The sequence below is a fragment of the Talpa europaea genome, assembly GCF_964194135.1.
Source record: "Talpa europaea genome assembly, chromosome: 2".
NCBI classification, from domain to species: Eukaryota; Metazoa; Chordata; class Mammalia; order Eulipotyphla; family Talpidae; genus Talpa; species Talpa europaea.
Genome location: NC_140068.1, coordinates 92,717,411 through 93,294,126, shown reverse-complemented (window position 1 = coordinate 93,294,126; position 576,716 = coordinate 92,717,411). Strand labels below are relative to the sequence as shown.

The window sequence follows — 576,716 nt, the reverse complement described above, 5'->3', positions numbered from 1 at the left end:
CAATAAGATGCCCAGTGCCAAGTCCAGGGGGCACCTTCAGTGTTTTTCTCACCAGCACTTTCCCCAGCATCTGACCTGGCACTACTCCCTCCCTCTGCCCCTCCCAACACAGTCACACCACCAATTCCCTTCTCTCTCACACAATTCTCCAGCCTTCACCAGGGGGTCACCCAACTGCCAGCCCTGGACAGCCAGTGTGCTCACCCTCAGGCACCTCAAACTCAACAGGTTCCACATCAAAGTCTCCACGAAGCCTGCTCTTTCTCCCATGACTTTGTAGAGGGAGGCACCACTTTTGCCCGTGCTCAGGAGCCAGCCTCCACTTGGGCTGTCCTCACTCTCTCTCCATCCTCCTGGTTCCTAGGGCTTCGATGTCTAATATACTTTTGGACTCTCCCAGTCTTTCTTACCCTACTGCGGCTCCCCATCATTTCCCCCGCCCTGGCCTGTTGCAGTAGCCTCCTAACTGGCCTCCTATCCACACCTAGAGCATGAATCTGACCCCCGCCTTCCTTTGCTCAGACCCTTCAGCGGCTCCCTACTGCGAGCTTCTTCCTTGGAGAGCAAGACTTCTGTGATCTGAGCACTGCCTCTTTCTCCTGAAATCTCGTTCCTTCCCTGCCAGATCCTCACTCAGGAATAGAGTTCCTGCTCCCCCTGCCCCCCGCCCCCCAATGCCTGTCTGCCGGTGCTATGCTCACCCTTGCCCAGGAATTCTCTTTCTGTGCTTCTAGCCTCTGGCCAGTTCTGCACACCCCCCACCACTTCTTAGACTATTTGGGCGTAGCTTCCTCCAAGCCAAGGCCAAACAACCACTTTCCCCGCTTTAATTCCAGGGCATTGACCTGGAAGGAGGTAGGTGAAGCAGAGGTCAGGACTCTTTGGAGAGAAGAGCAGTACATTCTCTGCATGTGTCCTGTTCTTCCATGCTGCCTTCCTGACCTCCTCAGGACAGAGTATTCCCTGGGGTTTTCCAGGCTAGTCATTTAATCTCTCCTTGCCACTCAGAACGGCTTCTCCGCCAAAGGTAATCCAAGGTTCTGTTTCTAGGAGCCCTGGGGAGGGTAATAAGTAGTTGCTGAAAAGAACTGTGAAGGCCTGCCTTGGAGGCCTGGGGCTGGGCTTCTGTCTCCAATGGACACAATGACGCCATGGGTTGAGGAAGGGGTTTCCCTCCAACAGTGACAGTTCCACCTCCGGGACCCTGGCCTTCCCAAGGCCATGGCTAAGGGGTGATGCTCCTCTTATCTCCTCTGTAGTTTTGTACCATACAAGCTTCAGGGGGTGGCGGTGGGGGTGGGGCTGAGAACCATCGCTCACTGTCCATCCCAGGTGCATCCATTTCTCATTCGCGTGTCTGGGGAGACAGGGAACCGCTGCTGAGCCTGACTCAGGCTGTGACAGGCCCTCTCTCTCTCACCTGCTAGGCTTCATCCCAGCTTCAACTGATAGAGGGTCTCATCTGCTCCTGCAACCCCCTTTCTCCCAAGAGTTTTCTTGCCCTTTCCAGAACAAAAGCTTCCCTCATTGTCTCTCTACTCTACCAGCTGGCTCCGGAGAGGAGTTGGGGTCGGGAAGACCCTGAGGACTCGGGGAGGAGGAGACAGGCGTAATGAGAAGGAAACGATTTAAAACAGGGCGAGAGGGACAAGTAGAGGGAGTGATAAGGGAAGGCAGCAAACTGACTTGGCAGCCCTGGAAGGCAGGGCGGGCTTCAAAGGCTTGCTCCGATTCTAGGAAAAGCAGCCCAGTGAGAAGCCTTTCTCCTGGCCTCCTTGGGGAGCAGTTTTCTACCAGGGACATTATTTATGAAGAGAAGGGGATGGGGGCAGCGAGCGGGGCGTCACGTGGGCCCGGCCGTCATGGAAACAAACTCGGGTGCCCGTCCTAGCTGTAGCCGGCAGCCCCTCTTCACCCCACCCCGCGGATACCCCGGCGATGAGCGCCCCCCCGCGACCACCAGCGGCGCAGCACAGACAGAACAGGCGCCCAGGGGCCCAGGCCCGCGCCAAGGAGCCCAAGAGAAGGAGCTGGGAGTTCAGATCCCAGGGCGCGCCCATCCCTCCATCTGCGGGCGCATGCGGCCGTCCTGCGGCCAGGCTCCTGCAGCTCCTCCTTGCTGCGACCCACCATGGACGCCTGGGCTGCGGCAGCGGCTGTCAGTGGAAAGTTCTGGGTGTCCCTCTGCTGCCCCCATTGTCTTTTCTCTAGTGCCGGGGAAGCCCCTCGGTGCATGTCCCTCTGTCTTATCTGCTAGGTACCCGGCCTGCCTCTTATCGCCCTGACTAAAGCCAATGCATCTATTACCTGGATCAGTCCTTCCACTGGCCCTGTATTGTCTCCGCCACTGTCTCACTCCATCAATGCACACGTATCTACACATCTATTACTGCTGCGGCCGCCTATACATCTTGTGGGCCCCATTATCCATCATTTATCTGCATATGTATCATTCATGCTTCCAGCCATCTATTATCCATCACCTCTCTGCTACCTCTTTGATGTCTTGCACTCCGCCATCGTGATGTCTTGCACTCCGCCATCGGGGGGTTAACGCTGTCAGCCCTGCTTTTTCCAGTCCCAGAGAACAAAGAGACCAAAAGGACAGAGAGCGGGAAACAGGGAGGCCACTCCAGAGGTGGTGAAGAGAGCTGGGGGCTCTGAATTTACCAGGGAGTGGAGAGACCTGGAGATGTGTCAGGTGAGGCTGTTCTGCTAGGAATTCCATTCATCTCCTGTTCCTCTCTCCCACCTCCCCAACGACCAACAGGACCTGAGTGTGATTCGCAGCAGGAGTGCCCAGGCCAGACACAGGTGGGACTTGTAGGCTGGAAGGGTGGAGTTGTGTAGAGGGAAGGCTGTCTGTGAGTGTGGCATCTGCCTGGAGATTGTCCAGTCTTGGCAGGTCACAGGGTTGGAAACAGAGGGAGATGAGGCTATGACTGGGGCAAACAGTCACACACACACACACACACACACTCTCTCTCTCTCTCTCTCTCTCTCTCTCTCTCTCTCTCTCTCTCTCCTCACGGGCTTTCACTGAGAAATTCTTACTTAACCACAGCAGCACAAATCCCTGCGGGGCCAGTGTCTCACGCTGGTTTTGTAAGCATTACTCCTCGTGTTGTTGATAATATTGCCTCTTTTCCCTTGAGCATGGCTTCCTGGAGGAACTGGTAGACTGTGGTTCTTTTGCGCCTCTGGTTTTCACACATCCCATTTCTTCAGTGTAAACAACTCTCCACCACCCTCTTGCCTCCCTGCAACCCCGCCCCCCACCACCACCCCCTGCCACCACACACGCACACACAGAAGCTGCAGAAAGGGAAGCAGGAGGGTCCTGTGGACTTGGAGGCAGGCCTCTCTCATATGCACTGCTGTTTCCTCCTGCTCAACATCCGGCCGGAAAGAGGCTGCAGGGCCAGGCACACAAAGAAATTTCACCCACAGCTCTCTAGCAGTCTTATCCCCAGGGCATTCCCTGGGCTCTGAGCCTGCTGACCTGCAGAAGGCCTGTGCCCCTGTGCATGCAGGCCAGGCTACAGGCATCTCTTTTACCATTTCCTCAGGGCTTCTTGGCAGGGAGCTGCCCCAGTGGGTTTCCAAGTGGAGGCTGGTGCAAGGGCCAGCTATCTGAGGTCAGCTCAGCCCACAAACTTCAGTCAAGGAGGAGAAAACACGTGTTGTTTGACTGGGCAGGAAAGTGAACTCAGTTTCCTCAGTTGCTTTGGTTTGACATCGGACTTTGCCAGGACTGCAGGGCCTGGGGGCGGGAGAGGCAGGGATGAGCTTCCCACAGGCCTCCCTCCTCACAGCTCCAAGGGTTAAAAAGCACTTAGCAGCAGCACATAATAAAAGCAAATGTAAGAGAAAGAATATCCTAAGGATTTAATAAACTGCAAACAAAATTATCACGATTCTTTTCCTAGCCAGTTGAGTTTTCAGTGATTAAGAAAATACAATTTCCTGTAATTAAATCTTAACAAGAAATGTTATTAAAAACACTCTGTCCCAGCTCCTGTAATAATTGCATGCTCCCCTAGAACAGTAAACAGAATTAGACTTTGCAGCATACATGCTAATCCATGTGTCATTTTGATCAAATTTGTACTAATAACCTGCCTTCTTACTTTGAGACAGAGCAAGAAAGGGCCAACCCTGGAAGGCAAGAATGAAGCCTGGTCAGGGATTGGGAAGCCAGGAGTGCTGGTTTGGGGCCTGTCATGAGAAGTATTAAATGTGTTGCGCACATACTACTTGCTCTGTGCTAAGCATGTGCATGTGTAATTTCACGTACTCTCCACAGTCTGGCATTGGGGTTGCCTTTATATACTGACAAGAGACCAAGGCTCTGAGAGGTTTAGTAACTTGCCAACATCACTCAGAGCTCAGGTCCAGATGTGATAGGCCCCAGTGTATAACTCGGGCTGCCTTGGGACCTGCATCTGGGCTGTCGGGTGAGAACATTTTCTGTCCATGAAACTGGACTGGACTGCTTCTTGCAAGGATTGATGACAGCTGGGAGAGCAAAGGATACTATGGCATCTGCTTTGAGAATTTTCTTTTCCTTTTGAAAAAGCTAAGGGGTGGCAGAGGACCTTTTGAGAGCCTGTGTGTGAGTTCACAGGGCTGGTGTTTGTACGGGGCAGGGTGCAAGCTCCACCGATGGCCCTGGGGTAAGTTGAGAACATATTAGCACCTTTAAAAGGGATTTGGGTTGTGTGTGGAACCATGGAGTCAAAACTCTGTGTGTGTGTATATGAGTGTACATATGAGTGCATATGAAGGTCTGGGAAACGTGTGTATGTGTGTGAATGTGTATGTGAGTGCATTAGGTAAGTGAATGTGACTATGAGTGTGTAAATGTGCAGTGTGGTCAAAAGTGAATGAATATGCAACAGAGAATGTGTACATGTGACTAGAATTCTGTGAGTGGATATGTGTGGGTTGCACATGAGTGTACACTGGTGTGAGAATGCCTGGCACGCACGAGTGTGCGAGTATGTGGGAGAATGTGTGTATATCTGAGCACATGTGTGCATGCATGCGTGTGCATGTATTCGTGAGCACACATGCACAACCCTGGGACCAGTCCCTGAGAGAGGGTCAGGGAGGGAGCCAGCTCAGCACAGGGGATCTGGCTGTTGTCCAGCCTTAGCAGCCCTGTTCCCTGTGGCTTCATTCCCTGCAGAAGACAAGCTTGAAATTACCCTCTGCTCGCACGTTCATGCAAGCACACAGGCGCCCGTGCCTCCATCTCTCACTCCTGGTCCACTAATTAGCTCTCCTAATTAAATTCCTGCTGGGATGGAAGGGGAGGTCCTTTTCTTTGCTGTAGTCTCTGGGGACCAGTTCACATTGATCTGGAAGGCTTCACCCGCTACCCCCACTGCCATCACAGAGCCCTGGCTACTATTCAGAGGAGCTCACAGCCCAGGAAAGGGGCAGGCATTTGTAGGACGATTCAGCAAACACAATCCACCAGTTCTGTGCCCAGCACTGTGCTAGGCTTAGCTGGGAAATGAAGTGAGGATGACAATGAGACAAGTGGGCTTCCCTATTTGGGCCTTCTTCCCCCAGTCACTCCAGCTCCTAACTTTGCTCTCATCCACTCTTGTCCCTCCTGCTGCCCCCCTGTAGTGCCAGTAAGGGCGCAGTGCAGGATCTCTATGACCCAAGCAGATGGGTAAAGGAGAGTCCTGGAAACCTCAGTGGCTTTTTCAGGCTTTTATCGGGATTTTACCAGGTACATGGCACGCAGGGGTGCCGGGTGGCTGGCAGGCCTCCCAGCCCCGGCGATTCTTCACTCTTCCTGGGCCCTCCAGTGTTCTCTCGTTCTCTCGTGGTCTCATTCTCTCTCTTCTGCTTCTCTTCTGTTCTTATTCTTCTGGCGTCCCCGTGACGCAGCCCTTATAGGCTCAGTCTCTGCCCAGATGTACCTACCTATGTATGCCCACAACCCACTCCAGGTGCCAGCCATCAGGCATGCATTCAGGACCGCAGGGATCCATCATTAATCCTAATGGTGGGAAGGCAGAAAAGCCTGATAATCACTACCCTACACCCCCTTACCTTATCCCAGGGCAGCAACCTGCCTCTCCCATCTTACCTCCCTTACTTCCCTGCAGAGAGTCCTACTTTGCCAGATGATCTGTGGCTACCTGCGTCCGAGCAGGCTCATTTCTCTGGCCCCCTTCCCGGTTACTGAAGTTTCAATTTGACTGGTACCTCCTCCAGGGTGTCCTTCCTGACTGCAGCACCCTCTGCCTTCTTCCAGGTCCACCACCAGGTCTTGGCATATGCTGCTTGCTATGGCTGCTTCCCTTTTCACATGTGCTGCTTCACTCATTAAAACTTAAACCCTCAAATCAGACAGTGTCTTGCGCCTCCTAACTTCTTACAGTATTATCGCATGGGCAGCACACTGTGAGTTAAGAATGCCTGTGCAGTAGCTGAAAGAGGAAGATGGAGGGGACAGCATCCCTGGTCTCTGTTCTTGTTCCTGGGAAGTTTTGTGCGATGGATAACACAGGCCACTGAATCTTAGAACAGACAGATCTGAGATACCATCTTGTTTAACTTCTCCATGCAGGTGAAGACTGAGATGGGGATTTTTTTTTTTAATAAAAGATTTATTTATACAAGCACTGGGCACAGTCAGAAGCGCCAGAGGGTGAGAGAATTCACCAGAGCCAGAGCGGGGAGCAGAGCAGGCAGAAGGACCGAAGTACACTGCTGAGGGGAGCAGCGGGCGGCAGGAGAGGTCTGTGCGCCATGTGGGACCCTTGCCGGGGGCTGGGGATAGAACCAGCGCTGCAGGGGCTGACTGGCAGCTTCACAGCCCAGCACTCAACCCCTGCGCCACCGGGGAGGCCCTGAGATGGGGATTCTTTATAGGTGACTTCCTGTGGAGTAAGAGAGGAGGGGCAGGCTAGGTGTAGGGTAAGTGAAAATTATCAGGATTTTCCACCCTCCCGCCATTAGCATTAATGATAGACCCCTGAAGTCCTACACATGTGCCTGATGGCGGGCACCTGGAGTAGGGTGTGGGCATGCATTCGTGGGCACACCTGGGCTGATAGACTGGGCATATAAGGGCAGCGTCATGGAGAGCAGCAGAACGAGAATGAGCAACAGCAGAATGGGAGCAGAGCAGCAGAAAAGCAGAGACCGCGAAAGAACGCCAGAGAGCCCAGAACGAGTGAAGACTTGCTGGGGGCTGGGAGGTCTGCCAGCCCACTGGCCCCCTGGCCCCCCTGCCTGCCGTGTAACTGGCTGCCACACTACAAAAAATGTAAAAGTTCAATAAAAGCCTGGAAAAGCCACCGAGGGCCCCAGGACTCTCCTTTACCCGTCTGCCTGGATCACAGAGATCCTGCTCTATGCCTTGCTGCCACTACACTAGGCCAGGGGGAGAAGCCAGGCAAGGGGAAGCCTGGATCCCATAGGAGACTTGGGAGCAGAACTGCCCCCTGGAAGCAAGGTGGTTGGCTTTTATTACCTGTACTCCCCCATCAGGTAGCCCAGGGTGGAGAGCAGGGAAACTCCCAGACATCTAAGCAAGGTGACTGTGTTGGCCAAGAGTAATTCTCCTGGAAAGGAGGCACTGTGCATGCTTCGCTGCTGAATTTGATAAAGGGAATCTGGGGGGAGGGAGCACAAATAACACCCACTAAATTTCCCCCATCTGCCAAATTGCCCTTCACACTAGGCATGGTTTCTGAGTCTGTCCCAGGGGTATGGACAAGGGAGGGCAGAAGGGACACTTGGGCCCAGTTTTCAGTGTAGGGGGTCACCACAAAGGTAGCAGTCAGGAGAGTTTTCATTTCAATTTTGCACTGAATTACCCTCTTTCACATCATAAACATACATGGCTTCATTATGCATTTATTCACACCTGGATAAGTTCTAATCTATTACGTGGCCCTAACTTCATCTGTCCTCACCTCACCCCTGCATAGATCCTTTAGGGGATACCCCCTCACCCTTGTGCTGCTCTTGTGCTGTCTGCACCCTCTGTCCCATCCCCCAGCCTCTGCGTGGTCGTGAAGCAGCTGAGAAGGGCTGGAGAAGCTGAGGAGAAGCCACAAGCAGGCAGAGGAATCTATGGCAGCAAGGAGGGCAGAGTGGACAGAAGCAGTGCCTGGTTTGGGTGAGGAGGCTGCAGAGCACAGAGATTGGCTGGGAGCAGTTTTGGCCCATCTAGAAACTCAGTTCTAGTTTCCTGAGCACAAATGGTGCCTCCCTTGGTTCCTGTAAGAAGCGCAGAGCTGCTTGGGGGAAAGGAAAAAAGTCAACAAATGTGGCCAACACAACTGATTATCTACCTTACATCTTCTTTCTTTCCTTAGACTATAACACCCTGATTTTATTTGGGGGGTGCGGGTAGCAACATGCTCATGCTCAAGGAAGCAGTTTCAGGAGCTGACCCCCAGAGACAAAACGTGATTGGTTTAGGCCAAAGAAAGTAATCCCGCCCACCTTTACTAGTGATTGGGTCAAGGGCAGGCATGTGACCCTGTTCTGGCCAATGAAATGCAGAAGGAAAGTTACAGGGCTAGGGAGGATTTTTGAATGATTCTATTCCCTCATCCAAGGAGACAGGGAGGGAAGGAGGTATCTTCTTCCTGTCTTGAATGCAGTTGAATAAGGGTGTAAGACCTGGAACTACGGAAACCAACCTAAGAATAAAAAGTCAGCCATCCAGAGTATAGAGGTGAAAAGCAGGAGAAAGCCTGCGTTCTCAGTGACATCCTGAGCCACATCACTGAACCACTGACTACCTTCTGGACTACCTACCCCAGCCCAGATTTATATGCCACACAATTAAATGTCTTTATTACATAGGCCTCTGAGGGGTGTGTGTGTGTGTGTGTGCGCGCGCTAGATATTTCCTGTCTGTTTAGATCCACTCTAGATGTATCTAGATGGAGGTGGATCATCTCCAAACTCCTCTGCCTCTGGAGCTTCCTGATTGTGTTTAATCAATAGGAAACTGTGGCAAACGACCAGAAAGCAAGGACAGTGACATTGGGTTATTAATTCCTCTGACTCTACCTTGGCTGGGTGAAGGTCACTGCTCCTCTCAAGGTGACCCATTCTCTATAACCCTCTTTTCTGGGTTCAGTAACTAAGGTAAACTCTCCCCTCATCTCCTTGAGTTTTGGCTACATTTCCCTCAATCCTTCAATTTCCCTGGCTTTTGAAAAGAATACCTTTGTAAATAAGCCCTCCTCAGATTTCCCTAACTTGAGATACTACTTAATTCTGTAAGTACTACTTACCTGAGTAACACACGGTTCCTGTAGCCCCAGAATTCTTAATTATGTCACCCTTTGCTCTACCCCAGAATTCTTTATTATGTGACCCTTTGCTCTTGAGCTAACTTGAGAGGGTCTTATAGCCAGCAGAGCCAGGATGGAATTGTCTTTATAGCTGGCCCTTCAGGCTCCCTTTGAGCGCCTCCTGGATGACTCCTCACAGGTATGTGTGGCGGGGTGGGGGTGGGGGGTGGGTTGGGACAGGAGACAGGAGGGCATTCCATTTGGAGTTAGACTTGGAAGTGAATCCCTTCCTTGTTGGGTATTGTGGGGCTCATTCTGGGCAAGATACACATACTATAGAATTTCTGAATGGCTTGGAGATGCTGTTTATAAAATGCCTATCAAGAAAAAGCAGGAATTTAAAAATATATCAATATGTATTTCAATCTGTCAGTGGAAAGATCTTTAGGATGTACTGAGAAGTTTAAATCACAGTGTCTGGGTCTCAGTAAAAAATTATGAGACAAGTCAAGGGACAGGACCAGATCACTTAAGTCTAGGGTAAAAATCAGATAATAGAAATAGACTCACAAATGACTCAGATAATAAGGCCTTTTAAATAGATAGGATTAATACGTTTAAGAAGCCAGAAGAAAAGATGAAAAAGCATTAAAAAAAGTTATTTCATTAGGTAATAGAACCTATAAAAAATCAGATAGAAATGATAGATAGAACTGTAAAGTAAAATAACCAAAATTAAGAACTCAATATATGGGGCCTCCCTGGTGGTGCAAGGGGTTAAGCACCGCACTACAAAGCAGTCCGAAGCCAATGCAGCATGAATTCAATCTCCGGCCGGCCAGGAAGCAACCCACATGGTGCAGCAGACCTCTCCTGTCTGGCCCACTGCTCCCCTCAGCAGTGTATTTCAGTCAATCTGCCTGTTCTGTTCCCCACTCTGTCCCTCGTGGGTCCTCTCACCTCCCCACATATCTGGCTTATACCCCAGCTCGGAAAAAAAAAAGAATTCAATATATGGGTTTAACATCGGATTAGACACAACTGAAAAGCGTTTGTAACAGGTCGTAAGAAGACCTCCAGATTGAAGCAAAACCAGTACTATATGTGTTATAAGCTACCTTTCAAATAAAAGAGTAGAATAAGAATATATTTCTATTTGCATATGGAAGCTTTTGAAGGATACAAAGTGATTCCTGCATGCATGAGGATAGGAGTCAGAGAGAATAACTTGGGATAGTTTTCACTGTAAACCCTTTTGTATTGTTTTGCTTTTTGAGTCATGTGATGTATGACCTATTCAAAACAAGCAAATAAAAGTGAGTGACTGATGCTTATTTTTCCAGTAATCTAAAGCTGGTATAAGTTCTTTTTAAGACAGTCTATTTTGATAACTGGTTAAACCCAAGCCTTCCTTTCTGTAGCTTACATGCACGATCCTTGCTCATGCCTAAGAACCACGTAGGGGGCCCGCCCTGGTGGCGCAAGGTGTAAAGATGCAACCTATGAAGCTATCTGCAGACTCTGCAGCACGAGTTCCATCCCTGGCCAGGGAGCTACCCACATGGTGCTGCAGACCTCTCCTGTCTCGCTTGCTGCTCCCCTCAGCAGTGTATTTCAGTCAGTCTGCCTGTTCTGTTCCCCACTCTGTCTCTGGTGAATCCTCTCACCCCCCCCACACTTCTGGCCTGAACTCCAGTTCCTGTATGTTTAAACAAATAAATCTTTAAAAAAAAACAAAAAAGAACCACGTAGGGACAGCCTACTCAAGCTTACATGTGATGGGTAAAAGGCTCCAGTTATATCTTATGTGTTCTGGCTAAATGCTCTCAGATTTTTTGTTGATGTCATCTCACATGGTTTCCAGGCTCTTATATTTCTGACCACTTTCATCGGTTAATGTTGGCCAGTGGAGCACAACAGGTGAACTGGGCCCTTACAACATTGCAAATATCACTTCCTTTGACTCAGTGATTCTAGTTCCTTCAATGTAACTTAAGATGGAGCAAGTCTGTATGGTTATTACATCAAATGGTTGGCAACTGTTAAACTTACTTTCAACTAAAACTGCATCTTTTTTTCCCCACAAACTTCTATTGAACTTAACACTCCCACTCTCTCCTGAATTTATGCAGATTTATACATAAGGTTAGTTTCCCCCAATCTCTATCAACTTTTATATTTCAGCCTGTCAAGGTCTTTTCAAAACTGGATTCTGGCAGCCCTCAGTCACTAGCAGTTTGGACATGTACCTTAAACAAGACAGCATGTAGCTAAGTGGTGTGATGAACAAACACAGCAATTATTTTTTATTGTAACTCACAGTCTTTTTACAAATTTATTCAGTGGGGGGGTGTCGTCCCCTGACACAAATGAAAACACCGACAGGCCCATGAATTTTCTGCTCTCTCTTAGGTACGTGATGGTTCTGAAGTCACTTTTTTCAAAAAATGACAGCTTTATTGAGATATAATTTACACATCATAAAATTCACCTTTTTAAAGTATACAATTCAGTGGCGTTTAGTATATTCAAAGAGTTGTACAACCAACACCACAATCAACTAGACATTTTCATCACCTCGAAAGACACCCTGTGCCCATTAGACATTTTCCATTCTCCTTCCCCCACCCCATTCCCACCCCTAGGCAACTATTAATCTTCTTTTTGTCTTTATGGATTTGCCTTCTCTGGACATTTCATATAAGTGGAAGGTACACTATGTTGATTTCTGTGGTTCTGTGGTTGTTTTTTTTTTTTTCACTTAACGTAATGTTTTCACAGTCCATCCATATAGTAGCATGGATCAGTAGTTCATTCCTTTTTATGGCTGAATAATATTCCATTGTGTGGATATACCATATTTTTTAAATCTTTTTATCAGTTATGGACATTTGAGTTGTTTCCATTATGAACAATGATGCTAGGAACATTCATAGACAGGTTTTTGCTTTTTTTTTTTTTTGACAGGTTTTTGTGAGCATGTTTTCATTTCTCTTGGAGACAGAACTTCTGGGTCAGATAGGAAGTTTAACTTTTTGAGATGCTTCTAGATTGTTTTCCACAGTAGCTGCACCATTTTATGTTTGCACCAGCAATGCGTGAGTGTCCCAATTTCACATCCTCATGAACATTTGTTTTTATTTGTCTTTTTTTATAGCCATCCTAGTGCATGGGAGATGGAGTCTACAGCATAGCACAAGCTCTCCCCAAAGGGAATCTCTTCAAAAATCCTCTTTTCTATCATCTATTCTCTTTATATGTCTTTGACCTGGCTATAGGTGCTACATATTGGCAAGCCAGTTCTTGGGCATCTCCTTGGCAAATTCTGTACATGAGATCTGACTTGGATTTTCGTCTCTAGTGTATGTTGGTTACTCCAGTGAAAACTCAGTTTTAATATCTGGGCACATGTGCAGTGCCCAACATATAGCAGGCACTTTTTAGTGGTCTGTTCTCCTTGCCCAGGTTTCCTCCAGCTGCTGACAATGACTGAGCAGGATGGAGGACAGCTCTATGAGGTCACACCACGTCCATCTCAGGACATGGGAACTTGTGATTGTGTCGGAGGCCTTGCCACAGGCAGATGGGCACGTCTCTGGCATTGTCCCCATCTTTACACTTATTTTTTCTTTTAAAAGAATTATTCCTTTACTGTAAGATTTTTATTTTATTTATTTTTGCATAGAAGAACTGGGGTATAGGCCAGAGGACGTGTGAGAATTCCCCAGAGACAGAGTGGGGAGCAGAACAGGTGGATTTCCTGAAATACACTGCTGAGGGGAGCAGCAGGGGAGACAGGAGAGGTCTGCCGCACCATGTGGGTAGTTCCCTGGCCGGGGATCGAACTCAGTCCATCACGGTGGGCCTTCATGGTGGTAGCACTGAGACTTAACTCCTAAGCTATCAGGGAGCACCCCCCTCCCCATCTTTCCATTTCATAGCAAATCTTGCTGTGGTGACAAAATCAAATAGAATGGCCTCAGGGACTCCCTTCTGGCTCTGCTGTTAACTCAGTGTGGAAACCAAGGGTCAGAGTACACAAGGCCCAATCTCAGTGTGAGAGCCTGAGAAAGCCACTCCTCTTTTTGTGCTTTGTTGTCATGTTTACAAAATATAGGGGAGGGTTGGATCTGATGTATAATAAAAAATTTAGGTTCTAAAATGCAATCCTTTATACTTACAGTAAAAAAAATACCAACAACAAGGATAAACTTGACCTTTGCTTCTGGGGAACGACTGGGCTTATAAGAAAACCTTGACACAGATAACAGAGCTAGTGGGTTGTGGGGTTATGGGGACAGGGCTGCAGATACATTGCCAGATGGGGCTGCAATGATCAGAGAGTGGGTGTCTTCTGGGAACAATCCTGTGTGGAACAGCAGGTGGGAGGGGGGTGAATGCTAGTGGAATACCCTCCTACAATCTTGCAGTCACACAACACTTCTTGACGTCAGCTCCTCCATGCCTTTGGGCTCCTGGGGTCCCCCTACTGTCCACTGTGGTAGCCATTATGTCACCCAAAGGTAGGCTGCTGACTCAACTGAAGACTAGTTTTGCAACCTGGAATTGGTTTTCCACATTTCCTTGCTTGGTGGTATTGCTCACACTACTGCTGGTAAAGGGTGGGAACCCACAGGAAGTGTGTGTGTGCGTGTGTGCATGTGTGTGTGTTCCTCCCAGACAGTCTTATTCCTTTTACCCTTTGAGAGATACCCCAGTGACTCAGATTCCCCTCCTTACATCCCCAGTACTCTCTGGAACAATACCCATTGGGCCCGGTGCACTCTGACCCTTGGTTTTCAGGTGGTCTGGGGCCTTGTCCCCTCTCTGGGGGACCTCCTGACTGGCCTCCAGGACACAAGCCACAACTGCACTTCCTTCAACCCCAACAAGGTCTGAGATCCTTTGTGTTCGGCTCAGCTCCCCAGAAGCGTCTCCCTTTCTCTCACCCACCCCTTAAATGGCACCTGCCTCCACCTCTCACTGAAGGCCAAAGGCCTGAGCTCTGGTTCTCTCAGTCCCTTGGGCCTCATCCTTCACCTCCTGAATCCTTAGGATCCTGCTCAATGAAACACACTCACCCATACACACTCACTTTCACACTCATATCCTCATATTCTTATTCCCACATGTGAGTAAACTACATACATACTCACACCTACACTGATGTCAACACACATACTCACAATAATTCACTTGCAAACACATATACACACGCTCACATGCATACTCACTGTTATGAATGCGTGCGCATGCGTGTGCGCGCGCGCACACACACACACACACACACACACACACACACACACACGTTTCCTCAGCCTGCATTTCATGGTCAGCACTCTAGGGGGCTCTTCTCCCAGTCACAGCCTTTCTGTTCTCAGCTCTGTTTCTGCCCCCAGCTCTCCCGGGAGAGGCGTTGCATTTCTCCATTGTATTTGCATGAGCTTAGCTATTTACACAGTCTCAGCCCGGGAAGTGGGGGGATCCTTCGGATCTGACAGCAGAGTAGGCAGCTTTGAGAGCCCAGGCTTTGCGCCCTCCTGCTGAGTGGGGTCACTTAACTCCCTTGTACAATTAGAAGTAAGGCTAACCTGTCACCTCATAGGGTGGTAGATTCAAATGAGATCAGTTAGGTGAGACAGACTTGTGAACTGGATCAGGCTGGGCAGAGGGTGGCTAGGGAGGCCCAATCTCATGGGCACCCTCTGACTTCCCAGTGCCACCATTCCAAGGCCATCAGCCTCTGTGACCCAGAGGATAAGGGAAACATTCCGGCCCTTAAGAAGATCACCAAGGGCTGGAGCTGGAAAACAGGGCAGGCCCAGGCCTTGGGCTCCCCTGAGACCCTCTAGAGGCAGGCATGTTGGGGCTTTCCCTCTAGGACTCACACTCCACCCCTTGACCCTGAGCAGCCTCCCTGGGGGAAGTAGAGAGTGGCAGTGCCAAGTTGCTATATTCAGCCTTCACCTGCGAGTCCAAAATAGACTGTGTGTGTTTACCTTCAGCTCGAGAATCAAGACAAACACGGTGACAGCCCAGTGCACACAGACAGGCAGACCAGACTCTCTCCAGCTGGCCCTCTCTGGAGTACCCCCATTTTCCCCATGTCCCCAAGGATCAGTACTCCCTTCTCCCCCCTCCCCAAACTGCTGCAGTAGCCAAGTATTTATTATTGTACTTTCCTTTCACAGTTGGGAAGGACCAAAGAGGGGGTCTGCTCGCTCCTCCCCCGCTCCTACGCTGCATATGAGGAAGCTGAGGCCCAGAGAGAGAAAGCAGCTTGAGCAAAGTCATGGGGGTTAATTAGTCACACCAAATTTCATCTAGGGAGCCCCAAAACCCCCATTAAGGGATTTCCCCATTGTACCTCAGCATCTGCCACATTCCTGCTTTATTTTTCAGATTGGTACAGTTTAAAGGAGCACTGGGCTAGGAGTCAGAACTATGTCTAGGCCTGACTGGAGTGTGACTTAACTCTCAGGGTCTCAGTTTCCTCAGCTCTAAAATGGGCTTTAAAGTTTTCCTTGCAGCTGGCGGGGTTGGGGGGGTGGGATGCACATTTGAGTACATGCTCATTATAAACCAGCTGAGGGCCACACCTCAGCTGACTGTTACTTGGTGACATGGAAACTATAATATCCTTAAACAACACACTTACTAAATCAGTAAAACTAAGTTTAAATGGTGCAAGCCACTGTTGGCTGGGCTAGGAGGAAGAGGAGACTTGGTGCGTAAATTCCCTGGTTGTGCTGTTGTTGAGACTGATGCGTGGGAGCTCAATCCAGCAAAATGTACAGCAGCTGCCGCTGGAGGAGTCACACCCTTCAACCCGGTAGGGTTTACACATTTGCAGATAAATCTCAAGGCAATAACACAAATGGAGAAAACCAATTTGTTCTTTAAGGTTATCTGGAAAGTGAAAAAAAGTTAGAAAAGACCCAAACTGGTCATTAAGCCACAGAACTGAAACGTGAAGGACTATCATCCTATACCAGTGGCAGGATCGCGAGTGGCCTCCCTGGTACCATCTCTCATTCAGTTTTAGGGGGGAAAATGATCAGTGTACACAGCTGCCCACATTTCCTAACCTTTCTTGCAACTAGATGGGGCCAGATGACCAAGTTCTGGCCTATGGGATTTACCAGAACATTCATATGACATGTTATTACAGAGAGGGAGCATGCCACCTCTCCCTCACCCCGTGTCTTCTTCCTTCCCAATGGCTGGGATGTAGATGTGATAGTCTGAGTTACAGCAGCCCTCCTATGCCATTTGGAGAAAGTCATCTGTTGAGATGGTCACTATCACGGGGTCACTTGAATAGCATAAACATTGGTGCAATAATTTTTAGAAGAGTCCTTTCAGGAAAAAAATAGCTCTATGTTCCTCCAAGCCTTCATATTCCAATGAGGTTATAAATTCCTTGAAGGCAAGTCGTGTTCCTTCCTTCTTTGGTAGCTCCCAAATGCCTATCACATGATGCCAGGAATTATGATCATGATGATGGCAAATAACTTGCTTATATTGTATGAGGCACTGTGTGTTCAGATCTACACTTATTAGCACACCAGGCATGGCACCCTGGACCTTTTATGAAATAAAGCATTGACTTCTCAAATATTTTTGAGGCTGGTACTGTTATCATCCCCATTTTACAGATAGACAGTGGGGCACAGAGAGATTAGGTGACTTGCCCAGGATCATTGCTGGGAAGAGCCAGGAATGAATCCAGGTGGTCCTGTGATCTTGCACCAACTCTGGAGGCAGGACCAGCAATGAGAAAAGACAAACTTCCCACCTCAGGGACTTCACGGTCTAGGGCCTGCACAGGAGATCCTCTGTGGAGCCCTTGCAGTAGGCCAAATGATGATCCCCCAAAATGCTCACCATCTAACCCCCGAACCCCGTGAATATTACTTTATTTAGCATAAGGAACTTCACAGACATATTTAAATCAAGCCTTTTGCCATAGGGAGATTATCCTGGATTTCTCAGGTTGGTCCACTGTGACCACAAGGATCCTTATAAGTGACAGAGGGGCAGAAAGGTCAGATATGTAATGGTGGAAGCAGACACTGGAGCGAAGTGGCCATAAGCCAAAGGATGTGGGCAACCTCTGGAAGCTGCAGGAGGCAAGGAATGGATTTTCCTCTGGAACCTCAGAAGGAAGCAACCTTGCTGACAACTTGGTTTTAGCCCCACAAGACTCATTTTGTACTTTTGACCTCCAGAACTGTACAATAATATGTGTATTGTCTGTAACTGCTAGGTTGTGGTTAATTTGTTACAGCTGCAATAAAAAATCCTCACTTAATGTCAGGGGTAGGTTCTTGTACAGCAACTTTAAGCAATGACATATAAGGACACCAATTTTACTACGTGCTAAATGATAGAAACAAGAGTTAAGTTCTTATGCAATATTTCAGGTCACAAAACTCTCCCAAACTTGCAAATAAAGACCCCAAATTTCTAATAGTCAGCAATCACTTGTAGTTATTCATTTATACATTTTCCACTTGCTTATTCTCATTCAGTATCCCAGTGACTGGAGCCTATCCCGGCAGCTCACAACACACAACACAAGCCTGGAGAACTGCATTCCATCTCAGGGAGGATGTCCCCCCCACCCCTCACCCACTCAGACTGGGACAGGATGCAGAAATATACAAGCTACACAGACAGGGAGCTACTCACATGGTGCAGCAGACCTCTCCTGTCTCACCCACCGCTCCCCTCAGCAGTGTATTTCAGTCAGTCTGCCTGTTCCATTCCCACTCTCTGATGAATTCTCTCACCACCACCCCTGCACCTCTGGCCTGTACCCCAGTTCTTGTATGCATAAATAAATAAATCTTTTTTTTTAAATAATAAATTTTATTTTTATATTCCCCATACAATTGCAGCCCCCCCATTCTGACCCCAATCCCTCCCCTCCCGCCCCCGCCCCCCTAAAAGTGTCTCTGGTTCATAGTTTTTTGTTGATTTTGATTTTCACTTTCTTATAGTTATTCGTTTTCCTGGTCCCTTATTTAAGTTTTCTAGATTCCTGCTATGAGTGAGACCATCCGGTATTTTTCTTTTTCTTTTTGGCTTATTTCGCTGAGCATGATCCCTTCCAGCGCCATCCATGTTGCTGCAAATTGCATGTGTTTATCTTTTTTGAATGCTGAGTAATATTCCATGGTATATATGGACCACATCTTCTTGATCCAGTCATCTATTTTTGGGCATTTGGGCTGTTTCCAAAGCTTAACTATTGTAAATAGTGCTGCTATAAACATAGGGGTGCAGGTGTTCTTTGGAATTGATGTTTCTGTGTCCTTTGGGTAAATACCTAGGAGTGGAATTGCTGGATCATATGGAAGCTCTATGTTTAGTAGGTCCAGAAATCTCCACACAGCTCTCCACAGTGGTTGGACCAGTTTGCACTCCCACCAACAGTGCAGGAGAGTTCCTTTTTCTCCACACCCTCGCCAACATTTGTTGTTGCTAGTTTTTTTAATATGTGCCATTCTCACTGGTGTGAGATGGTATCTCATGGTAGTTTTGATTTGCATTTCCCTGATGACAAGTGATGTTGAACATTTTTTCATATGCCTGTTGGCCATTTGCATTTCCTCTTCAGAGAAGTTTCTTTTTAGCTCTTCTGCCCATTTTTTGACTGGATTATTTTCTTTGTTGTTGTTGAGTCTCATCAGCTCTTTGCAGATTTTTGTGATCAGTCCTTTATCATTAGTGTTGGGTGCAAAAATGTTCTCCCAGTCGGTGGGGTTTCTCTTTGTTTTTGTTATTGTCTCTTTTGCTGTGCAGAAGCTCTTTAATTTGATGTAGTCCCAGCTGTTTATCTTTTCCTTCACTATCACTGCTTTGGGTGATGTGTCTGTAAAGATGTCTTTGATGTGCAAATCACGTAGTGTTTCGCCTATATTTCCTTCTATATATTTTATGGTTTCAGGTCTTATGTTTAGTTCTTTAATCCATTTTGAGTTGGTTTTTGTGTATGGTGTGAGGTAGTGGTCAAGCTTCATTCTTTTGCATGTAGCGACCCAGTTTTCCCAGCACCATTCATAAATAAATCTTTTTAAAAAAACAATGTTATAAGAGATGTCATTGAATGAAGCGACATTATCTGAGGACCTGCTGTCCACTCCATCCCACTATTTACCTCTTAACAGACTCAGAGACCCCTGCACATCCCCTTGCCCCAGCCCGCCACATGTCCTTGGGATGGAGGCTGAGGAAAAGCTGGCAAAGAGAAGGGAGGAGTTGTCACGTCCCAGTATACTGTTATACTGGAGGAGACATATATGCTTCCTTTGTTCCTGGGGTCCTGGGCAAATCCTGGTTCTGTCTTTAGAACAGGAGTCTCCACTCCCAGTGTTCCCAGTCACCCTTCCCCACTTGCTGGAATCACCTTTCTCCTGCATTGGCTGGATTCCCAATGGTCTCCCAATGGGCTCACTGTCCCACCCTCATGAACCATTGTTTCTGCTGAGCCATCAGGGGGAGGAGAGGGTGTGCCAGCCAGGAGGACAGGCACAGAGAGACCTGTCAGACACCAGCCAGAGGGTGGCAGGAAGCAAGGACAAGGGAGTAGGTGAGGGGAGAGATACGGATGCTGAGGAACAGAGAACTGAGACATACCCAGAACATGTCTGTTTCATTCATCCACAGCAACAGCAGCCATGTGTGCAGGCAGAATACACAGACAACCGGTTTACTGGGGCAGGCTCAGCTTCTAATTCCTTGTCCATCCACTGTGGCAATAGCCAGGGCTCCATGTGACCTCATAAAACCCATGCTCCTGTCTGTGGCCTGTAAGGCCTGACTTGCTATGGCTCCTGCGTTTGCTCAGCTCTCTTCTACATCCCCCACCCCTATCCTCACCTGCAGAGCTCCAGACACTCTGGCCTCCAAGAAATCTCCAAGAATACACTCATATCAAGGCCTTTGCAGCGGTAATTCCCCCTTAGGCATGCCCTTCCCTCAAGGCCTCATGGCTCAGATGTCTTTGAAATCACCTCCTCAGAGAGGGCCTTCCCTGACCACCCTATCTAGAATAGTGGACTGCTAACTCACTCTGTCACTCAATTTTCCTCCCTAGCATTTATTATAACCTGCATACTACAGAGGTTTTGTTTAATGTCTGGAATATAATGTCACCACGGTCTCAATACTGCGCTGTCCAATCCAGTAGCCAGGGGCCCTGGTGGTTATTTAATCCCCATTTTCATTAATTAAAATTAAATAGAACTTAGTGCTCAACTCCTCAGTCCCTCAGTCGCACCAGCCACACTCGCAGTGCTCAGGAGCTGGATGTGGCTGTGACCCTGGGCTGGGCGGGACAGCTGTAGGACGTTCCCACGGTCCTAAATTCAGGTCACGATCAAGGAACACAAAGCAGGTGAAACTCTGTGTAGGGTGTGGGGCAGACACAGAGCAGTCTGACGATGAGGCCCTCCCCACACCCACCTCCCTGGTGCATCCCACACCCTGGAATGTTCCTTTTGAGCTCCATCATTAGAGACGCCACAGAAGCCTCAGCAGATGTTGGCTCCAGTAGAGTTTTCACCCTGGTCCACTCTCTATTCTCCTGGCAATCACCCTTCCAGCCCCCCTCTCCACACCCCAGAAGGTCAGAGGTGCCCCAGCGGGTAGATCCAGAAGGCGATCCCCCATGGTTGCTGGGGACCAGGCCAGGAAAGGTGCCCCCTTCACAGTCTGTGACTCTGGGTCTTTTGTCACACCGCTCATGTAGTCTTACAACACGACAAGTCCGTATGTGACCTTTAAAACTGTGGAAAATGTTCTGGGGTTTAATGGTGCCTGAGCTCAGGGGAAGCCCCATGCTGCCACAGGGCATATTCCCCACCTTATGAGGCACAGGTCCCCTTAGAGAGGCCCTGCTGCCCTTCCTCCCTCTGGGGGAGGGGTCCCCACCCATGTGGCAACCCCTCAGGGCAGGGGAGCAGAGAGAGCAGGTCCAGAGCCAAGTGAATGTAGAGGGAGGGTACCAGGTCATGTTCCCTCCCCCATATTCCCCTATACCCTCCCCACCCCTACAGGAAGCCAGTCCCTGGCTGTGCCCTTCAGCTCCGCAGATACTTCTACTACCCAGATCTTTGGGATGGACCCCTCTCATGTGAGGACAGCAAGGGGCTGTTCCCCCAACAGCCGGAGGGCTGGGGAGGTGCTTCAGCAACACATGCATGCTGAGGACTCAGGATTCGCACCTGTCCACAAGTTTCAGGGAACCAGAGTAGGCTCCCCACCTCCGGACACAGGAAGAAATGGGGGGGGGGCAGTGTTAGTGTGGTCCAGGGAAGCACTGCTGGCAGGAACTTCCATCCCAGATCCCCTGAGATACCGAGAGTATGCGAGGCCAGCGCTGGGCTGTCCTGGGTGCCTTATTAAGACCCTTGCTAGCCTTGAGGACCAGGTCTCAGGGACACTGATCCCTTGGGTTGGGGCCTGGGGAAAGCAGTGCACCCCTCCCCAGGCTCCCAGGGAGCATCAATGTTGGGCTCGCAGGAGCAGCCCTGCTCCACATTGCTTTCCTATTGGCTGGAGGGAGGGGGGTTTGTCCCTTTCACCAGATCCCCCTCCATTTTATACATGAAGGATCTTTTTCAGGGGGGCTTTAGGGTGTTCTCCATGGCTTCTTGTCCTCCCTACCCCTCCCAGGCAGTGTCAGGACAACATCACATCAGATATTTGGCTTCCTAAGTAGTTTCATTCATTCTCGGGGCTCCTTGTTCAGTGTGTCAGAACTTGAGAAGCCACTATTGAGAAGCTCCCCACATTCTACAGAGGAGGGGACTGAGCCTAGAGGCGAGAGGGACTTACCCAAGGGCATGCAGAGAGTCAGGGCCAAAGTCACCTGCTGATGGGACTAGCCTTCTAGAGACTTCACAAGCCAGTGTGGGAGCCCCAGGTGCTGCTTGCCATAACATTTGCACGTGGCCTGTGTGCTTGCCTAAGTGGGTGACAGCAATCCTGTGTATCTGTTGGGTCAGAAACCTTTTCTTCCTCCTCCTTTGGAGCTGCTGGTCTGACTGAAGTGGGGGCCTTCATGGTGGCCCGATTTCCTCCGAAGTTCCCAAGTATCCAAATGTCCCTTTGGGGACGTAGAGTCTGTATATCGCAGGCCGCCAGCATCCAAGCTCCCAGCCTCAGGCTACTCCTGTGTGTGAGTCTGGCTGCAAGATGAGCCCCAATCCATTCTGGAGCCACAGAGGTGTAGACAGTGCCCCCTGGGAGTGGCTGACCTTGGCAGCTGGCCTCTAGGCTCATAAGCCATCTCCGTTGGAGGGTGTTTCTGCCCAGGATTTTATCCTACCACACATTTCTTACCGTCACCCCTCCTCTGCCTCCACAATCTGGATACTGAATGGTTAATTCCATCACCCACAAACTCCCCCCTACTATCCCTTTGCCTAGGAACTTGACCTGGAGACAGTGGTTCAGAGAAGCAGGAAGGTTACAAATTGTTCATATGTGCCTGTTTCAGACACGCTGGCATCCCTGGGACAGTCCCAGAGGCCGCAGGGGCCCTGCCCTGGCTGAGCTGTCTCTGGGCTTGGCTCTGCGGCGCCTCTTCACCGGCCTTTCTTGCTTCTGATCAGTTTGACCACCCTTTTTCCATATTACTGACTCGCGGAGCCTTTTGTATCTGTCTTCCCAATAAATTCCTTCCTTACATGAATTGAACAGCAGCTGTCTTTGTTTTTTACAGTTTTCTAAGTGGTCCTTGATGTGTTCAGGTTATTCTGGGGTCTGAGGAGGGGCCTTCTGCAGAGAGAAATAGGATCTTTCGGGAATTCCTGAAGAGGAGAGAACTGCCCCAGGCATCTTCCCTGGGGACTGGTTCCTCGGCCAATCTTTCAGGAGTGATGCCAGAAGATAGAGCTACCCTAGTCTCCGCCCCACCCCGCCCCCCAGCGGCTCCTTCTCCAGGTCTGAGCCTTGTGTCCCCACATGGAGGCCTGAGTGACAGAGACAAAATAGGCCGCCTTCCCCTCAGCAAAGAAGCAGAGCTCCTACTGGGAAAATCTGGGGGAGGGGGATTATTTTCGACTTGGGGCCCTCCTGCAGGCTGGAGCAGGGGCAGTGTGGGGTGGTGGGGGCGGGGGTGGCTGCCCATATCCTCCTTTCCGAGGTTGGCTGGGAAGGTTTCCATGGAAACAGCAGCTCCAGCATCTCCAGAGATTTGGGGGAAAACTGGCTCTTAAAAATCACCATCTTCATTTCTGGGGGCCTGGGAGGGAGAGCAGATAGCTCGGCAGAGAGGAGAAAAGCGTCAAGGCAAGAGGATCCTGGTCTTATAAGAAGGGGGTTGCCCTCTCGCCCCATCCTGTCCCCTCAGTTTCTGAAAGACTCCTCTCTTGCAAGTTCTCCCTCCCACCCTCGACCCCTCTTTCCCTCCTGCTAACCCCCCATCTCCTCTTGCCCCAAGAGAGGGTTGTCTTTCCTTACCTACCGCTGAATCCTCATACCATCTCCTGTTATTTCTCCACCCGTTTCCCCTCGACCTCCTCCTAGTGGGGCAGAACCCCATCCCTTGTTCCACCCTCTTCTCCACACCCACTTCCCTCCTCACACACTGTGGAACTGCGTCCACTCGGCCCTCAGCACACTGCCCCCACACAGCCTTGGAGAGAGAAGGTGACACAGACTCCGGGACTCTTGCTGGGGAGTTAATCAAAGTGTCCACAGCTTCTCGTGTTCTGTCTCCTCCCTGGGGAAAGTTGGGGAGGGGGGTCCAATCTGTGTGTGACCTGTGGAGGGGCAGCATCAAACATGCCAGCCCCGAGGCGTGCACAGACATGAAATCAACTAGAACACTTGCTTTTAAAATGACTTCTGCAGTTTCCCTCCCCAGCCAGGGTTTCCTGTCTCTGCCAAGAATCTTCCTAAATTCCTGGTGCTGCAGTGGTCTTTGCCAGCCTGTGGGAGAAAGGAAATCACCCCCTCCTTTCTATTTGCAGGTCCCAAACCACACAAATATTCATTCATTCATTCATTCATTCATTCATTCATCCATCCACCCATTCGTTCATTCAACAATGATTAACTCTGGGCTTATTTTGTCCTAGGCACTATTCTAGATGATGCAGACACAGACAAGATTTGGGGGGAGGAAACAGAAAAATATCAGTCCTTGTGGAGCTTATACTTTGGAAGAGAGAGGATGAGAGAGACAGAGAATTAGAGAAAAAGGCTAATAAATAAAAACAGATCATAGATCATACGTCAAATGTGATGAAATGCTCTGGGGAAAAAATAACGCAAGAAGAGAAAGAATGTTTGTGTCAGAGTGGGAAGTAAGTTGCAATTTTAAATAAGGAGTTCAGGTGATGTTTGATAATAATCAGCAGAAGGTGAGGGTGAACCATGCAGATTTCCTCTTTTGAGGAAAGAGCACTCCATGCAGAAGGAACAGCACGTGCAAAGGCCCTGAGGGGGTCATGTGCTTCATATTCTCAAAGAACAGCAAGGAGACCAGTGTGACCGGCATGGAGTGAGCGAAACAGAGAGCTGTCAGTGATGAGGTGAAGGTAATTGAGTGCAGTGGGTGGGAGAGATGTTCTGGGCTTTGCAGGCCATTTTATGGGATATTCGCTAGAGCATCTATGACTTTCTCCCAGGAGTACACATTTTCTACACCTTGTGGGGCTTGTAAGTTCAGGTGGGAAGGGCTCAGGACAGTCTCAGTCTTCCTAAGTTCTGATCACTCCAGATGAAGTAGCAGGGTTGCACCTGTGGTTACAGCCCTGCTTACTTCCCCAGGTCCCTCTCCCCAAATGGAACTGTACTCTGAAAATTCAACATTGTTGATCACAGCCCAGAGAGACCCAAAGGCTGTCCGGGCCTCCCAGCTGGGCCTCCCGCCCTCCACCCCCTCAGGCCTCTCCCAGCCCCCACTGGCACCTGCAACACTGTGCTATTGGGCGCTGCGGCAGCGTCTGTATAATTACGGTGATGATTTCACAACATGCAGCTTTCCCTTTTCTTATCACCTCCCAGTGCGAAATAAACCGTTCAATAATTAATTGACAAAGATGAACTTGTTGTCCTCAGCCGGGCTGGGAGGGTGGGGGGTGGCCACAGCCTCCACAGACAAATGATGTGAGAAGTAATTGCCCTGGGAGAGGAGGCGAGAGGTATTAAGCTCAGATTTGCAAGGTCCCTTCCGAGAGAGAGCCTGTGGGCACCAGGCGACAGCAACTGCTGGGATTTACGTTGCTAATTCATCACTAATTAATGTTCCAAATTGGGCCTGACAGGAGGAGAAATAAATGCCAAGGCATCCGCAGAGACAGAGAGACAGAGGCTGGAAATAGAGAGACACACGTTGGGAAGGAGACATACAATGAAACACGGAGGGGGCAGAGAGAAATGTTGACTGCATCGCAGGTAGAAGTTCCCGAAGGCCGCCCTCTGGGCCTCAGTTATGTAGTCTACAAAATGGGATTGGGGAATGAGTTCTGAAGTTCCTTCTAGATCTGATAATGCTGTCAACCTTAACTTTAAAATAGACCCAGAATGATAAGGATTGTGCGTGCGTGTGTGTGTGTGTGTGTGTGTGTGTCCACACACATGCTTCATTGCCACTGCCCTGGTCCAGGCCACCACTGGCATCTGCCTGGACTTTTGCATTTCCTTTTCTCTCTGTTTTCCCTCTAGTCTAGAGAAGTCTGCTCTCCCTACAGCAGCTGAAGGGATCTTTTCAAAGAAACCAGCTCAAGTCTCATGTCTATGCAAACCCTTTCATCTCACCCAGCACAAAAACCAAAGCTTTGAGAAAGATCCAGAAGCCCTGCATTGTGTGGCCACTGTTGCCTCACCCACTCCAGCCACAGCTGCTTCCTTGCTGTTTCGGGAACACGCCGACCTCTCCTCGGAACCTTTGCATTGGTTGTTCTCCTGGTCCGGAAAGTTCTTCCTCAACATGCCAGCATGGTTTGTTCATGTCTGTACTCATCTCAGAGAGGCCTTCCTGGCCTGTTAAAATGATCGAGCCCCTTCCCCCAGTTACCACAGCGCTTACCACCAGCAGACCTATCTCTTCTCTCTGTTTTCGGTCCACCTCTCTGCTCTGGAATGTCAGCTCAGTGAGCAAGGATGTTGTCTTTCTTGGCATGATGAATCTCCACCTCCTGGATGATGCTGCCCCCCAGGTAGGTGCTCGATGATGTTACTGGAAGAATTCCAGGATTCTGTTTCAGAGAAGGGGCAGAAGGTGAGAGACACAGAGAAGATAAGAGAGCAGGGTCAGAGCAGGGTGGGAGGCTTTCGAGAGGTCATGTGGGTGCCAAGCTCTGTCCTTTGTTCCCTCGAAGGTGTTGGCAGCAGTGAGCAGGAACTGAGCATAAAACTAGAGGGTGACTGGGGACAGAGTGCCACCTCCTGAGCCCCAGGGCGGCCAGGCTGGTCCCTGAGCCTCTCCCCAGCTGGCAGCAGCTCCAGCTAATGACACAGAAATGTCTTCTTTGGTGGCTCCTTTAGAAATCACCACCACCACATGGGCATCCCTGGCGCCTCCCCCTAGTTCAGGAGAGAAAGAGAAACCATCCAATTGCTGCACAATAGGGGCCAGTTAAGTAAAATGGAGTCTGTCAATAGAGTGGAAAATTAGGCAGGTATTTAGCAGGCTGAGATGAGAATTCTGTCGATACTTAGAGCTGCGCATGAAATGTTGTTATGAGACCCAAGGAGCCGGCTGTATCCAGGGCCCTCACAGCTCACTCTTCCACCGCATCTGGGGAGTGCCTGCTGTGTGCTCAGCACCCTGCTGGCCCTGGGCTCCGAGGGCGGATGACCCACACACCCCTCAGCACACACACAGCCAGGCTGGGATGTACACGTGTACAGCAGCACGGAGCTGTGTCATCTGTCCTCGGGAGACGGAAGGGCCAGCATTAGATCCCAGCTCTGCCTCTTACTGGCTGGAGATTGGCCAGGCCCCTGCTGGAAGATTTCTTCCTCCCTCGTGGTGCTGTGGGAGTCACCAAGAGCAGGCTCTGGAGCCCGGAGTGAGACTGTGTCTTCATTTAATGCTAAATACTACCACAGGCCCTGTAGGCCTGAGGTTATATCATAGGCGCTGGGGTCAGCCAGCCTGAGTCCACAACTGGGCTCTCCCATTTGACCAGCTCTAAGCCTCAGTGTTGATGAGGGTGCCAACACCCAGCTTGTAACATCCCAGGAATCTAACTCCCTCCTGGGAGGGAGGGACACCAGGCTCTGGTGCTGGCCTGCACACTGAGAGAGCAGTGACTGTATTAAGGCCCTGGGGTTGCCCCAACAATGCACAGTCACATGTCTCTTAATAAGGGGAAAGCATTTTTAAGAAATGTGTGTTTGGGTGATTTCGCTGTTGTTCGAACATCCTAGAGAGTGTGATCACGTGCACAGCTTAATACACGCGTGTGGCAGAGGCTGGTGGGACCATTGTAGTGCACAGGGTATGACACTAATGGTAAGAAATGCCATGAGGCACGTATGACTGTGCCTTAACCTGGGGCGCTTAAACAGCAGAAACATACTCCCACAGTTGTGGGAGTTCAACATCAAAGTGCCAGCTGGGTTGGTTCCTTCAGAGGGGCGGTAAGGGAGAATCTGTCCCAGGTTTCTCTCCTAGCTCCTGGGGCTCTGCTAGCAAACTCTGGTGTTCTTTACAGATGGTATTTTCATAGCATCCTCCCTCTGCACATGTCTTTTTCTCTCCACAGAAAATCTTTTAAGTACACTGGTCCTATTGGATCAGTGTCCCACTCTACTCCAGCGTGACTTCATCTTAACTAATGATATTTGCAATAACTTTCCGAATAAGGTCACGTTCTAAATAAAGTACTGGGCATTAGGACTTCAACATATGAATTGAGGGGAGGGCATAATTCAACCCATAGCACAGAGTTTCAGAGTGGTTATTGACATGGGGGGCACGCACTTCCCTGGGAAGGTGGGGGGGCTTCCCAAAGGAGGCGGTGCCTGGGTGAGGCGTGGAGAAGGAGGAAGCGTCTGGGAGGTACACGAGTGGGGGAGAGGGGAAAGCTAGTCTGTGTGAGGGCACATTTCAAAATAAGCTGTCGGAGTCCAGCAGTAAGTGGGGACTGTTAAAAATGGATCGAAAGGTGATTTTAGTCTCTAAAGCTATATTTGTACAGTAAATATCAGGCATACATTTGAGGAGCTTTGAGAGAGGTTGCACATGGCTGCACAGTGGCCCGGAGAGTTTGAGAGGCGGGGAAGGTTAGGAGAGAAGAGAGGGCTGGGACAGATTGGGCTTGGGGGTGCATCAGAGAAGAGCAGGGCCCTAACTAGGAGGGATTCTTCCTTCCCCTCACCCACAGCTGCCAGCGTATTTTTCCTGCAATCCCCTCCCTTTCCTCCAGCCCCCAGATGAGGTGAGCATCTAAGCTCCCCCACGTCTGGTATAAAACAGGGTGGCCCTGCACCTGGGCCATCTCGGGCAAGCAACCACCCACCCTGCTGGGCCTCCCCAGCTGCACAGTGTCAGACACGGGGAAATCCCACGTGACCATCTGCATAAAATCACCTTCTCATTTGAGCCAGACGGGCAGTTATTGCACGCCAGCTACGTAGAGAATTTTTTGTTCCGTCCTTTGAAAATATATTGACCCAAATTAGAAACATATTGATCTGTCAACTCCCTAACTAGGAATTTATCTTACAAACATTGTTGATCAGCTTCCCTGGAAACAGATTAAACATATTTTTCTGAATTTGTGAAAGGAGAGGCCTGCTGTGAAGGTTTTGAACAAAGCTAGCCCTTTAGTGGCTGCGTGACCTTGGCAAGGTCAGGAGGGGTCTCTGAGCCTCAGTTATCCCACCTGTAAAGTGGGGGTACTGAGGAATGCCAAGCTGCATAAAAAACAGCCTGCTCGGTGAGCAGGGGTGGGGGTAGATATTAGAAATATGATGTTGAATGGGGAAGAAAGAAACAGGTCCACAGCACAATATCATTTATGGAAAGTAGAAACAGGTTCTGAGGCGAACAAACACTACATATTTAACAAGGGTAGACATACATATTCAAGGATACCTATCAAGTGTGTGAGAATACCTGCTGGTGTCAGAGAGAATGAGAGCATGGGATGGGGAGGAGAGGAAAGGAAATGGAGGGGGGCGCTCGCACAGGCCTAAGAAGGTTCACCGTGGGCAGAGGGGTGGTTTTCTCATGCCTTGACCCCTGAGGCCCCCCCCTAAAACATGGCCACCTTACAGGGATGTTGCAAGAGTTCCCTGAGAAAAAATATGAGGAATGTTTGAACACAGAACAGGCATTTACGTAAATCTTTTAAAAATCATGGGTGTTTTGTTATCTTACTCTTCAATCTCTCTCTTTTTTTAAAGATTTATTTATTTACACATACAAGACCTGGGGTGCAGGCCAGAGGTGGGGGAGGGATGAGAGGATTCACCAGAGACAAAGCGGGGAACAGAACAGGCAGACTGACTGAAATACACTGCTGAGGGGAGCAGCGGGCAAGACAGGAGAGGTCTGCTGTGCCATGTGTGTTGCTCCCTGGTCAGGGATCGAACTCCTGCTACAGAGGCTGCGGGCAGCTTCATAGTGTTGTGCTTAACCCCTTGTGCCACCAGGGAGGCTCTTCAGTCTCTTATCAACAAACAGACATGCCAATGGTTTACACTGGCCCCAGGAAAACAAAAATGACCTCAGGCAGTCAGTGGGGTAGGGAGGGGGCCATAGTTTATCCCAGCCCTGCCTGCCTCCAAAGCCAGCGCTGTTTTCCATCATACTGCAAAGGCCCTTTGACCAACGAAAATCCCCAGACTGAGACTCCATGGTTAATGTCCCTGACAGCTCACAGGTGATGGAGGCTTGGGCGTTAGGGCACTTTGATCCGGCAGGAGAGATTGGAGGTTGTCGTCTGCGAGAAACTGACATTATAAGGAGGCATGAGATAAGATCTGTCTTTTCTCTTTGACTTCTTTTAGGGTTTTCTCTTTCTGTTTGATGTTCTGCACATGAGTTAGTTCCACTTGGGCTTTGAACCATAAAATTCAGCCAGTTTGTCTTTAAAAGGCCAGGCCTTTTTTAATTTATCCTGCATTTCATTCTGCTTCCTGTAGCTATCAAAACCCATTTTTAATCAAAATGGGAAATTTCCAGCTCTTATTTTCTCAAATTTTTCATCTTCTCCTTTTCCTCTCTTCTTCTGGGACTCCGGTTGGTCTTCCACACCTTAACCCCTCTCATCGCTCATTTCCTTCACTTGCTGTGTTGCCATCAAAGGGTGGTCTTCAGCTCTAGTCCCCGCTTCACTAATCCTTTGTCAGTCATGTCTAGCTCCCCTTTAACCCATCCTTAGCATTTGTCTGTCATGAAGTCTAGTAAGTCTTTTTGAAAAAAGTCTATCCTGTTATTTTTCAGACTTCTGTTGCAAGATTGTCTTTACTGTTCTATTTTTAATTTTAAAAATATTTTATGTATAATTATTTTGTAACCAGTGTCAAATTATCCTAGTCTCTTCGCTCCTCTGGAATTCTCTTGCTTATAGTTTCTGCTGGCTGTCACTCATGGTGGTTCATTTTCTGAAGTGTTTGGTGAACTTTGATCGGGAGATTTTTTTTCTCCTTAAACATAATCTATGGGAAAACCGAGGGACCAAGTTGGAATGTTTCTCTCCAGAGAGCATTTCAATAGCTTTGGCTGAGGGGGACCCCAGTCGCCTGAGTCCCTGCGTGGAGCAGGGTGTCAGGTCGGTTTCTCTGCTGTCCCTGCAGTTATTCTACTACTGAGCTGATATCAGCTGTGCCCTGAGGCCAGTCTTGCAGATTCCTCAGACCTTTTTCACTTGTTAAATATGGTTTATTAAGGATCTGAGTGTTACAGAGGGAGAGGGGCCTTCAGAGCACCTAGTCCAGCCTGTTCCTGCATGTGATGTGTTTAGATGAGGCAACAGGGAATCACAGGAGGACAGCTAGGTACCCAGAGTGGGAGCAGGGGAGCAGAGTGGGCATGATGGGGTGAGGTGGGATTGTTAAATGTGTGGAGTCCCAGACACCCTCTCCTCCCTGCAGGAGAGGGGCCCATGAATTAGCGTTTTAATCTCTGTGCCCACCATACAGTTTGTGTGATTCTGATGCCACTGGTATGAGTTCACTTCAGGAAACTCTGCCCTATAACAATCAAAGAAGTCTTCATGGAGGAAACTGACTTTTGACCAGAATCTTTTTATTTAATATTTATTTATTTATGCATACAAGAGCTGGGGTGGGGGCCAGAGGTGCAGGGAAGGTGAGAGGATTCACCAGAGACAGAGTGGGGAGCAGAACAGGTAGATTGACTGAAATACACTGCTGAGGGGAGCAGAGGGCGAGCCAGGAGAGGTCTGCTGTGACATGTGGGTCAGCTCCCAGGCTGGGGATCGAACTTGTGCAACAATGGCTGCAGATTGTTTCATAGTGCTGAGACTTAACCCCTTGTGCCACCAGGGAGGCCCTTGACCAGAGTCATAAAGCAGCTCAAAGGAGGCAGAGACAAGGAAAAGAACAGATAATAGCCTAGTTTTTCTAGAGTGTAGAGTCTGTCAGGAAGGCTGGGATTGTAAGGAGCACCTTCACGTCCCAGGTGGCGGAGGGTCCCAAATCTCAGACCTAGAATTTTGGGTTTTATCCTATGCAATCTTGGAAGTCATTGAAAGATCTTGGGGGAAGGGAGATGCAGTGACAAGTGCAAAGCAGGATTTTAGGAAACTCAATCAGGCAGCAGGGAGCTGGATGAATTGTATTCCTACAGTTACCCACTTACTATGGAGAATAATTAACTAAATCACGCTGTTATTTTAATAGAGTTGTGTTTTTTTAGAAAGGGAACAGTGACTAGCTAATGCTCAGTGTTCTGGGCTGTCAGTTCCTGGGGCCTGGGGGAGGTAGTTGAACAGGCAGATTGGCATGACTTCCACAGGCCCTATCATCTACCTGTCAGGGCTGTATGAATTTCATGGGTATGGGGCCCAGCAGGTCCTAACTGGCTTCCTGAAGATGGGCCTTGGCCATTAAGAGGAAGTCATGCACTAAGGCCCGTGTTCCTGCCTTAGACTCTGCAACCGAAGACAGCAGGCATCTATCACGTCACCCCTTCGGGGGACCGAGGATGCGGACACCACAGTAAGGCACGTGATTACAACTAAACTGCAGTAACAGCCCATCTGCTTATGTGATGATTTACAGCTGCTTTCACCGAGCATCACGTTTAACCCCACAGCATTCCCAGGGGGTGCCCTCTCTTTCCTCCAAGATGGGGGAGACTCCGAGAGATTCACTGACCTGCCAGGGGTCACACAGCAAACAAAAGACAGAGCTAGGACTTGAACCCAGCACCCCAGTCAGCGTTCTGTCCTCTGTGCTGCTGATGGTGGAGGGAATGGGTGGGGGGCCCTTCTCCGTGAGGGTGCTGCTGCTGAGGGCACCATTGTTGAGGGGAGTGGGGAAATTCTGTTTTTCCTGAATGCCTGGGCAGAGGTTCTTGCTGGGTCCTGTTCATTTTCCAGGTCAGAGCTTCCTCCAAGTAAAGAAGCTTTTAAAGATGTCTTGACCCGCCACACCCACCCCTCCCCCCCACCCCCCATCTCCATGCTGGATGGCACCCAGGCTTAAGGGATAAGCTTCCAGCAGGGGGAAGACCCTGCTGCTTGGGCCATCCCTCCCTGCACCAAACCCCACCCATCCTAGCATCTCCATTTCTCCTGGGTAGGAAGTCCTTTCTGCTGTCTGCCTTTAGCTCTGCCCGCTCAGTTGTTTCTCTTAAGCCACAGTTGTCTCCAGAGACCTGAGGACTAGTACTGAAATCTTTCATATCTCAGCAGTTTTACATTTTCAGTTCCTACCTTGTGCAGAACGAGTAGTCAAGCAAACTGGAGTGGGGGTGAGGGGGTTAGACTCAGGACGCCTGGCAACAGGGGCTGTGGGTCTTCCTTCAGACTGGTGGCCCCCTTAAACCAGTGACTTCCCATGAACAGGGATAGTTCATCCCCTCAGGCTGGGGGCTCCCCAAGGGCAGGCACTGAGCCTCCTCCCTCAGACTGAGGGCTGCCCACGCTCTCCTCCATCCGGTCCACAGAGGCTGGCAGGACCCTGACTACACTTGGAGCAGAAAACTTGGAGCCTTTAACCCAGGGCCTGGCCTTCTTGGATTTTCTTCCTATCTAAGCATCTAGAATATGTCAGGGCAGCTGGGTGGAGATTGCCCCTCCTCAACAAAGGGGCTGCCAAGTGGTTTAACTGCAGGGGTATGAGCATTTGAAGCCTCCCTCTTACCTGCAGCAGGTGGGCTGGGACTAGAATAGTCTCAGGAGCTGAGGTCACTGAGAGGCCTCTAGGCTATTCCATCCCCTCCATGCTCCAGGCCAGTTCCCCCAGACATGGTGTCCTCATGAAGACACTTGCCTCTCCTGTTCTGGGGGTGGGAAAGGGCTCCCATCTTCAGGCCCACTTTCCAGGAAGTACCTGTGTCCTCCGCTCCGCCATTGCAGGCTCCAGCACCTCTTCCCTGGTGTGGGCAGCTGGGGAGGAGCATGGTGCTGTCTGTGCAATGCAGGGGCCGGCGGCGTTGGCAAAGCAGGTCCATATTCTGATTCCCTGGTTGTCTTTGAACCCATCCATTGGCCTCTTGGGCCCCTGAACTTGAAGCAGTGGATTAGAGCTCTGCTTTTCAGACTGCGTCACTGATAAGTGCATCTGCATCACCTGCGCTGGTGAGAAATGCAGAATCTCAGGCTTCACCAAGATTCATTGAATCAGAATCTGCAATATAACAAGATCCCAGGTGATTCATGTCACATTCAAACAGGCAAAGCCTGGGTCTCTGTAGTCTCTAGGTCTCTCAATTCTGCTGATAGAAGTTTCTGGAAACTGGCTTGGATTTTTGTATCTGGCCTCAGGTAATTATCACTTTGGGTAAGGTGGGTTGTTAAATAGGGAAGCAGCAGCAGTATGAGCCCAGAGTGAGGCCAGTTCTGAAGTAGTAGAGAGATCCCCCAAACCATAAAACTTGAGAGGCCAGAGATCTGCCAGGGAATGCCTGTGTTCCTGGGATCCTAGCGCTCCCACCCTCCATGTCGCTCACTGCCTTTCTCTGAGGCCTGTTTCCCCACCACTTAGTTCTGATCCATCTCCCACTTCAGCAGGCCAGGCAGAGAAGAGCCCTTCTGTCTGTCACAAGGAGGCCCAGGTAGACAGTGACCCAGTGACCCAGATGACCAGAGACACTGCCCACCCTCCCCACAGGCCAATTCAGATCACCCCAGCCTGCTGATGGCAGCAGGAGGTGCGTATGAGTGCATGCGTGTGTGTGTGTGTGTGTGTGTGTGTGCGTATGTGTGTACATGGGGAGTCATGGCCTCCTCAGGCAGAGGTCTTGAGTCTAACACAGCCAAGGCATCTGTGGCCATCATCGTGAGCAACTACAGCCTCTCCCCAAACCATCAAGCTGACTCTATCACCTCACCCTCAGTTCCCTCCAGGAGACTAGGCTCCAGAAAAGGTCAGTGGGATCAGAGGTTTGTTTCTGCTCCCCTGGGGGAAGACTGGGACTCCCTGATGCCACTTTTGTCATCCCTCCCACCCCCAGTTATGTTTGCCTGTCCTCCCAAGGACTCATGGGAGTCAGTGACATATGCAGAGAGAAGGTGCCCTAACAAAAGGTGACAATAAGATAGATCCCAGGAGCAGAGGGATGGAAGGGCGGTTGCCCTCCCAGATCCCCATGAGACCCCCCCCATTCTCTTCACCAGCCTCTGTAATAATCACATGTTGAGCTCCTACTGTGTGTACCCAACTCAGTGTTGAGCACTTCAGGTGTGCAAGATGGGGCTGCAGCCACTCTGGAGACAGGATAGACTGAAGGAGAAAGCTAGATATCAATAAGACAGGATGGGAAACAACCGAGATAAGCATAAATGGCATGATATGTATGTAAACTATGGTACACACTTGTTCTAGTTTTCTGCTGCTGTGTAATAAACCATTCTAAAACTTATGGCTTAAGACAATAGGCATCAGTTAAGTGTCCCACTTACTACAATTTGGGTAGGACTCAAATTGTAGGCACTCTATGTGGCACCAACTGGGACAGCTCCACTCAGGCCAGAGAGTCACTTAAAGGCAACTCTCTCACCTGGCTGTAAGTCAGTGCTGGCTGGGACCTCAGCTGGGGCTGTGGACCTGTGGCCTCTGCTCTCTCCACATGAGCCTTCCCATGACTGCCTGGGCTTCCTCACAGTATGGCGGTTTGACGCCAAGACATTTCAAGAGGACAAGGAGGAATCTCCATGACTAATCTCATAGTGTTTAGTGGTCAAGGCAATCACAAGGTTGGCTCAGGTTCAAAAGGAGGAAACTCAAACTCCAGTTATAGATGGAGAGTGGTAAGGTTCTAGAAGAGCTAGTGAGATGGGGCTGCAGCCACTCTGGAGACCATCTTTAGAAAATGCAATCCATAATAGGCAATACTCTGCAATTGTTAAGAGATTTTCAATGTATATTGCCAAATGAAAAAAATAAGTTATGAAAAATGCATGAAAGAGAAAAAGTACTGTAAGGATATATATCAAAATGCTATCAGTAGTTTCCCCTCTTTTTTTTTTTTTTACTTTTTTTTTCTCTAATGCATTATCTAATTTTTTTCTTTGTAATGGGCATGCATTATTTTCCTAATTAAAAAAGCACAAATTTTTTCTAAGTTAAAAAACAAATAATACAAAAGATGAAATTGGAAAGTAGATGGATGACATGATCCAAATGAGGGTTCCTCACCAAAAAGAAGTGGGTTTCTTTAATGCTAAGCTTCTTGAAGGCTTTGATATCCTCATATGCACCAGGAATCTACAAGGGAGGTTTAGGGGCAAACATGTCCCTCTCATTTTTTTTTAAAGATTTATTTATTTATGCATATAAGACCTGGGGTGCAGGCCAGAGATTCAGGGGGTGAGAGGATTCACCAGAGACAGAGTGGGGAGCAGAACAGGCAGATCTACTGAAATACACTCTAAGGGGAGCAGCGGGAGAGACAGGAGAGGTCTGCTGCTCCATGTGGGTCACTACTGCGGATAGCGTCATACATAGTGCTGCACCTTAACTCATTGCAACACCAGGGAGGACCCATGTTCCTCTCTTATTTGACCAAGAAAGAGTGTGAGCTATGTGTATGTGCACACACACATGTGTGTTGCTATATGTGTACTGCTGTGTGGACAAGTGTATGTGTCTATACACATGTGTTTGTGTTTGTATGGGGATGTGTATGTGTTGTGAATGTGCATTTGTTGTGGTCTCTCAGGAGATGTATGACTTTTATTTATTTATTTTTTAAAGATTTATTTATGCACACAAGAACTGGGGAGCAGGCTAGAGGTGTGGGGGCTGAGAAGATTCACCAGAGAGAGGATTCACCAGAACAGGCAATCTACTGAGATACACTGCTGCAGGGAGCAGTGGGCAAGTCAAGAGAGGTTTGCTGTGCCATGTGGGTAACTCCCTGGCCAGGGATCGAACTTGTGCTGCAGTAGCTGCAGACAGCTTTATAATGTTGCGTCTTAACCCCTTGTGCCACCAGGGAGGCCTGATGTATGGCTTTTAAGAACTTGTGCTATCTCATCTACACCAGTGTCTGTGGGGTTGGTAGAGACATTCCCTCTTTCATTGCTAATATTGCCAATTTGTGTCCTTCCTCTCTTTTTCTTTATCAATCTATCTAAAGGTTTATCAATTTTATCGTTCTTTTCAAAGGGTCAGATTTTAATTTAATTGATTCTTCTCTATTGTTTTTTGGTTTCAATTTCATTGATTTCTGCTCTGGTCTTTATTACTTATTTACTCCTGCTTCTTTTGAGATTATTTTGCACATTTTTTCTCCTAGTTTCTTAAGGAAGAAGTTTGGATTCTTGACACCTTTCTTTTTAAATGCACATTTAAAATACACATATAAAATTTCCTCTAAGATTGCTTTGACTGCATGCCAGTTAAATATTCATTCAGTTCAGAACATCTTCTCTTGAAGACTTCCTCTTTTGATCCATGAATTAACTACCAGTATGTTCTTTAATTTCCAAGAGTTTTGTGATTTTCCAGTAATTTTTCAGTTACGCATTCCCAGTTTAATTCACTATGGTCAGCTAACATACTTTGAATTCAATTTTTTTTTAATTTGTTGACACAAATGTTCAACTTCGCTTTTGTTTTCACAGATCCCCGAGTTCTGTTTGTCTTTTTAAAGTTGCTTTGCCTGTCTGGTGTTCAAATCAAATAACTATTAATTTGATTCACCATCTCCTCTGTCATCATCACTCTGCTATTGAACCCTTCCAGTGCATTTTTTATTCAGTTATTGAATTTGTCAGTTCTGAAATTTATTTGGTTCTTCTTTGCATCTTTTATTTCTCTGCTGAGACTTTCTACCTTTCCATTTATTTTGAGAGTGTTCACTCTAACTTCTTGAAACATGCTTACAACTGTTTTTTCTGATAATCCAGCATTGGTATCATCATGCAGCTGGCATCTGTTACTGTTTTTTTCCCTTGTTAGCAAAGATTTTCCTTGTTCTTCACATTCTGAGAAATTTTGTACCTTTATCCTAGACTTTTTGGGTCTTGTTTAATCCTTAGAAATGTGTTGGGGTTTGGGGCCTGCTATTGTTAGTCAGTAACTTATCAAAGTTAGGTTTAGACTACAAGTTCTGACCTTCTGACCTTCTGGGAACTGTGGTTCCAATGCCACTTTCACTTTCAAAGGGTTTGCAGTGCTTTGAGGGGCAGTCTTGTGTGTGTGCCACTCAGTGATCAGTGTAGGACCTGGGTGGTGACCTGCAGTTAGTTCTTAAAGCCTGTGATAACCTGTTTAGGGTCAGATCCAAGCATATATAGCTCAGACGTGAGGTCAGAAATTCACACACATTTTATGGGATTACTGTAGAGTGATTTCTTCTTCATGACCCATCAGATGCTTTCTAGATCCCTGGAGCTTCCCTTCCAAGACATCTAGCCAGAAATCTGAGAATTTTAGTTTCTCTACTGTTCTGTGTTCCTTTCACTACTACTCTATGGTCAGGGCCAAATAGTAGGAGGACAAAGTGAAAGTAAAAAGAAAGAAATCACCCTGTACTGTTGGGATCACATCTACTCTGGAAAGAGGTAAGAGTCTCCCTCCCCCTTAGAGATGTAGGCATCTGCCCTGCTGACAATACCCGCCTGAATTGTGCAACCACTGCTACTGCCCCACGGTGTTTTCTGGGAGGTGGGGGGAGAACAAAGGGAAAAGGGAAAAGGGAAAAGGGAAAATAATAGGGGATTTCTTCTAGATAATTCATAGGGGTCCCCTTTCCCACTGCTTGGTCCAGAAACAGGATGCTTCTCATGGAAATTTTTCTGTCCACTGCCAATGTGCACTCTGAGTTCCAGCCTGCCTTTGAGTCCAAAATGAGCAGCATGGGTGAGGTGAAACTTGTAATTCCTCATTAATCCACCTGACAACATTTGTTTTTTAGAATCCTCTTATACTTGCTTTATGCATTCAGGATTCTCAGTTTCATGCAGTAGAAGGGGTTACTACATTTCCTCAGAACAAGAACGCAAAATTTTTGAAATGTTATAAAAGAGGAAAAATCCAATAGGGATCCCCATCACAATGGTAACCATATTGTCATTCTACTTCCAAGAAGCACTTTGCCTATAAATTTATTTTAGTTTTTAAATCTTTTTAAAAAGATTTATTTAGGGGCCTCCCCAGTGGCGCAGCAGTTGAGCGCTGGGTTGCGAAGCTGCCTGCAGCCTCTGCAGCGCCGGTTCAATCCCTGGCTGCTCCCCGGCCACCGGAGGAGGGTCCCACATGGTGCGCAGACCTCTCCTGCCGCCCGCTGCTCCCCTCAGCAGTGTACTTCGGTCCTTCTGCCTGCTCTGCTCCCCGCTTTGGCTCTGGTGAATTCTCTCACCCTCCCACGCTTCTGACTGTACCCAGTGCTTGAAGAAAGAAAGAAAGAAAGAAAGAAAGAAAGAAAGAAAGAAAGAAAGAAAGAAAGAAAGAAAGAAAGAAAGAAAGAAAGAAAGAAAGAAAGAAAGAAAGAAAGAAAGAAAGAAAGAAAGAAAGAAAGAAAGAAAGAAAGAAAGAAAGAAAGAAAGAAAGAAAGAAAGAAAGAAAGAAAGATTGATTTATGCATACAAGAACTGGGGTACAGGCCAGAGGTGCGGGCGGAGTCGGGGGAGAGGATTCACCAGAGAAAGCGGGGAGCAGAACAGGCAGAGGTACTGAAATACACTGCTGAGGGGAGCAGCAGGCGAGGCAGAAGAGGTCTGCTGTGCCATGTGGGTTTCTCCCTGGCTGGGGATCGAACTCGTGCTGCAGTGGATGGTGCTAGCTTGAGAGCGCTGTCTTTAACACCTGCCCCACCAGGGAGGCCCCTGCCTATAAATTTTGGCTAAGCCTTTGGGGCCATCTAGAAGACCAAATGCAAACACTTGGGCTTTTTCCCTTCCCTGCTCATCCTCTTTATCCTCTGCTGTAGTCCAGGGAAAGTTTCCCTTGCATACCTGGAGACATAAGGGAGGAACTTTTATCTGGTGATGAATCTTTATCTCCCTGGCTAAAAGCTGCAGGCGCAGTGAAGCAGGACCCAAGTAAGGACCTAGGAGAGTTTCCGCTAATCTTGTGGGGAGGAGAGCTGTACCCCTGGCTGGCCTGTGGGGGCAGTGCTTCCCACCCTGCTGTGGTTTAATCACCTATTTACTTGTCTGCCTCTCTCTGCCTGGGGACCTTCCTCAAAGGGTTCAGAGCCTTGCTTCCCATTTATCTCCAGAGTCCAGAACTATGCCCAGCATGTCAGTAAAGGGATGATGAGTGGTCTATGTATGAATGACCTTAATTAAGATTTAATCCTTTCCTCCTCATCCTTTTTCCCCCCATTTCCCTTTTCTTGTACCTCAGGGGTTAAAATAATTTACTATTTATTGGGTATCCTCTAAGTGCCAGATATTTAGCATTAAACCTCTCAGTAGGGGAGGTCATATCATTCATTTTTAACTAAAACACCAAGAGTGAGAAACTCGACTAAATCACATGGCTAGTAAAATGAGGGGCCCAGGATTTGAATCCATGACTGTTCTAAATGGTTCATTATTCTTGAATGTCTCATTGCTTCTTCAATCTCAGCACCACCCTGAGGCTTACACCCCACCATGCTGTGGCAGAAACTATTAATTATCTTCCAAATCCATTCTCTTCGTATTTCCAATTTTAGCTAAGCATTTGGGGCCATTTAGAAGACCAAATCTCCAGCCTCCTTTGCAGCTATATAAGATAAAGTTATAAGTAGAATTGATACATGCAACTTCTGTGGGCTGTCTTTAGGGGCAGGAGGTGCTCCCTCACCGCTTCCTGTTTCCTGCTGGTGAGAAAGTGGATATGACTCAGTGCTGGCATTCAGGAAGCCATCTGAGGACCTGCCCTGGTGGTGCAGCAGTTGAGAGCTGGGCTGCGCTGCCCGCAGCCTCTGCAGCGCCAGTTCAATCCCCGGCCACCAGGGAGGGTCCCGCCAAAAAAAAAAAAAAAAAAAAAGAAGCCATCTGATAGATGACACAGAATCTAGCTACTGAAGATGGCAGAGCAACAAGATGGGAAGGGCCTGGGCATTTGCCTTGGACTAGTATCTTCATGCTTCACTTATGTGAGAGAAATAAATGTTCATCTTGATTAAGTCACTGTTATTTAAGGTTTTCTGTCCATTTGGACATAACCTTATTTACTGACTTACCTGATGTCAACAAGAGCTTCTAAATGGCCTCCCTACTTCTCTTTTTTCCCCTATAGCATTTTATTTTATTTTTTCAAATATTTATTTTATTTATGCATACAAGAACCGGGGTACAGGCCAGAGGTGTGGGGAGTGAGAGGAGTCACCAGAGACAGAGTGGGGAGCAGAACAGGCAGACTGACTGAAATACACATTTTATTTTATTTTATTTTTTTATTTTTATTTTTTTTGCTTGTTGTCAACAAAAATTTATGTAGAGCACTTCAAAAAGATAAAAGCATCAACAGTTTGCTCATATATACATGCATACCTGCATCATTTAAAAACCAGTAAGTCAGTAAAAATTGTTCAACCTCATGTAAATTAAAAGAATATGAGGAGATAATCTGTCATGTTACTGATAGGAAGATAAATTGATATAGCTTTTTATTTTTTCTTCTTTATGCAACTTTTTAAAAAATATTTTATTTTATATAATTTTTACATCGTTTTTCATCTTTGCACAATGTATGCATTTTCATTTTGGTTATATTCCCCATACAATTGCACCCCCCCTTATTTTGACTCTAGTCCTTCCTTTCCCCGTCCCCCCTCCCCCCAGCATATGATTTAGGGGAATAGGGTCATAGCTGTTTAGAAGTATATTACCACATCACACCACCAAAGCACCCTAATACTCTACCTTTCAACCATTGTGCCCTCCTCCCTTTGTTCCCTGCCGTCCCTCACCCCTCCCTACTTCTTTCATTGCAAACCCTTTAAACACTACTTTTTTCCTGTCTTTTCCCAACTCATAAAACTTAAGTAGCTTCATATTTCCTGCTAAAAATAATTACAAATTCATTAGCCCACTATAAACTGAATTTATCTTGTTTTACATAGCTCGACAAAACCCTGCTAATCAGACTGATTTCCTTGATGATTCCATTACATACTATCTTAGGGCATGTCAGCTACTATAACAAATAATCTCAAATCAGTGACTTATCACCACCAAGGTTAATTGCCCACAATCTGATGTGGCTGCAGTGAGGGAGGGGTAGAGTTCTGTGCCAACATTCAGGGATCCAGGCTCTATCTGGTGACACACCATCTGCAAACCTCCAAGATGGCAATGCAGGGGGAGGAGAGTGGAGGTTCATGCAGAAGAATTTAAGGGGAGTCTAGAAACAGTGCTCATTTCTTTCGTCCATACTCTATTGTTCAGTCACATGGCCCAACTGAACTGCAAGGGAGTCTGGGAAATGTAGTCTTTCTATGTATCCAAGACAGAAATGGCCCAGTTTTTGTTGAATACATAATGCTATCTCTGTTGCACATGTCTTCTTCATTTCATCTCTGAGCCTTTTGCATACACTCTCCCTTTTACCTTGGAATGTGTCCCTTCAATGCCTACCATATCCTCCCTGTTCTTTCAAGGCTCTTCCTTGAAGCTCTCCCTGATTGCTATCTGAATTAATAAACCATGGAACTATCCAAAACATGCCATTTGACACAGGTTTGCCTTGACCTCAGTTTGTCTGATGTGTACAAGTTTGGGTAGAAGCTGCAAGGCACTGAGAAACCAAAGGCCATGACATGCATAGAAATATACACATGCATACATACATATATATATTTATATATATATACATGCACACACACACACATATATATATATCATAAAACTGTTTGTTGGAAGGGGACACCCCCAGAAATGGAATATATTGAAACCTGATAGGATGTAATAAGAACACAGCATCTTCTGTGATAGTCTTGCCAAAGATGCATAACTGGAATTTGATCACGAGGAAACAGACAGATTGAGATTGAGGGACATTGTACAAAATAAGGCCCATAATCTTTAAACATGTTACGTTATAAAAGCCAAGGAAAGATCAAAGAACTGCTGTGGAGTGAAGGAGTTTCACGTGACAGAGACGTGATAACTAAATATGATGCGTGATTCCAGGCTAAATCTTTTTGCTATAAAAGATATATAGACAGTTGTCAAAACCCCATTCAGTGTCTGCAGATCAGATGGTAGTAATGCATCAGTCTGAATGTCCTGATTTTGATGGTTGTTTGTGGTAATGCAGGAGAATGCTCGTGTGTATAGGAAATACTTACTAAAGTATTTGGAGATGATAAGACATTAGGTCTGCAACTTATTCTCAAATGGTTCAGAAAATGGTTCTTTGTATCACACGTCCAACTCTTCTGTGAGTTTTTCATTGTCTCAAAATAAAAGAAATAAAATTCCTGTTGAAGGAAAATGTCGATAAATCTCAAGCACAGCAAAAAAGTGCATTTCATAGGCGATCGCTTCTGCTCTCCCCATTGTCCCGTCCCAGCGGTTTTAGCAATAATTATCATAACAGCAGCACTGACTGTCTGACTGTTGCTGGCCCACACTGCAGCTACTTCTCCTCCTCCTTCTCTCAGAGAACTCTGGTTTTGTTGGGGCTCATCAGTGTGCCCAACCTTGGTGGCTGAGTCACGGGTCCAAGCCAGGTGTGACCCTGCTCCTCCTTGTCAGGTACTACAGTTCCCATCCCAGGTAACAGTGTGCTAAGTCTTTTGGCTCAATCCTCCTTCTAAAAACAACAAAAAGCCTTGGATACAATATATTTTTAAAAATAAGCTTAAAATCTTTTAAAAATGATGAAAATGATCAGGGAACACCAAGCTAATTTGGAGACGGGAGGTAAGCAACAAAGCTGCTTATTCTGAGGTTATTCAAGACATTGCTCATTTGGGACCTTTGAGATGAGGGGGATAGAAGTCATAGTCCATCAAAGTCCAGGCAGGAGGATCTTCCAGGAGACCCCTCCCACCAAGCTGGAGCCCCAAAGGGTATATATACCCTTTTCCAAATTCCCTTACACCTAGGTTGACTGTGTGACTCACTTCTACCCAATAAGATGTGGGGGGAAATCTGCTGCTCAATTTACGGGGAAGACTTTTCTCTCTGAAAAGGAGAGAAGGTCTGAGGAGACCCCCACTTCTCTCTTCTTTCTTGCAGTTCCAGATGTAGTCTTGGGAGGCTATGATGCAGTGCTCCCGCAGCCCTCTTGTGACCATGAGGTAGACACTGTGAACTCACTGAAGGTGGCAGATAGAGGATCTATATAGAGTCTGGATCATCGACCAACTCTGGATCACTCACTTTCAGATATTTTGCTATTTGAGAGAAACCATCTAAAGCCACTTTGGGTCTAATCATCTATTCCTTCTAGTGGATAGCATCTCTCATAACTGGAAAAAAAACTGTAAAACCCCAATCACACAGCAGTGGGCTCGTTATATAAGTTCTATCACTCAATCAGTTACATCACTCACCCATCCATGGAGTTTCAGGGGCAGCCCCTCTATGAATTCACTGGGCTCCCAAGCAGAACAAGGAAGGTCGAGGAAGAGTGAGAATTTGAGCTCCTCACTCCTCTGTACTGAGAAAGTTCATAGCTAATAATACTAGTCCCCTGTCTCCCCTGCCAAAATCGATCACATTCAGGGTTAAGGGTCAGAGCCCAGTGCTAGTCTCTGCTCCACCTCCCTACAGGATTTGGACACACCAGTAGGGGGCTCATTTGTTTTATTTTGGTAAGTGAAGAGATTGATCCTGGCTGCACCTCAGGGTTGACATAAGGTTGCCTGGGAAAACCCTTTACCTGCTTGAAACTCTTACCCCTTACTTGTGCTTTACATGTCTCATAGCTCTCGTTTAATCCTTATAACACTGCCCCCCATATCTCATAACTTCTAGTTTAATCCTTAGAACATCCACCCCCCTGGGTATTATTAGTACTCAGTTAACAAATAAGGAAACAGAGGCTCACTGAACTTAAGTAATTTGCCCAGTTCATACACCTTATAAGTGTCTTAATTCAGATCTGTCCAACTCCAAATCATTGCCCTTTTCAAATCCCTACCCCCAATCCTGCCTTTACCCCGAGCCTCATAGTATGGGAGGGTAGATGAGCAGCTCAGAGCTGTGGGAGCAGAACAGGCAGAAGGAGGGCAGAGGCAATCAGGGAGGGCTTCCTGAAAGAGGTAAAAGGTCTTGATGGCTGGGGAAGAAATAGAGGCAGATAAAAAGTCAAGTACCCGGGCCTTCCCGGTGGTGCAACGCATTGAACGCAGCACTGTGAAGCTGTCCACAGCCTCCATGGCACCGGTTTGATTCCCACTGGCCAGGGAAATTACCACATGGCGCGCCAGACCTCTCCTGTCTCACTCGCTGCTCCCCTCAGCAGTGTATTTTGGTCCTTCTGCCTGTTCTGCTTCCCGCTCTGTCTCTGGTAGATTCTCTCACCCTCCCATGCCTCTGGCCTGTACCCCAGTGCTTGTATAAATAAATAAATCTTAAAAAAAAAAAAAGTCAAGTACCCTAGAGGGAACTGAGTCAGCCTCAGAGCTCAGAAGAGAGAGTGTCAAGAAGGTGAGGCTGGGACTGGGAAAAGGTTAGAAGTTATAATTGTGAAGGAAAAGGAATGTAACCTGGGGTTAAGCACTAAAACGCTAGAACCAGCGGACTGGATTACCTCCCGGCTCTGCTACTTATCAGGTATATGATGTAGGACAAATTCCTTCTCAGAATCGCACATACCTTTTTGGTCTCAGCTATAATGTTCAGTAGCTGGTAAGTGGCATTATCATAGCTCTCTGTAGTTATCGGTCTCTCTTTCCCATGGCAGATTGGTTGGGGCACTCTGGGTACCCCAGAGAGCTCCTAGGTGAGCTCCTACCCCTCCAGGGCTTGGACCCTCTGTTGAAGATGCCCACTGATCCCAGAACTCCACCAACCTGAGCTTACGCTAACCCCAGCCCTTCTTCTCCCTCCCCTCTTCTATGTGGGGGAATGAGAGAGATAAGAACCAGCAGCTTCAATTAAAATCGAGTCGCTTGAACAATAATGGAAAAGTAATTGAGCTAAATTGAAATGTAATTGGAAAAAAAAAAAAAAAACAACCATGGCTCAACATGAATTTAGAAACCGGGCTGGGGGCAGGGGCTTCTCCACTCTCTGGCCTCCAAATGTCCCAAACGTCCTCATCTCTTTCCCAGTCCTCAGGGGCCCATCACCCATTGCGCTAGAGTCCCACAAGCCCCTTCCTGTCACCCCAAGCCCTCCTCCCCAAATTATCCCAGACAGTGCTTCTCCATCAGGGGCAATTTAAAACACACACACACACACACACACACACACACACACACACACACGCGCGCGCGCTCGCACACACACACGCACATGCTGGAAGGGACATTCAAAAATGTCTGGAGAGGTTTTTGGTTGTCAAAACTGGGGTGCGGGAGTGCTGCTGGCACCTAGTGGGAGAGACCAAGGATAGAAAGCACACCCAGTTCCCACCACAGCAAAGAATTATCCGGCCTGAAATGTTACCAGCACTGAGGCTGAGACTGGCCTGCTCTACTCTTTCACGGCTGCCAGGCCTCAACTAAGAACTTTAAGTTTCCTTTCCCCTTTCCAGCAGGGAGACCCCCTCCTTGGGTCTGTAAACTCCAAGACTGTGACCCTCCGCGGAGGGCAAAGCAGACCCTCTTATTTGCTGGGCACCTACCTCCCCCACCAGGGAAATTCCTCTCTCCCGCATACCTTTTCCCCTCTCCCTTTCTCATCTCCTGTCCCTCCCTCCTGCTCCCTTGCAAGGACCCAAAAAGTGCAGAGAATGACCTTTAAAGCTCTCTGCCGCTCCCATCACCACATTAGGAGCTAAAAACCAGAAGTGTGCTTAGAGATGACCTGGGGGGCGGGGGGCTGCTCACAGTATAGCTGGGCTGCTGTCCCCCAGACTCCATTCCACACTCCAGCCACTTGGCCAGGTGAGCAGGGAGGAGCTTCTCGATGCCACAGGTCCCCTCCCAGGCTGCCCACACCTGGATTGACAAGCTGCCCACCAAAGCCAGGCCTGCCCCCCTCTGCCTCTCCAGCTCCCCCCATCTCCCTCTGCCACCCCCTCTTCCCATTCGGGTGTGTGACTTCAGTGTGGGGCTGGGGACCTGGGGGAGGGCTGGGAGGTGAGCAGGAGGTGCCTGTTTGGGCTCCCGATAAACTCAAGAGTCAGCCGGCGTGAAATGAAGAAATATGGCTCCCGGTAAATATTTATTTTCTATCAGAAATTAGCAAACCAAATGTAATTAAAAACAACTCTGTGTATGCCTTCTCCACTCCCACCCCAACCCCAAGTCTAGAAAATGACATCTCGGAATAGTGAGTCATAACGACTGTCCTAATTAACAGGCCGTGCGATGCTCCTGCCAGCACCCGCAGACTCTCTAGGAAGCGGCCTTCTGGGGGCTTGTGCGCAGACCTCCGTCTGGCCCCTCTCTTCTAGGGCCCCACCCAGGCTGAAGCAGGGCTGGAGGGAGAGTAAAACAGTCTGATGGGGGAGGCAGAGCCCTCCCCTCCTCTGCCTGGCACCCACCCACCCCAGGGAGGCGGCCAGGTTGCTAGTTGAGAAATGGCTTTGGGAAATCAGTGGAACCTGATCCCCTCTATCTTGGCGACCTTGGCCAAGTCCTCTTAAGTCTCCGAAACTCAGTTTTTACAATGGGGATTGGAAAGCCTATCTTGCAGGTTCAAGAGACATGTAGTGAACCCCTGCAATGTGCAGGGCACTGTCCTAGTCTGTGGGGGGTAGAGTTTTGACCTGAACAGACAAAATCTCTGCTGTTAGGACTCGGCTTCTTGAAGATGCTGTCAAGTGCATGGACATGAAGGTAATCACACATGTTCTCTCCTGGAGCCTCCACCCAGCACCCCAACAGGGGAGTCCTGCCAGTGTTGTCCCCACTTAGGCTAAGTAATAGTCACTTCTCTTTGTTGAACAGCTGCTGTGTGCCTGGCACTGTGCTGGTGCTGCCCCTCCAGGGTGACTCGGCTAGCTGGAGGACTCGCTTTCACTCTAAGCCTTGAGCAGACTCAGGATGGGTACAGAGTGGGCAGAGACCCCAAGTCCTACTGCTCTGTCCCTGCCCTTAGTCCACAATGTGATTGCTGTGCTTAAAAGGTATTTGAGACCCACCTTCTAGAGATGCTGTTTCACTTGTGTCTGCTGTTTCACTCTATTTAAAAATCCACAATGGCCTCCCTGGTGGTGCAAGGGGTTAAGACGCAACCTATGAAACTATCCACAACCACTGCAGCGCAAGTTCTATCCCCGGCCAGGGAGATACACACATGGCACAGCAGACCTCTCCTGCCTCGCCCACTGCGCCCCTCAGCAGTGTATTTCAGTAAATCTGCCTGTTTGGTTCCCCACTCTGTCTCTGGTGAATCCTCTCACCCCCACACCTCTGGCCTATACCCCAGTTCTTGTATATATAAATAAATAAATCTTTAAAGTGAAAGATTTAAAAGTCCACAATGACCCAGTGCTAGCAGGGTGAAGTACAGCCCTACTCACAAGGGCTCTGCAGCTTTCTGAACTTTCTGACCTGGGTTACATAAACCTCTGATTTGGCTTCTGAAATAGACAATGTCCAGCCTATTGATGTGCCATCCTCAATGTGCCAGTCCAACTTCCAAATGCCAGCACTCTAGAACAGCCACACCACTCTTCTTTGCTTACCAAGGCCACCTCCTCCAGCAAGCCTTCCCTGATTGCTCAAGTCTGCTCAACTCTGCCTCCTGGATCTGACTTCCTTTGACTCTATGTGAACTCTGCTTTGTACACCTGGCACAGACTATCTAGTACTAGGAGTTCAACTTCACATGTCCAAGTTTTAGATCATTTGTAGATAGTTTCTTCCTCCCTTCCCAGCTTGTGTCACCAAAAGTTTTGTGTTCAAGTACTGGCTCTCTCTTAACAGCTGTGGGACCTGGGTACATTATTTAAATTTTCTGAGCCTTGTTTTCCTCATCTATAAATCATGGATGGGAATAATAGAACCTTATCTCATGCTTGTTTCAAGAAATAAATGATAAACTATTTTATAGGATGCCAAGCACATAGGGATGGAAGGAGTCAGCTTTGCCTCCATAATAGATAACAACTATATGAATGGCCCAGCTTCTCCTCCTCTGGGGATTCTCCTTTTTCTGGGGGAACTAACACCCTCTGGCCACTGATAATCAATTGCAAGAGCCTAAGCTTGAAGCCGCATTTGGCATTCTTCCCTGGGATTCTTCAAACTGGGGCTGGGAGAGTTTCAGCTCCTTCCTGCTGGAAATGTTATGAGACCTCAGGGAGAGAGCCCTGGAGGAAAAGTGTCGAGGTTCTGGTCAGAGGTGGACAAGTAGAGACCAGAGGAAAAGAAGCAAAAGTTGTGGTAGCGTTTGAGTCCTGGGTTCCTGCTGTCCTGCTGCTTGTCCTTCTTTCCTTTGACTATGAGAAATATTCCAAATTCTTCCCATAAATCCTCTCTCTCTCTCTCTCTCTCTCTCTCTCTCTCTCTCTCTCTGCCCTTCCCCCTGGGATTTCTTCCCCTTAATTCAGTCATTTAAGACAGTTTCTGTCATTTGTTCCCCATCTACCCATCTAGTCTGGTCAAGCCAGAACTCCCAGGAAACTATATGTTCTCTGCCTTTGACATCTGCCTGTGACAGAAGGCTCAGGCCTTCCTGGATGAAAAAGAGAAGGTGAGATGGTTACTGAGCCTCTACTAAAGATGTTTCCTGTGTTCCTTCCTCATAGAGGATGTAATGGAAGAATCCGCAGCCCCAAAGAAGGAAACTAATGATCAAGAAGAATTTCCCAAAGCCAGGACCTGAGGCCCTTAGAACCTGGGCGTATTTATATCCTCCATGTGCTGTGGTGGAGATCTCATGGGGGAGAGGGCTGGTGATGAAGACCTCTTGAGCCCAGAGGCCTCAGTTGCCCCCCTCTTTCCGCTGGCTCCTATCCAGGTAGCTGGGCATCTTCTAGGAAGGGAGAGGGTGGGCATGGGCTCCATTGAGGCAGCTGAGGTGGGGGCACCTACTGGCTTCCTGTCTGCTTGGGTATCGTTACACTCCATTCTTTAGACTACTCAAGGAAAATTGCCTCCCTAATTGGCTCTTCTCTTAAACAAGCTGTAATGAGACTAAGCTTCATTCCAAGGGTACTTAACCACTCTCTGGCATGATTGGATGCCATCTGTGGCCCCTGCCACAGTCACTGCCCATGTCACAAGGGGCTGAGAGATGGGGGAGGGAGACCCAAGAGTCATGCCCTGCATTGGTCACACTGCACAGAAGCTGTCCTGCACCTGAGAAAGTACAGGAAGGTAGGAGTGTTACCTTCAGGGAACCAGAGACTGTGGGGAGATACAGCCCTGCCTCAGGGAGCCCAATCTGAGGGGACACACAGCCTTGCCTCAGGGGGCCCAATCTGAGGGGGGACACAGCCCTATCTCAGGGATCCTCAGTCTGAGGGGAGACGCAGCCCTGCCTCAGGGATCCTCGGTCTGAGGGCAGACACAGCCCTGCCTCAGGGAGCCCAATCTGAGGTGGGACAGAGCCCTGCCTCAGGGAGCCACAGTCTGAGGGGGGACACAGCCCTGCCTCAGGGAGCCCCAGTCTCAGGGGAGACACAGCCCTACCCTAATGGAGCCCCAGTCTGAAGAGAGACACAGCCTTGCCTCAGGGAGCCCCAGTCTAAGGGAAGAGACATAAACCCTGTCCTTAGGAATTATGAAGATTCACTCACCCATTCAGCAAATACTTACCGAGCATTCTACTGTCTCTCAGTGTCCAGCTCTGAATTGGAACCTAAGTCTCTGCTCTGGTGATGCTCACACTCTAGCAGGAAGCAGCCAGCACACAGCCCCAGGCAGATTACTTTCTATTTTATTGGCTACAACTAGGTCACAGAGGCTGGCTCTAGCTGCAAGAGAGGCTGAAAATTATATGCCTCCAGTTTCAAGCTGTGTAATAGGAGGTGGGCAAAAAGGAAGTGACTGTAGTATTAGTGACCAGCAGCTCTTGACACAGCTCATTCACTAAGGCAGCGAATGAGTGAGTGAATGAAAGAACCAAAAAACAGCATAAGGTAAAAGTACAACTCAGCTCTGGGAGATGGGAGAACTTGGAGTGTCAGGATCCAGGAAGGCAGAAGCAGACAATGGAGGGGGAGTGATGAGGATTTTCCTGCTTTAGAGGCAAGCTGGCCAGAGCTCCTGGGGTCAGGGTGGGTGGTGAGGGACACAGGCTCAAAAGCGTCTGGGTAGATTCAGGGTGGACAGGGCACCTGAGAGCTGGGCCAAGGTGACTGACAAGGCAACAGGGGAGGAGAATCCCCCCTGGCTTGAAGAGAATGCAATTTCCAGAAAAGGAAATCAGGCTCAGTCAAGCCTAAGATCAAGGACTTGCGGGGACGAGCAAGGGTGCTGGTTCCCAGACGTGTGCTCCCAGATAGATGTACGTTGCAGGAATTCATCCTTTGCTAGCCCAGGGGTATATCTTAAAAGTGATTTGGACTATGAGTGGTGGTTCCTATGCCTAATCCTTTTCTGTAATAGCAAATAAAACAGAGCCCCGAAGTCAGAGCCTTAGGACTGGAAGTAAATTGTTTAATTCAAACTTTCCATTTTAGACATGGTAAGATGGAAGCCCAGACACAGCAACAAAAGAAGATCCAGCAGAACCTGGACCAGAACCCAGGCTCAGGGACCCCGGCAGCTGTCCCTCCCGTCGGGCCTTGGCTCATTTCTCAAGGCTGAGCCACAACCTCCACAGAGTGACTCAAGAGGGACAGCCTAGAGTTCCCCAGTCTGTTCTGAAACATTGGGGTGCAGAGAAGAGCCCCCTCCCCCATCCCTCTAATCCTCTCCATGAAGATACAGAGGGTGGGAAGGAACAATAGCTGGCCAGCGAGGAGCGACCTGCCTGCAGAGTGCTGAGCTCCTAGTCACTGGGCACAGTTGGAGCGGGCCTGGGGGGTGTTGTAGGAGAGCTGGCTGGTCATTGGAGGGCCCTTTCAATGTTGAAACCTGGGTGATCTCTCCAGACAGACTCAATTCTCCCCAACCAGGAGACACTGAACACTGCTCAGGTCTGGAGGCAACAGACACCTTCGCCAGCCCCAAGCTGTTCCCATGGTGACCAGGGGGTGAGGGAAATACAAGAGATGTGGGAGGCCTTTAAGGTGTGGCCCTGTGCTAGGAGGCCCGAGGGCAGAGAAAGAGGGACTATTTCCATAGAGCCAAGACTAGTCACCAGAAGTTAGGGATCTGGACTGAGGGATGAGAAATGAACCCCACTCCCATCATCACCCCTCCACAGGCCAGAAGTTACCAGGGAGCAGGGCCCCCAGGGGGATGGGAGATTGATCCATCCTGGACCTACTTTGCACAAGATTTAAACAAAGAAAAGGGTCTCATTCTCCCATCTTAGGGGGTGGGGAAATGGGCACCTTCTACTCTTATTGCACCCCACATTGTCCCCCTCTCTATATTCATGGTAAAGGGACATCTATGAAACCTAGTGTAGTATAGGCTTCTCCCCCCACCCACTTCCACCCTCACTCCAAGAGATGGTGTCCAGGGCTGGCCAGTGGCCTCTGGGGAAGCTGGTGGATTTATTGGAAGTCCTCACCATCAGGGGAGAGAGGCTGAGCTGGATAGCGCTCTCCTGATGCCCCTGGGGAATCAAGCAGGGTAAGATGACCCCCCCAACCTAGTTGCTACCATATACACACCCCAGGTCCACCTGCAGCCTCCCCCCACCCTGCAGCCATTCTCCCTACCGACAGACAGTCTGTCTCTCCTCCTTTGCCTCTGCTCAGCCCCACGGTGACCCCAACATCCCCTCACCCAACCCTGCCAAGACCCCTCTGCCTCAGGATTCAGCCAGAACCCTGCTGGTCCCGCTCATGCCGGGGTGAGCACTGGAGCACAGCAGCCTGCCCGCCCCTGGGCAGGGAGCCCGGAGGCTGAGCCTGCCACCCCCTCACTGCCACCTGGGCCAGGAGCCAAGACTCCTGGCTCACCGCTCCTGCCACCTACCCACCTCTCAATGGGGAGGGGCCCAATCCAGGGATGGGGGGCATGGAAAGGGAGCAGGCTGACTAGTCGTACCTAAGCCTGGGTACCAGGGTCCCCAGTGTTGGGGAAGAGAACAGAGACAGCCATACACTCAGCTCCACAAACAGAAGTAGGGCGATGTCCCTGAGATTTCCATTTACCCTTTGCGGAGGTCCCTTTCTCTACAGCGCTTAGGAGTACCCCACGCCTCATTTCACTGACTCCTAGGATTGGAAGAATCTTCAATTCAAACCTCCCCACTCTCTCTCCCAAATTATAAGGAAACTATGGGGCTGGCCTTATTGGAGGCGACGAGCCCCTCCTGGCAGTGCTTGTCCCCTCACCACAGGCTCAGGCCTCCTGTCTCTCCATCTCTCCTCAGTCCCTCTCTCCCTTCTCTGACCTGAGTCTTTTTTTTTTTTTAAAGATGTATTTATTTATGCATACAAGAGCTGGGGTACAGGCCAGAGATGCAGGGGGTGAGAGGATTCACCAGAGACAGAGTGGGAACAGAACAGGCAGACTGACTGAAATACACTGCTGAGGGGAGCAGCGGGTGAGACAGGAGAGGTCTGCTGCGCCATGTGGATTTCTCTCTGGCCGGCCGGGGATCAAACTCATGCTGCAGAGGCTGTGGATAGCTTCATAGTGCAGTGCTTAACCCCTTGCGCCACCAGGGAGGCCCTCTGACCTTAGTCTCGAAGTGGAGATCAGCAGAGGCCTGGAGCATCCAGCCAGGCTGGAGAATTTCCCAGGAGGGGTGTTCTGTCACTTGGATGGGGGAGGGGCCTGGGAAGGACCCAAACACAGTTCTTGCCACTGCAGTCCCCCCAGCCCTGCCCACACCCCTCCCAGGGGCTGTGCCTGCACACCCACCTTAGCTGGAGGGGGCCTCATTAAATGGTTTCACATTCATGAGGGAGGGAGAATCCAGCGCTCCCAGAGGCTGCCAACAGGGTCCCAAGGAGCACCCACACGTGTGCGAGCACCCATGTCCAAATTGACTACACCCCAAACAGGCACACCCCCAAATGTTAGTGCTTGTTGCTGGAAGTGATATTATTCTCCTTGGAATTTTTCTTATTCACTTGACGCACAACTCCTTGTCGCTGGTCAACACAAACCAATTTTTCTCCCTCTCCTCCCAACTGTCTGAGTATTTTTATTTGAATAAATCAGCAGGAAAAGATTCCATGGCCTAAGTTCAAAGCCCTTTTCTAATCCCTGTGATGTATAGTTATAAAAATAATGTTAAGAACAGAAAGTGACCTTTATTTCTAATCTATAGTCCTTGATGACTTCTGGCTTTTCTTCTCTTGAGAAGATAGATTTTTTTTTTTTCCTGGCTGTTAAAAAAAAATACACATTCATGTAGAAATATTCAGACAATACAGCAAAACCTGAAGATGTGAGGCTGGAAGCTTCTGGAACTTCACCACTGAGATAACTACTGCTCATATCCCAGTGAATATTTTTTCAGACTTAAAAAATACACACACACATACATCCATACATGTCTTGTTATATTAAAAGATGAGGTAAAAGGCAGAATCCCTTCTAATTTGTCTTTCCCTCGCAGCGTTATGTTAGGATATCACTCAAAGGCTGTCCACACTGTGGGTATTTGACAGTCTCAGCCTGTCCCACTCAGGTTTTTCTCCATTTCTTTCTGCCTCCTGGATGAGAGTATATTGGTGTGGTGGGGGGCCTCTGCAGGGGTGGGGTACCAAGAGTGGGGTTCCAGGTAGTTTGTATAGATGGAATGAAGCTTTGCAGAGTACTGAGTCCACCCAGCTGAGCTTTCACTGACCTCATGGGGCCTTAGAGAAATGGGAAGATCAAAGCATTTTTTAAAAGACCTAAACTGCTAAAGAGACAGGGTGATAGACTCAGCGGTAGGATTTGCATTTGGGGGGCCTGCCAAGTTGACCTCAGAGCAGGGAGACATGCTGAGCACTGATAGGGCCGCAAGCCCTGGAAAGATGAATTTAGGAGCAGAGGGTTCAAGAAGCAGTGTGGAGGGATGCCTGTTCCCGAGGTTGGGGTGACTTCAAGGAGAAAAATTTTGACTTTTTTCTTGGATTTATTTATACACAGCCTCTCTCTGAAAAGGTGTTATGGTAGCTTTCCACAGAGGACATATGTAAAAAGGTCAGTCAGCTAGAAATAGAAAAACAGGATCAGGGACAATTCCCACGTGAAGCGGAGGGCCACACGGCAAAGAACCCTGCTTCCCCCATCCCCTGGGGATGCACTGGTGAGAAAAGCTCAATGACCCCAAAGGGGCAGAGAAAGAGAGGATCTGGTTGTTGTGAAGGAACACTGGAGCAGAGCCGCGGGCTAGATGGGCCTCCAGGTTCTTTCCCTTCCTAGTTTTATGAGTGTGGATAACCACAGCACCTTCTGAGCCTCAGTTTCCTCATCTACAAAAATGGGGGCGGGGTGGAGTGACTGTGAGTAACACAGGACTCTGTTCTGTAAGTTCCCAGACCAGCCTGCGTTGTTTGCATGGAACCTGCCCTTGGGCGGGGTCACTGTCACAGCTGTGCCCTGGGCACGGATGGACTGCCAGAGGGGTGACGGACAGAAGAACCAAGGAATATGTTCCTAGTGCCTGCCAACCCTCTTCCCCTCCAGAGTGAATCTTCTCACGTCTTCTAGAAACAGCAGGCCCCAGGCAGCGATATTTATATCCATGACTCCCCAGTAGAATGCAGAGTGGACATGAACACAGAGATTGTGAGGGGGGCAGTGCGTGTAGGAGGCTGGTGGTGTGGGGTTTTGAGAAGAGAAAGGGCAAAGTTGGTAGGAGTGGCCAACCAGCTTTATTTCTCCTTCTTTGTCCTTTTTCCCTATCTCAAGTTTTCTAGGTCTCCCTTCCGCTTAGAAGATTCCTTCTGCCCCAGGAGACAAGCACCATTCTTTACACCTCTCCTAAATGTCTGCTCTTTAGAGAAGTTTTCCCCATAACTTCCAACCCAAATAAGAACCCCTGCTTCCCTTCTTTCATTGCACCAATTTTATTTGTAATGACATATGTCCTGGAATGATTATTACCTCAGTATCCATCTCCCCCACTAAACAGGAGCCCCACAGAGGTTGGGTTTGGCTCATATTCACTGAAGAACAGATGAATGAGGACACCTGGGTTCATGGGATTGGAGCCCAGGATACTGGATCCGTGGTAGCTGATGCTATGAGAAGGGCTTGCTCCAGGGGGCTGAGAGGCACCCCCCCCCCGCCAGCCTCTCACCCATACCCCCTCCCAGTCTGGCCTGCCCTCCCTGCTCACCCCTGGCCTATCTGCCCCCAACACACACAGCCTGACCCAGAATGCTAGAACACTGCAGCTTTATTGATTGAAACAACCGCGTCCGCAACTAGAGGTTACATTTGGGGGTGAGGTGAAAGAGGGACAAAGAGGGGATAGAGACTGGGGTGGAGACAGAGAACAAGGCAAAGGGGTGAGGGCAGGGTTGTGTAATTAAAACAACCCCAATACCTTTCACCCGTTAATGAGGGTCTCCTGTTGTGCTTTTACCTTGGTGGTGGGGTGGACCTGGGCAGGAAGGGCTGGCTTTTCTCCCAAGTCATTGAGGCCTCAGGGCTGGAACAGTCCCCTCCTTCCCTACCCCTTCCCCTGGGTTGGAGGTAAAGGCCTTGGTGAGCTGACCACCGGGGGGGGGGGCAGGAACGGTGCTTGGAGACCACTGGGGCAGAGGGGCCAGCAGACCTGGGCTGAGATGGTGATTATGTGGGTGGCTAATGGCAAAGGGTCTTCCCAGTAGGACCCCTGGGAAATGAACGCAGGTGACACGAGGGAGACAGGGTGGCCATGGGCATGTGTTGTCTCTCTGGACTTCAGCTTTCTCACCTGTGCAGCGGGGGCACTGGGCTAGATGGTCTCTAAGGTCCCATCCAGCTCTAAGGGTCCGGGGATTCTCCAGAAAGAGTGGTCCTTCTGCTCCAGCACACACCCTCACACACACACCCTCACAGATACACACACACCCCCTCATGCATACACACACACCCTCATGCATATACAAACCCTCACACACACACCCTCACACATACTGACTCAACAGAGAGGGATGCTATCCAGCCTTTGAAAATGGGGATGGCTCCCTGGGATCCAGAACCTCAAGCAGTGGTCCCATGGGGACTCTTCAGAGCAGGTTCACCCACCCCTTTCCCTGGGGACAGACCTTGGGAACGCTGTCCCCCACCTGGGCTGTCCAAGAAGAAAACACAAGGATTAGCCCTCCTCCGTCAGGCCCTCCTGATCCTAAGGGGGGGTGTCAACAGGATGAGGACACCAGGACACCTTCATTCCCAGCCCAGGCTCCTGTGAGACAGAGGGGATGGGAGGGTAGGGGACACAGAGTCCCTTCTGTCAGGGAGCCCAGGGCGGGAGGCAGCGGCTACAGCCAGTGTGGGCATAGGGCAGGAACAGGCAGCCTTCAGGTGGCACCCAGAAATGACCTGGGATGAGAATCCAGGATTTGAGGCAAGGAGATGGTGCCAAGCCCAGGGCAGGTGTCCAACATCTGTACCATCAACAGGGTAGTCTGAGCAGGCCTGTGGCAGGAGACCTCAGGGGCTCTGCTCAGTGGTGTGACACCCCTAAGGCTATAAGCTCTGGCTTCCAAGGCTGGTTCCATTTGTGTGACCTTGAGTCAGTCCCTTGCCCTCTTGTGGCTTTACCTTTCTTATCACATCATGAGATTCTGGACCTCTGGGGCCCACGCCACACTCACAGCCGAGACAGGGGCTTTCACAGGGAGAAAGGGAAGTAAAATGGAAAGAGGAGCCAGGGCCATCCCAGAGAGGTGAGGAGGGCCCAGAAGGAGGGGCTTGGTCTGCTGACAGCCCTGCACCTCCAGGTCCCAAGGAAGGACAGTTAAGTCAAGACTCTCCTCCTACCTGTACATACCTGGCCCCAGGAGTTTCTTCTCCAGAAACCAACCTGGAGGGGGTCAGAGTGAAGGGACACTGAAGGGTGACCCTGGATTCCTCATTTTAAGGCCACAAAATGCCTCAGCCACCCTGACACAGGGGGAAGATTGCCACCGGGGAGATGCACTGGATCCAGCCAGTCTTGTCTCCCCGGACTGGGGTCTTCATAGGCCACCTACCAACACACAGGCGCTGACATGCGCTGGCACAGAGACACCCAGCACAGGCGACACTGGCACCAAGGTGCTGACTCACTGATACACAAACGATGGCTCATACGTCACCAGAGACACTCACTCAGTCCCACAGAGTGGCACAGTTCCAGGTACACACATCACACACTGAGTGCTTACACACATCGACACCCACATTGCCTACAAACCCGCTGATGTGCATGTGCACATGCACACACACACATACACAAACACATGCACGAGGACCTGGGACTCAGCATCTCATCGGGCCACTGTGAACCCAGACCACTCCACCCTTGAGTCAGTCTCACCATCACTTTGCACTCTCTGCCCATGTGACTATGCCCCCTTCTCCAGACAGATGAACAACTCGGGGGCCACGTGTATGCTGTTCATCTCAGCAACATACACCCAAGATGTGGAGGAGAACAGGGGAGACATTTCCCATCATGGAGCAGCCAGGGCTCTGGGTACATTCATAGGCCATTTGAGGAAAGGAGGCCCAGGGCTCTGTGTCCGGCTGTCCAGTCATGTAGAAGTCACATGACAGGCCGCAGAGGAAGCCCCACAGGTTGAGAGGCCAGTGTTCCCATCTCAGGTTTTCCTGATGCTTTTAAACATTTCTGTTGCCAGATTGATTCTAGTCCAATTAAATCAGGAACTCTGGGTGGAGCCCCAGCATTGGTGCTTTCTAAAAGACCCTCTGGTGGTCCTGTTCCACAGCCAGGTCTGGGAACCATGGATTTCTAGAACTCATTCCGCTGGGCCAAGCCTGCTGAGTGATTTCCATAACATGCCCACTTGTGCTGGGCACAAGGTTGGGGTGGGTGGGGAGAGGGTTGGAAGGCTCAGAGGAGGAGCTCACAGTCTAGTTGGGGCAACAGACCCTGCACAGATGGGACAATTAGGGAACAATACTCAGCAGGCACAACAGAAGGCTGTTCTGTAAACCTGGGATCACACGTTTCGGACAGAGGTCCTGCCTGGGCCGGGAAAGTAGCCACACTGGTCGGGTTTCAGGAGGCCCCACTCCAGCCCTGGCCCGGCCACACAGCAGCTGTTGATGATGATAACACAGACCTGGCAGAGCAGCGAGATGGGCAGCATTTGCTTTGGTTCCCTGCCTGCCTGGCATCACACTGCTGCCCTGTGTCTGCATCTGTCTCCACCAAACGCTCAGAAGGCCTGGGACACCCCCACACTGAAGTGCTTACATTTCAAAAGGGTTATCTGTAAGCTCTTTGTCATCTATAGGGGATGACAGATAGAAATTCATGTGGTGGCAGGCGGCTTGAGATCAGAGAGGAGGGCGGGGAGCAGTCTATTTGGCCAGCACCCTATAAACATTCATGTCACTCATGAATATTGACATGCATGCTGACGTACACAGGCCCTCACAGAGCTCGTGCACAGCCCGGCCTCAGACATGTGGGAATAGTCACACACCCAGACACATATCTGCACCCACTTGTGCCCAGAGATGCACCCACAGCACCACACTGACACAGATGGACACACACAGACACACACAAGCACACAGACACAGGGCCACATGCACACACGCAGGAAGACTCACCCTGGACAGTGCTGGGCCTTCTCCCCCCCTTGGATGGCTGGGTTGGGGCTCAGGGGTGATACTGAGGAACAGAGGTCACACCCATCTCAGGCTCTTACCCCAGGCCCCAAGGACAGGGAGGCCTCACAAAGCTCCCAGGGAACATCGTGACCAACTACCCCATCCCCACTCTAACTCTATAATGCCCCCCTTCTATACTGATCCTGGGCAGGGAAGAGAACATCAACTAGACCATGCTTCGCAGTGGGGGACAAGGACAGTCCCTACCCACCGCTTCCTATGCAGGAACACCTTCAAACCAAGTATATAAGAAATGGAGGCTCCATTCTACTCCCAAATTCAGTATCTGAGATGAGGATACAAAATTGCAAAGGCAGAACTTCTCTTCTGTCTTTCTCAAAGTCAAGCCTCACCCCAGAAGAAGGCTGGTCTCTGGCTCCTTGGAGACACAGCTCAGAGCTGAAGTTACCAGCTGACTAGGGGATTGTGGTCTCAGCAATCCAGCAGTTTGCAGGGTGGGGTGCAGTGGGGTGGGCCAGGATGGTGAGAAGTGTCCATCTTCATAATGCCCAGGTTCAAGACCCTATGTTGGGTCCCTTCAAAGAGCACACAGTGAGGGAAGGGGAATATGACATCCCAGAAACACCTCAGGGGGTCCGGGTGACCTGGGGTCTCTACCTTCTGGCCCTCACCCTGGGCATGCAGCAGGTGTCTCACCTCCCATGCTGTCCCCTACACTGGGACGTTCAAAGAACTCACAAAGTCCTGCCTGGTCCCGCCTGCCCTCATCCCAGGGAGTCCCCGAGTTCAGCAAGGGTAGGGCCCCATGTATCCTTCTGTTCAGGTTCCCTTCTGGTAAAGCCACTGGGCTTTGGGGTCAGGGGAAGGTCAGAAACACGCCACAGGTACAGCCAGGACAAGGCCTAGGTGGTGCCAAGGTCCTGGGGTGGCAGGCGAAGTCCCCTGTCTCCGCAGTAAAGAAGGTGCTGGCAGGTTGGATAGAAACTTGTGCTTTAATATATCTCTGTGTGTGTGAGTGTGGGTGTGTGAGTGTGTGCGTGTGTCGAACGACCATCCCCAGGGCCTTAGTGCTGGGCCTCCGTCCTTGTCCTCTGCTTGTCCTTGAAGCCAATGCAAGCCCCCTCCTGGTGGGCCAGCCCTGCCCCTGGGCACCCCAGCTGGCGGGGGTCAGTCTTTGGTACGATGCGGACACTTTGGTGTGCCGGGGGCGGGGTAGGGGCCACGCAGCTCTCATCATCTCTGCAACGCCAGGAGGAAGATGGCCATGGGCCCCCAGAGCCGCAGGCGGGGCTGGCAGGGGGCTCCACTGCCCGGCATCACCACCACTGCGATGGGAGAGAGAAGGGAGACAGGCCAGGGCTCTCGTCAGCTCGGCAGGCCCAGGGAGTAGCAGGCAGGCAGGCAGGTCATAGGCTGGCGGGTTACTCTCCCTTCTCTCTTTCGGGGTAGGGTGGGGGGCTGAGGGTGGATACTGCCCTCAATGCTCATCAGACACACTTATAAGCACAGATGTGAGGTGCGTGGTTGGAGGTTAACTTGGCCTGCTGGGCTCCAGATCCTGGCTCTTCGGCTCACTAAGACACGGGCAATTTACTCAACCTCGGTGGGCCTCAGCTTCCTCATCTGTAAAATGATTCTAACTGTAAACAAGAGCCTCAAAGACCACTGTGAATATTAGAGACCAGACATACACTGGTAACAGCTCAGTAAACTCGAATTGTTATCGCTGGAAATACTGGCCTTGGGGGTGGGGACGGGGCATGTTCACATCTGGACATACCAGACATACCAGACACGTGTTCAGACACAGGCCTGAGGCACTTTGTGTAAATAACTCAGTAAGCTCGCAGAAGGGCTCTATGGTCTTTTCATGGCTCCATAGCTGGAGCCAGGGGTCTCAAGTGTTCACACTCTCACAGATATAAGCATCCCAGAAACCCTAGAACTCCCCGACACAGAAAGGTGCCACCCACACTGCCCGCCACAGGCCAGGTGCCTCCACTCCCTTCCCATCTTGCACCTTTATTGGGATCCATCTGCTTCCGGGGACACTCTCCCTTCTTCAGCGTGACGTCATCTATCGCGATATCCCCTAGGTAGCCAGAGCCTCGAACCCCCTCAAAAATAATCTGGGGTAGGGTCAGAGAGCAGGGAGCAAGGGTTAGGGAAGTTCTGTGGGCATCGAAGGTCCCCTTCCCCTCAATCTACCTAGGGGTCCCCACCTTTCCTCAGCTCCCAGGAACAAGCACGAGGCCTTCCTACCTTTTTCCTGACCAGAACAATCCCCCAGGGGCTGGGAGAGCCTTCAGAGGCTCACTCACCTGGAAGGGCCCGCTGGGGTTGATGGGCACATGCGCCTGCTGCCACACGTTGCCCTTATTGCCGCTGAGGGTCCAGGCGTGTGTGTCCAGGGCCCCTCTGTTCCGGGACCGCACCAGGAGGTTGAGGGAGCCTGTGTAGGTTGAGGAGAAAGGGGCAGTGAGGTCTAGACAAGGGCACCCCATCCGTTCTCATTCACCAAGCCCCTCCCCTCCCACTGCCCCTACTGGACAGGACCTTCTCCCCAATCCCAGACTAGTCCAGTGTCCCAGGGGAACCCCAACATGGGAAAGACAGAGGCAGCAGCAAGACTTAGTTCATCAGGATAATTTGCACATTTTCTTTCATTTCTTTCCTTCCTTCCTAATCAGTTAATCCCTCCCCAGCCTACCCCCTGACCTCCCTTCCCTCCCCCCAGATCCCAAGCCTTCCCCTCGCAAAGGGAACTGTCTCAGGGTAGTGGGGTCTGTGCCTGAACAAGGAACACGATTCTCAAAGCACAAAATGCAATGCCTGGTAGGACACGACGCATGGGATGGCTTCTGGATGCTCAGAAATGGACTTTAAATTTTTTTGAATTGAAAACACACTTCTATGTGTGTTTTAAGAGGTGCCTAGCTAGCTCTCTAAACCCACAATTTCTCTAACATTGATGCTTACAACAAAGCTAAGAAAAAAAGAGTAAGTTGAGTTAAAGAAAGGTATTTATATATGTGCTAAAAATAGTATAAAAACAGCAACAATGCAATTTTGGTGGCATTAGCCTGTGGGTGCTTAGCCCATTTTCCCACAGCCACAGGGCTCTAGAATTCTGGAGGTACTGAGGAGACTGGAAGAGAGGGAGGGGATCATGGCTTAGCTAACTGAGCCAGCCAATACCATGTCCCCTCCCTGGCTCTTCCAGCCCACCTCAAACCCCCTTGACACGAATGCTCTGGGTGGGAGGGAAGAGGAATCAATCTTAGACAGTGCCTGGTGGCTGGCATTTCCATGGCGCTGCCCATAGACAAAGCCACACCATCTGTGATACCAGATAGGCCCCTGGTGGGGGAGAGCCACCAAATGTTACCTGCTGAGATGAAAGGAGTTGGCTTGGATCAAGGAGAGCCAGCAGACACAAGGTCTGGGGACAGCTGGTGCCCAGAGCTGCCAGGAGGGGTGGGAGGAGTGCGGAGAGGAGGGGCAGGACAGCAAGAGACACCCCTTCCCTAGCAGCAGATCCAGGCTGGGGTGGGGGACCCTCACCAGCAGATGGGGTCATGAGAGTGCTGCAGGCACCCCCAAGGTGCCCAGAGTAGCCCGGAGGTGCCATGATGGCTTCAGCAAGGGCCCAATTCAAAGAGTCTGCTCTCTTCCCCCCTGCTCCAACCCCCTAAAATCTAGCCTCAATTCCCTCAATTCTTCTTCTTCCTCCTCTACCATCCTGACCCAAGGACAATAAAGGGGGAACCCCAGCTTTTCACTGCTCAAACAAAAATTTGAATTTCTGCCCTTCCCTGAGCATCCATCCCATCGGCTGCCGGATTTCCCTGCTCAGGGCTTCCTGACAGCCTGTCACCAGAGTCAGCCCTGGTCAGCATTCAAGAAATTCAGCCTCTCCTAACAACAGGCTTGCTCACTACATTCTTCCCCATCTTCCTTTTCACCTTCAAAGCCAAACCTAATGACATGCTGGAGCCTGGATGTGCTCCAGCTTCCCTGCCTCTGGGCTTTTGCTCAAACTGCCCCCCTGCTTGGCATGGCTTCCCCTACCGTGTTCCCCTGGCCAACTCCTTCTCATCCTTCAAGGCTCTCTGAAATATGACCTCCTCCAAGAAGTCTTCCCAGGCAGGAGTTAGAAGCCTTCTATGCTTCCTGTGGACTCAGTCTTTTTACAATAGCCCCTCGAGGCCCAAACCACCCTTTGCTCTGCCTTGTGGCAGTTACTAGAATTCATGTCTTCTCCTTATTTGACTCCTAGAGGGAATGTCTGAGTCAAATTGCTATTGGTTCTCAATAGTCAACTAACAAATTAAGACTTTCCATGGCTACCATCAAAGATTTTCATAGAATCTCAGAGTTAGAAGTTACCTCACAGTTCATCCAGCCCTCCCTATCATTCATTCATCCAGTCATCCATTCACTCAACTATTCGAGCACCACTGTATGCCAGGCACTGTCCTAGACTCTAGAGATACATCGGTAGGTAAGACAGAGACCCTGGCCCTCTTGGTGCTTACACTCTATTGGCAGTAAGCATTACAGAGCAAATCATACAGGAAAAGGGATAGAGAGATAATTTAGAGGTGTTTGCTAAGGAGACATGAATGTGGGCAAGGGAAGAACATTCTAGGCTGGGGGAACACCATGAGCAAAGGTCTTGAAGGTAGGGATTGTATTTAAAGAAAAGTATTTAAATACTCTAGTATTTAAAGAAAAGCAAGGAGACCAGTGTGCTGGGGCCAGTCGGGTGCTAGCAGAACAGGGCATTTTCTACAGGGGTAGAAAATGAAGTCAGAGAAGCAGGCAGGGTGGGATTAGGTATAGGAGGGCTAGAGAAGATGGCGATGGAAGGGGACTGAAACAGTCCCTCCCACAGCATCCCTGCAGGACAGGTCTCCAGGCCAGGGACAGGATAGCCCATTCCTTTGCTCTGATACTTTCAGGGTCTTCCATAGGTTGAACTCAAATCTTCCTTCCAGAAAATTTTACTGGTATTTGTTCTAAGGGGAACATGGCAGAAACTCTGGCTCCCCAGGGCAGTCTCCATTCCCAGGTATCCAGCATCCCGGCTCATAAGGCCTGATCTCCAGGGGCCTTACTAGACCCAGCAGACTCCTCTTGGCAGCTGAGGCCCCAGTGTCTTTCCTGACTTGGGGGGGAAATGGCCAACTATCCTGGTTTGCCTGAGACATGGGACTCTTTAGTGTTAAAACTAGGGTTAACCAGAGTTAGTTTGCATGGGCTGCAAACAAGAGAGCTGGGGAGCCCTCAGCTATCTCAGGGAAGGCTTCTCTTGAACTCCAGACCCGGCCACAGGCAAACCGGTTTGTGTGGATGGTCTGGGGTCCCTGGATGCAAACTTTCCATCCCATCCCATTTTAGCTGAGCAGGTCAGCTTGACCTATCCTGTGAGCAGTGGCGTCTTCTCCATAATGAGCCGTTAGATTCATTCTAAATGAACATCACTTCCTCTCCTGTCTAATCCAGAGACACAATGAAGTTTTGTGGTCTGATAAGGCATGACTGGAAACACACACAGAGAGACAAACAGGAGGCAGAACAGCGTGTATAAGATGGGGGAAATAGAACACATACGTGCTGGCTTCTATATGCATAAAGTACTTCTGGGAAGTTGCCCCAAAACTCTGACACTGTGATGGCCTCTAGGGAAGGGGTCTAGATGGCAGGAGCAGGGTGGGACGGCACTTCCATTACCTTTTGACCTATGCGAAATGTATTACCTTTCCCATAAATTAAGAAATGAGTACATAAATAATTTTTAAATGGTCATTTCCTGGTAGTGGAGTCTTCCCTAGCCAGGTCCCCAGAGGTCTCCCTGTTACCAGCCGTGCTGCCCCCTTCCTTCTGCTGTGGACATGACTTGTCACAGTTCAACTTGGGGTTAATGCCCATCTCTCCCAAGGTGCCAAGAGGACAGGAGCTTGTCCCTTGGGCCTGGCACAGGGCAGGGGCTCGGGAGTGACGGCTGCCATTGATAGATGGCATCCCTACCAGTGCCATCTCTTCCCAAAGGTTCACACCCACACTCTCACAGCTCATGTCACAGCACCCTTCATGAGCTTGGGGGAATCAGACAGAATTGGGTTGCAATGTGCTATGCGGTCTTGGGCAAATGCTTAACCTCCACAACGTATATGGTAACTCCTCCTCCGCCTGGTGGTTGTGAGGATTAAGGAGACCCCAGATGTACCACGTGCGGTACATCAGATGCCCCCACCCCCTAAAGGAGTTCAATCCATGTAGCTTCTTGGCTGTTTTCTCTACCCCCTCCAAGACTTCCAGCACATCCTGCTGGAGCCATTTTCTTTGCAGACTCAGGCTATATCAAACCTCAGTAGTGCTGGCTCTAGACTCCTCCCTGCCCCCTCTCCACAGCCCTCCAAGGATCTGTGATTCAGCTGAGTTGGGAAGCCAGTCCCTCACCTCCTGTAGAAGGCCTCTCGCCTCCCTGCCCCAGCACACACTGGGGGCAGATTAGCTGGCCTCCCAACTCACCAATGTGTTTTCCATACATGTGGTAGAAGAAGGAGACGCAGTAGAACTTGGCGCTGGCATTGTACAGGGGGCTCACCAACCGGGCTCGGTCCCCCAGCTCCCGCGGTCTTGATGTCTCAATGAACATGTAGTAGCCTATAGGGGAGGGGAGATGTGCCAACAGGGATACCTCACCCCACCTGGGCCTCTTTCCACCCAATTCCTTCTCTACCTTAGCCCCAGCTGTCTGAATCCCAGCCTTACCCTATCCCACCCTGTCCTCCCTGCTTCCCAAAACAGAAGTCCTGGTCAATGTTCTTGGCTTAGTTCTTAGCGTTGCTGCAGCTCCTCTTCGTCCTGACACTGTGTCAGGGCAGAACCATCTTCCCCCTCAAACTGGGGCTCTCTAAGGGCAGGACTGTGCCTCTGCCCTTAGACTAGACATAGATCCCAGACAATAGGCCCCTGAAGCTGTCCTCCATTCTAAATATAGCAGGCCAAGTCCTCACCCTCAGGAGTGCCGCTGATGTCGGTGGGGGGCCCGGTGTTAGGGGAGCGCTTGGGGTTCTGAGTGAGGGCATTCTGCCGCGTCCAGTCAAAGTTGTCTGTCAGATCTTGGGTGTAGCCACATATCTTCTCATCCTCAAAGTGACAGGTGTTGTCTGCATTGGGTGAGGCATAGGGGTGAGACAAAGAGGGTCAGCCTGCTTAGGTCCCCCGGTCCAGTTCTGCCCTCCTGGCCACCCCTGAGGCAGCTCCCAAGCACCTAAGCCATCAGCACTCGTGAAACCAGGCAATGGAGACCCTGATAAATTCATTTCTGGAACAGCACTGCTTAACTAATTTGTGCCACAGACCCTTCTGGCAGCTAGTGCAGTTACGGACTCCAACTCAGAATAATGATTTTAGATGTACACGGTGAAATACACAAGGAAATCAATTATGTTGCAACATAGCTTTCAAAGTACTTAAAAAACAAATTTTTCATATAATAATAAGTGGGCTTCTCCATTATCTAATTAAATCACAAGATCTAGTGTTAGGTCTAATAGTGGCCAGAGTTTTGAGAAACTAATGAATGTAAATGATATTTAGAGATGGTTGCAACAACTTTAAGGTGATGGGAAAACATCGGATTTCTGCTGAAGACAGTCATGGGGACGGAGTATACTTCTGTGGTATGCTGCCTGCATTCATCACTGAAGCACATGTTAAATTTCTGCTACAGATCAGGAAAAATAAAGAAGTAATTGTATGCCCTTCCAGGTTTCAAGTTCATGGGCTCCCTGAATTCTGTACACACATCTTTTGGGGGCGGTGATTTCATTGAGGGACTCCTACCCCAGGGAACAGAAGATAAGGATTGGCCTCTATTTTTCTTTGGGGGACAGTGATTGGTGCAGAGTGAGGATGACAGGGCCCAAGTTAGGATGACAGGGTCCCGGACATCACTTCTCCACTCCCTAAAAACCCTCACCTATATTTAAGCCCCAGAAAAAATACTGGATGCAAATATCTCTGAACCCAGCCCTGCTGCCTTCTGCTTCTCCTTGCAGCTGCTGGCCTGCACCCCATTCTCTCTAGGAATCTCTAGGGGGCCATTCCTCCACCAAGGAAGGCTTTGTGTCCCTAAAAGGAAGGAGAAGTGGGTGGGGGGATATCTCACCTGACAGGTTGGGAGAGTTGATGGCTGAGGAAAAAAAAGCAGGAAAACCACGTCAGAATGAAACCAAATGGGGTTTGCAGGGAGAGCCAGGGTTTTGGGACCAAAGGCAGGGTGCCCAGAGTCAGGACAGGGGGGCTAGCGGGGCCTGGCCTGCAGTGATAGTGTGGGACATTGCACAGTGGGAAACCCCAAGCTCAGGAACCATGTGGGCAGGGTGGAGGCACCCCTGGGGCATGAGATGGACCCACCCTTCCCACCCTCCCATCGCCACCTACGCTCAGTATAGTGGATGATTCGGGAGGCCATGTCCCCGGCCCCGAAGGTAGTGTAGGGCGTGAGGCGGACCTCGTAGCTATGAGGCACGCGGAGGTCAGTCAGAATGTACTCCAGCAGCTGCCCTTTCTCCACACGCCGCACTGGGATGGCCTTCACCATGGCATTGTGCTGATTCAACTGTAGATACAGGGAGTTGTCAGAGGCAAGCAGGCCACGCCCTCCACCAGAGCATCAGCTCAGGCCCTGGTGTGACTTGGGGGGCAGCCTCAGGGAGCAGAGAAAGCAATGAATCAAGAAGCCAGGCCCCCAGTTTCCTCATTTGGGAGAGAGCCATTATCCCTTCCATGCCTACCTGCCTGGGTGAGCTTAATAAAAAGCGATGGCAAAACATCCAGTGCAATTAACATGTGCTGGGTACTATCCTAGTGCTTTGCAATTATTAACTCCTTTCCCCCCCCCAAATAATGATCCCATAAAGTAGAATATTATAATTACATTCATTTTACAGATGAGGAAACTGAGGCCAAACAGATGGAGCTTGCCCCAGGTCATCCAGAGCTGGCTCCTGGGCTAGGCAGTCTGCCCTAGAGCCACACCCTTAATCTCCATACCAACTACCCCTTGCACTGGCAGAATCACAGAAAATAAGGCTGGACACAAGGCCAGCATAGTGGCTCTCGTCTCGCATTCTAGAGGCCCTGGGGAGAAGACAAAGCCCCAGCCTTAAACTCCTGACCAAGGGAAGTATATTGTAGTGTGTGAGCAGAGCTGGCTCTGCCCCCTTCCTCCTCCCATGAACCCAGCAGACTCTTGCCCAAGTCTCAGGCTGTGCTCAGAGCATGGGTCCAGAAAGGACAGGTCCCCAGCAACCCTAGCTCCTGCTGCTGTGGACAGAACACGTTCTTTCTCACTCTGAAGTGTTGTCTCTAAGAGGGTCAAGGGGTGCAAGCGCTGTCTCCAACCTCTCCCCCTGGCTTGATGAGCATTCCCAGGGTCAGCCTGCACCCGGCCCGTGCCTCCCACCCCAGCCCTCGGCCCACCTGGCGGACACTGAGTCTGTAGTTGAGCACAGGGTCGACAGCGTCAGGCTCCCTCTGGGTCCACTGCAGCACGTAGGAGTAGTTCTTGGACAGCTTGTGGCTGCGGGTGGGGTTGGGGGTGTCGAAGTAAAACTCCGGGCTGTAGGCTTTGGCTGAGAGGGTGGGGATGGGGGGCATGGGGCCGTGGAGGGAGAGGGGTGGGGAGAGACACAGAGAGAGGAGGCACCAGAGAGGGAGACCGAAGAGGGTGGGACAGAGAGAGGGTATGGGGAGACAAAGAGAAAGGAAATATTGTGAGGAGAGATGGTGTGAGAAGAGGCGATTGGGGAGAATGAGGGTGGGGTGGGGAGGCGGGAGATGGGGAATTCCGGGAGGTGTATTGGCGAGAACAGAGGCAAGGCAAAGGTAGAGGAAAGGGAATTTGGGGGAGACAGAAAAGAAATGTTAGAAAGATACAGGGAAAGAGGATTGGAGAAAAGACAGGAGAAGTCAAGGATATTGAAGAAAGGATGAGAAGAGAGGAATGGAGAGGCAAAGAGGTGGGGAGACAGGGAGAGTGTGGGAGAAGAGGGGAGAGGGGAGGAGGTGGGAAATGTCACAGGGGCTTCTAGCTGGTAGGGCTGGGTGGGGTGTGGAGGGGCTGGGGAGGCGGCCAGTGCTGGGGTCCTGGCCCCTGCTGCTGAGTAAGGCGATCCAAACAAGAGCTACAGGTGCCCCAGGCGCTTGGGGGCTGCTGGGAGAGCTGGGGGTGCGGTGGAAGAGGCAACAAGCACGGTGGGGCTCTCTTCCTGGGGCACTGCCACCAGCTCTGACAGGGAGCCGGCTCTCCCCAAATGGAAGAAGAGAAAGGGGCGTCAGTAACTCCATCAGCCTCCCTCCGTCCCCTCCATCTGACCACGACCTGCACCCCTTTCTGAAGCCCCAATCAGCCCACCGGGGAATGACTTGGAGAGATGGGGCTGAGAGGGAATCCTGGGCACCAAGGAGCTTGGGCTTCTTGGGGGACAGCTCGGGAAAGGTGCGCTAGCTGGCTCAGCGCCCCTCAGGCCATTCCAGAGAAGCGGTTCAGGGCCGTCTTCTCTCTGAGCTGCAGCTCAGGCCCCTTCCATTGGGACCGGGGAAGCGGAAAGAGAGTCGTCTCAGTCCTAAATCTCTGGGGTCAAGGGCGGAGCAGGAGGGGCTGGAAGCCTGAAAGCAGATATGGGGCGGGGCCCGGGGATTGGTGGGCGTGGCTACAGGTGCCGTCGTGGGGCGGGGCCTGAAGCCAAGAGCCCGGACTGGACGTAACTGGAGGGTGTGCCTCAGGTGGGCGGGCGGGGCTAGGCGCCGCGTGAATGTGCTGCTAAAGGACAGGACCCTGCGCCCGCAGGACGAGAGAGGTGAAACCGAAGCTTAACCGAGGAGGGGCTTGCAAGGGGTAGGGTTGTCAGAGGTCAAGGAAGGGGGCTGAGCTAAAGGGGGCGGGGCTTAGCGCAGGTGTAGGTGGGCTGCAAAGGGGCGCAGCCCAGGCCGAGGGTGGGCAGAGTCGGAGTCGGGGCGGAGTCTGGTCCTCGCTGCGAGCTTAGTTGAGCGGGGAAGGACCGACCGGATGCTCACCCGAGACCTGGAAGAGGCAGGCGGCGGAGCCCACGTCGTTGGAGACGCTGCACTCGTAACTGCCGCTGCTCTCGCGGGTGACGGCGTCGAGGCGCAGCTCGGAGTGGTCGGGGGCCTCGGCTGCAACCGGGATGGCGGGCGGCGGCGGCAGCAGCTGCCCTTTGAAGCGCCACACGGCCGAGGCGATGCGCTGGGGGCTGCCTCGGAGCAGCGAGCAGCGCAGGAGCACGGGCCGGCCCAGCGCCTGGCGCACGTCCTGAGAGCTAGGCTCCACCTCCGGAGGGACTAGGGGCGGGGGCGGCGGTCAGCAGGGCCTTTCCCCCCCCCCCAGGGTTCTGACAGCTGCCCCCCTCTCCCCGCCGAGAGACGACTCACTAGCCCCCACTCCCGTGACCCCCAGCCTGGAAGCATTTCAGGGCAAATACACACTCGAAACACACTCAAGATCGCCACACTCATGCCTCCCAGATCTGCAATTCCCTCCGGGCATTCCCTTCAGCCACGCTTCCCAAGCCTCTGTGCTTGCCTTAAGCGGTCCCCTTACTCCCATCCCCAAGAAGAGCAGCTTAATGATGGGGTTTAGAGGTGGTTTCCTGGAGCTAGGTGGTTTAAGGCTGAAATCTCAGTTCTGCTTCTGTCTAACCGGGAGATCTAAATCAAATTACTTCTCTGTGACTCAGTTTCCCTATATGTATATGAACTCTTCATAAAGCTACGGAAGGTAAATGAATTGGTGCCTTGAAATGCTCTTAGAAAAGGGTCAGCACACGATTACTCATGGTTACACAAGCAGACACAACGTGTTCCCCTTGACTGTCCTTCCTCCTCCTTCAAACCCCCATTTCCACCTGTCCAGATTATGCCTTTGCTCACTGGGTCCCTGGGAATGAAGATGGTGAGACACTTGATGGTGGGAGCAAGTCCAAGGCCACAGACCTCCATGTCTTAGGGCACGGAGGTGTTAAGGAGCAGAGATATCAGCAGTAGGTGAGGGGGTTTGGTTGGACTGAGGTCCGTGAAGAGGTGACTAGGGGCAAGCCTGGCTGGGAACCCTGATGGATCGCTCAAAAGGTGGGGCGATGGGACTCACACTGCACGTTCAGCTGCACCTGGGCCTCCCGGGAACGAACGTTGAAGCCATTGTAGCGAGCGGTCTGGCAGCGGTAGGTCCCACTCATGTCGCGGCTCACCCGCTCCAGCCGCAGCTTCCCGTCGGGAGTCTCTTCCAGGGGCAGCCCCGAGGGCAGCAGCGCAGCCTCCTTATCCACCCGGGACCACAGCACAGGCGGCCGCGGCTTGCCCCGCACCTCGCACTGCAACTCGGTGGGTGAGCCCTCGCGCACAGTCACTACTGCCCTGCCCTTGGGCACGCTGATGGTGGGCGGCACTGCAGGAGGTGGGGGGAGCGGTAGGGGAGGGGTTAGAGCTCCTCCGTAGCTTCTGCTCTGGGGCTTCTAATTCTCTCCCCCTATGTTCCAGCCTCCCTTCTCAACCCAAGGTGTTCCCTATAGAACCTTCAGTATCTCCAAAGCAGAACCCACCTCTCCAAATCCTTCTCCACCTCTTGGGTCTTTACCTCTTAGTCTCCCAGCTAAGAAAGACAGCTGAAGTTGTCCTGGTTTACTCCTTCTTTGCCCTTAACCCAGTATTACTGATGTTGGGGATTCCACTTTTTAAACAGTTCTACTAAATATCTCCTCTCAAACCCCTCTCTGCTGCACACTGGGTCTGCCCTCCACCTTCTTCTTGGAGTGTAATCACAAACAGATAGCCTGTCTCCCAAAATTCTGACTCTTCCAAAGTAATAGAATATCTGGTTTTTAGCAAGGCACACAGTCAGACTAAAGAACATCTCACTCAACCTGCATTATGGTCATGTGACTAAATTCTAGCCCATGAGATGTGAAGGAAAATAAGGATCTTTTAAGGGAGAGGTACACACTCTGATTTCTCCCCAGGCTGGAATGCAGCTGCAACTGCCAGGTACTGAGGAAACAGAATAACAAGACAAGGTGGAGCCTGGGGCCTGGAGAACTTGGTGGAGCACAATTGCTGTTCCAGGCTGGACTGCTCACTTTTACGTAAAGAAATACACATCAAGTGTGATGAAATCACTATTATATAGGATTCTTCTGTTATTCACAGCCAAACAGAATCCAACCCAACACATCACCCAAATAGAAGGCCTTTGAAAGACTTCAGTGGGTCCCATTCTACATTACATCCAACAAATTTAAATATCTCATATTAAATACAACTTGTAAGACAAGACAATAAAGGCCCAGCTATTTAGCTAGCTATTCATATTGATATTTAAGCTATAATTTATATTCTGTAAACACATACACATTCATTGGCTTTAATTTTGCAGTTTTTTCTTTGTATTTTGGAACCAATTAGTTTATTTTTCCAGATCTAAACCATTTCCACAAATCCTTAAAATGTGTTCATGCCCTAGGGATCAGATCTATGAGCCAAATAGAGGAAATGGCCCTGTGCCCTATTGGTTGTCCTATTTCTAAAACATCACAGCTCCCAACGCTTCTGAATCTCCCCACCCCCCAATCTCTTGCCTGAGGCCACAAGGCCTTCAGGTTAAAACCTCCTTGGTTCTGCAAACAAGGCCCTCATGCTATGACCTCTGCCACCCCCAGCCTTGTCTTCATTCTCCCATCCCATGTCCCAGCCATGAGATCCACTTGTAAGGAACACACTCCCTGGACATGCTAGTCTCATATACCTTGGGGGCCCTCTATCTGTTCTCTCCTGGGCTAGTTCCCCTACCCAGCAAATGCTCACAAAGAGAAAAGCGTCCTCCGACAGGCCTTTCCTGGCGCCCCCAGGCAGCTGGTCTTCCTCTAGTGTTCCCAGGATGCTCTGCAGACCCACCTTTAACCCCTGTATCCTACTTCCAAGGGTTGCCCTTCCATTTCCTGCCTTACCCCATCTTTTCCCAACAGATCTGTCTCCCTAGCTAGGAACGAAACTCTGAGGATGAGTCTGTGGTGTCTTTATCTCAGTCACAAGCTTTTTACACAGGGCCTGGCACAAAGAGACTTGAACAATGGGTTTGAGGATTCTGTGGGGGCCTGGTTCACTCCCAAACCCTACCCCAAGTCACTCTTCTGGAAGCCTTCCCTGACTCCTCCAGCTTCACCTGGCCTCTCCTTGTGCAGTTGTCAGGATGAGAGTGATCTCCAAGGCTATCCAGCTCAGTCTTTCATGGAGAAGCTGAGGCCCACAGAGTTGAAGAAGCATAGCCAAAGTTAGGTAGCTCCTAAGTGCAAGGTGCTAGGGCTGGAGATGAGATTCTAGAGGCCCTCCCCAAAGTCGTTCCCTCCGAGCTCTTGTCATCCTCAGAGTAAACCTTTCAAGGTGGGGGAGAGAGGGGACTGCTGAGGACAGGCCCTGAAGTCAGACTGCCTGGGTTTGAATGGCAGCTCCCCCATTTATTATTGTGCTACCTTGGGTACGTTTCTTCATCTTTAAAATTAGAAAATAAATTGATTTACCTTATAAGGCAAATCATGGAGACAAATGAGATAAATATGAAATCCCACATAGTAAATACTCAATAAATGTTAGCCATTTTATTCCATTATTATTTGTATTATTGGACTAAAGCCCAAATCCCCGGCATAATCTGGCCCCTGTCAACCTCTACTCTCACTCCCTTCTCCCAGCCACACTCTCCTTCCTACATTTCTCAAAATAGTCCACACAATCTCCTGCCTCAGTGCCTTTGCACAGGCTGATTATTTGGCTTGCCTTTCTCTTCCACTTTCCCTTGCTTTCCTTTGCTAGTTAACTCCTGCTCCTCTTTCATATGCCAGGCCACAGATTCTTTCCTGACCCTCATGTATTATAGTTTGCCATGATATGTTGATTTATGAGATATATGAAAAATATCTACTTTCCTATAAGTTCAATGAAGGCAGTCCTGCTTTACCTACCACTCTAACCCAGCACCTAATACAGTGCCTGACATAAAATAGGCACTTAATAAATGTGTGTGCATGAGCAAATGGTGACCTCCGTTTGTTCTCAAACTGCTGCCCCCACCTCCCCTCTATGAGTCTCTCCAGTTTCCTCATATCTTCACAATACCCCTCAGCTGCCTACCTGTCTCGGAGGAGATGTTAACCTCCACGCTGAGGTCGGGCACAGGTGCCCCTGGGAAGGAAGCCACACACAGGTAGGTGCCATAGTCGCTGAAGTGCAGGTCAATGAGTTCCAGGCTGCTAGTGACAGCAGGCAACTCGGGGTCATTTCGGGTCACCAGCAGCCTCTTGGACATGCGTGCTGGCTTGCCATTCTTGAACCACTGGTAGGTCACCTTCTCCTGGGGTACTGCATCCACGTGGCATGACAGCTTCAGGTCCTGGCCCAGCTGTATATTCTCGCTCTCTTTGATCACGTCTGGGGTGATCTGGAATGTGGCGTTCTTCATGGCTATAGGCGGATGGGAAGGGAAGGGTGGCTGGAGCTGGACCAAAATTGGTGGGGAGGGAGGGTATGACCCATCCCTTGCCAAATCTAGTTCATTCCCTCGACCTGGCCCTCCTGGAAGGTGGGGGTCACAACCCCTTTGCCCCTGGTGGGGGGGGGGAAACATTAATTTTCTTTGCTTGGAAATTGTTCTCTTTTCTCAGTTGCATTTCCAAATAGAAAAATGGCATTAGAAATAATTATAGTTACTACTGACTGAACACACACTATGTGAGAGGTACTGTTCTAAGCACTTTGCATAGGTTTACTCATTTAACCCATCCCACTCTCCTTGAGGGAGGCACTCTATTGTCCCCATCTTACAAAGGAGGGAACTGAGGCTCAGACCAGCTAATTATCTTACCCAGAGGAGTAGCAAACCTTGAATTCAAACTCAGCCTACTCTCTTACCCACTACACTGTTTTATTTTTATTGTTGCTTTAAACCTTGAACATGCAAAATACAAATTTTGGAAAGATGCCGCAGAAAGTCACAGCGGTTCTGCCTGGAGAGTGAAACTGAAGGGGAAATTTTTTTTTAAGATTTATTTTTTATTTATACAAGAACCGGGGTACAGACCAGATGTGCGGGAGCGTGAGAGGATTCACCAGAGACAGTGCGGGGAACAAAACAGGCAGACTGACAAAATACACTGCTGAGGGGAGCAGCGGGTGTGACAGGAGAGGTCTGCCGCACCATGTGGGACCCTCACCGGCTGGCCAGGATCGAACTGGCACTGCAGAAACTGCGGACAGCTTCACAGCGCTGTGCTCAACCGCCTGCACCACCAGGGGAGGACCCTGAAGGGGAAATTTTGATTTGCACATTTTATCCCTGTTTGACTCTTGACAACCAGTCTGCTCAATTTTAAAGTCTGTGATATTTCATAATAAAAAATAATATTATTTTACATGTAGTTATATAAAAACACAAGTTTGCAAAAGTTTTAAGTCTAGCCTCTTAAAAATCTGAATATTATTTGATGTAATCCAAGAGAAGACTTAATGTTGTGTGCTAACTGGACTGAACAGGGGTACAGCAGCCGTAAATCTGCCCGGCAAAGCAGGTTGGATATCACCCTAAGAGGTGACCATAAGTATTTGATAGAAATGCCAATGTCATCAACCCAGATTGTAAAGGCCAAATGGAATCAGGTGGAGAAAAATAATCTGATGGGAAAAGTACCACCAAAGGAAAAGGTAGTCATCATAGACAAAAATCTGACTACTTTCTTTCTCTCCCCCATTAAGTAAAAAGTCATAGGGAAGTATTTCCTTTTGGTGAAGAAGGTCAGGGACAGGTGGATGAGAGATGAACATAGTCCATTTCATAAGAAGACTCTTAATTGAATTTGACAGATGTTGTATTTAATTAATATACAATATCCTAAAGTTGAACAAATGAGAGAATGTAAACTCTCCTCTTTTAAGCAGAGTGGCAAAATCACGATCATATTGAGCAGGTAATGTTAACTAGTGAGGCTGAAGTTTAGTAAGGAAAGTGTATTTCTTTAATCATGCTCCAAGTTTTGTATCATTTTTACATTTGGTTATCATCTTCAGATTCATAGAAATGAATGTTGATAAAGATTTACATATAAGGTATGTGGAAATGTGTGTTATTTTCACTTTAATTTCCTTAATCATCTAGAAACCATTATATAGGAAGAAAGTCAGGAAGTTTCTGTTGGAGACTAGCATACCCACGTTTAGCTTTCTGCAGCCTCAGTTGCTCAATTAAAAAAAAAAAAATGTAGGTAACCAACACCAGCCCTTCCTACTTCTTACAAAGCCCTTCCTGGGTGGGACTGTTGTGGTTACATTTGGAAACGTAGATTGCAAACTGTAAATAAAACTTTACACAAATTTTAGCCCTGCCATTTGCTGGCAGACACCTGAATTGCAGGGAAATCAAAGTGGACTGTGCCTCCTCAGCGTGTTTCGCCTACCAAGGGGAAGCAGATGCTCTTTTCCCATTTCACTGGCAGTTCCTGGAGGATGGGGATCCTATCTGCCCTGTGAGTTCCCTCCCACCCCTTAGGAGCCACGTACATCGCACCAGCAGGTTGACGGTCTTCTTGGCAGGGTTGCCCACATTGTTGGTGGCTGTGCAGTTGTAGTAGCCAGAGTCTCGGGCCTGCACTGAAGGGATGCTGAGGGTGCCACCCAGCGCCAAAGCACCCAGGGGCAGCGGGCCTGGCCCATGGGACCACTGCAGCTGGGGGAGGGGGTCACCGCCTGTCAGCAGACACTGCACCGTCACATTCTCCCCAGGGTTCACCACCAGAGTTTCGTTCACAGACAGCTTCAGGGCTGGCGGTGCTAAGAGGACAACGAGTGGGGTCTAAGGGGACTGTGAAGCAGGGCTGGATGTGGGGGAATGAGGGAGCTAGGGAAGCAGGGGAGTTGGGGAAGGCCTGGGGGGAGGAAAGAGGAGAGAAGGCAGGGAGCATGCAGAGGGGAGGAGGGGCCACACCAGTGATGCCATGCCTAGGGTGCAGGTGGGGCAGTGACTCCTGGTTGGGGAGTCAGTCCAGCAGGGCCAGGGGTATGGGTGGGGAAGTACCCTTACCTGTAGTGTTGGTGAGCCGGAAGGTGATGGCCTTGTCGGGGATGCCGCACACATTGCGCACCGACACCTGGCAGGTATAGCTGGCGTAGTCCTGGGGCCGCAGGTTCTTCAGCTTCAGGACCTTGGTCTCCCCCTGGGCAGCAGTGGACCACTGGGGTGAGGGGTCTGCTTGGGTCGCCACACACATTCACCCAGCACGAGAGGTTAAAGCAAATGTCTATTCTAATCCCTCTCTTTCCCAACCTCCACACCATTTATCCCCAGGAAGGCTGAGCCTGGGGTGGATGTCACACTCTCCATTCCCTTGGCTTCTCTGGGTCTGAGGTGCCCCCTAACCAGGACCAGGTCTCAGTTTCTCCACTCTGGGAAATGGAGGGGTAAGAAGGGAATCTTGCTCTGTCTTATAACCCACACAAACATGGAGCTGGCCCTCAGGTTGCAGCCTCATGTGGAGCTCTGAAAGCCCAGGACGGTTTCATCACCATCTCCTGGGATGGCAGGGGGCCTATGACAAGCAGTCATCTCTCTGCTCCCAACTCCTGCTGCACCTACTGTGGATTCCCAATACTCTGCCACCAGCAGTGAGTAGAAAGGACTTGCCTACCTCTGGGAATGCCTTTCCTAAACTTCCAGGAGAGCATGTTGCCTTGGGGGCCTTCCTGTTCCCACCACTGCTCTCTGATCTGTCCCAATTTCACCAGATTGGGGTTGTGAGAAGCCCAACCAGAATGCGTGACTCTGCCAGAAGAGAATTGCTGGAGTCTGGCAAGCCCAAGAGCTCCAGGTGATGAGGCTCAGCCCCCAAGCCCCCCTCCCTTGTTGGGTACAGGTAGAAGAGTGTAGGGGGGCCTCGAGGAGACCAGGCCAGCATCCCATCCTGACCTGGGTGTAGAGGGGCTCATAGATGTCCACCCCATTGTCCTGGCTGTGGGACAGGGTGTCGGAGCCCCGCTTCCAGATGAAGCGGGCAGGTGGGTTGGAGTTGACAGTGCAGCGCAGGAACACCGTCTTCTCTTGGTAGAAGTTGCCTCGAACATCGCTCACCGTCTGATGCACCGTCAGCACTGGCTCATCCAGATCTGCAAGGGCATAGCCCTGATGGAGTCAGAGCTGGGTGACCCAGGATTGGCGGGGAGGTGTTGGGCTCCTGTAACCTCTAGGAAGATCTGAGCCACCCTCAGGCTCAGAGCACCCAGATACTCTCCCAGCCCTGCAGGCTTGACTAACATGTTAAGGGCAGGGGACTGGACTTGATGGCTTTCCATTCATCCCTCCCCAGGGACCTGCATGGAATATGTCAGAGACTGGAAACCCTGGTTCAAATCCCAGGTTCACTATAAACTAACTTGCAGTGTGACCTGAATAAGTCCCGTCTCTCACCGATAAACTGACTAGTGGTTCTTGCCTCTGTTTGCACAAGAGAATTACATGGAGATTTTCTTTTTAAGACTGATGCCTAGCAGAGTTCACTGATGATGTCAGAATAGTGATTGTGTCTGGGGGGATCATTGATTGGGAGGGGGCATGAGGGAACTTTCTAGGGTCCTGGAAATGCTATATATCTTCAACTGGATGTGCTTACACATGCGTGTACAATAAGAAAGAATTCATTGAACTGTACACTTAAGATCATTGAAGTCTATTGGATTTAGGTTAATCTCTCATTTTAAAAAGTTTAAGGAAAAAAATCCCAGTGTCAGGGTCCCACATCCAATCAATTACATCAGAATCTCTGGAAGTGGGACTCTCTGGAAGTGGGGACAAGACATCGGAATTGTTTTTTGAAAGATCCTCTCGAGATTGCAATGTGCAGCCAGGGTTGTGAACCAGAGGCACCAACACTCCACATTCTGATTTTCTAGAACAAATGTCCCATCATCCCATTACAATCTGTCCTCCTTCCATGGGCCACTTGGACAGAAGTGATGACCAGGCCAAGGGCAAAGAAGGTGAAGCCCAGGCCATACCCACCAGCCCCTGCTGCTCCAATAACTACAGTAGTGAACCAATGACTCTCAGTTCCAGGGCTTGGCAGGGCTCTGGGTGTCTGACTGAGGTCAGAACAGGTGTGGGGTTCCAGTGCTCACCACTCTATAGGGGAGAATGTTTAATGGTTAGGCTTGCTGCAGACATTAGGAAAATGACAGATAGACCCTGGAGCCTGGCCTTACATCTTCTGGGTACCTGGGTCAGCCTGGATGGGCATAGAGGTGGATGGGGAGATAGCTTTGGAAATAAAGGGACTATCCATGGAGCAGGTAGGGTCTAGAGGCTTCGCATCCAACCAGCAGCAAGGGGTGAAGGGTACCTGGTCCTGCAGGTAGTGGCATAGGGAAGTCTCTGGGTTGCTCCTGGGACAAAAGCAGACACTTGTACTACTGTGGGAAGGACACAGACCATCAGGAGACCTGTGGGTGAGCAAGTCTCCATGCCTTGTTACCTCAGTTTCTTCATCTGTGGAATGGGTGTAATCCTGCCCTGCTCTCCCTAACACTTCAGAGGGATGTAGCCAGGTTCACAGAGAACCATGTGAGAGACATAGCAGAGATGCCTTTCTAGTTCTGAAGAGCTTCTACAGATGTCTTCTACCAAGGTGCTGCTTCTGCATCTTCCCCTCAACTCCTCCTTCACTACCTAACCCCTTGGGGGCCAATGCCAGACCCGGGAATGGACTGGATGGGCCAGGACTCACACTGCACGTCCACGCGGATGGACTTGATGGCGGGCACACCCACGCCGTTCTCCGCTTTGCAGTAGTAGCGGCCGCCCTGCGTGCGCGCGATGCGCTCGATGCGCAGCGTCTCGTTGAACACAGAGGTCTCCTGGAACTTGTCCGAGGCGCTGCCCGCCGTCTTGGTCCACCGCACCTGGCCCCGGGCGGGGCAGAATCAGACACTGCGTGAGGGCGGGGCCTCCAGGGTGAAGGCCCTGCATCTGTCTCTGCCCCATACTCTTTTCACTCTTTGTGTGGGGGGCACACAAAGGCCTAGGAAGCTAAGCCGAAGGTTAGCTAGATGGTGTAGGAGGCTCGGTGAAGGTTGCATAGATGGTCTAGGAGGCTCGGTGAAGAGCCTGGGGAATCTGGGGTCAGATGGAAAGGGCTTTAAAGTATGTGCAGTGGTTGGATGGTGGGTGGTTGGGCAAGCCACCTAATTTCTTCTGTCTTCCTTTCCTCCTCTGTAAAATGTTTGCCCTGCTCCGAGGGTTACTAGTAAATGAGTATATACTTAGCGCCTGGAAGACTAACTTAATATAGTTGTTCTATCATTCCACTTACTAGCTTAGGGGACTTGGGTAGGTTATTCATCTCTCAGCTTCAGATTTCTCATGTGTGAAAGAGTCTGTATGGTCGCCAGCCTCCATGATGGTCCCCAGTGATGCCTGCCTCAGGGATCCCTTCCTATTTTCAACCAGGGATGGTCTATGTGACCAGTAGGAGAGGCCAGGTGTGATAGTATGTCACTTCCAAGATCAGATTATAAAAGACTGATATCCATCTTGGTCGCCATCCCCAGTCATTTGCTCTGGAGAAAGCCAGCTGTAGCCCTGTGAAGAAGCCCACCTATGAAGGGACAGAAGCCTCGGGCAGCAGCCAGGGGAGTTAGCTTGGAAGTGGAGCCTTCAGTCCTAGTCAGTCCTCAGATGACCGCAGCCTCTTGAGAGACCCTGAGCCAGAACTAGCCAGGCAAGTGGCTCCTAGATTCCCATCCTGCAGGAACTGTGAGATAACAAGGGTTTTTTTTTTTTTTTTTTTTAAGTCCCTACGTTTTTGGAGTATTTATTATGCAGCAATAGAATACTAACATATTGGAAACTCCCCTGGTGGTGCAAAGGGTTAAGTGTCAGCACTATGAAGCTATCCACAACTACTGCAGCACAGGTTCTATCTCTGGCCAGGGAGGTGACTCACATGGTGCAGCAGACCTCTCCTGTCTCACCCGCTGCTCCCCTCAGCAGTGTATTTTAGTCAATCTGCATGATCTGTTCCCCACTCTATCTCTGGTAAATCCTCTTACCCCCCCCTCCGCACCTCTGGCCTGTACCCCAGTTCTTGTATGCATAAATAAATAAATCTTTTAAAAAAAGGAAAACTAACATATCATAATATCCACTTTGCAGGTTATTGTGAGGTTTAGAAAGAAAGCACGTATGTGTGGTGCCTGGTGTACATTATTCTCTTAAATTTCTGTTATTATTAGTACTGCCTTGGAGAATGGGAAAAGATGAAGGGTCACACAGAAACTGCAGCTACTGCCTGAAGTACCAGAGGTCTAAGAAGATTGGTTCCAGATAATATCTTAAGGATTAGGGCAGGGGACCTTCCCATCTTAAAGTTGGTCAGTGTTGCTTAGTACGGAGACAGGGCAAGGGCCCTGATCCCAGTGAACAGATCGAGTTATAGGTCATAAAAACAACAAGATTGGGGAGAAGTGGGTGAAAGGGCAAACTTTTGGTGCAGGGAGGGGTCACTGCAGGCCACAGTGTCGCTACTCATCACCTCCCCACCTAGAGACTACAAGACTTTGGGAAGGCTACAGGCAGTTTCAGGCAATCACACTTAGGTCAGAAGGTGTTCTGGAGAGAGAACAGGCCAGAAAAATTTCATTTTCTTTTTGTAGTTGACATTTTGTAGGTTGCTGTGACTTGTCTAGATGAGGTAAGTTTATGTACTGCTTAGGACCTGGTTTGCTTTATATCCTGGTTCATGGCTTTCTCAGTTCTACAAAATTCTCAGCTCTTATCTCTAAATTGCTCTCTAAGTCATCTCTAGTCTGTCCTCGCAGCATGCCTAAGTTTATGTTGTAGTTTCTCATTCTGACCTCCCTCCCACCTTCTTGTTCAGTTTTCCATCTCTTTGTCTTCTCCAATGCATTGTGGCCAATTTCCTCATATCCATCATCCTGTTCAGTAATTTTCTCTTTAGCTATCACTATAGTATTGAAGTCAAATTTTTCAAACCACTGTATTATTTTTATTTATAGGATTTCTAATTGCTTTTTTCCATAGCTAACTGATCAGGTTTTAACTGTCTTACAGATTCTGTTCCTTCCATTATCTCTTTAAATATTGTAAATATAGTTATTTTATTTTATTTTTTAAAGATTTATTTATTTATGCATACAAGAACTGGGATACAGGCCAGAGGTGTGTTGGTGGGGGGGTGAGAGGATTTACCAGAGACAGAGTGGGGAACAGAGCAGGCAGATCAACTGAAATACATTGCTGAGGGGAGCAGTGTATTCGATCCCTGGCCGGCTGGGGATCGAACTCGTGCTGCAGTGGCTGTTGATAGCTTCATAGGTTGTGCCTTAACCGCTTGTGCCACCAGGGAGGCCCAACATAGTTATTTTAAAGATACTGTCAAGTTGCTCTGTCATCTCTGCTGTCTCAGATATTAATTGTGTGATTATTTACATCAAGGAACTGACTCTCCTGGTATTCTATTTTTAAATGTGTTTTAAATTTTTTACTCCACTGGTTTGTAATAAGTGGGAATTATCTTTCACGGAAGTCCCACTTGGGCCCTTAAAGGTCTGTCTGTGGTATAGTTTTATGATTGTCGATGCCCAAAATATGTAGGTTCACAGATTCCAATCAGATTTTATACTAGTTTCTTATGTTAGGGTTTCTTCACCCCTTGGACAGTGCAAGACAGAGACAGGCTTGGGATCAAGCTCTGTCTCAGATGACTGCACCCACATCCCGAAGTAGAGAGTCCACACCCTGCTGTGTTTCTGGGTTGTAGAACAAAGATCTTCTAGTTCCAATTCATAGGTGGTACCACTCTTGTTGAACTTATGGCTTTAGGTAGTTCCAGACATGAATAAACTGGTGGCCTCTACTCATACCTTTCCCCAACATGTGTCTTAACACCACTATCCCTGAGGTGAGAATGCAGCCCAAGTCCCTCCTAGGACCAAGTTCCTCAATTGCCCTAGCTCTGAATTCCTTCTTTGTTTAGGCCCCTAAAAAGAGATCTCCTCTTTCTTGCTATTTGTTTGGATTGGGGATTCTATGCCCACTCAGTCCCCAATCCTGACCACAGCGTGATCCATCAGACAGTATTCCCTCTTCCCTACTAGACCAGATGCTCTGTAGATACAGAAACTGAAGCTATGTCCTGAGGGGCCATAGAAGGACATGGCACTAGCAGGTGCTCGATAAATATTTGTTGTGGTGAAATGAGCAAAAAAAGGAGCTAGAGACCAATTTAGGAGAGGTATGCAACAATGCCAAAAGCAGGGGTAAACTGGGTATACTTGGGCAAGTTCAACTGGGGCACAGGGTATGTGGAAGAGAGTAGTGGGAGACCACACAGGAAAAGCAGGGAGGGGCTGGATGGTGGGCATCTTCCCTTCCATCCCTGGGAGCCTGAACTGGATCTGGTAAGCAATGGAGAGCTATGAAGGCTTCTGAGCAAGGGAGTGAGATGACACAGCAGGTTTGGGATGGTAACTCCAGAGAAGGGTGCAGGAATGGCCTGGAAGGGAGATGTGGGGGAATGGGAGGCCAGTTAGAGCCCACTGTCATGGTTCAAAGGACAGCACTGAAGGGAAATGAAGAATAGAGAGGAGAAGACGTATGTAAGAGACATAAAAAGAGAGGCCTGCGAGGCTGGCTCAGTGTGGGGAATGAGGATCCAATATGAAACGAAAGGCTTGAACCTAGTTAACAAGTGAAACAATGGAAATAGAAAAAAGTATGTGCGTTTGCACAGTCACAGCCACGACACACACGCAACGGCCACAATAACAGCTAACACACATGCAAGGTACACAAGGGGACACACCAAGAGAGCCAGTGCAGCCTGAGAGAGAGAGGGCCCAGCTGCCTCCCCGGTGCAAGGGAAGACTGGCCGCAGTAGCCACACTGACACTGGCCGCAGTAGACACGAGCCTGAAGGCCTGCGGTGCTGTTTCACTTCTAAACAAACCTTTGAGAAGGAGTGAGTGGTGATAATAGTTTCAGGTGGAAAGAATCTCTAGGGACTTCCTTGTCCATCTGCTCAACTCAACTCTAATCTTACTAAGGTCCTCCCTCCCCGAAATTATCCCTAAAAAGGACCTCCCGTTTCACTGTGTTTCCCAGGATCGTATTGAAACCTCTTCTGCTGCTACTGAAGATCATAGTCACTCACCAAAAAATTCTATCCACCCTGCAGGCCCCGCTACCTGTCTCCTCGCCTCAGCATTCAGTGATAACCTGCCAACACTTCCTGCCTGGACCTCACACTTGGTCTGGGACAAAATTTGCCTTGCATTTCCAGATAAGTCACCATGTGTTGCTTTCCAGTCACTGTCAGTCTTTTAACTCTAAGAGTGTGGGGCTTGCCTACCAGAAATAGAGATTGGATTCTCTCTTTGATAACCCCTGGAGCGCTCAAGCCAATGTTAGAAATGCTGGGAGGAAGTGTCCTCAGCTACAGAGAACACGGGTTCTAGATTCAAATTCTGCTCCTCCCTTTCAGGAGCCATTGACCTTGGGCGTCTGCCCAACCTCCCTGTGCTCTGACTTCCTCTGCTGTAAAATGGGGGCACTAATGCCCCTTCACAGCATGGATGTGAGGACCCAAAGAGGAAAAATAGAGAAAGCACCTAGCAGAGTGTTTGGCACACAGGCCACCCTCAAACTTTGGTTGACTCTGCATCTGAAGGTGTTTCTGCTCACCAGAGACATGGAATGGAGAATTGAACAAGCGACATTCAATTTTTCCCCTCGGCTGTCAATGTTTTCAGGTGAGTGAGCCCACAGCCTTCAGCCCTTCTCCACAGAGTTTATTTTCCAGCTATTTCCCCAGATCATCTCCTGTCTTCTGTTTACTGGCTGCTGTCAGCTCGAGTCCCCAGCAACTCAAGCTCATGTCCCAGTGTGGGGGTGGGGCATGCAGCACCAAGGACAGGAGGGCCCAGCAAGGCCAGATGGGACCTACCTGGGGCCGAGGGTGCCCGGTGACAAGGCACTGCAGCACGAGGGTGTCCCCCTCCCGGATGGTGTAGACACGCTCACTGATGTTGTCCTCTTTCACCACACACGCCTGGCCTGCGTGCACGATCTGCGCCTGGGCTGGAGCTGGGGGAGAGAGAGGAGGTTTAAGCAAGAGACAGCAGTGTCGGAGGTGGGGCTCAGTGCCTCCTAAGTGTACTGGGGAAGGGTCAACCCAGGCCTCCCACGCCATTCTAGAGGCCTGACCCCACTGAGTTCAGGAACGCCTCTCCCAGACCCCCAAGCCGGAACGAGAAGGGTCAGGGATTCGGGGAAGGGGCAATTCCTCCCCACCCCACGCGCCTTGCAAGACGTCTGTGCTCTTCACTGGGCTGGTGAGGTGAAGGCTTTTTGTAATTTGTGCAGATTGGTATTCACTCAATGGGCATCATGTCATGGCAGCCCCCTGTGGGTGGGGCTGCTGGTACCCGACCCAGGTCCCTGTATGTGACAGGTCTATCCACCAACCCACCCCACCCCCAGCTGCTGGGAATGTTAGCTGCTAGGGACACAGAGTTCATCTTCTCCAGGAAATCACCCTTAGCTGGTGGGGACTGCCTGGGCCAGAAATGCCTTATAGTTTACCCTCTTCCCCAATGCTCGCATGCACACACACACACACACACACACCCCAATGACTGGTGGACACAGACCCCAGACCTCAAGATGGGATGACTGTGGAGCTATTCGTACTCCAGAGGCCCGGTGGGAACAGGCTGAGGCTAAATTGGTTGAACCACACTTTGCCGGGTTGTTTCCATCATCTCCTGAGAGCATTTTCTCAGCAATCACTTGCCTGAACCAACACCCCCTGCTCCCCACCCACCACCATCTCTGCTCTACTTTTAGGGAATCTAACCTCAGATCCCCGCTGATCACCACAGATACACCGTCCCCTCAAAGGCCTGCTACTTTCCCCCCCTTGCTTCTTGAGGCTGTGCAAGCCTCCTCTCCAAGGGAAGGAAGTTCTTACAGGAACCTAGAAGCTCTTAATATACTGTGGCTCCTTTCTGGACAGGACGGGGGCACTGGGGCTAGGATGTGACTCAGGGGGACCAAAGGAAAATGACTGAACTGGAAAAGTTCGCAGCTCTTCCCTCATGTCTATCACCACTGTCTTAAGGGCAAGTCAGCCCCGAGCTCACCAAAGCTGGGGCTCTGGGAAAGAGGGTAAGACCCTCAAATTCACATTTGTCTGAAGGTGGAGAGAGTGGAGTTGGGAGTACTGATCCAGGGCATAAGGGACAAAAGCAATTGAAAACATTCTTTGTCCTCAAGAGGCACACAGAGATGAGACAACAACTATACATTAAATGTACAACTTCCTCCAGGAAGCATTCCATGATTGACCTGTACCCTCATCCTTCTGTAACCATGGCTTCTCTTACACAACAACAAAGCATCAGATCTTGTGGCTATCAAATTCAGGATTCCTGTCTTTTCACTTACCAGGCTGTAAGCTTCATCTAGGTATCTCCAGCATAGGGCCTCGAATGCCACAGGCATTCAGTAAATGTTAGATGGATGAATTTACAAGAATATCTCATGGGGAAGGTCCTAAGCATCATAAGACAGATCCTAGGAGGTTAGAGGAGAGAGACAACCCCATCACAGAAGGAAGAATCACAGAAGGCTCTATGGAAGAGGCAGCTTTCAAAACAGACCTTAGTGCAAACTTCATGTTAATTGCCAGAGCGGAATCCTAGATTGTATATTACCTGGGGTAAACCTTTGGGCCTTCTTTTTCTCATCTCTAAAGGAAGAGAATGCTACCAGCGCTGAGAACTCACGGGGTGCATGTGGCAATGACCCAAGATAAATGAAAAGTGCTTTGTAGAACTCTAGTGTGTTCCACAGATGCCACAGTAGCACCTTAATAACATCTCTCCCACCAACGCTGAAGGGGCAGATGTGAACTAAGTGCAGAGGTGGGTCCATAGAGGCAGCCCCGCTGCAGGCCATAAAGCTCATGGGACAGTAATTGGGAGTGACAGAGGCCATGGTAAACCACGAAAGTCTGCAAACAACAGCAGGTTCTGCAAACAGTGCTGACTCCACCATCCCAGAGTCTGATTGTCCAGGTGACCATCCTGCTTACCTGTGGCCACAGAGAAATGATCGTAGGCTAGTGGTCAGGGGCAAGTTGCCTGACTTTGAGCAAGTCAGATTTCCATGGGCCTCAGTTTCTTTACATGAGAGAGGAGGTGGATTTGGTGAACTCTGAGATCTTTTTCAACTGACACTTTCTATGAATTTTGTAATCAGGGTATAGTTTCTAAATAAGAAGCATCTAAGAATCTGGGGGAATGGGTCTGAAACTGTCACACCCTGAATGAAAATACACCAGTATCACCACGACGTGCAAGAGAGAGCCGTCTGTCCCAGCCGTCTGTCCTAGGACCTGGGAAATCTCATCATGAAGCAACCCACCAAAGCATGACGTGCATGCCAGCCACTGATGAGACCATAATGTCTGCAAGAGGCCTGAGGTGCCTCTTGACAAGGAAGATATTGATTTAACAGGCTCCAATGGAAAATAAACTGTAATCTTGGATACTGTGACTTGCCTGTGGCCAGGCAGTGTTGTAAGGGCAAGCTTTGGTGACGATAAAGAATATTGAAAAAGAGCTGGATTTTCTTAGGGTCCAGCCAACATAGGTCAGAAAATACAGGGCTTTGTCAGTTGACAGAAGGCCTCTGGCCACCTGACAGTGTATTTCCTCTATGGAGACAGAGGTGGAGCCCTTCACAAATTTGGATGTGATCATCATCATATGGATGACGACACCATTAAAACTATCCAACTCCTTTTGATGTCGTTAACTGGTGGCCAAGGGGTTAAGACATAACCTATGAAGCTATCCACAGCCACTTCAGTATGAGTTCGATCCCTGGCCAGGGAGCTATCCACAGGGCACAGCAGACCTCTCCTGTCTTGTCCACTGCTCCCTTCAGCAGTGTATTTCAGTCAATCCGCTTGTTCTGTTCCCCACTCTGTCTCTGGTGAATTCCCCCATCCCCCCACACCTCTGGCCTATACCCCAGTTCTTGTATACATAAATAAATAAATCTTTAAAAAAAAAAGACTCTTTAAAATGGTAGAACTGCTTTGGGACAGATTTGGGCAGGAGCTACTGGACAAAACAAATGTCTCTACCCTGTGACCCAGCAATTCCACTCTTGGTTATGTACCCAGCAGAAATGAGTGCTATCACCACCAAACAGTAGGTCCCAGAATATTCATTGCAGCTGTATTTGTATAGCTAAAAGCAAGAGGCATCAAGAGTAGCAGAGGCAAAAAATTCTGGTATCTTCCCACAGTGGAATATTACACAGAAATTTTTAAAAATGAGCTACTACTGATAGACACAGTGAGGCTGTCAAATCTCCAGGCACAATTTGAGTGAAAGAACTCAGAAACAAAAAAGTAAATAGTACGTGCTTTCGTGTATTTGCAATTCAAAACTGGATAAAAACAGCTTTACAGTAACAGAGATCCAAGCAGCAGTTGCCCTTGATGGCTTCAGCAGCACAAACACTAAAACTGGAACGGAGAGCATTAGCATGCCCCTGCGCATGGGTGGCATGGAAATTCATGACATGTTCCATATTTTTAAAATCACAAGTAAAAACAAATAACAAGCAGCGTTTGCCCTTGGGTGGGGGAAGGGGTGGGAGATTATTTGCTGGGCACAAATGAACTTTCTGGGGAGAAGGTGGGACCCCTTCCAGTGGAATGAAAATGTTCTACATCTTAAACTGGGCAGCAGTGATGTGGATGGATGGACATGCATCATGTTATTTACTTAAGAGTTTATAATGTCTAAGTTAAATTTCAATTTTTTTAAAAGAAATGCCTTTGACCTTGTTTATGGGGTGATCCTATTTCTGCTGGTGACACAAACCATTACAAGTCTCCACTCCCTTTACTCCAACTCCTCCTTGAAAAGTCACTCCCTGTGCTGACTCCTAGGTGTAGATTTTCCTCCTGGAGGGAGGACTGGCCCCCTCACTTGGTATTTCAGCTTGCCCACCATCCTCTGATGAGTTCCCTTATCTTGAGTCAGTCTCCCCAACTCTGCTCACCCTAGAAGGGCTAGAACCATGAACCAATGGAGACCCTATGAAGTCACAGGCACCCACATAACCTCAACCTCCAGTTCTGCACACCCCAGGAAGGCAGTGCCAGCGGCAACATCCTCTGTTTCCAAAGGCAACCAGGCCAGGGTGTGTGTCAAGAGGCTCCATGACATAATCCCTTCATTCAGTGGGTCAAACAACAAATGCTTCGAGCCAGTCACTGTGCTGGGTGCTGGAGAGACTGTCATGGAAAGCAAACAAGGGCAGCTCTGAAAGAGCATTGTTGGGGAGACAGACAGAAAACAAGGAAGCAGAAATGAACAAGATGGTTTCAGAGTGTGGTGAGCGCTATGACGACTCTAAAGCAGGCGATGTGACCAGGAACAGTGGGCAGAGGAGAGATCTGCTTTGGAGGGATGGAAAGAGCAGGGCAGAGTAGTCTCACATCTAGGACTAATTCCTGGCGCTAATCACCCACCCTGCTAGCTGGGTGATTTGGGCAAGTTACTTAACTTCTCTGAGTATCTCAGCCTCTTGTAAAGTGGGAATAATGACGCCTTCTCCCAGGGCTGGTATGAGAGTTTAATACAGTATTTGTAAAACATATGGTCAAGCAGTATGTGCTCCCTCAATAAGTGACAGCTCCTGGCATGATTAAATGGAAGCAGGATTTGGGGACAGGAGACCACCCTCTGAAGTTCCCTCTATGTCCCAGGGATAGAGTTGTTCAAAGCAAATATTAAACCCGGTAGGGATATTTCATGAATATATTCAAAATTTATGTTGAGGGCTGTGCAGGGCTTTGGGGAATGGGAAAACAGGACAAGAGGGATGGAGACCTTTCCTGACCTTCCCTCTTCCCACACTAGCACACTCAGCTTTCAGCAAGTTACTTTGTGACTTTCAGCAAGCTACTTAAGCCTTAGCTTTCTCATTTGTAAAATGGGGTTGTGTGAGGAATAAATAGGTAAACGCACATCAAGTGTTTAAAACAGCATCTGGTACATGGTCCTTAGTCTAAACAGCCAGCATATTATCCTATAAATAATCCTGCCCTCCTCTCAAGAACCCCTTTTCCAGGAGCCTGCAAACACTTTGCATGGAAGGACACTGCCTTAGCTGCCACAGATGATGAGAGTTGGTCCATTCCTGGGGTGCAGCTTATTTCCAGGCTCCTCCCCTCAGTTCTGAAAGGCAGAAGGGCAAGTTGTATTTAGTCTCCTTGAGCAATCAAGGAAACAGTTCCAGAGAAGAGAATGCCCTGCCCAAGTCACTCCCTGAGACAGGACACTAGCAGAGTTGGGACTCGAACCCAGGTCTTCCACCTGCTAGCCTAGGATGCTGTGCACTGCCCAGTCCTCCACAGACTTCCCACCCCTGCCTGTGTCACCAGAGGAGCCTGCTGGAATGCATAGCCCCAGGTCTATACGAACGCACAGGTTCTGGCTCTTCAGGGCCTCAGCGTCTGTAACAAGGAATTTCAGGGGCACAGCTAGACTTTAACATCTATGCCTGACACCACCCTGGGGGACAGTGAAAAGGACAGGGGTGGCAGCCAAGTATGTTTCCCTGCCTCTGGTCTGTGGGACCTCCTGTTTCACTCTTCAGAGTTCAACAAACCCCACAGATAAGGAAAACCTCTGTGCATAATGTGCATCCACGGTCCATCGCAGAAGACTTTCACTGTCTGATAAGGACACTGCATGTTTCCCCTCTCAGAGACTCAGCACAGAGTATATCATTAAAGACTCTGAAAAGTCCTGCAGAAAACAGGTGACTTGGTTGAATCTAGTACTTTCCAAATTTATTTGACCATAAAACCTTTCTTCCCAGAGTATCTCTTAACATCTTGTAAGGTAGAAGTGCTCTTTTTAAAATGAGTGGAGAATGCTGATCTAAAGCACAGCACAAAACTAACAGCTGTAAGCCATGGAGCACGCCCCCGCCTCTGCCCCTTGGCGGAGAACAGTGGAGCAGCAATGAGAGATGGCACCCTCGGGGCGGCATGCTAACAAGGACAGTCAAGGTAGAAAGTGTCTCTGGCAGAACCAAAGTGCTTCTGGCCTATCAACTCATTCCTTTATTCCCTAAAAAGTGTTCACCCCAAATTGGAGGGGATGGTGGGCACTGCCAGCATCCCTAAAGCCCAGGAAGGGAAGGCACAAATTCTCAAAGACTCATGTTAAGGTGAATTCTCACTAGAATCAAGAAGGGGAATTTCACCAAGAACCCTCATCTTCCCATAAGAGAATTTGCTCCCCAGCTGCCAGCTGAGGGGTAAGGAGGGCTGTTAAGTGCACATGGGGGGGTGGGGAGTCAGTAGGCCATAGAACCACATAAGGCAGGCATTCAGCAAAGTAGATGGAAACCGTGATTAAAAGCTTTGCTTCAGCTTTCCTCCCTGGCCTGCATCTTAAAAGGTGAATCGTGGTGGGGGCTATTGTCCTCTTCCTCCTTCCCAACAGAGCAGAGTGTGGGGTGAGGGGAGGCAAGGAGAGAAAAGAAGGAGGTGCTGCAAGACTTTCCCACCTGAGTGGGGTTACCAGAGGGCAGGAGAAACACCACCCCCCTAACCACCTCCCACAAGTATCACTGTGTTCTGGGCCAGGGGCTATGGAAGCAGGATCTGTGTTCTGGCGGTGGCTTCCCCCAGACAGTCATCCAGCAAATCTTGTGAGTGTGAAGTACTGAGTTTGGAGCTAGGGATCCAGGGAGCTCTGGCACCCAGCCCTGCACCAGGACCACTTACCGTCTAGAAGAGCTGGGTTAAGGACAAGGCCCGTGAAGGCGTGCTGAGAGGAGGGGTTGTGTGCCGAGCTGGAGACCCTGTTATGACTCACATCTCCCCCCACCTCCACCCACATAATACAATCCACCCAATAATACATAATATATTCCTATAACAATAGAGACATATTATAACAACAATTTACTCTGTGCTAGCTTTGGCTTATATCAATTATCTTATTTATTGCTCACAGCAAGCCTGTTACCATTCTTATTTTTCAGATGGAGAAACTGAGGCTCAGCAAGGTTAAGTAAGTTGCCTGAGGACACTCCGCTGGTGTGGAGTGGGTCTGACTCTCACTTGTGTGCAGACCCCCATGTAGGGGGCATGGTGCTCGGGACTCGGGGCTCAAGTGCAGGACCTACATGTCTCTGGGTTGTTGGTTGGGCCAGTCCTGTGCAGCATCCTTAGAGACTATACCTCTCTCGCCCTCCCAGCTCCTGGTCCGCACATGTTTATCGATCCTTTTATGCATGTAATGCAAATGGACACTTAATAATTTAGCAGAGTTAACAGTGCTGAAATATTAACAGGCTTTTCTCTTTTAATTAGCTGATCAGAGAATGGCAGTCGGGGTCTGGGAGGAGACTCTCGGGGCAGATGCCTGGATGGTTCTTCCTGCTACTCCAAGTCTCTCTTGCAGACCGTGGGCCTTTGACCATGGACTGCTCAGGTAAATGAACCCCACCCTTCAGTGCTTTCTGTAGTGGGGTTTGCCCTGCCTTCCCCACAGCCCTCATGGTCTGCAGAGTTAGCTGACATTTGTCGTCCATTCACAGCCAGCTGGGTAGACCTGGTGACTTCTCAGGAGGGCTCTGAGTCTGGGGGATGTGCCATTTCTCTGCCAGGGAAACTAGTTTGACACATTGCCACCCACCCCGCACCATGTCCTCTGGGCTGACCTTAATGCCCGTCATCTTGAGGGGCAGCAGCAGCTCGCTTCTGGGCATTCTCTGAAGTCACGAGACCTAGGTCCAAGGTGCTTCCCTCTCCATCCTCCCTCTCTGGCTACCTGGCCTCCCAACTCTTCAAAGGGCACACATCATTTACTGTTAACTTGCAAGTGAGTCAACGATTCCTTCTGTCACATGGCCTGAGCAGCTCACATGTGCAACGTGATCATGCATTAGGTCAGCACTAGGCTGGGCAGCCCCCAAAGGCACAGCCCTCCCCAGGGAGGAATCTCTGTCCTGCCCTTGCTGGACCATGCTCATGTCTGCTCTCACCACAAGGGTTTTGCTCATCAAAAGCAAACCCATATTCATCCAGGCTCCCTATTGACTGCAAAAATCTGCCCACCTCCCCACCCCCCATCTGAATATGTGTGCGTGTGTGTGTGTGTGTGTGTATGTCTGACCTCTGGGTACAAGGGTGAGATATATATATATATCTGACCTCTGGGTACAAGGGTGATGTCACTGAATATGGAGAGCAGCCATCACTGAAAAGATCAGGGCACAGGCTGCCACCCTGTCACCATGAGTGAGCATAAAATCAGCCGCTGCTTTCATAGACAGATGCAGACCTGATCCGGCTTGCCGAGCCTGCTCTGTTTGCAGGTCCAGGTTCCATTTGCAAAGCCTGGTGCTTCTGGCAGAGCCTGGCATTCTTGATAACCCTCTCTGCTAAGGGTGGCAGCTGGTCCTGGGGAATGTTCGGCATCATGGCACCCACATCCCAGTCTTATCGGAAGGCAAGCAGGTTTTGAAAGTGCCAGAAGATTCTATGCTCATAGAATCTTCACTGGCTATGTATGAAGTCTCAGCTGTATAACCACTTATAAAACTCTGGGATGCTGGGACAGGCCATGGGGGAAAGCCTTCTACTTGAGGACTCTCAGATCCCCTGGTGGGAAGCTATGAAAGGATTTTCTCTCTACTGGACTCCAAAACTCCAGTATCAAAATCCTCAACAATGAGGGCACCTAGCAGGACACTCAGGGAAGAGAGAGCAGAAAGGCATGTGCCTCAAGTTGGGCACTGCTTGATGTAAGACCATGAATGCTGGTCTGAGGGGCCACCCAATGGCATGGGGTAAGGGACAGGAGGTAGGAACTCTGTCACAGAGTGACTATGTGACCTTGGGCAAGTTATTTAACCTCTCAAAACCTCAGTATCTTCATCTGCAGAGTGGGGTTAATACTATAGCCCAGTTCTTAGTGGAAATAAATTCTGAGTTGTGGGCATTATGAAGGAGATCATGCACACTGGGCACATAAGCACAATGACTAAGTACCCAGTAGGTGCTCCAAAAATGTCAATTCCCTTTCCACTTGACAGTATAGCAAAGAACCTTTTGGGAACCTGTCCCAAAGGCCTGCAAGAGGGAAATGTAAAACTGAATGAGGAGGGGGGCGCTTCCTGGTGGCACAAGGGGTTAAGATGCAACCTATGAAGCTATCTGCAGCAACTGCAGCACGAGCTCGATCCCCAGCCAGGGAGCTACCCACATGGCACGGCAGACCTCTCCTGACTCATCCACTGCTCCCCTCAGCAGTGTACTTTGGTCTATCTGCCTGTTCTGCTCCCCACTCTGCCTTTGGCGAATCCTCTCACCCCCCACACCTCTGGCCTGTACCCCAGGTCTTGTGTGCATAAATAAATAAATCTTTAAAAAAAAACTGAATGAGGGGGTCTACTGGGGGGGGGAAGTCTACCAGGAGGGATGGTCAGGAGTTGTAATCCCAAGAAACAAGAACATCAAGATGAGATAAAAGAGTTAACTACAGTGGGGGAAGGTCAGGATGGCAGGAGAGAGGTGCCACCACCCATGAGGATATGGTTTTGAGGAACCCAAGACATGCTGAGGCTACCTGGCTCAGGATGGGGGGCCCAGGGACATGGGGTTACTCAGGTAAAATTTTCCTGCATGGGTCCCAATCACCCAAACCCACCAAGCACTATCAGTCTGGAGACCCAGTTATGGGGGTTCATCTGGCCCCAGGTCCTGTCAGCAGGGCCGACACTATATATAACCCACGCCCCACCTGCCAAGCAAACCTATCAGCCTCAGCCTTTGAGAAGGGCAGAGCTGGATGTGGGTTCTCATCCAGGGTTTGCAGTAATTGCTGTGTGACCTGGGGCAGATCATTTAACTCTCTGGTCGAAAGCCTCCATTTCCTGACTACAAAATGGGCATAAGCGTGCCTCCTATGGCAAGTGTTCACTACAATAAACATGGGCTTCCCCTGAACACGGCAAGTGGTGTCTGGTGGATAATCTAGAAGTGTAGTTAGAAGAAAGCAGAATAAAAACAAACCCACACATCGAGGTGTGCCTGCCATGAATAGGTCCCAGAAGTCTGAGAATTGCAGCTTCCAATGTGGAGCCTGACAGCCCCCTCCCTCCTCAGTGACCTGGTCCCTAGACACCCAAGGCTCAGGTACTGGGGCTCCAGGGCACTTGTGACCAACCCTGGGGAGGAGGGATATCCTGGGTGGGACCCAAAACACACTGCCAGTTCCAGGCCACCAGCCCAGAACGCAGAGCCTACACAGCTATCTGGAGCCAAGGACTGGAGAAAGCAGTGACTTTGCTGAAGCAAAGAACCCCCAAACCCTGCCTGATCCAAAATTCCAGTGGCTTCCTCAAATCCCCATGGAGCTGGGACCCATCTTTGAAGAGCACTGCCCAGCTTGGGAACTGGTGCAGGCCTGGCTGTGGGAACGAAAGGGAGACAAGAGGACCAAGGCACTAGATTTTGGCTGAAATGGGCATCAGGGGACTCTAGTCCTCAGAAAAAAATGGGCGGTGACAGGTGGTTGGGAGTCCTTTCTACCCACACATGCAAGAACTGGTTGGACACTCCACTCCATCACTTCACTTGACTGAACCCCCCCCCCATTTCACCATATCAAACAGGCCAATGATATCAGGCTGGTGGTATCTTATTAAATGAGATGATATGTCAGAAAGTGTCATGTAAACTGTTCTGCACAGGTAGGGTCTTGTTATTATTAGGTGCCAAAAGACCCAAATATGGCTTCAAGAATAAAAATTTGAAGTTAAGCAGCAGGTCAGAATGCACCTGTTAAACCAGTGAAAATAAATTAAAATGATAAAATCCATTGTGGCTGGGCTGTGTTCAAGGCTGGCTCCAACTTTTTTGCAGCACAACTGAGCAGAGCAAAATGAGAACCATAAAGCTGTTCCTATCCTATGACCTATTAGGCAATCTCACTTTGGGGAATAGCCCCAAGGAAATCATTTAAGAGGAGCAAGTAATTCACATAAGGATATTCACGGGCAGAGTTATTTAGAAGGGAAAATTGGTGCCTGCCCACATGCCCGGCATTGGGGAAACAGTGACCAAACTGCCTGCACATCAATGCAGGGGGTGCCCCTTGGCCATTAAAAGTGACAGGTCTGAGGGCTCGGTCAATATCAGGAGACGTGTGCGGGAGATAAAGTCGGCGGAGAAAGCAGAACCAACCACTGTTTATTACCATGTAAAAATATATCGACAGGTGTGGGCAGAGACTTCCGAATGAATGGTTAATGTTTGATGGTCATTGGGTGCCTTTTTTTCCAATGAAGTTGTTTAAGTGGATAATAATAACAATAACAACCCTGAAAGCAAAATCAATCTTGCAATTTGAAAGCAGGTGGAGCCTAGACTCCAGGACGGATGGGCAGGGGAGGGAAGGACAGTATACTGGGGGGGCTTACTATCACCAAGCAACACTCTGATGCCCCCTTCTCCAGGCCACCGTGGGTTCCCAGGCATCACCCCACCCAACTGAGGGGTGGAATTATGGGTGTCATAATGGGACCACCTGAAACCTCTTAGAGCCTCCTCTGCCTATGGAGTTACGTGGTTCCTCCAAGCCAGAACTTTGCCCCAGCTCTGGAGGCTGGAGGAGAATTAGCTCTGAGATTTATTTATCTTTTTTTTAAAGACTTATTTATTTATACGAGAACCGGGGTACAGGCCAGATACGCGGGAGGGTGAGAGGATTCACCAGAGACAGAGTGGGGAACAGAACAGGCAGAAGACGAAATACACTGCTGAGGGGAGCAGCAGCCGAGACAGGAGAGGTCTGCTGCACCATGTGGGACCCTCGCCGGCCAGCTGGGATCAAACCAGCGCTGCAGAGGCTACAGAGAGGCTACGGACAGCTTCGCAGCACAGCACTCAACTGCCTACGCCACCAGGGGAGGTCCAGCTCTGAGATTTAAAAGCCATGGATCTGAGATCTAAGGGCCTGATTACTTCTATGCCTCTGTCCATACCCACTGTCCTCAAGAGGATAGCACGTACTGCCCACCACCACCCCCAAGTCCTTAGGGCCCCCTCCCATTAATGAAAACACACTGAGCCCTGCTGACCATCAACCAGAAATCTGGGAATTTTCCCTACTTCTGTCCTTCTCTCACACCCCACACCCAATCAACCAGTTCAACCTTCCAAACCAAGCCTGAATCTGACCCCTAGGAAGCCACCCTTGTCTTAGCCGCTACCATCATCTCCTGCCTCCATTATTACAGCAGCTTCCTGACAGACCCACCCTGTATCCTCCCTTGCCTAATAGTCTGTTCTCCACAAGCAGTCAAAGAGATCCTGTGCAATGTTGTGTCAGAACCCAACTGTAGAGTAAATGAAGATGCTCAGGCTTTTATGCCGCTGGCCTCTGTGGCTATCACTTGCAGCTTTGAATGCAGGAGGCACTTGGGAGCGTGGGCTCAGAGCACGCATGCCTGATGGTGGACACCTGAGCATGGGTGTGGGTACGTGCATATGCACACACATGCAAATATGCACTCCTGATTCTAGAGGGGGGGGGGCGGGTAAAAGGGCAGTGTTCCTCAGAGAGGGCAGACTGATTACAAGAGGACAAGCGACAGCTAGAGGAAGAGGCCACCAGAGAATGCCAGAGAGAGCCCAAAGAGAGTCAAGATTAATCTGCCAGTGAAGCTGTCCACAGCCTCTGCATTGCTGGTTCAATCCCCGCCAGCTGGCGAGAATCCCACATGGCACAGCAGACCTCTCCTGTCTCAGCTCCCCTCAGCAGTGTATTTCGTCAGTCTGCCTGTTCTGCTCCCCGCTCTGTCTCTGGTGAATCTTCTCACCCTCCCGCGTCTCTGGCCTGTACCCCAGCTCTTGTATAAAAATAAATAAATCTTTAAAAATAAATTCATCTGCCAGCCCCCGAGCCCCTGACCCCCTGCTTGCTCTGCCCTGCTGCCTGCCTGCACTATAGCGACCATCCTCTGCTCCAAAGCCCACACTGGCTCCCATCCCACTTGGAGTCAATAATTTATTCAATAACAGGCTACACCTCCTGACACCTGCTTCCATCCTCAATGTGTGTTCTGTTGTTCTGCTACCCACTATGGCTACACTACTTTCTTTGCTGTTCATTAAGCTGGCCTCAGGACCTTTGCACTAACAGCTGCCTGCTGGATTATTCTTCCCCAGAGCTCCCTCCATCACTCCCTTCAGTTCTTTCACAAGAGGCCTTCCCAGACCTCTATTTAAGATGCATACCCTCCCCACCTCCATCCCTTTCAATCTTTCCCTGCTACACGTGTTCCTCACAACATTCATCCACCCCCGACATATTAAGTAGTCACTTATTCATTCTCTTTCTGTGTCCTTTTCAAAAAGCAAACACACCAGGAGGGACAGCATGTCAATTCCTAAAAGTGATGAACAACCTTTTTTTTTTTAAAGAGTCAATTCTGGAAGCATAAAGTTTGGGAACACATTTTCTTAAGCATCAGGTATATTTATAAATCAGGAAATGCAATACCTGCCTCCCTGCTTAGGTATTCTCATTATTATTTGTTTTTCCATCACTGAAGGGTTTCTCTCCTTTGGGGCCGAAATTTTAGAAACCACATAAGTGGCATGCACCATAGGATCTGATTATAATGCTGAGCCTCTGAACAACTTGTAAATGACTTAAAACCCAGTAGGTTAGGGGAGAAAAGTGAAGATCTTGGGGATGGAGAAGGCCAATTGGACGAGAGTTCAGTCACAGCCAGGGCCAGAAAAGTCACTTTCATTAGGAAGCTCCTGGGGGCTGAGGATGGGGGAGGGGTCTGTTTCTGGGGAGGAAAGTGAGGAATGGGCAGGAAAGGGCTGGGTGCATGCAAATCACACCTGTCTCCCCTATAAAGCAGCTCAAAGGAAACATTCTCTCTTTTTTTTTTTTAAGATTTATTTATTTATACAAGCACTGGGTATAGTCAGAAGCGCAGGAGGGTCAGAAAATTCACCAGAGCCAGAGCAGGGAACAGAACAGGCAGACTGATGAAACACACTGCTGAGGGGAGCAGCAGCACAGCAGGAGAGGTCTGCGTGCCATGTGGGACCCTGCAGGGATCGAACCAGCACTGCAGAGGCTGCAGGCATCTTCGCAGCCCAGCGCTCAACTGCTGCGCCACCAGGGAAGGCCCTCAAAGGGAACATTCTTGGGATAAACTTCCCCAAGAAGAAAATGGGAGGGCTGGAATTCTGCCACCCTTTCTCCTGGATCTCTGGCATGCTCCTCTTTCCCCAGCGCTGTGCTGCATGCACTTCCTTGGACAGCCCCTATGATGCCTTGGCTCCCTGAGCCAGGCCACCTCGCTGTGACTACGCCCTAAGCAGAGCTGCCTCAGAAGAGGGAACAGCAGAAGTCACACAGTCCCTGTGGCCCAGGCACTGGCCTAAGAATGACTGTCCACACATTCCCCACTGCCTCTTCACAGCCCTCTGAAAAAGCTGCTATTACTCTGACTATTCTCTAAGTGGGGAAACTGAGGCACGGAATATCACCTGCCTAAGACCACACAGGCAAAGACTGGCTGAGGTAGAACTTGAACCCAAATCTGTTTCAGAAGCCTCTGTTCCTACCCTTCAGGCCACACTGCCTCCTTAGAGTCCCACCTGAGTGAGAGAGATGATTATTCATCAACTTTGATATATTTAGTTGCTTGCTTCTGAAATTAGACCTTGATGGTGTCATGGGGCCTGGCAAATCATGTGCGACAGCTGACCTCAGAGCTGCTAGTTGATGACACCTCAGAGTGAAGAACTTCTCTAGTTACTTCCCTCCTTGGGGGCACTGAGGGAAGGAGGGGTGGGGGGAATGGTGGTTTGTAGGACCATTTCACTGACCCTTCCCAGAATCCTCTTCTCTGGTTGCCATGGTGTCGCCTCTGCAGAAGCCTGAGCCCTGGGAAGAGGGGGCTAGGTGGGGCCAAGTGAAGCAACCTGGGAGAAAGGCAGCTAGCCTGTTAATGCGGGCCCTCTGGAAAAGGCGGACTGCAGGGCCAGCAGTCCTGAGACCCTGTCACCAGGGCCGCCCTTGGGCAGAAGGCAAAAGAGGTTCCCTGGAGGAATAGAGAAAGACTGGGCAGACATGGGAGAGGGAAAAATATGTAGAAGGGTGGGGGGGGCACTCTTGAGGAAAATAAGGCACAAGGGGAGCTGTGAGGCCTGGGTACTTGGCAGCACTAACCCAGTGCCTGAGAAATAGTAGCTGCTTACTAAATGCAAGCCAGAGTTGACGTTATTGTAGGTGCTCGAAAGAGACCTCCTGGTTAAGATGCCCGTGAGCTCCGGTTTGCTCTTTCCAGGAACTAAGTGTGAGCTCTGCATCAGGGAGACCCATTTAGGGACCCCAATGTGGGGGGTTCTCCCCATGCCCAGGAGCTTTTCTCGAGTGCCGGCTTTTCTCTGGGGCTGAGCAGTTCTACTCCTGCAAAGCCGGCTGGGAGATTTTGGGAGAAGAATGGGCCCCCCTGCCAGTCAGCCCAGCTGGGGCCACTGTGTCCATGCACCCAGCCCAGCCCCCACCCTGGCACTGGTGCAGCGGGTGAGCGCACGCCTGGCACAGTCCCCAGTGCCCGGGAGAGAGGCTCCAAGCGGGTGGCTTTGTATTTTGTGAAAACCAAATCCACAACTGAGCTCTCCAGCCAAGCAGAGCCTGCTGGGAAGGCTGGCGGACCTCTCTTCCCGTCCCCCTGCTGAGGCCCACCCTCCCCTCCTCAGCACCCCCCTCCAGGAACCATGGGGAGCACCAGCTGCCACCCTGGCTGGCATGGGGGCTGAGGGGGTCGGGCCTGGGCTCAGCTCTGGCGTGCCAGGGTTTACCCCCCACCCATTCTGACCCCCTTCCTGCTTGGAATAAATTGGAATACAAATCAGAGGGAACCGCTTTCCTCTGTTTGAACAAATTGCTATGGATTCCTCCCTGTCTCAGGTCAGGGCTCGCGATGGGGGATATTTTCACTAGCCGACTGCTAATAGACTCAAGAGAAGCTGCTGGATCGATGGAGACCGGGAAAATTAGCCAGGAGCTCCAGGCCAGCCTTGGCCTGCCCTGCCCCCCACTTTAGGTCTCCTGGAAGGAGTGGAGCACAGCCTAACCCAACCTGCCATCAGCTGTGGGCTGATGGTTCGGAGTGCTGGATGCCCGTTCGCACCCCCTACCTGGGAACCAGGGGCCGCCAGGGGGGCCAGAGGGATAGAAGTGGACCTAGCAAAGCGTGCGCGCGCACACACACACACACACACACACACACAGTCCCCTGGGCATAAATACATATTGTTGTGTGCAGCATCCTCACACATATGCACACCTTCAGCACAGGCAGGCTTACGTATTATTTACGTGCGTACGAATAACACAGATAAAGTGCAGATGCCCTGGGTCGAGAGAGCATGGGGAATGCATTTCAGCTCCTATCGAGGTAGGAGAGCAATTTATCTTATGACAATGGTTTTCCATACAGACACACATACACACTCAAGTGCACGCACATACACACGGAGCTCTTACAGCAGCTAGGGAGCCCCACCTCCCTTCACCCCTCAGCCTGGCTCTATAATTCTGCAGGGGGACCTGTAAGGAGCCACTCCCAACACCACCGCCAGCTCCCACAGAATCAGAATGAGGGGAAGAGACCCACCCTCACCCTGGACAGTCTCACAGCCCTCGCGCCCTCAGCTGCGGAGGAAACCAGGGAGTGAGCAAGACAGGCGTCAGTGCTTCTGGCACATCAGGGCATCCCTCAGTACAAAGCTGCTTCTGGCATTGCCTGAGGCCACTATGCCAGTGGGCTCTGCCAGAGGCCATTGCTGTCTGGGGGAGCTCGGGGAAGGCAGGAGGGATGGTTTGCTGCAGCCTTTGAATACCCACTCAAGAAGGAGAAAGTCACTCATGTCTCCTGGGGTACATCGTCACATATGTACCCCTCAGTAAATTGAGCCCAGATCTGCCTTGGGAGATAGATGTGGAAGAGAAAGGTCTAATTACAGGCAGGCAGAGCGGTGCTGCTAGGTTCAAGTCTCCCTTTGTCTCCAACTACTGCTTTCTGCTTCTCTCAAAACCGAAGTTAGGGTGATTAGCCCATAACCTCTGACCTATGATCCACGTGGCCTGAGGACTTCCCTTACCCTTTCTGGGCTTCTGGTTTCTCTGCTGACGGATGGTTAGATTTGCCCTCACATCCCTCCTGCCTCTGATCTGTGGTTCAACAATAGATCAGCTCTTTGTCTGGCTGTCTCCTGTACTCACCACACCTAGAACTGTGGCCGGCACATAAGAGGTATTCAATAAATAGTTGATAATTAACTACTTAATCTCAGCTTCCAGATGGTAGTGAAGAGATGGGGAAATTCACAACAGAAGGGAGATGGGCCCAGGAGTAATCAGGGGTGTAGGCTAGCCCAGAAAGAGAAGACAGAATGCCCACGATTCACAGAACACTACATCTGGAGAGAAGGGGTAACCTTCTAGTCTCAGAGATTGTCCCCACCTCTCAGGTTGAATTCAGTTCGGTGGGGAGTTAAGACTCGTACCTCTCAGGGCAAAGCCCAAAGGACCCTGAAGACTCTGCATTTGTCCTCAGTGATCCCCCAGTCCTGCCATCTCTAGGTATGAGGCCCCCTCAATCCTTCAAGGAGAATATAGATTCTATCAGGAAGGTCTTGGGAAATGGATATACTGGGGTTCTGGTCACAGACTATAAGGAAGTAGATGAGCAGCTCACAGATCTGGTGGCCACAGGGGAGGGTTTTCAGCCTAGAATCAGGGCTTATACACGCGGCCCAGGAGATAAGACCTAAGAACAAAGAGCTCAGCACAACGGGCTGGATCTGAAAAAGCAAGACCGATGGCTTAGGCGAGATGCCGTACAGGCCGTCAGGGGCCCTCAGCCCCATCCCCTCCCCTGACCATTTCAGAGAAGCACCTGCTTCTCTCTGCCTGAGGCTTTCTCTGCCACTGGAGCTAGCGCTGCCTGTGTATGCAGAGGGCTATGCGTACCCAGAAATTTTCACTCCTACAAGTAGCTCCCAACTAATGACAGAGGAGCGTTCCATGCCCCAGCTCCCTCTTCACCCTGATGGGGTCACTTGGAAGTATATGCTTTACAGTGTCCCAAGGGCCCTGGTGGGGCATGGTGGTGACTGGCTTGATAATGCACCTTCTAATGGTTCCCTTTGCTTCCCTGTCTCTACATTCTCATTCCGCTCCAGAGCTGCCCAGGCTCACCTACCAAACAAACTACCTGCTGGCCTCAGGGTCCGCTTCTGAGGAACCCAAACTAAAAATATAAGTGAATTCTGATCATTGCTCTCACATGGCCACAACCCAGGGCCCTCCTAGTGCCTAGCAAGCTCACACGCACACCCAATGCCCTACCAGACTCCCCTGCCTTGCCCCCTTCTCTCTGGAAACCTCCTTGCCTGAATCCAAACACTCAATTCATCTGATAGAACAACCAGGGCTATGGGGAAAAGGCTCGGGGGCTGCCAAGTATTCCTAGAGCAACTTTCTGGAGACAGCGGCCATGTTCTGCTAGCTAACTTATTACTAAGGTGGAACTTGGGCATGTGACAAAGATGGTGGACATGGTGGAGACTGTGAGCAAACTCCCCCCCTCCGAGCCCGCTGCTTCCTCCACCCACAAGTGGATGAGCACCACATCCTGTAGCCTGGGTACAATAAGGCCTGAGAATAAGAAATGGGCTTTATAGGGGTAGGAGGGAGGAGTTTATAGAGAGCTATGGGCATAAAATGAGCTTATAAATATCATGCAGACATGTCCTGGCTTCTTCTGTACCTACAAGATGGTATAGGAGGATGAGAAAGATCCAGCTGTTGAGTCCTCTGGTTTTTAACATCAGACTTGGCACCTAATTGCTGTGTGACCTTGACAAGCCACTTACCTTCTCTGGTCTCAGTCTCTTCCTGAACTGAATCTCAAAGATCTGCCTCTGGGTGACTTAGGACCATTGGTTGGCAGGTGATCTCCCTCTGCCACACCCTTGAGTCCCATCTCATAGCCATCTCTGTCTACCCTGTGATCTTATTCCAAAAAGGACAATAAAGCCAGATCTTGCCACAGCATAGACCTTCAGCTTGCTTTGTGGGATTTTTATTTTGTTGGAAGATAAACTGACTTCTATAATGTTGCCCCTACAGTTTATTGGAACATCTGACCCAAACCCAGGGAGATGAGCCACCAAAGTCCAGCTTACAACCTGTCTCTGTCCTCCAGATATCCCTCTCAGCAATGGGGAAAGTGCCTTCATGAAGACTTTCTTTAAGAATCACCTGGGGAAAGTCTCAGGACCAAGTCTCTAGAGTCACAACTCCTGAATCTTTTTGATAAGTGTCTGCCACAGCAAGTTGAAATAAAGTCAGATAATGAAAATAACTTCCCAGCAATGAAGGATCAGAGGCGCTGAGCACACACAGTGGAGCACACACAGACCGCCTGGTCTCATGCAGGGGTGGGCCTGCCGAGAGGCAGAAAGTGCAAAGGTTCACCTCCACAGTACTCTCTGGCCTGTGACTTCTAGCACAGCCCTCAGTTTCTGTTTCCCCAAATCAGGAGGGGCCACATGGCTGGGACTAAAATAAACCACAGCAAATGGAGAAAGGTCTCCACCAGCAGAAATTAAACTCATGGAAGCAAGCTCAGTAGGTGTGTGGTGTGGGGGAGGCAGACAGGAGGCTTACGTGAACGTCTGGGTCACCCCAAGCGAGTCTTTTCCCTGCTCCGGGCCTTCTCTAAGCTTCCTCTAGGCATCCTCAGAGCAACCAGAGCCCACACTCCACCTGAGCTCAGCTGGCAGAATGCTGGAAGGTGGGCAAGAGAGTAGTTGCTTTTATCGTTTTAAATCCTCTCTCATTCCAACTACTGCCAACCGATCCTGAGGTGGGATTTGTGGTAAAGGCTGCTCATTTCCTACCCATGCTATTTTCCCCTTCTTTCTAGCAGAACCCTGATATTTTCTTAGGTGAGAATGCACCCATCTACGACTATGTTTCTCAGCCTCCCTTGCATGTAAGAATGGCCGATGTGATGTAACAGAACTCATTGGGAGCAATGTCTGGAAAAGCTTTTTAAAGGAAGCTGATTCTGCCAGTAGGACTGCCCTATGAAATGCCTCTTTTTTCTTGTCATGATGGCTGAGTCCTAGCAGCCCCTTGGTGATTCTGAGGCAAAAAAAAAAAAAAAAAAAAAAAAATGCCTTAAGGCAGGGGTTCCCAAACTTGTCTCTACATAAGAATCACCTGGGTTTCTTATTAAAAATGCTGATGCCTGGGTCCCACTCCCAAACATTTTGATTTAACTGGTATGATATGTGAATTGGACATTGGGATTTTTAAACACTCTTCAGGTAATGCTAACAAACAGCAACGTTTGAGAAGTACCACCGCAATAAGAGCACCAGAGGAACAAGATGATAGGAGCCTGGATTTCTTTTTTTTTTTTTAAGATTGATTTATTTATGCATACAAGAACTGGGGTACAGGTCAGAGGTGTGGGGGGTGAGAGGACTCACCAGAGACAGAGTGAGGAACAGAACAGGCAGATTGAAGTACACTGCTGAGGGGAGCAGCAGGCCAGTCTGCTGCGCCATGTGAGTCACCTCATGGCCGGGGATCAAACTCATGCTGCAGTGGCTGCGGACAGCTTCATAGGTTGCGTCTTAACCCCTTGAGCCACCAGGGAGGCCTGGAGCCTGGATTTCTAAGGAGCAAGGAGTCGTGATACCAGCCACGGGCAGCGCATCTCCAGACTTAAGAAAGTCAACTATAATTAATATAAGCCTCTGCGGTCAGGTCTTTGTCTCTAGCAACAGGATGTGATTCCGAAGTGGCACAGGACTGGGGGTCCTCATGCTGCTCCCATCCCATCCTCCAAAGCACCAACTAGGGAACCAAAAATTGCCAGACTGCCCTGAGGAATCTCACACTTGGGGCAGCAACCAGTGCCACACCTGCCACTGGGCAGACTCTAGTTCAAAGCCTGACTCCACTACATGCTAGCTGTAGGCCTTGGATGAGTCACTGAACCTGACCCTCAGCTTCTTGATCAGGAAAATGAAGGTTCTGGAAAAGACTGTATTTCCCACCCCTTAGCCTTCACCTTTGTAGTCACAGCACCACCACCCTTCCAGACACTTAGTAGGTACTCATTCAATCTTCACTTGATTTATATCGAATGGCCACAAGATGTAGTGCAGCTCTGAAATTTTCGTTTTATTCTAAACCAAACAGGGAAGAGAATAAACAAAAGGGTCACATTTCAAAAAGGTAATAGAATTTACCTATTGAAAATCAATGAAAACAGCATTTCTGAAGCAGTTTCTTGCAGCCTCTCCAGGTTCAGAACTGGAAATCCCCCAGTTAGGAGCAAGGAGAGGGGCCAGTCTCCCATGCTTCTGACATGGACCTTCTGGTTGCACTGTTAAAATAGAATGTCTCCTGCTCAAATTAAAAAAAAAAATTTAAAGACCCCCAAGATCCAGATGAGCTCAGTTGAAACAAACCTTGGGCAGCAGCCTAGAAAATCCAGAAATGCCCTCTCAAAAAAACCCAAGGGAAGAAGATATCTGTTTGAACCCGACTCATTGGGATGCGAATCTACACCAGCCTTGCCTGGGACACAGCGGGAGAGCTCTTACCACCACAGCTGCCCCCAAGCCACCTGCTGAGTTTCTAGTTCATGAGGTCCAAGGCAGAGCAGGGCATCTGTGGTGGTAAAAGCTCAGGCTGAGGACCACTTCTCTACACAGTTTCCCACCCTCCAGATAATCAAAGTCTACCTCGGTGGAGTTTCTGGGACTAGCAAGGAACCTAGCAGAGCGTGGGGTGGAATCTCCAAAGCCAGGCAAGCAGCACCCCAGTGCCTGAACACGCCACCGCTTCCCTCCCCAACAGAGGTCACCAGCCAGGAAGCCCCAGCTTCCCACAAGCAGAAGGCAGGTCTTGGGTAGGGGGAGCTGCCTTCAGCCCCACCGGCCGCCACATTTCTCAAATGCACAGCCTGCACCTTCTGCTTCCACAAGCCGCCCACACCCGGGGTTTTCCACCATCTGCCTGCCGCCCCCTCTGCTCTCACAGAACAGAGTCCCCAGAGTTTGCCTGGGGCTTGTCGGTAAACCTAAGACGTGAGTATGCCAGACCCGGCCTTCCAGGCAAGGAAGCTGAGGCTAGAGAGGTGAGGCTACTGGGCCAGCGGCCCTCAGAGGCAGCAAACTGCTCACCTGGCCCTCCCACCCAAGTCTGTTCCTTTCAGTCTGGTCCCCTCTCCTGTGTGTCCTTGCTCTGTATGCAGAGAGCAACCTCGGGCCTGCAGCATCGTAGGCATCACCCTGGAGTTGATTAGAAATGCAGAATCTTAGCTGAGCCCCACACTCACTGAATCAGAATCTTCGTTTTTCACCAAATCCCCAGGGGATCCCCACTGGCTCTTCAGGAACCCCTCTCAGTGTGGCTGCTGCCTCCCCACCAACCTCCCAGCCCCCAAATGGCCTTTACTCCACCTCCTCCCCCACCTCTGACAGCCCACGGGCTCCGGCCCTTCTCCTGGCTGTGGCGTCCTGTCCCCTCTCCAGTTACCTCCTACTTCCCTGATGCCACTTGTCCTGTCCCTTTTCTTCCTCACACCCCCAGAGCGCTGGTCTGTGCCCAGTACTCCTCTCACTCTACTCTCTGGAATCCCATTCTGCCTTATGCTTCCAGCCCACAGGGTCCTATGGACATAAATCCAGATGCATATACCTACCTCTGCAGAAGGGAGCACCTGAGTACCAACACTCAGATCTACCTGTCCTGTCCACAGACATCCAGACATCCCAGCACCAGAACCCCATGAAATTCAAAATTGCGCTGATATTGTCATTAAAATAAAAGCACTTATTGCAGCCTTGCTAAGTGTGGGCCCAGTGCTCAGGGCTTCCAGGCACTGTCCATGGCAAGTTTATCGCCTCCCACGGGGGTACAGTTCCATCCATCTGACAAGAGGATACTGAGCCACAGTTGGCTCAGGCCCTCTCCCTTGTGTGTTCTTTCTGAAGCACTTGTAAGACCTAATGATTGTTCAATCTCATTTCTCACCTTTGGCAACGGTCTATAACTGGATCCCTCCCCCCACACCCAACCTCGGACAATCTGTTGTCTACATGGTGGCCAGAGGGACACTATTAAAAAGCTGTCAGTTCATGACACTTCTCTGCTCAAAATCCTCCCATGACTCCCCACCTCATCAAAATAAAACCCAAAGGACTGACACATAGTCTTCAAGGCTGCAAACAATCTGGTCTCTCTAACTCTGTAAACCTACCTCCTACTCCACTTCCATCACTCACTCTGCTTCAGCTGAAATGGACTCCTCATTGTTGCTAAATACACCAGACATGTCCCTACCCCTGGGCCTTTGCACTGGCTGTTCTCCTGCCTGGAATATGCTTCCTGCAAGGGGCCGCCAGGTTTCTTCCTCCTCCCTCAGTAGCTTCAGGTGTGCTATTGTGGTCCCTCATCAAGGACCACCCCCCGCCCACACACACACACACACACACACACACACAATACACACACACAGTTACATTTGTGTATATATATAGTGTATACAGTATAATGTATATATATAGTTTATATATATATAAACTTCATATATATGTGAACTTGAACCACAGCCATTCTGCTTGTCCCCTTAGTTGCTTTACCCTTTGACATAGACCTCATAACCATAAGATGCATTATAAACCTATGCACTGACATGTTTACTGCCTGTCTGCCCTCCATTTGAATGTAAAGTCAGGGAGAACAAGAGCTTATTTTTCTCACCAAGTATCTCAAGTGCTTCTTCACTCATGATTGTTGGATGGCTGAAGCTCATGCACTCCCTCCCTGCAGTGCACTGTCACAGCCACTGCCCTGGATCAAGTTCTCACTTCCCTGACAACTGTATGGCCCCGTCCTCCTGACCACAGCCTCCTCAAACACATCCTTACACAGCTACCCGGCCTGAAGTAGGGCTCACATCAACTCACTTGCCTGTTCAAGATCCTCCCGACAGCTTCTCCTAAACCCAGAATTCCCACGTAACCCCCCTCCCGCCGCCGCCCCCCCAGCACAGGCCATGCAATTAGCAGATGTGGGGTGCAGCAGGGCTGTGACACTCTGACAGGGACTTCATCTTTATGAACCTCAGTTCAGTCATCAGTGAACAGGCGGATAAATGACTCTCACGTGGCTGCAGCAAGGATTAAGGAAAACTGCGCATATTCATGATCTCAGCCTGGGCAGTAAACATTAGTGATTTAATTATTATTTCTTTACTATTCCAACTCTATTCCAAGCCCTTCCACACACACTCCAGCCCTTTACATACCCTGCAAGGCCAGACATACCAAGACCTTCAAGGAACCCCATCTTGTATTTGATTCCCCTCCCCTTCTCCTTAAGAGCAGAACTTCCCTCTTATTTATCTCCATTTCCTTGTCAATGCTCAGAACAGGGCCTTGCTCAAGGGGAAAATTCAGTAAATATTTAACAGATCGTGAAGGGGATATCACACTACTTTCCCACCCCCAAATCAGAAGATACACTGGGATCCAGTCTCAGGCCCATGTCTCACCAGCTGTGTGATCTCAAGCAGGTCACTTAAACCTCAATGACCCCACCTGTTAGGTAGGGACAATGGGATCCACTGCTGACCTCTCAGAACGTTAGAGAATTGAAGGCATGAAAATGCTGGGAAAGGCACATGGCCCCACACACCTTTAAGGGACTGTGTTAGAACCAAGGATCATTCCAAAAAAGTTCACTTCTCTGTAAGAACCATCACCAAATGCATGCGGATGTCAAGGGAGTTTTGTTTCTTCCTTATACCTTAATATATTCTCTGATTATTTTGCATGTGTTACTTGTAGACCTGGGGAAAACGGGGATTTCATTATTATTATTATTTTTAAAAGACTCCTCCCTTTGAGGGCCTCCTCGGTGGAACAGCCGGTTCAGCACAGCGCTGTGAAGCTGTCCACAGCCTCTGCAGCGCAGGTTCAATTCCCGGCCTGCCAGGGAGATTCCCACATGGCGCATCAGACCTCTCCTGTGTCGCCTGCTGCTCCCCTCAGCAGTGTCTTTGGTCTGTCTGCCTGTTCTGTTCCCCACTCTCTCTGGTGAATCCTCTCGCCCTCCCGTGCCTCTGACCTGTACCCCAGTTCTTGTATAAATAAATAAATCTTAAAAAAAAAAAAAGACTCATCCCTTTGAGTTAAGCATTACTCCTGCTTCCTACATCAGCATTTAAATGAGACAAGGACCCCTCAGTACCTAGTACCCATCAACAGCAGCTGGCTACCTGCACAGATGATGGGAAAGAAGAAAAGGGGCCACATCCCAGGCTCACAAAGAGGCAGTTCTGTAAGGGCACAGGCCCCTGCTCTGCACATAACCCCAGGCAGGAGCCCACCAAGCTGAGCCCCACCACGGAGTTCCTGGCTAAAGGTGCAGGAAGTATAGTGTTGGCCACAGTCGAGTGCCCTGGGATAGCAGGGTGGGCATGTGGGAGCTGGAAGAAGGCCTGAAGGCCCTCAGGAACTCCCCTGGGACTCAGGCTGTAGAATAACTCATATCCCACCGGAGGCGTGAGGCCATAGGAGCCTAGGAAAGGCAAGAAGCAATGAGGCGGCCAAGCCCTCCCCCTGCTGGCCACATCTGGAGTGGCAGTGCCAGCACACTGGGCAGAGTCCCCAGGCAGCACAGACACTAGGCCATAGGTCAGGCCCAGACATTCCGAAACAGGCAGCGGATGGGACAGGGTTCTTGCAGGGCCGACAGGCCAAACGTCCCATTTCCTGGGTCCCCTGCCTCTGCCAGGTGGGGCATCTCCTGGCCCAACCTACCTAAGGCCCGTCACAAGGAGATGAAAGGTAGAAGCAGGGGGAAGGGAGGCAGATTTGGGGTGGGAAAAGAATGTAAAGGGGAGAGGAGGGTCTTCCACACTCCTGCCTCTGTCTCACTTCCCCCAGGCCTGCCTATGCCTGCTGGGCAGCTGGAGAAGCCAGGGCTGCTACCACTGCCCGGATTTCCACTCCCGCCCCCAGGTATTGATTTCCTGCATCATTCATTTGCCCGGCCTTGGCGGCTGTGATTAGCTCCCTCCATTCTCCCCATGGAGCCCCCCGCCCGTCCCTCCATGTTCCAGCAAAGCAGAGCTAATACCAGGCTCTAAATGAGGCTTTGCCACCTCACCCCAGCAGCTCACAGCCAAGCCTGGCCAATTACAAGTGGGCCCTTGGCATATCCCCAACCCGTCCCCTCAAGGGTGCTTTTCTGGCTAATAAAATCCTCTCTAGCCATCCCTACCCCTCTCCAGGGCCCCACCCTGTATGAAACACAAATTGGTAGCCGAGAGTGCTGGATGGGACATCAAATGGACCTTGACCCTATGGGTGCTCTCTGACTTAATAGCCAGATCTGGGGAGCCCTCCAATGGGCTCAGGATCCAACATCAACCTAGTGGGGGCAGGGGGAGGCAAACAATGCTGGTAGAGAAAATAAATCAGTTTGGGTGGCAAACACAAGGCCCTCTCTCTCCTTTCTGCAGCTTCTATAACTGAGAAGGGAGAGGGACAGAGGTGTGGACCTTCTTGAGGACATTAGAGCCTTCTGTTTGTCCTAAGAGACTAAAGTTTTCTCCAGGGGGGGAGAGTCAGAAATGGACAACTCATTTCAAGACATGGGGTTGAAGCCTTGGTGAAAAATCCCAAGAGTGCCCATACCCAGATCAACACCCAGAAAATAGCACCGGAAGACACACTTCCTGAAATTCCCTCTCTGCACCCCTCAAATGAGGGGGGGGAAAACCTGACTTGGTGATAATTCTGTAAGCTATGTTGCTCTTGTCAAATTATTCAACATCTGTCTTCATGTTCCCACAAAAATTAGCATAGGATAGTAGTTTCTGATGACACCTTTGGTGAAATATTTTGACTTCCACCAGTAACTTGCAAACAACCTGTCTTAAGGATAATGTCAATTCCCACTCCTGCATATTAAATAATCCAGAGGTTTGTTGTGTTTTTGTAAGGGAAAGGAGTTCTACTGCCCTGCCCCTGCCTGGAAGTCCAGGGAACTATGGGGAAAGGAGAGGAAGCCAGGATGGAGGTATGTATGTTGGCAGGGGGAGAGGGAGGTGTTCTCTGATGCCATCCACACGCAGGGTACTCCTCCATCACCTAGCTAATGTCTTTGCCCCAGAACCAGATTTCTGGGGTCAACACACCCACTAGCCTGCCAGAGAACAGATCACAGGATCTAACCCAAAGCACAACAAATGGGGCCAAGAGACTGGGAGGCGGGAAGAAAAAGGGGACTGTCTCCAAATGGACCATCTGGTCCAATACTCGGCTGTTGTAGCATCTGTGCCCCAAAGAAGAGCAAAGCCACCTGGCTAGTCTGAGCTGGATCAAGAGTGTGGCCCCAGATCTACTGTAACAATGGATCTTGGAAAGGACTTTGCAAGAGGCCCCTCATGGAGAAACCAGACAGAGGGCTCCCGCCACCAGCTTCCACAAAGACCCACAACCCAGGCCAGATCCAGATGTGTCTGCCTGGCCCACCCTGCTCTTCCTCCCTATCCTCAATTCAGACTCTGAGTTAACCTGCCCCTCTCTCAACCACACAGGGCTGGGGACAGAGGAGAAGGAGCTAGGGCTCCTGCCCCACAAGATACTTTTCCTTTGCACCTCAAATAAAACCTCCTGCCTCCCTTCTCATCACCAGGGCAATGCTAGACTTCCAGGCTCTTCTTTCTTGTCTTCCCTGAGGCCCGCTAAGGCTGCCAGCCTAGGACTTCATGACTCCCTAAGCAGAGACCTTTTCAGAGTAGCTCACTCTGCCCTGCTGGAAACTACCCTAGATGACTTTTCAGGAAGAAAGAATTTCAAGGAGCATTTTCTTCCCTACCGCCCCCCACCCCTCAAAACCATAGCTTTTCAATCTGGCAACAAACATTTGCTGAGCTCTTGTTTCTATGCCAGGCACCATGCTGGGTGCCAGGGTACAATGATGGTCACACAGGACCATCCTCACCTGTATATCTCAAGCTGCTTCCTCTGCTCTGGGCATAGAGGGAAGCTGGGGGTGGCCAAGAACTGGCTCCCCATATTACTTTTTAATCCATCCCCACGAGGGTTCCCATGAGGGTTCTGCTGTATCTGGCCAAAGCTCCTAGCATCACAGGGAACTTGGCAGCCTCTTGCCATCCTCTTTCTCATATGGTATTGTCCTCTCTCTCCGTCTTCCTTAATGCAGTCCACCACACAGTTCCCCTGAGGCCTTCTCAAAAGCGGAAAGAATGCCACCCAAGAGCCCAGGGCCCGTCCAGGGCACACAAACCACCTTGATTTGCTCAGAATGAGAGCGGCTGGGACCTGGCACACGCGGGAGACACATAGGGAAAAGGGAGCAGATTAACCAAAGGCTAAATCCTGGTCCCCAACTACTCTGACATCAAGGTCCTCAGAAACCCCTGGCCCAATCCCCAACTCCCACTGTCATGGCTGAGGTTTCCATCCAGGCTCTGAGGAGCTTCCTCAAGAGAGGCCCCATGCAGTCTTGGAGAAGGTTGGAGAAACTGGGAGGAATGGAGGAGAGGGATGGTCAGGAAATGGGCTTGCCAGTTTTGCCAAGGGGCCTCAGAGGGAGGGGTGGCATGGAGGACAGGACCAAACAGTGTTCTCTGTCACTCTCCTGAGCCCCTTGGGCTCTGGTGAGGGAGGTAAAGGCCTCAGTGGCCTCCCTTAGGCCACCTTTTATGGCGGCAGTGAAGCTGTAGGAAGAAAGAAGAAAGAGAGCCCCTCACCCTGTTGGCATCTCTCCTTGCCCTGGGGAGACCATTGGGGCAAGCTCAGTGGCTCCTCCCCCCAACCCGGTCTCTCTCTGCGCCTGCTGCATTCTTCTTCCTTCCTTCCTTTTCTGCCTCTGCAAACGGCCAGGCGGTAAGAGACACACAAACTAATTAAGAAGCAGAGTTTGGCCAGATGCCTGAGCCAGCCTCCCGGGGGAATTACAGCCAAGTGCGCTAGCTGTGTAGGACCAGGAGCGAGTCACCTCTCAGACACCCCTCCCAGTTGCAAGGCACCCCCAGAAAAAAGCACTTGAGGCTGGAAGTGGAGAAGGAGACAATGTCTCTCCCCAGCAACAGACAAGTCAAGCTCTCCCTTGATCTAAAAGCAAATAATTAGGGCCCAGAAAGAATGCAAAGAGAATCCTTCTCACTCCAATCACACACCTTACTAGTCACCTACACACACGGCCCTACACGCAGGAGAAGGCAAAGTAAGGGCTACTGGGCCAGGCAAACTGACTTTTTGTCCTGTGGGGACGGGAAACACAGGCTGCTAAAACTCGGAGCGAAGGTCCCTGAGCCGGTGAGCCCAGGCGATCCGGCTCTGATGCCCCGGCTGGGCAGGACCTTTCCCTGGGAAACGTTTAGGGGTAAAGAAGAGGAAATCAGAGTCCCCTTGGCGCCTGAAAGCGGGGCGTGGGGAAGTGGGGAAAATGCTGGGTGGCAGGAGGCAGAGTTTGGACACATAGCCCGATGGGTGCGTGCGGCGTTTGCGTGTCCTGGGGGCCGTGGCTGAATGTATGTGTGTGTGTGTGTGTGTGTGTGTGTGTGCGTGTGTGTGTACACGCGCGCGCACGCAGGGAGAAGGAAGGAAGGTGAGGCTGAGGTTTTGCAGCTGGGAGCGGGGACGGGAAGAATTGACTCAGGAGAGGTCCGAAAAGGGATGCCCGGGTTTCTAGCGCCCCATCAAGGCATGCCGGCATCCTCTCCGACAGTCTCCAGGGGAGTGAAAGAAGCGAAGCCGCCCAGGCAGCGGAGAACCAGAGCCCGCCCGCGGGCCGCGGCGCTGGCAACCAGCTCGCCCACACGCCGCGCAACTCCGAATCGGGCATCGCTGGGCTTCCACTCCGGAGGCCGAGCAGGGGCTGGACGAGGTTTCAGAGCAAGTTGCTGGCCCAGCCCGGGGTTTGGGGTCCGCCGGGGTCTCCCGAGCTGACTGGGTACTCTCAAGGGAGCTAAGTCCCTCCCGCCCCGGGCAGCGTTTGGGAAATCGAGGGCGTCCCCCTGGAATCACCGGCTTCACGCCAGACCCGGAGACCCGTCTGGAGCTCGGAGGCAGCTGGCTCGACATCCTCGCGCCCTGGAAAGGGCGGGGACCCGGGCATCCACTCCCGTGTCCGAGACCTGGTCCCCACCAAACCCCGGCAGCGCGCACTTTGCGCCTCTTGCAAAGTTTCCGCGCGGTGCTAAGCCGGCGCGAGCGGGACGCGGCTCTTACCGTAGACGCCTTGTCCGCGGCAGTGAAAGGGGATGAGCGCCAGGAGTAGAAGGCAGGTCACCTCCATCTTCACGCCCGGTGCTTCATCCCCGCGAGGCGGCGCAGCCCGAAAGCCGGCGGGGGGCGCATCCGCCGGGGCCCCGCGATGCCCCCCGAGTCCCCTCCTTTCCCAAGGGGCGACCGAGAGGGCGGCGGCGCCGGGGAGCAGGAGATGGAGCGGGCGGCGGTGGCAGCAACCCGGGTTTCTCCTCCGGCGGGGCCGCTGCCCGCGTGGGGACGCAGGGGGCGCTGGCCCGGCCCCCGGTGCCTCGGCTCGCCAGGTTCAGCAGCCAGCGCCCCGGCCCGAGGAGCCCGGCTGCCGAGCCGCCCCGTGCTCCCGGGGCCGTCCGCGCGCGGAGCCCGGCGCAGGGGACCCCTCTGCGGAGGCGGAGGCGCTTCGAGCCCACAGGCCACCGGCGACTGACAAACTTGTCGCTCGCCCGCCGGGGGGACGCCCCTCCGCGGAGCTGGGGCGCGAGGCCGGGGCTCCGCTCGGTTCAATCCGCGGTCTCCAATCCTGCGGCGGGCGCTGGGGGCTCAGCGGCCGGACCCCAGGGGCCGGGCTAGGCGCCTTCGCCGAGACGCAGGAGCCCCGGCTTCGGCCCTCCCGAGCTGGGGAGCAGCGTGCACTGGGCTCGGCCGCCGGCGAGCGCCGCGGATCCCCGCGTCCGCGAAGTTAGCCGGGCAGCCCCGGCTGGAGATCGCGCCCCGGCGCCCCGCGGGAGCCAGCAGAGCAGTTCCAGTCAAGAGGGACCCCAGGACGCGGGGGAAGGAGGAAAGTTTGAGTCGTTTGAAAAATACTCGCGCTCACGGCGAGGTCGCGGCTGCGGCGCGGGTGCCGCCAGCCACCTCCGCTCGCCGCGCTCGGCTCCCGCCGTCTGGCCGCGGCCGCGGCGCTCCCGGGCTCGGCGCTCTCGGGAGAGCGGGGCTGCGCCGCGCCCCAAGTTGGGCGTCCCCGCCCCCGCCCGGCGGCCACGGCCGGCTGGGGCCCCGAGCGGGCGGGGCCGGGCCGGGCTCCGGGGCGCCGCGGCCGCTCGGCTCTGGGCCGCGGGAGCGCTCCGCTCGCGCCGCAACTTGGGCTTTGCTGTGCAGCTTCCCCCCCTCGGAGCTTTTCATTCCGCGCTCCCCCCGCCCCCCTCCTTCCTCCTCCTTCTCCTCGCGTCTCCCCGCTCGGTCTCTCGCTCTCCCACCCTTTGTCGCTAGCTCTCCTGTTTGATTCCCCTCCAGTTAAAAAAAGGAGCCAATTAAACACAGCCCAGCTCGCGCGGCCCAGCCTCTGTCCAATTTCCTCGCCTCCCCCAGGACCAATTAGAGAAAACAAAACAGGGCTGGGGGAAGCTGACTGCTCGCTCCCTCTCTCTCTCTCTCTCTCTCTCTCTCTCTCTCTCTCTCCCCCCCCCCCGCTCCCGCTCCCCCCTCCCCCCCCGCCCTCCCCCACCCCACCCCCCACCCAGGCAGGAAAATGTCAGAAAGCAGAAATGGATCCATCTATCCCGAGGACAGCGGCGCGGGGACTGGGCTTCAGCGCGGGCTCCGCAGCCGCGCGCCCGCACACTCGCTCTCCGCCGCCCCTGCGCACCCAGCGGGCCGCCCGGGCGGGCGCGCGATCCCAGGACGCTCTCGGGCGAGGAGGGCCGCTCGCCCCGGGGCCCCACGCCCGCGGCGCGCTGCACACTTTGTAAATGTTTTGCACTTTGGCGGCGGAGGGGAGGGCGAGACGGAAGAGCGGATCCGAGGGACAGGCCCGGGAGCCGCGGCTGCTGGGGTCCTGCGGGCGCGTGAGGCGGCGGCCAGCTGTCGGGCTGCGGGGCTGCCCGCGCGGCCCCCGAGTCCCTCCGCCCCGGCCGGGCCCCCGCCCCTGGCCCCGCCGCCTCGTCTCTCCCCGCGTGGGGCGTGGGGGCCGCCGCCGGAGCAGCTGGCTGAGCTGGGGGCGGAGAGCGCGCGCTTAGAGCTTCTGCGCTAGCCTCGGCCCACAGGTTGCCAACAGGTCTGTCCGCAGAACCCCTGCTGCTGGAGCTCCCTAGGGTACCCCACGTCCTCCCTCAGCTCGCCCTTTCCCGGTTCCGTCTCCCCTCAGGACCTCAGGCGCCCCCAAGCGCCCCAAGGGCGCACTCTTTTCCCGCAGCCAAGCGCGGGGCCCGCTCCACCTACGGGGATCTGGCACTCTGTGCTCAGCTACCCTAACCCGGCTCTCCCCGAGCTGGGGGGCTGGGGGTAGAGGAGGAGACTGGGGGCGCTTCTCCCGAGCGCTGTGAGGAGGGGGGGAGGCTGGCAGGCGAGACGGGCGACCTCCCCCGAGCCCGCGATCGCGTCCCCTCCCCGAGCCTGCTAATCTCACCTGCTCCACCTGTCGCCAAGATTTATCTCGGCGTGTACGAAGGGATTGTGTTAGAACGGCCCGTGGGAGCGCGGACAGCCGCAGCAGCTAACTAGCGGGGGGATTATAAACCCCCCTCCCCCGAAACACTGCTCCTCCCGCGTAACTGTTTAGTATCTTGGCTGCGATGGTGGTTCCACGTCTCTATGCATTTGTCAAAATTCAAAAAATCTAGATCAAAACTATTAATTTTTTTCAGTACCGAAATTAAAACAAATATTTAAGACATAATAAACCACCCTTTCCCCAGGCCCATTTCCTGCCGCCGGACTCCTTCTTCCCCGACCCTCCAGGGGCTGACGCCCCACGGGAACCCACCCCCAATGGGGGGCGGAGGAGGGACGAATTGGCAGGTGTGGGAGGTGTCGAGAGAAATGCCAAAAGGCATGGTGGTGGTACCACCAGCTGATAGATACCTCCTCAGCTTCCTTCCTGCCCATCGTGGAGAGTGCAAGACATCTGAAGAATCTTATTTTACAACCCACATCATCCACTTGTTCGTGTGTCCCTCACTTTCCCCACTTTTCTCTCTCCTTCATTTCTTGTGGGTCCAAGTCTGAATAAGTGGAACCAGATCCAGGTTAGTGCAGGCCCTCAGCAGATGCCAGCTGGAGATTTGTTAAATGATTGAATGAATGATGTCCATCATGGTCAGATACCAGAGGCCACCATCCTTTCTAATCCCTCCAACAATTACCCAGAGAGAAAAGCCCATGTTCTGCCCTTAGGGCGCTTGGGGGCGCCTGAGGTCCTGAGGGGAGACAGAACCGGGAAAGGGCAAGCTGAGGGAGGACGTGGGGTACCCTAGCTCTGTAGCTATCAGACCACTTTCCACCTCCCTCTCTCCTTCCTGAAAAGGAAGTGGCACCAATTGAGAGTGTGATGATGAGTAGTTTCTTTTATTGTCATCTTTTTCCCATTATTTGAAGATTCCTAGAAATTCCTCACCCCCTTTAGGAAACTCTCAGAAAGTGGTCATAGTGATTCCTGCTCTTCTTGGCCCTGCCCATTCTGAGTTGAATGAGCACTTATCCATGTCATGGGAAACTGCCTTTCTATCTTCCAGTTAATTAATTTAACCCCAAATAACAGTTAGTTGCCCCTCTTTGACTTTGTGATATATTATTGGGGGACAGCTGACATTCTCTTGAGTTTGCCTACTCTGAATACCTACACTGATCTGGAAGAGGGGAGATTCATGATAGGTTGGGACCCATAGAGGGGGAAGCAGAGGCCCACATTCGACCCAGGCTAGGATTGAGCATTTGCTGTAGCTAATCCACTTGTGAATACTCTGCAGCTAATTGTATGCAGTGTAAATACCCTGACAGCCTGTTTGCATGTGCCTGCAATTCAGTCTTCTTTTCCCCGTGTGTGCCCTGCCTGCTGCCTCTGGCAGAATCCTGTATCTGACAATGGGAGGCAACCTGGGAGAAGGGAAAGACCAGCAATGGGAGCTTCCAGTCCTGCATTCCAGTCCTCATCTCGCGAGGCATCAGTTTCCCCAGCTGCAATGTGAGTAGGATTCTGGTCTCACAGAGAAGTTGAGAGACATGAGTGATAATGACACCATTGGCCAGGAACTGTCCTAAGTACTTGATGTATATTAACTCTTTAGCACTCATAACAATTATGAGTTCTATAGGGCTGTTCCTCATAGAATAACACAGAAAGATTTAGTGACTCACACAGCTGCTAAGTGGCTGAACTAGGCTTTGACCTAGATAGCTTTTTGTTCAACCTGGCTCTTAACCACTGTTTTCACTGAAAAGACCTAAGGGTCTAAGTGTTTTCACAAGAAGTATTTCCTATACTCTTCATAAGAAGAGAACAATTCTCCAATTCCCAAATAGGGCTGTTGGGGGGTGGGACATAAAAGATAAACCACTGGACTTGAGGCAGCCAGGAAGCAGATTGCCAGGCACAGGCTCAGACTGTGCCTCTGTGGTCAGCACCCACTGCCAACTCTTGTGGACTACCCAAGATGTTCTAAGAAAAAAAAAATCACTCCCCCCCACCCCCCCACTCCCCGCCAAACACTCCCCCCCAGCAAAAAAAAAAAAAAAAACGCAGCCCTCGGGCTCCAAACCGCCTTAGGAACTAGCTGCTGACAGAAAGGGTGACAGGTCAGGGAATCAGGAGCCTCAAACCTTAGTCAAACAGGGCAGCTGCAGGCTTTTCTTCTAAGAGCATGTTACTAGAAAGTTCCCCCATCTCCTCCTGCTACTTGCCTCTGGCAAGCCAGAGCCCCAAAGAGGAGAGAGTTACAGTCTTTGCAGAGATGGTGTCCTTGCCTTGTGAGGGAAATTGTCTTTGAAAATCATACACTAGCAAGTATCGATTCAATCTCAGGGCAAGACATTTTCTGGTCAGGTGGGGGAAGGGTAGCTGGGAGGGGGTGAGAAGCAGGGAGAGTTATGACCCCACTGAAAGACCAGTTTATTAATTCAGGCTCTAACAAATAGCCAATTAATGGTTCCAGCTGCTAATTAGTAAGCAGTTAACTCCTGTTATAAATCGTGCTGCTCAAGACTAGTGATAATGCAATCCTGCAATGACACCCTTGGAGAGGAGTTCCAGAGGCTTCTGTCACCAGGGACGGTAGCCTCTCCATTCCTTCTACCCCATACCCCCAGCAGCCCCTCCACTAATGCGATGCAGGCCATGAGAACAGGGACCTTATCTGTTCCCTTTTGTTCACTAACCAATATTTAATGAGCCTGGACTCTGTACCAGACACTACTCTAGGCACTGAAGATTCAATGTGAACAAAACAGACAAGAGCCCTTGCTCTCGCACAGGTTACACTCTAGTGAAGAGACAAACAATAGACTGTATCAGGAATTTAAGTAAACTTTAGGTAGTGAGGAAAATACTAAAGCTAAGAAGAGGCATAGGAAATGTGAGTGCTGCAATCAGAGAGTGTCCAGAGATGATCCAATGACATTCAAATCACGACCTGGAAGAGGGCAGGGCTGGACTGTGCCAACATCTAGGGGAGGAGCATTGTAGGGTAAAAAGGCAGCAAGTGCCAAGGCCCTAAGGAGGCTTTGATGGTAACTGAGTAGATGAGGGGAGACTAGTAGGAGCTGAGATGAGAGAGGCTAAGGCGTCAGGTCATATGGGTGTTGGGGTCCTTGCAGAAAGTTGGATTTGAGTAAACAGGCAGGGTCTTGAACAGAGGAGGGTCAGGGTCTGACTCTAATTTAGCAGGCGCTCTCTGGCTTGATATGAGGAATGGATTGAAAGGGTGCCGCAGGCTCCCTGGCACCTGGCACAGTGCACCTGAGCACTTAGTGGGTACTCAACAAATGCTTATCATATGAATATTGATGCAGCTGGATTATGAGACAGGGAACCATGCTTGCTAATTTATTTGGATTCTCTTATAAATTGTTTTACAACCATCACCAAGGATGGTCTCACATTTGAACTTTCAAGGAATTCCAAACCTTGGTCCTTAAAATGTCCTTGTGAAGTAAGTTAAGTCACATGGACTCCTCTGTTTTTCAGATGTGAAGAGAGTGTCCTGACCGGCTTAAGGGTGAGTTGCTAAAAATGCCAGTTCTAGGATGATGGGGTAGGGGGTACAAAAGAGACTGGAGTCCCCCACTTCAGTCTGGCCACTGTGTCGTGATCCAGCCAGTTCCCAGTGTGATCTTCTTTCTCTGGGCTCCAGAGTCACTACTATATGGAGCAGATGTGCCTAGTGCACTCTGAGAGGGCTCCCAGCCCAGCCTGCAATGCCTAGTGAGCTATGTCAAGACCTGACATCTGGACATCACTATTTCCCAAGTGAAAGTGGGTCACCTGGGCTGTTCCAGGCTCCTTTTGTACACACTCATGTTGGAATAGGGGAGATTTTGTTTAATTTTTTTGAGCTGATGGTTCAGTGGATCAAAAGTAATTTGGTTTTAACACCTGGCTTGGAGAACACATGATATTCCCCCTGTGAGCATGTAAGAAATGCTGATTTACCCAGCTCTGCTTCCCTGCTGGTCAGTGAATGGCCTGGAAAAGTTGGATTCTCTGGACTATTTATTTGTTAATTCAACAAATATTTCCTGAGCCAGCCATGGGACCTACACCATGCTGGCACCCTGCTGAAGAATCCAACAAATAAAGATATAGCCCCACCTCCAGGGAGCCCCAGTCTGAGGGGAGACACAGTCCTGCCCTCAGGGAGCCCCAGGCTGAGGGGAGACACAGCCCTGCTTCAGGGATCCCCACTCTAATGGAGAAGACACAGTCCCTAGCTTCAGAGTCCCAGACCAAACTGCTACTATAGAGTTATAGATCCAAGTATAAAAATGGAGCTAGGATATAGATCTAGGAAGAGATACATGGTAACAGTAATAAAATATTCAATGCCTGGGTGAGAGGGCTGAGGGCAAAGGAAGGCCTAGAGCTGGTAACTGTAACTTCTTGACTTGTAGAGGAAATATCCCCTACCCTAGTTGTTTGCAACCTTCCAAGTTTCAACCAAACCGAAGGGAAGCAGCTTAGTATTTTATTTGGGTATTTTCTCCCAGTGCAAATGTCCCTCTGGGCTCCTGGGAAGCAGGGCTGTTCAGAGGTGAGATTGTGAAGCTGGCATGCAGCAGTCAGAAGGCAGGGAAAGAAACCCAATCTCTCTGGGGGCCTGGCCCCACCCCGGCAAGAAACCCCACCCCTGCCTCACTGCCCTGGCCTCTCTAGGGAGACACATCTGGCTGAGGGGCCTGTAGAGCACCTGGAGATCAGCTGCCCTGTGTCACCCCTGTGTGCTGTGTGGGCAGTGTGCTCTGTCACCATGCGTGCTGGGCCAGGGCACATGGGGCCTCCTCCTGTGTGGATGCTCACAATGCCAGTGCAAGACTCAGCACACTGCAGCCCTCCACTTCTACTCATTAAAGAAACATGAGTTGGGGGCCTCCCTGGTATCACAAGGGGTTAAGCACAGCACTGTAAAGCTGCCCACAGCCTCTGCAGCAGAGTTCCAATCCCAGGCCAACCAGGGAGCTACCCACATGGCACATCAGACCTCTTCTGTTTCGCCCCCCTGCTCCCCTCAGCAGTGTATTTCAGTCAGTCTGCCTGTTCTACTCCCCACTCTGTCTCTGGTGAATCCTCTACCCCCCACCCCCCACCTCTGGCCTACACCCCAGCTCTTGTATGCATAAGTAAGTAAGTGAAGTGAGTTGGATTGCACTGACCAACTCAAACAAAAGCAGCCTGGGGCCAAGCCCTGAATTATCAGGCTAAGAGAGGCCCAAATTATCAAAATAATATGTACAGCAGGGACAAAAAGAAATAATAAATATATGAAAATGTCTGAGTTATGTACAAGCTGAGGGGAAGCCAATTCTCAGGGAAGGCAAGTGGGGGACAGAATCTTTTAGGAAACCCTTATATAAACAAGTGGCAGCAGGAGGTGATCTCCCTGGTTCTTGGATGCTTTCTAGGACGGGAGGGGAGAGTCAGGTTGGCTTCCCAAAGGTGTGGGGGCTCTGCCTGGCCATGGGTGGCTCTGTCCTCAGGCATCTGCCCCTAGAGCCCCTATAGCTGGGAGGAGGTGGGGAGGGAAGGCATCAGGTTTCGCTGAGCTGGTCTTTCTTACCTACTCAGAGCAGCTCTTGCAAAGCAGGATCAAATGTTCTAGGGCTTGAAAAGACAGGCTGGGGTGTGATGGGAAAGGAGGAAGGGGGAGGGAGGGGTGAAGCTGAGTTCATGGGAGGGGAGGGAGGTGGGGCTGGGTTGAGGGTCAGGGCCCGTGATTGTCCATGCTCCCTGTTTAACCTCCTTCCCTAGCAAATTATTTTTCCGTTAGCCATCACTTCTTTTTGACCCATGTACTGTGGGGGCAGGGGCTGGAGGGGCAGAAACTCTAGTGGAATAATCCTAGACACAAAGAGAGGACAGCTGAGAGCCATAAACTCCAGGGGGCGCCATGCACGTAGAATACAACAGGGAGGGCGCCCCACCCCCACCCCCACCCCCAGTGAGCTGTGGGGTGGCCAAAAGGCAACTCCCTCTGCTCTGATAAGACCCTAGAGCAAGCTGGTGTCATGCTACACTGCACCTCATTTCCCTCACTCCTCTTCCCAACCCTTCCCCATCTGCCTCTGGCCCCCTGCTCCTCCCAAGGCCTGCCATTCTGGAGGGTACCCCTGGCCTGGCCAGGGCTGCCCCTCCCCCCAGGCTCCTTGTTCAGGACAGGCAGGGAACCCTGGGGACTCACTGCTTTTTAAAATTAATCCCTCTTATTATCTGGTTCTTTGCCTCTCCTGGGGATCCTCCATGCCCACCCAACTGACAGGCATTGATGGGGGGACCCCAAGGGATCTGCCTACTCTGGCCCCATCTCTCACCCTTTCCACCTCCTAACCCAGGGCTCAGCTGAAGGAGTGTGTGTGTGTGTGTGTGTAGTATGTGTGTAGCGTGTGTGTGTGTGTGTGTGTGTGCGTGTGTTTTATAATCAAACAATCATAAAATGCCCAGTCTCTAGGCCACTTGGCCTCACAACCACCCTACAAGGTAGGGAGCTTTATCATCTTTGTGTTCAAAAGAGAGGAACTGAGGAACAGAGAGGTTCATTCACGTCCCCAAGATCACACAGCTATTAAGTGGAAAATCTGGTGTTCAAACCAGAGAAGCTGGCTCCAGAGACTGTGGAGTCTGTGCTCTTCACTAGGACTTGGTGCTGCCTTTCGCATCAAGGAGGAGCCAAAAGCTAGCATCCCACACACAGCCACTGGCTGCTAGTAGCTATTTAAGTTTAAGTAGAGTAAAATTTTAAATTCAGTTTCTCAGTCACACTAGTCACATTTCAAGTGGTCAACAGTCACACACAGCCAGCAGCTGCTGTATTGAACAATGCAGACATAGGACATTTCTGTCACCATGGAGTTGTATTGACCACAGTGCTCAGGAGTCTATATTTCTACTCCTAGCTCCACTGCTTTCTAGTGGCGCAACTGAGGGCAAGTTACTTAACCTCTCTGTGTCTCAGCTTCCTCATCCAAAATATCAATAGTAGGCCTCCATGGTGGCTCAAGGATTTAACTTGCAGCACTATGGAGCTATCCACAGCCACTACAGCACAGCAGCTGGCCAGGGAGCTACCCACATGGCGCAGCAGACCTCTCCTGACTCGCCTGCTGCTCCCCTCAGCAGTGTATTTCAGTCAATCCACCTGCTGTTTCCCACTCTGTCTCTGGTGAATCCTCTCTCCCCCTGCACCTCTGGCCTATACCCTAATTCTTGTATGTTAAATAAATAAATCTTTAAAAAACAAACAAACAAAACCCTGAAATATCAATAGTGACCTTGCAGGGCTCTTAGGGAGATAGAATGAGAAAATGCACATGAAATGCTTGGTACTTGTCTGGCAAATAGAAGTCTATGAATTATTCATTTTATAGTGATATAGTCCTTCATTTAAGTAGTTAGCTAAGGATCAGAGAAACTGAGGAACTGGCTCAAAAATCATGGTGCCAAAGTGTCTAGATTAACTGCCAAAGCTGGGGCTTCTAATTCTTTTTGGAGGCATCATGTGGCCGAGTGATCCCACTACTGTTGATAAAGGACTGACGCATTTGAGGTCCTAAAGATGCTGAGAAGGTTCCTCAGCCCCATTTTACAGATTAAGGCAGAGATGGTAAAGTATCACGATGAGGCTTAGTTGGAAGCAGAGCAGGGACTTACTGATACAAGGCAGCAAGGGACATTGAAACTGGCCAAGGACACTGCCTAAATAGTTTACTGGTCACCCTCTGAGTTGTTTATCCACATGCACAATTGCAAGACTACTCAGGTTCAGAGATCAACAGTAATGGGATTTATTTAACAAATCAGGGAAAAACAAAGTTACTGAGGCCACATATTGTCATTTACCTCACATAAAGGAGTCTCCAGGTTTTGTTTTTTGTTTTGTTTTGTTTTGTTTTAAAGATTTATTTAGTTATGCATACAAGAACTGGAGTATAGGCCAGAGATGCAGGGGGAGAGAGGATTCACCAGAGACAGAGCAGGGAGCAGAACAGGCAGACTGACTGAAATACACTGCTGAGGGGAGCAGCAGGCGAGTCAGGAGAGGCCTGATGAGCCATGTGGGTAGCTCCCTGGCCAGAGATCGAACTTGTGCTACGGAGTCTGCAGATTGCTTCATAGACTGTCTTAACCTCTTGAGCCACCAGGGAGGCCCAAGGAGTGTCCAGTTTTTTAAGTCTAAACACAAACATTCCCAAGATGGTGTATTCCCCCCACTGAGGGCCTAGAGCAAGTGGCAGCCAGACAACAGGCGCAGGGATCCAACTCACCAAGACAGCAGAAGACACAGCAGGAGATGCTCGTAGAGCTACTTATATGCCCTAGCACAGCACCAGACAAGCAACACTCAAAACAGCAGCTACAGCAGCCGAATGAAAGACCTAATAAACAGCCTACACTCACGTAGCTCAGCGAGGCACCTATTCCAGGTCTTCACCTTTCCTGCCAGGCTGTAACAGCAGCAAAATTGGGGACAGTTTCAGTCTCTTTGCCATTTGCAAATCCTCTGAACTTTTCTTCTCTGAGGTTGGTAGTTGGAGGCCTCTCCATGTCCTTCAGAAGCCCACAACAGCCTTCTAGAAGATCAACTTGTTGGGGGCAGAAATCGTTGACCCTGGAATTGCTGAGTATCTGAAAATGCTGAAATCCCGAGAAGCTGAATCCTGAACACTGAATGCTGGGGGCTGCTTCTGCAGTCCCTTTTATTTCTTATCAGAGGAGTCTCCACCCCCACCAATACTGTGTTCACATTTTCCCTGGGGCTATCCATCCTCACCAGCACCCCTCTCCAGGGGGCACTAGCTCTAACAGTCTTTGGCTTCAGCCACAGATTACATTATGACTGTTCTGTGTTCCTTCCCCAGCCCCATTCTCTACCCTCTGTGCAAATCAATGTGAGTGCATTGTGTGTTTGTGGGAGTGTTTGTATGTGTGTGTTCCTCATTTCTTCACCGTGCAGAGCTCAGGGACTTGTTGTCCGCTACAGATAGAATATAAATTATATTAATAATATTAGTATGGTCTCAATTATGTAAAAAGCTGTGTGTAGAATAAAGATGAGAAGGACAGATAATACCATTTTAATGATTATCGTGGGTGATAGGATTATGGATGATTTGCATTTCTATGTTTCTGTTCTTCCCCAATATTCTAGAAGCAGTATGAATTATTTTTTCAATCAGAAATCAAGGGATGTTATTTTCAAGTACATTTTTTTAAAAATAAAGTGTTTCCTTTGTGGTTTCCTCGGCCCTCAGGCAGTCAGGAGGCCCTACCTGGGGTTGGGCTTTGCGCGGTCAGGCTTGCTAGCATACAAGAGGCCTGTGTGTGCCCTTCATTCAGAGGCCCTTGGGTCCCTCTGCTCTGGAGTGGGCTAGAATTTACTCGGCAACATCCACATGCAATAAATGTCATACTGTTTTATTTTTTCAAGTCAAATAAATTCTGATCCCAAGTCTCCAATTGCCAGAGTGCTGAGAAATCAGCCTTAGTTATGTTTGAGGGGAGTCTCCAGGGTCATAGAAGAATCTGGGACCTAACAGGCCTTGGGTCCTGTGGTTGCCATGGTAATTGATTCCCGTCTCCCTGGCTCCTGAACCCTGGGCCAGACCTCAGTCAGCACACTGCCTTGGACAGGCTGAGAGGCCGCCACGGCAGCCCTCTCAATGACCATAAGTGAACCCCAGACACCCTCCAGCCCTTAGCACTTATCCCCTCCACAAATATCACCTTCTGGCATTGCAGGCCAGGGGGACACAAGGCTCCAAGCAAGGTCCCCAAGATTCTGTCCCTTCCCAGACTGGACAGTATCCCTTTTCTGCCTGAGTCAGAGCACTTCTCTAGTTTACTCTCTCTTCCTCTCCCATCAAGACACCTCTACCTCCCAAGCCTACATGGAGGTGGGGGGTATCCTTGTTGCTCTCTAAACAAAACTCAGAGTAGTTCCTAGAGGCCAGAAATCTCTTATTTGGATACTGACCTTGGTTCCTCTCTTGGAGGGAAAGGTCTGTCAGTATTCCAGATGAGATGGCAAACACAAAATCACATCTCAGGACAGGACCTGGCTGTACAAATCGTGCCTGAACCTCAAGGGAAGGATGCTCAGGCCTCTCCTTGTCAGTTCAGGCCAAGGCAGAGGAGCGTTTATGGGGCAGGTGGTTTGGGATGGAGTCTCAGCAGCCTATGTGCTCCCTGGCTCCCAGAGTTCCCCAGCGGGACTGGCTTGAGTTCCCCACAGTGGTGACTGGATAATTAATGCAGTTGTCTTTCCTTCCCTATATCACTTCCACGTTCTCCCATGAGTGTTTCCTAGTTTTGGGGGGCTTCTCCCATGGAAATCCTAGTCTTGATCTAAATCCTAGTCTTGGGGGGCTTCCAACATAACACATCAGATGATGTACTATAAAAACAAAATTAAAATAGGACAAGGGGATGGAGATCAAGGAGAGGAGTCACCTTAGACAAGGTGGTCTGGGACAACCCCTCTGAGGAGGTGCTGTTCAGTTCAATCAGGAACCTGAGTGATGGGTGGGAGGGAGGCAAGTGGCTATCTGGGGACAAGGGCAGCCTGGGCAGTGGGAATGGCAAGGACAAAGGCCCTGAGGTGGGACCACCTCAGTTGTGGTAGCAGGTTGTGGAGAGGATTACTTGAGAAAGACTATGTGAAGTGGAAAGCCTGGATACAGTGAGCTATTCAGGCTTTTTAAATTCCCTCTCTGAAGCTTGCAAGCGCTCTTCAGGGAGTTGCTCAGCCTCCTGCCCTGCCCAGGCTGCCATGCTCAGCACCTCCCCCTCTGTGCTCACCCAGCCTCTCTGGCCTGGAGCAGGGCTTCGTTTTTCCAATAACTCATTAGTGCGGCTTTTGTCATGATTGAAGAAACAAAGGCCCCAACAAGAAAACCGCATTCAGCAGCATTACAGGTTATTTATGAGAGAATGCAAAGCAGCCTTGGAGTTGGGGGAAGCCTGAGAGAGGCAGGAAGGCCCTCTGGGTGGGGAACAGGGATACCTTGGATCAGCCTAGTGCTAGCTACCAATGCCCCTACCCAACACAGAACAATCTCTTCTCTCTTCCCACCCCCCCAGGCCCCTCAAACCAGCCACAAGTCACCACTGCTCTGGCTGATACTGGGCAGGGTGAGGGTCACCCCAGAACCCCAAACCTGCCCTCTCTAAGTAGGTTCTGCCATCTGCTGCATATCAACAAAATATTCTAGTACATAAGGGCTTAGATGGAAAGGAACTTTCATACAATTAGTGTACAATAAAAAGATGGAAAGGGAAAGAATAGATCAAATAGTTTCCAAATCAAGCACCCAAAGCTACCCATCCCCTCCTGGGTAAATGCCCAGCCAAACAGGTTGGCACAAAGTAGGCCTAGCTATTGAGGCCTGAAAGCCTGCCACAAGTCTTAGGCAACTTCTGGTGGGGACCCAAAGGGAAGGGACAGAAATGGTCAGACTGGAAGGAAAAGAACAAAATCAAAATCAAGATAAAGGCTGCCATTGTTAACCTCCCACAGGTCTCTCATCCACATCTGTTTCAAGTGTCTCCTTCCAAGGCCCCCAAGGCCCTAGTACAAGTCCAAGGCCCAGAAGCAAGCGCAGCTTCTTCTGTCTCTGTGCTCCATGTGCCTCCTGCAGGTCTCCTCTTGCTCTCCTCCCTCTCCTTCCTTCTCCAGTTTCCTCACAAGCTTCTCCTCCTTCCTGCTCAGCCCCACCCTTCCTTGAGTGGGGCAGGGAACCTGGAAGCTCCCCTTTTCCTGGGGACCACCCTGTTACCTGGCTACTTTAAGTAATTCCAACCACTCATCCAGCATTTCATCCCATTCATTCATTCACATATTCATGTCTTCATTCATTGAATCATCCATTCAATGACTCATTCATTTATTCAAACATGTACTGAGGACCTACTCTGTGCCAGGCACTAGCTGATGCCAATATTTTTGGAGCATAGACATGACTCCACAAGTGTGGATTGGAACCAGGTCACACTGCTGATTGTGCACATCTCTTCTCAACTGTACCCTCAGTGGTGTTCCGTGGGTGGCTTTATCAGTGGGAGTATTTATACCTTGGAAATTGGTAAGTATGACAAATCAGGGCCTTTTCCCCAGAGAGCTGTTTGTTTAACAATCACCAACACACTATTGTACCAGGCCCTAGCTGTTGTGTTGGGCAACACCACACTGATAAAGACACTGGAGTCATGGAACAGGCTGCACATGGCAGGATGCTGCTGAGAGCAAGATCATGGCCTTTTTTATTGATCAAATAATCATAGAGCATCAGCTACGTGTGTTAGGAGGACAAGGAGGCAGGATGGGTGAAACTCAGGAATGTTATCTAGGGCTTGGGGGACACAAGTCTGCTCACCATATTATCAGCTTGATGACCAAGTGTTGTAATCGAAACTAGACCCCAGACCCCCAGTCATGGTCCTAATCTTATCAACAAGGCATTCCACTGATCAGCTTCTGGGGTCCCTTGTCATACATCAGTTCTCGGCCCCCCAGGCATTCCCGGTCATACCTCTTGATGCATACCCTTCCCAGAGTGGTCAAGCTTTCTGCTCTTAATTGATATGAAAGGCACCTTGTAAGGTTTGGCTCATATGACTGAGACTGGACAGTTCTGACCTTTGTATAGGAATGCAGAAGTGTAGGTAACCACAATGGTGGCTGAACAGGCTGCTTAAGTCTAACAGCTGCTTGAGTCTAGCAGACCCACACCTAGCTTTCAGGCCACATGAGGATAAAACCCAAGAACTTACAGTCTAAAGCAGAGAAGGACATGGACCCATTGCCCAGATTTGTTGACCTCAGAGCCACGCAGAACTATATATCCAGTTGTCTTTGCAACCTACAAGTACTGACAATGAATTTAATTCTATCTTGAGACCTAAGAAAGCTTGATCAAGGAAGTTTGTTTGAGCCAAACTTTTAGGGATAGGTGAGATGTCAACATGAAAGGGGGTGTTCCGGTTTGGGGGTGGGTGTGCAAGGACCTGTCTCGAGGGCAGGCCAGGCAGAGCATGTGTGTCCCCCTGAGATAAAAACGCCATGGCAGGAAGGTGGCCCCACCCATCACCCCCTGAATCACAGAGCATTCTGGAGGAAAAATTGATGTTTCAAGAGCTGGATTGTTAGAAAGAGGTTGTTTGTTGAAGCTGTGTCCTGGGAAATGAGGTCCCTTCTCACCCTTCTTTTTCCTAGGGGCCTAATCATCAGCATTGCTTCTCAACGAAGGCCTGGGCTATAGGGAAATGTCTGCAGCATGTGAAAGGGGTGTCACAAGGCCACGCTCAACCCACCCTCAGCACTATCACCACCATGATTACCACCAGGGTCCACCATGGTATAAAACCACCGGGCTGGCCTCCCCAACACCACTGGCTCCATCACTATTTTCATGTGTGACTCCTTGGCACTGTTAAGCAGCCTGGAAAGACACACCAGCTTGTACTTTTCTTATAGCTATCAGAATAGACACCCAAACAAGCCAAAACACTCCAAGTTCTCCAATTATCTCTACCGCATCTAGGAGAAGTCTTCTCAAAGATTTCATATTTGCCACCTCCTTAGTCTGGGAGCTAGCTGAGCCTCTCCCAAGTGTGCACACCCACACACATATACACACACGTGTGAAGCCAGTTTGCATCCAGGCTGCAACACTGTGAATGCCAAACCATCAGACACAAGCTGGCAGGCACAGGGGAGGCCACGGCCCATTAGCCTCAGCAATCCCTCCTGGACCTGGAGAGGTGGTGGCAGCCCCAACCTGACCTGTGGCCTCCCAGTCACCCCACCATCTTCTCCCCACTTGTCTGGCAAGGAATTGAGCTTCCTACCAGTTCAAGTCAGCCTCCCACTCTCCCTTATCAGTCTGTCACCACCGCTCCAGGGAGGGGAGATGGAGCATGACTGTGCACTGTGTTTGTAGAGCGCCTCGCAGCCTCAAGCCTCCTGTATTCTCTCTTTTGTCTTGGGGATCCTGTGAGGTGGGGATTAGTGTTTCCAGTCTGCAGATGAGGAAACTGAGGCTCCAATGAAGGGGAAGCCAGACTAGTATGAGGCGTTGCAATGCATTTATTCCACAGGTGTTTGTGAAATCCTAGATCCCGGACTAAGTCCTAGAGAGACAAATCCAAGCACAGTAATAATAATGACAGTGGCCAATAATAATAATAATATCCATGACTAAGCCTGCCGGGGCACATGTGGTACATGCACATTATCTCGGGCTTCATCACAGCCTTTTAAGAGAGGTGCTACCTTTGTCCCCGCCTTTCAGTGGGGGATTCTTGGCTTTGTTCCTGTGTTGGAGCAATTCGCCATGAGCACCAGGGTCTCTAGAGGTCAGCCCAGAACCTTAAATCTTCCAGAATGACTGAAGCAGAGGTTCTGGGGTGGAGCACAGGAATGTATGGCTAAGACCACCCCAGGGTGAGCAGCGTGTGTTGGAGCCCGACACCAGAGGGGCACCGAGGGCACATGGTCTGACCCAGCATCTTTGGCAGCAGCATAGACAGTATTTCCTAGGCCTTGGCTCTTGACCCCCACTTTTATTTCTTTCACACACCCCCCATGTGAGCTCATCTACCCACAGCCCTGATCACTGGGCTGGTGTGAGGTCAGGGGCACTGCCCTAGAGTCAGTGTGTCCTCAGGCCAGCATGACCAGCAGGCCAAGTCATCTCTCTATGCCCCAATTTCCTTGTAAAACATGGCCAGTGATAGTAATGATAATAGCAAATTATTCCCAGGTGCTTCCTTTGTGAGAGGCAGTAGTGTAAACCTCATCTGAGATTTAACTCATTTAATCTTCACCAGTTTTCTATGAGCCTTCGCCTAGCACAGGGCCTGGAGGCTATATGTACATACTTTGTAACTGTTAGCTCCTATTAGCTGTACCTTCAGCCCAGATCTCCCTGAGGCTGCCCACCTCTCTGCTTAAAACTTACAACCTCATTCTTCCGCCTGAGTTTTGTTGTTGTTGTTTTATCTCAGGAATGGCTCACCTTTCCCACCAGCAGGACAGACACCTGCGCTCCTCTTTTCTTCTTGAATCACGAATGAAGGACTTGTCTCTCTTTCTGTCCCACCAGATAAGCTCTCCCATTGCCCTTCTTGACCCTCTAGGCTTTACAAACTTTTCCTACATTCTGAGGGAAAAGAAAAGATAACATCTGACTTGCTGATCACCAGATGATAGCAAAGCAAGCTGGCATCAATGGAAACCTCCAGACCAAATGCTTGTGTTGCAAGGATGGTATTGGGTAAGGAAAAATGTCAGGCTTTTCTGCCCTCCCGCCATCAGGATAGATGATGGATCCTTGCAGTCCTGAATGCATGCCTGATGGCGGACACCTGGAATAGGGTGTGGGCATAGGTAGATGGGATTCACCTGGGCTAAGACTGTGCTTTTTTAAGGGCAGTGTCACAGGGACACCAGCAGCAGCAGAAGCCGAGAACGAAAGAGAAGCTGAGAGAGAAGCAAGAGAAGCAGAAGCTGAGAGAAGGCCGGAGAACCCAGATAGAGTGAAGACTTGCTGGGGGCTGGGAGGCCTGCCAGCCTCCCGGCCCCGCAGCACCCTTGCCTGCTGTGTACCGGGTAAATCCCAATAAAAACCTGCAAAACCACTGAGGACTCTGACTCCTCCTTTACCCGGTCTGCATGGGATCAGAAAACCTGCTCAGTGGTCATTCCCGCTCCCTACAGAAGGACATGCTGACCCTTGCCCACACCCCCCTCTTACTCTCCTGTAACTCTGGATAAACACCCCTGCGTTCTGCCAAAGAGCAGAACAGTAGTCTCAGACATGAGTCTGCTGCCCTCCTCAATTTGTCAACAAATTAAACTATGTTCCTTCTCCTCAAACTGTTCCTTGTATTGGCTGAGGGAACTGGACATTCAGGCCTTCGGTATCACTCTTACAATCCACATTCAAGTCTTGCAGAGTCTGCCTCCTCCGCATCTCTCATACTCACTCCCCCCATCCATTTCCTCTTCCCTGTCACCTTCTCAGTGAGGTCCTATTCTTTTTTCACCCGGATTATGCATAGACTTCCACAGCTCCCTTCTTCCAGCCCACACACTCTGCCAACCATCCTCCTACTCTACCAGGAAGGTGCAAAATCCTCCCAAAATCCCTCTGTGACTCTCCACAGCCTTCAGAAATAAGTTCAGACTCCTCAGTTTAATACACTGTACTCTGAAGGACCTGGGCCCCCACCTTCCTCAGCTCCCCCCATCTCTCAGGGCAAAATGGCCACTCCAGCTTTGCCAGTTTGTTTCCCACAAATTGGAGTGCCCTGTGCATCCCCCTTTGTCTAACCAATTCCCCTCATCCAACAGGACTCAGCTCAGGCAATGTATCTTCTAGGAAGTTTTCCTGGTGCTCACTTCGGCAGCACATATACTAAAATTGGAAGTTTTCCTGGACCTCGACTAAGTATATCCCCTCCATGCTCCCTAAAGCAATGCCCTTAACACATTGAAATTACAGTGACATCATCTGTGTGTTCTGCTGCCAAACATAGATATCACCCAGAGGCAGAAAGTTAAGAGCACAGTCACTGCAGTCGGGCATCTCACGTTCAACATTTACTTTATTAATTTCAGCTTCCCCATTTACTAGCTGTGTGATCATGGACGCATTACTTACCCTCTCTGAGCCTCTGTTTCCTTATCTCCAGTATGAGGCTACTACCTCATAACACAAAGTAATGAGAATTGAGATGTAGCAGGAAAAGTGCTTAGCACAGTATCTGGCACAATCCAAGTGCTCAATAAATGTTAACTATAATTATCTAATGATAAAATTCTGTCTTATTCATCTTTGTATCACTGTTGCCTAAAATAGGGCCAGCCATGCGGCAGATACTCAATTAATGTCTGTGGAACTGAATCAAAGTGAAATAACCTGGAGCCAATTTCCATTTCAATCAGGGTCTCTAACTGCAAGCAACAGAAACCACTCTGGCTGCTTTATGCAGAGGAGGAATTTATGATGGATATTAGGTGTTTCATGAAACCTCTGGGAAGACAAGAGGACATGGCCTAGTGCAGAGGCAGGAATGACCACTGAGCAGGTTTTCTAGGATCCAGCAGACCGGGTAAAGAAGGAGTCAGAGTCCTCAGTGGTTTTTTTTGCAGGTCTTTTATTGGGATTACCAGGTACACAGCAGGCAGGGGTGCTACTGGGGGGCCGGGAGGCCTGGCAGGCCTCCCGGGCCCCCAGCAAGTCTTCACTCTATTTGGGTTCTCCAGCCTTCTCTCAGCTTCTGCTTCTCTTGCTTCTCTCTTGGCTTCTGCTCGTTCTTGGCTTCTTGGCTTCTTCTGCTGGCATCCCTGTTATGCTGCCCTTAAAAGCACCGTCTCAGCCCAGGTGAATCCCATCTACCTATGCCCACAGCCTATTCCAGGTGCCCGCCATCAGGCATGCCTTCAGGACCGCAAGGATCCATCATCTATCCTGATGGCGGGAGGGCAGAAAAGCCTGACATTTTTCCTTGCTCTACACCTAGAGACCGCAGTGCCAGATGCAGTATCCAAATAACACCCTAGACCTGCTGCAATGGACACCCCTCTACTTCCAAAACCAGGCACACATCCTGCAGCTTGTACAAAAGACACTGGGCTCCAAATACTAGAGATGTCTCTAACATTTGCAGGACCCAGGGCAAGAGTGCAAATGGAGGTCCATGTACATTCTAGCGACATATTTTAAAGTTATAGGGCTAACAACCTATTAAAGAAGTATATTCAAAGCCATTTCAGTTGCTATGGCTGCATAACAAGTCATGTCAAAATTTATATATTTTATTACCTGGTTTAAAACAAACATTTATTATTCTCAGATTCTATGGATCAAGAACTAAGAACCTCCGTGGTTTATCTGGGACCCATAATGTCTGAAGCTTCAGATGAAAAGTTCAAAGTCTGGGAACTGGAATCATCTGTAGGTGTGTCCACTGATATGTCTGGGAATTGATTGGGGCCTCAGTTTCTCTCCATCTGGACTTTCCCATGTGCCTCTCCACATGGGCTAGGCTTCTTCACAGCAAGGTGGATGGCAAGAGTACCGATGGCAAGAGTCCTAGCAAGGGACACCCAGAGAGCTGTATTGCATTTTGGGATCTAGTATCCTAAGTCAAGCAATGCTACTTCTGCCACATTCTATTCATGAAAGCAGCCACCAAGTCCTACGCAGGTGTAAGGGGAAGGAAAATAGCCTCTGTCTCTTGGTGGCAAAGAAGAAAGATCTGAAAGAGCAAAAGGGACAGGAAATACTGTTGTTAGCATTTTTGGAAAATATAAGCTTCCACATATTCTCCCACTTTGATAAATATACCTTTCTATTAACTGGGAAGGTCAGGTTCAGAGTTAGAATCCTCAAATTCCTCAGAACCATGCCATAGGGTGGCATGACACAGAGTCAGCCTCAAGCCCCTGCCCCCCTCCCCTTTCTTTTTCTTCCCCCCAGTCCCATCCTATACTGCAGGGGGCCACCTGTGCTTGTGTTTGTACTCTTCTGCCCACAGTCCACCTTTGCCAGCAGAGCCCCTGAAAGCCAGTGCCTCTGCTGCTACAATCACCGAATGGATTCCGGGCCATGCTCCTCCAGACTATTCCAAGTCCCTCCATTCAATGTTGTGAAAGTTACCTACCTGGTGCGAGACACCCTGGGGAAGTGAGCTCTGGCTTCTACTTAGAGAAAAGGCAGATACACAAGGTATGGAGGTTCCCAATGAAGGGAGAAGACTTAAAGCCTCTAAGCAGCCAGGAAGAATAACAAATGTCCATTATAGTGCACTTCTTGGCTCCCTGACATCAACATACACCATTCCTCCATTCTCCAATTCACCACCACCACCAAAACCTGCTTGATGTAACCATTCCTCATAAGTGAAACTTACCCTTTTCTCCCAAAAGGGGGCAACCCAAATTCATATCAGTAGTTATACCAGGATAGCTGGAAGATTCCATTCTCCTAATTCCATCACAATTCTATAATCCCTACAACAAATTGCAAATACAACCATCATTAACATCCCTATATGAAAAATAATAAGGGGCCTCCCCGGTAGCGCAATGGGTTGAGTGCTGTGCTGTGAAGCTATCCTCAGCCTCTGCAGCACCGGTTTATTTCCCAGCGGCCAGGGAGAAACCCACATGGCATGGCAGGCCTCTCCTGTCTCACCTGCTGCTCCCCTCAGCAGTGTGTTTCAGTCTGTCTGCCTGTTCTGCTCCCCGCTCTGTCTCTGGTGAATTCTCACCCTCCCTGCACCTCTGGCCTGTACCCCAGTTCTTGTATAAATAAATAAAAATCTTTGAAAAAAATAATAGGGGGCCTTTCCTGGTGGCACAAGGGGTTAAGCATCAGCACTATGAAGCTATCCGCAACTACTGCAACAGGCATTTGATCCTCTGCCAGGGAGGTGACCCACATGGCACAGCAGACCTCGCCTGTCTCCTCACTGCTCCCCTCAGCAATGTATTTCAGTCAATCCACCTGTTCTGCTCTCTAGTCTGTCTCTGGTGAATCTTCTCACCCTGCCCCCTACCTCTGGCCTGCACCCAGCTCTTGTATGCATAAATAAATATTTTTTTAAAATAATAGGGGACAAGGATGGGAGAAAAAGGGACACTTTGTTAGAGTCAAGTGAACATATCAACCACAAAGCAAGGAGTACAACATGGGTGGGCACTCTAGTTTTTGTTTCTGCACCCAATCACAAGGCCATTGTTGCTATTTGCCATTTCATGCATGTTCCATTTGCCCTTCACAAGTGTAGCAGCTGGTCAGAATTCTTTTTTTGGTAGGGCAGTCTCAGTCTCTGTCTGGAGAAGTTGAGCCTTTGGTGGCAATGCCTGTTTGGGTGGCTGTGGTCCTTTCACATCACCTGACCTTGAAGCCCTAGGAGATGCTCCATACAGCTCCTTGCCCCATTGTTTCCTGTTGACAATTAGGGTTAATCATTCCAATCAACAATATAATCCCTATGGTATTTTTTTTAACCAAAAAGTCCATTGACATTCTGGGTCAATGGAACCATTTTGTCCTTTTTTGGAAGCATCCCTACCTTGGTTATTCAAACTTCTAAACCATCACAGTTGTGAGTCATGTGCATAGGAAGCAAAACCTTGCAAGTAGTCTTTGGATAAAAGAGCAGAAGTCTGGACTCTGCTTTTTTACCTAAAGGCTCAATTGCAAGTTTGTTTAGGTCTGGGCTAGAGATGTGAACTTGGTTTCGGCAGTGCATCACAGATGGGGTATCCCAGAGAACATGAACATGAAGATAAGAAGAGAATAACAAGTAGGTTCCCTGGAGAGCAAAGACTTATGGGGAGTTCAGCAAGGGAGGCAGGGAATAGGGGAGCCAGCAGTGTTGGGTGGTCTTTTTACCAGCTCTTTCTTTAATAAACTTTCCAGGGCCTCCCTGGTGGCGCAGGCGGTTGAGCACAGCACTATGAATCTGTCCGCAGCCTCTGCAGTGCCAGTTCAATCCCCGCCGGCCTCGGAGGAACCCACATGGCGAGTAGACCTCTCCTGTCTTGCCCACTGCTCCCCTCAACAATGTGTTTCGTCAGTCTGACTGTTGTGTTCCCAGCTCTGTCTCTGGTGAATCCTCTCACCCTCCCGCGCATCTGGCCTGTACCCTGGCTCTTGCATAAATAAAATAAATCTTTAAAAAAAAATAATAACCTTTCCAGCCTCTGGGCAACAGCGTCTTACCCAGGAGCAGGCGTGTCAAGAGTCTACCCTCCTCAATAGAGCTCACGGCCCTTAGCCCAGCTGTAGACATAGTGTTAGAACACAGTAATGTCTTCCCTACATTTCTCAAGAATTCCCTTGCTCAAATTCAAAATCCCAAGAAAATTCAGTCCAAAAAACTATGAAATGGGAAAAGTATTATAATCCTCCTTTAGGAATTTAAGCTTCATAATCAACAGAAATGTTGCTGGCTTGAAGAGAACAGCTGATGTCAAGTTGAAAATAATTGCTGGAGGCGCAAGGGGTTAAGCACAGCACTGTGAAGCTATCCGTAAGCTCTGCAGCATGAGTTCAATCCCTGGCCAGCCAGGAAGTGGCCCACATGTTGCAGCAGACCTCTCCTCTCTCGCCCACTGCTCCCCTCAGCAGTGTATTTCAGTCAGTCTGCCTGTTCTGCTCCCCACTCTGTCTCTGGTGACTCCTGTCACTACTCCCCGCCCCCGCACTTCGGGCCTGTACCCCAGCTCTTGTATGCATAAATAAATAAATAAATCTTTAAAAAAAAAAAAAAGAAAGAAAGAAAGAAAACAAGAGCTGGAAACCCTGATACATGGAGTAAGGAGGTTAATGTCAACATGCCCAGGAACTGAGACAGGAACATATAGGTGAGAATCTCACCATCTAGTCAGCTGGTCTTGCTGTCACTGTTGCCATTATACCAGTATGTTTGTGGCCCTGTCTGCTGCCAGTATGAGTCATTCTTATGAATAAAATTAATATTAATAAGTTTATATGCATTGTATACTTTATACAAATTCTATGAACAGTATTTCAGGAAATAAGTTTTGGAAGCAAAATAAGCCCCTTAAATTGACAGTTTAGGGCATGTGTAGTGCTGTTAACCTTGCTAAGATCCAAATATTAGATTCTTCACCTACTACCCAGTTATGGTCACTGGCATTTTCCTGTGCTCGAGTATTTGCTATGGAAGATATGCAGAGAGAAGAAAATAGGAATGTGGTAGAATTCGCAGACTCAAAATCACAAACTGATCTGAAGTCTGAATGAGCAAAAGTAATATCAATTTCAATGGCAAAAAAAAAAATCAGGACATGCAGACAAAGTATTTTCATTACTTAAAAAAAATGAGCTTATATGAAGCATTGTGTGCCATAACACTCAAATTGAAGATACTTTTGGACATTTGCTTGACAATTCAAATGAGGCCAAAACAAAAGGTATTTCTTTTATGTCTGGAATATGTGTTGCAAAACAAGATTGTCAAGGTCAGTTGATGCTTTGTATATTTCACAATGTGTGATTTACGAATGAAAACTTTTAAATATTAATATTTGTGTTACCTTTCCAATTTTTAATGGCTTACTTGTCATTAATTTTATGTTAATGTTCCTTTATTTTGATGTTTTTTCTTATCAAGTGTCTATACAAGAAGGAAGCAATTTCATATGCCATCGAAATATATAATCTTGTCAAAAATATTTGCACATGGTAATAATAAACCATGCATTTAACAATCAGAACCCTGGGTCTGCATTCCTATTCCTTCATCCCCAGAGAAGAGAAGAGTAACATTTACCTTCCTCCTAATTTTGTCCTTTTCAAATGTCAATAGGGAAGGGAGGGGGATGTCTTTCTCTCTTCACTCCATCCCGGCCTCCCCAGCAGAATTCTTCACTCCAGTCTCCCTGTCTGCTTACATGGGGTAGAGGAGGGGGTGAGTAGGCTTGCCCTCTGGGGTCCCTGGAAGATCAGGGTGGTACAGGAGCAAGTGAGGCTACTACCCCTGCTGGGGTAAAGAGCACTGACCCCTTCCTTTGGGCTTCCTGGGACCAGGGTATTGCAGAAAGGCATGAGAAACTGCATAATGAAGAGACTGGTTGTTTGTTTTAGGATCAATGGCAGTTCTATCTATCAATGCATCCTATGTACCCCAAAACTTATGGTTTAAATCACAAGCAGTTCACTTGGACGCAATGCCGTAGTTGAGAATTCAGGCAGGTTACAGCAGGGACATCTTATCTCTGATCCATGTGGCAACATCTCCTGAGACTTATTGTCCATGACCTCTTCATTGGCAAGTCAGATGCTTCTTAGGAGAGGGCTGGCTAGAATGGCTGGATTGGCTGGCCTGGGCCATTTATTTAGTTTTCTTTGTTCTCCTTCAGGTAGTCTCAGGAACTTTTCCTCTCTGTGGGGCTTTTCCAGGTGGTAGCCATTTCTGAAAGGTAGCTGGACTCTTATGTTCAAGTTCAAGGCTCACAAAAATTTGAACTGGAAGCTGCCAGGCAGTGTGTAACTAGTTTTGGAGGAGGAAAAAAAAAAAGGAAGGGAGGAAGGGAAGGAGGGAGATTTGTACTATTTACCAATTTCCAGGTTGTAAATATTTCCACCAAGACTAATTGCAAGCTACCAATTGAAGTCAATCAGTTCATAAAATTCCTGAAAATTTAAAACAATTAGCTCTTGCAAGCCACTGCAAGCCAGCTCCGGCACACTAGGGCTGCCAGGTCTTCTCAAGGATAAGGCCAGAAATTGGCCCAAGATCACTTCTCCCATATACTAATGTCCTCAGGCCAGCCCAGAATCACATGGGAAGGGAGTCCCCAAGCTGTGATTGCTGCAGATGTGCACACTGTTACCCAAGTAAGAGTACCAGGGACAACAGCACTGATCACTGCGATTATTACAGTGTGCCTGCAGGGACCGGATATGCGGACCAAGCAGTTTGCAAATATTACCCCTTTTCAGCCCGCTGAGAACGTGAGGACCCTGAGGCCAGAGAGGGTGGCAAAGTGTGTAAGTCTCAGATCCTAGCTGCTTCCAGAAGCAAGGCTTCTCCACTGCAGGAGGGTAGGGGCATTTACAATCATTGGATGTTATTAGGGATGTTGGGTGGAATGGGGAGCACAGGAAATTGATTCTTTTTTTTTTTTTTAAAGATTTCTTTATTTATTTATACAAGCACTGGGTACAGTCAGAAGTGCAGGAGGGTGAGTGGATTCACCAGAGCCAGAGTGGGGAACAGAACAGACAGACTGATGAAATACACTGCTGAGGGGAGCAGCGGGCAGCAGGAGAGGTCTGCCGCGCCATGTGGGACCCTCGCCGGTGGCCGGGGATCGAACCTGCTCTGCAGGGGCTGCAGGCAGCCTCACAGCCCAGCGCTCAACCGCTGTGCCACCAGGGGAGGTCCAGGAAATTGATTCTTAACATTAAACGAATGATCATCAAATCTGGGAGTGGGGTGGAGATGACATGAATGAACATGAAGAGGAAGGGCAAAGAGAGAACAAACTCACCAAAATCCACAAATATTGACAGCACAGCCATTGAGCTCTTACTGTGTGCTAGGGACTCTGTGCCTCATTTAATCCTTACAAGCCCAAGTGAGAGCTCAATTATCATCCCTGTTTTACCTAAGAGGGAACAGGCTCAGAGAAGTTAGGTGGTGTGTCAGCCTAGCAGAATGCCACAGCTTGGACACTTTAAACAACCGAAATTTATTTTCTGACACATATGAAGGCTGAAGTTTCCAGATAAGGGTGCCAGTAGGGTAGGTTGTAGTGAGACATCTCTCCCTGGTGCAGACTGTTGTCTTCTCACTGTGTCCTTGGTTGGCCTTTCTTCTGCGTGCCCATGGAATGAGAGAGAAAGATGTGGTCTCTCCTCCTCCTCTTAAAATACACCAATCCCAGCAGATCGGGGCCCCACCCTTGTGACTTCATTTAACTCTAATTACCTCCTTAAACATCCTATGTTTGTGTGCTCCATTGCACAGAAAAGGCTAAGAATCCCCTTTCAAAGGCAAGAAAGAGGCAGAGCTCTGCTGGCATGTGGTACCCCAAGAGGGGTACTGGCTGAGAGAAGGCACAGGACCAGTTTCAGTGAGCTCCTGGGGACAGATTGGGGGGCATGGGATCTTAGCTATTTCTTGTCCTCAAGACCAGTGCCATCACCCTAGAGCTCCCCATCCTCATCAGGATCCATGAAGCTGACAAGGACCAAGACTTCTGACCTGTGGACACTGGTCACCAAAAAGGAAGAACTGATGCCAAAGGCAAGTTAGTCTCCCTTTAATCCCTCTGACTGCACCCCGGCCTTCTCCGCCCCCCCTTCCCTGCCATGTGTGGGCAGGCTGGGCATCGCTGGGAGCCAGGTGCTTGCTGCACCGAGAGGCAATTTATGAACTGTGGGTATTTTGTCTGTTTACTTGAAAGCACAAAAATTTGTCACTTGTGTGGGTAATTTGCTGCTAATTATGAGCTTACAATCTGCAGATAGGAAAATCAGGGCCAACGTGTGCTTCTTGAGGAAGAGGAAAATTACCCCAAGTACTGTGTAATTATACACTTAGCAGGCACAGCACTCCCAGCCCTCACCCTTCCCACGGAGGGCTGACGGTGCAGGGGGAGTTTGCATACATGCCCACTGAGATGCCCTCCTGGGGAGGGGAGCACCCACCTGCTGCCCCGGGCCCGTGACAGTGGGACACTTGGTCTCATCCCTTTCCTCCTCTGTCGGGCAAAGGAGAAAGATGAGGAGAAAGGACTTAGGCACCTCCAGTCTGAGTCAGGAGACATGACCTCTGCTTTCGAGGGTTTCCAAGTGCAGTGGAGAAGAAATAGTCAATACTTCAGGAAGACGCCAGTCAAATGGAGGGTACACAATTCCTCTCTTCAGGATTCAGAATGCCTCCCCACCAGAATGGTCTGACATCGGATCAGAGACCAAATTGTGCCCAAGCCATCAGGGAGTGCTGGGTCAGATGGAAAGGTACAGCTCTTGCCCTTGAGGGTCCCCACATCTGATGAAAAGGGAGCACGCTCTAAGGAAGGCAGAGGCCCTGGCCTTGGAAACACTCCATTTAACGGGGATGTGGGGGGAAGAAGGCACAGTCCTACCTCCCAGGGATCCAGTTCTGATGGAAAGAGACATAGTTGCTGTCTCAGGACTGATGAGAGACAAGCCCTTGCCTAAGAGACCCTGGTCTGATGGTGGAATCAAGCCCCTGCACTCTACTGGATGGAGAGACATTGCCCCTAATTTCTGGTTGTCCCTGAGCAACTTTCTGTCCATCTCCATGTAAAAGGAGCAACTTGACACTGAGACTCAGGTTAACCTGTTAGTCACCCTACCCAGCTCTGGAAGGCGTATCCCCACCCCAAAGCCTTCCTGGAGGTACACCCAGCACCCTCTCCTCCAGGACCCTCACACCTGCACATTCTCTCAAGCCATGCCTCTGATGGCGAGTTAGGAGGTGATCCCTGAAAAATCCCTCTCCCTTCTCCTTTTCCTGATCCCTTTTATTTGCTGGCCTAAATCATTCATGACTTTCAATAAAGCCCTCGGTGGCCCCCTCCCAGACCCCCGCAGAAAATATTATTTAACAGAAAGGTGACAGTTATGTAATTTAGTCTCAGTCTCCATTATTGATGAATTTGACCATGAAATATTTAGGCTTCTCCGTGTTCTGCTGCTGTGGGGCTGACAGTAACAGTGTCACATTCCAGTTTATCCTCATGGAAGACATGGCAATCAAGAGCACCCTGCCTCACCCACCCAAGGCCACATCCCACCGCTCAGCACAAAGCCTCGCTCCCCCACTTCTCTCTCCACCCAGCACTGACAGTGAGGGTTCTGTTGTTCCTCAGGGATCCTCCTTCTCCACCAACAAATTGAATTCAAGAAATCTGAGACACTGGGAAGGAGGGAAGAAAGCATTATGTCTTGTATATCTAGAAGAGTGGACACTGTGTTAACTTGTTTAATTCTGCCACCAAGGCACTATAGGGTAGGTATTTTTAAAAATCCATTTGCATTTGAGCAAATAGAGGCTCAGAGAGGTTAAGACAGTTCCCCAAGGTCACGCAGCTAGCTAGTCTCAGATAGAGATGAAATGAACACTGATTTATCTTGCAAGCCTCTGCTCTTTCCACTCACCATGGTGGAAGTAGACTCCTAGAAAACAGATTGTGCCAGAAGACACAGCTCAGTTATTATTACATACACATTTGGTGACTCCCAGCCCATGCTCTTTCTGTTTCGGATCATAGTCTTTAACTGGCAATTCTGGATGGAGTGGGGGCAAGAGAGGAGAAGTAAGAGAAGACAAGGTTCTCGTTCTCCAAGGATTTCCAGCCTGATGGGAGAGTCAGTATCCTTCAGGAGCTGACATTACTGGCAGTAAGTCACAGCCAGTTCTGCCGGTCCAAGCAGACATAGAGCTACAAACAGGAAAACAGACTTGAGCGTGATCTTCCTGCCCTAGAAGCTGGAGGGAAGGACTTTGGGTGTTTTAACATAGGCACAACCCTCCAGGCTGCTCTGTCTCCCCCTGAGGGTGCTGTGCCCCTGAAAAATCACTGCGAAGACCTCTTCCTCCCAGCTCTGCAGGTTGACTATTTGTCTGTCTGTCCCTGGTTTCATATGATTGATGAGCAGTTATGGTGAGATGTTAAAATATGCATTAGACTAATTGCATGCTAATTAAACAGACGAGGCCATTATGGCTGCTCAGGGGTCCATCTGTGCTCTGGGGCATCCCAGGGCGCTGCCAGGGCTGGGGGCCTCAAGACATTGAGGACTCAGCCTGGCAGAGGGATGGACAAGGTGACCCTCAGAGGGAGCTGAATGGTTGTCTGGCTAAAGAGGGCTGGCAAGTGGGGTTGGCAGGCATTTCAATACAAGGAGAGCTTTCTAAAGACCATCTATTAAAGGAGGGTAGTAAGCTCCCTGTTGTTGGAGTTAAGCAAGCAGATAAATGAGAATTTTGTGGAGGGAAGGGTGAATGAATTTTGAGGTTGCTTACTTTAGCAAGATTCTGGGTTCCTGCGATATAGGACAAGCTCCTCTCTGCATTCCTATCTCTCCTCCGGTCATCCCTCACAAGCAGAGGCACCTTTTCCCCTTGGGGAAGGCTTGGGTGGGGAAGCCTGTCCAGGGAGCAGGGACAAATGTGAGATCTGCTTCTTCCAATCAAGCAAGGACATGTAGAATACGCCCTGGGGGCCACAGAGCTCTGGGAGGGGCGAACAGGGATCCATAAAACACCCCCACTTCTCAGCCCTGCTCCTGTCCCTGCAGGAAAGAGGTTTCCGCCAGGATTTGGGGATGGGCTCGTTTCATTTCATCGTCTGGCGCCTCATGTGTAAATATTTCATATCCCCATTGAATATTTTGGGATGATTATGAATTCTTGATGTGATAAGAACCTTGGTATGTATGAGATGCAGTCGACTGCCGGGAGGGGAGACACAGGGGAGGGCAAGTCAGATAAATCATTACATACCCCAAGCCCAGAGTGAAACAGCCAACACCCTCACCCCCTCACCCCCTAGCCATCCTCTGCTGCCAACCCCACGCCACCCAATTTCCCACCTACCTACCCTGCACATGCCAGCACTCACCAGCACACATGGCCCCACACTCCACCCACATGGCAACCTCGTAGCCCCCACACGTCAATGGCACAGGACTAGTTCTCCAGCCACATGCAGGCTGCCCATTTACTCTCTGGCCCTGGAACTCATCGTCATCTTCACCATCACCCCATCCTCACTCCCAGAGGAACAAAACAGCCGGCATCACCCATGAGACCAGAAGGACAGGGATAATGACCTCGAGGAACTATGGCAGAGTGAGGGAAATGCCTTTCCCAAGGGCTCATAGAGCCAAAACAACTCTTAGGCAGTAGAAAGTTCTCATTTCCTGGTGTAAAGAAAAAAATCTCATATTTGGTAATTAAAATGACCAGTCCATTAAGGGGAGGGGGCAAGTGGGGGTGCAGAGTAATAAGACTGGCTCTGTGTTGGTGACTGAGCTGAGCAATGGTGCCGGGGGCCGTTGGCAGTATTTCTCAGGCCACGTAGGATCGTGTTTGAAAATCCCCACACTCAAGCTTGTTTTGGTTGTTTTCTTAGCCCGGTGTATGCATTGCCATTATATAAATTGAAAGCTTCTCCCTGGCTGTCCACCCCAAGTGGGACCTGACTCTGGCCAGCCCCCTGTTATGGGAAAGGGGCGGGACATGTTTTCACTTACTTCTATCCCCTCCCTCACTCACCAGGCCACTTCTGGCCCTCCGGATTGGGGGGTAGGGGCGGTGAAGAGAAAAAGTTTGGCTTGCCTGGTCCTACTCTAGCAGAAATCTTCCTGAGCCTGGCACGTATACAAACTGCCTCTTCCTTTCATGGGGTCTTCATGAGTTCTTTGAAGACACCCCATTCCCAACTCACTTCTTACCTGTCATCACTCCCTGACATGGTGTGGCACTCTCCAGCTGTCATTTCATCTGCCCTCAAACTCTGGGCATCTGCTGGTTCACCCCTTTGGAAAGAAGACAAGCCAATCCTAGCTGGCTCCCAGAAACTCTCAGCATCCTGTGTCCCTATAAAGACTGACTTATCTGCTATCAAAGCAGGGGATCCACAGCAGCCCCTGACATTTTAGGGTTCCCAGGTACAAGTCCTAAAGCCAGGCTCTATCTCCCACCCTCCACATATGGGAAGCTCACCAATAGCTCTGTCCTTCTGACCTCCAGCTCCCTCAGCCTCCCAAGCTCTCTGATGGCCTGAAGGTGAAGAAAGGGCAGTGAAGAAAGGCCTGTGGCAGTGATCTTGCACCTCATTTTGGATATGGACTAGTGGGTCCAATGTTGACATTGGAGCCTCAACTGAGACAGAAATGGCACCACTTAACATGGTGTTGCCCCATGATCTACTGCACAGAAAGTGACTCGTGTCCTTAGAGAGAGACAGGAAGCATTCTGGGAGGTCAAAGCATTCTGGGAGGCAGAGAGCAGCGAAGGCTTTGTGGTGGAAGTGGCAACTGAAGTGTGATAGCACTTCAATTTGGTGGATGAGGAAGGCAGAGGAGGGAGGCCCCGCAGGAGGAAAAGGGTAAAAAATCATTAAAGGTGGGAACTGGAAGAACATGACTCAGGATGCAATTCAAAGATCTACTATGCTCAATGCCAGCACCAGCAAAGGAAGGGGGATATGGTGGATGGGGTGGGGAAGTGGGTGCTCTGGGCTTGTTCACAGAAGGCCTTCCAAGTGAAGAAGTATGGCTTTCACTAAGGAATTCCATTGCTTTATTGGGGATCATCTTAGGTGGGCTCCCTGAAAGCAGAGCCTGAGATAGGTATTCAAGTGGTGTGATTATTGAGGGAAACTCTCAGGAGAAAGGGAGGGGAAAGCAGGAAAGGGCAGGGGAAGACAGGAGCAGGGAGTAGTCTCTGCTTAGAATCTGGCTTCAGCCTGACACCCAGGAAGCACTGGACAATGAATTACACCACAGACTTAGGCCTCCTTTGAGGCAAGAGGGCTGGCCTTTTGTATCTCTGCATTAGTCAGCCATTGGCCGTGGGCTGCCCCTGGTTGGGACATAACCTTCTAGAAAAGATAACTCCCATTGACACAGAGCGATTCTCCAAGGAAGGAACAGCTATGAGTTATGATCAGTCAGCTCTCACAGCGGTTGGGGATAAGCCCACCTGCCAGGGAAGGGAGCCTCGCTGGGCTATCAGCAGGGGCCCTGGTGAAAGTTGTTTTGGGTTTTAGCTGTGGGCATTGGGGATACCACACCACAGCTGTATTGCAGAAAGTCCTTTATTGAATCTTACGTGAGATGGATTGGAGAAGAGTTTATAAAAGCCCAGAATGAAGGCCTAAACTAAGAAACTTGCAGGGGAGAGGGTGTAGAAAGGCAGATAAATGGGGCAAAAGAGTAGATGTTGGTGATGATTTGCCCAGGAATGAATGAGGATGAAGTTCAGCTTTTTTCAGCCTGGGTGAAGGGCACCTGCAAGGGAAATGAGCTTGAGAAAGAAGGGGGTTATCTCTGGGGCATACTGAGTTGGAGGTACCAATAGACCATTGTGTGGTTTCCCAGGGAGCTACCATAAACTCATAGTCCTGGAGGCTAGAAGTTCAAAATTAAGGTGTCAGCAGGGCCATGCTCCCTCTGGAGGCTTGGGAGAAGAATCCTTCCTTGCCTGTTCTGAACCTCTGGTGTCTGTGGGCCATCCTTCATGCTCCTTGATTTGTAGTTCCATCACTCCAATCTCTGCCTCTGGCCACACACGGCCTTCTCCCTATGTCTGTGTCCAAAATTCTCTCTTCTTGTAAGGACCCCAGTTGTTGGATTTAGGACCTGTCCTCATCCAGTAGCGATAATATCTACAAAGATCCTGTCTTAACGGGTCATATTTACAGGTACCCTCAGTCTATCATTTTTAGGGTACACAATTCAACTAATTTTTTAAAATTTATTTATGCATATAAGAACTGGAGTACAGGCCAGAGGTACAGGGGGTTAGCGGATTCACCAGAGACAGAGTGGGGAACAGAGCAGGCAGACTGACTGAAATGCACTGCTGAGGGGAGCAGCAGGCGAGTCAGGAGAGGTCTGCTGTGCCATGTGGGTAGCTCCCTGGCCAGGGGATCAAACTCTTGCTGCAGAGGCTGCGGACAGCATCACAGTGCTGTGCTTAACCCCTTGTGCCACCAGGGAGGCCCCAAATTCAATTTATAACAACCATCCAGGAGGAAATGCCTAATGAGCACATGAGAATGGGAGTTTAGAGTTGAAAATTACATTTTCAGAACAAACAGCTCTGCAGATGGCTCCAGACTGGGCCAAGAAGGACAGAGTCTTATATTCTGTTCTCTCTAATCTGCATGGGGTTCCGCAGGATAGTGTGAAAGCTGGCAGTGAGAAGAGGGGAGAGGCTCTGTGATATTGCACATCCAGCTGGAGAAATTCTAAGATGAGAATGTTGAGGGAGGGAGACTGAGGAAGGATAGAACAATCTCTTTGGGGTTCAGTGAGGTGGGTGTTCAGGATGAGCATGGGAGCATACTCCTCCTGATTTGGAGGGAAAACCTCAAATAGCTCCCCCAGCCAAAGCCCGAAATGCCCACCATTTTGGTACATTTTGTGTCTAGAATGTTATCTTCAGCAGACTCTCATTTCAAAGTGGTATCTTTGAGATAGATCATATAACATGCCAAACCCTGTTCTAGGTGCTGGGGGTACTAAGGATAACAAAGGCAACATGCCTGCCTCCGTGGGGCTGATGTTCTAGTAGGACCATATATATGACTCACGTTTTAATGAAAAATCACTATCCATGTTCCAGAGTCTGGAACCATAGATGATCCAGAGAGCCCTCAGAGAATGAGACACAGATCAAGTCAGTTGTGACCTGGTAATGTAGGAGATACTTAGAGTTCACAAAAGAGCCAGGCTGGGAGTCAGGAGGCTCACTGGTAATAGATGCAACATCTTGGACAAGCTACTTGCCCTTGCTGGTAAAGTACAAGGCCTGGACTAGGTAATGTGTTAGGTGTATTCCAGTTCTAATCTTCCCCAGGCCTAGGAGTCATTTGACAACTTCCTATCCAGTCCACTCCTCCCCATCCTCATTCTACTCGTTCAAAGCCCTTGAATCTATCTCCTGGACTCTTTTTCCCTCCCTGAGATCACAGATGCCTCCAGAATTAGATGATTCCCTCTCCCAGATGCCAAACTCTATGCTTTAAGAGGTAAGGTCATGGATTGACTGTCAAGACCTCTTTCTCCTCCAGAGAAAGGTCTTAGGCCTGACTAAATCTCCAAGAAGACAGCTCCCCCAGATCCTGCCAGTGAGCTCAGATGTGTACGATCTGTTGGAAGCCACCTCTAGCCCCTGCTTTATTAGATGGTGAGGGGGGTCTCACCTTTATTATATGGGGGGATTCCCCCCTTCATTAAATGGGGGAAATCTCACTCCACCATCTTGCCCACCCATTCCTTCATCTACAAACTGCCTTCTTAGACTTCTTGTACCTTCCAAGTCTGGCCTAGTCATTTATTGAAAGATGCTGAAGATGGAAGGAACCCAAGGGATTGTCTTATCCAAATGCTCATTTTCTGTGAGGAGACAGAGTTCACAGCAGTTGAGTGGCCTGATAGAGTCACTTAGACACTGGCCTGGTTCACTTCCAAAACTCTATAATAAAGCTTTGGTCTCAGTCCCAGGTTTGGGTGGAGGGGCCTCTTCAGTGTCAGGGAGGATACAGAGTGTCCACTCTAGCTCAGTCTTGGACATGCTGGTCCTTGTTCCCAAGTGAGGGTAAGGGCCTTAGTTATGTATGGGCTAGCCCATACATAACCAATTTATTCAATCTCTCTTGAGCAGGTCCTAGGCCCTTACCTCAATCTACATTATGTTTTCCTTCCCTCATTCTTCTTTATAACAGGTGCTGACTCCTGCAGATTGCACTTGTAAAGGTTCTATGCCAACTGGTTTTCCTGCCAGGTTTGACCAATGGGAGGTTGGAAGGCAAGAGAGGGAGAGCCAGGGTATTTTGTGCCTCATCTCTCTATATACACTTCAAATGGCATTTTCAGCAGATGCTACTTCGTCATGGCTCCAACTCCTGCCTGACAGCCCTACTGTGGTTCCCTTGAGGCCTAATAATTCCTTTCCCATTGGCTTTATGTTACAGGCCCTAGCCCAAAAGAGTGGGCCCTTTGCCCTCTAGGGAAAGAATTCACCAGAGAGCACTAGGTGTAGTTGAACCAGACAAGGCTTTAGGAGAGATTCGTGCATGAGGAAACAAGCACCAGAAAGGAGAATTTAGCCTGACCCCTTAAGGGGAGTTAGGAGAGATTTATTATTATTTTTTTAATTAATTAATTTTTATTTTTTAAACAATATTTGCTTCCCCCCACCCCCTTAGGTGTAATCCCCATAGAGTTTCTTTCCCCAATGCACCCGTGCATCATCACCTCAGTCCCCTGTGCTCCTCCCTTCCTCCCTCTGATCTCTCTCCCTCCTCCCCTGCAGTATGTCTCTGATTTACAATTGTTTTTGCTTTGTTGTATTTTGTACTGTTATTATTTTTTTACACTGATGTCTTATTTGGTTTCCCTATATTCCTGCTATAAGTGAAACCATCCGATATTTTTCTTTTTCCTTCTGGCTTATCTCACTAAGCATAATTCCTTCTAGTTCCATCCATGTTGCTGCGAATGACATGAGTTTATCTTTTTTGATTGCTGAATAATATTCCATTGTGTATATAAACCACATCTTCTTGATCCAGTCATCTATTTTTGGGCATTTGGGTTGTTTCCAGGTTTTACCTATTGTAAATAGTGCTGCAATAAACATAGGGGTACAGGTGCTCTTTTGAATCAATGTTTTTGTGACCTTTGGGTAGATCCCTCGGAGTGAAATTACCAGGTCATATGGTAGCTCCATTTTTAGTAGACCGAGGAAACTAGGAGGAGATATTTAAAGGGTAGGTCCATGAGGCAGGGCAGATGAGAGTAGCATCATAGCTTGTTCTGGGATGGGCTACCCGCAGGCATGTACAAATGGGCTACATCCAGCTGCACACGTGGGCTCTCAGCCTTCTCCCTCCAGGAACTTGTGATATAATCACTAGTTAGGAACTAATTTTTTTGTCTAGCATGGCCCCTCATGGTCAGTGTGGTGGCCAAATTGTTTGGACAGGGTTTGCCAACCCATGATTTAATCCACCTGCTCAAACAGGACTTGGGGCAATTCATCCTGCCAGCTGGCAATTTCTTTTACTTAGATTGTCTAAAAGTAAGGGTTTTGTTTATAGTGTTAGGGTAAGAGCAGTTATCTGTTCTCAATAGTCTCTGAGTCACCTCACCATCCTTTATCTACCTTCTTTTTTTCAATAACTTGTATAATCAATCCCCTATATTAAGTTCCTCCTGTTTGAAACATCTAGAACAGCTTCTGCTTTTCTCTTTGGACTCTGGACTCAGATAGCTTTCTAGTGCTAATATGCTAATATGCAGGGCCTCTCCACGCCAAAGCAATCTGTATTCTACTCTGTGCTTCCCTTCTGACCACAGTTGATTCATTCATTCATTCAGGCAGGCAGTCACCCATTTAATGACTCTTTGAGTCCCTTGCTATGTTCAGGGTTCCTACACTGTGAGACAAGTGTCCCTGGGGCACTCAGTGAACTTTTAACAGGGTGGTCCCCAGGAAAGGGGGAGGTTCCAGGTTTCCTGCCCCACCCAAAAGGAGGGTGGAGCTGAGCAGGGAGAGAAGAAGCTGCAGTGGAGACTGAGGAAGGAAGGAAGCAGGATGGAGAGCAGGAGGAGACCTGGAGGAGGCACATGGAGCCGAGAGACATGTGAAAATACTGCACTTGCCTTTTGGTCATGGACTGGGTGACACAGATGTGGGTGAGAGACCTGTGGGGAGGTGACAATGGCAGTTTTTATCTTAATTGTAATTTTGCTCTTTTCCTTCCAGACTTGTCTGGTTGTTTCTAATCTTTTTCTGTGGGTCCCCACTGAAAAATGCTTTAGACTTGTGGCAGGCTTAGGGGCCTTGCTCTTGGCCAATCCCATTTGGATGGACTTTCACCCACAAGGGGATGGGTAACTTTGGGTGCTTGATTTAGAAACTATCATCTTTGTCTTTCCTGTATTGTTTCCTATTTGTATTAAAGTTCCCTCCCATTAAAGTCCCATATGTTTTGTGTTAATGTGGCGGATGGCAAAACCTATTTAGAGCAGGCAGATTTTGGGGGTCTGGAGTGCCCCTCTCCCTGTCCTGTAGCAAACTCACAGGGCCACTGTGAAATATTTTATGTTTTTAAAGGAATCTCCGCAATTTCTGTTGTATACCATACAAATTGCTACCTTGAGGTACTTTATATTAACACTAAATATTAAGTGCGTTACATTTCCTTTAATATTGTCTTATCTTCATGAAGATAGATTTTCACAAATGTGAAAATCAACATACAACAGGAAATAAGGATGTGGGTGGTGGTGTTCAACCTGATTGCAACTGATTCCAAGAAATTTTGCAGTGCCCAATAGGTACACACATCCTTAGGGGCCTTCCCGGTGGCGCAGCGGTTGAGTGCTGGGTTGCGAAGCTGCCTGCAGCCTCTGCGGCGCCGGTTCGATCCCTGGCTGCTCCCCGGCCACCGGAGGAGGGTCCCACACGGCGCGCAGACCTCTCCTGCCGCCCGCTGCTGCCCTCAGCAGTGTACTTCGGTCCTTCTGCCTGCTCTGCTCCCCGCTCTGGCTCTGGTGAGTTCTCTCGCCCTCCCGCGCTTCTGACTATACCCAGTGCATGTATAAACAAAAACAAACAAACAAATAAATAAATAAAAAAAACATGCCTCTATTAAAAAAAAAAAAGAGAACAATTAAAAGTAGTTTTTCTTTTGAATTTTAAATTTCAAATGGCTACTAAATAGATAAGAGATAAACACGTTATGTTATTTGAATATAATAAATATATACATATAAATATAATGGCTATATTAATAAATGTAAGTGCTAGGTATTTCTTTTGATCTAGGGGCATCACAAAAAATATTAAGCCATTAAGGATGATGTAAACCCAGGATATTTGGGAACCTCTATATCAGAGACAAGGATAGCCACAGTAGAGAATAAGATGAGCTCCCTGATCCTAAGGAGCTCATCATCTAGCATTGTTAAGAAAGAAAATGCAACTGAGTTAATTTTAAAGATCCAGTTGGCTTTATTAAAACATTCATGAATTGAAAAAAATAAAATTCGTGAATTGATAGTATCCTATCTAGAAGGAAGGCACTGAAAAAAGTTACACCAAATGGAAGGTTTTTATAGTCAGAAAGGGTGTGGGATGTAGTCATTAGCATAAGAAAAGAATTACTTCAGGCAAAACTACCTTCCACTAGGGGGAGGCAGGGGATCTTATCACACAGATTACCTCGCTAGTGTTGACTAGGAAACTCCAGACTGGTTGGCTTAAAATTACACTGTGGGAGAGACAGAATCTGCATTTAGGTTAGGTATTAAGTCTGGGTGGATCTGGCATGAACAACTCCATTTTTTAATTGTTTCTTTTTTTTAACAAGGAAAAGGTAAATGTATTCATTATCTTCTGCTGTGTAACAAATTAAGAAGCTTAAAACAACATATATTTCTTACTTCACAGTTTCTGGGGTTCAGAAGCAGCTTATTTAGGTCCTCTGCTTATAGTTCCACCAGGATGTCATCTCAGCATTTTTATTACAGGCTTACTGAGAAAGGTGTGCTTCTAAGCTCCCTCAACTTCCTCCTTCAGGTAGAACTCAAGGTGACTTTTTCATTCCAGTCCAGCAGGGGAGACTCTTAACTTCAGGAAGGCCATTGTCCCTTTTTTAAAGGACATTCATCTAGTAAGGCCAACCCAGGATAATCTTTTTGATTAACTCAATGTCAATTATTTTAGGGCTACAAATCACAGGTCCCACCCACACTTAACTGATGTGACTCATGGAGAGATCATCTAAGGGGGTGTGTGCCACAGCAGGATTTAAGGAATTATAAGGGTGATTGTTACAAAAGAAAAAAGCACAAGATAAGTGAGCATGTTAAACCCCATCTGAGTGAGGTAGGGACAGTCTGATGAACTGAGATCTGAAGGTCAAATAGGAATTAGATAGGCCTTATGTAGAGAAGAATGTTCCAGGAAGATGAAGTGTTATGTGCAAATGCCCTGGGGCCAGAGAAAGCTGAGTACATTAAAGAAATTTAAAGATCAATATGATTGACACAGAGCAGTGGGAGAAGGCTTGGGACTGAAGAGGTTGATATTGCCCAATCCAAGCTCTTGCTTTTTTTGCACTCACCCAGCAGGCAGTTGTTGCTGAAGCTAATACAAGCATCAAATAATCGTAGCCACATAAAAAGCATAAACAGTAGTTACCTCTGTAGGGGTTATTACTAAGAAGGGACACAAGGGTGCCATCTGAGGTGCTGGAAATGTTCTTTCTCTTGCTTTGTATGGTGGTTACATGGATGCATACATTTGTCAAAAGTTATTGACTTAGACTTCAGATTAGGGCACACTGAGGTATATAAGTTATGTCTCATTACAGTGCTGTAAATAAAAACAAATAACCCACAGCCACAGGGTAGGTCCACATGTGCACCTGCTCCAGACTGTGATCCTGGACAGGTACCTCCAAAGCCGTGAAATTAGTCCCTAGGGAGGAGGGGCCTGAAGTGCTCAGAAGATCAATGTGGTCAACGCACTCACTGAGTGCCTTCTCCAGCCCACTTGCAACTGGGTATGAGGAGACTCAACATTGTAGAAGACACTGCCTCTCTGTGAACCCCCAGAGGTTCACAGTCTAGGAGGGGAGACCAACTCCAGAACTAACTGCAATGGACAGCAGAGAGGATTTCTGGTGAGAACTATAGGCAAAGATCTAGGAAGAAATAGTAGATTCCATCTGGGGATCTGAGAAGGTACTTGAAGAGAAAGGCATTTGAATGGGTCTCTGTCAGATGATATCAGAAACTTTTACTTGTTCCCTAATACCCTCCCTCCCTTTCATCTATAGTAGTAAGACTTGTGAGGTCAGATTTTTAGCCAAGTACATCATTCAAAATAAAGGCCAAATTTTCTATTCTTCTCTGATCAATGATATGTAAGTAGAAATAAGACCTGTAAACTCTGGTGGTCTCCCACAAAAGTAGTCACACGTGCCTTCTGTCCTCCTTGCTGTCTAGAGTGCAAAGGTGATGGTTGGAGCTCTAGCTGTCATCTTGGGTTATGAGGATAAGAACCACATCTTTAGGGATGAGATTAGTAAACAGAAATGAGTCTAGGGCCCTGAACTCTTTATGGGCCAGAGCACTATCTAGACTTCTACAAAGAAAGAAATAACTTCTATCTTATTTAAGTCACTATTACTTGGAATTGCTATTATTTGCAGCTCAAACTAATGCTAGGTAGTGAAGTGAGTAGCTAGATGGAAATCAGGAATGGGCCTTCCTGGTTGAGGAACAAATGTATGCAAGTGTCTTGCATGTTTTGGGACAGTTGTCACACCCAGGGTGATGCTTGAGCAGGGTTCAGGAAAAGGGGGTGAATACAGGAAGAAGAGGCAAAAGTTGGTTGGCACCAATCACAGAGATCTCACCTGAGTGATCTGGTTTGGGGTGGGAGAATGGATACGAGAAGAACAAGACACGAGGCAGAATCCCTGTTGAGAGGACTGAGGCTCCAGCCAGGAGGGTGGTCACTGGGGTTGACAAGGAGGCAGTAGAAGGAAGAGACATTCAGGATTGAACTGCCTGGATCCACACACTGTGGTGGGGACTGACACAAGAACCCAAGGTTCTGGACAAAGGAACTAAAAGGGCTGTGGTGCCGGTGGAGGGTTTAGGGATTGCAGAAGGATAATCTAATTTGCAAGAGAAGACTGACAAATTGATACAGACAAATTAAATTAGAGGTTCCCACAGGACAGTGTAGCGAAAATGTCCAGTACCAAGGGGAACTGCTGGCCAGCATCCTTGGAGAAAAATCAGGATGAGGAATAAGGATGGATTTGGGAGTCTGCTTGGTGGCAATCAGGATGTTGAAGACAAAAGATCATACAAGGGGGGAATGTGGTGCCAGAATTGAACTCTGCTGATGATGGAGTCTCAGAGGGGCTGCCTGCATTTAAGAGAAAGACAGGAGGAGCAGGTGGAGGAGGAACCACAAAAGAGGTGGGAGGAGAAGCTCAATGTCAGCAAAGCAGCACAGTGAAAGCTTTGATAAGGAAGGAGATGGATACAGAGTCAATATTATGCTGGGGTGAGGGGGAGTAAGGAGGGGATTAACCCAGCTCCTGCCCACAGAAAGTGGGACCTACCCAAGGTAGGGTCCAGACAGGGGACAACACGTGGAGGTATGAAGAGTAGTCTCACCTTCAGAAACAAAAATATTCTCTTCCATGACTAATCCATCAAGCTGTTTACCCATACCCTCTGCAAACTGGTCAAAGGCAGCTGCCCAAGCATAGAAAACAGCTCAATTCCTTTTACATTAAGTCCATTTTAAAATCATTTTATGAAGCTTATTTTACCTTAATGCAGCTAGTCATAAAGCCTCACCCATTTGACAGAGAAATATTTCTAAATTAACTTCTTGTTATTTCTCACCCTGACAAAAGCTTTTCTGTGACAGGTGTTCCCTGACAATGTGTGCACAGGACAGCTCATTTGCAAGTCAGGAGCGTGAATCCAAATGTGTGGTCTCATGCATGCATGCACATGTGCACACATGGACATGCACACGCTCAAAGTCAGGTCTAGGAACCGATCTGAACTATCACACCCCAATGCGTGATAGTGGGTGTCTTGTTATAAATCTTTGCTTAACGCACTATGTTCCAACCAGGTGGTGAGCTCTTCATGGCCAGGGCCAGTGGCTTCTACCATCTCTTTCTATAGCCCTTACTACCCAGTGGTGTGCCTGGAATCAATTCAGCTGCACAGACATACCCCCACTCTCCACCCCCATGTATAGGGGCACTCAAGGGACCACCTAAACTTTCCCTGAATTGATCCCTCACTTGATTCCACCTTCTGAGGGAGTTAAAACTGGTCCTCCAGTGCCCCTGATTGCCTGCCTGCCCCTTTCCCTCACTCTTGCAGACACTCGGGGAGAGCTGGAGAGAAAGGTATATACTTGATGAGCCAAATAGAACACTCAGGAACCTGAGCTCAGCTGTAAAGCCACAGCATCCCATGGCCATTCTCTGAGTCCCCAAGCATAATTCCATAGGTGACTCACAGGCACTGGACTCGGTAATAACAATCATGTTAATAACCCCCAAGATCTGTCTAAACAGCTCCTGCACCAGCACCTGGAGACTCACCCATCTTGGCCCTCCAGATCCCACAGATGCTTCCCGTCTAGACCTTACAGATTTAAACAGGCAAACAAATGAACACTCCCCAGTTCTATATTAATAATACCCAAGGTCTACGGAGTGCATGTGTCCTAGGACCTACGTGAGCTCATTAAATCCTTCAACAACCCCGTGAGGATAATGCTGTGATGATCTGCATCTCATTTTACAGGTGAAATGATAGAATGTCTGGGACGGGTTTTTAAAAAACTTGAACAAAAAGGACAGGAATGGAGGGTGGAAAAGTGACACAAGATTAGATGAAATGCTGATATTGTTAGTGAACAAGGGAGTGGGCCCAGGGCCCTTCAGTGCGATCCCACCTCTAACAGGCGGGTCAGCCAAGAGTGAACCTGGGGGTCAGCCAGGAGTGAACCAGCCACTGGGCCCTGTGCCATCCACTGGAAATCAGAAAGATGGACTGGGGGCCCCGCTCCCAAGCCTGGGAGAGGGCCCTTGAGACCCTCTTGTCAAGATTGAAAAGAGGACTCCATAGACACTGCAGAGGGCAGGCAAGGAATCAGTGTTTATCGACTAGTGAAAGAGGAAGGAAGGAGAGCTCTGGGGAGACCTCTCCGGGCTTGAGAGAGACTCACCAAGGTGCCTGGACTAGGGGTCTAGACAGGTTTTAGGCCTGAGGTTTGAGAACATAAGAATTCGACTTTATTGGCTGAGAAAACAAGGAGGATAGACTTGGTTAAAATCCATTTATTGTTGTCAGTCATGGGCAGCACAACTGGGTGGACAGCTGGGTGGACATCCAGGGTCGTGACCATCTGCAAGGCGAACATCTCATGGAAGCTGTGTGCTCGCAGCTCATGTGATCCAGTCTGGTTGCAAGACTCCCTTCCCATAGCAGCCAACTTGATAAGCTAAGGAAAGATGACTTGGAAATGATTTAAAAAAAAATTGAGTCAAGAAAATTTATGGCAACAAGTGTCCAGGCCTAGCATCATCAGGTATTTAACCTCTTGTCTACCAGCCTGTAGGAACAGCAAAATTTTGTCCTCGAGTTGTGTCCGGTCCTTGTCCTGGACCCTACCTGTCTTATAGAAACTGGGTGTTAAGCCCATAAGAGGTCATCATTACAATTCTTTCTTCGTGTCTGTTGATTTCCAAAATTAATAATAAATTATAAAAATAAAGCAGCAGAAGTGGCATATAGTAAGTGCTCATTCTGGGCTTATTATGATCTCCTAAGGATTAAATGAGATAATGTACTTAAAGAACCTAGAGTGATTCCTGGCTCCACGAAAGGTCAGGATGTTGGTAGGCCTCTTACCACTGGTGCTACCACCATTATTATGACCTGGAACAGAACCTCTGACGTCTGTATCACCCAATCACCCAGCCCGTCCCTTCCACTCCTACACTGGGACAAACCTGGTCCCACCCACCGCCAGCTCCACCCAGGGCCCACAGGCAGCACAGCCACCACCCATACAATGACCACTGGCTGTTAAGGATTGAGCAAGGACACGTGCCCTGTCTTCCTGGATTCTGGGATCCCCATGTAGAGGCCATACAGGGAGCCAGAGGGAGCATTTCTCCTCTGTCTATCCAGCAAACATTTTTCGAGTCCTTCACGTGGGATCCATGACACTTGCCAGCTCCCGAGGCTGAGGGCTGGCTGGGGTGCAGCAGAGTCCAATGCTAACATGAGGAACTTGACTGCTCAGGGTCCAGGAAGGCTATGAGGCCCCACCCCCACCCCATCCCAGGCCTCCAGAGACACTGACACAGGGAACCCTGGGAGGGCTCCCCTGTGGGCCCCTCCCAACATCCCAGACGCCCACAGCAGAGGGCGCCTCCTTGGGCTCTAATTTTAACCCCGAGGAAGGTGCCAATCGTTCATTTTCAAAGCTGTTTCAAAGTGACTCTGATAAGCAAATTGCTGGCAGCCCTGGCGGGTGATTATTCCTGCATTAATCAGGGGGAAATTATGCCAGTTACTGATTAACTAATTACAGCAATCAGATCGGCTGGGAGAACAGGGCAGGGGGAGGAGGCCGAAGTAAACACAGCCTGGGAAGGGTGAAGGAGGCAATTTGGGTGGGGGCAGAGGGCAGGGACAGGAGGTCTCTTCCTGCCCTTCCTGCCCATATTGCCTCTCCCCAACTGACTGGGTGCCCAGTCTGATGGGGACTTAGTGGGAATTAGTGCTCATCTTGCCCTCAGGAAGAGTGGCCTTCTCCCAGCCTTTTCCAAGTTCCTTATCTTCTGGAAGCACAGGTTCTGGCCTTTGGGAGGCCCCTTCCTGGTAAAGAAGGCTGAGGTTATACTGCTGTCCAACCCCACCCATCTGAGAGAGGAGACTAGGGAAAGAGTCAGGGCTTAGCCATGGAGACACAGTCTCAGAAGCAGAGAAACATGTGGCAACATGTGACTCCCTGGCATGGAAGCCAGGCCTTTGAACACAGTACCCAGGAGTCACCTGGTCTACCTCGTAACAGGTCACCTGCCTCTGCTCACTGGTTTCCCCCACGCCGGAAAGGAAAAAATAAACCTTGGGCCGGCCTCCCAGCCCTCAGCTTACAGAGCCCAACATCCACCTCAGAAGACAACTAGAAGAGCTTTCCTGAATCTTCTTAGTCCCTACCTCCTACCTCCCAGATGCTTCCACTCTTTGTCTGAGGTGTGCACGTGGGAGAGATCAGCACTTGATCCTGGTGCAATGGTTTTCTGGCTGCCACTTGATCCAGGAGATGTCGCTGAACTAGACTCTGCAGACTCTGGACACAGAAGAAGCCAGAGGAAGAAAAGCTATTTTTCTCCCCATGGCCTATAATCGTGGAGAGGGATGGGACACTTGATGCCCTGTTACTACTCAGCATCCCTGGGGGAGCTACTGCTAGTGTATATGTGCACACGGTGTGTGTGTGTGTGTGTGTGTGTGTGTGTGTGTTTTACAGTTAGAGTTATCTATAGGCTAGATTTAAAGGATTCCCTCACCTAGACCAGAATCTTGCTCCTCCTCATGGAAAGTCTTTGTGTGACCCTCCCCAGAGTTCAAGATGATTTCTCTGCGTGGGGTGGCAGACCCAGGGAATGAGTACCCAGGTATCGGCTTCCCAGCCAAAGGCTGTAGGGGTCTCCTACCGAGGTGAGTACTGAATGGTACTGGGGGTCACCTTCCTTTGGTACTTGTTCTCTTCAGAGTCCTAGAGAGCTGCATCTATTCAGTGCCCCTACCCCATCCCCAGAAGGGGACCCAAGACCTGTGTGTAAAGAACGTCAGAACTGATCACTGGGAAGGGAACCAGAGCCAATGGCAAAGGCACAGTATAGACCCTGGAGGCCTGGGAGGAGCAGCGGGAGGACACACTGGAAGGTATGACCAGTGCAATCGAATTACTGTCCTCCTTCTTCCCATTCTTGCAGCCTCTATGGCAGGGTTGGTAGGAGGATAATCTGGAGCTGACCTGACCTATCCTGGACCTGGCCATGGAACTGGGCAGAGTATATGGGCACTGTGACTCTCCCTAACTGGAGGAGAGCTAAAGAGAGGAAGAAGATGGAAAGGTTCTAGCCCCAGACACTGCATAGTCAACAATCACTACCATTTATCGAGTGCTTACTGCGTGCTTACTATACAGGTAGCATAAGCTCCAATTTATAGATGGGAAAACCATCTATAAAGAGACTTTAGAAATTAGGTAATTCACCCTAGTGTTATTACTAGAACCCCGGCCTACCTGACTACACAGTATTGCCACCCTCTCCTGTAAAAGGGGAATGATAGTAGTGACCTCATAGGTTAATGTGAAGATTGACAGAGACAGTGCTTCCGGGGAGCATCTGGCACATTCGTTCAGGACCTGCTGTGTAACAAGCGCTGTTGTGAGTGCCAGAGGATATGAACAAATGAGTGGCCGTCCCTGCCCTTGAGGAGCTCCTGCAAGGGGAGAGTGGGCAGACAGGAGATAAGCCAGCAGATGGCACAGTGTGCTCTAAAAGACGGCGGAAGGCAGCAGAGAAGTGCCCCACTCAGGGCAAGGAGAGGAGATGTCTCCTACAAAATGACTTTTGAGGGGCATCTGTAAAGGTGAATTGGGCATTTCAAGAAGAGGAACCAGAACTTACAAAATCACAGAAGTGGGGAGCCCATGGGGAAAAGTGGGAAGAACAGTGTGGCCACAGCAAGGGTGCAGAACATCCGGGGATCTGCAAAGTGTCATCTGAGAATAGTTCAAACTGGCCAAGCAACGCGGAAGTATAGTAAGTAAAATAAAAGTTAATATTTAACTACTCCCCATGGCCTTTTCCAAACTCCTTCCCTAGAGTGTTCAATACAAAAAAATTTTTTTCCTTCCTCTGGGCAGAGACAGTTAGTTGTCCTCCACATCCACACTCTGTTTCCTCAAAGACTTTTTGCTGGGCATATGGCCACTGGAATGAAGACTACATTTCCCAGCCTCCTTTGCAGCTAAGGCTGACTATGGGACTAGGTTCTAATGTAACCAAAATGAACCTATGAGCCTTTAAGGACATGACCTTTTGGGGTAGGGGGGCATGCCACTCTTGGTGCCTTCCTCCTTCCTATTGGTTGAAATGCTGATGTGACGGTTGATGCTAATGCAGCCATCTTATGCTATGAGGTAACTTTGGGCTATTCATGGTGGATACAGGAAACATGCAGTAGAGTTACTTACCGTTCCAGCCCTGAGCCCCTAACATCTAGGGCTTCAAGTGTAAACATTACCTTGTTTAAGATACTATTGTTGGCCCGGTCATGGTGCTGGGCCGCGGGCTGCTCAGCAGCCGCAGCCTCGCCGCGCTGGGAGCCGCCTGCGCCGGCCTGGGCGCGGGTCCAGCCCTGCTGGGACGCCTGCTCCAGCACATGGAAGCGAGGAAGAGCCTGACCGTGGCACAGGGCGCCATGAAGGTCGAGCTGCTGCCGGCGCTGACCGACAACTACATGTACCTGATCATCGACACCGACTCCAGGGAGGCCGCCGTGGTGGACCCTGTGCAGCCCCAGAAGGTCGTGGAGACGGTGAGAAAGCAGGGCGTGAAGCTGACCACGGTGCTCACCACCCACCACCACTGGGACCATGCTGGCGGGAACGAGAAGCTGGTCAAGCTGGAGCCAGGGCTGAAGGTGTATGGGGGCGATGACCGGATCGGGGCCCTGACCCACAAGGCCACGCACCTGCTCACCCTGCAGGTGGGGTCTCTGAGCGTCAAGTGCCTGTCCACGCCCTGCCACACCTCGGGCCACATCTGCTACCTCGTGAGCAAGCCCGGCAGCGCCGAGCCCCCCGCCGTGTTCACAGGCGACACCTTGTTTGTGGCGGGCTGCGGGAAGTTCTACGAAGGGACGGCGGACCAGATGCACAAGGCCCTCCTCCAGGTGCTGGGCCGGCTCCCTCCAGACACGAGAGTGTACTGCGGCCACGAGTACACCGTCAGCAACCTCCAGTTCGCGCGCCACGTGGAGCCCAACAACACCGCCGTGCGGGAGAAGCTGGCCTGGGCCAAGGAGAAGCACGGCGTCGGGGAGCCCACGGTGCCCTCCACCATCGCCGAGGAGTTCACCTACAACCCCTTCATGCGGGTGAGGGAGAAGACGGTGCAGCAGCACGCCGGGGAGTCGGACCCCGTGGCGGCCATGCGCTGCATCCGCCGCGAGAAGGACCGCTTCAAGGCGCCCTCCGACTGAGGCGCTGCCCTGGCCGCCTGCGCGCGCACTGTGGGGCGCCCCAGTCTTAGGTAACTGACATCCAGCGAGGAGTGCGCGCATTTCCTTGGTTCCATTTTAAATTAACTTCGAGCTCTCAAAAAAAAAAAAAAAAGATGCTATTGTTTCCGTGTTCTTTTTTCTGTTATTCACAGCCAAAGCTAATTCTTTCACCCCTCCATGTGCTTTTCCTTACCTACTCCCCAAATACAAGCATATACAGATTTATTTTACATGGAATCCAAATACAAACTGATTTTTTTCATTTGCAACTTTCCAAGTCAAAAATTAGGTCTACTTCCTTTTAAGAGTTGCATAATATTCCAAAATTAGATGATAATTTATTCAACCATTTCTCCTATTTGTGGGCATTTAAGTTTCCCTTTTTTCTACTGCTATCAGCAATGTGGCAATAGATATCAAGTACAAGGTTTTTAGGAGTTAGTGGTTTTCTTTCAATTTTGTTTTTATTTTTTTCTGTTGGATAAATTCTGCAAAAACAGGCCTGCGTCAGGGTTTAGGTATGACACGGAGGCCATATCTGCTCCTGAGCCCTGAGCGGCAAGGGTAGAATAGAAGGCCCTTTATCTGGGTGACTTCATAGTCTAGAAAGTCCCTCCTCTTCCTCTCCTCCAGAGGTTCTGTTTTTATCAGGATACAAGTATTTTTACCCCCAGGTAGAAGACTTCAGCTACCTCTAGAAGATGGAGTCACTTAATCTCAGAGGATCAAGTCCTTGGAAGTAGGTTATTTCCCCAAAGCAAATTCTGGGAGTGACGGGTCCCTGGGAAACCTTGAGACACAGGAAATATTGCTAAGAAAGAAATGCTGAGGAGTCCAATGACAAAACCTATATGATTAAATCAGAGACCAAAGCTTGAGATTTCTAGCCGCTTCCATCATAACTTGCCATGCTATCTCAGGCCCATCTCCCACTTCCCTTAGCCTCTGGTCCTCAGTTGTGAACGGGCCTAATGTCTACTGTACATTTTGCCCAGGGTGGGCCTGGCACAGGTCTTCCTACCCCAAGGTTCTCTCTCCCACACCACACCATCCCAAACCACCAACTTATTCTCCTACTGGCCCCCTTCCAAATGCCTCAGAAAAGGGGGAGTAGCTCTCTGCCTCAGTTTCTCTTTCGGGTGTCACCCTTGTTCACTAGGTGGATAGCAAGGGTAGAACTCTAGAAAGAAAGCTGTGAGTACAGCGGAAGGAGCCCCGGAAGAGCTCTGACAGGCTGTCAGGGGGCGATTTAGGGCGATTGCTTTCCGCCAGGCACATTGTTTCACTGCAGCAAATATTTCCTCAGCGTTGCTACAAGACGTCCATTTGGCAAACCACAGCGGACCTGCAGGCCCTGAGCTCCGCCAGTAAAGAGGCGGGCGGGCGCTCCTGATGACTGGAGTAAATCTGAGCTCACAATTAAAATCTCTTTAGAGATTGCAGCCAAGTGACTGATGGATAGGACCCCAGGCTCCATCCGTCCCCCTCCACGCTCCTCCGCCAAGACAGATATCGACAGGGCATCATAAATAGCCTCGCATATCCAGGACTTCAGAGGCTGGCGGGAGGTAAGGTGGAGAAATTCAAGGCAAGGATTGAATTGGGGTTGGCTCTTCAGGTCCAAGTTGGAGGTGGGTGGGTGGTCTGTGCAAATCACCTTGGTAAGTTGAGAAGGTCTTTTTTATCCCCCATTTTATAAATAAGGAAACTGGGGCCCAGACAAGGCAAAGACAGACTTCCTGGACTTGAATTTTGGAACCACCCAAAAACAGATGTGAGCTCCTGGGGTCACTATACCCTTTGCTTTGCTCACACCTGCCACCTGTCTGGCCTGCCCTTCCCCATCCCCAACACCTACAGCAGCAGATGATCTTGTGTCCTTTGTGCTGATTGCTTCAGGGCACACAGGCCTGACTCCCAACTTGAGAACCTGCATCTTGGCTTGAAGGTTCTCTCTCATCACCAGAGTCCAGTCTGCCGTCTGTACAGCAGGCCAGGTGTACCGCGGAGTGAGTAACTCCCAAGCAGCCCTCCTGGCAATGATTGATGGGAGACTGGAGGAGTATAAATACTCCGGCTCTTTCACCACTCAGTTGGAACAACTCTGAGGCATGTTCTACACAATCTCCTCAAGATTCCCAGAGGGAGTGAGCCCCAGTTGCTCAGTGGCAACCTGCTCATTGATTCCCTTCCTTCCATGTCTCTTTTCCATTCACCCTTACTAGTGTTTCCTGGGATTCCCCCAGAATTGACTATTTACATTCTTTTCCCTATCTTAGGATCTGCTTTTGGGTGACCCCAAATCAAACACCTACTCATTTTTTAATTCTCAACCCAAACTGTTCTCCACCTAGGGCCCTGCCCCACTCGCTCCCTCGTGCCACATCCAACACTGTTACACATTGACACAGTACCTCTAATATTTCTGGCACTTTTGAGTACCCAAGTCCATTTGTCCAACCAAACAGGAGTCTCCTGAGGGCAGGAATGATGCTCTGTGTTATCTACATGTCCCCCACATCCTGCAAAATGCCTGGCACACACCTGGGGCTCAGTAGCTGCTTAGTGAATAATTAACTGAATGAATGGGTCAGTGAGTGAATTAAGTGTTCTTATCAATTAAGGGAATGGGGATGAGGAACCTTTTCTTCCTACAAAGAAAAAAAAAAAAAAGAAGCAAGAAGAACCACATGAACAAAGAACAACTTAACTTAGCTTTGTTTTGTTTTAAGCAAAGAATATAAAGCATTTTATCGATCTGCCTTTTAAATTAAGAACCGGAAACGTACAGCCATTCAATAAATAAAACATAATAAAAACACTTCAGTTCCAAAGTATGGCTAATTAAAGGAGACAAACAGAAAGAACAAAAGGAGGAGGGGAGGGAAATGAAAGGCAAGAGAGACAGAGAGAGGATCAGAGACTGGGAGACAGAGATGGTGAGAGAACAAGACTGCATGGTGGTGAGTCACTGGGACCCAGTAAGAAACCCGAAGCTGGGGCCACCCCAGAGGCGGGGCTTCAGGAGAGGTAAAGGGACAGAGGAAAGACAATTCCTTTTTGACATTTGGGGGCCCAGAGTAAAGGTCTGCAAAGAAGATGCTCACTTCATATCTGGGAGGAGGGGGTGTTTTCTTTGAGTCCTTAGAAGGAGAATTCTCAGGGCTAGTCAGCCAGCAACAAGGATAGGAGATTCTTTGAGTTTAGCAGTGAGGACAAACTGGAATGCAGAAAGTGAGTCATGGGTGGCCAGACACATGATAACTCAGGCAGATTAAACACATTCTGCCTGCCAGGCCACCTGGGCTAGATGTTTTCTGTGCAGTAAGCTTACATAAATATTGTAAGGACTCTTTGGGACAGATGCTATTATTATTCCCATTTCATGGATGCGAAAACTGATATTCAGAGATGTTAAGTAACTTGCCCAACAGATCAAATGAACAGAGGAAGTAATAGAGCCAGGCAGAATCTGATCCCATGCCTTCTGACACCAGAGTTTATGTTTTAATCATCCCTGCTGCCTCTCAGGAGTGGGGAGACTGCATAGGGAAGTCCAGGCAGATCTGAAAGGCTCATAAGGAGAAGAGATCTTATATATTGTAGCCTCTGAGATACCCTGCCCTGCTCCCAATCCTTTCTCTGCTTTATCTAGGCCAATTTGTCATTTTTCCCTAAGCTATAAGTTTAACTTGCCAACTGGCCATGAAAGATCTAAAAAGCAAAGTATGGTGGGCCGGGGGAGGTTTACATTTTGACCCTGCTAATTTGAGGTGTTGGGAAAATGAGGGTTGGAATCTGAAAAGAGGGCAGTGTCTTCCATGGGTGCCGTAGTTCGGTGTCCTTCCATCTGTGGGAGCAGGATACTTACACCTACCTGGCCCAAAGTCATCCAGAGACCACCCCAGCCTGGGATTTGCCTTTTGTAAGCTCAGACTCTCCTCCAACTCTGTTCAACCCCACACATCTCCTCTCAGCCCTTCAAGTCCTGTTGTGGGTCCTTCAGTGCCTATGGGCTCAGCTAAACCCCTTCTTCCCCTCTACGGCCTAGTCAGCTCAGAATGAGTTGGTCATACATCTAGCAGATCAGGGCTCAAGGCAGAAGGCCAAGACCTCAGGATGCTGCTATTTTCTCAGAAAAGAAATCAGGGCGGGAAAGGACAGCCTATACCCAGTGTCTCCCATGGACCTCATATTCCAACCTAAAAGAAGTTTTGAGTTGGGGAAGGGAACAAAAGAAGTCAAGAAGTTGGAAAGGATTTTATATTGAGCATCTTTTTTAAAAATATTATTTACTTATTTATGCATAGTAGAACTGGGTTGTAGGCCAGAGGTATTGGGGATGAGAGGATTCACCAGAGACAGAGTGGGGAACAGAACAGGCAGACTGACTGAAATACACTGCTGAGGAGAGCAGCGGGTGAGACAGGAGAGGTCTGCTGTGCCGTGTGGGTCAGCTCCTGGCCAGGGATTGAACTCAGGCCCTCACAGTAATAGCGTTAAGACTTAACCCCTATGCCACCAGGAAGGTCCTGATACCAAGCATGTTAAGCCCAAACCCCAAATCAACAGCAAACAAGAGCAAAAATCCCTTGCCAGAGCCTGCCCTGTTCCAGTCCCATCCAGCTGAGCTTCAACCTTAAACTTCTCCCAACCTTGTATCCAGTGCTCATACTTGGCCCCAGACAGGCCAAGTTTCTGTAACCTCCGGGGACCTCAGTGACTTTTCTAGTGGATTTTAATTGCCTGACAAAAGTAATACCAATATTTATAAGGGAACAAACACAGATACCATAAATAAATACATTACTGACTCATCGAATTAATTAGTGTTTAATTACTTGAAATTACCATCAGTTACTACCAATTACTTGAACAACAAATGCATTCTTTCTCCATTACAGATGGCAATTCCCAGGGTAAAATTGGGGGATCCCAGGCCCCATTAGATCTTACATGACCCTCCTCCCACTGCTTCCCCCTTTTGTTCATTCTCTCACCCCTTCATCACATATTTATTGAGCACCTGTGATATGCCAGGCAATGTTCTAGATATTGGGGATTGAACAGCAGACAAAATTCCTGTCCTCGGGGAGCTTACAATCCAATGGTTGAAGACAAACAAAGATTTTACGTTATTCTACTTTCTTTTAAAAAAAATTCATTGAACTAGCCCTGCACTATAATATTATATACATTTCAGGTGTACATCATTATAAATCAGTGTCTGTATATGCTACATTAAGTTTGCTGTGAATTTAATTCTCTCTCTCTCTCACCATACGCAAGAATGACATATTATTTTAGAAGGTGACAAGTCAGGTAAAGAAAATAGGCAGGAAGAGGGATAGAGGACAAGGAGTGATGTTTAGATGGTGTGGCCATGGGTGATGACCTGACCATCCTCCCCTGGCCTATCTAGATCCACTATCCATCCTGCTCCACCAAAGTCTGGGTAGGGGAGGCTGATTCTCATGTACTACATAGCCCAGACCCTGTTCTCTGGGTTCTGTTACAGGGAGGACTTGGGAGATCAGAGTATCTAGGCTGGTATCCCTCAACCAAAGATCTCAACACCCCTAAGCCCCCAGATTGCCCCCTCCACTCAATCCTTTCTACTTCCTAGATTTCAAAACCTTTTTTTTTTTCCCCAAGATTTATTTATTTATGCATACAAGAGCTGGGGTACAGGCCAGGGATGCAGCGGGGTGAGAGGATTCACCGGAGACAGAATGGAGAGTAGAACAAACAGATCTACTGAAATACACTGCTGAGGGGAGCAGCAGGCGAGACAGGAGAGGTCTGCTGTGCCGTGTGGATCACCTCCCTGGCTGGAGTTGAACTCGTGCTTCAGTGGCTGCTGATAGCTTCGTATTGCTGAGACTTAACCCCTTGCGCCACCAGGGAGGCCCCTACTTCCCAGATTTTATAGCAGCCCCCTCCCTCCAATTCCACTCCCCAGTCTGCCATCTGGCCTTAGGATGGTCTCAGTGCCTCACTGTTCATAGCCTAGAGGTTCTGCACCAACGTGTATGGTTTCCAAATACTCTGCCCACACCTTCGTAAACCCTCCTGGAAGGATCTGAATGCGGATGTGCCATCTGTTTACTGCTGGGCCCTGCAGAGATAGCTTCAGTGATAAGGTGACATTTGAGCAGAGGTCTGAGGGAACAAGCCCGCGGATGTCTGGGAGGAAGGTTTCCCAGGCACAGGGAACAGCAAGTGCAAAGCTAGAGCCAGACTGTACTTGGCATCTTTGTGGCTGGAGCATAAGGAGTGAGAGGAAGAGTTACAGACAAAGCCAGAGAGAAGGCAGGAGACCTAGTCAGCAGGGGGAGCTCAGAGGCATTTTAAGGACTCTGCTGTTGCTGTGAGCCCAACCGGGACCCCTTGCAGCCATTTTGAGCCAGGAACGGACTGGACCCAACACATATTTGGGAGGGTCACTCTGGGAACTGTGTTGAGACTCGACTCTAATGGAAGGGGACCCCAGCTAGGGAACAATCAAGGTCAGTCAGGCAAGAGACCGTGGTGGCTGGGACCAGGGTGGGAGTAGGAAAAGGAGCGAGAAACAGTCACATTCTAATATATTTTGGAGTAAAGCCAACAGGGTTTGCTAATGGATTGGAGTGAAAGAAAGGAATTGTGAATGCCTCCAAGGTTTTGGGCCTGAGCAACTAGAAGGATTTACTGAAGTGGGGAAGACATTAGGAGAAACAGGTTGGGAAGGTGGGGGTGGGGGAGATCCAGTGCTCAAGCTGGAACATGTTAAGTAAGGGCACAGCCTAGAAAATGGGTGCATAGTGTCCCAGGTGTTAGGAGGTCAGCTTGCCACCCTTACCCTGAATATAGCACATTTTCTCTCAGTCTCCCAGGCTGGGCAAAGACAATCTGACTTTTCTTTCTGTCCTCTTCCATCCCCTTCCCTGGTGGGGGTTCTCCTTTCCCACCAATTGAACCCCAAAGGCCATGGAATGTCTCTCAACCTGGACCACCACTTAATGGTGGAATGGCCAGTTACAATCGTGTTCTGGAACAGGGAAGGAGGAATCAGGGAACCCTGGAGAAGATTCCTGCCTGGGAGGAGGAGAGAAGTTGTTTTCCTCTCCCGGCACCTTGGGAAGCTTGTGCCAAAAAATAAATGTGGATTGAGAGTAACCCCAATCTCACTTGGGTCAGAGCAATCAAAATGTAATTGGGTTTGTGAATAACTAATGTTTACACTGATGTTGTCCTAATAGGACGATGAGACCTGGAGATGTGCCTGCCGTCTCTGCTCAGTGAGAAACTTGGGTTTTCATAGAAACTGGGTCAGGCAGCAGGAGATGGAGAGAGAGGCCATTGTCCTGGACAAGGAGACCAGGATGGAGGTCCAGGAGAGTCTCTGGGCAGAGATGAAGAGGCTGCTATTTGGGGAACTGAGTATCTAGGAAAGTAGTTTCACCCTGGAATAATAAATGGGATAATCATTTTATGCTCCATGTATGAGCACCTACTATGTGCCAGACTAACTCTCTGATCCCTACAGTAATCCAGTGAGGTGAATTTTACCATCTCTACTTGACAGTGAAGGCTACTGAGGCCCAGGGAAGCGTGGATCTGGCTCTGGATTTCTCATCTGGTCAGTGGCAGGGGTGAGTCCAAGGTCAAGTCTGTTTAGAGCTAAGCTCCTCTTGTGACCCCATTTTGCCTCCATGGAATGAGGGAAACCAGACAAAAAGGACACTTCTTCTTCCAGGACCCATGGAGTTCACTTGTGGTGGCAGAAGTTGGGAGTGGAGACAGAAAGAACCCCAAAGTTTCTGATTACCTTGTTTTTCTGAGCCAAGCTAAAGTGGCTAATGAAGCCAGGCAGGTAATTATCTTCCTGGTGGAGATAATGGTGGCGTTAGTGGTGTAGTGACGCTGGCTGAGCAGCAGGAAGGTGATGTCACCCATGACGGAGTTAGTCTTACTGGCGGCAACAGTGCCCGGGGCGTGGGAGGGGTGATGCCAGGAGCGAGTGGGTGTTGGGGTGTGTTAGTGATCCTGTTAGTGGCGGCTTAGCTGTGACAGGGTGAGTGACGTTCATTACTGTGACCCAGGTGATGTCGCTGGACACCTTCTGGGAAGCTGGACTCAGGCTGGCATTGCTGCAGGCACCCTGCCCCTCTCCCCACCAGGAGAGGCCCTCTGCCCCCTCCCCGCCACAATGAAGGGGAAGGGGCACCAGACCTCCTGTAGAACTGGCTTTATTGTGTTCCCAGTTCTGGACAGTGTAAGCGATGGCCCTGCCTCTCCAGAGGGACAAATATGATAAATAACCAGGGAGGACAAGCGGGAGGAGGTGGCTCAGCTACCAGAAGTCATAAGTCTTTGTCCAGCCATGTGGCAGGCTCATTACAGAAAGCTCCAGGGCCATCAGGGCCGCCTGGCCTGGGATACCAGCCTTGATGCCTCTGCAGGTCAGTTCCTGGACTTCTCAACCTCACCCCTCACACTTTCCCACATACCAGGGCATTCATATCCAATGGATGCAGCCCAGGTGTGTCCAGGGGCTCAGGACTCTCTTGTCTGCTCCCCCACGCAAAATCCAGGGAGACATTCAACGAGAGTTTCCTAATGTTTTTGGAAATAGGTGAACGAATATGAACCGGATGCAGTCCAATTACATGCATCGGACTGCAACATACCCACAGATATCTGGGTTCAAATCCCAGTTCTGGTACTTACAGGTCGCATAGCCTAGACAATTGATTTATCTTTCCGCCCCATGCAAAATAAAGTTAACATACACCTGCTTCATTTGGATGAAAATATAAGATGGCATATGTAAGCTTCCGAGTAATAGTTAACATTTGTGGGTCTTCTATGACTCAGGTACCTTTCTTTTCATACATGAGCTCATTTAATTCACATATGGAGGCTACCTAGTTAGGTACTATCCTGTCTCTCTTTTAGAGATAAAGAAACTAAAGCACAAAGATGCTTATTCGGGCCTTCCTGGAGGCTCAAGGAATTAAGCACAGCACTGTGACGCTATCCATAGCCTCTGCAGCATGAGCTCAATAACCTGCCAGGGAGAAAGCCACATTGAGCAGCAGACCTCTCCTGTCTCCCCTGCTGCTCCCCTCAGCAGTGTATTTCTGTAAATCCACCTGTTCTGCTCCCCATTCTGTCTCTGGTGAATCCTCTCAACCACCCCCCTCCCACTCCACCCCCTCCCCCGTCCCCTGCATCCCTGGCCTATACCCCAGTTCTTGTATGCATATTAAATAAATCTTTAAAAAAAAAAAAAGAAAACACGATGCTAACTCATCTGCCTAATGATACATTTTGACTAAGTGGTGGAACTGGCATTTGAATCCAGGTAAGCTGCCATCAGAGTCTCTTTTCAACCAGTTTGCCAATTTAGTACACATCAGGCACTCGGCAATGCATATTTATTGAACAGCTATTATATTCAGCCAGACTTATTCAGCCAGAGTTGGGTCCTCCCAATTCCAGGACCTCTATGACATTTGTGTGGAAGATTACATTTGATAAGCTGCTTTCTTGTTTAACCTCAGAAACCCTGTGAAATGGATGTTGTTTCCTTTATTTCCCTGAGGGGGGGCTTGATGCTCAGACTGGCTAAGCAATTTACCTACGATCACACATTCAGAAGACGAGAGGTCTGTGCCTGAGCTCAAGTTTTCTGACAAGGAACCTCACAGTTCCTCACCATGGCTATTAGGGTTGCCCCTTTTACTCTATTCCCCTCAAGAGGTCATTTCTGGATCCTTTTATCTTCCACACACCCTCCCCACTTTTCGACATGGCAGCCTAATGACAAACCGTGACAGCTGGGATCAGCAGCCCCTCCATGACGTGGCTTCTCACTGAAGGGGCTCATCCCTCCCCATTGTCTCCGGGGATCAAATTCACTCATTTGCAAAAATAATTGGCTGAGGTTAAGAGCAGAGTCAGTGCACATTCAGAATATTAAAACGAGACTACTACAAATCAATAAGAAAAAGGCAGACATCCCAATAGAAAAATGAGCAAACGATTTAAACAGACACTTCACAAAAGCAGCCATCCAAATGGCCAATAAGCACAGGAAAAGGTGCCCCACGTCATTAGTCATCAGGGAAATGCAAATTTCATGAGATACCACTTCACACCCACAGATGGGATAAAATTAAAAGATCGACAATACCAAATGTTGGTGAGGATGTTCATATATTTCTGGTGGAAGTACAAAATGGTAAAACTACTTTCCAAAAATGGTTGGCAAAATCTGCAAAATGCATACATCATGACCCAGAGATTCCAGTCCTAGGGAGAGACTCAAAACATGAGTACATATGTGCACCAAATTTTAAATATCAGAATGTTCACAGGCATACTACTCGTAATCGTCCCAACTGGAGAATCATCAACAGCAGAATGGATAAATAAACCACACCATATTCAGAGTGGGATGTTATGCACCCGTGAGAATGAACATCGACATACAATACAGATAGTTCTTACAGACAATGTAGGCAAATGAAATCAGATTCAAAAGAATATATCCTGTATACTTTCGTTTATACAAAGTTCAAAAATGAGAAGCTAATCTATGGTGTCAGAAGTCGGAAGATTTCCCTTGGCCGTAGGTGGGGGAGTGCCAGGAAGGAGGAGAAATGAGGGAACATGGGGGTTTGTTTTGGTCCATTCCTAGATCAGAACTCGCTGTGTCACTGTGAAAAGTCTTCGAGTTGTGCTCTTGTGATTGGGGCCTGTTCTGACTGTATGCTTCAGCAAAACATTTATTTCTCTTTTAAAGTGTGACATTAGTGGCTGGAGGACAGAATCCACTCTTTTCTTGACAGGGCTGCTAGATTGATGGAAAGGAAACTGTGTCAGATGTGGTGTGTGTGGACTTCACCGAGGAATGTGACAGGCATCCTAGTGCTTGTGAACAAGATGGACAGACTCAGCTGGGTGACTATGTGATTAGGTGGATTGAACCACTGTCCCCAAAGGGTTCTGATTAAGAAAACTGTGTCCACCTGCAGGGAAATTTCTAATGCCTCCAGGCCCTGTCCTCATCCAGGGCAGTCAAACACTGTTACCTGGGTCTGCAATGAAGACATAACAGGCAGACTTATCACACTCACAGAAGACAGGAGGATGGGAGGGAGAGGGAGAACAGGGCGAGATAGAAGCAAGATCCAAAACGATGTTGGCAGAATGGCCAAGTGGAGCAAACCTAATAAGACAAAATTGAGTCAAGGCTCAGTGGAAGGTCTTTGACTGGAGCTAAAGGCTAACTTCATGAGAATAGGATGTGGTGGGAGTCATAACCTTACAGGTGCTGCTGTAGGTGAGTAGGTAGAGGGTGCAAGCTTCCCAAGGCCTGGGACCCTCAGCTTCATCTCTGCATCCTCGGGGTCTACCTCAGGGCCTAGGAAGGACCAAGCACTTTGGAAATTGTTGGATGGGGTAGAGTCAGGTAGTGACACCTGGGCCCAGGCCATGTGAGGGTATCACTGGGCTGGCAGACCTGGACATCCTGTTCTGGCAGGAGGGGTCAGTAGGCTGATCCCTCTGGGGGCTCACCGTCCACAGACACAGATGAATTCACCACGGAGCTGATGTGCTTCCTCGTCAGGGCACCTCGTTAGATAGGCTCCATCCAAGGTCTTTGGTCAAACATTAGCAAAAATGCTCACCTGGTCATATGGTTATGTAACATTTGCCAACATAGATATTTTAACCACAGTCAGTTAAGATCCCTGTCTCTCTCTACTCTGACTTCCCCCTCATTACACTTTGTATCATGTTGGGTGGCACAGGAGCACCAGGGGATTTTATGGAATATGGCTCAGAGAAAACTGAGTCAGCAACCCCTTTGATGGGTTCAGTGGGTATGCTTATTTGACTCACTGTCACTTGCGCATTATGGTGTGTTGAATCTACCACCCTGGTGTGGGGAATTCCAGGCTCCTCCGACCAGCCGATGTGTTGACTCACTCAGCATCGGGGCACAAAGGGACAAAGTCAGAGGTCACATCTCCACATAAGTGTGCCCTCTGTGCCAGTCACAGGAAGCATGTGCGTAGTGGAGAAGAAATCAAATGTCAAATGTATGGAGCCAAAAACAAAAGCCGGCAGGACAATCCTGAGCAGTGTGTTACCCATTCTCCATGGCCCTGAGGCCTGGAGCAGGGACCAAAGCACAAAGGCTTGGGCTTCATACAAGTCCAGAGTTTCTAACAGCACTAAGCAGAGAAGGACAGGCATTCTTTGTGCGGGTTTGCATTTCTCAGTAGCCAGCATTTCCCTACCACTTTTGCCTTCACAGCAGACGGATTGAGTACCCTGTCACTAGAAGGCCTTCAGTCACAGACTGGAAACCAGGGAGCAGGGCTTTAAGGAAAGAATTCAAGAATCAAATGGGGGGCCTCCCTGGTGGCGCAAGGGGTTAAGCACAGCATTGTGAAGTTGTCCGCAGCGCAGCCACTGCAGCATGAGTTCGTATTCCCAGCCAGCCAGGTATCTATCCACATGGCGAGGCAAACCTCTCCTGTCTCGCCCACTGCTCCCCTCAGCAGTGTATTTTCATCAATCCACCTGTTCTGTTCCCTGCTCTGTCTCTGGTGAATCCTCTCACCGCCCCCCCACACACACACCTCTGGCCTATACCCCATAAATAAATATGCTTAAATAAATAAACCTTTTTTTTTAAAAAAAAGAATCAATTGGGAAGGCTTGTCTTCTCTGACCTCAAGATTCCAGAGTTCATTAGGGACATTAATCTCTGGCCAGTATTACTAAAGAACAATCTTATTCCCTAGTATCTCTTGACTCTATGCAATTTCTCCCACAAAATCTTGATTGCAGTAAAATGCACATAATATAACATTTACCATCTTAACCACTTCAAGTGTACAGTTCAGTGGTATTCACATTGCTGTACAACAAATTTCCAGAACTTTTTCATCTTGCAAAATTGAAATACCCATTTACCCAAGACTGGCCTGTTTCCCCCATGAACCCTTTAACCAACAACTCCCTATTTTCCCCTCCCCTAGCTCCCAGTAACTATTAAACTACTTAACTGTTTGAGTTTTGACTGCTTCTGACAATTCATTTAAGTGAACTCACAGAGTATTTGTCTCTTTGTGACTGTTTAGGGCTTTTATTTTTGCATTTTTTAAATGAGATATAATTTACATACAATAAAATGCATACATCTTAAATGTAAAGCTCACTGACTTCTTACCTATGCATAAGTGGGTGCTACCACCACTCAAATCAAGATATTGCCCTTCCAGTACCATAGAAGGCTCCTATGTCCTCCATTCCCCCACTCCCCCCCACAAGGTACCCAAAGATAACCACTCTTCCTACTTCTGCCAAAGCTATTTATGGCAGAATTTGCATTGAACTTGGCATTGAGAGGCCCAAGTTTTCATCCCCTTATGAACAGCGTCACTTTAGACAAGTTATTCTAAGTCATGGTTCCCAGCTATGAAACAGGGAAGCAAATCATCTAGAACACAGGATGCTGTAGGGAGGGATCACATGCAATAGCAGAGGTGAGCCTGGAAGAGACTCAAGTCATGGTGGTTGACTATGACAGCCCTCCCTTATCATGGTGGCATGGTGGAGTGATGCCAAAGGGCAATGCACAGGGTGTAACGTGGGAAGGGTCCCAGGCTATGGAGGACTTCGAGGACAAAGGTCTATGGGGGATATTGGGGAGTATCACCACTGCCAGGAAACTCCAGTCAAACCAGCTCAACTACCAGGCACAGATCTGGGTTCACAAAAGCACACCCAGAACCACCACTGGCATCCTACAGGTCGGGCCACACTGCACTCCAAGTCCCGTGAGGAATGGAATCCCCACATACCCTGTGTTGCTCCCCACATATCCTGTGTTTAGTGTTCTCCAAAGTAAGGAGGCATCAGAATCACCGGGAGGACTGGTGGACAGAGCTGGCTGGGCTTTCCGAGACTCACACTTTGGTCTTGATCTTGCCCTCTCAGGTCTCCAGAACTCTGAGAAATAAATGGCTGTTGTCTAAACCACCCAGGCTTCTGGTATTGTCATAGCAGCTGGAGCAGACTAAGTTCCTGACCCTGGAACCCCTGAAAAGCAGGCATTCCCTAATGAACCAGGTGTATCTGTATCGCTGTCTCAGGCTCTGCCTGTCTCAGGTCTGACCCAAGACACACAGCAGGCACTTAATAGTGTTTGCTGAATGAGCAAACAAGTATGAGAAAACCAGGGAAGATGAGCTTTCTCCCCCAGCCCCTCTCAGGCTGCAGGACCCGAGCTCTACCTGACCGGGGTTGGCAGGGTCTCCCAGAACCTAACCCAGCTGGAGCTGCTGTTGTGTCTACACAGAACACACAGCCTAAGGCCTCCGGATGGAATGGATTGATTAATTAATTACTGCCAGCCTGACAGCTCCAGGCATCTGGCAGGGCCCTCAGCAGCCTCCCAGTTCCTCTTGGCAGATGAGGTCTTCATTTCCCAGCACTTGGCAGAGCCAGCTGGGGAAGGGGCAGGACTAGGGAACAAAGGTCTGGAGAATCAGAGTTTCTTAGGCATCACCCTTCCCCATGCAGGGTCTCCTTGTGAATAATTAATTCCACTACTCAGACAGAGAAACTGAGGCCTCGAAAGCCAGAGTTTTGCCTGAGGCTTGGTGGGGAGGGAGCCAACACCTTAGGCCCTCTCCTTGAAAGCTGGCTTTTGGCATGTTTTAGAATGTGGCTGGAAAGGGGGTGGGGGGCAAGGTTTCCGATAACTTCTCTGCCTTTTCTCCTCCCTACTGTCAACTTTCCGCATGGGCAGGTGTCCTCCTAGCCAGAGATAAACCAGGAAAAGGAGAGAGGCAAACCCCAAGAAATGTCCATGAGTCTACTCCAGGGAGGTGCCAGGAAGAGTACCCCACTTCCAGCTCTGAATTTCTCTGTAGCTCCCGTCCCCTGTCCCCACTCTCCATTCCATCCCCCCTCCCTGTGGCCTGAACCTCTTCGCTCATAGCTGTCAGGAACAGAGGAATGACAGCTGCTTCCGTGGTTAATCACTGCACACCACACAGCTCCCTGTGTGGAGAAGGACTCTTATGCTGAAGGGGAAGGCCCTACTGCTAGCTCTGGGCATTTCTGAGGTCAGTTCCTCCCTCTGCCTTGGCCCACAGGCAGCAAAGCTGCAGTTACAAACCTGGCATTGGTGTTTACAAGGCACCGCACCCTTTTTGAAGGGGATAGCAAGGGGGGAGGGGTGAAGATAAGCATTCCCCTCTTTCAGTTTTCCCATCTCTAAAGTGGGAACAGTAATAATTCCATCCTCAGGTAGTTGGGAAGACCTGATATGGCAAGATGTATGAAACAGTTAGACCAGTGCCTGGCATTGTAGAAAGTACAGTAAGTGCAGCTATAACCAAGTGTCAGCAAGTCTAAGCTGTCATGCTTTGGATGCACCGTGACTTTATGTACCTCCAAGAAAAATAAAACACTGCTGAAAATAACTGTAACACTCACTGCTTGTAAGACACATCCTGATTTCAGAAATGTTAAAATCGTGGAGAAAATATGCTTCTTGCAAAGATGAAATACAGCATTATTCTCATTCTTATTGCTCCCTAACTGAAGCACTTAGCCCCCCACCAGCTGCACGGCAGGTGCTGAATAAACAATTGTGGAGTGAATGACTGAGTGACAGTTCAGCGCCAGCACAAGTGGAAGGAAGGAAGGGGAGCCAGCGCTGTACCACAACTCCCATATCCACACTGGTTCCTGAATCCTGCCCTGTAGAGCCCACCAGGCCCAGGTTCTTTTCAGTCCCCATGTTTGTCCAAATCTGGATGATCCAGCCCAAGGGCTAACAAGGCCCTCAATAGTCATGTGGGTGGACTGGCTGATGGTCCCCCACCCCACCCCCACATTCCAGTGGGTTCTGTATGTCCCTCTTTTGGAGCCCAAATAAAGCCCCTTCACCATGAGACCCTAAAGAGCAGGACTGGCTGCTGGCACTGGGAAGTGCAGTTAGACGTTCCTGGCTCCTGAACTCAGGAACGCTCTGGGGTGGGTAGAAGGAAGGGGACAATGGGGGTGTGTGTGTGTGTGTGTACACGTGTTTCTTTTGGCCTCCCTTGTACTAAAAGAAGATCCTTGGTCATGTCACTAGTTTCTCAGAACCTCAGTTTCCCCAATCTGTAAAACGGGTGGTAATAGTAGTCATTCCCTCCTACATTGGAGACCAGATTAAGCACTATGTAAAGTGTTGGGCAAAATATACCCCCTTCTCTTCCTCTACTCCTCCGTTCACTCCTCCACTTCCTCTCTAATTTTTCTCTCCTCCTACCCCACTCTAGCCCTGCCCTGTAACCCACTTAATGACAAAACTGATTAATTTTCCTTCAACCCTAGGCTGCACTTTAATCTTGATGAAAGGGAGGTGTGGGGCGTGAGGTCCTGGTGGGGCCTGGGGCTGGGGCAGCCCTGCCGCCAGTGAGGTGCCTTCCTCACACAGGGAATCTGCACTCTGGCTCTAGCCACAAAGATTTAATTTGTGTTTTAATGGGCCTCAGCCTCCTTCATAAGAGCCCTAAAGTGCCTTTTTATTTAAAAAAAAAAATAATAAGAGTTGTTGATTGTGTCTGCTGCTTCCTGGGAGATGGCAGAGGGAAGGACAGGGGAAAGGGGAGAAGCAGAGAGAAGAGGAAGAAGCAGCAGGGCCTTAGGGCTGTCAGAGGCTGCTTTCCCGCATGCCTGGGACCTACACCATGAGGCACCAGCTCTGGTGGGTAGTGAGGAGGCGACTGCTCCTGACTGACTCATTGGAGGGAGTGGTTGTAGCCTGAATTGCTGGGCCCTATTTCCCCTTGTCCCAGCTTCCTGAGAAGACAGAGAATGTTAGTAGCCACCATAAAACCAGCCCAGTCCAACTCCTCCCCTTTACTAGAACTCCTGCACTGAGGCCTGTGGGGCTTTAGAGGGGAAGGAGATTTCAACAATGTTTAGTTAGCCCTCACCAGACAACTATAGTCAGTTCCTGGCCCCTCTCCCCTCCTGAACACTTGCTCAGCATCCCCTTCAAAGCCCTGACACAGACTGATGAACGAAGACCTTATCCTCAACCACCTCTGCCTCCCTAGTTCCTCCTGGAATCCTTCTCTGCTTCATCTCTTTCATAACTGAAAGATATACCCTCCATACACCCTCCAATATTGGAGGCAGATAGGTGGGGGACTACTGAGGAACCAAGAGTATGATGTTTGGAAATGCCGATTCCAAGAACAGGTCTCCCAAGCCATTGTCTCTTAGTATCATAAGCTTTCCTTTCAGTGTTACAGGCCAGTGGCACAGTTAGTTAGTTACAATGGGAAGGAAAAGATGATTTGAGTAACACAATTCAGTGTCAATAAGATTACATGCAACACTGCAGGTAAAATTGAAAATAGCAAAGCTCCCAGTTTTCCTCCTGCTGAGACTTCTTATGTCTTCTCTCACCATGCCAACCTCACTCCACTGAGCAGAGATGATTGTGCCAATTAGCCAAGTGGGGGGAAGAAAGTAAGGTAGAGGGGGAAAATAGGAGACAGTAGGTTATTTGATCAAGGACTCAAAAACTCTACCAACCCACCATAGGCGATTTTTAGGCCCCTCCTTCCTGCCCCAATTTCTAACACTGATTTTGTTCTACTTCTCCAGCCTAGTTCCAGGATTTTTAATGTGGGACTGCAGCTCAGTCCCTACTCAATCCTCAGCATGCTGGATTTTACCTCCAGCTGGGAGATAGGAGAATTGCTCCTTAGAAAAATAAACTGACTCTAGAGAAAAGTCTATATGTACTGACACTAGGCAACTAGGTTCCCCACCTGATCAACCTCACATGAGGCCCACTAGTTGACAGCTTTTCATAGAGCTATTAAATGATTTCCTAGTAACATATATTTAAATATGAACAGACATTAGGGATCACCACATGTGCACAAAAAGTCTCCAACCTGAAAGACAAAGACCAAACAGGAAAAAAGGAATAAGGAAACAGAAACCAAGTAAACTTTAAAAAGATGAAAAGAAATACAAAAATAATTTCCAGAGAGACGAGAACACATTGTATTCACATAATAAAAATAAAATGCTATGAAAGGAAATACTGAGAAAACAAGTACTCTTAGAAATGAAAAATAACTCAAAAAGATAACTACCTAAGTTCAGCGTGAGTTGAAAAATAATGTGCAAATCTCCTACAAAGAAGAAAAGACAAAGAGAGGAAATGGGAGAGAGAAAAAATTGAAAAATTCGAAGATCAGTTGAGAAGGCCCACTATTTGACTAATAGGAATATCAGAAAAAGAAAAACCAAATACATGAAGGGGGGAAGTAAGCAAAGAAGTAGTATAAGAAAAATTTCCAGTGTCAAAGACATGCATGAGAGAATGTAGAACAATGAACAGAAAAAGACCTCTATAGAGTCACATCATTATGAAATTTCAAAATTGCCTGTGATAACAAAGAAACCCTAAAAGATTCGGGTTTTTTTTAGTCACTTGAGGGCCTCCCTGGTGGCGCAGGGGGTTAAGCACCACACTATGAAGCAATCTGAAGCCTCTGCAGCACGAGTTCAATCCCTGGACCGCCAGGGAGCAACCCACATGGCACAGCAGACCTCTCCTGTCTCACCCGCTGCTCCCCTCAGTAGTGTATTTCAGTTAGTCTGTCTGTTCTGTTCCCCGCTCTGTCTCTGGTGAATCCTTTCACCCCCGCATATCTCTGGCCTGTGCCCCAGCTCTTGTGTGCATAAATAAATAAATCTTTAAAAATAAAAAATCACTTGCAGAGAGAAAGAAAACAGAATTGACTCAGATTTTTCAACTATATCAGCAGAAGCTAGAAGACAATTTGGAGGGACATGTTTTCTATCTAGAACTGCATACCCAGCAAACCTTTCAACCAAAGGAAGGGAAAAATGAAACATTTTTCAGACATGCAAAATCTCAACATGTTTATATATGTATCCCCTTCAAGGAGCTTGGAGTTTCCTGACACTTGTCTGTTTAAAATGTTGATCTTTGACTCATCATTGTATCAGTTTCCTATTACTGCTATATCATCAAGTTGTCACAAAGTTTGTGGCTTAAATTTATTAATTTACATTTCTTAGGACAGAATCTGACATAAGTCTCACTGAGCTAAAAAAACAAGGTGTCAGCAGGACTTCATTTCTCTATAGAGGCTCAAGGAGAAGAATCTTTTTTTTTTTTTTTTTCCTTTCTTTCAAAGCCTTTTCCAGCTTTTGGTCAGCCTGCATACCTGGGCTTTTAGCCCCTTTCCATCTTCAAAGCCAGCAGAATTCATTTCTCCCCATCCCATTAACTCCACATCTGTCATTTCATCTGCTTCCCTGATTCTGGCTCTTCAGCCATTCTCTTACATTTTTAAGGACTTTTGTGAGTATAATGTTCCTACTTTGACAACCCAAGCTAATCTCCCTTTCTAAAGTCAGATAATTAACAATTGTTATTCTATTTGCAATTCCTAATTCCCCTTAGTCATAGAACATAACCTAGTCACAGGTTCTAGGGATTAAGACACAGACCTCTTTTGGGGGGTTGGGGAGAGAGGGGGAGACATTACTCTGCTTACCACAGTCATAGATTTGGTTTTGCATTAATTTTAATTTTTTTACTATTATATGAAAATAGTATTTCTCTTGATTACTGAGTTGCCCATCTGGTGCCAGTTAAGTGGTATACCTGAGCTTAGCGAGACATCCTGACCCAGGCCCTGTCTATTTTTTCTTCCTGACCCACCTTTCCAGCCTTAGAGCAGCCCAGCAAAGCATTCTGTGCTGTGGGCTGCCCTAAAACGTGTCAAATTCTGCCCTGACGCAACTATGCATTTCTTTGCTTCTGTATGAGGATGGGGGCTCAAGTTGTCAAATCTGAGGAGGGAAGAGGAGCTGTTGGCGACTTTTTCCCTGTTCAGTTCTTTCCCTGTTCAACCCAGGGAGGAGCCAGGCCCCAGCTCCTGAACACTTGATCCCCCCAAGGGGCTTCAGTGATAGCCAGCCTTACAGACAGGCAGTAAGCAGGGAGGACTGAGGCTGGAGGTAAGTGGGGTGAGGAGCAGAGCGAAGAGATGAAAGAGGATCCTGGTGTTGCCTGAAGGTCAGGAGCAGCCATCAAGTATCTTCGCCATAGCAGGCTGGGGGGAGGAGGGTTACTGGAAAGCTGATGCTGTTCACACACTGGAGAAGACCCCTGGGAGGTGGGAGGTCTGATTCCCAGCCATCCTGCCAAAGTCACAAAGGATGCTGCTGGGGTTGGGGGTTGTTGGATTGGGAGGGAGAGGAGAGAAAGACTGGAAAATGGAGGTCTCCATTGAAGAGTTTGGCAGAAAAGGGGTGTGGCCGACACTAGAGAGAGTGAATAAAGGGATTCTTAGGGTGCAAAGTCCAGGGGGTAGAGGGAGAAGGACACAAACACATCATAACTTATACAACTAGATGAACCTTCAAAGCAAACCTGCCAGGAGTCTATGCACTGGGACCTCACCCTGTGTAGTCCCCAGGACCCATAGACATTCACACTGGCTCTCACCACAAGCCTGGGAGGCTGGCAGGAGAATCCTCACTGTGCAGATGAGGGAACTCCAGGCAGGAAGTCCCAACTTTCATCACAGTTCAGAGCCCCAGATTAAAACAGTGTCTTCCTCTTGGCCTCCTGGCTCTCTTCCAGCAGAAGTGAGAGTGATAGAGGTAGCGGAACACATAAGGGTCCCTGGGACACAAAAGAGACAGACACACTGCTACCAGAACAACGGTTGTCTGACTCCAAGTGTGACTATGTAGACAATGCCAACCTGTACCAACCACAGCCAGCTTCCTAGAGTCAGCTCTTTCACAAGCCTGCGTAGGAGCTGAGAGGAGCACAGCAAGAGAGACCAGCCCCTGCTGTCCTTCAGTCTGAACAACTTGCCCCCACTTTGAGCCCATGTCCTTTACAGAAGGTCAGACCCTGGATTCCTGTGGTGCCAGCCCCTGCAGCCCCTCCCCTGGGGTGAATTTAGGCTCGTAGTTGCTCTGAGTCTCTCTCACCTTCCCAGAGAATGACCCAGTAGCGGAGCTCCCTGCTCAGGCCCACCAGTGCTCCAGCCCTCTCCTGGCTTCCCTTGAGGGATGGGCTTCTCGAAGATGGCTTTTCTGAAGATACACTGCTGACTATCCCCAGCCCCTCCCACACATTTCATTTTACTGTAGACATTTTACCCAGACACTGCCAAGCAGACAACAGGAACTTTTTCCTGTCATGGCAAAGACTCCGGGAAGAATTCTCTCCAACAGGCACTGGGGGCAGACCTAAGTGTTCAAAAGGCTATGCCTCCTTCCTGGATCCTGCCAGCACGGAAAGAATTCCAGAATGTCCAGAACACATGGTGGGGGAAAAGGAGTAGACAAGCTCTCTTTCAATGTTCCCACCCCCTGCCATCAGAGGCAGGCTTGACTGGCAGTTTCGGGTTTTCTCTGGGAAGTGTTCCGGAAAATGAAGTAGGTCCTCACCCACCCCCACCACCACCACCCACCACCACCCACCACCTACCAGGGCTGGCTGGGTGCTCTGAAGGCATCAAATGAGAACCAGATGCAAATTAAGTGCGGAGTCATGAGGGCAATTGAAGTTGGTGCGTTTTCCATTAAGAACATTGAGGCACAGAGGGTTGAGCACTGGGCTGTGAAGCTGTCTGCAGCCTCTGCAGCGCAGGTTCGATTCGCGACTGGCAAGGGAGATTCCCACATGGTGCAGCAGACCTCTCCTGTCTCGCCAGCTGCTCCCCTCAGCAGTGTATTTCAGTCTGCCTGTTCTTTTCCCTACTCTGTCTCTGGTGAATCCTCTCACCCTCCCGCGACTCTGGCCTGTACCCCAGCTCTTGCATAAATAAATAAATCTTTAAAAAAAAGAAAAGAAAAAAAAGAACACTGAGGCAAGGTCACCAGATAGAACTAACAGGTGGAAAGAGGGAAGCAAGAGGTGGAGATATCCAGAGACTAGGTGTAGAGAGGGGACAGACACCCAAACTGAGAGGCTAGAGGGGAAAGGGCAGGGCAGGAATGGGGGGAGAGAAGAGAATGACACTGAAAGGAGTGTAGGGGGCAAGATTTGGAGCTGAGACTGTCATGGCGACCTCCAGGCTCAGGACTGTCCAGAGCTCTAGAAAGGGTGGGGCAGATTGCAGCCTGAATGGGGTTTTCTGTGAGCTTCTGGTTGCCTGAACTACCCACTACCCAGTAGTGGGGGGGCCTGGAAGGGTGCCCAGGAGATTGGTAAGCTGAGGGGTCAGAGATCCTGGTTTGGACCCACCAAGGCCACAGTGCCTGACCCTTCCATGGGCCCAATCAGAGACGTAGAGCACAGAACTGTCAACTCATTACTCAAATGACCCAAGTTGTTGACCCACGACTAATCACTAATGGTTTGCATATTTTGCATATCATTTGCATTCTCCTGAGGTTCTGTCAAAACCTCTGTAATAGCTCCCTAGAGTCTGCTGTCCCTGTTTCTGAGGTCTCCACCCCCCATCCCTCTGTCCCCCAGGCCAGCCCCACAGACTTCTATCTCCCTGTCCCGCTGGCTCATCTGAGAGTAGATTGGGCAGGTCAAGGATGGGGGCCTCTCTAGGACCCAAGGGCACAGCTGGGAGCAACAGAGACAGTTGGGGGCAGCTAGAAGCAGTTGGGGGCACCTTGTGAGGGAGTGGCTGAGACCTGTCTGGTGATTAATCTTCCTGCTAATGGAGGCTTCGCTGCCACCAGGGCTTTTAAGGAAACTCAGGGAAGTGCTTTAGCGCTATCAGAGCTGTCTCCCAGGTCCTCAGCCAGCTCATTAGTGGTCCTTCACCTCGCAATTAGCACCCCCTCCTCCAAAGGCTGCGGGAGGGGAAAGAGTTTCATGGGGCTGATAAGGCCCGAGACCCTGAGACAGCCTCCACTACTGCCCCCACCACACCCACTCACCACATCGTCTGAAGTGGAGCGAAGCTGCCCTGCATCTCTTCCAAAGCACGCGTTGCAGCTGGGAAAGATCAATTCTTGGCCAGGAAAGCAAGATCCAGAGAGGACATGCAGCTTGCCATGTGGCAGGCAGGTCCCCGCCTGCTTTCCCCAAATTAGGAAAAGCAGACCCCTCTCTAAGAACTTTGGAGGACAGGCAGCCACTGGCCAGGTTAGGACGGATCCCCAGGTCAGAGGCCAGATGTGAAAACCCTGGGAGTTTCCCATCAGTCCAGGACACGTTCTCCTACATGCTGGGCAAGAGAAAATAAGAAGACCCCATTCACTTCCCAAACTGGCTATAACGACTTCATTGCTTGGTGCACCACAGTTTAAGGCAATGGAGGGCTTAACCATGTGCAGAGAGTGAGTGGCAGCCAGGCTTCCCTGATAAAGGCCATCCAGGAGGACCCTCCAGGCATAGGAGGGACTTCATTTTCTAGCTAGTCCTCAAATAGGAGCACCCACCCTGTTGGTCACGAGCAGGCACAGAAGTGAAAAAAACTTGTTTTTACATTAAGGCCAAATGGGTAAGTGATTTGGAACAAATCTTTTAAATTATCTTGAGGCTCAGTTTCCCTGTCTGTAAAATGAGAATCATATCTGATACTCTAGAAAGGCTGGAAGCCACAGAGAATGGGGTCTCTGGGAACAGCCAAAGCCCAGAGTACCTGTGCTACATGAGAGCTCTAAAAATGGTCCTCGGTGCCATTATGATCACTGAGTGTGGTGGCTATTGAGGTGGCTCTCTGACTTCAGGGTCCCAGACTAGAAATTACATTCTGCAACCTCTGGAAACCAGCTCCCAACAGATTGCTGGTTAGGGAAAATAGCATTTATTAAACATCTACTGTGTGCCAAGCACTGTATTGGGCACTTTGCTTTTGCTATCTCATTTAATCCTCATGCCTCCTGAACAGGATAGTTAATATCTCCCCTCCCTTTCATTCTAGAGATGAGGCAATTAGGCCTCAGAGAGGTTAGGTATCTTGCCAAAGGTTGCACTGCTTTTTATGTGCACAACATAGCAGATACGAGAATCCTCATGGAGCTTTATTTATAATACCTCCCCAAGTGGAAACAGCTCAGACATATTTCTTAAAGATTTATTTACTTATGCATACAAGAGCTGGGGTACAGGCCAGAGGTGTCGGGGGGCAGTGAGAGGATTCACCAGAGACAGAATGGGGAACAGAGCAGGCAGATTGACCAAAGTACAATGCTGAGGGCGAGTCAGGAGGGAGCAGAAGGCGAGGGAGCAGAGGGCAAGTCAGGAGAGGTCTGCTATGCCATGTGGGTTGCTTCCTGGCTGGCCAGGCATCAAACTCATGCTGCAGTGGCTGCAGACAGCTTCATAGGTTGCATTTTAACTCCTTACACCACCAGGTAGACCCCCAGCTCAGATATTTATCAACTGGATAGTGGTTGAATGAGCTGCAGTATAGTCATGCAATGGAGTACTCTATAGCAATGAAAATGGTAAGTTACTGCAACTAACAGCAACATAGACAGATCCCATAGATGCAATGCTGAACAAAAAAAATCATCACAAAAGGGTATATACCTCATGATTTTATCTATATGAAGTTCACTAATCTGTGGTGACAAGGTCAGGATACTAATCACCATGGGGTAGGGTGGGCATAGACAGGGACTGAGCTACTGATGTGATGGGAATGTTTTCTATCTTGATCTAAGTGTTTGGTCTTCAGTTTGCATGTGCCCTTAAGAATTTCCTCCATGAAAAAAAGAAAAAGAATGAATAAATAAGGAAATAAATAGATGCATAATATATATCATTTTAAAAGATGCAGGGCCAAGATTAGAGCAGCTGAGTCAAGTCTGGCTTGGCATTCTGCAGGAAGCGGGGTGGAGGGGGGCGGGGGAGGGGGGCGGGCAGGCGGACTCTGATGACTCTTCCTTGCTTTGGAGGGAGAGGTGGGTCCTGAGTAATGTGTCCTATGTCTCCCAAGCCCTCTCCCAAGGGGAAGGTATTTGCTAGACTAACACCCTCTTCTACCCCAGGAGGGCAAAGGGAGAAGGACAGAGGAAGGGAGGGAGAAGGGGGACGGGAGAGGAAGAACAGGGAGGAAGAGAGGCAGGCAAGGAAGGGGTGGGGCACAGCTCCTCCAAACCCTCTGCGGTTCTGATTTGGGTGAGATAAGTTCCATGAGCCTTTCTTAGTCTCTAGGGGGAGGCACCGGGCTGGTAGGAGGCTGGGGGTGGGTGGATGGGTCATGAAGAGCGCTCACCCTGAGTGTTAGATGATATGCCTGTGTGGTCCCAGATGGGGAGCCTCAAGAGCCTGGCTCCCTGGCAGATTTCCTGGAGGGATGTTCCCCAGCTTGCTTGAGCGCCCAGACTCAGCGCCCCCACAAGAGCAGGGAGCAGAGCCATTGTCCACACCCTCAGGACCGTCCCAAGCCTGGAGATCACCCCAGTCTGGCCTCCCTCTGTCTCCTTCATCCTCCTCTTCTTCTTTCCACCCAACCACCCCACTTTTTTCTCTTCTATCTTTTGTTTTTCTGATTCTCATATTCTCTCCCTCTCCCTCTCTCTCTCTCACCCTCCATTTCTCTGTCCCTCTCTCTGCACTGCCATCTCCATCTCTCACCTTTTCTCCCAGCACCTACCTGCCTCCCCCATCCCCCAGGCATGTGGTTCCTCTCCAGCCCAGTATAAATAATAGAAATTAATTTGTCAGCCAGCACGCATGGCCCAGCCGGCACAGCAGCGAGCTGAGGAGGAAAGCTGGTTGAAATAATTATTCTTGACTTAAGAAATCGTTCTTTTTATTCCTGAGGGCTAATGGAGTGAGAGCACTGCCGGCCAGGCTGTGCTAATGGCGGACAGCATGGGCCTGGGGAGGGACTTCTTCTGGTCCCCCACTGAGGAGCTGATCCCCCCCACCTCACACACACACACTTGCCAACCAACTCTTCATTTAAAAGGCAGAAGCATTGGAGGCGCTTCTAGGTTAATGGAGTCACACATATGGTTTGGGGAGAAGATTAATCATCAGGAATGCTCCCTCCAGTCTCTAATGCCCCCTGTGGTGTGTTCCCAGGCTCCCCTCTCAGTGAGAGTGCTCCCCGCAGGGCAGGTGGAAGCAAGTGTGGCGAGGAAGCCCCTTCCAGAAGCAGAAGGAACCTAAGGTTTAATGAAGCTCTACAAAGTGCCAGGCATTGAAGTGGACACAGGACCCACAAGGGCACAGCAGCCATGAAAACCATGCAGGGAAACTGACAGCATAAACAACATGCCCAGATCAAAGGGAAGAATGGCCAATGCCCAAGGGGAGATGGACAGACTCCTCACCCCAGCAAGTTAGTGGAGGGAGGAAAGGGATGTGTGGGGAATTTGAGGAATGTGTCCACAGTCCTGGCAGGAAATGCAGGACCCTCTGGCTCCTTCCAACCTCCACTCAAAGATTTAACTGAAGAGATAGCAATGAGGGAACTATTTACAGAGGTGTGGGCAGCTCTAAGGAAAATAATAAGAGATGATGAAGCATCCAGGGCTAGTTACCTTCACTGGCAAGGAGGGGTGGGGGGGCTGGAGGGAGCTGGCAAGAGCTGTAGCTGCGGGAGCTGGGGGCCCATCCAACAGGAGCTGTGATAGCCTCTTGGAGAACTGTGGCCTCTGCCCAAACTGCAGCGTGGCAGAGAGGGAGGGGTGGGGAGAACACTCCGGTCTTGCTCTCCTCTTGCTCTCAGATCTGCTGCTACTGCTTCCCACTGGCTGTCGCCAACTGAAAGCCAAACAGCAGAGTCTAAAGAGGCAGTTGCAGAGGGCAGACTGCCAGGACATAAAGCAAAGGAGCAGAATGAATAACCAGGAGAATGTGGGAATTTCCCTTCCTGGAGTTTTCTGAGAGGGGGGATCCAAGTGGACTGGGGATTCTATAGGGCTGAGGAAGGAAGTGCCCCCAGACTTGGAACCCGATCCCTGTCAAAAGAGTTGGCACCAAATTGGACATACTTGAGCCCAGACATCAATTGGGGAACCAGAGAAAGCCTGACAAAACGGGACCTTAAGAAATGGCCAAATAGGGCTTCCCTGGTGGTGCAGGCAGTTGAGTGCAGTGCTGTGAAGCTGTCTGCAGCCTCTGCAGCCCGTTTGATCCTGGCCAGCAGGGGAGCTACCCACATGGCGCAGCAGACCTGTCTCACCCGCTGCTCCCCTCAGCAGTGTATTTCAGTCAGTCTGCCTGTTCTGTTCCCCACTCTGTCTCTGGTGACTCTGGTGAGTCCCCCACACCTCTGGCCTGTACCCCGGTTCTTGTATGCATGAATAAATGAATTAAAAAAAAAAGAAAAGAAAAGAAATGGCCAAATAACCAACCAAGAGAGACTCAGTGTCTCCCTGGAGGACAGGGACCTGCCTGCAAGTTTGGGGAGAGGAGGAAGAGAGAGAAGCTAATTGAATGATTACCAGGTGCCAAGCACTGCCACATGTGAAGAAGGATGAGGACCGGCATTTTTTTGGTGAGCAAGAAGACACATTTGTATTAAAGCATCCACGTAGGAAAAGGTAGGTCTGGAGAAGGGAGTGGGGAGGAGGTGAGCCCAGAAGTCAGTTTATTCAGCAGAAGGCTGAGGGGGAAGCTGGGGGCTCATCTAATCCACTGTCCCCCCAACCCCTGCATTTTGCAGGTAAGGGAGACTGTGATTACCCTGAGTCCACATCAGCAGGGGGCAGACTACTGAGCCAGTGAGCGCAGAGTCCTCAGGCCTGGTGGATGGAGTACCCAGCTGGCCTCCCTGCTGCTCCTGCGGCCCCTGGTGCCATCCATCTTCCTTCCACACAGCCACCACCGGAATCTTTCCCAAACACAAGCCCGATCATGTCAGTCACGCTTGAATCCATCCGAAGCTCCCCACTGCAGGATCAAGTCTCAAGTCCTCGCTCCTCAACTCCTCCATCCCGCCTTGGCTGACAAGGCAAGTCCATGGGGGTCCCTCTGACTTCACCAGTCTCATTCCCCACCCCACCCCCATACTGAAACACCAAAGGCCTAGAATGTTTTCTGTCTGCTCTCACACAGCTTAAAGCTCTCTCCTACCCCCATCTGGCTAATGCCCATTCAGTCTAATGATGGATGTCACTGCCTTCAGAAGCCTCCCTGGCACACCCTGGCTTTCGATTTTACAGTATAGTTTTCCCATTTCAAAATTTATACAGCAAGGGTCCTTGTCTCCATTCTTATCTCCATCTCCCCAACTGTAAATCCCACAAAGGCAGAAACTTTGTCTCCATCACTGTTATAACACACTGTCCAGCATTGAGCTTGGCATTTAATAAGTGTCTTGTCTATCCAATCCATGTGGAATATGTTCCGTATGTTGTAATCCATACACGGGAATATCATGCAACTACATGAAAATTAGCAAACTAGGACCTCCCTGGTGGTACAAGGAGTTAAGCACAGCACTATGAAGCAATCCGAAGCCTCTGCAGCACGAGTTCAATCCCCGCCTAGCCAGGGAGCAACCCACATGACGAAGCAGACCTTTCCTGTCTCACCAGCTGCTCCCCTCAGCAGTGTATTTCAGTCAGTCTGACTGTTCTGCTCCCTGCTCTGTCTCTGGTGAATTCTCTCCCTCCAGCCCCCGCATCTCCGGCCTATACCCCAGCTCTTGTATGCATAAAGAAATAAATCTTTAAAAAAAAAAACAAAGAAAATTAGCAAACTATGTACTTGTGTGGAGCCACCTCCAAGATAATCTGTAAAAGGTTCAGGGTAGTGTATGTTTGTGTAAAACAGAGGAAAACAAGATATATGTGTATTTAAGGGTCTATACTTAATATCTGCAGGATACTCAAGAAATTGATGACATTTGTTATTTCTAAGAAGGACTAGTAGGTGGTTGGGAAATAAGAGCAGAGGGAGCTGTGGCTTTAGAATGTTTAGACCTGATCAATAGTATTAATAATAATAATAATAATAATAACTAAATGGAATATAGTTGATAAATAAATGGGTGGCCTGGCAGCCCTGAAGCATGGAGTGTGTGGGTTTGGTTGTAGTGGCTTATACTAAAACCCACCCTTCCTGGGATGTCCAGATGGGCCAGTCACCTGGCAGGGATGCCAGGTTGTGCCAGGTGCTGTCTCAAACCAAACCCAGAAAAGGACCCAACAGTACAGAGAGCAAGCAGGTGGTCCTCCCTAAGAGAGGAGGGTCTAGAAGAGAATTCTCAGGAGTCCTGGAGCTCAGAGGAACGGCATGGAGGTAAAACTCATAGGGAGTCTCTCTTTTTGCTTCCCTGTCCCATAGACCTTCTTCAACCTCTCCAATTACACTGAAGACAGAAGAAAAGGACTACGAAGAAACTCTAATAGGAGATATGGAAGTTATACAGCAGAGAGAACTTCCAGAAGGAAAGGGTTGAGCTATTTCTCAGTTATCCTCAGTATCTCAAGGCTGAATGGAAGGCAGGTTTTGTGTCTATCTCTTTCCCATGCAGGAGATGAACTGTACCTATTCTTTGCCGTGAACCTGGATCAACACTGATTCTAGAAGGTCCCACCTCAGAGTGTGAGCAGTCCAAACTCTCCCCATCCCTCTCTCCCTGTGCAGGGCTGCCTCTCCCCCCAGGTCTTCCAGCCTGAGCTTCCACTCCCAGGCCTCCAAAGCAGCCAATAAACACAGAAATCCTCTTAAAGCAAAACCGTATCAAGAAGGGAAAGTGTTCAGCAAGAAGAGTTTAGGGGAGGGGAGGAGGAAGGGGGGGGGCAGTCCAAGGCTACAGAAAAGCAGGAAAACCTCTACTCCCTTCTCTCTTGGGGTAGGGCAGCTGGAAAATCTGTGTTTTCAAACCCCCCCCCACTCCACCGACACCCCCACCCACACCCATAACCAGCCCAGTCACCACACGCAGCACACTTCCCATATGCAGGGTCCATGCTGAGTTTCTTTCTCAGACCATGGTGAAGTCCCACTAATTTCTGAAAGATGCCCCCTAAATAAGCCCCCTCCCCACAACTCCACCATCCTATACCAACCAGCTGAAAGGAGCCCTCAGCTGGGAGAGAAGAGGCTGGCCTCCAATCCCGGTACCCACTAACTCACCAGGAGACCACCAACAGGCCCCTCAATTCTCAGAGCTTCTTTCCTCAGCAATAAAATCCAATAAACCCCAGAGGTTTAAACAAGGGAAAGCATCTGCAGGGGCTTTGAACACTGTCTCTCCTTGAAAGAAATATGGCAAGTCTTTATTTGGATTTGTGGGTTGTCAGTGCTGTTTGCCTAGGGGGTCAGGAGAGAATCCCACGGCACAACCTCACACAAAAGAGCACTACCCCTTCAGGGTCATTTAGGGTACAGCTAATGGAAGGGGTACCCACCTGCTCCTAGAGCAACGGACAAGAACCTGAGAATAGAGGGTACCCATCCTCCCTTCTCTCCTGATTCCCTCCACCTGCCAACACCCCTCCCATCCCTCTCTTAGGCCAAGCTTTCATTTATCCATTCCTTTTTAGGTGGCCTTGGTGGAGGGGGTGATTAGGGAATGTAGGGAAGGGATGGGGCATGGGTAACACCTCTGGAGACATTAATATTATTTTTAAAGTAGAGATTTAACATCTATGCAGTAAAGTGGATACACTCATGTGACCACCACTGGATCAAGAAACAGAGCTTTTCCACATTTCTGCCACCTCCAAAGGTGTATGCCCTTCCTAGCCAACACCCCTCTGAAGGTAACCACTACTCTAATTTCTGCTGCCCATAAATGTTGCCTCTTTTCAAATTTCACATAAAGGGGCTTAGACAATATGTGATGTTTTACTCTTGACTTCTTTCTCTCAACATATCTGTGAGATTCATCCACGTTGCTGTATGTGGTTACAAGGAATTCTTTTTCATTACCGAGTAATATTTTACTATAGAAATGTAAATACAGATAACCTATCTAATCACAATGTATTTATTCAGCTTCTCATTGCTGGATACTTATGCTGTTTCCAGTGGTTGGCTATTATGAATGAAGTTGTTTGTGCCTGTCTTGTGATGAATCCATTAACATTATTTTGAGACACACACTTGACTTTTAAAACAAACAACAACATACCACTTTCCTCTTCCTCCCACTGAGCCGTGCCACGCTGGGATGAGATTACTACAGTTCGGCAGAGTGGAACTCTGTGGGAAAAGAGGGACCCCTGGGCAGACCCCACAAGCCTCCCTCTACAGCCTTGAGTCTTCGTCATTCTTGAGGCCCTGACCAAGGTCTGTACCCAGAACCTGGGGGTAGAAACAGCAAAAAATTTTCCTAAAACCTGCTTGTCTGTGTCCAGCGTGACTTTCATGGCGCAGACACTATTTCACAGGTGAGGAAACAGGTTTCTTGAGCAACATGGGATCAATCATGGCTCTGCCAGCGACAAGCCGTGTGCTCTTGGACACATTTATTGAAGTTCTCTGAGTCTCCATTTCCTCACCTAGAAAAATGGGAATCATAGTACTTACCTCACAGGGTTGTCAGGAGAATTAAATAACAGATGTAAATCACCTAGCACAGCATTTGGCATCTATAATAATGATTTTTTTTCTTGTTTGTTCTCTGCTCAAGGTCACAACTAGTAAGCAGAAAAACAATTCAGAACAGAGCTCTTAAATGGAAGGGGAAAGAGTGGAAAGGTACATTTTTGTTTGCCAAATTAGAAACTGAGATCATGCTTTGTCTCTCTGTTCTTGGTACCCACCACAATACGAGCATACGGTTGGCACTCAATAAATGCTTGTTAAATAACTACATGTAGGCATGAACAAATAGGCCCAGACATTCACACCAAAATTGCTTTTGGAGGGAGTCCAATGGTCTATGGTAAAGAAATGTGGGTGGTCTGGTGGTGGGGGTGGTTTGGTGTGAACCGTTTCCCCTGAATCATATACAGAGTTGTAAACCAGTGTTACCAAAATAATAATTTTTTAAAAAGATTTATTTATTTGTGCATACAAGAACTAGGGTACAGCCCAAAGGTGCAAGGGGTGAGAGGATTCACCAGAGACAGAGTGGGGAACAGAACAGGCAGACTAACTGAAATACACTGCTGAGGGGAGCAGTGGGCGAGTCAGGAGAGGTCTGCTGCGCCATGTGGGTAGTTCCCTGCCTGGCTGGGGGCCGAACTCATGCTGCAGAGGCTGCGGATTGCTTCATAGTGCTGTGCTTAACCCCTTGTGCCACCAGGGAGGCCCCGCAATAATTTTTAAAAATTGCTTTTAAGCAGTGTAGCTACCAACTGGGATGTATTGGGCTGGAACATCTGGCTAAATGGGACCACAGAGTAGGCAGATGTGATGGAAGGTTCTCACCCCAGCCAGGAAGGGTTTATTGGCCTGTAAATAAAAGAATGCCTGTCAGGAAGCAGGGAGAAGGGCACTGTAGGGAAGAGAAAGAGAGTTAGGAGCATGTGTCTAAGGGAGTGTAGGGGAACCACATGGGCAATGGAATAAACTCTCATCAGGACACATTCAGCATGGGGGTTCTGAAGGTTAAGAATGGAACTTGCTGGGCCTAGAGGTCAGCCAGGACACCTGGGAGATAACACTGAACTTTCCATCTCTCTGAAGCACAGGGACTTCAGCAAGTAAGTTTGCAAAGAAAATGCAGCAGGGCAGGGAAGCATCTTTGGGATTTCTGCCCCCACCTTTAGGAGGTGGGATTTGTTCACTGTTCACTCATTCTTTGGGACGGATGAATCATGGCTGAGTTGTCAGGAGTGCAGAAGTCTCCAAAGAGGCAAAGCAGAGGCCACCTTGCGCATCTGTGCAGTCCTGGCAGCCTCACAACATGAGTGTTCCCAGGATGGCCACAGGGGGGCGAGAAGGAGCCAGGCCCAACGTTCAGGCCCTAAGGGTGATTCTTGCTCAGGGAAGAGCACTGGACTGGGAGTTAGGGGGACTGAGCCTCCTTTAGACTGGCCACCCCCGACAAGTCACATTTCCCTCTGTGCCTCAGCTAACTTCAAAATAGGCATGATGATATCTCTCCAGCCAGAAACCAGGAAGTCTCATTTGTCATTTGGGTTTCTTCCCTTGATACATCAGGGAAGTCTTCCTGGTTGATTTATATAGTTGACCACATTCCCAGTGTTGTTCCCCAGAAAGACTTATGAAAACTACTTTCTCTGAGATTATGTCTTACAAATCCATCAGAGGTGCAAATAGGGAAAGGAAGAACACAATTGTGCCTGCCAGACTGTGAAAGGTGCTTTGTTTTCACCCTCTCTCTGAGTCCTCAAAACCACCCTTTAGGTCATACTGCTGAACAGGGGCAGCTTTTCTGAATCTGTTCTTATATTGCACTGTAACTTACATGCAGTGCAACTGTCTAACCATCACCCAGGCCAAGATACAGAGCATCTCTAGTGCCTCAGAAGGCTCCCTCATGCTTCATCCAAGTCAATACTCATGGGTAACCTCTATTCTTATCTCAAAATAGTACAGTCTATTTGTGCATTCCATAGACTGACCCTCCTTATGGGGCTGACTCAGAGGATACTAAGGTTTAGTGATGTGAAGTGATTTGCCCAAAGTCTAATAGCTAGATGCAGCACTATTTATGCTTTTTGGAGGGAAGGGATGTTTCAGGAGCTTGAAGAGGATTCAAGTATACTAGACCCATTTGGCGGTTGTCCACCCCCAAGGCAATCAGCTTCAGGCAGGAAATACTTTGACTCCATAGGCTAAAATGGGATCTTTCTCTGCTCCAGGTCTTCCCCCTGGCACCAGAGTGGTTCCCCTTGCCTGGAGGCTTCCTCTAGGAGAACAGAACTGTGTCCAATCCCAAAGGGCATAAGCAGCAAGCTTTACTGGAGAAGTGATTCACACTTATTTCTAGGTGCAAAATGCAATGATTTTCTATTCATAGCTGGTAATCCCCTTCCAGCACCAGGCCCAGCGCTAGGCCTCTTCGGAGTGTTACAGATCATCATGAGGAAAGCTGGCCAGTTCCCAGATCTTCCTGGGGGCCCCGTCTGGCCTTGGACCATGATAACAAGACCACACTCTAGGAATGGTGAAACAGTAGGCTTCAAGGACTTGATGAAGCAGAGCTGCCATAAGAACCTGGACAGCTCACTCTGGACTTTCACATGAGCAATAAATAGACTTCTCTCTTGGGGTGTTTATTACTTGCAACTGAACCTATTCCTAGCTTAACATATACTCTAAGCCTCAGGTTCCTGGTCTAGTAAAACAATGGAAAAAACCATGTCTACCTCAAAGACTCCTCTGTGGAGGATTGAGGCTGGTAACAAACAAAGAGTCCAGTGTGTACAGTAAATACTAATAAATATCTGTCTCTTCACATCAACACCCCCCCCCCAAAGTCTATACTCCTTCTTCTCAGCACTAAGCATCTCCTGTGCATCTGACACTATACTGCACTGGGCACCAGAGATTCAGAAATACAAGGTGAAGGTGTGGTCTCTACCCCTAGGGAACCCCCAGTCCATGGGAGTCAGAGGAGTAAACAGACAACCTGGTCAGTCATCATTTGGTAGAAGTATCACCAAAGCCCTGAGGAGTGTCTGATTCAGACCAAGTAGAAGGGAGGGCCAGGGGAGACTAACTGAAGGAGGGAATGCTGGAGCTGAATCTCAAACTCAGAGGAGGTAGCCTAAAGGAAGGCATTCTGCTAGAGGACACTAAATGTGCAAAGGCGCAGAGGTATGGGGTAAGAACTATAGGTAAGGAACTTCAGGAAGCCATCAGGACTAGAGCCTGAGTGGGAGGAAGCAGCTTGGCTGCAATGAGTAGTCAGTTTCTCTTCTGGTCACAGGGGTCAGAGTACCTGCCTGACCTGATTAATGACAGGTGATGCAAATGGGAACGTGTGTCTGTGTGTGTGTATGTATCTGTGGTGTGTTTTAGAGTGAGAGTATACACATATATATATAAACATGCACACACAGAATAAGATTATGCATGTACACAAGTCTGTGTTTGTTGGTATTCTGGTTGCAAGCAACAGAAACTAAATTAAGGAAGAAAGGGAAAATTTAGTTTTATAAAGATAGAGGAATGTCTTGTGGAATCCAAAGGTTTCACAACAGTTGAGCCCTAACATACAATATCTGTGCCCCCAATGGGCTTAGATTACAGGACCACCTTCAAGCTGGTTCTAATTCGGGCTCCCTAGAGTTCTCTTACCTTTCCCAGTTTCAGTTCCTAGGGAGAACCTCTGATTGTCAAAGCTCAGGGGAAGTGCCATCCTTGATCCAGTCCCAATGGCCAATGGACACAGTAAACCCACTGGGCCCCTGAAAGGAAGGAGGAGGAGATTGTTTGGGGGAGCAAGGAAGATTGGGTAACTTAATTCCCCAGGAATTGGGGAGTTAAGAAGGAGGAATCAGAGACCAAGATGAGATCAAGGTGTCCTCATTCTCAGCTCGGTGTCTAACAACTAATAATAATGATAGAATAATGCAAGTAATATATGGTATACATCTACTAATAATAAGGGTATGATAATACTAATAATACATGGTATACTGCTACCAATAATAATGGTATGATAATACTAGTAATATATATGTCATACTACTACTAGTAATAATAGGATAATAATAGTAATGATGGGAGTCATACCATATTGAGGACATATTCTGTTTCTGGGTACTGTTCGAAGGATTTTAAGTGGGTTAATTCATTTATTCTTTAAAACAACTATGAGGCAGTTATAGAATTGGGATGTGAACGCAGGCAGCATGGTGTCAGATAACCATGGTGTTCTACCTCCTCATTTCCACAACTCTGTGGAGATTCTACAGTAGAACCCAAAGTGTGTGTTTTTAAACCTTGGCCCTCACACCACATGCCCACGCGTGTGTGCATAGTGCGACTTGGGTGTGTACCATTCCCTGTTTGGTTCCCAGTCCAGATTCAGTCACAAAAAATGTCTGGCCCTGACTTGGGGTTTCCAACAGCTCTCTCCCCTCAGGGCCAATTATGTCTTCTCTACTATCAAACTTGTCCCCAGGAAAGTATTTGAAACTCATTCTCACAAACATAGAAGAGCTGAAAATACTACTCTCTTCCTAATAGTCCTTAAAAGCCAAACCTATGGATGTTTAGCCCAGATTATGCTATGCTCTGACATTATCCGTGGCTCCCCAATTATTTCAAAACAAAACCCAAACTCTAGGGCCTTCCTGGTGGCACAACAGGTTAAGATGCAGCACTATGAAGCTATCCGCAGCCACTGCAGCCAAATTCAATCCCCGGTCCAGGAGGTGACCCACATGGTGCAGCAGACCTCTCCTGTCTGGCCAGCTGCTCCCCTCAGCAGTGTATTTCAGTCAATCCGCCTGTTCTGCTCCCCGCTCTGTCTCTGGTGAATCCTCTCACCCCCTGTGTCTCTAGCAGTTCTTATATGCATAAATAAATAAGTTAAAAAAAAAAACAACTCTAACCCACCATTCAAGGCCCTCTAGCATACAAACTATCTGTTCCATCTTATCTCCTCCTTCATGCAAACAACGTATCCGTGCTTTTAGACACATAGCTCAGATAAATAGAACCACTGGTCTGTTAATGAGGAAGTACAGGAGAGAAAAAATTGTGGGAGTTTTCAAATAGGAAATTATCCCCAGAGATAGGAGGTAGTACTAAACAATGTTGGTACAAGATGTGGTTGGTAAGAAGGACACAGGAAGTGAGAAGGGTGGAGCAGAGGGGTCAAAGGAGATTCTTTTTCTCCACATGTCCAGTGCTCCAGAGTGGGAAACCAGAAGTGATGAGGATGATGATACAATAGTTTTGATGATAATAGCAGCTGAAATGTATAGTCAAAAAAATTAAATAGCCAGGCTCTATTCTAAACATATTAAGTATATTAACTCATTCCATCCTCACACTGGAACTATAAAGTAGCTATTATGATTGTCCCCATTTCATGGATGAGGAAACTGAGGCCCAAGGAGGTAATAAACTCAACTCCTGTGAATCGACTTGGGTCTCAGTTAGAACCTCATTTTGATTCTCTTCCCCTCCCAATTCATCTTTTGTCCCTTAGTCAACTTACACCTTGGCCTCTCATACTGCCTCCTTGTTGTCCTCTTTCCGTTTCTGTTTACCTCTCTGACTCTCACCTGTTAGTACACATGGATACACACACACACACACACACACAAACACAAAACCTACTACAACCACTCATCATCCATCAACGGGACCAGGCGCCATGCCAGTCATTGACATGCTAATACCTCACTCTGGAAAAGGCTATTGGAGAGAAGGCTGGGGGGACATGGTCTCCTAGGGCTGGGGGAGACACAGTTGAGTGTGGTGCCTTGGTAGACAGTGAGAGTCTCCTTAGTCCTAACAGTCCTGAATAGGCTTTGGAGTTAAAGAGCCAAGGAATTAACTGCTGATCTGCAGGAAGGGTCCGGAAAATAATCTGGATTCCTCACAGTCCAACTCTATTTCTGGCTACCTCCCAGAACATAATAGGAAGACACAGGGTTCATGAAATTCCCTTTGTTGGCCAGGCTGGGCGCCTGGATGAGGGTCCAGGCAGATCTGGAAGGCAGAGACTGCTTTGGAAGGGCTACAGCAGGAGGGTGTAGGCAGGTAGAGACCCAGGGGAGCACTGAGTGATACAAAGGGATATTCCGCAGGGGACCTAGAGGAGTCATTGAGAGTTAGCAACTTCAATCTTTTCCACTGCACTTAAAACCCACTCCTTGCCATCTGTCCTCAAGAGGGCGGTGCACAGTGCCCACCAGTATGGAGTGACCAACGCCGCTATCTGTACACCTGGAAGGGGCAGAGGTTGAACTTGGAGGTCACGGCCGTTGCTGATGTGTGAAGCGCATGACCTGTATGCAGATGTGTGAAGTGCTCACCCTTCCTTGTGATCAATGAATCCTTTGTCATCTGCTTTAGGTCTCCTAGCAGGGCAGAATAGGAAAAATCTTCAAACGAGCCCAAAGACTGCACAAGTGCAGTTGGGTCCAGCTGAGCACAATTTAATAAGCTAATAAGCCCAGCAGCCATGAGTCACATATATATCCCATGAACATGAAACTGCCTGATGGACATTAGATTATGAACACGCTTTTGGACTACAGTTTTTACTGACTTTCAAATATCAGAAAATCTGCCAGGCACAGGCTTTGGCAGAGGTGGAAATGGGACAAACAAGTACACACAAATCAGATTCTGATGAAATCCAAGGATAGGAGGTAGGATTTTAATTCTTTTTGTGATAATGAATCCAGTAGGGGCTGGAGAGCCTCCCAGGCTCATGTACTTCTGGGCTCAAGCTTTGTCCTGAGATTATAATTCATTTTCTTTGATTTCCTCTGTGTAAGCTGGAATGTTCTGGCGAGGCCTCCTTCAGGACCACATGAAAGCTTTAAGAGATTTATAAATAGAGTTAAAATTCAGATTGTTTTCCCACAATTTTGTTCTGCAAATTGAGATGGATGAAGTGAGAGGTGGGAGGGCACAGTGGAGTGGGGACTTGCCCTGGTTCCTTCCTTTCGTGGAACAAATTCATTGTTTTTGCCTTTGCTATCAGAACCTCTAAACCCTGGAAAATAATACTCCTAGGCATTGGGGCAGTTGAGTACTAGGGAGCTCTTGGAGGAATTTTTTTTTTATTATTTTTTAAAGATTTTATTTATTTACACAAGAACTGGGGTACAGCCCAGACGTGTGGGAGGGTAAGAGGATTCACTAGAGACAGAGCGGGCACAGAACAGGTAGAATGACCAAAATACACTGCTGAGGGGAGCAGCGGGCGCAACAGGAGAGGTCTGCCACACCATGTGGATTGCTCCACAGCTGGTGGGGATCGAACCGGCACAGCAGAGGCTGCGGACAGCTTCAACTGCCTGCACCACCAGGGAGGCCTTTGGAGGAATTTTAATAGCACAGTCTTAAAGAAGTATTGGGGGCCCACTTCTGTTGGAAAATTGCCTTCTATCTGGAATTTCCTTCTTTTGGGATCTTCTTTTGGCAAGAAATATGTTGCTCCTTGGAGAATCCCAGTCTTTTAAGAGCTTATTCCCTTGGGTCATCTCTACCAATGGAGAAATCTTAAAGGAAAACCCCTTTCTTTGTTTCTTGGTGGGTAGTCCTTAGGTTAGGCTGGGTAAACAGGGCCAATGGAACAGGAGAAATGGAGTTAGGTTCCTGAATGGAAGAGGTCAGAGTTCCTGGTGTTTAGTCCAAAGATTGGGTGGCCATTGTTACTGATGTTCAAACAACATTAATTTGTTTTAAATAAACTGTTTGGGGAAGATAGATGAGACCGGGGAGGGTGGACACACATGTGTACAATATAGGGTTTGGTAGTCCACTCCTCCTTCACACTTCCTCCTCTGATTCCCACACTCCCATTCTCTAGGGCAGAGGGTCCCTCCCACTAGGGACATTTGAGAATGTCTGGAGATGTTTTAAGCTACAACTGGGGGAGTGCATCCCCTTATGAGTGGATAGTCAGGATGCTATTAAATACCCTACAATGCACCAGACAGTCCCCCAAAACAAGAGTTATCTGGCCCAGAATGTTAATCAATAGTGCTGAAGTTAAGAAAATCCAATTTAAGGTAACAGCATATTCTGTGGAGGACTGAATGGACCCAAGGATCGAGTACTAGTGAGGGAGCCATTGATAATGCTAGGCATGATGGAACAAAAAAACCCCAACATTCTGCACTCAAGTTTCAAAATTTTGAGAAGGTGATTGGGGCAGTGAGAATGGGGGCTTTGTAGAGAACAAAGACATGATCCAGGTTGGCTTGGTCTGAATGCAGGAACAAAGGGTGGAATAGACATGAACTACTCCCAACCCCCCCAAATGGATGAATCTGGGCAGGATGCCCTTTCCTTCTGGAGCATGGAGGACAGGAGAGGGTTATGATAGCTGCAAGGGGCACTAAAACTGGCCAAGGATATTGCCTAAGTTCTTCAAGAGGTGCTGTGCCCCAGTGCCAGAGGGAAGACCTACACCTTGGGGACTGACTTGCTTTGCATAACAAAGAAGGGGTGTGGGAGGTCTAGAACAGGGAGAAGGAGCAAAGGGAAGTGTCTGGAACTGATAAGCAAGTTGGCTGATTGTAGGCCACTTTATTTATTTATTTATTTATTTATTTATTTATTTTTATACAATAGCTGGGGTACAGGCCAGAGGCCTGTAATCCCTCCAGGGGGCACCACATATCTTTGGCTTCAGCCATGGGTTACAGTCATGGGGAGGGTGTACAGAGCTGGCCCCACTACTATAGCCTGGGCTTCCCTCTCCACTGCTGATCTCAGGGGCAGCATTACTGCAGCCAATTACAGCCTTAACCAGAGACAAATACAGTAGCATTAATTTAATTTTATTTACATTTCAGAGTCATTTAGAGGGAATAAATTGAACTGAAGTTGACTGAAAGTGTCCTACAGGATAGGCCCTGAGCTTCCTCAGGCTGCCAGACTTTGATGAATGATGGCAGGGGCTTTTGCCCAGAGCACCACTCTCCCTGGAAGGTCAGGTAGCAAGTGAGGGAACCAGAGAGGGGGCAGCTGGCTCCAGAAGCCAAAGTATGGGGCCCGGCCCCCTCTTTCTTCACTGCCCTCCACCAGCTCCTTAAACAAATTGCCCTTCTTCCTCTCCAGTTTTCCCCCACAGGTCTAAGAGGTCTTCCTCTTTCCAATCCTTCCTTTAATTGGGTTCAAATCCAACATGCTTGCATGCTTTAGCATGGGCTGACTTGGCTAAGTTCTGGGGTCGGAGCAATGAACAAGCTACCTTCATGGACTTTGGGGTCAGGGCTCAACTTCCGGTTTCACCAGTTAAGAGTTTTATGATCAGGGCAAGTTATTTAACCTCTCCAAGTCTCAGTTTCATCATTTTGAAAATGAGACTAGAGCAGAAAAAACAAAAGTGCTAGTTTTTAAAAAGCTGATGCAGTCTCTTCTAGTTCATGAGTAGGTGGTTCCTTCATTTAGGAAACTGCCTTGATGAGTCTTGAAATCTGATTTTGGTGAGAAAGAGGAGGTGCTGTGCCCCAGTGCCAGAGGGGAAGACCTATACCCTGGGGACTGACTTGCTTTGCATAACAAAGAAGGGGTGTAGGAGGTCTAGAAAGGGGGGAAGGAGCAAAGGGAAGTGTCTGGAGCTGATATGCAAGCTGGCTGATTACAGGCCACTTTTATAAAAAAGAAAACACACACACTTTTGCCTTAGCAACATTGTTTGGAGCTGAATGTGGTTGCCCTTGTTTATCTGGAATTCAGTCCTTCCTCACACCTGGCTCATTTCCACCCATGAGTGTTACTTTCCTGTAGGGTATAGGATTTGGAGTTTGTGATCCTTATGTGGAAAGGGAGCAGACAATCAATCACAAGGTGGAGAAGGGACCGACCTTCAAGGGACCCACCCGATGACAAAAGATGGAGGAAACAGATCTAAAGCGTGTGATGCCTAATAAGCAACTTTAGGTTGTTTTCTGCCCTGTGTTATAATTTCTCCCAGTGGACCCCATATCTTCAGTAATAATCAACATGTGGTAGTGCCACTTTGAGGGACTGAAGAAAGAGGGTGGTGTCCAGTGTGGGGTACAGTGTTGCAATAGGAGGACAGTGACCAAGGGCCCAGGGTGGACGTTAAGAACCATGTAAGAATACAAAGTAAGTGGGCAACACCCACAGAGTGCCCGCTCTGGGCAGTGTTGTTGTAGAAACAGCTGACACTCCTCTATGGTGATTCAGGTGGTGGCTATTTCAGGGGGGCGAGGGGGCCTGGCTAGGAGGAAACTTCTGGAGTGCCTGAGATGTCCATTATCTTGATCCAGGGGGTTGATACACAGGTATACACAGGTGAGCTGAGCATGTGTGCACGTGCAAACTATGCCTAAAAGCCTATGCACTTTTTTGGTATGAAAAGCAAACATAATTAAGAAATAATAGGAGTAACTTAATAAAGATACAGGGTTGTGCGGGGCCTCCTTGGCGGCCTAAGGGTTAAGTTTCAGTGCTATCACCACTAGAGCCTGAGTTCAATCCAGCCAGGGAGCTAACCCACATATGGCGCGTATAATCCTCTCCAGTCTTGCCCACTGCTCCCCTCAGTAGTATATTTCAGTAGATCCACCTATGCTGCTCCCCACTCTGTTTCTGGTGAATCCTCTTAGGCACCGCACCTCTGGCCTACACCCCAGTTCTTCTACGCCAAAAAAAAAAGACAGGTTTGTGTAACACTCACCACAGTCTTTATGCCCATTTGTCTTCATTCACGCCTAGCCCAATGCAACTACAAAGCTACATTCGCTTCTCTGAATTTCTGCATATTTTATGTTAATGGACCTTCTCTGGACATTTCATATTAATGAAGTCACATGGATTGTGTTTGGTGGTTGTTTTTTTTTTTTAAAGATTTATTTATTTATACAAGAACTGGGGTACAGGCCAGAGATGCAGGAGGTTGAGAAGATACACCAGAGACAGAGTAGGGAGCAGAACAGGCAGACTGAGTGAAATACACTGCTGAGGGGAGAAGTGGTAGCAACAGGAGAGGTGTGCCGCACCATGTGGGTATCTCCCTGGCCAGCCGGGAATCAAACCCACGCAGTAGAGGCTGCGGACAGCTTCACAGCATAGCGCTCAACCCACTGCGCCACCAGGGAGGCAAATCACTGAGCATAATAATATTTTTGAGGGTCACTCATGTTGTAGCATGTATCAGTGATTCTTTTTTGTTGTCAAGTCAGAGTCCAATGTGTGGGCATACCCTCTGTCAGTTAATGAATACCTGGGCTCTTTCCCCCTTTCGACTATTCTGAATAATTTTGCTATAAACATCTGTCTATACGTCTTTGTGCAGACACATTTTCATTTCTCTTTGTGGGTATATGCCTAGAATTTGAGTTACTGGGTTATTCTTAGGCTTAACCTGTAAGTAAATTGCTAAACTATTTTCCAAGGTGGCTGTACCATTTTATGTTCCTACCAGGAATAGATGAGGGATTTTTTCTATACCATCTCCAAGAGTAGTTATTGTGCACCATTTTGGTTAGCCATGCTAGTGGAGGTGAAGTGGTTTCTCAGTGTGGTTTTGATTTGCTTTTCCCTAATAGGTATTAATGTCAGGTACCTTTTCGTGTATTTATTAGCTACTCATATATCTTTAGTGAAATATCTATTTAAATCTTTTGTCCATTTTTTTAAAGATTTATTTATTTATACAAGAGCTGGGGTATAGGCCAGAGGCGCGGGAGGGTGAGGGGATTCACCAGAGACAGAGCAGGGAGCACAACAGGCAGAAGGCACTGCTGCGGGGAGCAGTGGGCAAGGCAGGATAGGTCTGCTGCGCCATGTGGGTATCTCCTTGGTCAGTCAGGAATCGAACCCATACTGCAAAGGCTGCGGACAGCTTCACAGCGCTGCCCTCAACCACCTGCGCCACTGGGGAGGCCCTCTTTTGTCCATTTTTAAATTGGATTTTTTTTTTTACTACTGAGTTTCAAGAGTTCTGCCTGTATTTTGGATTCCAGCCTTTATCAAATATGTGATTGCAAATATTTTCTCTGAGTCTGTGACTTATCTTCATTTTTTTGGATGGTACCATTTGAAGCACAAGTTTCTTATGAACTTTTCTGGAAGAAACTGCTGTCATGTTTGTGCCATTGTTATTTGGATTCTAAATTATAAGCAAAAAAAATCCTGATGCAAGGCCCTTTCCCTTCTCCAGGCAGGCTGTCCCATGGGTCATGCAGTGTGTAAAGTATGCTACAGGAGCATGAAAGAAAAAGTGCAAAATTCCAAGTGGGATACTGGGGAATGAAGCTTCTGGGTTAGTGGGCATTTGAGTTAGGAGATGAGTCAGAAAGTTCTTCCATAGAGCATTCTCATGTGTCAGTTTTCTCATCTGTCTGTTTTTAGAGAGCTGATGCTCTATTTGGACTTTGCCAGAATTTAGATCTTATCAGTTTCTGTATTTTGAGGAAAGAAATTGAAGGGTAGGCTTCAATGCTCTCTTAGGGAAGAACTCCCACTGCAGAGCACATAGCTTCATGAGCCCCAAATAAGATTATTCTCCCCCAAATTGCTCTCTAGCTAGGGGGCCAATCTGGAAACCTCTTCCCACTGCCTTCAGCCTGGATCATTTTCCTGAGATCTTTCCCAGCTGGATTTCATTGTAGAGCAGCCACCACTAGCTCTAGTCCTTTCTGCACATCACAGTCCAGATCCCCCACATGGACAATAAATCACTGAATTCTGGCCATAGCAACCCTGAACAAGTGTGACTCATCTTCTACCTGCCAGCCTCTGTGATATTTGAGGGACCTCTCAAATTCCAGAGCATCTTTTCTTGCACCTTCCAAACACATTTTTACTGAATGTTCTGTGCTTAGTCTTTTAACTCATTCAACCCTCACAGTAGATGTTGGTATCAGTGACTAGCTGCACAGGGAAGGTAACCAAGTCTCTGAGAAGATAAATGGCTCTCTTTAGGTCCCACTGCCAATAGAGGATGCAGCCAGGAGCTCAATCCAGGGCTCTTGGATGTCAAAGCCCCTGATCTTTCCTTGGCCACTAAACATCTTTAGAAGTTTCTCTCGTGCTGCTGTTTTAGACTCGGTACCATCTTTAACTCCCCTTGCCTCTTATCACTCCTATTTCCAGTCCTTCTGTAGTGCTTGAGATCACCTCAACACCCCTCTGACTCACCTGAGAGCTTCTTGAAGCTCCCAGTGTCACCTGATTAGAACTGGAGTCCCCTATCCCCCAATTTGTCCTTCTTCACTCCTCCACAAGGCAGGCTCTGTGGTGCTGACAAAAATTAATTTTGAGGTCCTCCCTGGTGGCACAAGGGGTGAAGAAGCAACCTATGAAGCTTGCCGCAGCCACTGCAGCACGAGTTCAATCCCCAGCCAGGGAGCTACCCATATGGAGCAGCAGATCTCTCCTGTCTCACCCACTGTTATCCCCAGCAGTGTATTTCAGTTGATCTGCCTTCTTTGATCCCCACTCTGTCTCTGGTGAATCCTCTCAGCCCCCACAACTCTGGCCTGTACCTCCAGTTCTTGTATGTATAAATAAATAAATCTTTAAAAAATTATTTTTGAAATTTTTTTAGCTGAAACTTTCATACAGAAAAGTACACAAGTATACAAATATTGAATTTGGACAAACTGAATGCACCTAGACTAAGAAAGAAAATATTACCTATCACTAGCTCCTCAGAAGTCCCTTCAGGGTCCCCTCCCAATGATTTCTGCCCCTGTAAAAGTAACCATTCTTCTAACCCTCATCAGGACAGATTAATAATATCCATTTTACTTTATTCAGATGGAATCATGTAGTGTTTTGTGTCTGATTTATTTTGCTCAGCCTCAGTTTTATATAAATCATTCATATTTTCATGTGTAACAGTATTTTGTTCATTTTCATTCTGGGAAGATTTGGGAGAAGATGGAAATTAAAGACACTCTTGGAATCAGAGATATCATTTCAAATCACGGTTTTATCACTTAAAAATTAAGTGCTCAGTCTGCTCAGTTAACCTTGAAAGCTCCAGTTTCCTCATCTGCAGGATGAAGAATTTATTTTGCACAGGAATTGTAAGGTTTATATTAACTACACTAACCATGTGTGTAAAGCACCTACCACATCTCCAGCCTGTGGAAGATACTTGGAAAACAGTAGCACCATTATTTCTCATTGACCTATTTGCTCAATGATCTTGGAGAAGGAAAAAGACCTACAGTGGTTTTGGACTCCTGATGTATACATCCACACAATTCACACTTGCATACACACTGGTACCTGTGTGTGCACACACACACTCCGAGCAGCATGTGAATGACGCAGATTTTTCCTTGCAGCCCTCTCAAGAAAGATACACCAGATGGGATTGGGTCTGTTACATGGCTGAGCAGCCCCCACATCAGAAAGTCATAATCATTGAATCCATCATGTGGTGCAGCCCTGGCGAGGGCACGGCTCCTCATCCTGCCCGATGGGCCGTGGAGGAATGCGTCCTCCTCCAGAGCAGAGAGCAGACATGGGCAGGCAACTGCCAAGCAGTGGAGCCAAGAGAACAGATGGCAGCAGCAGAGGAACCCACAGGCATTTGGGATCCTGTGGCTACCTCCCTCCCTTCACCAGGCCGTCCTGCACTCTGTACTCTTAATGGACTTCAGAGTTATGCAGACCAGGCCCCCATCCTGGCCAGGGCCAACCACCTACTATGTAACTTGAGGCAGAATGAATAGCCTCTCAGTGCCCTTCAGAGAAACCTAATTTTCTAATTCAGTTGTAACCTTAATGCTGCTCCCTAACTCCTAATCAGAAGGTAACTAGGCTTACTTGATTAATTACAGTCTTAGGAAGAACGCCCCGGATAATATCAAATATCACACTCTCCCAAATCTATGTACAAACACTGCCCCCAGCTACCACTGACACTGTGCCCCACCCCCACCCTTATCCCACAGGCTTTACCCCTTCAGAGTGATCCCATTAATTTCCAATGGCCAATCTCTGCACGGCTTTGCAGGAGGGCTTTCCCTGAAACCAGGTAAGGCTGCTCTGCCAGCAAAAGGCAGGCTGACATGCTGGGAGCAGCCATCAATTATGAACAGAAGTGGGTGTATGAAAACTCAGTCCCGGAGCTCAGTGACTAGTCTTGTAAGGAGTACAGAAAATCACACTTGGGATAACTTGAAAGTATCCCAGTTGAGGAGTGATTTTCCATACCCCTTACAGAATTAGTCACTGAGTTCCACTTACTCCCAGTAATAATTGGTTTGATGACACACACTTTATTGGCCTCCTAGCCATCCCTAGAAATGTTCTCTCTGTAACTCCCAAGTCTTGTCTCTGTATCAGCTTCTGGGTGGACTCCAAACCAAGCCTTTCAACCCCATCCTGGACATCTAAGCCTCTCTCTGAATCATGATCACTTTCCTGAGCCACCAGTTAGTTCTGTTTTGCATTCCAAATGCCCACTTCCCAGTGATGGGTCCAATCCCTCCAATTCTGGCTCCCTCCCTAATTTTAACCTAATCTTGAATTCCAACATTTTATCTCCTAACCATTACCCCTTTCTCAGATACCCTAGGTTCTTCTCATTGGGTCAGTTCTTGGAGCTCAGCCTGGACACAAGTGGTGCCATTCGTGCCTACAAATTTCTCTGCAAACATGAATAAAGGGTTTGGTGGGAAATATCAGATCAATTCCTGGGGACTGACAGAGCTATAGGGTCACAGCTTCAAGCTGCTTTTTCATCTAGACAGGAAATGGGGAAGGCTCTGATATATGTGTTGGATGAATCATTCCAGGGAGCTTAGGACTGGCACCACAACTGAGGGCATGGGGTTACCTACAGAAGCCCTGGCCATTGGCCTCACAGCTAAGGCTCCCTAACATGAGCTGGGATTGGGCAGACTGAGGAGATGGATTTTTTCTCAGCCTTTGTCCCGCTCTGCAAGTCCCTATTTTTTCCTCTTTAATTCTCTCTCTCTTTTTTTTTTAACCTATAAACAGCAATTGGAGGCCTTCAGAAAAAAGTGCCTGTATTGGCAATTCAAACACTACCCAAGGTTAATTCACATAGATCACCTGAATTTTAGAATTTAAAAAATTAAAAACCTAGATACAGTAAAGAGAGAAATCACAGACATAATTTGCAGTGCATATGACAAAAGGTTAATATTCTTAACATTAATATCTTTGAAGAGGGAAAAAGAAAGCCCTTATAGACAAAGCATTTTGTCCAGATAATACAAACATAAGGTACATAAAAATAAATCCACATTCAAATTCAAATGGGATATGCACATACGTATACATTATAAAAATAATCTAGACCTCATTAATAACTAAAAATATAAATTAAAACATTCATTGGGTGCCATTTTTTACCTTTTATGTTTGCAAGAATTAAAAAGAGCAATGAAAAAAGACTAATGATATCCCCAGGTTACTGAAGTGTGGGGAAATCTGCCTTCTCATTTACTGTAGAGGTAGCATAAATTGATACAACCTTTCTGGAAGGGAGTTTGGCCATATATAACAAATGTTAAATGGTATTGCATTTCTTTTTCTAAAAAAAAAAAATTCAAGACATGATTAGGTCAAACAGACAAAGATATTCACTGTAAAATTTTTTTATAAAAGTGGGAAATTGGACCTAACTGTTCTCCAAAGCCTTGTTTAAATGTTTTGATTGCCTGTCTTACCACTAGAGCATAAGTACCACTAGAGGAGGGAAACTTCTGTCTCGCTCATCACTGTAACTTTAATGTTAACAACAGTGCCTAATACATAGTATGGGCTCAAAAAGTGTCTGCTGCATGAATCCAAGAGGGAATTCATTAAATGTTTCCCTTATACAGTAGGGTAATCAGCTGCCATTAAAAATAAATAATAATAGTGTTTATTGAGCTTGTGCTAGAAGCTACCTACTTACTGTGCTAAGATTTCATCATACATTATATAACGTAATCCTCACAGTAAAGATATAGGTAGATATTATAAGATATAGGTAGATATTATAGTGCATAATCTGGACATTTATTATGGAAACGTACTGAAACCTAATTCAAATCAACTTAAGGGAAGGAAGGAAGGATATTGGTTCTTTATAACTGAAAAGTTCAGAGGGTAGTTCTGGCTTCAGACTTAGTTGGATTCAAGAACTCAAACAATGCCTGATGATTAGTTTCTTTCCATCTCTTTTCTTTCCTCTATATTGGCTTGATCCCTCCAGGTATCCTGGCTCCCCTGGTGGGTCCCCTAGTAATTCTGGGTTCACATGGTTCTAGGGACACTTGATCTCTGAAGGCAAATCAGCAAGACAGCCCAGGGTCCTGACTCTCCCTGAGCCAATTTCAATTCCTGTAACCAGAAGGACGTGACTCCCTGACTAAACTTAGTCATTATGTACATCTCTAAGAAGGTCTGGGAGCAGAAGTGGGACACCACCAAAGAGAAACTAGGCATACGAAAAGCATAGCCCACTATGGAAGCTAACTAAAGCAGAGACAGGCTAAGTAACTTCACTGAAGTCTCAGAGCTAGGAGGTGCTAAAAACCACCTCCAATAGCTTGACCTCACACAGTTTGACTTTGGATAATTTTAGTGTGGTTAACTAATTTTAATGTGCCAATTTTACTGGGCCAAGGAGTGTCTAGATGCTTAAACATTCTGGGTGTGTCTATGAGGGTGTTTCCAGATGAGCCTAACGTTTGAATTGGTAGACTGAGTAAAGCAGATTTCTCTTTTCAATATGGATAGGCTTATCTAACTATTAAAGACCCGAGTAGATCAAATGGGAATTTACTCTTTGCCTGGGAAATTTACTCTCTGTCTGAGTGGGGACATCTTTTATCTTTAGATTTTAACTGGAACTTACACCATTGGCTCTTGTGGTGCTTGGGCCTTCAAACTATTGATTTTGGAGCTTCTCAAGCCCCTTAATTAAAATTAAAAATAAATTTTTTTAGCCTTCATCAAGCCACCCATGCCATACCTTATCTCATTCTTTCCCCATTCCCTCTGCCCTTTCCTCTGTTTCCTCTGGTAACAATTACCTTCTTTTTTTTGGCATATATATATTATTTTTTATTAATATTTTATTTTATATAATTCTTACATCATTTTTCATTTTTGCACAATGTATGTGTTTTCATTTTTGTAATATTCCCCATACAATTGCACCCCCCCTTATTCTGACCCTAGTCCTTCCTCTCCCTGCCCCTCCCCCCCCCGTAGTGTGTCTCTGGTTTATAGTTGCTTGTTAATTTTGATTTTGATTTTGACTTTGTATTAATTAGTCTTTTTCCTGGTCCCACAATTACTTTCTTTTTTGCTGAGTTCAAATTTTTACTCCTATTGCTAGCATGTAATTTTTTCTTTGGATATGCATATAACTCAAATGAGTGGACCCATCCAAAATCTGTCTTTTACTTTTTGACTGATTTCACTCAACATAATCACCTCAAGGTCCATCTATTTTGTGCCAAAGACCACCACTTTTGGTGGCATCTTTCTTCACAGCTGTGTGATATCCGATTCAATATGTGCTCCACAATTTCTCTGTCCATTCATCTGTTGAAGGGCACCTAGGTTGGTTCCATGATTTGGCAATCTTAAACAGTGCTTCTATGTGCATAGGTGTAGACAGATCTTTTCATGTTATTTGTATAGATACTTAATAGAGGTATTGCTAAGCAGATGGAATTTCCATTTTTATTTTCTTGAGACATCACACTTTTCCGTGGGGGCTGTACCAGCTTGAGTTCCCACCAACAGTGGATGAGCATTCTTTTTTCACTACAATCTCGCAAACATTTGTTAGTGAGGGTGATGTGGTGTATATGTGTACTTACACATCCTTTAATTTGCATTTCTCCTATAATAAGTGATGCTGAACATTTTTTCATATGTCTATAACCCACCCAGATGTCTTCTTTAGAGAAGTGTCCAATGAGTTCATTTGCCCATTTCTTAATTGATTTGTTTCTTTGTTGTTGAATTGTGTAAGTACTTTGTAAATTTTGGATATTAACTGCTTATTAGATGTATGGTATGTATTTGTTCCTAGTCTATAGGCTGCCTTTTTGTTTTTGTGATGGTTTCTTTTGAGATACAAAAGCTTTTAAGTTTGATATAGTACCACTTGTTTATTTTTATTTTGTTTACCTTGCTGCTGGGGTTGTATTCCCAAGTGCATCTTTGTGGCAGATGTCCTGTAGTGTGTCTCCTGTATTTTCTTTCAAGCATTTTATGGCTTTGGTTCTTATGTCTCAGCCTCCATAATTACATGGGCTTATTCTTTATAATAAATTTCTTTTTCTGTATATATATGCAACTTCATATATATAAATATACTTTTCTTTTATATAAAATATAACAATGTATATGTTATAAGTTATGCATATATATATACACACACATCCTTTATATAAAGTATAACCATATGTTACAATATATTCATAATAGCCTATCCTTCAGTAAAGAACCTTAATGCAATTGCAATTAGCTTGTTTTTTGTTGTTGTTAAAGATTTATTTTTATAGAAGAGCTGGGGTACAGGCCAGAGGCGCAGGAGGGTGAATGGATTCACCAGAAACAGAGCTGGGAGCAGAACAGACAGATGACCAAAATACACTGCTGAAGGGAGCAGCTGGCATGACAGGAGAGGTCTGCTGCATGATGTGGGATTCTCGCAGGCTGGCGGGGATCGAACCAGCGCTGAGGCTGCGGACAGCTTCACAGCGCTGAAGCTAAACCCGCTCAGCCACCTGGGGAGGCCACAATTAGCTTATTTTGTAACACAATACTACAAAGCTACATGTGTGCTATATGCATAGATATGGAAGGTGTCCGTGACATATTTCTAAGTTAAAAAAAAAAATAAAAGGAGCTACAGCATACTGATCCAATTTATATAACCATGTATAAATGAAAAGACTAGAGGATTGAGTGGTATTAGGGAGGATTTCTCATTATTTGAATTTTTTTACCCCACAAAGGTCAAGTTTTTCTGGGAAAAACAATATTTCTATTCTTGAAAAGAAATTTAAAAGTCAGTAAAATCAAACTTCACACCAAGATGGGTGTGAGCAGCAGGGAAATCAGCAATTGCTTTATGAGCATGAGAAAATAAAACGTGAAATGGCAGCATTTTCTCCCCTCCTCTCCTCGCTTCCCCATCACACTCTTCATTTTATTTATTTTTAGTTTCTTGAGAAGGGTTGGAGGTGGTATGCTTGGTTGCTCTTCTTTTCCCTTGGCTCTGAGAGTTTATACATGCCAACTGGACTGTAAGTGACTAAAAGAATCAACTATACATCAGAAAACTTGAGGGCCAAAAGGAACCTTACAGACGGTCTGGTTCAATGACTTTTGAAAAAAATGTTTCTCCCCCTGAAAACCAGAACTAAGTGAGGTTGGAGAGTAGAAACCAGAATTCTTGCTCTGAGAACGTGATTTGAAAGTCACTCATCTAAATCTAATTTTATCATTATACAGAAGGGTCTCAGGTCTTCTGCCAACTGCACCACACATTTTTAAGTCTGCACAGTTCATTGGGGTTGCATCTTTTCTGAACTTCCAGAGGCTGAGTGACACCCAAATTAAGCAACAGGACATGTTGTGATTAGGCAGTGTTTCTGCCTCCTATGCAGAAGAGATGCCCCAATTTCTCTTTACTGGCAACCCAAGGCTCTTTTCTTTGAGGGGAGGGGGTTGATTCAAATTGGCTCTTATTCCCCAGAATCCAGGGAGAAGCTGAAGGTCAAGGTCAAGAGTCACAAGAAAGAAAAGACATTGGCCTCTCTGGTTGGCACAAGGGGTTAAGTCGCAGCACTATGAAATTATCCGCAGTTACTGCAGCACCAGTTCCATCCCTGGCCAGGGAGCTGACCACACGGCACAGCAGACCTCTCCCATCTTGCCCACTGCTCCCCTCAGCAGTGTATTTCAGTCAATCCACTTGTTCTGTTCCCCACTCTGTCTCTGGTGAATCCTCTCACCTCCCTCCCCCCACCTCTGGCCTGTACCCCAGTTCTCGTATGCATAAATAAATAAATCTTTAGAAAAAGAAGAGCTGGGGAAATAACTCAATGGTGAATAATGTTACATTACCCTCATAAAATTAAGATTGGGGCTAGGTTTGAAATCTAGGATTAAATTATATACATTAATGTTAGGATTAAGATTGAGGTTAGAATTTGGATTGGATATTTGGGCTGATACTGGGTGAAAATGAATTCTAATGATGAAAGGTTTTGATCTGGGAGTTGAGTGATTTGTGGGGTAAGGATTAGCATCAGAGTTGGAGGACCACCTGCTTTCTCTCCTGTCTCCATACGTTTCTCTTTTTCGATTGTGTCCTCCAGGGCTAAAGTCTTTGGCTCTGTATTACCAAGAATGCAGTCCTTGTAATCCTCTGCCCTTGATTCACACATGGCTCTTTCTCATAACACCTCAGTTGCTACTTCAAGTGCTCTGGCTGTTGAAGCATTAATAATATTCTTTATTAGACCCTATAGAGTACATTGATGGCACCTTTCAGACCAATGGTGATGGCAAACTACCCCCAAGAGTCACGTTACAGATTCATCTGGAGCATAATCCACACTAGAAAATAGTCAAGACAATTACGACAAAAGCCCTTCTGCCAATTACCCTATGTTTTGATCCCCTAATTTGATGATGCCCTGAAGTTTTATGTTCTCTCTGAGCTTTTGTCCAACTAAGTGGGCATGTTACAGATATATTGGTTCGAGGGCTCTTCAGATAGAAACCTTGACTGCTAGGAGTAAAGAGTTAGCTGACTAGGAACAGCATAAGTTGAAGCAGATGAACGCTGGGTGTAATTTCATACAACTATACTGTCGAAAAAGCTTTCAATGAGTTTCAGTGTCTTCTAAGGAAGTTGGGTGATGATGGAGACATTCCCCAAGGACAGTCTGATTAGGGTGCCAATTCACATATGAGTCGCAAATTGATTAACAAATTATTGTACCATTTAATTCATTTAACAAATATTTATTGAAGAATATTTTAGTTCATTCCAAAAATATTATGTGTCCTGGGCAGTATGTATGCAGCAGAGAAAAAAAAAAGCCATGATCTTTGGAGAGGGCACACACAAACAAATATTTAATTATAAATTATGATAGGTGACCTAAAGGAAAAGGGTGCTTAGAAGATTAAAAACAGTGTAACATAACCTTAATTGGGACTGGGGGGCGCCAATGAAGACTTGAGGGAGTGCATTTAAATTCATGCCTGAACTAAAGCTTAACTAAAGTTTAGTTTGTTGGAAAATTCTTTTTTTTTTTTTTTTAGAGGCATGTTTATTTATTTATTTATTATATTTGTTTGTTTGTTTTGTTTATACATGCACTGGGCACAGTCAGAAGCGCGGGAGGGTGAGAGAATTCACCAGAGCCAGAGCGGGGAGCAGAGCAGGCAGAAGGACTGAAGTACACTGCTGAGGGGAGCAGCGGGCAGCAGGAGAGGTCTGCGCACCATGTGGGATCCTCCTCCGGTGGCCGGGGAGCAGCCAGGGATCGAACCGGCGCAGCAGAGGCCGCGGGCAGCTTCGCAACCCAGCGCTCAACCGCTGCGCCACCGGGGAGGCCTGTTGGAAAATTCTTGAACACATCTATTCTTTATTCTTTGAATTTCAGGCTGTAATTTATTCGTCTTTTACTTTGTGGTAGCAGCTTTTGGAATCTTTGCTAAGAACATAACTGACCTGTTTTGAGAACTATAGGTTATGAGGATGGGGTAGCCATATTTGCATTACAAAATAAAGAGCCTTGACTGTACCCCCATCCACTGGCCAAAGACAACCATACCAAGAAAAAAGCCATCTGATAAAAGACCAATCAGGTGCTCTTCTCTGGAATTCATAGCTACCAATTCTGCTGGTTCTTGAAGTGAGGATAGGTAAGCTCGGGCAGTCATGTACTATGTTGCCTAGGAAGTAGTGAAAAGTGTGCAAAGAAGAATGAAGCAGTTCTGTAGAGGTGAAAGAATATGTGACTGGAGAGAAAAAAAGAGAAAATGAGGGAATAGTTACTTGGCTTCCTGTTGGTATTTTACATCCTCGTTTCAGTTCTTCATGGGATCTTGTCGCTCTCTGTTCTCTTGGGTTCTTAAGATTACTTATGTACTTTTTGCATGAAGAAGTTTAGTGGATTTCTGTTACTTGTAGACAAGAGCCTTGACAAAGAGAGGATTTTATCAGATTAGCTCCTCTGTTCAGCAAACATGGATTGAGTTTGCTTTGATCCCACAGAGATTTGTGGATCCCACAAGTTCAGAGAGAATGCACAAACAGAATGGTATATATAGAAATAAAATAATAACATTTGGTAATAAAATTAATCTAGGTAATACCCTGGGAGACTTTCATATCTCCATTGGATTGGGGGTACATAGCAGTTATTTCTAGCAGCCAGTCCTTACGGAGCTATAATCTGTGAGTAGAGACAAACATGTATATTTCTTGGTCCTATAATGGAGATGTAAGAGGAAGGAGGGACCAATTCTGCCTTGGCAGAGTTTAGAAGGCATGGAAGAGGTTTGCTCCTGAAGGAGTAATACTAATGTGCTGGGCAAGAGAAAGGAAGGGCAGTTGGGGTAGAGGGAAACAGCAGGTGCAAGGCATGGAGGTGTGAAAAAGCAAAGCGCATTTAAGGAATGATGACTAACTAGTGTGAGGGGCAGGAGCATAGTAAAGTGTAAGAGATGAATGAAATCTGAGAGGAAATTTAAAGCCAAATTATATAACCTCATTATGCATATTGAGTTTGAATCTGCTCGTTTGTTACATTTTATCAATCCTGGTCTCCTTGTACATACTGGGGACTCAATAAATGTCTCTTAAATTGAAAAACTGGCAAAACAGGTAGATAAGCAATTTGTAAGATGACAATCACTTTTTGTATTTAAATTTCCTTTTGGTTTTGGGGTTTCTTTTTACATATATATAAAGAAAACCACTGAGATGCCAACTGAGCGTTCCTCTTAATCTCAGTTTGTTAAACTCATGAATGTGGTAGTGCCAGTTTAAGATTTAAGGGTGATATAAGTCTAGTGAGACCTTGGTGTGTTATATGGCTTCATCCATTCCATGGTATTTTGACAGAAATACTATGAAAACCCACAAAGTTTAAATCAAATATTACACAAAATAATTAAGCACTCACAGTTGGAGATGCTTTGGCTTTAAGTGGCTTGATTTTTGCAATTATCATCTTCAACATCAATAGCATCTTTAGGAGGATGCTAAGCTGAATGTTATTTGGTCTTTTGAAGTTTAGAGGCCAAAAGAAACAATATCAACTTTAACAAACCCACAGAGGATAAACAAACAGATGGTTCATATAGAAATAAAATAACATTTGGTGATAAAATTAATCTAGACAATGTCCTGTGAGGCTCCCATATCCCCTCCTGATGCGGTTAAACAGCAACCATTTGTGAGTCAGGAAACCTTTCTGGCAGCAGCAGGAGTTAGAAGTTTGCCCTTTAAGTAGCTGTGGATTCAGCTTTCCAGGCGTTCTGGTGGCCTGTGATGAAATTAGTCATCAACAATAGCCTTCTGCTCACGATTGGCTGGAGCTCAGAATGAGTTCAGGATCAAGGACAAGGGGCGCTAAAGGACTTTTTTTTTGTGGACAGACGTTCTCTGGTCACTTACCAAGAGGCACCCAGTTCCCCGCCCAAAACCAAACCTGTCCATTCCAGGAAAAGAGGTTCCCCTACCCTCGGCATAGGGAGTAGTAGACTTGTGGCTCTCAGAGCATCTTTGGGGAAATGTGGCCCAAAGCCTCCTCTTTCGTTCTTGTCTCTCCCTCTTACCACCCCTTCTTGGAACATTTTCCAGAAATTCATGACTGCCAAGAGGAGACCAATTCTCTGGGGGGGGGGACTTGAAGAGTGGGTCGAATGTTGGGGGGGAGGCTGGGAAGAAAGAACGATTCCCAGCGGCGTGGCAGTTTGTGGAGAAGCGATCCCTGTCACGGCCAGGACAGAGCCCGAGTTCCGGGTCCTCTCACCGCAGAAGACACCAGCAGCGCCGGGAAGGCCGAGACCCACTTCCGGGTTTGGAAGCGCTTTCCTGGCCCCACCCCTTACCGGGTTACGAGGTCTCGGGCGCATGCGCAGCTCTCTGCTGCCGCTCTGGGACTGGCCCAACTTACCCTAAACAACTAAGCTGCTCCTCCCCCTCCCGCTTGGGGCGTACCAACGCGTTAAGGGGGGGAGGGATAGCTCCTCAGAGACCTCAGAAGCCTCTCCCCTCCTTTGGTTGGGGCGAAGGTAAATTTGCCTCAGAGTTTAAACGTTTCAAGACGAAAAACGCTCCAGAAGGACGTCTCCGACAGCCCGACGTTCTCGCCTCTGCCCACACCCCCCGTACTGTTCCTTTGAGGCGCTGAACAAAGTGGCACGCCCGGAGCCCAGCTGATCAGCTGCTGGGCTTTGGCGGAGGCTCCCCCGGGCGAGACCATTGTGACTCCTCCGAAGGGGTGCGTCAGGAGGGGAGGGGGCGGAGCGGCCATTGTCCGGTCAGCGCAGCCTCCGGGGGAGGGGAGCGTGTCACGGAGGGAGCGCGGCCCGGGCTTCACAGCAGCCGTTGCTTCGCCGGAGCCGGCGGGGGCCTCAGGTCCTTCCCAGCGCCGCCGCACGGGACATCGCTCTGGCTGGGAGCGGCGGTGGGAGCTGCCGAGGGCGCCGGGTCTTCCCTCCCCGCGGTCCTCGGTTCACCCGCTCGCCCCTCCTCCTCGGCTTCCCTCCCTCTCCGCCCCGCGCCTCCCCCGGCCTCCCCCCCGTCTCCGCAGGCTGGGTGGTGCGGCCCGCCTCCAGCTGACCGGCCTGGAATCCCGGCTCGGAGCCCCGGACTCGCGCCCGCCCGCGCGCCCGCTCCCTCCCCCTCCCCCCGCCCCGAGCCCCCGGGACGCCGCCGCCGCCGCCGCCGCCTCCTCCGAGCGGGGCCCAGGCCCAGCCGCCGCCACCGCTGCCGCCGCCGCCGCCGAGCGCCGCCGCCGCCGAGCACCATGGGAGACGCCGGGAGCGAGCGCAGCAAAGCGCCCAGCCTGCCGCCTCGCTGTCCCTGCGGCTTCTGGGGGTGAGTGTCCGGCGGGTGGGGGCGAGGGTGGGGGCGCGGGCGCCGGGGCTGGCGGGGCCGGCCGCCGGGCCCGGGAGGCCGGAACCCGGGGGGCTGGGCCCCGGCCGGGCCTACGGGGAGGGGGCCGGGGCCGCGTCCCGGGGAGGGGCTCGGGCGGGGACTGGGGTGGGCCGGCGAGGCCCTGCCCGGCGGTGCTGCCACCCTCCGGGGCTCGCCCGCCCGAGGCTCGGGCCGGCCGGGTCCGCCCAGGCCGCTGGGGAGGGGGCAGGGCGGCGAGGAGGGATGAGGGGGCGGCCAGGGCACCTCCGGGTGGAGCCGGGGTGCCCCCTTGGGCCGGCGAGGCCAGCCCTCCCGCCCCGCCCCCATCGGCCCCCGGGCCTGAGTTGATGCCCAGGCGTCCGGAGGGTATTTCCTCTGACTTTTTCACCTCCCCTCCTCCCTGTCCCCGGAGACTTGCATCATCACTTCCTAAATTATATCCCAGTGCCCCATTTGATTTTAGGAAGCTGTCCACACGTCACCCGTTTTCGAAAATCGAGCCCAGAACCCGGACTGCGCTAAAGTTATAGGGGCTGTTGAGGGTCTCACCTTTATTTAAAACATGCTTTAGAGGAGCTGTAAAATTTCCTTGTCAAAAAAACTCAAGCCAGTCTGACCTGGGAACGTGGAGCAAATTTGCTTGGCTCAAATTCCCTTCCTCGTTGTTGTTTTTTTTTTTTTTTAAATGATAAAAATAATCACATTGGCCAGCCTATATTATTACTTGGCCATCCTGTGTTAGAGTGTAAATATATGAGGTGGGAAGTCAACTTTCCCACCTGTAGTTACAGTTAAATTCTCCTTGTAACACTTTGAGTTTCATGGATTGCCATCCCTCTTACCTAACAGGTGTTGTCGTATGACTGTATATTGCAAGGGAACTGGGGGCTTTGCATGCCAACTTTTCTGATTGAGCCTTTTCTTTTTCTTTTCTAAAGATAGTAAGAGGCAGTAAGGAAATGATTATTTCTAGTGAGCCCTTCTTGAGAAGAAGTATTGAAGTATTTTATCTTTGTTATTTCCCAGATCCTATTATGTTTAGTGTAGAAACTCAGTCTATGGTTTTGGGAGTTTAGAAGATCAGAAAGTGCACTTTTAATGTCCATTTCTGTGGAATTTGTCAAATCCTAAGGTTATGATGAAGACCTTGATTGTCATTTTCTCAACCTTCTGACTTTTCCTCAGAAATTTTTTGGTGGAAGGACATTAGTTAAACATCAATTACAGCATTACCAAAAGTTCTGAAGATGTGAAATATTTTTAGGTTTTAGAGTTTTCTGTGTGGTTTGAAAATAATTACCGGGTTGTCAGCTGAGTGCTTTCATGGACAACCTAATTCCCACAAGAATCTTTTGGGGTAGGAATCTTTATCTCTTTAAAGAAGTGGAAACTGAGGCTTAGTGAAGTGGGTAACTCACCCTTGCATACAGTTTAGGGTGGAGCTAGTGAGCTCTTTAGAGTGCTTAGTCCCATCACATCTGTGACATTAGTCTGCTGCCCTGGAAAAGTCTGGTGTTAACCTCAGATTGTTATTCACTGTAAGAAGAATGTGGCTCAAAGAAAAGTAGCTGCTGTTGGCATCTAATGCCCCGGATGGATTAGAGGTTTGTGTCTTGGCAACATGTTTAGGTCCTTGGGATAACCATTATCTTGAGTGGCACTCTTATTGAAAGACTTTTATCAAGACTTAGGAACTAAGGAAATGGAGTAATAGCCTTTTACAGTTAGAGCACAGAATTCTCAGTGATGCCAAGAGAGTTTGGTGGTAGCAGAAGGAGTAGTTACACTGATGTCATACTTGACCAAAACAACCAGGGCTGCTTTTTTGATACTTCCAGTCTGGTGCTTTTTATAACTGCAATTTGGCCTACAGAAGAATTGAGTAAAATGGTAACAGTTTTGTGGCGAAAAGTATTCTTTTAAATGTGTAATGTTTTAACCTTCCTAAAGGTGTTTGTAGGCTTGTGTAGTTTGCATTTTGTACAGATGTTTAATGACTGCTTACTTTCCATTGTGTAACTGACTTTGAACATGTTTTCCTCATTGCACCAGCTATATCCAGATTGTTAGGTAACAAATATTTGAGTGCCTCTGCTATATTGGTGGACAAGGGGATGCTGGGAATAGGAGACATAGGGAAGTAAAGTGACCCTTCCTATGACGTGTTCTAGGGTTGGTAGAGGGTTTAATGGAAGGGGTACCTATTCAAGGTAGCCTGGAGGAAGTCACATCAGAGAGAATGGAAATGGGTCCAAGGAAGGGAGCCTTTCAGGCAGAGGGAATAGCAAAGGTGAAGGCTTCCATGAGAGAGTGTGAGAGTGAGCACTACACACTTGAGCAACTGAAAGTTCCTTGGGGTCAGTTGCTAGATTGTAAAAGGGCATCATCAGCTAGAGATGAGGCTGAGTTTGTGAGAGCAGTTGATGGTGCAGGGCCCCATTGGTAATGGTGAGGACTTTGGACTTTTGTAACTGAGTGCTTTTGAAGAACTTTGAGCAGATACTAACTTGATTTTATTTGAAAGACTATTGGGTAATTTTGAAAGTGGCCTGGGTGTGTGGATATGATGGTGTGTGTCTATATGAATGTAGTGTCTGTATTTTTTGTGGGGTGTTGCCCAGTTCTAGAGCTACAGAAGACTTTTCAGGAGAATCCAGGCCAGCAATGATGTGAATGCCACTAGGAGGTATCTTTTGCCTTGTCTCATAAAAAACAAAAGTGTGTGTGTTCTTTAAAAGCTGCTGTCAGCCTTGCACTCTGTGGAAGCTCTAGGTCTGTAAAGTCAACTAGACAGGGCCTATACTGCCCTTTGCAGAGGAGTATCAGCAAAGTATTCTGGCACCAGAAGACTATATGCAGTTTCTTCAGGATTGCTCTTCTCTCCAGTGACTTAAGCTGCAGGACTTGTTGCCCACGATTGTCCAGTTAGGGTACCAATCAGGGGGTTTGGTTAAGTAGGAGAGCTTTGAGGTCTTTCTTGGGGGAACACAATTGGAATGGAGAATGCCAAGGCGAGCATACAATGCAAATGTGTGAATGCTTAGAACACATCAAATTTCTCATTCTCTCTTCTTGGTTTATGTTAGGTAATTATGTGGCGGTAATTTAGTTAACATGTTATTGAGATATGTGGAGGTAATTAAGTTTTCATGTCATTGAGAGACCACCATCACTCCACTGGGAAACTTTTGTACTTGAAATTATTGAAAATTTACCTACTTAAAAAGATTTGGAATTGTTTGTATAGGCCAGTGTTTTTAGGACTGATAATCTTAAGGAGTTTGTTTCTGAGATAGGGACTTAAATATTTTAGTGAAATAGGAACATTTTCTTGACTCATTTTAGTTACTCAGTAATCATTCAGATACAGTGCTAGTTTATAATTGTCAGATCGGAAAGTTAATTGATACATTTTCTTTAGTTGAAATAGATGTATATACAGGAGCACTTTTAGACCATACAGATATAAGTGATATTAGTTAAAGCGAGATTTAAAGTTGTTTAGAGATTTAAAATGTATGGAGGAAAAGATTCTACACAAATGTTTTTGAACCCACAGCTATGGGATTGAGTCTCATGCTCTACTAAGCTACCTAGTCAGGCAATGACAGAGGTACAAATATTTTTCTAAATCTACAATATTATACAGAAGACAGGAAGAAGAAACTAAAAATGTGCTGAGTATGTTATGGGATCATAGAAAGGATAATTAGGATGATGGTGGGCTTCTTTTCCCAATTCTACTTATTAAATATAAAAATTCAATTACTATTACTATTTTGCTTTCACAATTGGAGATAATCTATTGCAATGAATTTTATAGAATCTTTGGGAAGTACCATTTCTTTCATAATGAAGTTTAAAGTGTAGTAGACATAAATGTTTAGTCTGGTATTTAGGGAGTAATGGAATAGTTAAATGTGGACTTTATTAGGTAAATTATTATTTTGATTAAAAAAGTCAGTTCTTTCTAATGAGTAACAAAGAAAATGGGTACGTTTTCTCTAGGGAGATATAGTTTATTAGTATTTCTTTTTTTTTTTTTTGGTGATCTGTTGAAGCATTTTACTTAGCAAGTAGATTTGCTGGTTTATAGATATATTTTAGCTAAAGATGGAGTTAGGCAGTTAGAGTAGTAGTCTCACAAAGTATATTCCATTACTGGAATGACAACCTATGGAAAGTTGATTGAACATACAATGTGGTTTAATTTTATTCCATTTTGCTGTTGGTAATCACAAGATACTGACTAGTGAGCTTAAATAGAATGTCTCTCTTTCTTCTCCCCACTGAGTCCAGGTTTTGTGAATTTGTAGAAGTCTGTTTCTGTCACTTTGAGTCCTTTGGCTAGTGTGCTTGGCTCCTTGGCTTGGGTGACCTCACACTGGTTTTGAATCTTCAGTCTCATCCCTACAATTGGAGCATATTGCCACACTTCAACCAGCTTGGGCTTTCAAGTTCTTGTGAACACAACATGTATCTCTAGAACATCAGTAGAATGTTCATTCCAGTGATGTCACTAATTATCCCTTATTATAAAACCTCTTTAAACATTCCCTTAAAAACAAACAGCTTGTTTGTGCAGTTTTACTGTGCATCTTTGAATATTGTGTGCATCTAAAGATACCACATGATTTAAATGAAGTGTTCACTGTCAGTGAGTTTATCTGCTTGCCCCATTTTCATGATTACATTGGTATATTCAGAAAACATAAAATTTGACCCTTTGATGTGATGGGACACAGGGAAATAAATTTTAAAAATGGTCTTTGGTTATATTGGTTTGAGATAATTGCTTTTATGAGTTAGAAGTTAACATGAGATTTTCGGTATTATCGTCTCCCTTTTAAGAGGATGAGAAATAATATAGTTTGGATTTTTTATCATGTTATAAGGAGGTTGAGTCTGCAAAGTGATGCAGATTTTGAAATCCTGCAACAATCATAGATCAAGATTGAGGTTAAGCATTATTTTTCCTCTTTGAAGAAAGGATCTTGAAAAAGCCACATGTAGTAAGTGACTCAACACTTGTAAAATTTTAATGAAATATTTAAGAAGTATTACAGATTTTAACTTTTTGGATGTTGTGAGACTTTTTTGTCACAGTGGTTTGCAAAAGAGGGCCTTTCATTCCAGCTGGGTGGATGATGCCATTGATGTCACTCATTTTACTAGGGGCTTTGAGAAACAGGCTGATCCTGTTCTGGGCTGGGTCCCTATATAACAAGATTGTGCTGCTGAATGAGATATTTAGACATAAGGAAGAAATTTCCTATATGTATTAAATGCAGAACAGAGGTTAAGCAACTTTATTTCAAATGTTTAGTAACCAGAATCTAAGACCAAATTCTAGAATTATGTTATTCATTTTGGTAACCACTAGTTACATATAATGATTGAAATTCATGGTAATTAACACTAAGTAAAATTAAAAATTCAGTTCTCCAGTCATTCTAGTCACATTTTAAATATTCACCACCTTAATGGGTAGTAGCCACTCAATTGGGGAGCACCGATAAAGAACAATTCATCCTCCCAGAAAGTTCTTTCAAATAGTGCCATTTCAGAATGTTGACTTGATAGGTAGCCAGCACTTTCAAGCCTGTTTTCTCCCTCCCCCCAGTTTTATTGAGATATAATTGACACTTAAGCCTATTTTCTGTGAGTTCTCCAGATCCCTGGTTTCTCATATTCTGAAAATGAGGGGCTTGTTTAATTTAGCTCTAAGTTTCTTTCCAGCTTTAGCAAATTTAATTCCGTTGGGGAAAGTAATGCTATTGTTAGTTCACATTACTGGGAAGTACTCCTTTGATCAGTTTGGGGAATTAAAATTTCAGTACGAATTAGACTATAATTTGAACATTTTTTCTCCTGTTGGCTTTTGAGTCAGTCATTGCTCTTAGCACTGTGTCAGAGGTTTGTATAGAGAGGTGTTGGACCAGAAGATTTTTTTCTCTTTAGTGAGAGAATTACTTTTAAGGTATTCACCTTTTGTAGAGGAATAATAATTTGTTTTCACAAATGTTAATCTCATGACAGTTCTTGGTATATGATTAGGGATTAGTGCACTGGATTTTGTAGTAATTTCAAGTTTCTATATACATAAGGCTATATTGGAAATATAATAGCAGTGGGAAAAACCAAAGTGATCTGCAATAATACTAGGTTGAGGGAATGGCTCAAAATAAGTGAAAAGGACTTGTCATCTTTGAGGGTGGGGAACAGAGCTGCAAACAGTGCTGGACATCTGGAATTGTGACTGTAACTGTTAACCAGAGGCAGGACAAATGCGGTAAGGAGGAGGATGCAGAACTAGCTAACTGCATCTATTCATCAGTACCAAATGTCCTGTATCATAGGCAGGTGTAATTTTGTGTTAGGGCAAAAGAATACCCTGGGGGAGGTTATTGGTGTAGTGTGTTGCTGCTCTGGCTTGCGGGTGTGGAGAAGGGGAGAACTTAGACCATATCAGCATTTTGTGTTTCCAGTTTGTGAACAGTCTCTGTTTAGCCTCATTGTTGCCTCATTAGTGACCTGGCAAAGAGTTAGGTGGTGATATACTTGGGACATTCTGAAAGAAGTGATTTTTCTCATTTCTGCTAAAGTAGCGTATTGTGGAGTAACAGTTGTTGATGTCTTATCTATTTCTTGGATTCTTACACATTGGCAAGTTGGTGTGCACTTATATAAAATAACCATACTTTCAGCCACACTTCCTGGAAGGAGAAATTTTCTGGCTACTAACAAGTATCACAAATAACTCATTTTGAAGTCAGGTTTTGATTTTCTCTGACATGCTTGCATTTCATAACACAGTATGAGGAAACCACTGTAGTTTATGGTTACTGGAATGAGTAGGGGCAGGAATTTGGGGAACACAGTTTGGTTGGAGGACTTAGCTGATCATGTCTGTGCTTTCAGATTATCTGCCTATTTCATATCATTTTTCAATTTTCAGCCCTTTCTAGGATATGGATAGCTGTGTTGGCAAAGTTATCTCCTGAAATAATTTTTTTTTTGGGGACAGAGGGACTTAATGAATGAGTTATGAACTAGACTGAATAATACAGTCATTCTTAAACTGGCCAGAAGCATATTAATTAACCAGCAAGAAATAAAAAAAATAAACTGGAGGGTGGGAGAAGGTGTGGTTTATTTCATGTGAGTTGTTCTGGACATTTATGATTACTTGGTTTTTGTGCCTGGGGAAGCATGAATGGTGTTCTTCATTTTCTTTAGATGCTACTGAAATCCAGAAAACCAGGTTTTTCAAGTCTTTGTTGTGTTTGCACATGAAACTTTGCATGTATTTGCAAAGTTTTGACTTTATACATTTTATCTAGTTTGCCTTTCCCTTTTAATATAATACAAAAGTGTGCTACTCACCTTTAAAAATAAAGGAGTGTTCTTGGACACTGACTCACAAAAATGTTTGCTTAGCGGAACTTACGTTTTTTTCTTTTCTTGATTGGTGGGACTTGCTGATGTAAACTCTGAACTGTATTCCCTGTTTCTCTGCGTAGGTCACCATTAAATAGCTCTCCTTGTCATCTGTTTCTTACTTCTCCTTCCACGCCATTCTGTAGCACCTCTAAGATGTATTTAAAATATGCATCTTATTTGTTAACAGCTGATCATTTTCCTTATATATTGGGCAAGAGTTAATTAAGGAACAGTTGTCTCACTTTATTGACGCCCAGTTTTGAGTGAAAACACATTGGATAGTCTCTTTAGGGATTTATGATTTCAATAATATCAATATGGATTGAGAAAATAGCCACAGGAAAACCTGTTTTATGGATATATGTCTCTAACCACAACATTAGGTAGTATAATACCATAGTTGATTAGGTTTACTTAAATAGTTTCCATTGTAGATGCATTAAATACATTAGGATGTGTTTTCCTTCGGAGTTAAGGGCAGAAAGATATGACTGTTGGTTTTGTTTTACATATGGGGTGCAGAAAAGTCACTGGACAGAACTGTAGTAAATACCAGATTTGGAGGTGAGTTGGAATAGTAAGGACAAAATAAGTAGTTATGGGGAGACTAGAGTATGATGGCTAAGAGGATGGGAAAAGGTGGGTGGGGTGATAGTAATTGACAATGAAGATTCCTTATTTTTACCAGCTTTTAGTCAAAACATAAGAGGTGGCCACATCTGTAAGGACTGGAGAAACTAATGTGAACAGGTAGTGATGGAATTAAAGAAAGCATTCATGTCTTGAACTGTAGGACAAGAGTTCCCAGGGATCTTACAGGGAAGTGCCAAAGATCCTAGTATGAGAGCTGTGGTACAAATTCCAAACTAAAGTTCAGCGGAAATGGCAGCAGCTTTCAGCAGAATTGGTGTTTTTATCTGTTATAACCCCATGTGCTCGCTCTTCTACACCCCAAAGCACCTTATTATCCAATTAAAGGATGGCACTTCATGGTGTCTTTGCAGCAGGCCATGGAGACTCAACCTACTTTCTTTCCTTTATTGGTATTACCACATTACTATATTATCATAACCGACTCCACTCTTTAGTTTCTCTTTTTTCAACCCCCAAGCCAGATGGAGAGTTCAACAAAGTTTTGCTCATCTTTTGCTTTACTTGCTCTTATTGGAAAAACAGTTCTTACAAGCCTTCTCTTTTAAAAGATTTTATAACTAATACCTATGAGGGAAGTCACATTAAATCTTAAAAAAATTAATAGTAGGGTCATCTGAGGACTACAACCTTTCTTATTTGCTGAAAGGCTAGCTTGCCCCCTTTCCAACTAACTCTGGGCTCTTTCAAAACACCTCCAAGGTTGAAGGACATGCTGATGCTGATCTCTTATGTTCAGAAAGCCAACTGCGCTCAGGTTGCTAGGAATGAACTTTGTAATCAAAGACCTGGATTTAAAACTGACCTTTATAACTTTTGCTTGGCTCTGGGCAGTTTACCTTTTTGCCTCTTTATCTTTAAAAAAGACATTCTTAGAGTTGCTTTGAGGTTTAGTGATCTCTGATGCCAGGCAAACCTTTGACACGGTGTCTGACCATGTTAGTAATGACATCTATTAAGGGCAAACTTCCCAGCCTTGAATGAGGGAGCATTGGTGGAAGATTAATAGATACAGAACTGTCTTGCTTCAACTGGGCAATTTGCATTTATGGTAATCTCCACACCAGTGCCACCTAGTTAGTTGATGAGCTTTCTGACTAGCTTTTGACCAGTTTGGCTGTGTTTCATAACCAGTCCCTTGTATTCAGCAAGTATTTGTGAAATACTGTTCTCTGTCTTGAGCTCTGCTAGGCATGATATGCCCTAAGAAGAACTCACAGTCTAGAAGGGGAGGCAGACCAATAAACTGACAAAACACCATGTGGAAAGTGCTGTGGAACATTATCACTGTATAGTGAGAACAGTGACTGGGCGTGCTGTTGAATGGCATGGAGGAGGGTGGGAGGCCTTCTCTAAGGAGAAGCTGGGTGCTTAAGCTGGATACAAGTGATAAGCAGGAGTTAATCACTGGGTGATGATAAGGAAGGGCTTCCCAGGCAGGGGGGACAGCTTGCAAAGGCAGAGAGGAGTGAGGAAGCACTGAAATCAGAACTGTATACAGTTCAGTATGTTAGTTACAGTGTATGGCAGGAAGCAAAATGAACCTGGGAAGATGAACGTGAGCCAATTATGAATGTACTTGATTTGCCATGCTGTTGAGTTTAGATTTTATCCTGGAAGCAGTTAAGACCATTTAAGGATTTTAAACATGGATAACAGATGATATTTATGTTTCAAAAAATTTGCTCTTGGCAGCAGTGTGGAGGAGAACTGGAGGGTATAAGCTTAGAAACAGAATTCATTTAGACCATTTAAACCTTTTTGGGTCATGGATCCCTTTGACAATCTGGTGAAACCTATTGACCCCTTGAATAATGCATAAAAATATTTATGCATCTCAGAAAATGCCCGTGACTGTGGAGGATACCAATTAGATCTATTGACAAGTACCCTTTTACCCATGTACCATAGGGTCTGTGGACTGCGGAAGAAACAACCCTGAGTGGACTCTGGTAGGCGAGCTGACAAAGCATGTAGACTGAAACGTGTACTTCAGTCCATTCAGACTGCTCTGACAAAATAGCTTAGATTGGGTGGCTTTTAAACAAAAATTTCTCTCTTATAGTTCTGGAGGCCAGAAGTCCAAGTGCTGACAGTTCAGTGTCCGGTCAGAGCAAGCTTCCTCACTGATGCGGTCCTCTCCCTCTAACCTCACCTGACAGAAAGAATAAGGCACCTCTCTCCATCCTTTTTGTAACTGATCCCATTTACAAGGGCTCTGTCCTCAGGTTTTAATCACTTTGCAAACACCATCACATTGGGCTTTAGGATTGAATGTAGGACTTTGGGGAAGGGGGACACACTGGCATGTCAGTCCACAGCACTGAGGCAGGGGGAATGGAAGAGGTGGGCTTGAGTGTAAGAGCAGAGACAGATTGAATGGGGAGGAGGGGGAAGGGGCAGTGGCAGGGGTGGAGGTGGGGAGAAGAGAAGGCAGCAAGATTCCTGACTTGGGCAGCTGGGTGAAAGATGGTGTTAGTCACGTGCGGTGTTATAGAAGTTCTGCTTACAAGCTGGTTAGATTTTGAAAGGTTGTGAATCCATTTATTCCCATTTCCAAAGTGAAATGGTAGAGGCAACCAGTAATACCATCTGTTAGGGTATGCAGCGTTTTGTTTGGTAGAAAAAGTTTATTTTCTGTGAAGTCTTTAATTGAAGTGATTACATCTGCAAGAAGACTATTATAGATTGTGGGGAGGAGATGATTAGTTTTGGGCAGATTGTATATTTTTTGTGAATAGGTAGTATGTCTGCATTTTATTGTATCTTTTGTAATACAAACTTTCAATTGAAGTATAACATACATAGTGAAAAATGCATAAATCTTAAGTGTATAGCAAAATGAATTTTCACATGGTGAATATAGTCATATAACCTGTGTTAAGGCCTAATGCTAAAGAAATAGCCCCCAAGAAGCTCCCTCTTGTCCTCTTTCAGTTATCACCTGCTCCTCCTAAAGGGTAATCTCTGTTCTGACTTTAAACATCATAGATTATCTTAAATTCTTTTTCTTCTTACAACTTTTTTCTGTTTTTTGAAAATTGGGGCATAGGTTAGTTTTCTGCATATGTCAAGTGTATATTTTCATTAATTAAAAAGTACCTTGTTTTTAAAGACCACTTTTACATTCATAGCAAAATTGAGCAGGAGGTACAGCATTCCATATAGACTTGGTCCCCAGGGATGCACAGCCTCCCTTACTATCATCATTCCCCACCAGAGTGATGCATTTGCTATTGTCCGTGAACCTGCATTATCACACCAAGTCCATAGTTTGCATTAGGGTTCCCTCCTGATTTTTATATGTTCTATTGGTTTGACAAATACATGGTGGTGTGTACCACCATTATAGTAGCATACAGAATAGTTTCACTGTCCTCAAATACTCTGTGCATTACCTGTTCATATCCTTATGCCCCCAGCAATCATTGATTTTTTTTTTTTACTGTCTCCATTGTTTCGCCTTTTCCAAAATGTCATATAGTTTGATGTCATGTAATTGCAACTAATAAACTATGTACCTTTTTTCTAGATTGACTTCTTTCACTTAGTGATATACATCCACGGTTTCTCCATGTCTTTTCATGGCTTGATAGCTCATTTCTCTTTAGTGTTGAATGCTATTTCATTGTTTGGATGTTCCGCAGTTTATCCGTTCCTCTACTGAAGGATATGGTTGCTTCCAGGTTTTGACAATTATGACTAAAACTCATAGTCATGTACCAGTTATTTGTATGGACTTAAGTTTTTAGCTTGGCACATACCAAGGAACGTGATTGCTGGATTGTATGGTGAGTTATATTTAACTTTGTAAGAAACTGTCAAACTTTTCCAAAGTAGCTGTACCATTTTTGCATTCCCACCACCAAACACTGAATGAGTTCCTGTTGCTCCTCATCCTTACCAGCATTTGGTGTTGTCAGTGTTTTGGATTTATTTTGGCCATTCTAACAGGTCTGTAGTGGTATCTCATTTTAATTGGCAATTCTCTAGTGATGTATGATGTTGAGAATCTTTTCTGATGCTTGTTTAGCATTTGTATATCTTTTTTGGTAAGGTGTCTCTTCTGCTCTTTTGCTTATTTCTTCCCCTGGGACTTTTGCTTAACTTTTAATCAAGGTTTTTTTTGTTTTGTTTTGTTTTGTTTTGTTTTTAACGATTTTTTTTTATAGAGGCATGTTATTTATTTATATGTTTGTTTGTTTGTTTTGTTTATACATGCACTGGGTACAGTCAGAAGTGTGGGAGGGTGAGAGAATCCACCAGAGCCAGAGCGGGGAGCAGAGCAGGCAGAAGGACCGAATTACACTGCTGAGGGGAGCAACGGGCGGCAGGAGAGGTCTGTGCGCCATATGGGACCCTCCTCCGGTGGCCGGGGAGCAGCCGGGGATCGAACCGGCGCCGCAGAGGCTGCGGGCAGCTTCGCAACCCAGCGCTCAACCGCTGGGCCACCGGGGAGGCCCAATCAAGTTTTTTTTTTTTCTTCCCTCCAGTCTGTGGTTTGTCTTCTCATTCTGTTAAGTTAGATGAATTTTTGTGTACAATTTGATAACTTTTTTTCATATGCTACATTTGTAGAACTACTGCCCACCCAGATTGACATATACTTAGTATATTTCCATGACTCTGGTGGAATCCCTTGTGGCCTACCCCAGTTGATTACCCACACCTATTTTGACCTTTATCATTACTATAGATAAGTTTTGCCTGTTTTGAATTTTCTTTTAAAAAGATTTATTTATTTATTTATCTATCTATCTATCTATCTATTTATTTATTTATTTATTTATACAAGCACTGGGTATAGTCAGAAGCGCGGGAGGGTGAGAGAATTCACCAGAGCCAGAGAGGGGAGCAGGGCAGGCTGAAGGACTGAAGTACACTGCTGAGGGGAGCAGCGGGCGGCAGGAGAGGTCTGCAAGCCATATGGGACCCTCCTCCAGTGGCCGGGGAGCAGCCAGGGATCGAACCAGCGCTGCAGAGGATGCGGGCAGCTTCGCCACCCAGCGCTCAACCGTTGCGCCACCGGGGAGGCCCCTGTTTTGAATTTTATGTAAGGATTACATAATATTTACTCTTTTGTGTTTGACTTTTTTTCCTTCAGCATTATGACTTTCAGATTCATCTGTATTTGCATAGAGAGGTAATGATTTTTCATTGCTTTGTGATATTCCATTTTACAACAGCATAAATTACCCATTCTACTTTTTGGTGTTTTCTGATACCGGAGTATTATGAATAATGCTGCTGTGCGGTAGTATTGTTGGGTTATAAGGAATATGTATATGTTTAGACTTAGTAGATAACTTGCTGGTTTTTTAAAGTAATTGTATCAATTTATACTCATTAATAGCATGTAAGAATTTTGTTTACTTCATATCTTTGTCAGTATTTGATACTGTCTTTCATTTTAGTGGTATGCGGAATTACTGCATTATGGTTTTCATTTGTGTTCCTGGTGACTATCAAGCACCTTTCTTTGCTTGCCACTTGACTGAACTTTTTTGTGAAATGCCTGCTTATACTTTCTGCTCATTTTTCTGTTGGGTTGTGTGCCTTTTTTCTCATTTTTGGGAGCTTTTTGTGTATCCTGAATACGAGTCCTTTTCTAGGTAGCATGTCAATATAACTGTATATTTTGCAGTATCTTTTAATTCCTTTTTTCTATTAGAAATGCGTTCCTATGTTAAAAAATTTAAACAACACACATGAGTATACAGTAAAGGAGATGTTTCCCCCTATACCATGCCCTTAGTCTCACTTTCTAGAAAGAATCATGGTTAAGTTTCTTGAGTATCCTAGAAGTTTCCTGTCCATACACTGAATTTATCTTTTTTTTAAACACAGGTTGCAGCCTACATACTATTCTGTACTTTGCCTTAAAAAAAAAACAAAAACAAAAACCCAAAAACTTAATGTATCTAAGCATTCTTTCCAAATCGTTGTATTCATTGCTAGCTGCTGCTTTTAAACGCAACACAAGATTCCAGTATGTATATACTAGATTTTATTTAACCAAGTTATTTAGCCACTACTTGATGAGTGGCTATTATTGAGTATTGTTATTACTATTACACTACAAAAATGGTGTCAGGTATGTTGAATTTTAGAGTTTGTGAACCATCTAATGTGGAAATGCCTTTAGGTGTTGAAAGTTTAGGAGAGGATGAGATACAGTGATGTTGCTGCATAGGCCATAGCTGAAGTTAGTGGAACAGGTAAGATCACACAAGAAGGACTGATAAATTACTGGTTCTTTCTGGAATAGGGAAAAGGTTTTCAGAATCATTTTTAGGTGCTTTTTCTAAAAAGCAAATTCTGCTTTTCCCACCTCTAATTTAGTGTGTTCGGGGTTGCATCTGGGAAATACATTCTTACCTTTTTTTCTTACATCTTTTCCATAATCTGTGTGCCATTTTCTTTTTGATATGCAGTTGTATAGAGTGAGGATGAAAGCCCAAGAAACGTAAGTATAATAAGGGGCGTAGTTTGGGATGGACGAAGATGGATGGATATAGGAGGAATCAGATGATCGTAGGTTCACTGAAACCAGATAGGGGATAGTTCAGTGAGGAAATGGCAGGTGGGTCATGTTGCAGAGAACATTCAGGTAAGATAATAATTGGAGCTTCTTTGCTGCTTACAAGTGTTAGAAGAATTAATACCTTTTAATCTGTTCTGGCCCAGCATAGAACTAAGGTACCTTTTGTCAAAATGATTTTAATTATCTAGTAGTCCAGTAGTCATGAATTAGGAAACCTTTCTTTGCATCAATTTATAATTTTGGTTTCTATTTTCTTTCAGTAATTATTAAAATTTTAGGTTAGATGAAAAAACAAAATTTGAACTCCTGACATCTTGGGTTTTAAGAGATAGTTTGTTTTTATAGTCTTTAGGGTCTCATGTATAAGATTGCACCTGCCTCATTTGTCTTGAAATTACTCTCTTTTAATCCTCAGAGTTTTTTCTAGAAGGAAGTCTTTTATTTAGTTTGTGCTTTCACCCTTATAAATATTGAGTTGTCTTTTTTGAAGTCTATCCAGTGGTGTGTTTTGTGTTTTTAAGTTCATCTGTGTCACTGGAAAGACACTAGATATATTCTTGTCTTTCTCTTGTGTCGGGTGAAATAGGGTAGAAAGGAACCGATTGTGTGGGGGGTAATAACATTTTTGTGCTGGATTTCTTTCCCTTAGAGTGTTTTTAAGGTATCTATTTATAGCAGTATTAATACTTATTTTGCTGACTAAATAATGTTCCATTGTATGGATGTACCATATTTTGTTTACCCATTCATCAGTTGATGGACATTTGGATTGTATCCTTTCTGGCTATTTTATATAATACTGTGAACATTTGTGAATAGTTTTTGTTTGAACAGCTGTTTTCAGTTTTCTTGGAGATATGTACCTAGGAGGGAAATTGCTGAACCATGTGGTAAAACTCTATGATAACAATTTGAGTAATGCCCAAACTATTTTCCAGAGTGTTGTATCACTTTATACCAATTTATGGGGAGTCCAGTTTCTCCACATACTTGCCAACACTTGATACTTATCTTTTTGGCTTTAGATATTCTAGTGGGTGTGAAGTGGTATTTCATTGTGGTTTTGATTTGCATTTGTTAATGTCTCATGATCTTGTGCATCTTTTCCTGTGCCTGTTGTTCATTTTTATGTCTTTGGAGAAATATTCTTATCGTTTGCCAGTCTTTTAATTGGATTATATGTCTTTAAAAAAATTATTTGTTTTATGCATACAAGAACTGGGGTACAGCCAGAGCTGCAGAAGGCGAGAGGATTCACCAGGGACAGAGGAGGGAGCAGAATAGGCAGACTGACTGAAATACACTGCTGAGGGGAGCAGCAGGAGAGACAGGAGAGGACTGCTGCACTATGTGGGTACCTTCCTGGCCAGGAATTGAACCTGCGCCACAGAGCCTGTGGACAGCTTCACAGTGTGGCGCTCAACCTTCTCTGCCACCAGGGAGGCCCGGGTTATATGTCTTTTTATTCTTAAGATGGCATGGTGTGTGTATATATATATATATACACACAGTTTTTTTGCAGAAACTGTTATATATCTATTATGGATGTTAGTCCCTTATCAGATCTATGATTTGCAAATATTTACTCCCATTCTGTAGGTTGTTTTTTAAAATATTTTTTTTGGGATATTCTCCTTTGAAGTGCAAAAGTTTCAAATTTTGATACAGTCCAGTATACTTTTTTTTTGGTTGGTTGTACTTCTGGTGTCATATCTAAGAGAATGTTGTCTAGTTCAAGATCATGAAGATTAACAAATCATTTTTTTCTAAAGGTCTTACAGTTAGCTCTTCTCTTCAGTTAAAATCAGTTCATTTTAAGTTAATTTTTGTATATGATGTGAGAATAGGGTTCCAGTTTCATTCTTTTGCAAGTGGGTATCTAGTTGCCCCCATACCATTTATTGAAAAAATTACTCTTTTCCCCATTGAATTGTGGCACTCTTTTTGGAAGTCAGTTGGCTGTAAATGTAGCAGCTTATTTCTGGACTCTCAGTTTTATTCCATTGATTTATAATGCCTACTTTTATGCCACTCTCTTGAGTACATACATTGTGCTAAGTTTTCAAATCAGGAAGTGATGTCCTCTAAGTTTATTCTTTTTTTTTCCAAAGATTTATTATCTATGCATACAAGAACTGAGGTACAGGCCAGAGGGGTGGGGGGGGGTGGTGGCGGCGAGAGGATTCACCAGAGACAGAGTGGGGAACAGAACAGCCAGACCGACTGAAGCACACTGCTGAGGGGAGCAGCGGGTGAGTCAGGAGAGGTCTGCTGCACCATGTGGGTTGCTCTGTGGCCCTCCAGGGTATCAAACCTGTGCTGCAGAGGCTGCGGACAGCTCCATAGATTGAGTCCAGGGACACCAGGGAGGCCCCTCTAACTTTATTCTTTATTAAGATTGTTTTCTGCATTTGCATATGAATTTTAGGGTCATTTTGTCAATTTCTGCAAAGAAACTGTCTAGGAATTTGATAACGATTGCATCTGTGGGTTAATTTGGGGGAATGCTGTCCTGTTAAATAGTGTTTCTGTGCTTGGACATGGGGATAGCCTTTCATGTCTTCAGTTACTTTCAGTGATGTTTTTTATGGTTTTCAGTGTATAAGTATTGCACTTCTTCTGTTAACTTTGTCTATTTCATTTGTGTTTGGTGCTATTATAAGTGGAATTGTTTTCTTATTTTCATTTGCAGCTTATTCGTTGATAGTGGTTAGAAATACAATTGATTTTTGTGTCTTGATTTTGAATTTTGTCATCTGCAAATAGTTTTCCTTTCCAATATGGATGCCTTTTGTGTCTTTTTCTTGCTTTAATTGTCTTAGTTAGAAACTGTAATAAAAGGTTAAATAGAAACAATGAGAGTAGACATCATTCTCTTGTTCTAGGTCAGCAGGGGGGAAGCTTTCAGTCTTTCATCATTAACCAATGAAGTTCGCTGTGTTAATATCATTAGCTTTTTGGGTAAATTCTTTTATCAGGTTGAGGAAGTTAAACTTTCTATCCTTAGTTGTTGTTTTTCATGAAGTGATGTTGAATTTGGTCAAATGTTTTTTATCTGTGTCTTTTGACATTGTTAAATAGTTTTGTCCTTCAGTCTAGCAAATAAAAATCAACAAGCAACTGTAAACCAGGGAGTAGGATCAAAACAAGGGGGGGGGGGGAGTGGGAATTGCATACATTGTGCAAAAATGAAAAATGATGTAAAATATATATAATAAAAAAAACATGAAATTTAATATCTTAAAAAAGATTTATTTATGCATACAAGAACTGGGGTACAGGTCAGAGGTGTGGGGGGTGAGAGGATTAACCAGAGAGACTGGGGAGCAGAACAGGCAGATCTATTGAAATACACTGCTGAGGGGAGCAGGGGGTGAGCCAGGAGAGGTCTGCTGTGGCCAATGGGTTGCTCCCCCACCGCCAGGGATTGCACTTGTGCTGCAGTGGCTGTCAATAGCTTGATAGCGCTGTCTTTAACCCCTGTGCCTCCAGGGAGGCCCTATAACCTATTACTTTTGGTGACTTTTAGATACTAAGCCAGTCTTGCATTTTGGGATAAATCCTACTTATTCTATTAACATACATCTTTTTATTTGTTGCTGCATTTGGTATGTAGTATTTTACTGAGGATTTTTATGTATATTTATAGGAGATTTTGGTTTCCAGTTTTCATTTTTGAACTTGTTTTGATATCAGGGTAATACTCACTTAATTGGTTAAGTTGGAATCTGTTCTTTTCCATTTTGGGGGGAAGAATTTGAAGAATTTGGTATTAACTCTTCTTTAATTATTTGATAGAATTCATCATTGAAACCACCTGTGCCTGGACTTTCTCTTTGTGGAAAGTTTTTAAATTACCAGTTTGATCTCCTTTTCTAATTTTTCTTGCCAATTTCAGTAGTTTGTGAAATTTGTCCATTTCATTAGAGTCATCTAATTGTTGGCATGTATTGTTCATAGTTTCCTGTATAAAATTTTTGCTCTGTAACATTGATAGTGGCATTTTTACTTTCATTCTTGAGTTTAGTAATTTTAGTCATCTTTGTTTTTCTTGAGCAGTCCAGTTGAAGGTTTGTCAGTTTTGTTTATCATTTCAAAGAACCAGCTTTGATTGTATTTTTCTCTGTTGTTTTTCTAGTCTCTGTTTCATTTTCTGGGTATGTAATAATCCCTTCCATGTGCTTGCTTTGGGTTTAGTAATCTCTGCCTTATTTTTTTTAAGGTAGATTAGTTTGATTTGTAATCTTTTTTAACACAGGCATTTATGTATAAATGCCTTTAAGCACTTCTTTAACCACAGCCTATAGATTTTGGTATGTTTTTATCTCAGCATTTTCTGATTTCTCTTGTGATATCTTCATTTTTTTTTTAATATTGCCTCAAATATGCATAAGTACTGAAAGTAGCATTAGCTGTTACCATTTGCAGGATCATTAGTTGTTTCCTGTATGTTAGTTTCCTAATCTAACAGGAATTGTGTGGTTGGTAACATAGTTTTATAGACAAGGAAGCTGAGGTTTAGTCAATTTTTCAAGGTTTCGCATAGCCATTCAGTGGCTGATTCTTCAAAGGTTGTATTCCTCCCGCTTTGACTCTAAACTGCTTAGAAATACTGGTGTTTAAAAGGTTAGGTATATTTTTTCATAATATGCAGGCAGGAACACATACAGAATGCCATTCTTTCTTCCATTGAATCATTTGAGCCCTTTGCAGGGCTTGGCTTTGAAATGCATGTTTCCAGGGAACCCTGTTGAATCAAGAAATCCTTTAGACACTATTTTGTATTCAGATTCTGACAGGAAAGAAACCTGTATCCAGTTTGTTAAATCCTGTTTATGAACTATTGCTATGTTGAATCACACCTTTGTTTGCAAGTTTTTAAGTAGTTTCATATTTCTTTTTTTTTCAATTAATTTTTCTACTTGTGGGACAAAAAAAGAGCCTTCGTTGACCCTTTGAAAAATTGGCCAAAGGAATTACATGCGTTTCATGTTTTTTGTCAGATTCTTGTTATTGTAGGGTTGTATAAAGGATATATTTTGGTATTCTTTGTAATTTATGATGATGCTGAGCACATTACAACTAATTAGTGTGGGTCAGTACAGAATGATGCAGACCTTGGGATTAACTTTAGTCAACCTTTTTTTCTTTTTGTTTCTTCTGTTCACAGAGTGTACGGTAATTGTGAACTTTGAGCCTGAAATTCTAGGCTCAAATTAGAACTTTAAAATAAAACTTTATTTTTCCAAATCTACTCATTTCTTAAAAAAAGGGATATAAATTATAATTTACTGCTTTCTGTAGTTGACCCTTTTTCAAGTCTGTTGCTATTGCTTGTTTGAATGAATGATGTTTAAGTTGTATGGAATCTGTTGAGTAGTTGTAGAGATTGAGGAAAAATATATTTTCTAAATCAGGATGAGTCTTGGTAAAAACTTGTGGTTACTGCTGCTGATTTTCCTGGGGACTGTTTGAAATGGATGAGGTAATATGCTTGACAGATAACTGCTTAAATTAGGGTCTCTCTGATTGCTTAGTAGTGTTGCAAATCTTGAATTTGCAAGAGGTATGTTTGTAGTAGCACTTTTACAAGGATGCCACTAAGCCATTATACTCAGCAGCATCTAGCTCCCCAATTATTTTATATATTTGAATATGGGTGAGACAAAAAGACCTGTTGGGTAAATTGGGTGGAGTAGTCCTTCACTCAGATATTTATGAGTCAACACTAATCACTGTCTGTCAGGTGTTTGTACTAGAAGGTTCTCTTAAGTGACCTTCTTCCTTTATGGTAGTCATTTGTTTAAATAATTCTTCCTTTATTTTTCCAGTAACACACTGGTCATTTCAGGAGTTTGTTACCCACGCAGAGACTCAATAATATATTATACTGGAATATAACTTTATTTTAACAATGCTTTCATGTATGTTACCTCATTTATCCTGTTGTGGGCAAGCCAGATTTTATCTCTGAGTTCTACAGATGAGAAAACCAGCTGCCTTTCGGGCATGGCTAGGTAGCTTTACAGGGTTGCTGTTATTTTTTTGAGGTATCACTTGTCCAAGGTCTGATCCTTTGCTTCCAAAAGTAGAAACTATTTTATTGAAGTTTTCCTGAGACGTTTGGGAAGGTGATCCTAAAACCTTAGGAGACAAAGTGTTTAGAAAGACCAGAGATAAAAGGAGGATTAATTATATTAATAAAGTACAGAGCAAATTATTAGGATATACTTTTTTAAAGATATGCTTTGTGACTGTAATGCCTTTATATTTGCCTCAGTCCAGAGTATCACTTTGGTGATTTCAGGACACTTGAGAAATGGTAGTCGGTTTGAAGGTTTTTGGGCAATAGAAGAATCAGCATTGACCTGCAGTAGTAGTGGAGAGAGAGGGTAGTGATAGTCCCTATTAGCCTTCTTTGAATAACAGTTTAGTGGAAAAAGAGTATTTCTCCAATACCTAATTTTCTTTTCCCCTTTAAAATTTTGTCTTAAAAAGCTTCATCATGAAATTTTCATTTGTTACAAAAAACAAAAATTGAAACTGTAACATTTATATACTACTTAGATTCTGTAATATTTTGCTTTATTTGCTTTTCACACTTCTATCCATCTGTTTCTCTTGTTTTCTATTTTCCAAGTGATCACAGATTATTAGTACATTTTACGCAAACATTTCAGCATGCGTATTAATTAAAGTTTAACATTTATTTTGAAGTATAGCTTATGTATAGTAAAAGACAAATCTTAAGCCTACTGTTTCATGAGTTTTGACTATTATCTATACCTGTGTAACCCAGAACTCTATCAAAGTATATATTATACTATACACTTTTCTCACTCTAGAAAGTTCCCCTGTGTGTCTTCCCAATCTAGGCCCCCTAGACTCCCCACATGACCAGTGTTCTCTATATTTTTTTGTCCAGGTAGATTACTTTTCCCTGTTTTGAAAGTCATGTAAAGGGGGGCCTCCCTGGTGGCACAGCGGGTTTGCTTGAGCACGTGCTGTCGCGCTGTGAAGCTGTCCGCAGCCTCTGCAGCACGGGTTCTATCTCATCCAGCCAGGGAGATTCCCACATGGCGCAGCAGACCTCTCCTGTCTCGGCCACTGCTCTCCTCAGCAGTGTATTTCAGTCAGTCTGCCTGTTCTGTTCCCCGCTCTGTCTCTGGTGAATCCTCTCACCCTCCTGCACATCCGATTCTTGTATGCATGAATAAATCAGTCTTAAAAAAAAAAGGTCATGTAAATGGAATCATGGTGTATATCCTTTTGGGTACAACTTCTTTAATTCAGTGTATTGTTTTTGATATTAATCAGTGCATTGTTTAGCAGAACTTTTTATTATTGCACATTTTAAAATAGTATTGTGTGACTAATCACAATTTTGTTTTTCTGTTGTTTATAGACACCCTAACTTGCTTTTTAATAACAACAATAATAATACAACAATAAGTTATGAGCATAAATTCTTACTTAGCAGCAGGAAATGGATTAGAACAGATTGTAATTGTCTTTGGTAACTTTGTATTCCAACCTTGCTTTTTCTAGTTGCCTTGATTTAGATCTAGGTTGGGAGATAACCTGGCCCCTTAAGTACCCAGTTCTAAACCATCTTACCCATTTCATATTTATTTCTACTAGGGGATGAGTTTTTAAAAATTAATGCTTTTAGCCCTCTGTAACTTGACTGTTAAGGAGATACTCTTTTTTAAACAGAAATGTGGCTATGGCTGTCTTTACTCATCATCCAGTTTTGTGAAATCCTGCTTTTTCCCTAAAGTCAAATGCAGTACTGAGAACAAATACGAGTTTTGTTTTGGAAACTTTGGGGGCTCTTGTCTTCCTTTTCAGAGACCAGTTTTGCTTAATGACTTGATGTTTGCGCCTGTTTTTGCAATTACTCAGCATTTTCCTTATAAAACTTTTAGCATATCCAACAGTCATTGGTAAATGGGATCTTTGCCATTTTTCTTCTGGCTCTGACATCCATATTCCTTTAATATTTCCAAACTTCTGATGATTTATCTACCATCTATGGATCCTTGTAGTTTTTCAAAAAAAAAAAAAAAAAAGAAAGAAAACAAGTGACGTGAACATATTCCGAGTGTTAATAGATATCTGAGATAATAAGATGATTTTCTAAGTTTGTGTAGTACTATATATACCATTTTGAAAATAACTCCACACGATTCTTTTCCTTTCTTCTCCTCTTCAGGTTGCTGTATATTATTGATGTATTCAACATGGATGATACTTTGGTCGTTTTTTTACTAATCTCTTTTACATCTAAATTTGCTAAACTGTACTGAGATTTTTCTGTGTTTTTGTAAAACTGAATTATCAGTTCATTTTGTATCGTGATTTGTGTGTCTTTATTATCCCAGGAGAGATGAAAGCTAAATTGGAGTATTTGGGTCTAGTAAAGGGCAAAACTTGAATCGGAGGTCACAGGACTCTAATAAATGATGTTTTGAAAAAAGTACTGGCAGTTGCAATTTACTAATTCATACTTTGTATCCTTTTAGGAAATCTGATAAACTGAGGGTTAGGAAGGACTTCTGGAAGTACTTACAGATAGCAGTGAGTTACCAACACTTGAAACATGGGAGAACAACCTAAACACAATCCTGTGATGATTTCAAAACCTGTGGCTTTCCTGTGGTGATTTTCTTTACACTGATTCTTTACTTAGCATCAATAACCAGAACCAGAATGAAATGTCCTGAATTTCACTTTTGCCTTATCTTTCTCTTGATAGAATTTCTTAGGAGCAAGCAATTGGTCTAAAGAACACTGGCTAGAAATGTGGATTGTTTATGAAAACTTAGTTATTCAAAGGAGGAAACAATTTCTTTTTCTGTCCTGCATCTTTCTGATTTGATTTGCTTCCATGCTCTTATATATACATCCGGCCATCTTGCCAATTTTCTTGGGGTTGGGAGTATGACAAAGGCCTCTAGAGGAGAACACTATGGAGATCTGAGTTTGAGTTCTGAAACACTTAATTTAGTTTTCTCTTACCTAGTACTTGAAGGAAGATTAAGGTTATTTCATAGTCCTACTTCCATTAATGGGTACTGTGCTAATTGGTGTGCTACATTATACAGGAGGGAGGGTTGAGAAAGAAACAGGCACTGTGTATTTTTTAAAAATAAGGTATGCTTTTGGGGGCTGACACCATCCTTTATTCTATGAAAGCATAGCTAAGAATGGCATTTGTTATCACTCCTAATGTACCAAAAAAGGCATTTAAAAGTTGTTAGGGGGGCCTCCCTGGTGGCACAAGGGATTAAGCATTAGCACTGTGAAAGCTCTTCGCAACAACTGCTGCAGCACAAGTTCGATCCCCAGCCAGGAGGTGACCCACATGATGCAGCAGACCTCGCCTGACTCGCCCACTGCTCCCCTCAGCAGTGTATTTCAGTCAGTCTGCCTGTTCTGCTCCCCATTCTGTCTCTGGTGAATCCTCTCATTCCCCCTGCACCTCTGGCCTATATCCCAGTTCTTGTATGCATAAATAAGTAAAATAAATCTTTAAAAAAAAAAAAAAAGAAAGTTGTTGGGGATACTGTGGTTTGCTTTTTTCCTCCCCAAAGGAAATACTTTTTTTGAAATTAAAAAAGTATTATATGATGTTTAAAGAAATTTGAATTGTATAAAGCATAAAGTGAAAGTCACATGATACTTTCTTACTTCCCTGATAGGACTCCGGAGATGACCATGAGGTATAAAAACATTGGTTGGCTATATTTAAGGAGTTTGGCTTCTAGAAACTTTCTTTATGTAGTTTGCATTTCTCAGGAGGAGTTAAGACACTGGGCCTTTTTAATACTCTGATAGTTAATAACATATTCTGTTAAAAACCTTTCCCAGTAAGTTATAACTCTCGAATTTTAATTTCCTTTTGTAAGTGAAGCAGCATTTTGGCTGTCCAGGTGGAGTAAAAGACCTGAAAGATGGAACTGTGATCTGATCGATGTTCTAATTTGTTGCTTAACAAACCAGTCCAAAATATAGGGTCTGAATGACAATTTGTTGTCATTTCTCATAGTTGACAGCTTTAGTTGGAAATGGCATAGCATCACTTCTCCTATATTCTACTAGTCCAAGCAGTTTCAGAATCTGCCCAGATTCAAGGGAAGAGGAATTGAACACCATTTTTCAATGAGAGAAGTGGCAAAAGCGTTTGGGCCATCTTTAATCTTCCACTGGTAAAATGACCATCTTGGGAGGAAGTGGTAGCAATTACAGAACACACTTGTCACTCATTGCTTTTTTTTTGTTGTTGTTTAGAAATTTTCTTCTGGCTTAAAATTTATGTTCAGGCACAGCTACAGAGTAAACTTTTTTTTGTTGTTGTTGTTGTTGACAAAGGGATAAACATGAACAAAATTTTGTTACCCAAAAGGTTTTTTATTGATACAGATAAGAAAATAATCTCTAGGAGATTATAAAATTTCCTAGTTCGTCTTCCACCCAAGGAAGAATGGGTAGCTTATTCTTTTAAGAACAAACTGTTACATTGGTTTTTCTTTCTGAGAACTGATAACTTGCAGAATTAAAGAAAATGGTTTTTGAAGTTGGCTGATATTATTGCATGTGTCGTCAAGATTGCTGAGTGTGTCAGTCCCCACTCCTTTAGCAACTTGCTAGGCCAAATTTGTCCCTTCCATATACTCAGGTTCTTCTAAACATATCCTCTCACAGCACCTACTTACCTTGTGTACATGTTTGAGTTCATTGTAAGATGGCTGAGTGCTGAGACCATTTCAGTCATTTTTATTACCCCTCCACAGTGCCTCATATGGTGCTTTGCTTAAATGAAATGTGTTGACTGGACTACATTTCTAGGTGCACAGTATTCCACAAAACTCACAGTGTAGCAGAAACTAGTGAATGTTATAAAAAAGTGAGATGGTACTATGAAGAAATTCGTCATATACCTAATAATGGCAACTGATATTTCTGTAGCACTCTGTAGTATGTAATGCCTGTTCATCTAAGCATAATTGTACGCTTTTGACTATTGGAGGGTTGCAGGTGTTTCCTCTGCTTAACAGATAAGTAAAGGAAATCTGGAACTTCCTCCAGCTCATTTATCTAGAAAGCGTAGAACTCAAATCTAGTATGAAGTGTCTGAGGCAATCCTCTAATTTATCTTTGTGTTTTTATTCAGATAGTCTGCTTTAAGAAGAAACAGAATGTTTCTACCAAATAGATTGAAAGATGATAATAAAATTCTTGGCTTTAACTAAATTAAAAAAAATATTTCTGGGCATTACATTAACCAGAGATTTAATTTGCATCTGTTTGATTTATACCATCTATTGGCAATATACTGGATATATTTTTATGCCTTAGCACTTAAAAAAACAACAACAAACTTTTAACTTATCCTAGACAGAGTATTCTGTCAACACACAGGAAATGATTTCAGTGACTGTTTTCTTAATTCTCTGTAGTATGGTACATAGTAAGTACCATTCTAGATGTGTAGAAGAGAAATTTTATTATCTATTACATACAAAGGCTACCTTAGGGAATGGGACAGCAAACTACTGCCCAGAGCCAAATCTAGCCTAAGAACTAAGACTTTTTTTTTTTAAACTATGAATGGTTCTCTTTTTCAAATCTTTAGAAAAAAGAATATTTCTGTGAAAATTATATGAAAAATTCAAATTTCAGTGTCCATAAATAGTTTCATTGGAACACAGTCATACTCATTCATTTACTTAACTGTTGACTGCTGATTTCGAGCTTCATTGGCAGAATGAAGTAGTTGTGACAGAGACCATAGTTTGAAAAGTCTAAAATATTTACGGAAAAGATCTGCCAACCTCTGCCTTAGGGCCTTAGTACTTAATTCTCTCCTGTGGAACTTCAGTTGAGAAAGGCCAAGATTACCAATAAAGACACCCGTTAGATTGTTGTAGTATTTTCTCTACCTAAGAAGGGGATAGTATGTTGTATCACGACTGTTTTGAGAATTTGAGCCTTTCTTTGCTCTGTGATGTCTCTTGGCTTTAACAGTTGTAGCCTGGGTTGAGCACCCAGGTTTTATATTGTTTCTAATTTGCTGAGCTTGACTAATCCATTGAGTTTGACTTTGAAAAGCACTTTTTTTTTTTTTAGTGGGGTACTTTGAGATTTGCTTTTGAGGAGTTACTAATTGGCAGTTCCAAACTGGACAGATTGAGGCCAGGTAAAGCCTGTAGGTGCCTGTCAGGCAGCAGTGAAGTTAAAAATCACCTGCTGTCAACACCAGGGAATTTTATTATTTTCATTTTTGAATAAATGAAGAATCATTAGATTCATGTTGCTGCAGCTTTGGATGGGGAAACTTGGGTAGTCTGCCTGTGTGGACTATTCCCTCTGTTTCTTAGCTTCATCATAAATTACTCTCTAATCTCTTTCTGACTTGGGTTAAAAATCATTTCTCTGTTAAGTTTTTAATTAGGAAATGCAGAAATAGAACTGCTTGAGTTGTCGTAAGTCAAACTAGCCATGGGACTTTTTAAACTGGAGAGGGAGTTGTTTACCTCAGAAAGTGACGAGTTTATCAATGAAGATTTGTTTGAAAAAAACAGAGGGATGTTTTTGCTGCTTTAATGCTGGTAGTTTTGAATTCTGTGAAGTTGAAGATATTTATAAATAGGGATAGGGATAAGAGAACTGTTGAGAAAGCTGTCGATTTCATTCTTTAAACTTCTGTTTTTTATGAAACTTTTATAACTTTGATCCAGTTTTGTTAAGTGAAGTTCTTTAGCTTCACGTTTTCCTATAGAAGTAGATCTTTAAGTAAAAAACCAACTCCATGGTTTGACATAAGTCAAGGCATATCAGCCAATAATGTTGTCTTATTTGGGTAATTAAACTGCCTTGCAAGTTGAGATGAATTAGTGCACTTTCTACATTTTTACTGCCCTTTAGCAGTAGCAGCAGATGGCCAGAAAGTTGGAGTGAAGATGAGGATATGTGAAGGTGGTGGCAAGCGCAGGTTTGTCCCACATCCTAGAACCAGAGCCCCTTTCAGAGTTGCTTTGTGCTGTGTCTTTTTCAGTGTTTGTCCCCCCACCGCTTTGGGAGAGGAGGATATTGATTTTTGCCTCATTTAATAGTTTTTGCTTGTGCTATTAGTATTTTGATTTTGTTTATAACTTCTCTAAGTTTAAGATGGTGTTAATAGTAGGAAAATGTCTTGAAGGAGAGCTGATGGATTTATATCCTGATTTTAGTGTCATGTAGGAGGGATTCTGATGGTTCTGAGTAAAAAAATGAGTGAGGGCTGGTTGGTGCTTTTGCTCTCATTCCTTATTGTGATCTAGGTATAGTCTCTTCCTCTCTGCTCCCCCTTGTTACTGTCCTACTATCTGCTGCAGGCATCTGTAAATGCAGTGTTGTATCTAATCAAGGTGAGCAGTGGATCATTACAGAGAACACTGCATTCACCTTGGGCACAGCCCCAGTAGGTTTACTACTGCAGTAATGGCTTGCTACTAGCCTTTGAGTATCTTTATCTAAAACAGAATGTAGATGAGAATAAATCATAGGTGATCAATATACTTAACCAGCAATAGTTGTAGAAAAGTGTTAACCAGAAGCAAGGTTTTTTTTTTAAAGATTTGTTTATTTATACAAGTACCGGGGTACAGGCCAGATGCGTGGGAGGGTGAGAGGATTCACCAGAGCCAGTGGAGAACAGAACAGGCAGACTGATGAAATACACTGCTGAGGGGAGCAGCAGGCGCGGAGCCGGCCAGGATCAAACCGGCGCTACAGAGGCTGCAGACAGCTTCACAGCACTGCACTCAACTACCTGCACCACCAGGGAGGCCCCACAATTTTTTTTCTTTAATTGAAAAAAACCTGGACTCTGAGTGGGAGTAAGAGTCAGTCAACAGATACTCTGTTTACTTTGTGCCTGACATGGTTCTTGGTAATGAGGATTCAAGAACAAGTCCTTGTTCTCATTAGCCTATCCTTTGTGAGGGTGACACCTAATGAGTAGTACAGTTACTTAATGTAAGTGGAATAAGTCTCCCCACCATCCCGACCCCCCCAAAGGCCATGGTGAGTAGTTTAAATATGGTTTATTTGACCATCAAAGGACTGTAATACTAATGCTGTATTTGAGTAAGAAGAATCTTTCTATTACATATAGGAAACTAGAGTTAAGGGACTTGACAATAAAGGAAACCTTCTCCCTCACAATTCCATTTATTTATTTATTTTTTGTCTTTTGGGAAGTAAATTTCTGCAGTCAATATTCAGAATATGAACAAAAGATAGGGGAGATGGTAGAATTTGATTCTAAAAGCTCCCAGAATTTAGTCTGACTGCTGTGGTTTTGTTAGTTCTCTACCTGTTCTGTCTGTAACAGTGAAGTCAAATAAATTATTTCTGAGGTATAATGGAATCTTAAGGAATAACTTACTTATAGATCAGGTAAATCATTAGATACATAGACTTTTGTCACTCTCGTTGAGGCAGAGATCAAAGTATTTGTTAACTTCCTTGAAAAAGGAATGTCCTTGAAGAAACATGGCAATTTTTTGCTTTGGCCTTGAAGCTTTGTATAAGCTCAAATCATAGTTCCTTTTATTTAGAATTTCCTTGAACCTGTTATTAAATCCTCAAATTTGCCTCTTAAAATTCCTTCATTTTTTCTTTTGGACAGGTTGTATTTCTTAGCTCTTTCTTTTCAAAACAATGTGTCAACTCTGTTTAAGGCCTTGTGGGTTAGCTCCAAATGATGACCATTTTGTGTGTACTCTGCCTTGACTCCTGAACACATTTTCTAATTCAGATTACTTTGGTTACAAGAAACAATGCCATTAAGACTAGTTTAGTAAGGGGGAAGTTTATTTAAGGCCATTCATTCACTCATTTATTCAACAAACATTTCTTGCCTGATATTCTGTGTCAGGCTCTATTCTAGATTTTCAAGGATACAGGGAAATCATTTAATCATTCAATTGAAAGTGGAATCCTTGGTATGCCTAAAAACCTACCAAGGTTTGGTGGGATTACAAGGATCTTACTAGAATAATAGTGTTTATCCCTGAGTGGTTCTTGAACTTTAGGATGCCTTACAGTCACTTAGAGATTGATGAAACAGATTTCTGGGCCCCTATGGGGCCTATTATTTTGTATTTCTGACAAGTTCCTTAGTTATATGGAGGCCAGTACTGCTTCTCTGGGGACTACACTTTGAGAACCATAGTAAGTTCCTTAGAGGGATTATCAGATTGGTTATCTTTTTAGATAACATTTGGATGTTATCTAATTCTCTACTGCCACCAGGGTCCATCCCTTGCCTAAACAGCAAGTTTTCTGGTGGGCATGAAGGTAGACAGAAGTCACTAAATGTGCCCAATAAAACATATAACCAACTGATGGGTTATGTGTTGTTCTCATCTATTTTTTTTCTATATTTTGGTTTCTCCTCCTTTTTTTTACCCTTTCTTAATCTTGTAAAACTTCTGATTTTCTTTAAAAAGTCTGAGTCAGTTTTGTAGGTTCTTTCTGGGAGGTGGGGAATACGGTGTTCCAATTTTCCACAACCCTTTTCTCTCCTGAGGTTTAATGTAAAGAAAAACACACATGAACTTCAGCGACTCTCTCCTTTATCTAATCTGGTCAGACCTTTTCAGCCAGGTAGAAGTAGTGGTGTCTTTTTTTTTAACCTTAGGGGAAATGTTGGAGACTCTGAGACATTGTAGTGGTGTAGATTTGAAGTAGGATTGGAGTAGTAGGAAATAGACAACAAGATAAAGCACATAGAAGAAAGAGAGAGATGAAGAATGTGTTAATAGAAAATAAACTTTTAAGAATTAATATCTCTAAGTGTGGTTTTCCTGAAACAGAGTCTCTAAAGAGTATCTGGGCAGAGGTGAAAATAGGAAGAAGCCTTTGGTAACTTTAGTGTGCATTATTTACAGTGATGATTGGGAAAATTTGTCATAAGGAAATGAAGGTACCTAGTAAAGATTATACTGTGGCCAGTTTTGCTATGAATAAAATAGTTTTTACTTTATCCAAACATCCAAAGTATTTTTAATCTGTCTTATTTAATCTTTACAAGGAAATCAGATGGCTATTATTTTTACCCATTTCACTGAGAACATTAAATTAGAAACATGACATGCTTAAATAAAGTGTAGGTTACTGCGGTCCTGAGGTTAGGTCTTAAAACCCAAATTGAACTCATTGTCCTTTTCCTTGGAAATGAAGCTCTTTTCCTGTTTTCCTAATCTTAATTATATCTAGTAGCCAGAAGCCACTAGCATCTTTGTTTATACATCCTTTGTTTTCTACTCACTATTCACTGAATTGGTCTTCTAGCTATAGCTTATATTTTTTATTTCCGTATTTGTCATCACTGCCACCCTAGTTCAGAGAGCTACTACCTCTTGCTTGGACTCTTAACATCGATATGGCGCTTTCCTTCATTCTATTCATTTGTAATCATTGGAAAACAGGCCTATTCATGTCACTTACCCACCAAAAGAGCATGATGAATGCTTACTCTTTCAAATAAAATTCACACTCCTTTATAATAAGGCTCCAAACCATGCTCTTCTAATCTCCCACTTTTCCCCGCATTACTATCCTTGAGTCACATGAAACTAATCGTTTCCTTTTACATTCTTTAAATAACTTAAAATGTTATAATACAGTTATGAATAGACTTCAAGTGACCCTGGATTATTTAAGATAGAGATTAGATTACCTTTGATAGTCTTGATAAGAGTGCAAGGCAGAATATAAAAAAAGTAAAGATAGCTGTCCAAGAGAAAGTTCAAACTTTAAAAAAAAAAACTGCTTAGAACATACAAGGACATATTTTCATATTAGGAAAAGTTGACTTCTAAAACACACAGGTGTTCAAGTATCTACCCAGCTAATGTTTTAGTGTAGTTGAACGTTGCCTGTTGGGTTCCTTTGATAGCTTAAATATGTTTTTGCCTTGTAGTTCTTTGATTGAAGACTGGTTCTTTAAAGCAGTATGGAAACAATAGAACGATAATATAATTTGTATAGTATATGTTGCAGATAAAATGTTCAACTTTAGGCATCAAAAATGGTTTTAAAAAATTGTTAGAAGCCATTCTAAGCATAACTTTGGAAGATCACAAAGCCTAATGTAACACTTCTTGATTGAGCTTATATTTCAGCTCTGGCAAAACTCAAGCTAGGCTGTGTGACTGTAGCAAGTTCTGTGGCATTCTCAGGACTCAGTTTCCTTATCTCATAAAAGGGGTTGGATTAGGTAAGTAGTTCTTCAGTGTGGGTTAGAATTAAGGGATTCAATGTGAGTTGGTTCATTCCTCTGACTCTATTTAATATTTAAGTGGGCTGAATTACACTGCTAGGATGGATGGGAGAAGAGGACTGGTAATACGGCAATACTGCATTACAGGATACCAGGCTTTGATGGTTAATAGGTGATCATACTAGGTTATGATCCTTAATAGGTGAGCCCAAGAACATATAGTAGAGGGCCTGAGAGGACAAGATAGAGGGCGATTAATAGATCCCAAGACAAGCTGCCTATTTACCAAGGGTCATCCCTGAGCTTCAAAAAAAGATCTTGAACTTATAATAAAATGAGTTTCTTGCTATTGTATGACTTGAGCTTGGATTTTAAGTCAGTAGCTCTTGTACTAGAATTGAGTAACAACTGTGGTTAAATAATCTTTTGGCGTTGATCTAGGACCTTGAACACATTTACAACATTGTTTTAAAGGGCAAATGAGTTCTGAGTTCCAAGCAATTGAATTATAAATTGTGCTCTAAAGGGGAACTGCTGGTATATATATTTTATTATATAATATGGTTTAGTAAATGTGTTTCATTTCTAAGCCTTTGTTCATGAGCAATTTAATAGGTGTAAGAAGTAGAAAGAAAATACTAAAACCTCTAAGAATTTAAACTGTTTTATTAGGAACTTGAATAAATATGTAGATTGCATAAGAATTCCTAACTGCCAAAATAAATTATTGAGAGGAAAAACTAATAACATCTTTTATATATTTTCTGATTACAAAAATCATGCATATTCAGAACAGAAAACTCAAACATAAAAATAAGGCTTTGTCCTTTTTTTTTTTTTAAGTAGGCTGACCCATTACAGATAGACAAGGTAGAGAGAAAACATTCTCTTGCCCACAGTCAGTTGAGTCTATCCCAAGTGCTTGATTCCAGACCTTTATAATAATGAGAATTACATAGGCTAAAATGTCGAGTTAAACTTTAAAAAGAATTATTTTATTGCTTGTATATGTATGTATATGTGTATGTGTGTATATATATATTATATATTTTATATATATATAGGTGTGAGTGAATGAATGAGTGAATCAGCTGGCCTAAAATTTTATCACTTAATTATGGCTGTTTATGTTGATCAGAAACTTTGCAGTTATAGTGTTTTAGTCTAAAAAAGCTTTAGTAAATAAATTAGTGATAAGCACTGTTTAGAAAGCACATATTAGAAGTTTGAGGTTCACAGGAGAAATAATAAATCTTTGGTGAAGGATTTGGGATCTTGCTGAAGTATGATGTGGTTGTTTATTAATTATTTCCTTTCTGTCTCTGGTTAATCCCCCTCTGATATCAACCATCGAATTTCCTGGAAGATTTTTTGGAAGATTGCACTGAGGAGTTAGCTTTGGAGTCTGTGACAGTTGAAATTTGTGCCCATAATTTAATACATTTTTTTTCTGCGTTGGGGGTTTAGGGTGGGGTGGGGTGACTTTGATAATGATTTGAACCTAATGAAAGAGGAAAGGAAGTTGGTTTCAATGTTAGGAATTTTTCTGGCCAGAGATACTTGCCTCAAAGGTTTAAAGTCTGAGGAGAAGAGAGAGTGAATACCCTGTTTGATTTTGTTAGTAAAATGAAAAGCATATACCCTTTATCCCCACCCTCCACCTTTTTTTTTTTTTTGTATTGTGTGTGGCTGTGATGACTTAAATGAATATAAAATCTGGGGTACATTTAGAAATGGGAGAGCATAAGTAAATTTTATATGCTATGAACATACACAGTTAATATAATTTGTGATTATTGCTACCTCTATTTAAGGAGTGACTAGAAACAAATTACTTTCTGGGTAGAAACTTTGTAAAATAAAGGCTTTGCTCATATTTACGCATAATACTGTGTATATCCTTTTTTTTTTTTAGATTTTTTTTTTTTTTTTTAATTTATACAAGCACTGGGTACAGTCAGAAGTGCGGGAGGGCGAGAGAATTCACCAGAGCCAGAGCAGGGAGCAGAGCAGGCAGACTGACGAAGTACACTGCTGAGGGGAGCAGTGGGTGGCAGGAGAGGTCTGTGTGCCATGTGGGACCCGTGGCCAGGGATTGAACTGGCGTTGCAGAAGCTGCGGGCGGCTTCGCAACCCAGACCTCAATGGCCGCGCCACCGGGGAGGCCCCATCCTTTTTTTTTTTTTTAAAAAGATTTATTTTTATACAAGAGCTGGGGTACATGCCAGAGGTGTGAGAGGATTCACCAGAGATAGAACAGGCAAACTGATGAAATACAGGCTGAGGGGAGCAGCGGGCGCGACAGGGGAGGTCTGCTTCGCCATGTGGGATTCTCACTGGCCGGCTGGGATCGAACCCACTCTGCAGAGGCTGCGGACAGCTTCACAGCACTGCGTTCAACCCGCTGCACCACCGGGGAAGCCTCTGTATATCCTTCTTGAACTCTGACATTGTACAAAAGGGTGATCTATAATCTTCTCCTCTCTTTTTCTTTTACACCTAGTCCTTCCTTGTGTAAACCTTGGTATTGGTTCTGTTTCTTCATTATTCCTTTCTGTCCGCTTACTTACATGGCTTTTTATTTTTTAATGGAGAAAGTGATCCTTCACATTTGCTTTTTTTTTAATATTTATTTTTTTATACAAGAACTGGGGTTCAGGTCAGAGACGCAGGAGGGTGAGAGAATTCACCAGAGAGCGGGGAGCAGAACAGGCAAACAGACCAGACCGAGGACACTGCTGAGGGGAGCAGAGGGGAGCAGCGGGTGAGGTAGGAGAGGTCTGCCAGCCATATGGGTTTCTCTCTGGCAGGCCGGGAATCAAACCCGCACTGTAGAGGCCTTGGACAGCTTCACAGCGCAGCGCTCAACCCACTGCGCCACCAGGGAGGCCCCACATTTACTTTTTAAGATTTATTTATGCATATTAGAACGGGGGTACAGGGCAGAGGTGCAGGGGGCAAGAGGATTCACCAGAGACAGAGTGGGGAACAGAACAGGCAGATCGACGGAAATACGCTGCTGAGGATGCAGCGGGCGAGACGGGAGAGATCTGCTGCGCCATGAGGGCAGCTCCTTGGCTGCCTGGGATGGAACTGCAGAGGCTGCGGACAGCTTCATAGTGCTTAACTTCTTTATAGTGCTTAACTCCTTGCGCCACCAGGGAGGCCCTTGCATGGCTTTTTGTAGGAACGTTCTTCTAGGGTCCATGTTACTCTCCTTTCTCTGGTATTCCAATTCTAGCAGATTCCTGTTGCTTTCAGTAGTCAGCATACTTATTTTATCTGACTGCATCACACTTAAAACTCCACCTGTTCAGTGAAACTTTTACTTTCTTTTATTTTCTGTCCATTTAGTCTATTTTCCCATTGAGTCAGGGGTACCCTGCACACCCTCATGCACACTCTTAGTACTTCCTTACGTTGTCTGTTAAATTCTGAACTAGTTAGGACATAATCTGGTTTTGCTCTCTTGCTCTCATGCATTATTTCCATTGCCCGATACCTTTATGCTTTATAAATAATGAAATGTACATATTCTCAATCGTTCATATGAAATAATTGTGAGGATATATTTAATACTGTTATTTAACATGGTAAATACCTAAAATCCAGTCCAATCCAGTGATTATAACTGTTTCTTTTACAAGTTTGTGCAAGCATTCTAGAAAGTCCAGAAGAATTGAGTAATAAAAAATAGACCACTCTCAAGTATTCTTCAATATAACATTAATATTACGATAAATATTATGTTAGTTAACAAAATTATTAACATGTTAAGGGATTTTGTGGAAACAAAAGTATGGACTTGATGAAGGCTAGTATTTGTTTGCCTTGTATTGGGGAGACATGCTTTTTTTTTTAACATAAATAATTTGAAGAACACAGTGGAAGCAATTATAAATAAATATATCAGCTATACTATTGGGGAGTAGAGGTCTCTATTTAAAAAAAAATTGAAGCCTTGCAAATTTTAAATATGAGCATGAGGCAATTTCTGTATTACTGTAAGTTGGATCGAATCTCAAAGGTTCATTGAAATGATGTGTGATTTTATAGGATAAGCTAAATTTGTAGAGGGGTCACAGAGTAAAGGAGTAATTTAATGTCATTTGGATCAATTGGAGAAGTCTTCTTGAAGGAGTTGAGTTGTCAAACAGCTCAGAATTGTGAATTACGGTTAGAGAGAATTTTAGAAAATGGCAGGTAAATCTCAACTTTACCTGCTCTCACTGCCGCAGGAATAGTGCGTGAATGTTGGGTTTGTGTGAATGTTTGGCTCTCCAGTGACCAGGTTTATGGGTGTGATGCGTGGACATGTTGGTGTGTCTAAAGAAATAGGTCAGGTTCCTTAGATAGACTTTTTTAGGGTTGTGTGGAAGACTATACCTTCAGGAATTGTGCTTTATTGAGAGGAGTGTGCAGTAGAATAGGGTATTTTCTGCTTGTTAGCTGCATTCATTCAGGATTCTAATATTTCCTAGGCCAGAATGTCGAGTAGTTTTCATGGAGTGTTGAGCATCAGTTGGGTATTGTCTAACTTTAGTGACCTGCCTTTTCTGTGCCCTACTGTTCTGTACTCTAAGAGGGTCTGGATGGGTGGAATTGGCACCATTCCACATGCAGTTAACTTTTGGGTCAAGTTTGACCCTAAACGTCCAGTATTCCATGACTGTGTTAGACTGGAGCACCAATCCCTGGTTCAGTCTGACAACTGTTAGGGTGGCAGGATCATCGTCACTGATAGATACAGGCGTTGTTTTGCCTGAAAAACCTCTTGGATGGGGATTGGGGTGTGGTGTGGTGTGGTATAGAAATGGTTTGCAAGGGCCTGCAAGACTTCTCACCAGAATATGAACGTGTGGTGGTTGAAAGAGTTGGGCATGAGGTATACAAAGCTTTGAATAAAATTTGAAACAAACCATCATTTGAATAAATTATGAAGTATGATGCTGTCTTTCTCGATGTTTTGGGCTCATGAGGGAGTGGCTTCAGATGATAGTGTTTTTTTCTGAAAAAAAAATTTAATTTGCAGATATATAATAAAAGCTTACATTCCTGCCAACAAAACTGAAAAATGGGACATTATAAAACACATTAAATTATATATTTGCACGTATTGATTTGAACTTGAATGGCGTGTATTGCTGTCCAGCTTTTCTAACCCTGTGTATTTATTTTTGTATAGTATGGATGAAACCTATTTTAATAAACAAGGTAAAGAAAAGCTTATGAAAGGGTAAACTGTTGTTTCAGAGCAATCTTTTCTGTAATCCTTTGAAGACCAATGTGTTTACTCCTTGAGGAGCTGTTGGTGCCTAATCGGCTTTGTGTGTGTGTGTGTGTGTGTGTGTTTCTTTGTGTGTTTATTGTGCTTTGCTACAAGTATCAATTTTAAGTTACCAGTAAATGCTTTATCATTTCTTTAAACTGGAAAAGCTAGAAAGAATATCTCTTCAATATCCTGTTTTCATGTCCTCTGGTTAGGTACCCAGAAGTGGGATTGCTGGATTCTTATGGTTTTTCTATTTTCAATTATTTGAGGAAAACCTCCATTCTGTTTTCTGTATTCACTACACCAGTGTATACTCCTGCCAGCAGTGCACAAGGGTTCTTTTTTCTCTACATCCTCTCTAACACTTCTTATCTCAAGTCTTTTTGTTGATAACCTCTCTCACAGAGGTGTGGTGATACCTAAATGTGGTTTTGATTTGTATTTCCCTGGTGATGAGTGATGCTATAGATCTTTTAATGTACTTGTGGGCATTTATATATCTTCTTTGGAAAATGTCTGTTTAGTTCATCTACTCACTTTTCAGTTGGGTTGTTTACTTTTGAGTTGTATAAGTTCTTTTTGTATTTGGGGTATTAACACCTTATCAGTTATATTATCTGTAAATATTTTTTCTTGTGGATAACTTTCATCTTTGTTGCTGTCTTTGCTTTACAGAAACTTTTTAGTATGTTATCCCATGTGTTTTTCCTTTTGTAATTATTGCTTTTAGTGTCAGCCAAGAAATCATTGCCAAGACCAATGTCAAGGAGTTTACTTCCTGTGTTTTCTTCTAGGAGTTTGATGATTTCAGGTCTTATATTCATGTCTGTAGCCCATTTTGAGTTGATTTTTGTGTAGGGGACCTAGTTTCACTTTTTTTTTGGTATGTGACTGTTCAGTTTTCCCACTACTATGTATTGGAGAGAATCTTTTTCCCATTGTTAATTTTTGGCTTCTTAAATTATAAATTGTGAATTGATTGATCATATATATGTGAGGTATCTATTCCATTGACTTACCTCTGTTTTCATGCCAATAGCATGCTGTTTTGATTACTGTAGTTTTGTAATATAATCTGAAATGGGGAATTGTGATTTCTATAGCTTCTATCTCAAGATTGCTTCCTCTGTTAGGGTCTTTTTTTCAATTTCTCTGAAAAATGCCATTGGAATTTTGACAGGGATTGCTTTGAATCTGTAGATAGTTTTGGTAGTATGGGTATTTTAACATTATGCTTCCCAATCATGAGCATGGAATATCTTTCCATGCATTTGTGTCTTTAGTTTCTTTCATTAGTGTCTTATAGTTTATAGGTCTTACACCTCATTAGTTAAATTGATTCCTGGGTATTTCATTCTTTATCATGCATTTGTAAATGGGATTCTTTTCATAATTTCTCTTTCTGATATTTTATTAGTTTATAGTTGATTTTATATCCTACAACTTTAGTGAATTTTATTTCTACTTCAAAAATTTTTTTAGGGTATTTTGTATGTAACATCATATTATCTGCAAATAGAGATGACTTCTTTTTTTTTTTTTTAAAGATTTATTTTATTTATGTTTACAAGAACTGGTGTATAGGCCAGAGGTGTGGGTTGGTGGGGTGAGAGGATTCACCAGAGACAGTGGGGAGCAGAACAGGTGGATTTACTGAAATACACTGCTGAGGGGAGCAACAGGCAAGACAGGAGAGGTCTGTCTGTGCCATGTGGGTCAGATCCCTTGGTAGCACTGAGACTTTAACCTCTTTGTCACCAGGGAGGCCCTAGAGATGGTTTTATATCTTCCTATCCTCTTTATATGCTTTTTATTTCTTTTACTTGCCTAATTTCTCTGGTTGAAACTTGTAGTGCTATACTGAATACAAGCAGAGAGAGTATATATCCTTGTTTTGTTCCTGATCTTAGAGGAAAAACTTTCAACTTTTAATCATTCATTTATGATGTTAGTTGTGGGCTTGTTATGCATGTTTGTGTCAACCACATTTCCAATATACATGTTCTAACCCTTGCCTCAGTAAAACATCATGTTGTAATACAGAGAGCTCTGCCTTTGGAGCCAGAAAACCCAAATTAACATCTTGTCCCACCGTTTAATTTTGAATAAGACATTTTCTCCACACTTCAATTCCCTTAGCTATAAAATTGGCATGTTACCTGCTTTTCAGAAGGGTGGTTTTAAGAATCCTGTATGGTAACATATATAGAAATACTTTCAGATAAATTAGAGAAAATTTGGGTTTTTTTAAAGACAGAAAATCATCACTCACTTTGCTTAGAGTAAATTTTATCTCAGTAGTCTGGCAATTTGAATTTGACCTTTGGTGTTCCTTTTATTGATCCCCCTGTTAAACCCTCTTCTGCCATTCCATTTATAGCCACACTTTTGTGTAGTTTTCTTTCTTTTTTTTTTTTGTGGGACCCTCGCCTGCGGCCCGGGGAACGAACCAGCACTGCAGAGGCTGTGGGCAGCCTCGCAGCCCAGTGCTCAACCCCTGTGCCACCAGGGGAGGCCCAGTTTTCAATAGGAAATTCTGTTGCGCCTTAGGTTATGTAGCAGAAACATATAATTCTAAGTATTTTCTGTGATGAATCATGGTCACAGACAGAAAATGAGGTTATTAGCTTCTTAGGGAGGGTCAGGATAGTAGCAGCTTGTCGTCCCAAAGCAAGTAGGGCTTTGGGATGACAAATAATTGATGAGTGTTGGGATTATGAGACAGTTTGGATAACATTTTAGAAAGTTGGAGCTTTTCTTCCTTGTCAGTTCAGTTTTGATTAGTATTAATTTTTTTGCCTTTAAAAAGACATGTTTATTTGAAATGTACTTAATATCACAAAATAATTTGAGATAATAGTTTTATGGCACATTTACATAATACAGAGATAATATTACATTAAAAATTATAAATTATAAACACAGGGTTTTCAGTAATTTTCTTATTTTTAATGGTTAATATTCAAATACTTTAATTTAAAAAAATTTCCAGAATTTCAAAAATTTGTTAGCCATGACTATTTTTTGACTAGTGTTAATGAATTTGTACTCCCCCTGCTGGCTGACTCTTTAGAAATGCAATTCTGAACTGAGAATATTAAATTTTATATTCTCTGTAAAGTAGCTAATGTTATAGAAAGTATCATTTTTAAGTAATGAATTGATTACTCTATGTCTTTCCTTTTTTATAACTTGTTTGCAGTGTTATTTAATGCTCATGATATTCGGCATTTTTAAAGGTAAAACTAGATTTTATTTGAATCATATATCATAAACGTACTCTTCTGTGTTCTTTAGAGCCACCTCAGTTACCCTTATCATCCAGTGGTTTTTATTTTTTCCCAATCAGAACAGCTTGTAATTTCTGCTCCTTTATTTGGTGATCTATTTGTATGGCATTTGCTTACTAAATGTTGCTTAGTTTCTGTAAAGCACCAATAAGTGTTGAGGTAGACATAGGAGATGCTGCATGAAGTGTGGAGCTTCTCCTTGGGTTGAGATCTATATGCCAATGAAATTATAAGTAAACTCCATAGAAATGTGTTATTAAATAGCATGATGAATATTACAGGCAGTAATCATTAAGATATTAAAGATGAGGAAGATCATCATTGTGTTACAGACATAAGGTTAACATCAAAGGTGACATGAAACTGAAGAATGGATGTGTTTCAAAGTGCGAATGAGGAGGACAAGCATTTCAGACAGAGGGAACACATGACAAAAGGCATGAGTAAGCTGTTAGTGTAATTTATTTAGGGTAGAATGAAAAATCACAGTCCTTAGCAGCTTTACACACTTGGTTGATTTAATCCTCACATTAATCTTCTCATGCAGTGTGACACTCTTTATTTTGCAGATGAAATAAGTAAAACTCAAAGGAGTTAAAACTATTAGCATTTCCATTACAAGTTACGAAAGTTCTTGGATTTTATCCTACTCCTCTGTCACTAGAGAGAGAGTTGGATAGGACCATGAAACCTAGATATTATGATGTGTGATTTTCATGCTCCAAAACTTATTTAGAACTATTTCTTGGTATTAAGTATGGGTAATTGGAGCTTTGTCCTGACATTTCACTATTTTTAGAGCTTGGTAAAATTGTATTTGAAACTATTGGAAGTAGGGATAAAAAATAATGTATGTTTTTTTTTCCTGCTGCTCTGCACACCCTCTCCCCATCATTGCCATGGTGGAATTATTGATTCATGTACTCTTTTTCTTTTGCTTGCGGATCTGGCTCCAGTTCTTTTTAAAAATGCACTCAAGGAGGGAACGACAAAAGAAAACTTTGTATGACTCTTTTATTTCTTGTTTAAGCTATACTTTTTCTTTGAGTTTTAATATGACCTGTTTTGATGTTATTATTGTTTTAGCTTTCACAAACTATTCCATCCAGTTTCACCAAAATTATTTTTAAACATATTTTCAAAAGGGTGAACAGTCATATCTTTGACTCCCATCTGTTCTGGGAGACAAACAGTCCAGGACAAGTGGAGTTTGGACCATTTGATGAGTTGTTTTTGTCTAAAAGAAGGGGCGGATGGATTATTTTACTGATACACACTGTGTTCTATGAAGGCAGCAGATCCTCTGTACAGTATTAATGAGTACTAAAGTAGGTTCTTACTCTTTTCTAAGTGATCATTAAGATTGAACATTTACCAATTTATGAGGTTGATGAAATATATCATGATCAATTTTAAGATTAGTGGCAAAAGTCTTGCTTTTGACTTTAAGCAAAAATTTAAATCAAATAGGTCTTTAGCTTAGATTGAGTCCTCAATCTATCTCCAAAACGAGATTTGAATGCAAATCTCGTTTTGCATTCATACATATGGACAATTTCCCTTTATGTTCTCACCAGGAAACTTTCTCCATAATTATAACACTTATCTGGGGATCTAAGAAGCAAAATAATGGTTTCTTAATTAAATATGAGAAATATATAATAGTTACTATAATTCTACATGGGAGGATTATAAATTTTCTTGAAAGATTCTTCTTCCTTATGGGGCATGGTGAAGAAAGGTTTAGAGGGAGGACACCACAGATTGTCAAGTGTATTATATCTGTGTTGAATAGCTTAAAAAAAATTGAGATAAGTTGATACACAGCACTGTATTATTTGTCATTGTTTATATATAATACATATATGACATCATTACCACAGTAAGTTTAATTATTATCGCATATCACATAGTTAACATTTTTTTTTCCCCTTTTGATGTTAACTGTTAAGATCTACTCCTAAAAAAGTTCTACTCACATAGGCAAATACAGTATTTGCCTATCTTTCACATAGGCAAATACAGTATTTTAACTATGGTCATCATGCTATTGTGCATTACTTCTTGAGAACTTAATTATCTTATAACTGAGTATTTATGACTTTTGACCACCTTCACCCATTTCACCTATTCTCCCTAACCCCTTGCCTCTGGCAACCACCATCCTATTCTCTGTATCTTTGAGTTTGGTTTGTTTTTTAGATTACAAATGCAAGTGAGATCATACACTATTTATTTTTCTCTGACTTACTGCACTTAGCATATTACCCTCATGGCCAATTCATGTTGTCTCAAATGGCAGGATTTCTTTCTGTCTTATGGTTGAATAATATTCTTGTGTTTGTGGGTGGGGGGCACATTTTCTTTAACTGTTCATTCATTGATGGACACTTAGGTGATTTTCATGTCTTGATCACTGTAAATAATGCTGTAGTGAATACGAAAGTGCATTTATGTTTCCGAGATAGTGATTTTATTTCCTCTGAATAAATACGCAGATGTGGAATTGTTGGATCAATATGATATGGTAAATTCTATTTTAATTATTTGAGGAACCTTTATACTATTTTCCATAGTGGTTGTACCAATTAACCTTCCCACCAACAGTGCACAGGGTTGAGTAGCCTTTTTTGTATGAAGACCAGTTCAACTAAATTATATACACATACACAAATACAAACAAGGCTTGTAAACACACACACACACACACACACGTGTGCGCGCACACACACAAACATTATTTTTTTTCCTCTATGGAAATTATGCTTTTTAAATGCAGATAAATTTTAATTGCAATTAAGCAATTTTTTAGTGTTTTTAACAAAACCTTTTTTTGCTGAAAAATTAGGAACTACATATATTACTTGATTTGTGATCAAATCTCTAAGGCTGTATCTTTGCACAAATTTTATGTGAAATAAAGATTTTGTGGAGGTGTGGTTTGAGTGGAGAAAGTAAATTGGACTCAGAATTTAGCTACAGGCAAGGGAGACAAAAGACAGTCCTTTTTTTTTTTTTTTAAAGAAATAGGTGCTGAGAAATTAGGCTGGAAAGGATGTTGTTTCTGGGTATGAATTGGGTTGAATAGTAGTGGGTGGCAGAGGTGATTCATAGGTAGGTTTGGGGGTAGAATAGTGGGTGCAATTTGTTTTCTTTGCTTAACCTATGAAACGGGAAGTGAAGCTTCCATCCTTCAGTATTCCTGAATCTCTAGCTGTTTTACTTACTTTCTGGTCTATTCCTGAATGCCCCATCTTGTGTGGCAACGCCTGTATTTTGTTAATGTGCCAAGTCCTGACTTTAACCTTGAGGCAGCAACAGTTCTGCTAGCCCCAGAATGAATATGAGATGATTGGCTCGAAATATTCAGGGAAAGGTGAGTTTTAAAAAAGTGTGCTAGAAAGTGATTGGTTGAGATTATAATTCTTTGAATATTTTTAATTTCTTCTTGAAATTAGACTCCAAGTGGTATTGTGAAGTTAGGCTTGTTAGTCTACAATTTGCCCAATATTGTTACATGATGTGGCACTTCAGGGGATTGATTCTAAATTAATTTCATGGCCTAACCCTTATCCCCCTTAGATCATTAATGAGAAAAGAATTACATTTTGAAAGAAGTTCTTATTTTTAAAGACATTATACAAACATTTCTTAAATCTTCTGGAGTTAAAGAGAAGCTTGAAGTTATAATATTGGTTTACACATAAAATAGCCATGATAAAGCTATTTTGTTACTGCTTTATTAAAAGCTTAGGTCACCAGATGGTTTTTATAGAATATTCCTAAAGATTATTGAATACATACATTTTGAGTATAGAAGTACCTGAGATGCTGTAAATCCATTTGGTAGTGTGTTAATCCAATGACCTTTGAAATTTCTGTGTCACTTGAAGAAAAGCGGTCCATATTTTTACTTCAATCACTGTAAATGTCAGTGAGAGATCCCTCTGTGGTCACTGACTTTCAACAGTAGTAAGGTCAGATAAGAAATTTGCTGGAGCCTTTTAGGAACTTGTGTTTAAAGGACACTGTTAGCATAAAACATATGGTCTTCTTTATAAGGACATGGGATGTTCACACAGAAGACAACTCCATTTGTGGAAAAAGTTTATTTTATCTTAATTGTTTAATGATTTGCCCTAGACACATGATGCTCAAAGGGGATTCAAATGTTCACCTTTAGGGGGTGCAAAATGACACAGTATAGGGTGCTTTGAAATGACTGGTCTATAGCAACTGGTTGGAAAAATTTTTCCTATCTTTATTTTTAGTTTTGTTAAAAGATTATTTGAAGACACTTGGATCTCCCTATGTGCTAGTGCACATTGTGCAGTAAAGAAGGAAACCTAGCCTCATTGTGGAACTTGATGGCTGTGAATGTATCAGAGGTAGAAAAATTTTAAGACAACATTCATATTTTCTTGCATGAAAAATTCATATGAGGCTCTCCCTGGTGGCACAGTGGGTTGAGCACAATGCTGTAAAGCTCTCTGCAGCCTTTGTAGTGCGGGTTCGATTCCTGGCAGGCCAGGGAGCAACCCACATGGCACAGCAGACCTCTCCTGCCCCGCCCGCTGCTCCCCTCAGCAATGTCTTTGGTCCATCTGCCTGTTCTGCTACCCGCTCTGTCTCTGGTGAGTTCTCTCACCCTCCCGCACCTCTGACCTGTACCCCAGTTCTTGTATAAATAAATCTTAAAAAAAAAAAAAAAGGAAAATTCATATGAGTCAGAAACATCAACTTAGAATCATTTTGGTTTCTCTGTTAAGGAGTTGTGGTCCTAAACTTCCACCTGCCAGCTACTCAATTAAAGGATTTACAGGTAGCTAGTATGGATTACAAATTCAGTTAAGGACTTTAATTACCTGTTTATCTTTAGCATATTAGACCTATAAAGAGAAAGTTACAGGCCAGTGACTGTGTCTTTTTCTCTGTGTGGCACAGCCATTTGAGAAAAGAGGGTTTTGAGGTTCTTAATGTAGTTCGAAAAATTTTCATTCCTTGTCAGTATTATCTGTCCTGTTTTATCAACTATTGAAATATAATAGCTGTTTGCAAATGTTAATATTTGTTATAATCACCCGACAGTGGTATTGTTAGAAAACTTCTAAGACTTTGTTGTCATACCAGGGACCAGCACTTTTGTGGGAGGGATTAGTTGTCCACTATGATGTGGGCCTGAAACAAGAGGTAGCATGTAATTTAGATCAGGAAAAGACCTGATTCTAATACTAGCTTTTTTTCTTGAGGTTGTTGTGAGGACCAGTGAAGGAGACAAATAAGCACATGGTAAGTGTTGAATATGGGTACGAGGTTAGTTCTATTTAGAATTAAAGTATGATGTAGATTTTTCTTGGATCTTTTTGTGTTGAAGACTTTTTTTTTTTTTAAGATTTATTTATTTACTTATACAAGAACTGGGGTACAGGCCAGGTGTGCGGGCAGGCGAGAGGATTCACCAGAGACAGAGCAGGGAACAGAACAGGCAGGCTGATGAAATACATGGCTGAGGGGAGCAGCGGGCGAGACAGGAGAGGTCTGCTAGCCATGTGGGTTGCTCTGAGGCCAGCAGGGATGGAATTGGCACTGCAGAGGCTGTGGACAGCTTCACAATGCCGTGCCTAACTGCCTGCGCTACCTGGGGAGGCCCACTTTCTTTAATTTTTAATTTGCTGAGTAGTTTTCTTCACAAATGTGTATTGATTTTTGTCAAATGATTTTTCTGCACCTATTAAAATGATCATCTACTTTTTATTCTTTATTCTGTTAAGACAATGAAAACATTTGGCCCCAGCATTGTAGGAGTGATGGTTGAATAGAGGGAAATACAAGAAATAATGGAAATGTCTGTTATAATTGAGGGTCACAAAACATGCATTGGTAATGTAGAAAGAGGAGTAATAAATTCATCTTGAATAAAATGAAGGAAGGCTTTCAGAGCAACTTAGATGAGGTGGGGATTTGGAAGTTGTGAGTGGGAGGGGAGAAGGTAATGGGAAATGTTAGGCAGAGGGCATGACTATTGTAGCAGGAGTGTGGGATGCATAGTGGAGGTTGGTGGCAGAAATGTGACTACACTACTGTGCGCAGATTATGACAGGAGTCTTCCTTGCTATGCTAAGGTTTCTGTTTCATATGAAGAGCCACCAAAGACTTTTGAGAAGGTGAGGGACATTACTAGATTTTTTTGTAAAAGAAAGAAATCTCTCTGCAGTGCTACTGTGTGGGTCAAGACAAGTTATTTGTTTAGTGTTAAAACAACCTTACATTCCTGGGATAAACCTCCTGGGATTGAGATATCATATTTTTTATATATTGATGTATTTCATTTGTTAGTATATTATTAAAGAATTTTTGCGTGTATGCTCATGAAGAATATTAATAATTTTCTTATCGGGTTTTCCTTTGAGAGTTATGCTGACCTTAAAGTGAATTGGTAAATGCTGCTTCTTCTGTTTTCTGGAAGAGTTTGTCTTAATTGACATTAGCTACTCCTTAAATGTTTGAGAGAATTAGCCAGACCATCTGGATCCATGATTTTCTTTGTGAGAATTCATGTGATAAAGAATTTTATTTCTTTAATAGACTTAGATCTATTAGAATATTTTAGTTTGTTACATCAATTTTTTAGAAGTTTTCTTTCTCATGGAATTTGTCCATTTCATCTGTTATTGAATTTGTTGGCATAAAGTTGTTTATTCTTGTATTATTTGTTTAATATAAGTAGGGTTATAGTGAAATTGCCTGTTTCGTTTGTGATATTTGTAATAGGTATTTATCAATTTTGTTAATCTTAAAAAATCCTTTTCCTTTGTTGTCTATTTTGCTGTTATTATTATTTTCTATTATTTATTCACTATTTTCTTCTACTCTGGGCTTTGTTTTTCTAGTTTCTTGTGGCAGATTCATTAGGATATTTTATACCATTCTTCTGAAATGTTGGCATTTAAATTATAAATTCTGTGAGTACTGATTTAACTGTATCCCATAAATTTTGATAAATTTTTATTTTGATTCATTTCAAAGTATTTTCTAATTTCATCTGTAATTGTTTTCTTTTATCCATAGATTATTTAGAAGTGTGCTGATCTTGAGGAAAAGAATGTATATTTTGTAGTTGTTGAGTACAGTGTTGTAGGATCTTATGTATTGTTACTGATTTTGTAAATCTAACTTTATTTATTGCTGAGAGAATATTAAAATCTCCCACTATATGTGAATTTTGTGTGTGTGTAGAAGAACCGGGGTGTAGGCCAGAGGTGTGGGTGTGTGAGAGGATTCACCAGGGGCAGTGAGGAGCAGAACAGGCAGATTTACTGAAATATGATACTGAGGGGAGCAGTGGGCGAGACAGGAGAGGTCTGCTGCTTTGTATGTGGGTTAGCTCCCTGGACGGGGAATCCAACTCAGGCCAGGCCATAGGAGTGACAGCACTGAGACTTAACTTCTAGTCCACAAGGGAGGACTTCTCCCACTATATAGATATATGTGTCATTAAAAATTCTGGAAATTTGTGATTTATATATTTTGAAGCTATAATATTAGATTCTTATTGCATTGTTGCTATTTTTCTTCATGAATTGAGCTTTTTATCATGAAATGTCAGTCTTTCTGTGTACTAAGAAAATATGCTTTTGCTAATGAAGTCTATGAATATGACCACCCCCCCCCCCTCCTTAATGTGGCTATTCCTTGCTTGGTGTATGTCCTTTTGTGTCTTTTCCTTTCAACTTTTCTGATTATTTTAATTTAAAGTATGTCTCATAGATAGGAACTTGGTTATTTAAAAAAATTATTCTGACAATATCTGCCTTTTAACTGGAGTGCTTAAATTAACATTTAATGTAGTTATAGATATGATTGGATTTAGGTATATTTTAATATTTTTCATTTTCCCAGCTCTCTTGTTCTTGTCTTCATATTTTTTTTGTTATTTTGGTTTAAATGAAAATGCTTAGGATTCCGTTTTAGTTTATTGGTACTTTTGCTGTAACTTTTATTTTTTTTTTTATTTTTTATTTTTTTGTGGGACCCTTGCCGGCGGCGGGGGAATGAACCAGCGCTGCAGAGGCTGCGGGCAGCCTCGCAGCCCAGTGTTCAACCACCGTGCCACCAGGGGAGGCCCTGTAACTTTTAATTTTTTAAACAGTTTTCTGAGGTTGTAGTTCACTCACTTAATGTATACAGTGTAGTGTTTTTTAGTATACTCACAGTGTTGTGTAGCCATTGCCATAGGGTGCAATCTAATTTTAGAACATTTTTATCACCCCTAAAAGAAGTATGAACCTATTAATGGTGGGTCCCATTTCTTTACATTCCCTGTCCTCATTCTAAGCAGCCACTAATTTCTGTCTCTCTAGATTTGCTCTTTCACATACATTTTATATAAATGGAATCATAAAATATATGGTCTTTTACACCTCATTGCTTTCACTTAATAAAATGTTTTCCATGTTTACACAATTATAGCATGTGACTCTTACATTTAAAAATTTACTCTGACATCTGCCTTTTAATTGAAGTGCCCAGTCCATGTTCGTAGCATTTTAGCATTTTATTTTGTGGTTATGTTTACCTATATATCAATTGATTTTTGGTCATTTTAAGTAATGCTGTAATGAACATTTATATACAAGTTTTTGATTATGTATGTTATAATTTCTCTTGACGAATTGATGGGTCTTACAGTAAGTCTATGCTTAACCTTTTGAGGAGCTGCCAAACTATTTTCTAAAGTGGTTCCATAATTTTACATTCCAACCAGCAATGCATAATGGTTCCAATGTGAGGATTTTTTCACATCCTCACCAAATCTTGTTATTTGTCTTAAATGTTCATAGTCATTCTAGCATGTATGTAATGGCATCCCATTGTGGTTTTGATCTGCATTTTGCTAATAACTATTGATGCTGGACATCATTTCATACACTATTGAAACAATCAGATTATGATTAGAATTGCATTAAACCTGGAAATCAATTTTGTAGTGTTCACCCTCTTACTAATAAATTTTCCCATTCATTAACATGGCATACATTTCACTTTAATTTCTTTCAATGACATTTTATAGTTTCATTGTTAAAGTCTTAACTCTTCTTCTGTTAAATTCATACCCAGATGTTTATTCATTTTCATGTTGTTGTAAATGAAATGATCATAATTACATTTTCAGATTGTTCATTGTCAGTGTATATAAATATAATTATTGTATGTTGATTTTGTCTTGTAACCTTGCTAGATTTGTTTATTATATTTTAGTGGATTCCTTATAATCATGCCATCTGCAAATATAGCTTACTTCTTTTTTTGCCCTCTAGGTACCTTATTTTTTGTGCCTGATTGCCCTGTTTAAATTCTCTAGTACAATGTAAAATTGAAGTGATAAGATATTAGACATCTTTGTTTTGATTTTTATTAGTTACCTATTGTTGCTTCCCTCTCGGTATACAAATTTCCCAGTCATATAGGGCTTTGAAGAGGCTCTGTAATGTGTCTTCAGTTGCCCCATGGGAATAAGTAAAGTGATGATTTTCATTTCTCCTGAGCATGGACAAATTATCACTTCTCATTTGGTAGCATTGCTTCACGCGTGTGGGGGAAAACTTTCTTAGTGTGGAGCATTCTCATTTATTATTCTGTAGATATTTAATATGAACCTCAGATTACCATGTAAATCAATTATTTCCTTGAGTCCTGGTTGTGTAGGTTATTTTTTTGAGCTAGGAGAATTAAGAGAAAGGAAACAACTTCAAACTGTTTAGTTTGTTTCTGAAAACGTTTTGTACTAATCTGACTGTTCAGGTTTCTCAGAGAGACAAGAGACACTTGATAATTACAGGGGTGGAATGAGAGTTAAAAAGGGAGAATTTGATTAATTTACAACATAGATAGTTCCCAGTGTTCCTGATGAGATTCTTAAGTGGCTAGGGAAGTGTCTCATTTTTGCTTCAGACAACTAACTGCTCCAGGTAACTCCTTAAATCCTTTGAATTATTAATCCTACAGACAAGGTTTGATTGCATTGATTTAGCATTGTTGTACCTGGACCAAACATCCTTGTTGGTCACAGAGTTAGGAATTCAGATTGGAAACACCTTATGCCCAATCCCTGTGTGGTTGACTTACCAGACTGAGTAAACTTAATGTTCTTCACTTAAACCCCTGTGTTTTATGTAATTGCTGCTTTTGTGTTTCTGACAAAGTATATATATATATATATATATATATATATATATATACACACACACCTTGGAGAAATTACAGTGGGGAGTGAGATAGGATGGCAAAGAAAGAACCTGATAGGACCACTCCTCAAAATTATCTTTGTGTCTGGTAGGATGCTTCATAGTTCTTTGGTTCAGCAAGGACAGGCTTTTGCTCCCCCTCAAATTTTCATTCAAAATGCAGACGTTTGGGCCTCCCTGGTGGCGCAGTGGTTGAGCGCTGGGTTGCGAAGCTGCCCGCAGCCTCTGCAGCACCGGTTCGATTCCCGGCTGCTCCCCGGCCACCGGAGCAGGGTCCCACATGGGGCGCAGACCTCTCCTGCCGCCTGCTGCTCCCCTCAGCAGTGTACTTTGGTCCTTCTGCCTGCTCTGCTCCCTGCTCTGACTCTGGTGAATTCTCTCACTCTCCTGCGCTTCTGTCTGTACCCAGTGCTTGTATAAATAAATAAATCTTTAAAAAAAAAAAATGCAGAAGTTTGTTTCGGGGGGGGAATACAGGTGGTGGGATTGATTTTAGAAAGTGGGAAGGATTGACTGGAACCATCTTTATTATCTTTGATTCCTGCATGAATTAGAATACTGGAGGTAATATTATATTGTGGTTATTAACTAAGAGTTTTTTCTGGGTATAACACACATATATATATAGGTGTATCCACGTGCTAGACCCCAACTAAATGAATTAGAATAATCAAAGGTATTTCAATGTGTGGATCTGAAACTATTTTGCCTGTATTACTGACGATTTTAAAATAATATTCAAATAACTGAGTGAAATGTGTGAATGGATATGCTTTTTATCCTAATATGGATGATAAATTCTTTATTGGTAGAAGATATCATCTTCTATGTTTAAGATTGTTTGAATGTGAGTTTGGGCATGAAAAATTAACACTTGGAACCAAATGGATTTGGTATTTAATCCTTTGAACTAAATATTTCATTTTTTTCAGAATAGTCCAAAGATGTTTGTTGGAATTTTTTATGAGGGAGTTGTGTAGTATGCCACTCAATGGGGACAGACCATTAGAGCTAGCTGCTTGGCTGTATTCTGAGGATTAAAAGCAAAATATTTGCATGTGTTGTTTTGTATATTTGGCTTCTTAAAAATATCCAAAAGTTTTTAGAGGCTGTAAGATCTATGGGTCTTTTTTTATTTTTTAAGAGGTCAAAAAAGCAATTTACTAGCATGAAATGTTTTTCTTTTCTCCTTGGTGAATGGATAAAATAGTCATTAAAGTACTTAATTTAAAAAATGTAGCAACAAAACATATACACTCTGGCTGTCTGTGTGTGTTTGAGCTTCATATTTCAAAATCATATTCACAGCTTTAGAAACAAACTGTGGTGTTAGCCACTGCTTTTCTTCGTTGCTTTATCCTATTGTGTCAGCAGGAATGCTACAGCAATTCTTTTTGATCTAAAAACTGCTTTGTTCTGGAACTGAAAAAGAAAAATGTTCTAATGTCCTACTAAAATTTTAACTGACAGTGAGGTCAGTGAGACAATGGGATAACTTGGTAAGGGAATTCAGTGAGAATCTTTTACTGGAGATGTTCCAGACTTGACTAGAAGCAGTGACTTTAGTTGATCAAGTTGGAAAAATCTACCAGGATAATATAACCCTTCTGAATTAAAAAAAAAAAAAATAAAGGAATTAAACAGTCCATATTACATGTTTTTAGGGAAAAAAACAGCTGCCTAAAATCATTTATTAAAAGTGTAATTCTTCTGGTATGTTTTGTTCTTTACAAGTATCTTTCATGAATCATGTATTTAATAATGGGAAATACTTTCTTTAATGCTAAGTTCTAAATCATTAATTATTGTTTCGTCATATATATTTTGAAAAGTCCGTGATTAGATCTGCTATTGTGTGCATCCTAAACACAGACTGCAAGGGAGGTCTGGGATTTTGATGACCTTTAAATTAAAGAACTAGGTGTATGACTGACCAAATGGTCAGGGTCATTATTAATATCCTATAAAGTGATGCCAGAGATCTAGATTTGATTGCCCTTTCTATCTTTATGCTTAGGTCAGCAAGAGGTAGGGTAGCAGCTGGAGGGAGGTTGTTAATGCTGGGATAAGGCTAAATCATTAATCCATCACTGGTTCTCCTTTCACTAATTAGAAAACAGTTGAGCTGCTGGGGCTTTGTTCTTTTCAGATCTCCTTAGCCAAAAGTTACCTGCTATACGGGGTTTTGAAAATAACAGTCGACCACTAGTGATAAAAATAAGAATTTTAAGTCTTTGGAACCTTCATAGAGATTTTTATTCCTGGCTTCTTGGATTTGAAAGAATAGGTTTAATGTTGAGAGGGCAAAGACTGCAGGAATGGGGCTTGAGGCAGTGGTGGAGTTAAAGATTGTATTTTGAATTTCAACAAATGTAGTTAAAAAGGAAATCATTCTGGTCTCACTCATAGCAGGAATCTAGAAAACTTAAATAAGGGACCAGGAAAATGAATATCTATAAGAAAGTGAAAATCATAATCAACAAACAACTATGAACCAGAGACACTTTATGAGGGGAGGGGGGCGGGGGGAGGAGGGATTGGGGTCAAAATAAAGGGGTTGCAATTGTTTGGGGAATATAAAAATAAAAAAAAAAAGAAATAGGCACAACATGATTAACATTAAAAAAAAGGAAATCATTCTTCTTGATATAGTATAAGATTAAAAGTACTAATAAGTTTAAAAAGTTAAAAGTACAGTAATTTTAAAAAGTTTCCGGTGTAATCATTTGAAGACTACAGGTTGTTGAGGTATAGACTGAGCAAGTGACCTGTATCTGACAATTTTGTTCTTTTCACTTGCTGATAGCCAATTTAATTTCATTGGTGTTTCAGCAGAATGTTCCTAGTGTTGAGTTTTTCATGTTCTCTAGACATGGCTTCTGCAAAAATAGCTGTGACATTAGGGTGCTTTTCAATGGCAGACCAGTTGTGTGGGCTGGGGAGCCACTGAGGAATGGATTTTACTGTAAAGCCAGTGTTAAGAAGAGTACTACTCTTTGTGTCTAACACTTAAGTGGTACAGTCTCCTCTGAAATAACAAGGACTGGCAATGGCCATGGGGCCCTAACACTTAAGTAGGGGAAAAATGTTGACAGGTGTTTCTGCTACCATTGCTTTCTTGTTTTCCCCTCTTTGACAGTATGGGATAGCCAGATTAACTACTTAACTTTGAGGGGCTGTGATCAAACCTGGTATAGCCCTCTCATTCTCTTCCTCATTCTTTACCTAAGGATGGGATGCTGTTAAGGTTAGGGCTCCTAGGCCTGCTCTTTCTCTGATGCTTGAAAGAATTGCATTGGGAGGTAACTTCTAGGTTTCGTGACCAGCTCTTGCCTCTGTACTTCTGTGGAGAAGAAAAGCAGGTATGAGTAGCAGAGGATTCCTGTATAATTCAGACACCAACCTCCCTGGTCTGTTCAAATCCCCCTCAAGCCCACCTGTAGGATAAGTAAAGTGTCAGGCTTTTCTGCCTCTCGCCATTAGGATTAATGATGGATCCCTGTGGTCCTGAATGCATGCCTGATGGCAGGCACCTGGAGTAGCAGAGAAGCAGAGACCACGAGAGAATGCCGGGGAGCCCCGAAAGAGTGAACACTTGCTCGGGGGCCTGTCAGCCTCCCAGCACCCCTTCTTGCTGTGAACCTGGCAGAATCCCAATAAAACCCTGAAAAAAGCCACAAGGGCTCCAGGACTCCTCCTTTATCCCCTCTGCTTGAATCATAGAGCTCCTGCTCCGTCCCTTTCTGCCCCTATACACCCTACCCCCATTTGTTGAACATGGAGAGTTTAGATCTTTAACACATGCCTGCCCCCCTTTTGACATTAGAGATTAGCGCAAGATAGCACGGTTTCTAGACTGGACTACCTATAATGGTGAAGAACAGGGAATAGTTGGTCAGTGTGTAGGGTAAGGTAAAAAGTATCAGGCTTTTCTGCCCTCCCGCCATTAGGATAGATGACAGAACCCTGTGGTCCTGAATGCATGCCTGATGGCGGGCACCTGAAGTAGGGTGTGGGCAGAGGTAGATCGGATTCACCTGGGCTAAGACTGGGCAGTTAAGGGCGGCGTCACGGGGACGCCAGCAGAAGCCGAGAGAGAACCACGAGAGAGAGCAGAGAAGCAGAGACCACTAGAGAATGCTGGAGAGCCCAGATAGAGTGAAGACTTGCTGGGGGCTGGGAGGCTTGCCAGCCTTGCGGTCCCCCAGCACCCCTACCTGCCATGTATCTGGTAATCCCAATAAAAGCCTGCAAAAGCCACTGAGGGCTCCAGGACTCCTCCTTTACCCGGTCTGCTGGATCAGAAAACCTGCTCTGTGCACATTCCTGCCCCTTACAGTCAAGTTTTTTTTTGTTTTTTTTGGGCATTATCAGAATTCATCCTTGTGTCTTTTTGTTCATTGTTAGACTTTGGAAGTTTTTGTGTTTTCCTCGTAAACATTTACTCTGCTCAGAACATCCCAGTGGTTATTTACTGTTTCTCTAGCACTATACATATATATTTAAAATGTTTTTCAGTTTTAGTTAATACATCAGTAACATGAGTCACAACTATTTTGAGTAGTGGACAAGGCACATCTGGGGATTATTGTATCCTAGGATAATTTTGTCTCATTATACCAGCAGTGGTGTTTGTCGCTATGAGAATTAACATTAACTTTTCTTATTCTTCCTAATTTCTACATTCCCTCCTCCTACCTCCACATCTTCTTTCCCCCTGCTTCCCTCCCACTCCTGCATCTTTTCCTTGAGGATGGGGAAGACTCACTTTGTGTTTTTTAATAGCTAAGCTTTAAGAAATCTGCCCCACTGACCCTATGTCTCCACAGTTTTGCCTTTACCAGAATGTCATAGAGTTGAAAGTATATAGTATGTGGCCTTTTCAGATTGGCTTTTTTAACTTAGTGATATGCATTTTAGGTTTCTCCATGTTTTTTCATGGCTCGATGGTTCATTTCTTTCTTGCACTGAACAATGTTGAGTTGTTTGGAAGTTAGAAATATGTTTTAAGAATAAAAAAATATGATAGAATTGAGCCTTGAGTTCTATAACCAAAGTAGATAACAAGGAAACTTTTGCTAAGTTTTAACTGAGGAGTAGGGTGGTATTAGATGTCACTAAAGCATGTTTAGGCCTCATTTCTTTGTGTGTACAATTGGCAGTTTAGATTTGATCTTGTACAGCACAAGTCTGAATCCTGAAGCAGTACAATTTGAGCAGGACTAGTGATAGTTAATTGGAGAGGGTATTCCATTTTCATAGAGTGAAAAGGATCCTTGATTCTAGGTTGATCTCTTCAGCATACTTTCACTAAGTAAAGCCTTTACTTAAAACACTTAAGATGAGTTAAGTGTCCATGTATATATGAATGTGTGTATGCTACAAGCAAGAAATTCATGTTCTGAATGTTATAATCAAGAGGTTATTGATTGATTATACATCAGGTTTCTATTTGGTAATTTATTATTCAGTCAGTCAAACTTGTAAAGCATAACATGTTTTAATGAAGTAGAAAGTGAGAGATGATGTGAAATAAGTCCTTTTTTTAAAAAAGATTTATTTATACATACAAGAACTGGGGTACAGGCCAGAGGTACGGGGGATGAGAAGATCCACCAGAGACAGAGTGGGGAACAGAACAGGCAGACTGGCTGAAATACACTGCTGAGGGGAGCAGCAGGCGAGACAGGAGAGGTCTGCTGCGCCATGTGGGTAGTTCCCTGGCTGGGGGTTGAACTGGTGCTGCAGTGGCTGCAGACAGCGTCATAGGTTGTGACTTAACCCCTTGCACCAGCGGAGAGGCCCCCTTTTTTCTTTTAAATGTCATTCTATATGTAAATTTTATTCTTGGATTTGAAAGTAGTGAAATTTCAGTGTAATGGAAGTAATTTTTGTAAAAATACATCAGAGCTGCTTCCCAGTTTTAAACAAATGCATTTATTACAAAGTGACAAAATTAGCAGGCAAACTATAAATCGGAGACATACAGCAGGGAAGGGGAAGGGAGAATGGATGAAAACTGGAGGGAAAAGCACAAGAGACTATGGTGACTGTTCATGGGTAAAGTCTTTTCTTAGTACTTTTCTAGGGCCACACCTATAATTTTTTATATGTATGTTTCATCTTCTTTATATGACTGATTAAAATTTTTGCACATTGTGGTTAGAAAAAAATTTGAATGATGAGTAAAAAGTTTTTCATTGTGCATTGTTTAACTTTCTTTAAAGTCAGACCAGCAAGTTTGAATGACATATAGCTCAGTCTCTGGTATGTAATGGATCACCTGATCTGAGCTGTGAACTAGTTTAATGAAGTCAGATAATATTATATTCTACAAAGAATTAACATATGAAATGTAATTGCATAATTATGCCACCAGTAGGAATCTATATTGACTTTTAATCATTTATATTTTATTCTTTAAAATGTAATTTTTAAAAAATATCATTTGGATTGTGTATGTATTGAATTTTCTGACACAACTCCCCCTTTCCACAGTGTTTTGGAATCCTCATGCATTTATGATTAGAGGAGGGATGAAAATGCTATTTTCTGTATCGTATTTTTATTTAATTTCACTTGTTTGTTTTATTACTTGTGGAAAGTTACTCTTGACAAGGTGAGGATATAAGAGGACTTGCATAGAGTACTTTCTCATGGATATTGCTGAGTCCTCGATGTTTTTTTGTCATTTGGCTGCAAGTGACTTAATACCTAACTAAGAGAGGCTTAAACAGATGTTTTTCTCTTATGATGTGGTGAAAGACCAGTTTTTTTCCCCTTATTTCAGCTCACTGTAAAGTTATATTTTGTAAAATACAGTTAAAGTAAGATAATTTTTAAGTACATTAAAAATATGACAGTTTAAAATTGCTGTAATTTTTGAATGCTTGCTCTCAGTTTCTGATTAATTTCACTGTGACTGATAACACACATTTTGCAGACTGGCAACTGTCTTTTAGTAGCAAGGGTTTAACCACACAGACATTTATTATTTTACTTAGGAGATGTCTGGAGTCTGGTTCCAGGGTGGGTTCAAATATCTCCTTGCAATGAAACATTGGAAGGAGGAAAAGAAAAAAGGATCTTTCTTACTACTCTGTCTGATATATTATTAGGAAATAAAACTTTTCCTCAGTAACTTCCTGCCATATCCCACTCTCAGACACTTCCTTTACATCTCATTCACTGGAACTGAGTAATATAGCCACATCTACATCAGTTGTTGGCAAAAAGGAACAAATGGATGCCATATTTACTTAGACAAATCTTAATTTCCCCCCTGGTGCTATGCCTGGGATCACCAGAAGAAGTGGGGATTTTTTTTTTTTAGTGAAGAGAATGAAGGAATGGCTGGGTGCATTGCCAATATTATCTGCTACAGCGAGAAGAAAGATCAGCCTGAGAGTCTCAGGCATTGATTTGATCACTCATTTCTCGTGTTACAGTTAAGAAAGCCATAGGAAGTGAGTGGAAAGTAATAAATGCCTTTGAGACCCATTGTTGTTGATACTAAACTATGGGCCCTTCTTAGTGAGTCTGGAATTTGCCATTGGATATTGCTGTTATATAACGCTTGCCTGCTGACCACCAGTTGTATTTGATTTGAACTGTGATTTAGTAACCAGCCAAACCTGAAGAAATTGAAAATGTATTCTTGTTTGTTGATAAAAACTTTGTTGTGTTACATATATTTTTTACTACTTGTAATTGTATTTGCATTTTTTAAAGAAGCTGCATAGTTTATATTTTAAGCAGTGATTTATTTTTTTCCCGCTTGATTACTTTTGCAGCTGAGTTAGAAAAGTGAGATGATTTAGCATGTTAAGACATGTTCCATCCATCATGTGTTTAGGGTACTTCTCATGGTATTTCATTTGAAGAACTGGGCCATGTAGTTTGTTATGTTACTGCTTGCACTTAGCACTCAAATTCTTACAGATAGGATGAAAACAAGAATTAAAAAAATACACGTAGCTGCTATGTGTAACTGCTCATAAATAGCAGTAATCATTTTAATTTCCTCTATATTCATATCCCAGCCTGCAAGACATGTAAGCATTGCTTTGTTGGAATTAGTTTAGAATAAACAATTTGTAATGCGGTATTTACACACGGGCCTTTTAAATACTTTCAGTACTTTTGTTTGAGTATATGTTTTGCTTTTGGGTGTTTTAAGTAAATAGCACCTCACTTTAAATTCCAAATTGTTAAATTATTAAATTTGAGATATTTAGATGTGTGAGCCCTGATTGCTGATATTTGGACCTTTGGGTCTCCGTAGAGAATGAGTGTAGGTTGAATACAGAAGCAATCTTGGCTATCCTGTTGACTCTGTTACTATATGGTGTGAAGAATGTGTTTCCCTCTTTGAGATACAGTTGCTTTTTGCAGTTCCTGCTTCTGTCATTCTACCTCATCTGTGGATTGAATTAGATTATGAATACTCTAAAAGATTTCACTGAAGTAGTTGGTATGAATTATCATCATTAATACTCAGTTTTATAGAGTAATCAAATGAGTGGTACCCAAAGCACCAGAAATAATGGCTGCACTAATAGCAACAGATTATTTTAATTTTCCCTAATTTGGCAACAATTTTATAATTTTAGGGCCTCCCTGGTGGCCTAGCATTTAAGTCTCAGTGCTATTACCACTACGGCCTAAGTCCGATCCCCAACCAGGGAGCTAACCCACCTATGACACAGCAGACCTCTCCTGTCTTGCCCACTGCTCCCCTTAGCAGTATATTTCAGTCAGTCCACCTGTTCTGCTCCCTACTCTGTCTCTGGTGAATCCTCTTACCTCCAACACCTGTAGCCTACACCCCAATTCTTCTATGCAAAAAAAAAGGGGAAAAATGTGAATTTAAAAACCAAACCAAAACAATTCTATCATTTTACTTTTCATTTACTTTATCATTTTACATTTTAAGATAAGCACAATAGTTCATGATAATTTGAGAATTTAAGTACCATTATGTAGAATAACAGAAGTTATTCTAAATTCAGTTTTTAAGTTGATACAAATTAAATTTTGATAGGCAATTTTCTTTTTTCTTTTTATAATATTTTTATTTTATCTTTTATATCATTGTATATTCCCCATAAAATTCCCACCACCACTTCACCCATGAACCGTCAACATAGTCCCTTGTACTCATCTCTCCCCTTTCTTCCCTCTCCTTCTTATTTATGGTTGCTAGTTTTATTTTATATTATATTTATTATTATTGTTGTTATTTTCCCAATCCCTTATTTGGTTCCTTTATATTCCTCCTATAAGTGAAACCATTCGATAGTTTTCGTTTTCCTCTGTCTTATTTCACTGAGCATGATCCATCCAAGCTCTGTGATAGACCATTTTCTATGTGGTAAACAAATTCCAGTATTTTAAGAAGATAGAAATAATACAAATTATGTTTTCCTACCATTGAGAATGGTATTACAAGTCAACAGCAGGAAGAAGTCTGGGAAACTGACTAAAATATGGAAATTACACAACATACTACAAAATAATCAGTGGGTCAAAAAAGAAGCCACAAGGGAAATCAGAAAATACCTTGAGATGAATGAAATGGAGATTATAGCATCAAAGTCTGTGGGATGGAGTTACTAGTAAAGTGCTTACAGAAAAACTTATAAGTGCCTATATTTGAGAGAAAGATCTCAAACCACTACTCTATCTTTCCTCTTCAGACTGTGGATAAAGAAGAGTGAAGTAAAACTAAAGCAGGTAGAAAGAAGGAGATAAGGATTGAAGCCGAAATTAATGGAATAGATAATAGAGAATGGAGGAAATCAATGAAACCAAAAGCCAGTTCTTTGTAAAGATGAACAAAATTGATAAACATATTTATCAAAAGAAGAATGAAAGAATTAATACCATTGTTTCAGAGCCTTAAAAATAGTAAAGAGCACTTCCCAACTCAGTTTTTTAAGGTCAGTATGACCCAGATACCAAAATCAGACAAAGATGTTACAAGAAAACTGTGTACTGGGCCTCCCCGGTGGCGCAGCAGTTGAGTGCTGGGTTGCGAAGCTGCCCGCAGCCTCTGCAGCGCCGGTTCGATCCCCGGCTGCTCCCCAGCCACTGGAGGAGGGTCCCACATGGCGCGCAGACCTCTCCTGCCGCCCGCTGCTCCCCTCAGCAGTGTATTTCGTCAGTCTGCCTGCTCTGCTCCCCGCTCTGGCTCTGGTGAATTCTCTCACCCAAAGCGCTTCTGACTGTACCCAGTGCTTGTATAAATCTATCAATCAATCTTGAATAAATAAATAAATAAATCTTTAAAAAAAAAAAACCAAACAAACTGTGTACTGATATCTTTTAAATATGAATGTAAAAACTCTCAATACCAGTACCATTAAAAGCATTATATAGCATTACCAAGTGGGATTATCTCAGGAATGTAATATTGGTTTAACATTTGCAGTTCAATGCATTATATCAATAAAATAAAAGCCATCACATGATCATCTCAATAGAATTAGAAAAAGTGTTTGATAATATGCTGTAACCTTTCATGATAAAAATTCTCAACAAGGGGGCCTTCCTGGTGGTGCAAGGGTTAAAGTGAGTGCTGTCAAGCTGTTGCCAGCCACTGTAGCATGAATTTGATCCCCAGCCAGGAACCTAATCCACATGGCTCAGCAGACCTCTCCTGTTTGGCCTGCTGCTCCACTCAACAGTGTATTGCAGTAGATCTACCTTTTCTGCTCCCCACTCTCTCTGATGAATCCTCTTACTCCACCCACCCCACACCTCTGACCTACACCCCAGTTCTTATATGCATAAATAAAAATAAATCTTAAAAAAAAATACTCAGCAAGCTAGGAAGGGGAACTTTCCTATCTTGATTAAAGGCATAAAGATAAAACTTTGATTTGTGTTAAGTATGATTAATTTTATGACTGCCTGCCTTAAAATGATATTATATTTACAATGTATAGTAGATACAGTATAATATACAATATACAGAGTAAAAGGACCTTATTACTGCTTTTCATCTCTTGAATTTTGTGTTATTGATAAATACTTTAAACTTCTCCATATGTTATAAAATTCATACTATATTTTAATTTTTTCTTGAAAGAATCCTGTAAAGAGAGATGAATAATTAGAAGAAAATTTACTCACATAGTGATTGTTTCCATGCACTTTATTTCTTTGTGTAGGTCTGTATTTTTATTTGGTATCACATTTGTACTTCTTGAGATACTTAACATTTATTGTGCCGGTAAGCTGGTGTGTAATTCCTCTAGCTTTTGTATCTCTAAAAGATCTATTTCTCTTTTGTTTTGAAATATATTTTTACTGAGTATAGAATTCTAGATTTACAGCTTTTCTTTTCATGCATACAAGAGCTGGGGTACAGGCCAGAGATGCTGGGGGTGAGAGGATTCACCAGAGACAGTGGGGAACAGAACAGGCAGACTGGCTGAAATACACTGCTGAGGGGAGCAGCGGGTGAGACAGGAGAGGTCTGCTTCGCCATGTGGGTTTCTCTCTGGCTGGCCGGGGATTGAACTCATGCTACAGAGGCTCTGTTTTTGCTTCATAGTGTGGTGTTTAACTAAATCTTGTACCACCAGGGAGTCCTACTGCTTTTCTTTTTAGTGTTCTTTAAAGATATCACCCACTTTTGCAGTGTTTATGATGGGGAGTCTGCTTTTCCCCTTATCTTCTTTCATCTGTATGTATATTTTTCCTGGTTTTGGGGCCAGATTTATGTCTTTATCATTGTTTAAACGATTTTTGTAAAGATATATCTTGGGCCTCCCCTGGTGGCGCAGGTGGTTGAGCGCTGCACTGTGAAGCTGTCCGTAGCCTCTGCAGCGCTGGTTTGATCCCTGCCGGCCGGCAAGGGTCCCACATGGTGAAGCAGACCTCTCCCGTCTCGCCTGTTGCTCCTCTCAGCAGTGTATTTCATTAGTCTGCCTGTTCTGTTTCCCTCTCTGTCTCTGGTGAATCTCTCACTCTCCCATGCATCTGGCCTACCCCAGTTGTATAAATAAATAAATCTTAAAAAAATTACATATATCTTGATATAGTTTTTTTTTTTTTAACATGTATATTGGGGGTCTCAGGAGAGGTGCCTCCTCCCTGTGAGAGGCACTCACAGTTTCTTCAGCCACTCCAAGCTGTGGCCCTGAAGTTCCTGGAGGGGTGGTGTTGGGGAGGGGGTGACTGGGCATGTTGAGTATATTTCCATCATCCCAGGGGGACTCTAAGTAGTTGTAGGAAGTGACCTGGTTGATCATAACATCATACATCATAACATCATACTTGGAATAAAGATTGAGGGGAGCAGAATTATAGTGGGGCCTCTGATGGTAAAGGATGTGATCAGCACCAGTTCCTTGGCTCAGGCATTCTTGAGGAAGGAAACCAGTCTTGTGGCCATCTTGATCTCTATTTTCTGAATTTAGACTTATTGAGGTTTTTGGCTCAATGGATATTATTTTAATAAAATCTTAAATGTTTCTGCTACTATCTATTAATATAAAATACGTTAATATGTTTTCTATCTACTACCCTTCTGTAGACTCCAGCTGCACATATATTTTCTTTCTGAGGTTTTCTCACACATACCTTATTCTTTTTCTTCATTTTTTTTTTCTTTTTCATTGTGAACATTTATTATTACTAGGTCTTAAGGTTCATTTGTCTTTTTACCTGCAGTGTGTATTGTGTTGTTAATTACATCCATCCCAGTGTAGTTTATCACATCCTTGGATGTAAACTTTTTTTTAATGCCTTTCAAAGCTTTAACTTTCTGAATATATAGAATACACTTACAATTTTTTTATGTCTTTTTTCCGCCTCTGTCATCTGCATCAATTCTGGGTTTTGATTGATCTGATTTTTATTGTCACTCACGGTCGTATTTCCTGTTTCTTTGTATGCTTGTTGTAATCTTGATTATATACCAGAAATTGTGAATCTTACTTTGTTGGATAATGGATATTTTTATATTCTTATAAATATTCAAACTCTGTTTGGAATACAATTCAATTTCTTGAAAAGAGTTTGATCAGTTAATGTCTTTTGAGCTTTATTAGGCTGAACTATATCAGTATTTCATCAAGGGTTCATTTACTACATTTAGTGAGGAAAAACCTTTCAGAGCACTCTAACCATTGCCCTTTGAATTATGAAGTTTTCCATTGTGGAACATTCTAATGGAACAGGCACTATTTCAGGTGCTATTAAGCTATGGCAGTTGTTCCCTTTAGTCTTTCCCAACTGTTCTTTCTCTTTCTCATATGTTTACACTGCTAAGTACTCAAATATTCAAAGAGGACCCTCTGCAGCTCACCAGAGGTCTATGTCTGTACAGCTCTCTCCTTTCTTGTAACTACCCTGAAAACTGACTGTTTGGCACTCTTCAACTCTCGTGTGTGCTAGGACCTGGATATACTCTGTCCTTTCAGTGAAACAGAGAAATCAGAAGCCCACTTAGTTTACTGTCTCTCATGATCACTGATTTTCATTTTCTGATACTCAGTCATTTGTTTCTTGTGTTTCGTGTATTTTTTGCTTGTTGTGAAGGTGGTGGCATAAATCTGGTTCTTGTCAGAAACTGAAGTCTTCATCTTTTACTTTTTGTGTTTCAAATTAAATGTATAGCATATGATTGAAAATTGTAAACCACTGATGTGTGTATCTCAGTGAATTATCACAAGTTGAAATCTTGTATTAACTACTGCCCACAATACAAAATAGAAGGTGTGTGTATTCCAGAAGCCCATTCTTATTTATTTATTTATTTATTTTAATAATAAATTTTATTTTTATATTCCCCCATACAATTGCAAATGCCCCATTCTGACCCCAATCCCTCCCCTCCCGGGCCCCCACCCCCCAAAAAGTGTCTCTGGTTCATAGTTTTTTGTTGATTTTGATTTTCACTTTCTTATAGTTATTCATTTTCCTGGTCCCTTATTTAAGTTTTCTAGATTCCTGCTATGAGTGAGACCATCCGGTATTTTTCTTTTTTTTTTTTTCACACTTGACTATTTTACTTTTTTTTTTTTTTATAAATTTTATTGTTATATTCCCCATACAATTGCAGCCCCCCCATTCTGACCCCAGTCCCTCTCCTCCCTCCCCCGCCCCCCTAAAAGTGTCTCTGGTTCATAGTTTTTTGTTGATTTTGATTTTCACTTTCTTATATTCATTTTCCTGGTCCCTTATTTAAGTTTTCTAGATTCCTGCTATGAGTGAGACCATCCGGTATTTTTCTTTTTCTTTTTGGCTTATTTCGCTGAGCATGATCCCTTCCAGCGCCATCCATGTTGCTGCAAATTGCATGTGTTTATCTTTTTTGAATGCTGAGTAATATTCCATGGTATATATGTACCACATCTTCTTGATCCAGTCATCTATTTTTGGGCATTTGGGTTGTTTCCAAAGCTTAGCTATTGTAAACAGTGCTACTATAAACATAGGGGTGCAGGAGTTCTTTGGAATTGATGTTTCTGTGTCCTTTGGGTAAATACCTAGGAGTGGAATTGCTGGATCATATGGAAGCTCTATGTTTAGTAGGTCCAGAAATCTCCACACAGCTCTCCACAGTGGTTGGACCAGTTTGCACTCCCACCAACAGTGCAGAAGAGTTCCTTTTTCTCCACACCCTCGCCAGCATTTGTTGTTGCTAGTTTTTTTAATATGTGCCATTCTCACTGGTGTAAGATGGTATCTCATGGTAGTTTTGATTTGCATTTCCCTGATGACAAGTGATGTTGAACATTTTTTCATATGCCTGTTGGCCATTTGCATTTCCTCTTCAGAGAAGTTTCTTTTTAGCTCTTCTGCCCATTTTTTGACTGGGTTATTTTCTTTGTTGTTGCTGAGTCTCATCAGCTCTTTGCAGATTTTTGTGATCAGTCCTTTATCATTAGTGCAGAAGCCCATTCTTTACCCTTAATATAATATTAATATTGGCAGGCATATCTACATTGTTGGATATAGCTTTATTTCATTTTAATTACTATATACTGTTACACTATAAGAACATACCTATGGAATAATTATCCATTCTACTGGATATTTGGATTGTTTGCAATGAACAATCATGTACATGTCTACCTGGGTATCTGTTTTATTTAAAATTTTTATTTATTTTAAAGATTTATTTATTTATGCATATAAGAACTGGGGTACAGGCCAGATGTGCAGGGGGTGAGAGGATTCACCAGAGACAGAGGGGGAACAGAACAGGCAGATCCACTGAAATACATTGCTGAGGGGAGCAGCAGGTGAAACAGGAGAGGTCTGCTGCACCATGTGGGTTGCTTCCTGGCCGGGGCTCGAACTCATGCTGCAGTGGCTGTGGATAGCTTCATAGGTTGCGTCTTAACCCCTTGGACCACCAGGGAGACCCCCTGAGTATCTGTTTTGTATGTAACTAGTAATGTTAAGTCATAGATATCTATATTGTCTATTTTAACAAAATGATAAACTATTTTCCAAAACTGTGCATATGAATTCTGGTTGCTTGACATTCTTGGGGACAGGTGATATTCTGGTTCTTCTAAATTAACCATTCTTTTGATAGTATCATCTTACTGTGTTTTCAATTACCATTTCCTTGTTTGTATTATTTTTCATTTGTTTAAAACATTCTCTTGTGAAGTATTTAATGACCTTTCTTATTTTTCTTTTGGCTTATTTCTCTCTCTCTCTTTTTTAAGATTCATTTATTTATTTATACAAGAATCGGGGTACAGACCAGATGTGCAGGAGGGTGAGAGGATTCACCAGAGCCAGAGCTGGGAACAGAACAGGCAGACTGACGAAATACACTGCTGAGGGGAGCAGCGGGCATGGCAGGAGAGGTCTGTCACGCACTGTGGGACCCTCGCCGGCGGCCAGTGATGGAACCGGTGCTGCAGAGGCTGTGGGCAGCTTTGCAGCCCTGCGCTCAACCACTGCGCCACCAAGGGAGGCCCTTTTTTTTTTTTTAAAGATTTTATTTATTTATTTATACAAGAATCGGGTTACAGGCCAGATGTGCAGGAGGATGAGAGGATTCACCAGAGACAGAGTGGGAAGCAGAACAGGCAGACTGACGAAATATACTGCTGAGGGGAGCAGTGGGCACAACAGGAGAGGTCTGCTGCACCATGTGGGACCCTCCTCGGCTGGCTGGGATTGAACTGGTGCTACAGAGGCTGTGGACAGCTTCACAGCGCTGCACTCAACCGCCTGCGCCACCAGGGGAGGCCCTTTCTCTCTTTGTGCGTGGTCTCTATTTTTTAAAAGATTTATTTATGCATACAAGATCTGGGGCACAGGCCAGAGATGTGGGGGGTGAGAGGATTCACCAGAGACAGAGTGGGGAACAGAACAGGCAGATCGACTTAAGTACACTGCTGAGGGGAGCACCGGACAAGTCAGGAGAGATCTGCGCCATGTGGGTTGCTCCCTGGCTCGAGATAGCTTGATAGCACTGAGACTTTAAGCCCTGTTTTATAGGAGTTCTTAATATATTCTGAATATTAGCACTAAATTATGTGCATTGCAGAAGTTTTTCTTAATCTATGGTTTGCTTATTTTATTCTGATGTGTCTTTCAGTGAAGAGATGTTCTTAATTTTAATGTATTCTACTGTAGTAATTCTTTATGGTTGATGCTTTCTGTATTTTGAAGACATTTTTCTTACATTATTATTTAGAAGGTTTTTTTCTCATTCATAAATGTATAATTCACTGCATTTTCTATATATGATATGAGGTAGGGATAAGGTTCATTTTATTCTGTATAGCTGTTTAATGGGCTAACATTTATTTATTGAAAGAATCCTCTTTCCTCCCACTTCTCTGTAGACTTTCTCATGAATCAATTGTGGTCTGGTGCTGGATTTTCTAAAGTTTGTCTATACTCATTCTAGTACCAAACTCTGTAGTTACCATGGTTTTATAGTTTACAGGGTTTTGATATCTGACAGAGTAAGTCTTCCAGCCTTGTTTTTCTTCTAAGATTGCTCTGGTTATTTTTGTTATTTGCATTCTCATATAAATTTTAGAATCAGTTACCAGTTTACTTTAAAAATCAATTAGAGGGCCTCTGTGGTGGCGCAGGCAGTTGAGTGCAGCACTGTGAAGCTGTCTGCAGCCTCTGCAGTGCCGATTCGATCCCCGCCAGTCTTGGAGATACCCACATGGGGAGCAGACCTCTCCTGTCTCACCCCCTGCTCCCCTCAGCAGTGTATTTCAGTCCCTCTTCCTGTTCTGTTACCCGCTCTGTCTCTGGTGAATCCTTTCACAATCCTGCAAATCTGGCCTGTACCCCAGTTCTTGTATAAAAAAATAAATCTTGGGCCTCCCCGGTGGCGCAGCGGTTGAACGCTGGGTTGCGAAGCTGCTCCGCGGCTTCTGCGGCGCCGATTCGATCCCCGGCTGCTCCCCGGCCACAGGAGGAGGGTCCCACATGGCGTGCAGACCTCTCCTGCCGCCCGCTGCTCCCCTCAGCAGTGTACTTCGGTCCTTCTGCCTGCTCTGCTCCCCGCTCTGGCTCTGGTGAATTCTCTCACCCTCCCGCGCTTCTGACTGTACCCAGTGCATGTGTAAACAAAACAAACAAACAAACCAGCAAACAAATAAATAAAGCATGCCTCTATTAAAAAAAAAAAAAAAAAAAAGCTAAAAAAAAAAAAATAAATCTTACAAAAATATCAATTAGGGCCTCCCCGGTGGCTCATCGGTTGAGCGCCGGGTTGCGAAGCTGCCCGCAGCCTCTGCAGCGCCAGTTCGATTCCCGGCTGCTCCCTTGCATCCGGAGGAGGGTCCCACATGGGGCGCAGACCTTTCCTGCTGCCCGCTGCTCCCCTCAGCAGTGTGCTTCGGTCCTTCTGTCTGCCCTGCTCCCCGCTCTGGCTCTGGTGAATTCTCTCACCCTCCCGCGCTACTGACTGCACCCAGTGCTTGTATAAATAAATAAATAAAAATAAATCTTAAAAAAAAATTAATTAGAATTTTGATTTAATTTGCAGTGATTATTTCAGATTTGTGAAAGAACTGTCTTCATCTGATCTTTCAGCCATGAACATGGTATATCTCTCCTTTAGTTTTAGATTAGAGGTCTTAACTATATTCCATAGATTTTTGATCAGGTGTTTGGTATTCTTTTTGGGTGCTGTGTAAATGGGACAAATATATATGTATTTTAACATATATTCACAGTATTTTATTTTTTATGTTTTATTATGATTTATTTATTTTTATACAAGAACTGGGTTATAGGCCAGAGGCGTAGGAGGGTGAGAGGATTCATTGGAGACAGAGCTGGGAACAGAACAGGCAGTCTGACGAAATGCACTGTTGAGGGGAGCAGCGGGCGGCAGGAGAGGTCTGCGTGCCATGTGGGACCCTCCTCCGGATGCAAGGGAGCAGCCGGGAATCGAACCGGCACTGCAGAAACTGCGGGCAGCTTCACAACCCAGCGCTCAACTGCTGCGCCACCGGGGAGGCCCCCCTCACATTATTTTAAAACAGATTTTTTTAGAGCATTTTTAGTGTCACAGAAAAATTTTGTGAAAGGTGGAGATTCCCCTGCCCCCACATAAACATCCCATCTTTATTATTAACATCCTGCACATTTGGTACAATCAGTAAACCTACACTGACACATTATTATCACTGAAAGTCCATAGTTTATGTTAGTAGTCACTCTTTGTGTTGTGCATTCAATCTGTGGGTTTTCACAAATGTATATAAGATCTATATCCACCTTTTATAGTATACATAATAGTTTCACTGTTCCAAAAATCCTCTGTGCTCCGTCGTCTCTTCATTCTTTCCTCTTCCTTAAGGCCTGGCAGCCACTAATCCATTCACTGTTTCCATAGTTCTCTTTGCTAGAATGTCATATAGTTGTAGTCAGTGCACTCTTTTCAGGTTGGCTTCTTTAGTGATAGGCATTTAACATTCTTGCATGTCATTAATTGCTCGTTTTTTATAACAATATTATTCTGTTGTCTGGATGTTCCAGTTTATCCATTCATCTAGTGAAAGACATGTTGGTTGCTTCCTTGTTTTGGCAATTGTGAATAAAGTGGCAGGTGTTTGCGGGGGTATAAGTGTTCAGCTGCTTTTGATTATGTGGTAAGAGTATGCTTAAGTTTTATAAGAATCTGCCAACCTTTTTTCCAAAGTAGCTGCACCATTTTGCATTCCCACCAGCGTTTGGTATTGTCAGTGTTTTTGAATTTCAACCATTCTACATAGGGGTGTAGTGGTATCTAATTGTTGATTTAATTTTCATTTCCCTAATGACATGATATTTAGCATCTTTTATATGCTTGTTTGCCATCTGTGTATCTTTGGTGAGATGTTTAAGGTCTTTTCCCCATTTTTAAATTGGATTTGTGTTATTGTTAAGAATTATTTGTATGTTTTGGATAACAATTCTGCATCAGCTGTGTGTTTTGCAGATATTTTCTCTCAGTCTTTTCATTCTCTTTGATATTGCCAACTTATATTCAATTTTTAAAAATTTGTATCACCTCACTTATTTTGTAGCAATCCCAGTCATCTCATCTTTTAATGTAAAAGTGATTGAGAATGTATTTTAGAATTTAAGACAGTTGTTGCTTTATATATAACATTAATACCACTATCATACAAAAGAATTACCTTAGTATAATACCTTAAGATAGTGCCTTAAATAATGCAATAATGTCTTAATACCACCAGCCAGATTTTATGCTGTTAATATAGAAATACAGTGGACTGTTACATATTGACACTGTGTCAAACAACTTTGCTCAATTCATTTATTCTGATGTATAGTGACTTTGGATTTTCTACTTAACTCTGAATAGTTTACTTTTTGCATATACTCTGAATTAGTTTACTTTTTTTATCGTTTACATTTTCATACATTTTACTGCACTGACTTTGCATAGGTATGTAAATGGGCTGATAAGTTATATTTGTTTAGTTTTGTTAAAAAAAAGGTTTTTAACTTTTCACCCTTAAGTTTGATGTCCTCTGTTTGAAATTTTGTATGGTATTTTTTTGACTAAGGAAATTCTCCTTAGTCTTAATATATAAATAATCATAGCTGCATGTTAATTTTTAATTTTTTTCCATCTTTTGGAATGCTCATATCTTTTCCTCCTTTATTTCATTAACGTGGTATATTGCATTGATATTTGAGTGTTAAACCAACCTTATATTCCAAGAATAAACCCACTTCACTGCATTATAGTGTTCTTTTATTGTTTATTTCACTTGCTAGATTTTGTTTACATTCTTTGCATCTAGATATCAAGGTCATGTTATGTTAGCCTCAAAAAAGGATTTGATTGACAAGTGTTCCTTTTCCTTCCATTCTTGCATGTATTTATGATTGACTTAAAAAGATCTTAATTTTGTATAGATTGCCAGTAAAGTACTCTGAACCTGAAGTTTTCTTTATGGGAAGCTTTAATTATGTATGTATTTTCTTTATTGATTATAGGATTATTAGATTTTCTGTTTTCAGTTTGATGAATTTTTCCCCTAGAAATTTACATTTTAAGTTTATTGTCATAATACTTTAAATTTAGGTATAACTTGCCTATAATAAGGTGTTTGATATTAAATTTACAACTTGATGCATTTTCACAGACTTATATTTATATTTATGTCTGTGTATATTGTTGAAATCATTAACAAGAACAGTTAGATGAAGGAAAGAAGTTGTTAGAAAGACTAAGGAAAGCTATTCACAATGAGTAGAGAGAAACAAAAGGAAAAAGAAAGAACAAGAAAATAAAACAATCAAAATGACTAAAAATAAGCAGTGCATATCAGTAATCAGCCTAAATGTGAATGGTTTGAAATCAACAACAACAAAAAGACTTAGGCTAACAGTATGGGCGAAAAAATTCCAGCCCCCAGTTCTTTGTTTACAAGAGACCTATTTAAAACTGAAAGATAAATATCATATTAACTTGCTAATATTAATATTTACAGATTTTTTTGCATGTTTCTGTGTGTCCAGTCATGCCATTTATAAATATTTACTATTTTGTAATCTGTATGATTCTTTGTTTTTCTTGCTTAATTTTTAAAAAATATTTTATATAATTCTTACATCATTTTTCATTTTTGCACAATGTATGCATTTTCATTTTGGTTATATTCCCCATGCAATTGCACCCCCCTTATTTTGACCCTAATCTTTCCTCTCCCTGCCCCTCACCCCCATAGTGTCTCTCTGTTTTATAGTTGCTTGTTGATTTTGATTTTTACTTTGTATTAATAAGTCTTTTTCCTGGTCCTTTATTTAGGTTTTCTAAATTCCTGCTATGAGTGAGACCATCCGGTATTTTTCTTTTTCTTTCTGACTTTTTTCACTGAGCATGATACCTTCTAGCTCCATCCATGTTGCTGCAAACTGCATGTTTATCTTTTTTGATTGCTCAGTCTTTTTTTCTTGCTTAATTTTACTAGCTAGTACCTCTAGAATAATTTTAGGTAGGTGAGGGATAGTGTATATCCTTGCCTTTCACCTGTCAGGAGAAAGAGGTGCAATAATATTTTACCATTACGTGTGATGCTAGTGGCTGTTGTCATTAAAAAAAAAATTAGCTATCTGTTGGAGGCTAGAATGATTTGTTACTGTGTTGCTATTGTTGTGTTGTGATTTTTCTGAGATGGGATGAATCCTTTTATGATCCCAAAGTGGAGTTCTTCTTTCCAATTATTGTATATTTGGATTTAATTTGTATATGAGGTTAATGCTTGAAATAAGCTTCTTAAATGAGACTCATTTAATTTTAACCTGTAAGCCTAACAGAAAATGGAAGTGTTCATTTTCTTTGCTTATTTCAAAAGTAAAAAATTTCTTACAATTTTATTTTGTAATCTTCCCTCTATTTTGAAAAAATAATATTCACATAGTTCCATATGACTTATGGTGAAAAGGAGATTTTTTCCCCCAGTTTATAGTTTCCTTATCCTGAGGCAATCTCTACCAGATTTTTCCTTGTGTACTATGCTTAACATCATACTTGGTTAGCATTTAAACTGTACACATTGAATATGCACCATATATACTGTTCAACTCCCTGTGATACACATTATAGATTGTTCCATATCAGCATATATTAGAATTACATCATTTTGGGGAATAATTTTATAGTATATTCTGTGTGATGCAGAATAATTAGTCTTCTCGATGGTTTTTGCTAATCTTGTTTTAACTATTGTCATTTAGTTAGCTATTTGAAACAGTGTTACAGAAAGCCTTATCATGTGCCAATCTGTAACATGTGAAGATTTTTTCCCCATACTTGTTAAAGTTTTTATTTATAATGTATTTATACTTTGTTCTGAAAAAAAATTACATAGCAAACTGCCTTTTTTAGTATTGAGATTGCAAATTACTATTAAAAATTTTACTCAGAGTTGCAGAGAACATCTCATTTTCAACAAAATCTCGGGAAAGGAATCTTAACAGTTGGTATTTAGGTAGATTTTTTATGTGAGAAAGTCAGTGTAATATTTATAATATCAAATAATGGGCAGTATTGAGTGTTTGCAATTTGAGTTACTCTTATTTCTAAGAGTTACACTATTTCTATAGTTTTTCTGATTTGGAAAAGTATTAGTGTTTTGTAAAAAGTAGGTAACTTGTTCATTACTTATGTATATAATAATGAGGTTTTTAACTTATTCAGCGAATACTAACCAAGGATCCATTGAGTTCCATGTAGTGTTTCATGCTCTGGGAATATTGCAGTGTGCGGAGTTCTGCATGGTGATTTTATTCTCCTCCCAAGTAGGACAAGAGTAAAGTATAAATTAAGTATAAATAAGATTAAAGTATAAATAAAAATAAAGGATAAATTATAATTAAATATATAATATTAAAGGATGAATACGTAATGATAAGCTCACTGGTGATCAGTGCTGGAGAGAAAAATAAATTATGCAGACAGGCTAGAAACTGGAGGATAGGGAGATGTATTTTAAGATTGGATGTGTGTTTCTTTTGGGGAAGGATTTACAGGAAACTGGTGATAGTGTTTACTTCTGATTGGGGGAATTGGCAGACGGGTGGGCATGAGATGTATTTTTACTAATCCTGAATTTTCTATCATATAACACATTTATAAGAATAAATTTTATTGAAAGAAAGTACTTTGGTGGTAGAAATGAGAGAGTAGGGAGCTCCACCCTAAATTCTGTGGTCCAGTCTGGTCCTTTTCCTGTGACCAGGAACTTCATACTCAAAAATAATAGTTTCTTTAATTGTATCTTCTTACTAGTAGCATAGTGAGAAAGAAGGACCTCTCCCTAAGAAAATAAGGGATTTTGAGCCACAAATGAGTAGGAGATGAAAAACTATCAAGTCTGGTAAGAACCCATTGCTTTATTTTAAATCATTAATAAACCATATTTGTCTTTCTGACATGGAAATGAAACCATCAATAACTAACCTTTTTCAGTGCATTTCATTTAAGTTTTTTAGAGAGGCTTCAACCCTTTGAATAAAAGCAGTGAGACTGAGTAAAGTTGTTAAGGTGAACACTGTATGCTGGGTTACTGCATCTGAACTGCTATTGCAGACTGACATCATGTTTACTTCCCACACAAAGCCAAACAGATTGATAGATCCTTAGGTTAACTACTGGAGGGATATTCTAGTTGGTGTTGTCAACAAAATTGCAAAAGATAGAAGTAATTTCAATCCTTACCTGGTCTCATATTTTGTACATCAAACCAATTTCTAACTGGTGATGTTGAGGGTTAATCTAGAGGGTTTTTTTTTTTTTTTTGGTCCTTGGTAAAATTTTTTTTTTCCCACTTTTGCTTTTTTATATGTAAATTCAGTGAATATGATTGTTTCATGCCTGCCAAAGGTAAAGGAGGGGTTAATTTAGAATCAGAATATAATATATATGAGGGCCCGCCCCAGTGGCACACCAGGTTGGACGCTGTGCTGTGGAGCGCTCTGCAGCCTCTTCACCTCGCGGGTTCGATTCCAGGCTGGCCAGGGAGATTCCCACATGGCATGGCAGACCTTTCCTGTCTCGCCCATTGCTCCGCTCAGCAGTGCTTTCAGTCTGTCTGCCTGTTCCTGCTCTCTGCTCTGTCTCTGGTGAATCCCCTCACCCTCCCGTGCCTCTGCCCTGTACCCCAGTTCTTGTATAAAAATAAATAAATCTTAAAAAAATTTATATATGAAAAGAGTATATAACAACAGCAATAGAAAACATGAAACAAAATTTTGTATCTTTTAATATTTGTTATACCCTTCTAGTCCTTGTGTGGTAAATTAATGTCCTTATTTCTGATAGCTATAATCATGAATTTAATTCTTCTAACATTTTATAAATATTCTATTGTTACTTTGTCTGGAAATGGTTTCAGAGATGGTTTTAAATACTGATATTTTCAGAACTATAGCTAGTTTTCTTCAGAGTAATATAAAGTTGGAAAATTGGCAAAATAAATTAGGCTATATCAGTAGTAATTAAAAATGAATCTTTATACTTCTCTAAAAAGTATTCATTGTTAAAAGATTGCTTTGATCAGAGTTTTTAGAGGGTCTTTATTTTACATAATGAGAATTTTTAAGGTTAAAAAGCCATTCTTTCTCCTTTATTCACTAGAGTTGCATTAAAATTAAAACTAGCTATATAATTGAAAAACCCTGTAATTTAAGGTATAAATATTTAAGCTTTCAAGTTAGCTTTAAAACAAGAAACCAAAGTATTGGCATAGTTGATTTCTTCTTTGTTTGATACATAAAATATTTGGCAAGCTTTCAGACTAAAGAACAGTTACCAGATATTGAATAGAATTGTTAATTTATCACTAATGTGATATACCAGTCTTTTCGATTACCACAGTTATTTTCCATGAACTTAACTCAGGGTCTGATGATTCATTTTGTGAATTTTCTAAATTGTCTTCAAAGCCTCTCCTATCTGCTCTATAACCTTTATTGCTACCCAGCATTCACTTAGAATGCTTATTCCCTTTTTAACTAATAGGATAAAGTGGGATTGAGAATAGGTAAAATTTACATTACAACAGTAGTAGCTACAGTGTTTTAGAGGGAAGGAGAAAAGTAGATTTAAAAATTCAGAATTTTAAAGTACATGGCAGTGTACTCTAAAAACATGAATAATTTAATATAACTAGGTAGAACTGATGAAAAAGTTTTTAAACTTAGAATTTGTTCATCATCAAGAATATACTTTCAAAAATTTGTTTTCCATAAATAAATTGGAATCTGTACTCTATACCTTGCACATTGCTAGCTGCTATTACCAAACAATAGTCCTTTTGTGAGGTGTGAGATTTTTGTTCTGTAGATTTTCCCAATGGGTTTATGAGAAAATTCTGAAATACAGGGCCAGATTAACTTCAAAAACAAAACAAAAACAAAAATAAACTACTTGGCCTATTTGAAAGGAATAAACAACTGTAGGCTACAGTTTTTGCTTTTCTGGAATGCCAAATTTCAGCTCAGAGCAAATTCTTCAGCAGAGCAATAAACCTTTGAAAATTGCTTTATAATGGAAATGCTGACAGACCATTAACTATAGTGGTGCAAATGCACTGCTCTGACATGCATAAGGCTGTCCCAAGTTGCCAAGCACAATAAACCATGTTGGTCATTGCACATCCTCTGTAAGACTGTATAGTTGTATGCAGTTTCTTATGTCATGCTTCCTAATTATTAATGGAGAAGCTCAAACATAGCACCTTTGACATGCAGGAGAAGTATCACTTTAGAAGGAGAGAGTGGCTTAGACTCAGCTGATGCTTAGAGCTTATTTTATATTTGCCACACTGGAAAAAGCCCAGGGTAAATTTAACATGATGCATTTAATCACCATTCCAATTACAGTGCCACTGAAGCAGATCAATGTTTTCTTACTACCAATTCATTGGAACTTCTAGGTCATAAAGTATCATTATTAGGCATATTGAAAAGTCTCAGCCCAATGGAAATGTGGATTCTGGGATTTTTCCAATTGCTTTGAAATAGTAACACAGGCTGCTTGGATATACATTTTCCTCATGTAAAATGAAAATTGGAATTTAAAGGGATTGCTATGACAAAGTGAGAATCCTATAATGCCCCAGGGAAAGATGAGACGGAATGTTCACATCTAAATGTAAAATAAGGAAAATGATAGAAAAGGGTGAGTACTCCCGTAGTAGCCTGCTTAATGACTGATATCTCTGCTAATAATGATTATTGTGAGAGTATCACTTGTTCTTGGCTGTATTAACAGCACCTAGCATAGTGTCTGGCATGTAATGTGGTGTCAGTAAATATTTATTGGACTTGCGTTTGTTTATTTGAAAATAATTTGGGGCTAGTTTGTTAGGCACTGTGCTAAATGTTGTATAATATAATATCTCTGAGTGTATACACACATATGCATAATGATAGGTATACATGCACAGCAGAATTAATCCAGAAAAGATTTCTTAAGGACATTGAGGTAGAATTTGGCATGTTGAGTATCACGAATTAATGCAAAGAATCAAATATTTGTCGGGTAGAATCATGTCCTCTGAAATGTAAGTAACTGTACAGTAAAAAGATCTGATATCCTACCTAGATTGTAAGTAAGATTGGTGCTCCTGTATTCTAAAATCAGTGCTAATTCAACAGGTGTATCTTTTACATTCTGTTTGACTTAAAAACACTGTTTTTTTTTTCTACTTGACTGTGGCAATTCCTAAACTTTGCTGCCCACCTGGGTTTTAAGAGTACATAATGATTCTTGGGTATTAGCCCAGAGATTTTGATTCACTAGGTCTGGGGTATAGGGACTGGGAATCTATATTTTAAAAAATACTTCCCTTTTCCTGGGTTCTTATGTGTAGCTATTCTTCTCACCCCCCTTCATGATTCACTTTGCAATGATTGGTAGCAGTTACCTTGGCCTTTTTGGATTCTCTGGAAAAGGTAATGAATAGAATAATTAATATCTTGTTCTTATCCTGATGGATAAGAAATGCTAGCATATGTCTTACTGAAGGTCTTTAGGACTTTGGGTTGAATCAACTTTTCTGTCAATATATTTCATCAGAAAGCTATTGTCAGGGCAGTATGAGGAAGGATCTCCAGACCTCCTCATATATTTATGGAGCTGTCTTACTATAAACCTTAGAAATCAATTCATTCCATTTTAAAATTTGAGGTAGTCTAAACCATGTTAGGTTTTGAATCCCAACTCTGATTCCTTAATAGTTGGTACCTCATTTCTCTGACCATGGTTTCTTATGTATAAACTGGGAATAATAATTCTTAACTTACAGGCATTTTAGGATTAATTAAAATGCACACAAAGTGTCTCACATGTATATTACATATACTAAGTACTCAATAAGTTAGATTTTATGGTATACCCATTATTTGATCTATGGTATGCATAACAGCCAAAGGAAGTACAAAAATGGTAAGAAGTTCAAGTTAAGTATGCTGTATACCCACAGATTTTGCCTTTTAAATTGTGGAAAAACAAAATTCACCATTTTAACCACTTAAAGTGTATTAAGTGACATTTAATACAATCACGTTATGGTGCAACTATCGCCATTATCTAGTTCCAGAACATTTTCATCACCCCAAAAGGAAACCTGTACCTATTAAATAGTCCCTCCCTAAGACCCTCCCTGTCCTCAACTCCTGGCAACTTCTAATCAGTTTTCTGTCTATGTGGATTTGCCTATATTGTGTACTTTGTATGAATGGAGTCATGCAAGTTGTGGACCTTGTGTCTGATGACTTTTCAGTTTTAATTTTGTATGTTTTTAAGGTGTTATTTATTAATATTTTATATAATTCTTACATCATTTTTCACTTTTGCAATGTATGCATTTTCATTTTGGTTATATTCCCCACACAATTGCACCCCCCCTTATTTTGACCTAATCCTTCCTCTCCCCACCACTCCCCTCCACCCCCCCATAATGTGTCTCTGGTTTATACTTGCTTGTTGATTTTGATTTTTACTTTGTATTAATTAGTCTTTTTCCTGGTCCTTTATTTAGGTTTTCTAAATTCCTACTCTAAGTGAGACCATCCAGTATTTTTCTTTTTCTTTCTGACTTATTTCGCTGAGCATGATCCCTTCTAGCACCATCCATGTTGCTGCAAACTGCATGTGTTTATCTTTTTTGATTGCTGAGTAATATTCCATTGTGTGTATGTACCACATCTTCTTGATCCAGTCATCTATTTTTGGGCATTTGGGTTGTTTCCATAGCTTAGCTATTGTAAATAGTGCTGCTATAAACATAGGGATGCAGGTGCCCTTTGGAATTAATGTTTCTGTGTCCTTTACCTAGGAGTGGAATTGCTGGATCATATGGAAACTCTATGTTTAGTAGGTCCAGAAATCTCCACACAGCTCTCCATAGTGTTTGGACCTATTTGCACTCCCACCAGCAATGCAGGAGAGTTCCTTTTTCTCCACAGCCTCGCCAACATTTGTTGTTGCTAGTTTTTTAAATATGTGCCATTCTCACTGGTGTAAGATGGTATCTTATGGTAGTTTTGATTTGCATTTCCCTGATTACAAATGATGTTGAACATTTTTTCATATGCCTGTTGGCCATTTGCATTTCCTCTTCAGAGGAGTTTCTTTTTAGCTCTTCTGCCCATTTTTTGACTGGATTATTTTCTTTGTTTTTGTTGCGTCTCATCAGCTCTTTGTAGATTTTTGTGATCAGTGCTTTATCATTAGTGTTGTGTGCAAAAATGTTCTCCCAGTCGGTGGGGTTTCTCTTTGTTTTTGTTATTGTCTGTTTTGCTGTGCAGAAGCTCTTTAATTTGATGTAGTCCCAGCTGTTTATCTTTGCCTTCACTGTCACTGCTTTGGGTGATGTGTCTGTAAAGATGTCTTCGAGGTGCATGTCATGTAGTATTTCACCTGTATTTCCTTCTGTGTATTTTATGGTTTCAGGTGTTATGTATAGTTCTTTAATCCATTCTGAGTTGGTTTTTGTGCATGGTGTGAGGTAGTAGTCAAGCTTCATTCTTTTACATGTCGCAACCCAGTTTTCCCAGCACCATTTATTGAACCAACTTCCTTTTTTTTTTTTTTTTTTTTTTTTGTGGGACCCTAGCCAGTGGCCGTGGAATGAACCGGCGCTACAGAGGCTGCGGGCAGCCTCGCAGCCCAGCGCTCAACCGCTGCGCCACCAGAGGAGGCCCTGAACAAACTTTCTTTGCTCCAGAGCATATTCTTTGCTCCTTTGTCAAAGATTAGTTGACCATAAATATGTGGGTTCATTTCTGGATTTTCTATTTGGTTCCATTGGTTGGTATGTTTGTTCTTGTTCCAGTAACATGCAGTTTTGATGATTATGGCTTTTTGTAGTATAGTTTGCAGTCTGGGAGTGTGATGCCTCCATTCCCTTCTTTATTTTTCAGGAGAGCTTTGGTTATTCAGGGTTTTTGGTGATTCCATATGAATTGCATCAATAATTGTTATGTTTCTTTGAAGAATGTCATTGAAATTTTTATTGGAATAGCATTGAATCTGTAAATTGCTTTTGGTAGGATGGCCATTTTGATAATGTTAATTCTTTCAATCCATGAGCAGGGAATGTCTTTCCATTTCTTTGTGTCTTCTTCTGTTTCTTTTAACAGTGTTTTATAGTTTTCTTTGTATAGGTCCTTTACCTCTTTTGTTAGGTTTATTCCCAAGTATTTGATTTTTTTTGTTTCAATAATAAAAGGGATGGTTTTTTTTATTTCTTCTTCAGATTTATTGTTTGTGTATAGGAAGGGCTACTGATTATTGCGTGTTGATTTTGTATCCTGCCACTTTACTAAACTGATTAGTTGAATTAGTTTTTCTGTGGAGTTTTTGGGGTTCTCTCTGTATATTATCATATCATCTGCGAAGTGATAGTTTAACTTCTTCCCTCCCTATTTGGATTCCTCGTATGTCTTTCTCTTGTCTTATTGCTCTGGCTAGGACTTCCAGTATTATATTGAAAAGCAGTGGTGAGAGTGGACATCCTTGTCTTGTTCCAGATCTTAATGGAAATGCTTTCAGCTTTTTGCCATTGAGAATGATACTGGCTATGGGCTTGTCATATATGACCTTTATGATGTTGAGGTATGTCCCTTGTATCCTGAGAACTTCAAGGGCCTTTATCATAAATAGGTGTTGTACTTTGTTGAAAGGTTTCTCAGCATCTATCGATATTATCATATGGTTTTTATATTTCTTTTTGTTGATGTGTTGGATAACATTGATTGATTTTCGGATGTTTAACCATCCTTGTGTCCCTGTAATAAATCCTACTTGGTCGTGGTGAATTTTCTTATGGGTACATTGTTGGTTTCTGATAGCTAAAATTTTATTGATGATTTTTGCATCCATGTTCATTAGAGAGATTGGCCTGTAGTTTTCTATTTTTGTGGTGTCCTTGTTCGGTTTTGGTATTAGTGTAATGTTGGCTTCATAGAATGTGTTTGGTATTATCCCTTCCTTCTCAATTTTTTGAGAGTTTGTGAAGGATAGGCACTAATTCGTTTCTGAATGTTTGGTAGAATTCAGTGTAAATCCATCAGGTCCTGCGCTTTTGTTTTTGGGGAGGGTTTTGATTACTATTTCAATTTCGCTGCTTGTAATTGGTCTGTTTAGGTGTTCTATTATTTCTTCTTTATCTAGCTTTGGGTGATTGTAGAGTTGTAGGAATTTGTCCATCTCTTCTAGATTGTTGAACTTGTTTGCCTATAACTGTTCATAGTAGTTTCTGATTATTCTTTTGATTTCTGCTGTGTCTGTTGTGATTTTTTCTCTTTCATTTGTGATCCTGTTTATTTGTGCTTTTTCCTTTGTGAGCCTGGCTAGGGGTTTTTTATTTTTTCGAAGAACCAGCTTTTGGTTTCATTGATCTTTTGGATTATTTTTTTAGTTTTGATTTCATTTATTTCTGCTTTGATTTTTATTTCTTTTCTTCTACCAGTTTTTTTTTTTTTTTTTGTTCTTTTTCTAGTTCTTTGAGTTTTGAGATTAGGTTGTTTCTTTGAGTTATTTCTTGTTCCTTGATGTGCGCCTCTATTGCTATATATTTTCCTCTTATTACTGCTTTTGCTGCATCCCATACGTTTAGAAAATTGGTGTCCTCCTTGTCATTCAACTCAAAGTATTTTTTAATTTCTTCTTTGATCTCCTCATTAGTCCAGTGGTCTTCCAGTAGTGTGGGTTTCAATCTCCATGAGGTAGGAGAGTTCCTTGTCTTATTTTTATGATTTATTTCTAGTTTGATGCCTTCATGGTCAGACCACATGGTTGGTATGATTTTAGTCTTGGTGTATCTGTTGATGTTTGTCTTGTGTCCCAGTGTGTGATCAATCCTGGAGAATGATCTGTGTGTGCTTGAGAAAAATGTGTACTCAGATTTTTTGGGTTTAGTCTTCTATAGATGTCTGTTAAGCCCATGAGCTCTAGATTCTTATTTAGACCTTTAATGTCCTTACTTATTTTTTGTCTCGTTGATCTATCCATTTTTGATAGTGGTGTGTTGGAGTCTCTTACTACATATGTGTTTTCTCTAATGTCTGTTTTCAGAGCTGATAATAGTTGTCTGATGTATTTTGGTGTTTCTTCATTTGGTGAGTATATGTTAATGAGTGTTATTTCTTCTTGAAGTATTGACCCCTTGATCATAATGTAGTGACTGTTGGGGTCTCTTTTTACCGTTTTGAGTTTGAAATCTGTTTTATCTGATATAAGTACAGCTGTTCCTGCCCTTTTTTTCGGTCCATTTGCTTGTAGGATTGTTTTCTATCCTCTTACTTTGAGTCTATTTTATCTTTTGTAGTTGAATGTGTTTCCTGGAGACAGCAAAAAGTTGGGTTTTGTTTCTTAATTCAGCCTGCAACTGTGTCTTTTTATTGAAGAATTTAGTCCATTTACATTTAGAGTTAATACTGATATGTTAGCATCTGTATTTGCCATTGTGTTTGTCTTTCCTCTAATTTTATTTATTTGTTCTTTTAATTACCTTTTTTTTTTTTGGCCTTATTTCATTGTTATTCATCCCTCTGTTCTGGCTTTAGGACTCCTTGTAGTATTTTTTGGAGTGGGTGATTAGTCGCAATGAAATTCCAGAGTTTGTCTGTCTGGGAAGGTCCTCATTCTTTCTTCATAGAGGAAGGAAAGCTTTGCAGGATAGAGTATTCTTGGTTGGCATTTGTTTTGGAGTCTGTTGACTATGTCCCTCCACTCTCTCCTTGCCCATAGTGTTTCTTCGGAGAAGTCTGACATCAGTCTGATTGGTTTTCCTTTGTATGTTATCTGTTTCTTCCCTCCTGTCAGCTCATTATTTTTTCCTTGTCTTGGAGTCTTAGGAACTTTACTATTATGTGTCTTACTGTATTTTTCCTTTCATCATGGAAGTTTGGTGTTCTTCTTGCTTCTTGTATGTCTATTTTCAGCTCCTTCTTCACGTTTGGGAAGTTCTCTCCAATTATTTCCTTGAATATTTTCTCTGTTCCTATGTGTTTCCAGTTACTCCCTTGAATATTTTCTCTGTTCCTAGGTCTTTCTCCTCTCCTTCTGGAATTCCAATAACTCTTAAATTTCCTTTCCTCATGGAGTCAGATAGTTCTCGAAGTCTTTCTTCAGTCTTTTTCATTCGTACTTCTCTTTCCTTTTCTGTTTTGGTTCTTTTTATTTCTGTGTCTTTGAGAGTGCTTACTTGTTTTTCCATTTCATCTATTCTGTTATCACTGCTTTTCCCAGCGTTCTTTAACTCTTCCATTAATCCTTTGATTTCCTGCATTTCCTTCACTTCCCTTTTTAGGGACTCAATTTCATTCTTAAGAGCGTTGTTTTCCTTAATGACTTTTGTCAGATTTTTCATCACGGCAATTTTAAATTCTCTTTCTGATAGGCTCAGAAGTTCTTCCAAGTCACTGTTGTTGCAATCTGGTGGGTGGTTTTCTTTTTGGAGTGTCTTTTTCCTGAGGAGTTGCTAGGTTGCATGTAGTTTTTCTTCTCCCTGCTGCCTGTTTTCTAATTTGCCTTGCGTTGGGACACTGTGTCGATGGTACTGGCCAGCATTTTTTGGTGTGCTCTTTCTGGGATTTTGGAAAGTGGCAGTCCAATCAAGTCAAATACTGTTATGCCAGAAGTCCAGTGAGGCACTGGTACTTTGAGTATGTTAATGGTCGCTGTCACAGAATACCTCCTCCTTCTGTGTTTGTTTAATTCCAAAGGTGTGTCTTGAAATCCCACAGACTTCCCTGGAGGTGGAGCAGCTGGATTGCACTCTGGGCTCCAAATCACTGGATCCCCCTCTGGGCTCCAACTCCCTGCCAGGCGGGACCAGGCTTGTGGTGGCCTTCAGCTCACCTCTGGCTGTGCAGGGAGCCTTCTCCCGGTTTCAAGCAGTCTTTATTGAAGGAAGGTCCCTATTCTAAAATGGCGAGTCGGAGGCGCACTTTCCTGCGCGGCCGGTCTGCCCTGGCCCGTGGATACCCGCTCTCCCTCTGGGCTGGGACTGCTGGTCAGACGGGGCCTGTCATGGGGGTGCTTCCCAGCTCGTCTCTGGCTGCACAGGGAGCCTTCTCCTGGTTTTAAGCAGTCTTTATTGAAGGAAGGTCCCTGTTCTAAAATGGCGAGTCAGAGATGCACTTTCCTGTGCGTGGTCTCTATTTTTTAAAAGATTTATTTATGCATAGAAGAACTTGGGTACAGGCTAGAGGTGTGGGGGGTGAGAGGGTTCACCATAGACAGAGTGGGGATCAGAACAGGCAGATTGACTGAAATATACCGCTGAGGGGAGCAACGGGTGACTCCAGAGACGTCTGCTGCACCATGTGGGTAGCTCCTGGCCGGGGATCAAACTCATGCTGCAGTGGTTGCGGATAGTTTCATAGGTTGCATCTTAACCCCTTGTGCCACCAGGGAGGCCCCTTTAAGGTGTTATTTAGAACACGTCTGTACTTCATTACTTTTTATGACTGAATAATAATCCATGTGTAAATAAATATACCATAATTTATCTGTTCATAAACTGATGGACATATGAGTTTGTTCTACCTTTTGACAATTGTCAGGTGTTTCTTTCAGTTATTTTGGGGATGTACTTACGATTTAATTTATGGTCATATGATAATTCTACATTTAACTTACTGAGGAATTGCTAAACTTTAACAGTGAATGTATCTTGTTACATCCCACCATCAGTGTATGAGGGTTCTAGTTTCTCCATATTCTGGCATAAACTTTAAAAAAATTATAGCCATAGTTTTAGGTGTGAGTTATATTGCAGCGTAGGTTTGATTTGTGTTTTGCTGATGACTAATAAAATTAGGGAGCATCTCATGTGCTTGTTGGCTATTTGTATTGTTTTTTAAAGATTTATTTATTCATGCATACAAGAACCAGGGTACAGGCTAGATGTATGGGAGGGTGAGAGGATTCACCAGAGACAGAGCGGGGAACAGAATAGGCAGACTGACTGAAACACACTGCTGAGGGGAGCAGCGGGCAAGACAGGAGACGTCTGCTGCGCCATGTGGGTATCTCACCATCTCATTGGCCGGGATCAAACTTGTGCTGCAGAGACTGTGGATAGCTTCACAGTGCTGTGCTTAATCGCCTGGGCCACCAGGGGAGGCCCTGTTTGTGTATTTTCTATAGAGATATTTCTATTCAAGTCCTTTGCTCATTTTTTAATTGGGTTTTCTTTTTGTTGTTGAAAGCAGTCTTTTGGTAATGAACATTAATTTATGTACTTTTATTGGGGGAGGCTTATTTTAGAATATAAAAATATATTGGGGAATATAAGAATAAGAGATTGGGGTTCTTAACTTTTTCAGTAACATTTTATTGACTTATATGTTTTGTACATCTCACTTTAAATATATAGCTTAGCCCAATGTGTTACTCTGTGCCTCCCACGGAAGGACTGAAGTAATACAATGAATGTCCATCTACCCTTTACTTAGATTGACTGTTCACATTTGCTACCCATGGACTATCTCTATGTATAAATATACCTTTTTCAGAGCCATTTGCAATCACCATGATAGTTTACTACCTCTTAAGTGCTTCTGCATGAATCTCCTAAGAGCAAGGACACATATTCTCATATAGAACCACAGTATTGTTATCAGATAAATAATTATCAATAATTTCATAATGTTAGCTGCTTTACATACATACTGAAATTTCCTAGTTGTTTCAAAATGTCTTCGAGAGCTTTTTTTTTTTAAACCCCCTTTAAAAAATACAGGTCCAAAAATAATTTGCAGATTGCATTTGGTGTTATTTCTCTTAATCTCTTGTAGTTTTAGAATTGTTCCTGTGCCACCTCTTGATTTCCATGTCAGGGAGGTTAAGAATGCAGGCCAGTTAGTCCACATTTTAGTTTTGTCTGTTGCTTTTTCTGAGTTAAGTTAAACATTTATGGTAAGATTATTTAAGGTTGTGTACATTTTTATATTCCAGAGATTAAGTGAAAGTATGGAATTATAAAATAAAAGCACCTTAAATACTTTTATTAAAATATAAGTGTGCATTTCCTTAGGATGAACATAATGTCAGGTTATCTTAATTGTATGACTTGTTAAGTTTGATGACTTGGTTAAGGTATTGAGAGCCAGACTCTAGAGATAGGACTTCTTGGATTTAGTAAGTAGTTTGTAGGATGAAACAGACTGTATCATACATATCTTGTTTTCCAGGAAAACCATTTACCTAATGGTTTCAACATCCAAGGTTTGAAATTATTACTATATGGAGGGGAGGGGAGGATGCACATAGAATGCATTTAAAAGATAAACTTCATTGGTTGTATAATTGAAAAGACACTTCGCATTGTCTTCCTTAGGTTTCCATGCTTTGGGTGGTATATTCTAGATGTCTCCTTGACTTTTATATTGTAGCTTGTAATTAGAGTTTCAGAGAGGAATTTATTGTGGTAGCATAAAAGGAGTGGAGTTGGATTGTTTGTTTCATAAGTTGCTTTTGATATTTGATAGCAATATAGCACTCAAACCAAGAGAGTAATCATTGGAATCCAGTAAGAAGGCTTTCTTTATAGTAAATTAACATATATCAACTAATTCTCCTGAAAAGACAGATTTAATTTCTGAATGTTAAGAATTTCACTTAAAGCTTTGCTTCTTTTTCTCTGCATTAAAAAAATAAGATTTTGGTAGAATTGCTTGTTTTAGTCCTCTGTGTACTCCTGAAATTACTAGGGTAATGGATACTGATTAATTGTGGGTAGATTCTCAGAATGTTGGGCCTCCCCTGGTGGCACAGCAGTTGAGCACTGGGCTGCGAAGCTTCCCACAGCCTCTGTAGCTCTGGTTGGATCCCTGACCACCGGTGAGGGTCCCACATGGCGTGACAGACCTCTCCTGCTGTGCCTGCTGCTCCCCTCAGCTGTGTATTTCGTCACTTTGCCTGTTCTGTTCCCCACTCTGGCTCTGGTGAATTCTCTCACCCTCCCGCACTTCTGACTGCACCCAGTGCTTGTATAAATAAATAAATCTTTAAAAAAAAAAAGATTCTCAGAATGTTACATTTAATTTAATTTTATAAATACTTTTTCCCCCTGGAAAAAAAAGACTATGTTATATCAGTAATATCAGTAATTAATGTGAAGTCATTTGCTCTGTCATTGTGGCTTGAGACTGATATGCCCCACAACATGGGATATGTCTTTTACTCTAATGAGATTGATAAGTAATTGAAGAAAAGTATGTTAAAGTATAGAACCCTAAAAATTAGATGCTTCAACTAAATTTGAAACAAATACATACAATTTGTATTTTTTTGCAGTAGTCTTAAGACCTTTTCTCTGCATATCAATTAATTTGCAAGTTAAATACACTTTTTCTTGAGTGAGCCGCACATATGCTACATCATCTGTGATAGATAGGTTAGCATAGTATGAATATGGCCCTTGCAACTAGGTTTACTTGGCTGGAACCCTCACTCTCTTACTGGAAGGTGAACTTAGACAAGTTACTTAACTTCACTGTGCCTCAGTTTTTCCATGTGTAAAATGCGGATAATAATAGTAACAAATTAGTGATGTAAAACACCAGCTTAAAATGGTAATTCATTAATCTTGCTGTTGACTGGGATGTAAATGCCTAAACACAAATTTGTTCATTAATGTCCAATTTTGGTCTTAAGTGGAGTGAGACTAAAGACATGTGTGAAGCAGTCTGGGGGCACGCTTTAGATTTTTATGATTCATACCTTGATTGCTAAATTGTCTTGCCCTTGCCTATCTTATAGCATTCTCCTTCTTTTTAAAGTAGCATGTCCTTTAATTTATTAGAAGTATTCAATATAGAGTACACAGAAGTAGTGGAGGTTTTTTTTTTTTTATTAGATAGTAACTATATGATCATAGTAACAAGTGAAATAGACATAATTATAAGATAACTTTATAAACATTCAACTCTGAGGTTAAGAGGGAGGGGGAAAAAAAGGACAAGGGAGACATGAGATTATGTTAGGAGGAAGACAAAAGCCCTATTTCATGAGAGGCATTGTGATAATAAAGTGAAGTACTCATTATATTTATCATTAAGAAAGAAGCGTTTCGGCCTCTCCGGTGGCACAGCGGGTTGAGCACAGTACTGTGAAACTGTCCACAACCTCTGCAGTGCTGGTTCGATTCCTGGCTGGCCAGGGAGATACCCACATGGCGCGGCAGACCTCTCCTGTCTTGTCTGCTGTTCCCATCATCAGTGCTTTCGGTCTGTCTGCCTAGTCTGCTCTCCATTCTGTCTCTGGTGAATCCTTTCACCCTCCTGCGCCTCTGGCCTGTACCCCAGCTCTTATATAAATAAATAAATCTTAAAAAAATGGGAAGAAAGAAGTGTTTCTTTGGTATAATTTTTAACCTGTTATGGAAGTTTCGTAGCTACTTATTTTGATCACTATTCAGGAAAAAAATACTCTGACCAACTATCCACTCATTGTCACCCATTTGTAGCAGAACATAGCTAGGCAGAATAAAAATAAGGTCAGGGAATACCTAAATTTTTATCTTAAATTTGGTTTAATTCTCAGACTTTTGCCCCAATAATAAAATGGTTGGAAAATCTGTGTATTTGCACAGCAACACAACGGATACCTTTTGTAATGGACCAGTGTTAGTACCTAATGTAGTGTAGAATTAAAAAATTTTTTTTGTACCAATATTTATTGAGCTCTAATTTATGTATAACAACTTGCAGTCATGAGTGTATAATGTAATGAATTTTGACAATGCCTATACCTGTGTGATCATCACCCAGATCAAGATATTGAGCAATTTTTCACTCTAGAAAGTGCTCTCCATTACTGTATAATTCTAAAAACCTATTCATAAAATGGGTAGGACTAGTTTAAGTGAGCAATTTAATGTTTGTATTCAATGTCTTTAGGTAGCTGGGCAATAGTGGACTTAGTCTTTTTCTGCTGTTTTCTCTATCATAAAAGTGAATTTTGTTGAACAGTAGTCTGTAATATGGGTTTTGAACTTTGTAGATGAAGAACCCTATATATAAAGAATAATCCATGATCTCATTAAGAAAAAAATTATTGGCATAGAAATTTTTAGGGATGAGAATGAAATAATTAAGTGTCATTAAAATATTGCAGGTATGTATTAAATAAAAATCTTTTAATTTTTTTGGAGATAATTTAGATTTATATACAGTTGTTAAAAAAAATAAATACATGAAGATCTCTTGCGCTCTTTACTCATTTTATCCCAAAGGTATAACTGTACATGTGCATATTTAAGATCACAGGTTTTGTAAAATTATATGTATTTGTACATGTATATATTAATCTATACAGCTATATAAATACATATACCAAGTATAAATTTTAAAATGTTTTCCATTCTAATGAAACATTTATTTTAGCTCTCCACATTTTCAGACATCAGTGTCTTTAATATTTACTAAAACTACATTTAAAGTTATTGACTGCCATTGTTTGTTTGGCATAGGCCACTTTAAAAATCTGTAAATGTTGCTCTTGCTGAAAATTTTATCAACATCACAAGAAATCATTCATGAAACATTAGGAGAGTTGCCACTATTTTAACATTATTTGTGATTCTTACTGACATTCCAAGGCTTTTATTGGATTATTTTCTAAATGTTCTTCAGAGATCTTTTTCAGGAGCAACCCCTAGTAATCATGAGATCGCATTCCAGAAATAACTATAAAGCTGTGTTTACAGCTGTATTTTACTCCCTTTTGAAGTAAAAGCATCCCAGACCAGTGTTTTTTGAAAAAGCATCCAAGGCTAGTGTTGCCGACATCCTTCCAGACTTTGGCATTTTTGCAAAATGATGAAACTTTCACTGTTGTGCCCTTTTCATTGACTGTGACTGGATAGATGTTCCCAGACAGGACAACATACCGGGATTTTTCCACATTGGGTTTTTAAAAAAAATTTTTTTGGGTGTTTACCTCAAAAACAAGTATTTAATGTAAACAATTTCTGGTTTTTTTTGAAGGATATTTTTAGAGAATACTTTTTCTTGTATTCGGGCATATAGAATAAGAGAAGTATAGCCACTGCAGACAATGTGTGATAGAGCTGATAATACCATTGTAATGTTCTTTTATGTGAAAAATCTGTTTGTCATCTTTATTCAATTCATTGTATTTGTTTTCTCCTGCTTTTCTAAAAGAGCTTTTTACATGTTTAAATGTTTAATCTTCATCTTGTTTTAATTGTTCGATAGTGTTGGTTGGACTGAGCTTTTAGTGCTGTGTACATGTCTTACTTGTATATATCTTTTTAGTACAGAGCACTTGCTATGTCCTTGCTGTCTTTGAATTTGGGTATTAATGTTCAGGCACTGCTCATTATAGTACCCCACCTGGAATCAAATTATTACATTGAAATTAGCTTTTAAAGTAGCACCACTCATATGGTTGCATTCTAGAAACTAATTCCACTTATTAAAGACTCCCGTCTTTTCCTTTGTAATGTTCCCTGAAAAAGAAAGCTTTGCAGGCATCATCTGAATGATTTAGAGTGATACATAATAGTGCAGACAAACTGGACGCACAGTTGAAAGCCGCGTTTGTCATTACTAGCAGATTTCATCTGCTAGAACTGGCCTTTTTCTTGTTTGCCTGGGGTGAGCGAAGATTTAGTGGAGATGTTGCGGCTGCTTAGCTGTGAAGGAAGCTAAGCTTTCTCACTATAAGTGTAGGAGATTCCATGCAGATTGGTACTAGTCTTTAATCATCTAATTTTACCTCTGAGGCAACTGGAATGAATTTTAGATGGAGGAGGAATTGTGGTTTGATTTTTTACTTCTCTTCCTATATTTACTACCCCTCTCCCAATCTCTCTTCTGCTCTTTCCTTTGTATTATTAAAGGAGATTGAATTAGGAAATGTGACTAGTTGATTTTACAGATTGGTTCCTTCATTAAGAAGGAAATCTCTTTGCCGTTTTAGATTTTTTTAGTTTTATGATCATGCCTAACCTGGAGAAATTTAGGGACCAAGACTGGAAGATTTGGCACATTTGTTGTTTTTCCCTTTTATTTTTTTGTGCTTCAGTTTCTTCACACTTTTGGACAAAAAAAGTGTCTTTGTTGATGAACATTGTGAGGTGACATGGCTTCTATTTGCATATTTATATTAAAATATTTTGGAGGGGGAACCTGGTATGTGTATTGTTTATGTGGATGGTGAGAGATACGAGAGGTATATGGATGTCACGAGAATATTATAATTGTTTCTAGAGTTCTCAGATATTAAGAATATTATTAATTTCCCAAAACTGTTTAGCTGGAAGCTTAATTTATCCTTCATTAAAAGATTAATATCCTTCAAAATTGAAAAATTTATTTCAGAAGAAAACACAACTAAAACAAAATAATGGTTTATCCCAAATTTCAAAAGATTTGAGAGTAATAATACTTAATATTGGTGAGGGTATATTGAAAAAAGTACTTTTAGATACTTTTGATGAGAGTGTTAGTTGGTAGAATTTACCTGGAAAGTTATTTGGCAGTATCTGGGAGTTACATGCAACTATTAATGTATTTATTTTTACTCAGTTACTGATATTTAAATTTCCTTACTATCTGGTGATGCCTATATTAAGCAGAGTCCTAAAGAATGATCCACCTGTTAATATAGTGTCTCTTTTGGGAAAGAGATGTAATGATTCCCCTTCCACCCCATGGCAATTCTGTCATCTCATGGCAATTACTAGCCATTAGATCATGGGTCCCAGTACAGTGGAAAACAGTTATAGTCATGGGGAAAACTTCCTGAGGGAGGTTTCATTAACTGTAAAATTTAGTGAGGAAAGAAGATACTTGCCTTATTCCATGTGTAGGGGCAGCTCTGGCAGACTCAATTATTGGGAGGGGAGCTTTTGAGGAATTGAGGCTATAAAAAAGTCAACTTGCCCAACATTAAGTTTTCTAGGTTTATGAAAGAAACCCGTAGGAATTAGTCCACGTGAGAGAGAATTGGGAAAGAAAGCAGCAATGAGAAGAAATTAACAAAGTATTGATTGCCACCATGCTGTGCCCGGACTGCTGTGTTGTGCCAGGTTCTGTGTTGTGAATAAAGGATGGCAGGATGAATGGAGTTAGCTCAGACCTGAGGTATCAGATAATTCCTCTGCAGTTTACCCAGCCGTTTGACCTCAGTCAAGCTGCTCACCTATCAAGTGGGATGAGACTAGACTGTATGTCCTTGTCTAAGACCTCTCAATTTAATAATATGTTGGGCAGGTGGTGGGAACATTTTCTCATCAAATTATTCATCAGTTATAGCTAATTGTGTGATGTTTCTTGGTTGTAGAAATGTTAATGTGATTTTTTAAAAAGTACATTTCAGAAGCAAAGCAGTATGGTAATACCCATCTCAGGCATGTTGGGAAGATTAATAAGATAATGTATGTTAAGTGCCCATCCAAGTTAGTATTCAGTAAATTGTAGCTATTATTAACAGATGAAAAGACATGAAAAATAATTTGATTGGGAACATCTGAAGAAAGACTTTAAACAAGGTCATAATGTCACCGGGATCTGAAATAGAACTAGAGTGAAGGAAAAGAAGATGAGATAAAAGTTCAAAAAATGTTACAGAGATAAATGTATATATGAGGAGAAATTTTTATTCCTTTAGAGACACAAGTTTTTGTTGATTCAGTGATGACTTTGAGGTTTATCTTCCAGTGTGAATAGAGGGAATGTGGTAATTGTGTGGAATAAATAACACTTCTCTCTTATATTTTGGTCATATTATAGTGTTTCTGAACTTGGTGCCACACAAGCTGTTAATCATAGAAAGTAAAACATCTACTAACTCACATATAAACAAACGAATATACAAACAATATTGTGTTTTTGTTTTGTGGGGGAGGGTGGCTGGTTAAAGACTTATTAATTTATTAGTTCAGTTATTTGGCCAGGAGATTCTTTACCTACATTTATCTTTATGTTTTGATTAGAGTGATACTGAATTTTTAGCTCTTCTTTCTTTTTTTTTTCTTTTTTTTTTTTTTTTTGCCCCAGGTCCAGCAAGACTATGAACCTCTGTTCCAAATGCTTTGCTGGTAAGTTCAGATAAACATTTTTTAAATTTAATTTTTCTTCTTTTGGTTGTTTTTAAGACTATCTATATTTGACCTTCCTTTGGATTTATGGCATGGGGTTTTGTTTTCTTGTGTGTGTGAAAACAGTTTCTCCTTGCCAAGGTGCTTCATGTACTTGTTTCAGACCTCTGAAACATGGCCTTGGTAACTGCGCCAAGCTTTCTTTCCTTGGGTTAACAGTTGTAGGTACGTAGAATTGCGGTACTAGATTAATGTTCATCTCTGATCTTGACTTAAATGATTAATAGTGAATGATGCTTTTATCAATGAGAATTCAAGATGAATATTTTTATATTGGAGTCAGGAAGCAAATCATGCTGAATTAGTCCTTTTCCATTTCCCCCATTGAAATCATCTTGGATAAGTCAGTTAATCTCTTTGGACCTTAAGTCATCATTTGTAATAAGACATGATTAGCTTCATGTTTGTCAAGAACCCTTTCAACCTTCCAACACTGATTGTTGACTCCTTTAATTATGACTCCTTCATAAAGTTGAAATCATTTCTTTAAAGGAGCTTTATAGCTAGTGATAATATGTAACATAACTAAGTCATTAATAATCAGAACATGTCTACTTTATTTTGTCAAAGAGCTGCACACTAAAGTAGGGAGAATAGAGAAATATAAATATATATATATATATATATATCACCTGAGTTGATATATTTCTCAGTATATACTGCTGCAGTTGGAAAGAGGGTCCAGCATGAATTGAATTCTGCTTGGATTTTTTCCCAGGTGAAGCATTTCAAAGATAAGATGAGGGAGTAGGGAGGAGCTGCAACCTTTGCTCAGTAGAGTCAGGGGAAGTAAAGGGTTGGTCAGTGGACTTGATTAGGCTAGTTGTGCCTGTTACCTGACAGTTATCCAAGGTAGGATTACATTCTCCTATAGAGACTGAGAATTGAGTCCCAATCCTTTCTGATATTACATTTTCTTTTCTTAAAAAACACTTTTTTTTTTTTTAAATTGAAGAACAATAGTTTGTAACATTGTACATGATTTAGAGGTATAGGATCACACCCTTCTGAGGATTACAGTGTCAAGGAATGGCTTTCCTGTCCTTGAGAAAGACTCCTGAATTGGAGATACATATACATCTCAAAGAGAGGGAGGATTCACATTTGTAAACTCTTTTTAGTCAATGTTCTAAGAGATATGATCAGGGTCCTATTATTCAAATGTTGACCAGAAGAAACCCTAAAGTCTTGATAACTGTTTTTTTTAGGTGGGCACTTAGAAAGGTGCTAGGATCATCCTAGAAATAGGGCCTTGTGTTTGAAAATTTTTAAGCTTTTTAATGTTCTGGAAGGGGCAGTTGAAGTGATTTATTTTGATTCTGTATAGATTAAGGCTATGTATTGTTAAGGCTAAGATTGAGACCTAATGGAAAGCAATAGAATTTCATGACATGGTATTTATAGTTATGATATGGTGAATAAACTTTTATTGGTGGAAACACTACTTTCTAAATGCTCTGTTTCAAAATATGGGTGTTGTGCTTTATTAGCAGAGAAAATCGCTTTAATGGGTTATGATCATCATTTAAAACTTTGATCAGACTAGAAAATAGTGTATCACTAAATATTGTTTTGTGAAACTTTGAGTTACATATATATATAAATGAATATAAGTGTGTAATGGATTGTGATGTAACTACATATTATGGTGAGGTATGATTTAAAATGGTTAAAAACTTCTGAATTGCAAAAATTCATTGGAAAGCACTGAGTTATTTTATTTGTGAAAATAGGTCATATTTACTTTCTGTCTTGTGACCTTTGTTCTGAGCTTGTGACTAACTTACATTACACTGCATTTCTTTAGGCTTACTGTAAAAATATGTGTAAAAGCATGAACTAAACCAGATTGCATATTGCTGTGTTCAGATATATATGAAGAGCAAAGCATAGCAGTAAAATTGTAGTCTTTGTCTCATAAAAAAAGTCAACATGAAATTTCATGTGGTATTATTTTTCTGCGTCTGAGTGCAGACGCAGTTTATGAATTGGTGAGTTTTAGATACTGTTTTTTTTTATTTGGGGACATTTAATCCCTAGTTCAGTGATCTCATGTACCATCACATTGAAGTACAACTGTGCTTAAAGCAGTGCTTTTACAGAATGGTTTTGCTAGATAAAAGTTTGAGTGACAGAAACAACAAATAGTATACTAATGGGGTGAGGGTGTGTGCGGAGACTTTTTTTTTGTATTTCACTGTTTTATTTATTTATTTATTTAAATTAATTACAACCCCCTTATTTTGACCCCAATCCTTCCTTCCCCCGCCCCCCACCCCCCATAGAGTGTCTCTGGTTCATAGTTGTTTGTTGATTTTGATATTTTTTTTTCTTATAGTTATTTTTCCTGGTCTCTTATTTAAGTTTTCTAGATTCCTGCTATGAGTGAGACCATCCGGTATTTTTCTTTTTCTTTCTGGAGACATTTTAGCAAAAAGAAAACAACTTAATCAGGAATGGGCAGGAGAATTAAGGCACTTCTCCAAAGAAAATATAAAAGAATGTACTGAAGTGATTCCTTAAGTAACCTGGCATTATCTCTTCCACCCTTAGAAATGCTTGCTTTGGGGTATCTGAGGAGTGTGGGGACAATTTTCTCTGCTGTGCCCCTGATTTCCTTCTGAGTCCTTATATGCAATTTTTTTTAAATTTATTTTTATTTATTTATTTTTTTTTATAGAGGCATATTTTATTTGTTTGTTTGTTTTGTTTATACAAGCACTGGGTACAGTCAAGCGCAGGAGGGTGAGAGAATTCACCAGAGCCAGAGCAGGGAGCAGAGCAGGCAGAAGGACCGAAGTACACTGCTGAGGGGAGCAGCGGGCGGCAGGAGAGGTCTGCGCGCCATGTGGGACCCTCCTTAGGTGGCCGGGGAGCAGCCAGGGGATCGAACCCGCGACGCAGAGGCCGCGGGCAGCTTCGCAACCCAGCGCTCAACCGCTACGCCACCGGGGAGGGCCCTTATATGCAATTTTTAACAGCCATATCTCAGCTAATTTTAGCTAATAGCCTTCAAGGCAGTTAGTTGTGTTGAAGGCAGTCTACGCCTTTTCTATTATGCTCCTCAAAATCCTTCATGTACATTGCCTAACTCTAAAGCTAATGCACATTTTTAGTTATTTTTTGCAGCTGCACCCCACTTCCAAGCATTAAAGCCTGTATTGGTCAGGTTTACCCAGAAACATAGATACATGTTAAGAGAGGTCTTGAAAAAGAGGTAATTTACATGATTGTAAGGCTCACCTGACAGATCTATAGGGCAAGTGATTAGGAAGTGCAGGATGCAACTCTGGGGCAGGACTGAATCACTATCTATGGGCAGAATTTCTTTTTCAGGGAAGAAAGTGGACTGTGAAGGGTTGCTATATTCTAGAGACTATTTTATACTTTAACATTATGTTTACTGACGTTATCTTGATTTACAACACTGTGTATACTTTAGGCATTTAGGTTCACACCTCCACAAAAGATGTTATGACACTGTGCCCACCACCAAAATACCAATAATCCTCCATCATAGTGCATTGAACCCCCTCTTTGTTCCTAGAGCTTCCTCACCACACCCCCGCCTTTGCAACCTCCAGTCCTCCCAAGTCTTAGTTGTGTAATCAGATTTTAAGTGTTTGTTCTGGTCTACATGTGAATAAAATCATCCAATAATTGTCTTTCTCCTCCTGACTTTACTTAGCATAATCACCTTCACTTATATCCATGTTGTCACAAATAGCAAGATTTCATTTTTCCTTTATAGCTAATATTCCATTGTGTTTGTATACGTACCTTCTTAACCCAGTCATGTGTTTTTGGGCACTTGGGTTATGTCCATAACTTGACTGTTGTAAGTAGTGCTGCACTGAACATAGGCTTGCATATATCCCTTCCTATTAGTGGTTTTTTGTGTTTTTAGGTGGATACCTAGGATACAGATTGCTACATCACTAAGTAGATCTATTTTTTAGATCTACTTAGTCTAAAGTCTTCTTTAGAGATATGTCTCTTTAGTTCTTGTGTTGATTTTATTTACTTATTTTTGTTTGTTTTGACCCCTCCCCATTCTTCTCCCCTGCTGTGTGCCTGTGATGTATGGTCAGCTTGCAAGTTTTGTTTTCATTGTGTCAATTTTTTTTATTGTGTTTTTTGTTTTCTTTTTGTTGAGTTTTATTTCTTTGTAGATTTTGGGTATTAATCCCTTCTTAGATGTATGATACGGAAAAATATTCTATTTAGTAGGGTGTCTTGTTTTTATGAGTTTTTTTTGCTGTAACTTTTTGATTTGATGTAGTCCCATTTGTTTATTTTTGGTTTTCTTTCCCTTGCTGTTGTAGTCAAGTTTTCCTTGACTACAAAAGATATCTTTGAAGCCAGTGTTGGAAAGTGTTTTCCCTATGTATTTTGGTTTCTGGTCTTAAATCCAAATTTAGTAGCCAATTTGAATTAATTTTAGTGTATGGTGTGAAATAGCGGTCTAATGTCATTCTTTTGCATGTAGACTGCCCAAGTTTCCCAACATCATTTGTTCAATGAACTTTCCAGTCTCCATTTTATGTTTTTGGTACCGTTGTCATAATTAACAGTTGTAAGTGTGGTTCATTTCTGGGCTCTCAGTTCTATTCCATTGATCTTTGTGTCTATTCTAATTTTAATTCTAATACAAATATTGATTTCAGTTGCTTTGTTTAATTCAAAGAGTGGTAGCATAATACATCTATTCTTTTTCTCAGAATTGCTTTGGCTATTCAGTGTCTTTTGTGGTGCCATACAAATTTCAGTTCAGTCTTCTTGAATTTATTGACACTTGTTTAGTGAGGCAATCTGTAATCTATCCTTGAGGAAGTTTCATATATGCTTAAGAAAATGTATACTCAGCTGTTTGGGATGGAATCTTTTAAGCCTGCCTGGTTCAGTTCCTCATTTAGGGTTGTTATTTCTTTTTGGGTTTCTGTCTGGTTGATCACTTCATTGATGAAAGTGGGGTGTTGAAGTCCCCTACCACTATTGTGTTGTTGTAGATGCTTTTTAAAGTTTTGGTTATAGTTGTTTTCCTTATTTTGATGCTCCTTCATTTGTTGTGCTTATATTGATATATTTTCGCCTTCTTGATGACTGATCCCATAATCATATGAAGTCCATTCCTGTGACTGGTTACACTTTTAAGCTAGAAATCTATTTTATGTGATACAAGTCCTTGTCTTTTTTTTTCTTTCCTTTTTTTCCCCTTTTGTATGTGCCATTTGCTTGTAGGATTGTTTGCCAACCTTTTTCTTAGAGTTTATGTTTATCTTTGGGACTCAGATGGGTCTCCTGGAGACAGCAGTAAGTTTTTTTTTAACTGATTACGTTAGCTGATCTAAGTAAGTTAAGTTAGCCTTTTGATCAGGAAGTTCATTGAGATCATTGACATTTAAGAGAAATTATTGATACATAAGTATTGCCATTTTGCTGTTTTGTTTTCTGGATGTTTTTGTAATGTGTCTCTGTTCTATTCTCTTTGTATTTTGAAAGTTACTTTTTATATAGTGCTTGGCTTCCATTTTTGTATTTGTCTAGGTATTTTTGTTCTGAGGTTAATCAGACATCTTCCATTGATAAATTGAGATGTATGAGACATTAAGCTGGTTTCTGGATGCACTTAGGAGATATTTTCTTGATTTTGCTTGGGCCATCATGTTTTCCTACTATTTTATGCTTTGTAAGAGAGTAAATGAACATGAAGATAATTAAGGGATGGGCAATTCTATGAGTAGTACTGATGACAGATGCTTGTCAAAAGACAAATTTAACATGTTTAGTGTGAAAGAACCAATTGCTTCTGTGGACTTTTAGACATCCATATTTAACTTCTAATAATTTTCAGTCACTAAAATGTCTTTTTTTAAATTTTTTTTTTATAGAGGCATATTTTATTTGTTTGTTTGTTTTGTTTATACAAGCACTGGGTACAGTCAAGCGCAGGAGGGTGAGAGAATTCACCAGAGCCAGAGCAGGGAGCAGAGCAGGCAGAAGGACCGAAGTACACTGCTGAGGGGAGCAGCGGGCGGCAGGAGAGGTCTGCGCGCCATGTGGGACCCTCCTTCGGTGGTCGGGGAGCAGCCGGGGATCGAACCGGCGCTGCAGAGGCAGAGGCCGCGGGCAGCTTCGCAACCCAGCGCTCAACCGTTGCGCCACCAGGGAGGCCCAAAATGTCTATTTTTTTATAGCCCATGACAAAAGTAATTCATTGAGAAATCGAACTAAGCAATTAAAAAAAAATGTACAGGGCCTCCCCAGTGGCGCAGCGGTTGAGCGCTGGGTTGCGAAGCTGCCTGCAGCCTCTGCAGCCGGTTCGATCCCCGGCTGCTCCCCGGCCACCGGAGGAGGGTCCCACCTGGTGAGCAGACCTCTCCTGCCGCCCGCTGCTCCCCTCAGCAGTGTCCTTCGGTCCTTCTGCCTGCTCTGCTCCCCGCTCTGGCTCTGGTGAATTCTCTCACCCTCCCATGCTTCTGACTGTACCCAGTGCATGTATAAACCAAACAAACAAACAAATAATAAATAAATAAGACATGCCTCTAGAAAATGAAAAACAAAACAAAACAAAACAAAACAAAAAAAATGTACACAGGATTAGGCCATATTATTTCATTTAAGCCTAACTTTTTTTTTTTTTTTTTTACTTTTTATTTATTTATTTATACAAGCACTGGGTACAGTCAGAAGAGTGGGAGGGTGAGAGAATTCACCAGAGCCAGAGCGGGGAACAGAACAGACAGACTGATGAAATACACAGCTGAGGGGAGCAGCAGGCAGGGCAGAAGTCTGTCACGTGGGACCCTCGCCAGCACCCAGGGATCAAACCAGCGCTGCAGAGGCTGTGGGCAACTTCGCAGCCCTGTGCTCAACCGCTGCGCCACCAGGGGAGGCCCTAAGCCTAACTTTTAAGAAATTTGCTATTTCATGACACATAACATTGAATAAAGGATAATCATTCACTGTATGATGGATAATCATTACAATTGATGAAACTTTGTAATGAAACTTTTTTTCTTTTACACAATAGTTCCTTTAGAAGGGAATTTTATGTTACTCTGTTGATTTACTGAAAGAGCTAAGACTAGAAGAACCAAAGGGGTCTCTTGTCAGTTGAAGATTAGTTAAAAATGTAGCTAAGCATCTTAACTTACAAGGTAATGTAGAAGTTATTTAAGTTTCTGAAAATTATTTTCAGTGTAACTTTTCAAATATATGTATTTCTTAGGGAGAATGTAACTCAGCTTTCGTATGTTTCACGGCTAGTTGTATCTTGTGCCTCATTATTGGTGAAGAATATTGCAGTAAATAAAGAATGATACCTGGTATATTATGTGATATAGGAAGCTATTCTAATAATTTTCTAGAAGTAACTGTGTACTTAGTTTTGTCGGAGTCTGTGCAGGTACCTAATCAAATGAATAATTTTAGATTCAGGGTTCTGATATTTAACTTTGGAGAAAATATTGTTACAATTAATATTTCTGTTGCTAGCCATCTTCACCTAGGTAAAAAGTATTCAGTATAGTAATTTTTATTTTCACTTAAATTATTTTCTGATATTGTCATAGTTACTGTTTTAAATCAGAATGAACTTTGGTGAGGCTTTAAGAGAGAAAACAAAGCAGGATTTCCTTTTATCCATTACTGCATACTTTGTATCCAGTCTGAAAATTATTTAGGTTGTTTATTGCTTTATCTATTAATTTAGTTACCCTTTTTTTTTAAAGATTTATTTATTTATTTATACAAGCACTGGGTACAGTCAGAAGCGCGGTGGGTGAGAAAATTCACCAGAGCCAGAGTGGGAAGTAGAACAGGCAGACTGATGGAAGTACACTGCTGAGGGAAACGGTGGGCGCGGCAGGAGAGGTCTGCTTTGCTATGTGGGATTCTCGCCGGCCGGCGGGGATCAAACTCGCGCTGCAGAGGCTGCAGACAGCCTCTGCAGTGCGGCGCTCGACTGCCTGCGCCACCAGGAAGGCCCAATTCTTACATTTTAAAAGGGAAATAAAATCTTAGTTTTCTGTCCCCTTTCTACCTCAGTCCTTTCACCATCTTTCTTATCCATGTATTTATACTTAAAAAAAGTATGATTCTGTTTTAAAATACATAAGAGGTATGTAAAACTAGTCACTCTACAACTTGCATTTTTTTAAAGAATGTTTTTAGAAACCTATCATTTGACACATAGGAGTTTCACTTTACTCATAATGTTCTGTTATAGTTCATGTCCTGATTCACTTGGAACAATCTCAGTTTATGCTTTTGTGCCAGTGGAATTAAATTAACATCCCTTTTACTCCTCGGAGTATCCCAGTTTGGTTGATAAGTTATTGGTACTGTCATTAAACTATTCCCCAATTTATCTAGTCTCTATAGATGGTCATATAAATTGTTTTCAACTACTGTTTTTATAACACAATTGCAACTCGTGTTTTCTCTATTTTTTTCAATAATTGCTTGAATATATTAAGACTCTTTCTCTTTTAGAAGTGCTGTTTTTCATGCTGTAGCTCCCTTGGTCTCAAACGAAAGCAAGGTTTGGGCAGCAGGTCCTTAACTGTCCAGCAGTGCTGAACTTTTGGCAGCACCTTCTGACCTCTCAGTCTATAGCAGTTTACAATCTTACTAATAAGCACTCTTAAATTGTGTGGTTAATTATTATGCTGGTCAAGATAAATGAATAGCAGTGTTTTGAAGATGATAATATGGAAATTATGTAAAAAGTAATTGTTGGGTGTCTAATGGGAAACAAAATACTAAGTGTTGTAAATAGCAGAAAAGGAGCTTCTTTCAGATCTTAAATAGATTGTGACCATGTGTCAGTATTTAAGACAGAATGGAAGAAATTTAATAACCGGTGAATCTTTTAAGATAGTTTAGCTCTGTCATTTGGCTTTATTTCTTCCCTCATATTGATATAAAGTGCTGGTCTGCATAATGCAGTGGTACATAGGATAACTCATTGAAGTATAGACTGAGAATATTAGTATTTATTGTTTGTTTGTTTTTATAGTGTACATAATCTTACTGGTATTAGTTTCCTAAAGTTGCTGTAACAAATTACTATAAACTTAATGGTGTAAAACAATAAGAAATATATTCTCTTACAGTTTTGAAGACCAGAGAATGAGATGAAGGTGTCAGTAAGCAGGGTTTATTTTTTCTGGAGGCTCTGAGAAACTCCATTCCATGCTTCTCTTAGTTTCCTGGTGGGTGCCAGTAATTTGTAGCATGTCATATTACTTGTCTTTATCTTCATCTTCATGTGTCATTCTCTCCTCTATGCTTGTCTTTTTTTCTCCTCTCTTTTCTAAGGACGAGTCACTGGATTTACCAAGAGTTGTAGATATTTATCTCAAATAGTTTGTTAACCTTTGCAAAGGTCTTTTTTTCCAAAGGAGACTATATTCATATGTTCCCAGTGGATTTCTTTTTTTTTTGGCGGGTGGGGTGGGTGGGCGATGGTGGGAAGTATGAGGAGGGCTATACCATTCAACCCACTGCAGGAGTCCAACTATTTTTTAAACAGACATGTAAGTGTCAAATTTGTGCTGATGGTGCACCTTTATTTAAGAAACTTGGAGACCTACTTTGAGACCTGCTTGGGTTAGATGTAGCTGGACATTTTCTTATAATAAGTTTACTTTCAAGACATGTTAGTTGCTAATAATTCCTAGGTTTCACTTTGTCAGTAGACTAATGCAAACTATATCAGAATGTACAGACTTAGGTTTATGAACTTTCTTTTAAAATTTGCAGAAGTATGGATAGCCATCGGATTCAGGAAAGCATTGTGTGACTTTTTTGTGCTTCATTGGTCTTGACTCTACCAAACTACAGCTACTTAGAGCAATTTTTTGGTCTGGCTGTTCCTTTGTGCTTTCATTGGAGGGTAATGATGAAGTTGCTTTTTGACATGTTTCTTGGTTATAACCCCCTACACTTAATTGTTTGTCCATAGTAGGGATGGTGAGTAAAAATAAAGCATTATTTTCAGGCCATTAATATATAACTAAAATATAATCTTTAGTAATGCAAAATTTTATATCATTTAAAAGCCTCACCCCTTAGCTGGTAGCTGTGTAAAATAGAACTGATAGTATGTTAACAATCTTAACTATTACTAAAAGTTTGTTTTAAATTTCTTAGTTTACTGTTACACTAAATATTGTATAGAAAGAAGGAAAAACTACCTTACCCTAAGACCTTTGAGTTGAAGAAAAATAGCAAGGGTACATAATCTTTAAAGGACTGCTAAAAATGGATAAAATAGAAATGGAACAAAAATTACTTTTCATGAAATAAGGTGGAGGAAGGGCAAGGACAATTACATCTATGATTTTTTTTAAGTCAATAAAATCTTAAAATGAATTAAGTACAAATAATAACTAAGATATCTGCAACCTTTTTATAAAGCTATTTTGTATATTATCTCATTTGATTCTCACAACCTTGATAATTATTTTATCTTTATATTACAGATAAGAAACTGATTTTAAAGTTAAATTTAAATAAGTTTTGTTTTTTTAATTTTTTTCCACTTTTTTTTTATTAAATAAGTTTCAAAGCAAAGAACTGAGACTAGTTTTTAGGTGTTTAGACTCCAGTCTTACTCTCCTACTGTTCACTGAAAGGTAGTGAACAAAGGTAGTGAATTTACTTCCAAAACCCATAAAGGTGTAGCAGAAGCATCATTTTACATTTCTGTTTCAGTTGGGTTATGTACTATTTCTGTTCTCTCTTAGTTCAGTTACAGTTTGTTGTTAGATCTCCTGGGAAAATCAGAGAAACAGTGCTGAAAACTTCACAGAGCAGCTAATTTGGGAAAAGGTGTGCATGTGTGTATGGGGGGGGAGTGTTTTTGTCTAACACATTTTCTATTTTTATGGTGAGATCTTTATTTCTTAACATCTTTCTTGTACTCGTTCAGCTAACTTTTAGCTCATTAACCTTGCTCTCTGCACCATATTGAAGCACCATTTCTAATTTAGTCTCCTGTGTTTAGCTTCTCAGAAGATTTTTTAAAAAATGCTTGAAAGTGTGATTTAATTGCAGAGTTGTTTGCACATTGTCAGTGTGAAGGCAGAGATGAGTTTCATATTTAGTGCATCCTGCAGGTTTCATTTGTTAAGCCTTGTTGGTATTCCCTTTCTCTCATACATGTGTGCATAATAGTGTTGAAAAGAAGAACTTTGTTCTATCCACATTTAGCAATTTGGTTGAGTTATGGAAAAACCTGTCCTCTGCCTTGTGTATTTGCTCATTTGGAAACTTTGTATAGTTTATGGAGACACCAGTGATTTGTTCCCCCCCTCCCCTCCCTGTGGATTTTGTTCCATATTACAATTTAATTCCACCTCCCTATCCCATACTCCTGTGCTGTTAATTTGTACATTTTGATGCAGTTTGTTTCATCCTGTGTTTTTGTAATCCAAACTGAATGTAACGAGCTATGTGCTTCAGGGACCTGGCTTTGCCTTGCCAATTAGAACAAAGTGGTTACCGAGAAAGAGTATGTTTTAAATAAAACATGGCACCTCTGAGTGGGACTGACACTCATTTGGGAATAAAAGAGATGGTTTTAACTCTTTGACTCACATAGAAGAGCCATTACTAAAGATCAGCATTTTTTTTTTTGGGGGGGGCAGAGAAGGAGAAGAAGGGTATAGATTTACCTCATAAAATAAGATTTTGTAAATTTCCTCATGGATAATAAATACATTTAAAAGTTTGCCTTTTCAGATCCACTTTTTTCTATGTGATTGAGACATATACTAACAACTAACAAAATTTTCTAAATTCCCGAGTGTTTAACCAATGACTGCTCCAGTATCTGAATTTTAACTGTTCCCATGTATGAATTAAGAACATTTAAAAACCATAGTTATAGTAATCTCTGTATTTTAAAAATATATATAAAGTCAGATTTTTCAGTGTATGAGTCACACCCCCTAAGAAAAATGATAACTGCAATTTATGAGGAAGAATGTAAGATATTTGCCATAGTGTATATAGATTATTTTCAAATAGAATTTTGAGCCATTGATGACTTAAGACTATTTGGAATTTAAGCTTTTTAAACTGACATTTAAAATGACTGTTTTTGAATAGAGCTTCATAGACTAACAGTTTAGTAATTCACTCATAGGGATCCCCTCACAAATTGACTCCAGTATTTGTATCTACCCTAAAAATATATCACATAAACTCTAGAATTCAACATCGGCATAAGGAAAGTATGAAATTCCTTGCATTTTCTGTTTTTTATTGGACTTGTTTTGAAGGGAAAAATAGGACTCTTACTAAAGCTTTGAAATAAAGATACAAAGGGAAACTAGACATTTACAGAGCTGCTTAAGGATTTAGACATTTTAACATTTATTAACCTGTACAAGCAAGAGAAAAAAAGGAGTACATTTCTGTAAATCAATTTAAAAACATATAGATAGGTATACCCTATTGAAAAATATTGTTTCTGGAAAAATGAGCTCTATATTAGAAGAAGCTAGTTTAATTGGACTAAATTAAACCAAACCCACACATTTCTAACATTGTCCAGCGAAAGTCTTTTAAGCCCTACTTGATGGTTTGAAGAGATAGTCATTATAACAGTAGTATAATGTCTCATACCTCAGTTTTGAAGATCAGTGGCCATATTGATAGTGTTTTAAGTTCCAACAGTTTTCTGAGTAAAGGTAGTTAAGGCTTAAGTCTGTTCTAACCTGGGTCTGAACTAACAGGCCAGATCAACTGACTTGAAAATATTCAGCATCTTCAGAAATCACTCGATTTGCTAGTTTTACATAAAATGGTGTTTTCATTGATTCGTGTCATTTAAGGTCCAGAGACTGTTAATCTTATACTTGGATTACAAAATAATGGCAGAAAGAGGCTCTCTCAAAAATTCTTTAAATATTCAAATCTTGCACTTTAATGGCAATTGAAAGCTAGATTGGTCATTTCTTCTATGTCCATTGAGTTGCTTAGTGTGCCTCATAATTGTTTTGTTATAATTTTTAGGGAGTCTAGAAGTGTTGTATACCATTAGTTGTGAGAAATTAAGAAATGCTAATTATAGAATATTTGATTGAAAGGATTCTTAAAACTTTTCTTTTCCAAAACACTGGTGCTTATTCCAAATGTCTACTAAATTACTGAGTTTTAAAGTAAATTGAGGGCTGAGAGTACAGTTTTAAGAGGACCTCTGCGGCGTTACAAAGTCATTTGATTTTTCATCTTTTATGTGTAACTTTTAACCTTTTTCCTTTCTTCTTCCAATGTAGCTATGTTAGTAATCTTGAAGATGGGGCTAAGAAAGAAATCTATTAACAAAGTAGAAACAACACTTTTGTTTGTGGGTAATTCTAAGGGATTGTTTTATGTTTGCTTTCTGTTAATCCATTTACTGATTATTTTGCAGCACTAAAGTTTATTCATTGTTTTAAGTAGAGTTGGTATAGTTGTTAAAGTTGTGTCTCTGTGTGTGCATGCGTATGTATCCTTTATGGTATTGATTACGTTTTTAAATCTTAAAAATTTTATTAAACATGAGACTTGATTAATATGAGTTTTTATCTCATATAGCAATTAAGGAATCTCAGAATGTCCAAAAGTGTTTCTACATCATTAGTGTCTTAAAGAAATCTCGCTAATTTTGACTTTATTATAGCAACCCCTCCCCCTCCCCCAACTTAAGATAACGTTTCATGTCCTAAAATACATAATCTCTGGAAATAGATCTTTGTAATGGTGTTCTTTTATATGGTTTTATAAGACCACAAGTACTACAGTTTTATACCATCACAAACTAGACAAAAATCTCCTTTCTCAAAATTCTTTAAAGTTCCTGTGGAAGGAGGAGCTTAAAAAGAGAAGGTGGGGGGAACCCAACATAAAACTTTGTATCATTCCCTCAACTCCCAAGTTGTTTTCATTGACATAGTCTTATTTTAGTTAACAGTAATAATCACTTATTCTGGGACATGCCAAATGGTATATAATCTTTATAAAACAAAATATCCTGCTTAAAGCACTTTTAATATAGCTGTCATGTAAAACATCTGACATTGCTTTAAGTATGCTTTTTTCTTTTGGTGTGTTAATCTCTGAGTCTTTAGAAAGGACAGATCTTGGTTAAGTGCTTGTTGGACACCTGGACACTTGAGGACTCACCTGGTTATCAGTCCTCATTAAAATTCTGAGAGTGACTCTGGTTGAACAGTAAGTCAAGCTTCTGAGAACTAACTACACCCTAATATCAGAGTGGTAATTTTTTATATCTCAAAGGACTGGTGTGCTTTGTTTAGTGGCTCAGTTGAAAAGCTACCTGGGACCTATCTGTTAAGTTTTATATGGGAAAGAAGAGCTGGGAGAGCTTCAGAGAGAGAGAGAATGGAGGGGAACATAAGGCACAGAACAAGCTTGGTTTGCTTGGTTTTCTTGTTTTTGTTTTTGTTTTTTAAACTGCAACCAAGGGAACCTTTTCAAAGTACACTGTAAAGGTCAGGTTTCATGTATTTCCTAGTTGAGCTCTATGTGACTGAATGGAGGCTATTTCGATTCTAAGTTATTTACTATGACTTAGTATTTTGTGAACACCTAACATTGTTAGCACTTTTGTATTTTGTGTGGCCCCACCCTTAACGCAGAAAACAAAGACCCAGTCTGCATTTACAGAGCTCTTCCTTACAGCCCATTGCTGCACAACACAAAGGAGCACCAACCTGAAAGAAAAAGTAATTATTTGGATTTTTCAAAAACAAAGGGTAGGGTTCCCACCCTTCCCCCCACTTTGTGTAAAATAAGCTTTCGCCATAGTTTAAAATTGAGATTTATTCCCTTTTTATTCTTTTGTGTCTCCTCATGGTTGAGGAAATAAATACTAGTTTTTCTTAACTATTATATCTTAGGTTCATGCTGCTTTAATATTTCACATAATTGTCAGGAAATTGGTTTTTTACTGCTTGGAAACTAGTTTTGAAAGTTTATTCACAACATGCAGGAATCTTGAGGACTTTATACTAAGTGAAATAAGCCAGTCACAAAGGGACAAATAACTCTTACTCCACTTATATGTGGGACCTTGCGTGGTCAGATTAATAGAGACTAAGAGTAGAATGGGGTTGCCAGGAGCTGGAGGGGAGGATGGGAAGTTCTGCAGATGGATGTGGTGATAGTTGAACATCTGTGTGAATGTACATGATGCCATTGAACTGATGCTTAAAAATGGTTGTGATGGTAAATTTTGTGGTGTTTTACCAGTAACAGAAGTTATTAATTTTGGATTAAGTGTAATTTTGTTGTCCAAATTTGCCAAGAATCAGTTTTGTTTAAATTTCTTTTACAAATCCATTATTAACAGGGGGTAAGTGTGAGTATTCCTTCTTATTTTTATGCAACCAGTTAATAGTCTTCAGTGGAAGGGGGAAAAAGTTAAAACTATTTACAGAAATAGATTTAAAAAATCAGAACTGAAAACAATTTTAATGTTTTTTCCTCCTTTTATTATCTATGTAAATGCTGTTGTGGTAAGTTTTGTATGAATAATTATCAAAGAACATGTAATGGTGTTGACATTAGGGAAGCTATTTAACCTGGAATATCTGTTTACCTTAACTGTCAAATGTCAATTACTGTACCCCTCTCTCACTAGGAATCAAGTGAAACGATGTCCATGAAATCCTTTTAAAAGTATTTATTTTGTTAAAATAGTACATGCCCATCCCTCCTTAGGTCTTGTAGTTTTCCCCAGAAGCAGCTACCGTCAGTTCTTTCTGTTATTTCTGTTACACTCTCTATATTTATGATTACTTTATATATTGCCATTTTTTAGTTATCAGTCTTAGACATTCAAATTTTTTGTTATAATGTATAAAACATTTGTTTTCCTTTGCCATCCTCTCCTGCCTCCATTTTCCCCAAATATATTTACAGTACAGATTTTGGTTAAACAGTTGTTCAGTATTTACAATTTCATATAAACCTTATGACCTATGCTGCATTTTAGTATTTTGAAACAGTATTGAAACAGTACAAAAGATTCTTAAAAGCGTACTCAGAAGTGCTAAGGGATAGTGCCTGAGATAGAGGACAGGTCAGTGTCAGTGGGTTCTCACCTGCACACACAATTGCAAGACCGCTCAGCTTCAGGGTCCAACAAAAACAGCATTATTTAACAAACAGGAGATTGGAGGAAAGGAAAGAATTTATAAGCTCACAGGTAGCCAGCTGTCTCACCCCAGATAATATCTGCAGGGTCCAGAAGTTTCAAACAAAGGCTGCTCGTGGAAGATGAGGTGACACTGCAACAGCCCATAGTAGCAGTCTGAAGTCTGGACTGGACCCCGAAATAGACAGACTCAACAGCACTTGGACGTGGTTTTGGAGAAGAGAGGCTGTGGTGAGCTCTTTGAGACACTGGGCCAAGGTCCTTGCAGATAGTGTCAGAGGCAGGGCTGGAGCAGATGCAGCGACCAAGTCTCTGCAGTGTCTGTGGAGGTCTGGAGGCCTGGAAGTTAGCTGAATCCCCCAGAGGTCATCTATTCAATGCTTTTCTCTTTGGAGTCTGGCTGCTAACTGCTCCTTCTTTGGAGGCTGTTTGCTCAATCCTTCTTTCTACAGAGACCAGGAGCAGAAACCTTTCTTTGGAGGCTGAGAACAGGATCCTTCTTTGAAGGTGGTCCATGAATGCTTCTTCAAAGGCCAGCTGCTGACTCCCATTTCTCTCTTTGGGGGCTGCTGTGGACTGACTTCTCTTAGGAGGCTGTAAGCAGAATCCTCCTCCTTTCTTCTGAGGTCAGGAGCAGAATGAATCTAGCTGGCTGTCACTCTGCCTTATATTCTCTTCAGGATTCCGCACAGAGAAGGTTGATTGGACCTGTTAGCACCAGTCGGCTCATTTCAGTCTGATTAATGAAATGAACTAGACCATGGTTGGTTCATTTAGCTTGCACCTGATCGGTCCATTAAGGATCCTAAAGCTGGATATACAAGGGGGAAAAGTCCAGCCCCACCCACACTCAGGTGGGGGCAGATTTGTGGGCCTCTGGGCTCTGGGGAGCCATGCCTAGAGCTGGTCTTGCTTGGGCTGGGAGGTAGCGGGAAGTAGGGTAGCAGCCTCTGGGTACTGGGGGGATCTAGTTACATATGGACAGTCTCATAGAAGGCAGAGTATGTGTATACTAACATATAGTGGGGAATAAAACAAGACAATTCTTAAGACATTTGGTAACTAGCAGCTCATATCCATTTCTTTACCTGCACAGTGTATGAAGGAAACCTGAAGCCTCTGGAATGCTTTTCTAAATTTTTAAACATTAATGGATCTAATCAAATATCACATGAAAAAAATTGTAGTCTCTTTTCCATTCCTGCAAAGACCAAGTAGGGTCTGCATTTCTTACTCTTGCCTGACTGTGTAACAAGACCTGACCAACCTCTTCCTTACACCCCTTAACAGTGGTATCAGAGAAGGCCTGAACTGAGACTTGCATCCCCAGTAGGTGGCAATGATCCCATCTCCCCCTTGTTATTCCATCCTTCTCAGACAATGGAGTTGTTCTTTATGTTTGAAATGTGTGGTTCTTACCCTACTCTTCAGTTTAGAAATAAAACTTCTTTAAAGGCTAGGTAAGCATGCATTGTCTGGGACCAGTCACCTCTGCTGTGTGTCTATATGTAGGAATGCTGAGTACTTTTGTTTTGTAGGCTGAAGTGAATCAGTCACTAACAGTGTGGTCAGAATGATAATTTAAGGATTCCTTGAAATACAACCTTAAACCAGACTGCAATGCCTGTGGACAGAGGAGCTTGTGTTTTTCTTCTATGCAGAGACAGTGATATTCCATGCATCTGTGATCCAGAATTACAAACAGCGGGTTTTACAAATAGCAACTGTGGTGGACAACCAAAATTCTGCAATATGCTAGATGCAGCCATGATTGGGTGTTCTTTTACAAGTATTTTAGGGGAAAACCGAGTATTCTAAGGTTTTATCTTGAGAGAAAGTTTAACTGTCAGCAGGCACATACTAAGTTCCAGGCATTGTGCTAAGATGTTTTGTAAACATATTTTACTTAATTCTCAACATAGATCATAAGATTGGTCCCCATTATTTTTGAATAAACTAGGTTTAGAGAGATTAAGCAATTTATCTAAAGTCTTATAGTCAGTAAATGACTGAAATTAGGTTTGTCACATTCCTACATGGGTTTATTTTGTTTATTCACCTTAGAAAATTACAAGTCACTTTTTTTCTAGAACTCTTAGATATAAGTTGTCAAATTGATAGTCAATCACTTCTAAAGATTTCATTATTTTCTAAAAATAGGAACATTTTCCTACGTAAAATACAATGATCAAAGTCAAAAAATAGACATTGATACATTGCTGTTATCTAATCCTTAAACCACATTCTAGTTTGCCACTCGACCTAATAATGTCTTTTATGGCATATATCCTCGTAATGCATCTTTCCTTCAGGAATTGTTCATTAGTCTTTTCTTGATTTTTGTGAGGTACACACTTTTGTAACATGCAAGCAATTATTTTGCAGAATTTCTCTTCCTGTTCTTCATAATTTAAGTTACGTACATTTGAAGGATATCATGTAAGTGAAGCTCCTCTTCTTGAAACCTGTCACGTGTTATACAATTTCAGTTTGATCCATTACTAGTGGTGACCACTTTGATTACTCTTTTGAGGTGTGCTGTCTGCTGGGATTCATTACTATAGAGTTTTCTCACTTTTGTAATATTTTGTGGGGAAGTGCTTTACAACTGTAAATATTCCATTTCCATGGCACTATTTATTATTCATTAAGTTTGTTTAGGTATGGACTCATGTTTTCCTATTTTATTCAGTGGGTTATAATCTGTTACTACCTTTTTATATTTTGATGCCCCAATTTCCCATATTTGGCCCCAATTTCCCATATTTGAGAAATCTTTCAGACTGATTGCTTTTTTGACACGTCCCTTGACAAAAATACTCTTGAACATTTTCTTGTACTAGAAGATTCTGTGGGCTCATCTTGTGTTTTCCGTGTTCCAGTCCTAGTCCATCATTTCTCTAGGAATCTTTATTGGGACATTGTTTTCCCACATGCTATCAATGAGTACATATTTATTTCTGTGTATCTTTAAGTATATTGAAAATCAATGAATTTATATTAACTCTTAGTTCCACTCATATACCACTGTCTAATTTTCACTTTCTTACTTTGTAATGCTCTTCTTTTATGCTGAGAAACTGGCTTCCATTGTCCTTAATACAATTGGCTAAGTGATCATAATCCCTGTAAACAATCTCTCATCTCTATCACTACCTTGTCCCCTACATGTATGCCCTGATTTTCCTTTTTGGGTCTGAACCTCATTCCAAACACTTTTCCACTTACCCCCTCCATCCTTTCTCAACTTGGACTCCCAAGTGAATTTACTTAATGAATGTATTATACTATCTCAGTTCTCTTATTTTGGCATTTTTGCTGCTATATATAAACTGCCACATTAAGTGTTCTCTGAAACAGTTGTCCTACTGGTAGGAGAGCACTAGTTAGAATATCTTCAGTGGGAGGAATTGAACATAAGAGCAGAAAATAAATAGCATTTCCTGGGATCAACCTGGGTCAATAATTTGTATTCTTCAGATTATCACAAAAGTAGAATTGTTCTTTTGACAAGAAATTGGGGGTTAATGGGCTGTTCTAGAAGTCTCACTACAGGTTTAAAAATAAAAAAAGCAAGTTTTACTTTTATGTGGAAGATGTAGAGTGAGGTAGTTACCTAAGTAGGAGAGAGGGGTTTGAATGGATGGAGAAAAAAAAGAATATGACCTCAGATGACTAATTGAATTATGTCTAACCATTGGAAAAACTTGATATATTCAACAAGCCAAACAGAATAGAAACTTGGGTTGGGCAAAAATAGGTGCAGAGACCCCTGCTTAGAAAGACGAAGAAGACAGTCTGAGAGAAAATCAATCAGCAGGACGCATGAAACTGATCTATGATGTTATGTGATCTGTGCTGTTACATGGTAAAAACAAGCAGGAAGAATGACTTCAGGTACTGAGAAGATTTCAAATCTTTTTAACAGTGAGAATTGGGACAGTGATGGAGCAGGTAGTCAAACCAAGCAAATAGGGGTGGGGATGTTGGGGATGACCCATTTAGTAGGTCCTCACCCATGGACTTACGATAGAAGGACATAACTCAAAAACAGATATACAGGGAGAAATAACAACAAATTATTTACAGGAGGTGAGGAAAGGGAGAGTTGAGATGGGGGCGGAGGAAGGACAAGAGAGAGGAATTATGTTGGTATGTGAGCAAATGCAGTCTTTCCTATTGTCTGTGTTGCAGAGTCAAAGCCTAAAACCACAAGTTGAAGCTGGTGGCTCTCTGCTGAGCAGAGGCTGGGAGGGCACGTAAGAGCCCAGCTATTCATAGAAGATGACAGCTGGAACTCTTAAGAGTCAGCTGTACATGTGGAAAGGAAAGGGGCAGCTGATCAGAAGGTGCAAGTCTAGGGACTGGACATATGGCAAAGAGGGAAGGGAGGCAGTTTAGAAAGCAGGGGCTACAGGTCAAGCTGATGCTATCTACCAAGAGAGTGAGAGAGTCCTTTTAAAAATCTTCATGGGCACTCTGTTCATCCCTTTTTTCCCAGTAGCCCATTCAGGCAGGTGGTTTAGAGTTTGGAAAGGTCCACTTACTCATCTTTGAGGACTGTCTTGCAGGTTGTTAGTCCTAGTTATTGTCAGGGGTCACTAGGCAAGGCCAGGATGTCCAGGAAGGCAGTGAGTTCACCAACTACTTTGGTGTAGTGTGAGGGCACTGGGGACCTCAGTACACTTCACCAGCAAGCACAGCACACCTGACTTCACTGTGTCCACTGCAGGCCAGCAGTAACTGCAGTGCAGCTCTGTGCAATCTGAAGGGCTGACAGCTGCACTTGGAAGGGATGGCTAAGCCCAGTAGAGAGAGATGAGGAGCAGCAGGGATGGAAGCTGGGGAGATTAAGCTTTGCAGTGCCCAGACCTGAGTCAGACCTGCTGCTGGTGACAGCTGTGGTGCCCTGGTGCCCAAGGATTGGGGACTTGGGAGATTTGAGCGCTTCCCAGAAGCACTCTCCTGGGAAACCTGGAGAACTTTCTTTTTCTTCCAATAGTGGCACACGGAATATATTCATTTCCAGGATCATATACTTTCTCATATTTTCTCATCAAATAAAGCTGATAGGAAAAATTGTTTTAACTTTTTTTTTTGATAAATTCAGAGTATATCCAGTAATTTGGGAATATCATGAAATCCTATCCTTAAAATACTTAAAGATGTGCTTTAGTATAACTAAGGTATATACTATTTGGAGTTTTTTAAGCTAGAGAATCAAGTGTACAACAAAGATCAGAATAATGGGGAGAAATAGGATCATTAGTTATTGAAATTTGTATAATTAATTCATAATTTTTCCTGTCCCTACCCTACTTGAATTCAGTAATTTTGGGGTTTGTAACTCCCTGAATATCCAAGGGAAACTATTTCTTTGATGGGAACCTTGCTTAGTAAGATTTTATTTAGTCTTTATCTTTAACAAATGATCAAATCCCCTTGTGGTTATTGAATTGATATAGTGTCATTAAGTGAAAGAATTTAGAGATGTTAATACAATGTAAAGTCATTTCTAGAAGGAAATGTATTTACATAGGTCAGAGATAAAGCATGTATTCGATTTCCCATTCTAAGAAAATGTGAGCAGTTGGTAAATCTGGGTAAAACTTATATGGCAGTTCCTTATACTGCTTCTGGGGTTATTGAAAGTTTAAAATTATGTAAAAATTAAAAGACAAAAAAATTTTCATGCTAAGGTTACAGCCAGTTTCTTTTGGTGGACTGAGTAGCCAGAGGAGCCCATTCCAGTAAGTGAGTATTGACAGAACTTGATTCTGTGGTGAGAGTTGTAGCACCTAACTCTACGGACCAGGACTCAGTGGGTTTTTGATCTTAACTCTAGCAGGATAGGAGGAATGGAAGCTCCCAGTGATGAAAAAAACAAACAAACAACTACATATGTCTTGGTCTAGGACTCTCATTCATTCATTCCTTTGGTAATGACCCACATTTACAATTTGGTTTGGTTTGTGATTTTAATAAAGGTGTCTGTTTATTTACAGAGACCTGAATGATGCTATCCCACCTGCATAAAGGAATAAATTAACTTCATTTGAGTGTAGTTTTTAGTGTCTTACATAGTTTAGTCTCTACTGTTACTATTTTACACAGTGTAGAATACTTTGAGTTCTGTTGTTGCTGAACCCATAATCTAGGCTTTGGCTGGTCCTTTACTACTGTAACTAATTCACTCTGTATATACACCAACACATTTTGTAAATGAAAGAGTGGCTATTCTGTGCATCTGCCTGAAGAAATGAGTCTACGGTTGGCCAAGGGTATTACTAATTAAGATTAAATTTTTTGCTTTTGATGCTTGTTGATTTGACTGCTTTCTGAGTAGAGTGAACATACTCTAAATTTGTTGCTGATAACAACATGAAGTTTTGGGGCATACTTCCTCATGTTGCTAAGTTCTAAAGTTGACTAAATCTATTCGATTCATTGTAATCAGCAGCCTCACACTTATTACTCTGATTTACACAAGTTATTTTTTTCCTGAGTCAACCATGTTTGCTTTCCATGTTTGCATTATTTTACCTTTGGCTTAATAACATACATGAGGGTTTTTCATGTTGCTTTTGTATCAAATTCTTGAAGCTGATATTTCTTGTCCTAACTAAAATAGTGGCTTCCCCAAATGATTTTTGAGTGCATGGTGGAGGGAGGAGGAGAAAAGGAAGACTACAGCTAGTTTTGTGTATTGAATTTTTCTTCTCCTTTCTTCCTCTAGGTTAAATAACCTCCCTCTTTTTTCTTAACCTGCTAGCAATTTACTAGACGTGATAGGACCCAGCTGTTGCTCCTCATTCAGTGCAGTAGCATTTTTTACTGTGAATAAGGCACCAGCTGCTCTTCCAGCTGCATATAGAGGACCCACATAATGCCAGGTTCAGCACATAAACCTCATTCTTACAGCATCAATTCATCATATCAGTCCTTTAGTTGTCATCCATTCAAAGCCTGTGCTTGACTTTGTAAAGCTTCAGAAATAATTTTTCTGTTAATGAAAATATGCTCCTAGATGTCTGATGCACATTAACTATTTTGTTAGAGTAAGAAATGCAGCTGCCTAGCCTTTTTTGGACCCCTACCGGCTTAGACACTTGTGAAGGTGTTCATTTTAAAAATCTATAAAGAGTTAGGATTTATTCCTTATTTGAAATGTCAAAGGGATAGCTCTTAATATCACAATAACTATTATCTGTATGGGATTTTGTTATTGTGGATTGATGTTTGGGACCAGGTACTAATACTGTATCCCTGCCCTACCTTTCCTTTGTAAGATTTTTAGCCTTATTAAGTTATATATAGTATTGGCAAGATTTTCTTTTTGCCAGAGGTTTTAAGTGAAAGAGGTAGGTGAGAGCTAGATAATATTTATCTCCACTTATGGTTGTAAACTGGGATTAGTGTAGTTTTCTTAATAGTCAACTGGAAGACAGATGTTGTGAATTCAATAATGTATGGTTTTAATACAGATACCACTTAATGAAATTGGACCTGAATTATTCATGCAATTTGCCAGCATTTATATCCATTAATAAAATGATAGTTTATTTTGAAGAGAACTTTGTACTTACTAAGGTTTGCTGGTACTTCATTCCCATGTGTTCATTTGTCAAAGTCATTAGATCTTCTGTCACTGTCCCTGGCTTTTAAGTTTTGACTGCTTTATCTCAGTTACTGAGTTGCTGATTTGGTAGGGTTGTTATGATTTTCTTCTCTGTCAACCCTCAAATATTCTAAAGGGGACAGAACAGTTTTGAGTGCCATAGATTATTAATGGTACTTTGCAAACTGATTAATACAACCAAGGTATAAAGAAAACTTTATAGGATGAAAATATGTTGTGCTGCCTTCTAGGTTGATGATATCTAAAATTAACTTTATTCCACGAGTGCTCTCAGTACCTGGACTAATTAGTATGGACTAATTCATATGAAAAACTAAAAAAAGTTTGAGATTGAGAACCACCATCAACCTGGAATAGTGCTGCTTAATTTTTTTTCTTTTGGATGATGGAAATATTCTGTATCTGCTATTTAGTAAGGTATATACTAGTCACATGTGGTTATTGAGCGCTTGAAATGTCAATGGTGTGATTAAGGAACTGAGTTTTCCATTAGTTTAATTTGAATAGTTACATTAACAGCACAGTTTGTGCATATGTACTTTGTATTATCATGGTTCTGGAGTGTTATATTGAATATGTTAAGTAGAAGATTTAAAAGAAAGTGATGCCATTGTAATTTTCTTTAAACTAAACACCTAAATACTACCAGACATCAGTGTTGTTGATTTTTCCATGAAATAAATGAAGTACTGTCTTCCACTATTTCCAGTTTTTGTATTGGGGAAGTTCTGACATGATCTCTCAGCTGCTTAGCATAAAGCACTTATTGTAATCTTAGATGAGCAATATAGTTATCAGTATTTTGTTTTAAATGCTTACCTTAGGTCACCATTTTAGATAAACTGTTTTAGTGACCTGATAATTTATTGCCTACTATCTGTAGGAAAATAATCAACTTTTGCTTTACTTAAAGTTGCTGGACTTAGAAGTAGAAATAATAGTAGCTTTTTGTCTTTTCATAACATACATCTCTTCTTTTGCCTACTTCCTATATGTGTCACTTACCTTCATTAGAAAAATTTTCTTCCTACAAATATTCATTCTTTTAAAATATTTCATATGTAGATAAATTTGTGATTGTTCGTATTATAAAGCTATTCTTGCTTTTCACAGTAATCTTTATAGGTTCCTTGAGCTAGCATCTCTAAAGTTTGTCATGAACCTTATGTTATTCAGGTTGTCAATTAAAGGTCAATTGAAGTGAAACTATGTTCATTAATTGGTACGTAGCTGCGTTGTACAGCAAAAAATAATTTTCTGTCATACGTTGGATTAAGTTGAAGACATCCTTGTCCCAAGAAACTGGCCAATTATTTGTTAACTGATGAGCTGTTTCCTTATATTTCAATCTGCTGCATTATAAGCTACCTCAGTTTCCTTGTTTGTATTATAGCAACAAGAGATCTGTTTTTATGAGTTAAGGATTAATATAAGTAATGAAGAGAAACAACTTTCCACTCAGGTTCATTCTCTGAATTAGAAAACTGGTTTTCAGCAAGAACTGTGGAAGACGAGGCTAATTTTGCCTTTTCATAAATTTCTCACCCAAAGCAGCCTGACTAGCTGCATAACCCAGATTAATCTACTGCTGATAAATAGGCTGTAGGACGATCATCTTAGACGCACTAAAATATTTCATTAAATATAAAAGTACTCCTAGTTGTAATGCAGAAACCTGAGGAAAAATTTGAAGGACATTTTAGTTTGAGATATGCTTTTGCTGGTAGTGTTTTAAATGCTGAAAAAGGAAAAAAGGAAAAAGCATTATTGATGAACGCAGCATAGTGATCTGAATTAATTTATGTGGCTTATATTTGAAATATGCTTATTGTACATTTTTTAAAAAACTATTGAGATATATTTGACATGTGTATATACATATCCCTGTGAAAGAAAGCATCACTATCATTGAGATAGTGAACATATTTGTTATCTGCAGAAGTTTCTCTTGCCCCTAATTATATCTCTCTCCTTCCCTTGCTTTCCTCAAGTCTCAGGCAACAGCTGACCTACTTTCTGCTGCTTAGACTGGTTTGCATTTTGTAGATTCTACAAATGTAATCTTAAAGCATATACTCTCTTTTTGTCTTCTTTTAGCATAATTTTGAGAGTCATCCATATTGTTACCTTTATCAATTATTTGATTCTTTGCCTTGCTAAGTAGTATGCTATTTTGTGGGTATATTACAAATTGTTAATTTATACATTGATGGACATTCCAATTGTTTACAGCCTCTGACCATTAGAAATAAATCTGCTGTAAACATTCACATACAATTTTTTACATGGACATGTATTCCTTATATTGCTTTCTTTAGGGTAAATTCCTTGGAATAGATGGCTATATTATTTGATAGATCTATGTTTAACTTCTTACGAAATTGCCAAAGTATTCCAAAGTGGTTATACCATTTAATACTCCTACCAGCAGTGTATAGGAGTTCTTTTTTCTCCATCTTCTCCCCAACATTTGGTATGGTTGCTCTTTTTAATGTAATAGGTGTGTATTGGTATGTCATTGTGGTTCTAATTTACATTTCTGTAATGACTTTGAGCATCTTTTCATGTTTATTTGCCATCCATGTATCTTTTTGTGCTAAAACTGTTGAAATTTTTTGCTCATTTTTACATTGGATTATTATTAAAATTTTGAGAATTGCATACATATTCTGGGTACAAGTAGTTCTCAGAAATGTGCTTTGTGAAGATTTTCTCCTCTGCGGCTTGTCTTTACATTAATTGTGACTTTTGAAGAGCAGAAGTTTTTAACTTTGGTAAGTTTAGTTTATTCATTTGTTCTGTTATGCTTTTATAGATTTTTAAAAATGTTTTTCAAAGTTTTAGATCTATGAATTATTTTATGTTAATTTTTTATGTGATATGAAGTATGACTCTAACTTTATTTCAGCACTAATAGTTGTAAAAGCTATCTTTTATCCATGACATGGTCTGTTGTCTATTTATATATGTTTTCTTTCTGTGCTCTATTTTCTGTTGCATTGATCTGTTTATTTTTGTGCCAATACCACACTCTGGATTTCTGAAGCTTAATGATAATTCTTGAAATCAAGTTGCTAACCTTTCAACTTATTTGTATTCAGAGTTGTTTTGGCTATAGGTTCTTTTCATTCCAGTATAGGTTTTATTGATTTCTGCAAAAATACCTCATAAGTTTGTGAACCTACAGGTAATTAAAGGAGAACTGACATTTTAACAATCTTAAGTCTTTTGACCAGTGATCAAGATTTATCTCTTCAATTATTTATGTCTTTAATGTCTCTTAACACTTACCTCTCACATCTTCCTTTAAAATTTAATATTTTTGATGTTATTATAAATGGTATTTAAAGTTTTTTCTATTTTCTAATTATTTGTATATTAATTTGTTTGTATCCTCTACCTTAGTAAGCTACATATTAGTTCCAATAGCTTTATTATTGCTCTGTTGGCATTCTTTTACATAAACAATAATATTTTCTGTGAAGATGATGGGTTTCACTTCTTTCTCTCTAATCTGGACTCCTCCCACACCCCATTTTTGGTTATCCTGGCTAGCCCCTTCAGAACAATATTAAATGGACGTGGTGAGAACACATAAATACAAGGTTAGCTGTAGGTTTTTTTATAGATGCTTTTGGTTAGGCTGAGGAAGTCTCCTTTTATTTCTGCTTATGCTAAGAGGCTTTATCAAGAATGAATGTTAGATTTTATAAAATCTTTTTCTGTATTGAGTAAATCTGATGGTTTCCCTCTTATAATTTGTTAATCTAGTTAATTAATTACACTAATTGGTTTTCAAATGTTAAACTAGTCCTACATTTTGGGATAGTATCCTTTTAATGGATAATGTGTATTCAATTTGATAAATTCTGTTTAGAACTTTTTATCTCTTCTCATTGTGAATATTATTAGCCTATAGTTTTCTTCTCTTGTAATGTCTTTGTCTGGTTCTGTTATCAGAATAAATCAACCTCATGGAATGAGTTGGGAAGTATCCCCTGCCTTCAATTGCTTTGTAAGAATTTGTTTAAAATTAGTATTGGGCCTCCCCAGTGGTGCAGTGGTTGAGCAGCGGACTGCGAAGCTGCCCACAGCCTCTGCTGCACTGGTTCAATCCCTGGTGCCTGCAAGGGTCCCACATGGTGCGCAGACCTCTCCTGCCGCTCCCACTGCTCCCCTCAGCAGTGTACTTCGTCAGTCTGCCTGTTCTGCTCCCCGCTCTGGCTCTGGTGAATTCTCTCGCCCTCCTGCGCTTCTAACTGTACTCAGGCTTGTATAAGTACATACATACATACATACATACATACATACATACATACATCTTTTAAAAAATAAATAAAATTAGTATTATTTCTTCCTTAAATGTATGATGGAATTCACCAATGAAACCACTTATAATACTTACTCATGGGAGGATTTTAACTACAAATACAGTTGTTTTTAGTAAAGATACTGGTCCATTTAAAAAAGGAACTATTTCTTCTTGAGTGAGTTTTATGGCTTTCCCCCCCCCTAGTATATTATTTAATATTGTCTACTTCATACAACTTTTCATATGGCTTAAAGTTGTTTATAAAATTCCATTAATGGGGCTCCCTGGTGGTGCAAGGGTTAAGAAGCAACCTGTGAAGCTTTCCACGGCCATTGCAGTGTGAATTTGATTCGTGGCCAGCCACATGGTGCAGCAGACCTCTCCTAGCTCGCCTGCTACTCCCCGTAGCAGTGTACTTTGGTTGATCTGCCTGTTTGTTCCCTACTCTGTCTCTGGTGAATCCTCTCATCCCCCATGCCTCTGACCTGTACCCCAGCTCTTGTATGCATAAATAAATAAATCTTTAAAAAATTCCATTAATACTTATAAAAGTGTAGTGATGGTACCTCTTATTTCTGATATTAGTAATTGGTATTTTCTCCGTTTTTCTTGGTCAGTCTGACTAGAGGTTTAATATTTTATTGATTCATCTGAAAGAATTGGTTTTCTGTTTCATTTCTTTTGTCTGTTTTCTGTCTTTTATATTTTTTAAATTTCTCTTTGATTTTTAGTTTTTCCTTTGTTTTGTTTACCCCTTAGGTTTTTTTTTTTTTTACTTCCTAGTTTTTCGTGGTGGAAGTTGAGTTCATTGACTTACATTTTTGTTGCTAACAAAGATAGTTAATGCTCTAAATGTTCATCTATGTACTTACTGCTTTAGCAGCAACTGACAGATCCTGTTTTTGTTTTAATGTCCTTACCTGCTAATTATAACATCTGTGTTAGTTCTGGGTTGATCTGGTTTAGTCCTTTCAAAATGTTATTAAAAAATTACCACAGACTTGGTGGCTTTTAGACACAACAGAAATTTATTTCTCAAATTCTGGAGACTACAAGTCAAAAATAAAGGTGTTGGTATGCTCGAAGATAATTCTGTGCTGGATCACAGATTTTTCATTGTATCATCACATGATGGAAGTGGCCAGATAGGTGGAATTTTTTTCATAATTGCATCAATACCATTCTGAGGGCTCCACCCTTACCAATCTCATCACCTCTAAAAACACCTCCCTACTAATATCATCACCTTTGCTGGTTAGAGTTTCAGTGTAAGAATTTGGGCTAGTATGCAAACATTCAGACCATGGCTATTTGCTAATGACATATTATTTTTCTTATTATGAGTTGTGTTTTTCTACTTCTTTTTGTGCCTGATAATGTTTGTGTGGATGCCAGATATGGTAAATTTTACCTTGTTAGGTTCTGGGTTTTTTTTAAGATTTATTTTATTTACTTATGCATAGAAGGACTGGCGTGTAGGCCAGAGTTGTGGGGGTGAGAGGACCCACCAGAGACAGAGTGGGAAGCAGAAGAGGCAAATCAACTAATACATTACTAAGGGGAGCAGTGGGTGAGACAGGAGCAGTCTGCTGCTCCATATGTGAGTTAGCTCCCTTGCTGGGGATGGAACCCAGGCCACAGCTGTGATAACTTGATAGCACTGAGACTTAACTCCTGTGCCACCAGGGAGGCCCTAAGTGCTGGGTATTTTTTGTTTATCTTCAGATTGTCTTGAACTTTGTTCTGGGATGTAATCTTGGAAATAATTTGATCTTTCGGAGTTGTGCTCTTAAGACTTTGTAAGAGCTGTCCAGAAGAGCACTCAGACTAGGCTCAATAGTTCTCCACTTTTTTTTTTTTTTTAAGATTGATTTATTTATACAAGCACTGGTACAGTCAGAAGCGTGGGAGGGTGAGAGAATTCACCATAGCCAGAGTTGGGAACAGAACAGGCAGACTGATGAAATACACTGCTGAGGGGAGCAACAGGCGTGGCAGGAGAGATCTGTCGCACCATGTGGGACCCTCACCAAGGGCCAGGAATCGAACTGGCACTGCAGAGGCTGCGGGCAGCTTTGCAGCCAAGCACTCAACTGCTGCGCCACCAGGGGAGGCCCTGTTCTCCACTTCTGAGGCAAGATCCCCATATCCCCTAAATTACCACTTTTCTCTGTCTGACCTTAGAGATTAGGCACTAGTGCCAGCCTTGTGTGCATGACAGGCACTATTCCCTCTAATCTGTTTAGTTGATTCTTGCCTCAGATTTTGTTCTTTTGAATGTATGTGTTGATCTAGATTCTGTTATTCTGTCCTAGTAACTCTAGCTGCCAGACAGGAACAACTAATTTTCAGGGCAAAATCAGAGTATTAAACCAAGCATAGGGTACTTAGGGTACTTCTAAGCTGCAGCTGCACAGGTTGCATGTACCTGAAGCCAGTGCTTCTGCTGGGTTCCACTTCACCCTGTCTTTTGAATCCTGTGGTTTGGAAACTCTTTAAGACATTACCCTGAGATAGTTTTGGAACTTGTCTCCTTTATTTTCCATATTTTAGGATCTTTGTTCTTTTTTGCCAGATGTCCAAAGTCTTGAAAACTATTGGTTCATGTGTACTTTTGTCTGGATTTTTGTGTTGTTTTAAGCAGGACGATAAATTCAGTTCCTAATAGTCCATTTTGTCTAGAAGCAGAAGTTATTTTTAGTCTAAAGATATAATTGCTTTTATTTTTTGGTTTAAGAACCCTGTATTTTCTGTTGTGTCAAACTGGGATTCCCCTATTGGTTTATTGGCTTGGCACCTTGTTTAGATAGCTGTTTGGGGTAAAATCTATCTTGTTTCATTTGCTGATCGCTTTTCCACTCTTAATTCCTCAGCTAGAGGGTCTTGAAGTGGAAGCAAATTTCCTGGTAACCATCAACTCATTTTCTGAATTGTACCACTTGATTTCAAGTGAGTGTTGTCAGCTTCCTGCCTGAAATCACTCTGCCTTTATTCATCTCCATGTTGCATTTAAATGCAAGCTGCAGATGGGTGAGAACAATTCTCTTTTTTTCCTCACCTTCTGCAAAATACATCTCCATGCAGTGCAATTTGGTCAGCATTTGTGCAGCAAGGTATTAACAGTCTTTCAGATATGCCCTGCCCTATTAGCAAGAATATATACAGTGATACAAAAATGAATTTGTCAAGGGTTTTATGGCTTCATGATCTATCGTACAATATTAATCCTGCTGCAGTGTTATTAAGTCATTTTTCATCTCCTCTCAAATTAATGTTGACGTTCTATTACTGGATTTGTTCTTGTCCCCAGATTAAAACATAAAGGAAAATATCTTCCCTTCTACAATATTAGAATTAATTGTTGGGTAAGCAGTTCTTTGGCTTGGTGAAGTAGAATCCTCCTAGGAAAATTGTATAGGAATTTATTTCTCTGCTTTCTACTAGTTTGTGTGCACACACAAAGAAGTAAAAGCACAATTGGAATATACTTTAAAGGGCACAGGGAGAACAAACTAAGGAAAGGAGGTAAATTTTAAAGTAAAATATTTTCCTAAAAGAGAAATAGGTAAATCAGGACTTGCGTCAGAGGGAACCACCAGTAGTGTTTCCAGCCTAAAGACTGATAAAAATGCTATTGGCAGTAGATATTTAGGTAGAATTTGGACTGACTTATGATGCTTTATGCTTATAGGATGAACACTGTTTCTTCTTTTCTGAGTAAGTAGGGACTCTTTAGAAACCAAAACATCATGAAACCATGACCACAGTGCTTTCAGATCAGGGTTGTGTGGTGATTAGGACTCAGGGATAAGAAGAGAGCTGTTGTCTGTCATTGCTTCAAAATTAAGACTAAATGATGCTTTTACAAAAAAGAGTTCTATTTTAGATACAGGAAGACTGATACAATCCTCATGGTAATCATAAAACAATGATATGGACCAGCCACATGTAAAAGAAAAATGAAAAACAGAAAATCCCAAAACCCCAGTAGTATCATCAGGGAAAATCATCTGAATGAAAAGAAAGAAACGTGGAATAAGAAACAACAAATATTTAAAAACTAAAAATAGGGGGGAAAATGCAGTAAGTAAGCCCATTTATCAATAATTATCCTAAATGTGAAAGGTTTGAACTCACCAGTCGAAAGACACAGAGTGACCAGATCATTAAAAGCAGGATTAATATATATTAAGCATATAAGAGATATACACCAGAAAAAAGACAAACATAGCTCATAGTCAAAGGTTGAAGTAAGATATTTTATGCTAGTAACACAGAAAAAGCAGCAGCAGCAGGTATTTTTATAACTGATAAAATAGACTTTTAGCCAAGAAATCATAATAGGAGACAAAGTCACTATATAGTGATCTGCCAAGAAGATAACATTGTCATTCATATACATCCAAAATGTGTACCAAAATTATAAAAAACTATTAATGTATCTAAAGTGAGATATTGATCACAACACAATAATAATACAGGAGCGCAACACACCACTTACATCAATGGATAAATCATCAAGCATGTGGAGACTTAACATGATGAATGTTTAGGTCAACCAAGAATCAAAACCCTACCCCAAAACAAAAGCCTAGGACCCAATAGTTTACAAATGAATTATACCAAACATTCAAAGATGAAGGGACCTGTCCTACAAAAATAATTTTAAAAAATTGAGAAAGAAGGAAAACTACCTAATACATTATACAAAGCCAACATTACACTAATACCAAAACCAAACAAAAACAACACACAGAAAAAACTAGAGCCCAATTTCCCTAATGAACACAGATAGAAAAATCCACAATAAAATCCTTGCAAGCAAAATCCAACAATGCATCAAAAGCATAATAAACTATGACCAAGTAGGATTTATTCTGGGGGCACAAGGATGGTTCAATATCCAAAAATCAGTTAATGTAATCTACCACATCAACAAAAGGAAAAATAAAAGCCATTTGATCATATCAATAGATGCTAAGACTGCATTTGATAACGTTCAACATCTGTTTGTGGTGAAGGCCCTTAACATTCTTGGGATAAAAGGGACATATCTTAACATAATAAAAGCCATATATGACAAACCCACAACTAATATCATTCTTAATAAAGTCTTCCTTTTAAGATCTGAAACAAGACAAAAATGTTCACACTCACCACTGCTTTTCAGCATAGTACTTAAAGTCCTAGCTGAAGCAATTAAACAAGGAAAAGATATATAAGGAATCCAGATAGGAAAAGAAGAAATAAAACTGTCACTATTTGCAAATGATGTGGTAATATATATAAAGAACCCTAAAAACTAGACAAAAAACCAACAACAATTAATAAACCAGTTCAGTAATGGAGCAGGTTACAAAATCAACACACAAAAAACAGTAGCCCTCTTCAGATGCAAACAATCCGTCTGAAGAAGAAATCAAGAAAACCATCCCATTTACAGTTGTACCAAAAAAAATTAAATACCTGGGAATAAACCTAACAAAGGGGGTGAGAGACCATTATAAAGAAAACTGCAAAACATTGTTGAAAGAAATAGAAGACACAAAGAAGTGGAAAGACATTCCCTGCTCATGGATGGGAAGAAGTAGCATCAAAATAGCCATCCTACCAAAAGCAATGTACAGATTCAGAGCAACTCCAATAAAAATCTCAATGGCATTCTTCAGAGAAATAGAACAAATATTGATGAAATTCATACAGAATCACAAAAAATACTCAAATAGCCAAAGCTCTTTTGACTAAAGAGAGAAAGAGTGGAGGCATTACACCCCCAGACTTCAAATTATACTAAAAAGCCACAATAATTGAAAAAAAAACCCAACCATGATCCTGGAACAAAAACAAACACACAGATCAATGGGATCGAATTGAAAACCCAGAAATAAAGTCACATGTATATGGCCAACTAATCTATGACAAAGGAGCCAAGATGCACTGGAACAAGGATAGTCTCTTCAATAAAATAGTGCTGGGAAAACTGAACCATTAGATGCAAAAGAATGAAACTAGATTACCACCTTACATCATACATAAAAACCAACTCAAAATGCATAAAAGACTTGAATGCAAGACCTGAAACCATTAAATACATGGAAGAAAACTTAGACATAACACTCCATGACATCTATCTCAGAAACATTCCTGAGGGCTCATCCCAAGAAGCAAAGAAAATGAAGGAAAAGACAAACAACTGAGATTACATCCAACTAAAAACTTTCTGTTCAGCAAAAGAGATAAGAACCAAATGAAGAGACAACCTGCAGATTGAGAGAAAATATTTGCACTCCATACAACTAATAAGGAAATAATATTAAAGGTCTACAAAGAATTTACACAGCGCCCCCCCCCCCCCCCAAAAAAAAAAAAAAAAACAAGGCAAACAACCCAGTCAAAAAATGGGCAGGAGAACTAAAAAGATACTTCTCCAAAGAGGAAATACAGATGGCCAACAGGTAGATGAAAAAATGCTCAACATCACTTATAATCAAGGAAATGCGAATCAAAACCACAGTTACAGACCACTGCACACTGGTGAGAATGGCCCATATTAAAAAAATGGGCAACAACAAATGCTGGAGAGGATATGGAGAAGATGAACCCTCTTACAGTGCTGGTGGGAATGCAAAATGGCCCAACCACTATGGAAAGCTGTGTGGAGGTTCCTCAAATTACTAAAAATGGTTCTACCATATGATTCAGTAATTCCATTCCTAGGAATCTACCCAGAGGACACAAAGACATTAATTCAAAAGGAAACTTGTATCCCTATGTTTATTGTAGCACTACTTACAATAGCTAAGATACGGAAACAACCTAAATGCCTAATGACAGATGAATGGATCAAGAAGATGTGGTATATATGCACAATGAAATACTATTCAGCAATCAAAAGATAAACTCATGCCATTTATAGCAACATGGATGGAGCTTGAAGGGATTATGCTCAGTAAAATAAGGCAGAGGGAGAAAGAAAAACATGGTGTGGTTTAACTTAAAGAAGGAATATAGGGAAATCCAACAAAGGGTCAAAAAAAAAGACAAAACGTGCAGGCGAACTATAGATTTGGGGCATACAGCAGGGGCAGGGATAGAGATGAGTCAAAACGGGAGGGAAGAGCACAAGGGACTATGGTGATGGCTCAGGGGTGATGTGGTGGTCGGAGATGTATGGGGACTACTGCGCAGAGAAATCAAATATTGTACAAAAATAAACAAAATGTAAAAAAAAAAGGAAAGTTGAAATAAAAAATTACCTGGAGACCAATGAAAATGAAGAGATGAACTTCCAGATAAAATGGAATGAGACAAAAGAAATGTTGAGAAGTTCATAAGCAATTACAGACCCACATCAATAAACAAACCCCAAATAAACCGTCTAACCTTGCGCCTAAAGGAACTAGAAAAAGAACAACAAATGAAACCAAAAGTAAGCAAGAGATGGAAAATAATAAAAATCAGAGTGGAAATAAATGAAATGGAAACCAAATGGACAATATGAAAGATTAATAAAATAAAAAACTGGCTCTTGGAAAGGATAAAATTGACAAAAGAGAAAGAAACCTCTAATTAAAAAACAATTAATCAAAGCAGTGCAATTCCAATAGACATGCAGAAATAGAAAAGCTGACAAAAAATTAATTTGAACATCTATTGGATTTTCAGAAAAGTCATGACGCATTTTTTCTGTTTCTCAACATGCTTATATTCATAGAAAACCCGGAAGAAACTGCTGGAAAACTACCAGAAGTAACAAATGGATACAGTAAAGTGGCAGGATACAAAATCAATATACAAAAATCTGTTGCATTAATGCATGCCAACAATTAATTAGAAAATTAAGAAAACAATTCCATAATAAAGAATAATATACTTGGGAGTAAACATAAAGGATGAGAAAGATCAATACATGTTAAAAGAAATAGAAGACATCAAGAAATGGAAAGGTATTCCATGTTCATAGATTGGAAGAATAAAAACTGTTAACAGTCATATTAAAACAATTCACAAATTCAGTGCAATCTCTTGTCAAAATCACATGGCATTTTTCAAGGATATAGAACAAGCAGTTCTGATCTTAAGGAACCACGAAAGACCCTCAGTAATCCTGAGAAAAAAAGGGTTTTGCTGAGCTATGCTATTAGACAGTGATCAAAACAGTACAGTATTAGAACAGATCACACACTCGTAGACCAACGGAATGGAACTGAGAGCCCAGAAGTATACCTATCTATATATGAATAATTAATTTACAGCAAAGGAGCCGAGACCATACAACAGAGAAAGGAAAGTCTCTTTAATGTGCTGGAAAGCCTGCGTAGCCACAAGAAAAAACCAAACTAGATCATTGTTTAACACTGTATATAAAATTTAATTCAAAATGGATTAAAGACTTGGATATGACGCCTGAAATCATAAAACACATAGAAGAAAATATAGGCGGTATACTTCTGGACATTTGACTGCAGCAGAGCAAGCGTAAACAAAAATAAATAAATTTGACTTCATTAAGTAGAAAGTCTTGTACAGCTGAAGACACCGCCACAAAAATTGAAAAGACAGCCTAATAACTGGAAGAAGAGCCTTTGCATGTCATGCATCTGACAAGGTGTTAATATCAAAAATACATTAAGAACACACACTACTCAAGCACAGCAACAACAAACCATTGAAAGATGGATAGAAAATTTGAATAGACATTATCTGCAAGGAAAATGTATAGATGGCAACAGACATGAAAAATGCTCAGCTTCACTTAGGAATGCATATCTAAGCCACTATCAGATATGAGCTTACATCTTCGAGATGACCTATTTCAAAAAGACTAGCAACAACATGTGTTGGTGAGGGTGTGACAAAAAGGATTGTAACAGGGTGATTCCCAGGAAAAGGGGAGGTTCCAGGTTCCCTGACCCATCTAAAGGAGGGTAGAGCTCAGCAGGGAGGAGAAGAAGCTGGAGAGGAGACTGGAGTAGGAAGGAAGCAGGATGGAGAGCAGGGAGGAGACCTGGAGGAGGCACATGGAGCAGAGAGACATGTGAAGAAGCTGCACTTGGTTTTTGCTTGTGGACTGGTTGAAACAGATGTGGGTGAGAAAACTGTGGGAAGGTTACCAATGGCAGCTTTTATCTTTATTTTGATTTTGCTCTTTTCCTCCCAAACTTGTCTGGCTATTTTTGACCCATTTTTATGGTTCTCCACCAGAAGGTGCTTTAGACTTGTGGCAGGCTTTCTGGCTTTGCTTTGGGCCAATCCTGTTTAGGTGAATTTTTACCTAAACGTGTAACTTTGGGTGTTTGATTTAAAAACTATACTCTCTTTTCTGTGTTGCACACTAATTGTATTAATGCTTCTTTCCATTAAGGGCCTGTATGTTTTGTCTTGATGCGGTAGATCGCAGAACCTAATAAGAGCAGGCAAGTTTAGAAGTTCCCTCTTCCTGCCCTGTAACAGGATTTCATTGTTGGTGGGAACATAAACCAGTGTAGCCTTTATGGAAATACGGTATGGAAATTCCTTAAAAACAAACAAAAAAAACTAGAAATAAAAATACCGTATGATCCAGAAATATCATTCCTAGGTATTTATCTGAAAGTCATGAAAACCTAAATTGATATACACCCATATATATTATTTACAATAGCTAAGACATACGCATAACCTAAATGTGGTGTATATACTTTTTTCTTTTAAAAGATTTATTTATTTATACAAGCACTGGGTACAGTCAGAAGCGTGGGATGGTGAGAGAATTCATCAGAGCCAGAGCTGGGAACAGAACAGGCAGACTGATGAAATACACTGCTGAGGGGAGCAGCTGGCGGCAGGAGAGGTCTGCGTGCCATGTGTGACCCTCACTGGCCGCTGGGGTTCGAACTGGCACTGCAGAGGCCTCGGGCAGCTTCTCAGCCCAGCACTCAACCACGGCGCCACCAGGGGAGGCCCAGGTGTATATACTTAATGGAGTATTATTCAGCTATTGAAGAAAGGTGAAATTCTGTCATTTGCACAAATATGGATCGAACTTAAGGTGATTATGCTAAGTGTAGTAAGTTAGAAAATAAAGCAATTGGATGGTTTCGCTCATGTGGAATATAAGTTAACAAAGCAAATGAACTGGCAAATCACAACAAAAATAACTTTTATACTTTGTAAAATATGGATGTTATCAGATGAGTAGAGGAAGGGGCAGAGGGAGTTTAGAGTAGAACTTTCTCTTTCTTTTAAAAGTTACTATTTTTACCTATATGGGAGCAGATATGTGATTTCTGGTCATGGTTAAGTAGAATGGAATGCTGATTTTTTTTTTAAGATTTTATTTATTTATTTATACAAGCACTTGGTACAGTCAGAAGCACGGGAAGGTGAGAGAATTCATCAGAGCCAGAGCAGGGAACAGAACAGGCAGACTGACGAAGTACACTGCTGAGGGGAGCAGCAGGTGCTGCTGGAGAGGTCTGCACGCCACGTGGAACCCTCACCCGAGGCCGAGGATAGAACCTGCGCTACAGAGGCTGCGGGCATCTTTGCGGCCCAGCACTCAACTGCTGTGCCACCGGGGAGGCCCCGGAATGCTGATTTTTACTGTAGGAGTTCTGTGGTAATTATTTAAACAGATAAGTTTTAATTACATTTTTGAAATAAAGAGGCAAGCTGAAATATTTCAGTTCTGTGAAGTAACTTTTAAATGCTATGAATGTGCAAAAATACAGCATGATTGAAACTTTTTCTTCACAGAAAGTCAACATAAATTAGAAAATGAAAATTTAGTCATCTTTATGCATTTTTGTTTGTAAATTTGTAATTACAAATTTAAGTTGTGTAGTAACCTTTAAGAGGGTAATTGAGAGGAAGTAGGATAAGGAAAACTAATGTTGAATCTTCTGGTAGGTTGGAAAAATAATCATCTATCATCTAGGTATGGTAATAATTGTATTTTTTATATTTTAAACTAATTTTATAGCTACTGTGTAGAAGTAAGAATAAAAGAATTGTGAATTAGGAATATTTATTAAAATTTAAATGTAACAGATCTCTATTAGTTAAATTTGGCAAGCAACATCATAAAAGATGAAAGGATATTATCACAATTATTTTTAACAGAATGAGATGGTACATAATATATATTTATACATCTATATTTTGTGTGTTTGTATGTGAAAGTATTGTGACTAAGTCCTTCCTGATAAATGACTAACTTCCTAGAGTTTAAACATCAGCTTTCTGTCTTTTTGCATTCATTTGATTTGTCTGGTAATTGTGAACCATCTTCCTGTGTTAATTTTCTTTGTCTTCATGGTAGAATGTGAAAAATTATGAATTCTCAGCTGTATTCATTGAAATGCAGGCTATAGTGATGGTGTCTCCTATCTTTTATTCCTTCTTGAAAGATGATTCAGTACTTTGGACAATGTAGTGAGAAAATTAAAGGCCATTCCATCATCATTTTTCTTTTCATTTTTTTTACAGCATAGATATAATTGATAAATAATGATAGTAATAATATAACTTCCCAAGATGTTGATATGGCATATTTTAAAGATACAGGAAAATAAGATCACTAAGCTTTTATAACGTGTCTTCGATTTATAAAATGAGTCCAGTGAACCAAAATGCCACTAGAGCATGAAATTTCTTTCAGTGACTCTAAGAAAGAATCATGGTCAGGGCCTCCCCGGTGGCGCAGTGGTTGAGCGCTGGGTTGCGAAGGTGCCCGCAGCCTCTGCAGTGGCGGTTCGATCCCCGGCTGCTCCCCGGCCACCAGAGGAGATCCCACCTGCCGCCCGCTGCTCCCCTCAGCAGTGTACTTCGGTCTTTCTGCCTGCTCTGCTCCCTGCTCTGGCTCTGGTGCATTCTCTCACCCTCTCGCGCTTCTGACTGTACCCAGTGCTTATATGTATGTATGTATGTATGTATGTATGTATGTATGTATGTATAAATAAATAAAGATGGAATTTCAAAATACTTTAAAAAAATAATCATGGTCAATAATTAGCAATTCTTACCATTAGTTACAACTACCAACTATGAAGCTGAAACTTAAAATTGTATCTGTTGAATTGAGGGTTAAGAGCTCTTAAGGTAAAAGCTCTGTAGCTCTCCCATTGCATATATGACAAACAGAAGTGGTTTGGATTGGGTGGAGTATAAGATGTATGCTGTCTTAGCCTCCATGCTCACCTAGATGGTGTCAAAGAGCAAACTCACAATTTGAACACCAATCACAATCATATGATGGGCTCATCTATAGTTGATGATAGAGTGTAGAGACTTTCTGGCAACTGTTAAATTTATTTGATTACAATTTGAACAAAGTGGTGTCATTATTGATATATTGCTGATGGTAGGTTGGCAGAAACTTTGACTTAAATATTATTTGTTTAAAATTCCTTAAACAAATTGCAACAGCCACGTGTCCAGCACGGTTACAATCTATGAGAGTGAGCTATTCTCCAAAGCAGGACCCAGCTAAATCCCATCTAAGACAGTGAGCCAGTTATAATTGTTGTCAGCTTATCTTCCTTTTGAGAACATTGAAAATCCTAGGACTTGGTGGGTTAATTTTCAGAAGGCGTTGCTCTATGTATTTGTGTGTCTGCTGCAGCAGTTGTACTTTTTAACTCTCAACAAGTTGAATATGAAAATTATCTGAAAAATTGTAAAAGGTTGTTTCATTTGTAACTGTTCAATTGTGTGATACTTCTGGTTATATAGTTTTATTTCCCTTTGAAGTTTCTGTGTTTGTAAAGAGATCTATTAGCTAGGTAACCAGTATTGCATTAGGCACATATAAGACACTGGAAGAATGTCATACTCAAGGGAATTCTTTTGTTTAAAAAAAAAAAAAAGCTTTTTAATATCTTTGCAGTGATCCTTAGTTTCTCAAATAGTTATATAGTAAGAGCTTAGATAAGGCCAGGACTTGGTAAGATATATGAATGTAAACAGTCTTAGCCCAGAAAAACATAGAATTTATTTGAAATTCATACTGTAGTACTTTAATTTTCAAGGTAACAAAAATCATCAAAGTTTAGATTGGTGTTGCCACTTAAGTCGTTAGTGCCACCAACAGAGCAAAGCATTAGTTAACAATTTTAGAGGGAAAATGGGAACAGATAAAGGATAGTCAAATTAAAAACAACTAAGTGCCCATTGACAGATTGGGCACACGAGTCATAGATACACATTGGAGTACTACTCAGCTTAAGAAAAGATGAACTCTCATCATTTGTGACAGCCTGGATAGAACTGAGGGGATAATGCTAAGCAAAATAAGTCAAAAGGAGCAATATAAAATTTCACTGGTAAATAGAATATAGAGAAAGAAAACAAGGGTCAGACAGGACCAAACCTCCTAGAAGTCTGACTATACATTTGAGGGTACTGTAGGGCAGGAGGAGAGTGGAGAACAGGGTGTGGTGAAGGACTGTAGGTACCTTGGTGATGGATGTGACGTGACATCTGAGGAGATATGATCCTATACCACTGAATTCTAACACAGTGCTGTAAACCAGTGTGTACTATAAGCATACTTGTTAAAGTGTGCTGTAAGCACACACACTCAAAACAAAAAGATGCAGGAGAGGAGGTAAAGGCAAACAGGACTGAAGAGACAAATCTCTGTGAACTTGAAAAGCTGTATGAAATTTGCCTTTTATTCTTCTAGTCTCAATCCTGAATTATCTCGTAACCTCAGATCTGTCTATACATCTAACAAGTCTTTATTTATTGTGGACCTGTTGAGCTTTTTTTGAAGGCCTTGTGCTGGTGATATTCCTAGGCTGAAATTGACAACTGGTATTCAGGGGCATTAGGTTTTTAACAGGAAACACAAAGTAAAGAATGTGTCAGATGTGTTTGATATGGCCCCCAGTGTTTTAAAACTAGGGTAGATTTCATATAAATTTAAACTATTTGGCTTCTCTTTTCAAAATTTAGTACTTTTCCTTTCTACATGGCTCTGGTTTGCTGTAGTTGAGTAGATGTTGCCCCTGTTTAGACTGGCAGGCATTCTTGAATTTCCCAGACTCACTACTCCCTGCTCTGAGCCTTCCTCATTTTACTCACTTATGTTATCTTTCCAGATCCTGTAGACATTTGAGTTTGTAACCTGTGCCCTTAAGTGGCGGAGTTCACATAGAATTCATCAGGAGAGGATTTAAACACATTTAGTGGCAGTGGCAGTGATTGAATGTTATTCTCGAAATCAACAAGTGTGCTTATAGTAAGCTGCTATCATTACCACCTATTCATAAAAAAATATCTTCTTTGTCGCTTTGGGAGTAAAGAAATAACTTCCATCAATTTCCTTAATAAGATAAATAGGCTTGCCCTCAGTTGTATTTTTGTTATGCTTAGTTTAGTGAATTGAAAATAAGTGTTTTAATTAAAACCTCTTGAGTCCCTCTGTCCAGCTTTACATTGACATTTTCTTCTTTTAAATCATTTACTTAGATATCTTTAGTTGAGAAAGTTTAATCATTCAAGCAGAAGACAAATTTCTGAGGAAATCAGGAATTTTTATTATTTAACCATCCATACTTAACCAGAAAGGATGATTTCCCCCTTCACTGTTCACATAACAAACCACATAATAAATAACCATATGGTTATTTATACTCAACATGTAACTACATCTGTGGAAAAAAAATTCTTGAATGTTTACTAAAATGTTCCAGGAATGGGGACTACAAAGATGATTAACATACAACCTCATTCAGACAAGCTTTATCAGTTTTAAAACTTACCCTTGAATGTAGGGCAGTGATTTATCTCAGAGAACAAGTGGCCTTGAAAAAATTCAGGAATATTTAGATTGGAATGGGGTTTTACTTTAAATGAGATTTTGGTACTTCCTGGCTAAGTTTGAAATTTAAACCCAGTTGTGTGTACTGTTGTAAATACTCAGAGCAAGGGAGGGGAATCAAAATGAGTAGCCAGCAGATCCCCAAGAACTTCATATCTGTGGTACAAGGAGTTAGAGATTACAGGTCATAGCATTCAAAGGAATTAGTTTCTAAATTTTGAAGGAGTAGTTCAGAGTTCTGAATTTGCTCTAAAAGCCCTCCCAGTAAATGATGCCTAGCATTCTCTGTAATTGGTAGCTTTATTACTAAAACGTTCACAAACAAGAAGTTAGTAGGAAAACAGAATTTAAAATATCTTAGAGTGTTGCTTCTGAGAAAAATGAGGATACCTGTAATCATATGTGTGTCATATCTAAACCTATAAGACTTAAAAAAAAAAACAAAAGAATTCTTAGTGTAGTAATTGTTCATTTTCAAATAAATGGTAGTTGAGAGTCACATACAGAATTTTTGAAAATTCTAAAACCCTTGTAAACTACCTCAGACTGAATCTAATTTTTAACTTCTGTGTAAACACTAGACAGGCTGTCAAGATCAGACCTTCTGAGACTGCTTGCATTTTGTTTAGTCAGGATTAAAAGAAAAGGAAACAGGTTAGATGATGCTCTGATTCTTACGGGATGCTGACATGGATCTGATGACCCCAGGGTATGATTTGTTTGGTGTCAACTGTTCTTTCTTTAAAAGGAAATATTATTACTATTGTGCATGCTTTTAAAGTGAAACATCTTATTTTAATAATGTCTTGATAGATTTAGTGTTATTTTGGGCAGTGGATAGATTTTGGATTTCTTGGGCTAGTGTAGAATTTCCATATTCTTGCCCTTTTTTTGTAAACTACTTGTTAATGTAAACTGGCTATTGATATTACTGGAATTGGGAGAAAATACTGTATAAGTGAGATTTTTGGTAAAACTTTTTAATGCTACATTAGAAGTAAAATATTCCAACCAGTAGGTTGGAAAAAAGAAGATGAAAATTTCCCTTAGTAATATTTTATCTTTGCCCTCACACAGCTGCATTATTACCCCATTGGACTGTGTGATTAATGCTTTTTCCTGATAACCACAGAAGCACATAGGATTCTTTCTGTATCGCTGGATATGAACTTTAATGTTGCTTTCCCAGTAAGCTGTGTAAATATGTGGTCTCAATATGTATCTCCAATTTGACCTTTATACTTTCTATTTCTGCCAAACTTTGTCCTTGCTGTGGTATCTTGCTACATCTGTTGCAAACTCTTTCCACCCCCTCCCCTACCAGAAATGTCACTGCTCTAAATTTATTTATTTTGTCATTTTTGTTTCTCCATTCCTGACATTTTACATTATTTTTCCCTATGTAATTCAAGCTGTTCATTCTCTTAATACAGTTTCTAAGCTTACGGGTTTTCTTTTGCAGAATTAAAATATACTACATCCTAAATTCTTTTTTGGAGTTCCATGTCATCTTTGAAGCTAGTCCTTATTCTGAAATAAAATATTTAACATTGATTTGCTTTTGTATTTTTTTTTCCTAACAAATTTTCATATTTTCTCATTTGTTTAAGGTTGCAGACTTGGCTTAAATTGTTCTTCTCTCCCTCCAATATTTACTGAGTATGTTCCATGCAGCAACTATTTTAGGCTCTAGAAATAGAGCAGTGAAAAGCTTGCATGTTTTTTAAGCATCATTTTCATTCATTCCACAGATACTTAATTGAACACTTAATATATACTAGACACTGTCTTAAACACTGGGAATAGAGGACAAGTGAGACTGACAGTGTCTCTACCTTCAAGACCATTCTTGTGGGAGGAGAGATAAATATATAAGTTTATAAACATCAAATGGTGATGAAATACTGTGGAGAAAAAAGAATAAAGGAACAAGAGTATTGGGGTGTGTATGTGTGTGAATGTGTAGGTTTCCAGTTTTCTTGAGGGGAGCTCAGTGGGTAAAGACCAAGCCATGTGGTTATCTATGGGAGGGGAGGAGAGAATCCAGGCACAGGTGACAGCATGTGCCCAGGGCGCAAGGCTGGAGAGCATTCAGGATGTGTTCCAGGAAGAGCAAAGATGCCAATGTTGGCTGTTACAGAATGAAAGGCTAAGACTGGTAAAAGAGTCAGTGAAGAGACTTGCTTGAGTTGTTAAGGTGTGCTTATAGGCTTTAGGAAGAACTTAGACTTTTGCTTTGGAGAAAGGATAGTCGGTATAGGGTAGGGTTTGCTTGATCCCAAGGAAGGAATGATGCAATCAGACTTAATTTTCTTTCTTTTTTTTTTTTTTTAAAGATTTATTTATTTATACAAGCACTGGGGTGTATAGGCCAGAGGTGTGGAAGGGTGAGAGAATTCACCAGAGACAGAGCAGGGAGCAGAACAGGCAGAGGGATGGAAATACACTCCTGAGGGGAGCAGCAGGTGAGGCAGGAGAGGTCTGCCACACCATGTGGGAATCTCCCTGGCCGGCCAGGAATCAAACTGGTACTGCAGAGGCTGCCGTCAGCTTCACATCGCTGCACTCAACCCGCTGCGCCACTGGGGAGGCCCCAGACTTCATTTTCAAAGGGTTACTTGGGCAACTAAATGACAGCAAAGCAGGATATAGACAGACCATTTAGAAGATTCTTGCAGTAATTCAAGTTTGAAATCATGATGGAATGAAACAGGTGTATGGAGTTGGGAAGAATATTTTACCGGGCAATAATGGACACTAAAACTGGCCAAGGATAGTGTCCAGATAGTTTAGTGTCTTTACCCTGTGCACAATTACAAGACCACTCAGGATCAGGGAACATTAATGGATTTATTTAACAAACAAGGGAAAACATAGGGTCACTGAGGTCACAAATGGCTGATTATCTCATCCCAAGTAATGTCTAGTGTTTTGAAGTCCTAAACAAAAAGCCTTCCAAGATGGTGTCTTCCTGCCACCAAGGAAGTAGAACACATATGCTGAACAAAAGGCCATACTCCCAAAATGGCATCTTCCCACCACTGAGGGCCTGGAGCACATGGCAGCCAGACAATAGGCTGGGATCCAACTTGCAACTACAACACAAAATGCAGCAGGAGAGCCTCACTGAAGCTGCCGAGATGGAGATGTGCCAGCACAGTGTCAGACAGGCAACAGCAGCTGTAGCAGCCAAACGAGCTGACAACTGTCCCTTACTCACACAGCTCAGTGAGGTGCCCAGCTGCAGGTTCTGGCCTTCCCCTCCAGGCTGTAACAGTAGCAAAGGTGGGAACAGTTTCAGTTGCTTGGCTACCTGTAAAGCCTCTCAACTTTTCTTCCCTGAGTTGGGCTGCTGGAAGCCTCTCCTTCAGAGGCCTGCAACAGCCTTTGGAAGATCAGCATGGTGGGGGCAGGCATGGCAGATCCTGAGGGCTCCTTCTGCAGTTCCTTATTTTCTCTATCAGAGTCCCCAGCCCCACTGATTCTTTTTTGCCTAGGCATATTCCAACTGGGGCTATTTATCCTCACCTGTGCCCTTCTCCAGGGGGTGCCACCTTTAACAGCCTTTGGCTTCACCCCCCAATTAGAGAATTATTAGGATTTTGGATTTACTTTGAAAGTAGATCTGATAGGATGGTTTGGTAGAGTGAAAGATGATGCCAAGATACTTTGCCTAAGCAACTGGAAGAATGGAATCACCTTTTACTGATCTAAAAAGACTTTATCCTGATTAAGTTTTGGTGAGAAAATGAGGAGTTGGGTTGTAGATGTGTTGAGTTAGCTATTGATTGAAAGACCAACGTAACATCTATTTAGACATAACCATGAGTTTAAAATTTTTGTTTCTTTATAACTCTTTCTTAAAGGTCACATCTTCCAGCTGCCAAGTCTTACTTTGTTGTTGAATAGACTGCTATTATCATTATTAGCTATGTGGTAAATCTGAGAGCCATGTTGTACAATGTTAGTGTTTCGTTTGGTCTTCAGTGTTGAATTCTATCCGAGTGGGTTTAAACATTTTTTTTTTTTTAATTTGCAATTTTTTCTGTTAAGATTTATCTATCTATCTATCTATCTATCTATCTATCTATCTATCTATCTATCTATCTATCTATCTATCTATCTATCTATCTATCTATACAAGCACTGGGTACAGTCAGAAGCACGGGAGGGTGAGAGAATTCACCAGAGCTAGAGCGGGGAGCAGAGCAGGCAGAAGGACCAAAGTGCACTGCTGAGGGGAGCAGCGGGCGGCAGGAGAGGCCTGCGCGCCATGTGGGACCCTCCTCAGGTGGCCGGGGAGCAGCTGGGGATTGAACGAGCGCTGCAGAGGCAGCGGGCAGCTTCGCAACCCAGTGCTCAACCACTGCGCCACTGGTGAGTCCCTCTATCCGAGTGGGTTTATTTTTTATTTTTTTTTTAAATCTTTTTTTTTTATTTTTTATTTTTTTATAGAGGCATATTTATTTATTTATTTGTTTGTTTGTTTTGTTTATACATGCACTGGGTACAGTCAGAAGCGTGGGAGGGTGAGAGAATTCACCAGAGCCAGAGCGGGGAGCAGAGCAGGCAGAAGGACCGAAGCACACTGCTGAGGGGAGCAGCGGGCGGCAGGAGAGGTCTGCGCGCCATGTGGGACCCTCCTCTGGTGGCCGGGGAGCAGCCGGGGATGGAACCGGCGCCACAGAGGCCGCGGGCAGCTTCGCAACCCAGCGCTCAACCGCTGCGCCACCGGGGAGGCCTATCCGAGTGGGTTTAAAGGTCTAAATTCAAAAATTTTTTCCTCAGAAGCTTTGACAGGAGTTCCAAAATGAAAAAACAGGAAAAAATGGGAGAAGGGTCAAAGTAATAATGAAGGAAATTTTCAGTGTTAAGACAGAAATCTTCAAAGTCAGCAGACTCACATCAAATAGTAAGAAGTGAGATCCCAAACAAGATATAACCTGATAAAATTTCATGACTCAATGGATAAATACTTCCCAAAGAAATTTCACAGTAGATGTTATGCTTAAGGAAAATCAGATAGCTGTGGTAGCACCATTGAATGCTTATGAATCAATGAAGACATGTCTTCAAAGCAGTATGTTAAGTGTCAGGGTTGGAAAATAAAATTTTAGATAGGGTAACCAGAAAAGGTCTTTTAAATAAAAATCTGAATTGTGTGAGGGACTTAGCCTTGTAGATATCTAGAAGATGAACATTCCAGGCAGAGGGAACACAACTGCAAAGATTGAGAGGCAGAAATGGTCTTACCAGAAAAAGAAAAGGATGAGTAGTAGTAAGTGAAAAAAAGTTCTCAAGTCATGTAAGGGCTTGTGTTATCATGGTAAAGGCTTTAGCTTTTTCATTTCTAACAGGTTGTCAGGTGATGATGATGATCCTGGGACAACACCTTTGTTACCAGTTCTCTCATCCCTTTATTAAGGTGAAGTGTCCTTAGTGCCCCCGGGGGAAGGGTTCTCCAGAACCTCTAAACTTGTCCATTCTAAATAGGTTCTGCCAGCCACCAAATCAAGACAAAACATGCTCTAATGCAGAAGACTAAATGGAAAGGGACTTTAATACAATTAGTATGTAATAAAGAAAAGACAAAGAATATAGTTTCCATATTAAGCACCTGAAGCTACCCATCCCCTCATGGGTAAATGCCCAGCCAAACTGGGTTGGCACAGAGTAGAACTACTGAGGCCTGAAAGCCTGCCAAAAGTCTAAAGCACCTTCTTGTGGGGAACCATAGAAAAGGGTCAGAAACAGCCAGACAAGTCTGGGAGGAAAAGATCAAAATCAAGATAAAAAGCTGCCATTGTTAACTTCCCCCCAGGTCTCTCACCCACGTCTCTTTCAACCGTTCCAAGACTAGGAAGCAAATGAAGCTTCTTCACCTGTCTCTGTTCCATGTGCCTCTTCCAAGTCTCTTCCTTGCTCTCACCATCCTTCTTCCTTCTCCAGTCTCTTCTCTAGCTTCTCCTCCTTGCTCAGCTCCACCCTCCCTTGGGTGGGGAAGGGAACCTGGAACCTCCTCTTTTCCTGGGGACCACCCTGTTACAATTTGTCTGATGTTCATAAGCCAAAAAATTCCAAAACTATGTTTAGTTTAATAGACCAAGAAATTCATTGCCTTACCAGCAATGAAGAAGGGAGAACTTGGGTTCAAAAGTACCTTCTTTCCATACTTCAGGAAGAGGTTTCCTTTTATTTGGGAGACTGGTGCTTCAGGGATTTCAGGGTGCAGTCTCTACAGGCATGTGGAGAGGGTTTCCTTTTGTACCTGGCACTCTTGTACACATCCTGTCCCTTTTTGCCCCAGTCACCATCTTGGGAATAACTGTTTGGGTCTGATATAGGGCAGCAAGAGGCACTAAAACCGGCCAAGGACACTGCCCAAATAGTTCACCAGTCACTGAGTTCTTCACTGAGCATACAGTTGTAGGGCTACTCAGGCTCAGGGAACAACAACAATGGGATTTACTTAACAAACCAGGGAAAGACAGAGTTACTGAGGCCAGAAATGGCCTCATCTGAAATTACCTCACCTGAAGCAGAGTCCAGTGTTTTTCAGTTCTGAACAAATACAGCTAAAATGTATCTTCCTGTCACTGAAGATGCGAGCTCCTCTCTCAAACAATAAGCCATGTCTCCAAGATGGCATCTTTCTGACTCTGCCGACCTGGAACATGTGTCAACCAGACTCTAGGCCAGGTTTCAACTCACAAAGACAGCAGAAAATGCAACAGGAGATGCTCCTGGAGCTGACGGGATGCCCCAGCACAGCACCAGACAAGTGACATTCAAGACAGCAGCTGCAGCTGTTGAATGACCCCACAAATGGCCATACTCATGCAGCTCAGCAAGGCTCCAGGCTCTCCGTCTTCACCTTCCCTGTCAGGCTGTAACTGTAGCAAAACCAGGAACAGTTTCAGTCACTCAGCTAATTGCAGAGCCTCGGAACTTCTCCTCTCTGAGGTTGGCTGCTGGAGGATTCCACCTTAAGAGGCCCAGAACAACCTTCTGGAAATTCAGTGTGGTGGGGGCCGAAATCCACTGACCCCAAATGCTGAAGATCTGAAAACACTGAATCCCTAAGAATGAGTCTGTGTCTGCTTTTGCAGTCCCTTATGCTTCTTATCAGTTGCTCCACCCCAAAATGTATTTTTTTCTAGTATTTTCTAGTATTTTCCCTGGGGCTATCTATTCTCATGAGCAACCTCCTCCAGGGGACACCACCTGTAACAGTCGGTGGCTTCAGCCACTTTTACAGGTCCAGTTCTGTGGTTACTATTTTCTGTGTCACATTCCTGTATAAAGGCACAGCGTGGTGCAGACATTCTGTTAGCATATCTGCCTCCCTTAAGAGATCATCAGGGACGAGAGTTTGTATTCCTGGGAGTTAGTTTCCAGCAAAGATGATGCTTTAGAACCCAGTGTCCTTTGAAAGATGTCTTAAGTTCTGCAGGTTTGAATGTTACTGACTGGAGAGGGGGCTTTGGAAACCTGCAGAGGTGTAAGAGATAGCCCTGATTCTTAAAAACTTGTGTTAATATTGGTTTCTGGAACCCAGCCTCTTGAATCATGGGATGAGGCAGTTAGTTCCCATCTTGTGTTTGTGGAGGTGTTTCTTGTGAAGGAAGACTCCTTAGGATGTATGATTTTTTTTTTTTTTTTGGTTTTGGTGTTTTTTTTTGTTTTTTGGTTTTTTTTTTTTGTGGGACCCTCGCCGGTGGCCGGGGAACAAACTGGCGCTGCAGAGGCTGTGAGCAGCCTCGCAGCCCAGCGCTCAACTGCTGCGCCACCAGGGGAGGCCCTGTTTTTGATAGAGTAAATATGCTTCTACAAATAGCTACTTTACCTTTTTTTTTTTTTTTTTTTTTTTGGCTAGGATTTTGGTAGGGTATACTGTGTATATATGATTATTGTAATATTGCCATCTTAATTGGGGAAAATTTTTCATATGCCCCTATCTTGCTGGACATTGGCATATTCCAACGACATATGATATACTTTTGTCTTCTGAAGTATTCATGTAGCAAATGTGTGGCACAGTTTTCTTATTCTTTTCAGATTGTCTTTTGGAGGTTCATATTTTTCAAAGATTGTTCTCAGTCTTTTAGCTTTTACGTATTATAAATGACATAATGAAATCTTATTAGAAAAAAGTTTCTGGTTATTAAACTTTTAATATTCGTTCAGCAGTCTTTTCACACTTAACCCATTTGATGATAAACAAAGGAAATGCTAAGATTTTCTTGCCCATGGTGATAAATCATGTTTGATAAAGCATTTAAGTTTATAAATGGGTGATATGATTTGCATTTTTTTTGAAAGCATTTTACTACTCTAGCTGACTGGCTTTCTTTAAATTGATTGGGGCTTTTCTTTTAACTTATGTAATAAGGTTTGGGAACTGTGTTGTTTCTTAGACCAGGCTTTTAAATTCACTCACCCTTGAAGGGCTCTCTTCTGAATTTGTTTTTCTAGACTGCATTTCCTTTGCTTAGAAAAAGGAAGAATTTTATATCTCTGCTGCCCATCATGCATCAGTGCTTAATTTATCCTGTGTTGCTACTGAGAAAAAAGGAATGGTGATTAGGGGGGTGTTGGAGATAGAAACAAGCACAGTGCTGCATGTGAATGGAAACAGTGGTGCTCCCACACCCATTACCCCTTCCCCAACTTTATAGTTTAAAAATATCCAAGTCTACAGAAGTCAGAAAAGTTGAAGCAATGAATATCTTTTATCTTATAGTTATTTAAGAATATGTTATACTTCACCAATTATTACTATTTGTGATATTTACTTTCTTCTCCTTCCTCTATTTTTGTTGTTGTTGCCTTGCTGCATGCAGTTGCACATATCCTGACACCTTTACCCCTTTATCTTCAGTATCCATTTCCTGAGAATATTCTTTTGTATTACTACAAGGCCATTATCATTTTCAAGAATACCAAAAATACCGTATCACTTAATACACAGTCCCAAGACTATACTTTCCGAAATCCTTTTAGCACTTTGTTAGTACACAACCCCTATTCACAAAATGCTTCATAGCAGTTTTAAAATTTTTGTTTTTAACCGAGAATCTAATCAAGTGTTTGATTCTCTTTATTGTGGTTTCTTAGCCATTTTGTTTCATCTTTTTTTTTTTTTTAAGTTTTAAGTTTTAATACAATGGCCAAAATTCTGGCTTTACACATACAGTTTAAGCTGTTTTTTTTTTTTGTTTGTTTTTTTTGGCAAGGATGTTTTATAGATGACATGCATTATGTCAGGTGGTTGACAAAGTCAGTTCATACTACTCTTGGTGTACTAATAGCTAAATTTGATTGCTTGCTTAAGTTGGAGACCACTAGCTTGCTTCATTGTATGAATACAGTTTGCTGTCTATAATTTACTAGATACCCTGAAGATCCAAGCTCATGTTTGGATTTATTTTTAATGTCAAAAAGTATCTTTTCAATATAGGGGAAAATCTGGATATTTATTAGCTCAAGACTTACATTTTTTTGACTCTCTTATGTGACTGTAAGCATTATGAAACCATAGTTAGAAAGTCTCTTCATTTCTGCTAGCCTTTAAAAAAGTGATTTTGTTAAAAAAATAATGATTTCCCTTAAATTACTAGTGATATAAGCTGTTTGTTGTTATCATTAACAAAGTGCTGGGACAGATCTATCGATTTCCTTGAAAAGCTTAGGAATTTTACTTTAAAGTAAAAAATTTTTCTGAATATATAATTGCTTGTCTTCAACCTAACCAAATTGAAAGTGTCATATATTAATGCCTGGTGAAAGCATATTTACATGGCAAAGCACAATATAGTAGTGTTTTGTTTTATTTGGTATGTGATTCTGACCTGTTTGGGGGCTTGATTATATTTGTATTTTTTAATCCTCCTTTTACTGGTGAATATCTGTCACCAGTGAAGAAATAATTAAATAGAAACAGTGAGAGAATCAGATTTCTAGCTTTTTGTCTTTTTATACTTACTAGAATTATGTGTTTGTGCTTCAAAGAAGAAGTATAAGGTTGTGTTAGTGGGAAAGAGATAATTATATAACCATTATAATGTATTACAGGAACAATAGAGCCAGGTTGTTAAAATCACTGGAGGAAAAATCCTAAAGTATCTTCAGAGGTCAGGCAACTAACTTCCCATATTGGAAATGAGAAGATTATTTCTCATTATTTTTTCTATTTCTAATTATTTCTTTTATTTTTCTTACATTCCTTCTACTCAGAATCACTTAGATTAGGTCAACCACCTGGTGTCTGTCTGTAAGTGAATAGGAATATTTATGAGCAGGCTGAAGCAGTTCTTAAGTGTCCACTTCTTCAGTAGAGAGAGATGACTTATTCCAAGCTCAGGCATTACTTTTTCCTCAGAAATTGCCTGCCATTGCCTCCCTAGCAGTAGAATGACTAATTATGAGCTGGAGTCTTAACATTTTTCATTGTTTTGACATTGTGTGCTCCATAGGATGTAGGGTATTTCTTTATTTCTTCAGTGTCTATATTTATCAAATACAATGTAGGTGCCTTTATAATATTAAATATGTGATTTGTAACTCTTACCTTCCAATTTCCATCAATAAAGCATACCTGCATAGTTACAAATCAGACTGGATTAAGTAGTTTGTTACATTTTGTGGCTCACTAGAGTAATTTGAAACAATGAAAATTTACTGAGTGGAAGGGCAGATTTTTGCATGTGCTGGTCTGTGCAGTGTTAGTATTCCTCTAGACTCTAAGCAGGTTCCTAGCCCCAGAGTTCCTATTTCAGGGAGAAGGGGTAATTTTTTTTAAAAGATTTATTTATTTATGCAAAAACCCGGGTACCGGCCAGATGTGCGGGAGGGTCAGAGGATTCACCAGAGACAGAGCAGGGAACAGAATAGGTGGAGTCACCGAAATACACTGCTGAGGCATACAAGCTAGAATTGCTTGTACTTATCATATATACTTATCGTACTGGTGGAATTAAAATATTTCTAAATAAAAGCAAATTCAGTTAAACGAGCCAAAAAATTTCCTGTGATGATTCTAGAGATCCTGGTATGGAAACTATCTTAATTATCTTATGTATCTTGCAACGCCCAAGTAGCTTCTGTTAATTTTAAGCTGTTTTCATCTCTTTCAGAAATTTAGAAATAGAAATTTTTTCCATGCCCTCTGAAAACATTCCTAAAAGAGTGAAAAGTTCTTAGATCCTGCCTCTGAATCTCATGCTTATCTTCTGCTTTACCTTTTTTTTGTTTTCTTTTTGTGTATCAAATATTCACAAATGAAAAAAATATGGACATTGCATTTTCTGTTGATTCACTGGATAAAGCTCACATTTGTTCTAATTACAGTCATAAGAAAACAGGTTGACAAATGTAGGATAATTTAGAAATACAAGAAAACCTGTGTATCCTTTTGCAAGGGAGAAATTCTAAATCTCCAGAATAAACTCTGAACTTTAGTGTGGAATGCATTCTGACTCATCTTTCTTCATTTTGCTTTAATACATCACAATTTCTTGACCTGGAGAGGATAGTAGCCACTTTAAAGTTGAATCATACCCTCAGACAAACTAATTTCTGAAACTGGTCTACAGTTCACCTCTTCACAAGTCCATTTCTACTCCTCTTTGACCTTCTGGAAGTTAGAGAGTGCCCATGTTCTGTAGTTGAGTCTGAGAACTCAAGGGTTGATGCAAATATATCTTGCAAGGCAGTCTATGTTCTGTTACAAATTATCTCCTTCCTGGTGTTCTTCCCTGTTCAATTTATTTTGTGTTCCTGGGATCTTTGCACAGAGCAGAGTAACATAAACTATAATAGAATCTTATCTTTTAGTAGGCTTTTGAGGTTCAGAGCTCCAGGTTTTATAAAGTATAGTATTACTTTTTATGTCATAAAATTAAAGTCTTGATACCAGCATTTGTTCTTTTTTTCCCCCTTCCTTTAAATCATCCAATGGTCATAGGTAAATATCCTGAATTTGTGCAATGTAATTGGTATAGTGAGATAATTTGATATATGTAGTTTTGGAAAGCCTTTTTCAGAGCATGGATAAACATGTTTTTGTACATTCCTGTAGTTTCCAACAAGCTCTGTAGAGAAGGTCAGAAGAATGAAAGTAAAGACAGTTTCTTTGTGGGAATAAAAACTAGTTGTGCATAGAAATTGTGACTCTTGGCCTAAGTTGTTCTCATCTCGTTTCTTTTATGCTAAATATTGATGCATTAAGTGTATGCAGAGTTTAACAAACATGCGCTACCTTTATGCTTTGATTATCTAGTAACTTTTTTTATATTTTAGTTTTCCCATTATTTGAAGTATAGATAAAAATAGTTTCCCAGAGTTTGCCAAGATGATGGCAGAGTGAAGATTGCTGGGCTCATCACCTCCAAACACCACAACAAAACTGTTATAAAACAGAGCCAAAAACTCCCTGAAGGAGAAACTGACCACCACCATATACAGTAGAGCATCAGCCCAACAGAAAGGGATAGGAAAACATTGTATGAACTCTGATTAGAGTGGTAATGGGGAAAATACAGCCCTTAAGAGGGAGGAACAGCTGCAGTGCCCAGCCCCTTACAGCTGTTGCCACAGGCACATGCCAACATTGGGACCCCTAAGATCTGGCACTGCACTGGATAAGGGGGACCCCAGACAGAGGTAGAGTTCAGACCACAGAGCAAAGACTACTGGTGTGAATCTGAGGCTTCACATAAAATACCCATAGCGTGAATTGGGTCACAATATATGAACTTCCCTATAGAAGAAGCTGCTTCTGAAGCCTAGCTGAGATAGTTTAAACACCTGCCAATTCCCAACCTAAGGTAAGACATCCACAATACTTGTCACCCCCTATCCCAGGCTGAGATGTCTGAAAAACTTGCCACCTTCTACTAGGAAACACTTTACGACAGGAATTTTTAATTCCTGAGTCTTCTAGAGGTCATCTTTTGATTGCTGTTGTTCAAGTTCTCTTTTATACTTACTACCCTTTGCCGGTACCGGTATCCTGACTACCCCAACAGGTGCAAAAATAGCAGCTGAAAATTCATCTCTGTTTGGACCAATACAAAATACTAAATTAGAAAACAGAAGAATGGTATAAATGCTAGAATAAGAAACTCTGAAAGAGGCCTTCTCTGGTGGCACAGGCAGTTGAGTGCAGCACTGTGGGGCTGTCCACAGCCTCTGCAGTGCGTATTCGATCCTGGTAGCCAGCAAGATACCCACATGGTGTGGCAGACCTCTCCTGTCTTGCCCACTGCTCCCCTCAGCAGTGTTTTGTCAGTCTGCCTGTTTTGTTTCCCTCTCTGTCTCTATTGAATCCTCTCACCCTCACCCTCCCGTGCATCTGGTCTATACCCCGGTTCTTGTATGCATGAGTAAATAAATCTTAAAAAAAAAAAAAAAAAAAGAAGCCCTGAAAGGATCCCTAACTCAGTGGAGTTGCAGAGCATGACAAAAGGGGAATTCCAGGGCAACAATCCTGGCACTGCTGCTGGAACTTTAAACTTTAAAAAAAAAAAAAAAAAAAAAAAAAAGTAAAAGAACAGAATAACGATAATGAAAATATGACAGCTCCATTCAGAAATAATGGAGTTAAACACTATAGCTGATTTTTAAAATGCAGTTGAGGACTCAATAGTAGGCAAATAGAAGTAATGGAGAGAATTAACTCTGAAACACAATATTGGAAAGCACAAGACTAGACTATGTAGGGCCTCCCTGGTGGCCTAGGGGTTAAGTCTGCGCTATCACCCCTGAGGCCTGAGTTCCGTCCACAGCCAGAAAGCTAACTCACATATGGTGCAGCAGGCCTGTCTTGCCTGCTGCTCCCCTTAGCAGTGTATTTCAGTAAATGTGTCTCTTCTGTTCCCTACTCTGTCTCTGGTGAATCCTCCCACCCCTCTGGCCTACACCCCAGTTCTTCTATGCAAAAAAAAAGTAAATAAAGTAAAGCTTTAAAAAAAGTTAAAAGTGGAAATGCCATATAACCTGGCACTCTTGGGCATACACCTAGAGAATATGAAACCATCAACAACACAAAAGCTCTTCTGTACTATAGTTTTAACAACAGCATTGTTTACAATAGCTAGGACATGGAGGCAGCCTAAATCTCCTTAAGTGGGTGAAAGAAATAAGAACATGTGGTACATACACACCTTGGAGTGTTATTTTACCATAAGAAAGAGTGAACTGCAGCTATTTTCAACAAAATGAGTGGAATTTGAGAAAATTATATGCAGAAGAGTAGGTCAGAATGATAAAAACAAATAGTGGATTTTCACATTGCTTACAGTTCAACAATGTAAAAAAAAATTTTGAAAAAATTGTGGACATCATTAAACATCCTTTGGGCTCTGAGTTTAAGAGGATAAAGAGGGACAAGGACGAGGGGACCTGAGGAATGGAGATGGGGGTAAGTAGTTCCCAAACTCACTAAAATTTTATTATATTTTATTTTAAAGGTTTATTTATTTTTATACAAGAGCCATGGTACAGGCCAGAGGCGCAGGAGGGTGAGAGGATTCGCCAGAGACAGAGCGGGGAGCCGAACAGGCAGTAGGACCCAAATACACTGCTGAGGGGAGTAGTGGGCGAGACAGGAGAGGTCTGCTGAGCCATGTGGGATTCTCACCGGCCGGTCAGCCAGAATCAAACCCTCACCACTGAGGCTGTGGACAGCTTTACAGCGCTGTGCTCAATCTGCTGCACCACCAGGGAGGCCCTCACTAAAATTTTAGATGGAATAAATATCAGCTTTGGATCTTTGGTTTAAATTTGATTTAAAGTGACTAAAATTCTTCTAGATTTCTGATATTTCTCTCTTGTCTGTTGAAATCATTGCCTTATTAAAGTAAAAACAAGACTAATTCAGTGGTTAGAAGATCACTTAGGGTATATTTGCCTGAACTAGATTTTAATCTTAAATTTGAGATGCTGGCATCTAGTGCCTGGCAGGCAATACTTAATTGTTTTTTAAAAACAAAAGCACATCTTTACTCTTTTATGATGAAGATCTTTGCTCTCTAGATCTTTCCTCAGTCAAGGAAAAGTTGAGCTAATTAATTGTACTATCAGATGGATTTGAGTTTTTACTAGTAAAAATACATTCAAAAGTTAGCATTTTAAACAAAGGAATCCTCAGTTTTGTTCAATTCAGTGAAGAGCCTGAATTATAGAATATGCAAATCTGATTTTCTTTAAAATAACAAAATACTGTATTATATATTCATATGTTATATAGACCTATATAACCATAAGTTATACTTGGTTCGACAATAAACAATGGCCAAACTCTAAGGAGATGCTGTGTACAGAGAGTATATCCTAAGGAAGTATAGAGTCTAGTTCTGAATTATATTACTGCTTTATTTTAACTTAATTTATAATTATTGGGCCTCCCCGGTGGCACAGCGGTTGAGCGCCGGGTTGTGAAGCTGCCCGCAGCCTCTGCAGTGCCGATTCGATCCCCGGCTGTTCCCCTGCCACCAGAGGAGGGTCCCGCATGGCACACAGACCTCTCCTGCCGCCCGCTGCTCCCCTCAGCAGTGTACTTCGGTCCTTCTGCCTGCTCTGCTCCCCGCTCTGGCTCTGGTGAATTCTCTCACCCTCCCGCGCTTCTGACTGTACCCAGTGCTTGTATAAATAAATAAATCTTTAAATAAAATTATAATTATTAAAACATCTGTTTGTTTGAATTAGTGAAATTTGAGTAAATGAACTTGTGCTTATAAATGCCTTGAAGAATATTAAAGTTTCCTCATTGTATCTTTTTTCCTTCTGCCTCAAATTACCACTCAGTCACTTTGTTCATTACTTTGGTTCTTTAAAATTCAGGTCATTGTCATCTTCTGTATTCTGAATAGAAACACTCAATTTACTTTTCCTTTAGGACTGTAATATTGAGTGGTAATTTGTTTTTCTTCCTTTCAGCTTTTCTTATTAATATTGTTATATTTCATATCAGACCAAAGGTTGACCAAGACCTGTCATTCAGCTTTCCAGCGTCAGTTTTGTAGGTTTTACGGTGGTCCTTTGGAGGAATTTAGGAGTAATGTATATTTAAAATTTGTAACATGGGGTTGGATGTAGAAGTTGGCGAGTGGTAGCAGCTTCAAATTAATATTCTAGAATTTGGATATTTTCAATTTCAGACCTTGTGGTTAGAGCAAACTTCTTATGAAGTTGATGGTTGATGAATCTTAATAAAGGAGGAATCTAATTTCTAGCTCATTATCTTTCAGCATTATATTGTCTTCTTGAATATGTGATGGGATACTGTTCTTCTTTGGAGTTTCTATTCTTTCCCTTTTTATTTTGTATTTGTTAGGGTTGTGTTAGGATAGCACATGTCGAGATAAAGGCAAGGTATAATTGTCAGTGAAAAAAATGGTTACAAAGTTACTTTTTAATAAGAATAAATAGCTGTTTACTCAAATGGATGTGACCAATACTAATTATACCAAAATTCTCCTTTGTACTTTTGATCCCATAATTTTGAATATTTGAATGTACAACATACAAATTTCTAACCTTCAAACGACTTTTTAACCCATTATACAATGTTATTATAGAACAGGAATGGTACAGAAAATGAGATCCAGAGATAATTCTAAATCTTGATTTTTAACCATTTAAAGGTGGAACTTTTGTCCCTCCCATTAAATGTGCCACTTACTGTAAAACAGATCAGCATCATGTGGTAAGGATAAGCCAGATTGGGAAATAATATTGACAATTCTCTTGGGGGACTCAGTCAGTAATCAGCCTGGACTTAACCTGTATAAGACAGTTCTTGAACTAGAAAATCATTATGATACTTGTAACAGAAATTGGTAATTTTCTTGACATCACAAATTAGTGAAAGTACACGTGACTAGTGAAATACTCCACCTATAACAAGAAGAGATGGACAATCTTCAGCAAGATAATTAGCTTCTGAAGAAGTGACTTTGAAGTTTTTATATGAGCACAATCGAAATGAGAGTCTGCTCAGCAGATTTACAGAGAATTTCTCATAAATTTCTTTAGTGCCATTTCAAACCCCAGAAGTTCCACATAGAATAGTTTTATTTTGGACTCTATTATGGGCATATTCTATATATCTACTCTCACTGGACTTATCTGTCTAAACATTTTTTGAAAAAGTACTGAAGTCTCAGAACTGGGGTTTAATGTCTTTACCAAAAGTTGGCAGACATTGACAGATGATTTCTAAGAATAATTCCTTGCAGTCAAACCTTAATTTCTTTATAGTGCCAGTGTATAAAATGAGTATAGGTATGTATTATTACATTGTCAATAAAAACTAACAGTAGATTGCCAGAAATATACTTTTAATAGCTCCCAACTTTTCTAGATCAGAATCATGTAGTATATAGTAGAAAGAGTTTTTTTTTCCTTTAATAAAGATCTTCACGTCTGTATTCTCAGTTTTGAACTCTTGGGCAAGCCAAAGAGAACAAGTCAAGTGAGAAGGAAAGGAAAGTAAGAGTTTAAAACCAGCTTTGCACCTTATGTTCTTTTTAGACAAAAGTGTTGAGTATAGATTTCTGGAAGATAATTATAACCAAATCACTGAAATTAAAGATGTATTCTAAATTTTAAGAGCTGGGTACCAATTTGATTAAAGCTGATCACTTCTGCTTTCTGTGGTAGAGGTTTCTTCTTCACCCACCCATTGGTGGGGCCATTTTAGGGTAATCTGTATAATTTAGTAAAAACTGTGTACTTTTTTTCACTTGATTCTAGTTAAGTCATGATCATATATATTTTAACATATGTAGTGAAATTGTTTATAACAAGAAGTAAAAAAAAAGTTGGCAGAAACTTCCTTTTTCAAAATAGCATTTAAGTCAGTAATTTTGCTTCCTTTGCAGATAGGACAAATAGTTTTGCATTTATACATGTTATACAAGAATCTGAACACATTAAATCAAATAATCACTTTTCTCATGATGGATTTTAATTATTATGCAGTTATTGCATTCTGCATAGTTAATAATGTGTGAACTGCCAAGAGGAGAATATTAACAGCTGAAAAATCTTAATGTGATCACATTTCTAGAATGTTTAAAATAAAAGAATTGAAAATATTAATGTAGTTTTATAATTCATTGCTGTGTATGAAGTACAGTAGACCATAGGGGTGCTATATTCAACCGAACTATATGCATAGTTGAAGGGGCATGCACACATCATGGACATTTTGCACATTTATTAAGCCCATAATTCTGGTCCTTTGACATTCCTTAAGTTGCCTGTAGTGTCACCTTTGCCATGCATCACGAGAAAGGTCATCATCTTGCCACTGTGACTCACACTATACTCTTTCTATGTATATATAGTCTTTTGTAGGGGAATGAGTTGGGAGAGAAAGTGAGTTTAATGGACCTGAGGTAATGTTTAGTAACAGAAAATGTAAGTTAAATTGACCAGCTGTTTTGTGTCTCTACATTTAATGTAATGTGGGATGGTGATACATTTCACGCTATTTTTATCTCACACAAAATAATTCTGATTGTTTCCTTTTATGCAGATCATGTGAAATTCACCTAATTACACAGAGGCTGTCCTTTCTAAACTAAATATAAATTTGACTTTCTTCAAGAACTCTGCTTTTCTGAGTGCTTTGTCCTTAACTTGCTTGCAACCAGTTAAAAACTTCTTGCTATTATGACTAACACAGGAAAAAACAAAACTTCATAATACTAACATGTACCTACAGAGCAGGGCATGAGATTTTTTGACTGGTGGTTTCATCATTTCTGGATTGTTTAGAGAGGAGGGAGGAACAAAAGGTATAGATTCTTTGAAGTCACAGACTCTCATCATTCCAAAAACCTTAGGAATTGCCTCATGTTTTAAAAAGAAAATGTTTATGTTATTTCATTTTAGTGTGTTTAAATATCTTAACACCCTGCCCCCAGCCCCAATTTCAGACTCATCTGTGTTAGCATAGTTCCTTTAGTAAATAAAGTCAAAATTTGGGGATTAGAGGACGGATTAAAAGTGCCACAGTAATAATCATTGTTTCTGCAGTCACACACACAAACCACACTACTAAACACAAACTAGGAAACCCTAGTTCTCGTAAATTATGACAAACATAACCAGTAACTTTGTAGAGTATATTTAGCTTTACACAAAGCTGATGTTGTCTTTATTCTTCTTAGTTAAATATGAAAAAATTCCTTCCTGCTTCCTTGAACCTAGGATTTAGGAATCACTCATCAGTTGAACAGTACTGTAACAGTTTTAAAACTCATGAAATTAGTTTATAGCAATTCTAAGTTAATTCTTTTTTTTTTTTTTTTTGAAGATTTATTTACTTACACAAGAACTGGGCTACAGGTCAGTGGCGCGGGAGCGTGAGAGAATTCACCAGAGACAGAGTGGGGAGCAGAAAAAGGCAGACTAAACAAAGATGCTGCTAAGGGGAGCAGCGGGCGAGACAGGAGAGGTCTGCCACACCATGTGGTTTTCTCCCTGGCTGGCTGGGAATCGAACACCGCACTACAGAGGCTGTGGACAGCTTCACAGTGCAGTGCTCAACCCACTGCACCACCGGGGAGGCCGTCTAAGTTAATTCTTGCCTGATAGTAATCACTGCTGCAGAATAGTATTTTAAATTAATTTTAGGTTCAACAACTAAAGAGGTTTAGAAAATTTGAACACAACTGAGAAGAAACCCAAATCAGTTTCAAAAGGTATTCACACAGGTGTGTAGTGCACATTGCTATATAAATGATTCACAGATGCAATTCTAGGAGATTGTGGAATGGATACTTTGAAATCTTGACAGATAAGTTGGGGTCTTGTTACCCCAAAGTATAATCTAGTAACTAGCTACATTTAACATATTTGAGAGCTGCTAGAAATGTAGGATCTCAGACCCCAACATAGACTGGATACAGCTTAACAAGATCCCTGGATGATTAACATGCATAAATAGAGTTTGTGATAAACTGATTTAGGGAACTTTTCTTAAAGCAAGGGTTTCAATTGGGTAATTTTCACATAGTTATTGCAGTCTCTAATTAATGAGTGTGTTCCAAAATGAGAGTTATTAGAAGGAATAGGTTGTTTAAAATAGCATCTAAGACTAGCTTGTAAATGTAGATCTTGAGACCTATATTAATGATAATGTGACTTAAAGTTAGATATAAGCTTGTCAATTAGATATGAACTGGTATTATCTAAAGGAATTAGAACCTTTTTCAAGTTCATCTTTTCAGACTGAGTTTTGTATTTGGGAAGACCTAGATAAAATCACAAATAGAGGAACATATTTTAAATAGGAATACATTTATGTCATAATTTTTGGAATAAGCAGTAAAACAAGTAATGGAGTTTGAAATAAAAATGAAGAAAAAGTTGGAAACCAATTTAGAAGTTATCTTTTCCACCCCTGGCACTCCAGCACAGCCAGTTTCAGGGTTCTGTTTACAGTGAACATTTTGAACAATGAGAACTCCATTTTGTTTGGACAGTGTACCAAGTGGGAGATCCTGCCTGCCCCATCTCTTATCCCATCTTTTTTTCTTACTCTCCTCCATACCGTTCACCAGATGAGTCACTGTTAAGGAAAATTTTAGGTTCTTGAGGCCATTATTAAGCATCTCGAGGACTTGGTAGCCTTTACTCAGGCTATAGGTTTAAAGACCAGTTGAAGGAGACAGGTTTAGAACTTTTTTTTTTTTTTTTTCCTTGGTGGCACCCTCGCCGGGGGCCTGGGAACAAACCGGTGGGTGATGCAGAGACTGCGGGCAGCCTCGCAGCCCAGCGCTCAACTGCTGCTCCACCAGGGGAGGCACAATAGGTTTAGGACTTTTGAGTGTGATATGATCTGTAACAATTGCAATGGAATTTCTAGTAATAGATATTTAGTAGTTCTTTATGCTTGAATATAAGGTTCAGACTTTTTAGTCCCCTGGAATTAAAAATTCGCTTGAGGATGTTCACCTACATGCTATATAGTTCAAAGATTAGTTCTCTTACTCCTTTACTAGAATTGGTTATCAGTAGATAACTGAATTTCCTTCTGTGGGAATGAATTATTTGAGGATCTGAGCAGAGGGAGTCTTCATTGTATTATCTCTTTGTACCATTTTAATATTGACCCCTATGAATATACTACTAATCAAATAGTTAAATAAAATGTAAATCTAAAGAAAAAGTTTCCAAATTTCTTAACTAAGAGTATGCGATTTATGATGCCAGAGCCTCCTAGGAAAGGGAAGGAAACAGGAGATTTTAGATGTCACCTTGACAAGAGGTTCTATTTCTAGCCTCCTTTGCTACTAATATCCCACACTTTTGGTAGTGATTTCTTCTCTTTCTCTCTCAGCATCAAATAATTTCCAAAACATTGTTGGATATCAGGTTATAAAAGAGCCAGTGTTTATCTCCTACCTTGTAGACCTCAGTGTAAATATCCAAGGGTGGTTATATTCGGGAGACAAAGTCATTTTCCAAATTTCTCTCATACGTCCGTTAGTCTGCAAGCACTTTCTAAAACTGTACTTTGAACTCTTACTAGGACCCTCCCACAACCTACAATGTGGAGATGGGCTTGATTTACTACTTTTGGAAGGAGTGTCCCAACAAATTCCTGGGCTAGATTATCTCTCCTCCTAGTTGTATTAAAATATGAGCATAGCTCTCTTTGCTTTGATCTGGAAACATTTTAAGAGAGCAGATGTTATGACTGGTAGTTATCATTCCCTTTTAAGTTGCACTGTGTAATAGGCTGCTAAAATAATAGGTTACAATAATATTCTCTGAAATTTAAAGTTTTTATACTTCATCATTTATTCCGGTCTTCCTTATTAAATGAGAATTTTTAGGGGCGAGGGTGTTATGGAGAAAAAGTGTTTATTTCATTTTGGTCAGCTATCTGGCTAGAAGGTATAGGCTGCCTTGGTTGGAGCCCAAAGCCTCAGCACAGGACTTTAACTGGATTTTGAAAGTTTTTACTATAGTAGCGTCATTTTGATTAGATTAATTCAGGTTCAGTGATGTGCCTTTTACTTTCATCTGCAGCTGTTAAACCTTTTCATGTCTTTGTTTGGGCTTCAGTGGGACCGTAGCAATGACAGATAATGAAAAGCTCTAACTTTTCTGTTTTAGTTTGTTAATTTAGCTGAACTTTTCTCTAAATACTTTGTATGCAGAATATGAAAGATCGCTAGCAAAACTTAATTGCAAGGTCACATTTGAAGATAGAAGTTCCCATTGGGTTATGCTTTACATATCTAATAGTTATAATAGTCTCAGAATCCTGAAAAGAATATGAACTTAAAATTTATTGCTCTACTTTGTACAGTCTGCAGCTTGGTAGTGACACTGTTCTTTACCAATTGAATTGAGTGTGAGTGATAGCATTTGGTATATTGGGTATGTCCATGGTTATATTTGGCCATTTTGTAGTTTCTATAAGAATAAAGAATTTTACATGTATGTACTTGGTTTTAAGAACAAACAACATCCTTTGTGAGCTTCTAAAATAGATGATATAAGCTGATATATACAATTGTCTATGGGTTAGAAATCTGTTCTAGTCTTTGTTCTGTTTTTATCTGATAAACCTTGGGCAAGTCACTTTTCCTGTGGATTTATTTCCCCTTCTCTAAAAATAGGTAAGGAGGTGAATCGTTATTTAAGATCTTTCAGTATTCTGTGATTATTTACCTAATTTATATAGTTGAGGACAGTTTTATAGGTGAAGTAAATGAACTAAGATTGGGAAAAAAACAGGCTTGATAATCACGTTGTTGGAAAGAGAAGAAAAGAATATTAATATTAATATTAGATCGTAAAAAAGCAGTTACTTTATATTAAGGACAACAGACATTCAAGACCAGTCCTGGAGTGCATCCTTTCAGTATTCCTTCCTGTGGCTTAATCTCCCAACCCTGACCAAATAAATGTATGTGCTCTCTTTTCAACGCTTCCATTGTCTTCTCCCAGCTTCACTAAGGCTCACGCTGATACTTCTTTTTCCCGGTAACTACCTTGTATTCACTTACCTGTGCATTCATGCTACATTAAAAATATTCCGGTTTTAGGGCCTCCCCGGTGGCGCAGCGGTTGAGTGCTGGGTTGCGAAGCTGCCAGCAGCCTCTGCAGCGCCGGTTCCATCCCCAGCTGCTCCCCGGCCACTGGAGGAGGGTCCCGCATGGCGCACAGACCTCTCCTGCCGCCCGCTGCTCCCCTCAGCAGTGTGCTTCGTCACTCTGCCTGCTCTGCTCCCCGCTTTGGTTCTGGTGAATTCTCTCACCCTCCTGCACTTCTGACTGTACCCAGTGCTTGTATAAATAATAAATAAATAAATCTTTAAAAAAAAATATTCCGGTTCTAGTATAAACTTTCAAACTAACCTAGTTAACTTCCTCATTCTTACTAAGGGTTAGACACCGTTTATAATATGCACTTGTTTCTGAGGGTTCAGTGGTTGGCCATTGGAGGAAGCTGGTCAAAAGGCATAATCTTCCAGTTATAAGATAAAATACTGGGGGTGAAATATACAACTTGATAATTATAGTTAACATTGATGTGTGATATGTTGGAAAGTTATTAGTAAAATAAATGCTAAGAGAATCCTACAAGAATCAGAGGATAATTTTTTTATCCCTTTTAACCTTTTGCCTTTTTATCTATTGTGGTAATCATTTTACAGTATAAATCAAACCATCATATTGTGTACCTTAAACTTTTACAATGATATATGTCAATTATTTCTCGATAAAACTGACCAGTAACGATGACCATGCGAGAACAGTGACAGGAGACGTGTTCTAGACTTGATACAGTAAGCAACAGATTTTTCTTCTCCCCTCCCCTCCCCTCCCCTCCCCTCCCCTCCCCTCCCCTCCCCTCCCCTCCCCTCCCCTCCCCTCCCCTCCCCTCCCCTCCCCTCCCCTCCCCTCCCCTCCCCTCCCCTCCCCTCCCCTCCCCTCCCCTCCCCTCCCCTCCCCTCCCTTTTTTAAAGATTTATTTATTTATGCAAGAACCAGGGTACAGGCCAGATGCGTGGGAGGGTGAGAGGACTCACCAGAGACAGTGGGGAACAGAACCGGCAGAAGGATCGAAATACACTGCTGAGGGGAGCAATGGGCTCAACAGGAGAGGCCTGCCACGCCAAGTGGGACTCTTGCTGGCTGGCCGGGATCAAACCTGCACTGCAGAGGCTGTGGACAGCTTCACAATGCTGCGCTCAACTGCCTGCGCCATCAGGGAGGCCTCCAGATTTTTCTTATACATCTGTTAGTCTGTAAGAACCTGCTAAAATGCTTGAACTCTTATTGGGACCCCATGTGATTGGAAGAAAAAGACAATTTCCGCCTATATACATACATGTCTTGCATGTCTAGATCTTTATACGTAAAACCTATAGACACTTACCTTGAGTTCTTTGAAGATACAAAGGAGAAAATTATTTCTCTACATGTATATCTTAATTTTGACCATCAATTTTCATTCTTTTTCTGATTACTTCATTGTGTGACCAGTAGAATCAGTTTGTTTTGTAGGTTTTTAATGAATTTTATTTTTGGTGTTCAGCTTTATATTTTGATAGGTATATATACTACATTATGATCACCGCCAAAAGTCTAGTTCCCTTCCATCATCATCCACTTTGAACCTCTTTATCTGTTTCATTAGCCCTACCATCCCCTTTGTGACCGCCATTCTTTTGTCAGTCCAAGGATTTTTTTTTCTGTTTTTCCTTGTTTTTTTAAATCTTCCATATCTGAGTAAAAAATCATAGTGTATTTGTCTTCTCTAACTTATTTCATTCAGCATACTTCTTTCAAGACCCATCCATGTTGTCAAAAATGGCAAGATTTCACCCTTCAAAATTTTTTTCTGAATATTTATTCTATTTTATCTGTATACAAATCTATCATCTGTTGTTCAACTTTTAAACTGGTTCTAGATCTTGGCTGTTGTAATTGTACTGCAGTGACTATAGGGGTGTATATATATATATTTGTGTGTGTGTGTGTGTGTGTGTGTTAGTGGTTTCATATTCTGTGAATAAATAACCGAAAGTGGAATGGCTGGGTAGTATATTTCTCTTAATTTTTTGAGGAATTGCCATATTGTTGTAATATACCTATTTACCGGCGTTCCTTTTTTTCCCACATCCTTATCAGTTCTTGGTGTTTCTTGTCTTTCTAATAATAGTCATTCTGCTCTCATTGGGTTTTGATTTGCATTTCCCTAATAAGTAATGATGAACATGTTTTCATGTCTGTTGGATAATCTGTGTGTCTTCTTTGGTGAAATATCTATTCAGATCTTCTGCCCATTTTTTGATCAGGTTGTTTATTTACTTTTCATTGTTGAATTGTTAATATATTTTGGATATTAACCTCTTATCAGATACATGATTTGCAGATATTTTCTTCATTCAGTAGGTTGCTTATTTGTTTTGATAATGGTTTCTTTCCTTGTACAGAGGCTTTGAAGTTTGATATAGTCCTGATAGTTTTTGTTTCTATTTCCCTTGCTGTTGTAGACAAATCTACAAAGACAGCTGTAAGGCTAATGTTGAAGAACTTGCTTGCCTGTGTTTCTCTTATGCATTTTATGGTTTCTCGTCTTATATTCAAGCATTTAATCCATTTCGAAATGATTTTTTTTTGCACACACCTGTCCAAGCGTTTCCAGCATTGTATTTTTTCTTTAAAAATTTATTTATTTATATATTTTTTATATCAGTGTTCATTTTTAAACAATGTTTGCTACCCCCCACCAGGTGTAGTCCCCATAGAACTTCCTTCACCAATTCACCCATGCACCATCACCACAGTCCCCTGTGCTCCTCTCCTTCCCTCCCAGGATGTCTCTGGTTTATAATGGTCCGTCTGTTTTTGGTTTGTTTTGTTGTTATTTTTTTCTTTGTTCTTTCTTATTTTTTTCTTTGTCTTTTATTTGTTCCCCTATATTCCTCCTATATGTGGAATCATCCGATATTTTCCTTTTTTCCTTCTGACTTATTTCACTGAGCGTAATTCCTTCTGGCTCCATCCACTTGCTACAGATGACATGAGTTTATCTTTTTTTGATTGCTGAATAGTTTTCCATTGTGTATATATACCACATCTTGATCCAGTCGTCTGTTTTTGGGCATTTGGGTTGTTTCCAGGTTTTACCTATTAAAATAGTGCTACAATAAACATAGGGGGAAATAAATGTTTTTGTGTCTTTTGGGTAGATCCTTGGGAGTGGAATTGCTTGGTCATATGGTACTTTCATTTTTAGTAGACTGAGGAACCTCCAGACAGCTTTCTATAGTGGTTGGACCAGTTTGCACTCCCACTAGCAATGTAGGAAAGTTCCTTTTTCACCACATCCTCGCCAACATTTGTTGTTGCTAGTTTTTTGATATGTGCCATTCTTCCTGGTGTAAGGTGGTATCTCTTTGTGGCTTTGATTTGCATTTCCCTGATAGAAGGGATGTTGAACATTTTTTCATATGCCTGTTGGCCATTTGCATTTCCTCTTTGGAGACGTATCTTTTAAGTTCTTCTGCCCATTTCTTGACTGGATTGTTTACTTTGTTCTTGTTGAGTTGTATGTGTTCTTTGTATATCATTGTGATCATTTTTTATCAGTTGTATGGAGTACCAGGATTTTTTCCCAATCAGTTGGGGGAGCGGGGTGGGGGGGAGTGGTGTCTCTTCCATTTTTGTTTATTAAAGGGACTTTCTTTTCTCCATGTATGCTCTTACTTCCTTTGTTTTAAATTAGTTGTCCAGATGTGTGTGGGTTTATTTCTTGGCACTTAATTATGTTCCACTGATACCTATTTCTGTTTTTATTATAAGACTATCAGGTTTTGGGCCTCCTGGTGGCACAGGGGTTAAAGTCTCAGTGCTATCAAGCTATTGCCGGCCACTGTGGCTTGAGTTCAGTTCCCGGCCAGGGAGCTGACCTCTCCTGTCTTGTCTGCTGCTTGCTTCAGCAGTATATTTCAGTAGATCCACCTCTTCTGCTCCCCACTCTGTCTCTGGTGAATCCTCTCATCCCCTGCACCTCTGGCCTGCACCCCAGTTCTTGTATGCATAAATAAATAAAAATAAATAAAATAAAAATAAAAAATAAAAATAAAATCTTTTTTTAAAAAATACCCTGTTTTGGGCCTCCCTGGTGATGCAGGCGGTTGAGCGCAGTGCTTGAAGCTGTCCGCAGCCTCTGCGGTGCCGGTATGATCCCTGCTGACTGCGGAGTAACCCACATGACACGGCAGACCTCTCCTGTCTCACCCGCTGCTCTCCTCAGCAGTGTATTTCAGTCAGTCTGCCTGTTCTGTTTCCCCCTCTGTCTCTGGTGAATCCTCTCACCGGTGCTCCCACACATCTGGCCTGTATGCCTGTTCTTGAATAAATAAATAAATAAATGAATCTTTAAAAAAAAAAAAAAGCCTATCCTCTTGATTGCTATGGCTTTTATAGTGTAGTTTGAAGTTAGGGGAACAAGATAACTCCATTTTTGTTCTTTTTTTCTTGGGATTCTTTAGGTTATTTGAGATCTTTTTTTTGGTTGCATACACCTCTTGGGAGTTTTTTGGTTCTCTTTCTGTGAAAAATGCTATTGGGATTTTGATAGTGACTGTGTAGACTCTATATTGTTTGAGGTAGAAACGTCATTTTAACATTAATTTTCTGATCCATGTGCACAGACTGTTCTTTGCATTTCTTTGTGTCTTTAGTTTTTTCATCAGTGTCTTATTTTTCATTGTCTTTCACATCAGTTAATTTTTTTTCTATGTTAATGAAATTTTTAAATCAGCTTCTTGGAAATAGAGCTTATGTAAAATAAAATTTGTTGATTTTGACAGTATTATTCAATGAATTTAGATTTAAGTATCATTGTTAAACCACTAGTATGGTTATGGTATATATAGCATTTTTATCACCCCCCCAAAAGTTTCCTCATTATCTGTGTGGTCATTATCTTCCTTCATGTCTAATTCCCAATAACCATGGGTCTGTTTTCTGTCATTGTCATTTTGCCTTTTCTAAAAGGTTCATATCAATGGAAGTGTATAGTACATAGTCCTTTGTGCTTAGCTTCTGTCACTTAACATACCTTATGAGATTCATTTATAGTGTTTCATTATCTTTCAGTAGTTCTTTTTCATTCATTTTTTTAAAAGAATAATTCAACTTTATTTTATTATGTTTAATGACGTAACTTTGGTTTACATCACTGTATGTGTTTTGGGGCATAGGTTCACACTTCGACAAATGTATGTTACCACACCATGCTCCTTACCAAGCTTCTAATAATCCTCCACCATAGTTCATCACTCCCCACTCTTTGTCAGTCCCAGTCCCTCCACCTTCTGGTGGCCTCATTTCTGCAGTCATATTTCAAGGATTTGTTTTTGTCTGTTTCTTTACATCCACATGAGTAAAGTCATTCTATATTTATCTTTCTCCTTCTGACTTATTTCTCTTAGTATGTTGTCACAAATGGCAAGATCTCATCGTTATTTTACATTGTATGAATTTACCACACTTTGTTGAGTTGATGGACATTTGGGTTTCTTCTGATTTGGGACTATTTGGAGTTAAGTTGCTATGAATATTTGGCTGTAGGTCTTAGTTTTGACATAAATTTATATTTCCTGCATCACTATACATGAGTGGCATATTTGGGTTATATGTAAGGTGCAGTGTCACACATGTATGCTTAACTGTCTAAGAAACTGCCAAACTGTTTTCCAAAGTGACTTTTCTTTTTGCATTCCCAGGTAGTAATGTATGAGAGTTCCAGTTGCTCCACATCCTTGTCAACAGTTGGTATTGTCAGTCATTTCGAAATTTTGCCATTTCATTGAATATGTGGTGATATGTCATTGTGATTTAAATTTGTATTCCTTAAGGTTTATTTTTAACAACTGTAAATGTGTGCCTTGTGGCACTTGTGTTACAAGCACAAGTTGGAACAAATTTTGTGGTTTTTTTCCCCCCTTCATATTCTGCTATTTTACTTTTTAACTCTCTGTTCTCAAAGCATAATTTGATTTTTAGTTGTCAGCAGCACAGTTATTTCAGATGGGTTCTGGTTATCTAGAACTGTTACGCTTAATATGGTCAAATAATGTAAATAATTTTATCATTAGAATAATTCTTTGTGATTGTACCTTATCAGTTAGAATTCTAGGGAAGTAAAATGTTATTTTAAAGCTTCAGAATCATTCAAACCTTTTTAATCATTTAAACCTAATTAATGGATACATAGTTTTATTTCATAAGTCATTCTGCTTTTTAGGTGAGACAGTAATAATGAAAATTTAAAATGTGAAAGAAGGCATACTGAAGTTTTAACATTTGGTAATTTGATCATTGCGATATGTATAGTACTTTGAGGGACAATTTTGTAGTGTAGTATTTAGAGTTGAGTTTTTAGCATAATTGCTTCAATACATTAAATGGGGGTGGACATTGGGCTGTAGGCAGTAGTGGAATGCTGCTGTCTGCTGTGTATTGTAAGCATCCTTACTGGAGAAATTGCATCTTGTTCACAGAAGTTAAAGGGAGATCTTTGGTAAAATATCTAAGCAACCAAATTTGATATTTAATATCCTGTTAATACATCATTGCCCTGAGGGAGTCTTTCCTTTCTGTTTGAAGTTAGTTTTTAATCATTATATAATGGGATTTGGGGGTCCAGAAGTCTTAACTTGAATGTCAGTTAGGGGCCTTTGAGACAGTAGGAAAGGTGATGGATAGATACATCAGACTTGGCCACCCTCTAGTGGCTGCTCTGACCATATTGCAACTTGAACTGGTCCGTTTAAGTGTACTTCAGGAATGGTTGTGACTGAAGGACTCGTTTCTGTAGAATCATCTTTTGTGTAAAAAATCTGGTTCAGTAAAATAACTGAAGTGACAAATAACTTCAGTTAACATTGGACATCTGGGAAGTATGACTATGGATGACTTAATTTTCATAATTATACCTTTCTGTACTTTTGGGACTTTATTCAGTTAATTTTTTTAATTCAGAGAAATAAAAAGGGATACTCAGAGGTGTGGTATCTCCTTATTGATTACCTGTTAGTGTCAGGCCCTATTAAATACATCATCTCTAATCCTCAAAATATAGTTTTGAATTACATTGATTCCTGTATGTAAGGTTTCCATACTGTTGTCTGTTTTTCACTGTACCCTTTAAGGGTTTTAATGGAATACTGCTCTTCTCTAACATTTCTGTATCACACACTTCTTGCTTATGTTGTTCACAGAATCTCTTTTGCTCTACTTCAATCTTGTCCAGTTAAGTCCTCGTCATTTTTTAATCACTATCTTTCCAATGTCACTTTGTTTCTGGATCACTCTGGATGGGTTTATGACCCATCAAACTAAATATTTTCTGTACTATTATTAGCTTTAAAATGTTTTTAATATATTCCTTACTGCATTCTGCTGTGGTTATTGTTTGTGTTGCCTCATTCTTGGCTTTGCTGTGCTTTTTTATATCTTATAGCCCCAGATAGCACTTAGAATACAATTTTTGCCTAAAACCATGTATTAAGAACTTCCACCCATCTGAGTTTGTAATGTAATTGTATTTTCCTTTTTAAGCTTCATCATTTGCTTAAACTGTAACATTTTCTTAGAACCAGTTTAGATACCTAGCTTGGTACACATTTTAAAACTGGGGAGTTTGGGTTATACCCCATACCAATTAACTGTATTTTGGATTAGAGCCAGGCAACATGTTTTTCTTTCTTTCTTTTTTTTTAATCCATGCATGATTCCAGTCTAAAAGTTTATGAGCCACTGCCACATTTAATCTATAATGTAGAGATGCTAAAGTTAACTTTAAAGTTTAAAACTGCTTTTTCTGGGGAAAAAATACCTTTCCCAGGTCAGGTACCGGGGATGTTTTGATGACTTAAGACTTAAAATATCTAACAGACTTAACATCTAGATAATTGCTGTTAAAGGAGGTTTTTGTTCAGTTTACTCTCAAATGGTTCCCCCCCCCCCAAAATTCAGAAAGTTGGTGAATCTTCTAATTTCCCTCTATTAGTCTTGTTGTATTCCTCTAAAAGGTTATAAAACTTTTTAAAGTTCTCCAATGATGCTTTGTTAACTTGGATCTCTAATTCTTCTTCTAAGTCTATATTCTAGAAATACTGTAATGCTTGTGCAAAGGATACAGGTACAAGAAGTATTCGTATAAGTGGAAAAATTAGAAACACACTAATCAGCATCATGTATGAATAGAATAATTGCTGTTTGTTCATATAATAGAACACTAAGATGTCAGCATGGAGTAGATCTCTAAAACATAACTGAGTAAAAGTTTCTGAATGATGTATGTATATGATATCACTATATAAAATTTGAAAACATGCAAAAATAATGCTCCTTATGGATGCTTATTTGTAGAAATAGTATAAAATGTTTTGGAATGCAAATCCTGAACCACATATGGAGTGTTAACTAATGGTTATCTCTAGGAAAGAGAAAAGAGAATGAGATTGGAAAAGGAGTACACACAGATCGTGGCCTGCAGCTTGACCCACCATGGTTTATTTCTTTGTAAAACTCTGAAGCGAATATATTGAAATGTTTAGATTAGACAAACCTAGATATCAGCTCATGTTAGTCTTTCTAACTTTCCATATGTTTATAAAACATTATTAGATCCTTTGAGGGTAGTATGTTTACAAGGTGCTACATTTAGCTATCAGTAGTAATGTAGAGAAACAAATCTTTTGCATGTAATGTTAAGACTAAAGGCAGTTGTTTATAATTAGAGTCTGGAGTAGGCTGTATCTGGGTTAGAATCCCATTTTTATCTGCTTAGCTGACTTTGGGCATTTGTATGTTTATCTTGTGAAGTAGCAGTCAGATTTACTTATTAGGGATAGGTTATTAGATTTAAAAAAAAAAAGCTGTATATAACAGGCAGTAAGCACTCTATATGATTGTTACATTTAGCTTTTAACCACCTAGATTAAATCCAATTTTAAGGAGCCATCTTTCAGTAGACAGTCATGGTGATATGGGAATAATTTGTCACATACACAGTATTGCTTATTTTATGCATGTCTGGTATAATTCAAAATGTCTAAAATACAATATCCATGCCAAAATCTAGTGACCACATGAGAGTAATGTTTCTGTGCTGAGTTTCTGCTTACAAAATTAATTATGAGTGATCATTGAGGTTAACTCTGTTACTGCACTTTATTTTTGGTAACCTTGTTTTTTAAAAGGAAAACTTATAAATAGATCAGTTATTTTCAACCACTAAAATCTCCATTTTTAATGGATTTGTTTAGGTAAAATTATGAAAATAAGTATGGATATATTAAAACATATAGGCAAAATGGTATTTCATGACTGAAGCTAATTCTTTCTGTGAAGATATTTTTGGTGGTTTTATTTTCTGATTTTCCATATAGGATTCCAGTGTGTGTGTGTGTGTGTGTGTGTGTGTATGTGTACACACCCAACTCTCTTTTGTGAACTGACTTTAGGAACCTCTAGAAACATTTACTGATAAGCTAGACTCATTTAGCCATTTGCTCTAAAAGCCTATCATGTACAAAAGAGAATAGGTAGAGCTAGCTCCCTCCCTCCCTTCCCTTTTTTCAAAACTGTCTTGGGCTTCCCTAACCTGGCATTGTTTACCTTCTGGTCAAATTCATCAAATTGAGAGATAGATGGGTATACATTGATAGCTGAGGAGACTGCCTTTTAAAAGGACATCTTCTACCCCTACCCTCCCCCGCCCCCCAAAGAAAAGGATTTTAAATATTTTTGAGAGTTGTGGGTGTGTGGCAGATACCCAGAGTGAAGGGAATGATTTTTTTTTTAAAGATTTATTTATTTATGCATACAACAGCTGGGGTACAAGCCAGAGATATGGGGGGTGAGAGGATTCACCAGAGACAGAGTGGGGAACAGAACAGGCAGACTGACTGAAATACACTGCTGAGGGCAGCAGCGGGCGGGCGAGTCAGGAGAGATCTGCTGCGCCATGTGGGTTGCTCCCTGGCTGGCCAGGGATCGAACTCATGCTGCAGAGGCTGCAGATTGCTTCATAGTGCGGTGCTTAACCCCTTGCACCACCAGGAAGGCCCCCAGAAGGGAATGATTTTTTTGAGTCCCAACAGTTTGGTGGAAATAGTCCTACTTTCTCATCCATTTGTTCCCAGTGGATTGATTGCTTGTAGAATACCACCCCAAAAGATAACTCGAGAGGCAGGAAGTTTGGGACAAAGTGCAGGAATAACCAGTATGAGGAGATTTGGGCAGGGACTATTTGGCATTCAGTTAGAAGCACTGCCTTTGCATTCCACAATGACATCAACTGGTTTTTGAAGCTAGTTATTAGTGCACCCAGTGAGCCATGCATTCCTGAGGAAGCTCAGTGTTTTTAAAATAAAGTCTGAAAGCTTGATCTGCTTAGTTCCACTAAACCTCTGTTCATTTTTTTTTTCTGAAGGCATTTTAGCAGAGCCTTTCTTTTCATTTTATGAATATTAAACTGCGAAGTAAATGGCACTCTCAAGGCAAATATGCGGTTTAGAATCTCTGTATTTGATACTTGCAAAGTTGAAGGGAGGAAGACATGGTGTTTGTGTCCCCATGGAGAGGGATACCTCTCCTCTCATAAAAATAAAAGAACCATACATTTCTGTCTCCTGAGGAGTTCCCTTCATTTTTTACTTTTGCAACCTATTCAGTTTTTTTATTTTTTCCTTCTGGGCTGTTTCTTTTTTGGAAATAGGGATTAACTGAGTATATTTTCTCAAACAGAAAATAACATTTATGTTAACTTTCTTGGATCTCTTGTCCCTTCCCCTCAACTCTCTATTCCCTCTCAAAATTGTGCTTTTCCTAGATTCCTTGAAAAATATTATCGCCACCCTCCACTCACCCCCTTCCCTACATGTATAGAGTTTGAAGGTCAGCTTCCTTTTGTAGTCCATAGTGGACTATCACAATCGAAGAGCCAATTATCTCAAAATAGAAATTTAGTATGGTTATATATGGCTTACTGAATAAGGTGGTTTAGGTAATGTCACTTATAAATAATTAAAACATAGTCCATAAGGTGGTTCTTAGCCTTATTATAAAATATCCTTATTATAAAAGATAATATTGACATTGTGCATTCCTTTAATATGGTCTCCTATAACTAAATGTAGAAAAATTTTGTTCGCATTTTGCAATAAAATGCAAAGAACTTTAAAATATTTTATCCTGCTATGTGAAATAAATTAAACAGAGAAAGACAAGAATTGTATAGTATCATTTATGTGGAGTTTTAAAAAGCTTGACTCAGGGAAATAGAAAATAGAGTGGTAGTTACTAAGGACTGGGGGAATCAGGGAGATGGAGAGATACTGGTCAGAGGGTACAAACTTGCTTATGTTGTTGGATGTTTAGATTTCCTCCCTTTAGACTTTTACTGACAACATTGCCGTTATTTTCTGCATTTTGGGCAGTTTGCGCATGCCAGATTTTATCTGTTAGAAGAACTCCTAGAATTGATGATTCAAAGGGTATATGTGCTTTTAATTTTGAAATTGACAGATGATTCTACATAGAGATTACAACACTTGATACTCCCACTAGTACTGCTTGAAGATACCTTTTGGTCTGCTTTTGGAGGCAGAGGACAAACTTCTTTGATCATTGCCATTCTGATCGATTTTTCAAATAATATTTTAATTTGTATTGTATTTTATTTTGTATCCTGAGGTAGAATATTCTTCCATACACTTAAAGAGTGATTCGTGTTTCTTTTCACTGAATTGTATGTTTATCCTCTGTTCATTTTTCTCAGGTTTCTAGTAATTTTCTTTTTTGTGGGAACCCTTCCATAATGTGTACTTTTTCTGTAGTATATATTCAAAATATTTCCCCCAGTTGTTATTTAACCATTAATGACACTTGCTGAAGTGTAGAAAGTTCATTTTTATATAGTCAAATTTATCAGTTTTTACTTTTATGGCATCTATGTAAGACTAAGATCTATTTCTGAAATTAAAAATGTCTGTTTTCTTTTAATTTTGGGGGGGATTTTGCTTTTGTATAGACCCCAGCAAATGGGTCAAATTATGACTCTGTTGCCTAACTGATCTGTGAGACTGGCAGATGAATGTATCTGTCTGTTTTCTCATATGTAAAATAAGGCTAATTGTACTTAAGTCCAGACTAGTTATGAACATTGGAAGGTAATGTATATATTGGTGATAATCTTATAGCTGGGTGATAACATTTATAATACATCACATACCAGTTTTCTTCCATCCTCTGATCAGAATGTGAGTTATGTGGGGGTGGGGTTTAAAGGATAGAATCCATTGATGATGAAATTACATTTTATTATTATCTCATAAAATAGTATGCTTTAGTGACACTGTGATATTAACATCCAGATCTCTTACAGACTCTGTCCATTGCATAGTTTATAACTAAAGAGTAGCTTTACCAGAGAGAAGAGCATACGTTAAAGCAAAAGTTACACTCAGCGTCATACAAAAAAAAAAAAATTAATGCTTCTGCCTTAAAGAATTTAGAAAACACTTCTTATTTTGCCCTTTTCCCATTACACAGTCCGATATTGTCCAGATTGCTGTGGGTCTTCTCACCAAATGAGTTTTGCGTCTCTAAGTTAATTTTCTGCCAGAATCACTTCAGGCTGATGACTGTGGTGTTTGTGTATCCATTAAGCACACTGCCAGGATATGTCTTCTGCTTTCCACCTCTCCCATTAAACAGCTGTCAGCAGGTTTACAGAGCTACTCCCATGCTTTGTATTAATCGTAGGGAGCCGTAGGATGCAGTGGAACAGGGTCCATAGAGGAATTTCGGAGCACTGGCTTAGATATCACAAAAGATAAGAATAAATCCTGTCATCAGTTGGGTACGGTTTGTTAGTGTTTTATACTTACATGAAGAGAAAAGATCTAGGAGGAAGTGAGTTTCAGTCTTTAAGTTCTGTTCAGCATCTTCCACCAGTAAAATCCAACAATTCAGAACAAGCACATCTTGGAGGATTCTTGAGTAAGATGCTCTCATTAAAGTTGTATATAGCACCCTGCTGAGCTTTACAATTGGTTTTGAAATGAAAATCTGTTAGATTAGAGCAAACATTATACTAGCTGTTGTGATAAGTAATGTGGAGATTAATGATTTGTCTGTGAAAGCCAGTGAACATTAATGCTGCTACTGTGCCCTTTTTTAAAAGGTGAAGGTGAGCAAGGTGGCAGGGAGGAAGGACGGATCATGATTTTCATAGCTATAATTTATCTTCTTTATATGAATTAGTGATTCCTTAGCTCTTTCTCCCTTGATAAAATCAGGGAAACTTTAAATTTCAATTTTAACCTCAGGGCTAGAATTTTTCATTGACTTACTGAAAGTAGTCAGACAGAACCTGGAAGGAGGAGGGTTAAGGGAAGGAAAAAAAAAAACACAACACCTTCCTTACATAAGGAAGTCTTCCTTTTGGTGATGTGCTTTTCCTCTTCCCTCTTCCCTGAGTAAGTTGTGGTATCATGATCTCTCCTCTTGAGGCAGGTGTCTAAAGGTGAGTGAGTGAAAAATTAGTTGTGTAAAGATAATAACTTTCCCCTTTTATTTTTAAGATTTATTTTATTTGTTTATGCATATAAGAACTGGGGTGTAGGCCAGAGGTGCATGGACGTGAGAGGATTCACCAGAGACAGAGTGAGGAGCAGAACGGGCAGATCTACCAAAATATTCTCTGCTGAGGGGAGCAGCAGGGGAGACAGGAGAGAGGTCTGCTGTGACATGTGGATTAGCTCCCTGGTCAGGGATCAAACTCATGCTGCAGTGCCTGGCTATTGCTTGATAGCACTGAGACTTTAACCCCTGCGCCCTCAGGGAGGACCCAGTACCTTTCCTCTTTACCCATTGTGTACACCATTGAAGGTAAAATTGAGTTGGGCTTAGATTCCCTGACCCAGAAGGGCTCTACTTCCCCATTCAGTCTCTACTTCCCATTCAGCCACAAGTGCCTTTGTTTTCTGAGAGCTTCCCTGTGAGGCAGGGAGAAGAGGTATCAGCTCCGTTTTGAAGTAGTATATGCCTTGGCATACACTGGCTTAAAAGAGACCATCAAAAAATATCTGATGGTTTCACTTATAGGAGGAATATGGGGGAAAATAGTAACAAAACACAACACAACAGAACAAAACAAAAACAGACAGTTATAAACCAGAGACATCCTGCAGGGGAGGAAGAAGGAGAAGGAACTGAGGGAGTGGGATTTGAGGGAGGGAGGGACAGACCACAGGACACTGTGGTGATGGTACAGGGGTGAATTGGTGAAGGAAATTTTATGGGGACTACACCTGAGGAGGGGGAGAAGCAAACTTTGTTTAAAAATGAACAACGATGTAAAATATATATAAATAAAAAAATTTACAAAAAAGAGACCATCAGTATTAAAACACAGATCTGTGTATCGTAGCAGACTTAGGGTATCAACGCCACTTTGATCCTATGATTTGGAAACCAAGTACCAGTATCAGGATCATAGTTAGTTTTTGCTTTCTGAATGTTTTATCCTGTAAACTACTTCTCTTCAAAGGATGATCTTCAGACTAGCAGCATCCTCATCATCTGGGAGCTTGCTAGAAAAGCAAAATCTTAGACTCTGCCTAGACTTACCAAACATTAAATCAGAATCTGCATTTTAGCAAGACCCCCCCCCCAAGTTATATGAATGTACATTAAAATTTGAGAAGCTCTGCTGTAAATCATAGTTTGCTTTTATAAACTCAGCAGCTATGTTTTTCTTTGTTCAAAGCAGGCAAGAAGGTTTTGTAAAAGGAAGAAAGTGCCTTTTATTTCACAAACAGGAACTCTGATCATGATTTTAGTGTCATTGCCATGCCATCATGTTTGGTGCTGTTTCTGCATCTTCCTGGAGATAATATTTACAAGTGCAGTTATTTCTACCTAATTTCTGGGACAGAAATAAGTCAGCTCTTTGTTTGGTAGTAATAACATCTCACTTGTTAAGTTTGCTATGTTCCAGGTACCATACTAAGTTGATACAAGTTATGAGATTTAATCCTTATAATATCCTCCACTCATCCCCTCTATCTCCCTCCCCCCACCCCCGTGGAAAAAATAGGCCCAGAGAATTCTTTTTTTTTTTTTAAGATTTATTTTATTTTTATTTATTCATTTATTTATTTATACAAGCACTGGGTACAGTCAGAAGCGCGGGAGGGTGAGAGAATTCACCAGAGCCAGAGGGGGGAGCAGAGCAGGCAGAAGGACCGAAGTACACTGCTGAGGGGAGCAGCAGGCTGCAGGAGAGGTCTGCGCGCCATGTGGGACCCTCCTCCGTGGCCGGGGAGCAGCCGGGGATCGAACCCGCGCTGCAGAGGATGCGGGCAGCTTCGCAACCCAGCGCTCCACCGCTGCACCATCAGGGAGGCCCCAGGCCCAGAGAATTCTAATGTGACTTGGTGAGGCCACAAATCTCCTGAGTATGACTAAGATTCAGACCTAAATGTGTCTTATCCCAAATCACTTTAGTCAGTTTCCTTTTCCATCTTTCTGCCATTTGGTCAGGATTTATCTAAGAGTAAATGGATGGAATGTAAAATTTTTACTAATTCAGAATATTTGACTTGAGGATTTTTCTTTTGATTATGTAAGGAACAATACAATATGGTGGAAACAACTTTAGACTGGAATTCAGAAGATCAGGATTTTAGTATAGCTCTCTGCTGCTAACTCACTCCATGATTCTTTCTTCTGTTGCTCTTGTTTTTTCCCCCTTGTAAAATTTAGGGAGCCAGGTATATTTGTTGGTGGGATAGCTTTAAAGACAAATAACATGTATTTTGCAAGTAAGTATTTACAGGGATGCATTATGCTTTTTGAATTTCTTAATATGTAATTTGCTAGGAAAAAAGGTTAGTAGTACCTTTCAAGCAAACCTGTAAAATTAGGAGGGTCTTTTATTTTTTTAAGATTTATTTTTATTTTATTTATGCATACAAGATCTGGGGTGTAGGCCAGAGGTGCAAGGGGTGAGAGGATTCACCAGAGACTGAGTGGGGAGCAGAACAGGCAGACCTATTGAAATACACTGCTGAGGGGAGCAGTCTGCTGTGCCACGTGGGTCAGCTCCCTGGACTGGGATTGAACTGATGCTGCAGTGACAGGCAATAACTTGATAGTGCTGAGACTTTAACCCCTGCTCCACCAGAGGGGGACTTTTAGAGATAAGCTAGCCAAACACTTGGAATGCAGGAAGGTTTAATCTCCCTGAGTTTTTATTTGGGAATCCTCTGTAGAAGGAGATATGCATGTGTGTAAAATGTATTTTCAGGTAGATATTCTTCTCACTGAACATTAGTTGGTCTGATTGAGGTATTACTGTTGGCATGTATTTAAGACATTTTAATAATAATATGGATGTTGTTTGTATTTTAAAACAAGAATTAAAAAATGAAGAATCCAGAATGTACTTACTGCCTCTGAACCTGCCTGTAATCTGATTTTTTTTGGGGGGGGGATAGGCTCAAAGGAAACATTTCATTTTGGCAAGAGAAAAATAGCCAAATGCAAGAGCAGTTTCATATACACCCGCAAGAAAAATGGCATTTACTTGAATGGTAAAGTCAGGAATTAATCAAGGCAAAAATAGCTTTTAGAATGATTTCAAATAATTTAAGTAGTGTTTCCAGTTGCTTATTCAGTTTGGTCTCTAATACTTTCCACCAGTGTTAGTTTAAACTACCCCATTACTAGGGAAAAAATTAAATTAATGATATTGGCCAGTTGTAGAAACTACTACTTATATTCTGTATTCCTTTTTTCAAAAATATATTACTCAACCCAGTAACTCTACAACCATACAACCCAAAGAATTGAAAGCAGGTACTTAAGTACATGTACAGCCATTTAAAATGTGAAAACTGTCCACATGTCTGTTATCAGATGAAATGGATAAACTACAGTATGCCCTACAATACAATATTATTTGATCATAGAAGGGATGAAAAACAGAAGTCAACTACAGTGCAGATGAACCTCAAAAATACTTATACTACATGAAGGGAAAAAAATATATAAGAAAGGTCACATATGATTCAATTTGTATGAACTATATAGAGTTAAGCAAATCCATAGAGATCAAACTCAGTTTGGTGACTATCAGGAACAGCAGTGAGGGAGAATATAGGGATCAACCACTTAACAGACATGTTACTTTTAGGGTGATGAAAATGGTTTAGAATTGAATTGAGGTGGTTACATAGCATTACAAATGTACTAAATGCCACTGAATTTTTCCCTTTAAAATGGTTTATTGTATGTTATATGAATTTCACTACAATAAGAAAGTACCACATGTATTATTTCTCCTTCACTTGAATTTTTTTTTAAGATTTTATTTATTTATTTTGTAGAAGAAGTAGAATGCAGGCCAGAGGGGTGTGTGTGTATGTGTGTGTGTGTGTGTGTGTTCACCAGAGACAGAGCGGGGATCAGAACAGGCAGATTAACTGAAATACACCGCTGAGGGGAGCAGTGGGCGAGACAGGAGAGGTCTGCTGCGCCATGTGGGCTAGCTCCCCGGCCAGCCAGGGATCGAACTCGTGCCATGCTGCAGATAGCCTCATAATATTGTGACTTAACTCCTTGTGCCACCAGGGAGACCCCAGAATTTAATTTTAGCTCCTATCTCACATCAGCTACTTTTCCGCCTTATAGAGGAAATTTCAGCTACAAGTTTTAGAATTGATTGTTTGCTAAATAAGAGATGGACTTACTGGCTTTTCTTTTGGAAATAAGTAAGTTCCTATCCCATTTCACAGTACTTTTCCTAGTCACCAGGCCAGAAGGAGACTTTCAAGAGCCTCTGGGACTCTAGATATGGGTTCTAGTGTTGGATAATCAATACTGAACACAAGTGACATGGTGTTGTCATGTGGTTATAAACATTTGTAAGCCCTCAAGGTAAGGGATAGTTAAGAGAGTAGATTATAGTGATTTCCTTACATCTCTTTCTACCTCTGCATTTTAAATATTTTCCCTGAACATAAATTCAGCAAACCTTTTGAAAGCTTCATTGTTTACAAGCATTCCATTCTCATTTAGTCCTTTTCAGAAACTCCGTGTTGGGTTTTCATAGTTTTCTTTAAGTTCCTTCTTAAAAGATCCAGTAACTTTGAATAGTGTGTAGAGATACCTTTTTCTCAAGGTTAATTTTTTCTTTTGTAAATTTATTTTAGGCAGCAGCTTGCACTGCTAAAGGTAACTCCTTTTTTTAATAGAGCATTTTTGATAGAATATATTGTTTTGCTGCCTTGGAATTAAGGCTATAAAATATTAATGAATGTGCTAAGGCTTGAAAAACCCAGCAGTGTGTGTGTAACTTATCTAGCTTTCAGTAGCTCAGAGAGAGTAGCAAGGAATCAAAGCAAAATTTTGAAGAAAAACTGTTCTTCATGGCTGACTGCCTTGGTGGGTATGAAATATTAATATTTGTACAAAAGCCTTATTTTCTGAGCAGAGACTTTGAAACCAATCAGGATATCTTAAGAGGGTGGGAAGTGTGGTAGGACAAGTAGAAGGCTCTGACTCAACAAAACCTTTCAGGGACCCCTCAACCTCCCAACCATAATCCAAGGTAGGAACACAAGTTACTTCATCTGAATGAACTCTGCTGTGGTGCTGTGCTTTTATTTTCTCTGTAATTCATTCAGGCCTCTTATTGCAGGGACTGGGAAGACACTGCTTTTTCCAAGTCAAGACTTTAAGATGATTAACATTCCCCAGTGCATGTTTGTGCTTTCATAGTTTTTACTCCATTTAGAAGAGTGTATCTGGGTCCTTGTTTCAGAGGGATCAGCCAGTGTCCCAGAAATACTTCATCAACAAAATAACCAAGAGAGCAGGCCGAATATTCCTTTTCTGTTTTTTTTGGTTTGTACCTCCTACTGAAATTTAGACTTAAGAGCTCACAGTATGTATCACATACTTTTACAAGATCACAGTGTATGTAAATTAGAGACCATATGGTAGAGTTTCTAGCCTCTGCTACAAGTTTTGGGTCAGATTTGTTAGTGCCCAAGTATCTGTGTGATATATTAAGGGAGTTTTAAGTAAACATTACACCAAACTTTTGTTTTCTATTGAAATAGAAAATATATTCCTCTTTATCTTTTTTTTTTTAAGTCATCTCTTTGTATAGCCTTAATAAGCTACAATTTGGCTGTACAGTTATTTTCCATGCTTCTTGTCAAGATGTCTTTTCTTAGTTAATTTCATGAGATAGCTACAGATCTGTTTGATTAAGTTCAAAAGGTGATGATATCTCACTGCAACTAAAGTTTGTATAACCTAAGGAACTATGGTAGTATAGAATCCACTTTACCAACCTCTTCTTAACAGTGTAACAACAAAATAAAGTTTATGTGCCAGAGAACACATTCCAAATCACTGCTTTTCAACTTGCTTCAATTGTGGCTTCAATTATATTTTATCTTGATAAACTATCATAAATTTCATGTATTCCATGAATAATTCCATTATAGAGTATACCTAAGTGACTTTTCCCTTTTATTATGAAGATTGGAGCAGTATTGCCCATTCTAAATCAAACTATTTTCTGTAAGGAATTGTGTAATTGACTTTTGATTAGATGTGTTTTGAGTTTGTTCAATTTTCACATATTGGATACCTCTTTTTCTTGACCATACTTAATAGACAATGGAAAAATTAGAAAGTCTTCAGGATCCAAATGTTCAGTTTTGACCTGTCTAGTTATTCTAGTTTTATATAATCTTGAGAAAATGAGGATTGATAAAAGAAGGCATTAAGGTTCTTTCAAGCTTCCTTCCATAGTATAGTTTTTTGAAACTATTTCCACAAACTGTTGTAGATGGGTGGCCCTCTTTCTGACTGCTGATTAAGATTACCCAACCCAATAATCATCCTGTAAACTGATTGTACAAGTTCTCAGCTTCTGGATCTCAGGAGCGTAGCAATTCCCGTTTTACTTTTTGCCTTAAGTTCTGTTTTATCAATTTCTTTGTTACTAAATGTCAAAAGCATCAATATTATGAGTTGACTATATGACTGTAACAAAATGCCTTCTGTGTGATTTCTTACCTTACTCTTAAAGTGTTCATTTGGACCTCTCTCTATGGTTGTAATCTCTTAGGCAATGACTGAAATATAAGTACTTATTTCTAGAACAGATAAATACTAATTGAGAAGACCCCCCCCCCACCATCAGGAAAAAAAAAACCCACCCTGTAGGTAAATAGGCAATGGTTGTGTACTATTCAAAAGGGAACACCCAGTAGTCATACGAAAAAGCATAGTTAACAGGGAAATAAAAAGAAGGTATGAAGTGTCAGTAAGAATTTAGAATAACAGGAATCCTCATGAAGGTAAATCATCACATATTTTTACAAATGCTATAAATATATAAATACATTGTTACAATTTTGCTTTAAGCAGTCAACCTTTGGAACAAATACAAATAAAGAAGACATAAAGCTTATAGTTATCATACTCTATATTTAGTGTTCTTTCTGTGTGTAGATCCAAATTTCTATGTCGTCTCAAATTCCTTTTGCCTTTGGAAGTTGCCTTAAAATTTCTTTGGAAGTAAAGTGCTGGAAGTAAAGTTTTTTTTACTTTTATGGTCTGAGATTGTCTTTATTCATCCTTAATTTTTAAAATGTATTTCCTCTGGGTATAGAGTTATGGGTTTACTTTTTTTTAAACATTTTTAACATATTGCTCAACTTCTCTGGTTTTCATAGTTTCACGTGTGAAGGTCTACTGTAATGATTTTCTTGCTATTCAGTATGTCTGCTCTCCATGGTTGTTTCAAGATATTTTTAAGTTTTCAACACAATGCAGTATGGTGTGTGTGTGTGTGTGGTATTGATCTTGCCTTCTGTTTTTTTAGTTTCTTGAACTGGGGGTTGGCAGCATTAATTTTAGAAATTTCTCGGCCGTGACTTCTTCAAATATTATTTTTGTCATATTTTCTTTCTTCTTCTAGTACTACAATTACACTTATGTAAGAATTACCTAAAAATCCACACTAGCTTATCATAGTAAAGTTGACTTTGGGAGCTCAGAAAATTGGGTAACAACCAAAGTAAAATAGTTGAAAACTAAAATATTCAGAGAAACATATGAGGTTTTGTAACAGGGTGGTCCCCAGGAAAGGGGGAGGTTCCAGGTTCCCTGCCCCACCCAAGGGAGGGTGGAGCTGAGCAGGAAGAGGAGAAGCGGAAGAAGAGACTGAGGAAGGAAGCAGGATGGAGCCAGGAGACCTGGAGGAGGCGCATGGAGCCTAGAGACACGTAAAGAAACTGTGCTTGTCTTTTGGTCGTGGACTGGGTGACACAGATGTGGATGAGACCCGTGGAGAGGTGACCATGGCAGCTTTTATCTTGATGTTGATTTTGCTCTTTTCCTTCCGGGCTTGTTTGGTTGTTTGTGATCCTTTTCTGTGGGTCCCCACTGGAAGATGCTTTAGACTTGTGGCAGGCCTTGGGGCCTTGTTCTGGGCCGATCCCATTTGGATGGACTTTTACCCACGAGGGGATGGGTAACTTTGGGTGCTTCACTTAGAAACTAGACTCTTTGCCTTACCTGTATTGTTTCCTAGTCTTATTAAAGTTCCTTTTCATTAAAGTCTCCTATGTTTTGTGTTGATGCGGCGGATGGCAGAACCCACTTAGAATAGACAGGTTTGCGGGGTTTGGGCTGCCCCTCTCCCTGTCCTACAACAGTTTCATTAAAAGAAGTAATTCTAAGACATACAGCTGTTTAACAGTAATGATGAAATTTGAAGGCAGGAAATGGTATCATTCAAAAAGCAGAAAGAAAATTATAATATTATGATTATAAAATTATAAAATTATAATCAAACACAAGGAAAATACCCTTCAAAAATAAAGGTGAGAAAGCATTTTCATTAAAACCAAACTCAAGGGAGTCCATTAGTCTGCAGATCTGCATGAAAAGAAGCATTTAAAAATAATGAAAGGAAAAAGAAAACCTTCAAGCAGGAAGGAGGAAATGCAAGACCAAAAAAAGTTGGTCAAGGAAACAAATAACAGGATGAAATAAAATTGTAGCTTAATTTAGATAAATATTACTTTGAAAACTAACAATTCTAGTATCTTCTGGAGTTTAAAATAGACAGGACCAAAATAAATGACATCAGTAAAATAAAGGAAGAAGAGTAACTCATAGAGTAAAAATCTGCTTAATTACTAGCAGTGTCTGAGATAAGATAAAGTGATAATTTGAATGTCTAGATTAAGGACACAATCAAAGGAGACAGCTATCTTCAGGTCCCCCTATATCCATGTTGCTGCCTTTTTCTCTGAGTCTCCATTCTTAGTACTGGCATCTGTTTGTTTGCTTCTTTGTGTCCTTTTTCTTAAAATAATGCATTGTTACTTCATAATCATACTTGGATTTTATTTTGACTTTTCATCCACTGCCTTATTAACTCCTTCAGTACTTAATATAGTTTCAGATTCATCTTTCATAACTACTATTCTCTTGCTCATTAGTGGATCAGTGTTTTATGCCTCAAACCCAAAGTTCTGTATAGGGTCCCCACTGTACTCAGCCCTTCCTTCTCTTGTCTTGCTCTTATAACAGCCTGCTCTTCTAAGCATGCTCAGCTCTGTCCTCAGTTCCTAGTCTAGTTGCAAACCTGTCTCAGTTCAGGAGTTTTTCCTCAGTGCATATAGGAAAGCACTAAGACTTTAGAGTCCAAGTAGACCTGTATACTTGTATACTGACTGTGCCTCTTTCTAGCTCTGAGACTGAGCAGATTTCCTAACCTCCATGAACTTCAGTTTATCCAAGTATAAATAAAGATAATTATAACTACCTCAAAGGTTGGTGGTTAATTGAGCTAGCATTTAAATGCTAGACAAAATGTCCTACCTAGACATTTTAATACATTTTAGTGTATCCCCTTTGTTATTTTTAAACATTTTATGTAATTAGAATTTGACTTAGCTTTGTATCCTGCATTTTTTGCTTTAACACCTGACCATTTGTCCATGTTAATAAGCTAATGTTAATAATTAAGTTATGGATCACATTGTAATATAATCAGTATAATTATAATAACAGTTCCACTTCAAGGCAAAGATGATAATTTTTGAAAATGTTTTTAATGGTGTTATAATATCCAGACTGTATGGACATGCTATATAAATGAACCAATTTTTTATTGAGCATATCATTTATTTGAAAATTTCATGGACATAAGTAACCCTGTGGAGAACATCTTTGTCAAGTCTGACAGTTAAGTTGTATCAGAAATGTCATTTGGGCTCTCTGTTCAGATTTGGTCATGAAGGTATGACAGGAAGGGCTATAATTGAAGTGCAAGTTATGAAGAAGGCATGGATCTCATTACCCAAAAGAGAATAAAACTTTTGAGTGTCTACTTCTTTTAAATACATTGAGGAACTTCTGGAGAAGGCAGAAGTCTGAATTTTTTTTTTTAAAGTCTGATAAATATCTACCTATCTTTTAAGAGCTACAATTCCAAAAATAGATGACTGGATCAAGAAGATGTGGTACATATATATAATGGAATATTACTCATCAATCAAAAAGATAAACTCATGCCATTTGCAGCAACATGGATGAAGCTGGAAGGGATCATGCTCAGTGAAATAAGCCAGAAAGAAAAAGAGAAATACCAGCTGGTCTCACTTATAGCAGGAATGTAGAGGATCCAAATAAGGGATCAGGGGGAAAAAATCTTATTATAATAGAGTAAAATTCAAAATCAACAGGCAGCTATAAAACAGAGACATACTATGGGGTGGGGAGAGAAGGGAGTAGCATCAAAACTAGGGTGGGAAGAGCATAAGGGACCATGGTGACAGTTCACCGGTAAATGGGTGGTGGGACTTTTATGAGTACTATAACCAAGATGAAAATGTATACATTGTATGAAAATGAAAAAAGTGATGTAAAAATATATAAAATTAAAAAAAATCACACGTAGAAAAATAAGAGCTATAATTAAAGGCGAATGAGAGAAGTTGCTTATCTAATCACTGAAGGTCTCCAGGCAAAGCCCAAAGGAGCACTTGGACTTTGTTCATCTCAAGTGTACTGGTAAAGTAGGAACCATGTCTTATCTTACCTAGAACCAAGCAAACTTCTTTGCTTATAGTCAGCATTTGATTTGAAAGATGTTTCTGAATTGGTATATTATTATCTATTCAAATTTAGAAACTAGAACATAAAGATTAGACCTGGTTTTGTGACTATGAATTGACTATGCAGAGCTGTTGTTGTTACTCTGTGTAGAACTAAACCCTGGTTGCCCAAAATGTTAGTAGAGAGACTTAATTATAGGTACGTTGTTGGCAAAAAAGAGGTGTCCTGTTGGTATAAAGCTAATGAGCAGCTTTATCAAAAGATAGGGATGCCTGCTAGCTGAAAAATTTAAACGCTTCAGCTAAAATGGCTACAAGTAAACCCTTATCCAAGAACTAGATTTATTTAGGTCAAATATGAAAGGATAGAAAAGGACTTAACTTGCTTTAGTTTACTCTTTATAGAAATTAAACTTTACATAATACAGATTGTGTAATTAGAAAGGACATGGAATTCAGGGGTAGGTTAGAAAATAGCAATCCAATTTTGCTAATCTCCATTGCTTTTTTAACAAAAAGTAATGTTAACAATTTTGCCTTTCTGCATGTGGATCAAGTTGAAATGTTTTTCTAGCTGGAGTTATGTCATTGTACCAGACATTTGATCAAGGTAATGAAACATGTATTTATTGCAATATTCCCTTCCTTACTTCATTGTGAGAACAAGCTTGTTTATAGGAGACTCACAGGAATGGTATGCAGCCTGCTTTAACCAGCTAATTAGAACAGCATGTTTGTGACAGTCAGTTTAAAGCAGTAATTCAGCTCTGTCTGGAAGGATTATTTACCCTTCCATTTACTCAAATATCTCTATTTGTACTGAATTTGTACATGCCAATCCAGTTAGTTTTCTATGGTAATGTACAGTACTCATTATACAATTAGCATTTGTGCCTTGAGTTGAAAGCTCTTTCATCTTTTATTTTTACTGATAGTCAAGAAGCAGGTAGATTTTCATCTCCCTAAAAACTTTTTGGGGATGGCTCAATCAGTCATCTCAGTACATCTCTATAACAACTCTTACATTTTTGTCTAATAGCACTTGGCAGAACGACTAAAATTAATAGCTTAGATATTTAAACAAGCAGAGTTAAAGCTTTTTGTTTAAATACTTTTAAATGCTATTTCAAAATTTCATTTCTCAAATGGCTTAAAACTTTAGAAATTAAAAAATTCAGCTTAAAAGAAAGAATATTTTCTAGCTTGTGCATCAGTTTGCTAAGCTTTTAATTCCCTTTGGGATATGAGAAAGCATTAGTACAAAGGTGACTTTTATGGAAACAGTAGTTTCTTTAGCTTTTAAAAATAAATTTAAATTTACATTCAGTTTCAGCTTTTTGTCAAATCAGATGTGCCAAAATACATGCTTTGGTGTTTTTATTTAGTGAAAAAAACTAGTTTCCCCTTTTCTTTTTATGAAGTTTTTACCCTGCTCTGTCTGCACCCCAGCCTATTATAAGAAATGGAAACGTTAAAATACAAGAAAATAATCCTGAAGATAATTCAGGAAGATCCATTGAGATTAGTCTAATAGACCTTTGCTAGCTCTGCTTTCCCGATGCCGACCTAATGCTTGTGTCTCCCATCTCTACTTATTTTATTACTAAAAAAAAGAAAAAAATTGTTTCTCCTTTCCACCTCAATATGTAAGAAACATCTAAAAAGAATGACTGCATTAGTGTTGGGTGCAAAAATGTTCTCCCAGTTGGTGGGGTTTCTCTTTGTTTTTGTTATTGTCTCTTTTGCTGTGCAAAAGCTCTTTAATTTGATATAGTCCCAGCTGTTTATCTTTGCCTTCACTATCACTGCTTTGGGTGATGTGTCTGTAAAGATGTCTTTGATGTGCAAATCACGTAGTGTTTCGCCTATATTTCCTTCTATATATTTTATGGTTTCAGGTCTTATGTCTAGTTCTTTAATCCATTTTGAGTTGATTTTTGTGTATGGTGTGAGGTGGTGGTCAAGCTTCATTCTTTTGCATGTAGCGACCCAGTTTTCCCAGCACCATTTATTGAACAAACTTTCTTTGCTCCAATGCATAGTCTTTGCTCCTTTGTCAAAGATTAGTTGACCATAAATCTGTGGGTTTATGGAACACCTGCACCCCTATGTTTATAGCAGCACTGTTTACAATAGCTAAGCTTTGGAAACAACCCAAATGCCCAAAAATAGATGACTGGATCAAGAAGATGTGGTACATATATACCATGGAATATTACTCAGCATTCAAAAAAGATAAACACATGCAATTTGCTGCAACATGGATGGCGCTGGAAGGGATCATGCTCAGCGAAATAAGCCAAAAAGAAAAAGAAAAATACCGGATGGTCTCACTCATAGCAGGAATCTAGAAAACTTAAATAATGGACCAGGAAAATGAATAACTATAAGAAAGTGAAAATCAAAATCAACAAAAAACTATGAACCAGAGACACTTTTAGGGGGGCGGGGGCGGGAGGGGAGGGATTGGGGTCAGAATGGGGGGCTGCAATTGTATGGGGAATATAACAATAAAATTTATATAAAAAAAAAAAAATAAAGATTTTTTGAAAAAACAAAAAAAAAAAAAAAAAAAAAAAAAAAAAATAAAAAGAATGACTGCAAAGCCAGCAGAGGGAGTACATCTCTTGTCGTTGTGTTGTCTTGAAAAACACAGTGTCTTTTTAAAGACTCTGGACCAAAGTAGCTGAAAATAAACAGGATTATTTTTCCAGTGTGGTTCCAAAATTGATATTAAATAAATCCAAAAGGGAAAAATAAAGATATTCTGTCAAAAGCTGATAAATGGGTCTCTCCCCAGCCCCAAATAGAGACTTCAGGTATATGGAAAGCTATCATTTGTAAAGAATGGTTCTCCAAATAGCAATGACTTTAGTAGATGTTTTTAGAAGTTTTAAAGAAGAATTCAGAAAAACTAAATGATAATTACCACTTGATTGCTGAATGGAATTATTTTACAGATACTGCATTTATTTTGATAAACACAGTTGTTTAATACTACTCCCTTAAAAAGAGTTTTTCAAAAGTATTGCAGTAATGAACTATGTTGAATTTAGATGTATTCATTAGCCTTTGTCATAGTATAAAGACTAAATTAACAAGACAAATTAAATTTATAACCTTGGATTCTTCAAGAATAATTCAATAAATAGTTGAATTGCGTATTTATTGCTAGATTGACTTAAAATCAAGTATTTATATTGGTCTTGATTTTAAGACTTACTCATAAGTCTGTAGAAGACTTACAGGCTTATATGACTGATAGAAGGTTTTCCTCTCCTTATTAGTGTTACCAAACCAGTTTCTTGCACTGAGAAATTTTGCCTCTCTGGGGACTCTATGAATGCTTTAAGGAAACCACTTTCCAATATTATTTCTTTTAATTCATATTTGCTTTTGGAGCCATGTCCTATTTGTTTCTGCCCCTTATTAGCTGTATGACTTAATGCAAATTACTCAAACTCTTTTAGTCTGTTTCAGCTTGTCTATGAGCCCTTACTTCCTCAATATGGGGTAAACCCACAGTATCTTGACCCACTTAGTAAGCAATTACTAAGTGAAAAGGTGGTGTGATTGTTTTGAGTTGTTAATCTTCATTGTGTAGGCATTATTTCTTCTGATGTTACTGCTTTTCTATGGCACCTCTTCTTAGTCTTAAATCAAGCAAGAATATGTATCTTCAGTCTTTTAGAAATAAATTTATAGACTTTATTTTTAGAGCAGTTTTAGATTCACAGCAAAATGGAGCAGAAAATACAGAGATACCCCCCTTCCCTCACAAATAAACAGCCTCCTCCATTATTAACATGCATTACCTGATTGGTACGTTAGTTATTGTTGATGAAGCTGCATAAATATATTGTCATCCGAAGTTCATAGGATTTACTCTGGGTAGTATGTACTAGCATTGGACAAATGTATACTGATACAGATCCACTGTTATAGTATCACACAAAGTAGTATCAGTCTTCTGTGATCTGTTCATTCTTCCTATCCTGTACCTCTGGTGGCCACTGATCTTATTTTCTGTATAGTTTTACCTTTTCCAGAATGTCATATAGTTGGAATCATACGATAGCTTTTTCAAATTGACTTTTCCCTGTTATAATAATTCATTTCAGTTTCTTCTGTGTCCTTTCATGGCTTGATAGCTCATTTATTTTTAATACTGAATAGTGTATTCCACTGTTAGAATGTTTCAGTTAATCCTTTCACTTATTGAAGAACATCTCTATTGCGTCCATGTTTTGGCAGTTGTGAATAAAGCTGTTGCTATAAGGTGTATACATCTATGTAAAGTTTTTATGTAGGCATGGTTTTTAACTCCTTTGGAGAAATACCAAAGGAATATGATTGCTTGACTCTAGTAACTAGTGTATGTTTAGTTTTTTAAGAAATCAACTTACTGCTTTCTGAAGTGGCTAATACCATTTTGCATTCCTACTAGCAATGAATGAGTGTTCCTTTTGCTCTCTTTCTTTACCAACATTTGGTGTTTTTTTTTTTGGTTGTTCTGGATTTTGACTATTCAAGGGTGTGTAGTGGTACTTCATTTCCCTAATGACATAAAGTGGATATCTTTTCATATGTTTATTTTCTTTCTGCATATCCTATTCGCCATCTGCATATCTTCTTTGGTGAGGTGTCTATTCAAGTTTTTACTTATTATTAAATTGGATTATTTGTGTTTTTGATGATTTTTAAGAATTCTTTGTGCATTTTCACAATAAAATGCTATTCAGCAATCAAAAAATAAAAACTCATGCCATTTGCAGCAACATGGATGGAGTTGGAAGGGATTGTGCTCAGTGAAACAAGTCAGAAGGAAAAAAAAATTGATGGTTTCACGTATAGGAGAAACATAGGGGAACTAAACACTGGATGGGGGCGGGGAAGATGAAACTAGCAGGCAAACTAAAATCATAGACATTCAGCAGGGGAGGGAGAGGAGTTAAAAATGGGTGAGAAGAGCACAAGAGACTGGTGATAGTTCATAGGTGACTCGGTGAGCTGAATTTTATGGGGACTGCACCTGAGAGGAGAAATCAAACATTGTACAAAAATGAACAATGATGTAATATATTTCTCTCTCTTTCTCTCTCTCTCTCTCTCTCTCTCTCTCTCTCTATATATATATATATATATGCATAGGTATATACATAAATAAAAGAATTCTTTGTATATATTTTGCACAATATTTCTTTATCAGATGTTTTTCTCTCATGAGTGGTACTTTTGCTATTCCATGTAAAAATCATCATCAAACCTAAGGTCTATCTAGAGTTTTTTATCTTGAGAGAGGGTGATAACTGTGGGATCAAGGATCACAAGAGAGCTTTTTTTGGTTTTGTTTTTTCAGTGTGTATCATGGAAACAGTTTAGCATGTTTACATGTAGATTATAAGGAACCAGCATGTAGGGAGAGTTGAAGGGGGGCTGGTTGGCTTGAAATGTCTTTAGTCTATCCAGTTAAATAAATCTTTCTAACAGAATTTGGCTGTTTAGATTTAGGAGCAGAATGTAAGACTGACCCAGAGTTGGGAGTGAGTTCGTAGGACCTGTGGGACAGAAGACAGGGCTGGATGGCACTTAGGGATTGGTGACAATAGTCCAGCTAATGAAGCACAGGAATTTAGTCTGGGTTGGATAACTACACAAAGACCAGCAAAAGCCGATCACTCAAGAGAAACTAATGAAGAAAAGCAAGGATAGTAGGGATAAAGAAAATAAAGACTGTGAAAGGAAACTATTATAGTTTGTGATCAAAGTTAAGTGGCAGTAAGTTTAAGATTTCCTGACATGAACCATTTTGGGGATCCGAAAGTCAGAGATGCTTAGCTAAACTACATGGAGATAAATGTCATTAGAAATGAGGGGAAGGTTCTTGGTGACTTTTGTGTTGAGGAGGTAGTCCTCAGGAAAGGATGAGGATAGTAGTTACCATGTATTGGACTTACTGTTTACTAACTACTGTACTGTATGCCTTACGTGGATTACTTTAACAGAAAGTCAAATTAGACCCTAAATAAAACCTTTGAAGCACTAGAATTAGGTTTAAAATAATTCATTTTCTCAGGAATTACAGACTCTTCATCACGTGTTTAAGGGAATGGTCAAGAAGTATTAAATGAAAATCCATTTGTGTGGAGACAGCACCATTTAACTAAGAAACTTATAGGTCCTTCTGCTGACCTTTAGAAAATAAGGAGCAACGTTACCCTTTTTGGGTGGTGAATCCTTTTTTGATTTGATCCCTGTACAATTTAAAACATGAGCACCATTTGAAAATTGTGTAAGTCTCCCAAGATTTATAGCTCACAAACAAATGACCCATGAAAGTCTCTAAAAGAGATGGTGTCTAAGAATTTTGAATTTTGTATGATTTTATCTTATTGGTTCCTAACATAATTTTCCTATCTTCTACAGGAACTCTAAATATTGACAACCTCAAAAATTGTTTTACCCCTCTCCTTTAAAAAAGAAATAGAATATTCTTGCTTGGAAAAATCTTGTTTTAAAAAAGAAATAGAATATTCTTGCTTGGAAAAATCTTGCTTTAGCCATCACAATTTATTGTTATTATTATTATTTCACAATTATTATTCTCACATTTCTTCTGAGAGGATGATGAATGTATAACAGCAATTAGAATTAAGTTCCTTTAATTATTAAAGATCACTTGTATAGATAAACAAATATAAATGGTGATGAATTTTACACTGATTCAGTGTAAATCTAATGAAATGTTTTCTATATGTGATAGAGGAACTACATTCTTTGCAGGGCATCTTGTCATCTTAATCATAATCAGGATTCTTGTTAAATGTACAGGATTGCTGACGGGTTGTCTTGCATCTGATTCATGCTCTTCAGTAGTCAGAATTGAGTGAAAATTAAATTTTTACACCTCCTGAGCCTAGTGTAAAGTTGATTTCACATTGACCTTTGAGGTTCATAAATATAGGTCAGCTTTTCTTTCTTGGTGGTTTTTTGACACTTTGATGCATGGGGTTATGGAAATTTTGCACATGCATTAAAGCTGTTCTTTTTCCTTGGTGAACTATAGCTGAGTTGAAGTATGTAGCTTCAAGAACTATAAGAATTAAAGTGCTATTACTTGAGAAGACATCTTCACACCTGGCATCCTAAACCTTCCATCATGTTTGTTTACTTTGCAGTTTCATTTCCCAAATATATAATTATGGCTATGACACTTTCCGCTGAATCTCTTTTTACCGAAGGGTTCTCCCCTTCCGCCTTAATACTGCTTATTCAGTCCACGTGCCCCTTGGTCCTGAGCAGCCAAGATGATACATGGCTAGGCACATATGTCCACCGTTTCAGTGTAGTGTATCTTACCTTTGAAACCCTTAAAAGTAATCCTTAAAAAGGGGACTATTTTCTAAAATTGTCCATGTTCTGTGTTTTCAGAAATATTTATATTTAACAGTAGACAGAACAGTTAACTTATGTGGTTAATTTGGTATATGAGTTTTTCTTTAACATTTTTATTGTAGCAGTTTCTTTAGTCTCTGTTTTTTTCATAAATTATTTAAACAGCTCTGAGTCATTCGAGAATAGAGCAAACACCACTAATCTAGGAAAGGTGCAGATTCTGTCTAATCATATTCATGTTTTAAGTTTTCAGAAATATTTAAGGGTGGGAATTTCTGGAATGGCTGTGTAAGAAGGCTAGTGGACCCTCTCCCCAGTGAAACAGCCATTAAAGTAAAAATTACTTAAAAAAAAAACAACTGTAGTCTCTGGAAATTGTCACAAGGGCATATAGCAAATGAAAAACTATTCAACTAATTCTAGTAAATCTTGCTAAAAAAACATCAAGAGCCTGTGGCATTTGAGTAACAACCTTCTTCCATCTACTACCTTTCCCAGCTCCATGTTATAGAAAGTCTTTTCCTGACAGGTAGTCAAAAGTGCAGTGCTCTTTCTTCTACTAAGTCCAAGTTCAGGGATATACTTTCACCCTATGAAAGGCAGGCAGCCAACATCTCTTAACCTGCCTCCAACTGTAATTCTGCAGTGTAGAATTACTCATTTGGGCAAGGGTGGCTGAGAGGACTGGGTCTTCCTTCCCTGACCTGACTCAAGATCAAGGACTCTTCCCTAGACATAACAAGCCAAAGAGAAACTGGGCCCCTGATTGCCTTGCCCACTTTTTCATAGGGCAGAGGTTATATGCCAGGAGGAGCAAGCCAAAATTAATGAGGGTGTCACTCTGGAGTAAGTAAACTACTGTCCTCACTCTCAGCACCTGTGCCGTGGTAGAGGTTATGTGATGGAAGGTTTGGGGTGGGGGTAATGATGGGGGTAACACTACCTTATTTGGAACAAAGATTAGAGAAGCTAATGCTTGCCTAAGGACACTATTGAAAACAGTGGAACAATTGAGAAGGAAGAGTTAGTTCTAAGATACTAGTAAGCAATAAACAAAAGGGTAAAGCAACCAGAAATTTAACAGACCAAGGAAAAAGCCACGAAGAACCCTCCTGGGATCACAGCCTTCTCTTGGGATTGGAAGACTGTGTGCATGCTCTAAGCTGTACTCAGGAGCAATTTGAGCAGGATGTGAGGTGGAATTGAAAGCATTTCCATCAGCAAAATAGGGAAGTCTTACTGGCTAAAGGGCTTAAATATTAGAACTTGTGAACAAATACTGACTCACCAGTAATCTTTTCCAATGGGGAAAGGAGTCCTGGAAAACCATTCTTAAAAATAAAATTACATTCCACTTTCATTCCTAGTGGTATAAAAGTGTGCACATACCCAACTGTACATCCTCTGACTTGTTACCAGAGAAATAAGCTGTAATTTACTAGTCTGTGATTAAATGCAGGATTATATCACAATTTACTTAAAATATGAAAGAAATTTCCAAGTCACATACACAGTAAAGGCTGAAAAATACAACTGTCTAGGGAGGCTTCAGTATAACCTTTGACCTACAGTAAGTGTTTTAGTCCCAAAGGTGACCTCTGGGAATCTATGCTAGAAGATAAAAGCAAGGATAAAAATCTGAGACTGGACATCAAAGACTAAACTACGGAGTAAACAGACTTCATTGAATTAGTCCAGCCAAGTCTCTAAACAAATCACCAACTAAGCAAAAAGCAAGCCCCTTCCAAAAGGGGTAAGTGAGTAACCAGAGTTGGGTAAAATACATTATCTAAAATGTCCCATTTTCAACAAAAAATTACAAGACATGCAAAAAAAATGCATTGTGACCATACCCAGGAGAAAAAAGCAGGCATAGAAACTGCCTTCCAGGGCCTCCCCGGTGGCGCAGCGGTTGAGCGCTGGGTTGCGAAGCTGCCCGCAGCCTCTGCAGCGCTGGTTCGATTCCCGGCTGCTCCCCGGCCACCAGAGGAGGGTCCCACATGGCGCGCAGACCTCTCCTGCTGCCCGCTGCTCCCCTCAGCAGTGTACTTCGGTCCTTCTGCCTGCTCTGCTCCCCGCTCTGGCTCTGGTGAGTTCTCTCGCCCTCCCGCACTTCTGACTGTACCCAGTGCATGTATAAAAACGAAAAAAAAAAAAAAAAAAGAAACTGCCTTCCAGATGTTGGACTAAGACAAAAAGACTTCCAATTAGAATGCATTTTAAAATTATAAATATGTTTAAAGGAAGGTAGGATTACAGTTATTCATCAGAGAATATCAGTAGATAGAAATTATAAAAATGAGGCAATTAGAAATAGAGATTTCAGAGGCTTGATAATAAAACTTTAGTATGTAATATTAAATACCTCGATGTATTTTAAAAGGTAGACTATCTGGTGGGATATTCAGAAGCTATAAAATCAGCCATACATACATCTATCATCTATGTAATGTCTACTTTTCTTACTTGGGCAAACAACACTTTTTTCTGCTTGTTTTATAAGATTCCAAGTTTTTTCAGAGCTTTGGTAAAACATAATGTGTTTATTGCATAAGAAGCAGGATCTTAACTCCAGTCATTTGATACCATGCTAATCCAACATATATTTTTCCTTTCAACTACTCAGCATTTTGGCCAAAAATAAAAATAAAAAGACGATGTACCCCATGGTATTTCATAGTTTAGAAGTTCTCAGAGGGGTGTAAAGTTGATAAGCATGCACAATATAAAATATGAGGAAATAAGTAGAAAATGTTTTTAGTATTATTTTGAGTCATAGCCAAGTCTCTAGCTCTCCTGTTGTGGTATTCCTAGTATCTGACATATGCTAATTATCTGGAGTATTTCAGACATTCTGATGAGGGTAGTTGAATGGAATTCAGTTCCCCTGATATCACTAAACACTGTTTCTTACCATCGTCTCATCTCAGATTTTTTTTAAATTATGAAATATATCACTCTGATAAGTGTGGTTATGTATACTCTTAATTTATTTAAAAGGATAGGGAAAACCAAAGTGCAGGATACATTACAAATAAAACTTAAATCTTCCCCACTCTACCCACAAATGTCCTGGTTTCACACACAGACTGTGTCAGATATTTTCATCCTTAATTAAGCATAATATCTTATATTTTCCTTTAAACTGATCCAGTATTCACTACCAGAAAGAATTTAGAATTCATAGTTCAGATTTTTGATTCACAATGAAGTGTGATGGTATTTGTTTAGGAAGCATTATAACCACCAACCATCACCATTTTAGAATCTTAGAGGTAAGCAAGTCTTTGATAAATTTTTTTTTCCATAATCCAGTCTGCCCTTATAATAGGGTGTTGTTGATAACATAATTAATTAAAAGATTCCAACTAGTAGGTTGAAGATAAATTATTTTCATATAGATAAAGGGAAAAACTTATCCAGGCTCAGAGAAGGGGTCACAGTAGAACTTTTCATTGGGGAAGAGTCATAACACCACCTTAAGTTACTGCTAATACACCTTAATTAGGGGATAGCTCTTAAAAAACTCACCCTTGTCATTCTCATGAAGGGTAGGATGGTCTTGTGTCTTCTCCCAGCTGTTCTGGAGACCAACCAAGTGTCTGCCTTTCACCAAATGTAAATAATTGATAAAACCAGCATATTCCTGTGTTTCCCACAAAATTGGATGAATCAAAGATAAATTTCCCAGACTGCACATTCTTAGTCTTTTCTTGCAGGGAATGATTTTTCCTGTCACATCATCTTAATATGTGTTATTCCCGAAGGGTTGCGTGGAAGGATTAAAACTAATTCATACAAGAGCTGAAGAATGGAGAGGGTAGAAAGTGAAAATAGAGTGGGCCCCAATGCTCCTTCATAGGAACCCATATAAAGGAAGGGCTTGAGGGATATCCGGCTGCTGTATAGCAGCCAAGCAGGGATTAATCAGCTGGTCCAAGTTTAGCAATTCATCCTGTCTTTTTCTGTGCCATTGTTGTGTTGAGGACTCTAGAGTAGAGCAACTCTGCTTTGTTGCCCTTCAGCCTCTTGATGATAGATTTTGCTTTTTCCTGAATGGTAAAGACAGGGGTGTTACATGTCATGAAGTCTTTCATTTGCAACCAGAGACTCTGTTTAGCATGTTGGTCCATTAGCTCTTTGTGAAAGGGTTTATGACTTTTTATTTCATACAGGTATTTTAAAATTATGAACTTTAAATGAATCTTACCAACTAAAACTAAAGTAAATGTACCATTTTAATTGGAATAGGATAGACTATACAAGAGAAATTATTCTAAAATGGGTTATTTTAAAACAATAAGGTTCCTCCTGGGCATCTAGTAGATATTCTAGCCAGGGTCTCTCTCCAAAGACATGCATATCAGAAGTCAGCTGAAAGTAATTTCTCCCTATCCCTGTTTTGATCCTACTCCCTTATCCCTCTCTGCAGAATGTCTCTGGTTTATAGTTGCTTGTTGATTTTGATTTTCACTTTATTATAAGTACTTCCCCATCCCTTGTTCGGATCCTCTGCATTCCTCCTGTAAGTGAAACCATCCAATATTTTTCTTTTTCTTTCTGTCTTATTTCACTGAGCATGATCCCTTCCAGCTCCATCCATGTTGCTGCGAATGGCATGAGTTTATCTTTTTTGATTGCTGAGTAATATTCCATTTAAATATAGTATTTTTAAGAGTACACTTCTCCCCTCTCAATGTTTCTGTACATATAAATCTGCCTCATTTCTTCTTTATAGTTAACACTGCTTTAGAAAAAAAATTGCAGTAATATTTCTTATATACATGCCTTAAAAAAATCCATTGCACAAATTCAAAATTTTTAAATTGTGGTAAGATTCACATACCTTGAAACTGACCATCTTAACCATTTTTAAGAGTACAGCTCAGTAATGTTAAGTACATTGACATTGTTATGTAACCAACCTCCAGAACACCTCATTTTGCAAAAACTAAAACTAACTCAAACATCTTTATTTCTCTCTTTCCCAACCCCTGGCAACCACCATTCTTCTTTTTGTCTTTTTGAGTTTGACTATTCTGTGTACCTCATATAAGTGGAATCCTACACTATTTGTCTTTTTGTGACTCATTCATTTAACATGATGTCCTCAAAATTCACCCACATTGTAACATTTGATAGAGTTTCCTTTCTTTTTAAGGCCAAATAATATTCCATTGTATGTATGTTGCAAATTTTGTTTATCCACTCATTTATGAATAGATACTTGAGTTGCTTCCATGTGTATACCTTTCAGAAACTTTATTTGATGCATTGTCACATTTAAAGATTTGTGAAAAACAATACAAGTCACTAATTTTTATATCTATCTTTATGTAGATTCAGCAGTTCACATTTTGCTCCATTTGTTTTATCATTTTGTGTTTGTGTACACGTGTATGAACATACACACACTCCTTCTCTCTCATGGACACATCAAATCCTGGATCATTTGAGCACAAATTAGAGATTACTCCTGAAATGTTTCTGTGTGTTTTTACTTAAGAACAAGAGCATTCTCTTATATAAACATAGTAAAATGATTAAAGTTAGGACATTTAACATTAATACTATTTTTTAAGTCTTAATCCATACTCCATATTCAGATGTCACCATTTTGTCTTAAATAATACTCTTTATAGCCTTCTATCCCCCCGCCCCCACCCCGCCCCAGATCAGTCTTAATTCATTGCATTTAATTGTCATGTCTCTTAGGTTCCTTTTAGTTTCTGGAATTGTCCCTCAGCCTGTTTTTGTCTTTCTTCATCTTGACATTAGGGAGGTCTGTTATTTTATTTTGTAGAGTATCCCTCAGTTTTTATTTGTCTGATGTTTCCTCATGATTAGGTCAAGTTAGCCATTTTCGAGAGAAATATCATGAAAGTGATGTATTGTTCTCCTTGCATCTCATAAAAAGGTATGTGGTTAAGGTGATTTCCTTAGGTCTCTCCATTATAAAAGCAATATGTTTCCTTTCTAATAAATAAGGAATTTTGAGGAGATGCTTTGAGACTATGTAAATACTCCATTTTTTGGTCAAAATTTCACCCATAGGTTTTAACATCCATTGGTGATTTTCTTACTGCATTGTTTCTTCTGTGTTTATTAGTTTCCTTTCCAATGTAATGAAGAGCTTTTCCTTCTTGCTCATTTTTTAATTATGTTAATACAAACCCATGGCTTTCTGTTTTATTCATTAAGTTATAATCATCTACTATATTTTTTAAGTCTGATGCTCAGATTGTCCTAGATTGGTCACTGAATTCCCTCAAGCTGATTTCTTGGTCCTGTTTGTTATATCACTTTTTAAAGTGTATACATCCTTTTGTTTTCTTTAAATCAATTTTTCTTAAAGTAGAATCACTAGTTTAATGTGTCTACTTTTCAAATAATGTGTGAACTAAATAAATCACACCTATGGGCTTTTTGAAAGGGGAAAAGTATGCTTATATAAACTTCCAATATTGTGTATTTCTTGAGCTGCTTTTTATAAAACATTAGATTTTCATCATTACTTTTAGTGCAAGAACCATCTGTAAGAAAAGGAGATACTATAAAGAAGGGCTTTATTTCAGTGCCATTCAGGACTAATAGTTCACAACTATCTTACTGAATGAGGTTTTTAGGGTGTATTTTAAACATATATGATTAATAGTATATAATTTATATGAAGTAACAAAAACTTGGGGAGGTTATGGTTCAGCTTCCTTAAATGAATCAGACATTTTCCATGCATTTCTCATTTTAGGTCCTACTACAGTGATTAAGATACCCAGAGAAGTCAGTCAGTCTCTTTATCTGTGCCTCAGTTTTCCCATATATATAATATGAAGATGTACTAGATCATTGGTATTATAACTTTCTTTTACTGCAACATAAACAATAAAATATATGAAAATTTCTCTTTTATTTGTGACCTAATATCCAGTGTTTTATAAAATTTATCTGTACTATTATGTATACTCTGAAATTTTCTTTACTATTCTGTTTCTTTAAAATGCTGGTGGTAATGCTGAAATTGTTATTAGACCAAAAATCTTGTCGTAGATTATTTCTAAAGACTCTTCAGCTCCAAAATTACGTGAGTATGTTCTGTGAAATTATTTGAAAATGACAAGGTTAAAATACAGATTTTAGGACATGGTCTGTCAGTGGAGTAGTTACTAAGAACATCTTCTGTTCTGTAGTTAGCTATAGCCAACTCAGCAAAAACTAATTCAGTGGACATCTAGACCAAAGTCTTTAATCTGTGCCTCTGATTATAAATTTTGCTAGTATAGGCCAACATTGCTACTTTTCTGCCTTTAAATTGAACCTTTGCACTTTTTTTTGGGGGGGGGCATCTGTAGCAGTATACTGATCACTACCTATGGTGCATTTGCTTTTGGCCATGCATAACTGGTTAATGGAAAGGTTAATTTAAAAATCTTATTGCTGAATTTTAATTTGGTAACTAATAAGGCTAATCAGAGTGCTGAACATTTTAAAGAATTTGAAGAATAACACTGCTATCTGTGCAAATAAGTTTGTAAGTAATATTTTCCTTTTGTGAAATGAAAAAAATTGAACCAGAAGCTCATTATTTAGCCATTTTGCAGAAGAATTTGTGCTCCTGAGTTGCTGGAGCCACATAGTTCACTCTTGCCTAGGTCTGCCAGCATCTCTAATGCCTCAACAAGAACTTGGCTCAAGAAAATGTAATTTTCCTTGTCGCTCTCAGTTTTAATTTTTAGGAAGAAAGATGAATAGAATTTAACATCAATCAAATTGATAAACACAGTATTAAGAGCAAAATTGGGAATGTGATACTGCCTTCCTTGACATGCTAGCATTTTCCCTTGAGTTTATATTAGAGTGTTACATACAGAGCCAAAGTAAAATGGCAAATAACTTTCATGAAATGGGAGCTTTGGGGCTGGTTGTACTGGGGAGATGTTTTTGCTCTTGATAAAGTACATTGGAAAATGCAAAAGTAATTACTCTTTTCAGAGCAGATCTTTTTAGGTATGTATTATTTGTGCTGATACAATTGAAGTATAAAATGAAAAGAAATTTTTGTACTGCTTTGGCAATGTTCTCTCTAACCTCTTAAGTATCTCTGTCCACTTTAGTTTGGCCATTACTTTCTAGTTCTTCACATTTTTAGATCTGTTGCTTAGACTTGACTGGCCTTTTAACCTGTTTGGGACTAATTTAGTTGATATTTCTTGTGCAGGTGAATTGGAAAAAAAAGTAAAAAAAAAATCCCCCCAAAACTCTGACTATGGTCTTCTCATATAGAAGTATTAATGCAGTTCATGTGGAATTTTATTTCTAATTTAATATACTAGTACATCTTCTAGTAAATTTCCTCTCTTTTTTTTTTTTTTGCTTTGTTCAGATTTCTGTATTTCATGCATGTGATAATATACTCCATTAAAGATGCTCAACAGATACAGCTTCATTAGATTAATCCATTCCCATGCATTTAAAGATCATCTTTATCCTAAAGGCCCACATATGTATACTCCAAAGCTTAGTCCATCTCTGAGCTCCATACCTACATATTTGCATCATCCTTACTTGATCTATCTCTTAAATGTCACATAATTTGAAACTTAACAAATATAAAACATTAAATTCTTGATTCAGCTCAGTCGCAGTTTTCTCCTATCTCTTTTAATAAATAATGTACATTAATCCACTGGTCTGCAGTGTCATTGTTACTATCCTAATCCTGACTATAGGCACCTCTTAGCTAGACTATTAGATTATTACATAGTCTCACTTGTCAATGCAAAGAACGGGTAAAAGGAACTCAATTTAGAGCTGCTAGGACTTAAAATCCCAAAGGGATTTGTATTTGTAAAGTCCCCAATACATATCCTCACTAAAGAAGTTAATCTGCTCTTCATTCCTTAGCCCAATCTTCCTTTTTTTTAATTTAAATTTTATTTTTATATTTTCCATACAATTACAACCCCCTTATTTTGACCCCAATCCCTCCTTTCCCCGCCCCCGACCCCCCCCATAGCATGTCTTGGGTTCATAGTTGTTTGTTGATTTTGATATTTTCTTTCTTATAGTTATTCTTTTTCCTTGTCCCTTATTTAAGTTTTCTAGATTCCTGCTATGAGACCATCCAGTATTTTTCTTTTTCTTTCTGGCTTATTTCGCTGAGCATGATCCCTTCTAGCTCCATCCATGTTGCTGCAAATTGCATGTGTTTATCTTTTTTGAATGCTGAGTAATATTCCATGGAGTATATGTACCACATCTTCTTGATCCAGTCATCTATTTTTGGGCATTTCGGTTGTTTACAAAGCTTAGCTATCATAAACAGTGCTGCTATAAACATAGGGGTGCAGGTGCTCTTTGGAATTGATGTTTCTGTGTCCTTTGGGTAAATACCTAGGAGTGGAATTGCTGGATCATATGGAAGCTCTATGTTTAGTAGGTCAAGAAATCTCCACACAGCTCTCCACAGTGGTTGGACCAGTTTGCACTCCCACCAACAGTGCAGGAGAATTCCTTTTTCTCCACAACCTCGCCAACATTTGTTGTTGCTAGTTTTTTTTTTTTTAAATAAATTTTATTGTTATATTCCCCATACAATTGCAGCCCCCCCATTCTGACCCCAATCCCTCCCCTCCCGCCCCCGCCCCCCTAAAAGTGTCTCTGGTTCATAGTTTTTTGTTGATTTTGATTTTCACTTTCTTATAGTTATTCATTTTCCTGGTCCCTTATTTAAGTTTTCTAGATTCCTGCTATGAGTGAGACCATCCGGTATTTTTCTTTTTCTTTTTGGCTTATTTCGCTGAGCATGATCCCTTCCAGCGCCATCCATGTTGCTGCAAATTGCATGTGTTTATCTTTTTTGAATGCTGAGTAATATTCCATGGTATATATGTACCACATCTTCTTGATCCAGTCATCTATTTTTGGGCATTTGGGTTGTTTCCAAAGCTTAGCTATTGTAAACAGTGCTGCTATAAACATAGGGGTGCAGGAGTTCTTTGGAATTGATGTTTCTGTGTCCTTTGGGTAAATACCTAGGAGTGGAATTGCTGGATCATATGGAAGCTCTATGTTTAGTAGGTCCAGAAATCTCCACACAGCTCTCCACAGTGGTTGGACCAGTTTGCACTCCCACCAACAGTGCAGAAGAGTTCCTTTTTCTCCACACCCTTGCCAGCATTTGTTGTTGCTAGTTTTTTTAATATGTGCCATTCTCACTGGTGTAAGATGGTATCTCATGGTAGTTTTGATTTGCATTTCCCTGATGGCAAATGATGTTGAACATTTTTTCATATGCCTGTTGGCCATTTGCATTTCCTCTTCAGAGAAGTTTCTTTTTAGCTCTTCTGCCCATTTTTTGACTGGATTATTTTCTTTGTTGTTGTTGAGTCTCATCAGCTCTTTGCAGATTTTTGTGATCAGTGCTTTATCATTAGTGTTGTGTGCAAAAATGTTCTCCCAGTTGGTGGGGGTTCTCTTTGTTTTTGTTATTGTCTGTTTTGCTGTGCAGAAGCTCTTTAATTTGATGTAGTCCCAGCTGTTTATCTTTGCCTTCACTACCACTGCTTTGGGTGATGTGTCTGTAAAGATGTCTTCGAGGTGCATGTCATGTAGTATTTCGCCTATATTTCCTTCTATGTATTTTATGGTTTCAGGTCTTATGTCTAGTTCTTTAATCCATTTTGAGTTGGTTTTTGTGCATGATGTTAGGTAGTAGTCAAGCTTCATTCTTTTGCATGGAGCGACCCAGTTTTCCCAGCACCATTTATTGAACAAACTTTCTTTGCTCCTTTGTCAAAGATTAGTTGACCATAAACCTATGGGTTTATTTCTGGATTTTCTATTCAATTCCACTGGTCTGTGTGTCTGTTCTTGTTCCAATAACATGCAGTTTTGATGATTATGGCTTTGTAGTATAGTTTGAAGTCTGGGAGTGTGATGCCTCCATTCCCTTCTTTATTTTTCAGGAGAGCTTTGGTTATTCGGGGTTTTTGGTGATTCCATATGAATTTCATCAATAATTATTCTATTTCTTTGAAGAATGACATTGAAATTTTTATTGGAATAGCATTGAATCTGTATATTGCTTTTGGTAGGATGGCCATTTTAATAATGTTTATTCTTCCAATCCATGAGTAGGGAATGTCTTTCCATTTCTTTGTGTCTTCTTCTATTTCTTTTAACAGTGTTTTATAGTTTTCTTTGTATAGGTCCTTTACCTCTTTTGTTAGATTTATTCCCAAGTATTTGATTTTTTTTGTTTTGATAATAAAAGGGATGGTTTTTTTGATTTCTTCTTTTTCAGATTTATTGTTTGTGTATAGGAAGGGCTACTGATTATTTTGTGTTGATTTTGTATCCTGCCACTTTACTGAACTGATTGATGAGTTGAATTAGTTTTTCTGTGGAGTTTTTGGGGTTCTCTATGTATATTATCATATCATCTGCAAATAGTGATAGTTTGACTTCTTCTTTTCCTATTTGGACTCCTTGTATGTCTTTCTCTTGTCTTATTGCTCTGGCTAGGACTTCCAGTATTATATTGAAAAGCAGTGGTGAGAGTGGACATCCATATCTTGTTCCAGATCTTAATGGAAATGCCTTCAGCTTTTCACCATTGAGAATGATACTGGCTGTTGGCTTGTCATATATGGCCTTTAAATTTCCTCCCTTTTAATATCAGTAGCCTTTATTTAAATATATAGACATAGATATGAATTATTTATAAATGTCTGTGAAATACCCATGTAAAATGAGATCATGCTATTTATTTTTGATTATCACTACTGCTTCCCCCCAAAAAAAAATTGCTTACTAAAAATGACAGAGTTTAATGAACTTTTCAAATGAAGAAATCAAATTGACTAGTGAGATGAGGACAGGAAGAATTTGAACACAGAAATTCATGTGATAAACACCTATATAATTGTTAAAGACCAAAGGCAGATTGAGGCCTGAGCTTCCTAGATATCAAAGCAAAAATGGAAATGCAAACAGTTCAACAGTCAGCAATCTGTGAGCTCTAAAGTGACTAGTGAGAAGAGTAGTGAACAATATTCACATTAACAGTCCTTAATAAAAAAAACAGTATATGTTGTTTGACTCTTTCTTACACCATCCATCATTACAAGTCAAGGGAATAATATATGAAGGGTGTAGTACCAGTGAAGACAAGTGAAATATTTCATTTTCCTTTTTCATTAATTGTAAGTACATTCTCTTAGTCTCATGCAAGACTCAAGCCCAGTTACCTTAATGAGAAGATATTGTAGAGGGATTTGATTTATGAGGCTTCTTGTTGGAATACCTAGGATAAGAGTAAGGGATAATGGGAAATGAATCTACATAGAACATTTTCACTAACATTAATGCAATCTTAAAAGGAGGAATTTGCCTACATTTCATGTCATTAAATATTTGAAAAATAATATGGATAACACCCTCTTTTCCTTCATACATTTGCTCACCCTTGCAAGTGAAATAAAAAGCATATTCCCAAATGAAAAATACATTTAAAAATATACCAAATCTTACCTGTCTTAAATTTAATTTTATATAAAATTGGATTGGATAATTTGGTTAGTATAAGGTAGTTGGTTCTGTGAAAGACTTCCTGATAACTTTTTTTTCTACTTGATGGGAGAATTTTAAATATCTCAGTATATGACTTGGTAGCCATTGTTCATGTGAGAGCAAGCCTGATTGCAATCAAAAAGATAAATATACCATGACCATGTTTAAAACACATTTAAAACACACCAAAAATTTTTAATAAGGGCCAGACTATATGGTGTTTTATAAGGAATAGGGTTTTCATTGCCTTGAAAAAAAGTTTTTTTTTTTTCCGATAAGACTTTATTTTTCAATAAATCAGTACAAGCCTAAATTGTTAGTAAGTTATACTTAAATTTATATACTGTTTTTTTAAGGCTATAATAGAATGCAGCCTGGTAAAAAGTTCAGATTACTTTCCCAGCCCACACTATCCAGTCTTCATTCAAAATCACTAGTAATTGCCACATGTTTGAGATCTAACTTCTTTCAAACCCAATCTGATGTCATTTTAGGTCCTATTGGTTTGTGATACCTTTCAAATTTAGTAGCTATTTCCATTTCCTGAGTGGAAAAATAGGCTTGTGTCTTTACACAATATTGCATATATTTTAATATGATTAACATAAGATTTTGCACAAAATTTTCTGAGTGCATGCTCTGCACCCTAGAATGTATTATTGTTCTCAGGTATTTGCTGTCCCTTCCAGTGGCAGGATTGTATTTCCTTCTCATTATTTAACTCATCCATGTGACATCTTTTAACAACTGGAATGTAAATGAAAAAGTTCACATACCACATAACTTACTGAATAGCCTTGGTATAAGAAGTACGATCTCTTTCCATTCCTGCCACAAGACCAGTAGTAGTGTTCTAGTCAGGGCTGCTCTTTCATTCTACATTTCTATAAAGAAGACACAGGTGAGTAAAAAACAACAAACCATTCTTGACCTCTAGATTTTAGTCATTTATTATTTCAGCATAAATTAGTCTAGGCTGATTGCTATAAGAACCACAGGTTTTAAAAAAACAACTTTTTAAAAAAAATTGAAGTAACATTAGTTTACAACACTTGTTTTCAAAGCCATGGAATCACAAGTCCTCAGATACACTGCACGCTCATCCCTCCACCATAGTACTTTGTGCCCCTTCCCCTCCCTGTCTTGTAACCTCAGTTCTGCATTCAGATTTCTAGCATTTGTTGTCAGTTTGCTTTTGTCTGACCCTTTGTTTTGTTTCTTTATAGTCCATATGTGAGCAAAACCATTCAGTATTTCTTTCTCCTTTTGACTTAGTTCACTTAGCATTATCCCCTTCAGTTCCATCCCTGCTGTCACAAATGGCAAGAGTTATTTAATAGCTGAATAGTATTCCATTGTGTGTGTGTATGTGTATATATATATATATATATATCTCATATTTTCCTAATTTACGCCTCTGCTCTTGGACCTTTAGATTGTTTCCGTAACTTGGCTATTGTAAATAATGCTGCAGTGAACATAGAAGTGCACATATTCCTTGAATTGGTGTTTCTGCATTCTTTGGAGTGGAATTCTCAGGAGTGGAATGGATGGATCATATGGTTAGATCTATTTTTAATACTTGGAAAAACCTCCATACTGTTTTCCATAGGGATTGAACCAGTCTACATTCCCACCAGCAGTGTAAGAGGGTTTTTTTTTTTTTTTTAAGATTTATTTATTCATGCATACAAGAGCTGGTGTACAGGCCAGAGATGCAGGGGGTGAAAGGATTCACCAAAGACAGAGCCGGCAGCAGAACAGGCAGACTGACTGAAAACACTGCTGAGGGAAGCAGTGGGCGAGACAGGAGAGGTCTGCTGTGCCATGTGGGTATCTCCCTGGCTGGCCAGGAATCGAACTTGTGCTGCAGAGGCTGTAATAGCTTCACAGTGCTGTGCTTAACTCCTTGCGCCACCAGGGAGGCCCAAGGGTTTCTTTTTTCTCCAGATTGTCGTCCACATTTGTTCCTGGCCTTTTGGGCCACTCGCACAGGTATGAGGTAATACCTCATTGTGGTTTTGATTTGCATTTCCGTGATGATAAGTGATGATGATCCCTTTTTCATATGTTTCCTGGCCATCTATATGTCTTCGTTACAGAGTGTTTATTTAGCTCTTTTGCCTGGTTTTTTGGATTGGGTTTTATTTTTGTTGAATTGCTTGAGTTCTTTATATAACTTGGATATCAGCATTTGTTAGCTGTTTGGTGTGCAAATATTTTCTCCCTTTTAGACAGTTATCTTTTTATTTTTACTAATAGTTCCTTTCACTGTACAGAAGCTTTTGAGCTTAATTAGTCCCATTTGTTTATGTTTACTTTAGTTTCTCTTGCCATGAAAACATTTTTACATGAAGAAACAAGTATTATAAACAAAGTAACTTTCTTGTGGTTACACAACTTCTGAGTAACTTAGTCAGGATTCAGACATAAATTTGTCCGGTTCTCTTTGTATTATTCCTCTTTACTTTGTTTGCACTTTTTATCCGTTACACTTATATCTAATGAATTATTTCTTTGCTGATATATGGACTTAATGCAAAACTTTTACATAATATTATTTATTTAATCTGGAATCTAATACTAATGGCTTGCAGTACACAGATCATGTTGCATTTTGAGGTTTTCATTTTTAAGTTTGAAATTACTTGCCTTTAGTTGAGACACGTATTCCCTGTTGGTTTAGAGCAGCTAAGTTTGTACATTTAATAATATCTACCTGGTCCTTGGGAACTTTATAGTTTTATAACCTCAGGATTGACTTGATAGTGTAGATTGTCAAAGAAGCCAAGTTTGGTATAATTCCCATTTGGTCAAATTTATTGGCACCCAAATTTCTTTTTTTCTACTTTTCATCACCATAGTCACAAGCATGAAAAAACCTAAGTTGTGTACAAGAAAGCAGAATGGAAATAAGAGCAATCATAGTTAATTTGAAGCATACTATATGCCAGACACTGTCTAAGACTTTAACATGTGTTATCTAACATAAACCATATAATAACTTTATGAAGTAAATACAATAATTCTCCCCATTTTAGAGGAGAAAACTGCAAAAACAGAAGTGAAATAACTAACCCAAGGTCACACAGCAGTTATAAGTGATTGAGCTAGGATTTGAACTGAACACCATACTATGACAGAGGTTATGTAGAAAACTATGCAAGAGGTTTTCTCTCCAGTGGAGGGATATTAGGTCATTAGTTATTTGAAGGGCAAATTTTCCCTTATGCTACAACTTTTTCATAAATGTCCACTCTGTTGTTCAGAAACCCTTTCTACTATTAGCATTTGAGTATTATAAATCATACAGGCAACATATATTCTTTTGCTATGATGGAGTTGATTTGTTGGATAAAATGAGTTGGTTAGCTTTCATCTTTGGATGTTATAAAAATGATGGCCTTCTCTAGATATCCTCTGGTATGCTTTACTAGATATAAGGGAATGTTAATAAACCCATTACTTCATACTTAAAATATTTTTTCATAGCAGTTTAAACCAGTGTGTGGTCTGTTGTTACTCTTTGGGAAAGAGATTGACACTCTTAAAATATACCATATTGTATTGTTTGGAAAATAATTGTGTGCTGGGATTTTGTAAATTTTATCTTTTTTTTTTTTAACTCTTTCTTTTTTAAAGATTCATTTATTTATACAAGCACTGGGGTACAGGCCAGAGGTGTGGGGGGTGAGGGGATTCACCAGAGACAGAGTGGGGAACAGAACAGGCAGAAGGACCAAAATGCACTGCTGAGAGGAGTAGCAGGCAAGACAGGAGAGGTCTGCTGGGCCATGTGGTAGCTCCCTGGCCGGCCAGAAATTGAACTGGCACTTCAGAGGCTGCAGTGCCACTGGGGAGGCCCCTATAAATTTTATCTTTAAGGGAAAGTACGTCTCAAAAGGTAACATCATCACCCCTATTGAATATCCTAAAGTTAACACCATCACCCCTATTGAATATCCTAAAATAAATGAAATGGACTTTGGCTGAAGCAGGAAGAGTGAACTTTGGTGGTATGTGTTGCTGATATGACATGGTGAGTATGAATAGCGGTGAAAATGAGCTATGAGAATAATGGGAATAGTTCATGAAGGCAAGAGCTGCGTGTGTACATGGGGGGAACATGGATAAAGAGAATGGACCAGTGTGCAAGGGTATCAGTAGGTACAACAAGAAAAAATGTTCTTTCACTTCTCAAAAAAAAGGAGGTGCCAGCGGGAGGTGTTTGTGATTTGAGGGTACTTTGTTTTGTCTTTTCTACCACTACTATGTGATAAAATGAAGGGTTGGCAACATGAAGACTAAAAAATTATAAAAGCATTCAAGGATCTAATAGAAACTGTGTTTATGGGGGGGTCACCTCACTTTTTTCTAATATAGTTCCAAATGCTTTTCTAATTTTTATGACACTGGAGTCTTCATGGGTTATTTGGAAACTTAACATCTAAAATGAAAAAGAAAAAATCTTAAGTTTCAGCTTTTTTAGCGATTATGTTCATGTCAAACCCATGCCATTGGAGTGGCTTATGAATGACAGTAAGGGCTGAAGACTTGACGGGGGCATATTTAAATGGTACCATAGATCAGCTGTAAAGGCATAGGCAAGAGGAGTTTTCCCCCCCCCTTTTTTTTTTTTTGTTTTGTTCTGACTTACCTATTTTTATTTTGTCAGCTTCATTTAGTATTTCCATATTGTATCTAGCCCTATTGGTAATTTCAGTGGTTGAACTGTGTGTGTATACATATACACATCATATACTCATTTTGTTGAAAATAGATTGTTACAATATTCAGAAAACTACTTGTGTTAATCAATTTTTTTTTAAAAATTGACACATTTGTGGTAAGACCAAAATGAGGTAAATGTATCTCTTGTGTGTGTTATTTATAGTACTAATGGATTGTTAGATATTTGTTGTAATGTTAACATGTTAATTTATGCCCTGTAAATGAATATGAGACACTATTACTGGGAAAACTGTATAGTCTGCATAATAAATGCTGTGTAAGAAACAACCCTTCTTCCAAATAACTTTTTTGCTAGTTCACACTTCCGAGCAGTTGGCTCTATAGGTGTGAAGAGTCTGGGGATTGTATAACTTAGTGATAAAGCAGATTACAAAATAAGCTTAATTACTGATAGGAGTTTTCCTTGTAAGCTTTGTCAGCTTCATCTATCCTCTTGTTGACTGTTTTGGCAAGAATCATTGAAGATATGCTTTGGGGAGTCAGTCTAGTGTACTTTCTTTTCACACACACAAAAAAAAACATGCTGCTTTATGTGATCTGAATCTAAACAAACAGAACTTGACCAGTCTTTTGAGTTCTATCAGGACCAGTTAACTGTGGTATGTACAGAAATAGCTTGTAAAATTCAGACTTTTTTTTTCAGGTACTTAATATTTCTACCGTATATAGAAATGTTCTTCCTGCCTATAAATAAAGTTTATGGTAATTTGAAGTCCATTAGTATCTAAGAGAACTAATATATTTAGACTTAGTATGTTCACCAGTATTTTAAAATACGTTAAATTTACCAAATATGTATTATGTGGCAGGCATTTTGCTAGGGACTGAGGTATACAATGGATAAGACATTCATTCAACAAATATTCATTAAGTGCCTTCTATGGAAAATCTTTTAGGGCCTCCCTAAGGAGATAGTTCTTATGTTAAGGTTTAAAGATGAATAGGACTCACCAAGGTGAATAATAGGATAGGGAAAAAATAATCTCCCATATACCATGATCAAAATACTCCAGGTTGAAAAAGAACATGGAGTGTCTGAAAAACTGAAAGAACCCCCAGAATGACTGAAGTACGGGGAGGGAGAGAAGGAATAGTGCCTTAAAATGAGTTTGAAGAGATAGTCAGAAGCCAATTCTTGGAGATTCTACTTTCTAAGTTTGTTTATTATTTTAGATCTGATTATAAAGGCAGTGGGAGGCCTTTCATTGGCTTAGGGCGTAAAATGACATTTCAGAATATGTTTCTTACAGCATTATCCTGATAGCTTTGTGGAGAATGGATTAGAATGGGCCAAGAGAGGATAAGATGTAGAAAAATCAACTAGGATGCTATTGAAGGTATCTGACAGACGATGAATTAGACTAGACTGGTAATGGAAAAGCGGGTAGGTTCAGCAGATATGTAGGAATTATAAATGACTAAACTTGGTGATTTTTGAGAGTAAAATTAGGGAAGGACAATATGGACTCTGAGATGATTCCCAGGCTTCTGACTTAAATATCTCGGAGAATGTTGGTGCCATCCCCTGATACAGGAAGAAGGGCAGAAGACAAAGTCTGTTTTAACTTTGGAAGCTATGCCTTAAAGTGGATAGATTTACGGGCATAGATAGAGAAGACAGGACAGGAGTAATTTATCACTACTAGAATGTATATAGAGTTCACCCTTGAACAACACAGGTTTGGACTGCACTAGTCCACAGATCCTCACAGATGTGGATCCTGGCATATATGGAGTGCTGGCTATAAATTATACAGATATTTGATTGCTCAGGAGAAGAGGACTTAGGGTAGAGGTGTCAGTGCTCCTAACCCCTGTGTTGTTGAAGAATTAACTCAGTGTGTGTTTTAAAATTGTCTGACTATATCAGTCAGCATCAAAACAGTATTAGTCTGTCCTGAGATCAGTGAAGACGCTTTGGTTTATATTTTCACCTACATCATGAGATTGTAGGTGAAAATCTGGTAGGTAGAGGATTTGTTCTTTTATTTTTATTTTTTTAAGAAGCTAGTGGGACTTAATGAAAGGAAGTTTAAAATGAGCCCATCCACACTTAATAGATGATGACTGGTTTCAATTAATGAAGATGACGGTTTTTCTCATAAGCTAGGATTCAAGGTGAATGTATATAAGATTTTAATAGTAACCAGTCCATTGGCCCTTGCCGATTCTTATTTAAACTGGTTTGTTTTTGTTGACACGATATTCCCTGCTTAATATCCAACTACTAGAATTTTATTCAGATTTTGATCAGAAGGTTAAAACTCTGGTTTCTGAGTTGACTGGGCGCTACTAATAGTTTTGCAGCTTTTAAAAATAAGATATCTGAAGTTTATGATTGGGGTGAAGCATAGGAATATGTAGAATAAAACCTACATATATGACTGTGAATGATGGTGTAGCCGACTGTAGACATAATTTGGGAAAAGGGATAAAGAAATCAAGAAAGAACTCTGTTCTGTTAAAGAAGGCCCTTACATAGTACCTTTCATAAGCGGAAACTCTTGAGATGGCAGAATTAAATTTTTATTTGCAACTTTTCCATTTTGCTTTAACTGGCTACATGAAACAAAGTATCAAGCACAAATTTAAAGCTTCCAGTGGGAACATGGAGTTTTAATCTGTGATAATAGCGAGCAGGTGGGGTTTGGATACTAGGGAATTGGAATGTGGGAACTGGAAAAGTAACAAACTGTAAGCTTATTACATTTTGGCAACCAGCTGTGGTTAGGCTGTTCATTGCTTCATGCTATGGTGGGTAGATTGTAGATGTTAGTCTCATAAACCTGGGCCTCAAAGCCTACCTAGCTCCAGCACTTTTCAGGAAAGGACAGGTTACCCAACCCTGCCCTGTTGAAACAATTGGGATGAGATCTACTGCCCAGTTTATTCAAGGATTAAATGAGAAAATGAATGTGAGCTGTCTGGGAGAGTGCCTTTCTCATAGAAGGCAGTTAATTCTTAGTTCTTCTTTTACCTCTAATTTGAATGTTTTTTAACCCAGCTTTTAGTGTCTAGTGACTTAAGTTGACAAATGAGTGGGCTAGAACAAATAGTTGATTTCTCATCTCTCCTTAATGATTATGAAAATTTAAACTCACAGGTATTGAGTGCTTCATGTTTTAGAAATGCTAAATGCAACCCAGGTGATGCTAGGAGTGCTTTTAAAGGCACACAGAATAGTTTGTAGAAGATTAAAAATAATTTTAAATGTAATCCAGGGAAGCCTTTCTACAGAAAAACATTTGACTAGTTAACATCTGTTGAGCACTGTTTTAGTCCTGGACATGTATGATGTGGGAAGACTGACACATGAACAGATAATTCTTATGCACCACCATAGAAAGTTTTATGCTATTGGAAATCATAGTTGTGCCAAGGTAATTTGACAGTATGTACCAAGTAGTTTTAAAATGTACATCCTCTCTTACCCAATTGATCTATTAATACTTCTAGCAATATAACCTGAGGGCTTGCAATACAATCTAGCTAATTGTGTGAAAAATTGCTAACTACAAATGTGTAAGTTTGTACATTGAATTAATTGCTAATATTATAAATGGACATACAGGTCTCCATCATTGATCACACAGATTTGTATGTGACAAAGAAAAAATATTTGTGATACATTGTTAAGAGCAAAAAGTCAGTTACTAAAAAGACTTAAATTTTTTCTTTTCAAAAAAAGCTTAGTGGAATCTTTTCTAGATCACTTTTGTGTATTCTTTGCCTTGAAAAAAAAATCATTCAGATATAGTTTTTGTCATAATCTGGAAATGGGATGGGATTTTAAGTGAGTTAATGTCTTGCCAAATCAGAATAGCCTATCTGAGAGATAAGCAGTTGGGGCATATATATTTGCTTTATGACCTTAGTGTATTGTCAAGGTGCAGTCAGGTTTTAGTCAATTTTTACAAATATTTCATATGTTTTTCAAGGTAGTTCATTATTTTAGTTGTTGGGTACATGGTTTCTGTGTGCTTAATAATCTTCTCTAACTTCACTAATTACTTTGTCTGATACAAAATATATTTAAAGGTATGTTGGAGTTTCCCATTATGATAGTAAACAGTTTTCCCATAAATACAATAGGTTTTGCCTTACATATTTTGATGCTTTGCTATTAGGTGCATGCAGGTTTAGAATAGTTTTCTTGGTCCTCCCCAACATCCCCCACCCAGTTATATAATGACCATTTTATCTTTAATATTACTTTTTTGCTTTAAAAAATATATTTTTCATGACAGTCCTATAACATGTATTGGTTTTCTAGTCATATGTATTTTCTGGTATAATTTTTGTATACTTACAGCTTTTTTTCCCCCCTCATTTATGTTTTTAGTATGTCTCTTGTAAACTGAACAGAAAAGGACTGTTCAGTTTGAATTTTAGGTCTTATAACTGCCGTGTAGTCTACTTACATTTATTGTGATTACTGTTATATCTGTACTTATTTCTACCATTTTATTTATTTACCTTGTTTTAGTCTCGCTGTTTTTTCCTTCTTACCTGTCTTCTACTGGTTTGTACAACTTTATTCCTTTTTTTCCCCTCTACTCATTACCCTTAAATTTTTAACATGTGCTTGAATTTACAAAGTCTTATGTTAAAATCACTGTCTTCCATTCTTCTGAACAATACAGGGACCTTGGAAAGTTTAAAATTCAGTACCCTCCACCAATCTTAGAATTTTTGACCAGTCTTTTACTTCTATTTTTATTTATTTTTATTGTATTTTATTATTTTTTTAGAGATTTATTTATACATTTATACAAGCACTGGGCACAGTCAGAAGCGCGAAAGGGTGACAGAACTCACCAGAGCCAGAGCAGGGAACAGAACAGGCAGACTGACGAAATACATTGCTAAGGGGAGCAGCGGGCATGACAGGAGAGGCCTGTGCGCCATGTGGAACACTTGCCGGGGGTTGGGGATCGAACCAGCGCTGCAGAGCCTGCAGGCAGCCCCACAGCCCAGCGTTCAACTGCTGCACCACCAGGGGAGGTCCTGCTTCTACTTTTAAATCATCCAAATTAGTCTTTATCGTTGCTGCTGTTGCATTTACTTTTTATACTTTCATTGTTTTCTCATACCCAAGAAGATTGTGAATGCCTTAATTAAACAGTTTCCTCATTTTCTCTTCAGATTTTCAGAAGAAACAACCAGACGATGATTCCACTCCAAGTACAAGTAACAGCCAATCAGATTTGTTTTCTGAAGAGACCACCAGTGACAACAACAATACCTCTATAACCACGCCAACTCTTAGTCCCAGCCAGCAGCCGCTTCCGACAGAACTGAATGTAACTTCACCAAGTAAAGAGGAGTGTAAGTGCCCAGATCTTTGGGAAATGGTAAAGAAAGCAACTTAAGAATAATATATGAACTTCTTGGTAATGCCTCAACCCAGAAAAAAGATTGCAGCACTTTTAATTCAAGATTAAGTACTCACATACAGGCCTAAGTTAGCAAGTCAGAGAATAAGTTTCCATCTTTATATAGAGCTTAAGGTCTTAGAATATAACCTTTTATGGTAACTGTCAAAATACAGGAGGTTTTGAACTAGTCTGGGGCAGTGGTTCTCAGCCTTGACTACAAATTAAAATCCACTGAGTATTTTAAAACAATTTAATCTTTAGCACTATTCCATGAGTCTAATTTAATTGGTCTGGAGGAAAGCCCAGGGATCTGGTTTTTGTTTTTGTTTTTTTTTAAACTACAGTGGATTCTAATGTGCTGCAAGTGTTGTTGCAAAGCTCTGGTCTAGGAACTTAGTCATGATTTAAGCACCTTGAACTGAAACCTTACTTCTATCAACTAACTGGTGCTTAATGTTTCTAGGCATTTAACTGAGATCATAACAGTGTATTACATCATAGAACATACAGTATTTGAAGGGAGGAGGAAATAGTTTCTGTTACTCTCCTTTAAGTCATCTTTGCTAGAATAATGTTATCATATATGTAATATAGAAGTCTGTTGTTCATTTAATCTTTGTAATGTTTGAAGCATTTCCTTTAGGGCTCAACTACAACTGATGGTATTTATTGAATATTATAGGGCTATTATGAGAGCAGGTTTTTCCCTTTAAATGCTTAACAGGTTGAAATTTAGTGCTTCAAGTTTAATGATAATCTAGAAATCCTTGTAATGTGGTAGGATAGAATGTTCTGTCTGTTAACTTTTGGAAAGGTGAGGGAGAACAGTTATTTATTTAAACCTATCACTGTGCTAGGTAAACTTGAGAATATGAAAGTGTAAGGTAAGCTATAGTCCTTGTCCTCAAAGGATTTACTATTTAGCAGGGAAAGATAAATATATTTGTTTTACCAGTGGTTCTCAATCAGGAGTGATTTTATACTCCTCGTGCTCCCTATACCAGGATGCTACTCAACATCCTGTGGTACATAAGACAGCTTTCCACAGCAAGGATTATTCAGCCCAGTGTAACAGTAACTCCAAGGTCTGAGAAACCCTCATACATACATGTATGTACTCATTTTAGTGGTCCTTCTATGTATTAAAGAGAGGTCCTGCCTGTTGAAGAAGGGTGTTGGTTTATTGGAGAAAGTGGTGATGAAGACAAATGCAAAGCATTTGTGAGACACTGTAGACAGAGTAGGATGAGCTATGGAGGAATCTGCATGAAGTTCTATAATGACGAGTGACTCCTTTAGGACCATTTATGGAGGACAAAACTGGAAAGGTAGTTATCGCCAGGTCATAGAGACTTGAATGCTCAGCTAAGATATTTGGATGTTAGAGAATAATTATGTTTGTGAGCAGAGGAAGTAATATTATTATTACAGTTCTTTTGTAGAAGTAACCTTGCAGTAATGAAAATGGGAAGGATTTGACTAGAGTCACATTGCAGAGAATCTTTTTAAGTATTATGACTTATAATAGATACCTAGGGAAAGTTGTAAAACTCATTTAAAAGGAGGAAAAAATGATGAAAATGGTAATGATAATATTAAAGCAACACATTTATGTATGGCGTCATGTACTTATTAAGGAGCTGATGAAATTATGGCACCTTGTCTCAGAAAACTACCTACTGTCTACTTATACCCAAATTTGAATAAAATTTTTCTAAAACTCACTCTGGCTTCTAGGTTAAGAACTCCTGAAAGGGAAAGGTTGGAACTGGTTAGACACCCATGTGATTGGAACCATACATTCCAAGATGCCGCCACAACAAAGGAATTCAAGCAGCCAGAATGCACATGTACTGAGATAACAAGAGCTATCACTTATTGAGCAGTTTATGTGCAAGATATTGTTCTATGTGTTTCCTCTTTTTTTCATCATGGCAAACCAAAACAGTTGATGCTGCTATCATTGTCCCCATTCTATAGATAAGGAAACAAGTCCAAAGAGATAAAGTAATTTGGCTGTGGTCACAAACAAATAGATACCAGAACCAGGATTTAAATTTAGGCATTTAGCTTTAGAATTCATTAATTCACAAAGTGGAATAGAACTGCCATAGAGAATAGAACCATTCTTATTGGTAAGAGCTGCACTTTTTGTCTCTGTAATTAAGGCATGTTGAAACTCATATCATAATCAAAAATTATTGATTCATCATGAAACATTCCTATAACAGGGATTGGAAATAAAAATAAATCCGTATTATTGAAACATTTTCTCTGAAGGCATACCTCCACAGGAAGCTGACCCCCATAACAGGGATTTATATAGCAGATGATGAAGCTTGGACTCAGAACAGGTGGAGTTACAAGAAATGAATTCTTAATTGAGTCAGGCTGATTGTTTGGTGCACTCTAAGGACATAGAGGGATTCCTTATGTGTTCAGTATAAGATTCCACCTTCACTCATCTGCCTGGGCTTAGATGCTCTGAGCTCTGGAGCCTTCAGAACACAACACTTTCCTTAAATTGCCAGCCGAGGCCACTGTAGACTATCATGATATTTTTCTTTTTGATCTGTAAATACCTTCAATCCCATTTAGAATATCTAGTTCAATTACCTTTGAATCCATTCTCTATCTTTCTGATATCACTGCTGAAAATCACGTCATCTCGGAATCTCTTCCTAATGCTTTTGGAGATCATTAGTGTAATCCTTTGATTTTCACAGTTCTGGAGAAATAAGGAGATTTGCTAATCCGAGATAATGATGATAATTTAAATGTTCAAGTGGGTAATTTGAGTTGGAATTCAGGGGAGAAAAGTCAAGATTGGCTTCATCCATGTGGAGATGTTGGGGAAAGCCATGGGGATTACATGTGATTGCCAAGGGCTAGAGCAGAGAACGCAGTGAGAACCTTGAGTAAACCAAGGAAAAGGAGGCAACATGAAGAGGTCAAAGAGGAAGAGAACACTAGTGGGCAAGGTCTCAAAGCCAAGGAACGGATTTCAACTTCTGTATGGACTTTAATAATACCAACAAAAATGTTAGCTCACATTTATGAGATGTTTGCTGTGTTCTGAGCACTCTTGTAAGCTCTTCACACATACCAACAATCACTTTTTATGATACCCTGTGAAGTAGTTTCTTTTATTATACCCTTTTATAGATGAAGAAGTTGAAGCATAGACAGGTTCAGTAACTTCTGCCCAAAGTCACCCATGTGGGCAGTGCAGCTCACATTCTAGCCCACTAACTGAGCTCCAGAGTCTGTGCTTTTAATCACTGTAGCATTCTGCCTCAGCATTATGAAGAATCCTGCAGAAGCTATAAACTGACAACAGGCATTTGAATACGGGGCCATTGAGATTGATTACCTAAATAAACTAATAAATTATTCCATTGGTTTGTATATTCATTTAGCAGTCTTTGCTGAGAGCCTACTGTGTGTTAAACACTAGGTTAAGTGCTCGATACAGAAATAAGATTAACTCTCTACCCACTTCTCTTTTCAAATATATATGCCTCTGGGATTCTGAATGTTCCCCCAGACAGGTACATAAAAATTTTAGGATGAAGGGTAAACAGCAGCAGCAGGAGTGGTTAATACTCATGCCATTTACAAAAGCTTTCTCAAGTAGGTTTTGCTATCTCACCTACTGAAACTATGGTAGGTTAAAATGTGTACCTGGCTTGTTGGTGGGGGATACAAGGTTGAGAAAAGTAAGGAAGGTTTGTTAAGGCTGCAAAGTAGATGAATTAATATGACATCATGAGAGAAAGTGATTGCCAAGTAGCAGTGAGGACTCGGGTAATTAGACAACCTGATTCATTGATACCTTGCAAATTTCTTCAGCTTTGAACTACCTAGAAGAAAGATAGACAAAAGCAGCAATAGGGGGTCACTTACATTGTTCTTCTGGTATTCTCAAGCTACCAGAATTTCATCTCTTGGTTCTTTTTAGCTTTCCTTGGAGAGGTGTATAGTAGTTGTTGGGAAATGATTTTAGGATTCAAATCCAATTTTAAGTAATTTGTAAATTATACAGTAGTTAAGGATCTGTTGTTATTGTGTGGCACTGGAAGTGCTGTGTTTTCCTGGGAGCGTATGAAAAGGTTTTACTTTTCTGCCTAGTAATCAAGAAGATGAGTATGGGTTATATCTGCTTTCTACTTCTCACTGTTAAGTGGGTATGCAAACAAGTGAGTGTAAGCATCCAGATATGCTGTTTTTGCAGATAAAGTAAGAATCATTTGATAACAAGAGAGTGTAAAGTAGAGAAATGGGACAGATTTTTATGCAAAAGAATTTCTTAAAATACCTGACTGAAGGCTGAATAAAGTAGATATCCAAAAACTCCAGGTGATCTTTCTTTGTCTGAAAACACACACCTCTTCCTCTCCCATCTTGTATGTCTTTGGAGGAAACCATGAAACTTCAGCCTTTATAAACATTTTCAAAGCATAGAGTAAACAAAATTCAAACAGTGATTAAAGGACTTGTCATACAGCATTTAAATGCTATTACAGTGCTAACAGCTAATACTTGCAGGCACTGTTCCAATTTTTTTTTTATCTGTAGTAACCTCTTTCATGTTCTTAACTACCCTGTAAAAGGTACTGTTACCATATCTGTTGACAGATGTAGAAATGGAGCACAGGATGATTCTCTGTGTTGTCCAAGATCCCAGAGCAACCTAGTTTTCTAGAACACTCTATAGTTGCCTGTCTCTATGTGATTTATATTATAACGGATCTTTCATGCAAATGTAAACTACAGAGGAAGGAGTATTGCACAAATACTTAACAAAGTAGCATTTCTTTCTGCTTTCACTTAACTGCTATTTATTGTCTCCCATTTTCCAGGTTTTTCATAGAGGAAATAATGTATAATTTGTAGTTTTGTTTCATGACCTAATTTTTGAAGAAAGGATAATGTCAGATTCTAATTAGAACCCTGGATCCAATTGTTTTGTTATTTTTATTTATTTTTTAAAGATTTATTTATGCATACAAGAGCTGGGGAAAAGGCCAGAGATACAGAGGGGTGTGTGTGTGAGAGAGATGATTCACCAGAGACAGAGTGGGGAACAGAACAGGCAGATTGACTGAAATACACTGCCGAGGGGAGCAGCGGGCGAAACAGGAGAGGTCTGCTGCGTCATGTGGGTTGCTCCCTTGCCAGCCAGGGATTGAACTCATGTTGCAGAGCCTTTGGTTTGCTTCACAATGTGATGCTTAACCCCTTGTGCCACCAGGGAGGCCCCTTTTTTGTTATTTTTAAATGATGGGCAGATGACTGGTCACCTTATGTCGGAGTTTTACCAGATTGAACTTTAAAAGATGAGAAACTGTCCTTTTCCTTATCCCTCCTGTAAAATTAGTTTTCCTTCTGTCATGCTCTCAAAGTCCTCAGCATTTCTATTAATGACTTGTTTGGAAGTCTTACAATATGTATGCCTACCTAGATTTTGGGTTGGTTTGTTTTTCTCCTCAGTGCTGCTGAATACTGGACAGAAATGGAGGTGTTGGAGGAGAGTTGACCAGTTTGTTTCTTTCTAGGTATGAGAGTAAGAGAACTGATACCTGCTCCTAGGGAAGAATAATGGCCAAGCAGTGGACTTGTTTTCAAATATTCTGATGTCTGAATGTAGCAGAACACCTCATACAAAACTCCCTATTAACCCCTGTGGAGGCATATTGTAAGAAATAAAAAGAAATCAACATTTATAAAATTATAGTTTACAAGAGCAGTTGCCAAACTACAGCCATAAGCCAGCTTTTGCTCATCATGTTTTTGTATGACTTATGAGCTGAGAATAATTTTAATTGATTGTAAAAACCAATCACTTGACATATGAAAATTATGTGAAATTCAGATTTTAGTGTTCATAAATAAAGTTTTATTAGACACGCAATGACCATTCATTATGTATTGTCTTTAGTTGCTTCTGCACTACAACAGCAAAATTGGGTAGTTGCTCAGAAGCCTAATTGTTTATTATAGAAAAACTTGCTAGCCCCTGTTTTATAAAGCAGTTTGACATATTATTTCCCTAGGATTGTGCTGACAGTGTATACTGTAGACAAGGCAGATACTCTCCTATTCTACACATGGGAGAAATGTTTGTATGGTGACCTCTTTTGAGTCACATGACAGGGCCAGAACTCAGCTCTGGGCCTTTTTCATTCATAATGTTCAACTTTTTCCCTGTACTTCTCTGCTGCAAGGATAATGCAATTAAAGTATCTACCCAAGAGGTGCTTTTGTTGTAGCTAAAAGAAAATGTACTTAAAAAGTGAGAACTGGACCAGCCAGAATATTAGTAAAGGGTTTTAATAATTAAACCTTAATTTCCAAGTGCTGACTGGATATCCCAAAATAGAAGTTTGAGGCATTCTTTATCTGTGGTTAAACTAATTTGGTTGAGCAAAGAGATTCTGTTGTTTCCTTGGAAACTGCTTCTTGGTGATACCCTAACTTCCCTAGACTCTTAGAAGATAAAGTAAACTGGTGGTGCATTTTAACTGATGTCCTTGCTAGACTACACTTGGGTCTTTAAGTGCATTGGGCTTCATTGACTATTAATCTTTATTCCTGTCTGACAAATCCTTATCTGTCCTCTGGAAAATACTGTCATCACCACAAAGTGGCTAAACTTTTTGTTTTGCCACCTAAGTTTCTAATAATCCCTAACTGAAATCAAGTTTCCCTTTTCAGACTCTGCCTACTTCCGAAGACCAGATACTGGGCAAAACAGACTGGGGTATCTTAGTAGAGCATTTAGAAAATATTACCTATTAATAAATGTTTTATGACTTCCTGCTGGGCTGGTTTTAAGTGAAATATGGTGGGGCAATTTATTTACAGTTCATTCTCTATATGTCTTTCTCTTCCCTTTTCTCTAATGAAGCTCAAAGCATCAGGCTGTTTATCAGAGATAATTATACAACAGATGGAGCTTTTCTGATACATAATCGTCTCAGAGTGGAAGATTTTTCCCATAATGAAGAATGCCCAAACTTTAAATGTCTCTTTTGATTTTAATTTAAAGGTTTTTTTTCCCCCCAGTGCATTTATTTATCCTGAAGCTGGTTCCATAAAGCATGCTGCTTTTATTAGAGCTGTGTTCTAAAAAGATTGATTCTTTGCAGTACAGTATGATAATGTACAGTTATATGCTGCATTGAATTGAATGTCTATAATTCAGAAGGAATCAATGTGTGGGATAATTAAATTAATACCTGTCAAAATGCAGAAGGACTTCAGCAGTTTAGCAAGGTTTTCTTACAGAAATTATTTCTGTTCCGTGTTAGTTGGGTCATAACTTTAGTTAAAGAACTTACAGTGCCATCTGACCTTCAGTTTGTAGTAAAAAGAGACCAAATTAGAGCAAAACCATGATTTTTAAATTACTCATTTGCTCGCTTTCCCCCCCTTTTCTCAAGTTTTAATCCAATTTTTAAGTATACAAGACATACATTTTTATATAGAGTAGGCTAAAACATTCCTTTATTACCACCACCTTATCTTCTTTTTCTGTGCACTTATATACATGTTTACATATATTTTGGGTTGTCTTACACACACACACACACACACACACACACGGGCATAGTTACTACTGTTTTGCAACTTTTATTTAACCATGCAGCTTAGCAACTTTTCCAGGTCAACACAAAGACCTGCCTAATTTTTTTAAGTTGTTATTATTTTCTCTTGAGGCTTTTCCTAATATTTCACTCTGTAAACCACTTTAAGTAAACATTTTGTGCATGGCTAATGGTACATGTGTCATTTTTTTCATGATAAATACATAGACGTGGAATCAAAAGTCAGAGATGATGTATATTACAAATTTTGAATGCACGATTAAATTAGTCCCCCAAATGACACTTCTACTTTATACTGAAATATAGTGTCTGAGAGTGTTTCCCATACTTTTACCAGCGTTAGGTTCCTTTTTTCCCCCCAGCAGACAAAAGAATAGCTCATGTTAATTTGAATTCCTTTGATAATAATATATATATTCAATATTTTATCACTTATCTTTTTCTGTTTACCTCTTGAATCCATCTGAAATTTATTTTGTATGTGTTATGAGGTTTAAGGATTCACTTTTCCAAATGGTGGTTAATCATCTCTAAGCAATTTATTAAATAGTTCAGGTTTGAAATGCCATTACTAATATATAAACATAAATCTGATTTTAGGCTCTTGATTTTGCTCCATTGGCCTACTTATATATTCCTGAGACTGGACTATAGCATTTTTGTGGCATGTATTGATATTTGATTTAGCTAGTCCTGTCTTTTTCTAAATTTGGTTAGCTATTCCCTTTATATTTTCTTGATGAATTTTATAGCTTGTCAGTTCTGTGGAAAATTAAAGTGTGATTTTTATTGGAATGATAGTGAATATATAGATTTATTTGGCAATAATTGACATGTTAATGCACTACTAGGTCTTCTCAAATAAGAATATAGTTTTTCTTCATTTGTTGAAACCCTCTTAAATATTCTTGAGTAAAGATTTATCATTTTCTTAATGTCAGCCTTATATATTTCTTGCTATAATTTATTTAAAGCCTTGTATATTTCCTTTTCTCATTCTTACTAATTAAACTATTTCATAAATATAGTATTTGCTGTAAAATCTAAATTTGTTTGGGGTTTTGTAGATATTATTACATTAAGGAAACCCTTGTACTTATAGCTTACTTTTTTTTGAATGTTGAAATTTTTAAAATGCTTTTTCAGTATCTGTTGAAATGGACTTTAATATGTAATCTCTTCATTTAATAGACTTCCACTGTTAAACCATCTTTGCATTCTTTGAATACAACATACTGGTTCTTTCATTATACTACTAGATTAAAAAATATGCATTTTATTTCAAATTTTACATTTTTCAGTGAGTGGTTACTTTGTGCATGTATAACCTTATATCAAGTGGACTTGCTATTTCTGTCTAGTTTTGGTATTAATTAAATTAATCTCATGGAAAGCTTTACATCTTTTCCTGTGCTGTAACATAGCATTTGCCCTGTGTTTTGAAATTGTGTAAGAGATTTATTTTTGAAAACTTAAACAACTTAATCACAAAACTGATTAGCCTGGTATCTGTATTCTAAGTAGATCTTCTGAAATCTTTTTGAGTTCTTATATAATTATTGGGCTATTCATACTTTCTACCTCACTTAAAGCTAATTTTGGCAATTAGTATTATTACAAAAATCACTTTCATCTAGACTTCTGAATTTATTGGGATAGAATTATGCATAGTTCTCTTAGTTTTTGCATTTCTTCCATTGAAAGTGCTCTGAATTTTAGAGAATATATACTACTGAATACACAAAATAAATCTCACTATTCATTACTCTTATAACTGGCATTTTTTTTTTAAAGTACAAAAGTAGGGCCTCCCTGGTGGTGCAGGGGTTAAAGTCAGAGCTATTGAGGTATTCCCAGCCACTGCAGCATGAGTTCCATCCCCAGCCGGCCAGGGAGCAACCCATATGGCGCAGCAGAACTCTCATGTCTCCCCTGCTGCTCCCCTCAGCAGTGTATTTCAGTACATCTGCCTGTTCTGCTCCCACTCTCTCTGGTGACTCTTCTCACCCCCCACACACCTCTGGCTTATACCCCATTTCTTATATGCATAAATAAATAAATGTTTTTAAAAATAAAGTACAAAAGTAAATGTTTGTATTACACAATTTGAAAATTGCCAAGACAGTAAATATTAAAATTCTCATCACAAGGAGAAAGTTTTGTTACTATGTATGGTGATGGTGACCATTTCACAATGTTTACAAATATTGAATATTTGTACATCTGAAACTAATATAACATTATGTATCAATGTACCTCAATTTAAAAAACATGTAAGTCATTATGTTGTACAGCTTAAACATATAGCACTGTATGTCAATTATATCAGTAAAACTGAGGGGGGGAATATAAGTAATGTAATTGATACGGAAGTGTATGTAATTACAAACTACACTCTGGAATCATGTGAACTTATCTGAAATTTTTTATTTGCAGTGTGTAGAACATCAAGTGCATTTGTATCTAATGTTGTATATTTTAAGTGCCCAAACTGTTGATGAATTAATTTCAATCAGTTATATAGGAGGGAAGAGTTATCGTTTGATGTTTTCTACAGAAGATATTACAAAAGTCATAGTAATACAAGGAGGCAAATAAAGAGTGGGTCAACCAAAATTATAAGAAAAAAGTGTTACAGGGATATTTCTGGTACTTAAGAAAAATATTTTTCTGAAATCAGTAATATTTGTGGTATTATTTGTGGTTGGCTTCTCAAAATTTTATTTATATATTTATTTATTTGTTTGTTTAGATTTATTTATACAAGCACTGGTTTCAGTCAGAAGCGTGGGAGGGCGAGAGAACTCACCAACGCTAGAGCTGGGAGCAGAACAGGCAGACTGATGAAGTACACTGCTGAGGGGAGCAGTGGGCACGGCAGGAGAGGTCTGGGCACCATGTGGGACCCTCGCTGGCGGCCTGGGATCAAACTGGCGCTGCAGAGGCTGCGGACAGCTTCACAGCCCAGCGCTCAACCACTGCGCCACTGGGGAGGCTCAGACAATGTTTATATTTCTAATTTTGTCTTTGTTCATGATCCAAAAATGGAAAAATACTAAAAACCCGGGAAGTTGTCTCTGCCACCATCATGTTTTCATAGAATTACAGCCATTATCTTTAGACAGTTTTGCTTCTGATATCCTCTAGATCACAAACTTGTTTGATGTATCTTCTGTTGATACAATATTACACATAAAAGGAAATTTCTTCTTTGACTCATCACTACGAATTTGGATATACAGATTTTTTAATCTTGTATAAGATATTCTCCCCCATTATCTGGACCTTCATTGTATCTCATCTAACTACTACCCCCAGCTCTGAACCAAACTAGACCTTTGAATCACAGAAGACGCCATGGCACCCATATTTCTTTTTTTTTCTTTTTCTTTTTCTTTTTTTCTTTTTACAAGTACTGGGTAAGATCAGAAGTGCGGGAGGGTGAGAGAATTCACCAGAGCCAGAGTGGAGAGCAGAACAGGCAGACTGACGAAATACACTGCTGAGGGGAGCAGCAGGTGGCAGGAGAGGTCTGTGTGCCATGTGGGACCCTCACCCGGTGGCCGGGGATCGAACCGGCACTGCAGAGGCTGCGGGCAGCTTCGCAACCCAGCGCTCAACCGCTGCAACACCAGGGAGGCCCACCCATATTTCTTTTACTGCTGTATTCATGCTCTTTGAAACCCAGCCCAAAACCGTTTCATCCCTGCTGATTGCTTCCAGTAAGGAATTTCTGTTTATATCTAATCACATACTGTCTTTTACCAAATACTTTTTTATGTTACTTTTTTCTACTCCAGAGCACCTGGCATAGTGCTTTGCAAGGCAATGCTCTGTAAATGCTTACTAATTTAAATATTTAGAAATTTTCCTAATTTTTCTTACTTTTGGAAGCCTACCCTATGTTTTGATACATTGCCTGAACCTGATTTTTAAAATTTATTAAAAAAAACTTTCTCCCATTCCCCGTCTGCCTCCCTCTCCCAACCCCTCCACTCTGCCCTGTTATTCCCTGTGGTAACCATTATCTTCTCTTTACTGAATTCAAGTTTTAGTCTTTCTATTGTTTATGTATAATTATTTTTTGGTATTTATATTCTGCAATGAGTGAAACCATCTGATATCTTGCACTTTTTGACTGATTTCACCCAGCATAATCATCTCAAGATCCATCCATTTTGCCCCAAGTGCTACCATTTCATCTTCATAGCTGTGTAATATTCCACTGAGTCTCTGCTGCACATTTTCTTTATCCATTCATCTGTGGAAGGGCACTTGGGTTGGTTCCATAACTTGGCAATTGTGAACAGTGCTGCTATGCTCATGGATGTAAATAAATCTTTTTTTTTTTTAAAGATTTATTTATTCATACAAGAGCTGGGGTACAAGTCAGAGATGTGTGGGGTGAAAGGATTCACCAGAGACAGAGTGGGGAACAGAACAGGCAGATTGACCAAAGTACATGGCTGAGGGGAGCAGCGGGTGAGTCAGAAGAGGTCTGCTGCATCATGTGGGTTGCTCCCTGGCTGGCTGGGAATCGAACTCGTGCTGCGGTGGCTTGGATAGCTTCATAGGTTGCGTCTTAACCCTTGCGCCACCAGGGAGGCCCATAAATAAATCTTTTGGTATTAATGTTCTCATGTTATTTGGATAGATATCTGATAGAAGTATTGCTAGGTCATATGAAATTTTCATTTTTATTGTCTTGCAAAATCTCCATTCCATTTTCTATAAGGGCTGTACCAGCTTGCAATCCCACCAACAGTGGATGAGAATTTTTTTTTTTACCACATCCTTGCCAATCTTTATTAATTTAATTATTTTTTAATGGGCCATTCTTACAGGGGTAAATGATATCTCCATGTGGTTTTAATTTTCATTTCTCTTACAATAAGTGATGTTGAACATCTTTTCCTATGTCTGTAGGCCATCTGAATGTCTTTTTTTTTTTTAAGATTTATTTATTTGTTTGTTTATTTATTTATTTATATAAGCACTGGGTACAGTCAGAAGCGCAGGAGGGTGAGAGAATTCACCAGAGCCAGAGGAGGGAGCAGAGCAGGCAGAAGGACCAAAGTACACTGCTGAGGGGAGCAGCGGGCGCCAGGAGAGGTCTGCGCGCCATGTGGGACCCTCCTCTGGTGGCCGGGGAGCAGCCGGGGATCGAACCAGCGCCGCAGAGGCCGTGGGCAGCTTCGCAACCCAGCGCTCAACCGCTGCGCCACCGGGGAGGCCCTGAATGTCTTCTTTAGAGAAGTGTCTGTTGAAGCCCTTTGGCCATTTTTTCATTGGGTCATTTGTTGTTGGATTGTATGCATCTTATCAGATGTATGGTTCCAAATATTTTTTTCCATTCTGTAGGTTACCTTTTTGTTTTTGTGAGGTATAAAAAGCTTTTAAGTTTGATATAATCCCACTTGTTTATTTTTGCTTTTGTTCCCTTTGCTGCTGGGGTTGTATTCCCAAATACATCTTTGTGATAGATTACCTGTAATGTGTTCCCTGTATTTTCTTCATGTACTTTATGATTACGGTTCTTTATGTCCAGATCTTGGATCCATTTTGAATTAATTATTGTGTATGCAGTTAAAATTGGGATTTGCTTCATTTTTTTACATGTGGTTATCCATGTTTCCTAGCACCATTTATTGAAAATGTTACCTTTTCTCCACTGTATGGCTGTAACTCCCTTGTTAAAGATTAATTGTCTATGTTAATAGGTTTTTATCTCTGGGCTTTCAGTTCTGTTCTTTTGATATGAGTTTTTGTTTTTCTTTCAGTACCATACTGTTTTGATTACTATTGCTGGGTAATATTGTTTGAAGTCAGGAATGCTTCTATTTTTCTTCTTTGCTCTCAAGATTGTTAAACTATGTTGGGGCCTTTTATGGTTCCATAAAAATTTCATAATTGTTTACATGAACTTGATTTTGACTAGCTACTCAATATTTATTTTTTTCTGTGCTATACAGTAACCCCAGCATGAAGCAACTTAAAAAGGCTGTTTCTCTACCATTTTTGAAACTTGGTTTCCTTGTGGTGACAATTCATCTGTATTAACAGAGCTTTTAGATAATAGGGTGTCTTTTTTGGTTTTTGTTGTTGTTTTTAACTGTACATATAGCCACCTCTGTATTGTGAAATAAGTTTTTGCTCATAAATATTGTATCCTTTGAATTTCACCTTTCAAGATACCCTCTTGTAAAACAGAAGACTGCCATACTTTAAAATCTGAAAGCTTAGTTAGTTTCCCATAAAGATTTCCTTGGGCACCCTTGAGATTATACAGCTGTTGATATTCAGAATGGTTTTGAAGCAACATTGTCACTACTTCCCTTTTTGCAAATGCAGATTTTTAAAATGTTCTTATTAAATTAGAAACCATACTCTGCTGTGAAAGTAAAAGGTCACAATGAACAATCACACATTCCATAGCTTTAGCCCTTTGTAGTTGTCATACTGTTTTTATTTGTGTAGCTATAGGTAGTGGGTAATGCTGTGCTGATTTTAAACTAAATCTAAGCTTTATTATGACAGAAGTGTCTAGCCAAAAAAAAAATCATATTATAATAGGGGACTCCATTTGGGTGTGTTCAGAGTAGTCATTTTAACCTTCCATGAATATATTTTAAGTGTTTATGAACTTATCTCTGAAAGTTCAGAACCTCCATTGCCAAAAAATTACTACATATAACTTTGTATTTTGTATCCATGTGCTCTGTTACTTCATAAACCGTTTCACATTTTGATCTGTTAAAAAGGGTGATTCTTTAGATTCAATAAAAACAGTAGGATGCCACCTTGGTAAGGAAGTTTTAAAATTCAAAAATATTACTATAAGCACTTCTTTGGTAATTCAAATTGTGACACTTTAAGCTATTATTTGTGAAAGGAAGCCCTATTATGGTAGTAAGACCTGTCAGTGTACATGCCTCTAAAACAAGATTGGAGTCAGGTACCTTCCATTCATTGTCACTTAACATATTGCTACCTATAGGAAAGACTCTGCATAGAGGCAGGGAACAGTATCTGTATTCAAAATTCTTTTTAAGAATTTAGGGGCCTACATAGATTTTTTTTTTACCATTTTCTCTGAAATCTCTTACGAAGAAAATAAAAGATTTGTCCTTTTCTGAGGAATGCACTGCAACCTTTCAGTTGCTGATACAGGTCAAGATTTATGAGCATGCTATGCTCTTGGTAGCTGCATTATGTCAAAATAATAAAAGTTCCTTTCAAATGCTGAATGGTTTCTCTAATAATGTTGTTATTGTGTTGATAGAAAAATGCAAATATAGAAATCTTAGTTGGGTGTTAGTTAAGAATATAAGTAGTCAGGACTGAAACCTAAATTTGAGCATTATCAGCTTCCAGTTTCTGTATTAAATATGCTTTTTCACAGAGAGTAACAACAATATCTAAAAACAGAACTAACTTCACTAGCCAGGTGATATTTTGCCCTCTCATTTTTTTAATGTTCTAGTCTCGATCCCCAAGATGGTGGTGTCTCAGACCTTCACTGGTAGTGATAGTGATGTCAGTATATCAATATATGGGAAGCTCTGTTTTGGTCATAAGCAGTCTGGGTAAGAGATTGTGTCTGAAAAACTGAAATTGAACAAATTTAACTGCTCAGAATCCTTCAGAGTAAAAAAACCTATTTTTTACTCTTCCTTTATGAGTATCAGAAATAGAATGTGCTGGCTTGAAATTGTGACTGTAGGTTTATTCCACTATCCTTTGTCTTTACCTAATTATCAATATTTTGGTTAGAATAGGCAAACCTTTTACTGTTATTAATACCAAGGCATTGACTGGTCTTTGTGTCTGCAAGAGTAAGACATATGAGTAAAAAAATGGAAATTAACTTTTACGTTCACTAGTTTCTTCTGTGCCAGCGGTTCTCTCAAGATGTAGTCCAGGCATGTATAGAAGTTCTTAAGGCTGACTCAGGGTTTTAGCTTTTCCAACTATATAACTATTTGAGGGTAGTTTTTCTTCATATGCATCATAAAACCAACACATGGCAATATATTGAATGCAGATTGCAGATATGAAAATCCAGGTGTCTTTAAACCACACAGCTTTTTATTTGTTTTTTTACATCAAAAAGACCAGAAACAGTTATTTCTTGATTTCCATTGTCAGTAAGCATAATTAGAAAATAAAAAATTTTTAAAACTTTTCATTAAGTGTTTTTATGTTGACATCTAATTTTGTGATGTTTTAATTGAAGATGGTTTAGTTTTAATTTCAGAAAAGATAAATATTAATAGATATAACCCACATAAACAAAAGCTCTTTAGTGTCCTTAATGGTTTAAGTGAAAAAAATTCCTAAGATCTAAATGTTAGAGAACTGCTATTCTAGACTTAAGTATAATTATGAAAGTCAACTGTTTTTATTAATACTGTCATTTTCCTTCTGAATAACTGCGTATGTCCAGTTTGCTTTTTACCTGGATTACTTCCATTCATGCGGTAGATTACCAAGATGAATAAGATTTTGCCCCTGCCCTTGATACTCATTCTGTTGAAGCCATTGCTAGGTCAGAAGAGACCATTTCTTCCAAAACACTTACCCCGGCCCCAGCAGGTTTGTCTACTCTCCTTCTGTAAAAAGTCAGTGCTGGGCAAATGAAAGCATTCTTGATTTTATTTTGCTTGTTGTGTTCCCTGGGAGAGGTGGTGTGGGAGAATTTAAATTTTTTTTTTCCATTGAGCAAATAAGCTATTAAGTACATTTGCAGACTACTATTTGCAGAGCTGCCAGGCACTGTAATTATTTAGGGGTGTGGGAGTGGATTGGTAATGAAATTTGTGTAGTCATATACATACCAGTAGCAACTTATAAACCACTTTGAAAATACCCTTCTCATGAATTCCTAATTTAGGTCTAAATGGTATGAGAGATCATGCAATGAGTTTGGATTACAACTTCTACCTGAAAGATTAACACAGATTCTGTAACAAGAGTTTGTAAATGGTTTAATTTGGGAGTTTCATTTGAAAAAATGGAAGGGCTATTATCTGTACTGAAGATTTTCTGTAATCCTAGATTCCCACACATTATATCTTTATGTGTCCTTGTTTTTAATCAATGGTGCTTTTCAAACTCAATTATGTAGACAGATTAGGTATGTCCTTTCTGATTAAAACCACTTGTGAATCGCAGGTTTAGGGTGAGGTTGGAGGAACAGGGTTTCCCTTTCTGAAGAGATTACATATTCTTGTACATTCTGATCTATTCCTGATATTTATTACTATTTTAAGTGTCCCTGTATATGTTGAAGGCTCTTAAAGAAGAAATATCACTGAAGAAATACAGATTCTTTGAATGCTTTTAAAAGATAGTTTTACATTCTTAATATGACCATGTCAGGGGAAAATAGTTTATTTCACTCTTTCCATTGTGTAAATTTATGTTTTTAGAAGCTTTATCAAAAAACTCAATAAAATATTAAGTCTTCCAGAGGAGGGGGAGGAGGGGAATTGCAACTCTTGAATCTCTTGTCCAAAATCACCATTCCACCAGTGAGCCTGGAAAAGTAAGATGCTGTAAAGGTAAATAATGTAGAGATTATGATAGAGTACAATTGACAAGCTGGTTAAAAAAAGGATGATACATTTCTAATTAGCCCACAGTGCCTTTAGTTGGAAATTAATTAGATACTGTTATGTAAATGTCATGTTAATTAAGCAAGAATATTGAAGTGTTATAAATCTGCAAAAGGAATGGCTACTTTTGTGTATTAATAGTTTGCAGTTACCATGAAAGAGCCCGCAGCAGAATATTTGCTTGATTATTGGGCTTCGGGCAATTTTTAGCTGACTGACTCCTTGACAGTCCATTTTCCCTAATTGATGTGTTTTTAGCACATGGTGTAACTGCAGCCAATGGAGAATAGTAGAACCAGGTACCAAAAATAACCAGTCATCACAGGTGTTTTAACGGAATCTTTCTGTGTAGACTATTGATCTAGATTTTCAAGGTTAAGGAGAAATACTTTATTTTTAATTTTTATTTTATTTTTTTGAGTTCCAATGACAGTTGCAAGCTTAAATGCTGCTGTTCTCCAAGCCTGTGTCTCTACTTTTCCTTGAGTTACTGTCTTAAATCAGTCTATGCAATTGACTAGTGGGTGTTCAGGGTTGGTTGGTTGATTGGTTGGTTTTTGACACATTCAGTAACTATACCAGAAATTGAAAAGAAAATTTCTAGTTCAACTTGAAACGTGAGTGTTGATAGCTGATGGGATACCTATATTTAGTCCTTCTGGTCCTGCAGGTTTCATTGAACTTAGCATGGAGATTTTACTGCTGTCTTTAACCTTATAGGGTTGAAATTCAGTACCCTATTGCTGCAAATGCTATAAAGATTTCTAATTGTTGGGATACAGCTGAAGAATTTCATTTTCTGGTCTCATGTCGAATTCCAAGTATGATCCATAGTGCTACATTATGTATGATACCTTTAACACAAGAAAAGAAACATCCCTAGAAGAGAGAGAATGTTTAGATTTCTGGTCACAAACAACAGGTTACTATAGACATTACATACTTGCAAATTCCAGACCCTAAATTGTTGAGTTTGTTATTTTCAGAGAAGAAGTCCTCTGAGTGTTATATCAAATGTAAAATAATAGTCTGTATTAAATATCTATGGTTAATGAAGAAACTCAAAAATTTAAATGTTTACTTTAGCAAAAGAAAAAAGCAAAAAGCACTCAAGATGATTAAAAGTTTAGGTTGGTTAATCTTAATATCATTTGGTTCAGGATTCCAAAGTCTGTCATATTAAGCAAGGATCTTTAACTGCTGAATTTCTTTTAATATTTAAAAACCCAAAACTTACTATTCCAAACTCAGTTGCCAGTAATATAGGCTATAGTATAATGGTATGAATTGTTCTATACTTAGAAATACATTTATTTTCCCATTGTTGATCTCATGATGTGATCGCTCTCGGGCATGTTCTCTCTCTCTCTCTCCCGCCACACACATTCACCTACAGAATCTAATAATGAAGAGACTCCCTCACCTTTTAGCTCTGTCCAAACGTCTGCTTGGAGCAAGACACACCAAAACTGGGAACAGATTTTACAGTGATTTATGGGATTATATGCCAGCCCCTTTCTCAGGCATCAGAAAGCAACGGTAGGAAAAACCAGCTCCATTCCAGATGGAACAAATTGATCCTTATCACCAACTCTCAAAATTATTTTGTTTGTTACAGCCACCTGGGACTCATGTTATATTTTTATGGTTTTGAACAAAAATCTAAAGAGGTACTCCTGAATGGCACTTTTATTTCCTGCATTGATTTTAAACAATTGATGTGGAATTAATTGTGTAAGGGTAGCTACTATAAACTCCTGTGGCTACTTCCATTTATTTGAGAGTATAGAAATTTTGTATGACAGTACAATTAGTGTAGAATATATATGCAGTACTCATATATGTCTGTTTTGGATTTTAAAGTGTTTCATAGGTTATAGTCTGCCAAACCAAACCTAATTCCAAGCTCTCTGTTTATAATATTTCTCCAATTATCAAAACTGGGGTATATTATCACTACCCGTTACTCTTTCTGTCAATTTGTTTTGGTTCAACTACGGTTCTATTTGTACTTTACTGTAATGTAGTGAATACATTGGATTGGGTTGTTAGTTTAACAAGCTCTCTGGAGAACACTTTTATGATGATGCATGTTGAGATATGCTAGGTAGTCTTAAAGTTATTTGGGTATTTGCCAAAACCTACAGAAATTCATTTACTAGGAATTTTTAAAAGGATAAACTCTTGACCTACAAATGAAAAAAAGGTTGCATTTGTAAACATGGGAGTGTTAATTCATGAGTCTAGTCAGATTTCTTTAGAGGATTTGATTGATTTCTCTCTTCTAATTTTACTGGGTGAATTATTTTATGTTCTTTTTAAAAAGTGTTGTGGTAGTTAAGCTGTTATTGACTTTTTTGCTGTGTTCTGCTCATGATGTTGTGGGAACTCAGGGATCTTGGCCAGATATTGAGAGTTAAAATGTTATCAGGAATAGGAAGTAACTGGGCTGTTAATGTTTACATTGTGCTCAGCTAAATTTCAAATGTATATGTACCTCTTTCTATGCCTGCCCCATCTATTACACCAAAATTTACAGAATCAGCATCTGGGACTCTGTTTTTTAAAGGCTCCCTTAAACTTTTTAGATTTTGGAAATGTTACAATATTTTTTATCTGTTGGTTCTTAGACAGACAGACACACACACACACATAAATAAATCCTCAGAATATATATTTAAGATTTGTGCACTTTTAAGTTGTATTTTAAATGTTTTGAAAAAAAGTACATCACTCCTGATTAAATCAGGCAGTTTGTGATGGTCCCTTAATTAGACCACTACTAAGTACGCTGTCCACATAGTTGTGACCTAAGAGTAGATGATGAAGTGGTTTTTGACCTTTGGGAGAATAAAATCTATGGAAGAAAAAATGATACATAATATAAAGCTTTATAGTTTATGAAGTCTTTTTGTCCAGATGATTTCATCTTCACTGTGGCTTATGGGCAACTTTTGTTAAAGAAAATGAGACTTAGTTATCCAGGATTACTCAGCCAGGAAAGAATAGTTGCAGGACTTAAACTGAGTTTTTCCTGAAAGCCTGTATTTTCCTAAAATTAAGAATGCTCCTATTAGCAATAATAACAGCAAAAAATCCTTACATGGAAGCAAAAACTACAGTGTTTTATGGAATTACAGAAGCCAGAAGGTTCTTGAGGATTTGAGGTATGGATAAGGTTTTCCTGTGGCTCTGTCCACGTTGTCTTTTTCATGTCACAGTGGCCCATTTGTACTCTTAGATTTTGGTATGATAACCTTTCTCTGGGGACTGTGACATTTCTAGGAAATTTTTTCAGTTGAGTTGTCTTACTCTTTCTGTCTGACTTTCTAAACTTTCAGTTCTCGCCTCATTTTCAAATTCCTTAATACATTTTCCAAGAGATACTGGCCAGTTATGCTCTTTATTGCTGTCATGTATTATTATTTGTATCTATGTATGCAAATTTTGTCTAACAAGAGTGTAAGTTCCTTGACCATAAAACTAACCCCTGGTGGCACATAGTAGGTATTTTTAAGTGATCTTCAGCATTAATAATGCACTAACTTATTTCCCTTCCATGTCTTCTTTTTTTTTTAAAGATTTATTTATTTTTATACAAGAACTGGGGTACAGGCCAGATGCGCAGGAGGGTGAGAGGATTCACCAGAGACAGAGCGGGGAACAGAACAGGCAGACTGACAAAATACACTGCTGAGGGGAGCAGCGGGCGCGACAGGAGAGGTCTGCCACACCATGTTGGACCGTAGCTGGCCGACCAGGATCCAACCCACACTGCAGAGGCTGCGTACAGCTTCACATTGTGGCGCTCAACTGCCTGCGCCACCAAGGAGGCCCTTCCATGTCTTCTTAAACCCAGTAAAATTTGCTACCATTGTGGCTTTGGTATAGGAGAGAGTGGACTATGAAATCCTTAGGTGGGATCTCCAAGTCCAGACCCTGAACCCATGGCTCTGGATGACATAAATTCTAGGAACAGGTCTTGGAGCACTTTCATCTTTCCTTCCTTTTCTATGAATAACTTTAATGATGTGAAGTTTTGTCGTAGATGACACACATCTATGCCAAGTAACCATGTTTCCTACTTGCTCGTCAGAATATGTGTGGAACCTTTTCAGAATATGTGTGTATCATCTGCCTGTGTGTTCTGTTCCTTTAAGATCACCTCTGCTACTGCCAGGGCCTTTTGAGAATCACTGATCTTCATGTTTGTGAAGTAACTTCCTATATCAGAAGTTAGGGCATGGTCAATAGAAAGTTTTGAGGGTATATATATCAATATCAGCTTAAGAATTTGTTGATGGTCCTGGTTCTGCAGAATGGAATTACTGCTTTTCAAGCTTTCACCCACTGACTGACTTTATCCCATCCATACTCTTGAATTATGCTTATGCATCAGATCTCTGGACTCACAAAGATTCCACGAAAGGCTTCTTTATATCATCTTCTTATAATTAGACTAAATATTTTTCCTTGGTCAGCAGTGCTCTCTCTATATTAAAATTATCTTTATTTCTTCTGACAAGCAGTTTGTTGTTCTTTAGGGAGTCCCCCTTTTTAAATAAAGCTAGCTTTGCAATAAATTCAAAGGTAGCTAACCACTAAGATCAACCTAAGAGGGAGTACTCCTGCTTATTGGTTTGTGGAAAACTCATCTCCCCAAACTTGTGGGGATTAAAATTCTGGTTAAAATTTTGTTCTTTTAACTCCTTAACATTATGTGAGACCCAGTTATTTTTTATGAAAAGCATATAGCAATGTAGAAAGAATGTGGATCTATAGACTGAATTGCTGAACTGAAATTACGTCCTTAGAATTAGCTTACCATCACTACTACCATCTTTCCTACTACCATTCCTTATGCATATTTGCAGGTTGATTTCCTCGTTAGGTTTCTCTTTACCCATAATAACAGCTATGGGCATGTAGAGGATATGTCCTGATTGATGTGCCTGCCTTTCTGTTTCTAGGTGGGCCATGCACAGATACAGCTCATGTCTCGTTAATCACACCAACCAAAAGATCCTGTGGTACAGGTACGTACATCATTCTTATCTGGATTCATTCTTACCTGAATTCTTCACAGAAATTAGCTACTGGTTCTGTCCTTGCTCAGGGTTTTCTCTAATTCCTTCCATCAATTGTGAATTGATGTATTGTGGCTTAGTGTTGTGAATGGAGTATGAACAGAGGTCAAATTGGTGTACTTGAAGGTCAAATTGACTGAGTCTAATGCTGGCACTTACAACCAAGAGGGTGGACATCAAGTTTTACCTACCTTCTAATCTCTGAAGAATATTAAAATATGAAATATATAGAAGAGGCATGTCTTTGCAGGTCTTTCTAGCTTGTGGTTAATTGATCTAAGTCTTGGTCATATTTGAAAAATGATTATTATTAAACAATGGAGGCCAGAAGGTGAAAGGAGTTGTAGCACAGGCAGTGTTTTAACTTCACTGTTACAGTATTCTAATACTTTCAGAAAACTTTCTTTCATCCATCTTAAAAATCATTCTTTTCAGATTCATGGAGTCCTATCAACATCTTTGTGCATTTGTGACATTTTTATTCACCATGAAGTTATGAATCTTACAGCTCTGTAAAGAGCAGTCATAATGCCCATTGCTTCCTTAGCCTATAGCTTAATTTATTTTAGATAATATTTGCCTTTTCTAGTAATGCTCCCTACTATTTAAAATATCTTAAGGATTATATTTGGAAGAGTCAAAATAATTATATTATTCTTCTAAAGGGCACAGTCAAAGTATTGTTCATAACTTAAAAACTCCTTTTTAACTCCCCAACAGAAATAGCTTGCGTTATTTCTTACACCAAAGGCTCATCCCCTTTAAATGCTCATAGTTTTTATGTTAAATCTCAAACAGGCATGTCCTTTCACAGTTTCAGAATGACATCTAGGCATTGATTTCTGAGAAACTTAATTTTACTCTTCTGTGCCTAATGACCAGTTTGGAGGCCAGATTGTGTTAGATAGCTCTGGTATGCTCTCATCCCTTCTGTGCCCAGTACCCAAGCTCCCCTGGTAGTTCCTGATTGAGATAGAAAAGAACTATGCCCCGGAGTGAGGCATACTATCCTGATTAACCAGTGCATAGTCAGAGAGCCAGCTTCCTACCCACTCTAGCCAGAAGCTTGGAAACATTCAGAATATTGGTCTATTTCATGTATACATGGTACTGTAGTCTTTCTTTTTCCTTTTAGTCTTAACCTTTAGAGTAAGCTATATTGTTAGCTCTACCAACATGTTATGGTAGCCAAGAGTGAGCCTCAAGTATTGGGTCATCCTGAGAGATTAGGGAAAGAGACTAGTGTTCTCAGCTTAGACACTGAGGCTAGTTGGAACCCTTCTTGAATATTATGTCCCTAATGCCCTTCATCTTCTAGGCTGATATGTGTCCTCCAGTCTACTCACGTACTGTTGTGTGTATCTGAAAATACTAATAGAATTTACTGCATACTTACTACATTACCAGATACCATTCAATATGCTATATATATATATATATATATATATATATATATATATATATATAGTCACTTCATCTTTAGCACAATTCTGCAAGATAGTGGAAAACAACACAACTTTTAGCATCTGAAAGATCTGAGTTCAAGTTCTGGCACTATTAACCTATGAGCGTTATTACCCCAGGAAATATACTTAACTTTCTGAGTGCCCATTCTTGTCATCTATATAAAAGAGAAAAATAACTATCTTGCACATTTTCTAATAATTATTTCTGCTCCTACCCAGATAATGATAAGGCTTATCATTGAATAAAATATGGAGAAAGAGAAACACAGATTTGGAAATGGGACGTATAGTGAAGTAATTTTTTAAATGTGAGTTCTAGAAGCAGGTAAGGTTTCAGATTCTAGCCCAATCATTACAAAATGTGACTTGAAAGTAAACAATTTAACATCTCAAAATTTTTTCTCCAGCTGTAAATGGGATGATACTCTAGCTCATAGGGCTGATATAAGAAAAGAAGTAACATGGGTATCTCCCCTGGTGGCACAGGCAGTTGAGTGCAGCGCTGTGAAGCTGTCCGCAGTCTCTGCAGCGCGGGTTCGATCCTGGCTGGCTGGCAAGATACCCACATGGTGCAGCAGACCTCTCCTGTCTTGCCTACTGCTTCCCTCAGCAGTGTATTTTAGTCAGTTTGGGGTACATCTGGCCTGTACCCCAGTTCTTGTATGTATGAATAAATAAATCTTTAAAAAAATAAACTCAAAAAAAAGAAGTAACACCCATAAGGCTTATATAATAGATCTTTAATAATGGCAGCTGCTATTATAATCTTATCGAAAACTATATACAGTGGCTACCCATTAGTTGTTGAGAACACATCAATAGGTGTTTTAGTTGTGAAGAAGAGTATCTTAGAAGAATCAAAATGCATTACCATACCTACTTTCATTAATTGATTTTCATGTTGATTGCCTTCTTCGTTGCATGTCAGTTTTTATAGTAAAAGCAATCTTGGGCCTCCCCTGTGGCGCAGTGGTAATCTTGGGCCTCCCCCGTGGCGCAGTGGTTGAGCACTGGGTTGCGAAGCTTCCTGCAGCCTCTGCAGCACCAGTTTGATCCCCGGACGCCGGGCGAGGGTCCCACATGGCACGCAGACCTCTCCTGCCGCCCACTGCTCCCCTCAGCAGTGTATTTCTTAAGTCTGCCTGCTCTGCTCTCCGTTCTGACTGGTGAAATCTCTCACCCTCCCACGCTTCTGACTGTACCCAGTGCTTGTATAAAAATAAATAAATCTAAAAAAAAAACCCAGGGTAATCTTTTTAGAACTTTATAAGTGACATGATAGACCAAGCATTGAGCTCTAAGTCACATTTCCAGACCTCCTTTTAAGTGAATATATACCTCTTAACTAGAAAAAGATTGAGGATTATGGCTTGGAATGAAATTAATGCAACGTACAGGAAATCTCCTAAAAAGCCTGAAGGATTGTTGAGATTTCTTAGCATGCACATTAGGGGCCATCAACTTGAGCCTGTTGCGCTCCTTTTCAAGAAGTCTGTGTGTACCCCTTCAGGCTTTCCAAGCTAACACTGTTTCCTCAGTCTTAAATAATGGCTCTGACTCCAGAGGACAGAGCTTCTTGATTTCGAGAGGTAAATTAAATGATTTGCTTTGAGAACCACAGGTTGGCTGTGTTTGTTTCCATCTTTCTCTCTGTCCTGAAGTCATCAGGTTGCCAATGATGGGGATTCTGAGCATTTTTCTTATGAATCATCTCCAGTTACTATTGTTACATTGCTGGTGTGTGCTGGTATTCTTTATGTCTAGGTTCTTTAAAAGTAGGATTTGTGCCTCTATTACATGCTCTGTAGTGTTTTAATCACCAGGGCCACAGTAACCATAGCTCTCCCAGAGCACAGGACCTCAGGTATAGATAGTAAGTAAATATTGACTTACAGTGGTATCATTTCTTAGGAGCTATAGAGCGAGACCCTATTAGAGCTTACTCCAACCCCTTCTAGCCAGTCTAGTCATACATGTATGGGTCTGAAGCAGGCTTCACCATAATAATGATGTATGTTTAAAAAAAAAAGATACTTAGGCTAGAATAAAGTGGTTCTTTATCTTAGCAGCCTCTGAAGGAAAGGTACACAATGTACAGTTTGTGGGGTATGGGGAGAAAATAGTAAAAGATCTTTATCACAGACTTTCAAAATTAAATTTTTGTAGATTCATTTGATTAGACAGATAAGTAGTGATGTAGATATATTCATTTTAAAACCAACAAATATTTACATATTAAAAGTATGTGTACAAATTATTTTAGATAGGAGTGTGCACTCAGAAAAGATTAGTGACCTCAGTAAACAGGTAATTTTCTTTTTAGTGCTTTGAAAATTAGATACTTGGATTAGCATTAGACCCGTTGTTGTGTGTGTGTTTTTTTTTTTAAATAAGACCTGTCTATAAGCCTAAGTGATTAATTAAATATCTGCTTATGTTTTTAGTGACTGTTAATCAGTGACAAGTAACATGTCTTGCCATTTAGAGAGGTGGGCTACAGTGTAGAGTGGTTGGTTGGCAACCATCAAAATCAGAGAGGGAACTCTTTAAGAAATTGCTTTGTGATAACTGTGAGTCTAAGATTAAGCAGCAGATTGTAAAAAGTAACAATGGCAAATGAAAGATGTTTGTATTTGTTAGGTAGGTGGGAAAAGGCTTTTCTTTAGATGCTGGCTTTTAACCATGCTGAGCTATTAAAAGTTAGACCTAGTGTAACTTTTAGAGGGGGAAAAGGAGGAGGTACCGTGATCATTTTGGTATTTAAACAGAAAAATTAAATGAAGCCTTTGTTGAGCTCTGGGATGTCTATAATCAGCAGATTGAAAGTGCTGCCAGGTCCCAGTTGATTTGGGTTAGAATGTGAGAGCTAACGCATATCACACCTTCTGATTACTAGAAAGAGCTTACATTTTTCAAAGATCTCAGAATATTTTGTACATGTTCCCATACTAATTCTCACAGCATTCTTGCCAAAAATGAGTGCACCATGAAGAAAAGAGTTAACTTTCCTTGGCAACACCCACCAGAAGATTCCCTTTTGTCCTTCTTTTCTGTCAAGTTATACTTTAAGCCAAAATGTTACAATCTTAGCTATAGTCATCTCTTCTTATAAGGAAGGTATTTGGATATTTATCTACATTGAGGTCTTATTTTTGTGTTTAAAGTATTTTTTTAGGAATGGAGGAAAGTTTGTTGTCTCAGGATTTTTTTATTTAAAGACATGATATATAACCTTTTCTTATAAGACTTATTCTCAAAAGTTACATATAGCAAAAGAAGTTACTTTGTGTTTCAATTATTGGAGCTTGGTGTTGCTGAGCCTTAAAATTCAAGTTATGGTGGGGGGAATGGGAAAAAATTCAAGTTACGGTGACAGATAGAACCATGTTTTGTCTTAAATTTTCTTGGAGAAATAATCTCTCTTCAGCAGAATCCTTAAACAGTGACTAACCCCAGAAACCCTGCTTCTCTGGACCCTTGGTTGATTTTTTTCAAAGGATGAACTTTTTAGCATATGAAAAAAAGGGGAGTGGCTCCTTCGCTAGTTCATCCCTCTTATAGGCTTCATTTTATTTTTTCATTTTATGGTCCCTTTATTTCTGAAGTTAAAATAAGATATGTCATGGATAAGTGTGCAGAATTGACAGCGCTATCAACACACTTTTGTTCTACTCTATATTGACTTTTACTGTTTTTCCAGCAAGTGTGTTGAGTAAATAATTTTCTTTTTGATAGACTTGTAAAATGATGATTTTAAAGTGCTGTGTATGTTAAAAATGTTGTCTTAATTAGTAAAATAACCATTTGTGGAGCCATAAGGAAGCTGCCATATTGACTGAGATGGATGCAGATAGGACTAGAAACTGTCCCATTAAACATCAAGTCAGATTTTTTGAGAAAGTATCATCTTTCCACTCATTATAGAAACATGTTAATTCAGTTTAACTGTATATTCCTTGCCTGCTTTTCCTTCCTTCCTCTCTTCTCTTCCCACATGGTTATCCTTTTGGGTCACCTATTTTCCTCTCAGTGTGATGAGCTGTGACTTGAACTAGATAGCCGTGTATTGTTCATTGTTTCCTCTCCACCCCACCCCAGCCTCCAGCCTCTTCTTGATTCACCTCTCTCAGGCATCCTGTTTGTTGTATTATTGCCTGTTCTTACAAAAAAAGCAGAAAAAAAGAAAAACCCTTTCATCTGGGAGTTAAGAAAAAAATGATGTGCTGAACACTTTTCCATATTTGTGTTCAGAAACCAGTTAAAGGGAAATGTTTTATTGTGGTTATGTTACCAAGAGGTTTATATAACATCTTTTAAATTGATTAAGAAGCTAAAGGGCGGTAGTGTTTAATCAGAGGTGACCCTGTAAATTTTAGAAATATCTACAGTTGTGTTTTATCTCCTAGTAGAGTCAATATTCATGGAAGCAGTTCAACTAGCACATTTAATCCTAGAGCACTGAGTCAGTGAGTACAAACTGTAATGGTTAATATGACATGCTATAGGTAACTGTGGTAGGAAGCATTCTGGGACTTTAAAGAAAGGTGGCTTTGGGTGTAAGTTCAACTGTCTATCAGTTCTTTTTCACCCTTTGGCCCTTCAGGTACAGCTTTCCCTTCAGGTTTGCAGTATCAGCATTTGAGACAGAAAATTAGAAATTTGACCTACTTTTGTGTAATATGCAAGTTCCCATCAAAAGAATATTAGGGAAGATATAAACCTTTCATTTTTTTATTAGCATTTAATGTAACCACTGAAGAAAGATCAAAACAGTAAATCTGTCATGGCGGGGGAAAAGTATTTTAAAAATGTTTTAACTTGTGCACTAATATACTTGGGTCCTGAAAGAGTTCATTTCATTCCTAGGGTGGGAGAAAATGAATATCAAATAGTGGGACGATTACAAAAATTTCTTTAAAAGGTGCCATCTTCCATTCCCTAACATAGGAAATTAAGGAGTTCTGATCACAGGTTATCATGGATAGTATGACATCGGGACTGTTTACTGATAGTATGTGGGTTTTGGCCTTTTCATGAAGGGAAATAATCTGCTGATGCCGCTTCTTGTGTGTGTACTTTTTTCAATTAAAAACTTTAAACTGCCTATAAATTACTTGTTAGAGAACAGAATGAAGTAGCAACTCAGTATATAATTATATTTGATACTCAAAATGTAAGTTATAGCTGGTGAGGTTTTTTTTTTAAAGATTCTTAAAATTTTTTTATGCATACAAGAACTGGGGTACAGGCCAGAGTTGTGGGGGGTGAGAGGATTCACCAGAGACAGAGTGGGGAACAAAACAGGTGGATCTACTGAAATACACTGCTGAGGGGAGCAGTGGGCGAGACAGGAGAGGTCTGCTGCGCCATGTGGGTCACCTTCCTGGCTGGGGATCAAACTCGTGCTGCAGTGGCTGCGGGTAGCTTCGCAGTCTGCGTCTTAATCCCTTGTGCCACCAGGATGGCCCCTAGCTGGTGAGTTGAAAAGCACTTCACAGGTGGTTTCAGGAAAGGTCGGGGTGAGCTTGCTGTTTTCACTTGTATCTCTAAAGGAGAGCTAGGTCCCCTTATCACCAATCACTGTGTCTCTGTTATAGCCAGCTGGTCATGTAGTATGTTACGTTTACTGTACTTCAACTAAGAGACTTCTTTGACAGGTATTGTTTGAGTTTTACTCATATGAATCAGTGGCTCCTCCTCTGAAAAAATGTTGATGTAAGTCAATATCAAGTCATGGTGCCAGTCTCGTTAAGAGGAATTTTTGCACTTGATGGATAAAAATGTACTCAAGGATAAAAAGAAAAAGAAAGTGTGATGAGGCTTGTTACTCTTTTGGATATATGTGTATGAGAAGCCTTGTCTTTGATGTTCAGCTGCTTTTTTTTTTTTTAATTTAAAGATTTATTTATTAATTTATTTATACAAGCACTGGGTACAGTCAGAAGTGCGGGAGGGTGAGAAAATTCACTGGAGCCAGAGCGGGGAACAGAACAGGCAAACTTATGAAACACACTGCTGAGGGGAGCAGCGGGCGGCAGGAGAGGTCTGTTGCACCATGTGGGACCTTTGCCAGTGGCTGGGGGTCAAACCAGTGCTGCAGAGGCTGTGGGCCCTTGGCAGCCCAGCGCTCAACCGCTGCACCACCAGGGGAGGCCCTGGTCCACATGCTTTGTGCGAATTCAGTTTTTTTGGATCCTTGAATATAGTTACAGCTTTTTCTTTTTTTTTTTTTTGCCTTTATGGTCATTTATTTTATCATAGCTTGCACTCTTACTAAGGAGAAAAAGCCCTGAACTTCCATTAATTAGCTCTTCTATTGCTCCACTGGGGCAAAATGCCTGAGCCAACACTATTTAAAAAGGGTATCAAGGGAATTTAATACCTCTCTCATCCTTTGAAACTTTTGGATGGGGGAGGGGGAGCGATTTGATCTGGAGGATGCCATTCAGATGTTGCTCCATAGCATATGTGTGCCTGTTTGAGGGCAGCATGTTAGAAATGTAGCTTTTCCAAAGCGGTTTTACCAGAGGAGTGTGAGAGAACAGCCACAAAGCATTATAAATCATCCGAGCCTCACAATGATACTGCCCATTAAGGAGGTTTTTTTTTTTTTTTTTTGGTCCTACTCAGTTCCTGGCTGTACTAATAGAACAGCGTATCAAGCAAGGCTGTAAATAAAAGTTATTACCTAATAGGTGGGTGCCGAAGTGGAACGGACAGAGCTGAGGCATGGAGGCCTTATTACTGCTCATCAGCAATTATAAACAGGATAAAGTGTCTGGGACTTGCGCTGATGCAGCGAGGGCTAATAGAGGCTGGAAGTGACACTAGGCCATCATAGGATGATGTATGCTGATGGGTTTTTACTGCCTCATCTTGCTGCTTGCTTCCAAGACAAGTTGTGTTATCCATTTGCCTGCTTGCTCATCTATCTGAAAAGACAGTCCCATTGCCTCTCCTGCCAGCAGGTGGGCTGGCATTTATTTCTCATACTTGTGCATGTTTCTGAGGCAGCCCCCTTGTGAAGAGTCTTCACAAATATTTCATAATCATGGCCGATTAAAGCTGTAATCTTATTGTATTGCCTGCTGTTATGGTTATAGATCACACCTTCAGAAGTGGTTGCTAAAGTGGAATATAGGATCAGCTGAGATGCTGTGGTTAGTCAGCTAGTCCACTTCTTTGTTTAAAGACTACTATGACACAGTCTTATATTAGATTCTGTAGGAACATGATGATAAACACATACCTTGTTCCTAGAGCTTATACATGGCAATGGAATAGGTACAGTAATGTAAATACATCTAATTCCAGTTTAGAGAACAAGAAATGTAACTATTTATTTTTAAAAGTGAGGACAAGGAGAATAAATTATGCTTATCATTACTTGCAAATGTATTAATGTGGTCTTTCTTTTAAGGAATTATCTTCCTAATGAAATGGTTAGAATTTTAGTTCCTTAGGGTAGGTAGGAGTGATAAAGGGATACTGGAATATGGAGGGCAAGTCTAGTAGTAGGACTGTTCCTAGTGAAAGGAAAACTGCAAATATAACTTGACAATACTTTTGAGTAGTAGATAAGCACCTAATACTTGGGGAAATTGAGATAAAGCTCTGTTCAACTTTGATCATTCACTTCACAAAATCACAGTAATTAGACCTTTGAGATAAGAACAATCTGTAGCAGAGGCACAGAGGAATGCTTTGAAAAGGGCTTACCAGTTTGATCCAGGAGTTTGGGTTTTCTGGTAGTTCAGGTGTTTTTCACTCATGACTTTAAACGATTATAGTTCTTTATACTATACCTTCAAAAGTAACCTATCAAGAGGCTTCCTACTGTTAGAGAAATTGCAGTCTTCCTATAGAGTTAAATGCCTTAAATTGTGCATAAAGCCTGGCATATGATAATCTCAATATTACAAACCAGATAAACTAAGAATTAATGTTATAGGAGACCCCAAGAGAACTATGGTGACATTATTTATGTAAAATAATGGTACTTCATTAATATAAATTAATATTAAAAAGTTTTTTTAAAGTGCTGTCATTGGGTTATTCTAAGTAGGTCTTGCTTTTGCATATAAATATTTGACTTACCAAAAAATCAATTTCTACTTACTCTATTTATTTAGAGACTGTTTTGTGGGTTGTGGCCAGTGCAATAAAGAGAGGTGATGAGGGAAATCTTTTAAAATCATAACAGGTTTTAATAACTGATTAGGGTTGGCTGAAGAAAGAAAGGATAATTATTAAAACTGGAGAACTGAAGAGAGATGTGACTGCTGGCAGGAAAAGAATGGGAAGAAGAAAACTGGTTTTCAATTTTGATGTACTGAATTTGGGGTTACTTTAGATAGTTCAGTAGAAAATTATAAATAGGAGACCTCTTCGGAAATCATTTATCTAGGAGCAGTGATTAAAGGTATGATAGTAGGTAAGGATATTATTAGTACAGAAGAACAAGGGACTAAGTAAGGACTGTAATTAGGAGGACAGGAAAAAGATGTGAGTTAAAGAAGCTAAATAAACAAAGGAGAAAGTGTTATACAGGATCATGAAAGATGCATGAGAAGAGGGATCAGGAAATATGAGGCTAAGGAAATCTGTTGCTTTATGGCTAGCAGAAGATCATTGCAAAACCTGAAAAAAGTTAGTATAATGTAGTGGGAAACCAAACTGATGGGAGATTGTTAAAGAGGTGCTTGATAATAAGGAAATAAAGGCAGCAAACAAATCATTTAGTTAAGGAGTTACTTGAGCCCTTAATAGTAGTGCTTAGAGGGAGAAATAGGGCCAGGCATTTCTTGGTGTGAAGCTGGTAAGATAGGGAAATACTTTGCCCTTGTTAAGATTAAAAAAGGACAGGTACACAGGAAGAGAAAGAAATAGAAAACATAAGAGGACAAATGGAAGAGACACACAGAGATTCTATAGAGTCAGAACTATTACTTTCCTCAAAGAAGATAAGGGAGAAGATACAGAATAGATAAGTAAATTTTCTCTCTTAATGTATGGTTAGCTGAGACAAGATGAACTAGGGAGTTCATCCCAGAAGATCATCATTTTCTCAGTAAATATGTCATCAGCTCTGAGTAGTAACAGAATACTAAGGTTTTAAGGAGAGAACTATTGTGGACTCAGGAGGGAAAATAGGATTTCCAATTAGTAGCTAGACCAGGCTCGCTTAATAGTTTAAATTTATAGTGGGCTAAACAGACTTTCTTTGTCTCACATTTAGCCCAGAAGAAAAGAACAAAGAGAAAACAAGTGGTGTTCATTTATTTTTCATTGTTTTTCTTTTTATGAAAGTAACATATCGTAACACAGAATAGAGAAAATTATAGTTTAGAAACATATGAACTGATAGCCTAATCCACAAAACTGACCAACCTTTCTCTCTCAAGTTTCTGTTTTAGTATTTCCATTCTGTAGGTTACCTTCATAACTATAGAAGAAAAAGGTGCTTATATCCCTACTTTTTAAGATGTCAACTGGTATGAAATACAGAGTTTTAGCTCACTCTATTCCAGTGTTTAGTATTTATATTATTTATTTTCATTCTTATTACCAACCCATCTCTTAATGACGATGCTAATACCATTGGTTAGAGGTAGTTATCATAGCTTATGTCAACTGTATTTGTTCTTTTTATATTATCTTGGTTGTTAACTTACTTACATTCACGCAGGAAAATTTCCCATGCTTTGTCCTTAGGTTGTTTCTTAAAATTGGAAGCAAATAAATGACATTTACATTATTATGACTGTAAATATTAATCCCCGCCAGGCAACCAAGTTATATGCTAGGAATAGATTTCATTTGTTATGGTTGTAATGTTATAGTCCCTGGATCACTGTAGGAGAATGTTTCTATATCAGAATCAGATTGTTTTTATCCTCTGTCCCATCAGTTGCTAAAAAAAAAAAAAAAAAAATCATGTCACCTTTTAGTTTGCTTTATATTTGGATTGTAAGTTTGTAATAGTTTTTTGTTGTTGGCAGTTTTAATTGCCTCCCCTTCCTTTTTTGTAATATATGGTTTATCACCTTTTTCTCTACATGTATTTATAACATTTTATCTGAGACTGCCTTCCTGAAGTCACCATCTTTCTGCTCCATTCTGGACTAGATGTTTTTCAAACTTGCCTACTCCAGACTTTTCCCATCACTGCTTTCTCTTCCAGTCAGTCATTTTTTTTAAAAAAGATTTAATTATTTACGCACCAAGAACTGGGGTACAGGCCAGAGGTGTGAGGAGTGAGCGGATTCACTAGAGACAGTGGGGAGCAGAACAGGCAGATCGACTATTCAGTCGTTTTTTTTTTGGGGGGGGGAGACAACAATCTCCAGTTAAGTTCCTAAGAAAAGGAGTGTTGGGATTCTCGCATATTTGAAAATAGCATTTCTGCCCCCAACTGGATGAAAATCATTACTCCCTTATCTTCTAGGATATGTTACTACTGAGAAATCAGATGCCACTGGCTTTCATTTTTTTAAGTATATCTGTCTGCACACACACACATATTTACCTCTATAACTCTTTGGATCACTAGAATTTATAGAGAAGTTTCAGTAATCATCACTGTACTTACCATTCAAGATATTGGATACTCTCTGGGCTCTTCATACCTGAAGACTGATGATATGCTTCAGGTGTGGACTATCTTCGATATTCTCTCAGCCCAATATTCTCTTCTCTTTGGGGGACTTATAATTTAAAATATATATTTTTAAAATATTTTATTTTATTTATTTATACAAGCACTGGGTACAGTCAGAAGCATGGGAGGGTGAGAGAACTCACCAGAGGCAGAGCAGAGAGCAGAGCAGGCAGACTGAGGACATACACTGCTGAGGGGAGCAGTGGGCAGCAGGAGAGGTCTGCGCACCATGTGGGACCCCCGCCCGGTGGCCGGGGTTCGAACAGGCGTTGCAGAGGCTGCGGGCAGTTTCGCAACCCAGCACTCAGCCCTGCGCCACCGGGGATTTTTAAAGGATTTATTTATTTATTTATTTGCTTGTTTGCTTGAAGATTTATTTATTTATTTATTTATTTATTCATTCATTCATTCATTCATTCATTCATTTACACAAGCACTGGGTACTGTCAGAAGCACGGGAGGGTGAGAGAATTCACCAGAGCCAGAGCAGGATGCAGAGCAGGCAGAAGGACCGAAGTACACTGCTGAGGGGAGCAGCGGGTGGCAGGAGGGGTCTATGCGCCATGTGGGACCCTCTCCGGTGGCCGGGGAGCAGCTGGGGATCAAACTGGTGCTGCAGAGGCCGCGGGCAGCTTCGCTACTGCTAGGTTGGTAATGTTTCCATAACTCCTTTCCTATCATCTCCATCTCTTCTGTTTTCTCAGTGATTTTGTTGACTTCATCTTCCAGTCCTTTTCATTATATTTCAACAATCACACTTTCAGTAAACCTTTTCTTGTTCTCTAAAGGTTTCTTTTTCATAACAGCCAGTTCTTGTTTATGAATATAATAATTACTACATAGTAATTAATCTTCTGAGTGATTAGTGATTAGACTTGTGGCTCTTCTTTTTGCTGAGTTATCTGTGATTGCATTGAGGTCAGTATTCCTATTTATTTTTAGTCTTTGTCTTCATGTTTCGGGTTTTCTAATTTGCATAGTGAAAATTGGTTTTCTGTTGACTTTTCAACAGAGATGGTCTGATAGTGGAAAGAGTTTCTGCCATGTCTCTTTCTTGAATGGGAATTTATGCTGGGGGCTCTTTTGTGGGTTGGAATGGGGTAGAGGTGTTAACTGGTAGCATTTGTGAGGAAGTTGAGAGCTTGTTAGGCTCTCAAATTCAGGAGAACTTGACTGTGAGGAACCATAGAAACAGCTTTATCTAGACAGGTCATTTTATTTCTTTAGAGAAGAGTAATTCAGATTTTTGCCAGGTAAGTGTGAGCTGTTGCCACGAGTGAGGTGTTGCTACTAGGTATAGACTAGTACAAGTATTCAAATAGCCCCAGTGGATATCTCCCTACTTTCTACCCTGCTTCTCATTCTGCTTCTTGGGAGACTTTGTTGGCCTGCTATGGCTTTTACCTCTGCAGTTACCAGGTTTTAAACCCCTTGTTGTTTATGTTAAGTACACTCACAACTATTTCTATTACAGTAAGTTTGTTATTTACATTATTTTTGTGCATTTGTTTCACTTAGGTTTGTGGATGGACAGAGGAAAATGTGTTTAGTTCTTTTGAGTTAAAAATTATCAGGACTGTGATTTCTGATTTAATCATTGGTGAAAGACAAAAGGGGATGTTAACCTCAATGGAATGCTGAGGTTCTTAGGAACTGTAGGGGGTAAGAATATACCCAAAGTTAAAATCTCCTGACCCTGAAGGGAAGAATAGAGGGTTGTGACAGAGAATGTGGACTCTAGAGGCAGACTATAGGTTCATATCCCAGTGTTCCTTTTACTAGCATAATTGGAAATGTTGTTGGAACTCTTTAAGAGCTTTGATTTTCTCTTCTGTAAAATAGAGTTAATAATAGTAGTCCCAACCATAGAGTTTTTGTGAGGTGAATGAGATCATGCATTTAAAGCTCCAACATAGTGCCTGATAGGTGTTCAATAGATTATAGAAATGTGGATAGAAGGTACCTGATAATTTGAATGGAAAAAAGGGGAAGAGAAACTTGAGTGAGTGTTAGGGGGAAATGAGAAAGAGCTCATGTATTTCAGTCTGGTTGGAGAAAGAGGGAATCAAAAAGTGGTAATAAGGACCCAAGGCCAGACAGATTGCAGAATGCAGGCCTGGATAAAAAGTGGAGTCAGTGAAGGGAAGGGAAGGGGAGAACAGTTTGCAGCCCTATCTGAATAGGTGAGGACTGAATGACAGGAAGCCCACAAAGCTCTCCATCCCTTTGTTAAGAAAATTGGACAATAGAAGTGGGAAAACCAGACTTCCTTTTTCTTTTGGTTTCTAGACTTTTTTTCAAAGTTAAATTTTACTCGTTTGTATTGGTGGAAAGGAATTTTTGCAGAGATTTCACAAGCTTGCATTAAAAAAAAAATACACTTATTCCCGAGCTTTTTGCTAAGCTTTTATATTTATGATTGAGAATTCCTCTTTCTGGGACAAATCACAGTTTAGGAGCCACAGAGGATCTATAGTTTCCTTATTGTTAAAATCTTGATAAGAAGACTGGCTGTTGCATCCAAACCAACAACCGAAGAGGTACTTTAGCCAGTAAATTCACTTTCTTATGATTAAAAACCAGACAGTTTAACCTGGGAAGCATCTTTGTCATGGGGGACTTCATGATTAGTTACCTGAATAGACAAATGCCTCTGTGGACTCAGTTAACCAGCTTCCCACTACATACGTATAATTATTTTTAGTGCATATACACATTCTGCTATAAAAACTTATTTGGCCTTATGCTCCCTGCCGTTCTGAATTCTCTGTTTCATTACCAGTATCCACCCACAGAGTTTTGGAAAGCATTCCCAAATAGCAGTGCCGCAACTCAGAATTTTAAATAAACCACATCTCTATTAGCTTAATGGGCAGGGGAATTAGTTACATGCTATGCATTTCCCACATCCATCCACCCTATCAAAACTTATTAAAAATGTATACATATATAAACAAGAAAATAGGGCATCTAGCTCAGATTGTGTTAATTTTTCTGTTACTTGAGCAAGGGACAAAGAAAGAGAAAACAGCAGTCTTTGAAATTTCTACCTTGAATGCAGGCCAAAATATAGTTGAGAAAATATACAAATCCTCACTTAAAATCATCAATTGGTTCTTGGAATTTGTGACTTTAAGAGAAATGTTGAATAAGGAAAGCAGATCCTCAAAAAACGTCTTTTTCTTCTAAGTCAACCTGGATTGTTTTTTTCTCATCAGCATTATAAAGAAATCATGTTATTTGAGGACATGCTGTACTGGATATAGCCTTTTTTTTTCCCTAGAGAAAGTTGACAACTCTTCTCCAAAGATGTCACTGCATTGCCGAATATGCATGTTGACTTTTAAAAGGATGTTGGACTGAGGCGGGGGTGGGGGGGGTGGGGGGTGTCGCACGTGGCGGTAGCGATTTGTGTAGTCCTAATTTGAATAGGAGGTCTTACCTGCACTAGAGTCTGTCTTCCAGCTTGGCATTAACTGATAGTTAACTGACAAGGGTCCAGATCCACTTTTCCTTTGGCATCCTGCTAGAAGATTAAAATCACTTCTTGGTCATCATTTCTGAAACAGCAATTGCTGTGATTGCTGCAGTGGTTCTGTTAGGTTTGGAGGAAGTATAGACTGACATGTAAAAGTTTGTGACTAATCTTTAAAGTATACTTACAGATAAGTGTTGAGCTCACTACAAACTTGGAGAGACATGAGCTTTGATCTTACTGGCTACAACCTGTCACAAACTTTCCCTCAGATCTAAAGAGTGTCAGCATTTCTGGGAATGAACTCAACAGGCACTCTAGCCAACCAGCTCCAAGTCTGGACTCTGGAATATCCAGAGTTGTTTTTTAAACTTAATTTCACACTGACAGAAAACTTACAAGAAAATTGCATAGAATTCTCAGGTACCCCCTACTCAGATTTCCCCAGTGTTAACATTTTGCCAAATTGATTTTTCTCTATCCTCCCCCTTCCACTCCTTGCTCTGTGTGTGTGTGTGTGTGTGTGTGTTTTATCTGTATCCCTAACCACTTGGGTAATTGCTCTTACAATAAAAATTTGTGTATATTACTTAAAATCAGGGAATTGTCTGTCTTATAATTTTCAAAATTAGGAAGTTAACATTGAAAATAATATTTGTTATTTTTTAGTATGGATCATAGAATGGACATCTATGATTTCATAATACTAATTTTATATGGAATTCCTTACCTCTGATTTTCTAGTAGCTCATTTTAAAGATGGGGTTATTTCCCTTTCCTTCATAAGTCATTTTCTTTTTCTTTTTTTTTTTTTAAAGATTTATTTATTTATTTATATAAGCACTTGGTACAGTCAGAAGCATGGGAGGGTAAGAGAATTCACCAGAACCAGAGCGGGGAACAGAACAGGCAGACTGACAAAATACACTGCTGAGGGGAGCAGCGGGCGTGGCAGGAGAGGTCTGCACGCCATGTGGGACCCTCGCCAGTGGCCTGGGATCAAATCGGCCTGCAGAGGCTGCAGGCAGCTTCGCAGCCCAGCGTTCAATCGCTGCGCCACCAGGGGAGGCCATAAGTCATTTTCTTAAGGCAGTTTTCTTCAACCCTATACACACATGGTTGAACCCACATCAACAATGATATAACCCCCTAATGAGGAACATCTTACATACTCGTTCTGACCAAAAAAAGGACAAGGCTTTCTCTGGATATTCTTTGTGACTATATATTGTGTTTTAAATTTATGTTCAGTTAGGTTCATATTAGAAAGATCTAAAATGAATCACAAAAGTATTATTTATAAGCCTTTATATTCCCAAGGATTACTAGCCTTGGGAATAATTAGTCAAAAGACTGGATTTTGGGTGGAAGAAACTATAAGTGATAGAGGATAATAATAATAAGCTGATGTAAAATAGAAACAAAAATAGTTCGAAAACAAATCAGTTATTTAATTTTAGCATCTACTTAGTTATGCATTCAAGCTGATTTTTTTTTAACTGCAAAATATAAATGTTCAAACATTTTTCCCCTTACATTAAGCCTGGAACACAGCCCACAGGATGATGATCTCTCATTGCAAGATTACCATCATTAGGAACTTGTCCCCTGTTTTAGAGATATTCTTGTTATTATCATATCATTATTGTTACTTTTGTTGTGTTAAGCGCCGATAGAGTACTAAATATAGTCAGTTCTGCTCCTGCCCCTGGAAGCTTGCATTGTAAGTCAGACAGGCAAAACAATTAGAAAATTAAAGACACCCACATTGAGGGCAGTTAAGCTTCTTAGGGGTAGTATGATTTGCATGGAAATATTTGACTTTTTGTCTTTGTATATGTTTTTAGCAAACCAGAAAAATTGAATTAGTGTCTCATTATTTACTTATTTCTTCATTCCTATGCTCAATGTTTTCCCATAAAGGACTTCTATTTTCTATCTTCCTGGCAAAAAACCCAAAAGACTAGGTTAACCCTTGGGCAAATTGTTCTTCCTTTGGAAACCAAACTATGGGATTACAACATTATGTGAAGACTTCTGGCCTGTTCATTACCTCCAGGCCTCCTCAGCTATGTCAAAATTAGAAGTAGCTGTAGTTTCATGTGTTGATCAGCTACTCAAAATAGTTGTATAAGGCATACTTTGAAAACCTCTAGCTTCATTAAACTACAGAGTAAGTAGAAGACTTATTTCATAGTTTTAGGCAATTTAACAGCTAAATGAACAGTCTAAGGAAAGAGTATTGCCTGTGTTATAAACAGTTATATGAAAATAAATCAAATATACAGATATTTCATGGATTCTCCCAAATTTCCCTTTCTTTGGATATATGAAAATAGTGTCTGATTTTAGCTTTCTAGAAATACTAGAAAAGAAAGAACAGAGGAGTTCAACATCAGTCTTAGCACTGTAAGAATCTGAGAACCCTCACGATCATAGGCTGTGATTTGTAGGTAAGAAGCAGAAATTAGGGGACTTTGCCATGAGGTCTTTGAGAAGAATGTCTATCTCTTGGGTTTTTTAATATTGCTTCTCTCTCTTTTTTGTCTTAACAGTGCTACTGATGGTATAAATGTAGTATTTTTAAAAATCAATGCATTGTTATGTTTTTGAGCTCTAAAATACCCAAGCAAGCTATAAAAAGGAAAGATTGTCTTTTGAGGGTGATTTGTCAGTTAAATGTAACTGAAAAATCTATGGGGAAAAGTATTATGATTTAGTTGGTAATACAGGACAAGGTCTTGCTAATGGAGGGCTAAAACAATTCCAGAAGTAATGCCAGGGCACAGTACTAGATGAAGAATGACTAAGGTACTGCTGCTCTGACAGGGTCTGTTGACAGGTCACCACTCTAGAATTTGTTTCCTGATGACAGCCATTAAGTAAATATTTATTAAACAGGGATTGTGGCTATAGTTTTTCGGGTAAACTTGGGAATGATGTTTGGGTTTAACTCATCTAATGAACTTGTAAAAACGTTCGTCGTTTTTACATCGTTCAGGATGTAAAAATCCTGAATCTTTATTTTCTAATTTAAGTCTTCATTTTCTATTCATTAATTTTATTTCAGGCCATTGGTATCTATAAATTAATTTTTATTCATTCATTTATTTTAAACATCTCCTTGTTTTATTTTTATCACAGTACAGAATTTCACCCCTCAAGTGTGGTCACCATAGTCTTCCCACCACCAAAGTGCCCACAGTCTTCTACCACATTCCACTGTGCTTTCCTCCTCACTGTTACTCTCTCCCCTCTCCTCTCCTGAGTGTCTCAGATCTATGGTCTGCTTTCAGGTGTTAGTCTTAAGTTTGTCTTTGTCTGATGCTTTGTTTGGTTTCTCTAGATTCCACATATAAGTGAAACCATCCAATATTTTTCTACTTCTTATTCACTTCACTTGGAATAATCCTTTCCAGTCCCATCTCTGTTCCATATATGGCATGAGTTTATCTTTTTTGATCACTGAGTAGTATTCCATTGTGTATAGGTAACACATCTTCTTGTTCCACTCATCTGTTCTGGGGCATTTAGGTTGTTTCTGTATCTTGGCTATTATAAATAGTGCTGTTGTAAACATAGGAGTGCAGTACCTTTTCTAATTAGTGTTTTTGTGCTCTTTAGGTAACCAGGAGTGGAATTTTGCTGGGTCATAAGATAAATCCATTTTTAGTCTTTTTTTTTTACAGATTTATTTATTTATGCATACAAAAGCTGGTGCAGGCCAGAGATGCGGAGGGTGAGGTGATTCACCAGACACAGAGTGGGGAACAGAACAGGCAGATCTACTGAATATACTGCTGAGGGGAGCAGTAGGCGAGACAGGAGAGGTCTGCTGTGCCATGTGGGTCACCTCCCTGGCCAGGGATCAAACTTGTGCTTCAGTGGCTGCAGATAGCTTCATAGTACTGTGACTTAACTCTTTTGCAACCAGGGAGGCTGTGACTTAACCCTTTTGCCACCAGGGAGGCCCCAATTTTTAGTCTTTTGAGGAATCACCACATTTCTTTCCATAGGGGCTGGGCAGGTCTACATTCCTGTCAACAGAGTAATGGGGTTCCTCTTTTCCCCACACCCTTGCCAGTACCGTTGTTGTGGGGTGTGTTTTTTTTGCTAGTTTTTTGATATGGCCATTTTTACCGGTGTGAGGTGGTATCTCATTTTGGTTTTGATTTGCATTTCCCTGATGATGATGAGCGTGTTTTCCTATATCTGTTGGCCAGCTGCATCTTCTTTGGAGAAGTGCCTATTTAGCTCTTCTGCTCATTTTTTGATTGGGTTGTTTTCTTTTTGCTGAGTGTGCAAGTGCATTGTAGCTCTTTGATAGCCCTTATCAGATGTATGGTGTTGAAATGTTTTCTCCCATTCAGTAGGGTCCCTTTGTTTTGGTCACTTTCTCTTTTGCTGTGCAGAAGCTTTTTAGTTTGATATAATCCCACTTGTTTATTTCCTTTTTTATTTTCCTTGCTGTTGGAGGTGAGTCTGCAAATATGTTTCTGAGGTTTATGTCATGGAATGTTTTGCCTATGTTTTCTTCCATGTATTTTATGGTTTCAGATCTTACATACAAGTCATTTATCCATTTTGAGTTGATTTTTGTGTATGGTGTGAGATTCTGGTCTAATTTCATTATTTTGCATGTACAATCTAATTTTCCCAGCACCATTTATTGAAGAGGTTTTTCTTTTCCCAGTGTATATACTTTGCTCCTGTGTCATATATTAGTTATCTGTAAATGTGTGGTTTTATTTCTGGGCTTTTTATTCTGTTGATCTATATTTTTGTTTTTATTACAGTGCCATGCTGTTTTAATTATTATGGCTTTATAGTATAGTTTGAAGTCTAGAAGTGTGAAACCTCCATTTTTCCCCTTTTTAGTCAGAGGAGCATGGGCTACTTAGGGTTATGATTCCATGTGAATTTCAGTAATCTTTGTTCTACTTCCTTGATGAATGCCATTGGAATTTTTATTGAGATTGTATTGAATCTACAAATTTTGGGGTAGGATCGCCATTTTAACAATGTTGAGTCTTCCAATTGATGAGCAGAGTATATATTTCCATTTCTTTGTGTCTTCTATTTCTTTTAACAGTATTTTACAGTTTTCCTTGTAAAGGCCCTTCACCTCCTTCATTGGGTTTATTCCCAGGTATTTATTATTTTGGAGAGTTTATAAATGGAATGACTTTCTTAATTTCTTCTTCCAATTCTTTATTTGTATATAGAATGGCAAATGATTGTTGTGTGCTGATTTTATATCTTCCTGTTTTGATGAACTGGTTTAATATTTCAGTTTTTCTGTGGTGTCTTTGGGGTTCTCTATATGTATTATCATGTTGCCTGAAAATAATACCTTTATTTCTTCTTTCCCAATTTGGATTTCTTTTATGTTTTCTCTTACATGATTGCTATACCTAGGACTTCTAACACTATGTTGAATGATAATGGTAAGAGTGGAAATACTTGCCTTGTATCAGATTGTAATTGAAAGGTTCCCAGTTTATTCACCATTAAGAATGGTATTAGCTGTGAGTTTGTAGTAGCTTTTACTATGTTAAGAAACATTCCATTTATCCCCAATTTCTCAAGGGTTATCATCATTAATGGATGCTGAATCTTACCAAATGCTTTCTCAGCTTCTACCGATAATGATCACATGTTTTTCTTTTGTTGATATAGTGCCTTACATTGATTTTCAGATGTCGAATCATCCATGTGTTATAAATCCTCTCTGGTCATGGTGTAATCTTTTTAATGCATTCTTGGATTCAGTTTGCTAAGATTTTGTTGAAGATTTTTGTGTTTGCTCATTAGGGAGCTTGGTCTGTAGTTTTCTTTCCTTGTGTTGTCTTTGATTTTGGAAGACATGTTTGGAAGAATTCGTTTCCTGAGTTTTTGAAAGAGTATGAGCAGTATAGGTAGTAGTTCGCCTTTGAAGGTTTGGTAGAACTCCCTTATGAAGCCATCTGGTCTTGGACTTTTGTTTTTTGGGAGTGTTTGATTACTGTTTTAATTTCCTTGCTTGTGATTTGTTTAACATAGTGTTCAGGTTTTCTATTTCTCTGTTCAATCTTGGATGGTTGTGTAATTCTATGAATCTGTCCATTTTGTCTAGATTGTTGAATTTGTTTGCATATAAATGTTTATAGTAATCTCTTACTTTCTCTGAATTTTCCTCAGTGTCTTATAATTTCTTCTCTTTCATTTTTGATCCTATTTACTTGAATTTTCCCCCCTCTTTTTCTTAGAAAGCCTAGCTAAAAGTTTGTCCTTTTATTCAAAGATCAAGGTTTTGGTTTAATTGATCTTTTGGACTTTTTGATTTGTTTCATTTATTTCTGCTCTTTCATAATTTCCTTCCTTCTATTGGCCTTTGGATTTTTTGGTTCTTTTTCTTGTTCCTGAGATGAGAGGCAAGGTTTGTTGTTTGGACTCTTTCTAGTTTCTTAATTTGGACCTAATTGCTATATACTTTCCTCTTACAAGTGCTTTTGCGGTGTCCCATACATTCTGGAAAATTGTGTCCTCAGAGGTATTTGCCTTGAGGTATTTTTTGATTTCTTCTTTGATTTCCTCATTAACCCAGTGGTCATCAGTAGTATATTATTCAGTCCCTACATATTAAACTATTTTCTTGGGGCCTCCACAGTGGCACAGAAGGTTGAGCACAGCGCTGTGAAGCTGTCCGCAGCCTCTGCAGTGCAGGTTCGATTCCTGTCTGGCCAGGGAGATTCCAATATGGCACGGCAAACCTCTCCTGTCTCTCCCGCTGTTCCCCTCAGCAGTGCTTTCAGTCCATCTACCTGTTCTGCTCCCTGCTCTCTGGTGAATCTTCTCACCCTCCTGTGCCTCTAACCTGTACCACGGTTCTTGTATAAAAAAATAAATAAATCTTTAAAAAATAATAAAGTATTTCCTTGTTTTCTTTCTGTACTTGATTGGTAGTTTAGTATCTTTATGGCCAGAGAAGATACTTGGTATGATTTCTTTGTGAATTTGTTGATATTTGTCTTGTGACTCAGTATGTGGTCAGTCTTGAAAAAGGATCCATGGGCACTTGACAAAAATGTGTATTCGGCCTTTTGGGTATAACGCCCTGTATCTGTTAGAGCCATATGGTCTAGGTCTTTGTTTAGGGCAATTTTGTACATACTTATTTTATATGTCATTGATCTGTCCATTGGTAAGAACGGAATATTGAAGTCTCTGACCACATATGTCTTTTCTCCAATGTTTGTTTCCAAATTAGGTAGTGTTATCTGATATATTGTGGTGCTCCTTCGTTTGATGAGTATATATTGATGAATGTCATGTCTTCCTGTTGTACTGTTCACTTGATATTATGTAGTGTTCATCCAGTCTCTAGTTACTTTTTTAAGCTAGAAGTCTTATTTTGTCTGATCTAAGTATGGCTGTTTGCTTGCAGGCTTGTTTTCCATCCCTTTACTTTCACTCTATGTTCAGCCTTGTTACTTAGGTGGGTTTCCTGGGGGCAGCAGAAGGTTGGATTCTGTTTCCTCATCCAGCTAGGTGCTTTGTGTCTTTTTATTGGTGGTGGAGAAGGACAGAGAGGTTAGGGGATGCAACTCCCTAAGATTTTTTTTGGTTTGAGAAAGTCCTTATCTTTTTGGCATTTTTTATTTTCTTAGAGTATTTTGGATAGATCATTCCGTTATCTTCTTGGCATACTTACTCTTTAGAGAGACCTGCTGTTAGTCTAATTAGTGTTCCTTTATAGGTTATCTGTTTCTTCCCCTCGTCAGCTTCATTATTTTCTGCTTGTATTGGACTCTTGGGAGTTTTACTATTATATGACTTGCTGTCATTTTCCTTTCATCTAACTAGCTAGGTGTTCTTTTGCTTCTTGTATTTTTATATGTTCATTTCCTTCTTCAAGTTTGGGAAATTCTCCTCCACTATTTTCCTGAGTAGATTCTCAGTTTCCTTTTCTTTCTCTTCTCCTTCTAGTATTCCTATGATTCTTACATTTTCTTTCTTTGTGGTGTCAGGCAATTCTTAAAGTATTTCTTCATTCTTTTTCCTTTGTTTTTCTTTCCTTTTTTATCTTTCTTCTTGCCTCTTTTTCATCTTCAAGATCACTGATTCGTTCTTCCATTTGATTAATTTTGCCTCCATGGCTTTCTCCTGAATTTTTGTTTAACATTTCAGTTTTGATCTTCTGTATGTTGATTGTGTTTCTCATAGTATTCTCTTTTCTAAGATTTCTTTGTGTTGTTCCCATTCTTGAGTTTTCTTAATCATAGACATCTTGAATTCTATGTCTAATACATAATGACACTCTTCCATGTCGTTGTGATTTGGTTCTGGGGTTTTGCTTTCTCTCTGTGGTATATTATTTTCCTGAGGGCTTGCTTGGACATTTGTATTTTTCTTCCTCTCCATTGTTTGCATTGGATTTGCGCTGCTGTAGTTGGGACTTATATTGTGTATGAGTCCTTCTCTCCCACTGTTCTGCCTGTTTTACTTGATGGTGGACACAGCTACTGAGGTATTGTTGGTACTCAGGTCCTGTGTCTGGTGACCAGGAGAGCAGAGGATTGCTGAAGATCCCTGATATAGAAGGATGCCCTATGTGACCCAGCCTGAGGCTCAAGTTTATTCCTAAGGCTCTGGTAGCTGAGCTCTGAATGGGATGCGCTTCCCAGGTGTAGTTAGAGACCTGTGGTGAAAAGATAATCCCTGCAAGATCTGTAGTGGGCCTTGAGTATGCTTCCAAGGAGCTGGTGGCTAGGTATGGGTAAGGGGTGCTTACCAGGGGGTTGCTGAGGATCCCAGCTATAGAGTAAGGCCCTGCAAGGCCCAGACTGTGGTATGTACTTCCTGGGTGAAACTGGGGGCCCATGGTGAAAAGGTAGGCCCTGCAATGGCTGGACTGGTGCTTGTATCTGCTGTTTCTTTTAATTTAATTGTATCCTTTTGATTATCTTTACTCACTTCCCTTATATCACTTTGATTTGCCTTTCTTTTTTTTCTTCCCGTGCTCTGATTTTCTTTATTATAGCAATTTTGAAATCCTTACCTGATAGAGAGATAAAATCTTCCATGTCTTTTCAGTTGGATTCTGGAGAGTTTTTCTCTCCTTTGTGATGTCATATTCCTTTGGGACCTTAAAGTGTCTTGTGTTACACTTTTTGTCTGCCCAATTTGCTCCTTTAGACTTTCATAGTTTTTAAAAAACATCTGTAGAAGTAACAGAGAGGTGAACAATTTTTACTATTCCAACAAGCAATACTGTGGTTTTATTTGATTTAATTTTTTGACCTTTGCTAGATTTTGGTAGTACTGAAACCACCCTTTTGGCAATTGCTAAGTCAGAGGGTGAAGGGGGGCCTGGAGAGGTTCAGCTGCTGGTGCAAATGTGCTTTGAGGCGTGGGGATGGGGGGAATGGATGGTGCTAACTTATGTTTGTGACACCTTCGATATCCCTCCTCTCTGGGGATCCAGTCTAGAGACTCTAGAGTCTTAGCACAGTCAATTGCTCTTCATAAGGGCAATAATAGTCCCTAGAGTCAGGGAGGTCAAGTTCAGTCTAGCACACTGTCTTTGTTCTGTTTGCCTGTGCCCAGCGTTGGTGGTTCATCTCCTCCACATGTTTTTCCCCTCAGTCAAGGTGTGTGCCTTTATATAAATTTAGCTCTCCCCTCCCCAGGGCCCTTGTCTGAGCCAGCAGCCATCTGTATCCCCTGTCTTGGACTGTGACCTCTAGACTCTTCTCTCCGTCTTTCTGCTGCTCATCGAAGTGTGGCTCCCTTCTATGTCTCCTTTGTCGCAGTTTCTGTTGGTCTCTAATATCCAACCGGTATTCCAGTTTTGCTCCAATCCTTGGGTTTCTGTGGGTGTAATGTCCCTCTGGTTAACTGTTATATCATCTCTTGACAGCAAAGCGAGGAACTTCCTCTATCAACATGTTGGTCCTTATGGCTCTAGTAAAGAAACTTTTGTAGACAGATTTTCTATTTCTACTAATATGAGAGACAAAATAGAGCTGATTTTATATAAATTGTATTACTGCATTCCACAGAACTCTAGAGTTAGTAGGAATGAGAAGAAAATGGAATTGCAAAAAGTTTTATAAATTATAAAAGAAGTAAATCTTATAAGTTATATTCTAAGGGCAGAGGACAAGTAGGATTATTTAACAGAACGGTACCTTAGAGAAGTCACACCGTAGTCACCAGAGATATAGTTTAGAGAAGTTACACCATTATATTTGGATAAGAAGATTCTAAATGGAATTGAGAGGTATACTTGCCCTTGTTCCCATACTTGGCACAAGGTTAGCCCCCAGTCTCATCCCATACTTGGCCTAAGATCAGCCCCCAACACCCCTCTCTACCCCATTCTAGAGGAGCCTGGGCCTTTGTACATGTAAGAAGTGATCAAAAACTTGTCTTTGTGGTAGGCACCTCATGCAAGAGCAAGAGCACAGTCTTGAAATCTCACAAGTTAGAGACAGGGTAGTGATGTGTTTAAGATCAAAGACTCTAGGCCAGACTGCCTGGGTTTAAATGTCAGTTGTATAGTATAATCTTTGGTGGTTCTCTTAACCTGTTACTCAGTTTCGTCACCTTCAGTTGCAGGTGGTAACTGAGTTAATATATGTAAAAGTATTTAGAAAGCGGTGCAGAATAAGTGCTTTGTGTTAGTGCTTATTATTGCAATTACAGGTTTCCTCTGATATCCAAAACCAGAACACTCCTATATGATATGATTTGGTAGGCTATTTTTTTAGGTCAGAGAATGCTATCAGCATTAATTTATATGGAAAAATTTTGACCATTTCCAAAAAATAACCTACCAAACCATACCTAATGGGAACATTGTACTTTTGGATAGTAGAAGAAACATGTATACTGAAGCTTAACTTAAGGAATCACTTCGGTTATATTCACCTACTATGAAAAATGTCCTTAAACTTGAGTGTGGACAGAAGGGTACGTACTATTTGATTCCATGTTTATGTTCATATACATGACATTTTTGAAAACACAAAATTATAGAAATGAAGAACAGATTATTACATGCCAGGGGTTGGCAGTCAACAATGGGGGATATTAGGGATCCTTTTGATGGAAGTGTTCTGGCTTAACTGTATCAATACCAATATTATGGTTGACCCTAATGTTTTTCAAGATTGTTACCATTCTGGAAAACTGGGTGAAGAGTACAAGCATTTCTCTTGTGTTATATACTACATGTATAACTACATCTGAACTTATAATTTCTCAAACTTTATTATTTAATAAGAAAAAGAAAATCAGCTTAGAAGATTTCTGATGGAGAAAAATTGGCATTCAACAAATGTGTATTTCTGAGCAGACAGCCCAATGTTAAGGAAATACAATGTAAGAAAAACTGAGCCTGCTGTTGACAGTTTAGTGAGATGTTGGTCATGAACCCCCCCACAGAAAAACAGTTTAGCCATTTGGGATCATAGAGGGAGGAGAAAAATAAACAACTTTTATTTTACTAAAAATTCATCAGACTGGTATTTTCCAAGTGCCTTTGCTTACCAGACTATAATGGTTGTTAGTTCATACAATTTTTGGTAAAGAGAAGGTGGTGGATGCACAGTAACTTAAGAGCAAATTGTATTGTGAAAAGTGGGCCTCACAAAAAAAAGATTGTGGGTAATAACAAATATGAGCTAAACCATGTGTCTACATGTATGCAATATGATTCTTAAGATTAAGGGGTTACCTTTTCTGACCTTTCTCTCTTCTAGTTCTTAGTCTTACGCCACTAACAAGATTTACCATTTCCGTATTTTGTTTTCATAGCATTCTGTTCACATATTAGTATGCCACTTATCCTGCTGTTGGGTTGTTTGTATACATGTGTGTTTTCCCTTTTGGATTGTGACCTTGATGGGAGTAATCACTGCCATATATAGTTCTAAAATCCAGTACCTGGCACACAGTAGGCACTTGAGAAATGATTAATGAAATATTGACTGTTGTCATGACTCTGATCAAAAGTGATCATTATTTTAGAGCCTAAATAAAGTATATCAAATAAACTGAGAAAATTCTTGTACTTAATGAGATTGTGATTACTTTTACAAACAAAACCTTCCTGCTCTGTGTTTTTTAATCTGGTGAGATTTTTCCTTAGATTAAAATAATAATTTTAGATAGTTGAGCCATTCAACACTGAAGAAATGTCTTATATAGCCATGATTAGCAACAATGTAAAATCAGCCAGAAGGGGATAGACAATCAGAAAAGGTCCAGGAAGCAATTGGAAAGGAGATAATTGGAAGAGTGATTTGTGACTTTCTGGATCCAGCTTTACTCATAGGGAATGCCATTAGACTATAAGAAATCATGGGCTAAAACACAAGTAGCTAACTCATCTCCTAATGTTCACCTAAGCTTACATTTCTTGCCAAGACACAGAAGAAACTATATCCTGATGTCTAGTATTTGGCAGGGATAGAGTAGAGGCAGTTAAAAAGAATATTCTCCTACCCCCTGTTGTTAAGGTATGTTGGGAACAGGGCTGATTGCACAGTAGTTGCCTTTCTTCACCTGCCATTATTTGTGCCAACTCTTCAACCATGTGGGTTTGGTAGGTGCTTGCTGGAAGTTTTGATTTCTGGTTCTGAATGTGAAAGAGAGGAAATGTACAATTAAAAATTCCTTTTCTTACATCTTAAATGATACTATTAAGAAATAGATGGAAAAAAGTCATGAATGAACAGTTCATTGGCCATGACTTTGAGAACAATAAAGGTAATTTGGACATGACTTTCAGAATAATAAAGATAATTTGTTAGCTGACAATGGCGTGAAAATTTTGTAGACATTTTCATATAAGAAAATTCCCTTATGAGATTGAGTATGTAAGAAATATTTGATGTTTGCAACTTACTGTCAGATGGTTTGAGGAGAAAGTATAAATATTGAGGGGATAGGTAACGTGACCAATCATTAGCAGTTTTTTAACCTGAATGGAATGTATGCAGGTGTTTGTTGTTCTGTTCTTTTAACTTTTTTATATGTTAGAAATTTTTCAAATAAAAACTTGGGTCAAGGCTGAATATTTTCTCCTGAGAGTATGAATAATGCAGGGATTTGCTTTCCTGTTTATCACTCTTGTTAGCATCATACTCAAAGGCCTAGGCAGCTCAATAGGCAAGAAAAAGAAATAAAAGGCTTACAGATTAGGAAGAAAGAGAAGTTAAGGAAAAGCCGCTTCCCTGAGACCTATTGGACTCTGCTGTGACGACTTTATTTCAGATTGTTTTATATAATGGAGAGCTGTTCTCCCCACAACCCATTAATTTCTCCCACTTGATCCTTTGATGAATTCGTAGTCATTTTTTTCTGGTGTCAGGGATACCACCAAAACATGCTTTCTGGCTTCTTGTCCAGCGGACATCAGAGGGAAAGATGAATGATGAGAAAATGAGAAATCTGATCCCAATTTTTAAAACATGCCTTTGGGACATGTGGGTACTCATCTTCTGAAAGGTACAGGTTATCTTGACTTATGATTTCCAAGTGTTTTGCTGCTCTTTTAAGCTGTTATCCAACCCCCAGAGTCCCTACATAAGCAACTTCTGCATTGCTTTCATGATGATCGAATCAGATGTCAATATAGTTTCCCCAAGGAAATTTCTGTTTTTTCTTGTGTCTTTTGAGCATACTGAGCAGAGTCCTCAAAAGTTCAAATGTACTCTCAAGATAGTCCCTGGGTCTCCTAATCTTATATTTCTTGCTGGCATGAAGAATCAGAAGCTTGTTTTCATTCTTGAGGTTGTAATAAAGAAGACAACCCTCAGATATCTCTAATAGCAAAGGAGAGAACCAGAGAAAATAACCTGGGGGTTGTTGTGGAGATGAGGTTAATATTTAAGGAATACTACTGTTTGGCAGGTTGAAAACAACTGACCTTTTAAATAGCTATGATCTAAGAAATGGCATCCTACACATACGTCTAACTAGATTCATTTCCAGTCATATATCAAATGAAAATGATGGCATTTTCCAAAAAAATTTAATAATCACCCTCTTTCAACGACTGAATTGTTTTTTTCTTTGTCCATGCAATAGCCATTTAACAGGCATGTTATCCCCAAATTATTCTAAACCCATTAGGAAAATAAGAAAGGAGGGGGAAATCTCAGACAAAGTAGACAAAAATTTTTAATGGGTAGTGAAGGAGTTTTCTCTCCTGAAGCCTTTCATGGCACATAGCATAAAGTGACAGGGGAGGAAGAATCTAAACCCTGCATGGGAAGCAAAGCATGAGAAGAAACACCGAGAGTAGTGCGTATAAGAGAGATTTTAAAAAAAGATCTCTTTTATCAGTTTTTCTAGTGAGAGTGTGGTGTTTTTCATGGACAGGGGTTTTCAACAGCTTAAGCTCCTTTTAAATGGTGGGAAAAGAGAGACAGCAGTGATGTGTGAGGGTTCATTAATTACTGCTCTTACTGATGTTTGCACAGTCTGTTGGGATCATAAATGTCAATCTGTCAAGAGACTGTGATAGGTTCTAAAAAAACTGATTGAGTACCTCAAAAGCTGTCATGGAGCCTGAGATTAAACAGATTCATCTTTCTTTCTTAGAAGTGAGGGAAGGTGTGGGTGAAGGGAATAGAAGACTTCCTTCTTTGTTGCTGGTTGATTCTCCTGCTCGCCTATTCTAAATTGTGAGTGTTTGGCTTGTACAAGGGCCTTCAAGCCTGCCTGAGATGCCAGAAGGCCACAGTCATGGTTAGCAGCCTCAGGTGAGGGGCACTGCCAGCTATACAGGGATGGAAGATTTAGAGGGAATGGGATTTGATTCTGATGGGCCTGACACAATTTATTTGGAAATTTGGGGGAGACAACATGAGTAGTAAAGGCAGAAACAGTGACAGTAAGGAACAAATGTGAATTTCTGTCAGAGACAAAACAGAATTTTAAAAGAAGTAGCTCTGTTTACCATCTCCAGTCAAACTCCAGTTAAACTGTGTTCCTAAATTGTAAGTTTTATCATTACTTTCTGCACTTGACTAGGAAAGAGTACAATTAGAATTTCTCCTTCACAAAATTGTTTTCAAAATCACTGTACTTGTTTATCATAAATTAAGCAGTTGTTAACTTTGAAAGCTGGGAAGCTGATATGTGGTGAAATGCTCTTTCTTAAGATTTTCCTTTCTCACTTAATCACATTATAAATCCTGATCAGACTTTCCTTTTACTTAGAAGATCTGATGTAGTATCTTTCTCTGTTGAACACAGACAGAGGGAGTTGGGGTTCTGGCGAGGACGCCAAATGTGAACCTGCCACTAGAGTGTAGCAGCTCTTTCGTGGGTATACAGATTAGATTGTTTGGTCAAGAAAAAGCATACTGGAAAAAATGTGTGTTGTTGGCCCTTTGTGAAGGATCTTAATTAGAGTCACTCTTAACTCTTAGAGTGGGAACAGTTTCTATCTTTGCCACCACAGCTCCTCCTGCTGCTAATGAGCATGCTCCTTGCAAGGACTCTTTCCTCTGACAGTGAAAGCTGCACTTAGAGTTATTTCTGTTCACCTTTCTACCCACATTTAACCCTTGTGGTTCAAGTTCAGATTATGCAAGTAGATTATTCTTAGATGTTTTCCATCATTGTTGAGGAAATTGAAGTAAAGAGTGAGGTCTGTGAGTGGGAAGTAGATAATTGAAGTTTAATTCAGTGGACAGTAGGTGAGGTTTCCTTTAGTGTGATCAGGTTTGGATCTTTTCTTTCTGGTATCTTTTTAAATTGACAAAATTTATAATTTAATACTTGAATTATTTATTTCATTATTATGTAATTAGAATCCCTACCGTGGACATCTGTTTCTCTTCTTTACGCAACTCCCCCCATGGCACAATTTCATTTAATAATTAGCAAAGAGATGTATATTTCTTATGCAGACATGATGGTAATCCTGTAGACCACTATTTATTTCATTAGCTTCAAATTAAAACACTAAGTTGACTTGTGAAAAAAGGCCAAAGAATGGTTTGCTTCACCAAGAAGTGACAGAACAGTCACCTTCTTGGAGGGCAGCATGTGGAAGGTGGTCAACAGTTTACGCAGCTTATTTCCACTCCATCTTCGGGCAGTGAACCTCAGAGGGCCCAAGGAGCCCTTTCTATCTAAGAGACCACCAGCTGAGTGAAGGTTAAGGGAGCATACTTCAGAACTTAAAAGTTATAGATTTCTTAATGTCTAAAAATCAGCAGATTTTGATAGACTTGTTCCTCTCTATTAGTTTAGGACCATTGAGAACTGCTTTTTGTGGCTTAGCCTTTCTGTGCGTGGATACCTTTGATCTTAGATAAGCATAGATGCCAAGACATTGACTCTTAGAAGACAGACTGGGGCTGAGTAGGGTTTTTTAAAGGATGTCAAAGGAGTGCAGCCAGGAACTATTACTGGTAGGTATAATGTCCCATACCTTATGCCCAGTAGAACAAGTAAATTAATAGTGTTTATCTGTAATGTTGAATGGATCAAGGAGAACCTCAGCATGAGACCATACATGCTTATTCCCTAGTTTTGTTACTAAATGCTGACTGGTCAGACTAGGTGGGGAATTAAGAGAGGTCAAGTCTAGATAAACTTCCTGACTTGGGAGTCTCACCAAGTCACTTTGGTAATAACCACTGGGATCATGATTTTAAATATGAATTCCATTTCCCAATCTTTGGGATCACATTAAAAGATACTTTCTTCACATTGTACTCCCTTGTTTCTATGAAAATATCTTTGGATACCATTTCCCACTGAAATTAAATTGTCTCTCTCCTGGTATCAAAAATTTGTTTTAGAAATGGAGCTGGGTGCTTTGCAAAGAGATAGCATGTTTGACAGTTGGGGGCATATTTATAGGGAAAACCTTTGAATCTAAACTCTGCATTTCTAGATATACACTCACTTCTGTCAGCCAGTGGTATAAATGAAATAGTAAGTTGAGGATCTGAGTGGTCCCCTTTTACATTGGGGTGTGCCGACATCATGTCAAAGCCCTCTCAATGTTAACAGTGTCAATAGTGAAAAGTTTCAGCTGCTTCCCTTTCTTTTGTGGACCTTTCTCACTCCCCTCATACTCAGGCATTAGAGATGATTTCTTTTTTTTTTTTTTTTAATAGAGGCATGTTTTATTTATTTATTTGTTTTGTTTGTTTTGTTTATACATGCACTGGGTACAGTCAGAAGCACGGGAGGGTGAGAGAATTCACCACAGCCAGAGCGGGGAGCAGAGCAGGCAGAAGGACCGAAGTACACTGCTGAGGGGAGCAGCGGGCGGCAGGAAGAGGTCTGCGCGCCATGCGGGACCCTCCTCCGGTGGCCGGGGAGCAGCCAGGGATCGAACCGGCGCCGCAGAGGCCGCGAGCAGCTTCGCAACCCAGCGCTCAACCGCTGCGCCACCGGGGAGGCCCTAGAGATGATTTCTTATCAGGATGCTGTAGCTTTAGGACCTTGTGTCAGAGCAAACACCATTTTATTGGTTATGAATTTTACTGTAGAATTTTCTCCTGTTGTTACGAAAAAAATTGTATGTCTAAATAGGATTATTAATACAAATAGTATGTGGCTGGTTTGTGAAAAAGGACCCCCCCGGAGAGCACCGAGGTTTATACAAGGTGAATTCCTTTTGGCTGGCTGCTTTGTAATGATTTACATTTAGATTGTTGCTTGTTTCACTTGTAGAGAAAAGGGGAGGGGGCATGGCATGTCTATGGCTGCCTCAGTCATCACACCAACTGGTTTTGGACAGCTTCACTCGGCAGAGCTGGGAAATAGGCTGAACTTGCTTTCAATTGTTTTCATCAGAGGCCTTGTTAAGTTGGTTTGTATTGGGGGGAAATGTCATGTAGGGCTGCAACAACTAAATGAAATGAAGAATGAAGTCTACAATTGCTAAGAATGGCTTATGCCTTCTGTAAGTCAGTGCACAGATAGGGGGACTATGGGCAAACTCTCCCGTCATGACTGTCAGGGCCAATGAGTGCTCTCATATGAAGTATAGCATCTTCCTCACACAGAAGGAGGCTGGGGGAAGGGATCCAGCCAGCCTGCAGTGAAATACATCTAACAGTTTGTTACTGTTCTCTCAAGCACTTTAAATAGAAAATCTAGATTGCCTAGAAGATTCATTCATTCCAGATATGTTTGTTTTAGGCATGGAGGACACATCAGTGAACAAACAGGTGAAACTTCTTACCCTCTAGGATTTTACTTGCTTCTGGGAATAATGTTAAAAGCTATTTCCCGTAGAAGATTAAAAGGCAGCAAAAGAGAGGAGAAATGGTAGGAATAGGGTGACCATGAAAGACGAGACATCATTGAAAATGTGGCTTAAAAGTCTCGAAAAAAGTAAAATCTCAGGTAGGTGTGGGTGAAGAGTGTTCTACAGGGAGCAGTCAAGTGAAGGAGACAAGAAGGAGACTGTAGTCCTTGGAGCAAAGGAAGAGTGAATAGCAGGAGATCGGATGAGAGAGTTGAGAAGAGGTCAGACAATACAGGCAGGTTCTTTTGAGCACTGAAGTATCTGAATTTTTACCCTGAGGAACTAAGCAATTGGAGAGTTTTAAGCAGGGAAGTGAAATGATTTTAGCTTGACTTCTGACAGAATCACTTGACTGCTATGTGGAAAAAGGATTGTAAGGGGGGAAAAGGATGAACAGGGGACCAGTTAAGAGTCTCTTACAGTAGTAGGTTGGATGAGACCAGTATGGTAATAGTAGACGAGGGAGATGTGGTAAAATCTTAATTTATTTTCAGGATCATTTAGGAGACTCCCAGAGGTGGTTTAGCACAAACCACTTTGGAACTTTGGCAAGAGGTATATCCTCAGTAAGCAGTAGCAACACTTTGAGGAGCGCAGAACTCCCCAGGTACTGTCCCTGTTTTTGAAGGCAAGAATTCTTTATAGCCAGCCAAAGTTCATTATTGTATTTTAGTTACTTTTTTAAGATTATACAAAATACAAGTTGTCACCCACTATACCTCCTTTCACCTGCCAATTTGGCAAGAGCCCTAGAATTGTAATACCGACTGCCTTTGTATTGCCTTTGTAATACGACTGCCTTTGTACCACCCGTGGAGACTATGGCATAGCCTACTTGTAAGCAAGTGGGCATATTCCTTTACTATGACTGAAGTTGGAATAATTTCCGATACAACCTGATTCTTGTGTGTTTAGTAGAATATCCTTACCACAGAAGATTAATGGATCACCTACCAAACACCGGCTTTGGGTATGGAATGATACTAATCAAGGATGGCAATATAAAGAAATATTAGACATGCTCCCTTCTTTAAAGAATTATAATGTAATTGAAGATAAGAAAATGTCCAAAAAGAGGTAAATAACCAATTCAAGCAGTAAATAGTGAGGGCTCAAAGAAAGGGGTACAGAGGATTCCATTTCTAGCTTAGTTTTCTCACGAAGACAGCCATTTTTAAAACAATAATTGAGAACTGATATGTTGACATCTCCACCCCAACCCCTCTTCATGTAGCTAAGGCCTTGCTTTTTAGAAGCCAATCCTGAAAGTACATGCTTGTCATAATTTGTGCTGAATAAACCAGGCCAATTAGAACTGACTCCTGTTCTTTACACGGGTCTAGTTCCTGGAAAGGATAACTGGTCAGAAGAGTGCCTGGCAGTGCATTAATCAGATGTGCATACCCAGCCAAGCTCTAACCCTGACCCTCATATGTGTTGTTTGGTCAGATTCACAGTCTGAGAATGAGGCCTCTCCAGTGAAACGGCCACGACTACTGGAGAATACTGAACGGTCCGAGGAGACCAGCCGATCTAAACAGAAGAGTCGACGTCGGTGCTTCCAGTGCCAAACCAAGCTGGAGCTGGTGCAGCAGGAATTGGGATCTTGCCGTTGTGGTAAGCATCTCCTGCGGGGTCATGATGGAGACCTGATACCCTGGCATAGCTTTGCAAAGTTTTCCTAAGAGGCTGAAATTCATTCTTCTCCTGAATGCCTCCTGGTAAATTATAGGTTTGGAGCTTAAGAAATCAGGAGTAGAGGTTTCCTACTTTTAAACACCCCCTATTCTGTCTTATACCTGCAAAGAAACGCAAAAACACCTCCCAGCTACTAATACACACACACACATATATATATATATTATTTTTTAAAGATTTATCTATCCATGCATACAAGAGCTGACGTACAGGCCAGGGGCGGGGGAGGGGGTTGAGAGGATTCACCAGAGACAGAGTGGGGAACAGAACAAGCAGACTGACCAAAGCACACTGCTGAGGGGAGCAGCGGGTGAGTTGAACTCGTGCCAGTGGCTGCGGATAGCCTCATAGGCTGCATCTCAACTCTTGCGCCACCAGGGAGGCCCTAATATACATATTTCTTTAGAGTCTCATTGTTACTGCTTACTGCTTTCAGCTTTTCCCAGCTGCGTAGTCTTTCTCATTGATGACTTCATTTAGAAATTAACCAAAACTAGTGAAACTCTGGGATATGTACCATAAAATTCCGATACCAAGTTAATTTTGAATGAGTTTCTTATGTAGGTAAAATAAATGAAATATTTCTTGCCTCCTATCACTTTTAGATTGAAGTTTGGTTAGAAAATTGTTTTCTCTAAACTGTAATTCACTGTCAGTTAAACTCTTAAAATACCTTTAAAATAACCGTTCCTTATTATCCAGTGTAATATCAGGTCCTGGAATTGCTGCATAGGGATTTTTTTTTTTTAAAAAAACAAAAAACAAAACTTTATGCCTATCCACAGTGGACCAAAACTTAGACCCACCCTTCCTCTTTCTTTGATCACATATATCATATCACGTAGGAGCATAATTGTGTAGCTAGGGATTTTTAGGCTGACTTACAGTTTTCCTCTTCTTGTTTTTATTTCTTGATTTTAAAGCACAGCATTATAAACTCGTTCTATGAAACAAGGCTGTCATCAGGCAAAATTTGAAACCTAACTCTATCTTCTGAGAACCCCTGTATCCTTTGTCCTTAGGCATGAGCTTTAGTAGCCTCCTTTCACCTCTGGGACAGCCATAAATAATATCCTGTAAGTACTGATTCTGGCATTTGGGACAGATAGTTCTTTCAGCAGTTATAAAGTTGCAGTTACTCCAAGTCCTTCACCTTGGTTGCTCCTGCCCCTCAATTATCTGTCCTTTTGGAAACGAGAAAGGAAGGAGTGAATACCAGCTTCTCATTAAAACCAAATTGGAACTCCTGTTCATGTTGTAGCAGAAATTCCTATGTGTTATTCAGCAAGATCAGAGTATACATGCAGTTCCAGAATTGGGGACTAGCATGGGAAGCCCAGGGGTCACCAGACAACTTCTTATTTTTTTAGATGGCATGTAATTATCCTATTAAATGCTGTGTGAAAATGTGAAAAAGAGAGGTAGAGTCAAGCTGTAAGCAAAGGCTGTCAGCAGAGTTTTCAAATTTTAGTTGTGTTGTTACATGTGACATGGCTCAGGTGAGCCCAGAATCTTAATCTTATACTATGTCTTGATCAACCCAGCTAGGTAATTTTAAATTCTTGATGAGATACTGAAGGAATACTGTGGTAAGTCAAGGAAACTTTGTGGTCTGATGACCAACCAGCTTTACCCACATTTAAGATTCTTTTGTGGAAATTCTTGCTCTGGTCTTCACAAAAACCCGGGGGTGATGGAGTGGGGAGACGCTGTCCCAGCGGTTCATTCTGTTACCAGTGTTGTGAAGCCTGCCTGACCATCTTACCTATTGCTTTTATAACACAGGCCTATGGTTTTTCCTAAATTAGAAACATTGGATTTTCCTGTCCCTTACATTCTTGTTTCTTTCTTGAAAGTAACTGAATCCCGGGTATTACACAGGATTTGCCCTAGTGGATCAAGCAATTGGTCCATCAAATGTGCTGTCTAGCCTCTGGCAGTGGCTAATACTGCCTTTTTTGCCAGGCAAGCAGTGAGACTTCACAATTTAGCTCTGAGAGATACAGAGGTGTTGTAACCAGGTGTCTTAGTTTACCCTTCAGCTTTGATGCAAACCACCTAATTTTCTAAAGGTCTTAAGCACTTAGCTGAAAAAATTCAGAAATACATGTTAGATGACTTCATGTGCTTCTAAAACGAGGCCAAGTGGACTGTCTCTGGTAAGTGCAGATTACCCTGCTGTGTCTTCACCTCTTGGACAGGAGGCTGGGTTTCTAAGTGCCTGTTGGGTTTGCTGCATTCTTTTTAAATGCTCTAATAAGTAATCCTTTGGCTTGTGCTCAATTCTGAGGGCCTACTTATAGAGAGATTTGATTTTTCTGGTGGGGAGGGAAACCCCAAGCTTTCTGCAGTCCCTCCGTATTTAGCCTTCCTAGAGAAAGCTGGAAGTTCAATTTGGCCAACAAAGTATTACACTTATGTACCCAGAAAAATGACTGAGTCAACTACCACATTTTAAAAGGTGAAGCACAGCAATGGGAACATACACCTCTGGGACTATCCTTGACAAGTAGCTCTTGTGTTCCTCCTGCCTGTCCATTTGGGTGTCTCTAGAAAAAGGTGTTTGTGTAGTTATTTCCTTGATAATACATGGAGTGTTCAGAAGACATTTAACTGCCCTGAAAGGTTTAAAGCTGGGGGGAGAGAGGGCATGGGTGCATAGTTATTTAGTGATTAGAGTGAAAACTCAGGAAAGTAGTTTGATCTCAGAACAGTTCTCCCCTGCAGAAAATCTTTTTATATGTGTATACACACACATGTATGTATGTATATATATAAAATATAAAATTATATATATGTATTTCTTCTCCCCTCCCCCACCCACCCATCTTTTTCCCCCCATTCCCCTTCCACTCTTGTACAGGTTATTAACTGCTGACAAGAAATTCACATCTCATAAATAATGCTTAAGAGCCATTGCTATATAAATTGAATGTGTTATGAATTGTGATGGGCCTTTTTGTAGCATTCGATGCCTAGAGCAGGAAGAACAGAGGATGTCATTTTCATTAATTTCTAATGAGGTGCCAATTAAAGATGGGGAACGAGCTCCAAAGGGAAGAGTGGCCAAGCTCCCCTGAATCCTCCGCCCCAGGGCTGTCATCCAAACACTGCCAGCCAGCCTTCTCTAAAAATTCCATTAAATTACAGTCTCATCGAGAGCACACACAGACACATTCAGCTTCCCTTTGATCTTCAAAAGAGCAATTTGTAAGGCGAGTTCTGAGCCTTCTCACATAGGGTACAGCTAGAGGTGATAGGAATTGTTAATTGCCAAGACACTCCATGGGTTTTCAGTAAGGAGGTGAATTCTGAAGATGAATTCTTCTCTGCCTGGCTATGACTAGATAACCTTTAAATCAACAATACCAATGTAACACCCTTTTCCTGTGAAATCTTTCAGGGTGCCAGTAGAAAAGTCATGTAGTGAGGCAAGGTTGATATCCTGCATCCTCGAGTATCCTCACCACTTTAAATTCTCAAGATAGAAAACAATTGCATTAAAAATGAAATTCTTTATTTCTTTTTCTATTCAGCAGGCAGATTGATCAGCTCATTCTCCTTACAAAAGTCTTACCTCTCCAAATACCACCTAGAGTATGTTTTCCTGAAATCTGGCCATCCTCATCAAATCTGGGCCACATTACAGCCACATAAATGCTCGGTTCTCTAAGCAAACCATGCATGAGGCATCCAGCATGGCTTTCTCAGTGCACTGATTTCCAGAACCACAGAATTAATTTTTAAATACAAGTCTAAGTGTTCACTTATCCCATATTTTCAATTGACAATGACTTAACAAAGTGTAAGCTGATCTGCTCCCTTTTGGAGCAGCAAGGCTTTTACTAACCTCCTAAGTAATCTCACTTCCTCTATTGCTTTCAAAATAAACTATATTCACTTTAGAAACTCAGTGATGCTTTAGCTGGGACCTTTTAAAGTAGTTTGTCATTTCTGACTGCCTTAATAATCATTTGTGCCTCATCATTCACTGTCAAATATGTTTGGCAAACATTTATTGAGATAGGGCTGTACAAAAACTGTTTTTGCTAGATTTTATGGAGAACATAGCAGCCATCACTAAGCATTTTTTGAGATATGACTACACAAAAACTGTTTTGCTACATTTTGTGGGGAACATAGGAGCTGGAAATATAAACTATAAGAGCTCATACTCCTGGTCAGTGGTTTGAAACTTGAGTAAGCACTAGAATCCATGAAAGCTGTGGCTCTCACCATCAGATGTTCTGGTTCTGTAGACCTGTGCATTTTTAACAGTTTTCGCAGATGGTGTTGATGTAGTTGGTCTGAGGACCTTACTTTGAGAACCACTGCTCTAGGCTGTTGTTAATCCCTGGGAAACTTGAAAAATGGCATGCCTGGGCCTCTTTCTAAAGAATTAAATTAAAAAGGTTCCCAGGTATTATTTTAATGCTTTTATTTGGAAATTAAAAGATTTTACCTGGATCATTTAGTTGCAAACATCATGACCTTTTATCCCTATAAACTTCAGAATAGGGATAAACTAAGAATAAGCTAAATATAAGCTAAATATAAACTAAGAATAGGGATACTATTTTATATAACCCTAGCACAGTTACCAACCTCAGTAAATTCATAGTGATAGAAACTTTTATCAAATCTGTCATTCATATTCCAGTTTTGTCAGTTGATTAAATAATGTTCTTTTAAAAGTATTTCTCCCCTTCTGTTACAGAATCTAGTCCATGATCAGGTTTTATATTTAGTTATAATGTCTCTTTAGAGTCTTTTAATGAGGAAGATTTCCATCCCCTTCCTTTGTTTTTAATGCAGTTGACATTTTTGAATGTCAATACACACACCCTCCTCCCCACTTTTCTAAAAAGAAATAAAACTTCCCTTGATTTGGGCTTACTGTTTCTTCATGATTATATTCAGATTATGCATTCCCAGCCAGACTATTATAAGTGATTTAGTGTTCTCTTTAGGGTTTTATTTTTATTTTATTTTTTTATTTATTTATTTTTTAATAGAGGCATGTTTTATTTATTTATTTATTTTATTTGTTTGTTTTGTTTATACATGCACTGGGTACAGTCAGAAGCGAGGGACGGTGAGAGAATTCACCAGAGCCAGAGCAGGGAGCAGAGCAGGCAGAAGGACCGAAGTACACTGCTGAGGGGAGCAGCGGGCGGCAGGAGAGGTCTGCGCGCCATGCGGGACCCTCCTCCGGTGGCCGGGGAGCAGCCGGGGATCGAACCGGCGCCGCAGAGGCCGCGGGCAGCTTCACAACTCAGCGCTCAACCGCTGCGCCACCGGGGAGGCCCTCTTTAGGGTTTTACATTGGGAAGCACAAATGTATATTGGACCCTCATTACTGATGTTAATTTTGATTCATTGATCTGCTCAAGATCTAGTTCAATTTCTTCACTGTAAAACAAAATATTTTATTATTTTTATTCTTGCAACCAGTAAGCAATATATGGTAAAGTACTCTATGACCATGTAAGACACCTACTCCCCATCAAAAATGTCTTCTAGATTTAGCAACCATTGACAATTCTTGCCTGAACCAATCTTGACAATGATGGATACCAAAATGACAATTTTCTAACTCTAGCCCATTTACCATTTGGCCCTGAGCATTCTTCTATGAGAATCTTCTTTCCTCCCCCCCCCCCCCATTTATTAATCTTCTGCTGGTATGAACTCATGGGCTGTTACATTCTTTAGTGGTGTATAGTTCATGATTGTATTTAATTATTTTGGTGCTCAAATTGTTGCAGATTTGGCTAGTGGAAGTCTTTCAAACTGACTTCTCTATTCTTCTGACATCACCCCTCCATCCTTTTTTTTTTTTTTAAAGCATTTCCTACTCTCTGACATAACAAATTATGTTCTGGATGCATCATGTCCCTACCTTTCCTCAGTCCTGGAGTCAGTCACTTCAAGAATTGCCAAGATCTTAATATGCACTCAGAGTAGGGATATGTTGAACTTCAAATGTAGGCAAACATAGTTATAAAATAACTGGCATTTAGGGCAACCTGCTATGAGAGTTTTAACCAAGACATAAGCTATATGTTATAGAAATATGGGGAAGGACAGAAGATTTCAAACTGGATGACTAGATAGGCTTTCACAATTGGGGCTTTAGAAGAGGAAGGGTGGAGCTTGGATGTAGGGAAAGAGTGAATGCTTAGACAAAGCTGGTTTTTTGAAAGTGACTTTATAGCCTTGAGGTCAAGTTGAGAGACTGCTAGAAAGAGAAATTCAAGATTCTACAGTATAGGGTTTTGAGGTTGTTTATCAATGAAAATGAACATTGGTTTTGAATATGGTCAACATGATCTTCTAGTTTGACTTTTTTTTTTTAATGGCACTCATAGGAAAGCCCAGGAAGCCTTTGAATCTTTATAGAAGGATGGTCTACCAGGCTGGTCCATTATACCAGGCTCATCCAAGTGTTAATTAAACCCATAAGAAACAATGGGCCTTCTCTGCTATGTCTAAAAGAAAGCAAGGCAATTATATTTTTTTTTTTAAGATTTATCCATTTATTCATACAAGAACTGGGGTACAGGCCAGATTCACAGGAGGGTGAGAGGATTCACCAGAGACAGATTGGGGAACAGAACAGGCAGACTGACAAAATACACTGCTAAGGGGAGCAGCGGGCGCCACAGGAGAGGTCTGCCGTGCCATGTGGGCCCCTCGCCGGCCTGCCGGGATCAAACCAGTGCTGAAGAGGCTGCGGACAGCTTCACAGCACTGCGCTCAACCACCTGCGCCACCAGGGGAGACCCCAATTATATTCTTATAAAAGGTTTTATTCTATGTTCAGAATTCTAGCCTGGGTCTGTCAGAAAACTGTGCTATACAGAGAAACACATGTGGTCTGTTATCAAGACCAAATTGATTTCACAGTTTAGGTGTTATTACTGCTATTGAGTGGCGAGTCCATATTCTATGTTGTATTATATAGAGAGTGTGGCTACTCAAACCCCAGACATTTTGGAACTCCTGCTTTTTATACTGAGTCTGGCAAGTGAAAGGATAAATTTTCTACTACTTATTCAAAAGTTGCTGAGTGTATATTACCTGTACTTCAAGAGAAGGAGCCATATACTGTCCACCTTTCCCAAAGCAATACAAAAAAAAATACAGTTTGGTGGTAGTTATATGTGTGTGAGTTAAAGGTAATAAGAAATCTAGAAGCAAATTCTAAGAAAATTTTCTCCCTTTGCTATTAACTTTTTTTACCCTCACTATACTTTTGCCTAAACGAGAGTGTGTTCTCTGTATTCCCTATTTAATCTTTAATGTATAACATTTCTAGTCTAGAACCAAATTAGTCCTTCTGCTACTCCTTTGTAAATTGCAAGTTGAGGCATTAGAGTGAAACAAATCAAACCTATTACTGACACTAAGTCCATGTATTTAGCCCATTATTTCAGCACTATTCCAGAGATCCAACCAACCATATGTTCTTTAACAAGACTATAGATAGATAGCAGAAACATGAGCTCCCTTCCCTAGCAAAAGAGCATCAAAGATGAACTTTTAAAAGACAGAATGTGTCGAGCTCATCAGATGACACCTGTGTCACATTCCCACTCATATTCTACTGACAGATGAACCAGGAGACCCTTTCTCAAGAAGTGAATATTTTCCATTTGGATAGCACATTTGCAGCCACTTCTATAGCCCAATTTAGCAACAGTAACAGCACAAGAATAACCCAACAATTTAGATAGGTTACCCTGTTTAGAATACTTTATGGGGAGAACTGGATTATTGCAAAAGGAAATGAATTACTGATTTTTGTTTGTTTTAGTTCCAAGAGTAAATAGTTTCAGTTAGTTTTTTGTCTAGCAAGGTAAGTGTGGTTGGTTGGGGGCGGGGGTGGTGGGTGGTTTACAGATTGTTTAGAGATAAATTAACCACTAAAGCTGGCTTCTGAAATAATAACTAGAAGATCTCTTGACTTTTTTCCTAATTTAATATCCCTGACACTTAACCTAATTTTCTTTCAAAACCTTATTTAGTACTTGGGACTCTTGTATGGACCCTTTGCAGTAATTTGCCTCATACTTAGACTAGTTATGATAAAAAATAAAGTAATATTTAGTCACAATAATAAGATTTTAATTTTTTCTTTCACATTGATAGTTTACAAAATTTTGCCAAAATGTCCTTTCCAAGCTCTTAAATGTATAGTTAAAACTAATTTGTGTTCAGTACATTTGTATGCAAGTATCTGCTACTAGATACTCTCATCTGTTTTCCTAATAGAGTCTCACCGTGGTTCTCTCTTGAGCAGTGCTTCTTAAAAAGTGTGGGCCTCAGCCCAGCACTGCAGAGTCCTTATGTAGAGAAGGATGCTTCTTTAGAAAGTAAAAAGGCAGTTGCTCGGATGATTCTGATGTACATGAAAGTTATATACTGCTTATACACTTAGTAGTTCTTTTTTTCTATAGGAAATACAAAGGTAATTTAAGACCAAATAGAATGACTACAAATTTCAAATGAGTTGATCCACATCTTAGAGGCTTTGCATCTGTTGACTTTAGCAAACTCCATTCTCTTTCACTTAAATATGTTTAACATATGCCTTTTTCCACTCATCTTTTCTTCCCTGCTAGATTTTAAAATCCTCAGGGGCCAGGACAACTATTTGTTTTATAAGTTCCCACCACTCCTATTAGAGGGTACCCAGTTAGTGTTGACTAATGACACACAAGAAAAAATTAGCCATGTGTGGTGTTGTATGAAGTGTCTGCTTATCTTTAGGGGAACACCCTTTTGCTGTAGTTTCAAAGGCAGGCCCAAGTAGGTGACTGGAAGAATATCTGAATGAGTCGCCATTTAAATTCTTGAAGCAAGGTACATGTGCATCCTGAGGAATAAGGAGTAAGTCCTAGATAGAGAACCTTAGCATATTTGTTTGTACGTATTTTGTGTGCCTTGAAGTTCTATTGGTTGGAGAGGAAAGTATTAGACAAGTGCATATAACATCAGGGTAGCTCTGCTTATTTGGGCTAATGAAAATTATTTTATGTGCCTATGCCTATAATTAAACATTCAGTTTTGAGGATGACTATAATTGCATAAATAAAAGATATGATTCATCTTGCACATGAATAGATGGCCTCTTTTGAGGTCATGGACCTATTGTGTGTATCAGGTTCCTGCCTGATAAACCTGTCACACTCTGTAGAATCCAAGCACTTAAGATACTTAGAAATTCCATCTGGTGCCAGTCGTGCCTCCTGAACTAACATTCCAGAAACTACAGTCAACAGCGCTCCCACAGTTACCCAGCTGCTGTGTACACCTGCAGCCTGGAGGGAGTGTGATATACTGCTAGGATTCCCTAGGTGCTTCCTCCAGTGAGCTGAAACTGGGCTCCTAATAAGACATGACCTCATTCTTCTTCACTCTGCCCTCCAAGCGGACCCATCACAAACCATCTACCTCTCCTGCAATACATCTGAAATATCTTCAGGTATTTGAACGCAGTAGCTTTGGTTCTCTAGAACCCCCGATTCCTACAGTAGCAGGTTCATTCACATGTACTGCAGAACTAGTATGGAGGCCTCAAGAACAAGGTGGAGTGCAGGAATGCCAAACTGGATGCAGTGTTTATATCTACGTTTCTTTTTGTTTTCCCATTATTTACTTGTTTTTATATTAATTTTTTTTAATTTTTTACATCATTGTTCATTTTAAACAATATTTGCTTCCCCCCTCCCTTAGGTGTAGTCCTCATAGAGTTTCCTTCCCCAATGCACTCGTGCACCATTACCACAATCCCCTGTGCTCCTCCCTCTGTCCCTCTGATCCTTCTCCCTCCTCCTCCCCTGCAGTATGTCTCTCATTTATAATTGTCCATTTTTGCTTTGTTGTGTTTTGTACTGTTGTTATTTTTTTACACTGATGTCGTATTTGCTTCCCTAATATTCCTGCTGTAAGTGATACCATCTGATATTTTTCTTTTTCCTTCTGGCTTGTTTCACTGAGCATAATTCCTTCTAGTTCCATCCACACTGCTGCAAATGGCATGAGTTTATCTTTTTTGATTGCTGAATAATATTCCGTTGTGTATATATGCCACATCTTCTTGATCCAGTCATCTATTTTTGGGCATTTGGGTTGTTTCCAGGTTTTATTTTTTTTTTAAGATTTATTTACTTATTTATACAAGCACTGGGTACAGTCAGAAGCGCGGGAGGGTAAGAGAATTCACCAGAGCCAGAGAGGAGAACAGAACAGGCAGACTAACGAAACACACTGCTGAGGGGAGCAGCAGGCGCGGCAGGACAGGTCTGCGCACCATGTGGGATCCTCGCCCGCGGCTGGGGATCGAACTGGCACTGCAGAGGCCATGGGCAGCTTTACAGCCTAGTGCTCAACCGCTGCCCGCTGCGCCACCAGGGGAGCCCTTAAAGAGACATTAACCAAAACAGAGAGATACCACACTGCTTGGGGAAAAAAGTCTTTGCACTCCAGACAACTGATAAGGGACTGATACAAAGATACACAAAGAACTCACATGACTCAACAAAAACAAAATAAATAATCCAGTCAAGAAATGGGCTTCTTAAAAGACATTTCTCCAAAGAGGAAATGCAAATGGCCAACAGGCATATGAAAATATCCCTTATAATCAGGGAAATGCAAATTAAAGCCACATTGAGATACCATCTTACACCAGTAAGAATGGCACATATCAAAAAAACAAGCAACAAAAAATGTGGGTGAGGATGTGGTGAAAAAGGAACTCTTCTACATTGCTGGTGGGAGTGCAAACTGGTCCAACCACTATGGTAAGCTGTGTGGAGGTTCCTCAGTCTACTGAAAATGGAGCTACCATAGGACCCGGCAATTCCACTACTAGGGATCTACCCAAAGGACACAACAACATTGATTCAAAAGAGCACCTGTACCCCTGTGTTTATTGCAGCACTATTTACAATAGGTAAAACCTGTCTCTACATTTCTTCATCACAGGTCTTCACAAAATCGGGGTATCTTTTTTCATAATACCCTTTCCCTGCTAATCTCCTTCTAAGAGTACCCAAAAGTCTTCTATAGAGTATAAGGCTGGCTGGCATCTACTGATAACGTCTCTCAAATCTCTGTCCCTCCTCATAGGCCCTAAGAGACCATATCACTTAGTTTTGACAACTTTTAGCTCCTGCCACAGTACTTGTTATGCATCATATATAGTAAATATTTGAATGAATGAGTAGACCCTGTACCACTGCATTTGTGATTCTCACAGTGAAAGAAAAACAGCTTTGCTGAATACTTGCTATGTATACTGGATGCCTGCACTTGTCTTACATCATTTGACCCTATAATAAAAGCATTACTGCATAAACAGTACTTCATTTTCACACAGGTGAAAACTCACGTAATTCAGAACTACTTAAGGGAGCACCTGGCTTTTGAGCCCAGGTCTTTTGAGTTCTTAGAATCCCACCAGTTTTTCATGTCCCAAAACTGGCCTGTGAGGGTACCCTAAAGGTGAGGAGATGACTGGAGCATGTATTTTCTGTATTTTCAGCCACATAGATCTTAGCCCATTCCTTAATTTAATTTAATTCCTTAATTTAATTTAACCCATCCCCATTTCAGAGATGCTTTTTATAGAATACTGAATGGCAAAAAAATGAAAAATATAATAGGTACCTACTATGTGAAACCACTTAAGATGGTGTTAATGAGTCATCCCAGTGCACTGTTTTGTTTCATGTGCCGCTTGTCATTCCCTCTAGATAAGATGCTTCAGGAGGATGGGGGCCCCAGTATTGACACCTTTGGTTTTCCACTGCACCTGGATAATATGAGATACAGTGGCACTTAATTGTTATTGATGTGTACATTCCATTTTCTCCTGAGTGCTAATTCATGTCCTCATTTTCCTTGAAAACTTAACTCTCCAGGATACCTTATGCAGTTGACCTTTCCTTAGCACCCCCGATTTATTACACGTGGTTGGATTGTATTGATTTTATTTGCAGTTGATTTCTTGCTTTGCTTCTTATGTCCTTCAGCTGTTTCCCTCTCTTTGCATCTCCAGTTGTCTTTAAGGCAGAAACTAGTGATTTCTTTATTTTTCCTTTTCCGCCCAGCCCCTTGAAGAGAGCTCTGTAAACAGTGCACAGATGACCAATAAATACTTTTGACTCCTTGATCCTGATAGCTTCTTTTCCTTGCTGCACTGACTGTCCAACACTGGACCCTGAATCCTTTATTTATTAGATGAGATTTCTATAGCACCTTTCCTCCGAACAGATCAATATCAATGAACTTTGTCTCTGCTTTTGGAAAGTGCTTTTACCTAAGCAGACCAAGGTTGTGATAAGATCACATGATAGCTCTTACTCTTCAACTATTGGGCCCTGGAGATGCAGACTCCAAGAAAAGACTGACTGCTTCAAATTTTGCTATCTTTTTGCTGGCAATGAATCTGAATTAAGTTTGTTGCGAATAGCAGCACAACTTGCAATGTTTGTTGATAATTATAACCAGTGTTACAAAAAGAGAACTTGCATTTAGGGGCATCTGACCATCTTTTTAAGGCCCTTATATAGAAGGCCTCCATAGAATGCTGTATCAGCCCACCTACCAGAGCCCCCATAACAGGGACACTGAACCAAAGTTTGTGGGTTGTTAACTCTCACACAATGCCCAGTGTCAATAGTACTAGAACTGTTCACTCTCTGAGATTCATGTTGCTAGGGAGTAAGGTCCCTGGAAGAGAGACCCTGAAGGGCATGAAGCCCAGAAACTCAAAAGAAATAAGTGCTGGGTAGTCAGGAACTAAGTGCTAAGAGGTGACACTTTAGTGGAAAGAGGTGCTCAGTCTCTGCAGATCTGAGTAGTTGACCGACAAATGAAATATTAGAGCAAGGTTCAAACGCCAAAATTTGAAAAGGGTAGGTAAGTCAGCCTAAAATAATTGAATCAGCGGGTTTCTTCAGAAAAACTGCTCACCTTTCTATAGCTCTTTGTATGGACAGACATCATTCCCTTCCTGGATTAAGTAGAACTCAGCAAGACATGAAGGCACCTCCTGTGGGTTTTGCATGTAGGTGGAGAGGCACACATTTAAAAGCTGCTCAGTGTAGATACTCACCACCAGCATCACCAAACTTGGCCTGCCTCTTGAGCCTGTGGTCCAGAAAACATCTTCAGAGCAGGAGTTACACAGCCATAACTACATGAGAAACAAAAAATAAAGGGGGGTGGGGAAAAAAAGAAGAGAAGGACTAGTAGTAGAGAAAGTAGAGAAACAAAGTTGAAAAATTTGGGGAAATGGGAGAAAGGCAGAAATGGCAGCATTGGTGGAATATCAGAGTCCATCAGCATTTACTCAGGGATGGAGTGAGTTTGGGAGGGTACCACTGCATATTCTTTCCTGAGATTTGAAGGATGTTCTCTTTATCTATTGTTGCCAGTGGAGTTGAGAGGTAGACCTACTAGACTGTCTAATATATTCTGTACCCCAACACTGTGCCACCATGCCTGGGACATAACTGGATGGAGCAGATGACAGAGTACCCTTCTTTGCTTTGCTATCATCATGTACATGATCAGGGGCCTTATTAACTGTTGTACGAGCTAAAATGAACACTGACCATTAAGTATTACTTAAGATACTGTTTTTGATGTCCAGGGGGATAGGTCGTTTGGCCTTAGGCCGTAAGGTGGAGGTGGCAGGCAGTAGCTGCTATGTTGAAGGTTTTTCCTGTGGGTTGAGGAGACTTAGACTGGTAATTGGCCCACTTGTGCGTTAAGGAGCTGAGAGCAGGCCTCCTCCTAACTGGATCACAGGGATACCTGCTATGCAGCAGCAGGCTGCTGTTTTCCACACAGTGCCACACTCTTCTTGAACCATGTCAGTCCAGTAGCCCCTGGGAGGTGAAAACTGTGAGTGAGCACACAGTGGCATTTGTGCATTCTTGTGATTAATACATAGAATGACATGTGCTCTGGAGAGCACACTACTATGCACTGTAGTGTTACATATTCACCTGGGAAGGGAAAAAAAGTTCCAGATTTACAAATTAAAGGACCAGGTTTGTGTTAATACTCTTGCATCCATTAAATTGCTCTTCCCTTGAACTGTTTCCTAGGATTAATTTTCTATAGCAGCTGGAATAACTGACCAAAATGCCAGGGTAGAGTAGAAAAAACGAATGTCAGTGGTGTGATTATGTTCAGTTCTTCACTGTCTGCTCATGTGTGATCATGAATTTCAGCAAAGTTTTAATTCCACGAGAGCATCTAATACCTTCTTGGACATTTCTAGGTTGCTTCTCAGAGTACACTCCAAAATCATAGGCTTATATTAATAATGGCGATAGAAAAGCATAATTAGGAAAATAAACCTGCTACTGCAAAGAAGTAGGATATAGCCAAAGACAGTGGATGATATTTTTTAATTGAACCCACCATACACCTGTTCACCCAAGTATAGCTGATTGTGTGGTGATGGTCCTCTCCAGGAGTGAGGGTGAGGGGCACATAGTTAACTGGCATCAAACATTCTTTTATTACTTAGAAGTGATTTCCTTCTGTTTCTAATGAGTCAAATACTGACTCAAAATTGTTTCTATTCGGTCTACTTACTAACCTTCATTAATTGAGTTCCAGAGAACAGGGACTAAAACTGGAGGAGTCCCCAACCTCAGAGTGCTTTTATTCCTTGAGTGAGAAATACAGGAAACAAAGGAACAGAAAACAAGATATTTCTGATAGGAATATATGTCATGATGTAATACAATGACAGAGAATGAGGCAAACAAGGGGGAGCTCCAGTGTGGCTGGGAAGGCAGTATCTGGGAGGAAGTGTGAGAGCTGAACTGAGACATAAAAGCTGAGAAAGCCAGCCATTCAGCCATTCTCAGAGAACTGGGAGAAATGTCCTAGACAGAGCAATAACGACCCTGAAGATGGGACAAACCTGGTCCATCTGAGGACCAGGGAAGTGGCCAGTATGGTTGGAGCACCGTGCATGAGCAGTATGGGATGGCAGGTGGTGGGACCAGGTGGGGAACTGGTAAGCCTTTGTAAGTAGTCAAAATTTTAGTCGAAAAGTAGCAGGAAGGGGGCCTCCCTGTTGGCACAAGGGGTTAAGCACCGCACTATGAAGCAATCCACAGCCTCTAGCACAAGTTCGATCCCCGGCCGGCCAGGGAGAAACCCACATGGCGAGGCAGACCTCTCATGTCTCAACCGCTGCTTCCCTCAGCAGTGTATTTCAGTCAGTCTGCCTGTTCTGTTCCCTGCCCTGTCTCTGGTGGATCCTCTCACCCCCGCCACATCTCTGGCCTGTACCCCAGCTCTTGTATGCATAAATAAATAAATCTTAAAAAAATAATAAAAGTAGCAGGAAATCACTGATGGATTTTAACCAAAGGAGTGACAGATCTGATACCCATTTTTTAAACACCCCTCTGGGAGAGACTCTGAAGTATAGGTAAGAATTGGCGGTGACAGTTGTTTCGCCTCTGAGGAGGTTAACAGAGAGAATAGAATGGGAGACTTTTTGCTGAATGTAGTTTTATACACATTGAATTTCTTTTATGTTCATGTATTACCTATTCAAAAAAGAATTAACAAATATACAGCAGGTATAACTTAGGTCATTTGCACAAAAACAAATCCCTCTAACTCTGGCAAGGGCAGCACAAATGTGTAGGGTTGTGTAGAATCACTTTGGCTGCTCTGAAGAGGATGGGCTTGATGTGGGCAATCACCTAGAAGAGGCTGTTGCAGTAGTATTAGCAAGAGAATACTGGTGGCTTTGATTAGCTGTTGGCAGTAGAGAGAGATAGATGAATTTGATTTTTGGAAATAAAATCAACTTGGGTAATTAAATGTGAAGAATGAGGAGGATAACAGTGATGACTCCAGGTTTGTGACATGCGCCACTGGCTGCATGGTTATCTTGTTCTCTTAGAATGGGGACACTGAAGGAGAAACACAAGTGTCCTGTTTCATTTAGGTCATCTGAAGTCTTAGATATCAAAAATATCAAGTATATAACTGATCAAGAGACATGAGTTCTAAAGAGAGATCTGGGGCAAAGAGATAAATTTCAGAGTTGCTTGCACATAGAGTTAGACTTGAAATTTTAGGAGATCGTAAATAAGCTAACTCTTGAGACAAAAAAGAGAAACTAGCACTGAATAATTCTGATACAAATAATTCTGATATTTAAAGTAGATGAGGAGCTACCAGAGAAAGAAAAGCAGTATGCCACAGGCCTTTGGGGCTCATCATCTAGTCACAGTCAGAGAACTGAAAAAGATCATTGGATTTAAACTGTGTTCAGACTTCACTCAGGGCTGTTTTCAAATACCCAGATTCTAGCATTTTTGCAAAATCTTTGTGTCTGAGCCTCATTCCCACCTCACTGAATTCCCCAAGTGAGAGAACTGGGCTCTGAGGTCAGCTCCCCTCTTCCATCCAGGTAGAAAGTCTTGAATCTTAGAGACCTCTAGAGTCTATTCAGTGGGAGTTTTAACTATATATCATCCCCAGTCCGACTTCAAATTTGAGCTCATGTGTGCCTCTAAGATATTCTGCCACTGAATAAATGTGCTTCCCTCTAAGAGAGGTGTAGTTAAATAAACTTCTTAAACAAGGAGAATCAAGACATCAGCTTCTCTTGGTGTGTCCCCCACCCCACACATACCCCAGTAGTCATTGTGGAACTTGTGATTTAAAACTAAAATGTTGTGAAAATAGAGAAAAGCTTGCTTATATTCCTGAGCTCCTTAGAATGACCTTTTTGAGTTATTGTGGTGAAAACAGGAAGCATGTAGAGAGACTTTTCATTCGTAAAAGAAGCACGTAAAATAAGTGCACGTGATGCTGACACATTTTGGGTAAAAACATAGATTGTTTGCACAGTGTCTGCAGCCCACTCCTTTCTCCGGCTCATCCTTTCACTGCAGTTCTCAGCCTGACAATCTCAGGGAAAGAGACGCAGCGCTCTTCGACATGGCCTGTACGTGACCAAACTTGGAAACACACATGGTGTGCCTCTGCTGATGAGAGGCTTGCAGAATATTAGCAATACCTGTGGAGAAGCCCCCGCAGGAGCAGAGAAACTGCTCTCTACTGTCCTTGGAAAGTTTCTCTGTCCCTTTCATGGTGTCCCTAACCACTGAGTGCTTTCCAGGCAGCTCTGTGTAGTCTTCATATATTTAAATCAGGTTTCTCTAAAATTTGCATATCTTCAACAGAAATTTTTACCGAGCTTGTCACTTACCATGCATTTATAGTCTGTACAAAGAGGCTTGTGGAGAGGGACTGTGGCAACGTCTGCATCCCGTGTTCAGAGGAATGAACTTCCACTTTCATTCTCTTTTGTCAGTATCAGTTTCTCAGAGAAGGAGGGAATCAGAGTCTAGACTGGGAGGCAGAAGAGAGCAGAGGAGGGAATAGGGGGAGGGCGGCCAGCCCTGAAGCCTGATGTGTGTGTTGTGCTGTGTAAAGTGAGGGGAATGGGCAGCAGCTGGAAGTGTTTCCCGGTAACAGCCGACCTATGCGCCGAGGGCTTCCCATGCACTGGCTCCTTTAAATGCCCGTAACAACCCCATTTCACAGGGGACACAGCTGAGGCTGTGAAAGGTGAAATCACTTAACCCATAGCCAACAACCGTGAAAACATGCAGCTGGAACTTGGATCCAGTACCTGGACTCCAGAGCACAAGCTTCTCACTGGATTATCTAGAAAGAGAGATTGAAGCTCTCTGTTACAGGACTTGCTAGGGTGGGACCAAGCCATAGAGCTCTCCAAACTCTGGTCTTCATCTTTATACAACCCTGCAGCCCCAGCATGTGGACTGAAAGGCAGCAGAGAAAGATAGGGGAAGGTTCCTCTTTTTCCCAGTGTTGTTCTAGAAAGAGATGTATGGCACTTACAGTCTGATGCCCCTGATTGCCACTTGGACATTGTGTGACTTGGTAAACTGGCGCTTGCCAGTTGAGCCTTCTGGAATGGCTGAACAGGCGACAGTTCCCTGGTGAGTTATGTGCCAGGAGTTTTGCGACTGAGTTGCCTCTGTGGGCCTGAGGATGCCCTGGGCAGGGTGGCTCCTGGGTAGAGTGGGTGTGGCTCTTTTTCTTACATCCACTGTTGCTTTGGAGTTGGTTTTCCAGAAGCCTAATAATATTTTGAAGGACAAGGAACTGTTCCAAGAGAAGGCCAAATTGGATCCCTGATGAAATGATGATAGAAGGAGGAAGACACACAGGAGGGTAGAAAGAAAGAAGTTTCCTGCCTGCCACTGCCTCCCTCTTCTCCCGACACCCACAGAGAGGTTGGAGGTCAAGGGAAGGGACAGAAAGGAGTCACCTACCTCCCAGGGTTTTTCAGATCCTTAAAATTTCCCAAGGATATTAACCTGCTTTCAGCTACAGAAATGAAACTGTTTGAAAGAGCACGTCCTTATTTCTGTGGCAAAAGCTGCCTTGAGCTGTTTTCCTTTGTTTTTAAATCTGTATTTATTTCCAGATAAAAAGAGAGACTGCATCCAGCCCCCTTCTCTTTGTGTATTGAGGGGTTTAAGGACCTACTCACAGGAGGGTTCTCAAAAGTCAGATTTGATGGCACAGTATCCTCATGGTACAGACAACCTGTTCTCCCTCATCCCGATCCCCTCCCCACACTGTGGCAAAAGAGGGATAGGTTTTTCCTAGGTGGAGAGAAGAGTGAAGGGTGGGAAGACTTGTTCTGCGCCTGACAGTGAAGCTGCCCGTGTTGGGTCATAGAAAGATCTTACTGGGACAGGACAGCCACTAGCTCAGAGAAGAAGAAGGGGGTCATTCGTTTTTGCAGGGATTGGGGCTGTCTTGGAGACGCAACAAGACAGATTACCTGGAGTGGTGACTTTTGATGCTTTTAAAATGAAGTGTGCACCACTTCCCTTTGCTGCTCACTGCTCTTGCGGCCTTTGCTGCGTGCAAACAGCTGCCTTAGGAGCGCACTGCACAAAGCTGTACCTGCCTTTGGTGACACTGCCTTTTGTTCTAACATTTAGCTTGTATCTCACAGATATTTTAATTCATTTGTAAGAAAAACAAATCATTCTATTTCAGAACTGTCTCTGTGTGGTTTTATTAGATTACTGAGGACTAGAGTGGGCTCTTCTAAGTTGCAACTTCCCTTTGCAACACAGACTGATCACCAGTGGTGATTCACTGTAGCTTTAGGTCCAGTGCCCTGTGCAGCTGGCCTGTCCATCTGCCCCTTCTCTCCCCACAGCCAAACCGATCACTGTGTCAGGGAGTCAGATCCTGTTGTTTCTTGGAGTGGGATGCTTTCCCTCTGTCATGCAAAGCCCAGGGATAGAGGAGAATGTAAAGCAGGCACATTCCATTCCCGAATCACCTGCAGCCGCCTTGCCTGTTCCAAGGGCCTGATGAAATAAAATGCATTAAGATCCTTTAATACATTTCTGAGCTACAAATTCCGCCTTGGGCATTTGGTCAGCGGATGTGGTATAATCCAGGGATTGCTGCTGGTAGTAGTATAAATGGCTCAGGCTTGCCAACAAGCTTTCCTACAGTCACCTGCTGCTCCCAGCATGTACTTAACAGATGAGCTATGCGGTCAGTGAGCTCTCCTGAACTTTAAGAAACTTTTACCTTGCTAGAAAAAAGAGATCACATTTTTCTAGCAAACCTGTCTGGTCATTTCAGACACAGGGTCCAGGGATATTTGGCATTTGTTTTTCAAATAGTTACTTTAGGTAGCAAGTGATACTCATTGACGCAGACTTGAGATGCAGAGGATCTGCTACCTAGGTTTCTTAGGAACCTTTGGGAGCTCTGTTTACATCTGTGGGAGCAGTCTCTGATTTTCCTCCTAACTGGACATACTGACAAGACCTCACTCCCAGGCTGCAGATGGCACAGGCTGGGGGGCGGGCACCCTGGGTCAGACTTGCGTGTGCACAGGCTGCACACGGGTGCGCTGCCACTTCAGGTTTCACATCAGTGGATCATTTTACAGTACCTTGGTCCCCAAGGCTTGTCAAGATTTCTAGGTTCTGCTTGAACCTTTGACAATTTGAAATTTCAGTGAGCAAGAAAGTGTAAAATATTTCTTCCAAGTGCAGTAAAAACATCCTAGCAACTGGAGCTGAGGCCCACCCTGGTCTGCGACTTGACTGAAACAGCCACTTTGGAGGTTCCTACAAGAGTGGGTTCTGTAAGAAAACAAATGTTTAATTAATTAAAGTCCAAAAGAACCCAGAGCTGCCCAGTTTTGCCAATTTTATTTTTTTTTTTTAAGATTGATTTATGCATACAAGAGCTGGGGTACAGGCCAGAGGTGTGGGGTTTGAGAGGACTCACCAGAGACAGAGTGAGGAACAGATCAGGCAGACTGACCGAAATACACTGCCTAGGGGAGCAGTGGGTGAGTCAGGAGAGGTCTGCTGTGCCATGTGGGTAGCTCCTTGAGCAGGGAGCAAACTCGTGCTACAGTTGCTGCAGACAGTTTCATAGGTTGTGTCTTAACCCCTTGTGCCCCTGGGAGGCCCCCAGTTTCGCCAATTTTAAATGGTGCTTTTTACTCCCATGATAAAGCTGGTAAGCAACATTTCTATCTGGCCAGGATTGAATAAAAATATTAAGGACCCAGGCTGTGAATTTTGGCATCACTTTCTTTGCCTTCCTTTAGGAAATGCCACAGAAAAAGAGTATCAATGCCTGCACAATTTTCATGGTTTGGAGGGAAGTGCTGACCTGGGGAACAGGGCCTCAGCCAAGGATAGGGACTCCGCTGCCTTCAGGATGTCAAGCTGGCTCCTTCCCTCTCCTTCTAGCTCCTCTTCCGCCCATTTTCCACACCCCCACCCCACCATACAGTATTCATTCCTCGTGGCCCGTGCATGTGTGGACAGGAAGGAGTGGGGGGAAGGGAATGGCAGTTGAGGCAGTTACCTGGTTCAGATGCTCAGGACCCTGCCTGCCAGCACTGTGGGGAGAGACAGAATGGCCCTTTCTCTTCAGGCTCTGGGTGAGATTTTTGAGTGTCTCTTGGGCAGTGATTGTTGCTGAGTTTTGTAAACAAACAAGTACAACAGGAAATACTGTTAGGACTTTCACAGCACTTAGAGCAAGGTGTTGGGTGCTATGTCACCTTTCCCTCATGATGGTGTTTGTGCAGATTTTTCCATGTGTGTTTAGTCTCAAAATACCACAGGCCCCTCACTGTGTGAACAGAGGTGAGGTTTACCTGCGAGTGAGAGCATCTGAATGGAACTGTATGACTTACAATTGTTAACTTTCTAAGTTGAAGAGTCAGGTCAAAGTTTGGTTCCCCCTGAACAAACATTTTTAGAAACTTGATGTCAGATCTTTACGAGTTTTGGGAAAATGAACCTCAGTGCCATTTTCTGCTGGGAATGGGTTTTTAGAGCCCATCTGGTGTGGGCATCTTCAGGTGGTTGGGACATAACACTTACTGAGGCCACAAGCGTCAGGAGGGCCACACCCTCCTGATGTGTTCCTTTCTACCCATGAGTGGCTTTCATTGCAGCGTCTGTTCTCCCACAAGAGTGCTCCCCACCTTTCAAGTCGGGGTGAGTGACCTGAATGCTGCCTCTGCATTTCTCATTCACATGAGATTCTTGCAGGACAGAAGGCTAGATAGGTCTTGAATTTTATTTATTTATTTATTTATTTATTTATTTTGCCTTGTGCTACAATCCTGTGTCTCTGATGGTGACAGGGTCAGGGAACCTTCTGTACCCTCTCCTACCCTCCAGTCTCTTGCCGTCCATAGCCACAAGCTTGGATAAGCCCCCAGGATGGTTCAGCCCCCGTGGTTTCTGGTCAGGCATCCTCGTCTTCCCTTCCCAGTGCGGACTACTCAGTTGAAGGAGGTCTTTCAAACTGATGCTGTAGCTGCCAGAGACCATCTAGCGATCATCCAGCTCAGTTGGCAGGGGGCCAGCTGGTACCACCTTCTACAGCAGCTCCCCCTTCCCATGCCCAGCATGGTCTGTGGGAAGCCAGGTAATGGCAGGAGAAGAGGGACGAGGGTGGCCATAACACAGTGCTTACAGAGCTGCTTCCTCTCCCTCCTTTTTACATCAATGGCTCATACCAGATTGCCCTACAGCGCTGAAGAGCAGAGAAACGCCCACACAAGTTCTTGTGTATTTTGTGTAGATTTACTGAAAACAACTCCAGAATACCAACAATCCAGGGCTCCCAGGAACAGGACAACCAGTTTAGGGCCAGGCAGCAAGGAAGAGGGTTGAGGTTAGATTACATTTTTTTTTAAAGATTTATTTTTTATTTATACAATAGCTCGGGTACAGGCCAGAGGCGCGGGAGGGTGAGAGGATTCACCAGAGACAGTGGGGAGCAGAACAGGCAGACACACCGAAAGCACTGCGGAGGGGAGCAGCGGGCGCGACAGGAGAGGTCTGCCGGGCCGTGTGGGAATCTCCCTGGCTGGCCGGGAATCAAACCCGCCTTGCAGATGTGTGGACAGCTTCACGGCGCTGTGCTCAGCTCGCGCCACCGGGGAGGCCCTGAGCTTAGATTTACATTTAGCAGGCAAATTTATTTTCAGAAAAATTTGCTTTGGGTCTCCTGCCTGCCTCTGACTATGCAGGCGATTCTCCTTCCCTTTCTCCTTTTTCTAATAAGCCTGTCCTTTTAAAATGTAGCAACAACCACCACCAAAAAAAAAACACGCCTTGGTGGGGGGCAGTCAGTGTTCTTTTAAGATATTTTCCTACCCTTCTCTCTCCTTACCCTCCCCCACCCCCAGTACTGTGTGGTGTACAGACAGTATAAGCAAAATTATATTGAAGTTGTTTTTTAAAATATGTGAAGCTAACCTATAAGGAGAGTGTAAAAGTGGATTGTATATGTATGTGGGTGAGTGAATTCAATTTTGATATATTACCTTTTTTAATTGGGAAACAGTAATTACATGGGAGCCTGGGTGGTAAGACCAAGCCTGCGTGGCCGTCCGCAGAGCAGGCCCCTCTGGACACTGCCTTATTTGACCATTTGGGGAAGGCCCGATAGATTTCTGATGAACGGGGTGAAGGAAGTTGAGGCTGGCCTAGCCAAGAGGGAGGCCGGAAATCCTCTGGGGCTTTAAAACTGTGTTCATCACTGAAATTAAGAACCATCGTCTTCTCCAGCAGCCTAGACTCATCTCTCTCTTCGTACCCAGCGTGGTCTCCAGAATTCACTTAGGGTAATTGAAAGTTCATGACACTTGCAGTGGTTCCTGGAAACGGTCCTGTGGCTACCAAGAGAAAAAAAAGAGTCACCCCCAGCCACTGTACTCCCCACCCGCCCTCCCTTATTCAGGACAGTCCACCCCCCACTGCTCACGCTGGAGTGCATTTAACCAGCTGGCTGCTGTCCTGGGTAATACCTACTCAGCGTGTGGGGCAGGTTCCCGCGTGTAACTTCCTCTTGGTGAGTGATCCTGACAGGAAAGGGAATTGAGCTTAATTTATGTCATTTAATAACCTCAGTACAGCAACTTGAGAAGTCAGCCTTCCAAAATTTCCCCTTCAGACTTTTCCCCAGTGAGTTATTATGCCATATATTCTAATTGTTACCAGCTCTGCTCCCAAGATTTAGCTGCCATTTAGTGGTTTTCACCTTCAGAATCAAAGCCAAGCATCAAGGTGTGTCTGACAGAGGTGCACGGAACGTAGGGAGAGAAAGGAGGTGTTGTCAGCTGGATGGAAAGTCCTCGGGTGGGTAGAGAGAATACTGACGAATTGCTCTGGCTGTCACTCCCTGTTTTCTTCTCCACCTGAGACTCAACTCCGCCGAGTTGGCTTCCCCAGTGGCGGAAGGCAAGCTGGGCAAAGTGAGGGCAAAACTGGCACCGCTCATTCCACCCCAGTCTGCCTTTGACTAATGAGGTGTTAGGCTGAGCCAGGCTGAGTTAATTTCAGGGGTGATCTATTTCCTGTTACTTCCTGCTACTTTTATTCAGCCAGAACCATTCATCAGAAGGAAAAGAGCCCCCGGGACCTTCCCCTGCATCATTCCAGTGTCTTAGAGAAAGGGGAAGGAAAGGGGCATCAGGGCCCTCCCGCCCCTCATTGTCGATGCTGAAGATACAGAAACAGGACAGGACTCTTCTGCATGGTCCTCATGTCCCCCTCCTCGGGCCCCAACGTGGCAGCAGGTTCTCCCCACTAGGTGGACTTAGCTCCAAAAAGAGGGTCGCGCTTAGACGGAGGATGCACATTGAAGCCATCCACACTTTCGCTGTGAAATCCTTGAGGAGAAAGACCACTGGTATCCAATATCTCAGAGTAATGAACTTATCAGTAAATATAACACATGAGCTCATTAATCTTAACTTTGCTTTGGACCAAGTGGGAGCTTGGCTTCTCGGGAGACAAAAATTTCATCTCTGTTCTTTTCCTTAAACCCAATCCCAATTTAGAGTCAAACATATTGCCCTGCTCTCCCTGGGAAGCAGTTAATAACGTGTTTTCTCACACAATGGATGGTCCAGGATCGGTCCAGTCGCTCAGGCCCCGAGGAGGTGTGCACGTGCCAGTGTGCAGCGTGCGTTCAAGGCCTCCGAGCAGGGCTGTGTCGCTGAGAAATTTTCTCTGGGTGAAGTTAATCTTAAAAGTTAAGGCTATTGAAACTGTTGTCTATCCTGGTTAGTCTTTTTCTACAACTTCTGCTGTTCTAAAGCCATAACTTCCATCCTTCATCTCTGAAAAGAAATTGAGGATGGGGAGCTGCTTGCAAAGGGGTGGCTACCCATTAGTATGGCTGTCATGATCTAGGTCTAAAAAAAAAGAAGTCTCAGAGAAGAAATGCCATTTGCTTGGGCAATGAGTGAGGAGAGCACTGGTGTGGACAGCTGCCGGGAGGCCTGTCCCGGGTGCATCGGGAGAGGAGGGCTAGAAAAAGATTTGGATTCACCTTCAACCTGGTGGACCTGTCTAGGCCTGTGGGGTGTGCCGGTTACAAACACCAGGATTAGGTGGTGGTCCAGCCAGCCACTGCCAGGTGTCTGCCCAGCCCAGAACTTCTCTCCCCTTCCCAAGGGGGGGTCAGGAGACTCAGGGGACATCAGGCCTCAGGGGACATCTGCCACACGCATGCACACGTCTATGAGTATTCCTAGAAGTTGACCAGAAGTAGTTCCCTTTCATCCTCTGAGCCTCTCTGCTGACTCCCTGAGGGACGTCTCTCCCTGTTTCCTACCCCGAGGGCCTTCTGCACATCCTCCTGCTCCCAGGCCTCTCTGCAGTCCTTTGTTCCACCAGCCTTACCACTTTCTCACTGTGATGTCTCTTCCATAAAGGGAGGACTTGTGCTGCAGCCTCCCGCTTCTGGGAGGGCTGGGGCAAGTGGGAAGCCCTGCGTGTGGGGGCTTCAGCCTCGACTAGCAGGTGGAGATAGAAGCAGCAGCCTCCTTTGAGATTGTGATTAGAGCTCACGTCTCCATTCTTTTCTCTTTGTGATACCTCTTCCAGCACTTGAAATAATCCATTTTCCTTTGAGAGCTTCCACTCCCTTGCGGGTTACGGTTTGATCACTCCTCCCTATCCCCCCAGCCCTGGCTGTAGAGGAGGTGGGCTGTCATTTAAGCCATAATCATTTCTGCTCCTTCTCTCCCTCCTAGGAATGGTGGGGGTTGTCCTTTGCCCTGGTCAGGGAAAGTGCTGAGCTGGCAGCTCCGTGCACGCCTGCCTGTGGGGCGGCTGGGAGGGAAGGGGTTCAGAACGCACTCATTTCCTAGGGAAGGGGTATGTCTCACTGCAGCAGCAGGTGCCTTCGGAGTTCCTCTTCAGGACAGGGCAGGAGCAGCATCAAATGCAGAGGCAGCCTCTGGGCAGGGATCATGTCCCTCAGACGACCCGAGGGCATGTGGCCGGCCTGAGGGGCAGCCGTGGGGCATGGACATGCTGGCTTTCTAGCTGAAGGCGGAGGGGGTGCCCTGCTGTAACTGTTGTCCGCTCACTGAGGCGCCCTCCTGTCCCCTGGGCCAGGCTGGAGCTGGGCTTTGGGTGTTTGGAGGACGCCCTGACCGTGTGTTTCTGTGCTTCTTCCCGCGGCTGCAGGCTACGTCTTCTGTATGTTACATCGCCTCCCCGAGCAGCACGACTGCACGTTTGACCACATGGGCCGTGGCCGAGAGGAAGCCATCATGAAAATGGTGAAACTGGACCGGAAAGTGGGGCGCTCCTGCCAGCGCATCGGGGAGGGGTGCTCCTGAAGGCCGGGCACGGCCGCCACGTGACGCTGTTCTTAGTTCACTAATGTTAGCCTTATTTAGGACAAAGTCAGCCAGACACCTTGTACTGGGCACGCGTCAGACTACAGCCAGTCCGTTTCCTTTCTTTAGCCAGCCATCCTGGTACTGTAGTTTAGGGGTTGATGGTGGTTGAAATTGATTTCTGGCTGGTTACTAAGGTGCCTGCTAGCCATTGTATAAATTAAAACATGAAGAATATTTTTTTTGAGCATGGCTAGTGGATTTAAAACAACACATACCTGTCACTGCTGGAGTCAAACTTATAAAAAGCCTTAAGCGGAAAGTGTTCCAGATGGAGACTCTGAGTTAATAGAGGAGTAGAAGCTGATGTTACAGTCCCCACGACGCACATGGCTTTGCCAGAAACTCTGATGTTCGGCCTTTCACCTCTTCACTTATCCTTAGTCCCAGTAGCCAGGATGCCTGATGGCCATGCGTGCCTTGGCCACAGGAGGCTGCTGAGATAGGCACGTGGCTGGGCTGGGTGGTGGCCTCGCTCTCCCACAGAGCTGGAAATTGGGGTGGGGGGACCGGTTCTTAGGAAAATTTTTTACCTGACTTGCTTTGGAAAAAAACTCTCTCATCCCATGAAGAGAAACAATAACCTCACTTTGAAAATTAGCTCCATTCAAGACTAGTCCACGAATGAGACCCACCTTTTCTACACAGGATCCATGGTCAGGAGAAGCAACCGGGAGAGCACCCCGGCCCGCCGGCTCTGCTTGCCATTTGCCGAGTGCAGGGGTCTGGCAGTTGATCAAATAAGGCTAATTGCAGCACAGCAGCTGCACTGGGGTCTACACACTGGCCTCTGCAGCTAGATTTCTATATTGGGAATTTTTAAAAGACGTTTCATAGCCAACAGGAATCAGTAGACGCGCTGGGGATCAACGAGGGAAGCTGCTGCCCAGAGTCCGCCCTTTCCTGCTGAGCCCCTGGAGGGGCCAAGGATGATGCCGTGGCCTCTGCCCCTCCTTTCTGTGCAGCCCCGTAGTCCAGGCACAGCCGGTGCACATCTCCCACCCAGCGAGCTTAGTACGGGGAGGCGGCGTATTCCCAGGGACAGCAGGCTCGCTCTCACTGGAACCACGGTCTGTGACCAGCTTCTAGAGAGACACTTGCTCTGGCGGGGGGTCGGGGGGGTTGGGAGGGAAGGGCATATTTCTCAGCCTGTGCCTCTTCATGTGGGCAGAGAGATGTTCCATAGCTGCAGTGGCTCCGGCCAGGCCGGTGGAGAAGGGGCTGTTAGGAATCATTACCAACCAGGTGGGACTGGGGGGGCAGACAGGATTAAGAGTCTCTTGAAAGTCTGAGCGGACCTCAGTGGCCCCAGAGCCCCCATCTGCAGGTTGGGGAGGGGAAGGGAGTCCTATACAGGCAGTTTGGCTCTCCCCACACACACACCCAGGCTTCTGGAATAGTTTCACCCAGCAACTTTCCCTTTTATACCACAACAAACAATTCAACTCTCCGCAAATTATCAGCTGAACGCCTGCAACTGCAAATGTTTTTTGATCCGAAATACAAAATCATGCTCTTCCTAACTTCCTCCTCCCACCCCGCCCCCACCAGAGTGGAATCCGCTGCAAAATCTCCAGCCTTAATTCTTGCTTCAGGACCCAGACCAGTGTCTCTCTCTAGGGCAGCCCAGGGCAGAGGGGCCAGGTCTGCCTGTGTTTACCACTGTTGTCAAGCCACGACACTCTGGCCAGTACGTGGCCATCCTCAGTGAGGCGCCCCACCGAGGCCCCCCTGCCAAGCTCTGATCCTGAAGGAGCCACCCTCTCGCCCTTCCGGCCCCCCTCAGGCCCCTCCAGCTACTGCCTCAAGGCAGCGATGGGAAAGCAGGCTCTGGGGGGGGCCCCCCCCCCCCCGCGGCGGGCGCACAGGAGTCACAGCCCATGTTCACTTCCTGATGGTAGAGCTGGGGGGTGGGGGGAGGAAGGGCTTGTTCCCCTGCAGTATCTGTTCTGTGAAGTTTGTTAAATGTAAGGAAAGCTTAAATTCTTGTATCTTTAAAAGAGAAAATCTTATTTAACCCCTTTGTGTTCTAGATTTACTTACACACATAGCCTAGCGCTCAGTTTTAGTTTTAACATTGTGAAAATATTAAAAGAATCTTGTAATTTTATTCTTTTTCTCCTGCTGAAAAAAAATTAAACCAATCCTATGAAAGTTTGGATTTCTCTGTTTCACCAGTTCTCCCGAGTGCCAGCCACATAGAAGATACAGTCAGAAAAATAGGAAATGTCTCCCTGCCAAAAGCTTGAGAGATGGGGCGCTGCTGTGTGCAGAGAACCCCTAAGCATTGTCGCACAGCGGGAAGTGGCCGGGCTAAACAGCTGTTCCCCTAGATTCTGTGTGGGGCCCTGCCATGGGGGCTGTGGGCCCTGGCTCCGGGGAGAAGGTGCATCTGAGGGCCCAGCTGGTGTAGGTGTTCGTGGGTTCTGGGGCAGGGGCCGCGTGTCCACGATGCAGATGGACCCAAGGACGAAGAAGGCTCCCCGGAGGGAGGATCGGACTGGCAGATGCTCGTGAACTTCGGCGCAGACGCACTTAATGCATCGTAACCTCTCCGAAGGCGCGGTGGGTCACAGCAGAGCACTGGCACGCAGCCCTCAGCCTTTAAGGCGGAAATGTTGACCACGCACTTGTCAAGAAGACAAAGCGCAAAGTCCCCGAGGAAATCACAGGTGTGCCGTGGAGGTGAACGAGCAGATGGGCGCTGGGGGCCGGGGCTCACCGGCGCCTGGGGAGCACTGGGGTTGAGCACCACCTCCTGCCTCAGCACCTCCCAGTTGATCAGGGAGGCTTTGTTCAGCCTCTGGCAGGAAGGAGCGGTGAGGGCTGGGGCCAGTGCGGGCTGGGGCCAGTGCGGCACTCCTGGGAGTGGGAAGTGGCCTTCAGGCTGCTGTCAGCTGGGGACCCGAGCCCGCTTGCTCTGGAGAAGGGGCTCACTGAGTGGGGGACCCCTGGTAGGCACCAGAGCAGTGGAAATACCCAAGAACAGACCGCAGGGGGCTGTGAGACCTGCCTCTTTTGTAGCCATTGCCAAAACGTCCTAAAAGAGAGCACCAGGAAGAGAGGAAAAATAATTAGAGTCCTGGAAACCTGGAGCAAGTGCGGTGGGGGCTGCCCGGCCCGGCCAAGGCCCCGTCCACTGCGCAGTGCAGGGCGCCAGGCCCATGGGGGGGCTGAGGAATCTGTACCCCCTGATTCTCACTTCCCTCAGAGGGTTTGGGCTTGAATCTGAGGTAGACAGAAAATTAAGCAAATAAAAATACAGACAACGCCTAGCAAAAAATACTGAGGGAAGAGGAAGCATAGACCTATGTCACTCAGTCGTGAAGAACATTCATGCTCAAATCATGTCAACAAAGTAATGATGAACATTGACCTGGTGACAATTAATGCTGGAGCACCGTAATAGAAGGGGGGTGGGGGGGGTAGGGAGAGAGAGAAAGAGAGTGTGTGTGTGTGTGTGTGTGTGTGTGTGTGGTGTAAGTGTGCTAATTCCTGGGGCATACAGATGTGGCTGGGCCTACAGCCACCAGTGGGTCCCCCTTAGGATGTGAAGGGGAGGCTGAGCAGCACAAGGCTCACAAGTTTGGGGGGTTAAAAGCTCTGGGCAGATGAGACCAGAACCTTGAGCTCTCCAGTGGCGGGGAGCCTTGTTGGTTGGGTTCGTGGACTTGGGAGACCAGCTGGGCAAGTGATTCTGGGCCCCTCCTGTGCCACTTCCTCCTTGCAGTCCTGTCCTGTCCTGCAGGGCTTTGTAGAGTATAGGTGGGGGGAGCTGTTAAAGGTTCTGGGAGCAGGAGGGCCACTGCTGATGGTAGATACTCTGTACCCCCTGGGGAGGGGGCACTGGCATGGTCTTTAGGGTCAAGTGTTACAGGCCCCCCAGGCAGCAGGAGAACTAGGGATGGGGTGAGGAAGGGTGTCCCAAACTAAGAAGAAAGGGTTCTGCTCCATGTGACAAGGTGCCCACGGGGAAGGGGTAATGATCAGGACAAGGCCCCAAAATTAGAAGCTCCTGGACCACACCCCCTGAGCCCCACCAGACAGATACATTTTTGCCCAGAGCCCTGGCAGTGGTGCCCTGTCACCTGCCCCATGCTTGGCACCATTCCAGGGGCTGGGGGTAACTGCTGCCTACGTTGGGGAGGGAGCTAAGGAAATGCAAGGAAAGTGCAAAGAGAATTGGAAGGGGGTCAGTGTTCGTGGAGAACCTGAAAGCCAGCAGGGCTGGAAACTGGAGGCCCGGAGGAGGCTACTCACTTGGCGACCTGGAGCTCAGGCAGTAGGGCCGCTTGGTGAGAAGAGCGGGGTTCTGGGGTGAAGATAGAGGCACTGGAGTTGCTGACAGGCGGGATCCACGTGGGTGAGAGAAAGGGGTCCGGGATGACTTCCTGATTTTGGCCTGAAAAACAACAGGTGGTATGGATTTGCCATTGGCAGGGGACTCCCCACCCTTTGGGGCTGGGTCAGAAGAGACAGCTGAGGTGTAGACACTCAGGGAAAGGTGCAGGAGGCCGGAGGGAGGCCTCCAGGCCAGAGAGTCTCCAGCGCTTTGCTCTACTGGGAGTGCCCGGCCTGGCCGAGCCGCCGAGGCAGGGGGGTGTAGAGGGCATCCCAGTGCCATGAGTCCAGGGAGACGAGGAGGGAGCTCAAAGGAGGCAGAGGCAGTGGGCAATGAGGGCAGCGGAGTCCCGGCATTTCAAGAGAAGGGAGTGGCCGCTAGTGCAGGTGCCGCCCAAGGCAGCCGCACCCAGACAGGCGGCAGGCCAGGAGGAACTGGGGGGCCCGGCTCCAGGAGCCTCTTTGGTAAGGAGTTTTGCTATAATGGAAGCAGGGATATGGCAGTAGTGAGGTGATAGTCGGAACAAGAGGTTTTTTTGGTTTGTTCTATAAAGTTAATCCGACATATTAGTGTCTAATTCCCTGCACTTTTATTTATTTTTATTTTTAAACAATATTTGCTTCCCCCACCCCCTCCTATGTTTATAGCAGCACTATTTACAATAGGTAAAACCTGGAAACAGCCCAAATGCCCAAAAAGAGATGACTGGATCAAGAAGCTGTGGTACATATACACCATGGAATATTACTCAGCATTCAAAAAAGATAAACACATGCAATTTGCAGCAACATGGATGGAGCTAGAAGGATGCTCAGTGAAATAAGCCAGAAGGAAAAACAAAAATATAGAATGGTTTCACTTGTAGCAGGAATATAGGGGAGCCAAATAAGACATCAGTGTAAAAAAAAAAGTGCGTTTGTTTGAAACAGACATTTCAGTGACCCAGAAGAGGGCGAAACAGGTGAGGCGGGGCCTGGTGCTGGTGCGGAGCCAGGGCGCCCAGGGAAGCGCTCAGTTGTCTGGGAAGCAGGGGTGTGAGGATGGGGTTGGGGGAGCCCAAGGGCTGTGGGGAGCCGGGGTGGACTGACCTTGAAATGAAGCTTTAGCTCGAGCCCCTCGCACACCAGGCCTTGGCGCGGGGTGCGCGCGTCCCGGGGGGGTGAGGTTTGCGCGGCCTACTTGAGCCCCCGTCTTTCCACGGCCGCGCCCCCCGACTTGCGCCGCTTCTGCTGGGGGTGCTGGGGCCACGCGGGCACTTAGGGGAATTAAGGGCCAGTAGTTTGGGGGCCACAATTAGTTTGGGGTGTGGGGGGCTATCTGGGTGGTTTGCAGTTATCCCTCACTGAGGTGGGGTTTTGAGGCCCCCTGGGGGCGGGGTGGCGTCCAGGAGGCGCGAGGGGGTCGCTGCGTGGACGCGGCCTGCGGGGCCTGGCGCGGGGGGCCGGCGGCCGCGGGGCGGACCGGCCTTGAAGCGTGCGGGGCTGGACTCTGGGCCCTGGAACATTCTCCCGCGCGCGTGGGGCCGCGCAGCCCGAGGCGCCTTCAGGCATTCGGGCCCCGGCCTGGCCTTCCGGGCCGCATCACGGTCTCCCCACACTGACAGCCGCCCTCGCGCCCCGCGGCCGCGCCGAGTGTGTTGCGGGATGAAAGGCCCTTTACCAATAATTGAAAGCGAGCTCGGTCAGCCGTGCTGGAGGACATTTTGCAGAATATTTTCACTCTTACTTGGCGTGGTGAAAGCGTTCTCGAGGGAGGGGGCTCAGGGGTGCACGGTGGAGGGCCGAGGGGTTCGGGGGCGTTAGAGCCGCTCACACCGCTGCTGGTTTTCTGGATACTTCTGACGGTTGGGCATTTGTCAGCTCTTAAAAATGTGTGATGCGTTGCGTTGTGACTTCTAATTCTGTCACCGCACCTTCGAATCTAACTTGATAGTCGCTTTTTATTTTTCTTCAAGGGAGCCCACAAATGGTACCAACTTTAGTCCCCATGAAGCCTGGGAGGGAGTTGAGGGCGTGGACAGGTCGGTTGGGGTCACACATCGCAGGGGGGTGGGGGGGCGCTTCCTGGCTCAGGCTGGGCTCCCCCACCCCCACCCCTACCCCCACCCCTGCTTGGCGCCCGGCCTGGCTCGTGGCCTCCGCTGCCAGGGGCAGGCGCAGACCTGGAGCCCCGGGCCCTGCTGCCTGCTGGGGACAGGCGCGGTGCGGACACCAAACAACTGCCCGTGACCCAGAGGATCCCACTCTCAGCATGCACCCCAGAGAGCCGAAAGCCGGGCCACACGTGCGCGGCAGCCTTTCCAGGGCAGCTGGAGGGGAAGCGCCGGGTTCGCCAAGGGAGGACACAGCCAAGGACGCGTGGGCGCCGGAGGAGCCTGGAAACTCCGCCGAGGGAAGAAGCCAGCGCGGGGGACCACGCGCCTCCGTCCATCCAAATGGAGCGTCCAGAGGAGTCAATCCAGAGAGAAGGCGGCTCCTGCCCGGAGCTGGCGGTTCAATGAGGCGGCGTTTCTGTCTAGGGCGATGGACCGCTCTGGACCCAGATGCAGGTGTTTGTGCAACATTGTCAATACACTAAATGCCACTGAACTGTTCTTGTATAAAGGTGGAGTTGATGTGAATCACCTCAAGGCAACGTCTTGCTGCCCTGAAGCCAAGGTGCTAGGCCACAAGGAGCCCCCCTGTCTGTGCCCTCGGGGTACTTACAGCGCTCAGGGGAGTGGGTAGCATGGAGCTGCCAGTCACCCCGGCAGCTCAACCTGATGGGCCCCGGGGCAACCCCCGAGCTGGGATGGGCCCTCTGGTGGCTGGAAAGACACATCTTGACCAGCAGTGACCCGGAGACCAGCAGGGCCAGGAGACAGCACCCCTCAGATGCCCGGAAGCCTGCTGGGGTGGGGGTCATGGGGGCAGGGATGAGGGAGATGAGGTGCGCTGGGAGGCAGAGGCAATGAGGCATCCAATTGCTTTCTGCTGCACCAGTGACTCCCAAGACAGCCAGCAGGGGTCTGGAGGGCAGCAGTTCTCTAAGGCAGAGGTGCAAGACTTCAGCTGGCCCCACCCCTGGTAAAACTGACCTGAACAGGGAGCAGCCAAGAGCTCCAGAGGACCCTCTGGCTGTAGTTTGTAGTGGCCAGGGAAGGTCTGGCTGGTCATCAGTGCAAAGCAGATTTCAAAAAGTACGCAAAGAGTGCCTCTGCCGCCAGACTCTCGGTGGGCAGTTACCAGCGCTGCATCATTAGAGTGTGGAGGGATCCCAACGCATCGGGCCGGGCCTCACAGAACTGTGCTGTCTCCCAGCCCCACTGACCTCTGGGCCCCTGTCAGCCCAGGCGTGTCCTTCCAGTTCCACCAAAGAGCTCACCCCAGCTTGGGTCTGTTATTCCCAGCACCCTAAACACGTGTCCTGTCAGGTTTACCTGCTGGGGGTTCCCCACAACAGCTGCTCAAGGTCAGCATTTTGCCCCAGGACCCTGCCCACCCTCAAAGGGATTACACCCCAAGGTGGGGTGTTCACCCCCTGGTGGGTCAGGATGCTCTGAGGCGAGATGGGAGAGACAGCTGGGAGCAGCGAGGAGAGGAGCACAGAGGATCTGGGGCTTGGGGGAAGTGCACCTGACACAGAAAAGGTTTTAGAACTTTCTAGACTACGAAAAAGGCAAGCCAAGGACCGCTGCTTTAGGGCCAGAGGAGTAGTGTTAGCAGAACAGCTGGCATTTATCGCACCCACTTCATGCCAGGTGCTGTCCTGGGAGCCTTTCACACACCATCTTGTTTGATCTTCACGGGCCAGGAAGCGTTACTATAGAGCCACTTGCCCAACGAGAAAGCTGAGGCTCAGGGAGGCGACGTCACTCGTAACCCACACGTCTGCCTGAGCCTCGCTGCTCCTCTACAGAACAGACCAGCTGAGAAGGGGCCTGTACGGAAGAGCAACACGTCAAGGCCTCTGTGTAGGAGCATGTGAGGAGCCCACACGGCCACTTCATGAATGCTTCGCGGTGCTCTGTCGTGTCCTCCGTCTGCTGTGTCGTGTCTGCGTGTCAGTGTCCAGCGAAGGCCACCGGGGTTTTGCAGACAACCCCTCTGCTGCGTGTCTTTCACTGCTTCCTGGGATTCTGGCATCCCCTACCATTTTGGTTATTTATTTTTTCAAACACTCTTTTTTTGGTCACTGCTAATGATTTACAGAGAACATATGCTCATCTTCACTCATTTGCACATTACATTTAGTCAAGAATGCCACGTGGCCCCCAAAACTAACAGTCTGTCATCTGGAGCTCAAAGTCAAAGACTTTTCATCTTAAAAATTTAAATAGATCCTGAAAGGACACCCTGAAAGTCCTGTGGTCCCAGAGGAAGGGACAGTGAGACATGGAGCCGCTTCAGAAGAGTTTATCCTTCTAAGACAGGTTGGGGGGGGGCGGTATACCCTGGGCATGCATGTGGCAAGAACACCGTAGATCATGGTGGGAAAATCTTGTCAGCAGAAGAAATGCCAAGACGCTCAGAGACAGGCAAAGGCTGTACTTAAAGTTTGACCTCAATCCCCAGCAAAATGAAGGATTATAAACACCCACGTGTCGCTCATAACCAGCATCAGACTGTCCTAAAAGTGGTCAATTGCAAAAAACCAGATACTGCCAGAATTGGATAACTCCGTAATTCCCACCAGTTCTCGGCCCTCATCTCACTGGAGCCATCGGCACATGTGACACATGGATCCACCCTCCCTGGGGGCTGCCACCAACCCGTGTCCAGGCAAGAACTTTTCTGGTCACTCGGTACCTGTGCCATCCTCATCGCCCCAGACTCTACTCACCAGGGGCCCCGGGGCTCATTCTGGGACCCATCTCTTTCATGCTTACCTACCTCTTCCTGACTTCCCAGCACCAGACACTGGGGACCCCAAACTCTGGCCCCTGTCCAGATGCCACCCTATGCTCTGACCTCAGGTTTCCAAGCTGCTAGTTCAGCGGCTCCTGGGCCAGCCATAGTGGCTCCCTGAAGCAGAACCCTGTAGGGGCAGTCGGATGTAGTATTTTCTCGAGTTCCCAGATGGTTCCCATGCGCCGCAGGCCTGAGGGACGCTGTGCTGGTAGCCATGCCAACCTGTGGAAACGAAACTGATGATCTGCCCTGCTAGGACAACCCGCGATGACAACTCTTCCCGCACCACTCTCCGAAAAAACAAACCCAAACAATTTACACCCTGAGCTGAACTGAAATTAACAGTGCGTGCCTGACTCATTCTGGCTCCCACATCATAAAATCTCGAGGAGGCAGTTCAAGATGGTTGTGTAGGAAGAGCCTGGGCTCACCTCCTCCCACTGATACAACAAACATATAGCTGCATATGGGATGATTCTCTCTGAAAAGGTCCCCACAGCGAGGAACTTAAGGACCACACCAGCACGCCTAGGGGAGCAGCCATGTGTTTTCACCGAGAAACCCAACTTCTGACATAGCAACCCACGTACTGAGGACTTTCACAAATATGAAGTGTCTCCCAGAGTGAGGGTTCCTGTCCATATCCTGCCCCGACCCATGGGACCTGCACTGAGAGGACCCCCCAAAATCTAGTTTTGAAAACCAGAGCTTATGACTAGGGGGCCCGAGGGGCAGTGGAGAACAGAGTCGGCTCTTAAAGGGCACGTGTGCAGATTTACCCACCAGGACCCGGTGCAAAGTAGCTATTTGAAAAGCAGGTAAGCCACATATGAAGGAGATGCATTTAGCTAGTAAGCAAGCCTCTGCCAGGAGGGTAAGGATCTGGTGGAACTTTCTCTGGGACGGACACACTGGGAGGCACCACTTTTGCACTTTCATCTTATCTTGCTGGAGCAGGAGCTGGTGGCTGCCATTTTAACGTGCTCTGTCATGCCAGGGCCCATGAACTGGCCATGCCTTGCAGCCCCAGTCACCAGGTAGCCCTACCCCTACTCGATGTGGCTTCAGCAGAAAGCACTCTTAGTGAAGATAGGCTGGGGGGCACTGATTTTATACCCACCCTTGGCCTTGCTACAGTTCACTGACAGGACCCACAAAAGGAATTAAAACCCTGATTCTTGCAAATGTCACCTCCTTGCCAGGCCTGAGGTCAGCAGGGTTTAAGACTATGACTCCACAGGACCATACATATTGACATACTTTAACAACAGAGACCTGCAGGTTTGACCTCCAATCAGATTGACACTAGGTGCTAAAATATATCCCTCACCTTGAAACACTAACAGGTCTTGGCTACATGAACAGTGAGATCTACCAAGAATAAAACAGGTTGCCTCAACAACTGCAAAGGTTGAGAGACAACCAAACAATTGGGCAACATTGAATGATAAAAAGCCACTCTTAAGACTAAGAAAGGCAGCTGTTTTGTCCAAAACAAAGAAACACAGTGAGTCAAGCGAAGTGAACAGAGGAGTATGTTCCAAAGTAAAGAACAGGATAAAACCTCAGAAAAAGACCTTCAAGAAATGGAGGTAAGGGCCTCCCCTGGTGGTGGAGGCGGTTGAACGCTGCACTGTGAAGCTGTCCGCAGCCTCTGCAGCGCTGGTTCTATCCCGGCCGGCTGGCGAGGGTCCCACGTGGTGCAGCAGACCTCTCCTGTCTTGCCCGCTGCTCCCCTCAGCAGTGTATTTCGTCAGTCTGCCTGTTCTGTTCCCCGTTCTGTCTCTGGTGAGTCCTCTCCCCCTCCCGCGCATCTGGCCTGTACCCCGGTTCCCGTATAAATAAATAAATCTTTAAAAAAAAAAATGGAGGTTAAGTACTTTACTTGATAAAGTATTAAAAGTGATGGCCATAACGATGCTTAAATTCAGAAGATGAATGGATGAACCAAGTGAGAATTGCAACAAGGAAATATAAGAAAGTACCAGATAGCAGTCACACAGTTGGAGGATACAACAGCTGCAGTGACACACACAACAGCAGGCTGGACTGGTGAACATCAATGGTGGAGCAGAAGTATAGACAGGCAAGCTCAGAGGCAGGGCAGAGCAGTTCACCCAGACAGGCAACAACGAACCGATGATTCTAAGAAATTGAAGATTAGCTGAAGAGGCCTACCGGACAATATTCAGCCAAATAATTGTCACACTATAGGGGTGCCAGGGACGAGAGCAAGAAGGGGAACAAAACTTGACTGAAGAAATAATGACTGAAAACTTCTCCAGTCTGGGCGAGGAAACATCCCCAGGAGCACACAGAGTCCAAATGAGATGAATTCAAAGAGATCTGCACCACAGCATATAATCCAAATGTCAAAAATTGAAGATAAAGAATCTTAAAAGCATTAAGAGAAAAATAGTATGTTACATACAAGGTAACCTCCATAAGATAATCACTTCATTTTTCATTAGAAATTTGGTAGGCCAGATGGCAAGTGGCATGATACATTAACATACTGAAAGGAAAAAAATTCAAGAATATTCTACCCAGTAAGGTTATCATAAGAATTTAAGGAGTGCTTTCCAGACAAGCAGAAGCTAAAGGAATTCATCAACACTAAACTGTCTTTATAAAAAAAAAACAAAAACATTAAAGGGTCTTCTTTAAGCTGAAATGAAATGTCACTAAGTGGAAATTAGAAAAACAGATGAAAGAAAAAAATCTCACTGGTAAAGGCACAAAGGCTAAAAGACAAAAGTAATAATACTAAATAAAACTCATCAATTAGTTAAGGGATAGTCTCACACAAAAAGGATGTAAAATATGGCATCAAAAATATAAATCCAATAAGCAGATATAACATTTATAAATATTTATGTACCCAACATAGGAACACTTAAATATATAAAGCAAATATTAACAGATCTAAAGGGAGAAATTGACAGCAATACAGTAACAGTAGAGGATTTTATTACCCCACTTTTATCCATGGACAGATCATCCAGATGGAAAAATCAATAAGGAAACATCAGTCTTAAAACAAAACATTAAACCAGATGGGCTTAATACAAAACAATTCACCCAAAAGCATTAGAATAGACAGTCTTAAGTGCTCATGGAATATTATCCAGAGTAGACACATATTAAGTAAGCCACAAAACAAATTGGTAGAGAGAATGAAATAACAAAGATCCAAATGAGAATAAACGAAAGAGACCTAAAAGACCTAAAAGACAATCCAAAATATCATTGAAATGAAGGCCCAGTTCTTGAAAAAGATAAAGTTGACAAATCTTTACCTAGATTTACCAAGAAAAAAAGAATGAGGACACAAGTAAATAAAATCAGAAGTGAAAGAGGAGAAATAATCGATACAACAGAAACACAAAGGATCCTGAGGTCTGTGAACAATTACACAGCAACAAATTAGACTACCTAGAAAAAAAAATGAATAAATTCCTAGAAGCCTGCAATCTTCCAGACTGAATCAGAAACAGGATATCTAAATAGGCCAATAACTCATCAAAAACCTACCCTGAGGGCAACCCTGGTAGCCGAGGGGTTATGTCTCAGAGCTATCACTGCCATGGCTTAAGTTCGATCCCCTGCCAGGGAGCTACCCACCTGGCACAGCAGACCTCTCCTGTCTCGCCCGCTGCTCCCCTCAGCAGTGTATTTCGGTAGATCTGTCTGTTCTGCTCCCCTCTCTGTCTCTGGTGAATCTTCTCACCCCGCATACTTCTGGCCTACACCCCAGTTTTCTTTTTTTTTTTTTTTTAATTTTTTTTTTAATTTTCTAGAGGCATGTCTTATTTATTTATTTATTTATTTGTTTGTTTGTTTGTTTGTTTGTTTGTTTGGTTTATACAAGCACTGGGTACAGTCAGAAGCGTGGGAGGGTGAGAGAATTCACCAGAGCCAGAGCGGGGAGCAGAGCAGGCAGAAGGACCGAAGTACACTGCTGAGGGGAGCAGCGGGCGGCAGGAGAGGTCTGCGCGCCATGTGGGACCCTCCTCCGGTGGCCGGGGAGCAGCCGGGGATCGAACCGGCGCCGCAGAGGCTGCGGGCTGCTTCGCAACCCAGCGCTCTACCGCTGCGCCACCGGGGAGGCCCTACACCCCAGTTTTCTATGCAAAAATAAAACTTCCCCCCGAAATAAAAGTTCAGGACCAGATGATTCACTAGAGAATTCTATGAAATATTCAAAGATTTAATACTTAGACTTTTCAGATTCTTCCCAAAAATCAAAGATGAGGGAACACTTCCAAACTTGCTTTATGAAGCCAGCATCACCCTGATACCAAAGCTAGACAAGAACAGCACAAGAAAAGAAAATTACAGGCCAACGTCCCCCATAAATATGATGCAAAAATTCTCAGTGAAGTATTAGCAAACCAAATTGAACAAGTCCACAGTTACTGTTGCACTCAATGGTGCAAAACTGAAGGCCTCCAAGATCAGGAACAAGACAAGGTGGGACACTCTCACCACTTTCATTCAACATACTACTTGAAGTCCTAGCCAGAGCAATTAGGCAAGAAAAAGTCATAAAAACCATCCAAGTTGGAGAGGAAGAAGTAAAGCTGTCACTGTTTGTAGATGCCAGGATTTTAGAAGGAGGAAATCCTGAAGACTTACCCCACCAAACAAACAAACAAACAAACAAAAAACTGTTGAAATAATAAATCTGGTGAAGTTTCAGGATACAAAATAAATATACAAAAATTGGTTGCCTTTCTATACACCAAAGTAAACTACCAGAAAGAGCAATGAAGGAAACAATCCCATTCACAACTGCATCAAGAAAGAATAAACTTACCATGGATGAGAAAGGCCCGTACAATAAAAACAATAAGACATTGATGAAAGAAATGGAAGGTGACACAAATAAATGGAAAGAAAGTCCATGCTCATGAACAGGAACCATCTCGCCTCCCTTGCTACAAAACCCTCTGCACCCCACTGCTCCCCTTCCCTTCCTCACTCCTGGAACACTGGGAGTGAGGTTGGGGGGTGAGCCTGTTAACATTTGGATTCAAAGAGGCCCCTCTTCTGCTCAGAACTGTCACTGTCTCCCATCTCGCTCATAGAGGAGCCCAGGGGTCCTGCCCACGATCCTGCCTGCTGCTCAGTGTCAGCCTGCCCGCCCCCCGCCCCCAGCCCAGCTGCACCACAGGCCTTCTCCCTGGCTCACCCTCCTCCCAGAAAGTTTCCTCCAGGGGGGCTTGAGTCTTGGTCCCTGACACCCAGGGCCTTGCCCCCTTTTCTGGAAGCTTCTTTGGACCACCAAGTCTACCTGTGAGCTGTTCCTAGTCCTCCCCTCCACAGGAACATGCAGGCAGGGCCACACTCCCTACATGAGTGTTGTCTGTCACCTTGTCACCCTCTTTGGGTCCAGGACATTTATCTGTTTTATGCTCTTTGATCTTGCTATGTCCCAGCACTTAGATTATGTCCTAGCCTCTGACCCTTGATCTGAGACACTCAGGAGAGGATGGAGGGGGTGAGTAGAGAAAGTGGGGAGCAGAGAATGGTGGAGGGTAGTGGATGACTGTGGGCACTTTGGTGGTGGGAAAACTGTGGTGACTACATCTGAGGGGAGAAGTCCTATATTGTGAAAAAATTAATAGGGATTTTTAAAAAAGAGTTATTAATTTATACAAGAACTGGGGTACAGGCCAGAGGTGTGTGGGGGGGATGAGAAGATTCACCAGAGCCCGAGCGGGGAACAGAACAGGCAGACTGACGAAAGACACTGCTGTGGGGCGCAGCAGGCGAGGCAGGAGAGGTCTGCATGCCATGTGGGAATCTCACTGGCCGGCCGGGAATCGAACCTGCACTGCAGAGGCTGCAGACAGCTTCACAGCGCTGCACTCAACCCATTGCGCCACCAGGGAGTCCCTTCCCCCCGCATCCCCCCCAAAATAAAAAAACATGTTTAAAAAATAAAATATAATTAAAAATAAAATGTCCTCGCTGAAGCCAGAACTCAACTCATGGTACCGACCGAGGGCACGGGGATGGCAGGGCTCTGGATTTGTTATGTAAATCATTTTAGTCAACAAATTGTTGATGCGTAAAACATGTCAGATGATCAAAATTAGGAGGGTGGCTCACAATTACCAAGTTTCAAAATGACCTTGACATCGGCTCCATCTTAGGCCAAAACCCCCAGATGGAAGTCAACAGCGAAATTGTCAAGTCCTGAGTTTAGGTTTAGAAAAGAAATACACTGACTGGGAGGGTGACACTCGCCTCCCTGGAGGGCACTGTTTTAAATGACAGGAGCTCCTGAGGTGGCACAGGCCAGAGGTGGTGCAGGCATTCTCATGTCCGGGTCGGAGTCACAGGTCCCGAGCCCCATCAGAGTCACCTGGGTATTCAGGGACAGGGTGGGCATCGCGTCATCCTGGGGCACAGGCAAAGGATGGGGTGCTGAGTAAGAGAAAGCTGAGGGCCATGACACCCACAGTTTAAACCTTGTGAGCTGGTGCCGTACAAGAAGAAAGACACAAAGAAAGAAAACCACGGCAGCAGGGGTTGAGTTCAGAGCAGGAGAAATGAACAGGGAGGGGACTTGGTAAGGAGGCTACCCCTGCCGCTGCCCAGGGGTGGTGTGGGTGTGACGGGGTCTCCTGTGCTGAGATTTTGGGCACCTCTCCGCTTGGAGAGAACCGTGAGGGGGAGCTGTGGCCCACATCCAGTTGTCCTTGAGGCCGCAGCTGCCAGCCTCATTGTCGCGTGCACCTGGGGCCGCTTCATGGGGTGTGGGCATAGAGGGAGCTGGCGCTCCAGATGCTGTGTGCGCCCTTGCTGGGGCACAGAAAGCCAGGGGAGCCTGGGCTGGCGCCCCAGCCATGTTCTGTTCTGGGCTGGTGGAGGGAGGTGTGGCATACCAGTGAGCCCCACAGTGAGCAGCTGTAGGGCTGACTGTGGCCAGAGCCCCCTGTGGATTCATCCAGGGGGGTGCTGAGGGGCCACTGCTGAGAGGAATGACGCCAACGACAGGCACAGGAAGTCACAACTTTATTTCTCACAGGAAACCCACAGCATCGGCCTGACAGACATGGATTTAGGGGATGTTTTGGACACACACACATTGTATGTTTGCTCACTTAGGTTGCTCTGCAAAGTGAGGAAAAAGTCACATCCTGCCCACAAATTAATGCATATTCCAAACAGCAGCACTGACCTTCGGTCTTCCTCAGTTTTGAATGAAGCTCCAGGAGCCCTTCACAGACGGCCTAGGGAAGCCGCTGCTCTGCCAGACCTAGCACAGGCCCCAGCCTGCTCCGGCCAGGAGACCTGGACAGGGGAGTGGGATCGCCACCCACCAGCCCTTGCAGGCCCAGAGTCCCAAAGGCAGAGGAGCTTTAAGTTCTCTGGTGAACTTGGGCTACACACAGCTGTGGCCAGAGTCATGCAGGTGTTGGCCCCCACCCTGGTGTTGGCTCCTGAGGTTGAGCCTGAGACTCACTCTCCTCTGGCTTTTCCAGGTGCTGGCGGTGGGGTGGCCTCGGAGCTCAGTGCTGGTGGGGAGACTCTGGCTGGCCCGCAGAGTGGACGCTGGCCCTCAGGTCACTGAAGGGAGCGTAGGCTGGGAGAGGCCGGACTCGAGACCCGGAGGAGTGGTGCCTGGTCAATCCTCAGTTCCTGAGGCCAGAGAGGGCCTGGCCCCGGCCAGTGGCTGAGCTCCCGGATATCCTCTTCCCCAGGCTTCTCAAATCTCACCATCAGGCCCTGCCCCTCTGGGGAACGCGATGGGCCGGATGACTCCATTGCCTGGGGCCGTTCTTGGAAGGGACGGGCTGTGGAAGCTGAGCTGGAGGATGTGCACTGAGGGTAACCCAGGAGCTCCGGGTACAAGCAGCCTGCCCCCTGCACCCAGGCCAGCGGAGCTGCATGGTGACCTCGACAAGCCAGTCCCGTCCACTCCAACGTTCACTGTCCTAGGACACAGCCCCCGGGGGCTCACATGGCAGGAATGTTGTTTGGTGAGATGGAGTGTAACAGTCACCACACCACTGTCCTGGATATCCATGGAAACAAGGGCCAGGGCCTGGGCCTGAGACACACGGCGACCTCTAGGCGGGACACAGCGCCCTCTGCCGGCTCTCGGCTCTCACAGATGGCATCGTCCTGCTGCCCAGCCACAGTCACAGCCAGTGGGGACAGGTGTGTGGGCCCTGCTGCCTCCTCCTCTCCTCACCTCCTCTTGTCCCTCCCCCGTTCAGGCGCAGCTATAAATACGCAGGATGCAAATGGTAGATTCGTGAGACATTTACCATAAATTACAGGTGGATGATTGTGAGTCTTTAGGCCATGAGGCCTCTGGGGGAATCTTTAATTCTTTAAAAAGAAGAAGAAGAAACTAACCCGATGAGCTGGGAGGGTCCCCTCAGCCAGAGGATGTGCGGAGCAGGGGGCAGGGAGCACCCCCGAGTCTCATGAGTCGGTCCCGGGGGCAGTGAATGACCAGCCCAGGTTGAGTGACTCAGCCAGACAGGCCTCCCTCAGCCCCTCTGCTAGGCCGGAACATACTCTATGAGCATTATTACTTTAATAGCTTTTTAATAAGTAATTGAAAAAGGGCAGAACAGCGATTTTCGCGTGTGTGTCTGTGTGTGTGCACGAGAATGTGTAAGCACCTCTGTGTACTTGCTCCCACCCTGCCATGTGGCAGGCAGACCCACACTTGTCAGCAGAAAGTCCTGCCTGAAGGGCTATGGTGGGGGAGTGGGCGGTCACCCCACTAGCTCCCTTGTCTGCCTGGGTGGAGCCGCCTTCCAGCCAGTCTGATGGAAACCAGCTGGAGCACCACATCCTCTCTCCTCCCGGCAACCTCAGGCTGCAGCACGCGAGGCTGGCCTGCCCCCGTCTCCCCACCTTTCCCATTCATTCCCTTGCAAACCAGTGGGGCCTCGGAGTCAGGTGTAAGAGGGTCAGCTTGGAGGAGCAGAAACGCGGGCTTCCACGTGGGCCGGCAGGCTGCCTAAACTACTCACTTCCCTCTTCCGGAAGTTCTAGAAAAAGCACTGAGCAAACACCAGGCACCAGGACAACTTCTAATTTAATATTATAATAATAAAAACCACGGTGGTCCAGAACCATGAGCTGCATTTTAAATTCCTAGGGCCATGAGAGAGCGCTGAGCTCCTGCTGCCGGAGGCGCTGTCAGGACGAGCAGCGGATGGATGGCTGCGGGCACAGTCGGATGGTGCCCGCGCCCGCCCGCGCCCACCCAGCGCCTCGCGGCTCCCAGGGCCCGACCACCCGTGCGGAAGGCAGGATGAAGATGCTAACACCGAAAGCGAACACTAATGAGGAAAAGCTCCTGAAAGACGTGAACTTTAAATTTTGTTTCCTCTTTTGACACCTCCTTTGTCCAGAGGGAAGCTCTTCACCAGCGCACCATAGGGAGCGCGCCTTGTTTATTACCAAGTGCCCTGTCCACACGGGGCACCCGGCTTTTTAGCACAGATTGTACCTTTCTTTCCCTCCAGGGTTCCAGAAAGGATAAGTGATTACAATTTTGTCATCTTCTAAATTAAAAAAAAAAAAGGTAAAGTTGACTCTGTCGGAGCAGTCTGCACAGCAGTTTGACAATTGGGGCGCCAGCATAACTACAGAGCAATTTTTTGCACAATTCAGAAACTCATCTTTTTTTTTTTTTTTTTTGCCAAGGAATCAGTCTAACAAACACATCCCACTCTCGCTGAAAATAATTTCTTTTCCCAACTCTTCTAGGAATAAAACACTTTTAATGTATTTGTCAGGAATCGACACTTCGTTTAATTTGATTAAAAAAGTGACAATTTAAAGAGCAGCTGAGAAGAGCCCCACATCCATCATGGGCTTGAGGCACCAAAGAAAATGTGGGGAAACATACACGTAGGGTGGCTGTGGGCCTGTGTGTGTCATACGTTACACCTGCTTCCGGTGCAAAGTGCCCACAGCAACCCTGTCTCCCCAGCTGGCATGCACGCACCCCATGTGTCGTGCTCAGCGTACCCCAGTGGCCTTTTAGGGAGCTGCCAGAAAGTGACTGAAGGCTTTCTGCAAAAGCCCCAAGGAGTTTGTTCTTTTACTCTCTCAAATAAACCGGATCTAAAATGAAGGGCAGGGGGCCTGGCAGCATTTAATCTCCTGACCTGGGTGGTGGTTAGGAAAGTGTTCCACAATTAAAATCGAGAAGCACTACAGTAAAGGGCCACAGGCCACGTCTTACCTGATCTCTCCTCAAACCCGATGCCCCAGGTTGCATTTTCACAGGGGTAGGGAAGCTGGGGTTCCTCATTTGCTTCAACCCCTGTACCCCTATGGAAAGGCCAAGGGTCCTGCTTTACACCCCAGTGAAATCAACCTTCTTCACCTTCTGCTGACTGAGGCCTGCAAGGGCATCTGGGGATCCTTTCACTGCCTCCCTGTCTTATCCCCCCGCACTCCATTTAGCTCTGCTGGTCTCCAACTTTTTGGCCCTTCTGTTCCAGCTGGCCCCAGTGGAGCAGTCCCTCGCAGGCCCGCCAGGCCTGGGGCTTTTCCTTGGCTGCCCACTCATCATCCTCATTCCCTGGAGAGCTACAACTCGTGGGGAGTGTGTCTGGAGTGATGCACCCTGACAGGGGTCTCCTGCCCCTCCACAGAACCCCGCCTGCTCCCCAAATCAGAAAGCCAATCAAGAAGGTAGAGTCCCCTAACGTGGTGCACAGGGGGCAGACCAGACCAGGCTCTGCAGCTGCATCCATGTCTGTCGGGGTCCAAACACACTTCCATCCAAGCAAGGCCTCCTGACAGGACAGCTGGCAGCTGCAGAGGCTGGGGTGGGTGGAGGGGGGAAGCCTGCCCTCAGCTGTCACTTCTGAGTGTGTTGTTTGCCCTGCCCCCTCTGCCCCGCCTTCTCTTTACCTGGTAATAAGGGGCATCTGAAGTGTGAGCAGAAAAGGGGGTGCGGGGGGGGGGGCTGGAAGGTACAAACACTAAAAGAAATTCACAGATGGGGAGGGAGGGTGGAGGGCATGGATGCAGGTAGGGTGCCCAGGCTGCTTGTTTGTGCCTCATCAGGTGTGTGAAGGTGCTAAACCAGGGTTGGGTCAGCTCTTCCAGGTGTTTTGCCAGCTCACCCGCCCTTCCCCAGGTCAGCAGAGCAGCCTGGGCAAGGGAGTTTAGTGTTTGAAAAGAAGCCCTCGAATCCAAGGAACTTTCAAAACACTGCGCTGCATCCTTGCTCTGACTCAGCTGGCTCATCTGTCCCCCACGGACAGCGAGGGCTCTGCTGAGGGAGCTGCTGAGTGGATGGGAATTCTCAGTACTAATTGGCGACCGGGAGCAGGATGCTGACGGAGGGTGGCCACCCGCCTCGATGAGGCCGCCCTGCCATTTGTTACAGGAGTCTTGCTCCCATCAGGAAATGTCAGCACCCCTCAGGGGTTCTGCTCACCCCACACAATGGGGAAGTGGACAGATCAGAGAGCTGAGCATGTAGGGAGATTGCTCCTTCCAGAACTGTGTTCAGCAGAAGGACAATCTTCCCCTTAAATGCTGCAGTTTGATGCCGCCCTGCCATCCCCATACTGACACATCGCTCAAGGCTGAGCTAAACTGGGAGAGCAGTTATTGATCCCCCAGCTCTTCCCACGCCCACAAGCAATGTCTGTGAGACACCCGAAAGGAAGCTCCCCGGAAGGCCAAGCCTGGAGCCGCGCCGGGGATGGAAGGGCCACCAAGACGCCCGCCTGGGGCCAGCCTGCAACAGCAGCCGGAGGGCCACTCTGGAGGGAAGCTAAACCCGACCATCACCTGGTCCAGCCACAACGGGTGCTCAGCATTAGCGTGGAAATGACGACGCAAGAGACACCACAGAGCCAGATGGAGCCACAGCAGTCAGATGAAATCTCTTTGATGGGGATTAGGAGAAAAGCTTCTTAAACCGCTTTTTCCCAGTCCCATTGAGGAGCGTGGTCTGGGGGCGCAATACGACCACCGAACTGCAACACGGTGCTGCCTCCCCCGCCATGTCTGGTGTCCAGCGCCCCCTGCAGCGCCCGAGACACCCCGCAACTCCCAGAGCTGGGAGGATCCGCACCACCTGCCCGCACCCCGAAAGCGCGGGTAGCACAGTAACTATTTCCTGTCAGCCTCCCGAGCTTAAAGGCTGGGTAGGTGTCAGGAATGACAGGTTCATAACTGCGAGTCGAGGGATGACTAGCTTCGCGTCCGCGGACTGATTTGCTCATCGTGTATTTGCCTGACCTTCCTCGAGGGGCCTCCTGGGCAGCCGGGGCACCCGGGGCTGCGGTGCCCCGCTCACCCCGCGCGCAGCCCATCCAAGCCCGGCAAGGAAAGTTACAGCGTCTAAAGGGATTCAAACAAGGGACCTGCTGTTGGAGCACTTCAAACAGCTCAGGGACACCTGTGATTCAGCGAATGGAGGATAACTAAAGAAATACAAACCATTAGTCGCCAGGGCAATGCGCTGCGTGGACGTGACCACCACGCAACCCATTTCCTGCGGGGCCTCGGGGTGACAGAGGCCGAACCCCACTTCCTCCAGCCGGTGCTCCTGCGCCGGCTGCGCACCCCGCCCGGGCCTACTGCTCCCCGGCCCGGCTGAGATTAGAGAGGTAGGGTGTCACGGTGGGCTTGATGAAGATTGAAGACCCGTTTTCTCCCCCTAGAGACCAGCCTGATTTGAACAAATTGAGGAGAACAAAGCAGCCCCTTTCCGTCCTTGGGAGAAAACCTGCGCTGTGTCCATTTTTTTTGCGCCAGGTCTGCTCCCTGGAAGCGGGGAGGGCACAGGGCCCCCTCGGGGAGGACACCTCTTGCCACACCGGGGCCGCACCGAGTCACCGCACCTCTGCCTCCTTTATTGGTGCTGCAGGCTGGGGGAGCGGGAGCGGGAGGCGGGGCTGGGGGGCAGGGCGCTGCTGCTGGGGGCCTGCAGGGCGTGGGGGTCGAGCTGCTGACTTGCCGGACTGGGGTCCCCTGGCCCCACTTCCTCGCCGGTGTCCTCCTTCTGGCTGCTCTGCTGCTCCGGACACTCAAAGTGGACGCAGTGGAACACCTGGAGAGGGAAGACGGTCCGTGAGCCGCAGGGCAGCACCCCACCAGCCCCACCGGGCCGCCCCGCTGGGGGGCTGCGAGGGAACAGGAGGAGGGGTGCGAGGGAGGCCTCGGGGGCCACAGCTGAAGGCGGCCGAGGCCTGTGAACACGGGTCAGCCCGTCAGGACAAAGAACAGTGCGCAGCCTCCTGTGACTGCTCCCGCGGGCTGCCTCCATGTTTGGCCACCTTCGTCTCATGGGCTTTTTTTCTTTTTGATTAATCAATTCCGGTATTTGGCGTGGGGTTAACAGTTAACAGGGACTGTGGTGATGGATGCACAACTCTGAATACACTAAAAACCACTGACTTGTTTACTGTAAGTGGATGAATTGTACACCATGTGAACTATATTTTGAGAGTTGTATTAAACCAAAGTCAGGGGGGCATTACCCAGGGGAGCACCCAGACCTGTCTCCAAGGGCCCTAACCGCCCCGCACCCCACCCATGCTCTGCTGTGCCCTCAGGAAGGGCACAAGCTCCCGATGCCGGCTGCGCTGCAGTGCTGGGGGCTGGACCACCACCTGCCTGGGTGCGCGCGGACTGCAGGCCAACCACGGGCCAACCTGGAACAAATGCCCTGTGCCGGGCAGCCAGCCACACCCAGGAAAAGCTGCCGCGGGCCAGTGAATCACTCGGGACCATCCCTGAGCTCCTGGCACATCAAGGTGAGTTCTGGCCCTGACCATGAGGAGATACAGCAGGAGGTGGGGTCTGGGCGGGGGAGGCGTTGCAGTGGGCCTGACACATTCGGTACCAAACAGCAGGTCACTGCTGCCCTGTGAGCTGGGGACAGGGAGATGGGCAGTCAGAGAGCTTGGAGTCTCCAGTGCACACTCAGGAATTTCTTCCCCCACCCTTTGGCTCTGGTTCTCTGGGGCCTCGGCTCTCTGAAGGGGAGGAATCACATCCTCCGCAGCGATGGTTGCCAGTCTGGGAACCAAGGCACATGCTGGCAGTTTTAAGGGAATCAATTTCCAGATCCTCAAATTCTGTATTTTCTAAAACTGCCTGAGGACGTGACTGAATTCACAAGACCCTTCCCTGAGCGGAGGGAAGCGCGGCTCCCCCACCCTTGCTGCGTGGGCTGCGCGTGCTGCACTGGACGCGGGGACCACCTCGCTGGGAAGACGCACCCTTCCAGGGTCCCCAGCCTGACGCCTCCTGGCTCCGAGTGGGTTGTTCTGAATTCAGAACTGAAGGGTATTCATAATGCATGCAATTTTAAAAAATGTAAATGGGACTTTTCCAGGATTAAAAAATATTTTCAAGATACATAGGCTAACACCCCTGGGCAAAAGTTTCCTCACAATTACTTTCCGATTTGGTTGCCTTATTCAACGAGTTGGTGAAAATCAATTTTTATCAAATCATGTCATTAAATATTTACAATAACAGCCTAGTGTGTCCAATGAGAAGATCTGAGCCCCACAGAAGAGGGTGAGGGAGGGGCCTGGGGACCTGGAGGAGGGGAAGTGGGAGGCCTTGGAGGACACTGCCTGCTGTCCTTGTGCTGTAAGTACTGACTGGGCCTCCTGTCCTCAGGGCTGGGAGTGGGCATCAGACCCAACGACAAAGATCCTGGCCGCAGCAGTGTGCATGCAGGTAACGCACTTCCCAATCTCGGGGGAGGCCCATCCGGCAGTGAGAGGCAGGAGGTCTGGAGATGGAGGTCACTGCAGGGAGGGCCATGAGTTTGGGGCGAAGGCCCTTGTTATTGATGAGACCTTGAGCAGAAGACTGCACAGATCACAAGGATGCACTCTGGTATATGAGGTATTTAAAGAGAAGAATATTCCTTGGTTACTTATTTGAGGTCTCAGACTTGAGGCTGAGAGGCGTGAGGGACCTGGCCACAATGGATATTCTGCAGAGGGGCAGAGGCTGAGGCTGAGGGTGGTAGGAGGGAGAGATGGAGGCCTCAGCTGGACTGGGCATGACAGTCCCAGAGTCTTAGAGGAACTGGTGTGCTGGGCCAGTGATGTGACAGGAACTAAGGTGGGGAGTCAATGGCCACCAGTGACAGGGCTGGGAACCAGAGCACAAATCAGGTACGAAAACCACGGCGTCCTGGATAAACAGCTGATAGGGTCTGGACTCTCCAAATGTGCTGCCTTATCCCAAGGCTTTCTCTCTTAGGCCTCCAAGCTTCTTCTTAATAGCAAAGGGCCCTCGATTTGTAATACTATCTTTGAACTTGAGTGCAGATGCTGAGGCTAAATTGTACACGTGTGATGGTTTGTAATGACGTGCTAGGGAAGAACAAGAGGAATTCTGGGTCTGTGTGGACAGCCGACAGGCCCTCTCCTGGCCACTTAGCACACCCAGGAGAAATGCACCCTGTGCTCCCTTAGGTAGGGGCCCACCCTTTCCTTCTCCGGGGCCTGCTGGCTGCAGAGAGGTTAATGAACTTCGCACATGCCCATGTCTGCAGAGTCCAATCCTGGGTAAAGGATCTGTGGACTGTAAGAGCACCGGGGTGGCAGGATGCAGGCAGGGCTCCTGGACACCTGCTGCTCTCCCTGAGGGAGGGCTTGATGTTGAAGACTCAGAAAGTGCAGCTGCAGCAGGGAAATGAAGGGACCAGAGGCCGCCTGCTTCCTCCTGGGAGCCCTGTGTGTTCTCCACAGTGTGGATACCTACCCCCTGTGCACACACGTGTGCATGTACACACAAGCACTTGTGCACACAAGCCCTTCTCCTGAAAAATTTAGCCTCAGCATCTGCACTCAAGTTCAAAGATAGTATTACAAATCGAGGGCCCTTTGCTATTAAGAAGAAGCTTGGAGGCCTAAGAGAGAAAGCCTTGGGATAAGGCAGCACATTTGGAGAGTCCAGACCCTATCAGCTGTTTATCCAGGACGCTGTGGTTTTCGTACCTGATCTGTGCTCTGGTTCCCAGCCCTGTCACTGGTGGCCATTGACTCCCCACCTTAGTTCCTGTCACATCACTGGCCCAGCACACCAGTTCCTCTAAGACTCTGGGGCTGTCATGCCCAGTCCAGCTGAGGCCTCCATCTCTCCCTCCTACCACCCTCAGCCTCAGAGGAGGCAAATGTCATAGCAGCTGTGGAATTATACTTAAAATGTACGCTCTGTGCTTTCTTTCCTGCATCACTGTTGTTTCTATATTCCTACTCCAACTCATTTATTTACCACTGTTTCAGATTTCACACTCCCTCTCATACTAAGACTGAGACCATGTCTTTTCTTGCCTCTTCATTTCGGCAGAGATTGTTTTCTCTCAGCAGATCTCTCTCCTCAAAGCCTGGGACTGGGGCGTTCCCCCTGGCCCCGTTGTGTCCTGGCTGCATCTGCCCCGGGCCAGCCTTCCCTGCCCCTTCCTCCTTTCCTCTGACAGCCCGCGGCTCCCTCTTTGGGCCTGTCTGTAGGCGCTCACCCATCAGCGGTGAGATGGGTGGGCTTTTTGTGAAGATTTTCAAACTACTTCAGCCTGAGCTCCACAAGGTAAATCTGAAAATCTTCTAAGTGGCAAATATTAATGTACTCTTCTCCGTACGTTTCATATTCCTTAAGCTTCTGAGGTGACAGGACTCTTTCTGGCAGGTTATTGATTTAGTCTCTTGGCTTTATAAACATCCCACTTTCCAGGCAGGAGGTGGAGCTCTTGGCGGCCGAGGTCAGGGTGGACTAGGCGGTCAGGCTCTTCGGCTAAGTGGCAGGGTGATGCCCCCAGAACACACCTCCCACCGCCTCTCATTCACGCCTCTCCCTGAAGCCCCAGTAAGCCGATACTGAGTCCCGTTCTCCTTCTGACCCAGAGTCAGATCTGGTCCCCACACCAGGACTCCACCCTCTCTGGAGGGGGCTATACTGAACACACTGCCCTCATGGCACCTCCCCTTCCTGACCAGGGGCTCTCATCCTGCTCCCCCATGTCCCTTCACGGGTTAGACGTGTAATCTCCGCGGGCCTGTTCCCTGTCAATATCTTGGGAGGCTATTCCTCAGAGCTTCAGAATGATACTAATCCCTTAATCGACTTACATTTGTCCTGCCTCTCCTATTGCTTTGCAAGTGTCTCTTCAGCCTCTTAACTTTCAGATAAGCTCTCCCCAAAAGGCCTTGACAGGCTTCACGGTGCCATCCCCCACCACGCCAAGGCCCAGCCCCCTCGATCCTGCCTGGGAGCTGATCTGTCCGTTCCCATCTGTCTCAGGACCAAGGTGTGATCGTCCTGTCTCCACTCAGGGCCCGGCTCAAGAATTAAGCAAGTCCATAAAGACCTAGGACTAAAAAATAAAGTTACAAAGGCGCTCTCTGTGGTGGGGCGCTAACAGCTGGCTCTTCAGAATGAGCCTCTCCCCTAAGAAAGGGTTCTGTTCTCGTTTTTCTGATCCTTTTGTAGTTTTTGTTTTTTAAACTTCGCAGACCTCTGAGAGCACAAGCAATGACCAGGTCATTTACCACAAAATCCCTGCAGGGAAGCGGGGGCAAGGTGCTCTTCTTGCCTCATGTGGTGTGTGTGTTTACTCTTCTGCAAAAGGAAGATATGCTCCAGGTCACACCCGTGCAGGTGGGATTCTAACTTAGGGCCAACCAATTGCAAAGCCAGGACTCTTTTTTTTAATCCGGATGCCTGACTGGTGTAAACATTAAAAGCACTGATCAGTAATATGACAGGTATATGAGAAATGAATTTTGCCAGGCAGGGAGCAATGGGGAAGGTCAGTGGGAGGTGTGCATACGCAGGCCTTGAAGAGCTGGGATGCAGGCAGGGTGGGGAATGGCCGTCAGGCACAGGGGACAGTGGAGGCCTTCAGATAAAGGCCTGGGCCCTGGTGCCCTGCCTCATTCCTGGCAGCCTGCCCCTACTCAGTTTGGCTACCAGACAAGATGTTCCACTCTCCCCTCTGCAGTGTGCTGGCTCCATCATCTCAGGTGGTAATCCAGCCCACCAGTCTTGAACCTGACGCTGCAACAGTGCAAACCCAATACCCAGCCACTTCCTGGACCCTGTGGACTCAGAAGCAACACCATGGTGTGCTCACCTCTCCAAGGTTGGGGTTCCTTCCCTCAGGACCCCAGGCACCTTGGATCTGCACCCACTGTGAATGGGCATCCAGAGAGGGGCCAATGCTCAGGAGTGGGGGTGGAAAGTGATCTGTCCTGGGGAAACTGGCTCCTTCGCTGGTGGCCATCCCCGTGGTAGGGGCTGGCTGGAAACTGCCCCCTGGGAAGAGAGGCATTGATGCCTCTGCTCTTTTCACAAGGAAACTGGAGGAGGTTCCCAGGGTCTTGGAAGAGTCTTCACTATGGGGGTGGGGGGTTGGGGGCTAGCCATCTGTCCCTAGGGGTGCCATCTGTCCCACCATACCCCCAAAACCCTGACCACTGCACTCTGAGCCTCCTGTGATGAACAGCCAGGTTCTGAGTTTCTCTTCACTCAGAAGTACATGTGATCCAATTTCTTTCCTCCAAACCTTCCCAAGACTGCAATACCCCTCTCGGAAAGATGTGACCAAAAGTGAATGAGGCATACAGGGCAGAGTCGCACTGCTGATTTATGCAAAACCATTACCACAGTCGCTGCATCATTTTCCCTTCCCCTTTTCGGCAATCATGTATCCCATTAGCCTGTTTGATTGCCGCTGCTCACAAAGGGGCACCTTCGCTGAACCAGCTTCAATGGCCTCTGGATCTGTCCCTCGAGAGGAGCCGGCTAATTTGGAATGTAGTCGTGTGTATGAATCTGACACAGCCTTAGTCACTATCCGGTGTCCTTTTCTGTAGCTGCTGTTTATTGTCACTGCCTTTCCTCTCCTGGAGCCATCATCCTCTGGACATGTCTGAGATAGTCTGGGGTGTTCTTTTCTCCGTGAACCCTGGGAAGGATGTGCACAAATGTACTAGCCCATTCTGCGTGACCCGGCTAATTCCTCTGCTGGCCTGTCTCTGCGACCCTTCATTAGAGGGATTCCCAGGCACTCTTTGCTGGACACATCTTCAAGGTTTTTAAAAGCAGAAGCCTCCACTAATTTTCCCAAGTTGGCTTAAGAGTCCACTGTGAACTATAGTAGAAATTGGGAAAATTTAATAAATGTTGATCAGTGACTCTACCTTGCTTTTCTGGTTTCTACTGAGTAATTTTCACAGTCGGCTTTCATGCCAACCAATACAAAGAGGATTTCTGATCCAAGCTTTCAACTTATATTTATAAGGTGACGTATCTTTATAAAATAGATGCCTAGCTCGCCATGATATCTACTCATAAGTCAGATACACAGACATAGCTTCTGGATTATACCACCCTGAAGATACCCTACTTTTCTTTCACTATGTCTGGTGTGGTGACATTACACACCCACTTGGCTTTCAATACAACTGATCCTGTTGATGGTGACAATTAAAATCTTTCTCACAAGCATCTCAGGAGCAGAAGAACACATCTATAGACTGGGGATTTTTATTTTGGTGCCATTAAAAATGAAGATACCAACAAAAGATCCCTTCCTTTTAATAAACCAAGGTTTTATATTTGTGCATCTGAATGGTGCAAGATGTTTTCAATTAAGGAATTCATTTCATAGGATGGGGAGCAACCTATTTTCAGCATTGCTTAGTGGTGAGAAGATACCCAAGTATTTATTCCTATCAGGTATGGGAGGCAGTTTCTTAGTGACACAGCTTATATATGGCAAGAGCTTTTTAACTTTTCAGTGTCACTTTTCCATGTTCACATAGGCCAGAACACTGACGAATAACTGGAACTCCACTGCTTAGAAGGTTCTAGGAAAGGAGGCTCTCTGATACATATCACCTGCAGCTCTGGAATTCCTGACTGCTGTTTTTCACGTGTGCCCATTTGAGAGTTGCAGAGAGTTACTCACTTTCATTTCATCTCAGTTAATCTGGTCCTGGAGTGGTAGAGGTTATCTTTTTATTTTTGAAATACGGAAAAATAAACACAGGGAAATGTCCTAGCTCCCAGATACAGACAGATGTGGCCTTCCCCGGCCTCCCTCTAGCTGGGTAAGCATCAAGAGAAGATGGCCCCTCTCTTCCTGGGGGGGTGGTGGGGGGGAGGGGAGACTTGTGGCCTGGCCTCAGGGCAGCTCTTCATCTCCTCAGGCCTGGCACATTTGCTTGTCCCGAAGGGCTCCTGAGGCCTGGTCATTTCCACTGAACTCCTGGCTGCTGGTCTAGCAGTGATAATTCCCGTGCAGAAAGTGCTCACCAGCCGGATGTCCCCAAGCATCCCCCACTCAGGGGCTAGCAGTGCTCACCTTGCTCAGGTTCTGTGGGCCCCTGCTCCCTCGTTAGCTGCTTGGTGCAGAATTACTGCTGCTCTAGGCCAATGGGCTAGAGCATTTTCTCTCTCTTTTCTAATAAAATCTTTCAGACATTTAAATATAAAGATGCCTATAGAAAGGGTTTCTTTTGTAATTGTGCTGTGAATTATTTATTTATTTTGTTTGTTTCACCGGGAAGGAAACTCGAAGATCTAGCTTACTCTCTTACTCTAAAGACAAATATCCTGAGAACCAGGGAGGTGAGACAACTTGCTGGGGGGGTCCCCCAAATGGCTGGGGTGAGGCTGGCACCAGTGCCTTGCTCTCCGGGTCCACAACCAAGGAGGACACCCCTTCACTTCTCCTTCTCCTGGCTTCTCTCCCAACTCCCTGCTCCAGCACTACAGCTGTTTCTCAGAGCATATTCAGGGTCTCCACACCTGTTTACTCAGCCTGACTCTTGCAAGACACTTGACCTTGATCAGTATCTGCACCTTATATCCTTATATCCACCGTTTGGCTGGCTGGTTCACCTTTAACCGTCCCCTCACCCCCATCCTGTCCCATAGTTTCTTGGAATTAAATGCTTCCAGGATTTCTCGGCCATCGAAGCCCTGTGCTCTCCAAGGTTATGGGGATGACAGCCATGGTATCACCTTCACTTCTTCGTTCCTCAGATCCAGACAGTCACAAATGATTCCTGGCCCCTGTCTGATTCAGGGAAGGGCTACTGTTCCAGACAAGAGAACATGAATATCATACCACTTGGTCTCTGCCCTCAAGAACTGCAGGGGGCCTCCCTGGTGGTGCAGGGAGTTAAGACACAAACTATGAATCTATCCACAGCCAATGAAGCATGAGTTCGATCCCTGGCCAGGGAGCTACCCACATGGCGCAGCAGACCTCTCCTGACTCGCCCACTGCTCCCCTCAGCAGTGTATTTCCATTGATCTACCTGTTCTATTCCCCACTGGGTCTCTGGTGAATCCACTCACCCACCACACCTTTGGCCTGTGCCCCAGTTCTTGTATGCATAAATAAATAAATAAATCTTAAAAAAAAAAAGAACTGCAGTAGTGGAGGACCCAGGCAAAGCCCCTGCTAGGAGTAGGATGCAGACTCCCAGGTGCCAGGCAGCCCACTGGCCTACCTTCTGGGTCTGGGCCTTGCTGTTCCCGGACTATACCTAGGTTGCCTGCAATGCCGTCTCTGCCTCACATTCACCTCACAGGGCATCCAGGAGCCACCTGAAACCTGGATGTGTTTTGGTTACTTCCATTCCCAAGCATTTGTGTGCGTCCCTTTCCCATCACATTGCCACTTGTGCACCTGATGGCTGGTTCTCTCCCTGCAGAAGTGGGAGGGGAAGTGGGGCTCATTCTGCAGATCACAAGCTTTCTGAGTAAGGGGTGTACCTGTCTGTCTGCTCCCTATCTTCCTGAGTCTCTGCCACGGGGCTGTTTGCCTTAGCCCTGCTGCTGACAGACCAGGAATTCTGACCTCGGAAGACACCATAGGATGGCTTGAGGCTCGCCTTCAGGGCTCAGAGGACATCCTCAAGAGGCTGCTGCAGGGGAAATCCTCAGGGAGCTGAGAGCTGACCAGACCCAGATGAGGGATGAGGGCGTGTCTGGGAAATAATTATCACCAGGCTAGGAAGGAGCACTTTTTTAAAAACAGTTTCCCTGTTTCTTTTTTTCTTTACTGGAGCCACATGTTGCTATGGGAACGAGGATGGCACTGGGAGCCCACAGCCACTCATGGGTCTGACAGAAGCCTGTAAATAAATTCTGCCTCACTCAAGGCTCTGTGCAGAGTGGTCCTGGAGGGCAGTTCAAGCAGCCACTTGCAGACTTTCTGTCCTGCTGGTGCCGGCTTGTGCAGACCCTCCTGTGGCAAGTTCATGGGCCAATTACTATTCCTCACACGCGAGCATCGAGTGTGTGCAGGAGTCTGCACACCCCTATCCCCCCACCCCCACAAAAAGCCTCTATAACATAATCTCATTTGTGTGTACCCCATCCTAAGGGCCAGGATCTTTCTATCCATTTCATAGATGAGGAAAACACCTTCCTCAGGGCCCAGCCCCTACATCCACTCACATCAGCATCCTCTGCTTCTGCTTGTCCCCCCCACACTGCTAAGTCTACCATCAACTGCTATTCCCAGTGCCGCCTGGGGTAAAGGCACAATTCTTGTGTGCTGAGTTCTCTCAGGCAGTGAAACTGCAGTGCCCTTAAGGAAGGGCCCTGCCTCAGTTTCTCTGAGATCTAGCATGGGCTGGTATAAGGAGTGTACCCAGAGGAACCATCTGCTGACTAATGTGTGACTCAGGTAATGGGGCCAGGGCAGAGGGGCTGCTGGATGCTGAGAGCCAGACTGCCTGGACCCGAATCCTGGCTCTGCCTGCCCCAGCAGGGCGACTCGTGCTAGCATCACTCAGCTTTGCTTCCTTCATCAAATTTTCCTTTTTAAGATTTATTTTTATTTATGCATACAAGAACCGGGGTACAGGCCAGAGGTATGGGGGGTAAGAGGAGTCACCAGAGACAGAGTGGAGAACAGAACAAGCAGACTGACCTAAATACACTGCTGAGGAGAGCAGGGGGCGAGGCAGGAGAGGTCTGCTGCGCCGAGTAGGTAGCTCCCTGGCTGGCTGGGGATCGAACTCATGCTGCAGAGGCTGTGGATAGCTTCATAGGTTGCGTCTTAACCCCTTGTACCACCAGGGAGGCCCTCCTTTTTGCTTTAAGCAAAACATTTTTCCTGTGAAAACCACGACCCACTAAAAGGTCTGAACAAAATACAAATGTACAGCTTGCTGAATAACTGTATCATAAATGCCCTGTAGACCCCACTTGGATTAAGAACCAGATACCTGCTGATCCCTCCATATGGCCCTTCCTGATGCGAGCCCTTGCCCTGAGGAACCCACAATGCTGGCTTTAATAATAATCATTCCTTAGTTTTTAAAAACTAATTTTACCACTTGAATATGCTTCCTTAGATGTTATAGCTTAGTTCTGCAGGACTTGGCGTTTATATGAGTGGCATCCTACCATATGTATCCTTTTGTCTGACTGCTTTCCTCTGATGTGCTGTGACATTCCTTCACGTTGCTCTTCCATTCTCTGGTGGATGGACAACTGAGTGGCATCCCAAGTAGGTCTAGTATAACAGTGCTGCTGTGAGCACGCTCATTTTTGCATCCTGAACTTGCTTCTTTAGAGAATATACAGGATGGGGTGTGTGTGGCATACAGCTCAGGGGAAGAGCATCTGACTGCAAAATATACATGGGCCTGCACATGCTTAGTCACAGGGCAGGCGGGCACATATTCAACTTTAGATTATACAAGGCTGTTCTCCAAAGTGACTGTATCAGATTATTCCCCCGCAACATTGGACAAGATTGCCTGTTCTTCCTCAGCTTTGCCAACACTTGATACTGAGTTTTCTCATTTTCCAGTGTGGAAGAGAGTAGAACCTACTTAATACATGAGGATTAAATAGTGTAATAAATATAAAAGATCTGGACAGGGCCTGGCATGTAGTAGGTGCTCAGTAAATACTTGCTGCTATTGTAATTTATGATGATGATTTATGATGACTAATAGTTATTATTTAATAAGAGTCCTAAACTAGAAGATGCTGAGGCACTTAGCATATATACTTTCCCTTTCACACAGTTCCAGTTTAAGAAACCCCTTGGTATAACCACAGAAACTCCACCTTGGAATGACATGGTCTCTTGATAAGAAGTTGTTTTGCAAAACCTCTCCCTTTATTTCCCTGACTAATGGGGAGAGGGAGAGATGAGTGAACGGACTGATTGATTCATTCAGTCATTCAGCTAACGGGCACTTTAAGCTTATACATGCAGCCCCGTGCTAGGTGCCGCAGATACAAAGATAAATACGACACAGCCTCTCTCTTCAGCTACACAAATCCAATAAGTAAAATGGAACCCTGAGAGCTGTCTACAGCCTGTCAATACCATCCTCAGTTTCTGTTATTGACTTGGTGAAGGCTTTCATGTGGATTCTTCTGAGCAGGAACCCAGTCTTTCTTTATCATAGAGAGGTCATTTTTCCCACATTCCTTGTTAACCCCCGGGCTGCTTGTGCTCAAGCTCTCTGCCTACTGAAAAATCATTCCAGAAATCATATTTAAACCCACTTTTCACAAAAGTCCTAAGAAGAAACGGGTGTAACTTCTTTAGTACCACTGCCAGATGTTCATAGGTCCAAACAGATGTCATCAGAGCCCAGCCAGACGTCTTTAGGGTATGGAGTGTGCCCTTGTGGCTCTGCTGCAGTCAGTACTGAATGAAAACAGTGGGGGGCCAGTGTGGTGCTGCGTCAGAACCAGCAAGGTGCTGCAGCCGTCACTGAAGTTGAGACTTCACATCTGCCCTGACATTTTGGTGTTCTCGACAAGGCCAGGCCCAGTTTCTAACTTTTTTTTTCAGACAACAGAGACTTAGTGTGGGAAGCAGTGTCTGTCTTCCCAGTAGTTCAGAGCCAGTGAGCAGCTGAGGCAGGCAGGCAGTCATGCTGGAATGACCACACAATTGCCAAGTGGCGACTGAGATCACCATAAAGTAGCTGAGGAAATAGCCAAGAAAAGTACCTTTGTGACTAGAGGCATGGGGTGGGGGGCATCTGATGAATGAAACAACTGAAGGAGAACAGGACACGGGACGGGAAGGTGGACGTGCTGAAAGACAGACTGACATGTGTCTGCCACCTAGTGCCAAGCAGGAGAGGAAGACAAAGGAAACCTTGTGAGTGGGCACAGAATATGAAAGAAGGTATCCAAGGGTAAAGGACAGAAACACAAGACACAAGGGAACCATGCCAAGCGCGGGAGGGGGGGATGTGGGGGGGAGATGACAGAGCAGAGAGGAGAACAGAGGACAACAAAACACACACTGGGGGCAAATACAAGGAAAATGTTCTAAGACGGTACAATAAATGACGAGGATGACGCTGAGTACACAGGAGCAGGAGGTCATAGAAGGAAGTGCTGAAGTCTAAGAGGTAAGTATTAGGGGGATTTATTGACAGAAGTCAAAACGGAGCTAAAAAATTAAACGAATTCATTGCTGCGGTGCTCACAAAGCAAGATGAGAGGCAGATGCCAGCAGCAGACATGCTCTTCCCAGAGGAGAGGGATGAAATGCCGCAGGAAATCAGAAGCGTGCCAAAACAGGTGATCAAGAAATCTGAACCTCCATGGCTGCTGTCACCCGAGAGCTGCCCGGATCAGAGGGAAGCAGGGAAAATGAATATGCAGCAAACACAGATGCTGAGCCTTGCGTGCGGGAAGGCCTGGCTGGCTGGCTGGCTGGAGCAAGACAGACACAGACCTTCATCAGGCAAGAAATTCCAATTTGTTTTAGCTCAGGAGGCCTCTGCTATTTTGATGGTGGCCTGGAAGTCTGGAGGCTGGGGCAGTTCCTACTGTCACCGACGCAGAGCTACCTGCACTGACACACCAAGCTGGCCATGATCACCTTCGGCTGAAACAGCACGACCACCATCTCCTCTGCGCGTGCAGAGAACACACATCTCCTGCAGGCTGTGTCTCCCCATCTCCCCTCCACACCCTCTCTCCTCCCCTCTCACCATGGAGGGGTCTGCACCTTGGTATACCTGGAGATGTGGCTGGAATTTATTCACCCACATCTCTCCTGTTAGCACACAATTTTACCTTTCCATGTGAAAAACCAACTCCATCCATGCTTCTGGAAATCAGCACACTATTTTTGGTTTGCAAACATTTAGCATTTAAAAAGAAAGAGGTCCTGGCTCTGACTGAACAAAGGCCGCTGATCTCACTTGGCAAACAAGCTGTGAGAGCAAAGAAAACCTCCTTCCCTCCACACTGTCCCGTGAGAGCACAGTACCCTTATCCTGAATTCTCATGGCAGTTTCTGGTCCCCCTGGGACCAGGGCTGTCCTAGCACCCCCACACATACTGGTTTCCTGATTCTGCCCCCAGCCTGCTGTCTGTGTCTCCACAGCTCTTGGAGCTGCCTCCCTGGAGTCCGGGCCCACCAACCTCATTCCCCCTCCTTCCTGCTCCTCACACCTCTGTCACTGCGGACACAAATTCCCCTTGGGATACTACTCCTTACAGTGCATCACAGAACCCAGCATTCAGTCAAGGGCATTCCCTATGAGGGCCTGCATATCCTGGACCCCGATGAAGTGCAACCCTTTTGTGCTCTGAGAATGATACAGCTTATGATTCTTCTCTTGTGATCCTGGTCGTTATTTAGCTGATGACTTAAGATGTTTCCTAATTGGCCACAATATAGTGAGCCTTTTTTTCCTGATCAATAACTGCTTCAGTTAGGCAGCTGAGCAAGTTGCTCATCAACCAGATGTGGTAGGTCACAAGTTAGTGACCTATACTAGTCAACCCATTCACAATGGCTGACCCACCATGGTTGGCTTCCTTGCATAGATATTCTTGGGAAGAGCTGACTTAGAGCTCTGAAATGGGGAATGGTTCTTCATCTGGTCATTGAAGTGATGGTTTGGGGCTGAGGGGTAGAATCAGACCCTAATCACACTCACTCCAGAGGTTTTCTGTCTTTTCTAACTTAAGAATTCCTCTGTTGTAATACAAAATTGCAGAGATCCATTAAAGAAAAAATGTCCTTTTGGTGGGGGAGGGGGAGCAAATGCATTATAAAAGAAACAAGTGACTACAAATAAAAAATATTTAATTTTAGCTCAATATATTGTTATGTAAAGATAAATTTAAATTGTTTTCCAATTTAATAAGAACACACATAATTAATTTAACTTTGTTTAAGTGGTAAGATAATTGAATGGGTTTATTGGCAAGTTTTAAAAAATATGATGCTTGCTTTGAGGGTCATATACATTAAATACAGATTCAAATTTACTTTAGTTACATCATGAAAAAATAAAAAATGCTTTTATGGCCTGGTGTTTAGAATACTTTAATTTTGTGCTTTTAAAAATATTGATTGATTTATTACATTTTAATTTTCAGCTTTGTTTTGAAATGAAGACGTGAGAGAAAAATTTTAAGCTTCTGTTTATACGCTCTGCAAGATACATATTGTGGGTATGCATTATTTTTATTATAAGTAAGTAAAAAGAAGAAATGAATCTATATTATCACAATATCTTCACATTTTAAAGTGATTTTTGAAGTATCAGAAAGATCTTGATGTGCTCTGGAGAATTCTGATTGACAAATACAATGTATGAATATAGGGCTGGTTCTGGAAGGTGCAGGTCTCATTGCAAAATGAGATGCAAAACCTATCCCTCAAAAAAACAGGAAAAACCAGCCTTTTCCTTTCTTCCTCAGCCTCTCTGGATTTTCCATTGCTATTTGGTGCTGAGCTTCCCTGGCACCAGGACTCTTCAGGCCAGTACAGACCCACATATGCTCCCAGACTCACATGGGGGGTTCCCAACAACCCAGGCCACCAATAGGAATGGTGGGGGGCGGCAGTGGTCATAGAAGAATGGGGGTAGGCTGGGGAGGTCCTGGCACCAGGAGTCAGGGAAGCGGCAGAGGACGGCCTGCACGTGAGCTGATAAGGCTCAAGCCCTAGCTGCATGCACCACTGTCCCCGGGGCTTCCCTTTAAAAAAGTAAGTCAAAGACAAAATAATGAGGAATTTCAAGAGGGTACCTAAAGCCTTAAATTCAAGTGCAGGGCCCCCCTTCTGGGTGTGGAGCCCCCTGCAATTGCCCTGATTGCACACCCAGGAAGTCGTCTGTTAGGGATCTGTGAAAGACTATGAAGGTGAAATTGCAGAGCTGTTACTACTTTCATGCCTTCACTTTCCTCTTGAGTCTCGACCTCACTGTTCTTTCCAATTCCCATCTTTGACCAGCACCACTAGGAGGCACGCACTGAACACGTAGGACTACAAAAGCAAGAGGGTGGGAAGCCGACTTTGTCCACAGCAGGGTGGTCTCAACACTCATGTTTCCTCAACACCTGCTTGAATGAATCCCAGAGTGCCTCTGGGAGCCCTATGGAGTGACACATTCAGGTGTGTGAGGCTCAGTCCTGGTTGGCACCTCATGCATTTCAATGGAGCCATGTCCATTCCAGAGAAACAGAATGGCAACATTTGAGGCCCAGAAACCTCACCTGAATGGCACTGCCAAAGGTGGGGGCAAACATCTCACCACTCTGTCCTCCTTAAAAGCCAAGGAGCAGCTATACACAGCATGGCCCAGTAGAATGACTGCCAGCCTGGGAGCCAGGCCCGGCACTGGGGGAGGGAGAGGTCTGCAAGGAAAAGAACTGTTGCTCCTCGACACTCGCGTTCATGTTTTACAGGACTATATGCCACAGCCCCCTGTGGGGCTGAGGTTCCTTAAAAGCCACACTTGAAGGGCCAAGAGACCTCTGAAATGTCTGTCGTCCGGGAAGGCAGAGGACTCTGAGGACAGGGCATTTGACCTCTCAAGGTCTCTGAGGTTGCTGATTCCACAGAGAGGCTGGTCAGAATCAACAAAGCCATAGGGGTTGGTTTTCATTTGCCAGTATAGAGACATCCAGAAAAGATAATGATATCCCCACTGTGCAAGAGCAGGACTCTCCTCTGTACCAAGCTGTCTGAACAACAGGCCATTAGCGGGTAGAACAAACAGTTCCACTTAACTCTGGATGTAGCATCATGAAACATCACGGCACCTTTCATGAAAGGAGACCCTTACCTCATTTGCTGTGTTGTGTGTTCCAACGATTCGGATGAAGGAGGCAGGCTGTCTTTCAAAAGTTACTGATTGCCAGGACCTGTGAGAGGAAGCACAAGCATAGGCAGTTAGCCCTGCAGACAGCTGACTGCACTGAGGGGGGCGCCCTTCCATCCCCCGTCTTGGCAGGCTTGTGCTGTGGGGATTACAGGGGCCTGGCTCCACCTAATGTGTGGCTGAAGGGGCAGCAGTTTTCTACAGTCTTGTCTAAGGGGGCAGCCCACCCTTCAGTGAAGATGACAGGGGAGTCTTAGAAAGCTCTCTACACAGACACAAGGCGTGGACCAAGTTCACATGGTGCCTAGAGTGCAGCCAAAGAGAAAAGTGGCCAAGGTGGCAGGTTCACAGAATCTACTTCCTCATTTGTAAGATGGGCCACAATGGGCACAGCCTGGAGGACTGTTGGTTTGGTGGACACGCCTGCGTGGCAGGGTCTGGGAGGAGGAGTTTTGAAGCAAGGTCCCCCACCATGGTGGGGTTCCCCACGGCCCAGGCTCTTCTGACCGAACTCCCCATGCACGTGATGGCAGCTGGGGGAGGAGAGGCTTTCCTACAGTCCCCACCCCTCCCTTTCCTACTCACGAATGCACCCCCACCCTCCAAATGGTTTATTCTCAGGACTGATTAGTCTCAGGGTGGGCTCAAAAGGCGCCTCAGTATTTTGAGGGCAATTTCTCAGTGATCAGCAGAGGCTGGGTCAACTCATTTAAAACCTAGCTGAGCAGATCCTAAAGAGACCCCGAGAGGGTTTGGTTTAACGCTCAAAGCTCATCAGAATGCACCAGAGGCATGCAAGGCACCCACGACTGTAAACTCCAATAATATTTTCTATAATAAATGTGAGGAGTTCATAGTTGTTGCCATCCTCCTCCGCTCACACAGTGAAAATGCCAGCTGCTGGGAAGCTGTTTCCTGTAATTGTCTAATTACCAAGTAATGCTACCAAAGAAAATGTATGTATTTGTGGTTTGTTTCCCCCCTTTGGTTTCAGGTGTTCCATCTTCTCTCTCACCATGAGCCTCCCACTGAGATTGATTCACTGCTGCCTGGACACCAGGCCCCTTAAGGTCATTAAAAAGTCGTTACCATCCTGTGTGCAAAGTCTGTGCCTCTGAAAGCAGTTTTCTGGAAACTGGGTAAGAAAAATCACTCTCTTTGTAAAAATGTTATTATTTATACATGAAGGTGATGCTGTCTGACCATTCCCAGAGCTGTGGCCCCCTTTCTTGGTGGGGGACTGATGTCTTCCCAGCCTCGGGCAGCTCCTGAGGCATCTGCTGGAAGGGATGCAGCCTGTGGGCCGGGGGAGGCTGCGTGGGGCTTCCCCACTTGACCTGGCTCCCACAGGTCCAGTTATCACTTTGAGCCATGCAGTGTAACTGACCAAAGACGTGTGTCCTTCCTGCAGCAGGTCAGGGAAGCCAGGGGGCTACAGTGTGAGGGACTTCAGTCCCAGCCACACTAAATGAAAGCCACGGCACACACCCTGGTCCATGCACCACCTGCTCCTCAGACCAGCCCTCTAGTAGGGAGAGAGAACCAGGACAAGTGACCACCATCATGTTCAACTCAGTTTCAGAGAAAGGGCTGGGATGTAGGCGATACAGTAAAGACTTCACTCTCTGAGCTTGCCAGCTTTATGCCTACCAAGAAAGTTGTCTGGATGTAAAGGTAAACCCTGACACTTGCCAGCTCGCAATCCTCAACTCTGAGCATGTATGCAGGCCTAGAAATTATGACTCCCTCCCCACCCCCAGTGATGCGTCCAAGCCCTCCTCTCTGCAAAGGGTCTTGGAGGCACAATGCAGTGAGGAAGTGAGGTCTCGCTGTGAAGGGTCCTGGGCAGAAGTGGGTGTAGAACCTGATCTCCGTTAGCTCTCTCGCTGATCCTTTTTGTATCTCCTCCTTGTTTTTCTCACCCTACACTAGGCTTTTGCAGGGGCTCAGGACCTGGGCTCATTTCTGCTTGGGAAAGCAGGGCTGGCAGGGCAGCAGCCTGAGCAGGAGGGAGCATTTGTGGAGTAATAAGATCAGGAGGCCTCGATTTAATACCAATCCTCCATTACACTGCATTAATATCTAATCACATTAGAGTTCATTTGCACTAACACAGTTTGAGAGTTGAATATATGATTTCATTTCCAGCAAAACTGGATACCACCCCTAAGACCAAAAGTATAAGTAGGAAGGAAGGTTGGTTCGGGTGAGGTATTAAGTGTCCCTTCCCCAAATATCAGATTCCATTTCCACTGATCTTCAAAACAACTTTAAATGCCGCTTGGTGCGGAAATGACAAGGTGGCACTCGAAGTGTTACCATTGGGCAGAGTCATTATGGAATTGGTGGGCAATCTGGAAGAGGCGCTTTGGCTGAGACCATGACCCCCACCATCAGTTAGTCTATGCAGGAGCTTGACTGCCATTTTCATTAAGTTTTATTGAGAGCTGTATAAATATCCCCATATGCCAAGTACCCTGGATCTCTTCTCTAGCATACAACACTCCCTGGAAGACAATGGGGCATCAGGGGTGTGGATTCAATTCTCAAGGAGCCAGGACTGGGTACTGGGAAGGTGTCTGAACAGAAGTGACAGGTGTCAAAAAATACATGCTTAGAGAACTTACCCCCAAACCAGAAAAATCCACACCAGATTAACATTTCAACTCTGGTACTTGCTTGCTCTCCACTGGACAAATCACCCCCTTTTCTGAGTCACAGTGTCACCTGTCCCATGCTGACATTCATAAAACCCACTCCCCTGGTTACATAATTATGTTATCTAGGCTCACAGGGATTCAAAGAGGGATCTAGCAGAATGTTTACCAAAATGTTGATCAAGATTTTTAGCTTTGGATGGAAGAATTTCAAGAGACATTTGCTTTACTTTTGTAATTTTCTGTACTGTTTGAATTTAGTAGAACGTATATGTAAGCATTATAAAAATGCACCTATCTTGCCTGCTACCCAAAGCTTTGCTATAGATCACATGACCTGAAGCAAGAGAAAATGCCCGTACTGTATTATCATGCAGTCTTTGCAGCTGAGAGGATCACCAGTGACAGCCAAGTCAGCAGGCTTTAATCCTCGTCTTTCTTGGACCAGGGGGCACCCAGCTGCTGGGTTTGAATCTCACTTTTGTACTTTCACCAGCTCTGTGAGCTTAGGCAAGTTGCTTAACCTCTCTGGGCTTTAGTCTCCTCATCTATAGAATGAGAACAACAAAAATAATTACCTAAATATTTTTGGTGAGGCCTTAAGACATTAACAAATATAAAACACCTAGCACACTGCTGGCATATACTAGGTGTTAAAAGAAAACGGGCTGGACAAGACTGCTTCCCTAGGCCTTATCTGTGAGTCGTCAGGTTTGCTGGTGTGTTCAGTGACTTCTGTAAGCTTCCCAGGGTCACCCAAAGGCACCATTTCTTGGAGGCAGACAGGAAGCTGGGCTTTGAATACAGATTTGCTGAATATACTCTTGAGTATGGCATCTGCTGAGTGTTATGGGGGATCCATACAAGAGGTGGTGCCTGCCCTGAAGAACTTGATCATCTCCATGGGGAGATCAGCTACCCTTCCACAAACTAATTAGAGAACAATGCACAGTACAGGGGTCCCAACTCTCAAACTGGTTGTGTTCCAAAACTTCCCTTATAATTGGTTGTTTGAAGCTTAGAAGCAATTTATCTAGAAAAATAAAGCTATAAATTTTGATATGGTTCCCAGACCCACCCATAAAGCTCAATTTAACCCATAATGAGGCTGAAAAGCTATATATGTATGGCTTTTTTAAAAAAGGAAGAAAAAATGATGTTGTTACCATAGTAGTAATTAAATAAGCCAGAAAAACAAGAAATTTACAACAATCTCTCTAAAACTGCTGCTTGCAGAATGAGGATTAAATACTGCAATGCATTCAGAATCATGGGGATGTAGCTGGCATATGGTTGGACGTCTGTTATTAAGGAGAGTGAAAAGGTAGGCCAGGACCTGTCACCCCAGAAGTCTCTCCTGTCTGCAGACCACCGTGCGGCTTACAAAGTGCTTCATGATCAAGATCTGTGACATATCGTTCCCAGCACAACCTGTTAGGCAGGTAGGCAGCTGATCAGAACCCCATTTCTGAGGTTATGGCATGGTGGCAGAGGAAAGATAAGCAACTGTCAACATCGCAGGGCTGCCAGCTGCAGAAGGCAGATTTAATGGCTGTTAGTTTGTACTCTTTCCGGCAAAGGTTACAATAAGGAACTTTCTAGTAATTGAGAGCTGGGCAGTGGTTCCCTGTCACTGAAGCCATACAGGATTCACATACCTCACGCATGCGTCTCTGCAATGACTCTGGGGCTGGAGAGCACATGCGAGGGGATCACAAGCTGACTTCAGAGGAGTAACAAGCCCTTGAAGTTGTTTCCCATGTGAAGTGGCATTGATAATAGTTCCACACTTGCCGTTCAGGGTGGTGAGGATTCAATGAGAAAACACACAGTGCTGGCATGTGGGAAGGATATAGTGACCGGGTGCTACTATCTGTCTCTATGGAGGTTCAGCAGGTCTGTCTCCATACAGATCAGCGTGGAGAGATCTGAACACAGAAGCATTACTGAAAAGCAAGCTCTTGGACAGTCTATCCCATATAGGGCCATATGCACGCATGAAACTGTACACATTATTCATGAAAACATACATGCTCACAAAACATTTCAAAGACATTCTGGAAGGACAGATGATGACGGCGGTCTCCGAGGAGAGGGTGAGGAACGGGACCACTGACGGGAACAGAGGACACTTCAACGTAAACTGGAATGTTTGGTTCCTTTGATTAAAATAAAGAAGACTTGAAGTGTATGTGAGAAATATTAACTACAGTCAATTCTGGTGACGACTGTGAGTGAATGTTATATTATTTCTTATCCTTTTCTGTACTTTAAGCCATTCTTGAAATAAATGAAAAAAGAGAGAAGAGATTAAAGTGTGTCTATGTTGATGTGAGAAAAAATGTGCAGGAGGTAGAATTAACTCAACTGCAAATGAAAAAATTAGGGGGGAGCTGGAGTTAGTAGCTCAGTGGGGTGTGGATCTGCCAGGGGGTGTCGTGGTCTGTGGACAGCTATGCTGTTGTCAGAAGCACAGGGAAGACAGGAGAGAGTTGGCTCAGGGAGGACAGTGCAGTTGCCACTGTAAGGGTCTGCTAAGGGGCTCTGGGTGAGACCAATGCAAGGCACCAAGGGCGAAAAGGAGGAAGAACTGCAGCAGAGCTCAGCCGAGAATGGCTTTCCATCCCAAGCCTTGTCCTGCCTTCTCTGGGGACCTGAGAATCCTATGCCAGGGTTGTGGTTTTTTGAGCTTTGAAAAATGATGTGACTCTGCTATCTATGCCATCAATAGAAGGCATATGTTAGAATTTTCTGTAGCAGGCCAGTGAACACTGGGAAGCTGGAGATAAGAAAGCATTTGGCCAGGACCAGACAAGAAGTCAAACATGGCAAACTGGTCACAAGGGCTTGTCTTTGCTCCCTCCACTAAAGAGCAGTAAGGAAGTGTGCTTCATATCAAATGCAACACACACACACACACACACACACACACACACAGAGGCATAAGACAGGGAAGGGATGAGATGTTACTATCTCTCCATGTCAACACTTGAGAGAAAACACCCAGTGTTGGATTCATAGTGCAGATGGCTCCAAAGGCTCATGTCCTTGGGCCACCAGCCACCTCTGAAGGTGGGGGTGGGCAGGGGGCTGAACACTGGTTGAAAGCAGGTAAAGGAGCAGATGGATTCCCCAAGCTCCCTCTCCTTCCTGCACAGGGGGACAAACCGCCCCCACCCCCCCACCCATTGGTAGGAGGCAGGGAATCCAGTATGAAGTAATTGAACAGGGAGGGTTTAGCTCTGGGGGCACAGGAGAGGGTGGGATCCTGTAGCAGTTGAGAGCGGGGAACCTCATGGAAGTGAATATCCCAGAGGTGACACTTCCAGTCAGTCCCCTACACCTGCTCAGCTTTCAGGACTCTATGACCCAGGCTTGACCCCCAGGCAGGATACTGGAGCATCCTCTGGAGACTCAGATCAGCCCAAGAGGAAAGACCTAGAGAGACTGTTCTATCTTCCTTCTCCCTGTTCCTCCATCCTTCCTGCCAGAAATATCTATCTAGGGCTTTCTGAGGCACAGGCCCTGTTTACCCTTTGTCCTTAAGAAGCTTACATTCTACCAGGAGAAGAAATAAATAATGACATTTATTAGAGTGAAAGAAGGGCAATGGAGAAAAAGATAGCTGTGTAAGTAGGCGAGGGGCACACTGCTTTAGATAACATATTTAAGGAAGCTCTTTCTGGTGAGAACTGGGCTGGGACTACATGAATGAGGAAGTGGTCATGCAGATTTGGAAGAGCTCCAATGAGGGGAGCAGCAGGTGGCCAGTGTGCTGCGTCTGAGTGAGTGGGCAGGGGCCTCCCAACGAAATGTCTGCTCCTGTCTGCTCCGGAGTGAGAACCTTCAATGAATATCACAAACTCATCCACATACAAAAGCTTCCAGCCAACTTCCTTAAAGCCTAATGTTTAAGGTGAACAGTCTGTTAAGGATCAACAAAGAAAGACAAAGACCAGGGGTACACAGAAAGAAAATAACTGAGAGGATAAGACATAATCCAGAAGGCAGACTAAAACTTCAGAGGAGGAAAAAATTAAAAAAAAAACAAAAAAAAAACCAAACATTTATGGCTAAAAAAAAGGAAAGCATTATTTTGTCCTTGAAATGAGAATAAAATGAGAAATATTCAGAGAACCAAAAGATGCTCTTGTAAATTAAAACTATGGGTTGAAATAAATCAACAAATAATTAGAAGCTTAAGTTGTAGTAATGTCACAGAATGTCAAACAAAATGACATAGAAAATAGAAGAAACAGTGTAAGAGGATGAAATGATGAAACTAAGAGGTCAAACTAAGAGTAGATAAAAAGGAAAAAAGAGCAGAGGAGATACAAGCTGGAAAACTGCGAAAGAAACACAAAAATTTTCCCCGATACAAAGAATATGTTTAAAAAAGCTAAAAAAGCCACCGAGCAGTCACCACAGTAAGTGAGAAAACAGCCACACAAAAGCCTATTACTGAGAGACTGAGATGATCTTAAATGTTTCTGGAGAGGGAAATGCAGGTGGACACAAAGATGCGGGAACCAGAATCACATGACATTTTTCAAAAGCAACACTGGCAATTAAAGATAACGGAGCCCTTCTTCCAAATGCTGAGGGAGAAATCAGCTCCCAGTCATAGGGCTCTTCCCAGTGAGACTACCAGTCGAGTGTTAGGAGAGACAAATGGAACTTTAAAAAAAATCCTTAATTTTTTATTGAGATAAAGTTGAATTCAGGCATAAATCTCAAAAACTTTCTCACTAGTGCCTCCCAAGAAACTACCAGAAAATGAGCTCCACCAAAACAAAGAATTAACTAAGACCAAAAAAAATTATGTAATCCAGCAAACAGAGGATCTGACACAGAATAGGGGCAAGGGGTGTTCCCAGGATGGTGGGAAGGGAGATTCCAGAGCTATGGACAGGACTGGAGAGCAATCAGGGATTCCAAGTGGGTGGTGCAGTGGGGAAAACAGATTTTCCAAGGGAATCTGACTCTATCCAAGATAGTGGGAAGAACTAGTGATGAGTACCAAGAAAATTAATGAATGATACAGATGTAGAAAATGAAGTAATTTTTGACACCAGGAAAGACATATGAAAGAGGAAAGAAAGGTGATTTCCAGCGTACTCTGAACAACAGTTACATAGTCATGTCAAGGCCCACGGTAATTGACAGAAAGAAAAACTGTGATTTGACTAGAGTGGGAGAATGAGTTAGGTGAGGAGCATGCTTGGAGGGGGCAGTGTAAACCCCTAAGGAAGTGATATCCTTATCATTCAAAGTAGGAAGGGAACAGACAATTTTGGTAACAGAATAAAGAGTAGAATAAGCATATAAATTTAGAAACGTGAAGTTAAAGAGCAAAAGAAGGTTTAAAAAAGATGAACATGTATGCCTCAAAATCTAAGTTTGATCACCTGGCATGTGGGAATAGTGGGGACACAGGCACTTTCTTCACACCCTGCTGGGGGAAGTGTAAATTGAACATACTTCCAACTAGTGGCGTTTTAAATGTACATACCCCTCCGAGAGCTAGCAATTCCTCCCTCCACCATCACTTAGGAGCTTATGCACGGCTCACAGCATGGGACTGCAGCAGGGACAGGGATTGTACTGCAGCATTGTTTGAACAGCAAGAGAACAGAAACAACCTAAATGCTCATCACTGGGGATTGGTTAAATAAATTACGGTTCATCTCTATCCTGGTGGTGAAAGACTACCCAGCTGGGGAAGGGAGGAGGTGGCATGAGGAGGGACGGGGAGGGATCAGACATCTCTAAGGTATAGAAAGATGTGTTTTTAAAAAAACGAGGTGAGAACACACATTTGTTTATGCATCAACTATCATCTCTGGAGGAAGAGGTGGGAGGGAGACATTTCACTGCCTACCGTTCTGGATTTTGAAACCATATTAAATATATTTTCTTTGAATGGATTATCTTTTCAAAATATTGAAAAAAATGTTTAAAGAGGAAAAAGAACGGCAGTTGTCCCCAGGGATTAGGACTTACGGTAGGGAAGGGTAACACAGAGGACTGCTGCTTTTTGTTATAAGCCTTGTGGTTCGACTTGACTTAAAACTACGCACATGTGTGACTTTGATAAAAATTTGGAAGTTCAAAAAAAAAAAAAAAAAGTCAAGAAAAGGAGTGGAGCCTGTGCTGGATGGCAAACATAAACCTTTGGAAAAGATTTTCCAAAAGGGAGGGACTGATAAAGCTATTCCCTAACAGCTGCAGCACCCTTCTGGACTCCTGTGGAGTTGCGGCCTGTGGGCACCAGAGGCTTTGTGTGAGGGACTGAAGGGTCAGCTGACAGTTCTTCAGGAGTGCACCCCTCCAGATGACCCCCCGTTGCCTGCCAGCTCCCCAGCTTGCTCTTCTTGCTCTTTGCTGCCCTTGTGATGGGCCAAGGACCATTCATCTCTTTAATCATATCTGAAAATGTACAGTGTAGTTTGTACCATACTGGGGAGGTGGGAAATTTTACCTTGTAACTGCCCTTAAACTGGGCCCTGCATGTCTTTCCTGCTGCCTCCCAGACTCCTACATCCTGGGATCCCTTACCTGCCCCAGAGGCAGAGAAGAGAGGGTATCCTAGGCAGCAGACGAACACAGTTAGTCCAGAGCCTGCTTTACCCCTTCTAAAGAGCTCCCAGTTTCCAGATCTCTGTCGCCAGTCTAGACAGAAGTTGCTGCAGGCTCAGCATCTAATCTGGCACCACGAGGAAGTTCTTTTGTCTTGTAGTATGCTTAACCGGATTTTATAGCTGTCTCGCTGCCCTGATTTATGGGGGATTCTGGGCTTGCTCCATTCACCCAGTCAGTCCATTCAACAGCTATTTATTGAGCCTGGCATGCCCAGTTGAGGAAAAACGGTGCCAAGTTTGTGTAACCTGACTGTAAACCTGCGGTGGCAGGAAAAGAATTTGTTAGGAGTCACTGGGATCTGTGATCACTTATCACATGCTGAACAGTCCAATGTTTACTGAGATCACGAGTCCAACACAGGAGGTGCACAGACATATTTTGCTGGTTTACTGAGTATTTTAAAAACTTTGAGTTTGCTGCCACTTGGAAGTTGGGGGATTTTATATAAAAACACAAATTTATGGTTCCTCTTATAAAACTAGAAGATCTGGCATCCTTGGCATCTTTCTGTGATGACAACACTGGCTAGAGCTGAGGTGACTGTAATAGACTCGGATCTGTAGCTTCTGGAGGTCTTGTCACCCTTGGGAGGCCTGTTTCCCTCACTCCTATCACCCACCTGCCCTGGGGAGGTGGCCAGGTTTCTGCCATAGAGCTCAGGCAGTGTTAAATGGAATAATTATATTTCTAACCCTGTACAGGAATTCCACCAACTTCAAAATTCCAGCATTAGATTAAAACAATCTTCCTGTACCTTCATTTACACCTTCTTGGCCTGGAGACAGGTACAAGGCGGTTTCTGGACAGACATCAGTCTTCAGTGTCTGCCGCCAGCCTTTCCCGCGGCTACAGTCAGTTATCTGGCTCCAGCTAGACCAGGGGATTCTCAGCCCAAAGCTGCATATGGGAACAGGCTGTGAAGCTTCTAAAACCTTCCAACTCCCAGAATACACCCCAGACTGATTAACCAGAACCTCTGGGGCTGGGCCCTGGCTGAGTCCTATTCAAACTCCTCAGGAGAATTCACAGTTTAGCCAAGGTGAAGTCCCTTTTGGGCTCAGGATGGTTGGTGGGAAGCCGCTTGCTAGAATAGGCTAGGACTTCAGGGGACATTTTACATCTCTGGCAGAGGGACACCAGGCTTCTCTTTGGTGAGTGTACTTGCATCTACTGCTTTAATGTGAGCTGGTCCTGGGTGTTACCTTCCTTGCTTGCAAAATTATTTTCCCTTTAGAGGCATTTAATCGGAAAGAGAAGGTCAGGCCCCTCCTGCCAGCTCCTGACATGGGTTGAGCTGGAAACTTCAAACCCCGTGGTAACAACAGAAAGGTGTGTGTCTGGGGACTTTCATGGAGGGTTTGAATGAGCATATGCGGGGAGACAAGCGGGGAGACAAGCGGGGAGACAAGGGGGCTGTTATAGTCCTCTACAACTCTCTCACTCCCCCATCCCAAGCTCCCCGCTCCTACTTTCTGCCATATAGAGCTCCTTGATTCCCCTAAGGGGATGCAGTAATTGATGATTAGCATTCCAAAGTTTGGCTTACATCCTGCTAGCCCGTCATATTTAATTACATTTTAACTATATTCGTCTTCGATAATAGCACGAACATAATTTAGATAATTATCTCTCTCTCTCTCTTATTCTCTGACTCTGTCTGTCTCACTTAGAGCTCCTTGCAACAAAAATCGCTTTCTCGGCTCAAACATACAAACAGACTCTGGGGCCAAGCGCCTCTCTCTTGCAGCAGCTGCGTTAGAAACACAGTGGTTTTGAATATCAGGCAGAAGAAAAGAAAATTCCTGTTTCTTGCTGGCTTTAGATTCATGTTTGTACACAAATGGAGGTGGGAGTTGGCGCTGGGGTGCGGGTGTGTACTCATCCATGTGAGTGCAGCTACATGTGGGTGGGAGGCCCAGTCACCAACTTAGTGTCTCTAAAGCACCCTCTTGCCCTGGCATTTCTTTCATACAAGGTTTAATGGTTTCCTTTGCAAATTTAAAGTCTGTTGAAACAATTCTAACTGTCTGGTATGCCTTCTGAAGAGATGTGTTTCTTCTTTCTTTCTTTCTTTTTGAAGATTTTATTTATTTATTCATTTTTATACAAGAACCGGGGTACAGTCCAGATGTGCGTGAGTGTGAGAGGATTCACTGGAGACAGAGCGGGGAACATAACAGGCAGACTGAAGAAATACACTACTGAGGGGAGCAGTGGGCGAGACAAGAGAGGTCTGCTTCGCCATGTGGGATTCTTGCCAGCCTGCCGGGATTGAATCCGCGCTGCAGAGGCTGCGGACAGCTTCACAGTACAGTGCTCAACCACCTGCGCCACCAGGGAGGCCTGAGATATGTTCTTTCTACCTTCTAATAGGGTTTCTGTCACACTTGGATCTTATAATTAATGACCTTTACCCTTGCCTATTATCTGCCTCCTCCCAGAGCCCATCAGATAGGAATGAGAAAGCCGGGGCTCTTCGAAGGGCGAATGTGTCCACTGCAGACCGCACACAGTCCCTACAGATCTTCCCAAACTTCACTGGGGCCACAGGGCATAGAATTCTTTGGCTAATAACTCTCTTCCACTTCCTCATCAGGGCAAAAGGCATTCTTCAGGAGGCTTTGTTCTAAAGTTTTTCTGGCAAGCTGGCCAATGCAGCTTTTCATGTACAAAGATGTTGTATTGCAAAGTTCACCCCTCTGAAGATTTTTCAATAAATGGGGGAATATGAAATGGGTTCTGAAAATAGCTACTATCCAAGAAAATCCTGCTCAGAGTTTAGAGACCTTACAGCCTCAAAGGACTCCAACAACCAATTCATGAGCTCCAGTGGGAAATTGGAGGTCCTCACCCCAAATTCTCCAGGTTCTGTCAATGTCTTTGGTATTCTTTTTTTTTTTTTTTTAAAGATTTATTTATTTATGCAAGAACTGGGGTATCGTCAGAGGTGCTGGAGGGTGAGAGAATTTACCAGAGACAGAGTGGGGAGCAGAACAGGCAGATGGACCAAAGACACTGCTGAGGGGAGCAGCGGGCAAGATAACAGAGGTCTGCCGCGCCATGTGGGTTTCTCCCTGGCTGGCTGGGAATTGAACCCATGCTGCAGAGGCTGCGGACAGCTTCACAGTGTGGTGCTCAACCTGTTGCACCACTGGGGAGGCCCTTTGGAATTCTTAAAGACTCCAATAACTATGGATTTTGTAAAAAAAAAAAAAAATTCACTTTGGTTCAACCTTGTCTGATTTTGAAGGATTATCCATTAGTCTAAGATCATCTTTTTCATACGCAATTCATTACTCCTATGGTTCTAAGTCCACATCAGAGACAAAAATTCACCCCCCTCTCCCAAAGAGTAAATACCACCACCTAGTCCCTGAGCTGGTCAGAACAAGCAGGAAGGGGCTGGCTAGGGGTGTGCTGGGGTAGCTAATAAGTATAGGGACTTTTGCTGCCACTTGTTTGGGAAGCCACAGTTCCCAGCTGTCCCTGGAAATAAACAATGGCCCAGGCTTCAGGAGACAGGCAAAGTGTCACTGTGCTGGATCCGCCAACTGACACTTTTGATGTGATTGGGTCCACTACTAGCTGCTGTGCAGAGGGGAAATCAGCAACTTGCCAGTTCTGGCAACTAAGTAGGAACTCTTGGCTCATTAGGGATACTAGAAGTCACTCAACATGGTCACCAAGGTTGTGGAGTCCTGTCCTTGAAGGTGTGAAAAAGGGGCACAGGCATGGCCCTCCCTCAGATGTGAGGAGAGGTGACAGAACTTTCGGGGCGAGGGCCCTCTGTGGGTGGTACAGATTCTGGGCTAGTCGTTGTCCTCTCTCAGCAATGGCTGCTGGGGAGAATGACCCACTGGGGGCTGTGTTGTACGGTTCTAATCCAAAAGACCAGGCTACTTTTAGGCCAGGCCAGGGGTGGCGGTGAAGGAGGGCTTATCTCTCCTCCCCAATGGCCCTGCACACTCCAAATGTCTTGATTTGCTCAGTGTTGTTCATTAGGGATGTTACTACTTTTGATTGCTCACTGCCTAGCTCAGGTGCTTGGGAATTTTACTAAATTTGTCGGAAATATAACCACCACCTGGGTCTAGGTCTCCACTGAATGGATAGAAGAGCTGATCACAGTTTCTGCCAGCAGGCAGCTCTGGAGGATGGTGGCATGAGGACAGATTCCATTTGTTATTCCCCAAAGGATTCCCAGCCCCCAGCAAGCACAATGCTCCACAGAATTATTGATTTAATGACGTGAGCAGCTCTTTTCAGCCTGTGAGGAAAACAGGCTCACTTTGAAGAGGCTGTCACCTCCAAGGAGAGTGCCACCTCCTCCTTGGCTCCATGTGACTGTCCAATGCCACCTCCATTTCTCACCCATAGCGCACTCCCTCCGAGATGCATGTTGGAAGTGTGAGGACTAGGCATGGGCAGAAGCCAATTTTCAAATGTTAAGGATTTGGCAATTTCATTTCCTAGTGTTTTAAATACCAAAAGGATTTAGAATACAATGAGGACTAAATGCCCCTGAATTTCAAGTTAAAAAAAAAAAAAAAGGCTGCTTTTATGGAAAATCATCCAAAAGCCATGCAGAACAAAACCTGGCTTTGACCTCAGAAACCCACCACAGTACATCCTACTAAACAAGTCAGAAGGACCCCCCAGACTACCGCTGAATCAAATCTGGCCCATTTCATACCTAAAAATTACACTAAGCTCCATGCGTATTCCAGATCTGATGACATGCCAAATTCGTTCAGCACCCAACACTGGGGAGATATTCAGTAAAAACTTAAAAATAGACTCTCTCTCCAACTATTAAGGGCCTGATATTTGCAGCTGAACAGATAAGAAATTGGGGGCACTAGGGAGGGCTTTAAAAATCTTCAGAGTACAAAAAAAACGTTTCTCTCTGATGAAAATCATTGCTCTTAGCACAGGAGCCACTCAAGGTAGGCCTGGAGCCATTCAACTTCAGATTCTTTGAGTGGGAGTGCTGTGAGGAAAAGGTGACAAGTGTTCATGGCAGGTCCCAGGAAGGCCCTTCCTGGAATCTGCATAAACTGCCGCACTCAACACAATTAAAGTGAGACAGCAAATGGCCTGCAAGCTGATGTAAGGCAGAGGTGCATGGAAGAGTCTTGCTTGTAGGACACTTTCTGTTCATAAAAAAGTTGAACTTTAAAAAAAATTTCTCCTCCTTTTCAAATGCATTCTTTTTTCTAATTTTTTTTAAATTTTCTTTTTTTTTTTTTAAAGATTTATTTATTTATACAAGAGCTGGGGTACAGGCCAGAGGCACGGGAGGGTGAGAGAATTCACCAGAGACAGAGTGGGGAGCAGAACAGATGATGGACCGAAAGCACTGCTGAGGGGAGCAGCGGGCGAGACCAGAGAGGTCTACTGCACCATGTGGGTATCTCCCTGGCAGACTGGGAATCAAACCCACACTACAGAGGCTGCAGATAGCTTCACAGTGCTGCGCTCAACCTGCTGCACCACCAGGGAGGCCCTCAAATGCATTCTTGATAAAAAAACAAAAAATCACCAGCACCCCTGTCACTTGGTGTCAATGGCTTTCTGGATCCAGTCTTTGTAGGCAGCGACCCCTCTCCAGACTTGTAAGAGGCATGTTCTCCTGCAGGCCCCTCGCTCTTCATGAGCATGCTCCAAGTCACTCCGCCCTCCCCTGTCTCGCTGTGCACTAGCTCAGCTTCAGGAGTGAATGCTCTTCCCCTGACCGTGCTGCCCATCCCATAATCTTCCTCTAGACTGTCACAGTGGGGAAGAAAAGAGGAGACCTGTGGGTTCCCTGTGAGCTCACAAAGCAGGGTGGACAGGACAGAAGACAACCGGGGCACATGTGAAGTACATAAATGAAGTAATTTAGATAGTTTATGATACAAAATCAGATGCTAAGCCAGGCAGGGGGTTTAACTGGGCAGGGGAGAGACTGGAGGTCTGGCAGGCTAGGGTGTATGGCCAGATCATTTTAATTAGTCATCGGAGCAAAGTCAGGGAGAGAGAGGCTGCATGCAAGGCACTTCGCTCTTAAATCCTGGTTCCTCCCAGGCCAACAACCTCAAGAGATTCCTACCTTGTATTTCGTGAACCTTGGCTTCACATGTGTGTGGGTGTGGGTGTGTGTATGCATAGCCAAGATGTGATGCAGTATCTTTCTTTTTTTTTTTTTTTTATAGAGGCATGTTTTTATTTATTTATTTATTATATTTGTTTGTTTGTTTTGTTTATACATGCACTGGGTACAGTCAGAAGCGCGGGAGGGTGAGAGAATTCACCAGAGCCAGAGCGGGGAGCAGAGCAGGCAGAAGGACCGAAGTACACTGCTGAGGGGAGCAGCGGGTGGCAGGAGAGGTCTGCGCACCATGTGGGATCCTCCTCCGGTGGCCGGGGAGCAGCCGGGGATCGAACCGGCGCCGCAGAGGCCGCAGGCAGCTTCGCAACCCAGCGCTCAACTGCTGCTCCACCGGGGAGGCCCCAGTATCTTTCTTAACACCTGCTTTGAATTTTGCTCATGCCCCCAAGGTTCGGACATCAAACAATGACTCCTTTACTACTTCATAGTAAACAAGCAGCCAAGAGCCACACACAGAAATATGACTTCTTCTCAGGATGTGTTTCAATCCACTCCTAGTTATTCACTATGCTAGTCTCCTGCCCTGAGGGTTTTGCAGAGTTGAAAGCAGATGCCAAGAAGTCAAATTGCATTCACAAAGGTTAAAGTTATCCTTGGCACATGGAAATTTCCTGCAATAAAATACTGTAAGACTATTGCTGGAGCTAAATCAGCTTATTTTTCTGTATTATTTTTCGGGGAGGAAGGTTGCTGGGTGAAGGGTTGGGTGAGAACACTGACCAGTAACTCTTTCTGATTCCATTGTCAGGCTTTAAAATCAGATAGATCAGCTATTAATCTCAGAAAGCCAGCAGTGCATGTGTGCAATAAATTTGTCATCATTTTATGAATAAGTTCTCGGTCATGAGGGCTTACTGTCTGGCAATTCACCTTTTCCATGATATTTTCTATCACTTGTATTTTGGAACGGCTTAGAAAGACTATTATTTGTGTTCCTGGAGATCAGAACATAAAAAACCCTCAGAGTGATGGAGATATACAGGCAGGCTTCATGTCTGCCCCTGGGCTTGCTAAACAAACAGTTTACCTATGCTTCAGTGAGCACCACCAGGGGCCAGGAATCACTCTTCTGGGTGCAGGAGAGCACTCCCTCCCTCAGCAGCTGCTAATGAAGGCCCTGTTAGCGCTAGATGACGTTGCACATGCCCATTGGCTTTCTGTCAAAGACTGTCAAATAGAGCTGTTGGTAATCACAGCTGGCAAGTTGTTTAGTCAATATTTTTGAAAAGTTCAACCGAGTGTGTGAAAGCATAAAGTAGATTTTCCTAAAGTTGCTGGACGATTTACTCATCTCCCCTCTTTGGTAGGGCTCTGGCCCCAGCAGGATCACGCTGGTGTCCTGCCGGGTTGTCCTGAAAGGCTACGGGGTGGTGAGATGGAGAAATGGATGAAATTTCAGCTGTTTTGTCATTCAGCTATTTTTTTTTTTCTTTCTTCCCATCAAGTCAGCAGAACTCTAGATCTGACTCTGTGCTGAGGAGCCTTTAAAGTAAAGATTAACAACAAAACCCTACCCACCCCCCCCCACCACCACTGCCATGAATAACAATTCCGTCCCCCTTGCCTAAAGGCCCCACAACATAAATTTTAAGGCTTTGGGGAGGATAGCTATATTTTTGCCCTTCACCCTTTAGGAAGGACCATTGCTCTATTCTATAACGGAAGATGACAAATGTCTTTTGGAACTATTTCTTGGATGTGACAAAACCTCATGAAATGAAGTCACACTAAATTAAGTATGCCACTCTACACAGCACATTTAATGCTGAACATGTGACTGGGTGATGGCTGCATCTTTGTTTTTATGATTTTCGTTTTCTTATCTCTAATTTTGTAACTTTTGTGGGAAAGATAGTGACATTCAACTTTGGGTCAAAATGGAGATAAGGAGGTGGTTTGGGGGACCAGCAGACTGGCACAGGCTGTGTGAACACTTTTGAGAGTCCTTGTCTGGGATCCCTTATAGCAGTGAGAGAGTTAAGTCAAATGCACGAGTGTGCACTCTGCAGAAAGGCAGCATTTGGGGAACATGGGCTCCCTTGGAAGATCTTAGAGAATGGGACTCCCAAGTCTGGGGCTCAGGATAAGAGTTTGTCGAGAAGCACAGTATAGGATTATGTCCTGCTGGACTATAGGAGTCATGTCTTCTAAACGATTTCATTTCCTCCCCATTACAGGAGTGCTTAGCAGCTGGTGACAAGATTTCTGGTGACTGCCCACTGACTGTCCACCAGGGTTGCTAATACTGGCTGTCACTGGTGACTGACTAGCTTTTTGTGAAAGGTCTCCTAAGAAGTAACATATTATCCAACTGCTGCTCAGTCTGTTACTTCAGACAGAGGATGGAGACATTACTTTTATCAACTTCTCTTTATTCTCTCTCTAAATATTCTCTTTATTCTCTAAATAGTCTCTCCTTACTAAGTTTGCCACCTAACACCAGTTCTTAACCTTCATCTTTCTGATTACTTCTCTGACTTGAAACTGTTCTATCACAGCATCTAGGACTTGTCACGCATCTCACATGCTA

The 576,716-nt window shown here is 43.1% G+C and overlaps 4 protein-coding genes across 8 annotated transcripts in view; 2 read left to right on the top strand and 2 right to left on the bottom strand.

Annotated features, from left to right (window-relative positions):
• Positions 1–60,941: 60,941 nt before the first annotated feature.
• On the bottom strand, positions 60,942–116,424 carry MDGA1 (MAM domain containing glycosylphosphatidylinositol anchor 1; the record flags this gene model as incomplete). Of its 2 annotated transcripts, XM_084228146.1 has the most annotated exons (17): positions 60,942–61,091; positions 61,787–61,895; positions 62,088–62,218; positions 66,304–66,438; positions 66,792–66,944; positions 67,949–67,972; positions 68,224–68,401; positions 69,265–69,416; positions 70,861–71,145; positions 71,951–72,247; positions 74,983–75,312; positions 77,401–77,670; positions 77,921–78,053; positions 78,803–78,999; positions 80,613–80,787; positions 85,851–85,990; positions 116,358–116,424. In XM_084228146.1, 17 exons carry the CDS (start codon positions 116,422–116,424, stop codon positions 61,000–61,002), a joined length of 2,868 nt encoding a protein of 955 aa, XP_084084272.1. In that variant the 3' UTR covers positions 60,942–60,999. The 2 variants fall into 2 exon arrangements, with proteins under 2 accessions (XP_084084272.1, XP_084084273.1); XM_084228147.1 differs by lacking the exon at positions 67,949–67,972.
• Positions 116,425–163,988: 47,564 nt separating this feature from the next.
• On the top strand, positions 163,989–165,135 carry LOC311167538 (hydroxyacylglutathione hydrolase, mitochondrial-like; the record flags this gene model as incomplete). Of its 3 annotated transcripts, none has more annotated exons than XM_084228625.1 (2): positions 163,989–164,639; positions 164,742–165,135. In XM_084228625.1, 2 exons carry the CDS (start codon positions 163,989–163,991, stop codon positions 164,916–164,918), a joined length of 828 nt encoding a protein of 275 aa, XP_084084751.1. In that variant the 3' UTR covers positions 164,919–165,135. The 3 variants fall into 3 exon arrangements, with proteins under 3 accessions (XP_084084751.1, XP_084084752.1, XP_084084750.1); XM_084228626.1 differs by having other exon boundaries at positions 163,989–164,423; positions 164,533–164,894; XM_084228624.1 differs by having other exon boundaries at positions 163,989–165,135.
• Positions 165,136–222,491: 57,356 nt separating this feature from the next.
• Positions 222,492–520,331, top strand: ZFAND3 (zinc finger AN1-type containing 3; the record flags this gene model as incomplete). 2 transcript variants are annotated; one of them, XM_084256964.1, is made up of 6 exons in its annotated part: positions 222,492–222,562; positions 315,843–315,883; positions 435,961–436,143; positions 458,391–458,456; positions 493,832–493,999; positions 520,177–520,331. In XM_084256964.1, the coding sequence occupies 6 exons, from the start codon at positions 222,492–222,494 to the stop codon at positions 520,329–520,331; spliced, it is 684 nt and encodes a 227-aa protein (XP_084113090.1). The 2 variants fall into 2 exon arrangements, with proteins under 2 accessions (XP_084113090.1, XP_084113091.1); XM_084256965.1 differs by lacking the exon at positions 458,391–458,456.
• A 22,024-nt stretch (positions 520,332–542,355) lies between these two features.
• The window catches only part of BTBD9 (BTB domain containing 9), a gene marked incomplete at its 5' end in the record, with an annotated part of 335,693 nt that continues 301,332 nt past the window's right edge, over positions 542,356–576,716 (bottom strand). The window contains 2 exons of the mRNA XM_084256954.1: positions 542,356–542,685; positions 558,701–558,779. Of these exons, the coding sequence (XP_084113080.1) occupies positions 542,488–542,685; positions 558,701–558,779 (277 nt within the window). The 3' untranslated portion in view covers positions 542,356–542,487. The remainder of the gene's footprint in view (positions 542,686–558,700; positions 558,780–576,716) is intronic.